The sequence below is a fragment of the Typopeltis vanoorti genome, chromosome 8, assembly GCF_054136105.1.
Source record: "Typopeltis vanoorti isolate ZY-2024b chromosome 8, IOZ_Tvanoo_1.0, whole genome shotgun sequence".
Taxonomy (NCBI): domain Eukaryota; kingdom Metazoa; phylum Arthropoda; class Arachnida; order Uropygi; family Thelyphonidae; genus Typopeltis; species Typopeltis vanoorti.
This window is the reverse complement of record NC_143556.1, coordinates 8,257,535-8,834,250: the sequence shown is the minus strand read 5'-3', so window position 1 is coordinate 8,834,250 and position 576,716 is coordinate 8,257,535. Positions and strand designations below refer to the sequence as shown.

Sequence of the window (576,716 nt, the reverse complement as noted above, 5' to 3'; positions counted from 1 at the left end):
TGAAACTTTTAATTTAGAAGAAAGTGATGTCTTATAATTTTAATTTTTTTCTCGTTTTTCATTATTAACGTGTGATTGTTTAATTTGGAAAAGAAGCAAAATTATTTTTGGCTATTAAAAGGACATTCGGAACTCCATTTTCCTGGTAGGAAATCAGCAACCATCAGTGGGTGGTAGACGCAGAACAACAAAGATGATGGGTTTGTTTATTCCGAACTGGGAACCAAAGGATGAGGATGATGACCCGTGAATACTGCAACTGGATGTGTCTTATAAATGCAATCACATAAAATAATTAAAAGTGTCGCAGTTATAAAGAGACGAACAGCATCTTAGCAGCAGTGGGCTGGACTAGATGTTCACAATTCGTATGTTTCTACCAATGCTGGATTACTCCGGCGCTCTGTATCGTGGGATTCACGAGATCTTCCTGTTGTACATAAATTAGAAGAGGAACAGTGTTCCTCTTCTTCATTTGGAATTCTGCGGTGAACAATTCATTCCAAGTTTAAGGCCTCCCGCAACAATCTCTTAAACTCTGATCTTCTACAGCAGGGTGAGGACAATCCTTCGAACTTCAATGATACCGAGACACATTTTGTCCTATTTATCTGACCTCCTCCTACCTTTGATAACACCAAAACCTCCAGGCAATATCAATCTTTTAAATTATATATTTAGTTTAATCCTTTATGCAAGTGTAAGTATCTTCAGGACTGGGGCAACTCATGGCAAAGGTGGACTAAGTTCTCATCACTTTCCTTAGTATCCCATAATGCATAGCATCATACATGTCCGCAAGGAGATGTGCTTTGCATTATGAGATACTAAGGCAAGTGATGAGAACTTAGTCCACCTTTGCCACGAGTTGCCCCAGTCCTGAAGATACTTCAGGCGCAAACTTCATTTGCTTACACTTGGATAAAGAATTAAACTAAATATAAAATTTATAGTCTAACCAAGTGGGAAAAAACTTCCAATATCAATCCTTATTATGAGTTTGAAGCTATCTTGACACGTATGGCCTTTCTTGGTACAAACAAGATAAAATGTCATTTCTAGAATCTCCAAAGAAAACTTGTGTCTTTTCTGTTCCAATCCCAACATCGTTAGCAAATCGCCGTTAACCTTGTACAAATCCTAATTTACCGAACATTAAAATAAGCCCTCGGAAATCTTCCGCGAAATGTCTGAAGATATTCAGAAACGGACGACACATATAATAAATGATTCCTCTCTCTCTCTCTCTCTCTCTCTCTCCCTCCCTCTTTCGCTCAGTCTGTCACTCACTCAGTGATTCACTCTGGTCTTGTGTAATGTACTTCTCTTCATCCCACCTTTTTTTGTAGGTTTTTTCCATGGGCGCGGTCATCGTGACGTTGTTAACACCATTCGATGTTAGATGCAGAATTCGGGCACTTTCCATTAAGCTAGTAAAATGGAAGACTAACATCTTATTCTCTTCTTTCTTCTGTAATGTCGTTCATGGAAAATATGAGGAAGAAATTAGGTTTCACATAACATACGAATGGGAGATGAATGAAGGAGATGAGAATAATTAGTATGGTGAATCCGAATCGGACTAAAATTTGCTCATTGATTGATTGCTGCTGAGTTTTATGGAGAAAAGCAGAATTGCAGATTCTCGTTCAAATGCCGTTGAAATACTCGGAGCAGAGGAACAGCGGAAGTTCAATGTCCGTATGGCATGAAATTTAGTGAATTTATAGGAGAGGGATTATCAATAAACCGAAATTGCTCTTCTGTCTTAAGAAGCCAAAAAGATTTTAGGCTTAGACATCTCGCAAACCAGGCGGGAATATTCAATCTCGGGCATGTAGATGGTTAATGTTTTCTCAAATGTGCAGTATTTTTTGGAAGAAGATAACCCTGATTGTGAAACAGTTGTAGATGTGAGGTATTTATTATAGGAGAAATATAACTCATCTTAGAGAGAGAGAGAGAGAGAGAGAGAGAGAGAGAATTACTATGTGAATTATTTCCAATTTAGATTACATATTTTGTAATCTTAATTTATCTTTGTGAAATGCCATCGTAAAAGTAAACAAGAAATAATAGAAAATACAGAGATGAATTTAAATAAATTCAAGAATTTATTTCAAATAACAGACAGTAATCTTTTTTGAATAAACGAAAAGTTAAAAAAATAACCTGATAACATCGTTGATCAGCAAGACACCAATAAATCAAACATCAGAGATTAGCGAGAACATTTTAAATTATGACGGTTTGCAAAGAAAAAAAATAAAGCGAGGAGGGCACTGTAATAAGTTATATTACAGCAAATGTTGAGTTGACAACCTCTGCTCTAGATCGACAGTATTAAACATCTAAAACATAATGTAAGTCTACACTGCAAAACAAGAGAATTATTCCTGAATTTGTGCTATAATAGTCCAACAGCAACCATCGTGATGAATCACAAACGAAAGAGAAGATGCTCAAAACCGTAATAAGGATGTTCGTTTCCACTCTCGCTGTTTAGCATTTACATTGAGGAATAAATGTAAACGTTATTTAAGAGGGGTAAAAAAAATAAGCGCATTGATAAAAGAATCAATGTCGAAATGATGAATGCCCTTGCGTTTTTCCGGATGACGAAGCTGTAATAACGAAGAAAAAGCACTGCAGCTCCTCGCGAAGAACATTTTAAAAAACTAATCTGCAATTTAAATACAAATGTGAGTAATACGAAATTTATGAGTCTCGAGATATTGATAAATATTTACTCAGGTTGCATGCGGATATCACAAGAGGAATCTCCGAAAGAAAAACAGTGGAAGAAATTGTGTAACGCAAATAAATCAAGCCGGGAAAGAGTTTAAATCTAAACGATACATCCGCAAATGAGCCAGCAAAAAGCCTCCGATTCTGCATTACACAGAAAATGACGCACCCTAAAAAAGGTATCGGAACATTACGGAGGTGGTGAATCTTCCCTTTTTGGCGATGCGAAGATTCCACTTACGATGAGCAAGCTTGCAGGGCTCACTTTAAAATATAAACGCTCCGTAAGACTTGCCTTGTCAGTAAGCATTGCAATTACATTACAAACATTTGTCAAACAAATAACGCTTCATCATGTTAATCACTAAATGGACAAACAAACGTATTCATCAGTAAACAGAAGTCTTTATATTTCTAACTATATACATTTTAATATATGAATAAAAACAGACGAAAAATCCTTTTCGATTCAATTAAAAAAAAGCAACTAAAAAACATACGAGCATCGCTCAAATTACCTTATAGCAAGTGAGTTTACTGATTGCCACAAGAATTTGATTTCGGAAATGTACATTTTTTTAAGGATTTGCTGCATAAATATTATCAAAATCAGTTATGACAAGGGTGGCCTGAAAAGGTCTCGGCCTCGAAAATAGATGGCAACCCTATCGGCACGATTTTTGTTTCTAAGTTGGTGTATCTATCGTAAACATCCATGTGAATTTGCAAGTCGATCTATGAAGTAATTTGTTTTATAAAGCTGTCTGAAGCAAAAGTGTTGTCTGTATCCCTCGAAATGGATAAAATTGAGTTTCGTGCGCTCATAAAATTCTTCGTAAAAGAAAGTTTAACACCCAAAACAAATTCATTCGAAATACATAAAAGTATATGGGCACTCTTCTCCTTCGTTTTCGACAATTAAGAGATGGGCTGCCGAGTTTAAAAGTGGCCGCACTAGTCTTGAAGATGATCCACGTGAAGGACGTCCAAAAAGTGTAACAACACCAGAAATCATTGATCAAGTGCACGATATGGTATTGGATGACCGGCTAGTCAAAGCACGTGAAATTTCTGAGACTATTGGCATTTCAAAAGAATGTGTAGGATATATTTTGCATGAAGAATAGCAAATGAAAAAGCTTTGCGCAAGGTGGGTGCCGCGTTGCTCACAGCAGATCAAAAAAGCACCCGCATGAAAATCTCTGAACAGTGCTTGGAGCGTTTTAACAAGAATACAACTGAATTTGTGTCGATTTATTACTATGGATGGGACTTGGATTCACCATTACACAACAGAATCCAAACCGCAGTCAAAACAGTGGAGAGAAGTCGGTTGTTCAGCGCCAAAGAAGAGAAAGTTGGTTCCATCAGCAATGAAGGTCATGGCATCAGTGTTTTGGGATGCTAAAGGCATTTTGTTTATTAATTATCTTGAAAAGGGTAAAACAATAACCGGAGAATATTATTCCGATCTTTTAACCAGATTAGACTAAAAAATTCGTGAGAAAACTCGCTGTTTGCAGAAGAAAAAATCATCTTTCATCAGGACAATGCACCTGCCCACAAAAGTGTTTTGGCAATCGGAAAATTAAGGGATCTGCACCATGAATTGTTGGAACATCCACCTTGTTCCCCAGATTTGGCTCCCTCTGACTTCCATCTCTTCCAAAAACTAAAACTCTTCCTCGCTTGTCAACGTTTTTCTTCGAATCAAGAGGTGATTGCAACTGTAGAGGAGTATTTTGCAGATCTTACTGAGAACCACTACACTGACGGGATAATGGCACTGGAGCATCCCTGGAATAAACGTATTAGTCTTAAGGCAGATTATGTTGAAAAATAAATAAATTTTGAAATTATAAATTCTTTTTTTTTTTCATTGTTAGGCCGAGAACCTTTCAGACCACCTCGTAAAAGAGTTCAAGAAAGCAATAAGCAATCTTTAACAGTCATCTATAAAATTTATATTCAGTATTTAATGCTGCCTCCTTAATAAATTTTCTGTATTTTGGTTGCATTTGGGAACCATTTTCATTCTACTACTTTTAATCAAAGGCAGGTTGATTGGATCTTCATTTATGACAGTAAATGTTCATTTTGGGGAAAAATTCATTTTGAATAATATTTTAAAATGAAAAAGAGCTGCGATTAGATTTTCAGAGAGGTTTATGTTCAACAGATAAGTTTTCTGTTGATTGAACGAACATTGGCGAAGTTCTCCATTTACCGCATTGCAAATGACGTCCAAATGGGCTTCCTTGACTGTGAGTCGGGAAGCTTTTTCCTGAATCACAGTCAAGGAAGTCATCTTTTTGCTACACTTCGAATGCATCAATAAAGCAATGCTAGTGTCTCGTTGGGCGTGTATACAAAAGAAAATTTTAACAGCATTAATAAAACTCTTTTAATTACAGTGCAAACAACTATTATAAAATAAATACATTTGATGTTAAAGTTCGATCTTTTTTTCAACACAGAGAAGTATTTTTTGTTTTGTATTTTTACCTACAACATTTCGTTACTCTAATTTGAATTCCTAATCACTCACCTTATTCTCGTCAAATACTCTGAAGACGAGAGAGGCAAATTTTGAGGGGTCTCCCTGGGGGAAAAACTGTTTATATATTCGTAGAAAACCCTGTAATAAAAGAAAGAGACAAATAAAAGATCCAGTTGAAATACGAATGTAAGGTCCTTTATTCAAAATACACTATACAGGGAAAATAATCCCTTACTAGGAGAGCACCCCTGACCATATTTTAAACATGCAAAAAATTCATTATTCAGGGCACAGTATACGAAATATCCCTACTACCAGAACTTCCCCCTGTATGTAATCCCTCTATGCCAGGCATGTCAAACTCGTTTACCTCCGAGGGCTAAATTAAGAATTATACATCAAGCCGCAACAGAAAAAAATCTCAAAATAAATACGAAAAAGATTTTTCAATATTAACACTAGAGTACATAAGTACAAAATACAACCATGTTACAAAAATACATATAAAATATAAAGTTTACATATTTAAATAAAATTATACATATAATTTTTTTTGAAGAAACTTGACAGCGTTTTTCATTAACGAAATCTTCAAAATTTGGTTGAATTTGTTGAGTTGTAGTTATTTTTAATATTGCTTGCACATGCTGCTCTGTTAATTTTGATCTTTCCGCAGTTTTATTATTCTTTGAAGTTGAAATTAGTTGTTCCCATAAATATGCTACCGAAAGTAGATAAAATACGCCTAATTGCACATGACACATTGGGGTATCGATTGACCGATAAATAAGTATAGAACTTTGAATTCCAACATCCACATATATTTTTGTTTCAATACGGAATCACACTGAATTTGAATTAATTCCTACTGGAAATTGTCCTCAACAGTTTCAACATCAATCGATAGAGGAGAAGTAAATAGCTGAAACTGATTTTCATATATCTTAAAATCTAAAAATCTTCTTTCGAATTCATTTTCTTAATTTGATTGGCATATTCCGAAATGTTCAATTTCGGTGATTTTTGTAATAATGAGTGACAGCATTGAAAAATAAGATAAATTTTATTTTCTCATTTGTTTTTGCCAAAGTAATAGTTTCTGACTTACCTTAAGATTAAGTTGACTAAGGTGATTTCTAATGTCAACTGATAAAGCCAGGTCCTTTATCCATTGATCATTTTTCAATATTTCACATTCATAATTTTTTGATTCTAAAAAAATGGTAATTTCGTCCAGCAATTCAAAGAAAATGACTGGAAAGCCATCTAATTTCTGTATAATAATTGCGCTATATTCACTTTCTGTATCTTCTAGAAAGTTACTAAATTGGCGATGATTATGCCCACGTGCACGAATATAATTTAGAATTTTACTGACATTTTTAGGACATGTCAAATATTTAAAAATTTGGAGCCTAGTGTTTGCTGATGCAATGAAAATGTTGAAAATTATTATTACCTCGTTCTTTGCATTTATCTTTTAAATTTGTAACAACTCCTTTAACAACACCATTCATCGCAGGAACACCATCAGTTGCAAGACAAGAATCAAAAAATTATGAATGTGGAATATTGAAAAATGATCAATGGATAAAGGACCTGGCTTTTTTTAATGGTAAATTGTATTCAATCAAAACTTCCATTAAGGAGTCAAAAATATCAACTCCAGTGATTATATCGAGCATGGGAATAATTTCTAGAAGTTCTTCACTTACTTTCGAGTTCATATCACATCTACGAATAAAAACAGCCAGCTGAGCGATATCCTTACATCTGTACTTTCTTCAATTGCAAGGGAATAGGTCTCAAATGTTGGAAATATTTAGTTGTTTCCTTAAGCTCTAGGCTATATCGTCAATTCTGCTAGCAGTGGTATTTCGAGATAAGCTTATATTTTTAAATTTCTTTAATCGATCAGACCACAACACTTCAACTGCTTTAATAATACATTCGCGAATAAATTCCCCTTCAGCGAATGGTTTCAACTTGCTTGCAATTAAATGCGATAACAAATAACTGGTTTTTACCGTAGCTCTATTATCTTCAATAGGTTTGGTCAATACACTTTGCTGATTTTGAAGTGTCAACTTTAATTCTGACAATTTATCTTCACGAGGTTTCGCAACATATTTGTCATAGTTTTCTTTATGATTTGTATCGTAATGCCTTTTAATGTTACATTCTTTGCAAACTGCAATAGAGTTTCCACATATCAGGCCTAATTTTTTCCCTTGAATACAAAAATATTGTAACTCCCATTTTTCTTGAAAACTACGATGTTCTTCAATTAATCGTTTTTTATTCATACTGGTTGACGGTTTCGACATTATTTTTTTATAAATTCTTTATTAATTATAAAGAAAACACTACACTTTCTTACGACTTGAAAATTGCTAATGGCTAGCCTCCAATTTCTGTGGTCAGCGGATGTAGTCGCGTAGGTAGACATGCTCGTTAAAATTTCGGTAAAATTCGATATTTATACAGTGGTGTAACAAGATTTTTGGAAATGACAAATAGAACATTATTTCCTTTAGAAATTGCAGGGCAGTTTGGCATATAAAATAATCTTAAGTGGAAATGTTAATTTTTTAAATATGTTTCTTTAATTGGGTGTTGTTAATAGTTAAATAACTATATTGGTTACAAAAGTTTGGCGGGCCGCATGTTACTTGTTGGCGCGCCTCATGCGGCCCGCAGGCCGTGTGTTTGACATGTCTGCTCTAAGCGTTTTCGCAGAAAAAACATGGAAAAAACTGATCTAATTTGCTTCTACAGGCCGAAGATCTCTGTTATTCGTCTTAGGCTGAATCCATCTTTCGATACCTAAAGTTTACACAATACAGGATGTATCCTTCACTAACTTACAAGATGTCTCGTTCCAATACCAAATTTAATTAGTACGTTTATCGCACAGGATAATGCGAAAAAAAAAGTGCTGCGTGTATGGAAGATGCGTGAAAGAGAAACTCACTGGAGGAGTTCGTATTTCAGTAGAGCAATGTATTATGCAGTAATCCAACATCCACCACGCTGCATTCGTGTTTAAAGAGCACTGATCCTCTTAGGATAGACTAATTTCAACGATGTCTTGCAAACATTCTATTTCTGCGATAACTTTTATTAAAACGTTTAAGACAATCACTCACATGTCTGTTGTTCTTCTTAATTGACACAAACCAACTCCCCGCTTTCCACCAAACTTATAATAACACGAGAAAACATTTGTCAACACCCCATCCACGCGCAGCCTGATTGCAGTGGAATGCAATGAAATCCACTTCTGTGGGACACCACTGTTTGAACTAATCTCCGAAAGATTATGGACTCAAGCTGTTAAAGAATATCAAGTTCCTTCTCTTTTTATTCTTATCCACACAGAACTGATGAGGCCCTTTACTTCTACATCTCGTATTTAAAAGTTATATTTGCAAAAAAAAAAAATTGTGAACTTACACTCGTATCAATTTCTGACAATAAATGAGTGAGAAATTACCTCATTTTCAATTCTGTTTTCACCACACTAGATTTTGCAATACGAATTTCGATACACTTTAATGTTTCTTCCGTTTAATTCTTTATTTAACAGAAGCAACTATTTTACTCCTCTGAATGCAGGTTTGCGGCTTAAATCCACAATCGCATTACAAGCCAGCGAGACTGTCTCTCTTTTTCTTTTCTCCTGAGGAGACTGAAAGAACACAAACACCGCTGGCTACTCAGACAAAGCCATAATGTGGGGACCTGTCTAGTCAGTTGTATTTTTGTTTTATCGGAAACACTTCCAAAACGTGTGAGTTCAGTTCTTAGCACCATCTGTTTTTTTTCTTCACCAACAAACCATGTTTTCTTCGCGTGACGAGTTCGGTAAAGTTGTTGACAGCTTCCTAATCAATCCTTAGCAGACAATCCACCTTTGGCGGAGAAATTTACAAGCTTATTTCTTTTATGCTCGCCCAGCCTATGGTTTAGAAACTTCCTGAACTTGCTCCGACTAAAAGAATTTTTTCTATTCCATACCCTTCTTTTACATAAGAATTTCCCAAATAACTACAGGAATAATCTAAATTTAACAAATAAATTATTATTATAATTATGATTATTATTATTATTATTTCGAGAGACCTCCAGGGGGTCAGGGACTCATCGAGGGAGGCCACATACTACACACACCAGCTATCATACTTATTCTTGAATTCATTCACACTGCTTGCACTCACAACATCCAATGGCAATCCATTCCAATAACGCACCACCCTCTGAGAGAAAAACCTAGCCCGTACACCCTTCTTGGCAGCCTTCATTCTCAGCTTCCAAGGATGCCCTCTCGTCCTTTCCCCACCCTCCATAAATTGAAAAATCCCATCAGCTGAAATCCTGTATGATTCTTTCAGCAGTTTGTAAGTCTCAATCATATCACCCCACTTTCTCCTGCTTGCTAGTGTCTACAATCTACAAATTCTCAATCTGTCTTCATAATCAGTATTACACAATCCTGATATCATTTTTAACACTCTCCTTTTTACTCTCTCCAATATATCAGAATCACAACGGAAACCAGGAGACCAGGCCTGCGCACAATAGAAAAAAAATAATAATTTATTTCATCTGTGAATCTGACAAACGAAGAATTTTAAACTATAAGATATTTCTCAGTGGGGTAAGTGTGTTTAGAGTGAGAAATCTAATTCTTTGCTACCGAGACCAAACACTGTTTTCATGTCTCTTCAGCCGTTTGATTAGCATCGCAATCACGATGTCCAAGGCACTGGGAACTCTCCACACTCAAGCGCACCTAGGAAAATGTTTTCCAAATAAAGTAATGGTCAGTGATTCAGAGTTTGGTTTAGTTTATTTCTCTAAAGTACCGAGCAATAGATTGGGGAATTGAACATTGAGGAATGGATTTATTTTTTTCTTGAGGACAAAGAATGATGCGTTTGAAGTACAATAAAGTAGTGAGATACCAAATACTCAGTCCAGGATTGGAATCTTTCATTGGTGCGTGTACAGTTCGTTCCATTACCCGTTCTGTAATGTCTGACTGACATTTCGTCGTTGATCGTTGATTTTAGCCCATTTATTAGCGTCGCAAAGAAACTTGCCGAGAAGGAAAAAGCATCGTGATGGCGTGCGAGCATTAAATAGCCGCTTTTATCGGCATGTCGGGAGAGACACAGTGACCTGCTGCACGCAACCAGTTGTCACTATGACACCGATATTTACTTCGCCATTCCTCCCATCCCACGCAGCACGAAAGAAACGACTGCATGACGACAAAAATAGATAATCGAAAAAAAGCTCACTTACTTGCTCTGTGAGGAGGCCATTTGGACAGTCTTTCAGAAACCCTTTGTACCTGAAACACAACGAATTCGATTGAGTGTTACCGAAGAAATGAATCCTCAGCACACAAAGTAATACTTTAAAGCACTTTAAAAATACAACAGAATACATTTATTTACAATAAAATGAGCATCATATTTTTGCGAATATTTGACCAGTGCAAAAGAGTTACGTTCGATCCAATACGTTTGTGACTAGTGGTGAACTATGACCTCTTTAAAAGTTTAAAAACGTCGTCAATTTAAAAATATTTAAAAAACATTAGTTTTTTTAAAAACATCTTATTTTTTATACACACTCGAAATATTTTATGCAAATTTTAAACATGGGCATAAACAAGAAAAACAAAACATTTTGGTGTTCCACAATTCCACCTTTTTCGTTAGCGTACTTCATTGTATACTGGATGATTCGTTGGTTATTTGTTCCCGAGAGGGAAGCGTCAGCCCTGAAGTAGTTTTCGTCTCTGTCATCAATTGCCTACTCCCCTTCCTATCTCAAACCAAAGTTCGCGATTATTTTAATCAGATTTCCGACATTCAAGCCTCCAATATTCGGATTCCAGTAAGCAGATCCAGGCTCTTTCTAACTTGGAATATTCCTACCCAACATCCTACGTTCGGAACATCTCGGTTGACTCTTATACATGCAGATGTTCGTCTGTGCCTTAATTTTATGTTCTCAGACAACTGTTGTCCGTTTTCATGGGGGAAGAAAACTGCCATTTCCACCATATGAGGCTATTTAAGTCATTACGTTGAAGAACTTTTTTTTTTTATTTCGAAGAAACATTTCTCATATTAGCAACGATGTATTTTATGTATGTATTTTCCCTCAGCCTTGTGGGGCAGCATACGCTACAAATCAGGGAAATGATTATGAGCAAGGTGGTTGTCTTCCTTGCCGTAAGTTTATTTTATGACTGTAGTCGTGTGTGTTCACGGGACCGGTTTGCTTGTTTTGAGGGAGGATAAACCCGAGCTATCGGGGGAGGTGGAAACCCTCAACCACATTATGAGACCGGTTAACTCACCTTTAGTCAAAAGAGACCAGATAAAGGTTCCTCACGTCACTGAAGGGAATCGGACCCAGGTTTTTCCAACCAAAGGGCTTCGTCTATTCTTCCGACTGAACTATGATGAGAATCTAAATTAGATCATTTCTCGCTTTAAACACAATATCTAAGATTACAAAAAATAGGAAACGTATTTACACCATGGCATAAAATACAGATGATGTTTTCGTATTTTTATTAAAAAAAAAGTGAACCGTACGTATGCTTCCTGGTGCAGTTGTAGTCTTCCAAACATCGGCAGAACCAAACAATTTCTGGTAGCGAGACTAGAAGAAGAGCATTAAAGCGATATACACTTCTGCTACTCAGAAAATCAGAAATAGTTCGCTATGAGCTAAGTGAAGAAGAGGGGGACACTGCATAAGCACCTTCCTACGGATGTTGAACGATCCTCCGACACCAAAAACGAAGAATCATTAAAAGCTGAACAGCTGAGAGCCTCGAAGAAGTGCAGGTTTAAGGAAGAAGTGATCCTTAAAGAGGTTCAGTCGCACTTTCTATCTCTGTTACTTTGAGTGGTTCATCCCCCACCCTCCCAAAAAGATTCAGTAATAAGGCTAATGAAAGGTTTACAGAATCTTCCATTAATGATGACAGATACCTTTATTACTGGAAATTTCGCTCGGTCATATAGTCACACGATCTGCTTTTTTAGATAAATTGTAGAATGACTATCAACGGATTTTTTAAAAGGATGTACGTTAAAAGAAGGATCAGATCCAAGATTGCTGCTTTCTAATAAGAGAATGGCCCAACTTGGAAAAAATGCCACCGTTTATTATATGGGATGCATTAGAATCTATTAAAGTTGTTGGGTTTATAGGTGGTAATGGTTATTTAATTAAACCTACTAGTTTCGCCACACATGCTAGTGGCTTCCTCTGGGTTAGGAAGAATAGACAAATCTGCGACAATCGTTAAATGAATCGTTACATAACTGAAGACTGAATGTGTTGGACACACAAATACAAATAAAAACAGAAACACGTGGAGCGTGGAAGCTGGCACAAGGTCAGTCACTATTCAGCAGGTGTGCCCGACAGTTTGCAGAAAAAGTAAAGTCCGATGTGTTGAAAGATCTGATAAGTGACTTCCAAATGTCACAAAATCGTTCCTTGGTTTCTGTTGAGAAACCAAGGGACGATTGGTTGTGAGTGAGTGACCATCGTAGCCTTTTTGATGTTGCGGGCGCTGAAGTTGTCTTCTATGTACGGCAAGGAGCTCTTGTTCCATTCAGTGTTGTAGTGAGCGTGGGAGAAGTGGAATTTCAGACCGGAGCTGTCTTCTCGGTTGTTATTGACGTCTCCAATATGTTCATTTTGTCTTATTTCCAATCTTCTAGACGTTTGCCCTATATAAGCAAGTCCACATGAACGTGAAACATTGGAATATGAAAGACTTATAAACCCAGTGTTAGTTAGTTTTGTTACAGGTGTCTGTCTAATTATTCAACATCGCAGCTCCACCTAGAAGGGCATTAATGAAGGTAGTAATGGATATATTTACCGAAATATGTGGATAGATTTTATTTGACTTAAAAACGGACACGTATTATAGAAACTAAGCTGGCATAAAACCATGTAACATTTCACACCGTAGGATTCACAGCACAACTGTTCTAAGAAAGAATAGAAGGATTGTGTAAGAATGAACTGCTGTCCAATAAACCGCTAACCAGATGATTGAGCTGAAGAAAACGATACAAAAGAATTTCGGGCATTCGTAGTTGATTGTGGGTAGTTACATTCCAGGTTTGTGAGGGTAGCTTTAGTGCCAAGGGGCGAGCCAAATAGTAGGATCAACGCATTGAAAGAGCATTTTATGAGTATTGGATTTTCTTGTATGTATTTATAAGATGAATTCCACAAAATCTAAAACGTGACGTTAATTTTGAATGCGAATGCAAAAAATCGGATATTTCTTCGAACACTTTCTTTGATCATCGAAGACTCGACATTTATAAAAAAGGGGATGCCGTGTAGAAGAAAATTTGGGATGTGGAGTGGCTGCAACTGGAATTCGTTGCAAAAAGTATTCACTTTTTCCGTCTCAAATGTCCAGTGCCGATCTAAGACTTGCTTATATTCCAGTCATCTAAATAAACCCCTCAGAAATATAACAAAAAAAAAAATAAAAAATAAATAAATATAAGAAAAAAACTAATAATAGTTCATTACTTTTTTCTTATATTTATTTTTATATGTTTAATTTAATTATTTAGTCTATTTAATATAAAACTATGAATTCAACAAACACTAAGTTGTTTTGCTGGTATAACATAATTGTAATTGTATTAAACAAATTGTAAATTGTAAAGTTGTATTAACATGTGAATCTTCTATCTCACACATTTAATATTTTGCGTCATATTTTTAACTATCACAGACTTAAATTTCATGACTTCAATTATGAAAAATAAATATAATGCTGGATGTTGCTTTTGACAGGGTGGGAGACATGGAATCAGTCCTGCTAATGGGTGACTTCAATGCACATGTTGGAACAGATGACCAGACATGGAGGGGTATGGTTGAGAGGAACGGCGTCCCTGACCTTAACGCGAATTGGTCGAAATTATTGGACTTCTTCTATACTAACAGCGTGTCCATAATGAATACCTTCTTCCAGCACCGAGAAGTCCATAAGTATACCTGGTACAGGGATACACTAGAACAAAGGTCTCTGATTGACTTCTTTATAGTCTCAGCAGACCTATTTTCCTCAGTGTTGGACGCTCGTGTGAGAAGAGTGGCAGAACTCTCAACGCACCACCACCTTGTTATCTGCACTCTACGGCTTCAGAAACCAGATGCTACCATCAACGCTGGTAGGCCTAAGCAGCTATGCTATACCGTGCATAGCATAGCGGAGGCATTAGAAAATGAGGCTGTGAGGAAGACATTTACAGATAACATCTCCTCCAGGTTCAAAGAGATTCCCAGACATAATCCCAGAGATTCCCAGGTGTTGAGGAGGAGTGGGGGCTGTCCAGAACAGCTGTCACTGCCTCTGCACTCTCATGCTGTGGCAGAAAGCGATTCGGCGTGGCGAAGGGCAGTGAGAAAAGGACACCCAGGTGGAACCAAGAGGCTGTCAAGGCAAAAAAAAAGGAGGCCTACTTAACATGGCTTAGGGTCAGGTCACCTGAGATGCGTTTCCGGTACACCGAGGTGCGAAACGCACCTGCTGAGGCAGTAAAGACAGCAAAGCAGAAGGATTGGAAATCCTTTGGAGAAAGATTAGATTAATCCTATGCAAATGCAAACAAGGTATTCTGGCAGCCCATCCGCCTCCTTCGAGGGAGGAAATCGTTCATAGCAAGGGCAATTAAGGCCTCTGGTGGTGCACTTTTAACAACGAGAAGGATATCCTCCACAAATGGAGGGAATACTTTGAGGGTCTTCTTAACCCAGGTGGCCCGGCAGCTGTGGATATCCAAGAGGTGCATACTGGGGCGATGACAAGTCTCACAGCAGAAGGAGTCCATTTAGCAATAAAATTGATGACTCGAGTGTGTCAGGCTGCTTGGATATCTGGGCGAGCACCAAAGCAATGGCAGACAGGAATAATACCAGTCTTCAAGAAGGGTGACCAGAGAGATTGCAGCAACTATCGTGGCATCTCTCTGCTCAGCCTGCCTGGGAAAGTATATGCTAGGTGCTTGTAAAGAAGGTGCAGGAGCATAGTCGAGTCAAAGTTCCAAGAAGAGCAATGTGTCTTACGTCCTGGTAGAATCACAACTGACCAAATCTTCACTTTAAGGCAAGTCTTTGAAAAATCTTGGGAATATGGTAAGAATGTCTACACATATTTTGTTGATTTGGAGAAGGCATATGACCGGGTTCCTCGGGATAAGCTTTGGCAAGTAGTACAGGAGTATGGAGTGGATGGCCAACTATTAGCTGCCATCAAGTTCCTGTATGAATGCCCAGAGTTTTGTGTCAGGGTAAACAGCACAAAGTCTGAACCTTTCACAGTCTTCGTTGGCCTCCGCCAAGGGTGTGTTCTGTCACCCCTCATTTTCATAATATTCATGGACTGGATTGATAGGCACAGCCAGGGAAGTGAGTGTGTCAGAATTGGAAGATGTAGCATTGGACGTCTGCTTTTTGCAGATGACCTAGTTCTGCTTAGCTCTTCCACAGATGACCTCCAGGGGACACTGGATAGGTTTGTAGCTGTTTATGTAGAAGCCGGGATGAAGATCAGTGTTGCCAAAACGGTAACATTTGTGGTCTCCAGACAACCATCCCAGTGCACTCATGTGAGTGGAGTCCCACTGAGGCAGATGGAGAAGTTCAAATACCTTTGGTCCATATTCACGAGTGATGGAAAGTGGGACGTAGAGCTAGATACTCGAATTGACTCAGCAAGCGCAATATTGCGAGTGCTTTTGGCCGTTCGGTAGTATTGAAGAGGGAGTTAAATCAGAAGGCAAAGCTGGATGTCTTCAATACAGTCTTCAATACATTACCATGACCTATGATCATGACAGCTGGGTAATGACCGAAAGAATGCGGACACGAATCCAAGCGGCTGAAATGAGGTTCCTTCTAGGGGTTGCGGGGCTGACAAGACTCGACAGAGTCAGAAGCTCTGCAATTTGGGAACCCTCAATAATCAACCGCTGCTTCTCCGTTTTGAGAGATCACAGTTACGATGGTACGGGCACCTGGTCAGAATGCCATAAGAGAGGCTCCCCCCCGCCAGCAGGTCCTCTTTGCTCTGCCAGAGGGTGGGAGGCCACATGGAATGCCACGGACTCGTTGGACAGATTATATCCAAAACCTGCGGTGGACACGTCTGAGAGTTCCACCAGAACACCTGAGCTTGGTGGCGGAGGATCGTGACCATTGGAAGTCCCTCTTACAGCTTGCGTCCCCACAACCCAATTAGGAAAGGTGGGCCTTGAAGAGGGATGGATGGATGGATGGATTCTTATTTCCTAATACCTAATGAGCTCATCATTGCCCAAACCCTCAGGATATTGACGAGCGCCCAGTTTATTCGTTTTACGATCTTCGACTGCACCTTCACTCGGCTCATCTAAAGTCCGAATCAATAGTTCGCGCAATCATCGAATTTGAGAATAATGTAAGGAATTTTTAAGTCGATAACTACGATGATTCCCTTACAGACTTTAGAATCTTCAATATATATTTAAAAATTATGTATACTATACAGTACTATGCAGACTTCGTCCTCAAACTGAGAGGAAAAAATTCCTCTGTTCACACAGAACGTCCTTCCACTCGGACCAAAGCAAATGAGACATTGGTTTCCAACCATAAGAGATGTTCAAATATTCCCTTGAAATCCATTAAACTAATCCATACTATGGTCCAGCAATTGACTGCAGCAGACCCAAAGGTATTAAATGGCGTTATCAGTTAGCCTAGGTCCCATCATACAAAAAATTAATAAAATCTTTGAAACTGGACATATATCCGGCATGTTCAAGACCTCACAAATCTCACCCATATACACACAGGGGAAAGAAATTCAATCACAACTTCAGGCCTATTGCTACTCCACCAAACATCAACCAAATTATGGAGCGGATCGTCCTCAGAAAAATTTCGACACACAGAAAAAATTCAGATCATTCTACAATCACAGTGCGATTTCAATAAAAATAAAGAAAAAATATTTCTTCTGAATAATTTTAAAGATGTATTTAACGCTGCCTTAGATAACAACGAAATTGTCACGGTCCTTATTGACTTTAGCATTTGATACACTTCAACGAAAAAAACTCTTCTAGATGCAGTAATCAGCTGCGTCTCAGAGGCAAGATATTCTAATAAGTAGATGATACAGTTATTATTATTATTATTATTATTATTATTATTATTATTATTATTATTATTATTATTATCACATAAACAACAATCTGATTGGTGATACAGAACAATTCAGATTCTATCCAAGAATCTAAGAATAGTCCGTCAGGTAGCGTCGTGAAACATGGACTGTTCCAAGTAATGCTGTTTTTTGTAGGTCATATGGGGTCACTTCGTTGATGTTTAATTGCTGTGAATAGTTGGAGAGCTTCTCTGAAGTTGCACCAAGTGCACCGATAACTATTGGGATGACTTTGGTGTGTTTAACACGTTCATTGCCAATCACGCGATATCACGCGGCGCGAGCCCTCACCAAACGGCCGATCACGCGTTATCGCGTGGACGTCGTTAACTAAATAAAGAAATAAAATAAATGTTGGCCACCACACGAAATTCCAAGTTTGGCAATGAACGATATCGCGCGATCACGCGATGCGAGCTATCACCAAACTGCCGATCACGCGTTATCGCGTTGACGTCGCTAACTAAATAAAAAAATATAAAAAAATTTGCCCACCACACGAAATTCTAATTTTCAGCTTGGCAATGAAAGTGTTAAGTCACAGTCGGCCAACTCCAATTGCCAGATCTCGATATTTAGTATTTTTTTCAAGTTCTTTGTTGTTAATGTTGTTATCAATGGGTACTGCGATATCAATAATCCAAACCTGTCGATGTTCGATAATTGTGATGTCAGATCTATTGTGTTCCAAATGCCAATCAGTTTGTATTCGAAAGTCCCAGAGAATTTTTGCTGTTTCGTTTTCCAATACAGTCTCTATTTTATGCTGCCACCAGTTATCAGAAGTAAAAAAGGCGTATTTTTGCATACATGCTAATGAACTATTTTGGCCACTTGATCATGGGGGGTAGGGTATAATAGCGGTATAATTTTTTAATAGTAATAATAATTTATTGATTGCTAAAATATTTACACATACAATAGACATCCTGAGTGACATTGCAACTTACAATTTTACAGAATTCAGCTCTGAGTGCTGCATTTTCTACATTGATTTTAACTAAAATTTTAATAGTATTTTTTTTTGCCTCTGTATTATGTATTTACAACACATGTTCTCTCAGGGGACCCTGCAACCCCTAGAGAGCGCGTCCCCTGGGTGGCGGATAGGGGAGCCCACCATGTGTGTGAGTGTGTGTACATGCGCGTGCGTGTGTGTATATATATATGGTGGGGTGGTCCGAATATACTGAATAAGGACTCGTGGACCAACAGGGCCATAAGGAGCAATCATCTTGATTGTAAGGGAAACGGCACTCCCATGGATCCCTAGCTGGATCTATCCTCTCCTTCTTCTACTTTGAGGAAGACCCACTTACTTTAATCTTTCCTATAAGGCCTTATCAGCCAACTCTTCTTACTTTATGACCCCTATGCTATTAGAGTACTCGAGGGCCATGGGGTCTTTTCATTTCTGGCCTTAGAACTATGCCCTCTCTCTAAACCTTACTATATTTCTTCTATAATCTACTCTTTCCCCTTCATTAGACCCTATTCCTCCTATGGGTTTAAATTCGGAAGACGGCTAGTTCACGAAGCCTTAAGGTAGCAGCCCTACCACTGAACTATTCCATCGTCTGGCTAGTCCCCTGACATGGAGAACATAACCATACTTGTAAGCTGAGAGAAAAAGATAATCGGATTGAATCTATGGGAAACGACCCTGGAATGGAAAAGGGAAAACGAAAATGGAAACGACAAAATATAATACACATAGCAAAGTGGAATGTAAGAGGAATAGCATATAAAGAAACAGAATTAGACCAGTTACTAAATGAAAGAAATTTTAAAATAGCAGTAATCACTGAAACAGAAAAGAAATTAAAAGGAACTATGAGAACTGAAAATTTTAATGTGATATACAGTGGGGTCGACAGAGACCAAAGAGCACAAGCAGGAGTGATGATTTGAATTCATAACTCCCTTTCAAAACAGTTAAAATATTATAAATTATGGAATGAAAGAATAATAGAAGCTAGAATAAAAATAGATAGAGGTTATTTAACAATAATTGGTTTATATGCCCCAGAAGAAGGAAGAGAATAGGATAATATTGATTTTTATAATCAGCTACAAAGCTATAATAAAATAAATAAAAATGATTACATAATTTTAGCAGGAGACTTAAATGCAAGAATTGGAAACACGAAAATTAATAATAATATAGGAATACATGGAGAACACACTCTAAACAGAAATGGTAAAAAATTGATTGACTTTGTAGTTTATAATAACCTAAAAGTAATGAATTCCTTCTATAAACATAAAGACACACATAAATATACTTGGGCAGAAAGAGGATGGAAATCGATATTAGATTACTTCATATTAAATGAAAAGACATCAAAATTTTCACTAGATGTTAGAGTTCACAGAGGATATGAAATAAGCAGTGACCCTTTCCTTGTTAAAATAAAATTAAGATTATCACCTAAATGGCTACAAGTAACAAGAACAGAAAGAAAAAGTGAAACATTTGTTTATAAAACTAGACTATTGAATGACACAAATGTACAATGGCTATATGAAAAAAGAATTAACCAATATCTAGATAAAATAAAACAAAATGAAGAAATAGAAATAGAATGGTTTAATATAAAAACGATACTAAATGCAGCAGCAAATGAAAGCTTAGGAAAGACCAAAAAATTCAATAAAAGAAAAAAACTGAAGATCTGGGATGATACAATCAAAGAAATAATTAAAAAGAAAAAAGATGCCTATCACAAATGGTTAAGCAGTAAAAGATTAGAAGATGAAATAGAATATAAAAGAATAAGAGCCATAGCTAAAAGATAAGTCAGAAAAAGACATAGAGAATCATGGAATAAATTTGTTTCTAATTTAGAACATGATTTATATAAAATAAGACCCGATGTATATAAGATTTTGAAACACCTAAATGCAGATACCAAAGAAAACATAAAATTAGAAGAATTTTTAAATTACTACACAGAACTGTTGACAGACAAATATTTTAAAAAAGACAACTGGCAAACAGTTAACGAAAATGAAAAAGAAATAACTGAAGAAGAATTAGAAATCAGCCTGAAAGAAACAAGAAATGGAAAATCACTTGGAGAAGATAAGCTAGGTTCAGAACTATATAAATACGCAGGAACAAGATTCAAAAAAAGACTCTTATTATTTTTAAATAAAATTTACTCAACTAGAATCCCCCCAATAGAATGGAAAAAAGCAATTGTGATCCTTATCTTTAAGAAAGGTAATAGAGATGACCCTAAAAACTATAGAGGTATCAGTATACTAAGTTCCTGTTACAAAATATATAGCAGAATCTTAAATAGCAAACTAATGAAATATTCCGAAAAGTTCATTCTTGAGGTACAGAATGGATTTAGAAAAGGACGATCATGTATAGACCCGGCCTTTTGCCTAAAATTAATAGTAGAGAAAAGAATAAAATATAATTTGGAAACACATATTGCATTTATTGACTTTGAAAAAGCATTTGACATAGTTAAAAGAAACATATTATTTAACATATTAAAAGAAAGACAAATACCAAATAATATCCTAAAAACTATCACAAGTATATATGAAAATAATCAAATACAAATAAGATTAAATCACGGGCTATCATATACGAGAGAGATAAACCAAGGGGTCCGACAGGGATGTCCCCTCTCAGCAACTCTTTTTAATATGTACTTAAATGAAATAATAATAAAATGGAATAAAAATTTACATCAAGAAATTAAACTTTCACCTACAGTTAACTTAAACATTCTCCTCTTTGCAGACGACCAAATAATAATTACAAATTCTGAAGATAACTTGCAGAAAGCTATTTTAAATCTAAATGAGATATCCAAAGATTATGGTATGATAATATCAACGGAAAAATCAAAAACTATGGCCTTTAAAGGACAAGATCCAGCAAGAACTAAAATAGTAATAGCTAACAAGATCTTAGAACAGGTGAATTCATTTAACTACCTAGGATGTATGATCACATATGAAAATGAAAAAGGTATAAACGTAAATGTTGCAAAATATTTAAAAATAACAGGTGTAATTAACACTATATTTAAAGCAAACCTAGTTCAAAAACAAACCATACTAAAAGTATACAATACATTATCCCTACCAGTCTTAATGCATGGAAGCCAAATCTGGACAATAAAGCAAAGATTAACAACAGCAGAAATGAAGTTTATGAGAAAAACTGCAAAGTATACCCTATTTGATCACAAAAGAAACGAAGATATTATGAAAGAATTAAACCAAGAACCAGTAATAGAAAAAATTAAAAAATATAAACATAAATGGATGGAACACGTTCAAAGAATGAAAACAGAAAGATTACCAAAACAAGCTTTCAAGTACAAGCCGTTAGGAAAAAGAAAACCAGGACGTCCTCTGAAACGATTCAACGATGACTTCTAAGGGCGGAACAGGCCATGCTAAACCTAAATCCTTGATATGTATGATGATGATTATGATGATGATGATGACAACACATGTTCTTCTAATGTTAACAATGAAGATTATTCAGAATTTTTTGTATAATAATTTTTTTTCTGTTTATATAATTTTTTAATTCTAAGAATAATTTATTACATTCTTTTTTTCGTGTTACATAAGAGTATTATATTAATAATATTATCACATAATACTCAGTATATTCAGTATCGTCTTTATTGTTGTGTACTTTACTAACTGTTTTATTAGATAATCTGCTTCTTTGGTTATAAGGATTACGTGTGGTTGAGTGAGGCAAGTTAATCCCACCTACTTCGAAGCATGGGTTTGCTTTTGTGAAGAGAGTGGGATTTAGGCTTTACTGTTTATGTTGTTCCTACTGTTTATGTATGGGATGTTGGCATTGGATACTGGTGATTTGTGATGTGTATATTAGTGTTAATGGTTTCTTAACTTTGTTGGTATATTTTCCAGAGTTCGTGTTTTAATGTTCTGTAGTTATCTACGTGTTTTAAATTTCTTGGTAGGTTGTTGAGTTGCATGGGTATCTGATGTGATCTCACAAAGTAACCCTATGAGTTGTTGAAGGGTGTAGGGATGTAGAGAGTTGTTGTTGGTGTTGTTATACGATATGTGTCTCTGTTGTTTCGATAGGTGATGTTGAAGTAATTCCTTGTTAATGTCATGTAGTGTTTAAGGTTTTCAATGCTCAATAATAAAAATAATAATAATAATAATAATAATAATAATAATAATAATAATAATAATAATAATAATAATAATAAGAAGAAGAAGAAGAAGAAGAAGAAGAAGAATTATCTGAAAAATTATATCTCATCCAAGATAAAAAAAAACGTATGTATCATATGTAATCCAATGTATGCAATGTACGTATCACATGTAAACAAATGTATGTATTATATGTAAACAAATATAAGTAATGTTGTATCATATACAACATTACTTAATAAAATATATTTAAATATATTTTATTAAGTAATGTTAATTAAGTGTTGCTGAATGTAGTAGATGTGCAAATTCAGGGAAACTAGATTTATTAAGGGGGGCGGGGGGTAGATATACTGTCCTTAGGGAGGCAGTTGAATGTATGAATGAATATAATATGCCCGAGCGAATAAGGACAACAAATCAGAGTGGGATAGTTAATATAAGGCATGAAGGTAGGGTTGGGGCTAATGGGGGCTTAAATTCATGTACACTAATCCTAGAAGTATTAGGAACAAGAAAGAAGAGTTTTTGGCCATGGTTGGCACTTCCAGACCACAGGTTATTGGTATTAGTGAATCATGGCTGACTGTAGATGATATAACTAGTGGGAGTGAATGTGATGGGTATAGTGTGTTCAGGAATGACAGAGAGAATAAAATGGGGAGAGGAGTATTGTTGATGATAGCTGATGAGCTACAGCCAAGGAGAATAGAAGTTGAATTGCAGGATAGAGAAAAGAGCACATTTGAGGCCATTTGGTGTGAGATTGTGGCTAGCAGAACTAAATATCCAATTGTGTTCCGCTATAGACCAGGTGATGGAAAAGATGGTGATGACAGTATGTACAAGCAAATAGAAGAAATGATTGGAAGGAGGGTAATTATTATGGGAGATTTCAACTATGGTCGCATTGATTAGAGTGAGGAGAGGACACACAGGAGGAAAGAATTGGATTTTATGCGGTTATTAAGGGATAACTATCTGCGACAGCATGTAATGGAAAATACCGAGAGAGTAATGGAAAAGTTCAGAGAGTGCTTGACCTAGTAATTACATCTGAGGATATGGCTGTAACAAATATGACCACATTGCCACCAATTGGTGAGAGTGATCATAGGGTCTTGACTTGGGAAGTGGCTAAAGGTGTGGAATTTACAATTAAGACAGGATACATGTGAAATTATCGGGCTGGAAAGTATGACAAGCTTAGGAGTTTGATTGGTTCAGTGCCATGGCATGTACAACTGCAATGGCTAGAAGTTGATAGTGCATGGGAGGCGGTTAAGAAGTGTTTGCATGAAGCAATGGATGACTGTATACCTAGAGTCCGAATAATAAATCAAGTAGGGGTTAAATGGATGAAATGAATAACACCATTAAGCTTGAGCTGCAAAAAAAGAATCAACTATGGAGGAAATTTAAGGAGAAAGGTGACTGGCAGGCACATGAACGGTATAAAGCGCAGGCCAGAAGGGTGACGAGTGTGGTAAGAAAAGCAAAAAAGGATTACGAAAGAACATTGGCCATGCAGGCTAAAGAGAATCCTAAACAGTTTTTTAGATATGTAGCAAGTAAAAGAAAAAATGTAAATGCAGAATGATTTTAAAGAATGCGATGGTAGGGAGATAACCGAATCAGTTGACATAGTTGAATTACTGAGCAAGCATTTTGCAAGTATATATCAACCAGGTGGTGACATTGCAGAAACGAATAAACCAGTAGATTATACGGGAATTGTGGTGAATGAAGTGGAGGTGAATAGTCTATTGCATAACCTCAATTTCAATACATCTGTGGGATTGGATGGTATACCAGCTCGTGTCGTACGAGAAGCGGCTAAAGAATTGTCAGTACCCTTGACCATTTTGTTTAATTTGAGTCTCGGGTCTGGGTTAGTCCCGAGGGGGTGGAAAAAGGGGAAAATATTTCCACTGCATAAAGGTGGTTCCAAGACTACTGTTGTAAATTACCGACCGATTAGCATATCAGGAATCATTGTCAAGGTCTTAGAGAAATTAGTCAAGAAAAGAATACAGAATTGGATAGATGAAAATGGGATATTGGATGGGGGAAAACATGGTTTTTGTGAAGGGTAGGTCATCCCTCAGTAACTTGCTCACGTTTTATAATACAGTGACGGCTGAACTGGATAGGGGTAATGGGTTTACGGTGATACTACTGGACCTTGCCAAGGCCTTTGACAGGATACCACATGGAACCCTAATCAGTAAACTGGAGCAGATGGGGATAGATATAGGGTTGGTGAGATGGATAGGAGGGTGGCTGATGGAGAGATATCAGAGAGTAGTTTATTCAGGTGTGGAGTCTAAAAGACGGCTTGTGACTAGTGGTGTGCCGCAGGGCTCTGTTCCTGGACCACTACTTTTCAATTTGTTGATCAATGATATAAAAAAGGATTTGAGAGGAAGCGTTCACTTGTTTGCTGATGATGCAAAGTTGGGTAGAGCAATTGTGAGTGCACAGGATGTCAACATTTTACAGGATGATTTGGATAGTTTGGAGGACTGGGCTAGGAAAAATGGATGTCAATTTAATGTGGCAAAGTGTAAGGTTATGCACCTTGGGGTGAAAAGAATAGCAGCAGTATATCGCATTGGTGGAACCGTATTCCAGGAGATGGATGAGGCCAGGGATTTGGGAGCGTTGGTGGATAGGGAATTGAAGTTTAGGGGGGAACATTGCAAAAGTGACTAAATCAGCTCATCAAATCACTTGGCTTCTGAAAAATACTTTAACATGCAGAGCCAAACAAGTTGTTGTTCCTCTGTATCGAGCCTTGATAAGATCCCATCTGGACTACTGTGCCCAGTAATGGGCACCAGGGTTTCTTCGTGATGGGGAGAAAGTGGAGAGGATCCAGAGGCGAGTGACCAAGATGATAGCAGGTCTGTGGAATGAACCTTATGAGAATAGGTTGAAGATTTGTGGGTTGCAAAAATTGGTCGATAGGCAGAAAAGGGGTGATATGATTGAGACATTCAAATTACTGAAGGGTTTCTATAAGATTGATCCAGAAGTTATTTTTGAAAATAGGACTGGTGGTGGGAGGACTAGGGGCCATACATGGAAGCTGGGCAAGAGTGTGGTTAGCAAGGGTGTTAGAGCTAGGTTTTTTACTTGGAGAGTGGTGAATGAGTTGAATAAGCTGCCGGAGTCTGTTGTGGGTGCCATGACTGTGAATGAGTTCAAGGCGAGGTATGATAGATACTGTGTCAATGTCGAATTGTTGTTCTTGACATGATATTAGGGCCTCCCTCGATGAGTCTGTCGACTCCTTGCAGTTGCCCGGAATAATAATAATAATAATAATAATAATAATAATAATAATAATAATATGCAATCAAATGTATGTAATGCATGTAATAACTGTAACAAATGTATGTAATGTAATAAAAAATGCAAAAAAAATATTTATTATTATTATTATTTTTTTTTTTTGTATAATGGAACCTATGCTAACCGATTAGTGGTCAAGCTTTTTGTGCTCAAGTACATGCCCTGGGTATACTGTCAATGTGGCGCGGTTGGGGACCAACTGTCTTAAGAGATATACCATTTTCTTCACTCTACTGGGCCAGTTATGAATCACTAAAAAAATATTTGAATCAGCAGCAACAACCCACCTTCTGGAAAAGCTTTTTTTGAGGTGCAGCATATGTCACAGTTGCATCGACAGATAGAGCTAGGAGAAAACGTAAATAAATTAAATAAGAATAATCCTGAGGCTTCCACATTTGTCCTGCTAAAATAATTTGTATATTAGCTGTGGTTTTACATAGTGGTTTACTAGTATATTGCGACGTTTGGTGAAAGTTGCTCCAGCATGTGCAATCATGATCAGTACATATGAATATGCAAAAAGTTCTTCCATCAGTATAATACATCAATGATGAATGCAGAGTTGTGATAAATATTTGTGGAATTGCTTTAATATCACTAAAATATTAAGGAGTTCCTACTGTGTCCTAAGGACTGTTTCACTGGTGTATCATTTAAGATGAAATAGTTTCATTCGTCCTACATAGTATCCTGTATATTTAAATGTATAGCCATATGTTTACCCTTCCTGTCTATAATAAACTGTATATATAATAAACTAGATTAGAACTAAAAAAAATATTGTTGTTGTTGTTATTATTGTAACGTGACACCTCGAGGGAGGGCACCTACTCTACGACTCTATGATGTACATTCATGCGGACGTAGAAACTAACCAAGCAAAGATGCAATACATCCATCTGGCCACTCGGCAGTCCACCATAATTGTTATTCACCTAAACTCTCATCATATGAATCGAATTATATTCGAAAATACACTGAGTCAGCAATAAGTACAAAACAATCCAACATTTCTCCTCATCTTCAGCAAAACCATCACCATTACCACGATTCAAACATACGAACCGTGGAATTTACTGTGATGTAGATATGAACTAGAATAGTCACGACATGCAATTTATCTATAAGGGAAACTAGAGATAATATCCATAAAATTATAGATACACTAAAAGGTTTAACTTCTACATACACAAAAGTGCATGTGACAATGTATGAAAGCATATGAATATACACTTTAAACGTAAGCATTTTGCGCAGGTTAAAAACTAAACAGATGAATACCATTATAGCAGGGGTGGCTCGTGCATAGGCACTACGGAACTGCAGCATCCCCAATTTTTTTCGATATATAATATAAATTTATTAATTTATTTATATTTGCTTGTAATATTTAATTTTATCATCAACGACCTATACCACCTGTACAATTCTCCTATTTTTATAAAAAAATAATAAAAATCCATCTTGTAGCACTTAGAAGGGCGCTAGCAGCACTGTGTTTACCACAGTGTCATATTGCTACGCGCGCAAGCATACGCACGTCATAGTGAGATGCGAGCTATTAGCGTCAAGCGGCACTGTCCGTCGCGCAGTTCCACTGTTGTTTGTATGCAGTTTGCGCTAGTAGTAGAGTGTTCGTAGTGCTTATCGTGTTTACTCCGTCTCTTTAAATATTTGGACATTACAATTAAAGGATTTAATTGTAATGTCCAGAAATTAAAAAAATCCATTCCTTTAATTACAATTAAAGGAATGGATTGTATTGTTAAGTAATTTTGAATTATATTAAACTGTGTACTTTTATCGATAATAAACAATATTTTTTCATGTTCAGTTTTTTTTTAAATTTTTACCATAATTTGTTATTTTATCCAAACACGTATACACTGTACTTACAGTGTGTATGTATATTCTGGAAAGTTGCAGCACCCCCACGATTTCAAGCCACGAGCCTGCACTTCACTAGAGTATAAAATGATGCTGCAAATATTTTGAATTAAGCATTACGTTTTGCTAACAGAATATTCAGAACATACAGTATGATAATCTCTCAGGCAAACTATAGCATATGTAAATACGCAATTATTATGGAAAATCCACCGAAGCATCTATTTTCTTGATATGTTACAAATTACGAATTGAAAATCGAATCCTTACAAACTACAGTACTCACTCTAGAAGGACCTCAAGGATGAAAAAGAAATAAGCACTGCACATGCCTCTTACAGCGATAATGAAATGCATTTCTGGTTCGATGATGCACGATCGCATTGTGTGTGTGTGTGCCATGCTAATGCAGTGGCTGTGTGCCTGAAATATTGCCAGCGCAGCAAGAGAAGTAATAAACAGAGAAGTAATTAATCAGTGTCATCTTCAGATAAGCTTCGAGGATGTAATACCTCATCCGAAACCAATATTAGAAATATGAAAATTATTTCATTTATTTTAAGTATAATATTACTTTGGCAACAAACAGAGATGCTTTACATCGCACGTAACTGTTTTGTCAGGAAATTTAAGGAGGCTTCCCAAATGCAGTTCTCTCCAACTCAGTGCAATAAGAACCATGGCAGCATCTTCTTGCACCAAGTTTGGTCTTCATTCATCATCAGAATCTATGACACGCATTATGATGTACAGCGTGACAATATCCACTTAATACACCTGCTTTCACGAGCTGACATCCAGTGTGGACTTTCATAGTTTAATGATGCATCCTACGTATAACCTTTTTAGTTATTTTGTAAAACTAAGCACGCTCCGACGAAGCATACCTGTCGGCATACGAAACTAGTCGACATTTTTAGTTTGATAAGGTATTTGAGGTTATTTCAGTCATGTGGTCACTACAACTGAAATTCAGTAGAAGCCACAAAAATTCCTAAATAGATTTGTGATCATTAACATACGCAGAGAAAATATCATCGTATATTCTGTAGAGAGAGAAAAATGAATGTTGTCATTTATTTTTGAATCTTTCCTATTCTAATGACATGAAAGAGAATTTCACTCCCGGATATTTCTCATAATGGTAGAAATGAATGAGGAAAGAGGTAAATGTCGCCTCATTGAAGAAATGATTGAGGTGATTAGACAAGGGATAGCATTCGCGAACGGCAATCACGCACGCACGCACGCACGCACGCACGCACACACACACACACACACACACACACACACACACACACACACACACACACACACACACACACACACACACACACACACACACACACACACACACACGGAGAGAGAGAGAGAGAGAGAGAGAGAGAGAAGGAAGAAGATCGATTAGAAAACTCACCTTCCAGATACATGCTATGGAAAGGATTGCAGAAACGTGCTGTTTCTGTTTATATTTGCAGAGCATTTGATAGCGTCTGGCATTCAAGCCTGCTGAGCAAACTGTCACTCACTCTCTCTCTCTCTCTCTCTCTCTCTCTCTTTTATATGCAAAATAGGCCTTCTCTCTTTGATCAATAACTCTGTTCATCGTTTTCCTGATGTTAATGCAGCCCATTCCACCTCAACATGATCTATGAAAGTTTGTTGTACAGAAATGCGTACAAATTTTTAATGCACTCCAACTTAAAAAACGGTTCCCATGATGGAAGTGCCAAAAAGCGCGCAAAAAATGTCCCTACAATTCTTGGTTCAGTAGTGAAGAAGGAAATTCGGATAATAAAAGATCACTCTTTCAATGACTCAATTCACAAACTCTTAAAGTTATATCTATTTTAACTCTTTTCTACTCTTTGCTCCACTTTGCTGGCATCCACCATTCCTGTGTTTTTACAGAGGTCTGCTAAAACACGAGCAGAGGCTGCCAAACATCCTTTTAATATTCATCTGTCAACTCAACAACTCTGGTACTGACCTCCTCTTTCATTAAATCCGTTACGTTTTCTCTGGAAGAGAAGTAGCCTCCTACACGAGATTAACTGCAACCACTAGCTTTTCAAGAATGTGCTGTACATTGTGTGATCTGTTGTGTATGGGACTGGTATAAAATGCTCGATTTGGAATGTCAACAAGAAGCTACTGTCCGAACAGATATTGGAGAAACTGAACATTTCACAATAGGTAAAGGGATGCGACAAGGATATATTTTGTCTCCGTATTTCTTGTACAGCGAATACATTTTAAGAATGGCTGGACTGAAGGAGTCTTCAGTTTCAATTAAAATTGGTGGAAAAATATTAATAATTTGAGGTATGCAGATGATACCACCTTGCTAGCAGAATGCAAAGAAGATTTCTAGGAACCTATTATGAAAGTTAAAGAAGAAAGTGCTAAATATGGTCTTAAACGTAACCTCAAAAAGACAAAAGTTATGGCAAAATGTGAACTTAATGATTTTGAAGTAGATAGAAAGAAAATGGAAGCGGTTAACAATTTTGTGCTCCTAGGATTCCGAATTGATCAAGATGGTTATTGTACTGAAGAAGTTAATAGAAGATTATTACTCGGAAAGAAAGCAATGGCAAATTTGAAGAAGTTCTTTAAAGATAAAGATATTAGCCTCGAAACAAAAATCAGAATCGTGAAAGCAATGGTATTCCATGTGATACTGTATGGATTTGAAAGTTGGACCCTGAGAAAGAGTGAAAGAAAGAAGATAGATGCATTTGAATTATGGGTTTGGACACGTTTATTAAGAATACCAAGGACTGCTAAGCAAACCCAAAAAATCAGCGATAGAGAGAATAAAGTTAGATTGCTCCCTCGAAGCTAGGATGATCAACCAAAAATTGTCATACTTTGGACATATGCGAGCAAATGACAGTCTGGAAGAGATGATGATTATTGCTAAAGTTGATGGAAGCAGGAGAAGGGGAAGACCAATAATTAGATGGGTGGATGGAGTTAAGCAACTGGAGTGCGCTTGGAAATTCTGAAAGGTATGGCCAGGGATAGATCTAAATGGAGAGTGTATACTCGTAGCGTCGCCAGGAGTCGGAAACGTGTTTGCAGCCGTATAAAAGGAAGAATAGCATACACTTAAGTCAGTGCAACCGTGTGCGGGTGACATGGTTGCGAGAAGGGAACTGACTGAGTACGACAGAGGCGCTGTGATAGGATGCCATGTTGCAGGCCTACGTTATCAGTAAATTGTTGACAAACTTGGTCATCCCACCTCAACAACCACTGACACCATACTGAGCTGGAAGGGCAGGAAGTCAGCTATAAGTACTGCTGCAGTGGACGACTCACGACACTCACCGAACGTGACGTATGGTGTTAAGAAGGATAATATGCCATTCGTCGGCGGACATGTTGAATGCGGCGTTCTGGGCATGAACTGGAAGACGAATCTGCACAAAACCATTTAGAACCACGATATGGGTTTCCACGGTAGGACCGCAAAATGCAAGCTGCACATTATCCGAACCGATATGCAGTGTTCTCTTCAGTGGTGCAAAGAGCGTGTACAGCGGGACGTGGAAGCTTGGAAAGCTTTATTATGGAGCGAGTAATTACGCTACATCCTCTACTGAGCATAGTGACGGGTGTGGGTGTGGCGGATGCCAGCTTAACGTCTCTTACCAGAGTGAATAACCCCAACTGCGAAATTCGGAGGTGGCGGTGTGATGGTATAGTCCTATTTTTCTTGGTTTGTCCACGGACTCTGTTTGTGATGCCACAAACATTGAACACTGAGAAGTATCTGACCATTCTGAACAATGCAAGGCTTCCTACTTTGTGGCGTTTCTAAGAACTGACCACTGTCTCTCTTTCAGGAAGACAATGCACCGTGTTATAAGTCTGCTGCTGTAATTGTGTGGTTTGTAGACATGAACGTCACCACACTTGACAGTCCTCCACAGAGCCTTGATCTCAATCCTATTAAACATCTGTGGGATGAACCGGAGCATCGGTGAGGTCAAGAGACCTCAGGCCACAATAGTCCAGGACTTCTTTACATACTTATACGAAGAATGGTCCAAAATCCCATCGATGGCCATCTCACGCATTCAACAGGATTGATGGCCATCACGCCATCATTTAATCGCTGCAGTCATCGCAACGAAGGAGGTCCCCTGCATCTTATTAAAGTGGGCGCCATGGCTGTTTGTTCTTCACACTATAGTGTCTGTTGTCCTCTTCCCAAGCATTGGATATCAAACTTCTAAAAAACGAAACAGCAGCCTGACTCTTTTATTCTAACATATTTTATTATTCATCGCTAATTGCTTTTATAGTTCATTGCCATCTTCATATTCTGATTATTTTTTAAAAATTCATAACCTGAAAAGTGTGAACTGTTTTCTGTTCTCCTTACAAGCACGTCGTATGTGTACTGCACATTGATTGGTGTTTGAAGTTGGAATACGAATTCTGCAACCAATTGATTGTACAACATCGAAACAGCCCTTGAGCTCAAAGAGGTGTTGACGGATGTCAGCACGTGCGAATGTCAATGAAGACGGAATCGATAGGGAGGAGATATTTGCTGCAAACACGGAATGCTTGTTCATGGTTACAGATCGCAATAGGAAGCTTCGACAGCTTAAAAATTCAACTGCGAAGAGAAGACTTTGTGGGGGTGATGATTAGAAACAAAGCGTCTTAACGAAGGATAGTTTAAATGCTACGAAACAGGAAGAATTATGTTCAATCGTATTAGTCCTAATGTTGGTTAAAATGGAGAACGGATGCGCAAGCGTGCTGCAAAACTGTGAGAAAACTGCAGTGATAATAGCAAAGACAGATACACGAGCTGTCTTCTCTCGTCTTTATGCAGCACGCTGCACAGATGTCGTTGCAATTGGCTTCAATTATCACAGTAACATTCAACAGTAAGTGACAAGATTATCGAAATGATTGTTGTGTAATAGCAAACTTCCAACGTAACTTTGAACTTTAATTGAATCATTTTGGTTTGATTCTTTCAGAAAAATGAATTGAAAGGCACATGCAAATAAACTAAGAAAACATTCTATTAATAAAGGATTAAAGCCATTCACCTTAAGATTTTATCTTAATGGACAATATGTCTTCTCTCCTATCTCTTTTGCTATACTGCAGATTTCTTGACTGTCCGTCAGCAATCTTTTTCCTTTCTGCATATAAATTTTCGTTTTGATCCCCGTCTTCGGGATTTTTGTTCTGCTTAGCTAAACTGCCGTCCCTCCCCGCACACCAGCATTCACGTTATAACGACCACGTGAAGCGATCCGTTTTTTTCGAATCAACTCCTCTAATTTTGAAAGATGGATTCTGCGCTGCCGATATTGCTGAAGGGAATCGTGATGAGAACTGAAGTCGCTTGTAAATTCAAATGGATAATCCGTTAACATAAATGGAAATGCGAACCTCCAGTGAGGAGAACGCCTCAGGTAGCTTATCTTAAAAGGATATTCGAATGCCGAGTTTCCTAGTGCTAGCTTAGTAATGCTCATACCCTCAGGGAGAAGTAGTTGATCAAGCGGAGTCGTCTTCATGTAATCTACACAGTTTACCCATAACAAGTGTATATACACGAGGATGATGCTTCATAAAAATCCACTACCATTCCTCTGCTTTCACCGAAGACTGTAAGAACACCAGAAGTTGCTAGTCAACATCCATTTACTATCCACGTCGAAACTCACCACACTATCTTCTTCTTTCATTTCATTTACTTCAGGTAAACGCACCCACCCCCCCACCCCCCCACACACGGTTAAGCCCTCCAATAGCGTGCTAAAAGCGAACAAATGAAATTAAAGAGGAGGGAGAAAGAGAAGTTAGTTTCGTAAATTTCCAAGAGGATATTAAATGGATGTTGACCAGCAGTCACAGGTGTTCTCATTATCTTAGAAGAAAGTAGAGGAACAGTGATGGCCACTTCATCAGAACACTGTCCATGAAATACGTAAACAAGAGACATAAGATAGAGTGAATGTCTGCAAGAAAGTGATGGCGTAAGTCTGTAAGACAGTCATCTCTTAATCAGAGCAGATGGTCCATTCTGGATGGCCTCAAGTATTACTAGTGAGATTTTTGATCTCAGTCCGAAAATATTCTAAGTTTAGTCCGATGGCCTAAATATATACGGGATCTGAAGTTATAAGTTCAGGAAGTGTCTTGAACGGAAGACGATATCAAGTTTCGTGCAACTGAAGAGGTTGTGTGTGTGTGTGTGTGTGTGTGTGTGAAAAGACAGAGGAAAATTATCTCCGCAATTAGAAAGATATACTCTTATTGTGTAGAAATCTGTATTTTATCAAATACAAGAAGTACTGTAGAACGCTGTAGCTCAGTCGGTATTTGTTTGGTTTCAAGGCAGCTCGTCCAATGAAAATCTCGTCCAGTAGGACATTTCATCCAATCCTATTTCGTCCAATCTTATTCATCCACTGCTATTTGTCCAATTGAAAATAATTGGACGAAATACTCTGAAAGCACCTGGGTTTGAGATTAGTCCAAGGAGTTATAAGTAGCTTGTGATCATTAATAATAGTCAGTTGACGTTCAAATTTTTTTGTAATTTATCCTTAAAATATGGCGGAAATTATGCTGAGACTCTTATAACAAGAATAAGACTAGACGGTATTGGCGATGTGAGGGTCGTGATCGTTGCAATGCTAAGTGCATCACAACTGCCTTTAGACAACATCGTGGTGTACAAAGACGGCAAGGACGATCACCAACATGAATCAGGCGTGGATGGAGAGGATAGGAAAGTTAAAAATAATCTAAAGAGACGGGCGCAAGACAATGTGCATGGTCCACCCTCACGCGTTATGCGTAGGGTTATAGAACAAGTTCAGCAAGATGAAGTATTACTTATGTTGCCGGAGAGGGATACTCCGCAAAGGCAAGTCAATAGAAAATAATAATAAATAGAAAATATTAATCCGAACAAGTCGAAGTTTCGCCAAGTTATTGGTTTTGAATTTTATTTTCACTTTACAATAATTTTGGGTTTGGTTATAGTTTACTATTTTCGTTGATTGCTACATGTTTTAACAGTCTACGATGCTTAGTAATGGTGTTGGGGTTTTAATATTGGAAACAGGTTGGCATTCGTAGTGTTTTATTCATGTTGTGCAGCTATAAAATGGGTAGCCACAAAACGAATACATCTCCAAGAAAGCGTTCAAAATTATTTACTCTTTCTCACTACACATTCGTGACTTAAAGATTAATTGCCAATGAGTGTGGTGTTGATTTGGGTCCTGTTAATGTGATTTAAAGAGGTTTCTGGAGAAAGGTAAATTTTCTCCTGACAGAATAGGAAAATGTGGATGAAGAAAGGAAAAGTATACTTACCAAAGATCAATTACTTGTTAGGAAAAGCAAAATGAATCCAGGATTGTCAGCTGTAGACTTAAATAGAGACTTGGCACCTAGTGAGATTAAAGTTTCTGACTTGACAGTTCGTCGAAGATTGTTGGAAGAAGGGAGGTCTGCCCACAGATCAAAAAAGAAACAACTGTTGCGAAGGCTATGCAGAAAGAGAGGCTCCAGTGGGCAAAAGTGTACAAAGATTGGACTTTTGAGAAGAAGGACATATTCTCAGACGAGAGCCATTTCTTTGTCTAAGGAGAGCAAATACCTTATCTTCGTAAATCAGCGGCTGAGAAGACTTTTCCAATCTTCAACAAGCTCGTAAACACTCAGCTAAAAAAGATGTTTTGGGGATGTTTTACACATGATGGCCAAGATCACTTGTACCTGTTCATGAAAGTGACCAGTACATAAACATATTGGAGAAAAGCGTGGTCCCACAGATCCAGAAAAACAAATAACTCATCTTATAACAGGATCTATTCCATTCCACACTTCAAATAAAGTGAAAGAGTTCCTCTCAAAAATCACAACATCTAATTGCTTCAGTTACTAGATAACTCCACCCACATTAACCGAATAGAAAATTTGTCGCCCTTAATGAAAAAGAGACGCGGAAAAGTAAATTATAATACAAACGATCATTTAATACAATCCATTATAAAAATTCGGTTTTGAGATGAAAAATAAGAAATATGTTCCAATGCCTAAGCGGACAATAAGCAATTTGCTATGGATTTAGAGTAGTCATCATCATCAATTTCCTGCCATGTACCCTCAAGGGGTGTACAGGATATGATAGTACTACATGAAACATTTACATCATTACTAACTTCCTATCTATAATCTTCCTCCAAATCAGTCTGTTATTTGTCAAGACTCCAACATTGAGAGTAGTGGAGCAGTAAAATATCCATGACAACACTTTGATGGCTGATGCCTTTCTTTCTTTTTTTTTCTGTTTGGGATGAACTGCATATGGGACTGTATGCTGTAGAGTAAATGCGGGACGTCGAATATTGTGAGAACGTCTTCTCCCATCTTAGCTGGTTCTTCTTTCTTCTTCAGTGGTGATCACGTTCGGCACACAAATAAATAAGTGGTGAATTAAGGTACAGTCCCTTAATAACATGGGTATTAATTCTGGACCACAACTGTTAACAAACATTACGGGGTATATTTCGGGTCACAAGACTTGTTAGTATAAAAGACGTTCACTATTCTTCTGATTTCATTTTTGATCAAAGGAGTGAAGTGTTCTTGATGTTATAAGAAGAGACTTGCTGCAGTAATCTGGAAAAGTAAAAGAAAGATATCAAGATTTCGGCCTTATCTTTACTTTAAGAAAACCTGTTACAATGATATCCGGATGTTAGACAGAGAGTGGTGGAAACATAAAATGACAAAAGGTAAACTCAATATTCTTGAAGAAGCAACACAATGCTTGACTCTCTTTTGAACATCGGAACGTTGTCTGCATCTGTTCCTTTTTCGCATTTAGATTCATGGATTTTTTTTTTAGATGTTGCGAACTGAAGTATACTTTGAGTGCAAAGCTGAAGTTTTAATCTCAAGACACGTGAGATGCTGCTTTGGGTCGCTGTTCGACCAAGGTTTGGACTGTGGTAGATGATTTGGAATGGGAAAGATGAAGGGACTCATTCCAGTTGGAGTTCTTCCTGTTACTTGATCAGGAGTTTGAGTCAGGAAAACCAAAACCATAATTTGACCACGGAGAGGAGTAGCAGACAGAGGTCATGCCATTCGACCTCCATTACATGCCAAATGACACGCTAACTGGGTAAAGAACGCTGTATACGAAAATGAACCTGGAAGAGATTAAGAAACCGAGTTACTAAGAGGAGAAGTGACATTTACAGTGTATTTGGAGGCAGAGATGGTGAAAAACATGTCCAGGTTGTTTGCAGGATGAGAGAAGTATTCTGGTGGTAGAGAGACAATTTGTGTTCGGTCATTGCTAACAACAAAAATCTCAGTATTTCTCCAGGCTGGATTATTAGAAGAAAGAAGATAATATAAATTTGAGTTCTAAACGTTGAATTCTTAAGTGTTGGGTAGTTGCACTGCAGGAACTCAAGATTTCAGGTTACATAATCAGAACGATTTGAGTGTTTATGAGAATTTTTTAGAACAACCGGGACAGCAACTGGATGTGCGAAAATGCAATTTTTTAACAAATAATTTAAAATGTATTTCGGATGGTTTAACTGGACACATGTTATTGAGATTCTGTTAGAAACGGTACACAAGGTTTGCATGATTATACTTGGCGATGATACACGTTTTTCTAAATTCATGGTAAGAGTATGACTATTGGTGAAGCGGTTATGGAGGCATTTTACATATATTATTCACTTTTTTGTTGGGGGGGGTGATGGATGATTGGTTTGTCGTAATTTTAGGTATTGTTTTCTATGGGAGACTTTTTCTGATCTATACAAAAGATTTGTTTTTATGTTATCTTTGACGAAGACGAGGACTTAAAGGGTTGCAGCACGCAATGAGAAGTGAAAGACATGCGAACATATATATTATCGACACTGAGGGAACTCAGTCTCGTATTCATGCGTGGCCTGGTGTGTCCCGACATGCCTCCATACTCTGGAAGACCAAGTGAAGAGGATTATGCTCCAGAAATCCTCCTGATTCGATGCTGTCTGGTTCGATCCATGTATCACCTAGAAGCCTGATCAATGGAACTAATCTGTACCTTGGAATGGGCGATTGCTGAGATCTAATGGTTTTTTGGCATGGCCTGGAAGAGTATCGATCGCAATGCATCTGAAACGAATGTGGGCAAATTTTGGCAAATAAAAGCACACGAAGTCAGTTAGTTCCGTAGGATTTACAGCTGGCGTCAGCTGATCACACGTGACATACATAGAACATCAGTACTATATACTTTATGCACAGGGTGGCTAATTTATTAAAGAGACCCACCTAAGAGCCTTCGCAGAAGAGATTCAATGCCACCAGGCATCCACTTAACAAAGTTACGGAAACATTCACAGATATTCTACCCTAGGGGAAGATATGATGGATTCCATTCCTTCATCTTTGGTGGGTTGGTAGGATGAATTCCTTGTACGATCTCAAAAATGCTCGATGAGATTAATATCCCGTGAATGAGGGAGGAGGGGAAGAATCCCTTAAAGTAAAGTCACTATCAGTTCATAGGCCACTTGCTGGAAGTCTTCGTTATAGATAAGGTAAAGAGTGAGGATGGATAGGTTGGAAATCGGTTGGAAATATTCAGTCAATTAGATTGTACAAACCAGTGTGTTTCTTTACCTCAGTATGTGTGTTGTGCTAATGTCAAGGAATCTAGGAAATTACAGGAACGCCAATAATTCCACAGTTGCCACTCTGAACTGTATTCACCACCCTTCCATCTGCACGGGATTTTTCATCCCCAAAACAGACAAATCGGCTAGTAGATCACACCCAAGTGATAGGTGTAATGCACTGACCGCTTAGCCTTAACGACCAATCGTAATGTGAACCATTCCATAAAATAACAGGAAAAGGGTTCATTACTCGATGCGACTGCCTGTCTCCATCCCTCTGTTATCCAATGCCAATATTTCTTTTCTTAGCTGCTTCTTTTTCTTCTTCAATGGTGATCTGTTTATTTATTACATGCGGCACACAAATCGATAAGTGACGATTAAGGTACAGCCCCTTACAACTTCAACTTTATGCCACCACTCGACTAACAAGGCCTGCAGTACTGGTTAGTCGATCGCATAACCAGCTACAATGGACTGTGAGTCTAAATCCCTCTATGGAAATGGAATGTATGTCCGTTTTTAGGAGGGAGGATTATATTCTTACATCACCCGGTGTAAGACCACAGCTCTGCTTATTGCTTAATGGAGAACTGAAGTGGCTTACAAAGTTTGATCTTTGGTCTCCCAGGGTTACGGGATTATGTAAACAATAAATAAATAATCAGGTAAAAATAAATTACATAAAATTATTAAAAAGTGACAAACCTTAGTTCATCCCTACTACTTACGTACTGCAGGTTGCAACCCTTCCAGTATGGAAACATTGTGATGTGTACTTTTTCTGTTCTGTTGTCATCCTCTTTCGAAACTATTGAAGTCATGACCTTTGCGCATTAGACACATTGAACACAGTCTCTCTCTCTCTCTCTCGCTCTCTCTCTGCGTGTGTGTGTCTCGAATAAACAGCTATTTCTTTAAATTTGACTAATGGGTTTTATAGTCAATATTTGTTATTCAAATTAAGTGGATATTGAATCCAACATTATTTCAGAGCCGAATAGAGAAACTAAGAGTTATATTTTGTCCACCGAATATAGAAATAGACCGGTTTTGTAGGAAGAAAATTAGACATAAATTAAAGCTAAGAATTTATTTTAATATAACCAGTCTTTCTTCACCCTTCTTGTGTGCTTCCATTCACAGTGAAAACAATATTTATTCATTCTGATAGCAACACGTGTTGTCTTAAGGTTTTTGTGCAACAGTGTATCGTATGATTTCATAATATGCATATAGAAAAAGTCTCATTTCTATTGAAAATTGAAATGTCTTCCTCCAGTGCAACATCAGAATACGTGCACAGACCGTCCAATGGCCAACGTGATCCTACAGGCCAAACCATAACAGCTTAATTCTCTGCTTTGTATTCTCCATCAGAGTAAAGAGGAATGTTTGTTTGTTTGTCATGCTTCAATTTCCCCTCACCGCCGAAATTAATGGATTTGGAGGGGACTTGTCATAAACATCGCGATGACAAAATAACATCAAAATGAAGAGACGGCTTCACCACCCACGCGGACAATGTCCAACAGGGCTCAACCAAGGGTAACAACACTTCATGAAAGAAGCGAAATTGTTAATTGAACTGCCGGTGACGACTTGCACAGGCCGTTGAGGAATTCCCGTGGGAGGATTTGCAGAACTCGAATGGCCCATAAAATCGTGTTTAATCATAATAAATGAAGCTCATACGAAGTGTGAAAGGTCGAATATTATTAAACGCAATCCGAAAATACTGCTCGTGTTATTACGCCATCTGGCAGATACATGACGCTCCCTTCTTTGTTCCCACGATATACATAACAGGTCTTTTGTCTCGCGACGGCGAACCACGCAAGCACTGGAAAGAATGATTAATTAGTCCGAAGGACACGGGCGGTCGAGCTACGAGCTTGTCTTGTTCCCTGTGACCTTGTTAGCAGTGTTGACCGTACTAAGCTGTTGGGACGTAAAGAGGTTTACCAGAGAAAGGAAAAGAGCCTTTCAAATGGGGGATGGAAATAATAGAACCAGTTACTTCTGGATGATGAACAAGAGTCAGTCTTAACTGTTGCATTTTTAAGTGTGATCGAAAAGCCCCAACACAAATCGAGAAATATTTCAGGTCCACTGTACCTCTCAGGAACGCACCACGAGTTGTCTTGATTGTAAAGGATTGCTATACTATAATATAATGGGATTCAAGTTCAAAGAGAAGATAACGCAGCACCAGTTCGTAGCTTCCAGAAAAAAGGACCCAGTCTGTCATCACAGGGATGATTCTGCAACATCCACATTGTACCTGAAGGATTTTTTAAAACACTTCTGTTCTTCAAAAAGAGAAGTCTTTCTCTCCTTTGTATAAGCCACGGTTTCCCAAATGTATTCTGAGGAACACCAGTGTTCCGCGGAAGGTGAATAAGTGTTCCGCAAGAAGTTCTCCTGGAATCTGTCATTTTAGTTTTCTAAGCATTTTTCATGAATGAATATTTTAGGATGGAAATATTCTGAGGAGAATAATATTCGTGAATATGTCGAAAAGCTCAGACCCGGAACGTCTAATAACATCTATGTATCGTTAATTTTCACCCATAGAAACCGTTCAACATTTCGGAAAGGGAATGCCGCTGTTTATGACCAGTTATAAAAATTGCCTGCAAGTGGATTACAACAATGGGCGGCGTATCCTCTGTTCTCAAAACTGAAAGAAATAACATCTGCGTTGCAAATGTCAGTGACCAATCAGCAAGGAAGTATAAAGAAAATGTTTCCACTGAAATTGAAGATCAAGGTTCTCTGTATCCGGTTCTCAAATCTAGTAATACTGAACACTTTCTTCGCAAGTTCGTATTGTAGGGTGAAAGTTTCGAAACCGTAGTGCCGTGATTTTTTAAAAGTAATAAGAATACAGATTTAAATTTTAATATGAACAAGAGACAAGGCACTTTGTTTAATTTTGGTATTAAGAAATCTCTTATTGAAGGTGTTTGTGACGCAACAGATAGTGAGTCATCCACCACCAGCCTACAAAGCGATCTCCAGGATATACAAAAGGAGGGGAAAACTAATCCAATATCAGCACACAGGAGAAAAAGTCTGCATTCACGCGTGAGTACTTAGAATAATATAAATTTTTGTTGATCGGAATAAAATATGTCAATGAAAATCAGCACAAATTAATTTAATGATGTTTATGTTTAATTAATTATTAATTGATAACTCATGATCAATTATTAATTAATAATAAAATGAGCTAAATTACCAATTAATTATTAATTAATACATTACAAAATAACCAAGGTGTTCCGTGAAAATTTCAAGATTTGTGAAGTGTTCGTAGTGTTTGTGAAGTCGTAGGAATAGTTTGGGAAACGCTGGTATAAGCTCTGTTGATTGTCACTTTTGGCAGTCGAATGATTTTCACAGTTCTTGAGGGGATTCTGTAGCAAATTCTTTATCAGAATCTGTTGCGTGAAATTTATCGAAAGGCAATCAGTCGAAGCAATTCTTCGAAAAAAATTCGCAAATCGACGAACAATAATTCATCGGGAACAAATTTATTTCATTATGAGATACTGTTTCAATTTGTTCGTTAAAATCATGTAATTACCTCACAACATGATGAGGTCGTCATCGAGGATTTCAATATTTGTTCTGATTCAGAATATTAGTCACGAATGTATTTGAACAACTTCATAGTGAGCGTGGTGATTCATACTTCAGTAGCAAATATTTTAACGCGCATTGAGAGTCACATTCTGTTGTCATGAAGCAGAATGTGAGAAGTAAAAATCAGTTGACACAATTAGACTAAAGTATTCATTTTGTGATTCTGTTAGATTTTTGCTTTCCTGCGAAATTTGCGAAACATCCCAATCTTAACATTGACAATCATAAGGCCTAGCAATGTAAGTCATTTTTGGTCTTGTTTTTAAGAAACATTTTATTATTTACTATCATCATGTTAAAAACACAATTGCGATACTTTTTTTTGCAGCACTGTTTTGAATATGTCAATCACTTCAGAATCATTTTGGCCTTTAGCTTAAAAACTAAACGCATCAAAATCAACTCATCAACCTGAGTACCTCTTTAGCCCCTGCCATGTAGAAAAGGTGTTTACTTCAATGGCGCTACAGCGTCAGAAGAAACACTGCTTCTAGAGAAATTATTTCTTAAATCTTTTTTCCAGCCGATTTCTGAGTTACTTGATCTTGGGCAAGAAGAGTTTTTCGCCAAAAATAGATTTCCAACCAACTAACTTAAGAAACTGATCTTAGAACTCACACTACTTCTAATCTGAGCACTGTTTCATACGATGTTAGGATTAGGGAACTTCGAGATAGGAACAATTGCCTACCGTATTCTCCTCCCAAGATACCTACGAAATGAGTATCAGTCTTAGACCAGATATCAGTGATGACAAGAGTAAGAGATTATCTGCGCGCCAATCTTCAAAAAATGAGTTGTGCTAAAAAAAAAAAAAAAAAAAAAAAAAAAAGCTCGCCTATTCCCTTTAATACACTACAAGGTCATTTCCGCGTGTAACTTTTGACTCTCCAAAAATTAACTACTAATAGCCTACTGCTGACCGGAAGTCTCTTACCGATAACATAAACAGTCGATTAACACATATTTTGTATGGTATGTATGTATTATATACTGTATTCTTACAATAAAGTAAGCTAGAGAAAAGAAAATATTATTAAGAAAATCATAAGGAAGAGAAAATACATTTACAGTACGGTATTGATCGATTACATCTTCTGTTTACAAGATGAATCGTCTGTCTGTCAGTACCAACATCAATATTGTCTTATATGATACAAAGCACTGTAGATGTCATACGTATTACTAACACAAGACATCAAAAATGAAAAGATAATGTGAAGAAGAAATTATTCATATTTATTTACAGGTTCTGCATAACGATTCATGCACTGATAACGAAGCAGCAGGAATATGATTGGTTTATGGTAGCCTAGTTGCGATCGACACGATTGCTCGCGGTAGCCTAGCTTATACACAATGAATAAATCGTTATAAAATTTTTATTTTACGCTGATTAATTAATTTAACTAAATAAATTTGTGCCTGTATAATTTAATACTGTATCTTTATGGTTGTTTACATTTCTCTCGACTGCAAATGGTCACGTGCAGTCTGTAAGTGTTTGTGCGCGTAAGTTTTGATAAATTTTAACTTTTTATAACAGATTTGAGTATACTTTATGGTAGTAAATGATAAAATAGACTTAAATCTACATATATTTTATGCATTGATGACAACCGTAACTTTTTCTTAATTTTTTCGATGTTTCTATTTGAGAGTAAGTTTGATTACAACGATAGAAAAAGAAATGCACTTTTGCAACTAGAACTATAAAAGCAGTATTGAAAAATTCACTATTAAAGAATACGAACTTTGATAGCGCCTTCAGTGATAAAAGTGCAAAAGATTGGCGATCTCACGCTGTTTGGACGAAACCTCATTCCAGTAAATTTTTTGGTGGATTACTTCGTTTGGGGTTCCGGTGAACTGTGATTTTTCGATGACTTGCAGTTAATTGTGCGAAAAAACACAATAGCTGTAGATCACTATCCGAAAACTGTTCTCTTTTTTGGCGATGAATTCGTTTTTGTATTATTTTGTGAATGACTTTTTCGATTAATTCTAGCACGATAAATTCCTTTTTTTTTACCGTTAATTAATAATTGGATAAACTGTCCTTCGATGAATTGTCGTTCTTTGAATTTTCATTCAATGAATTGTTTTGTGCGAACCTTTTTGCATGCCATCGAACTTAAAAGGAAGATTTTAGATAGGAGATAAATATCCTCGCCTCGTGTGAACCCACCAACCCGCTTATTGACAAGTGGCTCTCCGGATGAGCAGAGCAACCCACGTCTTTCTTTCGTTATACTTTCTATTTTTTAATAAAATAATTTGTGCAATTCAACTGGGAAGAGAAGTATCTTTACTCAGAAGAAGCACTTTTCTAGAAAGTATTTACAGATAGTTATCATTAATAACTGAGTTCACTGCACTCAAGTTCTCACAATAAGAGGACTTTTACTGATCACTTACGCATCCACTCTCATTCAATTTGCTGTTCAAATGCAAGCACCCCGATCTCCACAATACGTTAATGATTATCGGTCAGCTTTTGTGGATCGCTTCCGTCGCGTACTGCGTGCAAAGTTTGCATTTTGAGGAGATAAAAGGCGACTCAGGAATATGGAGTAACCCAGAATGGGCCTCGTCTGAGATTTATCTCAAGAAGCATCAGATTACCGTTAAGGTTGTGTATCGTTAGTTTAACGAGGATCTGGAGCAGGTCAGAAAAAGAGAGCTTCTTTGTTGGAGCATCAAAAGAAGCAAAAATAAAATCCTCATCCTGGCTGGCCATCGTGAGCATGGTTTAGCTTTTGTTTCTGATTTATGCCTACAATTAATTTAAACGCTTTCTCGTTACAAATTCCCATTTGAATTAATCCTCTCCAACAAAGGCCGTTGCGTATGGTTTAAAGAACTGGAGCTAATGTTAAAAGTTCGCGAAATCAGTAAAATACGTTTACAAATATAACAAGAAAGAGTACCCGGAAGCATAAAATCATTCGTGACAAAGTATACAGATGATTGATTTTAATTCATGCTGCTTCTTATTTTCAAATGTCTACGGGCAGGCGGACAAACAGAAATGATATTCACACGCATTTTTACCGTTCCCCCCCCCCCCCTCAAAATCAGAGTAATGAAACAAACAAACAAACAAAACAAATAAGAAATGTGTTGAATTATCCCGTCGTGGACATGGATGTTTGGGATTGTCTGCCAAAATGCTAGTGCGGGTAGTCATTGGTAGATAGCGTTGGTGTACATGATGAAGGTCGGTGAAGTGTTGGAGATGGAAACTCGTAGAGTAGATACTCTCTCTCGATGAATCTTTGGACTCCCTGGAGGTGTTATGTAATAATAATAATTATGGACACCTTTTGACCAATTTTGTCGCCTTCAACGAGCAACCTTGAGATTCTTTTACACTTATGCCAGTATTCACATTTACAACTGTGCTCTTTTCGACCCCTTCAAAGAATTTTTTTGGGCGTCTTCAGTGTTAGGGCATCTTTTCAGAAAGTCAGTGAGCGTCAGGTGTGACTATTGAGGTTGCTGATCAAATGGAGCATATATTTTTGTGCCCTCTTTTCAGAGCCTTCATTTTTAAAACCTGAAATACCATTAGTTTATCTAAAGTATCGAGTTCGTAGTAATTGTACAAGTTGTCACGGAAAACCAGATTTCTTATTCATTTCAATTTGTAATTATTCTTGAGGGCTGTTGAGCAACTGCTGAATTGATCGCGAATGATTTTCCAACCTTACATCAAATTTTTTGCACCACTAAAAACCTCACAACTCGTCAGTCTTGTTTTAATATGACTTTTACAACTTTTAAAAAAGTTCTTTGTTGGAAACATCGATCATCGATAGTTCAAAAGACACATTGCAGAATTACAGTTGGTTTTATTCAGTGTGATCTCCACTAGATGCGCAACTTTGTGCATGTCTTAAAACGTCAACACATTTAAACACACCGTTAACGACATTAAAAAATTAATTCCATTATTTTGACAGCAATTCAAAAGGTCAACATTTTTATTATTGTAATGTTACGAGCATTTCTGAATATAAAAATGAAAGATGAGTCCTTGCAAGTTTTTTTCTCTTTCTTTGGGGGGGAGGAAGGTCACACTGCACTGACTACTACGGTTCTTCTAAGATGGCATCGTTCCTGTCTCTGCGTTTGTGGAGGTTCACCAGAGAAGGACGACGAAGTCATTGAAGATTTTTGCTACACAAATGGTCAACAGATGGTTCTTGCGTATTCAGGGCAGAAGGGTATCGGACACTGGACGATAAACTGCTGGAGCCTCCCTTCAATCATAGATAGACCAATGTGGCGATCGATAAAAGTCGTTTAGTGTGCGATTTATTCTGCGGCCACAAAAAAGGCACTTCGTTCTCCCTTTGGAGCAGGGTAAAGGAGAGATGTTATGTCTGGGATGCCGCAAGAGTCAGTGCAATATCGCTACCTACTGCGGTAAAATTAAAAAAAAGTTAAAATATGTCGAAATAAAAACGTTGGCAAGTTTTCGAGTTACCTCGCACCAGAGATACAGTGTAACGGCCATTTATTCCACTGATAAAAGTAGACATTTTTACTGTGATGTGCTTACAGACTATTTAGCAAAAATGCGATCACTATAGCGGCTGCGCTGTATATAAGCAAGAGATTCGGGAAGGTGCTGGTTATCGTGTTTGTTGTATAAAGTACCACGTGACCGAAACTATGGTGGTTGGCCTCTATCGGCGACACTTCTGTAGAGCGCTTAGCAGATGACAAAGACTTATCAATAGCCTTTGTGCGACCTGTCGCTATCGACACTTAGCAACACACGGCGGCCTGCTTTATCCATTACTGCCAAGAACTCCACACAAGTGTTGACGGCTCTCTCTCTCTCTCTCTCTCTCTCTCTCTCTCTCTCTCTCTCTCTCTCTCTCTCCATCAGGTCTGTTGTTGTTGTGGCCATTGTGAGGCTACTGAGTGTTTCCTGCGTCGCCTCGTGCTAAGTTAACGTTCTTAAGAAAGCGCTTTAAAAAGACAAACTGCTGGCAGGAGAGGAAGCGAATTATCTGCGGGTCCTCTCGCTATGGGCAGGTGCAGCCATCGGTGGTAATTAAGATGGCGAAGAGATGCTGCTACCATGGGAACGATGTAGTCTCACTAAAGGACTTGTTTATCTTTCTAATTATGTGTGTGCTTGTTGCATTATGAGATTACCGCTAAGCAGAGTGCACGAACAGCCACGGGGCATTCGGGTAGCTCCTCGAGCGCAGGTTTAACTGGGACTTCGTGTAGGAAAGAACACGTCCTTGATCATAACAACAGCCCTAAAAGTGTTTCAGGTAATGCAATTCAGTTAACACGAGAGTCCTATCAAAAAGTTGATGGAATGATTTTTTTTTTTTTTTACTTCATTAAGGCGAGAAAAAAGGTGAGTGGCCTTCAGACGCCATCTCGTATGCGGCGTGCAAGGAGTGGTAGTAACAACGAAAGCCGAAAAACAAGCGAATAATTACATTAAAGGCAGATAAAATGGAATAATAACATTTCGACGGTGTAAGCGACAGCCGCGTCACTCATTCCAGGTGGATATGTGGCGCGTTACAATGATAACAAGAATAATAATAATTAAACTAAAACAACAACTTGCGAGAGACACAGACATTAATGTAGTGATTGAACTCTCAGGAAATAATGTTTTATTCATCAGAATCAGGGTCCCCTGGACTACATACACGATTTTCAATGTGCTGACCTTTCTTGTGTACAACAAATTGCATCCGGTGTGCGACATGCTCTACAGCTGAGCGTAAGGAGTACGATTGGTTGTTGTTTTAGTTTAATTATTATTATTATTATATCATTTTAACGCACCACATATCCAGCTGGAATGAGTGACGCGGCTGTCGCTTACACCGTCGAAATGTTATTATTCCATTTTATCTGCTTATAATGTAATTATCCGCTTGTTTTCGGATCCGCCAGCCCCAAAATTTCCCCTATCAGCAACTTTTGGTAATAAATCTTTTTTTTTCGCGGAAATCATCTCTCCATGCTTTCAAAAGTCTCAATATAAAATTTGATCTCATTCCGTTTATTGGTTTTAGCTACAGATGCCTCCAAAGAGAGAAAGTTATTTTATGGTCACTCTGTAGATAGAAATTGGTTCTTGTCTGGTTTCTGACGAAACTATTATCGAAATCACCAACAAAATATGACTACACAGAAGCCTGAGCAGTGCTCTTGGCTTTTAAGTAGTGCATGCTAAGACAACTCCGATGGCGGGGATTCTATTCTGATAAGCTGTCTGGTCAAGTCAATTTTCGAAACTTTCCAAGTTTTCACATAAGTTGGGTTTGAAATAACGTTGGATCTTTAACATCCTTATTTCTATCTACGGAAATACTTTACTGAAGGTAGGCATATTGTGCATTGTGTAAGTATATGATGGCATACAATTTGTAGATAGAATAATTCCTTTTGAAAACAAATTTCTCAAAGAATTATTCGTTTCATGTCATACGTTCAATCGGATGTAGTAGCGATGGTAAGGAAACAATGTCTAAACGTTCATCAGAGTCTCAAGAAACAGGAAAGATCTTCTTAATGATATATATGTATTCCGTGTTTCGTGCAGCTGCAGGTTTAGATCCCTGTAATCCACCCTCTCTCTCTCTCTCTTTCTCTAGTAGAAAAATTGGTTTTTGCTGACAGTGAAAGATGAATTTCAAGCTCGGTCAAGTTCATTGTCAATTGTGATGCTGATCGATTGTTTCTGGTGAACGTCAGTCGAATGCTCCAACGCCTGTTCGTCGTGCACGCGATCAATCGGTAACCAGATCCGGCCTTTCTGAGAAAATGGTATTTCCTTCTTCCTTTTCAGTTTGGTCTTTCGTAACACGTTATCAGAAAATGATTTTCTCTCTCTCTCTCTCAAGGTTTCAGAGAGAGAGTTTGGAGATGACATTTCTATTACCATTCTCATAAAGACCTTTCCAGAAAGGAAACGATGACATGTAAAACATGCACATTAAAATCATTAAAGCAATTCGCATGTTTGGTGCACAAAATTCTTTTTGTACATTTTCTCTCTAAACATTTTAAGGGGACCCAAATGAAAACAAAAAAGTCTTTTGTTCCTCCTCATAGCTGTCTAAATTCTTTTTTGTGAAAAATAATGCAGACTTTTTCTGTGTATAAAATTTATGAACTTCGAAATGAGAAATTTGTGACATTAAGAAAATCACAGAATTTTGTCATAGTTAAAAACACTTTTTTTTTGCATGATTTTAATAAAATTAGCGTATATGAAATTCATGAAAATTACGGAAAATGCTACTCAAGACTTTGCAAATCTTTTGTAAATTACGTAAATCAGAATTTATTTAATTAAAATAAAATCAAATGAATTTTATGATATTAAGATTTAAACACCACATACAAAACTGCAAATGATGGAACGTTCAGCGGGCGATGTTTCTGTAAAATTAATTTAATGGTCGTAATAAACGGGAGAGTCCGGAGCTCAGTCGGTATAGACGGTTGGAAAGACCCAGGTTGGAATTCCGTCTATGACGAGGTTTGGAGGGTTTTCTCGCGGAAATTCGGATTTTGTTCCCTCAAAACAGATAAACCGGCCTCTGAACATACCATTCGACTTTCCCCTAGAGGGATGCAGCAAGGGAAAGGCAAATAGGCTGTATTACATTGTCTAAAGGTCCTAATCAAGGTGACTCAATCCGTCTTGGATGGATGAGAAATGGATGGAATAAAGGAGAACATACTCACACCACTTCAGGTTACCTTATTTCAAATCAACTACCTTCGGTTTCATTGAACCCAAGGGCCCACAAAAAAGTGTCGTCAGCATCTGATTCTGCGTCGAATGGTTAACAAAACTCTTGTTTGAGGTTTGAGAAATGATTTGAGGGATAAGACGAGGGGAAAAAAGAAAATGAGGGAAATACAAATAGATAAAGAATTATAGACAGGAAGAGATTTTTAAACACACACACACACACACACACACACACACACACACACACACACACACACACACACACACACACACACACACACCAAAAAAAAAAAAAACGAAAGTAAGATAAAAAGAGAGAGAGAGAGAGAAAAGTTAAAATCATAAAAATATATAAACTTTTGAGAATATATAAGAAATAAAGTCGAAGATGATGAAAGTGTGAGAGGCATGGGATGGAAAACAAATAAAGATAGGAAGTGAGAAACACAGACAAGAAAAGAAAGAGAGTTTTAGAAGAAAAAGGTGAAATAGATAGAATGAAAGAGATTGAAAATGAGAGTGAGAGAGAGAGAGAGATGTATGAACGAAGGAGAGAAAGTATAAGAAAAGAGCGAAGAGACGCCGAGAAAGATTTGAAGACTCAAATGAGGAAAGATAAAGAATAAATTAAGAAGAAAAACTTGAGATCGGAAAGAAAGAGAAATGAAAATCAACCAACCGACCGATAATCAGTTGAGTGCGTGGGAAAAGGCAGCGGATTCACCTGCGTCGGAAGATTAATTCAAAAGGAAACGTCGCCAGATGTTCAGGAAGAGTAACTGACCTTGTTTATACGGCGCTCCAAAAAATGTTACGACCGATATTTAGCTCCTCGGGAAATTTCCGACTGCCGCCGCACTTCGTACGAACAAAAGATTCGACACCGCAATCAATCGGTTTGAAAAATGGCTTCTGCTCGCTTCACGAGAGGTCAAGTTCACTGTCGAGAGTCCCATTTTAAAGCAGAGACAGAGAGAGAGAATGAACAAGTCTTCATGATTGCTTCGTCAGCAGGAAGGTTCGCTTATCCGCTGCCCACTAAACGCCATTTCTTCTCGCAAGCTTTGGGTGCGTGCTCTTTTACTCCCCCCACGAACTTCGCGTGTGTGTTTCCGTGCAGCTGCAATATTAGCCGCAAGTAACGAGTGAATACCGTGCAGCGAAAGCAGCGCAATACTTTCGTTTTATGCAGGAAGGCAGCAATTCTAACCTCACCCACCCACCCACACTCGTGAGCGCAACTGGAAACAGAAACGCGCTTTCCATTATCGAAGCAGTAAAATAGTGAAACACGTTCGATGAAACGAACCAAAATCTCTCTCACTTTTTTTAATATTCCCTCATTTCTTGTATTTTTTTTCTTTCCTCTCCTTGAGCTATTCCCCCTTTCTTTCTGTTTCTTTCCTCCGCTCCATCTTGGTGAAGCAGATACCATCCCCAATCAACAGGCTGTGGGTCCGAATCCCACCGATATCTTCACGTGGAGGATGCATTTCATATTCCACTAAGAGAGAATCCGTCCTACTAATAATGGAAGCCTCAACTGACTTTAGTTCCATATTTGGTCTCAAGAGAGCAGCACTTGCGGATTTTCTAACCTAAATTGTGGCCACGTTGCTAAAACATTCATGGATGTTTTATGCAGGACATAAATACTATTTTTCTATCAATCTCATTTTTGTCTCTCATCATCATGTTCTCTCCGCTATCTCTCTTTCATCCTTCCCATCATTCTTTCCTCCAACTTATACTCCTTATTTCTAGTAATTAACCTTTCACTTCCCCTCTCAATCTGTCTCTTTCTTTCTTGTCTTTTAATTTCATTCTATTTGAAATCGTTCTCTTTTCCCTTCTCACATCTCTCTCTCTCTCTCTCTCTCTCTCTCTCTCTCTCTCTCTCTCTCTCTCTCTCTCTATCTATCTATCTATATATATATATCATCATTTTTCTCCTCTTTCTCTCTCCTTTTTACTTACCTCTTTCAGTCAATCATCCTCCATCTTCTGTTTTTCCCACCTCATTTTATCAAAATATGTCCTTTTTTCCCCTGTCTTTCGTTCTGTGATCTGTTTCTTCCCCCCCCCCCCATTTCCCTCATAAATAACAGAGGGTTCGCAATGTTGTTCGGAGATCACGAAATGATCTCCGGAATGTCCGATCGCGTATTGAGAAGGAATGTTTGGATGCCATTTTATCAAAGGACGCCCAAATGTTTCTCTGAAATGAGGTTGCTCGAGAAAATCCGTTCTCTGCCTGACACAGCGTGATTACAGTCGGATTTCGAATGTTTTAAGGAGCGCACGGAATCTTGCAGTATAAATACGGAACACGCGCGCTCTGAGATTTAAGTACTACATCCGAGAAAAAGAGAAAAGAAAAGTACTTACCACTGGCGCACCTCCTTTTCCGTAACTGAAAAGAAAGAAGAAAAAAAGATCAGATGGTGGTTGCTATGGTAACGTATAAAATGTAGATACTTTGAATGACGGAAGCTTACGAGAGAGAGAAAAATTGCCTCACACACAAGACCACGCACGCACACACGCACACATAAACGCGCTCGCACGAGAAGGATACCAACAGAAGGAACTTTGCTTTTATTTCTTACGGCGATGTCCACATGTGCCATACTTTGTCTGTAAGACACTTTCTTTAAGGAACATCACACGAAACAGGGGTTGCCAGTGAATGGAATAGTTGGACGATGTGGTTGCCAGATAAAGATGCACTGGGAAGATAAATGAAATGGTGGCTCTCTAATAGAACAAATTCTGTCGTTTGTGTATACATGTTTATTGTTGTCCCATTGTCGTCACGTATTCCCATGCTTTGGGCTTCTCCCATGGGTGCCGATCCTGTTTTCTCTTTAGGTTGAAAAGCAAGTGCGGTTTTTGCTCGGACCTACAAAACAGTGTCGTCGAAAAGATGATGCTAGGAGAATTCTGAATACCCTCTCAGCCGCTGCAAGGGTAAGATCGAGTTACAAAGAGTTTTTCGTAAACTGCGTGATATAAACAACTAAGCTTGAGATATACGTGAGTCTCACCCAGGATGCTTTGGTAGGAAATACATGAGTTTCAATTCCGTTAGGATGTGAACGACTTTTCAACTGAAAGTTAGCGGTGAACGGAAGGGGTTTCCTTTAGAATCTCTGGTTTTTCATCCTACAATACAAAAAAAGGGGGAGCCAGGAGAACATACACACACACACACACTGACATTTCCGCTTTTTTCATGCAACCATACGCTCCTATCTCTTCAAATAGCTCCTATCTCTTAACAGATGGCCTCTTCCTTCCATTGAAGAGGCTTCTACAAAGCAAAGCGACTCTGGTGATCTATGGCAGCCCAATGTTTTCTAATAACATCCGTCTTCACGAAAAGCAAGTGCTGTCCTCTTTTTTTCTGTGAGATTAATAGCGTCATCGTATACACACCAAGTTCACCTGTAGAGTTGAATACTGCCGACGTATGCAATTGACAGCATGCGAATTTCCACCTGTGCTCACTTCTTATGCGGTTTTTGACCCTAAACATTTGCGTTTTTCTCAAACAAGTAACCAATTATTGCTGATATCAGCAGGATTCTTCTCCTTATGAATCTTCTCCAGCTTGTAATGTCCTTTTCACAGATGGGAAATCCAAACTTTCATATAGAACTCTAAATGATGGCTTAACCGTTGTTTTCTTAGGAGAATGATGACACGATTATGTATGCTAGCAAAGTTAATGCAAATTAATGAAAGCATTTACTAAAATAAAGAGCCAAAAGGCTTCAGTTCGGCGATGGAAAATTATATAAATAAAGTGAATATTAGATCCAGCATTTTTGAAGTTCCTTAATGGTGAACGAGAGTTTTTGCTGTCTTAAGGTTTCTGCCTGGTCTCTGAGGAGAACCAAACAATCGAAACAGGCCAGTGAAATCTTTATCAAATGGACTAATAAAAGGCGAATATATGAACTCTTGGGCATGCGCTCATGTCTTCTAAGTGGTCTGTGCTAGGGCAACTCATGAATGTCGGGAGTGCTTTCCCGTAAGCTATCTGGTCAACTTTTTTACGAAACTTCCACACTTTCTACATTCGGCTTTGAATTAATCCTCGATCTAATGTCCACTTGATTTTCATAATGGAAGAATTTCGTTTAGTCCTTATAGAATCTCTTCTTGTAGTTAGCATGGATTTAGCCCTAAGCAACCTGGCCTGGTTTAATGTCACTTTCTCTCTCTTCTCATTACATTGTTTAGAAAATTTCACGCTCGACTGCCCTATTATTTTGCCTTTCATCTTCTACGCTTCTGTTCTTAACGACAGACTGCTATTTTATCCCCCACATATCTTACAGGTTTATAAGTCCCCGTTGACTTTTGCATCCCTTTTTATGGAGTGTGGCAACAAATACTCATCTGCTCCGAACTGCTTGTTCACCCAGTGGTTAGCACATACTTTCAACCATCAAGAGGCGAAATGATTTTATTACTCGGTGTGAGACGACCGCCTTACTCATTGGAGGCTTTAAAGTGCGTAAAATGCTCCGGGTTTGGTTCTAGAGTACGTTTCGGAATTATCTAAAATATGAAAATGCATGAAAAATAAATGAAATTAATAGAAAAAAAATCATTAGTCCTCTTGCGGTACTACAGATTTACAACCCTTCTTAGGTCGGGAGTCACACAGAAGAAAAGAAAACAAGAAAACATAACAAACTTCCATCACCGTCTTCTCTTATGTAAGTATTGACGTGTGAGTTTCATTAACCCCGAGGGAACGGCCAGAAGGGATTATCTCTACTGGTCACGAGGTATTTGGTTATAAATAGGATTATAATTCTGTACCAGAAACGATAAAGCCTGCTGACACAAGCTGGAATTGCTATCTCTTCTGGTGCAACCCATTCGGATGAAAAGCTTGAGCGTTTACCAAATCACGTGAATGCTGAGGTGCCTGCTGAGCGGAACTGTTTCCACGTGTTTCAAATCTTAGATGCTGATTTTATTCAATGAGAAGAGTTTCATTTCCTGACAACATTTCCTGATTTGCGGACGATAATAAGCTTTGCGTATTTAAATAATGCTATTTCTAGAAACTTTTATGTAAAACACGATTCCGTAGAATCGATTAGAGTTAACTCGTGAATGATGTGCTTTTGCAAACATTTTCAAAATAGACATCAAGTGTTGCCCAGTTGCAATATTGACATCACATAAAAATAAATATAACATAAATAAATACGATATAAATAATAAATAAATAAAGTTTTATATTTATACCACACACACACACACACACACACACACACACACACACACACACACACACACACACACACACACACACACACACACACACACACACACACACACACACACGAGAGGTACCAGGACCTAAAGCAGATCAGTGCTGTGTGAGAGGAAGATGAGGATTGAGAAAGAAGAAACCTATTGACATTCTTTTCTTAAAGAGCTGTACGTTGAAATCGTTGGGAAACACATCATGGGAAAGGCTGTTCCAGAGTTCAGAAGTAGATGGAATAAATGAGGAAGTGCAGAAGCAGATTCTGTGTATTTGCAGTTGCGATGGAAAGGGATGTTGGACAGCCGCTGTTGTGGTTTTAACAGGCCTAACAGCGAGCGAAGGAATGCTGTTTGCCAATTCACTGGAGCGGTGACCATGATTGAAGTTCCTGTAGAAAAGAAACAGTGCTGAAACATGCACTTGTGATATAGAGGCTGGAGTGAGTCTGTTGGGGAAGGGTCGTCTATTAGCCGAATTGCTCTCCTTTGGACAGCATCAAAAATTGTTAAGGGGTTTTACGTGTATCAACACTAACGTGTGTATAATATTCTAAGGATGGGCATTTTTGCGAATTTATATAACATTAGTAGCTGGGTGAGTGTAAAATAGCTTCTTGAAGGGAAAAATAATGCATTGTTTTTAAGAGGCTGAAGAAGCTATCGATGTGATGTATTTTTGCCAAAAGAGGTTAGAAGTAAATATCAGTCCCAGAAGAGATAGTTCATCCTGTCTGGTGATGTGTGTGAATTACGGAGGATAAGAGGATAAGGGAAGGTTAGATGAGATCACTTCTGCAAGAGAAGAAGACAGGACTGCCTTTTGGTAGCATTGAAAGTCACTAGGTTATCCTTTTCCCACTGAAGAATGGTATGGAGATCACTGTTCACGGCACCGATTGCAGATGACCTCGACGTAAGGAACGTCTGGGAACCAATATTAAATAAAATTAATTCATTGGCTTTTTTTTAGCCATAATTTCCTCAGCATCTCCTCTTTCTTACTTAATATTAAAACACATTCTTTACGTCCTTATTTCGACCTTTCAGTGAAGAAATCTTTCTCATAATCTGCTTTAGCAAGTGTTCACTTAGTGCATCTGTTACAAACGACTTCGTAATTTCCATCTCTAAATAAATCTCCCCGAAGTCTATTGGTGTCCCAAGCAGCTTTCCCTTAAGATTCACCAATTCGGTTGTTATCCACTTTGATTTGTTTCCAAATCGATGACTCTTAACTAAAGTTGGTGTTGATTTGTTGGAAGCAAAAGGCAGAATTCCCAAACCTATTCAGTAATCTAATCTTAGTTGGGCGATCTTCAATCCTTCGTATTTTTCGGTGGAAAAATTACTCGTATTTTTAAGAGCTAAGTAGGTACCTGATCCACTCTAGTCCTCGCTGTATTCGATTGCGTTCTATATATATCCCCAGTACTCTTCCCACCCGAACAGTTGCTTATTTTCGGTCTCGAAAGCACGAGAAATAGAAAGCCAATACCTTTTGTCTTTTCTGCTCAAGTGCAGCGTGTTGGTACTAAATAATTCTGTTTTTCGTAATAATAATAAATTAAACAACATAAAATAAAATACATCACTTCACATTTCTATACGATCATTTTCACAGTCTTTGGAGTATTAGTGATTTATTTCTGTGTTGTAACATCTGAATATTGACTAACATGGACCACTGAGAGCTATCTCTTCGTATTTCTTAGAGATCCAATCTGTGCTGACATTCTTAACTCATGGTGTTGATAAACATGTTTCCATTCGAAGGGGTATGCTTACCAATATGAGAGAAAATATGAGGAAAACTTGCAACGAAGTAAGTGAACGAAGCATCCAATTCTCACGAGCACCAGTATGATATTTTAAGCCATGCTGAACGATGATTAAAAAGCTAATCACGAAGAATGGCTATATGAGGAAAATATTTTTTCTAGAATAATTTTCTTGGTCTTCAAGGATACAATATATTTCCTAATAAAATCGTACCCAAATAAAAAAGATAATAAATTGCTTCGTGCAGGATTTTTGCAAAATTGGCGGCGTATCTGTTCGACGGTAAAGCAGAAGTCCACGAAGTCAACAAAGGAAAGCTGTATGAAGTCCACCTCTAAAATACACTCCACACAAATCCCTACTGTAAGGCCTCAAGGGCGAGGGTTTGGGAATGCAGCAGGAACATAAAAGAGTTTTCACCTTCGTCCATGTCGAGTTCACGTTGTGCAATAACTCAGCTACGAAAGGGGCAACTGAAGAAGAGTCGATCACCATCCTCAAAGCGAAGAGTTTTACCGAAATCTTCCCTAATGCTAGCTGCTGGTGGTCCATGTCAAACTATCAATATTTGATAAACGTTTACATTCAAGATAGATTCGCATGTAGGGTGTGCTTTGACCGGAATGGACCATTAAACCCATTTTTTTTTTTTTTGTTGCGATAAAGCAAATGTCGACGGAACCTAACACATGCTTGGCAAAGGCGAATGATATTTTCTGATTACAGCGGTAGAAGTGACTTTGCATATTATCCCTACAATTATCGGATTAACGAAGTAAATGACATCAGCCTTGCTTCATGGGGAGGAGGGATTTATCTTCCAGTGGATCATTCGATTGAATATTTCATTTATTGAATATTTCTATTTAATAAATTAAATTTTAGATATCTATTCAATATTTATTTTATTTAATAGATTATTGAACGATCGTGATAATTCCATTTTTTTATCATTTGTTTTATCGTCAACTCTCCCCCCCCCCCATCGCCACCAAACAAAAGAAAGAATTGATTCCCTGTACGCGTACGTTGGAACACGTGGGCAAACCATCAGTGCAACATAAGGGAAATGACGTGTTTAGTGTGGTTTACAGCATCTGATGTATTTCTTGCTACCATTCGTTAATGCAGTTAATGTTTCGCATGGCTGAATGTTATATTTTCCCTTCTGTATCATATTCATTCCACGTAACGAATTAATGTACAAAATGAAATTTCGTACATTTATACGATTTAAATTAAAAAAAAAAAAGGTCGATTAGACCGAGTTAAAAATTAAAATCAGCTGTCACTCAATTAAGTTTGGTCCCCAAATGGCCACTTCCGAAAGATGCAAATCATCTGATTAGCAAATTCAACTGTGAGTTATTTTTGTATACAATAATCGACGAATGACTTAATTAATTTTGTCTACTTTATATGATGATGGGTTATTTAAAATAAGCGATAGATTTAATTGAATGAATTCCAGTTTAATAGAAGACGAGTATTGTAGGAGTCCGTAGCTCACTTGGTTTAGACAAGCCCCTTGATTGGAAAGACCAAGGACCCCTCTATAACATTAGGAACCTTTATCATCTCTTTTGAAAATCAGTCCATAAACAGACAGACATAAATACTTACCCTTAATGCACGCAGCAGAGGAGTGAGGGTCTTGCATACCGATAAATGAAATTCATTCGCCACTTAAAATGAACGATGATGTTTATCTTGAACGTTACGTTCTTCATAATGACGAGATGTATCAGAATTCAGAATATAAACTCCGAAATGCCTTCCTGAGTTGAATGTTGCTATTCCCAGTCTTCTGAGAACCAGCCCAGTGTACGACCGCCCTAGGCGGGTTCGTAGAAGACCAGGACAGAGTAATAATCAGTTTTTAGCAGAATTGTGTACTTGACAAATGTCACCCTGAAGATAAGTATACGAATGAGAGTTGAGGAGTTGGTCGGTGACGAGCGACTGGACACGATGGGGCGGGATGAGTGTTGACGGAATTCTGGACGTTTGCCGTCAACGTCCGGCACATCTCGTCAATCCCCTCCCTATCTGGGTCGAAAGGAACGTCACGTGCGGTTCGTAAATGGGCGTTTGCCTAACGCCACGGGTGTCCAAACAGCGTAATCAGCGGGAAACGTCCAAGTTAAATATTTGTCTCGCGCTCTGTAGCAAACCCTGCCGGAAACTGGTTACGGCTGCGGCCGTTTGCACGTGACAAAAGTGTGGCTAGTTCGGATATTGCCAGTCTTATCGGACTTGGGTGTCAGGAAATGATAGCGGGACGGAGAATCGATGTGTTTGGATGCGGTCAACCAACACCGCAATTGCTCAGAATTCACACGTAAAACATTACGGCACCGTTTACAAATCCAAGTAAGAAAAGTTATTTCTGGTTTAGTAGGTGGCGCCACTTGTCTGGTTTGTGCAAAGATCACGTTGCTCTTCTCAAAAAAAGAACTAAAAATCCAATTCCTCTTCGCGTGTGGACATTGCGAGCCAGCACACTCTGGTCGCAAAGATGTACAAACTAATTCGCAATCCGAGATCAGAGTTTTTCTAATGAAGTTTGTTAAAACGAATTTGCAAACACCATTTGCAGGCAAATATGAAAATTGTGTTGATGTTTTTGGTTAAAAAAATATAAAATTGGCGTAGTCTTTTTATTCCCTTATTTTGGCAATATAAACTCATATCTTGTTCATTGAAGGAAGGCTGCGCAATTTTTTTTTTTTTTTTTTTTTTTTAAGGATCTACCATAGCCCAGTTCTTAGGCGTAGACAGCAGGGTTTTTTACCCTCAGTTTATCTGTGTGTTTTTCCCCTGCAAACAGGCAAACCGGCCCGTGGACACACACGTATTATAGTCAAGAATACAGACCCAGCCATAGGCCTGATTCCGGATCCCAGATAATATTTGGGGAACTGAGATAATGCCGTACATTCCCGTAAAGGGAACTCACAGCCGCTATGTCATCATACGATAATAATTACTGATCCAGTGGATAGGCCAAGGATGAGATAATCTTCCTTAATGGAATGAAACGTGGAACTTTTTCAATCCACTTTAGGCCCTCGATAAGCAAAGTGGTTGTTTCACACCGGGAGATGAATATCATCTTCTTCCTATAGATATTGCGAACATTCGTAACCACAGTGGGATTCGAACCCACGGCCTGTTGGTTGTGTCTGGTACGTTACTCACTCAGCGAGCGAGGCCGGCGAACTTTGACATTCAATGCAGGTACAGAGGATCTGAAAAAAAAAACGAGTCACAGGTCACCTAAGTTCATCGATTTTTGTGGGAAACTTTTTTGAGGTCTTACACAGATTAAACAGAAACGTCTGCCCAATGTTGAGGAATCTGTAAACGCAATTAATAACCAGCTCGGCACGTGTTCATACAACTTCCTGAGTTGTGGTTCGGATTGGTGCATAGATCGGGCATTGGACATCTAAACTGCTTTCCAAGCTACAGCGTGTGTGTGTGTTTTTTTTTTTTTGGGGGGGGGGGGCGAACCATGGCTTGAAACTTTCCACATGAATATGGAATATAGTTCTTAGATTATCTTTCTTTAATTAATCCGATAATAAAATTCAGGAGGGCATCACATTTTAGGACAGTTGAAGAACTGATTTGTCAGCTTTACCATTTTAACAGCAACGCATTTCTAGAGTTATAAAAGATGCAAAATCCATTCTTTGTAATATTCGTAAGTAAGAATATTATTTAGCTAAAACGCGTGTCTAAAATGATCCCAGCACATCTCATTGTGGTTCTATTTTAAAAGCTTTTGTCTGGATTCTATTCTGAGTTTAACACCTTCTTTTTTTCTTCTTCTTCAGAACTCCCATTCTCCGCATCTCATCTTCATTCTACTGCACCCAACTGCTCCCACTAGATGACGCGCAAGTAACCAGGTCGTTATGTATGCTAAATATTTAAACAGCCACTCTGGTTCCACGAGGTCGTTACAGAATCCTAAATAAGCGCGCGCCTGTTTTATTTTTTATTATTATTTTTCTTTCCTTCCGAACTTTATCTGCTACTCATGAATATTTCTGAGGGTCTTAAAAATCAAATCCTTTTCTTAAAGATGTGCAAATATTTTTGCTTGGAGCCCGCATTAATGGGATATAAAAACAAAGCGAGGACAAGCAACATGAATGGCTTTGATCATTCGTTATCGCGGTCCCCATTAAGTCCTTTATGGAAACTCGTGTTTGCGGAGATAAAAGAGGACTGTCTGACGGGAGTGCCGAGTGAATTTAAAACAAGACTAAATATTGCTGTTCAGTAAGTTCAGCTGGCTTTTCTCTTCGCCAAAGTACTGTTTAGCATTACTTTTAGTGTTGTCCAAAAAGATGATGTGCACTGATTAGAAGGAGGGTGGCTGGTCAAGGTGAAAGAGCGAAAATGCCGGCGTGATGAGAACTGTTTTCAATATCTTTTTCAACCGAAATTGAAGTCCAGTCTCGGATGGAAGAGGCCGAAGTTGCTCTTCCTTCAGCATACAAACCAGCTGGGGAACACACTCACCCTGAAGACATAGGAAGGAGGGCCATCGTGACACGATCCTACAATAACTGCTCAAAAGATGTCTTCGAGCAACAGCGGAGTTATAGAAGAATTCTCACTACTTTCTTAACACGAGAAAGGTTAGGATGTTTCAATCCCCATCCAACGACTACAAGCCGTTGTTTTCTTTTTTGTTTTCTACAGATGTAAAGCATCTTCATGCTGTATGCTTACACTGTCCAAAAAGAAACCGAACTTTACGAAAATAGAAGAAACTAGTACCGCCACCTGTTGCATCTTTTTGTTGTCGAAAGAGGCAACCTTCATTAGTGTTGTTTCAATTGTTCATGACATTTGTTTCATTAGAAGCCGAGTTATAGCGCCAAGAGTGACAGTGTGTTTTGACGAACGGTCGGTCGTCACGATATTCATGCCGTACGCGACGAATTCTCGGTATCAATCGCTTCAAAACTTAGAGATAAAACTCATCATTGACCGTTTGGCCAGGTGGAATGAATTCTTTGTGGATAATGCCCTTGGAATCTTAGAAACAAATCAGCATTGTCTATACTTTTGACTTCTCCAAGCGACTTTTTTTCAGAAGTCCCTCTTCTGGTGGTCTCCACTCAGCACTCTGGCGCTTTGTTTCGGGCTCTTACTCAAAACACCACATTTCGTCACCAGTAACGATCGTTTCAAGGAAGTTTGAGTCCTTACAAGTAGTTTTAATAAGGTCCTTGCAGCACCCTGCAAGGACCTTATTAACACTTGTGGGGAACAAATTGGGAGCAACTTATGGGGAACAAATCGCGAATTCAATTTACAAAGGCCCACACTCTCGGTCAAAATATTGTGCACAGTTGATTTTGGAATCCCCAATTCATCTTCAATCAATTTCACGAACGATTTCGGGCTTTCTTTGAAGAAATCACGCACTTTTTCGATGTTAACTTCGCTCAGTCCAGTTTTTGGACGGCCCGGCTTTTCGTCGTCCTCAAGCGGCTCACGACCACTTTGAAATCGCCTTAACCACTCGTAAACTTGAGTACGAGATTAGCATTCATCACCATATGCTGTTTGAAGCATTTAATGCGTTTCGGTAAAATTTTTACCAAGTTTAACACAAAAGTCAATCGCAGCTCTCTGTTTGAAACTCATTTTACGACCGTTTGTCAAAACACGCTGTCACTCTTGGCACTATAACTCTGCTTCTAATGAAACAAATGTCATAAGCAGTTGACACAACACTAATAAAGGTTGCCGCTTTCGACAAGAAAAAGATACAACAGGTGGCGCCATTAGTTCCTTCTATTTTCGAATAGTTCGGTTTCTTTTTGGACAAAGGATGTAATAATGATTAGATTCATAATAGCAATTTTTTTTCACTCATCACGTGATAATGTTGAAAGAATATCTTCTTGTTTAAGGGATTATTCATTGATGATCGAATTACATTTCTCAACTGCGGAGAAAAATATTAATTGCATCCCATTACTGCTATGATACACATTTATAGATTTTATCAGTAGCTCTGTGTGTGTGTGTGTGCGTCGCCAATAGCTGCATTCCATTCTCTAGACTAGCGATCCAAATTTCCTACCAATTTCAGCATTTAACCTTCCCTCCTCCCTCGTTCAGCAGTACAACTACTCTTCGGTCGTCTCTCACAGTCCTGGGCGGTTCCCATAGCAACAGCAGCAACATCCATTATTATCTGCAGCATCTATTCAGGTGGGCCAGTAATATCTGGAATCCATCATCAGTGTGGTGTATTCGCAATTGGGTTTCCCTGGAAACATGAGCAGATCGCTGCGCTTACAAGGATGGACTGATAAGAATTGATCTCTCTCTCTTTCTCTCTCCCTCTAGCGCGGGAGATCACGTGATCGAAATAAGGTCAGCAGCAGTCGAGCCGCCTTCTCTTTTCACAGAGTACCGCCTTTCTTAAGGGAGCAATTCCACTGGTTTTATTCAAATTATTGCTCTCAGGAAAGAGGGGCAATCAAAATTCCACCGGCGATATTTGCAATGCTGATTTTTTCAAATAAATACAGCTCAACTCCGTGTCTTTGCCGCAGTTGGTTAATTCAGCATCCATGGATGCCCTTTGCCCGTAACACACAATAAAAAAAAAGGAAGGAAACACTTCCGTATTTTCACACGTTCACACTTCGTCTAGGAAAGAAACTCCACAAGCGTTCACACATCGATAAGTTGGCTGACAGGCAAACGATTTTGGGACATCGACTGGCTACCCAGCCAACTAAACACGGCGCGATGACCAGCCAACCAGAAGTGATTCGTCTCTAGGAAACCCATTGATACAAAGTTCTGTAAATACCTGTCAGACTGTTGCTTCAATTACAGTAGAAATTCCTGCTAAACACCGACTGAAAGTACGGAAATTAAAAACAACAACAACTACAGTTTAAAAACAAGTCTAAATAAAATAACTAAAGACATAAAGCGCACTCAACTAAATCACAGAATAATAAAGTTTTAGTCTTCTTAATGAAACATTTAAAGTGAGCAAATTTTGGAAGCTCACTCTATCGGTAAATTAAAAATGTACTTCTCATTAAGCATATCTCATGTAAGCATGAGATATGCATTTTTTGGATGCTCGTGAACAAAGAGAAAAACTGTAAGAAAGTTTCGTTGTAACCTAGACCGAATTTGAACTTAGGTATGCCAACCAGGAAGTTTCCTTGAAGGAGTAAAGAAATTAAGATCCATGTCATATAAAATGTAACTATTAGGTCAAAAATGAAAACCTATCTACGTACAGATTCACACACACACACACACACACACACACACACACACACACACACACACACACACACACACACACACACACACACCATAGTAAAGATTTAGGTTTTCCTTCTTTTCATCGAGTCTGTTCTTTGTTAATCAATCGTCGGTCCACTCCCACACGGATCTCCAATGCCGTCGGGCACTTTTTTCTATCCCCAGTTCGATTCTCGTCTTCCGCGGAGAACTGCGAAGAGACGCTCACAATTACCAATCACCGAGCACATTTAAGGTTCCCCCTGCGGGACCAGATAACTTACACCCGACCTTCATTCCGTCTTCAACGTGAGGATGGAGAAGGAAAAATTACAGACACCAAACCCCGAGGGAAGATCAGGATTAAACTGGTGAAGAGATCAAGGGTGAAATGGCAGAGCTGCAACGTCTGGGAAAAGTTCTCGGTGAAAGTCGGACGATATCTCTTCGCGAGTCAGTACCTTCTTTCTGTTTCTTGATAAGCTGTACATCACCGAAGCACGCAACGTTAAGTGAAATGTTAGCCCGCAGGATGAATATTCGAGGTTTTCATAATCTTTGCGATTTTCTTTCTTATTGCTGAAACATTTAACTCTTAATAATTCTGATGATATTTAATTCAATTTTCTATTGGTCATGTATTATGCCAGCGAGAGGCATTGAAAAGTTTGCTAGAAAGAAAGATCAAGACAGAGAGAGAGAGACTGTGCGTGCATGAAGTTTAAAACTCGAACTAATTTCCTTCCCTAGAGGCATATCGAGTATCAATGGAAAAGGATCAGGTGCAGTCCCTTTTTAACTTATGAGGTAATGAATACGCCATACCTCAATAAGGATGGAAATATGATATTTAATTGATCTGCATTGTTTTCAAGTTTCCCAATATTTTTGATGTATTTTAAAATATTTAATAAATAGTCCAATGTATTTTAAAAACTGTCTGGGAGCACAAGCATTTGATTACTTCTCACGCATGAAGCTGAAATTGTCCTTAGTCTCAAGATGGTTTGGGATTTTACAGTATAAGAACTTGGGGTTAGCAAGTGTATGCCACCCTGTTTGAGTATTGCTGTAATCTTTAGTTTGGCGTAGTATAATCTTTGCTGACCTTGCGCCAATAAGCTCTTAATGAACCATCCAACTCTGTCAACCTGAAAGAAACGCTAGAAATAGAAAGGAGACATTACTGGTTGAGATGGCGACAAAAACAGATCATGCTACTTACGAGAACAACATTCGAGAACACACTGATGTTCTCGGTCAGCAAAGATGTTTACTTCCCACGTCATCTGAATATTTCGGTCCACTGAAAGAAGTTTAAACTGACCTCCTCTGTTGCCATGACAACTAACGGCTGATGTCCGTGATTCGTTTAACGTCCAGGCGAACTGAATTAAGGACATTAACGCAACGCGTAATGGGGGTAGCCATTTCGTTCAGAATATGTGCGTTTCTTTGAACTTCGCAGTTGTTTATCCAAATATTTTTTTTAAAGTAAAACCATCGTTGATCAAAGAATGAGAGGAATTCTCTGTCTTTTCATAATATAGTTGACATCGCTATGCTAGAGAATGGGAATATGATCCAAATAAGATGGAAGTTAAGTCTTAAAGGACGAACTGGCTCCATAACTAAGAGAAAGTGATGAGTCATTTATTAACACATCTCTTACTTCGCTCTTTTATCCCAAAGGTTTTTTTTTATTTTTTATGTTGGGCCATATACGAGAGGTTGGCTGGTCAGCCTATAGTACTTTAGTACCGTATATGGGTTGTGGATTGGGAAGGAGAAACTTGTTTACACCTGACTTAAACGCCTGTATATTGTATTCCTTGAGAAATACGCTAGGGGGAAGACTGTTCCACAGTACCGTATTAGCAGGGATGAATAAGGAGGAAAAGAAACTTGTTCTGTGGGTTTTGAGCTGTGAAAGAATGTTGGGCGGCAGTTGTTCGTGTTTCAATGGGCTTAGTACAGGGTGGGGGAATTATTGATGCTGTTTCTGATGAACATTTCCCATGGAAATATTTATAGAATATACAAATTGCAGAGACCAAACGTCTATGTGAAAGTGATGAGAGCGAGTTGGTGAAAGATGGGTCATTTATTAGTCCAATTGCTCTCCTCGATAGCTGGGCGGATTTGTGACCCATATAACGTCAACAGCTGGCTGTTCAGATGTGAAGCAGCGTGCTGAGCGGAAGAGAAAACCCAGTTTTTTGGAAGCCGAGGATGCAATGGTTGTGATGTGTCCATGCCAGGAGACGCCCGATGTCAGGGTAATCCCGAGAAGAGAAATTTCATCTTGTCTAGAACTAGGTTTTATTAGCGTTGAAGTTGACGAGATCATCCGAGCCCCATGGGTAGATGGCCTGGAGGTCGGAATTAAGGGCAGTGGTGGCCGATGCCCTGTAGGCCGAAGTGAGTCGTGCAGAGTAGGGTTTGTCAAAGGAAGGGGAGGAATGTGATGTGCTGTCATATGCAAAACTGTGCATTGGGTTAGAGGTCAATCGAAGTAGGTCATTGATATATAGAAGGTCCCACAGGGGTCAGTTAGAGAACTGAACCCTGTGGGACCCCAGCAATAGTTGGATGGTGAGAGGATAGGGAGCCGTCTACCATCGCACATAGTGTACGTCCAGACAGGAAGTTAGCAATCCATCCGCAGAAGTCCTGAAGCAGGTTGGGAGAATATTTTTGCACAAATTGGACTGGAACACAAAAGTGGAGTGAAGTGAACATTTTGCCTCTCGGCTAGTGGCGCTGGTTCATTCCTTTTTCATTACAAAAAGAAAAGGAGAGCAAACCCGTTTGGTAACAAAATGCTTCGTATATATGGGAGTGGAGTTTGAAAAGTTCTGATATACACCTAGAACCAAAATGATATTAAAGTAAAGGACATAACCACAAGAAAGAACATAAGTTTCCTTTATCATTAAAATGATATTAAAGCCACTGATAACCACAAGAAAGACATACTAGTGGTTATCAGTTGCTTTAATGTAATTTTTTTTTTTTTGTTCTCGGTGTTTATCACAACTTTCCCGCCCCCCCCCCATCTTATATTATTTAACGCGCATTTCTGAATCAAATAACCTCCTTTAAGGTAGAACAAGCATTGATAAAGAAAAAAACAAAGAGGTTTTTATTTGGTGAAAATATACGAATTTTCACCATATTCGGAACATGGTTATAAATTAAAAACATGCAAAAGTTTCACCGTAGATCCAATTTCAACGACCAACTAAAAACTTGAATTTCTTTGCTTCGTGAACCGTTTGTTGATCCAACATTCTTCTTTAAAGACAGAACTGGCATTCTTCAACTTTAATCTGCATAATTCTAGCCATTATTGAACGTATAAATAGAACCAGAATTAGTTTGCAAAAATCTGTCCACCTACGAGAAAATTTCCATCAGGAGTCGTTTCAAATACTCAAGCTCGGTTGAACTTCCAGCATAACTATCATTGAAGGTTCGGTTCATATGAAACAAAACCACAATAGTTTCTACGATAATAAAATGCTTATAAATCGATATTTAGACGACTGAAACCCTTTGTCAAAATAACAGTTGATTTCCTAGGATCACTAAAGGCACGGGTTGCAACTTAAGGCTAAACGCACTTACAACTTGAGCTGAACTCCATTCAACTGTCTCTTTTGTATTTAACTTGTTCAGAGCATTTATTATGTATGGTGAAAGTGTAGCCGATTACTCTTTCTGCAATTATTGGGTTACACTATGCATCATCCTTGATTTTTACTAGTTGAGATCAGAAAAATCTCCAGCACTCTTGATAATAGAAAGCCCTTCCAACAGGAATATCTTTCTTAAACTCCAAATGTGGAGTTTGTGTATTTAGTTTGTGTCAACAGTGACATGCTCACAGGACTTTAGCACGAGTCTACTTGGAAATAAGCAAATATCCAGCAAGGTATTAAAATCAAGAATGACTCTTAAGAATTCTTCATTTAAGCATCGATATAAATTCCTGATTAATTATTTACCAACACAAATCGCGTTTTTGTAGCTCTCCAATGCAGACACAAGTTATATGTTTACATTTATTGTTGTTTCTTCATACATTTTGGAACCTTGGTTTCACCTTTGCTCTTTAATACAGTACATTGTCTACCTGGTGGAGTTTCCAGCAACTGGTGACATGCGTAATATTTCCAAATTAAGATAGAGAGGATAGTGTCTCCGTTTTTTTGTAACCTACAGGCCATGGGTGTCATAGATGGGAATGTCTTTTTGTGGAAGATTGCTTTAATCATCAGGTGTGTGTGACCATCATCATCACAATGAATGAAATAGATCTGAAATGTTCATATTTCGTCTCCAGAGGAAGGGGGAGGATCACATTTTATGAAGAACTTTTAGTTCAGCCACAGTTCTAATGTGCTTTGGGTTACCAGCCTTTCTTGAGTTGATTGCCATTAACATAGAGAGGGAAACGATTATATATGAAGCAAATTATGATATTTACTTATAATTTTTGTTCATTTTCCTAGAAGGAAAGACCTGCACTGTAAAGAATGATGATGCTGGTTTCTTTATTCAAAGTTATTTTTATGAGATAGATCGGTGACTGGTTCTCTTTCAAAGAATTCAATTTCTTTGCATATACATTAAAGCACATCCCTCTATCATCTGCTTCCCAAACACTGTGCAATGGATAAGAGAAAGCATCGATGTCTTAATTTATGTTAATTCTTACGACGATATTTGAGTATAATGTCTATCTTTTTTGGTTTGGTCAATGATATTTTGCCCCAGGCTCAGTCCATTAACAGGTTCACTCAGGAAAAGTCGAAATCCTGTAGTGCTGCGTTCTATAGGAAAATAAAGGATGATGTAAGCCAAGAAATGTGTTTTACTATGAAGACTTGAGGTCTTCAGAAATTAAAGCAGAAGTTCCCGCTGGGCAAATGAAAATCATCATCCAATCAAGACGAATCTGTTGCTGAAAAACTAATGAATTTTATCAAAGTGCATTTGACAAAATGCACTTTGATAAAATTTGATAGCTAATGCGAAAATAGTATCGTTGCTGGTTTCCGTATTAATTTACGAGCGAAATCTTTTATTAATCGAGTTAAAAATGCTTTCAACGCACAAATAACTTCATCAAAAACCCTTTGGCGGAGCAGATGAAGAAGCGGATAACAGCTGCTTGTTATACACGATGGGAGTGGAAAGTAACGTGTTCATGTAGCAAAATATTCAGCACCTCGGGGTAGTAAAGCGTAAAAGCATCCGATTGAATAATAGAACAAAAAAGTGACAATCCGAAGAGTACGTTTTTGAATTCTTTGGATAAACAAAGCTCCAACAATTCATGGCCCGTAAAAATCCCAGGAGTCGCTAATGAAGGAATTCTATTCTCCCGTGCATGTCTCAACATTTGCATCGATTATTAATTTTTAGATCGTTTTGCTTGTTATAGCTTCACAAAAACAAGCGTTGTCAAAAGCAAGAGACGAAAGTGAGGACGGACTGACAAGAATAGTTACGCAAAAAGGATTTCAAATAATGAAGAAGTTGACAAAGCCTTTTACTCATAAAAATTGAATAAGTGAGGGTGAGTATGTAGCAGACATTACCGATTATGAAAAGATGTTGAAAAGATGATGTGAATATTCAAGGAAATTATTCAAATATGACGACACCAACAAACGTAAAAGAATCATTTCAATAACAACATAATATACTTAAAGGAGACGCAGGACTAGTTATTTTAAGAACAAGAATTAAGAGGAAAAACAGCATCAAATGACAACTGTCCATCATAGCTGCTAAAAGAACAGGAGAACTTATTCAAGGTGCATTTCACACAGTTTTCCAGCATGTCTGGAATACAGAAACTTGTTCAAAGTTTGGCGTACGGCTATTCTTATTATATAAGAAAGTGGTGCCAATGTTATTGACCTACAGAAAGACTCTTACATTGGTGTGAAGGTATTTAAAAAATCTAAATGGCATAATAATAATTAGCATGATTGACTGGATTGCATTCCTGTATTCATCTTTTGAAATGGTGATTGAAATCAAAGGTAGTTCTAAGAGTCACTTTTCAAAGGAGCGTGGAGTAACAGAGGTGTGAAAGTTATCACCAATGTTGTTTAACTGTTCCCTCGAATTTTTCGTAAACTAAGTTCTCGAACACTGCGAAATTGGAGCGATAGTAGGTGGAAGAAGAACAAACCAACTAAAGTTTGCTGTTTCACAGACTCCTAGCAGAAAACAATCAGATGTTCAGGAAATCAGCACAAAGCTTGACCACGTTCTTAAAATCGAGCGTAAGTATAAATATCGAGAAAAAAAGGCAAATATCTGTGTTGTGATATAGAAGGGGCTATAAGACAAGCAGAAAAAAAGCTCCCACTTGAACTGAAGGAGTTAACAACTTCAAATACCTACGAAATATTCTTAATAAAGATAGCAGATCATCAGAGTATATCTGAGGGAAAAAGCAGTCGCAAATCTCAATGACATCACTCCAAAAAATGAAGCTGTCATGTAACAGAAATTACAATGATAAGTAGATTATATCTCACTGATGCGCTTGTTAATTCAATACTTCGGTATGGAAATAAACCCTTTTAAAAGAATAAAAGAGGTTGTTACATTTGAATGAGATGCAACAGACGTCTTCTAAAAATAGAATTACACTGACATCATAACAAAGATTATAAAGGGAAAGAAAAACTCAATGTCAGTATATTTAATAGCCTCCCAAAGTAGGCCATTGAGATCGCTTTAGGAATATTATTTTTATGGATATACAGCCTACTTTCGTTTAGGAGTGCCCCTTCTGTGGAGGGGTACTCCTAAACGAAAGTAGGCTATATAGCCATAAAATTAATAGTCAGTCAAAGGAGTAACATGGAAATTTTCCAAGAAATAATACCTTTAGGAATATTTCAAGAACTTGAAAAAAAGAGGAAGACCTTAAATAAATAGTATAATATATATATATAGAAAATATAAATAATCGAAATCAAGAAATGAGTCGAAGGCTGTGTGTTGAACAACTTCCGCTGATTGCTATAATAGCCAAATTATGCTTTATGAGAAGAAAAATACGTATTTTTTTATTAAGGCATCCTTGAAATATGCATCACTTTCACGTGAATTCTTCAAAACGGTATCTTTTTAACACTTGCTGAGTGATAGGAAGAGGGATTTTGCATACATTACAACTGTATTACTTAAATTAAAAACCAAATCTAGGTTTAGAACTATATAAATACGCAGGAACCAGATTCAAAGAAAGACTCTTATTATTTTTAAATAAAATTTATTCAACTGATATCCCCCACCAATAGAATGGAAAAAAGCAATTGTGATTCCTATCTTTAAGAAAGGTAATAGAGATGACCCTAAAAACTATAGAGGTATCAGTATACTAAATTCCTGTTACAAAATATATAGCAGAATCTTAAATAACAAACTAATGAAATATTCCGAAAACTTTATTTTAGAAGTACAGAATGAATTTAGAAAAGGACGATCATGTATAGACCCGGCCTTTTGCCTAAAATTAATAATAGAGAAAAGAAGCGAATAGAATTTAGAAACACATATGGCATTTGACTTTGAAAAAGCATTTGACAAAGTTAAAAGAAACATATTATTTAACATATTAAAAGAAAGACAAATACCAAATAATATCCTAAAAGCTATCACAAGTATATATGAAAATAATCAAATACAAATAAGATTAAATCACGAGCTATCATATACGAGAGAGATAAACCAAGGGGGCCCGACAGGGATGTCTCCTCTCAGCAACTCTTTTTAATATCTACTTAAATGAAATAATAATAAAATGGAATAAAAATTTACATCAAGAAATTAAACTTTCTCCTACAGTGAACTTAAACACAGTCCTCTTTGCAGACGATCAAATAATAATTACAAATTCTGAAGATAACTTACAGAAAGCTATTTTAGATCTAAATGAGATAGCTAAAGATTATGCTATGATAATATCAACAGAAAAATCAAACACTATGGCCTTTAAAGGACAAGATCCAGCAAGAACTAAAATAGTATAACAAGATCTTAGAACAGGTGAATTCATTTAACTACCTAGGATGTATGATCGCATATGAAAATGAAAAAGATATAAACGTAAAAATTGCAAAATATTTAAAAATAACAGGTGTAATTAACTCTATATTTAAACCAAACCTAGTTCAAAAACAAACCAGGCTAAAATATACAATACATTAGCCCTACCGGTCTTAATGTATGGAAGCGAAATCTGGACAATAAAACAAAAAGACAAACAAAGATTAACAACAGCAGAAATGAAGTTTATGAGAAAAACTGCAAAGTATACCCTATTTGATCACAAAAGAAACGAAGATATTATGAAAGAATTAAACCAAGAACCAGTAATAGAAAAAATTAAAAAATATAAACATAAATGGATGGAACACGTTCAAAGAATGAAAACAGAAAGATTACCAAAACAAGCTTTCAAGTACAAGCCGTTAGGAGAAAGAAAACCAGGACGTCCTCTGAAACGATTCAACGATGACTTCTAAGGCCGGAACAGGCCATGCTAGGCCTAAATCCTTGATATGTATGATGATGATGATGAAAAACCAAATCACAGACAAAGGAAGATCTAGGATACTCCTTCATCAATGCCTGTACATGCATACGCATTTAATCCATTAACCATCCATCTCCAATCTCAACGAACTTCTCTGCCTCCTCTTTTATTGCGTCAACTGTTCCTTGGAACAGCCTTCATAAGTCCATCTTTCCCAAACATTCAGCTATTCAAAACTCAGTTCAATAAAATTCTTCTCGATCATCTTATCCTTTTATACACGCACACACATACACATACATTCAGCACAGATGTATTTCAAGTGTTGTTCGCTTTCGTTTGTCGGTCAGAAATATATTTAAAGAAAAGAAATATTTCTACGGCAAACTTTGTTGTCTTTTACGAGTTGAGAATTTTACGTTTCAATCAAAAATCTTAATATTTTACATAAAACATTAAGCAGAATGCTCTCTCATTATATACCAGAACACTTTGAAAGATATCATTCCCATGAAGTATTGCGAAGAATAACTAGTCCATATAAAAGACCAGAGTTTGTAAGTGAGTCCGATTCTTCCCTCTAAATATCTAAACAATCTCAAGCCCAGTTACTAGTCAGCTCCTAAAAATCTGTTGATTTGTTTAGAAGACTGATGAAAAGATTTGTTAATAGTCAACTTGATGGCCAATTGATTTTCTTGCCATTATGAGAAGAAGAATTAATACCTGGGAAGGCTAAAGGCTTAGATAACCCGAAAACTCTAATTTATGGACCAAACGTGGAACTTTTGCAACCCCTGTCAAATAACTTTGAAATAACCAGGTTGGTGGACTCACATCTGGGCAATCACAACCAACTGACATCCAAAGAAAGATACACAAACATCCGCCTACAATGAAATTCGAAACATTTGGAGCCTTTTAGAGCGAGGAAGCGTTCACAACCAAACAAGCTGGTATGGTAGGATTCAGTTGTTTTGGAATTGCGACCGAAGCAAAGTAAGGCTATGAGAAGAGTGTATTTTGTCGGAAGACAGGAGAAAAAACAAAATTGCACTTTTTTTTTCTCCTGTTGTCTGACACGTTTTACAGGATGAAAACTCGGAACTTTTCCGACGCAATCCTTTCTTCTCGCATAAGAGGGACTAATCAACTTATAAGAGTTCTTTATGTCCAGTACGGAATTTGGATCCAAATGGTTCCAACTCAAGAAGAGATTCAAACTATCGTTCATTGCCGACCGAATCACTGAGGCGGGATGGTTGCAGGTAATATTCTTCGGTGTTCGAGAAAGACGCCAGTGAGTTCTTCCTTTCTTTATTCTTAACTGCTTGCCTATATACACGATACCCTATGGACACAGGTGATGTGGATTTTACAACGTACGTGGATAATGAACTTTAAAGGCGTATTTTACACCTCATCTAACGAAACTGTGGCCATAAACATGCATCTGAAAACCTTGGATTTCCGAAATACAGTCTTTAGTAGTGACAGCACGACGCCGGTCACACGCAAAGGGGGAAGAAGTCAAATGTCAAGAAATAAGCATAAATCCTTGGTAAGAGGCAAAAATAAACACGGTAAATTAAACGTACCTCACATTGCGTGTTCAGAATGACCTCAATTCCAACCACGTAGCCGTTATCTCACTCCCTCGAAAGTTTCCAGTCTGAAGGCAGTGCTTGCACATTCAGCACGTTCCTACAGTTTGTCAACATTCCCCAATAGAGAAAACCAATGATAGAGGATTTGTAGGATATGTCACCCCCAAGTGACAAAGGAGGACATGTAATTGGTTCACCTCTTCGAAATCAATTTTTTCCCCAAAAAAACTTTGATCAATATTCTTCTGCTTCACAACTGAAGCGTGTTGGAGCTCCATTGTGCATGAATCATCTCCACGCCTGGAACAGTTATTGGCTACATTATGAAAGATGTATTCTACGTGAATTTGCAAGAGGTCGTGGTGCAGAAGCCCTACAGGACTTGTGTACTATATAAATCGATTTGGCAAAATATCCAGTTATGAAATTGAATTTAAATTGTCTCCAAAGACACCATACGTTGGCGAACTGCTGGTGTCTTTATTTAATAACTACATGTGGATTTTGAGAGGCCCACATTCCTTTGTTGTGAAACTCGAAAGTAATATGTAGAGTGAGCATCGCTTCTTCTGCGGAAAAGTAGATATGAGAGAAATGGGTTGGTTGCAAGCACTCTGTCGTAGAAACTTCTAACAAAATACAACCGACAATGTCGATTTCCTGATAAAAGCGACTGAATCCTCGAAATGGTGGATAAAGCAGATTTCCATGTAGTACCGTAGTACCCTCCATATAACGCCTTAGGAGACATCCTCTTCCATTGTAATCCTTTGTGTACTAGTGGCATGGATTCCACGCCACTTGACACATCACGTTTTTCTCAGTTTACAGTACCACCGTAGTTCCAGTTGATTTTTTGGTGCAGAAACACCATGTTCACGAAATTACTGATGAACCAGAATAATCCTTCGATACGTGGTGATACTTGGAGAACATGGAATTCGACAACTCGGGAAAGATTCTTCATAAAACCAATTTTCGTGTGTGTGTGTGTGTGTGTGTGTGTGTGTGTGTGTGTGTGTGTGTGTGTGTGTGTGTGTGTGTGTGTGTGTGTGTGTGTGTGTGTGTGTGTGTGTGTGTGTGTGTGTGTTTTCCTTGGCACATCCATAATAAAAGTGGATATCAGTCAGTTCATTAAACATATATTCCCACGCCATTCAGGAGAATCTATTAGAGTGAAATGCAACTGCACGTCTCGCACGAGTTTCTTATATTCGTATAAGATTTCCCTCCTTTTTTTAAAGATGGTCTCAATAAGTCAATAGGAGTTTCATCAACTGATTAGTGGTACTGCATATGTATTTTTGTAAAAAAAATTGTTTAGAAGTTAAATATTTTTTCTGTTAAATAATAAAGGAAAAAAAAATATTTTGTCCATTCTGCAGCTACTCGCCAACTGGCAAAATCTACTCACCAGGTGTGAGTGGGTAAACATATTTGTCGAGCCGAGGGCAGTAGGATATATGCATATCCCAACATATTAGGATATGCATATATTAGGATATATGCATATCCTAATATGTTGAAATTTACTCCACTTGGAGGCGCAACAGTCAAAGTGATATTTTGTTAACTGTCAGTTTCGAGCGAATGTCTACTACAACATTATTGGCTATGCGGGCTTAAACAGTGATAATAAAATATTAATATTAATTAAATGTACGTTTAAAATAATAAAAGAACTACAGACTGTTAAACCGTTTCATAATGATAACATTATTAAGAAAAGATCAGTGCAATACTGATCTAAGCATCCCTTCCTAAAGTGATTCTAGCATATGTCGAGACCTTGAACCTTTTCTCCTTGTTCCTCGAACCGTTTAGCGAAGGTACAACAAATTCGAAATATTGACTTCGACTGCAGCAGAGCGAGTTGTGTTTTAAGCTCTCGCACTAGGGGGCGTGTTTCCGATACTGCAATTCAGAAAGGATAAGCGAGAATGGATTTGTAGCTTTGGTTCTAACAGTTTACACGATGAATAACACGCATACGGAATGACAGTTTGCATTTACACACATTCGCAGTAGTTTAGTCACACGAAAGACTTCCAGAATAACAAAGTGAACCGAGAAACTTTGATGGAATAATTTGCATGCGAAACGATTTTAATGAATCAAAGCAGTGAAATGACAAACAGCCCAAAATAGCCAAATAAGCAAATACGATTTGATTGAATGAACAAAAGCTAAGTCCGTAAATTTCAGTACATTCTAAAAGGAAATCCAAGAGTAAAGCGCATTTCAAGAATTTCTGAAGGATTTCAGGAATTTTAGGATTCACGAAGAACTGGATTTTATTTACTACTTTTGTGGCGACGAATAAATTATGTTCAATAAGAAATTATTCTTAATTTAATCCTTTACTCAAAAAGTTAGCATGTGAAGTAACATCGCAGAGGCTATTTGTGTTCTGCATTATGGGATACAATTTCAGGTTAAGGCACTTAATACAGAACATCGTATTAAATGGCAGGATATCGCACCTCTTCATCGCAATTCTTTAAAATTTGCAAGATTCACTCTCGCAAAAGCTGATTCCACGTAAATCACTGGCATTTTGAGAAACAGTTATCTAAAGAAATACTTAACATTTGAATTGTTTATTCTTCTGCTGGTGTAATTATTTAGTAAACAGATGTCACCATTATTTTAACTGTGATTTTTAACTGATGTAGTACCGTACATCAGTTAAAAATTCTGTTGGTGGTTTGCCTTCAGTGTCAGAACATCGTCAGAACCCGATGTTCTGACGATGTTATCATACGTGTAAAAATAGTAGGTGCAAGTTTTGTCATAACCTTTAATTTTCCCTCTCTCATCGTGTTACACGAAACTAAAGAACAGGAATACGAATTTATGCGAATGAATGAAGAGACAGGATTATATTTCATACCCTCGATTCAACCTCTTAGAAACGAATTCTTGGCATAAGATCTTCTCACATTAACTGTATCTGATAAAAACAGAGGTTTTGTATTCAGAGAACGGCAGGTAACTACGAGCTTCTCTTGTCAAAGACGGAGGAAAAAGATATTTTTTAGAGAACCCTTAAGAAACTGGTTCCACTGGATTAATCTGTATGTTTTTCTGTGTCCTCAGTAGACAAAACAGAACCAAAAAAAAAAGTCTGCGAGTGTTCGATTTTAGTAAAGGATTTCTGTGAAGAGATTGGCTTCGTATTATACCGCGTGGCTTATTTGCCTCTCGTGTGAAGCAGGTTATTGAATGGTCAATAAATTTGCCCCTTTTGTTTGCAGGCAAGGTTAAAAGAAGTTGCTAAGTGAAATAGGCAGAAATAATGTGCTAAATTCTTTATCCTCTCGTCTTGTGCGTGGGTTAGTTTATTGTGCAACCGTTTTCATCGCCTTCACATTGCTTTGTTCTTCGTATTATCTTTTAACCACAGAAACACGCAGTGTCCGATTTGTGGCTTGGACGTTTCAGTTTTGTCAACGTCCAGTCTGTGGGGGAGAAATGCACTGCTTTTTCTTGTGAAACATGTTTTAGATTACTGAGTAACAGTTGCTTCTTACAGTTCAACAGCACAAGTCATAAATGCTACTGAGAAATGCGACTGTTTCAAACTATTGCACAGCTGCCACTTAAATGCCGCACAGATTCGTAATGTCGATTTATGGCAGGGTTGTCATTCTTCCTATTAGCTGTCGACTGAAAAATATCAGGTTAACAACGTCACAATGACAGTAAACCATTTGTTATGTGTACTCTCTACTGTACATTTATATATGCACCCTGTGTCCAAAAAGAAACCGAACTTTTCGAAAATAGAAGAAACTAGTGGTGCCACCTGTTGTGTCTTTTTGTTGTCGAAAGCGGTGACCTTCATTAGTGTTGTGTCTTATGATATTTGTTTCATTAGAAACCGAGTTATAGTGCCAACAGTGACAGTGTGTTTTGACGAACGGTCGGTCGTCACGATATTCATGCCGTACGCGACGAATTATCGCCATCGATCGCTTCAAACCTTCAAGGTAAAACTCACCATTGACCGTTTGGCCAGGCGGAACGAATTCTTTGTGGATAATGCCCTTGGAATCGTAGAAACAAATCAGCATTGTCTTTACTTTTGACTTCTCCAAGCGACTTTTTTTCGGATGCCCCTCTTCTGGTGGTCTGCACTCTGGGATTTGTTTCCAGCCCATACTCAAAATATCATGTTTCGTCACCAGTAATGATTTTCAAGGAAGTATGAGTCCTTACGAGCGGCTTAAATGAGGTCTTTGCATTTGATGGCAATCTGTGAGATTGCCATCAAAATGTTAATCTCACAGATGATTTAGAGTTTTCTTTGATGAAATCAGACACTTTTTGGATGTTAACTTCGCTCAGTCCAGTTTTTGGACTGCCCAGCTTTTCGTCATCCTCAAGCGTCTCACGACCACTTTGAAATCGCTTAAACCACTCGTAAACTTGAGTACGGTATAAGCATTCATCCCCGTATGCTTTTTGAAGCATTTGATGCGTTTCGGTAAAACGTTTACCAAGTTTAACACAAAAGTCAATCGCAGCTCTCTGTTTGAAACTCATTTCCCGACCGTTCGTCAAAACACACCGTCACTCTTGGCACTATAACTCGGCTTCTAATGAAACAAATGTCATGAATAGTTTACACGACACTAATGATGGGTGCCGGTTTTAGCAACAAAAAAGATACGACAGGTAGTGCCACTAGTTTCTTCTATTTTCGAAAAGTTCGGTTTCTTTTTGGACAGAGGGTGTAGTGAGTAGATTCCAGAGAAATTTCAACGAATATGAAGCTGAAAAGGAGATGAAAGAAAAGTATCAGACCCTCGTTAATGAATAGCTTGTTTAATCGCCTTTATTGGAGAATTCTTGCTAAATAATGATTCTCGACAGATTTGCATATCATATAGACTTTTTTAATGTTGTCAGGAACCAAAGGAACCACAGTATGAATCTTGTATCTTTGGCGACAAATATTTGTCATAACTATTAATGTTCCTTCAATGGGACTTGATGGAAACAGTAATACAAGCAGCAGTCTGCAGCCAAAAACGTTGTTCTTACAAAACAATTCGCACTGCGTTCATCCTTTTTGCCACTTAATGCCTAAGAGGTAGTTCAAACGACTAGCTGTTAGGAGTCAAATGGTAAAAAGGTTCAGATGCATTTACAAATTTATCATGCAAGTAGTAAGTTGATATCCAATGTCCCATTATGTTGGTGGGATTATGCTTGAAGGAACTAATGAGGCTAGGGATCTTGGAGTGTTAGTAGATAGGAAGTTGAAGTTCAGGGGGGGGCCATGTGTCAAACATTGCAAATACAACACAAAAGATAATTGCAATATTGAAACGAACGTTCACATGTAAAGATAAGGATGTTATTTTGCCTCTTTACAAGGCCTTGATAAGACCTCACTTGGACTATTGAGCACAGGTCTGGTTTCCGTTGTGATTCTGATATATTGAAGAGGGTACAAAGGAGAGTGTTAAAAATGATATCAGGATTGTGGTGGATTATGAAGACAGACTGAGAATTTGTAGACTGCGGAAATAAGCAAACAGGAGAAAGAGGGGAGATACGATTGAGACTTCTGAAAGGGTCATACAGGATTTCAGTTGATGGACTTTTTCAATTTATGGAGGACGGGGAAAGGACAAGAGGGCATCCTTGGAAGCTGAGAATGAAGGCCGCTAAGAAGGGGGTGAGGGCTAGATTTTTCTCTCAGAGGGTGGTGCGCAACTGGAATGTACTCACAACATCCAATGGATTGCCATTGGATGTTGTGAGTGCAAGCAGTGTGAAGGAGTCCCTGGCTGCGTGAAGGTCTCTCTTATTTATTTATTTTTATTGATTTCTGAAATATTTAGACAATTGCAATAATCATTTTTATCTAAAGATGGTTATACAAAATTCAGCACTAATTGCCGCATATGTGATTCATTTTCTACATTTCAATTAAAATTTTGACCATAATACTTTTTTTTGTATCTATATTTACAACGCGTGTTCTTCTAATATTAACAATGAAGACTGCACGGAATTTTTGAATAGTGGATAATAATAATAATAATAATAATAATAATAATAATAATAATAATAATAATAATAATAATAATAATAATAATAATAATGTCTCATATATTCTTCCATACATATGATTATTACAGATATTTTTTGCATGTTTACACATTATGCATAAAATAACAATTTTTCTATTTTCATTGTACAGAGTATTTACGTATTTACAGTTAATGCATATTACACTTGATGCTCTGTACAATATTCTGTACACAGCTTAAGGCACATTACTTGTTTTCAATATTTTTTTCTTTGGATACAAATTCATATACTTTTTTATATCTGTATCTTCATTATAATTATATACACCGTACTGACTGTTTTGTTATATAATTTGCAGTCTTTGATTATGAGGATTACGTGTGGATGAGTGAGGCGTATTAATCCCACCTACGTAGAAGTTTGGGTTAGCTTTTATGAAGAGAGTGGGATTAGCCTTCACTATTTATGTTGTTTGGTACTGTTTATGGAGGGAATGTAGGCATTGGATGCTAGTGATTTGTGATGTGTATATTAGTGTTAATGGTATATTAACTTTGTTGGTATATTTCCCAGAGTTCGTGTTTTAATGTTCTGTAGTTGTCTATGTGTTTTAACTTTTGGGAGGTTGTTGAGTAGCGTGGGTATCTGATGTGATCTCACAAAAGAACCATATGAGTTGTTGAAGGGTGTAGGGATGTAAAGAGTTGTTGTGGGTCGTGTTATACGATATGTGTTTCTGTTGTTTCGATAGGTGATATCGAAGTAATTCCTTAGTACTGTTTCAGATTTTAATGCTCAAGATTCTGTGTATCGATATGTGCTGTCGGATATTGGCTGTTGTGTATAACGTGTCCAAATCACTGTTGACACAATTTTCCTATGTAATATTTCAAATTTTGTTAGGTGGCTGTTTGATGTGTTTTTTATGGACTGTTATACCTTATGTGAGTAGGGATTCGCAAACATCGTGATAGAGCAGTTTTTTTATGTTAGATGGAATATTGTCTTTTACTTGGAAGAGATTTGCTGCGATGATACATTTGTTCCATTTAAGGTGGAAATCTATGTAAAGACCAAGGTATTTTGCTTGTGTTACAGGTTTGATTTCGGGACCTTGGCAGTTATTTTGTTGTTAATGCAACGGTATGTGTGACAGTGTATCGATAGTGGTGCGGGAGCATGATTCTTGGATTGTGTATTATCGACATCTGTGTTTTGGTGCCATTGATTAGAATTGCGTTTTCGTAGAAGTATGTTGTGATTTAAATTAGATCTTCTTGTGCTTTGGAGAGAGCCTCATCTGCGTACTGAAATATTTAACTTCTTGTGGCCAGGTTATGAAGATCGTTAATGTATATGTTGAACACAGTGGGTGATAATATGACGCCGTAAGGAACACCGTGTTTTTTTTGTATACACCGGCTGTGACATGTACTTATTTTTGTTACTTGTGTTCTGTTTGAGAGATAGTTCCTGAACCAAGTATACAGTGTTCCTCTTATAACAATTGAGTATAATTTAGTGAGTAGTATGTCATATTCACAAAAAAAAAAAAAAACAGGCCCACAAAAAACAAAGAGAGACCGCCACCAATCATCGCTCGTTTTACCAGCAGAAGTGGGGATTGTGGTTGCAAGACAATCCCCACTTACTGCGGATTGTGGTTGCAAGACAATCACAGTGTAACAGTGGTTGTCTTGCAACCACTGTTGATCCGGTGTAACAGTGGTCCCACTGTTACACCGGATTGTGGTTGTCTTGCATTTGTAACAAACTGTGTTGTGTGCTCTGAAGATGCTGGATATAATACCAGCGAAATATTAGCTTTTAAGTTAATAAATAGTTATTTTCTTAGCCATCTGTGTTCTTGTCATACCGTGAAACCTATTACAACATGTCTGACGAACACATAAGCCTATCCACGCGTACTGTTCAACTACACCATGACAAACATAGATGCGCTAATATTGACCGAAGTTGCAATAAACGACACAGAAATCAACGCATACAAAGTTAATAATTACCAAACCTACAACTTATGTATACCAAACAAAAGAGGTGGTGGCATTGTGGCATTTATCAAAGAAAAATACAATGTGACAGAAAAACAAACTCACTTCGAACATGCGGAAACACAAATTTTGAAAATCACAAATAGCCACAATAGTATCAAATACACAATAAACACAACATACAGATCCCCAGCTAATAATCCACTCAGATTTCTTCATGAGTTAGAAGCATGGCTAAGCGCCATCGAACCCCGTACAACACACAGGCTCATCCTAATAGGAGACATTAATATAAATACTCTTGACCACGCTTCTTCAACCACTAACATATATCTAGATATACTAAGTCAGTACAACATAAACCCTACCATTAACTCCCCAACAAGAGAAGAAATACTCAATAACTCACTAACGCAATCATGCATTGATCATATCAACAAACGGCTCCCATCCATACATATACATCATTAGTAATTAACGTCAAAATTACCGATCACTACTTTGTCTCAACTTCGTTTTTTTACGTTTCCTACACCGCCTCCCACCACAACAAAAGCCGACAAAACTCGATCATACTAAAGAGCATTGTCGATAACCAAGTAAAAAATACAGACAGGAATTCCCTACTTAAAATAAACGATCCTGTAACATTATACGAATATAATGTTAGTTATATTCGTATAATGTTCAAATAAAGAATTTTCAAATAAAGTTCACAGAAATATACAAAAAAGCAACAAAGCTTACACAAACGAAGCGAGAAACGAACAATATATGGATAAATGACGACATACCAAATAGTATTACTGTAAAAAAATCTATGGAAAAAACTAAAAAATCACCCAATAACACACATTTACAAACCTTATACAAAAACACAAGAAATCAACTAACAACAGAAATTCATAGGACAAAAAGACGCTACTACTTCCAAAAATTTATGGAATATAACGACAACATGAAGTAAACATGGGCTACACTCAACTAATTAGTAACCCGAAAAAAGAAAACTTCACCACAAGATTTTATTGCAAAAAGCTTCGGTCAGGACACAAACCAAGAGGAACTTGCAAAGCCATTCAACCTTGCTTTCACAAACAATAGCACACAGCTCGAAAATACAATCTACCAACGATCAACAAAAAACTACCGTCACAAAGTCAACAACAAACGATGTATTTTCCACCCATAACAAAACAGGAACTGAAAGAAGCATTCTTACAGCTAAAACCAAAAACCACTCCAGGAATAGACAAAATAAGATTCACAGACCTTATAACACACTTTGAACAAATAAATCCAATATTTTGGAACTCGTTAACATAATATTCGACACAGGAATTATTCCACAACAACTAAAAACTGCAATAATTACGCCAATTTACAAACACGGCCAAAGAAACGATACTCAGAACTACAGACCAATAGCTACCCTACCAGTCACCTTAAAAATTCTAGAAAAAATAACACACACCAGACTACAGAACTAATTACAGAAGTACAACATCATCTCACACCAATACGACTTTCAGAAAACAAAAAGCACCATCACTTTATTAGAAGACATCGCCAACACAATAAACAAAGCTCTCGACAAAAACAAGTACGCCGTCCTTATACTGCTGGACCTAACCAAAACATTTGACACACTGGAGCATGACATACTACTCAACAAACTATACTCAATAGGTATAAGAGGAACACTGCATAGATGGTTCAAGAACTACCTCTCAAACAGAACACAACTAACAAAAATAGGTACATGTCACAGCCGGGGTATACAAATGAAACACGGTGTTTCTCAAGGTACCATATTATCACCCACTCTATTCAACATATACATTAGCGATGTTCATAATATATCCATAAGAAGTCAAATATTTCAGTACGCAGATGACACAGCACCACTATCAATCCACAGACATTAATAGGGTTCTCTGCAAAGCACAACAAGACCTAAACGAAATCACAACAAGACCTAAACGAAATCACAACATACTTCTGTCAAAACGCAATTCTAATCAACGGCACCAAAACACAGATGTTGATAATAACAACGCAAGAATCATGCGCCCCGTACCACTATCGATACTCTGTCACACATACAGCTGCATTAACAACAAAAATACCTGTCAATGTTCCGAAATCAAACCTGTAACAAATGCAAAATACCTTGGTCACTATATAGATTACCACCTTAAATGGACAAAACATATAAAATACCTACACACCAAACTCCGGAACATCGCAGCAAAACTCTTCCAAGTTAAAGACATTATTCCATCCAACTTAAAAAAATCCTCGTATATCACGGTATCTGCGAATCGTTACTCAGATACGGAAGAACAGTTTATGCAAATACATCAAACAGCCACCTAACAAAATTAGAAACACTACACAGGAAAATCGTGTCAACAGTGATCTGGACACCTTACACGCAACAACCAATATCTGACAAGCACATGGCGATACACAGAATTCTGAGCATTAAAAACCTGAAACACTACATGACATTAACAAGGAATTACTTCAACATTATCTATCGAAACAATAGAGACACATATCGTATAACACGACCTAAAACAACTCTCTACATCCCCTTCAACAACTCATACGGTTCTTCTGTGAGATCACATGGGATACCAACGCAACTCAACAACCTACCAAGAAAGTTAAAACACACAGAACATTAAAACACGAACTGTGGAAAATATACTAACAAAGTTAATACACCATTAACACTAATATACACATCACAAATCACCAGCATCCTACATCCCATCCATAAACATAACAACAACACAAATAGTAAAGGCTAAATCCCGCTCTCTCCACAAAAGCTAATCCAAGCTTCTAAGTAGGTGGGATTAACAAGCCTCACTCATCTACACGTAATCCTCATAATCAAAGACTGCAGATTATGTAACAAAACCGTCAATAAAGTGTATAACAATAATAAAGATAATGATATTAAAAAATGTGTACATGTAAATAGGCTGTATAATAATAAGCTATGATATTGATATGGAAAAAACATGTACATTTATATTTTAAAAAATCACTGTAATCTACATTTGTACTGAACAGAAAATGTAATAGTATACTTTATTGTATACATGTAAATACGCTGTATGATGATAAATAAAATGTTATTATAAAATTAAAAAATATTTATTATTATTATTATTGTATACAAAAAATATTAAAAATAATTTTAATATTAAAAATATTAAAATATTATCGACAAATTAAAAAATATGTTAGCAGTACATGTAAATACCTGTATGCAGATTAGTGTCCAAGTCCGTGTTGTAAATATAATATATGAATAATAAAGTTATTATTATTAGAAAATATTATTATTATTATTATTATTAACCTAAGATCCCATGGAATCAATGGCTCATCTATTAGTCATCTTTGACATACACACCGCTCATCATACCTTCTCTTATACACATTCAAATTCTCTGCAAACACCAATTCTCAGGCCAGACATTCCATTATTATTATTATTATTATTATTATTATTATTATTATTATTATTATTATTATTATTATTATCGTAATCATCCCAAGGATGAACCCTCGTCATCCCCTGATCTCTCACCATTTTATGAAACACCTCTTCAACGTTAATCCTATAACAACCCCTTACCAACTTGTATGTCTCTATCACATCATCCCTGTTCCTCCTATCCACTAGAGCAGCGCTTCCCGAACTGTGGGCCTCGGCCCCCTTGGGGGCCGTAGGTTTTGTTGAGGGGGGCCGTGAAATAATGAAAACAAATTTAAAATGTTTTAAGACTAGGTAGATTTTTTTATTTTAAAAGAAACGTATTTAACTTTTATTATTTCTTTTTTGTTATTTTTTATATTTTAATGGAAAAATTCACACATTGGTGTTGGTTCACAAACTTTGCTTCCTGCGTATTTCGGTGCTTAATGAATATTAGTAAATATTGCTTATTCATGTTTCATTTCAAAGCAGTGGTTTATTGTATTTACTTCGAATACTCTCCAGGGAAGCTCCAAATCTTCCTGTCCTTTTCATCACGCGTTCGTAATCAGGGACTGTTGATATTGACTTTATATACATATCAAAACTCGTTTTATATTATCACTGTCATCCGAGCTAGTTTTCTGTTACCAATAAAAGTTTCGCATATACTTCACACATGAAAAAAAGCTTAAACAAGTTCTTGTGGGGAGATAGTAACATGCTTGCAGTGGTAAACAACACGCCCTCCCTAACAGCCACTATACTGCAGAGGCAATAAAAACAAGTACTTTTATTATGCCAGTGAATAAGGTATGAGGAGTCTGTGTAATATATTTCTCAACAAATAGTGCAATTAGAGACAACTGGGATAAAAACACTAATTAATGAATCACATGTCCCCTCATACAGAAACTATGCTGTACAGACTCAAGCAAAACCATATGTTGCATGGGCAAACACAGTATCTAACTAAAAACTATTGTTATTAATTAGATGTGTGTGAGTTCGATTTCCCAAGGCAGCAATAAAATTCAACCGAACGTGTTAAAATTCGTAAAAGTGTTAAAACTAAGTAATATATATATAATGAATGTTATCGCAGTTTCACATATGGAATTCGGTTGAAGACAGTTAGCATTTCAACTCAATTTTCAGCTATGCTTTATTTCGGTTGCGCGATCTTTTGTTAATACCGCACCAATCATATGCGCGTTTTAATAACATGCCTTTGCTGTCTGTTTCGTGTTAGGCTTAATTACCGTAAAGGGAGAAAAGTCACAAAAGAGAAAAATGTTCCTGGTCCAGGGATTCCCTTATTCAGGTAATATTCACTAATTTCATGTTATCAGTCTGTGGTGTGCCAGTATTGGTAAGTGGTGATATTATTTGATCTATTCTACGTTAAAAAATTTAACCCTCAGATGGATAAATGGCTGATAAAAAATAAAATAAATTCCCGCAAACAATCAGAAGCAGAAACAGACTAAAAAAAAAAAAAAGGACAGTATTTCATATTTTACCAGAACAGCCCGCATCGTCTTCAGAACCAAACGGTAAGAGGCAAAAAATGTAATATATGCATTTGATTTTTGCAATATTCGCTATGTATGTTTTGTATTGAATATAAATACAATAAATATTATAATGATATATCTCTCTATTACGATTTTTTTTCGAGGGGAGCCGTGAAATATTTTAATTTTTGCAAAGACTTCCAGAAGTTTGGGAAGCACTGCACTAGAGTGTGTAAACTGCATCTTCTCAATCTTCCCTCACATTCAGCATTTCAAATATGAGAAACTACCTTAGTCGGTCGCCTCTGGACCTTTTCCAGCATCTCCTCGTCCTTTTGAAAGGCAGGTCACCAAATTTGTACCATACAAGAAGTAAGAATCTCCTTACTTCTACAAATCAGTGTCCTTTGCATCATTCCCAGAATTCGTTGCTTTTTCCTCACAATTTTGGCAATGTGTCCGCTAAATTTTAGCTCCTTATCCCCAATCATCCGAAGATGTCTCATTTCCTCTACCTTCAACAATATATCTCCATCGAGCGTAAATTTTACATCCATGATGTAGAATTTACGACGGGTGGGAATATATTCATTCTACTAGATGCATGATGGAAGGTAATAATAATATGCTTCGTTTAATTTTTACGATATTTATACATGTCTCCGTATTATGAATTATAAAAGCAGCATGTAAGAGAGAGAGAGAGAGAGAGAGAGAGAGAGAGAGAGAGAGAGAGAGAGACAAAAAAAGAAAGAAAGAAAAGATTTTGACACTGAAATTCAGTCTCCGAAGTACTTAAATTCTAAGAAGAGTAAATTCCATAGCCCTCAGATTCTCTAAACAAAGAATGAAAATCACGATTAGCTACTTTTTTGCTGATTATTCCTATGCCAAGTTTGAAAAAATAAATTGATAATGAGAAGTGTGGATGAGCCCACGCAGATCACCATGAAACCAATGATAGTATAGAATCCTTCGCACGTCCATGGATCGACTTTTACGTTCAGTAAAAGTCGATCCATGGAGAGCAACAGAGATGAACACATCCAGTAAGGCCATGTTTACAGCAGTCCCCTAGAGGGAAATGGGTAAACTTTGCTTGTGCACCAGCAACCCATCTTCGTTCGATATCCCATCGCTATCCGCTAGTGTACAATGCCTAAAGCGAACTTAAAGTGATAACCACGTGATCGTCTCTCTCTCAGCATTGAACATTACCAATAACAACTTAAACCAGCCTGTAAGCTGACCCGAAGTCAGTGAAAGGGTGAGTAGAAAAAACTGCATAATTGCGAGGTTCAACGGAGTTTCGGTAGCAAATCAGAGAGAGAGAGAGAGAGAGAGAGAGAGAGAGAGATCTTCCTCCGCTTCACCTTCTCCACCGACAAACGCTCGACGCGAGCATTGTCGAAGCCGATTACAAACGAGCCCGCTGCTCAGTAAACAGACTGTTACTGCCATTCTGGCTAATGTTGCCATACATTTTCCCAATTATCAGTTTCGCAGAGTTCGACGTCATCTTTCCCGAGTGCCATTAGCAGCGCTCCGGCAAACAACGGAGGAGTCTGTGCGTCTCTTTCTATTAGCGCACGGTCGTCTGCGAACACGGTGAATGCCAAATAGCTTCCAAATTGGACTAATTAGAATGCAAAATTCTCACTTTCTGCGTTGGCTTCCTTTTACCCGGTGCGTAATCAACTATTCGGAAGAGATCCGTTTCTGTGGTTGGCTCGAGAGGACTTCTAAGTCTTCCAAAGCATCTACCATGAAGTACTCATTAAAAACTGCACGCCTTCTGTTGCTTTATGGACGGCTATGTCGGGACTTGGAGACACTATTTGTATGTTAGATGAAGGGTTTAATTAACGGTAGACGCTGGCCTTAATCGTGGGTTGCTATAGGAACAGAAGTAAGCGGTAGCACAAGTAAGAATGGAGTTCTTTCTTTCTAATACGCATTTCAGGCATGCTCCGAAATCTTCATCGAGTTCAATTCATTGGTAATGATTTGCAACTCGCTTCAGTCTCATATCTCAAGTTCACCACTCAGTTCGCATGAGCTTGTAATGTGTTTTAAACCAATCACTAACGCTGTTTGGTAGAGTCAATCTTCTCACCGAATCCAACACAATCATCAGCCTTATCATCGCCACTCTTAGCAGCAATTTCAATCTGATTTCCAATTAATTTCATTAAATCCATCTTATAATTTTATTTCGTTCAGTGTCATTAACACAATGTTTAAACTCATCTCCTTCACCTTAACCATCATTCTGATCGAATCCACATCGTTGAAATCGGCTGATCAAATTCATCTGGCTAAACAGTATCGATCACATCATAATTTCTTCTTTCATCGAAATTAAAAATAATCTGGAGCGAGATGTTAAGTGGTGGAGGGCGAATACGTAAATCTCTTCTGGCCTTCACTGCGTTTGCATTTTCTTTTTAATTTTAAATCTCAATATCCATGTGAGACATCCGAACTACTCACTCAGAATCTGAGCGATTCACCTCCAGAATTTTGCGAGAAACAAATGTCAGAGGTCAAATGCGAAGTGACGGAATTAAGTTCATGTCTCCGCCCGATGATGAATGATCAGATGGTGGCACCAATACTTGACGCGTTCTCTGGGATTATTCGCCTCCACGAAAGGCAGCTTCTTGTCTTAACCTCGAGATTCAGCTGGGGACTTGGAACGGATTTCCATCATCAACATCCCGGTGGCGTACGCAGAGGTCAAGCGAAGCCTTCAACAGAAATCGCGTTCGCATCACGTGCAACTGCGGCATTTAAAAGATGCCAACTGGAGACACGTGACGACCAAGAAAAAGTGGCACGGATCGTGCGAGGAGGGAGCAGGTTCGAGAGGGACAGCTCCATGCGTGCTTCGCAAGCCGAATGAAACAGAGAGAGAGAGAGAGAGAGAGAAAGGCTGCTTGGCGGTTGGAATGCTGATGGTGTGGTAAAAATCGACAGAACCTTTCACCCGTTGAAGAGGTCAGGACGGAATTTTAAAGGAACGTTTAGTCCGTTAATTCTCCTTTTTTCTCCGCCACCGACACAGAACCCTCACGCCAACACGTTAATTTAACCCTAACGTGCGCAGCATGGAACAAAAGGACTTGTGGACGGTTTGCATTCTAAAAGAAGGCTTTAAGTCTGGCAGAATGATCAACGCGTTTGCCGCTTGAAGGCTCTGATACGGCGATTTGATATGATTTCAGCAAAGGACCCCTTCGTTTACATTTGCAGCAGGCAATCGTAGGCCTGTCAATCAAAGAGACCTTTTAGGAAAAAGGCAAAACACGCCTCTCGACAGAGGGGTAGTTTTTAGTAGGCAAAATAATCTCCTAATTAATATTAGACGATAAGATAAAAACCTGCTAAAATAGTGTTGTTTCTGGTCCTAATACAGAACACACACACACACACACACACACACACACACACACACATAGAGAGAGAGAGAGAGAGAGAGAGAGAGAAGACAAACTGTTCCATATCACACAATAAAGCAATATCTGTCCGCATAAAGTTCTCCAATATTAGCATTATCTCTGGAGTTTACTACATCCCATATATGCTGATGATCATTAAGCACAAGTGGTTTGTTTATAAACGCTATCATGACAAACGCATGCCAGACGGTCTCGTCTCGTCTTGTGCAATCAACCGAAATAGCTGAACACCGGGAAAAAATGTTCTTCCAATTTGATGATGCCCCAAACAGTTGCATGCAATTATATATCTTGATTGTTTATGCGTGTCATATGATTGCTTAGTCATTATCCATTCCTCCCCTAGCAACATAAGGGGATTTACAGAAGTGTTCATTGAGATTAAAAGTTGGATGAGAAGCGGAAAGCGGATCGCGGCTTATATGTATGTTGTGATTGTAAATTCCATCTTACAAAATACAGAAGTTAAGCTCATTTACATACTAATGAAAATGCTAGAGTTTTAAACAAAAATAGCCAATAAAGCAGAGCTTTTAAAGCACCACGGATCACTGATTTCGAATGCACGCACCGTTTAGCAAGACTTAGCATTGTTTTGCTTTACCGCGAGCTAGCAGACTTGCAGACACGTTATTAAAATTGACTATGAAGTATAATCCATCTTGTTCATGCAGAGCTCATTGATGAATTCGTCAGCACGAACGCGGAGACCTCCTGTTAATGAAGGACATATTAAAGAAAAGAGGCCAAAGGCCGTCTTACTACTATAGGGTGACTGGCTAAGTAACATGTTTTTAAGTATATTTCGGTTGCTAGGCAACACTTCAATTGTGCAAAGGCTATGTCACGAAGATTAAAATATATTTGGAGTAATTGTGATGAAGAAAACTAAGACTCTCTCTCTCTCTCTCTCTCTCTCTCCACATGCAAAGTGGTGTGTGAAATGCATGTGCAGAAATGAATCAAATGAACAACTTGGTGCAGTTACAAATTACAAGTTTCCTTTCTCCATCTTAGCACAGTCAACGGCGATTACCAATGAAGATGCACACCACAGCCCACGCCATTCTCTTAATACTTTCCAGGATTTATTTATTATTTTTCTTATTGGGGCTGGGGGATAAAAGCCCCACTACGCCTACTTTTCTGGGGTGTTTTCATTATCCGTTATCCTCTTGCGTAATTGGATTTCTTTCCTTTTTTAGTCTGTTAGCAAGTCGTTCTTTCAACCATCTTTCCCTAGAGTTTCTTTTCTTTTTGTTGTTGTTGTTTCTGCGTCGGCCGGAGAGGAGATATAAACGGAAGACGTAATGTCCCATTCTTATTAGATCTGCACGGTTCTTAATAGCATTTCCCAAAGCGCCAGGAAGACACTGATGGCAGCTGTAAGTCACCTCCCCTCCCTCCTACCCCAACACTTCGACCAGAGCTCCGTTCCTTTTTTTTTTAAGAGCAAAAATAGACAGACCAAACAAAAGGAAATTCTTATCACAAAATACACCGTACCTTTAATGCGAGTTAAGGTTTTATTACTTTTGCCATCGTAATGTCGACGTTAACAATTTCGATGGATGGTAAAGTTCTTCCAGATAAATAATGCACCCACCATTCGAAACGCGTTCACATTTATATACATAACGAACAGTTTGAATAATAGAACTCCACAGCTTGGCTTAATGCAAGTCTTAAGTTGCATAACAAAATAGGAAATTTTTGGAAGGCACGAGAATTAAATAAAAGTTGAGATGAAAATAGCACACCGCAATTGGAAGAACAACGGGACATTGCGCACTACGATTGGGGAAAGACCCGAATTCGATTCTCGTCATGACCAGAGGAATCTTTATATGGGCTTTTTCAGTTGAAGGTGAGTTCGCCGATCTCATACGTAGGTAGTAAGATTTTTCCTCCCTCAGGTATTTCATCTCGCGTACTGGAAAATGGACAATGAAAACACACGCAATTTACAGACAGAAATACTGTTGGTGGGGACAGAAGATGGCACTGATTGGTAGTGGTGTCGTTGTGCATAGTTGGAGAATGGAGTAATTGGGGAGACTGTAACATGCGCATAGCGGAGTAGAGTGCTCTCCTCCGATGAGCCCTTGGACTCCGTGAAGGGGTGTCACGTAATAATAATATTAACAAGTGGGGCAATTACGAGGGTGGTCTGAAACGTTTTCGGCCCAACAATGAAAAAACGAATTTATAATTTCAAAATTATTTTTATCTTTCACCATAATCTCCCTTAAGACTAATACGTTTATTCCAGCGATGCTCCGACACCATTATCCCGGCCCTGTAACGCTGACCAGCGAGGAAGAGTTTTAGTTTTGGGAAGAGATATAAGTCAAAGGGAGCCAAATCTGGGGAATAGGGTGGATGTTCCAACAATTCATAATGCAGATCCCTTTATTTTTCCATTGCCAAACACCTTTGTGGGCAGGTCCATGGTCCTGATGAAAGATGATTTTTTTCTTCTGTAAAGCGGGTCTTTTCTCAAGAATATTTTCGTCTAGTCTGGTTAAAAGATCGGAATAATATTCCCCAGTTATTGTTTTACCCTTTTGAAGATAATTAATAAACAAAATGCCTTTTCCATCCCAAAACACCGATGCCATGATCATTCCTGCTGGTAGAATCGACTTTGTTTTCTTTGGCGCTGAACAACCGGCTTCTGTCCACTGTTTTGACTGCTGTTTGGATTCTGGTGTGTAATGGTGAATCTAAGTCTCATTCCATAGTAATAAATCGATGCACAAAATTAGTTTTATTCTTGTTAAAATGCTCCAAGCACTGTTCATATATTTTCATGCAAGTGTGTTTTTGATCTGCTGTGAACAAGCGCGGCATCCATCTTGAGCAAAGCTTTTTCATTTGCAATTCTTAATGCAAAATATTTCTTACATATTCTTTTGAAATGTCTATAGTCTCAGCAATTTCACGCACGTTAACTAGCAGGTCATCCAATGCCATATAGTGCGCTTGATCAATGATTTCTGGTGTTGTTACACTTTTTGTTGTTACAAAAAGTGTAACAACACGTCCTTCATGTGGATCATCTTCAAGGCTGGTACCGCCACGTTTAAAGTCGGCAGCCCATTTCGTAATTGTCGAAAACGAAGGAGAAGAGTGCCCATAAACTTTTATGAACTTTGAATGAATTTCTGTTGACGTTAAACCTTCTTTTACAAAGAATTTTATAACCAGACGATACTCAATTTTATCCATTTCAAGGGATACAGACAACACTTTTGCTTCAGACAGCCTTTTAAAACAAACTACTTGATATAGTTCGCCCACAGTTTGTAGATCTCTGCTTGGCGTCTTGCCAAGAATTGTCGATTCATGCTGAAGGAGAGAAAGAAATGAAGGATGCACGAATTGGTTGCAACACGCGAAATCACGTGCTTTATAGGTAAAATTTTTCCAACTGTTATACAAGCAATATAGTTAACTACAATGATCATAAAACAGAAGTTAATTTTCCGAACAACTCATCCCACAATACGGACTGATTACCCTATTATCGGAATGGATTCTCCTCCTGTTGACATGCGCAGAAGTGTCGAAGGGTCTCGAATCTGTGGGCGTACTATAGAATGACTTGCAATTTCACATGGATGCTTATGACAGATGTACCAACTAAGAAAACAAATCTTGCCGATAGTGTTGCCATCTATGTTCGAGGCCGAGAACCTTTCAGACCACCCTCGTATATGAAAAACAAATACGAAAAAGTAAGTTTTGCCATAGTATTTTTGTACAGTGACATCGATTATTACCACAGCAAGTGAATACGAGGCATTTATGGTTATATGCTACTTGTAACATACAGCGTCTTATTGGTAGCATATAATGGTATTTCTATTCAAACTGTTCAATCTAATGTAACGAAAACTTGTTTTCAGAATTTCTAAAAATAAACATGCAGTAAACGAATCTAATAGATGCTCTTACGCATGGTTAAGAAATACGAAAAAAATCGAATTTCAATTTAACAAAACGCATCAATTAAAATATAAAACATTGACAAAGTATTTTATATACAGATCATAATTGAAAGTGTTTTATAAAAATTAAAATATTCCCGTAACCCTGTTTATAATATCAGCCTTCTTTATACCAATCTAAATTAGTAAAGAATGTCTGTCCAGATTAATGAGCTATTTTGTTTTTCAGATTTTTTTCTAAATTCAATAATATACGAGTACATTCATTCTTTAACGATATAATGAGATTACGCTGCACTTTTTTGTCACCAGGTGAAATTCGTAACTAGGAAACGTCGCATGAATTCAAGCGAGCTGCTTGCTTCGATTACGTAATCATTACGAGGCTAAGTGAAAAGGCAATTTGTTAATAATAAAACGAATAAGAAACAAGTTAGGAAAACATTTCAAATACTTTCAGCGAATATAAATTTATTTCTTTAAAATTTTCAATAGAAACGTTGGCATTATAAAATAAATAAAAAGTATTTTTTCATGTTTCTGACGCACAAGAAATGATCCAGAAAAAGAAATTGTGGGCGAAAAAGGAAAACCACACTTACTCAAACTCGTTTACTAGTTAGGAAAAGTAAAAGGAATCCAAGATTGTCTGCTGTAGACTTAAACAGAGCCTTGGGATCTAATGGGATTAATGATTCTGACATGACAGTCCAACGAAGATTGTTGGAATCAGGGAGGACTGCTCAATGACCAAAAAAGAATGTTGACGAAGGCTGCAGAAAAAGCGGCTCCAGTGGGCAAAAGTCTACAAAGATTGGACTGTTGAGAAGTGGAAGAAGGTCATATTCTCAGATGAGAGCCATTTCTTTGTCCAAGGAGAGCGAATACCCTACGTTGGCAAATCAGTGGGAGAAGACTTCTCCTGCCCACCTTCAACAAGCTCCTAAACTCCCAGGTAAAGAGATTCTGGGGTTGGTTTACACGTGACTGTCCAGGATCACTGGCGCCTGTTAATGATGTGATGAAAAGTGACCAATAGATAAAAATATTGGAGAAAGGTGTGGTCCCATAGATCCAGAAACACAAAAAACATTTTCCAACACGATCTCGCTCCATGCTACACTTCAAAAAAAGTGAAAGAGTTCCTCAAAATTTACAGCATCCGATTGCGTCCATGGCCGGATAACTCTCTTGACATTAATCCAAATAAAAAAATAACTAATTAAAAAAAACAATTTGTTGGTTATAGTGAAAAAGAAATTTGGAAAATTAAATTGTGATAAAAAGGATAAATTAATACAATCTATTATAAAAATATGGTTTCGAGATGCAGAAATAAGAAAAAGGTGTTCTGCGTTGGGAGAGACCATTCTAAGTGAATTAATGACCTTATTAGGAACAGAGGAGCACATAAAAATTATTAGGTACAGTTAGAGTTTAATTTTGTACGTATTTTCTTTCGAAATTAAGATTTCTTAAAAATCTGAGTGTTCCGATTAATTTGTTCGCTGCTATAAAATTGTCTGCTGCACACAAATCCAAAATAGCTCGCAGGTTATTCAATTGTCGAGACCATGACGGCGTTACTATTCAGGAATGCGAATTCAGAAATATTTTTTTTACTTGTTTTGTTTGTCTCGGATACTTTTTATATTGGTTTTCAATTCGTTTATCTTTGCAAAATGCAACCGGTATTTAACTGACAATTCTCAATAATTAACGGTTTGGGTTTTGGTATTCGGGCGCAGTCCTTATTATCCTGACTCTTCAAGCGTTGCTATCTTTATTCATTAAGGTGATATTCTTATACAAATGATCTCCTTCTCATTAAAGATCTCTTTGAAAATTACTTGGTCATAACCACAAGCCAGCAAATGGTTTTACATCTTCAATGAATGTTTCTCATTAAACCCATCTTTCCTATCTAATGCGCGTTTGCACAGATTAATAACTGCAATACAAAGGATGGAAATTACCTTTTGAGAGAAGGCTGTAATAGCTTCGTTAGCAAAATATTTAAAACAATGATAGCCTTGTAGTCTAATGCATTTTACATAAGTTGAGAATTTTGTTCTCTTCAAAAATTCGCAGAAAAGATAAAAGAGATCATCAACTATTACTCATCAGATATATCATATATATAAATTATTTTTCCCGTAGAAAAACAACACCGAGTATCAAGAAAACTGCTAGGAGGCGTAACAGATGAACTACATCACTTCAATTCTCAAATGCCGAGCGCCACAGCACTGGAGTTTATTATTGTTATTGTTCCTTACTCTTTCTTTTTAATCTCTCTCTCTCTCTCTCTCTCTCTCTCTCTCTCTCTCTTCAATTTAATACCCCCAGAAGCTTCCTTTCTCATTTCAAGGCTCCGATCAACTTTTATTATTTTTCTTTTATCGAGCTGCTCTTAAGAAGCAGGGTGAAGCTGGTTAGACTCTAAAGTGTCTGCACGAGTTCTGATTAAGAAACTATTGCGGCTGACTGCGTTTCTTCTATCGAGGGTAACGCAGTGCGTGCACTGACGTCTTTAGAAGTCACGTCTTATTGTATTCCTCAAGTTTTCTAACATGGTCAGTCCTGAAAGAACGTGTTGATGTTGAGTTTGTTTATGTTCGAGTGTCCGAAAGGATTCCTGCGCGTTAAAAGTATGTAAAAGCAAACAAAGCGCAACTGCAGTCCATGAGTTTGCAGTTTTTCGCTCTCTCTCTCTCTCTCTCTCTCTCTCTCTCTCTCTCTCTCTCTCTCTCTCTCTCTCTCTCTCTCCTTTAAAGAGGTAAAGTTTCTTTCGGCTTAAAAGTCTTACAAAGGATTCGAAAAGTACAATACTTAACAGACGAAGCAAGCCACTGATGCTGATACCATGTGATAGGGGAAAAATTGGTGAATTACTGTTCATATGAATGTTGTAAAGAAGGATGTGAGGGCTAGCTTTTTCTCTCGCAGTCCAAATGAATTGAAGAACAAGTATGACAGCTAATGTGTGGCGTCCCTCGATAAGTCCCTGACTCCCTGGAGGTCTCCCTCAATAATAATAGTAATAATAATATGAAGATAGAAATTGATTATTTGAATAAAGATTTTCTTTTTTTAACCAATGTTATCTTCGTGTTCTATATTGTTTTGTTTCTATATTGTTATGTGAGGAACCTTTATCTGGTTTCTTTCGACTAAAGGTGAGTTAGCTGGTCTCATACGGAGGTAAAGGATTTTTTCTCCCGGAAACTCGGGTTTTCCGTCTCTCGGAACAGGCAGACCGGCCCCGTGAACACACACACACGGATCTACAGTCCAAAATACGTAGTCCCCCATTGGAGGACTACGTATACTCAATCGGTCCTAAGGAGACGGATGAGGAAAATTGGGAGGAACCCCACACGTCAAACAACAAATCTTGGAATATTGTTGCATGTGGAACTGCTGGAGAATATTTACGAATATTATCTATGCAGGAGCTGAAGTGAAAATATAAAGTCATAAGATTAGCTTTTTCTGTGGATAACGAGGCCGTATAATCGTCCTAATATAAAAGCACGATTAAACTCACATTGCGACCAGTAGTTTTAGCAAGGGACCAAAAACCACTAACGTTAGAACAGTTACAAACGGAATAACCGTTTGCAACTATTCTAGCGCTATCAAGGACAGAAAGGAAACGGAGAATTCGATGATTTGGAAGAAAAAAGGCTTACGTAGCAGATTAGGATTTAATGAGGAACCGGACGAAAATGTTTTCATGCCTGTATGAACTGCTTCGTTCATGTATTCAATGCCAACATATTTAAAAGACCTTATTCTACGCATGATGACACCTATGGTATATGTTGATGCTGTGCACGAGTGAAGGATTACACAGTGCTGTGGAAATTAAACCTGGTTGTGTTTCTAGATACTCCAGTCCTCCACTGGAGGACTGGAGTATCTAGAATCTAGAAGCACATCTGGATGGTTGTACATCAGCGGTGAAATCATTTTCATCTAAAGACATTCGCAAAACATCTACACACAGGGCGGGTTTCGAACCCACGAAATGTTGGTTGAAGCTCAGAGATGCTAACCACTGCGATGAGCCAGTACGCAAAATCGGATGAAAATTGCTCAAATCCGAAGATTAAAAACAATATTCGAAGAATTCTTAAACATCATCGACATCGCAGTTTTATAATGATAGACAAATAAAGCCGATAATGGCTATGCGCATATTCCTCGGTGAGAGAAAAAAATCAAGGCTTGACTGAAATTTGATCTGCTTAGAGAAAAAACAACTCAGCAGTATCTGGCATTCTGACAGATGCGTGAAAAATCTGTGCGAATCATTGGTGACAGAAACTGTCTCAGCATCTCTATTTGCTGGATAAAGATGCTGGGGTATCCAATCTTCCTTCACATCTGTAAGTCTTTTGGGTTCGTTTTTTTATTATAATAAAACTTGAAAGAATTCCAGAAGTGACCATTAAGAATCAAATTCAAAGCATTATACGAAGATGCTCAATCCGACTACCGTTTCTAGCTCTAAATATCGAAAGGGGTTTCTTTCTACACGTTACGTGATACCTTAATCGTCAAGTGAATCAATAGCAGAAACAGAACGTGTATAACATAGCAATCGAAATAATTTTACTCTCTCTCTCTCTCTCTCTCTCTCTCTCTCTCTCTCTCTCTCTCTCTCTCTCTCTCTTCCCCTATTAAAAATAAATAAGTGTATCGGACACTGTGATATGTGGATTGAATACAACCACCTAGATCAGGGTTTCTCAAACGTTTTCTACGACGGAACACTTCACAAATCCTGAAATTTTCATGGAACACCTTGGTTATTTTGTAATGTATTAATTATTAATTGGTAATTTAGCTCATTTTTATTAATAATTAATAATTGATCATTAATTATTAATTATTAATTAATTAAACATCAATTAAACCATCATCAAATTAATTTGTGTTGATTTTCATTCACATATCTTATTCTGATCACCAAAAATTTATATTCTAAGTACTTACGACTGAATGCAGACTTTTTCTTCTGTGTGCTGATATTGGATTAGTTTTCCCCTCCTTTTGTACATCCTGGAGATCGCTTTGTAGGCTGGTGGTGGATGACTCAATATCTGTTGCGTCACAAACACCTTCAATAAGAGATTTCTTAATACCAAAATTAAACAAAGTGAATTGTCTCTTATTCATATCAGATTTTAATCCTATATTCCTATTACTTTTAAAAAATCACGGCACTCCGGTTTCAGAACGAGCACTTGCACACTGCAATACGAACTTGCGAAGAAAGTATTCAGTAGTAATAGATTTGAGAACCGGATACAGACTACCTTGATCTTCCATTTCAGTGGAAAAATTTTATTTATACTTCCTTGCTGATTGGTCACTGACATTTGCAACACAGATGTTATTTCGTTCAGTTTTGAGAACAGAGGATACGCCGCCCATTGTTGTAATGGGCTTGCAGACAATTTTTATGATCGGTCATAAACGGCGGTATTCTCTTTCCCGATTGTTGAAAGATTTCAATGTGTGAAAATTAACAATAATTCATGAATACTTCCATGTTTAAAAATATGCCGCTTGGTCACTGACATTTGCTACACAGATGTCTTTTCCTTCAGTTTTGAGAACAGAGGATATGCCGCCCATTGTTATAATCCACTTGCAGGCAATTTTTATGATTGGTCATAAACAGCGGTATTCCCTTTCCCAAATGTTGAACGGTTTCGATGTGTGAAAATTAGCGATACGCAGACGTTATTAGGCGTTCTGGGTCTGAGCTTTTCGACATATTCACGAATATTATTCTCCTCAGAATATTTCCACTATAAAATATTTATTCATGAAAAATGCTTAGAAAACTAAAATGACAAATTCCAGAACTTCTCGCGGAACACTAACACAGTTCGAGAAACCCTGAGTCCTAGATCAGAGACAGACGATTCATCGTAATAGGATAGGACAGCTTATCGTTGAGAAATTTAATCACTTCATGGCAGTACTGGAAACGAGCTGCACCTAGTCGCAGCAGATATGCGTTTCCAAAATCGTCTACAACTATCTGGAACACTTCCAAGTAAGATATTATATTATTATTGTTCTTCAGTAGCACGAAAGAATGAGAGATTCCACACGCCTGTTCACAGGTAGCACATCAAACTGATTAAATTATTTTCCTAGCTTTCTTTGGAGGTGGTTGTAATTGCCTTAACTTGTTAAGGACGTTTTACAAACTTTGCGGTTTGTGTTCTTAATAATATTAGTGTTGTCATTTTCTTTACATCTTTCGGTTTTCTGTAATACGTATTTCGAAGTGTAAGGAGGTGGTTTACGATATTCCGTAGTTACAAATTCCCAAAACTGAATTTTTAAGCAGCTGTCTTCATGGCGTCATAAAAACATGATGAAACTAAATCTTCCTAATAGATTCCAGCTCCAGTTATTATGAACAAAAATTTTAGAAGCAGTTCATAATAACAATCGCGGGGGGGATGCAGTTTAAGGCGAAAGAATTATTTTACAACCAACTACTCCAAGTATCTTTTAGTTCTGTTTGTCCAACGTCGTTATTCTGTGTTTGAGCAAACCCACATTCTAGCGATTTTTGTGTACATGAATCTGCCAGTTAAGAACTTGATTGTGAACATTTTTTTGGCTTTCTTAATTAATCCTTTTATTGATATAAGCAAACTTTGTTGCCTTTCTTCCAAATCTTAAGGGCTGGTTGGAACTAATTGTATTTTCTCTTTCTTAATTGAATTCGGGGCTTTCCGTCTTTGTAAGTGGCGCAGGAAGATCAATGACCATCTTTTTTATGGTCTCATAATTACTGTTACGAAGTTCCGTGTGTGTGTGTGTGTGTGTGTGTAATTCCCATGCACACGGGCAGCGCGAGAAGCAATTTTATCGGAACAGAGTTGTCAATTTTCCCGAGTCATTTGAAGTAAGGCTCGATCTGTCAGAATTAATTACTGTCCCCCCAGACTGGGTATTAATCATAACCAAGCGCAGTAATTAAAGGCCAGGCAGCTCGGAATCCACACATAAGGCCGCAAGAGGACGATAGGAACAGAACCGAATCGTTGTTGTTGCCATGGCGATCGGTCGGTTTCGTGAAGGTGCAAATATTTGTTTTATTCGTTACCAGCCTTCGCAAACTTTTCGGTGATTTTCTTTTATTAATTAACGTCAATTTGTGTTTTAGTAATGCTCAGAGGAGCGTATACATTAATAACATTTCTCCAAGACCGTGGTTAATAAAGTGTATTGTGCAAACATATCGGAATACCCGTTCTTCAAAAAAGAAAAAAAAAAAAAAAAATCCCGAAAAGACTGCAAGAAAACTGTTAAACAAACCCTGCAATAATTGTTTAATATTCTGCGATTACGTTTTAAAGTTATTAAAAGTGAACAGAGGGCGCATTGGTAAAATTACAAAACGGTTCCCGGATTGCGTGTTCTTAGCACTAATATTCGGAGGTTTTAATTTTCGAACTTGCTGGTAGTAGGGCATCAAAGTTCTGTAATGTCACCTTCAGAATCAACCACTTGATAATATTTGTTATTCGACGAGAAATTCCTCAACACCAAGCGAACGCTTCAGGCCGACGAAGAACACACCAAATTACCATAATCGATAGCGGCACCTTTAGGAAGCCGAGCTTTCCACTCGGTCCAAATTATAATATGAAAAGTGTCCTACCAAGACTAGGGATGGTTGATTCATGCATGAATATGGTCATCGATCATGTTCTAAATACAGGCGTGACTTCAAAGAAGTTCTCGGAGATTGTGACGTCAGGATGGGGTCGCTGCATGATGTCAAGAATGTTTGAAGGGAAAGAAAGAAAGAAGAACGCAAAGAGTGGTAGTGGTTGTTTGTTTGTTTGGCTGTTATTAGATTAATGTCAGGGGATTTGAATGGCCTGCAACCGCACACACACACACTACTAATTTCTGGCGAGACATATTGTAGCAGAAAAACCATCTATGGGGAAGATCGATCTGGGATTAAAAACTGTAAAGAACTTTTTCCCTTAATTTCATTTAATGAAGCGAATTGAGTTCTCCAGAGATTAGAAGTGGGTCATTAGGATAATGGCTGAACCAGACTTGTGAAGACTTTTTGCCGGAAGATTTTTGTGCATTTATATTAAGTATTTGATTTTAATTGTAATTGTATTTTATGTATTATATAAAATGACATTGGATATATATAACATTCGTTCTTTTTGAGAGCTAGATTCGAATTTTCCAGAGGACTTATGAGAATATAACCTTCAACGTAGGAGTTGTCTTGGTTCGCACTATTTAAAAGACACGAACTCTGCCCTGGAGCTCCCATGTATTCCCACTTTTATTAGTGCTTGAATAACGACCCACTAGTTCGAAACGCAGTTAATCACTACTGTGCCCTAAAACGAAAACCTGGTTTCGCGTTAGTAAGGCATTGTGTGTTCCATGTTAGCAGTAGTGAATGTCATAGTCATGCAGTTTTCTCCACCAATCACTAGCAAAACTAAAATCATCATCTTTCTAATTACCTAATTCAAGTGCCATTTTTTTCTGACGCTCGCATTTACTTTAGTGACTTCAGAACTAGCAAGCAATCCAAAGAATAACGTAATGTTTCTAGAGGAGGTGGAAGGTGAAGTCCTGTGAAATCCTGAGCAGAGAAGGTCAACACGAGGGGCTCCCACTTAAGTATGGACTCCCCACCTTTTCTCTCCTTCTTTCAAGTTTCAGGAGCTGAACTGCAAACTATGGCAATTCAGATACGAAGAGGTTGGAATGAACCGATAACTGATACTTAGCTCACTATGGTCTCGATATAGACCTACGATGTCTTTTTTTTAATAAACTAAATTGACCAGTCTCCGAAGAGAGCCAAGTTCAAACCAGATGTGAGGCCAGTGAAACCCCTAATTGAAACACTAATAAAAGGCAATTATAAGGGCTCCTGGGTTAGTCAAGTAGTGCAAACTAAGGCAACTGCAATGCCAAATGTTGCGTTCTCATAAGCGCTCAGGAAAGTTTGAATCTGGCTGTCACAAGGGAATGGATATTCAATGTCCTTTTACAGCTTAACTATTCCACGAGGCCTTTTAGGCTCCGTATTATAGTATCGTATTTAATTTTGACTGTTAGTAATATAGCTACCAACCCGGAGTGTTCCAAATGCAGTTTTGTCTTGAAACAAAACGGTATTTGTAAGCTTAAATATTAATCAAACTACCAAATATTGGAAACATAATCAGCACACATTAAACCAAATATAACTATTAAAATATTTCACGTGACATACTTGTTCTAAATAGTATTAGGCTTTGAGTACATAAGAAAGAAATAAACGATCCAAATCACGAGAGAGAGAGAGATGCAGTAATAACACCTTTCCAGAATCATTTTATTTCACTTTGATCTTCCGACCAACTTCCTCTAACGTAGGTGGATTAAGAATTCATAACATAATCAAAGAATTCTGTCCTAGCTACCAAACATTAAGCTTTTATGCCACTTTACATTCAATAAGTTTAAAGAATATTCTTTAACATAACAGAATGTTCTTTAAACAGTTTAAAGAACAATAAGCACTTCATTTTTTCTCAATATTATCCTAAACAACTCCGTCGGGATCATGGCAATGTTTACTCGCATGTCGCATGAGTAACACTGCGAAGGTTTCGTTTAAAATATAATATCCGCTGTCTATTTCAAGAACTCCAAGGGATCCCGATGCATTTGGCTTTTCATTATTGTTTTATTAAATTATATTTACATATTAAATACACATGTAAAAGTTCTTCCTAAATATGAAAACACATGTAATGGACTCCTTTTAAAACCGTGGTGTAGATGAGTGTTTATTTAAAAAAAAAAATAAGATGAAGACGTGGTAATGACTAGGAAAGGTCTGTATTTAAAATTTCTGCAGACCATCTGTCTGTGATGGAAGTTACACCGCAGGATGAACGAGATCGAGCAGGTGCCGATTCCCATGGGACCGAACAGACGGAAACCGACCACCGAGCAGTTCGGAAGAATTGCTTCTTTACTCACATCATCTTAAATATTGGTTGTGATTACTATTTGCATATTATTGCACTACGTAATTGCTTTAATGACAAAGCTGCTTCATTTGAATTAATAAAAATTCGTTTTATGCATACTGTTTAAGCTAATGCAAAGAGAAATGCCTGTCGAAGCGTCAGCAGTCCAACATTCGACATCCGCACCTTTACGAAAGTAGATAAATAAAAATAAAAATAAATAAATGCACACGTGCAGAAGTCTTACTATTTTTTAATGCTGATGACTCTGAAAGGTGGATAACTGTCTTAACTCCTGGTGATCATTTTTGATCGGATGAGCCTACCGCTTGGAGAATCTTGTCGATCCCTATGAATATGATAGCAATATTTTTTACTTGACTCCCACCCAAGAAAGGTTGATAATCAGTATCGAGTTCACCGAGAGTTAGAAAACCCTGCCCTGGTCAGTAAACATGGAACGTCTTCATGGGAAATGTACCTAAATAGCATTCAAAAGCGTTCCTGCCTAATAGATATGTTATTTACTCACCCAACCAGGTCTGGCCATCGACATAGTCAAAGTAGTACAAGGAGCACACGGAAACATCTAAGACTCTTCAAAAGACAAGACAATAACAACAACAACAACAACCAGGTCAGGCAGTTGGAATGATCGCTACAGTTACTGTCACAAAGTTTTGATGAGATAGCATAAATGTTTACTAACATTTAGAGATGACCATCTGTCGTTGACGAAGAGGACCAATGTGTGAAAACAGTAACTCAGAGAAAGTTGAAAATCTACGACACAAGAGTGCAGCGAAATTGCATAACGAGAAAAAATGACTTAAAAACACGAGAAAACTAATTGCACATGATAAAAATAAAGCGAACGAATGAAAAGAATAGTTTGTATGATGAGATCAAACTCTGTCAGTGAATGATGACCAGATGCGATTATTTTAAAAAGAAAGATCTTAGGAACTACAAATTTAATGATGCCACTTAGGCAGAAAGCAGAACCTAGCGTCTGCGAGTAGGGGTATACAGGAGGTCTGGAGGAGCGGAAACAATTCATTTGACAGCTCCGAGATGTAGAGATTAGGAATTTTTTCAGTGCCATTTGCCTTGTTGAATGTGAGATTTGTAGACTAAACATATGTTTATTATTATTATTATTATTATTATTATTATTATTATTATTATTATTATTATAAGTGAAGTAACTCCAGACAAAGTTAAAAAAGCACAGATTATTGAGTGCTATGCAAAATTCGCCAACCAGTGCAGAGCTGGTCGAAAAAGACTTCTTGCCAATAATTTTTATTCATGATCATCAAATTTCGGATACGCACACTCAAGTTGTGTATAGGCATTGTGATAATACAACCTGAAAAATTACATTATTACTTCTTACTGACAATTTTCTTCAAATTAGTCTGTTATCCGTCAGAACTCGATATTGTGAGGTCTGATATTTTGGTGTTCTAAGTACTTCTAACTGAATGAATCCATCTAGAACATAGTCATCTTCGAGAGAGGGGTCTTTTTCCAGCCATCCTAGCATCAAACACCTGTTTTTTCTAACCTTCACCTCCCATTCTGCTTAGATTAGCTTTGCTCATACACTCCTAAATGGTGAGTAACATCCTCGTTTTTAATTCAATGTTGCAATTTGTTCATTCCCATAATCCTTCTCAGATCTGTAATCTCCAGCCTTCATCAGTGGTTTTATTTCTAACCCAACTATCGGATGCTTTAATTCAAATAGGTTTATTGGTTAAAATTGGTCTTGTATGCAGCCAGTTTAGTGCCCTGATGAATTTCTCTCTTATTCCATGCACATGTATTCAGCTGGCTCTCCACCATACTATTTGTGCTTATTCTGTTGTCAATTTCCAGATTTAATTTGTTATTTTGACTAAAAACTGTGCTGCCTTAATAGCTGAAATGTTTTACTTGTTCTAGAGGTTCTCCATTGAAACATTGAGAATGCAGTTGAAGTTTTTAATGTTTGTGTCTATTTTAATAGTTTTGGTCTTTTTATTGTGTTTTTATTGTTGAGTTTCGTAGCAAATCTGCGAGAGCTGATATGCAATATAGCGAAGGAATCTGATGACTTGTACTGCATTTGTAGAATATATACGATGATCTAGATAAAATAAAGAAGCTGAGTTTAATATACCCAATTTTGATATCACGCCTAATGCCGCTTTTCCTTTATAATACGATCGCTGTTAATTATAACTTGATACAGGAAGATGCTACGCATCCACAAAGCACACCTGCTTTTACATAAACTACATTCCTCTATTTCTTCCCGTTGTAACTGTTGACTTATAACTCAAATAGATGGTATGTATCGCTTCATGTATTGCTTTATATCGAAATTGTTTTCAATATACTCGTAGTGTTTTGAGCAGATTTTCTCTTGGTAGTTTGCCACGTGCATTTTCTAGATCTCCCAAACTTAAATACTGCTCTTCTTTTAATTGTCATAATTTCTCAACAAAACACGTTGCAAAGTTCAGCCGATCAACTCCTTAAGAGGAGCGGAGTGGCTGTTGGAAGGTGTGTTGGCATACAATCGTATATGGTAAGATGCCATGTCTTCTATTCCCTGTGCGAATTTGTCGTGTGCGAAGACTGATTGTAGAGGATGTTATAGTGAAGAGCCCAGCATTAGGTGATAGAATAGTAACTGTTTGCCTTAAAGTTAAAATCTGATTCTGACAACCTATTTTACTTGACCGTAACTTGTTCTTTAAGTTTCTTTTCAACAGTTTTAAGAAAATTTGTCTTCCAAGTATTCTTGCATAAATCTCACTTCTAGCACTTAGCAGAGAGATTCCATGTTATTGTCAAATTGGGGTTTTGTTTATTTATTTATTTAATTTTTATAGATGGGTACTGTGAGAAATCTACTACTTCAGTCATCCGGAATTCCATCTTCTGATTATGCGGTTTGCAACCACGGTAAAAAGTGGCCACAGAGAATATTTCAGAAGTTATGGTGAGTGGTTGCAAAGCATTTTTCAGGACTGGTGAGTAGTTGCTACTAAGAATATTTCAGAAGGTATGGTCGTGGCTACCAAACATAATTGTCTAGTTCACCTCGGAATACTACTCAAGTTGGGTTCTTTTAAAACTTTCTTACACACTTTACTTATCAATATGTGATACTTAATTTCATCTTTCTCAAAATTAAATGACATAAAGGTTTTATTATATCTCCTTACATGAGCATATCTGGTTGAATTTCTTCTATGCTACCGGATGCCTTTCCACACTTGAGAATTTTGGGTGGCTTTTCTTATCTCAAGTATTGATATATACTCCTGATTTCTTTCCTTATGAATGTTTTCTACTATTGTTTCTATCAGTTCTTGTTTCACTTAACAGTCTTAAAAAGATTACTATAAACATCTAGGATTATTATTTATTTATTCTTTTATCAGAGTTCACAGGTAAAGAGTAACAAGAAACGTAGCAACATAAGCAAATCTTTGACGGGCAAACGTGTCCAATTCGAACTTTATCCAAAGGTCTACTAATCGACCAGATATCGTGGAAAAATGCGAGACGTCCCTAAGAGTGCCGTTTTCTGAAGATGAGATGGTGTTATATCTGGGAGGCTCAGCTTTTCAACATGTTTCGTAAATGTTCTTGGTATCTCCTAGTGTTCCTATGACAACTGGAACAGTTGTTGCTTTCTTGCTCAAAAGTCGTTAATTTTCTCTCTCCAAATCGGTCAATTTTTCATGCAATTTTCTTCTACGCAACCATCTCCTGGTATTGTCACATCAATAAACCCCACATGTTCGACTACAGTGATGTCTGGAACATAATATGTCCATCTGTCTGAATTTTAAATTCCCTCAGTATATTTTTGCATTTTTATTGTCAATAATTTTTCTGCCGTGTGTTCCAATGGATTTTGCAACTTCGAAAACAGTATTTTGTACAAAACGAAAATAGTTTATTTTTTATTAATATAATCTTTAGAAAGGTGAAAAAATTCACGATCAATCTAATTCTATATTTGGGCACTTTAATAATTACTGATGATTATATTGTATTTTAAATAATGATGTTATTGTAAGACATTACACTCTCGTATTATATCTTGAAATCATAAGACAAATGAGTACAGAAGGGCTGTTTGTATTCATTATTTATTAAAGATATTTAATATTTTAAAAGGTGTTCAGATGCTCCAGATCATAATCTGTAAAATTGACGTGTTTTATAAAAAAGTGCTTCGACTTCAGAGATTTACTGAAGCTTTGATCGATAAACTAAAATTATATTATTTTATTATTTTATTAATATAGTATTATAAATTAATTAAAATTTAAAATTTTCATATTCAATTTAAATTTTATTTTATTTATTTTATTTATTTGTTTTTTCACCAGAGGTCAGCCTAGCATAAAAGATTAACAAAGCAGTTAGATTTGGCTTACTCTTGTGCAGAGTCATGTAGCTTGGGTTTTATTCATATGCATGTTTTTCTGATGATGACCCCGATGCAAAGGTTGAAACGTCGAATGTTATTTTCCTAATTATAAGTAATGTATTTGTTGTAACACGTGTGTTTTTGTTTCCATAAATTGTACACAATGAATGCTGAGTACCGGTAAGCTTGAAAGAAAGAGTAAGACAAGCGACGTTCGTCAGGGCCCTCAAAAGATAAAATAAATTTTACGATAATCTCGCCAACGAAAGACTGTAAGCACATTCGTGCTGTGGTTGGCTCAAACATTTGGCTCGTGTGGTTGGCTCATGGTACTGTTACAATCCAGTTTAAACCTTAGATAAGCAGGAGCTGATCTTATATTAGTCAATGAATTCTGCCAGCTAAAGATGCACAGAAATATATATACTATAGGGACACGGACCGACAATTTGTGAGGAAAGCAGAAAATATATCCCTCGGCCACCAAGACTAGCTTTCTTGAGTAAAGAGATTTTGATGAAATATACAACAATTGATAAAATGTAAACTATTTCAGTTTATTATTATTATTATTATTATTATTATTATTATTATTATTATTATTATTATTATTATTATTATGCGAGACCCCCAAGAAGTCAGGACTCATCGAGGGAAGCCACATACTACACGCGCTAGCTGTCATATTTGTTCTTGAGCATCCAATGTCAATCCATTCCAATCGCGTACCACCCTATAAGAGAAAAATCTAGACCTCGCCCCTACTTAGCGGCCTTCATTATCAGCTTCCAAGGATGCCCTCTTGTCCTTTTCCCATCCTCCATAAATTGAAAAATTCCATCAACTGAAATCCTGTATGATCCTTCAGAAGTTTGTAAGTCTCAATCGTATCACTCATCTTTCTCTTGTTTGCTAGTGTCTTGAGTCTACAAATTTTCAATCTGTTTTCATAATCAGTATTCCATAGTCCTGATATCATTTTCAACACTCTCCTTTGTACTCTCCCCAATATATCAGAATCACAACGGAAACCCGGAGACCAGACCTGCGCACAATAGTCCAGGGTGCCGAGGTCTTATCAAGGCCTTGTGAAGAGGCAAAATGATATCCTTATCTTTACATGTGAACGTTCGTTTCAACATGGCAATTATCTTTTGAGTTGTATTTGCAATCATTGCTACATGGCCCCTGAACTTAAAATCTACTAGCACGCCAAGATCCTTAGCCTAATCAGTTTATTCAAGCATAATCCCACCAATATAATATGATATTGGATATTTAATCACGTCAAAGTGCACGACTTTGCAATTACTGAAATTGAACTGGCATCCATTTTCCCATGCCCACAATTCCAGCCTATTCGAATCATTCTGCAAGTACTGCGTTCCTGATTACCATACTTATCTTTAAATCACAAGCAAATAGTTGCATGACGCCTGTCAAATCCCTCCCAATAACAAGATATTAGAAAATTGAAATTTGAATACTCATATTATGCATCCGGAAATATGCAGTTGCTATGATGATAAATTACCATCACTAACAGAGGAAAATATATGATATGATAAATAGAGCAATGTTCCTGATCACTCTGTTGTTGTTATAAAATACCACCTTTGATATGAAAAGACCTTTGACGCAAGCTTTCGTTTTTGTCAAATGAAGTCACAGGAATTCACGTAAAAAAATAGCAAGGATGTAATCCGCCTTACTTTCACTAGTTGTTCAGTAGTTCGTTTAACGCTCGTGGGGTGATATCATCCAAACAAAATGAGCAAAGTGTCCAATAAATGTCTTCGCTTGAAACGCCTTTTGAGGCGCAGATGGTGCAGAACGAACGAGCCATAAAATTGCGCTTTGATCGCTACATTATGCCGAAGAGGATCATCAAGTAAGGTCTTCTACTTTCGTTCTTGTATTACTGTTTTCTGCAGTGAAGATAGAAAGAGACATCTCATGGTGGCGGTTGTTATTTTAACGTCTGCGATTTTCTTCTTCATCCGACCAAGCCCACGTATTGTGGATCATCAATTGCGATCCACCATCAGCGTTTTACTTTTATGGATGTCTTTTAGACTACTAAGTGGGAATTCTCTTCGTTTTTCTACCTTTATTCTGAAGGATCACATTCAGAAAATTCACCAAACCGGCACAGAAAGTTTTACGACGATGTTTCTACCTCTCATACAGCAACTCGCATGTTCTCGTTTGCATATTTTAGTGCGAACCATAGTATAAAATAGGTTTGGTTTGAATATAATTATCTGCGAAATAGGCAACGCTACGACGTCAGATTATTACGTCCGTTAATGTATGTGTTCCAGTACTACTTTGTCGTTTGGCGGGAGGAAAAATCCCCGTCATCCATGTGACAACGGCAACAGAAAATTAGTTTCAACTGCTCAGAACTGCCGACTAAGAAAAAATCCTTTGAAGGTTTTTGAAGAGTTCTGATAATAATAATAATAATAATTTTTTTTTAAACATTTTATTGTCTCAGTATAAATTACATACAATAATAATATTTACAATATTTACAATAAGGATTATACAGAATTTTTGAATTTAGAATATACATAATAATAATAATAATAATAATAATTTATTTATTTTTTTTATTTATTATTATTATTTTTTTTTTATGTCTCAGATGAATTGCATACATAGTTGCTGTAGTAATTATATATATATAATATTTATAACGCATTACAAGTGTGTATAACAGATACTTGCAAGTTAGTAATTTTCTTCCTCGAAGCTTGGCAGAGCTTATCTGAGAAAGATAATAGATGACAGAGGGTGGTGGTTTCTTGGTTATGTTCCTATACTGGTCACAAGCCAGGTGTTGATTTTACTGTTTGTTGGTACGTGCTTGAAAGGCTTCGTCTGCTATTACAGTTTAACTTTTTTTTTTTTTTTGTGCAAATAGGGTTGGATTTAGAGATGGTGTGTTTGTTTCTTTGTGTTCTTGTAGAGGTATTTTTTTGAGAGGGGGGGGTTGTCGTAGGTTTGTGTGTGTGTGTGTGTGTGTGTGGTGGGGGAGAGAGAAACAGGAATTGCTCTAATTTTCATTCTCGCTATAATATTTATATAGTGCCTGTTACAGCTCTCTGTATGTTCCTAGGTTTCTGTTGTCGAACGGCAGTTTGTTTATCATGTCAGGTACGTAGAAGTTTCGGGTGGCTTTGCCGTGCTGATTGTTGTACTTGTATGTTATGTAGTTTGTTGACTGTGGTCTTGTTATTTGATATGTTGTTCTGGTTACTCTATATGTTGGGCTGTAGTAGTGTTTTAACATGACTGTGTAGTGGCATAAGTGTTTCACCTTAAATATTTTGTGTTTTGTCCATGCTTCCTGCATAAGAGTGGGTTGTTCCCAGAATATCAGTTTTATCATTTTATCTTGCAACCATTGTAGCCTGTTAAGTCTGTAGTCTGTGCAGAATGCGTATGATGTGATTGCATATCTTAAAATGTTTTCACATAATGCTTTATAGATTAGAATTTTTATGTGGGTGGGCAATGTCTTTTAATCTTTATAGTTTGCTTGATATTATCCTAAGCTTGGTATGTAGGTAGTTTGTATGGCTATTCCAACTTTGATCAGCATCGAAGTGAAGTCCAAAATAGCGTGTTGTTTTCACCTATGTGATGGTTGTGATTTTAGGTTCTGCACTTTGTGTATAGGAGAATGAATGTTTGATAGTGAGATATTTAGTTTCTATCGGCAGGGTTTGAGGGTTTTTGAATATCATTAGCTTTGTTTTTCCAGGGTTTATATATATGCCGTTTTCGGTTAACCAGTTAGTGATTTGATTGATGTCGTGTTGCATATTTTTGTAAGCGATATTTGCATTGTTGTGAATGGATACTATGGCCGCGTCGTCTGCATACTGGAAGATTTTACTTTTTAGGGGGAGTTGGCTTATGTCGTGTGTGTGTATATGTTAAATAGAATGGGAGATAGGACAGCTCCTTGCGGTACTCCACAGGTTACATGTACCTCTTTGCTGTGTGCTGATCCTATACGTGTGATGTGCTTTCTGTTTTTCGTGTATGCTTTAAACCACTGGAGTAGACGACTTCCAATTCCGAATATGGGTTAGTTTCGTTAACAAGGTTTTATGCGTTAGTGTGTCAAATGCTTTTGTTAGGTCAATGAATACCACTAATGTTATTCTGTTTTTATCCAATGCAGCGTTTATTAGATCTGTGAAATCTTCCAGGAGTGTTGCTGTTCCTTTATTTTTTTTGAAAGCCATATTGTGTTTTGGGTATGATTTGAAATTTTTCAACGTATGTGGAGAGTTTCTGATGTACAATGCGCTCCATGATTTGGTTGATTACAGGCAGCGTGGCGATAGGTCTGTAATTACTTTTAATAATAATAATAATAATAATAATAATAATAATAATAATAATAATAATAATAATAATAATAATAATAATAATAATAATAATAATAGTTAATCAAATTAACCCCAACAAAGTACCAGGTATAAATGGAATAAGTGAGAAAGATATCAAAAATACATTCAACTAGCCCAAGTCATGTTATTTTAAAACTATTGAATAAAATATTTGAATGGAAGTACACATCTAAGACTGCAATTAATAACTACCATACATTAACATGGAAAGAGAACATTACAAGTGTCTACAGACGCAGTGTCGGTCAATCAAATTATGGAGCGCATTGTGCATCGCAAACTCTCCGCATAGACATAAAAGATACCACATCATTCTGAAAGCACGCCATGGGTTTCAACAGAATAATGGGATGACAACCTCCTGGAAGATTTAACGGACACAATAAACGTAGTGTTAGATAAAAGCAGAAGAGTGTTAGTGGTTTTTATTGATATACCAAAAGCGCTCGACACACTAACATACAAAACCTTGTTGGACAAGCTAACACACACACACACACACACACACACACACACACACACACACACACACACACACACACACACACACACACACACACACACACACACACACACACACACACACACACACACACACACACACGCTGGAATTGGAGGACCTCTTGTGGAGAATTTACAGTTGCCTCTGTAGCCACAAGTTGCTATTTCCTCTCTCTCTCTCTGTACATTAACCAACTCCCCTTGAGAAGTAATCTCTCAATACGCAGACGACATAGTTTCTATCCACATGATGCAAACACCACATATAACAGTCAGCTTGCTAACCAAAAACATCATTTACCTAAATTTTGAAATTTAAAAAAAAACTCATCATTAAAAAAAAAAATCCAGTCGCGGCACATCGAAACTAAGTAATATCATTTTCAAAATATCACATCTATATAACAAGGAACAACTCCATAACTCTCAGGTCAATGCAACAAGATACCTCCCACTTCACTTGGATGCTGAGCTAGGATGGAACGTTCACATAAACTATCAGCACCCCAAACTCTGAATAATAGCAAGCAAAACAAACTATATCTAGTAAAAATAGGCCTAAATCTGGCCAGCAGCATTTCTTAAATAGTTGACGACGTTTCTTAAATAATTGGTGACGCACATGGTCAACTATTTTGCATATACGTCAGTAACGTTTACGTACATTTGCATAAAGGTTTATAATTCAGTGGCCGGAATGTGTATTATTATCATTTTATTGAAAGCTACGATTAATGTTTGTTAATTTTTACTACGATTAACTGTTACTATCGTCACTATGTAATGAATTATAAAAGGTTTCACTTTTGGAGCCTTTCCCTAGGGACCATCTCTATAAAAGTGATAGCTTTTATGATTTCTCTCAGTTTGCCCTCATTATTTATTAAAAATGCTCCAAAAGATTGGCCAATTTACTCTCAGCGAATATTGGAAGTTCTTTCATTCACATACAAAGTGGATTACCAGTTATGCTACCGAATATGTGATGGCCTTTCTTTTACGAGCTTTACACTTGCAAATTGAGCTTCAAATTCATTTTGGCTGGGTGTAAAGTTCCAATTTATAACCCCCCAACAGCATCAGAACCGAAATGAAGATGCTCGTGAAGGAAGCTCTGCAGCATTGGAAGTTGCTTACTCGGAGAGTTTAAATTAATATTTGATACGCAAGGGAATTTATTGATTGATTGTACATTAACGGAGTTCCACTGATTTTCATTGGCACAAGCGAATGAATATATATACATGCAGAATATTAGGAACGATGTAGCTAAATTTAACACGGTGTCTTCTGAAGTTGTAGCAGTTCGAATGTTACGCTTTGGATTTAACTTGGGAAACACCGAAATATTACGAACCAGTAAGAGGACTGCTCTCTCTCTCTCTCTCTCTTGCAACAAACGTTTATGTGGCCACGCACTGTCAGTTCTGAGCTGTCGGCTCCTCCATTTCCTCAGCATATAAAGACCGCAAAGTGATGGTGTTTGTGTATGCTGCACATGAAAATGTCATTTCAGACGCAATTTTAAACTGAGCGAATGTGCATAATAAAGAAAATCCGACAGAAAAATCTACGTTTGAGAGGATGTAGGGTTCGAGCTAGTATTAACTTGTTCGAACTCTAAAATGCGTAACACCTATTAGATTCGTTTGCTATTCCGTTTCGTACGTACGTGATGGATGAACTGTCGTAGGATTTGATAATCCAGATCGATTTCTGTTTCTTTTACAATAGAAACCGGGCCGTTCAAATTGGAAAAGTTTTTGCGAACTGCATGTAAATGATGCAAACAAATATTCCCGGTTTGGTTGAATGGAATTTAAGTAACTTTGGTATTTGGAACTTGGCACTTAGGTTTTGATTTAAATCCAACCATTGAGCGTCAAAATTAAGGTGCATCTGGTTTAAATTGCAGGAAAAACCCCACCAAAACGGGACTTGAACCTTGGTCTACTTAGCCAAAGTTAACGACTGAGATATTACAAAATATAACATTTTGAACGCTATAAAATTATCTGCTACGAACAACAGTAAATGAACTGCTTATATTAAATAAATAAATTATTGAAGAAGATTAGCATAACCTCCATCTGGAATCTACAGGTGAAACGTTCTGATACGACAAAGAGCCTTCATATCGTCATTAGTATTATTATGTGAAATTGTGTGAACTCTGCAGTTGCTGAATTCAAAATCGGCGTTTCCGATGGAAACTCCGTACTGCCCTGTGTCAAATATCCAGTAACTCAACAATCCTCTGGGGGGAAAAGATCTGCAAATTGTTCTAGTTAGAGATAAGAACTAAACAATACGGCATTTCTTCTGCTGATGTAGCATCATGAACAATAAATGAAGAATCAGAATGGAGTACAAAAACATGCTGGAACGCTTTCCATGGAAGAGAGTAACGTGGATCAGGGTCATGGTGTTTGACTGTTGAGTTATAATAAGTGGTACTCAGAAAGATTAAATATAATTACATGTAACTAACAACAACCTTTGTATTCACCATTAGGTTCGCCTTACAAGAAATGTCATTGGAAAAGTAGTCGAATGGTTGGTTTTAAGCGAGAAGTTTGCCTTATGGAAAAATAAACACAGATTTTTGAAGAAAGGCGGCGTTTTTTAAAATTGATGTTAGCGCAGATCAGACCAAGAGAAGTTAAACGTATTGTCGTTTAATTAAATGGGTTCTTAGAGCGCTTTGTTTTGAGAGAAGAAAACCTAGATGGAAAAATGAGAGATTCTTACTTCCATCTATGATTACATAAGTGAGTGGTCATCTGTATTTATCATTTCATCATTTGATGGCTTTGCTCTATACATTATACAGGTTCTACAAAAGTTATTTGCTTGAACAAGACAGCTTACAGTGTACAAAAAGACAAACTGAAATTGGAATCTATTTTCACGAACAGTGTGTTTTCGAGTCAGGAACATCTTTTAGATGTTAGCTTCTTGTTTCACAAGCAGTGTCTGTTGGGAGAAGGTGAATTGTGTGACCGAAAGGTGTGCGCAAATCAACGATCATCTATATAGGCCACTTTAAAAGTATATGAGTGAGCCCTCATTACACAGTATGATGTTTTATTATATAAAGTACTGTACAGTTCCTCCGTTTGTTGGAAGCGAATTAATTTGGAATCGAAAAGTGATTTGATTCATTCTTGATAAGATGGATCAACTTATAACTCACATTGGTAAGCGTAACTTACCGACGATTGTCCACCTTCTGTGAGGAATTGACAATGGTAAACTTTCGTGTTTCTCATAGCGCATAGACTCCCTGAAGAAAGGGCGGACAACAAAAGATCGTTATGGGTTCGAACTATAGGAATTTTTCAACTTTTTCTTCGATCTTTTGGCACATCTTTTGTAGTCCAAACCGCCCAGAAAGCTAGCACCCTTTCAGACAATAATTTCATTTAGCGTTTTGAAAAATAGATTAGACGAAAACATACAAATGCAACTATACTGTCGTCCTCGTCCCGAAATGGTCAAAATAATTGGAAACCATGAACTCAAGTAAAGGTTACGATTATGGCCGAAAACCAGCTTTTTTAGAGATTTCCAAAAAATCTGTCAGGCTATAAGACAGAAGTGTAGCCCACTTCCTTTGCGAAATAAAAGAAATTAGATTTTTTTTTTTTTTTTTTAATTTCTGAATATACCAGACTGATTTGGGTTATGAAGAGTTGTAGGATTCGACTGAATAGTATAAATTTAGAATGAAGACGACAAATAAGTAAAGTTAAATAAATAGCCAACTTCATAAGCTTCTCGAGTGATTATTATTATTTCGTGACACCTCCAAGGAGTCCAAAGACTCATCGTGAGAGAACACCTACTCTACAGTTTCCATCTCCCCACTTCTATCCGTCTCCATCATCTACACCAACGCCATCTAATGCCCATCGCCAGAATTTTTTGTAAATGACAGCAGGATGAACAGCAGTCTCTAGCTGGTTGGGAATGCTCCTGATTCGTTACATGTACTATCTAGCAGCAGATCTGCAGAACCGTTTTCCTGCTGTATCCTTAAATGATCTAGGTCCTACAGTGTATTGAGTAGGTCCTCAAAGAATTCCATATTAGTATATGTGAGAAAGGAGAGGAGGGAAAAATGCAGTCTAATATACATCGCTTTTATCGGAAATGTCCGAAATTCTCTGTATATCATCCAAAGTTTATTATAATCACTAAGTTTTCCGTGTAATGAGTAATTCATTGCTATATTAATATTCACTGCCGTTATTAGGATTCCGATGCTAGATAATTATTTTGAACTCTTTGTTTTCTGCTTTCATAAGAACCCTTTGGCTTTGGCAATCTAGCCGACCTTATACAGAGATGGCAGGGAGATATCCGCACTTAAAATATACAAATGCTCAAGAGTTAGAAACACATATTCTATGTCCATCATGGCCCTGCTATCTCGTCCATTATTTCAACCAACACTAATCGTCTGTTCATACGAATGCCTCAATACATTGTCTTTCACTCAGTGGGCAATTCCAAGACTAGTAGAGGAAGGCTACGTTAAATGCCTTAAAGATTTCATAAAATACCGGAGAATTTAATTTCATACTTTATTTTGCAACGTAAGCGGTTTGAATGAAATTTAAGATCTGTTCTCAGTAACCATCCCGCCATAAAAAATCCATCCCAAGCTGTGTGATGGAAAGTACTTCAGAATAACACGAACTTCTTTATTCGTACTCGAAGAACATATAAACTGCTTCAATTTTCAGTTTAGTTGTTGTTGTGGAGAGTTTCATAAATTTAGTTTACGAGGAATTGCTATTTATAAAATGCATCAGCAAACTGCAAAATTAATAACATTAAAATGAAATGCAAATATACACACATTTTTCTCTCTTATTTTTAAATGGCTACTGTGATTGGCTTTTCAATTTATGTCACATTTCATTCATAGTGAAAACAAAAATAAAACTGCCAAAAGCGTTCCTGCCATCTGCTGCAACCCATATAATATTTGCCAAATATTAACTCATCTTTGTATTGTTAATATTATATTTTCCCTTAAAACCCGGTTTCATCATCTTATATGCAGTTTGCCTTTTTTTCACCCATCTTGCAGTGATGTTCACAAAGTAACCTCGTAATGACGTCACTCGACAGAGGCTTTGTTTAAACTGCGTTGCTTTTAGACCGCAGCTCATTTCAGTTTCTTCTGGCAGCAACCTCCCGAGCAGACGAAAAGGGCAGCGGGGGAAAAGGACAAATTTATGGCACTTTTATGATGCGATCCCCCGTCTCGATGAAGCTGGTTTGGTTTTTGTTCACCGCAATGATCCATCTGCGTCTAGGGCTGACTCATAAGTCACTCACTCGCTCGCTCTTTCCTTCTCTTGTTGGGCGTGCAATGCAGGTAATGAGGATTTCGCAGACGGGCGGCGATGCGGGTGTGCAGTGGTTGAACTTTATCTCACCGTAACTCTGGAGTACAACGAACTCGATCATCTCTCTCCCTTTCAAAACACGACCTGTAATTAATTAGGATCATCTCTTGGTTGTTGATATTCGTGATCACTTCTTGGCTAGATATTCCAAGATTAAGGGCTCTCTCTCTCTCTCTCTCTCTCTCTCTCTCTCTCTCTCTCTCTCTCTCTCTGTGTTGATTTGTGGTCACGCCTTCGATTTTTATTTTATTTGATATCATTCACGCTACATTTATTTTGGGAATACCCATTTATTTATTTACGAAAATGCAATTCACAGCTGTTCCGTTCCAACTCTGTCATTTTTTTTCCAAATATTATTTTCATTAATGTTCACCTTGACACATTTTGTCATATCATTTTCTGGAAAAGAAAAATAAATAATTATCACCACTTTGTGCCTCGTAGCGCAATTGGAAAAACGATGGTACGTTGCTTGCTTCGGTTGAAAGGGCCTAGGTTCGATTGTCGTCCTGACGGGAGGAATCTTTACATGGACTTTTTATCAATTGAAGGTGAGTTAGCCGATCTCATACGGAGGTAGAAGGTGTTTTATTCTCCCGGAAACTCTGGTTTTTCATCCCGCACGAATACAAATCGGCATTCAGGACACACTCCATTTACAGACGAAAAATTCTAGCGATGGGCAGTAGATGGCGTTGGTGTACATTTCCACAGAAATAAAAATTTCCATAGGCGTTGGTGTAGGTTCCATCGAGGACCTACTCAATACATTGTAGGAACCTAGATCACTTAAGGATACAGCAGGAAAATGGTTCTGCAGATCTGCTACTAGTTTGTACATGTAACGAATCAGGAGCATTCCCAACCAGCTAGAGACTGCCGTTCATCCTGTCGTCATTTACTCCACCAGATTGCGCTTTCAGAGAGTTAATATGCAGGAGTTGTTAAGGACAACATGGAGGAAATCGAGTTCCCTTGGAGCTTGAAGATACAGTAGCGAACAAATTAATCCTAACAAGCCGAATTTCCGTTCTTGGTTTCGGTTTACTATTTTCAGTTTTAGTTTTAGTTCAGCATTTTGGTTGAGTGCTGCGTGTTTTAACTATCTCTACGATTATTGTTAATAGTGTTGTGCGTTTTAATAGTGTAAAAAAGTTGATATTCGTCGTGTTTTATTCATTTTATGTAGCTACAAAATGAATACATCTCCAAGAAAGTGCTCAAAATATCTACTCTTTTTCAGCACACCTTCATGACTCAAAGACAAATTGCCAATGAGTGTGGTGTTGGTTTGGGTACTGTTAATGCGAATTTAAAGAGGTTTAGAAAGACAGCTACCTTTTCTCCTGACAGAAAAGGAAAATGTGGGGGGAAAATAACAACTACACTTACTAGTTAGGAAAAGCAAAATGAATCGAAACTTGTCTGCTGTAGACTTAAATAGAGATTTGGCAGTTAGTGGGATTAAGGATTCTGACATGGCAGTCCATTAAAAATTGTTGGAAGCAGTAAGGACTGTCCACAGACCAAAAACGAAACAACTGTTGACGAAGGCTATTCAGAAAAAGGCACTCTAGTGGGAAAAAAGTGCACAAAGACTGGATGCTGAGAAGTGGAAGAAGGTCATATTCTCAGATGAGAGAGCCATGTCTTTGTCCAAGGAGAGCGAGAACCCTATGTTTGCAAATCAGTGACGGAGAAGACTTCTCCCACCCACATTGGGGTTGGAGAAAGGTTGTTTTCTGGGGTTGTTTTATATATGACTGTCCAGGATCACTTGTGCCTGTTAATGATATGATGTAAAGTGACCAATAGATAAAAATATTGGAGAAAAGATTGGTCCCACAGATCTCGAAAGACAGAGAACTCATCTTCCAACAGGATCTCACTCCATGCTACACTTCAAAAAAAGTGAAAGAGTTCCTCAAAAATCACAACATCCAATGGCTTCAGTGGCCAGGTAATTCTCCTGACATTAACCCAGTAGAAAATCTGTGAATAAGAGACTTCAAAATTAAATTCTAATACAAAGGATAACTTAATACAATCCATTATAAAAGTATGGTTTCGAGATGCAGAAATAAGAAAAACGTGTTTTACGTTGGTAACGTCCATTCCTAAGCAAATTAATGAGCTTATTGGGAACAGAGGGGCACATCGATTATTAGGTAGAGTTTAATTTTGTACTTATTTTCTTTCGAAATTAAAATTCTTCTTTAAAATGTGAGTCTTTGGATTAATTTGTTCGCTGCCGTATGTCCGCTAGTCAATCCACGCCTATCGTCACTGTGAAAGCAATACACTCAAATTAAGGTTTACTTTAAAAAAATACAACAAAATATCAGCAAACTGCTATTATTAGTGTTCTTTCAAAAACATTAGCGGCCTTCAACAACTTCACTTAGAGTCCCAATAACTAATCGATATTCAAGAATCTCGAGCAATTATTCTTGATATCTATAAGGCATTAGGTATTTCTGTGGTATCAGATCGGGTCCTGCACAAAAGGCTGCTCACAAAACTATTACCTTACGGTTTGCCTTTTCCGCTGAATTCACTTATTCTTACTTGTACAACACACTGTATAAATCCCAAATCCGTTCAACCATGGAATGTCACTTAGACGTTTGAGGAGGTACACCCAAAACATAACATTGCTCGATGCAGAAGTGGGCAATCCGACTAATCGATATCACATCTCTCTCTCTCTCTCTCTCTCTCTTTCTCTCTCTCTCTCTCTCTCTCTCTCTCTCTCTCTCTCTCTCTCTCTCTCTCTCTCTCTCTCTCTCTCTCCCACACACACACACACACACATACACACAGATTCACTTTAATCACTATCTCATAGACGGTTTTTTTCGGCTTTATATATCTTTTTTGACATTTTTTGAGAATATTCCGTTAATTTGGCGACAGATATTTCTCCACCTTCTTCCATAACGGAATAAAAACACGAGCGATTTTGGTCAACATTCATTTACTGTCCGGCTTTAGAATTATAAAACCAACTTCTCTCCCTTCTCCCTTCATTCCATCTATCTGTTTTCTTTGGAACAGCCTTCCTCATTAAATGTAATATGCTGGCCTCATGGTAAAAAAACAAAATTAACGTGGATAAACTTGGGCACTTGTTGCTGTTTGACAGAAATCTTTTATGAACAGTCATTGTTTGAATGCTTCATATGGTATTCTGCAGACTATACTCTCCGATGAATGTTTGCAGCGATATGGAATTTTTGCATCATATTTTCGAAACTCTATTTATATTTTACAAAACATTTGATGTATTGTAATGCTTTTTCACACAAAACATCTAGACTAAGACTCCGATCGGAAACCATGATGTTAAAATCCTACAATAAATTTTAGTAATTTGTTTTCTATAAGTTGATAAAATTTTGGCCGCTTACAGGAGTTGTTCAAGACTAATTCGCTGACGTCACATTTATTATTAAAGGTATATTGAATAGGGTTCGGAATTATTTAATGGCATATTGCGATGATTTTTCTCTCCTCATCTTGAATACGTACCTTCATGAAGACCTACGACTGTTTGCAGGAGACCCATTGTAATTCACACTGCGCTTTAAACTCTTCCTCTCCATTCACCACTCAAACTTTTAATTTTTCAGTCTAAACAAAAAATTGCGCCTTGCATCCTTGTGCTTACTCAGCTTCAAACGACTTCCTCATCTATAAAAGTCTCTATTATACTTCACGTTTTAGTATGCATCAGTTTACTATTGATATAATGGAACCAGAAGGAAAATTATTATTTGAATACGAAAGAATTTTAAGGAATGTATCTAGTAATGCGTGCAATTTTTATTCTGTTCAAGCGATTTAAGTCACAAAATTCCAGATGCGTTTAGTACAATTAGGAATCTAAATGCTTTTTATAATATGTAATATATTTATATTCAGATTAATTAGTTGTTTATCGTTAAATCACGTTCAACATAAACAAATTATTTGCAATTAATTTTTTAAGAAAAGTATTTCGAATGACAGGTGAAATACACTCTAGCGGCCGATATTGGATTCTTTTTTGTTCGTCTGCGTTGAAATTCATTTGGCAAGAGTTTTAGAAAATTAAATGAAATATCAAGAAATTATTTCACTAAGCCAAAATATTGAGTTATTATTATTTATTTTAACAATAATATTCAAATCATTAATATTCGTCTAAACAGCTATCGATTATTAGTTATTTTAATCTTAAAATAATTCAGGAATGTTAATAAATTAAAAAATATTTTTAAATGCATTAATTTTTGTATTTTAAATCGAGTCAATACATATACACTGTTTATACTCGTTATTTTACTAGTAATCGATGTATGTACACACACGCAAGCACAATTTCAATTATTTTCCACAGCTTTCATTGAACTCATTACGCCACGAGCGTGAGGAGCAAGTGGGTGGAAGGGTGGGTGGGTGGATAGTTGCCGTTCGTGCGAAACTAAAAGAACAATGAACATGAGCGTGTTCTAAAAATAGTAATATTGATTATGTCAAGTATGATTGCTGCAGACAACTTTACGTCACACGAGAAGTTTGGTTTCGTAATGAGGCAAATTTTTCAATGGTTAACTTACTGGAAGCGGAAAAACTACACAAAAGCTTGACCTTGACCTAGAAAATCAATAACAGCTAATTGCTGCTATTTGTGACAGACACGTCGAGGGAATTTTCTTGATGAAGAAAAAAGAATCGAAAGAAGAAATTAGTTCGGAAACCTTCCTGCATTTAAATACAATGGCTGCTTAATCATGTGAGTTTCTCTGTGAAGTTTCCACATCTTGTTGACAAAGTTTCAGAGTGGAATTCTTTCTGATATTGAAGTAAGTTGCTTTTTAATAGTTTCTTCGTTCATATCACTGCTGTTTTACATTTTGATAGTTGTAGTTACCAGTTAGACTAGCCTCCTCATTTGAAAATAAATAAATAAAGTACCAACGATCAACTGTAGTAGCTGAACAATGATCAATCAAATGCACTTTACTGTGAAGTGAAGGAAATGTTTCGTATGCTTCAATAGTGATACCCTATGATATAGGATATTTTCTATTTGAAATAGCGGTTTCCCTTCTCCTTCTGGTATCTTTATGAAGATTTTTTTAATGCTGACCGAACGAGAGAGAGAGAGAGAGAGAGAGAGGTAGTATACACCATATTGCCTTGTTCTTAAAGAACAATGCTTTGGCGCACAATTTCGAGTATCGCAAAGCATGTGTACAATGTTGAACCAAGCGGTACACTCTTCAGTTGAAGATAGTGGGAAAATAGAAGCTATAAATGCATCATTTGTGAGGAATTTTGTATACAGGTCATTTCCAGAAAATACCAGAAAAAAAGCAATAAATATAATAAAGAGAATAATGAGAATCGAAATCTTCAGAATAATCTGATATTCATCCTCGATATAAGATTATTCTTAATAATTACGTATAAAAAGCATCCTAAACTAAAAGCATCTGCACATTACTTTATATTATCGGTGCCAGGCGGAAATGAAGACATCGAAACTTTTCAACAGTGATGTGCATATATTTAATGGCCTTGGTAGCAATAATATCTGCGAAGTTGTGTCGTTCAAGGGTCTGCACACCGATAACATTTTTCGAAGCCATTAGTCGCCTTAAATTCAGCGAAATTTACTTATTTTTAACTTGGCGTTTATTTTATTTTTTAACTTTGTTGGAGAGGAAGGATATAAACATTATTATTATTATTATTACGGGCAACTCCAAGGGGTCCGTGACTCATCGAGGGAGGCCCTAAACATATCAAGAACAACTATTCGCACAGTATCTATTGCTTTGAACTCATTTATAGTCATGGCGCCACAACAACCTCTGGCAGCTTATTCCACTTATGCACCACTCTCCAAGTAAAAAACCTAGTTCTAACACCCTTGCTAACTACACTCTTGCTTAGTATCCATTGATGGCCCCTAGTTCTCCCATCACCAGACCTGTTCTGAAAAAGTTCCTCTGAATTAATCTTGTAAAACCCCTCAGTAATTTGAATGCCTCAATCACATCACTCCTTTTCCGCCTATCAACCAATTTCGGTAACCCACAGATCTTCAGCCTGTTCGTAAGGTTCATTCCATAGATCAGCTATCATCTTGATCACTCGCCTCTGGATGCTCTACCTCCACCCCATCAAGAAGAAACCTAAGAGGCCCAGATCTGGGCACAGTAGTCAAGATGGAGTCTTATCAAAGCTCTATAAAGAGGAACGATAACTTGCTTGTCTCTGCTCGTCAAAGTGTTCTTCAGTAACCAAGTGATCTGATGAGCTGATTTAGCCATTTTTGCTATGTTCCCCCTAAACTTCAATTCATTATCCACCAACAAGCCCAAATCTCTGGTTTCGTCAAACTCCTGGAGTATAGTTCCACCAATGTAATATACTGCTGCTAATGTTTCACCCCAAAATGCATAACCTTACACTTTCCTACATTAAACTGATATCCATTCTCATTATCCCAGACTGCCGATCTATCCATATCATCCTGCAAAATTTTGACATCATGCGCATTCACTATTGCTCTACTCAACTTTGCATCATCAGCAAACAATCCTTTCCGATATCGTAAATGAACAAATTAAATAGTAGTGGTCCAAGAACAGAACCCTGCGGCATACCACTAGTCACAAGCCATCATTTGGACTCTACTTCTGAATAAACAACTCTCTGATATCTCTCCATCAAGCACCCTCCTATCCATCTCACCAACACTATATCCATCCCCATATGTTGCAGTTTAGTGATTAGAGTTCCATGTGGTATCTTGTCAAAGGCCCTAGCAAGGTCCAGTAGAATCACTGTAAACCCATTACCCTTATCCAGTTCAGCCGTCACTGTGTTATAAAACGTGAGCAAGTTACTGAGGCATGATCTACCCTTCACAAAACCATGCCGTGCCATTTTCATCTATCGATTCCTGTATTTTGCTCTTGACTAATATCTCCATAACCTTGACAACGATTCCTGATATGCTGATCGGGCGGTAATTTTCAACAGCAGTCTTGGAACCTCCTTTATGCAGTGGAACTATTTTCCTCTCTTTCCACCCCCTCGGGACTAACCCAGAGGTGAGACTTAAATTAAACAATATGGTCAAGGGAACTGACAATTCCTGTGCCGATTCACTCGAGCTGGTATACCATCCAGTCCCACAGATGTATTTACATTAAGGTTCTGTAATATATTATTCACCTCCATTTCATTCACTTCGATTCCTGTGTCAGCCATTCGTTCTCTCATTCCTGCAATATCACAGCCTGGATGATATATCTTGCAAAGTGTTCGCTAAGTAATTCTACTATTTCAGCTGATTCAGTTACCTTCCTGCCATCGGCATTCCTTGGAATCATTTTGACGTATACATTTTTTCTTTACTTGCAGCATATCTAAATAACTGTTTGGGATTCACTTTAGCTTGCATTGGTAATTCCCTTTCATAATCTGCTTTTGCTTTTCTTACCATACTAGTTACCCTTTTAGCCTGTGCCTTATACTGTTAGTGTGCCTACAGGTCACCTTTCTCTTTAAATTTCATCCACAATTGTTTCTTTTTTTTGCAGCCCAAGCTTAATGGTGTCATTCATCCATTTAACTCCCACTTGATTTACTCTCCCGACTGCAGTCAGCCATTACCTCCTTCAAAAGCTCCTTAAAAAGTATTTTTAGAAAGATTAAAAAGTATTTTATGAGATAAATCAAGTAGTATAGCACTTTATATAAACCTTGCTTCATCTTATTTTAACAACTTTAAATTTTTGTTTTTCTGGTCGAAATGTTAAAATGTGGAAGGAAAAAAAGAAAACAAAAACTTAGCACTTTCATTATTTCTTTATGATAATGAGGCCGTCGAAGGGAATGTCATTTACTTAAAGAATAAGGCAAACTTGTCATAAAATGGATTTCCCGAAACAGATGTGTTAATTGATGCTTATGCGATGAGCTTAATAATTAATTCAAATGCAACTCTTGGATTGTTTCCAACTCTTTTTTTATTTGTGTGGTTTACTAGTATGAGTAATTTGGCGATGTCTCTTCTATATTTCACTGCTTCTTCCCATTCACTTGCTGTTAATATTTTGTTCTCATACTGCATATCATATCAAAGAAGCAGCATCTCTTCATTACTCTCTTTATTTTCTTCATTATTTATTTATTATTTGTAAAAAATTCAACTTACCCAGCAGCATATTCAGACTCTCACGAAAGTTGTGCTTGTTACACGCTTTGAATATGGCTTAATTTATATATATATATTTTTATCGATCCCATCAGGAAGTATGCTACGCGTGTATATTCGTATGTGCACACTCGCGAGCTCGAACACACGAACATATTTCATCAGCACTCATTAGGAGAGTTTTAAAAAATTAAGAACAAAATATTCGCAAGCGTGATTTTAAGCATTTTATAAAGATACGAAGAGTGAAGTTGTTGAAATTGTGAAAGACTTAAATATTGCGTAAAAGTGGCTATTTAGTACCTGGAATATGCTCGCATGTCCCAGACTAACGAGTCAGATCCAGTGTCGCTTATCTCATCATGGGACTTACTTTCCCCATCTACGGAGAAGGTGACGCTATTTTATGTACTGCCTGCGTCGCAGAAGATATGAGATCTCACGGAATGGAAATAGGCGTCAAATTAGCAAGGGAAAAAAGTATCAGCGGTCTCTGAAACTGGAAAAAAAAAACTTCCGCGAAAAGCTAAGTAATAGAAAAGGTGAGGACTTTGGTTGCTTATCACTACTCGGATCTTCTTCTCGGGTCTTCTGCTCCACAAGGTGCGGTTATCAACGCACAATATTATTGCTCGTTTCTTCTGAATAATTTTAGATCCGCCGTCTACCCTCAGAACGAAATTTAACTGGGCTATACCCTCACTAAAATCATGAAAATGAATCACAAATGCAAAAGTAATCGAGTGACCTCTGCACAAATAGAACTGGAAACCACTGAAGCATCCTGCCGGCGTTAGTTCCCGTGACCTCTTTTCACTGAAACGAAGGAGGTGTGATGGGAAATGCTTTTTAAACCAAAACAGAACAGATTTCGCTCCAGAAATCGATTTTTTATCCACACAGTTATCATTACTGCAGCAATCGTGTGGAAAAAATATATAAATAAATGAATTAAATCTTGGTACTCCTTTTTTTTTCCAGTCATATTTGCAAACTGACCGAAAGCTATTAAATGTGATTTGACATAAAATGCTCAAATTTTAAAGAAATTTGATATCATTCTTGTTGGCCAGAAAATAACACGAATGATATTCCAAGGCCAGATTCTTCGTTTCTGATTAATTTGGTTTTTCTTCATTATCTGATTTTTTTGCTCGTAGCTCCATTCTGTTTCTAAAATGCCAATCAACACGAGGAGATTTTTTTTTTCTAGCTGAATGTTGTTGATGTCGGGGAATACGTAAAATAACACTTTATAAGTCGAGCGAGCATTTCCAACAAAAAACTTTTTTCCCCTTATATTTCCATTAAAATAGCAATTTTAAATGTAAATTTCAATTAGAAAAATTGCTTTTCTTTTTTGTAAATTTCGTTTTTTTTTCGTTTATATTAAATTTGATCAGTATATTTATTTCTCGAAGCATCTTTTAAGACATTAAGGATTATGGCAATATTCTTCTAAAACTGATGTTGATGACTTTGACAGAGATAACTTCAGGTAATTTTCCTCTCTCATTTTCATCCACAAAGGGATTTTTTATTCCTTTTATCTATGAAAGAAAATGAACTTTATTTTCCTCTTTACATTTTTGTTCCCGTGCTCAGTTGCCAGTTGTTTGCTGAAGCTATTTGATCCTCTTTTCTTCTCTCTTCTGGTGGCAACCCTCCAGTCGATTTTTTGTTTCATTCGTGCGAACTTCTCCTAACTCAAAAACCAAATACCGCAAGTGCTGAAATTGGGTGAGCAGTGGGATATGCAGACGGCGATAAAAAGATGAAAATGCGCCGCTGTTCTTTTCGGTGTGATTCCGCCTTCTTCACCTTTACATTTCTCGTCGCAAACATCCGCTCCCCAGGTCGTAATGTTCGATCGTCATCTGGTCTACTTTTGTGCGTTTTAAGTGGCCGTTCTTTGTCTCCAAACACGAGTTATTTCTTCGATTGCCTGCATGGCATTCTAACATTTCTTCTTGCGTCTTTAAGACGTAGAACTCGAGGCACGTTCTCCTTGCCCTACCCGCACTGCGGGATCTATTATGCATCGCGCCACTTTAAATGTAATTTCCATTTTTCTTGCTGCTTTCTTCGGGTTCCACAAGACGCTACTTATCATCTTTAAGTGGGCTTGCTGAAGTCGAGTGCTGGGAAACGAAAGAGAAATAATTTTCTCGGACGACCCTCATTTCTCTTGACCCTAGAGGGTCGCCCGTCTGTGTCAGAAACATGCACAGAGCTCAGTGTCTTGTTTCGGGGCGCAGTATTTCGCACAACGGCGTGCAAAAGACATTTCAGAAAAGAGAGAAAAGTGAGTGTGGGATCTCTGTAAGACTATATCCATCGTCCTGCCAAATACACAGTTCCAACCCCCCCCCCCCCGTCTATATTGCAGTGCCTGCATCCATTTTGACAGCTGTGCTCTCGTGCGTCTATTCAGCCATAGCATATCTGGATATCAAAAGAAAAGTGCAAGCAGACTCAGTTTGCTGACGTCAGCAAGACAAGTTGACATATTGCAGAGACCTCATAAGGAAACTAAGTTGCCTTTCTGACACTTTAATTTCTTCTTTTTCCTTTCTCGGTATTAGTCCTACTTGCCTATTCCGGCCTTGCACTTTAACGGTCTTTTTCTGCTTTTTCCCCCCTTTTTGGTTTATATTTCAGTATTATTTTTGGTAACCTATTCAGTGACATTCCATTAACATGTCGAATCCATTTCCTTTTGTAATTATATGTCGTTTTTTAAGTAGATAAAATGTATCTAGTTGAATGCATTCTGTTGTCTTCTTAAAAACGTATTTTCTGCTGATATTATTCTTTGCTGTTCTCTTTTTTTTTTCATCTTCCATGTTTCGCCTCCATATGATATAATAACAGATTCAGTTAAAATACTGCATATTCTTAACCTCGTATTTCTTTGTTCTAAATTTGGTTTAAATATATCAATAATCATGCCGATAACTTCGGTGAATTTATTAATTTTGTGTTTTTTTATCTGTCTCTTCAACGTAGATTATATTACTGCCAAGAATCAAACTTCATTAACTTTTTCAATCGTTTTTGCTATTCAGAATAAGTTTGGTTCGTATTGATTTTCTTTTCCTTTAAATGAAATATTTTCAATTCGTATTTCATAACAATCGTTTCAAGATTGTACAGATCTAACTGTAGTTCATCTTCTGTAGTAAAATTTGACCATCTGCATATACTGTCATAATGTATTTAGTAGGTAATTTGGTTCTAATTGAATTCTTGTTTATTTCAAATTGCCAGCGTCTCATTAATGTACAGATTAAGAAAAAGGGATGCAGACGAGCTACATTCCTGCCTTACTTTCTGTTTATTTTTATCCATTCTGTAGATTTGTCATTAATTTTTATTGTTATACATCGTTTTCGTATATATTGCCGACCTACAAAATTTTACTAATTGTGAAAATAATTCGATTTTAATAATACTTCAAAGAGGTTACTGCTTTTTGCAAGATGCAAGGCTTTTTCATAATATACTGGCCACTGAATTAGATAGAAAATTTATTTAATACTGTGTTGAACCTGCAACTGCCAATACCGATTCTCTTCAATTCCCTGGGCACAGTTCGTCGAGATATGGGTCGGGAACGTCTATTAAATGCTTTGATCAATTGCTGCACACAGGAAGTTCTGTTTGTTCAGCCTTTCTCAGATGACAGCGATCTCATTCCCGAAAGACCGTCTTAGGACCACTGCTACGTCTCTTAGAAAAGTAGTGTGGGTTATTTTCCCCTGATTAGACACCCTGGAGAGCTCACCTTTTTGAAAAGTCAATCGGCTTTGCTGTTTTCAAAATCGCGGCTCCAGCCAGAGGGGCACCCACAATAAGCCCTTTGTCGAAATTCTAAAGATCCTTTGTTTTTTCCATTGTGATTCATAAAGGAATAAAGAAAATAGCCAATGACATCTTTGGTGGGAAATTGCACAGGAAAGAGAAATTGGGAAGAACATACTGAAAAATTAATGAAAGAGAAAAAATAAAACATAATAAAATGGCTATCCTCTGATGTACTTGCAAATAAACCTAATTATGAAAAACGCTGCGTAAGTGACGTTTACATCGATCTGCATGCGAGTTTCTACTTTGATGGTCGGTATGAATAGGATAGGAGTATTTAGGTCGAATTCTCTTCGCTTTTCAGTGAGCATTTTTAAAGTGAATGAATACGTGCGCGATCCCTTTCTAAATCCGTTTCTATAGAGTTGTTTATTTTCTTTTTCAACACTGGTGTATATAATTTGTATCGAGAATCCAATAAACTTATTCCTCTATAATTTAAACATTTTGATTTATCTCCATTTTTGAAAATAGGCACTATAATGGATTTCTTCTGGTCGTCTGGACCTGTTCCTGATTTCAAAATTTTATTTAATAGATTTAATAATCTCGATGCAGTTCCAAGTCCGCATATTTAACTATTTCCCCATAAATCATTTCCTGGGTTCTTTTGTCTAGAATTTCAGTGAATTCATTTAATGTTATGGTTTCTAAATTGTTACTATTACTTATTATGTTAGTAGTACCAACATCCTTGTCTTTCCATAAGTTTCGCAATAATTGTTCCCTACAATTTTTACTTCTGATATTTATATTGCTTTGTTCTTTACTTCGTGCGTATCTGAACAAAGAAATTTAATTTTATTTAATAGAGGACATTAAATTACATTCAAAAAGAAAAATTAAATAAATTTAGTTTCAGGTGCTTCAAGATTTTGCACGTCGATGATTGCGTCCTATTTAACGCTGTGTCTAGATTTTTTAAAATTGTCATTCCAGTTCCTCTACGTAAGATTCTAATTTCCCTTTTGGCCATGGCATTCTTCTTTTCATAATTAAGTTTATTTCCAATGGCTATCAGAGGATAGCCATTTTATTATTTTTCTCTTTTATTAATTTTTTAGTATGTTCTTTCCAATTTCTGATGTCACTTTCCTGCGCTATTTTCCCCTTAAGCCAGTGTTTCTCAACGTGGGCAATTTGAATATTTTTCAAATTGCCCACGTGAATTAGAAAATGACGTTGCATTCGTCACTTCATCACCGATATACTCAAAAAACTCACCACTGTCGGCGTTAAATTGTCGATGTTGCAACCATGACTTTCCGAGAAAAAAAGCTGACATCACTAGTACAGCAGTCAACATGAATATAGTATATCAAGAAGAACTCTCAGAAAAGCAAAATGATGAGTCTGTTAGAAATTTATTCAACGTAGAAGGAACAATGGCATGGCTTTCTAATGAGACAGAAACAAAATACCGAAATTCAACTAGTTTTGCAAAAAAAAAAAAAAAAAAAAAAAATTCCTGTTGCCCTTCCCGTCGTCATATTTAGTTGAATGCGGCTTTAGTGCTGTAAATGACTTGCTACTGAAAAAAAAATCATCTGGATATCACAAACCATGGGGATTTGAGATTGAAAATGACTAAACTAATACCTCAAATAAAAAATCTTCAGACATCAAGCTCAAGGATCGCATTACTTGGATTTTATTTTCCCGAGTTCAGTTCGATTTATGTTTTATAATATACAAAGTGTAATGTAAAATTTATATTCATTGAAGAAAGTCGAATTAAAAACAGTTTTAACTTTTTTTTTTTAATTTAAAGTACATATGTATATTATACTTTTTCAGAACTTTCTGACTATTATGCCAGAGGGGGGGCGGGTATCAAACTCTTTGAGGCGTTGAGGTGGGGCATGATCAAAAAAAGTTGGAACATTATATTCTTTCACTCTTCTTCAATATCTGGTAAATTCTCTTCTAATTTTCTTTAGTACAGTCTCATGATATTTTTCCCCGTAACAATTATATTTTAAATACACTTTCTATTTTTTTTTTATTTGTTTTCATCTTCAGCCATTTTGGAGGTATTCATATGTTTCCAGCAAATCCATAATGATTTGTATCTAAATGTAAGCTTCAGTAAACTCTGACGTCTGTTATTAGGTTTATTATTATTCTTTTATTTTATATTCTGGGATCGACTATAGATTTTAGATCTTTTTCTTCTCGTGTGCATTTTGTGTACTTCTTTATGCCTATAACAAAATCCACCATTTAACAATTAACCTTGTCCCATTCTTAACTTCATGCGCCCCCCCCCCCACACACACACCCTTATTTTCACGCTATCTTTTATTGGGCACCTAAATATAAATATATTATCATTTTTTGTTAGGGTTACTAATTATTTGCTGAAGTTGTAAAATGCTTCTGAATCTTCTTTATTTTCTTTAGGAACATAAATACTGAATAATCATTTTATTTTATAATCTTTAGATAATCTCCTGATTTTGCTTTTCTGATTCTTTTATCTCACTGTAAATTTGAATAGGATCATTTAGTTATTAAATTCCTTTCTTTTTCTTTTTGGAGTCTAGCTCCAATTCTTCATCTTTTGGTTGAGGTTTTCAACCAAAACCTCAGAATTTTAACATTCCATGTTAAAATTCTGAGGTTTTGGTTGCACTTTTTTTTTTTTTTTTGTTCGGAGCATCCTCTACTTTTTTTTGTTTTGGTCCGGAGTTCGTTTCCAGTTTGTTCATCTCTTTTCTACTTATGTTAGATTTACGAGCAGTGGCGGCCGGTGAAAATTTTAAGTGGGAATGCTGCATATACAAAATAAATTAATAAAATATAAAAAAATTATTATTTTTTCCTAATCGGTAACGAATTTATTAATAAATAAATTTACATATTAAAAAATTGCTTTATTTAAAATATTTCACCTTCACTACGAACAAACACCAATAATAAAAGTTTCTATCTCACAGAAATAACGCGCGCAAGCATACGATTAACTTCCCAAACGAGCAGTGTCGGAACCACTTGTAACGTGCAATGAGAAGCGCAAACGAATATTAGCGAGTCTAGCTGCAATTGGCCGAATGTGATAATTCCGACACTGCGTTAGATCGCAGTGCATATTGGAATCGAACAATTCCAATTATTAACTATTCAATCACTTTCGAAACATAAGCTGTAACCTTTAACATGTTGTTTTGCATTTATATAATGTTGTAAGCATTGTTATTATTTATAAACACAAACAAAATTTAATTTTTTCATTTTTTCCTTGGGGGTGTCGCAGTGTTTATGTACGAGCAGCCACTGCTTACGAGTATTAGATGATTTACTTACCAGCCATAACAGAGCGAGTCTCATGACTGTCTGTTGTCCTCAGACCGGCATAGATATTCAGTATTGCCTCCTCCCGACGATATCCGTTTTAATCAAGACGCGCCTATGTTACATAACAAGCTGGCAAAGTGTATTCCATGAACGAAGCTTTCATAAACGTATCTTGATTACGATTTGGCGGTTTCATTATTATTAAAAGCTGCTTACTGTTAGGAAATTCCATAGGAAGCAAAAAATAATTGTTCGTCACTTAATGATACCGATAGTGACAAATAAATTTTACTACTTCTTTAAGCGATGATAAAATATGCGTAAGAACTCCTTAACAACTATTTGTTGATATTTTCTCAAATGCCTCCATCATCACTTGAGTGGTTAACGCGATGATAGCGCTAGTGATATTAATATCACTAGTGCTACTTTCGAAGTAGCATTACTGATATTAAGTTGGTGAAGGAGATATACTTATTTAAATACACACTTCAAATGTAATACAGAAACAAGTGCATCCAAAAGTTATTGCCTGCTACGAACATGTGCTTGACATTTAAGTGGTGGGATGGAAGAAAGTGTTCGTATCCACTTATTTGTTTTTATGGTGAATATCTGCAATAAAGTAACTTGTGAGTTTGCCACTTGAATCTTTTACAAAGGCAATGTTCATTCTCAGTAATTAGTTGGATAAGATTACTAAGAGGCAGCCAAGGCCATGAGATGAGTGCATTATGTTAATTAATCGCTTGTATTCGTAGGTCAGCTTGCTTGTTTTCCAAAGGGGGAAGAAAGGCGTTCCCGCCTGACATGCCTAAATAACCATCAGTTAAGATCATGTATGAATAATTACTACATAAATTCTATTTATAGCAACCCGAGAGGGGAGGCGTTTCATTTAAAGCAATCACACTATGACTGTGCTTTATTAAACAGATTAAGCTAAATCTGCCTTGAATACAAAAAGTTAAATATAAATGCCGATCTCTGAAGTGATAGATCAGACCTTCCGATCAATATCAAAATGATATGGATTTGGAGATTTTCCACAATACCTTCCGGACCCGATGACATCGATTTCATCTTTTTTTAGGTTTCTGAAGGAACTGTCTGAGTCACGTTTTCAGCAAAAATCAGCGTGCAAAGGTAAACTGTTAAACTTTGCAAAGAAAAGCTGTTTTTTTTTTTTATTATTTAGAATGGGACAAAGGACCAGCTGCCCATGGATGACTATGCGAAGCAATAACTTTTCCACAGGAAGTCTTTAATTGGATTTTTGAGTAATTTTTGCAGACACGCTCGACATTCGCCTTTGCATATCGAATCCACATTGCATGGATCCGATATCTAAACGAAGATTTTGGGCCGAAGTGATAGATGTGTTCACTTCCAAAAAATCACTGCTATCAAAATAAAACTTTTCTAAAGGATGATTACGTCTTAAACCAGTTAATTTACAAGCACCTCGGTTGCTATTCAAAACCTGTTCACTATGCTCATAAGAGACTTTTTTTTCACCTTCCGTATGAATTGAAGCCGTGATATTGATAAAGATTTTTTTATGTTAAACCCAAGCGAATTTTGTTCTATTATGCGCAATTACTGAGAGATTTTTATCTTCAAGGGAAAACAAGAGATATTGAATATATATAACCAACAGACCGTGATGAAGAATGAAAAAAAAAAAGTTTCAATCAGCAACATCTCGTTAAGCAATCAAAATTAATTGCATGGTTATTAAAGAGATAAATCTATCGGAAACTGAAGCCAAAACCTTGGGATCAAAGTAGCAGGAAAGGAATTGTCTCGGCAAAAAGAATACAGTACGATACTGGCAATCAATTACCAGGAACGTTTTCTTTCTTTCTTTTTCTTTTTTTTTTATGTGCAGCACGTTGTATATGCGCATGCTACAACATGTAACCACAAGAATCATAACTTGGTTGTAATGAAACCATTTGGATTCAGTTTGTTTAGCGCTTGCAGCAGTGTGTCATTTATCGAGAAGATACGGAATGGTGAATCGACACTGAATTTTTATCATGGGGAACTGTCCGTTGGGCATCATAAAATTTTAATGTATAAAACTGAAGGTGATGGTGACTTTTTATTTATCTAAAATAAGCATAAACAAAAACCTCGTTGACTTATGAAATTCTATTTCTAATTTCACTACTAAGAGGGACTTGCAACCAACAAATTAGCTTTTCTCATCGGCTCAAGGCATTACTCTGCTTCTGAACAACTACACAAATCAATCCCCAATCACTTTACCGCTATTTCAGGATCACTCACTGTTCACCGAACATTAAACCAGCAATTCTATTAAAAGCACGCGCAGCAGCAGCAGCAGCGATGGTCATCTTTCACGGTAATCCTTTTTCCCCTCTTCTCATTAATTCCTTCTGTTGCTGTCTTTTGAAACGGTCTCCTCCTCATGTATTTCTTAAAGAGTACAATCTGCATGTGAACACGTTACTTTCTCTTCTCAACTTTCTGTCCATTCACAGAATTATTTACAATTTTTCGTGTATGGAATTATCATAAATATGGAGTATTTCAAAGAAAATTGATTAGTTAACCCGAATTTCTTAAATTACTGTCACTTTTCCCATTTCCATTCAAACGTTTTCCAGCCTGACTTTATATATATTAACAGTGAACATTATGAAAAATATCATGGTCATATTTTAAAAAGATCAGCGTAGGAAGAGCATTTGGAATATTGACAAACTGTTTGTGAACATGCTCAAAGGATCGAGAAAATGAAACAAGTTTGAAAGGGCAACTTTTAATTTCTGTTTTAATAGAAATATATTAACTTTCGAACAAAAAAAAATTAAGCAGCACCAGATTATTTTGACGAAGAGGATCAGATATTTATTATTAGAATTGGAAAGGCGTCATAGGAAGATAGTGTAGAGGAAATGACACGCGAAGAACCGACAGCACCTACCATATAATATTTAATTTTCTCCTCGACAAGTATCTACATGGAAGATAAGACAAACGATAAGCTGACAGCTTGTGTCTAAGATGACCAAATTGCACTTTCTGTTGGCTATAATCTAAACATTTATTTTAATAGAATAATGTAATCGATGTCCGTGTCAGCAAGGAATCGCTTGGATAAACAAGATTCAATTTGCTTTTATTAAGGAAGGTCGAAGACTGGCATGTGACCCACTCGAACGACATTGAAACGTACGGGGGTAATGAATTCTGTAAGTTCGAAGGAGAGTCTCAAAAATGCTTCGGCGTGGAAATTATACTTCCATAATACTAAAGTTCATGGAAGAAAGATAGATAAAATACTGTATTTGTTTCTAGAATAGAAAATTTGCGCTACAGAAACGAAGTTTTCGAAAGTAGTACGAGTTGCCTTATTATCGTAATTCGAAGAAAGATATCTCTCCGTTGGATTCAAAGGCTTGGGAGAGTTCATTTATAGTATTAACGTACTATAAATCTATAGTGCATTAATACCAGGGGAGATCCAGGGGTTTTTTTCAATTTAATTTCATACCGTTTTTGTATTTTTACACAGTCCGGAAACGAAACACAGAATTTTTCAAACCTTCGATAAACGGGCTGTGGTCTCACACAGCACGATGAAACCGATCTCTCACCTAAGGACCGTTAAAAAATTCACATCTAAGACGGAATTCGAATCGGAAGCCTATTGGTCGGAGACCGAATACGTCAGCCACTCACTCGACCAGCCAATTTGGACTTTAGTTACCTCGATGTAATTATAAAATGATGACAACAGCATCAGCTAATAATTCTAAAGGAACCTGTATTTTCTCTTTTATATTAATAGTTTTTAAAGATTTCGCTGTCCTTGAAAGCAATTTGCTTATTCTTAAAGATCAGACAGAAATCCAAGACTACTCGCAGCAGCTCATGAAAAAATTGTGCAGCGTGATTTGTTACGATTTGAACTCGAAATCATCATTTTACAAGTAAGGCCTTAAGATGACTTTGTTGTAACTAGTGAAGGCGATATGAAATGTTTAACTCCCTTCTGAAATGACTCACCGAGTTTAAAATGTACCACCAGATCACGGAAACCCTAATAGATTGTTGGAATGACTAATAGAAGTTTCTCAGAGGCTCACATTGGTGATACGGGCATGGCAAACTCGAGATACCCAAGCTAGACCTGATCTTACTTCATACTATATACACTGGGTATATCATATCTGGAGACTGGTCTTCTACTCTTCTTTCCCTCTACGCTCTCTTACTTCTTACTCCCCCCCCCCCAGTGCTATTAGAGCAACTGGAGGGCGAGGGGGGGTGACTCTTTCCTCTCAGACTGTAGTTTCCACTATCTACTGAAAAAGGCAAGCCTTTTTTTAGTAGATAGTAGATAGTGCCTATCGTCCTGCTAGTCACTTGACACAGGGAAACACATATTACTTTCAAGTCTCAACGAAATCCAAACCGGACAGAAAACATGGGAAACAACTGCAAACTGGAAAAGGTTAATAAACTTGGGAAAAACGTGGTGAAATAGGCTACATGGAACATTAGAAGCATAGCACATAAAGAAGAAGAAGAATTAGATAAAATTTTAAATGATGAAAATATAGAAATTGCAGTTCTTACAGAAACAAAAAAGAAACAAAAGAAACAGTTAACTACAATATCATATAGAGTGGAGTGGACAAACAAATACATGCAAAAGTTGGTGTAATGATTTGGATCCATGAATCAATTAAAGCAAAAATAACTCATTATACATACTCGAATGAAAAAATATTAGAAGTGCGATTAAAATTAAATAAAGAAAATTATTTAACAGTTGTTGGAGTGTAGGCCCTTGAAGGAGGAAAAGTAGAAGAAAATGATTACTTTTACAAAGAGTTACAAGGAATATATGAAAAATTAAATAAAACAGACCATATAATTATAACCGGAGATCTTAATGCGAGAATAGGAATGAAAAAATTAACAATAATATAAAAAATTGTGGAGAACCAACAGCAAACAAAAATGGAAAGCGACTCATTGATTATACAATATATAATAATTTAAAAATAATGAATACATTTTATAAACATAAAAATATACATAAATATACGTGGTGTGCAAGAGGACAAAAATCAATAATAGACTACTTCATAACAAACGAAAAAGCAGCAAACCTCTTCCTAGATGTTAAAGTTAGAAGAGGGCTAGAAATTGACACAGATCACTATTTAGTACAGACAACACTAAGATTTCCACCAAACTGGCTACAAAAAATACAAAAAAATAAAAATAAAATAAAATAAATGAATAAACAAACTAGAGAAACAAAATCTAATTACAAAGTAAGACTACTAAATCATTCAAGCATAAAAAATTTATACCAACAGAGGATTACTAGCTACTTAGAAAAAATACAAGAAAATTAAGACATTGAGAAAGAATGGAATAATATAAAAGACATTATCGCATCAGCAGCATATGAACGTCTAGGAACACACCAAAAATATCATAAAAATAAAAAAATACATATATGGGACAATGAATTTAGGATTTAGGAAAGGACGCTCTACAATGGATGCTGCTTTCTGTTTGAAACTACTTTTAGAAAAAACGAAGAGAATTTAATTTGGAAACTCATCTTTTGTTTATAGATTAGGAAAAAGCATTTGACAAAGTAAAAAGAAATATACTGTTTGATATATTACAAAGAATAAATATACCTAATATTTTACTACATGCCATATATTGAATATATATACAAAGATGATGAAATAAAAATAAAAATAAATGAAAAGTTCTTTGAAAAACAATCTATAAACCAAGGAATAAGACAGGGATGCCCTCTTCTCCAACACTTTTCAATATTTACATTCATGAAATATTAATACAGTGGAACATCTTAAATAATCAAGGTTGGAAATTTCCCGAATAATAAAATAAATAAGCTACTATTTGCAGATGATCAGTTAATAATATCAGAAAATTAAGACAATTTGTAAATTGTCTTTTTTATCTGATATCATTATATTATTATAATGTATAATAGAGAGAAGTAAAATAGTTAGAATAATAAAATAATAGAACAGATAAATACTTTCAGTCATCTTGGACGTGAAACATCATATGAAGGAGAAAAAGACATAAAATTAAAAACTTCAAAATTTTTACAAATTATAGGCCTGATAAATAGAACACTCAACCCAAATATAGCACAAAAAGAAACACGCTTGAAATTATACAATACTTTTGCAGGGCCCACATTATTAGATGGCAGTGAAGTTTGGGCAATAAACAAACAAGATAAACAAAGAATAAAAACAATTGAAATGAGATTTACGAAAAGAACTGCAAAATACACATTATTAGATCAAAAAAGGAACGAAGACATTTCAAAAGAACTAAAAACAAAATCAATAGAAGAAAAACTAAACAATTATAAACAAAAATGGATTGAACATGTAAACCGAATGGCCAACACCCGACATCCTAAACAAATACTAAAATATAAGCCAATTGGAAAGAGAAGGCAGGGCAGACCTCAAAAAAAGGATATTGGATGGATAATGAAAGCGGAACAGACCAATATGGTCTCTACCCATAATTAGTGTTATGATGATGATGACTAATAAAAGTCATAAACAGGATCTCATTGAAATCATTCACGTAGTGGTGCTGAGCAACTCGTGGTCAAGATGATGTAATCTCCGTAATTAATTTTATGCTTTTATTTTCAGATACTTCGGTTTCTTATCTTCATTAAAAAGAACATGAGTATTGCGTCCTTCATTTAAATACCTAACACGACATTTTGAAGGAAACAGCTGCTAAAAATCATCAATAAATCGTAATGTGTTACCATGGTAACCCTTCTGATCATTGAGCATACTTAACGAGAAAAAAGTCATTTCCAAATTAAATTCATCATAAATTTCATATAAAAAGAGCTGAAACTTTAGTAACAAGAATGCTGTTGGAGGAAAGAAAGGCGCGCAAACAAGGAAGGAAAAATAGGTTTGTTATTTTCCCGATAGCTTCAGGGTGCGCATCGTTGCTGCCGTCTATAACTATCGCGAGACTGTTTGCCTCATCGAGGCGATCCCGTAGCTCGTGATGCGACTGTTGCATCTCGAGCCGAGAAAGATGATTGCAGTCTGTCGATGTAACTTTCATAATGTTTACCCCGAACTGCGTTTACGTGGAGAGCGCGGTCTTCCGAGGAGATGTGCATCACAAATGATGCTCGGAGATTGTTGTTATGGGAACGACACGTGTCGCACAGGTATTTACTCCATGGAAGTTATGGAAGCGCAGTTCGGGAAGGAAGCCTCGCTGTGAACAGAAACCCGCAGAGTGGTGGAAGTTTTATGCTTTTCAAAAGGATTTTTGAATGCCAACTGGGAGAACTGTTCGCCGCATTGTTCAGCGCAACAAGAGCCCTTGACTCGATCTCCTGCCCACCCACACAAATATTGTGTGCATTTGGAGTTGTTGAATGGTTAGGAACTCGCGGTACTTGCGGCTAAAATCGTATGCTCTGAGGATTACCGCTGAAGCCGATTCTCTTCTGTAAGCATCCCTGCAAGCCTTCAAAGTTTTCTTTCCTTTCTTTGTGTTTCTTAAAGTAAGCCTTTCTTCCAACTTCAAAGACGAACAGCGTAACCCATCTTCGACTTATGAGGTCAAGAGACATGCAAAGGCGTGTTTTACTACGACGCCAGAAACGACAAAGCACTCAACAATAGATTACTCCATTTCGCGACTCGGCAATGACGTCATTTTACAGACGTTCCACCGAGTGGACGCAACTTCCATGACGTAATTTATCTCCTCTTCTTTCTTTTCTCATCAGCAATATTTCTCCCTAAGGATGGTCGATCTCTCTCTCATCGCAGTTGGCAAGCTCAAGAAAGCCCGTAGGGCCAAATGGAATGGTGAGGATTTATTCGAATCTATCACCGTGCACAACCATTCCAGCCCTACATTACAATTCCTTATAGGCATATGAACCTACTTAAGGCACCTGACGACCTTTCGCGAGCTCTCTTACTGCTCTGGCTGAGAGCCAGATAATCGGGTTGTTGGCAATTTGCCCAGCGGCCATAAACAGACTACGAAGCGAACTCGAGACGTGTTATGGTTGTGCAGAGAATCCTTACATTAAAATTGAAGGAATACACGCATCAACCGAAAAGGAATCCCTTTCACTTTACTGCGTTCCCAATTAGTGACGCAATTAGTGTCCATAGTAACGTAATGAGTACGAATTATGCCCGGATGCAAATCATACTCAGAATTATATTTTAATCATCGGAGATATTTTAAAGGTATTCAAATGAGTTGCGACTGATGGAAGTAATTTCTTTTGATTTTTATGACGCGGTGCTAAAAAAGGATCCAGAAGGTAATTAGCCAGTGGCCCAGTTTGAACGCTAATTACTCTTCCAAGTGGGGCACTAATTGGCGTGAGCTCAAAGACTTTCCTCCGTCTTACCTTCGTCGATGGCAGGATATTTAGTTGCCTTTACTTAGACACTTGCGACTCTAGAAAAAAAGCTACTCAAGTCATGCGGATTATTTTTTCTTTTGAAAAAATAAACGACACGGATATTTGACGGCAAAGATGAAGAGTGTGCGAATGAATAAATGGCTGGGAGTACTTAATACCATTCACTTATTTTCTTGCGTGTGTACTCAGTTTTAATGTCACCAGCAATGGGAAGAAATGTGAATTTATACAAACTAAATTATTCTAAACGGTACTTCTCAATATAAATCTATTGCTCACTTTTTTAAAATCATTAATGTAACTTGCATAACGCAGTGAGTGTCCACAGTAACTCAATGAGTACACTCGGATGCATAAATCATGCTCAGAATTATGTTTACACTCAGGTATTTAAAGGTATTTTCAAATTACTTGAGTGCGAGATATGGAAATCCACGATGACATAAAAATCGATGGTAATCTGAACGCATTTGGAGGAATTATTTTGAAAGATTGTTGAATGACAGAAGAGGGAAGAAAATTGCTATCAGGACTACTAATTTGACGTCGAAAAACCCATCAGAAACTGAAATATTGACGAAATGTTCAAATATGTTTGGTTTACAGTGGCTACGTTACATAATGCAGAAGACATGATGTCGTAATGTCAACTTCTAGGCAATTGGAGCAAACCTCTAGTTGAGTCCACTTACAAAAAAAAAAAAAAAAAAAGGAAATATAATTAAAAAAAAAAATCAGCTAACGACTTTTTATTCCTGTATACGGGGAGTAGGCGAGGCCATTTAGCCCTATCTAACTTTTGGAGACTGAGTGGGAAGTTCAATCCCCGCTGGTAGCCAATCAGAGATAGATGGCCCAAGGCTATCACTAATTAAGCAGTACACAGTGAAGAGAGACGGCTCAAATGTGCCGCCATGTCGTGGTCCCTAACCCTAACACAATATATTTAATGTCTGAAATAATGTGGGTTCTACGGTCGATTTTCTTAAGTTTACGGGACGAAAAACCCGAGTTTCCGGGAGGAAAACCCCGCTTACCCTTGCCAGAGACCGACTAACTGGGGAACCGGTCGAAAAAAGGCTTAGAAAAATTTCCTCTAGACTCGAAACCAAGTCTTCCTTCGTGCGGCCAAGCGCCGTGGTATGCAAACGCCACATCCACTGAGCTACACAGGCTCTACACAGGAAATATAATTCTATATGAGAATTACAGAGGAATTGCACTACTGGAAGTTCCAGCTAAGATTTATGAAAGCCTACGTCAGAAGAAGATAAGAAACTTAGGGAAGAACAAAATCAGCATTCAAGCTTGTTCTGGCAAGAAGGATTCTCAAGATTAGAGTTTTTTACTTCAAGACAGACATATGAGAAATCTGGATCCTTACAACCCTACTGTGGATCTGAATAAAGTCAGGAAAACAAAATAAATATGGTTGTTTGAGCCTTCCCAAGAGTACGTGTGAGACCTCCACCCAGGCTAGTTGCTGCAACTCATAGAGAGAGTCCTTCTTAGGACTTGGCGTTTAGTCTAACAACTTGCACTTACTCGATGTGTGTGTGTGTGTGCATTTTTGTAGATGCTATTAAAATTTTTATATTATATCCCGGATTATCCTCTCTGACAGATGAAATATTCGAATTATTAAAGCTGTTTAATTATTTCATTACACTCTTTTCATTCTATTAAACCTAAAGACCGGGAGAGAAAGATCAGATAAACAGGTCTGTCCAGGATGGTACAAAAAGACTTAGGACGAAGGGTGATGACTTATAAGTGCTTTAGAAGGCCGTAATGTAAGATCTGACAACACCGAAGCTCTGACAGACTAATTTGAAGGAAAACTGTCAGCAGGAAACTAGAAAGAACGCAGGTTTAATATGAGCCCACGGATTTGATGTCAGATTAGTAAAGTATGGTATTAGAAGGTTAATATGATAGACATCAGCTCGAGGATGTTACAAGAGCTGTATTTTACAGTCGCTAGGCTTTGTGAGACATTCATCGCATTGATTTATGAACCTGTGAATGTCTTCCTGGAACATCTTCTTAATCTGCTGATGAAACCAGTCACTCGCTTCCTGTTCCGCTTCAGCAACCAACTGGAAATTTCATCGTTTAAGTCTCTGGATGAAAGACATCAATATTGGGCTCGAAAAAGATGTTTTAACCCCTTCCAACCCATTTAAGGACCTATTCGTGGACAATTTGTAGAATATGAGGCTGCCATGAGTTTTCGTGGATGATTCTTACATGGATTTTTGCTTGAAGCATTTCATGTAGTAAATTCGTTGTTTATAACTAACTACGACTAAGGTAATGAGGAACATGTGCGTTATCTATAACTGCGTGTGTTTTCCGAGCGGTTTGCAATTTTATGGTATGAAAAAAACGAACGAAAGATATCGGAAGAAAATAGCCACCAACTCAGCAGATCTGTTCTGTGGACCGAGTCTACATAACAGATCTGTCGTATAGACCTAGAAATCGTTAAGGACAATCCAAAGAAAATCCAAAAACTAACACAAGGATTTATTGAGTTCATCGATACACCCAAGAGTACCAAATTGTGCTTCTTAATTGTGATTTACTTGGGCGCACCCTTCACGCGCATCTCCTTGCTCTCTGTTATGATATGAACTTTGCATAATATTTTTACAATAGATTTTCTAGTAGGCAGCATAATATTGTTCGTGGGAATATGAATCCGACTCGAGTTTTATCTTACTTTGCATGAAACTGTTTCAAGTTTATATCGCACTGATTTGAATAATAATAGTGTTCCAAGATTTTAACGTTGGCTGTTTTAAATTACAAGTTGTTCTATCTATGAACTGCGTACGTTCTTATTGGATATTGTGTGAGATAAGATCAAGAAAGTCTCTCTCTGTCTCTCTCTCTCTCTCTCGCTCTTTCTTATATCATGACGACAGTAAATAATAACATTCATAACTATTAGCAGTTTTAAAACATTGGGGTTTTTTTAAGAAAAAAAAATTCCAACTGACTTCATAATACTTGAAGAGTTTCGTATTTATAGTCGAGTTCAATAAATACTGATTTTTACAGGATGAATCAGCAAGCTAAGTTAGTTGTAAAGCTGTACAAAACTATAATAATAACCATTGACAAAAGAGACTAACGAATTGAATTAACCAAGTATTTAAAAATATAGAGTTTCGCAAGCGACAAATAGCTTATCATTGACCTGACAGATATTTTGAACTATGGGGTTCTCCGCAGAAGTTAGCTAATACGATTTGTTGAAATCACCCAAAGTTCCAAAAAACTCGTGAGTGGACGAAAAAATCACTGTCTCTTTCTCCAGAACTTGGTCTTAAGGATCTTGGCTTTGTCTGGATACACTGTGCTAAACCGATCAGTACCCCTGTGCCAAATCTCGACCCCCACCAAGCAGTGATATGCAAATCCACCACGCGCCAAACACCCCTGCATAAATCTAATCTATTTCAAAAATTGTTTTTCGGAAAACTGTTTCTCGATTAGCTATCATCCAGCGAACTGTCTTTCGACTAACTATGACAAATATTCGTGAAATCATAATTATGGAATTATACGTGTACCACAATCAAAATTAATTTCTTATACAGATATTTTGTCTTACATATCGTGAGACATCATCAGTGTGAGTAGAGAACAATAAAGACTTCGAATAAAAGAAACTAAAGCGCATGCGTTACACTGGAATCCCTCTATATATCCAGTCGCGTATTCATTGGTTAAAAGTTATTGGGCTGAAAATTAAATTAAAATTAGATAATTAGATGAGGTAAAAAATCTTAAGAAGTAGGGGGGGGAAACCTTGAGAAGAAAAGCCTCGAAAACTAATCATGCAAGAAATTTACGCTGTGGGCTTGCCACTTTTCATAGGTGGAATTCGCATAACAAAATAGCTCCTGATTTTGATTTTAAAAATTCCAGCGATTTAGAATAATTATCATAATAACTATTCTAAATTATTCTGAAGTGGTAGAAGTGCATTATTTAATCTTCAACCCATCGATGGGATTTACATAAAAATCTCTTTCTCCGACGATATACTTTTATCGTTATTTCTGTCAAACGAAAAACATTTATGGAAATGGAATTCCGTTTTGGGGCGCATGTCCAAATGTGTCGACGTGGCATTTTCTGATGGCACAGGCTTCATCAAATCCGAGTCTTTTCAAACTTTTTTTAGTCTCCAGGAATAAAAATAGCATGGAACCAAATAACGGAGGCTAAAAAGTGCTTGCGCGTTTTCATTTTTAACAAACAAAAAAAAAAAAAAGCAGATGAGACACAAACTTGGGTCTCATCTGCTTTTTTGGAGTCAAAGTTCGGTTAGGACTCAAACCCACGAATTCAACTTTGAAAAAAAATATACACTCAAAGGTATGTCAACTTTTAGCGGTTTGATAATAATAATAATAATAATAATAATAATAATAATAATAATAATAATAATAATAATAATTAAATATGCTGTATTCAATTTCAGTCACAGTACTTTCACACACCGTAAACATTACAAGAAGCAAAAGGCGATTTGCTTTTCTGGTTCACCTCCAAAATCACGGCGAAAAAAATTTACAGCCACTCCTGATAGTTATTTGAACTTCATATTATATCTGTCTAGAGATGTATTATTTTTTTTTTCAGTAGTAGAAGTATAATGTAAAGTGAAAATTGTATGTACGATTTGTTCATTTATGTATTGTACATAAATGACCGATCAGTAATTTCAACAGTTATTGTGTGACCATCGGCTTTAAATCCAAACGTACGTATAAAGGGTTGTTTTCTTCAAGGCTTGCTCACCTGTATTTTGAACAGTAAGCACCCGCGTGCCTCGCACTGTGATGGAATAACCTTCGACAGAAAGAAATGCTGAAAAAGGGGAGCATATTGTGAGATATTCCTGAAAACTGGAACAAAAGTTACTTTTCGAAATGAGGTTGCGAAGTGGATTGTTGTGTTTGCCTTTTTTTATTTATATTTTGAAGCAAATTAAGTTCTGTTCTAAACTTAAAAATTCAAGAGTTTTCCGCTCTGACTTTCAATGTAAATGCTGGGGAATTTCATCGCAGTAGAAGGAAAAAGCGAAAAGAAAACTGTCATAGAAATGGCGGATTTTTATGGTTCCCCGTTGATTCTGAAGACGCATAATAATCAGGGATGACACGCGCATGAAACTTGTGTGCTTCATTTGACAAATTTCTCCTATTTGTCTACTAGTTAATAAATTTGTGTTTTTAATAAGCTCGTGATTTCGTGAGAGAAACGCTATGAGCTGATCGAGCTGATCTAGCCCTAACTAACTTTTGGAAATCGGGGCCAACTGGCTCCATTCTTGGTCGTTACTGAAAACTGAACCCACACTTGCCGATGATTTTAGAGGAATCGGAGTGAAAATATAGCAGATAACTGCCGCCACGTCGCCATAACAAACCTGGTTAATCGGTTGGCAAACGGCTTCTAGTCAGCAAATGAAACTGAACATACAACAGTCTATCTTCTAGCAGTCTAGCATTATGGTAATGCAAAAGAAATGTGAAATAATTGAATTTTATTTAAGTAAATGGTAACTGACGCTTTCGGATCAGTCAATGATGATGATGGTGTTAATAATGTATTTAGTAGGTGAACCATGCTTGACATTAACTAATGCAGGCCATCGAAGACTAGGCCTAAAGTGTAGATGTACGATGCAATAATATACTACGGCTTAATTATATGCCTACTTCTATTTTGTAATTATATCTTTCTAATTGCAGAATTACTTGCGTTTTCTTTCTCTGATATAAAGTACTTAAGATAATTTGATCAGCGAACTTATTTTTGTTTTAACCCTCCGAATTTTTTACTTATTAAGTATTATTATTAAATATATATATGTGTGTGTGTGTGTGTGTGTGTGTGTGTGTGCGCGCGCGCGCGTGTGTATACAGTAGATAGTGAGAGAAGAAATAAGATAGAGTGCAAAGGATATGAGTAAAAATGACATAAGAAGAAAGAGTGTGAAAGCCGGCATAAAGTTAGATCTAAGAAAGAAATGCACCAAAACAAGTTCTTCGCGCAAGGCCTTCGAACACAACGAATGGGACACTCATTTTATGGGTAAATGCAGGAAAGTAGAACTGCTTTAGCGACGCCTTTGCAGTAATGTGTACCGAACCGCCCTAACACCGATCTTCGCTGTGTAAGTACGGGTTTTAAAGCATCCCTCAAGTGCTGGTATCAAGTTGCCAGCCTCTCTCTTCCCTGCGCGTTTGTTTTTGTCACTTCGCAGAACCAAAGAATTCACGTGCAAATTATATTTCCACACTGCCACGGCATCTCCTCTGTAGACTGGAAAAAAAAAAAAAAAAAGGAGGAGGATAAAGGAGGAAAAAAACCGCAATCAATACGTTGTATTTACTCTTCTGACTGCCTTGGAAGCTCGCGGTTGCTATGGAAACTGCTTAGAATGCACTCGGGGCGAGAGCACGTCCTCAGAACGCGTGATTTACCGTGGTTTTTAGCGTGTGTCGTGTTTTGATAATTTTTTCAGTGAAATCTGGCTGCAGAGGTGAATGCTGCAGGAAAGATGACGGAGAGCTGCTTGCTGGTGAGAATTATGGCTTTCGATAAGGCTGTACTGCCACCTGGTGGGACATATTTTTCTAGAGAGTACACATTTATGTTGGCAAATGTACGTTTAAGAGGATGGGGGGAAGTTTAAATATCTATTTGGGTTAAAGCGATGTGTGTGTGTGTGTGTGTGTGAGAGAGAGAGCGAGAGAGAGAGAGAGAGAGAGAGGCAAAAATCGTCTGCCCTTTTCTGTAATTCAAAAAGCATCGATTAGTGATTACGCACCAATAAAGGGCTTCTGTACCTTCTGTTTTTCCACTTCATCTGATGGAAAACCAATCCCAACAGAAATAACTGAAAAAATAGCATTCCGAACCTTGCTCCATTGTATGGAGCAAGATTCGGAAGTGTGCTCGCTTATACGAGTCAAATTCGCTCTGAGGAAAAAGGTTATTGATCGACTGAGTTAGGAACAAAAACTGATAGTTATTGGCGAGGTGCCAAGAGCTACGCGCACACACATCGATGTATACAAGAAGGATTGCTGTTTATGAGTAGTATCGGCTGCACTGCAACAAGAGCAGGAGGAGGAGACCATTTTGAAAGAGCAAGTGGCAGGGAGAAAGAAAGGACGACCTGCATATGCGGTTATGCTAATTTCCTATTTTTATGTTTGTCTCGTCCTCGAGTACTTGTGTCGAATGTCCCACAAAACTTCGTAGTCCGTTGTAATATGGTTGTTCGCTCGTGTTCATCTCCATTCGAAATACACTCCTGCGTGTTTTTACGATGGCGACAATTCGTAACACGTTTTCGGCATCACGAGATGCTTGTTACGTTTCAAATGAGCAAAATCGTAAAAAGAGCGGTCTCGAGTTTCATTATAAAGTTAATTACGGCAGTCAGCAGCGTGCCATTAGCTTAATTACTCGGTTGTCTCAGGTATCACACCCACCCACGCGAGGATAACAAAACCTGGACGCGAAACTTCGCAGTTTCCCCCAGTTAATCATCGCGATCGGCGAGGGAATGCTGCAGCGTCTGGAGACCCGCACAGTTAATTGCGTTATCAATTACCAGGATTCTTATTTAACGTAATCTGTTTACAGAAGCTGCAGCCGATTCCGTATGAAAAATCCATTTTAGGGGAACTCTTCCTTCCTGATTTTATCTCGCATGGGCGCGAAATACTGAACATTTACTTTGGCTGAAATAGGGACAATCTTCGCATGATGTTCACTTGCGTAATACACCCATCTCGAGAACTAATCGAGTCTGAACAAGAAGGAGCGTCTCTTTTTCGGAAAGAAGCCCGTTTCTGGGATTTCAATACAAGATCGTCCTGTTGACACATTTACCGTTACCAGGCTTTGTATTCTCATTGGCTTTCTTTCATCTCAGTCTTTTATATTCGGTTTTCTTCATTCTGGATTCCTCCCCTTCCGGTGGGGGGGGATCCAGAATATGTAAGGAACATGTAATTTAATTCACAAATTGAATAATTATAGTATTTATTTATTATAATAATTAAAATATAAATAGGCTTTATTATTTTATTTGGTTAAAATTCAATATTTTTTCAGTTTCTTGGGAAAGATCCTTCCCAGGGTTCTCCTCTCTCTCTTACACACACACACACACACACACACACACACACACACACACACACATTTTCTCTGTTCCTTCCGTTTCTTTTCATAGTTGGTCCTCACGCCTAAACTGTCTTTTCAGGTATGCCGGAATCCTTCAATATCTTCTCCCATTCATTCTCTCCACTGTTCTCTTCACTCCATCTCTTTTCTTCATTCTGTTCTCTCTCACTCTCTCTATCTTTTTCTCTTTTCTTATTTCATTCCTTAATTCTATTTTCTGGTCATTTTTCGTTTGTTCCTCTTCTACCCTTCTTTCAACATCTAATTCCTTCATTCTCTCCATTTCCTCTCTTTTCTCTTTTCCTTTCGTTTTCTTCTCTCTCTTTCTCTTTCTCCATATTTTAGTTCGTCATCTGATCTGTCTATCTGTTTCCTTTCCTCTTTTTTTTCTCTTTTTCTATTCACTATTTTCGTTATTTCTGCGTTTCATTTCTTGTTTACCCTTTTTCTTTCATTTCTCATCACTTGTCATCTTCATCCTCTTTTCTTTCTATCATCAGCTCACTCTTCATTTCTTCCAGATCTCTCTTTTCTTTCTTTCTCTCTCTCTCTCTCTCTCTCTCTCTCACTCTTCTGCGTTTCATAATAATAAAATTTCCTCTCTCAATGACGAATGTCTCTAAACGAAAAACAGGAACTTGAACTTCTGGTTTTTCGATCTCCCTAACCAACCATCAGAATGGCTTTCATTAATTTAATCCAAACCTGCAGTCGAGTCGAGATAATTATTGGCTGGTTGGGAAGGACAGAAGATGCTCTCGCGACCAAAACACCGCCGTACGATGAGCGTCTCTGGGGAAGGTAGGGGGGGGGAAGAAGATTGATCACCGCACCAAGGGTGGCACTCGCGATTGAAGCTGAAGCTTGTCTAACGACATCGCATTCACGTTCCGTCGCCAAATTAGGCTTAGCGATTGCACGAGGCTTCCTGACCTCGATTCCGCCGCCCATTAATTGTGTGTTTCGACAAACGACTGGGATTTATGCTTCGTTTCTCTCTCTCTCTCTCTCTCTCTCTCTCTCTCTCTCTGTGTGTGTGTGTGTGTGTGCGTGCGTGCGCGCGTGACAGAGAGAGAGAGAGAGGGCTTGTGCGAACTCTCCCTGTGAAAGCAAAGTCTGAAAAATCTTTAGCAAAAAGCGCAGCACATTTGAGTAGCACTTTCGTCAGCTGATGCTGTAGGTATCCACGCAATTTCAGACTGCGCGACACTTAAAACATTCTCAAGACCGTTATCCTCATGTCGATGCTAATAACGGTGTAGCATCTCATCCACGGTAATACTAGCGTGCTATAGGTTGACCAACCTCTCGCAAATGGTTCTCCATAGGGGGGAAAAAAAGTAAAGGCTTACCAATCTGGTCACTTGTTGATTTCTAGGTCATACTCTTAAAAGATGACACAAAAAATAAAAAAGATAAACAATCTTAGTCCTGTTGTGTAATATTCATACAACGTACTAACGAATCCGTTTGTTCGTTTGAGACTTTCTGTCACAGAAATAATGGACGAAACGACAGGCCAAGAAAACTGTACCTGTTGATTCTCACATTCAATAGTTTTTCATCGATAGGTTTTATTAATTTTATGGCTATTTAGCCTATTTTTTGTTTAGGAGTGCCCCCTCTGCCCCCACCGTTTCCAAAAAACCCTTCCTTTCCATCATATTTCCTTCCTTTAACAGCAGATGAATCGCCACACGCCGGGATGCCGCTGAATAAGAAGACAGCCAGCAACATCCTACAAAGGCATGTCCGAGTTATTTCTCCTATTTATGCTTCATATATCTATCTATTTAAAACTTCAGTAATTCCCTGAGAAAAAAGCCAATAACATTATAAAACCGGCACTCCTAAACAAAAATAGGCTAAATAGCCATAAAATTAATATCTACTTAGTGGAGTAACGTGGAATTTTCTCAGAAGTAAAACCAATACCAACAGGGTTTTTTATTTGTTTTGTTCCAGATCAAAGGTGTGGATTAATTCTTTGAGAGTGTTCTGGTACCTCTAGAAGTTAAGCGAATAATAAACGATTACTTTGAAAGGGAATGAGCACTAAAGGCTTAGTCAAGTCGGGGTTGGATCGAAGAACAGATAAAGGAAAACGCCTAACTCAGGAAGAAATTCTGAGGACAATAATTGTCCAGAGTATCGTAAAGCCTTACGAACGCAGAATATTCGGTAGTATACAAGCACGACTTACTACGTTCAGCATATATCGTAAAGCGGATAGCCTATCACTAGTGGCCTATCTCGTTTTCATGGCAAAATACTGCAGGTGACTCTGCTGCGTAAACACAACCAACTGTTACCATGGAAACATGTTTGCTGCATCATATCCGTCTCGCTCAAATGAAATCTAAAAATTCATTCAGTCAGTCAGTTCAACTGAAAAGTAATTCATTACAAGAACAGTGAGGGAGTGCGATAAAATATCGACTGTCGCTTTCTCTTTCTCTTTTTGTTCTGTTCAAAATAATTAATCTTAAAGGGATGTTTCCAATTTTCGTATGCTCCTGATCTCTCTTATAACGCGCGCCCACCACCTGAAAGCGTAACGACATGTTTAAGGTTGAATGCAGAACATTTGAAAGTAATGGGACATTTTCTCGAGGGGTCCAGATAGAGCGTGGATATTAAAATAAAACGAGAACCTCTTGTTGCCATGGAAACATGACATGAAATCTGACGAAACCTGTTATTGTTATAGGGAGAAATTTGGGCATAGAAACCAACAGTTTCTTTCCCTCTCTCCCCTGTAGGCACGTGATGAGGTCCGGGACTATTGTGGGACGGACGTATCTTGACCTTACCCGACTCTCCAGTTCATCCCACAGACGCTTAATAGTTTAGGGATCAGGGCTCTGTGGAGGCCAGTCAAGTGTGGCGACGTTCATGTCCACAAGCCACGCATTTACAGCAGCAGCATTAGGACTCGGTTCATTGCCTTCCTCAAAGAGAGACAATGGTCAGTTCCGTAGAAACGTCACAAAATAGGAAGCCTTGCATTGTCCAGAATAGTCAGATACTTATCGGGGTTCAATGTTCGTAGCACAACAAACAGAGGTGTCCCGTGCCAAACTAGGAAAAACAGGATCATACCATTACACCACCTGGGAGTTTCATAGTTACGGTTACGTCTCTGGTAAGAGATGCTCGCCGGGCATCCGCTACACCCATACCCGTCCACCTGCTCGGTAGAGGGCGTAGCTGATTCCTCGCTTTTGTTGCAGATTCGCGTTCTAGTCGATGCCCTGAACTCCGCATTCAACGTGTTCGGTCGAAGAATAGGGGTTTTTTACATATTATCCTTCCTAGCATTCTGCGGTTGCGTTCGGTGAGTGTGTTGGGCCGTCCATTGTGGTAGAAATCGCAGTGTATCCCCTGCGCTTCCATCAGTATGGTATCATTGATTGTTGACCTGGGATGGCCCGATTTTTCAACCTGGCATCCTATCACAACGCGTCTTTCAAATCTGTCGGTTCCCTTCTAGTAGCAATTCCACTCGGAAACAGTTGCACTGACCTTGTCAACGGGGTGTCCGTTGACTGCTTTCCAAGTAGTGTATATGCAAAAGAGATAACTCGATCCGAGAACCCACGCAACATGCAAATTACAGCCATAGTAGGCAATATAGACAGAATTAGCCGCGCCATTTTCGTGTGCCATTTTTCTGCTTGGAATTTTTATCCGCAGAGAATATTCCTGCGATGTGTCCGCAGTCTTAAATAAAGTCAAGTTTATAAAACATTTCCTAATCAGCTCTAAGATAGTTCATTTCGTGTTATTCCAGAAATTAGCCCAGCGGAATACATCATCAGATGTCTTAAAAATATTTCTTTCAAACAACCGAACCTCCTTAGCTTTAAAACTCGTTGTAGGTCGATATTTCAGCAGATTTGTTTTGGTTTTTGTCCATAAATAGAAAGTCCAACTATCACACGAAGTTTCCTGGCGTGTAGTCGCCATCGCTCACGTACATTATGTTGAATTACATTAAAATATTATTAATATTTCTTATGAACGCCTGAAGGGTTCTGTAAAATATTAATGAAGAAAGAGTTGTTTCGTAGGAAATTCTAACAGAGAATTTCTTATGAAGAAGAGTGGTTAGTACAGGAAATTTAATACTGAACTAAACACAGACGTTGACGAATGGTTGCTCGAATTTGAGATAAACCAGAAAGCTGATGAATTAAAAAGCACGCGCAGATGAATATCATGCACAGAAGAATGTGGAACAGGAAGAAAACAGAATCTATGGGTCTCCATGCCAATAAGTAGAATGAATAATAATTAAACACTTTAATTAGCTAGATCATGTTTCAGCGAAGAGCAAAGAGGATCCGTTTCCCAAAATAAGAGAGCAGTATTTCATGCCCAGACGAATCTGGTACTTACAGCAAACAGTCATGGAGCGAAAGCAAAATTGCAAAAATATGGATGCTGGGTCATCCAGAGATATGAGGTGTTTATGCCTGGAGACCAGGAGTTAGGGATAAATAATTCTTGTTATCCCAAAAGTTATTCCAATAACAATAACTCGTTATTCCAAAGGTGAAAACGTCTTGATTAAAAACTAATGTAAACCTAACCTTACGTTACACATGGTTAGGTTTAATCAGATTAAAGTTTACCCACTTACCTTTCCCTTACTGAAGAACGGCATAAAACCACCATTTAAGGAACTGATTGATCAGCTACGCCCTCTACCGAGCAGGTGGGAGATGTCTTGTGATCTTGTTTACTTTACATGGAAATCTCCGAAAGAGGAACAGGAGGCGCATAAAGTACAGTATATCAATAGGAGTCGCTGAAATAAGGGAATTCCACTGTGATCCATGCAGAGGTGACCTTTTGTTATTATTTATGAAATTTAAAGATTGCATCCATGGAATGTCGGGTTTCATATTTTAAACTATGTCCGCGCGGTTAGCTTAGTGGCGGTGCGCTTCGCAACCATATGCCTGAAGAAGGAGTGTCCTGGGTTCGATTCCCGTCGCCGACGTGAGGAGCTTAAGGATCTTTCTCAGCCATCGCCAAGTTGGCTGGTCTTCGGCATGGACAGCAGGATTTTTTCCGCCAGTTTATCTGGGGTTTTTCCTCCCGCAAGCAGACAAACCGGCCATGGACACACACGGATAGAGTCAGGAATACTGACCTAGCCATAGGCCTGATTCGTCAGCTATGGAGCCCGGGTAAAATTTGGGGGGACTTAGATGGTGCCGTACATTCCCGTAAAAGGAACTTACGCTGTATCATCACACGGTAAGGAAGGAATATTTTAAACTTGAAGTAAGCATAATGAAGATTTGTTATTATAGTTCTAAAGTTGGGCTTATGAATTTCAATTTCACTTAGCTTAATATTCCCAACCACATACAATAAAGAGTTTATTCTGAGGCTGCGATTTAATCAGTCTATCTATTCTATAAGGAATTCATCTTACCAGAGGGAGGTGTCTCGCTCGCTGAACGCTGAATAAGATATTCAATATGAGTAATACATACGAGTATGAGTCTAAAAGAAGAGATTTTAGCAACACGATCCTTCTTAATATTGTAACAGGTTAAATTTGTGTTTGCACAAATAACGAGTGTGGGGATGGTAGCAGATGTTTGCCGTACTCTCTCTCTCTCTCTCTCTCTCTCTCTCTCTCTCTCTCTCTCTCTTTCTCTCTCTCTCTTTCTCTCCCCTAAAAAGCTTTGATTCATTGTTAGCTTGTGTTCACTATTATTCAAGCCTTGAAGGATGGAGATTGGCTGCCCACCTGTCTTCAAAAGGTTAGTTAGGGCTAACGGAGATAGAGCTCCATTAGCTACAAGGTTAGAGATTGATTTATTTCATAAAGTTTACTTAATTACGTATCACGGTTGCTACATGCATATCGTTATCATTATTAACAATGGTGGCTCGTGGCTTGAAATCGTGGGGGTGCTGACACTTTCGAAATATACAATACACACTGTAAGAACAGTGTATACGTGTTTGGATAAAATATCAAAATTATGGTAAAAATGAAAAAAAATATGAAACATGAAAAAATATTGTTTATTATCGATAAAATTATACAGTTTAGTATAATTCAAAATTACTTAAAAATAAAATCCATTATCATAATCCCAATAATGTTCTAAAATAAAAACTATAACAAATGTTATGTCTTTAATTGTAATGTCCAAATATTGAAAGAGACGGAGCGAACACGATAAACACTACGAACACTCTACTACTGGCGCAAACTGCATCTAAACAGCAGTGGAACTGCGCGACGGACAGTGCCGCATTACGCTAATAGCTCGCATCTCACTATGACGTGCATATGCTTGCGCGCGTAGCAATAGGACACTGTGGTAAATACAGTGCTGCTAGCGTCCTTTGTCCTCCTAAGTATTACAAGATGGATTTTTATTATTTTTTATACAAAATAAGAGAATTGTATAGGATTGCTGATGATAAAATTAAATATTACAAGCAAATATAAATATATATTATATATCCAGAAAAATTGGGGATGCCGCAGTTCTGCAGTGCCTATGCACGAGCCGCCTCTGATTATTACATTGAGACTTCATGATGTTCCAGAACAGGGAGTAGTAGGCTACTTCCCACAACACTAATTACCTCGCATATATGATTTCGTTAACTGCTTGCATTTTCTAGCCGTTTTTTCTTGTTTATGATTGAAAACTCGAATTTCCACGAGAAAATACCCAGCGGTATCTTCATGAGACAGCAAAGTCTTTTCTGGTGCCGTACCTTCATTTGAAAGGATATTATAAAGATTCTTAGCGTACTAAAAGAAATTTGATTACTAAATCTTTCTGATCAAAAGATATCTTTGATATAGATGAGCTACGGAGCTATAATGTTGAACTCATATTATTAAAGCATCAGGCGAGTCCACAGAGTTAAGGAGAACACCGGTAATGAAACAACAAGAAAAAATTATGTTTCAAATTTGTGATATTCAGAAATGTATTTTTTTTTATTTGTGTTATACAAAAACATACCGCATGCTGTCAAAATGCTGATGATGTGACAGCATGCGCTACGTTAAATGAAGAAATGCTCTTGAGAGTATTTTTGCATATTTTGATACAGATAAAGAAAAAAATACGCACTGCACTTCTCTCTCTTTCTCGACTAAAGAAAACTATTAACTTACAATTTTAGTTCTTAAGAAGAACAAAGTTACAAAGCAGTCAAGCAAATTTAGCAACTGGAAATTTCATGATCATATTTACGATCTTCGTTTATCCTGAGGGAGCCTAAACTAGCTACAGGAAATGCAAAGGCTGTCAAAACTTACACAAAACCTTCCCGTTGTTATCAACAGCACAGGTAGCTGCAAATGGCTTAAGGCACAAAAAGAATACGAAGAAAGAATGACCAATGAAGGATTGCACGTGATAAAGATGAAATGTTTCTGTCCTCTTACTTACTTCCTGTATGTCAAGGATAAGATGCAAAGCATTTCGTGACATCGGAATACGTGACGTTCTTTTTAGTATGTAATTTCAATGTAATGAAATCTATTTCCACGTATTTCATTACTCGCATAACTTTTTTCCCGCAATTACTGAACTACCTGCATTCTACTCGGTGCGCCAACCACATCTGAGCTTTGATTTATCACAAGAAATACTCTTAGATTTCGAAGACAAGTTGCCGACTCCTTCATCTTGCTCAGCGCGGATACGAGAGAACGCTTTCGGACTAAACCACACGGCAAATTTAAGGTTCGCTGACTCTGGCAATACAAGGAACCCGTTCTGAACATCTTCTGGCGCTTGCTAATGGAGTTTGAGTTTGGCTTCTCCTGTCGCCACTGACAAGAAAATCAACGAACAGTGAAAAATGTCCATACAGCAGGAGTGGGAGAAGATTTTCACCCTTTCAGCGTTTTCTTGGGGGTCAATACTTCTCCATTTTTGAAAGTTTAAGGTTAAGTGTGAGACGTTCAATTGTATGTTGTGTACTATCTTTTCCTTTCGTGCATTCTGGATATCAATGTACAAGAAAAGATAGTTTGCTTTCTTTCGTGAAATTCTTCAGATAATTCTCTGTGGGAATGGAAGTGACTGAATTTTTCTTCACTGCAAGCGCCACTGCAACTATCAACCTGAATCGTCACCGCCTGGGCTTGCATTTCAGGAATGCAAGAATTTACGGATTAAGAAAGAACGCATGTAAAACTCTTTTTCAAACGTGCTTACAAGACTGCTTCACGAGACAGAAGACATGGTGATGAAAGATCAAAAACCTAAATCTGCAGAATAGCCAGAGTGTACTTTCTTAGAAATTTTTTTGCTTTAGAGAATAATAAGTATCCCAACATTTAAATAAAAATAACCCTTCTAAAATATATATATTTCATTTAAGAATTTAATATCAGACATTCTTTAGAAAAAAAATATCTCAGCTAAATTGCTAATAAAATGAAGAATTGTTTGCGATTAACTAAAAATATTAACGCCTGCATATCCCTGTGAAAGTTGCGGTAGCTTCCATAGCGCTAGATCGCCCGAAGAAAGCTGTTCTCAGTTCAAGTCTAGTCGCCGACTAGAGAGAAAATTTTTCTAAGCTTTTCTTCGAAAGCTTCCCGAGTTAGTCGATCTCTGGCACGGGCAATAGGTTTTTTTTTTTACCGAAAACGCATAAATATATTGTGTTAGGGTTAGTGGCCACAAGATAGCGGGACTTGTCAGCCATCTCTTCACCGGATGCAGTTTATAATTAGTGATAGCCTTTGGTCAGCTATCTCTGATTGGCTACGGATTAGGGTTGAACTGAACTGCCCATTTAGTCTCCAAAAGTTGGATAAGACCGCCTCGCCTATTCGCTATAGGGGAAAAAAGGCATTAAAAACTGAATTTTATGGCTAAAACGGCCTCGGCCACTCCCTATAAGGGAATAAAAAGCATTAGCGACACTAAAATTTCATACACCAGTTTTGAGAATAAATTTACCTAAATAATGATGCTTACTACATAGACTTTATCCTGGACAAGACTAATAATCAGCGAATTAACATTTTTTTTTCTTTTCAAACCTTCCATATGACTTTTTTGAATGCAAAGTAGTTGAGCACATTCCTTGTCTTTAGCGTTTTAGAAACAGAGCACGGCCATTTGCTAGAGAATCGGAGGGGGGGGACACTGATTAACATTTTTCAATCTTTCCTTCTTCAATTCGCACCGCACTTCACTTTATTAAGATAGTTTATTGGATTAATTAGTTACAAGTGAAATCTAAAATAAAAAGACCAAAATTCGAAATTCAATCATACAAAGAAGAGATATTGCACATGGAATATTAACATTCGAAAATAACTATGAAGTACACATCGTAGATTGAGTTGCTGAAAATCATCGACAATATTCTAGATCTGCTCTGGAATACCAATTTTCACTGTTTCGATATTTGATTTATATCTGACAAAATTTATGTTTGCTGAGCCGGGAAATGTCTTTACTGAGATCAGACAAAGCTCATTATTTCACCAGAGAATTTAATGGACAGAGAGTTTCATATTTTCCGAGGTCTGGAAATACGTTTAAAAACGGAATATATTTCTTATATATAATAAATTTAGTTTAATCCTTTATCCAAGTGTAAGCAAACAAAGTTTGCGGCTGAAGTATCTTCAGGACTGAGGAAACTCGTGGTAAAGGTGGACCACGCGCTCATCACTCCTTGTCTCGGTATCTCCCATAATGCAAAGCACATTTCTTTGCGGACATGTATAATGCTATGCGTTAAGAGAAGGGCCAATAGCCAGACCGGTTTCGACCTTGATTGGGGTCTCATCAGTGGTTGCCAGACCCAGAGGTGGGTCTGGCTCCCACTGACGTATAGGTAAATATGACTTCTCCATTGCTTCTGCCTTACTACCACCAAGGTCCAAATCGGTCTGGCTATTGGCCCTTCTCTTAATGCATAGCATTATACATGTCCGCAACGAAATGTGCTTTGAATTATGGGAGATACTGAGACAAGGAGTGATGAGCGCGTGGTCCACCTTTACCACGAGTTGCCCCAGCCATGAAGATACTTCAGGCGCAAACTTTGTTTGCTCACACTTGGATAAAGAATTAAACTAAATTTATTATAGTCTGACCAAGTGGGAAAAAAACTTCCATCATATTTCCTGCATTTCCCAGAGACTTAGACGTAAACAGTGTACTGGCAACACCTCAAGTAGTTTAGTTTTGCTGAAAACGATAACAGTTTCAATATACGTATATGCTGAACAAAATGGATCTTAATTTTTATGGCTATTTTGCCTATTTTGTTTAGGAGTGCCCCTTTTAGCATGTTATTGGCTTTTAACACAATTTTAGGGAATTACTGATGTTTAAAAGATATGATACATGAAGAATATCAGATTGGAATAAGTTTGGACATACCTTTCGTAGTATGTTGCTGACTGCCTTCTTAATGAGCGGCATTAATATTATTGCATTGGCATTTATATTATTGCTGAAGTACGACGAAAGGAAGGGGGGGTTGTGGAGATAGAGAGATATGGGTAAGACAAAGGTATGTGAATTTAAATGGTGGACTGTGAATATTTTGAGAAGAAGGTGAAAAAAAAATTTTAAGGAAAGGAGAAGGATAGAGTATGGTTAAACAAGATTAAAACAAGATTAAAACATGATTAAATGCTCTAAAAATTGAGTAAAAAGCCAATGACATCATAAAAGGGATGCTCTTAAACAAAAATAGACTAAATAGCCATAAAAATTAATATTCATTTAGAGGAGTAACATGGAAAAGCTTTCAAAAATAATATACACAAAATGTGTCTTTTACTTTCATCTCTCTCATTTATGAGAGCAACAAAATGTTTTACCCGTACATTTTCCGAAACTTTACGTTTCTGGGAGGACTTTTCCTACTGCCGACTCTATCTCATACGAATCTTAATCTCAAAAGGTTGAGAAATTTTAATTTCTAATTGCATCAAGCTCTGTTTTTAACCCAGTACACACGATCTCACATTTCAAAAAAATAATGTTGTCTATAAGCAGTTGTTATCAGTTGCATTTGAATTTCCCCTGGTTCTTTTAGATCTCCCAAATCGAAAGATCCTTTATCTAGTTTCTGGTATTGTCAGATGTCATCTCCTTCCAGGAGGTTGACTACCATGAGCTTCCACCATGTACGGTTTTGTGCTTCTCTTTTGCATTCTTCAAACGACAAAAAGGTCCAGTCTTTAATATTTCCCATCCAATCTGTTCTCTTCTTCCTCTTCTTCTTTTTCCTTGTATCATTCCTTCTAGGAATGATACAAGGAAATACTTTTTTTTTATAGTCTGCGCTGTGCTAAATGGAAAGGGAAGAAAATTTCCACCATATCGTGTTCCTAACCCTAAATAGTGCGACCGTATATGTGCTCTTGTGTTTTTGTTCCGGAAAGAAAAAAAAAATTTACCTCAGTAACAGAGCGACTAACTCTGGAACTGGCTGAAAGAAAAACCTTCCGATGATTTTTTAAATAAAACTAAAAATAGTAATAAAACGATAATCTGTACTAAAAATCCCAAATTTCACTAAACTCAATTTAATTATCTTCAAAGCATAATCCGTTATAAGTTCGTGCATTTGGAGAAATGGCTTTTAAAATATACGCATGTGATTCGAAACATACAGGTAAGGGACAAAAAAAAAAAATCGAAACACTGAGCGATCGAGTCGCGTTAGTTGCAATGCAGCGTCTACAATGCGCCAAAGACAAATGCAGTTGATATGTAAATATACTCCCGACATTCTTAGGGACGTGTTTATAAAGACAAGCGGAGGTCTGTTATCGTTTATTGCATGCTAGAAAGGAATCCAGAGAGAACTCAATGACTTTGAAAGGCGTGATTTTTGGAGTCAGGCTGCAGGTGCCTCTGTGAACAGAACAGCTGAAATTGCACGTGTTGGTAGAGACATAACCTTAGAGACTTCGTTTCGAAGGTTATAGCATGGCAGCCGACAGGACGAACATCGTCAGGGAAATGTAATAGTTGGCGAAGGTGCTTACAGCAAGAGTGGCGGACGGTGAAAATTTTAAGTGGGGATGCTGCATATATATTAAAAAAAAAAAAATCCTAATTAGTAATGAATTTATTAATGAATAAATGTACATATTAAAAATTGCTTTATTGAAAATATTTCATCCTCATTGCGAACAAACACCAATAATAAATGTTTCATATCTCACAGAAATAACGCGCATAAGCATACTAAAGACACTGCCGTTTGGGCAGTATGGGAATGTGGTAACGTGCAATAACAAGCGCAAACGAATATCGGCATTAGATCGAGTGCATTTGTTTTGTAATCTAAAGCGTTAATCGAACAATTCCAATTATTAACTTTTCAATCAATGTCAAAACATAAGCTGTAACCTTTAGCATGTGTATTGCATTTATATAATGTTGTAAGCATTGTTATTATTTACGCACACAAACAAAATTTAATTTTTTCATTTTTCCTTGGGAGCACCGCATTGTCGCAGTGCTTATGTACGGGCCGCCACTGCGTTCGAACAGATTATGCGCTGTACCACGATAAATAGACGGGCTCATCAGTCGTGTGAAAAATTCAACGCCGTTGTGAGAAACCCATTTCAACAAAAACTCTGCGCTGCGAATTACAGAGTTGTATATCACGGTCGGGTCGCTTTACACAAGCTTTGACCACTCCCGTCAACGCACGTTGTCGCGTCGAGTCGTGAAAAGGTCACAGTGCACTACACAACAGTGGAGGAATGTGATAGGGTCCAATGAATCCACGTTCACACTTTTTTTTTTTGCTGCAAACGGACGCATGTGTGTGTCGTCAGCCAAAGGAAGCTTACCAGCCAGAGTGCTTGTTCCCAACTGGGAAAGGTTTTGATGGTTCTGTAATGAATGGTCTGGGGCGAATTCTCATGGCATGGCCACTTGCTGCATTGGAAGGTAAAGTGGACGCTGCACGTTATCTTTCAATTGTAAATGATCATCTTCATCCCATGTCGACACAGTTTTCTCCTATGGGGGTGTCCTGTCTGCCATGACCATCCCAATCGCCAGACTTTAATCCTATAGAACATTTATGGGACATTTTGGAACGAGCGCTCAGGCAACGTTTCCACACTTTTTGTCCATTACATGTACTTTCATCATTGCAAACATAATAAATTAAAATCATAAAAATTAATAAAGCTAAGTTTAAGTGCGTTTAGTTTAAGAGAGTATAACGTTGACGAACGGCTAGTTTTGACAAATGTGCTTCTCTTGCAAGAGAATTGACTATTTGCTGTTAGTGCAATAGGAAGCTATCTCTGCATTATTAAGAACTTTAATAAGAAGGCGGGAAAGACATTGCTCTTCTGTTCTCGCATTTTCAAAATTTCTAAGAACATGCTGGACTTCCGTAACTCCAAAGCGATAGATTCTTCCATCAATCGCACAGCTTGTGCCAACAGAGATTCCTGTTGGTCTCATGCATCGGAAATCGAAATTTCGATTTTTCCTCGCAAGCAAATACAACAAACAAACAGACAGACCGACAGCTGTTTTGTTCGTTGGAGAATGAACGATAGTCGATTGGGTCTTGCGTGCGAGTGAAGAAAGAACTCAAAGTCGACTTAAATAGTCGACTCGACTAGCATCGTGCACTATTTCAACCAGCTGGGGCAACTTTGTTCTACGATCGTCTCATGAAAGTGAGTCCAAGGATATCCAAAAGGAGCCAAGAAGTTTGTTGGGAACTTATCATCCTCGAAGTTTCTTCTGAAGAAATGTTTAACAAATTCCAAAGAACAGAAACTTGCGTTATTTCAGAAATACTTGAAACACTCAAAATCTGAAGAGAACAGATTTCTCGCGTGTTTATGGACTTGACGGATAATCAAGTGCATAAACACATGACTAACCCCTGGACAACATCCGTTTGCTAATATCCACCTCCAAGGAAACGAACTGACTTCACGTGCTTCGGTTTCATTCCATCCATCGCTGGGCTTTGGACTGTGTAACGCACCCTGTTTCCGCTATCCACTAGAACCTCCACTTTTTCAAAATATAAATAAAATAAGGTTCATTTATCCTCAGATGGCACTGATGTGCGATAGGTTTTGCATCCTCTGGTGTGTTGATATAAAAATATTTCCATCCACACAAATGAATTTATAATCGAGTTTGAACAAAAAAAAGAAATCACTGCAGTAATTTTTTACTGAGGGGAGCAAGTCGAGTAGACGATTTGCGAATACACACTACGCATCGCATACGACCTATGACTGAACATCTGCAACGATCGCTAATTCATAAGTACGATAGAAATAGAAGACACGATAAAACATAAATTAAAAAAAAAAAAAAACATGAATTTTAATTTGGAAAAGGTTTTTGGAAATTTTTCTAGTGTTTTTTTTCTCTTTTTCTTTGGGGGACAGGGCCCCTTGGCTCCACCCTCTGGGTGCACCAATGTACTAGTGCATACCATTGAAAAGACACTCACTATTGGTAGTAATTTCCTTTATTACTGTATAACTAAACCTTTTTGTATTAATTTATAAAAAGTAATTAATTATGCCTATTGCAAATACGGCTGTTGTTTAGGGTTGTTCCGGGCATCTCTGAGGCCAGTCTCCGTTAATTCGCGTGATATTTCCTGCTGCGGAGAAGAAAACACTACGGCTTGAAAGATAAAAAAAAAATCCTGCAAGCCTCGGATGAGAGAATTTAGCTTATCTTAGTTGAAATCACGGGATTCGAACCCGTTTGTTCTGTTTTCTGACCGCGTTACTTCTGCGCGTCTAATAAGATTTATTGCAAGGAAATCTTACCGTGTGCGACATAAATTAATCTGTCAGTTTGAGAAACAGCCCAGTGCGTTCGGAAAAGTGACGGGATGGCTTACGTGAGAAGAAGGAGAAGCAGGACCGTAAATTAGCAACTCCATAAATCTCGGCAATCCAAGATAAACGGGGATAACGAGAAGGACAAGTTGTTGACATAACTGATAAAGAACAAGCTCACACAGTTAGCAAACATGTATATCGCTGCCGAGTCTGTGTTGGGATGGCTCAAACGGAACACTAAGTGCAATAGGAACATAACAGCACGTGCTATGTGATCTCCTCTTGGAAGAGCGGATGCAGGTGTCGATATGCCGAGAACAAACTACTGCTACGGCAGTTCCCGATCAAACTAACAGGTGATGAATTTAATTCATCACCTGTTAGTTTGATCAAATGAATTATTCTGGATTCAGAATAATTCATTTGGAGCGATAATTCTGGAAGTTTCTGCCTGGTGATACGAAGAAATTCTACACGCGTTAAGTGTAAATTCACAATAAAAATATTTTCTCGCAAAAGTGCTTTCTACATCAAACCGGAAACCACCACGGCGACGGCAAAACTTCGGCAATTGATATCACGAAGCAAGTTTTCTCGTTTAAGTAATATCCGCATCATTTTCGGTTACAGCTGTACATCTTTGGACTTCATGTTTAGAGAAGCCATAGTGTGAACTTTGTTGAAGAGTATGACTCCACACCGCTGGTATCTCTATTCGGAAATAACCTCTTGACATCCATTAAGCTTTTGTGGTATTCACTTATCTTAGTTGTATTTTTTTCATTATAGAGTACTTTTCCTTGGTGTTCGAGCAGGACTGTGGACTTTCAAACTGTTGACTATCAACAGTTTAGTTGGACAAACGTAACACAAATTCGTGCATTTCAAAACGTCTCCGAATGATTTATGACCTTGGCCGTTATCCCATTGTTAAGGACTGTCGGTCGTAAAAACGCTGTTTCAAAACTGACTATCTGCAGATGTATCCAGAAAATTCATACTCTTCGTAGCATCCCGTGATCTCCATCTCACTTCCTCTCGATTCATTTATCAGTGTCACGAGACTTGACAATCTGGCGCCGGTGTGAGATGCTGTCTCAAAGATCGTAGGTGAAGTCGTGAAAAATGTGACAGGCGATTTTAGTGCGCCAGAAACCTACTGCTTGTTGGAGGCCTGAAGTAGCCGTAGAAGTATCGTGTTGAGTCTCTAAAGAAAGGAACCTAATTACCTAACACACACACACACACACACACACACACACACACACACACACACACACACACACACACACACACACACACACACACACACACACACACACACACACACACTCAGCTCATTGAAGTTAAATCCACGATAGGTTGATACCTTTTCCTGGGTGGAATTCATGCCAAATATCGATTTACAGAAAAGGCTGAAATGTATTCTTCCCATGAAGAGAAAGCAAAATTTATATCCTGCTGAATAACTGAAGATCCCGCCGTACACTAAAGCATCTTTCCAAGTAGTCGAGCGAGCACGTTCAGTTCTCAACTTCCCCCTTCGCTCTGCAATATCGAGTTTCTCTCTGATTGGATTTGTCAAGGCGAACCCGACTTTATTTATGGGAGTGTCGTCTGCAGACATTTGCTTCTGTCATTTCATTTCTGCCTTCCACCAATTATTTCTTTTTTTTTCCCCCCACTTCAGCGGTTTTCCCTCTGCGCTGCGGCTCATCCGAAATGTTTTCGCCGAATGACCCTCCGTTTCTCTCTTCCGTATTTTGAACCACAAAATGGAATTCGTAGTGGAATGAAGGAACACAATGAGAAAAGGTGTTTATGATGAGAGTGATCTTCTTATTTTTGCGGAAAAGTTCCATTTATACTCCTGGATTAAGGAAAATCCCGGTGTGGCGCGAATCCTCATCGTTCTCCTCCCTCCCTCCCCTCCCCCACGAAGTAATTGCTATTTACACCATTTTGATGCAGATGAGGTTTCCTTAAATTACAGGCTTCAGTCATCTTCTGTCTCCATGGCAACCACAGCCTCACAATTAAACCTCTATTTGTTTACTCCAAATCTATGCAATGCGCTTCGTCGTCAACCGCATCCCTTTCTCTCTATCCAAAGTCTATTTTTACATTTGTACACCACTCCTGTGCGGCAGCATCGCGATCTCTTTGGCCACGTCCCCCCCCCCTCTTCCCACATCGATCCGCTACGAGCATAAACTAATGGACGAAACAGATACGTCTTTTACGAGACGTCCGGCATACTTTAAGAAGACGTCGCTTCGCCGTGACTCGTGTAAAGGAGTGACGCGTTTTATTCCCGGCCCCCCCTTTCCGAAATGAGCTCGTTTCTAGGGCAACACACATACGCTTTTCTTTTTTTTTTTCTTTTTTTTTTCTGTGATCTTGAGCAGGACGCGGTGCGAATGGCGAATCCGGTTGATTGCATCTAAACAGTGCTTCAGATTCCAGCGATTTCCGAGCTCTAAGATTCGCCACATCTGCGTTCACGTTATCTAGTAGAGTTTAAGCAGGCTCGTGAAGAAGCAACTTCGTTCCTCGCTGGCGCCAGTTGTTCGTTGATACTTTAATTACAGCTCGAAGGTGAAGGGAAAAAAAGTTCGCACGGACTTACTGAAACACTCAAAAAATTCTCTCGTCAAACAGAATGTGCCAAATCGCTGAACACTTTCCAATTTAACCTCCTCTGCCAGAGAACGAACAGCTCACCTCCACCTGTCAGGGACTTGAGCAAGAGGCCCAAACCCGTAACGAACTTTACCCTTTTCGCTAATCGTCTGCCCGGTTTTCATGGATTAATCGGAATACGCATTCTGTGAAGAGATCCGAACAGATGGTATTCTACCAAGTTCGAGTAATTTCTGTGAAAAATCACCTGATTTTTCCGCCCTTCGTTCCCAGAATTAAACTACTGTGGCCCACCTTATCAAAAGTACCTTGATTTGACTTTTCCCATTTTCACTTCTAAAACGAAGCATCCTTGCCTCGTCTTTCTTTCTCTCTCTCTGTGTCTCCAGTGGTTCTCATATTTTAATGCGTAAGAGCAACCCTTGCTGCTGTAGTCCAAGTGATCAATCCCTCCCACACAAATTTCCTTGCTAAGAAACAATTAATAAAGATTAATAATGAAGTATTAAGAAAAATGACCATCTCTAAGAGCAGCACTTCCTTTGAAGAACTGAATCGTACTAAAAGCATTAATTTGGAAAAAAATGGTGGATTGATTATCTTTTTTTCTGAATTGCTTAATACCAGATATTCGTATTGAATACAAGACATTTTTAATTTTATGGCAGCCTTAAACTCGATAGCAAAATCAGCTCGTTTTTATAGAAATTATCCATTGAAATCAAGACTACTGAAATCTCTACTTTCATTCAGTTGCAAGATTAACGGAACCTTGCAGAAAGGATGAAGGGACGGACGGCGACTGTATTGGAAATGGAGTGCCAACAAATGAGAAACATAAAAGGGTTGTTCACGAAGATCCAACTTCTCTTATTTCTCCAAAGAAATTAATAATATCCGAACCGCCAGAACAGATGACTCTTCCACTTTCTTGGCGTAAACGTATGACAAATATTTCCTCAGCATCCAACAACACATTTTTTTCTCTTTCATTTCTGGCTTTGCTTCTGAAAATTCATCCATTGAATATTTTTCTCGCTCTGAGAGTGACACCCCTAAGAGCTTCCTAATACGAAGATGGGATTTAGGATTCTTGTACTCTCGACTCTATGCAGGCTCGAGCACTTAGATTATAACTGATTTCTCTCTCTCTCTCTCTCACTCACACACACACACAGTTTACAGCACTGTGATGCATAAATATTTAGTCCTGTTGCAAGTATTTTCCGCGCGTGTTTCAAAGGTCAGTGTTGTTCGTCACAGCACTCATCATCAGTAAAGTTCCCCCGCTGTCCTCTAAAATTCTTGAGATTTCTCCCACCAATTCCTAACAAGTGGGAGATGCGAAGATAGTAGATAACAGTTTACTCATAAAACGTCATACAGTAATCACGTGAATAATTTGACATTGTCTGCGTGAGAACTGACACCGCTGAGGTTCAACAATCTACAGAAATCTATAAATTCTTTGAGAATCAATAAATGAAATAGGAAACGAACAGAAAGAAAATGAACATTAACAGAATAAAACTTTTTATTTCAGACAAACAGAAATGTTCTGGGAAAATTTGGAGGAAAAAGGCAAACTAATAGTAATAACAGTTCATAATGGTAAGACGGAATACTTATAATTAACACCAAATTCTAACATAAAGATATGCAAAAATTCACATGAAGAGAAGACACTCCCCCACCACACACGCAAATTGGAAACTGGAAACGATCATTCCTAATTTTTATTCAACTTAATTTTGCACAATATGTGAAACATTTTAGAAAGGAATTGAAGTTGAGCATCTTCTACAAGCTGTTGATTCAGCGATACGAACATTATCAAGAAAACAATCAGATTTTGAAAACAAGAATCACACCTTGGAGTCTCAGTGGCAAACTAAGAAAATGTTGATTGATTGAGATAGGGAGGCAGATGGTAAAGCTGACTGCAAGGATAGAAAAATAAGAAGTCCATGGAGCACGCACAAAAGTTGAAGAGGCAGTCATAGAGAAAGAGAAGAAGAAAGCATATCGAAAATGCCTAACAATTAAGTTGGAAGATCCCCTAAGAGAACACCGAAAAAAATGTAAAAGGACTAAGCTATGCATAAAAGTAGCTAAACAAAATACTCGGAAGATTTGGGTAATGTCGTCATCGTCCAATTCCTAAAGAGGTCTCGACGATATTTTATTTTTTAGCACTTCCTAACAACGTTTTTCTCATATTAACCTGTTAGGACTCTAATGCACTTCTACCGCATAAATCGACTTGGATCTTGGTCTTTCTCTTGGCGTTTTTCACAAATACCTGTGTCTAACCTCTCCTCTCCTCTCCAATTCTGTTTAAATGACCACACCACCCAAGAATAGTTCTGCTCACACATTCTCTCCTAAGATGTCCTCATTTTAAGTGCGATTCTACCACTGATGCCATCTGTTCATTCCTTTAATCTTTCTTACAACATTCATATCTGTGGCCTCCAGTCTTTGATCAAGTGTTATTTCTAACCCAGCTCCATAAGTTAAAATTGGATTAAAAATTATTTTAAAATTGGTACAGACGATAAATATAACAGGAACGTGGCAAAATGTTTTTCTGGTTATTGGAAAGCTTAGAAAGGGAAGAAAGAGTACAATAAAAAGAATCACAGATGCTGAAGAAATTTGAAATTAAATATATTCCAAATATCTATGGAAATGCGTATAAGAAAGAACAGTGACAGAATTAGTAAAAAAAAAAATATTTAAGAGGAATGCAATCAAGAGTAGAATCAAAGCTATCAGAAGCGTGAAATGTGAGGGAAAAGCTCTCAAGAGCCTGAAATGTGGAAACGCAGCAGGAGTAGATGATAATCCACCAGAAATGCTCAAATATCCAGGTATAAAATGTTTGCTATGGCTACACTGCATGATTCAGTTGGCCTAGTCAGAAAGCTGAATTCTGTAGTAGAGCCGAATTCAATAAAAAGAGAAATAAAACTGGATGTGAGAATTACAGAGCAATTTCTCTAAGTGTTCTTTAATAAGAGATGAAGATAAAAAAATTGTGGAAGATAAACTTAGAGAACGAGATGGTTGCGAAGTAGAGTTTGTCAAGATCACATTTTTACTTTTTATATTTATATTTACAACTTTTCTCTTAACATGTGACAACGTGTTAAGAGAAAATTTGTACAGAACACTACAGCGATATGGGATAAATAGAATTTATTGCAAAGCAATATCAGTTAGAGTTGAAGAGAGTATTGCAAGGTGATTTGATGTAAAATAGAGTGTAAGAGCACTCTATCTCCATCATATATGGTCTTCATGATGTATGGAATACATCATGAAAGAAAGTGATATTAAACCTGCAATTAGAATTGGAGATATCAAACTTAGCTCTTTGCTTTATGAAGTCGACAGCAACAAATTTGGCATAAATATTAGCAATAAAAAAAGACTAAAACTATAAAAATAGGCAGGAAGATGGAAAAGTTCAACTGCATCCTCAGGGAAAGAAACTACAGAATAGGTAAATATTTTAGCTGTTTAGGCACAATTTTAGTGAAATTAAATATGGAAAGGGAACAATACACTAAGCAAAGCGGGTATAGTGAGGAGACTGTGGAATAAATTTATGTAGAATAAGTAAGATTGAAATTAGTCAAAACACAAAACTAGCAGTGTGCAAAATAGTGTTTCGAGCCAGTTTAAAATTACGGATCTGAGACCTGGGTTAGGCATCAAAGACTAAAAGTCGCAGATATGAGAGCTCTGAGAAAAATTACGAGAGTTCACAGATTGCATCCATGACAGAATCATATGAAAAACGAAGATACTGGAAAGGAACTTAACATTGCTATCATTGTTAGCATCCAGGAATATGTTAGCAGCTCTAATCCGAGTTGATGTAGTCACTTAAACAGAAAGGAAGAGAAAAGCTTAACAAAACAGGTGTTTGATGCCAAGATGGCAGGAAAAAGACAGAGGAAGACCAAGGTATAGGTGGATGGATTCAGTCAGAAGTGCCTTAGAAGCCAGAAATGTAAGACTTGATAAACAACCTTGGAATGCTGACAAGTTAAAGAACAATTTGGAGGAAAATTGTTGACAGGACATATTAATAACGACAGAACTGTAATCATGTATACTGCTGTACACTTCTTAAGGGTATATATATATATATATATATATATATATTTATATATATATATATGAGGAAACTCATGATGATGGTGATGAAGTTTTATTCAATCTCTCATCCCATTTGCTGCTCTTCTTCATTGTAGTCTCCAATCGTGCATCTGCTAAAAAGAGTACAGTGTATACAGTCATGTTATTAGGCTGCCTATTTTACCGGAACTTCTTCATGTGCAAGGAATCGAAATCTTGATTTTTATCGCAGCCCCATCCAAGAAAGGTTTTAGACGCTGTGACAGATCACACCGTTGGTGAACTATGTAACAGATAACCCAGAAATCGTGCTTAAGATACCGAACATGATAACGCACCTCTCTTTTGATGACACTTCAGGACTAATAACGGGAGTGGGAGTCTTACGTAACGCATTTCCAAACACCAAATAATTGCAATCGGATTTGAACTCGCAGTCTGTTGGTTGCAAAGTGAGCGCAATATTCACTAGAAGAATCCGGCTGGGTTATAAAAACAAAAGCAGCCTCTAGCTAAGGGCTTAGCAATACCTTCAGCATAATGTCATGGTAAGATATTCTTCTTGATCCCGAAGGTAGTTGAGCCGTAGAAATCATCGCCTTTTTCGACTGCAAATCAAACCACAAGACAAAAATTCAAAACAGATCGGAGTGACACTAATGTGACAACTGCGTAACAAGCACACTGCAATCGTAAATGTGACCGTCTCCTCCCCCACCCCTCACTCACACACACCTACATCTAACGCTAAAACTGTGTATTTACGTATTCCACTGTGGCAAGGACTTTATGTGTTTAACACTTGAGAAACATTTCTGTTGGAAATCCTCATTTTCCTCTTTGGAGATGCTAATTTAAGATTTATAGCTTACTTTTAATATTCAGTAAGCAATTGAGAGATCACGAGAAAGAAAGAGAGAGAGAGGGGAAAAGGGGGTGAGTATGAAAACACGAAAGGAAAATACGGACGTTCCCCCCCCCTCCCCGCGGGAATATCATCTGCACTTTCATATTCTCAGCATTACAACATCGATCGTCACCCCGGTGCAAATTGCCAATTTAACTAAACAAGCGTCAGTTAAACAAACAGAGGCCTGAAAGAGATGGCTTCGTGCACGCTTTGTGTTTGGGTGCGTGCGGAGAAAGAGACTGTGCTTCGCCGCATGCACAACATCCATGGGAAAACAACCAACGTGTGTGATAACAAAATGGGGAAGATAAAAGGTAAGGATAGAAAGAGAGAAGGCTTGAGGCCGTAGCGATTTCGAGAACTGTGCTTGAATATAAGATTGATACCGTAGGAAATAAAACAACACGTACTACGGACGCATACGTTTCAATGTTGAAAGATATAACGAATGGTCTCAGAAGAATAAATTACCGGATGAATTTTGCAAAGTCAAAAAAATGCGTTTAAGAAAACGATAGCGAATTGAGAGCTCACTAAAGCGGCATTTTATGTAGCTTTTTGTATTCGCACACGCACACACATATATGTATATGTGTGTGTGTAGGGTTTTCCCCCCCCACCGGGAAACTCGGGTTTTTCGCCCCCCAGAACAGGCAAACCGGTCCCGTGAACACACATGGATTACAGTCATGAATACGTCCCAGCCGCCGGTCCTGAGAGCCCCGGATAAAATTGGGGGGGGGGGGGAGCAATGGTGAACTAACCTGTAAAAAATCTCACCAGGAATGCTTTGTGGGAAATGCCTACAAAGTCACCTACGGCCGGAAACGGCTGAAAGGGAATATCAGATCACATATATATAAGTAAAAAAAGTTATGATAATTTGTCGTTTCACTAATAGATGGCGCTGAGATCTCTGCTGTTTTCTTTTCCCCTTTGTATAGTATTCCAAGCATTGATATTAAAATACAGATGCGCTTAGCAAATAAATAATCACAGCCTACCAAGGAATGGTAAACAAAGATTCATCAAAACACAACAGAAAAAAGTTGTAAGATTAAATAGATTGGAATCTAGAATAAATGAGCACAAAATGGAATTGCTGTCCACCTTAAATATATTTCCTTTAGTTTAATTACAGTAGTGTAAGCTTTATAACCAGAGTTCATGACCTTCAAGAAATATGACAGATGTTTGTTAGAAATAACTTGTATTAACCAGTTGTCTCCAAAGAAAACACAAAGTTCCTCTTTCATTGACGAATCTCGCATTTTAAAAGAGGTTATTCATAAGCACTCACTCGTCTAGCCTTCATCTACTTTTTCAAATCAAAGCACGCACACACACACACACACACACACACACACAAACAAAACGAGGCATCTGTAAAAATGCTATGAACCTTTAGTGGCCTGGTTAGTGCGCCCTTCGCTAATATGCAATTAGGAGACAGCGAGGGTCAGTAGACGAAGAGTAAACATCAATTGCGATGTCTGTTCCTAACGAGCAACGTCGTAGGCACAGAGAACAATGGAAAATGTCTCGACGCGCTCTCATCAAAAGCCATTGATCAAGCAACAGACCCTTCGTGGGCAAACTGACTCGGGATTAAGCTGAAATCACCCGAATGCGAGTTTAAGCGAAAGCAAATTATACGCGCAGAAATAATGGCGGCCATGATGGACAGCGCAAGAAGAGACAAGCACGGGCACATTACAAATAAAGAAAAACGCTAAAATTTATAAAGACGTCTTTAAGTAATCGAAGAGGTCAATGGGAAGCTCATTTTCTATTTTGTCAGTGAAGATCTAAAATATCGTTAAATATTCATAGATTAGAACACTCTTGGAAAGAAACTACTGATGCTAGAGTGGATTAAATACGCTTTTAGAGAGGCCCACACCCAAAATCACGCAAAAAAAGACTCAGTTTGCCACACACATTCACTCTTGTCATCACACACGTATATATATATTTTAATTCTTATTGTTGTAAAGAATGAAAACGGGCACTTACAGTACGTCTCCTTCGCCAATTTCGCCACCACTTCACTTTTCAACTTGCTATTTCGCTTTCCCATAGAGATTAGTGATCCCTGTATTCTTGTACGGGCGGAAAACACCTGCTGCCGCTCACATGCCTTTGACAACCCTCACTAAACCAATCCGACGACTACTTGCTCCTTAACAAGAGCGCTACCTGGACGGCAGTTCTACCCAGCGTTCCTCCGCTGTTCGATCGTACACAACAGCTGACTTCCAAATCACCTTTTTAGCTGTGCAATTTTTTTGATTGTCTCCATTTGTCAAAATGTTGGCGAAATTTAAAGTCAGCTGTGATTATCATTAATATCTGTACATCTACTGTAAGTCGGCCCATAAACATACATTTAGGGTTGTTTAAGTAAAACCGTACGTGTTATTTTTCTTGTCAACATGAGAACAATTAAATACTTCGGCTGGAGAATGAATCTTACTGATTACCAAATTCAACACGAATCGATGATGGCGCCATCTAGTGCCACGAAAAGACTTTAAAGATACTGCGGTAAAATAAAACGAAAAACAAAGAGAATATTTGCATTTGTTGCGAGCAAAATTACACACGAAATTGGGCATGAAAAATTTTAAATATTAAGAAACTGTTTCTTAAAATATATTTTAAAGGAAAGAAATGTTTCTAATAAACATTTATGTTTTCATTTAAGTAACAATGGATGAAAAAAAAATCCCGATATGTATTTTATTGCAATTGCGATAAAACTGCGCGAGATGTCATAATATTCAGAAATTGTTGAACACGAACTAAGGGACAAAAGTGCGAATACAAAGCATCGGAAAGAATTTTTGAATTATTTTAATATTCGTTGAATAAGACGGATTCTTCATATCGCAAAGTAAGCATTGCTTGTGGGTATTCAGTACCTCGATACTCTAAACAAGCTAAGGCAGGGTTTTATATTTCAGTGAGATCTGGTTACCGATTATACTGCTGGTGTAAAAGAAAACATAATAACACATTATGACGCTTGTTGCGGTGTCAAGGAAATCACGTGCTGGACACGATTTGTACTTCAGCGCTTTTTACAATTCTTAGTCAAATTTTAACTGTAGAGTACAACGTTAATGGCGAAAGAAATATTGCGGTGACAGATACCTAAATAATACAAATAAAATGAGATACAACAGAAAAGAAAAATATAAATAGAATAAAAAAATATAAATAAAATACAGTCGAGTAGAGTGCACTAGAATCTATTCTACTCTTATAAAATAATACTCAGAGAATTAACGCAAGTATACTTTGAAATCGAAACAAAGAAGGTAATGTTATTATACTTGGGATGGATTCGGGCAAATTTCAGCTACTGTGACAGATTCAGCCACTTGTGTTTCTGTAGAAGAAGAAGAAGAAATATTGTTTAAATACGTATAATAGATGAGTTCAAGACCGTGGATGTTAACTATGAGAGGACGTTATGGAAATGTGGGTGGATTTGAAAGACAGATGGTGGCGGCGGTCGTGCATGATAGAGACATAGGAAAGTGAAGAAGATGGATGCGTGGAGGATTGTTTTAGTGCATTAGAGGAGAGGAAAAAAACACAAAGCATTCATGAGAGTTGAATGAATGTGACACCAAAGGATGGGGATTCGGGTTTTACTCAGTGGAACATGTCGCCAAGGAGACTTGCGTGTGCAGCATCAGTAAATGAATGTGTTTGAGAAGCACTGCGTGAGCTAGAAGGATCATCGCTGAAAGTTGTTCCTCTTAGGCGAGGGGCGGTGAGAAAGTAACACGTCCTAATATATATATATATATATATTTTTTTTTTTTTATTCAAAAATATAATTTACCTAACGATCGCTTTTACATGGATTAATTCTCAACCTGTTGCAAGCATTGTTCATTTTTTTAACAGTCTTCATCGTTCTCTACGCATTTTTGCCATCGCGCTGAACGAGGAATTGACTACCGACCCCGTAAAAGTCTTTACTCCATTGAATTTCATATTTGTCTGGAAAATGTGTACGGAGATGACACTGTCGACGCGAGCACAATTAGACGCTGGTCCGGTTGGGTCATACAGCCTTCTGTGGGTAGAAAGTCATGGTAACGTTGATCTGTGAAAAGATGAGATTTTCCTTATGGAGACATTGTAGAAATTGAAAAGAAAAAACGAAAAAAAAAAAAGAAAACGCATCGGCACAATTCGGCTCACTAGAAGCATAAATGTGGTTCTCCTTTATGCAACGTCCGATGTCACTCCAGTTTCCATTCAGGGGATGCAACTACAACATTTGGTCGATCTTCCCATCCAGTCAATAGCTGGATGGAAGATCGTCTGTTTGTCCCGCTGAAAGATGGATTCTTGGGATACCATTTTGAAGACGAGGAATTCAACAAAACAAGGTTGTTAGTGAAGAAAGAACTTTAACGTCGGTAAATACTTTTAAGGGACTGGCATACAGCGTCTCTCTTGGCGATACCAAAAGTATTTAGGAAATGACGAAGAGTTTGTTGAAAAATGACAGAATGTGCTTGAAATATGGAGAATTAATCCATGTAAAAGCGAATGCTAAATAATAAATTATACTCGCATTTTCTGAGTTAAAAAATAGGAGGAATTAATTTCGTATAGTCTCTCATAGATTAAGTTGATAAGCATTAAGTTTCAATTAATATTTATCGATATTATGTCAATTCATAGTCAATTCAATAATAATAATAATAATAATAATAATAATAATAATAATAATAATAATAATAATAATAATAATAATATATGCAAAGCCATAAATGATTTAATTAATTGGTTTTAATAGGGTAAAAGTGCCATTATAGGAATGTCGCCGTTACTTTTGATCTCATAAAAAATCTTCTTATGTGTAAAATATCAAGCGAAATACTAAGGAAGCAAAAGGTTAGCCGCAATTTAGAAGCGACTGATTTATTGATATTACCTTTAATGATTAGTAATTTAAAGATCTGATGCAGTTGTAGCTGCTGGTATGGAATTGCTCCAATATCAAAGGGGGATTTCATTGTCAAAAATTAAAGCAATCATTTTATTCAAATGAGATTTTTTTTAATGAAATGTCATTCATTTTGATGATGATGATGCAAAATGTAGCGAAAGTAACATTTTACTTTCTCTTCTTTCCTTTCGAAACGCGTCCCCGTTTTGATCCGATTGTGAGCGAAATCATCAGGAGACCTTCGGCAACGTAAACGTCAACGAACGACATTCCGAATGCAGCAAAATGTGAGCGAGGCAGCCTGGAAAGAACTGTGGAGAAATGAAAGAAAGAAAGAAGAGGCTTTTCGAACGGTTTATTTCATTAATTTGACTTCGAATTGTCAATCTGCGATGTCAAAAATTGTAGAATAGCTTTTTCAAATAAATGTGGCTGGTTGAGTGATAATATTCTACTTAGAGCCGGAACTACAGAAGGTAGAATTTTATTGTTCTGTGTTCACGTAAATAGGTTTAGTTAGCGACTCGTTAAAGCACTTGTCTCATCAGTCCCTGCAATGATTCTTGCTTATGTTTGAACGATTCGCAGCCAGTTATTTATGTGGACAAAGAAATGTGATTAATTTTTCTCAGATTTGCTGGATGGACAGAAGAAAGGAACAAATCATTTTGGTAATTTAAACTTTATTTTATTAATATATTGCGATGATGCAATCTGTTCAGGCATTCATCGGATGATGTCTTCATGGATTCTTTGGTCAGGTCTCATAAGGAGGCGTAAGTGTTTTTTCTTCCCCAAAATCCGGTTAGTCATCTCGTAAACATTCTCAGAGTAGCCACAGAATACACGTAATTGATGTATAGGAAACTGTGCAGGTGGAATTAACTCCTATCCCAGTCAAGTGGCCATGAGAAGATGAGATACGTTTTTACATCTGCAGACTGGAAATGATTAAGGGACTGTTGATAGGGAAAATTCAGCTGTAACAAAATGTTACGGAAATGAAACTGTGTGCTAAAGAAAATTAAAGATATCCTTGAAAATAAAATTTAAGTAGATATTAATAAGAGCGCCGTGTAAGAATGTTATGCTAAAAAATACTAACCACGAAGACAAATTCGCAGTGAAAAAAAAAAAAATTAACATGCTTTAAACTAGTGATGCATGGACCACTACGTGTTGAGTAAAATTCTGGTTTGGTGTTCATATTCTTTAGAAATGCTAAATCTCGGAGAATTAAAACATTTATCTGAGGAATTATACAGAAAAGGATAAGTTAGTTAAAAGACTGGCAAGAGAAGATGAATGAAATTACTTGGACAGGATGGCAAAAGATGCCCAAAGGGATACAGAGCCAGGAAGCATTAGGAAAGATTGTATGAAGTGAGAAGGGAATGCGCTCTGATAAAAGAAAGCAAGAAGAAGTAAGGAAGGAAATAAAATATTGGAAGATAGATAGAGGGAGAGAGAAAGAGAAAGAGAGACTACTGTGGTGAGATGAGATTTTAAATGAAGAAACCATATAACGGAAATAATAGGAAGAGTACGATAGAGAAGGAACCTCCTATGACTGCGATTTGAATATTACGCTAGAATCAATAATTAAAATGTAAATGGCAATGATTATTTAACAATAGGAATGCTTAATGCAAAAGAAGTTGCTGATGATAAATTGCAAGCGATGTTTAATAACATGTTCGAGAGATGTACAGATAATGGAAAGAAGCAAATGATAACCATAATTACAAAGAAAAAGCGAACTCACTAAATGCGAAAATTACAGGGGAATTATGCTGTCGGCAGCAGAAAAATCGTTTGCAAACGTTTGATAAATAGAAGTAAAAATGACATAGAAAAGATATTTTGTTATGAGCAAGTTTTAGAGCGGGCTCGAGTACGTAGATTACATTTTAAACTTGGAGGAATATCACTGACCAAAGTATAGAATTTAAAACATTCTTAGATTTAAATGTTATATATTTTGCTAAATATATAACATTTAAAATATATATAAAAAGTGTTTGACAGCATTGATAGAGAGACGTTATGGATAATTATTAGAAGCCATGGAACTCCTAAAACAGAACTGATGACAAATTCAGATGAAAACCGAACAAAAATTAACATATAATCGTATTGAAATTGTGAAGAATTGTATTTACCATGTCATTTAGTTAGTTTTAAGGAAAAACGAGATAAAAAATAAGTATACAAATCACACAAGGAAACAAAGCATTTTGACTGTATAAAGAATTACCTATTAAGAGCTTTACTTATATGCCTAAAAAAGAAAGGTATGGCCCAGAGAGCCTTGTAGAAAAGAATGCTCCACATAACAAAAAGGGATAGAATAAAAATGCTGGAATTGGAGAGATGATTGAAGAAGAAGAAGAATCTGTCCTTCCATTGTAGAGCATGCAAATAGAGATGGGCTGGCCATATTCGTAGATATGGAAGGAAGATAGAAAAATTATCTACAAAGGTTTGACATGAAATGGTGAATATCGGCTAAAGCGAGAGACAGAACTGGAAAGTTAATGGGAGGCCTGTATCTAGCAGTGCATGAAAAGGATTAAAGAAGAAGAAGAAGATAGGATTTCTGAAAAATATGGGACAATATGAAAAGAAATGTATAAAAAAAAGTAAACGTTGTGCTATTGCACAGCAACATGGATTGAGATAAGGATTGGTGTAAAAACGCGATTCTGTAATGTGGACTAATCTTTAACATAGTCATTGGTTGGATTATGAAAATCAAAACACAGCTGAGATTTATATTATGCAGATGACAGTTTTGATATTATCGAAACCTAATAATATCCAAGAAAAACAGAAGCTTTGTAAAAGACAGCTGAAAGAAAGTTGGATTAAAATAAACAGGAATGAAAGACAAGCTCTTTAAAATTGAAGGCGAACTGACAAGGGTATAACACAAAAGATCGGACAAAGCAAAAACACGGATTTCAGAAGATTAAATAAAAAACGGAAACCATCTAAATATCATAAGAAAGCCAAAATGAAGATCTGCGGAAGCAGCGGGAAGACCTTCTTATATGGATCAGAGATGTTGAAAGAAATCAAATTAAAATACTTTGAAACAGTGTTCGCGTAAAATATTAAAGATGTTTTGGCCACAAGCGATGAGCTACATAAGCAGAGGAAGCAAGAGAGGAAGACCAGTGAAATAAAAAGACGTAGATGGCAATGAATTGGTTAATGTGCTGACAGTGGATTCCAAGGGCAGTTTGACTTTGATCCCGAAGGAAAAGGGGAAACTGTAAACAAACTTGGAAAAGAATGACAGAAAAAGAAAGGCGGCTCGATGGGAGAGCTGAGAGAAAGAATTAGTTGTGAAAGACAGACGTAAATGGAAAAAGTGATTCTCGGAATTATGCGACACGAGACACAAAGAGGACAGGTGGGTACAGGGGGTTATGATTAAAACAAACCGAGAAATGTAAAACGAAATCAAAACGACCCTGATATTCAAGATGAAATGTTAAGAATATAACAAAAAAGATGCATCGCGAATTAACTCATAGTCGAGATTGTAACGAAGGTCTTTCCCAACCATTGAGATTCGTCGAAACTGACTGAGCCACGAAGGCTCCGAAGAAATATGCGAATGAATAAATATATTCTTTATATTTATTTTGGGGAATATTTTGCGAAATTATATGAAGGCAAAGAAGAATAAAAATGCTCGAAATATTTAGGACAACAGAAAATGCAGAAGGAATTAAAATAAGCAATAAAGGAATAGAATCAATAATCTTCGAGTTGAAAAACAAGGAAGCAGACATGAAATTCTTAATTTTAAATAAACATTACAATACAATTTTTTTAAAAGAAGAGAAAAATAAAAGAAAATTATCTAGGGAAAATATTATATTGAAAAACAACACATTCCGTGATGCACTGATGTAATATTTGTTGATTAAAAAAAAAAAAAAAAAAAAAAAAAAAACAGTGGAATGCTCTCCTTTGGTTTAGAAAAGGCTTTTAAGCCTGTTATGAAATTGTAGCATATTTAGAAAGCTTTATTAAAATAATGAACCCTGAACTAATAACAGAATTTCATTAAAAAAAACAGACACTCAATGCAATGAAAATGAAAAAAAAACGAATAAATACATTTGGGTAGATATGCAGGTGACATAATATTACTTGCAGGAAAATGGAAATGACTTCTAAAGGAAGCGAGATTTTACTATGGAAATATATGTGGATAAAAACAAAAGGCGATGTAAATTGGAAATTAAATGGGAAAATGTTAGAACAGGCAGCGGGATTTAAATAGTACGAATAACAATGACCAGCGGAAATTCAACACACAAATGTTAAAATGAACAATTTGTAAAAGATAATGAAATGCCAGGATGTGTAAGTTCAACAATACAGGAAAATAAAAGTAGGAATCTCACATCGGTAACCAGACCAATATTAACAGATCGTGGGGGGAGAAACAGAAAAAATATTTAATGAAACAAAACTTGGCAGAAAAAAATGAAAATATTAATGAAGAATGTCAAATGTAATCGATGATCGTATTGATAAAAATGAAACGGCCAAACTGCGGTTTGCTTTATGCTGAACTTTATCTGTGGATGGATGCAAAAGAAATGAATCCATCTTAAAAAATAAAAAAAAAAAATGTAACCACATTTGCAGCTTCAACACCGCTCACGACGAGTGAGAAGGAACAGCACGTTCATCTAATTATTGTGACGTTTTTTGGTGTGTCTGCGGTCCATTATTATTTTCCGAAAAGATTCCCAGCGAGAAGACTTCTGACAGATTTCGATGGCGAATCCATTTTAGAGCGAAAATTCTTTTAATGGATTAAGTTACGAGGTGACAGAATGACTTTGATTCGTCAGACTGCGAAATATCCTTCTTTCAAACTTTATGGAAGGAAAGGATACCAAGCGATTGTTAAGGTATTGTGCACAACCATCCCTTAGAAACTTCTTTTTTTTTTCTTTTCTTTTTTTAATGTCGAACCTGTATACGGGAAGTTGGTTGATCATCCTATAGTACGTTAGTACTAGTGGGTTGGGAAAGGAGGAACTTGGTTACATTACATTTAAAAGCCGGTATATTGTATTCCTTGGGAAATACGCTAGGGGGAAGACTGTTCCACAGTACCGCAGTATCAGGGATGAAGGAGGAGGAAAAGAAACTTGTTCTGTGAGTTTCAAGACGTTCTGTGGAAGGATGTTGGGCAGCAGCTGTACGTGTTCCAATGGGCTTAATACAGAGTGGGGGAATAATTGATGCTGTTTCTGATGAACATTTCCCATGGAAATATTTATAGAATATACAAATGGCAGAGATCAAATCTATGTGGAAGTGAGGGGAGCGAGTTGTTGAGAGCTGGATCGTTTATCAGTCTAATTGCTCTCCTCTGTATTGAGTCAAGCATTTTGGCAGAGCTTTAAGGGGCCCCACCCCATATGTGGGAGCAGTATTCAATAGCTGAGCGTATTTGTGATTTGTATAATGTTAGCAGCTGTTTAGAGGTGAAACAGCGTCTAGCGAAAGAGAAAACCTAGTTTTTTGAAGCTGAGGATGCAATGATTGTGATGTGTTTATTTATGCCAGTTGAGGCTTGATATCAAAGCAATTCCGAGAAGAGAAATTTCATCTTGTCTTAAATTTGGGTATCGTCAAAAAGAATACTGAGGGAAAATGATTTTTTTAATGGGAAATAGGACAGAACTGGATTTTATTAGCATTGAAATTGATGAGGTTATCCGAACCCCATTGGAGGATGGCTTGGAGATCAGAATTGAGGGTGGTTGATGTTCTGTAGGTTAAGGTGAAGTGAGGTAATATATATATATACATATACATACATACATACACACAATATATATATATATATATATATATATATTGTTTTTATTCGTGTTAAAATTATTTCACAATTATTAAACAATATCTCATCAGTTACACCCTATCCATAAGTAAGAAATATATATACTGTATATATATGTAGAAAATTTTTTTATCTTGGGTATAATATATGTTAAAGATGCCAAGCTATTTTAAACCTTATTTTATTCCATTTCCCAAGTAAGCAAACAGACAAACAAGTCAAGTTTGCGCCTGCAAGTAGTGCAAGTCTTAGGCAACTCGTGGTAAAGGTGGAATAAGCTCTGATCACTATTCTTAGTATTTACCATTAAGGCAAAGCACATCCCTTGCGGAGATGTATGATGCTATGTATTAAAGGCAAGGGGCCACTACCCAGACAGTGTTCCTCGAGACGTAGTAGGATAGATTTCTCCGTTTGGCCATAGTAAGATTTTCCGCACTCACATGTGACTTTTCATACACATACACCTGGGAATTGTAGAAGGTTGTGAGATTGTTTATAGTTGCTGAAACTTGATCTTATTTTTGGAAGAGTCGAGAAGCACGTTTGTATGTTAAATTTCTTTAAGACTCTACTCAGTTTTTTGGATAGTATGCTGATATATGGCAAGGAGATATAACCTTTGGAGTCGTTCTGTGTTTCTACGTTGCTACGTTGACGGTGGGATAATTGTTTGTTGATACTTTTTAAAGAGTAGCCATTGCTTTTAAAGGTCCATTTAAGATGTTGTTCTATTTTTAGTTCTTTTTTTAGTTCTTCTTCATCTGACAGTACAGATCTTGCACGATTCGCAGGAGTTGACATAATACTCAACTTTTGCGCTGGATGGTGATGTGAGGACACCCCTTTTCAATAAACACGAACAACGAAAGCCGCCAACATGAAGTAAATTGGACAACAACTTCAAACCTACGCATTTGCCACGATGAGGTAGAACGCCGCATTGTAGAGTCAAAAGAAATCACCTTGGACCCTCTTCATAGGAACAATAATCTCAGCTATAAATTGCCTGACTCTTTCAGCTCTACTATCAGATACTGGAGATCGCGTGGTTCCACACACGCACAAGTGTGTGTGGAGCCACGCACAAACACAATAGAACTTTAACACGGACTGTAGCTCAAGTTCATAATAACTGTAATTTACAGTCGAATATTATGGCTTTATAATTGTATAGCTTTAGAGTGTGTCAATGTTTATTTCAGTGTCTTTTAATATCTTTCTATGTTCATATATATATATATATTATATATGACTATACATTGGTAGTGCAGATAGCATCAGCATGGCCAAAAATTATTGGGATCACTGAGACGTGGTTGACAGAAGAGGATATAATAACAGGAATAGAAGTCGCTGGGTACAGCATTTTTCGGCGGGATAGGAAGGGAAAGCGTGGTGGTGGAGTACTGTTTATGGTACTTGACGACCTATGTCCTCTAAGAGTGGAGACTTTGGAAGGCAATGATTTTGAGAGCATATGGTGTGAGATAAAGGCGGGCAAGACAGGATATTTAGTGGGATGTTGCTACAGACACAGGAACACAGAGTGTGGGGACCAGGAAATGTTTAGACAGTTGGGTTTGGCAAGTGCAAGAAGAATGATTGTTATGGGAGATTTTAACCACAGTAGTATAAACTGGGGAGAGGAAGATGCATGTAGCAATAAGGGAATGGAATATATATATATGTTAAAGATACCAAGCTATTTTAAACCTGGTTTTACTCCATTTCCCAAGTAAGCAAACAGACAAACAAGTCAAGTTTGCGCCTGCAAGTGTTGCAAGTCTAGCTGACCCTGCACGTTTTACTATATATATATATATATATATATATATATGACAGAATGATCATTGACTCGGTTAACATACATAGTTTTATGAAAAAAATTGAATGACTAGAACCGAGATTTAATTAAAAAGGTTTTTAATATAAACACACTACTAGTTTCGGTCTGTAACAGCCTTCTTCAGGTGACATTATAAAAGAAAAAACACTAAACATTGAGGGTTAAAAGACTATGAACAACATAGACAGTCTTTATACATAATTAGCATTAAAACGTTGTAGTTGTATTTGAAGCTGTTCTTTCATTTGTTGCATTGTTGGGAGAGTGCGTGCTTGCTGCATCACGTGAACGCCAGTACATGATTACAGCTGAATGACTATCCGGGAGGTTGTAGCTTAAGTTGTTATTTAGATGAACAGGATTGAAGATGATTTCTCTCGATTCCACGATTTTTCTCTCTATTTCGTCACTGCAACGGAAGATGTTTGTAGATTTTTCCCAGCAGACTTTGTGACTTTGGTTATCATCATTAGGATTAGCCGAGAAGAGGATATGACTTGATAATGCACTTGCTCGCTGTCTCTTGTAAGTAATGTCTCTCATGTGTTCTTCCATACGCATTTCGACAGATTTGTCTGTCTGCCCGAAATAAGGAATATCGCAGTCACATAATATTTTATATACGCCAGGGTATTTGAGTTGATGATGACAAGGTTTTGGGTGGCTAATTAACGAACGGATCTTTGGAAGTGGAGTGAACAAGGTTCTGATATTGTATTTTTTTAGAACTTTTGCTAATTTATGTGAAACAGTACTTATGTAAGGAATAGATATATTGCTTTTGAATCTATTTGTTTCTTCTGAGTGATGTCTGGGAGGATTAAGAAGGAATTTGTTAATGATTTTCTTGGAATATCCATTAACTTCGAAAGAAGTTTTCAGATGGTTTATTTCTGTAAGCAGTTCATTTGGATCATCAAGAAGAGAACGGGCTCTATGTCCCAAGGTGGAAATTATTCCAAGCTTATGAGGAGGGAAATGATGGGATTGACTGTGCAGATATCTGTTGGTATGTGTGGGTTTTCTATATATCGATATTTTTAGTTTACTAGCAGAAGAGCGAGTCAGTTTGACATCAAGAAAAGGCAAGGAATTATGATGATGTCGGTGTCGGCTATTGATGTCGGCTATTGAGATGTTCGAGGAAAACCATAAGGGATTCATGTCCATGGCTCCAAACAATGAAGACATCATCCACATAACGTTTCCAAACTTTAGGTGTTAAAATAAAGGAAGAGATAGCCTTGGTTTCAAAATCTTCTAAGTAAATATTTGCAAGAACAGGAGATAAAGGATTACCCATAGCCAGTCCATGATTTTGTTTGTAAATATTATCTTGAAATTTGAAGTAACCGGACCTGATGCAATGTGTAAGCAAGGCTAACATTTTTTTGGATAACTTGTCCTTGAGTAATGTTAGGACTTCATCTGTTGGGACATTAGTGAACGAAGAAGTTATGTCCAAGCTAGCCATGATGTCATTTTCATCAACTGTAATATCCTTGATGTATGTAACAAATTCTGTAGTGTTCTTGATAAAGGAAGGTGATTTCCCTGAAAAACTTTTGAGGTATTTGGCAAGATATTTTGAAAGATTGTATGTAGGAGAATCGATACCTTCTACAATTGGGTGTAATGGGGTGTTCTCTTTATGGATTTTAGGAACACCATATATGCGAGGAATTAACGGATGGAGAGAGCGAAGAGATAAACGGACGTTTCGGGATAATTCAGTTGTTGTTTTTAATAAGTTGTTTGTACGATTTTGAAGTTCACGAGTTGGATCTCTCTCAAGTATTGAGTAGGTATCATTATGTAGTAATTCAATCATTTTATTCTTGTAATCTTCGGAGTTCATGATTACTGTTGCATTTCCTTTATCTGCAGGGAGGATGATTATATCTCTGTTGTTTTTTAAACTTTTAATAGCTTTGCGTTCAGTTGAAGTAATGTTGTCTGCAGGTGGTTTTGCGTTATTGATAATAAAGATTGATTCAATACGTAGAAGGTTTGCATCTTGTGGAGGGAGAAAAGAAGCAGCTTTTTTCTATTTTTGTAAGTAGTGTCTCCTTTGGTATTAATTTTGGGGAAGGAATGAAGTTTAGACCTTTACTAAGGATGCTTTGTTCTACATCTGAAAGTATGTAGGAGGATTTGTTGATAACGACTTTGTCAATATTGATGTGTGGTTTTGAGTTCCTATTATTCTGTAATCTCTTTAACGTTTCAAATTTTCTTATAAGATTTACTTTGTTATTATATTGTATTCTGGCTGCTTGAGATTCACAGTATGTATTAAAGGTATGCCAACTTTCATTATCTAGAGATTCTTCCAGTATTTCAGCTATGGTTCTTTTTTTATTGAAAAGAAAAGCGAGAGTGCGTTTAGTATCCGATATTCTTTCAGACAGTAGGTCTAATTTAGCTTTATGATAGATTCTCTTCGCACGTTCAGTTGTTATGTTTTCTTTAAAGCATATAAATTTAGGAAAGATAGCATGGAATTTGCAACGTTTTAAGAAGACCAACCTGTTAATGTTTAGTCCAATCCTCTTTAGTGTCTTGTTGAAGTTTCTTTTATTATTGATAATAGAAGCCTCGTCATGAAGGTTATAGATGACAGAATGATCATTGACTCGGTTAACATACATAGTTTTATGAAAAAAATTGAATGACTAGAACCGAAATTTAATTAAAAAGGTTTTTAATATAAACACACTACTAGTTTCGGCCTGTAACAGCCTTTTTCAGGTGACATTATAAAAGAAAAAACATATATATATATATATATATATATATATATATATATATATATATATATATATATATATATATATATATATATATATATATATATATATATATATATATATATATATATATTTCACTATGAATAATGTGTGGAGGTTATTGAACATTTGGGCATTCTTATTAAACATACTTTCATTAAATGAAATAATAAACATTTTCTTTAATCTTTTGATTACCATCTGTCACGTTTCGTTACGTAAGAAACATCATCATCATCATTATTATTATTTGGAGATTAGTACCACTGCTGAACTCCACTTTCAGCTTTCAGTGCATCGTCGCTCGTGCTCCGTCGCATTATCCCCTTCAACCTTCTGAGTCTGATATGGAGAGATTATTGTCATCATTGGTGCTTCGCCCCTCCTGGATTCACTTGGACGCTCGTCTGCTCACGCATCGACTTACGAACCACTGATATTTATTAGCCCCGTTATTTCCCTCAATTTCGTGCCCGTTATTTCCCTCAATTTCGTGATGCTCAACAAAATTAAGAGATTAGGAGGTTAAACGGATTACACTTCATTACTTTACGCCTTCAGCAAAGGCTACGACAATTAATTTTAGAAGTGGTTTTATGAACCACGAGACACAAAATAATCTCGCACTTAGGAACTACGAGAGACTACATATTCTTGCATCCAAATAAAAATTTCGAGGAGAATCTCAAAACGAAATATTTGGTGAGTAATTAACCACACTCGGAATTCCTCCAATCATTGACGAACTCAGGAGTGGGGGGAAGGGGTCCATACCCTCCCAAAAGAAAATGGAAAGAAAAAACACGAAAATTTTCCAAAAATCTTTTCCTAATTAAAATTTATTTTTTTATTTATGTTGTGTCGTATCTTCTATTCCTACTTATGAATTAGCGGTCTCATAAGGTGGGAATACCCTATAGCTCTCGGGAATCACTGCCGCTGTGAACGCAGGGCGAACGAAGTAGTGCTCGGGCGGACCGCGCGCTACTTCGTTTGCCCGAGTCGGACCGGAGGAGATCACGGGTATCGTGTATAGGCCATCACTGCAGATGCTTCACAGATCATATGCAATGCGTAGTGTGTGTTCTCAAATCGTCTACTCAACTCGCGCCCCCCACCCCAAGATGAAATCCTGAGTTCGCCACTGCCTCCAATAATCATTCGATAAAGAATTATCACTCCGATGAGACTGCTTTTACAGCGAGATGGTTTCCTGTGATTGAAGACAGCAAGCACTATCCTTGGAGGAAAAGATGAATGCAGAAGAAAATGACGCGAGTACTGGTCGCGAAAAATTACAAATATTTAATCTCACCAAATCGAAAACTTTCTCTCTCTCTCTCTCTCTCTCTCTCTCTCTCTCTCTCTCTCTCTCTCTCTCTCTCTCTCTCTCTCTCTCTCTGTATTTCCCAATGAAAGTTCCTGAAACAAAGTGCCCAATGAAATGCTCATTTCATTGGACACTTTGTTTCAGAAGTTTGTAGCTAAATATTCAAATAATTTGCGAAATATTTCTTAATTTGCCTTAGAAACTCCGAGCAAGTTTCTGCTACAACCCACACCAAATGACAGATTGCGTGCAGAATAATACAGGAAAATTTACAAGTGTTTCTGAAAAATAGCACACAATATACAAATACAATTTCTGCATTGCCAAATATATCAAAGATGGCGTACAGTTCGTCAGTGGCATATGCAAATGAGCCAAACATGGTGACTGCTTACTTTGACTTAACTGTTCTGTGTTGGGCGTAGCAATCCCATGCTTATTTCTTGTTTTCCCTAACGCCCACTGTTTCGGTCGATGACAGACTCGGAAATACGCAGAACTGAAGGATTGATATTGGACTGTAAGAAAGGGAAATTCCCATACTCTTCCTGTTTCAATTTTTCTTAAAAAATACTTCTAGTGACGAAGAGACTTTTTCCACTACAGAACTTTATGTAGTCCGTTTGGGGCCAAGGTTTGACAAAATTAGTAGACGAAAATTGTTTAAAATATTAACCGATTTAAACTTACCGAACCAACGTTTACAATCCATTCAAGAAATATATACAGGAAATAAAATAGCAGTTAAATTAGAACACAGAAAATTAGGAGGTAGCAGGGTTTTTTCTCCTGGAAACTCGGGTTTTTCAACCCCCATACAGACAAATCGGCCCTTCAGAACACACACAATTTACAGACAAAAAATACTAGTTGTGTTAGTGGTGGAGGTGGGCGGTAGACGGCGTTGATGGAGATGATTGTTAGTAGAGGTTCGGTGTAGTGGTTGACAGTTGTAGGTGTCCTCCCGCAATGAGTCTTCGGACTCCTTGGAGGTGTCAGGAATAATATTAATAATAATTTTTTTTTCCCTTTTATATTTTATTATGTCTCAGTATAAGTTACATACAATAATAATATTTACAGTATTTACTATAAGGATTATACAGAATTTTTTTTTTTTTTTTTTTTAATGTCTCAGATGAATTGCATACATAGTTGCTGTAGTAATTAAATGTGTATAATATTTATAACGCATTACAAGTGTGTATAACAGATACTTGCAAGTTAGTAATTTTCTTCCTCGAAGCTTAGCAGAGCTTATCTGAGGAAGATAATAGATGACAGAGGGTGGTGGTTTCATGGTTGTGTTCCTGTAGTGGTCACAAGCCAGGTGTTGATTTTACTGTTTGTTGGTACGTGCTTGAAAGACTTCGTCTGCTATTATAGTTTAACTTTTTTTTTTTTTTGTGCAAATAGGGTTGGATTTAGACATGGTGTGTTTGTTTCTTTGTGTTCTTGTAGTGGTAGTTTTTTGAGAGGGGGGTTGTCGTAGGTTTGTGTGTGTGTGTATGTGTGGTGGGGGAGAGAGAAACAGGAATTGCTTTAATTTTCATTCTCGCTATAATATTTATATAGTGCCTGTTTCATCTCTCTGTATGTTCCTAGGTTTCTGTTGTCGAACGGCAGTTTGTTTATCATGTCGGGTATGTAGAAGTTTCGGGTGGCTTTGCCGTGGTAATTGTTGTACTTATGTGTTATGTAGTTTGTTGACTGTGGTCTTGTTATTTGATATGTTGTTCTGGTTACTCTATATGTTGGGCTGTAGTAGTGTTTTAACATGACTGTGTAGTGGCGTAAGTGTTTCACCTTAAGTATTTTGTGTTTTGTCCATGCTTCCTGCATAAGAGTGGGTTGTTCCCAGAATATCAGTTTTATCATTTTATCTTGCAACCATTGTAGCCTGTTAAGTCTGTAGTCTGCGCAGAATGCGTATGATGTGATTGCATATCTTAAAATGTTTTCACATAATGCTTTATAGATTAGTATTTTTATGTGGGTTGGGGCAATGTCTTTTAATCTGTATAGTTTGCTTGCCATTATCCTAAGCTTGGTATGTAGGTAGTTTGTATGGCTATTCCAACTTTGATCTGCATCGAAGTGAAGTCCAAGGTAGCGTGTTGTTTTCACCTGTGTGATGGTTGTGATTTTAGGTTCTGCACTTTGTGTATACGAGGATGAATGTTTGATAGTGAGGTATTTAGTTTCTATGGGCAGGGTTTGGGGATTTTTGAATATTATTAGCTTTGTTTTTCCAGGGTTAATATATATATGCCGTTTTCGGTTAACCAGTTAGTGATTTGATTGATGTCGTGTTGCATATTTTTGTAAGCGATTTTTGCAGTGTTGTGAATGGATACTATGGCAGTGTCGTCTGCATACTGGAAGATTTTACTTTTTAGGGGGAGTTGGCTTATGTCGTGTGTGTATATGTTAAATAGAATGGGAGATAGGACAGCTCCTTGCGGTACTCCACAGGTTACATGTACCTCTTTGCTGTGTGCTGATCCTATACGTGTGATGTGCTTTCTGTTTTTCGTGTATGCTTTAAACCACTGGAGTAGACGACCTCCAATTCCGATATGGGTAAGTTTCGTTAACAAGGTTTTATGTGTTAGTGTGTCAAATGCTTTTGTTAGGTCAATGAATACCACTAATGTTATTCTGTTTTTATCCAATGCAGCGTTTATTAGATCTGTGAAATCTTCCAGGAGTGTTGCTGTTCCTTTATTTTTTTGAAAGCCATATTGTGTTTTGGGTATGATTTGAAATTTTTCAACGTATGTGGAGAGTTTCTGATGTACAATGCGCTCCATGATTTGGTTGATTACAGGCAGCGTGGCGATAGGTCTGTAATTACTTACTATGTTTCTTTTTTCCTGTTTGTGTATGGGTGTGATTAATGCAGTCTTCAGTGTTTCAGGTATGTGTCCCGTTTCGAAGATTTTATTTAACAGTTTTTGTATAACTGGAAGTAGGTCGGTTGAGTGTTTCTTGATGTCTTTTGGTCTGATTCCGTCTATCCCCGGTCCTTTGTTAGGATTAATTTGTTGAATTGCCAGTGATAGTTCTTCTTTTGTTACTGTGGGGAACCACATCGACTGGGTTGCTCGTGGACCTAGTGGAGAATGTTCGTATGTGTGAGGAAAGGTTGTTTCTTGTAGCTTTTGGACAGAGTTCACGAAGTGCTGATTAAAGTTGTTTGCCAACTGTTTGAGGGATTTGGGGTCGCAGGCAAAGCTGTGTTTTATTGTTTCTGTGGCAGTGGTTCTGTGTATATTGTCCAGCATTTCATTAATCAGGTGCCAGGTTTCCTTTATGTCATTCTGTTCTGTTGTTAATTTGTTGCTGTAATAGTTTCTTTTTGCCGTTCGAATCTGGGTTGTTAGGAGATTCCGTTTTCTTTTGTATTCAGCTTTTAAAGCGATATTGTTCGGCGACTTCTTAAGTTGTTTCCATAGGGCATCTTTTCTTTGTATGTCTGTTAGTATGTTGTCTGTTATCCATGGATTTTGTTTCGTTTATTAATAATAATAATAATAATAATAATAATAATAATAATAATAATAATAATAATAATAATAATAATAATAATAATAATAATAATAATTAGAACACATCTGAGAATTGAAAGATATATCAAAAGGAGTACGACAAGGATGTACCCTCTCACCTCTGCTTTCTCACCTTGTATGTATAAATAAAATTATAGCAATCTGGAAACAGTATAACCAATTTTGGTATTCAAATAACCCCACAAATGAAGATAGATACACTACTGTTTTCAGATGATCAAAGAGCTACATCAGAAGATGATTTACAAAAATCATTAAAATCATTAAACGTTATCTCAAAACAATATAATATGACAATATCTAAAGAAAAAAACAAAAATAATGGCATTCAAAGGAAAAAACCCAATAAGAAGTAAAATAGTGATCCATAATAAAATACTACAACAAGTAAACACTTTCAGATACTTGGGATGTGATCTATCATACGAAGAAGAAAAAGACACTAAAATATCAAACTTTGTCCAAGTAAATGGCATAATAAATAATATATTTAAGCCATCCCTGGTACAAAAACACACTAGAATCAGACTATATAATGTTTTGTCAAAACCAACTCTACTATACGGAAGCGAAACATGGATCATGAAAAGGAAAGATGAAAAGCGAATTCAAACAGCAGAAATGAAGTTCCTCAGAAAAAAAAACAGCTGGATATACCACGTGTATATATCATAAAACAAATGAAGAAATCTTACAATCCCTGAAAATAAAACCAATTAATTACTACATAAGACAGTATAAACAAAAATGGATAGAACATTTCAATCGAATGGACAACAGCAGACTACCGAAAATATTACACAAATATAAAACAAGTGGAAAAAGAAGAATCGTGAGACCAAGAAAGAGATGGTACGAGACAGGAACAAGCCACCTGGCCTAAAATGCATGGTGGAAGAAGGAGGAAATGAACACACACTACTTAAAACACTGCTGTCTTTGTCTGCTTAGTATTTAATTTATACCAAATATTTTTGGAAAGAAATTTGGTTGTCGGTATCATCTGTAAGTAGAGAACTTCGCATCCATCGGCATTTTTAAATAATGTGTGACGACGAAACATGGATCGTTCCTTACTGTTGTTGTTACAATGAAAACTGATTACTAATTATACGTGAGGGCGAATATAGGTAAATGCCTCGAGAATTATTTTACGGCTGCATTTTCCGAGTATTGACTACAGCAAATACTTTCTCTCTTTTTTTTTTACCAAATAAACTTATCGAAGTCTTCTGGACCTCCAGACTAGCTCAATCGAGGTACTGCTTTTCCAAACAGTCAGTCCAATCCCCAAGGCAGTAAGAGCCAGCGAAATAGATGCGATTAGATCGCATCGCATCGATCTTCTGTCTTACCTTCATTGCCTGACCTTAGCACAGAACGTCCGTCCTGTGTTATTCTTTCAGACCCTCGACAGCGCGCACAATATATACATCTGAATCGCAGTCCTTTTTTACATTCTTATTTCAGCCTCTTCTTCGTTAACTACTTTCGTAACGCTCCCCAATTAACTTTCTTTTTCTTAGTTATCTTTGCTAAACCCTAACACAATTTGGCGACGATTGCTTTTGTGTGTCGCTGTTATCCTAATTTAGTTTCGTCTCTTAAATCCGCTATCGGTTCATTAGCATAATCCATTTGTCAGAGCGCTTTTATTAGCCTCTCCACTGAACGAAATCTCCAAACTCGACAAGAAATGATTGCACTAAAAAAGCTGATTAAAGTTGTATTTGCGCACAGGACTTTGCATCAACTCTATAGAGCGCACCACTGAAGCAGAGAATACGAACTGGCACTTCTTTCTGCAGAGCGTTAAAATTATGAACGGAAATAAATTTAAATGTTTTTACGGAGACAATCAAATGGAACGTTTATGCCCATCATACACGTTTATATACTTTTTTCCCCTCACTTTTCCTTTACAATGGTTTTAACCCGGAGCTTCCCGTATCTCATTCAATACTGAAGGAAGAAGCTCTGAAAAGAAATTTAAAACCTCAATTCCTCAACTCTAAAATAAATAACCGATTACACACTAATACAGACAAACAAATAGCAACTGGGATTAGGAACATCACTTTACTTTGCCGTGAAGCCTTACTTGTCACTTTCCACTAAATGTTGGTAAAGGACACGCAAGTGCTCTTCCAATGAAACTAGAGTCAGTTCCTGGAATTAAATTGGATGTTTTGGTTTCACTCTCAAAGCGATCACGTGTCCAACAGTTTCAACTATTAATTCCATTCCGGTGAAATTTCATACATTTAGTATTTCTTTGAACTTGTATTTCGCACTCTCCCGATGAAATATAAAATAGGATATATGAAACTGAGAAAGAATAATGGGGTTTTATTTTTTGCGTTTTTAACTCAGTATTAGAGCCTCCATAGCTCAGTTGGACCCGGGTTCGAATCCCGTCTATCACGTGAGGAACCTTCATCAGGTGTTTTAATTAAATGGTGAGTTACCCTGTTTCATACATAGGTAGAGGTTTCCTCCCCCCCCCCCCCGAAACTTGTTTTTTTTTTCCCTCAAACAGGCAATCGGGTGGAAGAACATGCACAATATACAGACAGAGAACATTACGGGAATAAGGATTGCGCAACCTCTTCTGTCACATTTGGGTTCGAATGCCTGTACGGTGAAGTGAGGTTCTGAGCGCAAGCGTAAATCAGGAGGGAGCTCAATATTGTATTCTTTTTATAGGGGGCTGTCAAACTTTTCAACACCGCAGAATTCTTCGAAACAAGACTACGCTGCTTGTGCATTATATTTGTTTATTGTTTGTTCAAAACGCTCTGCCTGTTTGAGGGAGTGAGAAACCGCACTCCCCTATGGGAATGCGGTTTCTGGCACTGACTAATAAAGGTTCTTCACGTCCTAGACGGGGATTCGAATCTAGATCTTTCCAACCAAACGTTATTAGGAAATGTCATACCGTCTTCTCGACTATTTTACGGAGAAGATTTGTAAAACTGTGATGACTTTTAACTTGGTGGATTCATACACGTTTTTCCGTTTTATTTTTTCTTCACATTCCACATTCAAAAAGTAACATTTCTATTACTTTTGTTTCACTGTAAGGTGAAGAAAATTTCCTTTTTTTTTTTTTTTTTGCATTTACGATTAAGTTTTCAAAGGTCTTCTAACTTCTCAATGCTTGCATTTTCAACAAACGTTAGCGTCACGTGCTTTTTTGAAGTTTACAATTTCCCAAGTGCTTTCGCAGTTATAATTCGACACAGTATTGTGAACAGAAATGAAGACTTCCTTCTCGTGAATCCATTTGTAAGGAAGATATCAATTCCGTTCTACGTAAAATAGCAGCTCGAATTGTCCATTACATAATAACACCGAATTAAGATATTTAAGGCAATGCCGATGTTCGACAAATTCCATCAGCCCATTTAAGGTATAAAATAAAATCTTTTTTGTGCACGAACTACAAAGAAATACGATATCATCAAACAGATGGATGTCGCCTGGAAGATTTGCCGAAAACCAAGCGAAGTTTTTGGCCACACTTATTTCATCTTCTTTCCATTACAACTTTTTACTTAGGCGATTGACAGTGCCCGAAGACAAACAAATGAAACAAACAAATGAAATGGCGTTTTCAGTTTTCCTTTTCCATACCTGGTTCAGAAACACAATTCGTCCCCACTAATAAATATTTATTATTTTTAAGTGACTTTGTAATCTCTTCTCACTGTAACCAATGTCGTATTTACAACTCCTAGTGAGAGGCTTTGCATATGATGCCCTCATAACCATATTAATTAAATCTTTGCCCTGATGGTTATCTGTTGTTATCATCTCCAATAAGCTTTCTAATCTTAATAGCACCTGGAAAATAAATCTCTTATGAAAATAACAATTCTGCAATCAACTGCATAACGCTAATCTTGCCACATATTTCGAAACAGACGAAGAAAAGGATCACTTTATGAATCGCTAAATCAACAATTAAGTTCATAACTGGTGACAAACACAAATATATAGTTTTAAATCTTCATTTTAATAAAGAGAATAATTCACGAGAGCATGAAACACCTTGCAGACATTTATTAAAGGGTGAATGCTTGTTATAAAAGTTAAGCCTTCACCCTCATTAAGATTCAGAGCAAGTCACCTATTGAAAATAACTGTTAACGAACGAACACGAATAATAGATTTTTTTGTCGCCTTCAATCTACTGTCAAGTACAGTTTTTGCAACCCTTAACTGCAATATATGTTTAAGTCAGCAGGATTACGTTAAAGTTTTTTAACTTGGGTATATTATGTATTCAAGATACCATGTGATTGTATATAAACTTGGTTTTTAATCCTATTTCCCAAGTGAGCAAACAGACAAGAAAGTCAAGTTTGCGCTTGCACGTAGTGCAAGTCTGAGGCAACTCGTGGTAAAGGTGGATTAAGTCTGATCACTTTCCTTAGTATTTTTCCCTTAATGTAAAGCACATCCCCCTTGCGGAGATGTATGATGCTATGCATTAAAGGCAATGGTCACTACCCATACCGGTTTCGACCTTTATTGAGGTCTCGTCAGTGGGAGCCAGACCTAAAAATGCAAAGGTTGAAGTAATGCAGAGCTTATGAATTCTACCTAAACAAGTTGCCACAAGGTGCTTTATATAAAATATTTTATATTTTATATAAAACCAAGTTTATATAAAATTACTTGGTATCTTGAATACATAATATACCCAAGTTAAAAAACTTTCTACATCTATCTCTCATCCTGAGATTTTATTTAATAAGGTCAAAGCACCTTGTGGCAACTTGTTTTGGTAAAATACTTATAAGCGCTGAATTACTTAACCTTGGCATTTCTATGCCTGGATCCCACTGACGAGACCTCAATAAAGGTCGAAACCGGTCTGGGTAGTAACCATTGCCTTTAATGCATAGCATCATACATCTCCGCAAGGGGGATGTGCTTTACATTAAGAGAAAATACTAAGGAAAGTGATCTGAGCTTAATCCACGTTTTCCACGAGTTGCCGCAGACTTGCACTACTTGCAGGCGCAAACTTGACTTACTTGTCTGTTTAATCACTTGGGAAATAGGATTAAAAACCAAGTTTATATAAAATTACTTGGTATCTTGAATATATATATATATATATATATATATATATATTTAAAAAAACTACCAACATCTACATAATACAAACTAATAATAATATTCAAAATGACTTCAAAGTATATTTTCTAGCTTTTGTCGACGCAAATTTATCAATAATATCAGTAAAATCAATTCGCTTAGCCAAATCATTTTCGCTGCACAAAATTGCTAGGTGATTAAGTCCTTATTTGCCATGTTTTCAATGAATTGGCCAGTCTGCTGAATGATCTCTCAGCTGAAGAAACAGTAACCGGTTTGTGCAAAATAGTTTAATGGCGAGGCAGATATTGGCAAATATACCTTGCAGGTTTTTGTCATAAATTACGTTCAGAAGTCTCACCGGAGACTTGTTTCTGTGCAAAAACTATCTTATGAATACTTCTAAGGTGAAGAATTTCATTCAATAACTCTTCTGACAGATCTTTTTCATACATATTCACAAGTTTTGCTGGTTTTGCGATAAGTCGACCATCGTTCAAGTTGTAGAAATTTCAAATAGGTGGGAATAATTCACATATACTGTATCATCTGCTGCTTCAAATCTTGTTTTTAAATCATTCATAATGAATTCCAGTACTGGATAAATTACGAAAATTTTGAAATCTTGTTCAGGTTCTACAGTAGTTTCTCGATTTTCGCAAAATTGAGGGTTGTACACTGATAGCTTGAGCAACTACGTTTACTTCTTGGACAACGCTTTCCCACGAGTCACGTAAGTGTTGCATCTCTTGCACTAATTCTCTTATAAGCGGGGACTCGATCTCAAGAAATATTCCTTTACTTTGTACAATAATGTTCTTATTGTCAATATTTGCTAATATTTTCTGCCAAAACATTGTCATTATAGTTCGCCCACCGTTTGTAGGTCTATCGTTGGAATTTTGCCAAGAATAGTCGATTCGTGCTGAAGGGGAGAAAGAAATGTAGGATGTACGAATTGGTCGCCAACATGAGAAATCACGTGCTTTCTTGTCTGTCACTGTACTAGTACTAGCTTGATTTTTGTTGTCGCTTTCTTGCATTATTTTTTTACTATTAATTTCTATGATGGATCCAGTACAGTCAACAAGTTCTGTTGTTAAACGATTCAGTAGCTTTTGCAAAAGAATATTGAATAATGTGCTGACATTCTGCGAAAATGAATCGTCCGAAGGCCGTCTCCTTGTTCCCCTTTCTCAAGTCATAAAACGTGCAAGTGCAAGTGCAATTGCGGGCGTATCGGGGTCGACTGTTAAAAGAATTCGTAGGGAATGAAAAGGTGAAGGTAAGCCAAAATTTAAATCTCCTAAAAAAAAAAAAAAAAGCGCCAGAGAAAGAAACCATCGAAACCGTAACTTTGAATGATTTTGATGTAGACGTTATAAGAAGAACTACTCACGAATTTTACGTGGTCGAGAAAAAAGTGCCAACTGTTCCGAAATTGATTCTTGTGTTTAAAGAAAAAAATAATTTTCTTTGGAAAAGAGAAACTTCAAGGAAAATACTTCATGAAATCGGATTTTGTTTTAAAAAGTTCCAGAATAAAAGGAAACTTATCATGGAGCGAAGTGACATTGTTTTATCTAGAACGCAATATTTGAGAGCAATAAGACATTTCATTGAGGAGAAAAAGCCGATTGTGTATCTAGATGAAACTTGGATTGATAGTAATTTAACTTATGGAAAATGTTGGCAGTCTAAAGAAGAATGTGGAGTGCTACAAACCGGAAATGCCTCGCGGCGCATAATGATTTTGTGTGCGGGTGGAGAAATTGGTTTTTTACCGAATTCAAACTTGCTATACAAAGCCAATTCAACTACTGGAGATTACCATGGGTAAATGAATTCTACGATCTTCGAAAAGTGGGCAGAAGAAAAACTGATTCCATACGTTCCTAAAAATGCTGTTGTCATAATTGATAACGCTTCATATCACTCTATTCGATTAAACAAAGTTCCAAATTGGTCTAATAAGAAGCAAGTTCTTATGGATTGGCTCTCTGCAAATAACATTTCTCATTCCCCAGATATGCGAAAAATTGAATTGCTTAATTTGGTCAAAAGAAACTCGCCCACAACTAAACTATTTAAATTCGACACGATGCTCAAAGAGCATGGATTTCTAGCTTTGAGACTACCACCATATCATTGCGATATTAATGCTATTGAGTAGGTTTGGGCAGAAGTGAAAAGTTTCATTCGCCATCGCAACGTAACTGAAGATATTGACATGTCGAAACTTTTTAAGCTTTCAGAACAGGCGAATGAAAGTATTATAGTTCAAAACTGGGGAAAATATCGCTTTCATGTCACCTCATTGGAAAATATGTATTGGGACAGAGACGGAATTATCGAAGAATTATGCGAACCTTTGGTGATCAGTTTAAGTGAAAGTGATGGCGATTCGGACACCGATTCAGATGACTACGAAGATTAAAAGGATTTGACAATGGTATTTTTTCCAACCTTTTTTTGCATGGGTTTGTTAAAAGAGTCACTTCTTCTCTTCTTCTTCTCTTCCGTCTAAGACGGGTTGAGTCTTCTCTTGAGCAGGATCTTCCAGTCTTCTCTATTCCTTGCTGTTCGAAAAAGTTCCTTATATGTTCTGCATCCCGAGATGTTCTTTATTAATTTCAGCCAGGTAATTCTTGGTCTTCCAGGTCTTCTTTTTTCAGTTGGAAAAGTATTGATTAGGACGTTAGGAAGTCTGTCTGCATCCATGCGTACAGTGTGTCCAAACCATCTCAGTTGTTGTTTTCTAATTTTTTTCTATTATTGTCTTTTTATACAATAGTTCTTGTCTGACTGTGATGTTTGTTTTCTTTTCTATCCAACTTGTTCTATTTATTTTTCTCAAGCATTTCATTTCAAATGCCAGCAGTTTTGTCTCCTCTCTTTTTTTAAATGTCCATGCTTCTGCTCCATAGATGACTGTTGGTATAATTATTGCTTCATATAATATGATTTTGGCTTGTTTAGATATCTTGTTTGTTTTCCAGATTTTCTGTAATTTTCCCATGGTGGTCCATCCTATCGCTATTCTGTGTTTGATTGTTTTGAGTTCATCTATTGTTTCTGTTAGTTTTGATCCAAGGTATATGAAGTTGTCTACTTGTTCTATTTGTTCTCCGTTTAGGGTGGCTGAGATGGTAGTTTTGTTCATCCCAATTTTCATCACTTTTGTCTTTTGTATATTTACTGTCATGTCATATGTTTTACAGGTTTCGTTTAGCTTGTTGATCAGCTTTTGTAGTTCATTTGGGGTTCTTGCAAGAAGGACAAGATCATCTGCATATTTGATATTATTTATGTTTAAACCATTGACAATGATTCCAGGCTCATTGTCTATTGCTTTCTTTACAACTTCTAGATATATGTTGAATAGGCATGGAGATAATGGGCATCCTTGCATTACTCCTTTTTGGATCTCTGTGGGTTCTGTTGTGAGTGTGTCCTTTTTAATTATTGCATTTGTCTTAGAGTAATATTTTATCAGAAACTGTATTATATATTTGTCTATTGCTTTTTCTAGTAGAATTTTAAGAAGGATTTCTCTGTTGATGTTATTGAAAGCTTGTTTAAAGTCCACAAAACAACAATATAGTTCTTTATGGTCTTCCCAGCTGAGCTGTGCTAGTTGGTGCAATGTGAAAATTTGGTCTATTGTTGAATAGTTTCCTCGGAAACCAGCTTGTTCTATGCCTATCATTTCTTCGTAGGTGTTTTTTAATCTATTTTGTATAATTCTTAGGAATATTTTATAGGTGTGAGAGAGTAAATTGATTGGTCTGTAATTTCTGCAGTCTCTTTTGTCTCCTTTCTTGTATATTGGGATGATCTTTCCAGTTCTCCAGTCATCTGGGATCTCTCCTGTTTGTAGTATTTTACTGAATAGGGTTGTTAAATATTCTATTGATATACTGCCTCCATATGACCACACTTCAGTAGGGATAGTATCAATGCCTGGTGCTTTATTGTTTTTCATCTGTTTTATTGCGTATCTAACTTCTTCTTGTAAAATTTTTGGGTGATCATTATTTTCTTCTATTGTTGTCATTGTAGTTTTGTTTCCTTGGTGGAAGATAGTCTTAAAATGGTTTGACCAGATTTTTCTTATGTTCAATATTCCCGGTTTCAGTCATCTTGTTGTTTATCATTGTTACTGCTTTTGCTGAGAATTCCTTTGTAATTTCTCTTACAGTATCATGGAAGACTTTTAGGTTGTTTTGTTGGTATGCTTCTTGGCATTTCTTAGCTTTTTCTTCTAACCATTTTTCTTTGGCTTTTTTGCATCGGTTGTCAACTTTATTTTTTAGTGCTCTGTATTTTTCTCTATTCTCTTCATTGTTTTGTTGGTTTACAAGTATCTTGGCCTCTCTTTTCTCTTCTATGGTAACTATGATTTCTTGGGTTATCCACTGTTTGTTTATTTTGGGTTTGGAACCTAGAGTGTCTTTTGCGATTGATAACACTGTTTCTTTTCCTTCTTCCCAGTATTTTCCGCTGTTCTGTAAGATGAAGGGTTTTAATTTCAAGCACATCTGTTCTAAAAATTGACTTCCGCTTAAGCTATCTTTTAGTTTTGATAGGTTGATGATTTCTTCTTTTCTGATATTATTTTTCCTGTTGAATGTTATCTTCACTTTGGCAGTTAATATTTCGTGGTCAGTGTCAAAATCAAAACTTCTTAATGTTCGTACATTATTTACTGATCTTTTCCATTGTTTGTTTACGATGATATAGTCTATGCAGTTCTTTATATTACCATCTGGAGATGTCCATGTATATTTATTATTAGGGCGTTGATAGAACAATGTGTTTGGAAACATTAGATCGTTTGCTTTACAGAAGTGGAGTAATTGTTCTCCTCTGTCGTTAAGCTCTCCGTATCCAAATTTCCCCATCACATCTTTTTTGTCTGCTGTGAACTGTCCTATGTTAGCATTAAAATCTCCCATCACTATCATGAGTTCTCTATTTTTGGAATTATCTATTTCCTGTTGTAGTTCTTCATAGAAATTTTCTATTTCTTCTGAATGGTTACTGTCTGGTGCATATATTTGGATTATTTTAATTGCTTGACCTTTTTCTTTTGCTTGAAGTTTCGCTGTTATTATTCTAGGAGACACTGGGTTTATTTCAATTACTGAGTGTGTAAGTTTCTTTTCAATTAGTAATGCAACTCCTTCTCTGTGTATGTTATCTTTTCTTCCTGAGAAGTACAGTCTTCCTTCTGGTAAATCCATGAATCCATCTCCGCACCAATGTGTTTCTGATAAACCTAAAATACTCCATTTCAGTCTTTTTAAATTTTCCTGGACTAATTGTAATTTTCCAGGTCGGTATAATGATCTTATGTTGAGGGTGGCTACATGTTTCACATCCTTGGCTGACCACATTGCTGATTTCTCACCTACTCTATGTGGTCTTTGAGTAGGCGCGTCGGTTGTCCCGTACGCAGTAGCACTATCTCGGTTTGTAGACTTTCTCCTGCTCATGAAAGTTACTGGCATAAAATGTAGCCAGCTTGCCATGCCTCTGCTACATCCTTTAGTCCATGGCTCTTTATTCTTTATTCAGAGCAACTCATTTGGGAGAGTCACAACAAGTCATAAATAGTTAATCGGTTTAGGACATTAGTGCCTCAGTTCTCTCAACTGTAAGTTTAGAATATCTAAGTTCATTTGAAAAAATTTCTGTTTTTCTGTATAATTATTTTTATTTTATAGAAAACTTTCTTAGAAATAAATTTCGTTAAATTTTTGTTATGTGCTATACCTTTTCTGAATTTTGTTAATCCTCTACGTACAATTTTCCAACTGTTATACAAGCAAAATAGTTACACTTTAAAAACAGCAATGTTCGTAAAAGAAAAGCTAAATTTTCCGACCTGTAATAATAAACAATTCATACCAGAAGACTGATTGATTACCCTATTATCGGAATGGATTCTCCTTTTTCTGACATGCGCAGAAGTGTCGAAGGATCTCTAATCGGTGGGCGAACTATAGCATACCTTTATAAGATCTGAAATATTTTTTCAGGCCTTTAATTGTGTTCAGTGTTGAAGGAGAAAGCGAGACGGGCGAACGGAAACCGAAAATAAAATAAATCCTTTCGAATGGGAAGTTCAGAAGAGAAACCAAAAGTCTGAAAAGATGGATAAAAATTGGGTTGGAATTGATTGCAAAAGCTAGTAGTCCCTCTCGGCACATATTCATTCATATTTTATAAAGTTTCTTTTTTGTCTTTTGTTAGTCTCACTTAACTGGCCGACCCGACAAGATTGCCCCCATGATAGAGTTCTGTCAGCCCCACCCTTGTGAGGGCCATGATATATATATATATACACTTCTTGGAAAGAAGTCAACGGACACCATACTCTCAGGAACAAACAGCAATGGCGCCCATCTTAATAAGATGTAGGAACTCCTTTCTTTGAGATGATTGCAATAATCCTACTGCGCATACTTTCCACGATGGCAATCAATGAGAATTTTGGACCATTCTTCCTATAAGCATGTAACGACATCCTGGCCTGTTGCCCAGGACCACACCGGACGATATGGCTACATTCATTACCTCAAATCCCGCAGTTACATCAGCAGCCTTATGACATGGTGTATTGTCTTTCTGAAAGAGACAATGGTCAGTTCCATAGAAACGCCACAAAATAGGAAGAATTGCATTGTCCAGAATGTTCAGATACCTCTCGGAGTTCAATGTTCGTGGCACCACAAACAAAGATCGAGGCCAAACCAGGACCATACCATCACACCCACACCTTCGAATTTTATAGTAGGGGTTACTCACTCTGGTAAGAGATGTTCACCGGACATCGGTCACACCCACCTATCCATCTGCTCGGTACAGGATGCAGCGTGATTCGTCGCTCCATAACACAGCTTTCTAAGCACTCACGTTCCACTCTACACGCTCTTTGCACCACAGAAGACGTCGGGTAATGTGGGGCTTGCATAATTCCGGTCCTACCATGGAACCCAGTATTGTGAGCCTTGGTTCTGAATGTTTTGTGCAGATTCGCATTCCAGTCGATGCTCGGAATTCCGTACTAAACATGTCAGTTGGCGAATGGCAGTTTTTACATATTATCCTTCGTAACAATCTGTGGTCGCGTTCGGTGATTCATCCATTGCAGGTAGTATTTCAGTTGACTTCCTGTGTGTCCATTTCAATAATGTATCACTGATAATCGACCTGGGATGGTTAACATTTTGCCGAACAGGTCTCTTACATGATATCCTATCACAACGCCTCTTTCAAACTCTGCCATTCCCATTTCACCAGGAGATGGTTGCACTGTCTTGGGAGCATCATATTCCTGTAATTTATACTGGTTACAAACACGTGCCTCGTTAGACTGTACGATGTACCTTGCCCAAAAAAACTTTCTACATCTTTCTCTCATCCAGAGATTTTTATTAAGAAGGTCACTTGTATATGAGATCTATATGACTTCTACATTACCTCAACTTTGGTATCTCTCTCTCGGGTCTGGCTCCCACTGAAGGGACCTCAATGAAGGTCGAAACCGGTCTGGGTAGTGGCCATTCCAATTATGCATTGCATTACACACGCCCGAAAGTGGGTGTGCTTTGCATTATAGGATAAATACTAAGGCAAGTGATATGAAATCATTAGCCTCTATATGAAAGTAGCTTAGATGTGAATATATATCACGCGCAAAACTTTGTTTTGCTTACTTGGGAAAAGGATTAAAACCAAGTATATGAAATTTCTTGGTATCTTTAACATATCTATATATATATACACACACTACACACCCACTATATAACCTTTACCCTTAATATTTTTAGCTCAAAACCCTGTCATGGCCAAAGAATTTAGCTTTCAAAAACGCTAATTACTGTGAAGATATGGCGTTTAATCGAATACACTCAAAATTTTCTTTGAGTGTATTCTTTATCTAGATTGTCTGTCTTGCCATGTAAATTCCCTCGAATTTGTAGGAAAACATCCGAATGAAACTGGTTAACTCACCTTCAGCTGAAAAGTCTTACATTGCAATAGCTTGAGTCCTAGATAGGATGCGAACTCGAGTCTTTACAAATGTTAAAGGGCATAGTCTATACCGACTGAGCTAAGAAGCCACCTTAAAATTTATTGTTTTCCACATCTCTTGTTATCAGATGATGTCCATGAGTTGCTGCAGTTTATGAAACGTACTTGAGATAATTTCAAATTGCTTTTGTATCAATAACTTTTCTCGGTTTCTCCCGAATAAATTCGCTACTACATTGTTTGCATTCTTAATAAAGAGAGAGTTTTGTTTAACTCATATATAAAATGTTTAAATCGCTTTTAGTTAAGCTTGTTACTTTAAAATTATGTTCGAACTGTAAATATCGTCTTAAAATTGTTTGCATTTGTTACAAGATAGAAAAGCAGTGAAAGAAAGAAAATTCGTTTACTAATAATAATAAAAAAAATGCAGTTAAGATAAATAAATAAAAAAAAAAAACACCTGAAAAAAATTGCAAAAAGAGCTAAAAGGGGTCAGTGAAATTTTAAAGCAAGGCTCAGTACAAAAGAAACTGTTGTGTAGGATGGCTTCGTAATTAGTTATTAGTTTTGGGATAATAATTATCCTAAAACTAATACGAAAAAGATAATAATTACTTTTCCCATCTCGAAAAATGTCTGTTAGTTTGTGATTTTAATTTAGAGATTTTCGTCAGAAATAGTACAGCAATATGTAAAATAACAAAATGCTATATTTTATATATATTTTATGTCAAAATGCGCGGTATTTTTGCATAAAATTTTGCGCTTGAAACTAACTCTGCTGCTTGAAAGGATTGGGGCACTCTTGTTAAGACTTCGGTGAAAGGAATATTGGATAGCGATGAGTAGCTCCGTAAGCAGCACAAAGTGCACACCAAGAGACAGACACAGAGAGAAACTGCTACGGTAAGGAAGCAAAGTGCGAAATGAAAAGCTAGCAGAGCAAGACGAAGAAATCTGAAGGAAGGCAGTTCGCCAAGTGGCAAAATCAAAAGAATGACTATCGGTAGCGAATAATTTGAATGAAAACAGACAGTAAAAAAAAAAAAAAAGTGACAAATGTAGAATTTTTGAGGGATATTTTGCCAGGTACAATCCAAGCAGAAACTAAAGTTGGGATAGTGTAGAAGATATAAATTAAGTAAATGGGAATGAGTTAGAGCAGTCAAAAGATACTGCATAAGTTCGACGCAAATATCACTAAGCGATTGGATAATACCACATCCAATAAATCAGTACGTGCATTAATGGAACCCAGTTGCCCGAATCGCGCCAGACAGAATTCTAAAGGAAAGCAAGATACTTTCGTTCAGTGCGGCTAGGAGAGAGGCAGCTAATCACAGAATAATCAACATTTCTGGAGGCATGTATTAAGTATCGTAGAAGCAGAAGAGGGCCTGCATCCAAAAACCTGGATAACGACATGATCCTTACGAGTTGGATTGGTCTTGGTAGTCAATATACGTTTTACGACGAGGTGACAACTAAGTTGGACAAGGGAAGTTATTTTACCGTGAACATGGATACTATCCTAGGTTTATCCTGCTACCATTAATATACAAGTTGAAGAGTATACTGATTTACGGACAGAACCCTGTAGTGCATCATTGCGCCCACCCATTCGTGCCGCCACTACAAAGAGCTTCTTGGAAATGGGTATTTTCCGTACTGGTGCTTATTAGGATCTTTTCATTTAAGGTGTAGAACAAAACTGGGATATGGATGCACTCTTTCTCCTTTGCCAGGTCCTTCTCCTGCCAATCTGGAAAAGAAAACTTGTTTTGCTAATCTTTCCTTTCCCATTCTGTTTAAGTGACCATACCACATGAGATTAGCACTATTGACACATTCCTGATCCAAATATCCTCATTTTTGATGTGATTCTGCCATTGATGCCATCTGTTCACTCCTCCAATCTTTCTCAGAACTTTCATATGAAAGGTTTCCAATCTTTGTTCAAGTGTTTTATTTCTGCGTTTCAGATCCATATCTTAAAATTGGTTTGAACAGTGTTGTATACAGCTGATTTAGTGTTCCAACTAATTTCTCTCTTATTCCATATAAATTTATTCAATTGACTTCCTACCACACTGGCTTTGTTGATTTTGTCGTCTATTTCCATATATAATTTACCATCTTCACTAAAAAATCATGCCTAAGTAGCTGAAATGTTTTACTTGTTCTATAGGTTCTCCATTCATAATGCAGTTGATATTTTCAATGCTTCTGCCTATTTTTATTGTCTTTCTCTTGTTAGCTGATTTTCATACCCAACTTATTACAACAGTTATTCAATTTAGTCAGGGAATCTTGCAGACTTGTACTGGATTTATTTAGAAGTAATAACATCGTCAGCATAAAAGTAGAGTTGAGATTAACATCTCCAATTTTGATATCAGGTTTAATACCATTTTCTTTCAAAACGTGATCCATATAGATAATAACAGAGGGGATAATGTACATCCTTGTCTGTCACCAGATTTAACATTAAATCTTCCCATACTTCAATTCTAACTGCTGACTTACAACTCAAATAAAGACTAAGTAGTGCTTGGTATAATGCCCCACTGACATCATACAACTTTAGCATTTTAAATAGCTTCACTCTTAGCACCTTGTCATATTCCTTTTGCAGATCTACAAAACTTAAATACAGATCTTTATTATATCCCATGATCATCAAAAAAAATCAGCTAACGCCTTTTTGTTCCTGTATAGGGAGTAGGCGAGGCCGTTTTTTTTTTAGCCCTATCTAACTTTTGGAGACTGAGTGGGCAGTTCAATCTCCACTGGTAGCCAATCAGAGATAGCTGGCACAAGGCTATCACTAATTAATTGGCACGCAGTGAAGGCGGCGGATAGTAAGTGCCACCATCTGGTGGTCCCTAACCCTAACACAATATAATTATTGCCTGAAAATAGTTTGGGTTCGGCAGCCGATTTTTTTGAGTTTACAGGAAGAAAAACCCGCTAGCCCATGCCAGAGATCGACTAACTCCGGAACCGGTAGAAGAAAGGCTTAGAAAAAGTCTTCTAGTAGGCGACTAGATTCGAACGCATTTCGTCATGCAGTCAAGCGCTGTAGAGTTGAAACGCCACTTCTACTGAGCTACACATTTTCTTAACTATTTGTCATATAGTGAAAATCTGATCTTGACAGCCTCTAATTGGCCTTAATCCAGCTTGTTCTTCACCAAGCTTTTCTTCCACAATTCTTCTCAACTATTTCTCAAGTATACTTGCATAAATCTTGCCAGGAACACTCAGTAGGGAAATACCTGTGTAATTCTAACATTCAGTTTTATTTCCCTTTTTATATATGGGTACTATGAGAGCTCTACTCGAATCATCTGGAATTCGTCCTTCTCTCCAAGCCTTCTGAATTATGCAGTGTAGCCACAGTGAAGCTTTTATACTCTATATTTTAGCATTTCTTGTCGAATATCATCTACTCCAGATGTCTTTCTACATTGCAGGTTTTTGATGGCTTTTTCCTACTTCAAGTATTAATAAGAATTCCCGACTGCATTCATGTTGTGAAATGCTGACCCTGCTCGTTTCATTTAGCAGTATTTCAACGTAATTACTCCAGACATTCAGAAAAGCATTATCTTCAGATTTCCTGTCACCTTTATCATCTCTAATTTCTTTTACAACACTCCTCCATTTCTGAGCTTTTTCAACAGCCTACAGAATAACAAGCCAAGAGGCTATTTTACCGGCGACATCAGTTAAATTTAAGGGGATGGTAAATTCCGTATTATTCTACAGCCGGGTACGAAACTCGGATCGAAATCCTAGAGTTTCATGGCGAAAAAACTATCGGCGAGCCCAAGTGTAACTCGGAACAAGCTCCGTCACTATCCTTAATATTCTCCCATAATGTAAAACGCAGCTCCTAGGAGATGTATTACTGTTTTACATTATGAGACCTCAAAAAGGGTTGAAACCGGTCTGGGTAGTGACCTCTTCTCATAATGTAAAACAGTAATACATCTCCTAGGAGCTGCGTTTTACATTATGGAAGAATATTAAGGATAGTGACGGAGCTTGCTCCGTCTTTGCCCTGGTGTTGTACTACTCAAGTGATTACTTACACTTGGGTTCGCTGATAGTTTTTTTAGGCATGAAACTCTAGGATTTCGATCCGTTTCGTACCCGGCTGTAGAATAATACGGGATTTACCATCCCCCTTAAATTTAGCCTACAGAATATTTTGACACCTTGATAGTCATTTTCTGTTCTTACCAAAGTCTTCCCATGACTTTTGTTTAGCTAGTTTTAGTGTTTAGCTTTCTTATATTTTTCTGTATTCTCTAAGAGCACAAGCTGACTTATTTGTCAGAACTTTAGATGTGATTTCTTCTTTTCCTTCACTGCCTGTTTAACTTCCTGAGTCCACAATGGAGATGATTTTTCTGTTCTTGCAGACTTCACCACATGCCTCTCTGGCTGAATAGCTCAAAGTTTTCTTCAAGCTGTGCCACTGAATCTCCAAGGTTTGGATAAAAAAAAGCAGCTAACGCCTATTTGTTCCCGTATAGGGAGTAGGCGAGGCCGTTTACCCTATCTAACGTTTGGAGACTGAGTGGGCAGTTCAATCTCCACTGGTAGCCAATCAGAGAGATAGCTGGCCCAAGGCTATTACTGATTCATCGGTACACAGTGAAGAAGGTGGAAAGCTAGTGCCGCCATCTCGTGGTCCCTAACACAATATTTTTAATGTCTGAAGATAGTGTGGGTTCGATGGTCGATTTTCTTGAGTTTACGGGACGAAAAACCCGAGTTTCCGGGAGAAAAAACCCGCTAGCCCGTGCCAGAGATCGACTAACTCGGAAACCGGTCGAAAAAAGCTTACAAAAATTTCCTTTAGTCGGCGACTAGATTTGAACCACCAAATCCTTTCTTTGTGTGGTCAAGTGCCGTAGAGTGCAAATGCCACTTCTACTCTTTTTCAAATTCTTTCATTTTTTCACCTTCATTGATGTTTGTGTATTGGAGTCTACAGTTCACCTCTGAGAGCTGCTCAACTTTTATTTGCTTTAAAACTTTATTATATGTTCTCCTTTTCAATATGAAATTCAATTTTATCCTGCTCAAGACTAAATGGTGACCACTTCCAATTTCGAATTCTCTGTACACTCTAGTGTCCTGCACCAGAGAGAAAACATCACTATCAACAATAACAATGAGACTTTTCTTTTTCCTTGTGTCTTCTCTCAATGTGAATTTGTGCACATTTTTGTTGGAACATGATGCTAGTAATAACTAATTCATGTCCTGAGGAGAAATCCAACAGGTATTTGCCATTATTATTAGCTTTGCTCTTTTCTCCAAATTTTCCCAAAACATTTCTATTTGCCTGGTAATCATATTTTACCGTGCTATTTAGATCTCCAACAAAAACCAACTTTTTATTTTTCATTGTGTCATGCTTTCTCTAAAGCCTCAAACAATTCCTGCACTTCAACCCTAGTAGAACCACAAGCACAAATAAATCTGATTGTCCAGTTCCCCATTCTGATATTTGCCTACATCACCCTACTTGATATTTCCTGCCATTCAAGTCGTTTATCCTCATATTTAGTGTTCAATACTATGGCCCCTCTTGTCCCTGATTGTCATTGCCTGAATATAACATTTTGTATTTATCGTTTAGAAAGATCTTACCTGTTTTTTGTCTACTTTGTCGATCGGGTACTTACCCGATTCTTCTACTAGTTCCATTGATGTTTCTTATGTTGATGATACCAGTCTTAACTGCTGATGTTGAGTTGGGACGTGTTCCAGTAGCTGACTTTTCCCTGTTCCCTGGGTGAAAACAACGGGGGCCTTGTTTAACCCGGCCTCTCCCCAGCAGGCACGAAATTCTGTCATGTTATACCATCATTTTAAATTGTGGTTTAAGGCAACAATATAATTTGATTTGCTTAATCCCAAATTGCTAGCCCATTCTCGTTCTTTCAGTACCCAGGTAGATAGCCACAGTGTGTGCCACGAAAAGGTGAGGATTGGACATTAAGTCAGAAGCCCTGATGTTCTCTGCATTCCTTAAAATACTATGTAGAGGTCTCCTCCCAGTTATATACCTTAAACACCCCTAACCACAATCATCCGAAATTACAATCCTCTGCCTCTTTCTCAAACGTTATGTAACAGTTGCCATGGGAGATTCTCCTCATAAACTACAAGTTTGGGGAAATAAAAAACAATGTTATTTCAATAGCCTCGTTTATAAAATTGATTGCCAATTTATTTAAGAATAAAATATTATTTGCAGTCTGGTTAGCTGAGTGGGGAATGTTTATGCTCTCCAACCAACAGACTTTGAGTTTGAATTCCACCCATAGACACGAATGTCTTTCGATTAGAGATGATCATCTGTCATCGAAAGATGAAATTCATCTCTCATCTTGTGTGTGACGCTATCCTGCTTATTGGATGCCTGAAGTGGCTTGAATTAATTCCATGCTTCGAACTCCTTGAAGTTCACTCACGATATTAAATGCTGGGTTGGGCGATACATAACATTTTGCAGATGGGATTCACATAAAGAGGGTTCTTTCGATTAAATGATTCAGTCTCAGCATTAAAACGTATACATTGAAGTTCAGAGAAATAAATTTAAAATTAACCTAAAAGTGACTTTAATTAAAACCCGATGCATGGACTTTGTGTAACCCTCCTTCCATTCAAAATTTATCTTAGGAAACGATTGCCGAATAAACTGGTCCCAAAAGTGAATGAAATTTCGCAATCTTCTCGTGTAACTGAAAAAATTTCGTTCAAGAAGCAAAATTTGTTAAAGAGAAAAAGAAAATGCTTAGAGCAATATTACAGAGACAAGCATGCACTGTAGTGACACATATTAAAATATAATAATAATAGTAAGTAAATAATGTGGATTCTGCTATGCAGTCGTTATGACCATTCCCACAAGTCATTTTTACATATATTTCGTCACATGCTATTGGTTGGTTGGTATTTTCATAAACATGAATAAAAGTAACCTATTAAAAATATGTTGTTGTTTTTTCATTATATATATATATATATATATATATATATATATATATATATATATATATATATATATATATATATATATATATATATATATATATATTGCAATGCAGTTTCAACTGTGAACACATTTTCCAACTTTATTTTAAACACTGAATCGATTTGAGAATCACGAAAAATTAATTACATGCCCAAATAAAACTAATTTTTATCCGCGTTTGGTGGATAATAATTTCAGTGTGCATATCAACCTCGATTTGGCCGTGTATCGTGTGCAGAATACATTCTCGATTTCGTGCCGAAGACCGTTATGTTGTTTCTGTTTATTGCGCCTGTAAATATTTCGGAAAGAAGATTTGATTTATCACCTCCAGAACAAAATTAGACTGGAGAAGCGAAGTACGTCGCTTAAGATTAGTGATGGCGACGAGGTTAGTAAGATCCGCTAGAGTGCGCACGTTCTGTTTTTCCAGTAATGTTTTCATCCAGGTTCTCGTGAATGAAGAAAATATGCTATTTTCTAGGAAAAAAAAAAAAAAAAAAACATGCTACCTCAAATTGAAACCGGACAAGAACAATGCAGTTGTATAATCATATGCAAATAGAGTGGTGATCACAACAAATATGCAACGTATTGTGTAGTGAACGGCTGTTAGTCTGACGGCGCAAATGTCAACGGTGATCGTTTGTTTTCCATATTACAATTAATCAACACATAAAGAAAGACGCAGAGAGAGTCGTAAAAAAAAAAAGGGGTGCGTTTGCAATAGCTTGGCTGTAATGTCAACAAACGAATCTACAGCTATTTTTGGCACATGCATCGAAGACAAATTCGTTTTGCCCTTCAAACGGTTTTGATTGAAATCGAAATTTCGATCACCCGACAATTGCATGAGTATTCCGATTTTCAATTAAATTTGCTCAGTCAGAGGGAAAGCGTGGGTGCGGAGAAACGAATCCATAAAAAAGCGGTTGGATATTTCGCGAAATTCGCCTAAAAATGGAATGCTGAAACAAAATTTAAATAATGAAGTTAATGAGTGTAGAAATTTAGAAATGAAAGTTAGAAAGCACTGATTTTACGGATGTGATTTATGGGTTTTCCATTTAGCCCTGTGGGAAAATAAAATAAAATATGTGTACTTAAATATAAAGAGCCAACAGGCTTCATTTCGGCGATATAAACATTAATTAAATTAAGGGGATATTAGCTCCCACATTGTTTTAAAAACGAATAAGAAACTCAAGGATTGGAATCAGAGAGTTTCATGCCGAATATAGTATAAAAAACTATAAAAGTATCGGCGGATACTAGCGTGAGCTGAATGCAAGTAGTCCTAGAACGTAGTACAAACCCGGGCAACTCGTTGCAAAGTTGGGGAAAGTTCTGATCGCTAATCTTGGTATTTTCCATAATGTAAAAACACATTTCCTAGGAAATGTATACTGTTATTACATTATGGTAGGGAGGTCACTACCCAGACCGGTTTCAGCCTCTTTTGAGACTTCATCAGTGTGTTTTTACATTATGGAAAATACCAAGAATAGCGATCAGAACTTTCCCCAACTTTGCAACGAGTTGCCAGGGTTTGTACTACGTTCTAGGACTACTTGCATTCAGCTCACGCTAGTATCCGCCGATACTTTTATAGTTTTTTAAATTAAGGGGATCTAATATCCCCTTAATTTAATTAATAAAATGTGTAATTGTGTCGCACTAATGTAACAGTATGTAATCATTCTTGTGTTTCGTATTCTGAGAACACCCCCCCTCCCCAAACACAAAGGAAGTTACACTTCGAAACACATTATTGGGGGGGGGGGATTATTACTTTTATATGCAATACATGAAAATAACCGCTGTTGGGTTCATCACCATGAAGTATCTCATTCATACAAAAATGTGTTCGACGCCACTTTTATTTTCTTCTCAAATAAATTACTCATCTTTAAAAGTAAAATAATTTAAAATGAACGGAGAAAGTGGAGGAAATTCAAAAAACTTAATGGAAGAGTATTGTTTCATTGGTATATTTTAAATGATCGCATTCCACGAAATAGTGCGTCTGTAGTATTAAAAGGGATTTTTATGCTGTTTTCCCGTGGTGGACTTTTTACATTCAAGTGCAATTATGTTTTCTTCATTTCAAATATTTCTTTAATTTTAAATTTTCTAAAGATCTAAAAACTAAGCCTAAGATAGCTCCTTCTGAACAAAGAGGCTCAGAATATCAGTAAAAGATAACTTTTTTTTAAATAACGTAAGGCTTCTAAAACCTACAGTATACCCTGAGTGAGCTAAAGATTTTTTTTTAATTATTATTTTTTCATACTTCCAAGCATGGACCTTTTTTTTCTCAGACCGATGGAGACTTACACTGGGCAATGAAATTCATTCACACTTGACGACAATCACAAACATTCAGCCCACCGGGAATGCGAACCAACAGCCTATTAGTTGGAGCACAGGTAAGCTATCCACACGACCAAGCACATCTTCTTATGGTTGACGGTTGTCGCAGGATGGATATCCGTCCCTTGGAGGTTAGCTTTGAGGATGGGGGATATTTATGAGTGCCTGGCTTGCCCGTTTATAGAGTTGTGGAGGGGCACTTGTGCTGATTAGCTGAGCTGTTTTGGCTTTGTGCTTCCATCTGTCGTATTCTCTGTAATCTGGTTGGGTGGAGGTTGGCCTTTGTAAAGTATTTGAGGGCTGTCTCATGTAGAAGGGTAAGGATATCTTGTGTGGCTGCGTCTCGGTGGAGTGCGTGTGTTTCTGACGAAGTCTACTTAGCGTCTTTATTGCATACAAGTATAATTATTATTTAATTATTTGGTATACTTAATTGTGTAACTTCAAATAACATCTTGTACATAACGTAGATATGTGTTTAAATAACATAATATATGTTCTCTCATAAGTTCTCTCTTCCCTCCCCCCATGGGGGGAGGGAAGAGAGAACTTCCATCCGCTGTCGGGGATATTCTATTTTTGTCACTACATCACTGAGAGTAACCACTCTTCCTGTTCTCCAATATCTTCGTCTCTACGACATTGTTCCCGTGTTTGCATTGGATGTTTACTCTACATCCATGGCAAGGTAATTTCGTTGCGTTAAAACTTTCGTCCGTGTGGGCACCACCGATCCGACCATGCAGCGGTAATTTTTGCTCTCGCTTATCGAGTCTCGTAATATCATCAGACAAGGATGATTAGCTGAGTAATTAGATGTAAACGGCACTATTTGTCTCAGTCGCCAAGCCCTCTTGCCCGAAACAAGCGGAAATCATCCGCTCGTTTCGGTAGCAATGTGAAGTTTATCGGGTTTAAATCTGCGTCGTTTTAATAAGCTGATTTACGTGACTTTAATGAACTAAAAATATTACTGAAATACGCGAAACAAGGCGATGAAAGTTTGGAAATTTATTTTGGATTTTATTAATTGAAGGTTTTTTTATTTTTTATTTTATTTTTATTTATTTTTTAATGGTATAGTGAAACCCAAGTTAATCGTTAATAGAAAAACGAATCTCGTGCCATAAAAATATCACCTCATATTCAAGTCATACATGAAGAATTTACTAGCATACCAAAATTAGTGCGGCGGCTGCTTCTCAAAGTAAAATATATTTCAAGTATATTTGGGAAAAAAAAAAAAAAAAATTTAATTATTTAAATATAATTTAAAAAATTATGCGCTAAATAGTGAAGTGGTTAGAAACTGGGACGATTGCAGTTTTACAAAATCAACACAAGCGGCTGAGATTTTAGATAAAATGATCTGTTTATTTCATATTCATAAATTGAAATTAATAATTATATATGATCTTAAAACAGCTTTGAAAATAACTTTTCAGAAATTTCTTTGATCGTTCTCAATGATGGCGTGCCTGTTTTTTTTTTTTTTTTTTGAAAGTTTTGAGAGAAAAAGCAAATCAAAGAATCATACGGAGTGAACATACAAAAGAAGAAATTTTCATATTCCGTTACTGTAGACGGCGCTTTGTCAGATAATGGATGAGCTCTAATATTGATGGGAAGAGGACAGAATAAATGAACCAATTCGAATTTGAATAAATGGACTGGTCCAATACACAAGGTGTATGGGAAGTCTGAGACAAGAAGTGACCACCACGTAGCTGTAGTATGATAAAAATGAGTATTTAATTAAAGATGTATGCTGAACTTTGGAAATATTACTGAGGAACAAGTAAAGGAGTTTGATAACATGAACCACACGCATCAGCTAAGTCAGCATGTCGTGAAAGTGTCTGCAAGGAGTGGAAAATACAAATCTAATAGTGCAAACAAGAAGCAGTACATAAAAAAGAAGAAATCATATAAATAACCAGTAAATCAAGTAATGATCTTAGAAAATAGTCGCTCTTGCATTAGCTGATCTCATGAGAAGGTAGAAAGAGTTTTTCTCCGGGATTCCAATGTTTCATCCTGCGTACGGGCAAATTGGTCAGAGAACATATGCCGTTTATAGACAAAGATGCCACCAGTGAGCAGTAGCGCACTCAGGGTTTAATCTTGTGGGGGTGTATGTGTGTGTGTGGGGGGGGGGGGGGACTGAGTTAAGTAGACGATTTGAGAATACACACTACGCATCGCATACGACTTATGACTGAGCATCTGCGATGATCACTAATTACTAAATACATATCCCAGATGTCCGGAGGAAATACTTTGAAAAATTATTAAATGGACTAAATAGTGAGAGAAGAGATATATAAGTAGCATAGAAATAGAAGACACGATACAACATAAATAAGAAAATAATAATTTTATTAATTAGGAAAAGATTTTTGGAAAATTTTCTAGTGTTTTTTCCTTTTTCTTTGGGAAGCAGGATCGCTGCCCCCCTTCCCCTTAAAGCAAACAAACACTTAAATAAATACAGTTGTCATGTTGATACAAATTTAATTTATATACAGTATGTACAGTTTCTATATATATATATATATATATATATATATATATATATATATATATATATATATATTGTTCCACTGCTAAAGGATGGGCATTCCTATATATACATATTTATCCTATATATAAATATATAAATATAAAAATATTCAGAATATATAAAGTTTTTTATATATATTTAATAGAGATTTAATGACTTTAAACTGAGATAAAATATTAAGTTTTAATGAGCATGCTCTCTTTTAAATGAAACAGATGAACTCCAAAAAGAAATTAATCACCTTTCTCTTATTTTTAAACAAAATGGATATTCTGAAAAAACGATTAAGAAATTTCTTCTGGAACCTCCTAGGCAGTGCACTACAGAAGCTACTATTTTTAAAGGTAGCATCTCCATCCCATACATTAGTTCAGTCTCCAATAAATTGGCTTGGCTAAAGTCTTTAAATACAACATCAGGACGTTTTTCACTGCTCTTCCTAAAATCCGTTCACTTATAAGCCATCTGAAGCTTATTCATCACAACTAAAATATCCAGGTGTATATAAATTATGGTGCGATAATAATCCTTATTTTGGACAGACTAATAAATCTATTGAACTACGTATAGAGGAACATAAGAGAGACATCTCCTATAAAAGATCATATGCATCTGCCCTATCCAGTCATGTTCTTTTCTCAAACAATCCTCATGATGATCTATGGAGTCACTCAGTTTGCTGGGATAGATCCGAAAATATTTTTCGCTGCAGTGATGAGTTTGAAAGGAAAACTGTGGAATCCAGGGAAATCCTCCTTAATCCTGAACACTTAAACAACAATTTGAGTTACAACATCCCTGCTAGCCATACTGCAGTTGCTCAATACTGGCGTTCACAAGAGCCTACAAGCATGCATGCAATAAACAATGGCACGTTGGATAGAACAACTTGAAAAATACAACGTTTTTTATATGTTAATTATGTATTGCTTTTTTACCTGTGATTCTCAGTTTTTTAGAAACTTCAATTTTTATTATTATTTTCTACCTTTAGTGGATACCTGATGAAGGCCGTAAAAAGCTGAAACTAGTTGTATCATTCTCATTAAAATTTAATATTTTATCTCGGTTTAAAGTCATTAAATCTCTATTTTTAAAATGTATCATAACAACTGAGTTGAAGCTCATGAACACACACACACACACCCACCCTTTATATATATTTATCCTTTATAAATAAACATATATATATATAAACATATCATATTTATCCAGTGAGAATTAAGTTGTTATTCCATATATTTAACAGAAAAATTAGTATAATCCTGTTGATGTCACACCAAAGATAGGACATTAAGAAGATTGCCATTCCTGCTAATGCATTTTAAAGACTGTGCATGTTTGTTTGTATGTTTACTTTCACCACTGGCAACAAAAACATTATTTTGCTAGGTGATCAGCAGAACTTCTTTGGGATGGATAATGCAACTATGTCTTTTTTTTATGCGATTCCCAACAACCTCAGGTAAATGGAAGTCAACTAAAAAAAAATAAAATAAAATAGGCATCTCATCCATCTCAAAGAAGAGCTGCTGACAACCTAGCAAAATGAGTTTTTTGTTTCTTGGGATGGAAGTGAAAAGTGCCCATGTATGCACAACCTTTAAATTCATTGAAACATTAGAAAAGAAGATAGCTTGCATTATGCTGATAAAAAAACAACTTTTGCTTTTGATAATGTCTCTTAAAATCCTCATTTACTCTAGCAAATCACAGTAATTTATTTGGTAATACATAATTATATATTTCCATTAAAATTATGTTATTTGTTTTCTCATGCTTTCTTTTGTCACTGAAACAAAATTTAAGCAAAATATTACTCTTATTATTATCAATAAGGCTTAAGTTCACTGATTTGTACATGAACAAAAGAAAATGGGCAAATTTTGACATGTTTAGCAGATCTCATTATTATGTTCCTAAAATTTTAAATCCTTTGAACTTTACATTAAATGAGCTATCTACTTGTAAAAACTATTCTTGTGTTCCTTGCAAGTTTTCTTTAGTGAGAGGCAACGGTATTTTAACTGAAATTCTCCTAAATTTTATTTTGATCAATTGCGTTTAAGGAAGAGTTTTTCTATTTGCATCATAGGAGCTTCTGTAACCAATGATGTAAAAATTGCTACTCCATAGGACAATACCAGGAAACCCAAAAAATATGTCACCTGGAAAATAAAAGTGTCATTATACATTTTTGGGACAGTTATTGCATTCATGGATAATTCAATGTGATGTTTTTTTTTGTCAAAATAATTATTCTTAAATAGCTACAAGATTAAATGTAAAATATAAAAATAAAAGATACATAAGAAATGGCAGCAGTCAGTTTCTTAATATTTACGCTACTATTACTCTAGCCATCAACCTCCCCATAGTTCTCCTTAAATTCATTCAATTTCAGTGTACTCATTGCCTTTTCGAACAATGCAGCCAATCACCCTCCACTTTTCATGAGAAAAATCTATTCCTCATTTTTTTCTTATCACTTTACTCATGATTTAAACTTATGTCTTTACCATTTAAGAAACACTGAAACATATATGCCTCTCACCCTCTTATGTAATTTACATGATTTGATTTATTTGCTTCTGAATTTTATTCGCCCTTTGTTCATCCCAAACATCAGCTAACCAATTATGTGCACATTAATTTAAATATTATTGTTTGCAGTACCTCTGGCTGGACTTTTTAAGTTTGTCTTTTTTTGTAATAAATAGTCTGATATCCTGTCTAATCCCATGCCTGTAATTAGATGAATATTTCATAACTCCAGTCTGCATCTGCTCTCTCACATCAATCACTGCATTATCTCTGGATGATACATTCTTACAAAGTGGTTACTGGGTAATTTAAATATTTCTTCTGTTATTGTTACCTCCATATCATCTGCATTCATTAAAGCTATTCTTCCATTATTATTCTTTCTTTTACTAACAAACATAGAAAGAATTCCAGCAGAATCTGATTTTGCCCTCCTTACCCATACAGGTCATCTTCTTGTCTGTGCTTTGAACTGCTCATGAGCTTGCTGATCACATTTCTCTTTAACTTCTCCTGTATATATATATTTTTTTTTTGATAAGCTTTTGTTAAATTATGATGCTGGTCATCCATTTTTCATTTTCTTTCTTTTTTTTTTAAATGTTTCTCCCACCCATGAAAGGTTATTTGCAAAACCTAGAGTACATTTTGTACAGTAGATGGGCTAAGGATTTTTCCCTATATATATATATATATATATTTTTTTTTTATTAATTTTATGTATTTATTTTTTTCACAATTTTAATTAATTTTTTTACATAGTCCAGAGACCCTGCTTTAGAGACTGGAGCAGTGGTCTCGCACCGAGAAATGAAATTCATCTCTCACATAAAGATAATTACAAACATCCATGTCTACAGCAGGATTTAAACCTGCAGCCTGTTGATTGGAGAGTGGGTATGCAAAATGTGCTCAGCCAACCAGGTTGGCTCCAAGTTAATTCATTCTTCTGATCATGGACAAGCAGCTTCAATTCTTTCAAACACTCCTTGATCATTTCCTATATAACTGTTAATACCCTTACTTGCAGTTTCTTGTTCCATGGCACTGCATCAAGCTACTTCCTAAGTTTGTCATAATCGCTATCTCTGTATACATACACTATTTTTTAAATGAAAATTCTACATACTTAGCCACCTCCAAGACTACATAGTTACTTTTCCTACTTACTATAATCAAAATTAACAAGGTTATCAGAACCTTAATTTAAAACTGTTTAGAGATTAGAATCTAGAGTTACAGAAGTTGATATTCTGGAATTTTGATGATTTCAGTAGTTCAAAGGTTGTTAGATGAAAAATATGAGTGAAGGTGCAGTGTACTGCCATCCCGAAATCCACAAAATGGATTTGCAGCTGAGAGAGAGAGAGAGAGAGAGAAGAGTGAAAGATAACAGTGTAGTAGGAAAGGTTGACAGTGTGCTGCCGAGGTATGACGATGATGACTTGCGACAGAGAGCCAAAATCATGAATGGTATACTAGCAGAGCTGTGAGGAGAAGGGAGTGAAGTTTGTGGATGTATGGCATGTGTTTGAGGGAAGAATGAAATTATACAGGTGTGATAGGTTGCATTTAAATGGCTTTGGAGTAAGTGTACTGGAGAAAGTGTTGATGAGTGAAAGTACAGCATGTGGAAGTAGAGTGTGTGTAATAAGTGCAAGAGATCAAAAGAAAGAGATGAAGGAAAAAAATCAGGAGAGTGGTACTGAAGAAGCAAAAGTGTTTGGCAGTGGAACCAGTAATAATGTGAGAGATAAAGATAGAATGGGAATGCAAGAGGAAAAGGGAAACGGGGAAGGGGGGGGATCTTGGGGGGGGGCATGGCACGGGGAGAGTGGATGTTGAAGTCGGTAGTGAATGGATGTATGAATGGATGAAGTATATTGTGATGTGGATGGGGAAGCTGAGACTGAGCAAATATATGTGGTAAGTGGTGATAAAGGTGATTGGGCAGGCATGGTGAAGAAATCACAACCAACACATGGCTTTGATAGGACTGGCTATAGACCTAAAAATGAACTGCTGCGTTTGTTTACAAATGCCAGAAGTATTAAAAATAAGAGGGATGAAATGGTTTCAGTGATTGAGTTTATTCACCCCAAAATCATTGGAATAAGCAAAACATGGTTGAGTGAAGATGATATCATAATGGGAATAAAAATGGAAGGGATACAGTATTTTTCGTGAGGAATGAAAAGACAAGAAGGGAGGGGGAGTGCTGCTGATGATAGTCGGAATTATGTCCACATAAGGTAGACATGAAAGAGGGAAACAGTCACAATGGTTATGAAGCAGTGTGGTGTAACAGTGTGGTTGAGAGGAAGACATATTTAGTTGGATATTTTACAGGCCTGGGAATGTGGAGGGTAATGATGAAGAAATATATAAAAAACTTTGATTAGTGTACAAAGGAAGGACAATTATTATGGATGATTTTAATTATGGCAGTATAGATTGGATTGAAGAGATAGCATCTGGAAATAAGGAAAATGAGTTTCTTGAGTTCTTGAGAGATAACTATCTCAGGCAGCAAGTAGAGGAGGCCATGCAAGGATCGAGAGTTCTAAATCTAACTATTTTATCAGAAGATGTGATTGCGAGAAGGATTTCATACTTTCCTCCAGTTGGTGAAAGTGATCATGAAGTAATCACCTGTGTTGTGGTTAGTAATGTGCAGACTTTTGAGAGGAAAGGATATATGTGGAGTTAGTGATTATGACAAGCTTAGGAGACAGCTTGGAGCTATAACATGGAATGAGGAGTTGAGTGGTAAGGAAATAAATGCTGCATGGGAAATGGCAAAGAAATACATAACAGCATCAAAGTGTGAATGTATTCCAAAGGCAAAAAGACTGAATAAGGCAGGTGTTAAATGGATGAATGTGGGGCTTAAGCATGAAATCTGGAAAAAAGAAAGTACTCTGGAGGAAGTACAAGATGAATAATATTAATAATCAGTCACATGAAGAGTATAAAGAACAAGCCAGGAGAGTGACTCAGTTAGTAAGGAAAACAAAAGTAGATTTTGGGCAGAAATTGGCAAATCAGGCAAAGAAACATCCTAGAGAGTTTTTAGATATGTTGCAAGAAAGGAAGAATGATCATGGTAAGATGAAGTTGGTTGAATGGTAACTGCTACAGAAGGCATTGTTGAGGTATTCAGTATCAATTTTTAAGGATGTTTCATCCTGATCAGGGTGGAATCATGACGAACTTAAGTGTAGAGGACATAAATGTGAGTGAGCATGAGGTATTTGAGGAAATAAATAACCCTGATGTCAATAAGGTGATAGGATTTGATGATATATCACCACACATCTTAAGGGAATGTTCCAGGGCATTGGCAGTAGCATTGGCATGCTTGTTTAATAAAAGTCTTATAACAGCACAGGTTCCAAGGAGTGGAAGGAAGGAGAGTAAAATTGTTCCACTGCATAAAGGTGGTGCATAAGGCTTCAAGTTATAGGCTGGTCTGTATATCTGGAGTTGTGGTGAAAGTAGTGGAGAGATTGGTGAGAAGTAGGATACAGAAATGGGTTGATAACAGCAGTATTCTCTGTGGTTATCAGCATCGGTTTGTTAAGGGGAGATCATGTTTCACTAACTTACTTATGTATTACAAGGTGACAAATACCTTGGATAGGAGAGATGCATATATAATGGTGTACTTGGATTTTGCAAAGACATTTTAAAGACTGCTACACCTCAAGCTCTTATATAAATTGAAACACATGGGCTTGTATAATGCATACAAGCCCATGTGTTAGATAGATTGCATGACTGGCTGTTGGATAGGTATCAGAAATTTGTATATGGGGGTGCAGTATCCCGAAAGAGAAAGTTTACTAGTGGTGTGTGCCACAGGTGTCAGTTTGGGGTCATTGCTGTTCAATTTGTATGTTAGCAGTGGTGGCCAGTGAAAATTTTAAGTGGGGGTGCTGCATATACAAAATAAAAACTAAAATAATAAAATAAAAAATTATTTTTTACCTAATCAGTAACCAATTAATTAATAAATAAATGTACATATTAAAAAATTGCTTTATTAAAAATATTTCATTCTCACCACGAACAAACACCAATAATAAAAGTTTCGTATCTCACAGAAATAACACACGCAAGATACACTGCCCAAACGAGCAGTGTCGGAACCACTTGTAACGAGAAATGACAAGCGTAAACGAATATTGGTGAGTCTAGCTGCAATTAGCGCGATAATTCTCACACTGCGTTAGATTGCAGTGCATTTGTTTTGTGTAACGATAATTAAAAAAAAATAATTCTTTTCATATTTTCAACAGTGACACTCGTCATAATTCAGCCTTGTATCTATAATAAATAAATAATTATATGGTATTTTAACAAAATAAAATAAGATTTACAAAAAATAGTTCACCCTGAACACGCACTAATAATAAAAGTTTTGTATCTCACAGAAATAACATACACTGCACAAATGAGCAGTGTCAGAATCACTTGTAACGTGCAACGAGAAGCGCAAACGAATATTGGCAAAGCTAGCTATAAGTGGCCTAACATGATAATTCTGACACTGCATCAGATCGCAGTGCATTTGTTTCATAATCTAAAACATTAATCGAACAATTACAATTATTAAATATTCAATCAATGTCAAAACATGAGCTTTAACATGTATTGCATTTATATAATGTTGTAAGCATTGTTATTATTTATAAACACATACAAAATTTAATTTTTTCATTTTTTCCTTAGGGGTGCTGCAGTGTCACAGTGCTTATGTATGCGCTGCCACCATATGTTATTCATATTGTCATGGGTTTAACTAGTGATATACAGCTGTTTGCAAATGATGCAAAACTGGGGAAAGCAATGCAGAGTCAAGTGGATGTTATGGCCTTACAAGAGGACTTGAATAGATTGCATGATTGGGCAGGTGAGTAGAACTGTCAGTTCAATTTTGCAAAGTGTAAGGTTTTGAGATTTGGTAAGCAACGATGGGATGCAAAGTATACACTTGGTGGGGGAACTTTAATCGAAGTAGAGGAGATGAGAGATCTAGGAGTGATGGTGGACAAGGAGTTGAAATTCAGAGGCCACATTGCACAAGTTGTGAAGTCACATTGGATAATGGCAATGATGCGGAGGACCCTGACATACAGAGACAAAGAGGTTATGATGCCAATTTTTAAGGCCTTGATCAGGCCTCATATGGATTATTCTGCACACATTTGGTCACTGGGTTTTCATGGTGATGAGAATATGTTGGAAAGGGTCCAGAGAAGCTTCACAAAGGTGATCAGTGGTCTTTGGAATGTGGAGTATGAGGACAGATTGAGAGAATGTAAGTGCAGAGCCTTGTGAGTAGGAGGAACAGAGGAGATATGATTGAGACATATAAGTTAGTCAGGAGTTGTTATTAGATTGACGTGGAGCAGATTTTTCATAGAATGGAGGGGGGGGGAGGGCTAAAGCAATAGGCCATTGCTGGAAACTGTATAAGGAGGGGGTGTGAGCAGAGGAGTGAGAGTAAGTTCTTTTCATGGAGAATGGTTGTTGTGAGTATAATGCATTGTCTGAGTGTACTGTGGGTGTAGACACACCGAATCAATTTAAAGCAGAGTTTCATAAGCATTGTGTGCAGTAGTGTGTACCTCCCACAATGAGTCTGATTTCATGGAGGTCAGATTATAATAATAATAATAATAACCAAGACACCAGCTAGTAAGCAGATGCTACTTGACTCACAATTGTGATTCATGTTTTGAATATAGCTAACGAATTTTCTCTTTTTCACCTGACGATGCCCATGTAGTTTATTCCAGTCTTCTCCATCAGTCCTGGGGACTGGTGGAGAAGACTATGGAATAAACTACAATCAAGTACTCGATGACAGATCCAACTATCAAACCTCCAGGATTCAGTCTACCTCAACACCTCTGAGACCAGCTAAACAGATTTAGGACCAGATAAGGCTGCTGTGTCCACTTATTACATCTATGGAAATTTCACAGTCACTTTTTTGTGTGTGTGGCATTGTGCAGACTAGGCATCATATAATATTACTAATGACGGTCCCACATGCTCCTTCCCTGGGAGCCTCAAGAACTTGCATTTACTCCCAGATAGTGCCATAGATTAGTTAACTGAACTGTCAACATGTATATAGTTTTGCAAATTAATTTCTTGTATTTTTCCTCATATGTTAATTAAATAAATAAGATCATGTTATTATTAGAAATTGTTAATTCTTAACCACAAAGATTAATGAAAATTAACTATTATTTAGATATTGGTCAAGTGTAGGTGAATAACTAATTTAATTACCAACTAGTTTTGCCGGCTTGTGCTGTCAGCTTCATCAGGGTACAATCAGGAAAGCAAAGAAACGAAAATTACAAGCTATACGTTAACTGACAATTCTATTTCAATAACAAAATAGTAGTGCGCGTGAAACAATACGCGTGCCACGGATACATGATTTACTTGTTGAGATGCATTTTGTAGTTTGCACTGAAGTACATTTCTTGTGTGTTTATGGATCTAATTAAAGTCTTCCATATATCTGGTAGGATTAAACCTTGGTTCCTGTTGAGGTTATTTGTGGAACAAGCGACTGTAGCAGCTTCTTTCCATTCCAGAATCTTCAAAGAAGCTGCTACAGTCTCTCGTTCCACAAATAACCTCAACAGAAACCAGGGTTTAATCCTACCAGATATATGGAAGACTTTAATTAGATCCATAAACACACAAGAAATGAACTTCAGTGCAAACTATAAAATGCATCTCAACAAGTAAATCATGTATCCGCAGCACGCGTATTGTTTCACGCGCACTACTATTTTGTTATTGAAACAGAATCGTCAGTTAACGTATAGCTTGTAATTTTCGTTTCTTTGCTTTCCTGATTGTACCCTGATGAAGCTGACAGCACAAGCCAGTGAAACTAGTTGGTAATTAAATTAGTTATTCACCAACACTTGACAAATATCTAAATAATAGTTAATTTTCATTAAGATCATGTTATCTTATGGAATGAGCCAGTAGCGCACTCAGGATTTAATCTTGGGGGGGGGGCGAGTTGAGTAGACAATTTGAGAATACACACAATAGAAGACACAACACAACATAAACAAAAAAAAAATAATTTTAATTAGGAAAAGATTTTTGGAAAATTTTAGTGCTTTTTTTTCCCTTTTGCTTTGGGGGGAACAGGGCCCCCCTGGCCTCCCCTCTGGATGGGCCACTGGAATGAGCTGACCTAACTCCAGTGTCTGTGGCTAGTCTCACTGACCTTGATTCTAATGTCCAACACAAGCACTGATCTCATTGGGGCTTCCTTATATAATACCAGGATACATAGCCACAAAGGCTTCAGTTACATGCTTTGAGCAGAGTCCATGTCTTTTAAGTTAGTGCAAGCTAAGACAATTCCTATAACCAAGGTTATATTCTCATAAACTCTCTGGTAAAATTTTAAACTTTTTAAGTTTCAATTCATTTGGCTCTACAAATTTGATCAAGCTTAACCTTATTCTGCATTGTCTCAATATTTGATAGGATAAATACTGAATCTGAGAGAGCACTGGATGCAGGTGTCATACCAGACATTTTAGTACTAGTAGAGAACTTTTTTGAACTGATGGAAGAATGCACCCTGATAGCATTTCAGTTTAGGATGAACTCTGTTTCATGAAGCTCAGCAGTATAGTTCCTGGCTAAAGACCCCAATAGAAACTTTGATTTTGGTTCTATATGTACAGCAGGTAAAAAATCAAAGCATTCTGCTTCTGTATGTTTGAAGAAACTGTTGACAGACAATGTGAGGGTGGAAAATTTCCCTTTACTGCATAAAGACAAGTTGCAACAAGTCATATCAATGTCAGTTAATGCCTCCATTCCAAGGTAGTAGCATTTTTGGAAGCAGTTGTGCAGCACTGTTTAAAATAAGGTCTAGAGCTTGTATTACTTCTTTTAATTGCAGTGATATGACAGTCAGACTGCCATATCATTCCAATGAGTGACATGGCAGTCTGATGTGTGTGTTTCACAAATTTTCCCAATGTAAGGAAAAAAAAACTGGCTGGCCGAGTGGTTAGCGTATCTGCTCCCAAGACAAAAGGCTGTTGGCTCGAATCCCGCTGTGTGCATGGATGTTTGTGATTGTCTGTGGAAATACTGGTGGTGGTCGGCGATAGATGGTGTTGGTATAGTTGTGGTCAGTTGGTGGATTGTGAGTGGTGGAAACAGTGTTGTAGAGCAGATGCCCTCCTTCGATGAGTCTTTGGACTCCCTGGAGGTGACAAATAATAATAATTATTAGTGTGAGATGGGCAAATGAATGGGGGTCTCAGTTTAATGCAGCAAAATGTAAGGTCTTGAGGTGTGGGACACATTGATGGGACACTGCATACTCTATTGGAGGAGCTATACTGGAGGAAGTAGGGAAGACAAGAGATCTGGGGTTGATGATTGAAAGAAACCTGAAATTCAGTGGACATATTGCAAAGGTAGTGAAGGTAACACAGAGGATTACTGCAATAATGAGAAGGATGCTGACCTGCAGTGATAACTCTTTTATCTCTGAGGTCAGCGATAAAACTCCAAGCAAAAGAACCAAATCTGAGAACAATAGTCCACCCTTGGACTACTGTTCTCAGATTTGGTCCCCAGGATTTGAAGGGGATAAGTGAACTGTGGAAAGGGTACAAAGGCGGATAACAAAGATAGTTTCGGGACTGTACAATGTTAGTTATGAGGATCGGCTGAGGGAATGTGGACTGCAGAGTTTGGTGGATAGAAGAAGGAGAGGTGATATGATTGAGACTTTTAAATTGTTGAGAGGTGGTTACAGGGTTGACACTGGGGAGTTCTTTTGCTTGGTTGAACGTGATGACAAGGGGCCATCCCTGGAAGTTATGAAAGGAAACTTTCAGCAAGAGGGTGAGGAGTAGTTTCTTTGCATGGAGGGTGGTTGATCCGTGGAATGCATTGCCTGATAGAGTGGTGATAGCAAGAACAGTCAATGAGTTTAAGGAGTGGAATGACAGACTTTGTGTTTCCTAGGAGAGACCTCTCACGATAAGTCTTGATAGACGTGTTTCCTAGGAAGGACCTCCCGCAATGAGTCTTTTGACTCCTCGGAGGCCTAAATAATAATAATTATTATTATTATTATATTAGTTTGCCTATGTTTATAAAAATGTTTTTTTCTCCTTAAAAAAAAAAAAAAAAAAAAAAAAGGAAAACTAGATCCATGTCATTAGCAAGTGACAGTGCTATTACCACCTCTCTTGTTGAAGTTGCATTGTATAAATCCATATTTGATTTTCTAGAGCAGGGTTCATAGCACATATGAATGGTCTACCTATGGTGGACTAGCATTCTATGGGGATTCAATGTTTTGTGAGTAGAACTGCTATAAAACAAAACCAAAAAAAATAGGAGAATTATTTGCTATTAAGTAGGCATATAAACTGTTTTTAAGAAAGAGCAGTGTATCACAACAAAGAATTGAAAAAGAAAAATAATTAAAGCAGCTTGCTTACCATTGTGATGTTAGAATACATCAAAGTAGACTTAAATGCCTGTAGATAAGTTGCAAGTATGATAGGATGAACAAGATAAGCAGCATAAGTAAGTCTACTCAATGGAATCCATCCTTTCCATGATAAAAATGAATTAATAAAACCTAAGTAAGAAGAAAAGTATTATACATTTTCAGGATGCGAAGTAAATGAAAATATACAAGAGCATGTAGGTAGTTTTCGGTATTGAGATCACATACTAATATAAAGAGTTTATTAAAAATAAACAATTAAAAAAAAACGATAGGTTTTGTGTGCCGAAAGACTTACATCATCAGGGGTAATGGTGCATAAAAATTTTACACAACTAAAGCTTATTTACAATTAATTACACATATAAGTAATTGAGAAACCAGAATACAAATGATATATTCATTACTGTATGTATGTTGGAACATTGCTAGTTATTGTCACATTCTCTGTTCACAGGTGCCATATCCTAGGTCTGTGACAGTTAAATTTTTGATAAAGGCAGTCCACACTTGATGTAAAATCATGCGTTGATTTTATTGCACTGTGTAGGGATCCTAAGCATTGTGCGGCTTCTTTAAATTTTCTTGTGAAACAGTTATCAATATATGACATGTTTTTCTGTTGCCAGAGTACTTGATGGTCAGTAATGACTATGTGGAAATATACCTCATTTGTGCTCCCTTCTTTTTTCAATGTCTTTTACATGTTAAGGCATGCGGATCTCTCCTGACCTTCCCATCTGGCCTACATAACAAATGTCACAAGAGCAATGAATCTCATAGATGCCTGGTTTTTTCATGGGTGATGTAGCATATTTGGTGGATGTAGGAATCTTGATATTTTTTGTAAAGGCAGAACAGCCACTTTTATGTTGTATTCACGGGGCAACATAGCCACTTCGTCCGTGACATTTTTGATGTACAGCAGCGTGATTGCATTTTTGAAATCGTGTTTAAGTAAGGGGGTTTGCAGGAGTTGTAATTAAGAATTTTTTTGATCATCTTGGGTTCAAAATCATTAAGCACAAAGTACTGTGCCAGTTAGTGTAATTCTACATTTCTATTAATTGGTGTGCTATATATATTGGATGCCCTGTCTCGCAAAGTTTTAATTATGTTTATTTTTTGCAATGGATGGTGGTGTGAAGCAGCATTTAAAAATCTTCCCGTTGTGGTGAGTTTTCTATATATGGAGAAGGATAACCTTTTTTCCTCTTCGTTTACTTCGACAAGGATATCAAGGAATAGTACTTTTTAATGCTATTCTAGTTCAATAGTGGATTTTATATTGGATTCAAGTTGTTCAGATAATCTTTGAAAGCAATCAGCTCATGCACTGTTCCCGACCAAATAACGAAAATATCACCAACATAATGTAACCAAACTTTTGAGTTCTTCTGATAGGTTTTTGATACATTAGTTTCGAAATTTTCCATAAACAGGTTGGCTAAGGCAGGAGAAAGGGTAAGGGGAACCCATGGCAAGTCCTTCTTTTTGTTCCAATATTTGTCTTGAAAAATGAAAAAGGTGTTTTTCATGCAGTGTTTGTATAATGCTACATTATCCAGTGGGAAAAGGTTTCCAAGTAGATCATTTCTGGGCCCATTGGTGAAGAGAGTGACTATATTGAAACTTGCTAATATGTTGAAGGTTCTATATTTATATCCTTTACCTTTTCAATGAAATGCAAACTATTCTTTATGAATGATTCTGTTTTTCCTATGTGTGGTGTCATCATGTTACGTAGGCCAGACAGGAAGGTTGAGAGAGAGATCCGCATGCCTGAACGTGTAAAAGACATCGAAAAAAGAAGGGAGCACAAATCAGGTTTAGCATTCCACACAGCCACTACTGGCCATCAAGTACTCTGGCAACAGAAAAACATTATATATTGATAATACCTGTTTCACAAGAAATTTAAAGAAGCTGTGCAAATGCACACAGTGCAATACAAATCAAGGCTTGATTTTACATCAAGTATGGTCTGCCTTCATCAAAAGTTTAACTACCACAGACCTAGGATATAGCACGCGTGAACCACAGAACATGACAACAATTAGCAATGTTCCAACATGCATACAGTAACTAATATATCATTTGTATTCTGATTTCTCAATTATTTAACAGTTGTGAAGTTATAAAAAACATCTAATATGTGTAATTAATTGTCAATAAGTTTTTGTTGTGTAAAACTTTTATGTACCATTACTCCTTGATGATGTAAGTCTTACGACACATAAAACTCGGTTTTTTTAATTGTTTATTTTTAATAAACTCTTTATATTAACATGTGGTCTCAATACCGAAAACTACCTACAGAACCGCTTAACTACAGAAACCTATGTCGACATATACAAGAGCATTTTCATTTTTCATACAGTGGAAACATTTTTTTAATGTATAATAATTAAAACTTTATACTTACCTAGAATTTCTTAAAGGAAAACAGCTAGATAAAGTTGATCTTGGTTGACAAGTCTGTTCTCAGCATTGCCAGCTCAAACATTGTATTAAAAATGTTTGATGTGAGGCATTGTTGTTTAGCTTCGTTTAACCTATACAGTACTGATGATACTGCGCCTGGTTTGAGAGTAAGTAATATCCAATTATTTGCTAATAATGAAAGTTGGTGATTGTAATCAAGGATTCAGCTAATACAGAATCTCTGTAGATTGATATGACCAGCTTATATGAGCAAATGATAATGAGTATGAATTCAGTGTTGTTAAATGCAGATTTATGCATTTTGTACTGTGAATACTGTGGGACAGAGTAAAATACAGGTGTCTGGGCTAGAGGTATCCAAAAATACACACATATCTTGTCATCTATAAAAATTTAATAAAATCATTTTTTGTTATTGTATAGAGTAACTTACCAAGTTTTTATGAAAGTAAAGTTCAATATGGACTCCTTTTGTAGCTCAATAGATGTCAAAATGATATTTGAGCTTTTGCTAAGTGTTTCCCAGCATCTGAGGTGTTATCAGAGCAACTGCTGCAACAATATGCTGTTTCAAATGATCAAAATCTCGAACTTTTCTCTGGTACACATAGTCTTTAATAAAGCCCCATTCAAAAAAGTCTAATGGAGTCATATCTGGAGATCTAGGCAGTTAGGCTTTCTCTGCTGATCCAATGTCTCATTTAAAAATGTAGTAACATCTCAATGGAAGTGTGGTGGTGGTGCACCATCTTGCTAAAATGTGAAACCTACGAGAATCTGTGGAACAGCAAAGATCTGCAGCATGTCAAGGTAAGTGTGTCCCATCACTGTGGGTTCTATGAAAAAAGAAACACACCAATGATGCCATTTTTGTGCACTCCTAACCAGACAATAACTTTTGGTGTGTCCCTTTCACTTTCAATCACTTGGTGAGGATTATCAGTATCCCAAATGTGGCAGTTGTGTCTGTAATCTTTCTTGCAAATATGAAAGCTTGATTCATCACTGAATAACAACAGATCAAGATAACTGGGATTGTAATTGATACGGCTGATCATCTCAGCAGTGAAATCAACTCTCAAGCAGTAATCACTGGCTGAAGATGTTGAACTTTGTACTAATGCAAATGAAGATGTTTGTGAACAATGTCATCTGTTGAACAAGGAATCTACAGCCTGTTTAATTGACTTAAGTGGGCTCCTAGAAAGTGATGCCTGCACACAATCCACAGCCTCATCAGTCACATGCTATTTTGGTTACAGGAAAATTCATCGAAAAGCGAATTCATCGAAAGACAATTCATTGAAAAGACAATTCATCGAAAGAAAATTCGTCGAAAATGCAAATAATCGAAAAACAATTCACCGAAAATTTTAAATTTTCGATAATGTTATGGTAAAAGTAATCCATTTAGAACAAAAACTGAACCATGCAGACAGCTTCTTGTACCAACAACTTCTACTAAGTCATTTAAGTAAGAGAGCTTTTGTAATACAGTACATAATTTGGACACATTACTTCTTTGTCGCCCGAATATAGCTGAACTGAAAACTGGAATGGTTCGACATTTTCTTGTAAAAGTTTCAAATAGCGAATCTGATTAAAATTCATCCCATAATAATTTCTGTATTGAAGTCGCATATTACTATTAGCAACAATAATAATAATAATGAAGCCCACATAGTTCAGTCGGTAAAAATGAAGCCGTTTAGTTAGAAAGACCTGGGTAGTTGGATCCCATTTATGCATAATTTTTATTAGTCCTGTTCTGCTAAAGGTAAGTTAGCAGGCATAATATAGATACGGCTGGGCTTTTCTTCCAGAAACAGGCAAATCAGTCCCATGAACAGACATGAAACAGTTATCAGACAAGAAAGACTATAAGAACCATATTGTTCTATAATTTTTCCCTATGAAAGTAGCATTGTAATCTCCTTATTCGGTTCAGGTTTTGTTCTAAATGGATCAATTTTCTCATAACATTTTTGAAAATTTTAAATTTTCGGTGAACTGTTTTTTCGATGAATTGCATTTGTGACGAATTGTCATTCGATGAATTGTTCATTCGATGAATTGCCTTTTCGATGAACTCTCCGGATACCGCTATTTTGAGTGTTTCTCAAGTTTGTGAAACCAAATTTCCCATCTCTTTTAGAGTCTTATCCCACTGAAGAATGGATTTTGATGTGGGAGGATCCATATTCCATTACTGTCATTCACACTGCCAAATATATGTAACTGATTTAAATTCAGTTAACCAAAGCATGCACTGTACTGTCTGCTGTGGCATCCACATCTTGACTGAGGCAACAGCCATTCTAATGCAGTTTTTGTGTATGCATGACTACTCATGTGCATTAGTGACCTTGAAAGTATCTTGGAGAGGTTTCTATCCACTGTGCTTTAGTTTGAGAAAATATAATGAGTAGTTCTCACATTATAAGCTGTTCTTTTTGGATACCTCTAGCCTAGACACCTTGTATTAATTGTAATTTGCTACAAGTGATCAATGAAGGCAGAGATTGACAGAGAGTTGAAGTTTAAGAGCTACATTGCTAAGGTGAGTTTGTCATCCTATCAGCCAATTGAAATGTTGAAGATGGTGAATGGGTTTAAGGAGTGGGATGGTAGACTTTGTGTAGTCATGTGTGTGGAATGGGATACTGTTAGATGTGAGTGTGTTTTCGGTCGATATGTTATAGAAGGACCTTTCCTCAATGAATTATTAGATTTTTTAGAGGATTCCTTATAATAATACAGTCTACTCTCAGTGTAGATAACTCATAAAGACCATTGGAACAGTTTAGCATAGCATTATACCTATTGGGCTTTGGTTAGGGCTTTTCAGTACTTTCTTATAGTGAGTGAATTAGTTATACCAGTGTTCACTGTAGTGAGTCAACTGTAATTGTCATCATTAAATGAAAGTTCTTTATGGGAAGTGTGCAGACATCAATGATGTTCAAAATTGTGCTCTATGTATCCCACAAGGAGCAATCAATAAAACTCACCACTGTTATGTTGATGAAATAATTAAAAAGAGCATCACAATTCACAGCAGACTGAAAAGAATCTGACACATAAGTTCAGGTGATGAATGCTGACTTTACTAACACTAAAGAGGTTCAAGAATCCACATTCTTTTATCAGTCATATTCACTGCTTTAAGAACATATATAAACTGGTACATTTAGAAATAATGCCTACTGGCATTATTCTTAGCTATGAGCAAATGCCATTAACTGTGAGTGAAATCAAAAATTGAAGACATTGATTCAAAAGAGTTCATCCTGACACATAAAGCAGTTTTCTTTCAACATAGTAATGGTGGATGAAAAGATGTTACCTGATCCAAGGACATGAATGACTACAGAGATTCCATGCACTGGAATAGCATATACAGCCCAGACTTCACTTCACATGGCTTTCATCTCTTCATGAAAATAAAGAAACATTTATTTTTTTGAATAAGGCATTACTCTTTGTCAGATCAAGAAATCAATAGAGAGTATAGAAGAGAAAGATGTGGCACCACAACAAGATGCTCAGTTCTATTTGATGGATTCATGACCTAAATGTTAGGAAAAATATGTGCAAACCATAGACTAATCATGTTAAGAAATAATAATAATTACTATTAATAAATGTCCATGGAATCAAAAGACTCAGTGTCAGAGGTCTCCCTCAACCAGCAACATATCTGTAATATTGACCCATCAACTCATTCATACTCCTAGCATTCACAACACATTTTGAAAATGCATTCCTGACTTACTACACTCCATGGAAAAAATGTTTCCTACTCCTTTATTTGGCATGCCATACACCTGCTGGGAATGGCCTCTCATTCTCTTCATTTTACCTTCTAGTCTACATATAATGCTCTCTATATTAATTCTGTAAACTCTCCTCATTTAAACATCTGTGATGTCATCTGTTTTCAGACTATACACTGAACTCTACAATTTATATTCATTTCATCAACTTGCTTCCCATAAATCAATATTCTAGAGACTCCTGATGCTGCTTTTAGTTACCTCATCATACTTTCCACATCATAATAGAAATCAGCTGAATACATCTGTTCAAAATGGTCTAAGTGTATTGGAATAACTTTGTACAGTGACACAATTACCACCTTGGTGCTATCTACCTACACAGCAGCAATTTGCCCATTGAACTTCAGGTTTCAGTTGATCATTACTCCAGATCTGAAATCTCCACCTCCTGGTGTACATTTTCCCCAGTACAGTACACAGCTTTACACTTCTTCATTTCAAAGTGCAAAGACTTCCATTTATTAACATTAAAGTAGCAAAAGCCGATTCAAATCTTTCTAAAGAGGCATGACATCAGAAGCCTTCCTAATTACTCCTTATAACTCTTGCAAACTTTACATTCAGCAAACAACTGAATGGTCCCTATTAATCTACATTATATATTATTAACTAACAAGCTGAAAAGTAATGAAAAGCAAAAAACAGAACTCTGTGGTATACCACTGACTACCTTCTTCTTCTGTGAAATGTTATCCACACATAACTTGCTAATATTTTTAGAGAACCAGTCTCCTATCTATCTAACATATTATTAATATTACCGTATTTGCCAGCATATTGCACCCACTTTTTTGTACACATTTTTTGGGAAAAAAGCTTTATCACTGAATATTATAATGAATTTACAGTATTTCAAATATAAAGTAATAAGTAGGTCTACTTTCAACAAATACCTAATCTAACTAGGAAAGAGTACTCGCCTTTTAATCTTCTTCGTCAAAATCCAGAAATTCATCTCCAGAGCTAAAGCAGAGACGCTTGAAATCTCTTCTATATCAGAATCTGAGTCCTCATACAACAAATTGTCCTCTGTACCATCCAGTGCATTACTAATTCCTCACTTCTTAAATGATTTAACCACTGTCTCAGTTTTCACAGCATCTCATGTAACTTTCACCCACTCACAAACTTGCAAAATACTAGGCCTCTTCCTTCTTCCTGATGGTGTAACTTCAAATCTGAAGACTGCATGCTGTTCTTACACTTCTCCTTCATAAATCCCTTAAATAATTTATTAATACAGACATCTAAAGGTTGAAGCTGACTAGTTAGACCTCCTGGAATTACAGCTAACTGAGTTTTCAATCCCTTGAGTTTATTTTTAACATCTTCTGTTCAGTGAGAACAAAACTGATCCCATACTAGCAGGACAGGTATGCTTGTATGCAATACTGATTTGCTAAGAAATTTAGAGAAAATTTAATGGCAGAAATTAATTTATCACCATTCACAACAACTGCGAGAACATGCGCATCCGCTGAACTCTACGTAATTGGAATGCTCTCACACACCTCAAGGAAGCAAGAAAGAAATCGTGTAACTCGGAACAGAGAAAATTTCCAGAATTAAAGTAATAAAAAACTGATCGGCATATAAGACACACCTTGTTTTTCAGACCTATTTTCAAAGAAAAAAAAAAGTGTGTCTTATATGCCGACAAATACGGCATTTCACAGGCATAACCATGCAGTGAAAGACTCATTGTGGCAAATCCACACTACCCACTGTTCACTCAATACCTATCATACCTCTCTTTGAACTCATTCACTGATGAAGCACTCATAACCACTTCTGGCAACTATACCACCCATTCAAAACACTCCAAGCAAAAAATAATCTAATCAAACATCCTTGTTAACTATGCTCTTACATAATTTCTAGGAGTGACCTCTTTCCTCTCCCTGCAATATACTGAAAACAAGCCTTCAGTGTCAATCCTATAAAACCTACTTTAAATAACTTATATGCTTCTATCATGTCTCCTCATATTTGCTATTAAATAGTTTTTGAAGCACACAAAGCCCTTCAATCTGTTCTCATAAGGAGCATTCACAGGTTGCCACAATCTTGTTCAGTAACTTGCTTCTGGATCCTCTCCATCACTCCTTCATCCTCAACTATATTTGCATGCATTACCCTTGGTATGGCCTATCAACATGTTTTGTATCAACATGTTACTGCTAGATGCATGTGTTATGCATCTAGCAGTAGCTTGTTTGACCTTGTAATATTTCTATTCAAGTTCAGGTGGGTGAGCAGGCATGCAGGAACATCATGTACATTCAGCAATATTATTATTATTCAGGCCTCCATAGAGTCGAAAGACACATTGTGGGAGGTCTTTTCTAAAAAACACAAGTCTATCACGACTCATCGAGGGAGGTCCCTCCTAGGAAACACAAAGTCTATCATACCACTCCTTAAATGCATTGACCATTCTCGATCTCACCACTCTATCAGGCAATGCATTCCATGCAAAGAAACCACTCCTCACCTTCTTTCTCACAGTTTCCTTTCGTAACTTCCAGGGATGGCCCCTTGTCATGACTCCTTCCCGCTGATCAACCTAGTGAAAGAATTCCCCAGTGTTAACCCTGTAACCACCTCACAACAGCTTAAAAGTCTCAATCATATCACCTCTCCTTCTATCCACCAAACTCTGCAGTCCACACTCACTCAGCCGATCCTTATAACTAACATTGTACAGTCCTGAAACTGCCAATTCTAAGTTTTATTTTGGTAGAAATTTCATGTAAAATTAATATTTGTAAAATGTCTTTGTGGTATAGCAAGTACAGTGATATATTTTAACTAATGTTTTCTTAATTTGATTTTATATATAGCATTTGCTTTTAAAAATTTTGTGCGTGACATAAATGAGTTGGTTTCTGTGCAAAGCATATACAAATATAGAGTGATATTTTTATTTTATGATCAGACTACCACACATTGGCTACAGAAAAAAACGAAAGAAAACAAAGGCAATCATTGCAATCAGTATATTTCCACCTCCAATCTCTAGAAATATAAAGTTCTACTGGCATTTATTTTATATACTGTGCTGAATATTACTGTTTACATTTCTGATTACAGCAATCAGAAATAAATCAATCCGAGTTTTCAATCCCTTGAATTTATTTTTAACATCTTCTGTTCAGTGAGAACAAAACTGATCCCATACTACTAGCAGGACAGGTATGCCTGTATGCAATACTGATTTGCTAAGAAATTTAGAGAAAATTTAATGGCAGAAATTAATTTATCACCGTTCACAACAACTGCGACAACATGCGCATCTGCTGAACTCTACGTAATTGGAATGCTCTCACACACCTCAAGGAAGCAAGAAAGAAATCGTGTAACTCGGAACAGAGAAAATTTCCAAAAATTAAAGTAATAAAAAACTGATCGGCGTATAAGACACACCTTGTTTTTCAGACCTATTTTCAAAGAAAAAAAAAGTGTGTCTTATATGCCGACAAATACGGCATTTCACAGGCATAACCATGCAGTGAAAGACTCATTGTGGCAAATCCACACTACCCACTGTTCACTCAATACCTATCATACCTCTCTTTGAACTCATTCACTGATGAAGCACTCATATATAGAAACTTTGTATAGAAAACCATAGCCATTGTTCCTTTCATAAAGAATGCTGCTGATGATAGCAAGGGAATTAAGAATTACATAATGTAGACATGAAAGAGAGAAATAGTGGTGATTGTTATGCTGCAGTGTAGTGTAGTTTGATAGGAAGATATATTTAGTTGGATGTTACTATAGTCCAGGAAATGGAGGATAGTGATGAAGAAATGTATAAACAACTTGGATTATCGAACAAGGGAAACATTATAGGTGATTTTAATTATGGCTATATAGATTGTAACGAAGAGATATATAGATAGCATTTGGGAATAAGGAAAACGAATTTCTTGAGTTCTTGAGAGACACCTATCTCGGGCAACATGTGAAGGAACATGTGAAGGTTGTCTGTGGGCAACCATTGAGAACTTTAGATATGTTCATTTCATCAAAGGATGTAATTGTGAGTGAGGTTTCACACTTTCCTCCAGATGGTGAGAGTGATCACGAAGTGATCACCTGGGTTGTGGCAAGTCATATGCAGACTTCTGTGCGGAAAGGATATATGTGGAAGTACAAGGCTTGTGGTCATGACAAGCTTGATCATGACAAGCTTAGGAGACAGCTTGGAGCATGGAATAAGAAGTTGAGTGATAAGGAAATAAATGCTGCTCAGGAAGTGAAAAAAAAATACACAACAGCATCAATGTGAAAGTATTCCAAACGTTAAAAGGCTGAATAAGGTAGGTGCGAAATGAATGAATGAATGAGGGTGAGGGGCATGAAATCTGGAAGAGAAAGGCACTTTGGAGTATAAAGTTCACTTACACAAATGATAATGTTAATAGATGAAAATGGTAGAATGGTAACTACTGCAGAAGACATCGTTGAGGTATTCGGTATCAATTTATAAGGATGTTTCATCCTGATCAGGGTGGAATCATGAGGAACTTAAATGTAGAGGACATAGGAGGAGATGGCTTAATTGTGAGTGAACAGGAGGTATTTGAGGAAATAAATAACCCTGATGTCAATAAGGCGATAGGATTTGATGACATATCACCACACATCTTAAGGGAATGTTCCAGGGCATTGGCATGCCTATTTAATAAAAGTCTTATAACAGCACAGGTTCCAAGGAGTGGAAGGAAGGAGGATAAAATTGTTCCACTGCATAAAGGTGATAAGTCTTCAAGTTATAGGCTAGTCTGTATATCTGGAGTTGTAGTGAGGGTACTGGAGAGATTGCTGAGAAATAGGATATAGAAAAGGGTTGATAACAGTAGTATTCTCTGTGGTTATCAGCATCGGTTTGTTTGGAAACATGATAAGGGGAGATCATGTTTCACTATCTTACTTATATACTATAACAAGGTGACAAATGCCTTGGATAGGGGAGATGCATATAATACAGTGGTGTACTTGGATTTTGCAAAGGCTTTTTGACAGACTGCTACACCACAAGCTCTTATATAAATTGAAACAGATGGGATTTAATAAGTTTAATAAGAGTCTTATAACAGCACAGTTCAAAGGGAGTGGAAAGAACGTAAAATTGTTCCACTGCATAAAGGTGGTGATAAAAGGCTGTGGCTACAAATTATAGGCCAAGCTGTATATCGGGAGTTGTGGTGAAGGTACTGGAGAGATTGGTGAGAAGCAGGATGCAGAAATGGGTTGATAACACCAGTAATCTCTGTGTTTATCAATATAGGATTGTTAAAGGGAGATCATGTTTTACTAACTTATTTACTTATGTTCTATAACAAGGTGACAAATGTCTTTGACAATGGAGATTCATATACAGTGGTATGCTTTGATTTTGCAAAAGCTTTCGATAGACTGCCACATAACACTGTTAAATTAATTGAAACAGATGGGATCGGGTAACAGACTTCTGAGTTGGATCAGTGACTGACTATCAGATAGGCATCAGTATCACACAAGAGGAAGGTCAATAGTGGTCTACTGCAGGGGTTGGTTTTGGGACTATTGTTTCAATTTGTATGTTAATGATATTGGGATGGTTTTAACTAGTGATATGCAGCTGTTTGCAGATGATGCAAAATTGGGGAGAGCAATGCAGAGTGAAGCAGATGTTATGGCTTTACAGGAGGACTTGAATAGATTGCATGAATGGGCAGGTAAGTGGAACTATCAATTCAATGCTGCAAAGTGTAAGGTTTAAATTTGTAAGCAATGATGGGATGCATAGTATACACTTGGTGGGGAAACTTTACAGGAGGTAGAGGAGATGAGAGATCTGGAAGTGGTGGTGGACAGGGACCTGAAATTCAGGGGCCATATTGCACAAGTTGTGAAGACATTACATCAAATAATGGCAATGATGCAAAGGACCCTGACATGCAGAAATAAAGAAGTTACGATGCCATTATATAACATCTTCATCAAGCCTCATATGAATTATTGTGCACAGATTTGGTCACCAAGTTTCATGAGAATACGTTAGAAAGGTTCAGGAAAGATTCACAAAGGTGGTCAGTTGTCTTTAGAATGTGGAGTATGAGTACAGATTGAGGGAATGTAAACTGCAAAGCCTCATGAATAGGAGGAGGGTTGGATATGATTATTATTATTATTTGACACTTCCAGGGAGTCCAAGGACTCATCGAGGGAGGGCACCTGCTCTACAATTCCGTCTCCACTATTCAATCACCAACTGACCGCAACTACACCAGCGCCATCTACCCCTGACCACCACTGGTATTTCCATAGACAATCACAAACTTCCATGACCACATGGATTTGAACCCAGAGCCTTTTGGTTAGAGAGTGAATATGCTATCCACTTGGCCAACCAGCCGCTTATTAAGACATATAAGCTAGTCAGGGAGTTGTTATCAGGTTGTTATGGAAGAGATTTTTCATAGAATGGGAATGGGGAGGGCAGAACAAGAGGTTATTGCTAGAAACTGCATAAGGAGGGTGTGAGCAGTTGAGTGAGGAGGAAGTTCTTTGCCTGGAGAGCAGCTGTTGATTGGAATGCATTGCTTGAGTATGTTGTGAATGTAGGCACATTGAATCAGTTTAAGACAGTTGGATGAGCATTGTGTGTGTGTGTGATAGTGTTTACTGACATGATAAATCTCTGACTCCATGAAGGTCAGATGTTAATAATAATAATAACAAAACAATCAGATACTTTCTTTTTTGTGTTTTTTTAGAAACAAATTCAAAATCATTTAATATGATATTTCTCATATTTTGTCTCAAGTAAAGTCTCTGATACTTCACCAGGTTTGGAAAGAAAGATTTTACATAAAGCTTCAAAATTTTTCATTCCTCAGGATTTTCCAAATACAAGTTAAGACTTGTCGTTTACTAATATCGTTTAGGATTATCCAGGCTTTTCTTGGATATCTTGGAAATAAAGTAAACGAGGAGGAAGACATTGATATGCAGAAGCAAAGAGGTTATGGTTTCCTTGATTGATTGGACCACATATGAACTACTGTATGCAGATTTGGTCACCTGGTTTCAGGGTGATATATTGGAGAGGCTCCAGTGAAGGTTCAATAAGTCAGTGTCAGATCTATAGAATGTCAGAATATGAGAAAAGATTGAGGGGAATGGAGCTTGCAGAGCCTTATAAATAGAAGAAGGAGAGGGAATATGATTGAGACATATAAGTTGGTGAGGAGTTGTTACCAGACTAATGTGGGGGAGATTTTTTATAGAGTAGAGTGAAAATTCATAGAAAAAATTTCCCTTACCTAATATTTTGAAATAGGTTTTAGGATATTTTAATGTATTTCCTACTAAGTAATATTTTTACTTTGTTTTCCTTGCACCCATAGAGTGCAGTCATAGTAATGTGTGTGTGTGGGGGGGGGGGGCAAAATACTTATTGCTATATATAGTTTCATTGCATCGTAAATAAAAATTCATCCTGGTGTAGAAAAACAAATTCTGCGATGTTTTTTAAAAAAGTAATTGCATTAGTAGTTGCCAACAAAATTTTACACATATTCATTTACATGCTAAAACTTCAATCAAGAATTGGCACTATGCCCAGACAAATTCTTGTAGATAAACCTATATGTTGGAAATACATAACTGTCAGATTTTAGGGAAAGACAACGTATACTAGAAAATCAATTAAAAAACTTTAATTAATACATCCTATATTTCGATAATGTTACACTACCATCTTTAGGGATCACAAAATAATGATATGTGCATGCAGGCACTAACACTAAGCAAATATGGCTGAAGAAAACAACTGACTTTAGGACTCTAGGACTGACTTCAGTTGTTTTCTTCAGCCATATTAGCTTAGTGTTAGTGCCTGCACGCACATATCATTATTTTGTGATCCCTGAAGATGGTAATGTAACATTACCGAAATATAGAAAGTATTATATATAGGAAATATATAAGAAAAACCTAGCTCTAACACCCCTTGCTAACCACACTCTTGCCCAGCTTCCATGTATGGCCCCTAGTCCTCCCGCCATACATGGAAGCTGGGCAAGAGTGTGGTTAGCAAGGGTGTTAGAGCTAGGTTTTTTACTTGGAGAGTGGTGAATGAGTGGAATATGCTGCCAGAGTCTGTTGTGGGTGTCATGACTGTGAATGAGTTCAAGGCGAGGTATGATAGATACTGTGTGAATGTCGAATAGTTGTTCTTGACACGATGTTAGGGCCTCCCTCGATGAGTCTAAGGATTCCTTGGAGTTCCCCGTAATAATAATAATAATAATAATAATAATAATAATGATTAATTAATTAAAGTTTTTTAATGAATATTCTAGTATACGTTGTCTTTCACTAAAATCTGAGAGCTCAGGCAAATTATGTGATCATACTTTACAAATTTTATGAATTTGCTTCTCTATGTAGTTGTTAATAAGATAAATATATATATATAACAATTGTTTATTATTAGTTGATTATTTTTTTTACAAAACAAGCTACTCAGTTGCTTTTTCAAGATGAAACATTTCCTAAATTTGCACATGCATAACTCGAGTTTATAGGATGTCACAAAATTTATTCACCGCAACAATATCTCTCGGACCGATGTGTCCAACTATCAACCAATATCAGTATCTCAGGAGTGATGGGGAAGATTTTGGAAAGATTAGTTAGGGCTCGCATTCAGAAATGGGTTGACAGAGAATCTCTACTTTGCAACAAACAGCATGGATTTACTAAGGGAAGGTCATCTTTTAGACTTACTCATTCTATAATAATGTTACTACTGAGTTAGTAACATTATAATAGGCTTTTGACAGGATACAACATCGAGATGTTGCATTAATTGGAGAATATTCAATTGGGTTATAAACTGTTGGCTATGTCCTCTAAGAGTGGAGAATTTGGAAGGAAGTGAGACAAATGATTTTGAGAGCGTATGGTGTGAGGTAGAGGTAGGCAAGACAGGATATTTAGTAGGGTGTTGCTACAGACCCAGGAGCACAGAGGATGGGGACCAGGAGATGTTTAGACAGCTAAGTTTGGCAAGTGCAAGAAGAATGATTGTTATGGGAGATTTTAACTTCAGTAGTATAAATTGGAGAGAGGAAGATGCATGTACCAATAGGGGAATGGAATTTCTAGAATTCTTGAGGGACAAATGTCTTAGGCAACATGTAACAGAGGGAACAAGAGGTTCAAAAATTTTGGATTTGGTTATAGCATCAGAAGAGTTGATAATAACTGAGTCGACGTCTCTCCCACCAGTTGGAGAGAGTGACCATATGGTGTTGACTTGGAAAATGAATAGACATGCAGGAGTATCAAAGAGACGGGAACTTATGTGGAATTATAAGGCAGGTGATTATAATAGTCTTAGACGTCAACTTCGGGAAGTTTCATGGAGGGAGGAATTGGAAGGCCGGGATATCACCAGTGCATGGGAAATTGTGAAAGAATATTTGTTATCAGCAATGGTAAGTTGTATACCACGAGTGAAGAAGAGGATGCAATTTGGAGTGAAGTGGATGACAAACAATATTAAACAGGAATTGCATGCGAAAAAGAGGCTATGGAAGAGATATAAGGAGACAGGTGAAGAGATGCATGAGGAATATAAGACACAGGCCAGAAGAGTGACTAGTGTGGTAAGGAAAGCGAAATTGGAATATGAGAGGAGATTGGCCCTAAGATCCAAAAAAAATCCTAGGGAATTTTTTAGCTATGTGGCCAGTAGGAGGAGAAATGACTGTGGAAGAATGATATTGTGGGATAAAAATGGGAATAGAGTAACTGATGCAGAGGACATAGTGGAATTGTTCAATGAACACTTTATTGGAGTATTTCATCCTAGAGGAGTCAGTTTTAATGCTAGAGGGATAGGACTGGTACGAGGTCTGGAGGTACAGGAGGAGAGTGTGTTTCAGATACTGAGTACTCTGGATGTCAGTAAAGCTGTGGGACTGGATGGTATTTCGCCACGAGTTTTGAGAGAATGTGCTAGGGAATTGACAGTACCTTTAACGTGGCTTTTCAATGAAAGTCTGGCTTTGGCAAAGGTGCCCAGGGAATGGAAGGAAGGTAAGATAGTGCCATTGCATAAGGGTGGTAACAGACTAGAAGTGTCTAATAATAGGCCAGTCTGTGTGTCATCAGTAGTTGTTAAGATCTTGGAGAAATTAGTGAGGGACCGTGTACAGCATTGGGCAGATGAGGGTAATGTTATCTGTGAGAATCAACATGGATTTGTGAAAGGACGCTCTTGTTTTAGCAATATGCTAGCCTTTTATAATAAAGTTACAAGAACATTAGATGAGGGAAAGGCATATACTGCAATTTTCTTAGACTTGGCGAAGGCATTTGACAGGGTGCCACATGATAAGCTGATATTTAAGTTGCAGCACATGAGTCTGGATGTCAGATTGGTCAACTGGATTCAGGATTGGCTGTCTGATAGGTATCAGAGAGTTGTGTATGGTGGAGCAGTTTCCAGGAGGCATAGGGTTACAAGTGGGGTCCCACAGGGCTCAGTACTAGGACCTATATTGTTTAACCTTTATATCAATGACATAGCCAGTGGATTGCAGGGGGATATTCAGTTGTTTGCAGATGATGCAAAGCTGGGAAGGATTATTAGTAATAGTGCAGATGTGGTAGCCCTGCAAGAGGATTTAAATAAGCTAGATAGATGGGCAAATGAATGGGGGCTCAGTTTAATGCAGCAAAATGTAAGGTCTTGAGGTTTGGGAAACATCGATGGGATGCTGCATACTCTATGGGAGGAGTTATACTGGAGGAAGTAGGGGAGACAAGAGATCTGGGGTTGATGATTGATAGAAACCTGAAGTTTAGGGGACATATTGCAAGGGTGGTGAAGGTAACACAGAGGATTGCTGCTATTATGAGAAGGACACTGACCTGCAGAGATAAGAGGGTTATCATTCCGTTGTATAAGTCTCTGATCAGACCACACTTGGACTATTGTTCTCAGATTTGGTCCCCAGGATTTGAAGGGGATAAATTAACTGTGGAAAGGATACAAAGACGGATGACAAAGATGGTTTCAGGACTGTACAAGGATAGTTATGAGGATCGGCTGAGAGAATGTGGACTGCAGAGTTTGGTGGATAGAAGAAGGAGAGGTGATATGATTGAGACTTTTAAACTATTGAGAGGTGGTTACCGGGTTGACACTGGGGAGTTCTTTCGCTTGGTTGAACAGCGGGAAGGAGTGATGACAAGAGGCCATCCCTGGAAGTTATGAAAGGAAACTGTGAGCAAGAGGGTAAGGAGTGGTTTCTTTGTGTGGAGGGTGGTTGAGCCGTGGAATGCATTGCCTGATGGAGTGGTGGGAGCGAGAACGGTCAGTGAGTTTAAAGAGTGGTATGATAAACTTTGTGTTTCTCAGGGGGGGACCTCCCCTCGATGAGTCTTGACAGACTTTATGTCTTAGGAAGGACCTCCCTCGATGAGTCTTTTGACTCCTTGGAGGCCTGAATAATAATAATAATAATAATTTATGAGAGGATTGCTAACAGACAGATATCAAAAAGTCATGTATGGGGGGGGGGGGGGTGAATCTGCAAAATTCAAGGCAACCAGTGGTGTGCCTCAAGGATCAGTCCTTGGTCCATTCTTATTCCATCTGTACATTAATCGCTATGGGAAGGATTTGACATGCGACATACAGCTATTTGCTGATGATGCAAAGAATAGCTAGGGTGGTCAGGAGTGCTGCTGATATGCAGTACCTGCAGAATGATTTGAATACTCTGAAATTGCAGACATGTGGCTATCAGTTCACTGTTAATAAAATGTGTGGCACTTGGGTGTGATTAGATATCCAATGTTGTGGGATTATGCTCAAAGAAACTAGGAATCCTGGAGTTTTAGTTGACAGGAAGCTGAATCTTCACGGTTAGCCAAGTGACTATGTGTTCCACAACCATATGTCTGGGAAAGGAGTGTCCTGGGTTCGATTCCTGTTGCTGACATGAGGAGCTTTGGATCTTTCTCAGACTTATCCAAGTTATTTTTATATAACAAAACCTGTGGTGAATTCATCACTAAAAACACACGTAATAACCACAGTAATGACTATTTAATTCGTAAATATTTCATTCCAAGTATCTTGGGACATCATCAGTACAGTAGTTTAAACAATACTAGGAATAACATACAGTTAGGGTACATGATTACAATGGAATCTCAATATGCGTGCAGTAACGTGTTATAGAAGTAAATTAAATATATAAAAAAAAATTAAAAAAAAAAAAAAAAAATATATATATATATATATAAAGATTATTTTACACAATTTTGTATGACAGTTTCCCATACTTTAGGAATAGTAAGAACATCGTTGTGGTTTAAATTTGGTCTATGTAGTAGGGCTTCAGCACTTTCTTTATATATAAAGATCTGTGTAAAAGTTTCAACTTCTCCCAATGGATCCTATGGTTTGGATTTTCAACTCCATGTTGGGAAAGACCAGATTTCTGCGGTTTGAAAAGACGAATATGGTCTTGATGTTCCGAGATGCGTTTCTGAACAGACCTACATGCCTGACCAAAGTAAGACAATTTGCAGGAGCATGGGATCTCATAAATGCCAGGTAACATCAGAGGTGAGAGTTTGTCCTTAGGAGAAGGTAACAAGTTATAGATTTGGTTGATAGGTTTGTAAGTAGTGGCAAAATTGTATTTCTTCATAATTTTTGAAAGACGTTCGGAGATGCCTTTGACGTAAGGTATGGGATTCCTATGGATTTTTTCTCGTCTGGATTGATGTGTGGGAAGGTGACTGATGATTTTTTGAGTTGTTTTAAGATTATATCCATTTAGTATAGCTGTATTTTTGATTATTTCTAGTTCTCAAGGCAAACCAGCCTTGAGAACTCAATGCTTCCACAGAAGCTAACCACCCTATTCTTGTGTATGGTTGTGGTTAAATTAATAGAAAACCCTAGACACTGCAAGGTAAAAGTGGGAAGAAAAAGAAGGAAGCTGAATTTCAATGATCATATACCACAGATTGTAAATACAACTCAGAGAATAATTGCAATGCTGAAACAATCCTTGAGATGTAAAGATAAGGAAGTCATTTTGCATCATTATACGGCCTTGATGAGCCCTCACTTGGACTACTGAGTGCAAGTCTAGTCTCCTAGTTTCTGTGATGATTCTGATACAGTGGAGAGAGTGCAAAAGAGAGTATCAAAAATACTAACAGGATTGGGGAATACTGATTATAACGATGATTGAGAATTTGTAGGCTGCAGACACTAGTAAACAGGAGAAAGAGAGATGATTGAGACTTAAAAAAGTCTGGTTAAATTTTATAGAGGGGGGAAAAGGATGAGAGAACATCTTCGGAAACTGAGAATGAATGCTGCTAAGAAAGGGGTGAGATCTAGATTTTTCTCTCATAGAGTGATGCATGATTGGAATGGATTGCTGTTGGATGTTGTGTATGCAAGAAGCATGAATGAATTCAGGAACAGGTATGACAGCTGGTGTGAATAACATGGCCTCCCTCGATGAGTTCCTGACTTCCTGAAGATCTCTCTTAATAATAATAATATTTTATCCTGTGTAACATGGAAATCATCAGGAGAGAGACTGATAACTACATTAAAAACATGAATCATAGGAATGAGTCATGTAGCATGTGCTTATTAATTTGTGTCTCTAATAATAAATTTAGTTTAATCCTTTATCCAAATGTAAGCAAACAAAGTTTGTGCCTGAAGTATCTTCAGGCACAAACAGGACTGAGGCAACTTGTGGTAAAGGTGGACCAAGCTCTCATCACTTCTTGTCTTAGTACTGCCCATAATGCAAAGCACAGCTCCTTGTGAACATGTATAATGCTATGCATTAAGAGAAGGGCCACTACCCAGACAGGTTTCGCCTTTATTGAGGTCTCACCAGTGGGAGGTGGTGATACCAAGGTGGAAGCAATGGAGAAGTTATGTTTACCTATATAAGTTGCCTGAGGTGTCTCACCTTATTATTAAATTACTCTGGATTTAGAGAAAGAGTTGGAAGTTTTTTCACTTGGTTAGACTATAATAAATTTAGTTTAATCCTTTATTCAAATGTAAGCAAACAACGTTTGAGGCTGAAGTATCTTCAGGACTGAGGCAACTCGTGGTAAAGGTGGACCAAGCTCTCATGACTTCTTGTCTTAGTATCTCCCATAATGCAAAGCACATCTCCTTGTAACATGTATAATGCTATGCATTGAGGGAAGGGCCACTACCCAGACCGGTTTCTACCTTTATTGAGGTCTCATCAGTGGGAGCCAGACCCAGAGGTGATGATACCAAGGTGGAAGCAATGAAGAAGTAACATTTACCTATACGAGTTGCCAAAAGGTGTCTCCTTATTATTAAATTACTCTGAATTTAGAGAAAGAGTTGGAGGATTTTTTCACTTGGATAGACTATAATAAATTTAGTTTAATCCTTTATCCAAGTGTAAGCCAACAAAGTTTGCACCTGAAGTATCTTCAGGACTGAACCAAGTGGGAAAAATCTTTCAACTCTTTCTCTAAATCCAGAGTAATTTAATAATAATGTGAGACACCTTTTGGCAACTCGTGTAGGTAAATATGACTTCTCCATTGCTTCCACCTTGGTATCATCACCTCTGGGTTTGGCTCCCACTGACGAGACCTTAATAAAGGTCGAAACCAGTCTGAGTAGTGGCCCTTCCCTTAATGCATAGCATTATACATGTCTACAAGGAGATGCGCTTTGCATTATGGGCATGGCCTCCACATCCTGAAGCAGGCCCCCCTGGCCAGGATTTTTTGCATACCCCACCACCTGTCACTCAGGTTAAGGACAACACATTGCTATATGGTCTACAAGGTTTAGGATCAATTAGTTTAAATGATAACACAAAAGTAATATTTATTTAAAAAACTACCGAAATCTACATAATACAAACTAATAATAATATTCAAAATTACTTCAAAGTTATTTTCTAGCTTTTGTCGATGCAAATTTATCAATAATGTCAGTAAAATCAACTCGCATAGCCAAATCATTTTCTATGCACAAAATTGCTAGGTGATTAAGTCGTTCTTGGCTACTTGGGCTTCTTTGCCATGTTTTCAATGAATTGGCCAGTCTGCTGAATGATCTCTCAGCTGAAGAAACAGTAACCAGTATTGTGCAAAATAGTTTAATGGCAAGGCAGATATTGGCAAATATACCTTGCAGGTTTTTGTCATAAATTGCATTCAGAAGTCTCACCGGACTTGTTTCTGTGCCAAAAACTATCTCATGAATACTTCTAAGGTGAAGAATTTCATTCAATAACTCTTCTGACAGACATTTTTCATACATATTCACAAGTTTTGCTGCTTTTGCAATAAGTTGACCATTGTTCAAGTTGTGGAAATTTCAAATAGGTGGGAATAATTCACATATACTGTATTATCTGCTGCTTCAAACCTTGTTTTTAAATCATTCAAAATGAATTCCAGTACTGGATAAATTACAAAAATTTTGAAATCTTGTTCAGGTTCTACAGTAGTTTCTCGATTTTCGCAAAATTGAGGTTGCACACTGATTGCTTACTTTTGCACTAATTCTCTTATAAGTGTGGACTCGATCTCAAGAGATATTCCTTTACTTTGTATAATAATGTTCTTATTGTCAATATTTGCTAATATTTTGTGACAAAACATTGTCATTAGCATACCTTTATAAGATCTGAAATATTTTTTCAAGTCTTTAATTGTGTTCGGTGTTGAAGGAGAAAGTGAGACGGATGAACAAAAACCGAAAACTAAAGTAAGTCTTTTCGAATGGGAAGTTCAGAAGAGTAACCATAGGTCTGAAAAGATGGATAATGGATTAGAAACGATTGCAAAAGCTAGTAGTCCCTCTCAGCACATATTCATTCATATTTTATAAAGTTATTGTTTGTCTTTTGTTAGTCTCACTTACCCCGACAAGGCGGGCCCCAGGCTAGAGCCCTGTCAGCCCCACCCTTCTGGGGGCCATGATTATGGGAGATACTAAGACAAGGAGTGATGAGAGCTTGGTCCACCTTTACCACAAGTTGCCTTAGTCCTGAAGATACTTCAGGTGCAAACTTTGTTTGCTTACACTAGGATAAAGGATTAAACTAAATTTATTATAGTCTAACCAAGTGGGGAAAAAACTTCTGTCTCAGTGCAGTTGGGTTCACAGGATTACACTATTAGAATTCAAAGGAACAACTGTAAAAATTGCTTTTCCTTTCTTCAGCTCATCCAGTGACACACACACACACACACACACACACACACACACACACACACACACACACACACACACACACACACACACACACACACACACACAATGTCCTCAGATACTTAGCAAATAAAGCGAAAGTAGGCATTCTTGACTACCTGAAGCCAGTCAGTTAATCCAAAACTTGCTTTTACCATGGTTTTTCTTGTGACTCTGACATCTAGCTGCAAGAAACTGTGAGATTGTCTTGAACAGTTATAGAGTCTCAGTCTTACTTTAACTCTTACTAGTTGCTAGTATATACTGAAGTCTCCAAATAGATAATGTACACATCAAAGATGCTTGTCTTCTGCTACTGCAGTGTAAGAATATAATTAGTCTGTTGCCTTGACTGATCAATGTTTGATAGGTATGTTATGATTGCCTTCAGGAGCAGGTATTAGTAATAACTAATCTGTTAGCATGAGCAAATTCTAACAGTCTGTTGGCATGAGTGTTGCATTCCTCCAGACCAAACCTTCCCCTCTTATGCCTAATTATCATATTCCTTTCCACATATGCATGGAAGTTTTCTAGAGTAAATAGGATATTGCTTCTTAGCAGGAAGTCTAAAACAAAATCTCTCCATTTCTCCTTTTCTGAGAATTGCAAGAAGTGGTAGTGGCCCTTTCCATAGAATGGGTGAAACATCCATTTATCTCACTGGTCTACGGCTTCTTATTCTTTATTCAAAGCAACCCCATCATCCACCTGAGGGATGTGCCTGGTTAAGAGTGAGAGCCCCCACCAGACACAAAAAGGGAAACTTTCTTCATTACAGGTTTTGCTATTATATCTGGTAAATAACAGATAATTGCTTTTTTCAATTCATAAATTATCACTATATGCAATTATTTATGGTTCATGGATAATTCATCAGCAACAATTCATCAGACAATTCATTGTGGGAAAATTCATTGCATGAATTATTCAATGCAGAAAAAATTCATTGTGCAAAATATTCATGGCAGAAAAAGTTCGCTCAAAATGTTATTTTCTAGATTTCGTGGACATATTGCAAAGGTAGTGAAATTAATGCAGAGGATTGCTGCAATAATGAGAAGGACGCTGACCTGAAGAGATAAAAGAATTATCATTCCGTTGTGTAAGACCCTGATCAGACCACACTTGGACTATTGTTCTCAGATTTGGTCCCCAGGATTTGAAGGGGATAAATTAACTGTGGAAAGGGTACAAAGGTGGATGTTTCAGGACTGTACAATGCTAGTTATGAGGATCAGCTGAGGGAGTGTGTGCAGAGTTTGGTGGATAGAAGAAGGAGGAGTGATATGATTGAGACTTTTAAACTGTTGAGAGGTGGTTACAGGGTTGACACTGGGGTGTTCTTTCACTTGGTTGAACAGTGGGAAGGAGTCATGTTTCCTTTCGTAACTTCCATCCCTGGAAGTTACGAAAGGAAACTGTGAGAAAGAGGGTGAGGAGTAGTTTCTTTGCATGGAGGTGGTTGAACCATGGAATGCAATGCCTGATGGAGTGGTGAGAGCGAGAACAGTCAATGTATTTAAGGAATGGTATGATAGACTTTGTGTTTCCTAGGAGGGACCTCCCTCGATGAGTCTTAATAGACTTGTGTTTCTTAGAAAGGACCTCCCACGATGAGTCTTTTGACTCCATGGAGGCCTGAATAATAATAATAATAAAATTGAAATGATATTGCATTGATATCGATATATGAATAATAAATGCAGTGCAAGATAAATTTCATAAAATATATATTTTTTATGTATTTAAGTATTACTTATTTAGATTTTAATTAGATTACCATAATATTTTTATTCTTATACAGTGAAAATAACATTTTATTGATCAGTGAGTTTCCTAATTTCTGTTTAATCTTAAAAAGTTATAAATATTCTTTCTTACTTAGATACTCTTTCTTACTTAGAAGAGCTCCTGATTCAGATAAGTTTTACTAGGAATAATTAAGTATATATGCGTAATTGTTTAAGTAAGAGCGGCTGTAAACGTTATACGCTACCGATAGTATTAGTGTGGGTTTTTTTTTCTTGCTTAAACTAAATACGAAAACGTTAATATTAGACCTAGTAACCTGCAGAGAAAAAAAATGGCGGCTGCATTGTCATTCCATGATTTTAATTTGGATTTCAGTAGGTTCGTTAAGTGTGAGGTCTGTTATATGTATTCCTTCGATTACATAAATGATTTGTGGATGTTTAGTGCGGATGGAAGAAGGGTGTGTGCGAAATGTGACCTGAACGAGGAATTGATGAATGCGAATATGAAGTTGATGACAGAAAGTGCTAGTACCGATTGTGTCGTGAGTGCACGTTTGAAAGAGAATGGCGAGAAAGACAGGCGAAAAAATGTTAAAAAATCAGGAAAAAAGAAAAAGAGCGATTTGACAACCGTAACGGATGTTAAAAGGGACGAAAGTGAGGCGGAAAGAAACGAAATTGAGAGAACGAATGAAAGTAGAAATGGCGTGGTGCAGAAACCGCAAGTAAAAAAAATTGAAAGAATGAATGATAGCGAAAAAAGAATGACTGATGGCGAAAGTTGGACGCATGTTGGAACGAAAGTACTGAACCAAAGAAAGATGAATGACAGTAAAAGTGAGAAGAATGATAGCGAAAGTTGGACGCATTTTAGTCCGAAAGTACGGAAACAAAGAAAGATATGTGAGAGTGAAAGTGAGAAGAATGACAGTGAAAGTTGGACATATACAGTTATAGAGTCTCAGTCTTACTTTAACTCTTACTAGTTGCTAGTATATACTGAAGTCTCCAAATAGATAATGTACACATCAAAGATGCTTGTCTTCTGCTACTGCAGTGTAAGAATATAATTAGTCTGTTGCCTTGACTGATCAATGTTTGATAGGTATGTTATGATTGCCTTCAGGAGCAGGTATTAGTAATAACTAATCTGTTAGCATGAGCAAATTCTAACAGTCTGTTGGCATGAGTGTTGCATTCCTCCAGACCAAACCTTCCCCTCTTATGCCTAATTATCATATTCCTTTCCACATATGCATGGAAGTTTTCTAGAGTAAATAGGATATTGCTTCTTAGCAGGAAGTCTAAAACAAAATCTCTCCATTTCTCCTTTTCTGAGAATTGCAAGAAGTGGTAGTGGCCCTTTCCATAGAATGGGTGAAACATCCATTTATCTCACTGGTCTACGGCTTCTTATTCTTTATTCAAAGCAACCCCATCATCCACCTGAGGGATGTGCCTGGTTAAGAGTGAGAGCCCCCACCAGACACAAAAAGGGAAACTTTCTTCATTACAGGTTTTGCTATTATATCTGGTAAATAACAGATAATTGCTTTTTTCAATTCATAAATTATCACTATATGCAATTATTTATGGTTCATGGATAATTCATCAGCAACAATTCATCAGACAATTCATTGTGGGAAAATTCATTGCATGAATTATTCAATGCAGAAAAATTCATTGTGCAAAATATTCATGGCAGAAAAAGTTCGCTCAAAATGTTATTTTCTAGATTTCGTGGACATATTGCAAAGGTAGTGAAATTAATGCAGAGGATTGCTGCAATAATGAGAAGGACGCTGACCTGAAGAGATAAAAGAATTATCATTCCGTTGTGTAAGACCCTGATCAGACCACACTTGGACTATTGTTCTCAGATTTGGTCCCCAGGATTTGAAGGGGATAAATTAACTGTGGAAAGGGTACAAAGGTGGATGTTTCAGGACTGTACAATGCTAGTTATGAGGATCAGCTGAGGGAGTGTGTGCAGAGTTTGGTGGATAGAAGAAGGAGGAGTGATATGATTGAGACTTTTAAACTGTTGAGAGGTGGTTACAGGGTTGACACTGGGGTGTTCTTTCACTTGGTTGAACAGTGGGAAGGAGTCATGTTTCCTTTCGTAACTTCCATCCCTGGAAGTTACGAAAGGAAACTGTGAGAAAGAGGGTGAGGAGTAGTTTCTTTGCATGGAGGTGGTTGAACCATGGAATGCAATGCCTGATGGAGTGGTGAGAGCGAGAACAGTCAATGTATTTAAGGAATGGTATGATAGACTTTGTGTTTCCTAGGAGGGACCTCCCTCGATGAGTCTTAATAGACTTGTGTTTCTTAGAAAGGACCTCCCACGATGAGTCTTTTGACTCCATGGAGGCCTGAATAATAATAATAATAAAATTGAAATGATATTGCATTGATATCGATATATGAATAATAAATGCAGTGCAAGATAAATTTCATAAAATATATATTTTTTATGTATTTAAGTATTACTTATTTAGATTTTAATTAGATTACCATAATATTTTTATTCTTATACAGTGAAAATAACATTTTATTGATCAGTGAGTTTCCTAATTTCTGTTTAATCTTAAAAAGTTATAAATATTCTTTCTTACTTAGATACTCTTTCTTACTTAGAAGAGCTCCTGATTCAGATAAGTTTTACTAGGAATAATTAAGTATATATGCGTAATTGTTTAAGTAAGAGCGGCTGTAAACGTTATACGCTACCGATAGTATTAGTGTGGGTTTTTTTTTCTTGCTTAAACTAAATACGAAAACGTTAATATTAGACCTAGTAACCTGCAGAGAAAAAAAATGGCGGCTGCATTGTCATTCCATGATTTTAATTTGGATTTCAGTAGGTTCGTTAAGTGTGAGGTCTGTTATATGTATTCCTTCGATTACATAAATGATTTGTGGATGTTTAGTGCGGATGGAAGAAGGGTGTGTGCGAAATGTGACCTGAACGAGGAATTGATGAATGCGAATATGAAGTTGATGACAGAAAGTGCTAGTACCGATTGTGTCGTGAGTGCACGTTTGAAAGAGAATGGCGAGAAAGACAGGCGAAAAAATGTTAAAAAATCAGGAAAAAAGAAAAAGAGCGATTTGACAACCGTAACGGATGTTAAAAGGGACGAAAGTGAGGCGGAAAGAAACGAAATTGAGAGAACGAATGAAAGTAGAAATGGCGTGGTGCAGAAACCGCAAGTAAAAAAAATTGAAAGAATGAATGATAGCGAAAAAAGAATGACTGATGGCGAAAGTTGGACGCATGTTGGAACGAAAGTACTGAACCAAAGAAAGATGAATGACAGTAAAAGTGAGAAGAATGATAGCGAAAGTTGGACGCATTTTAGTCCGAAAGTACGGAAACAAAGAAAGATATGTGAGAGTGAAAGTGAGAAGAATGACAGTGAAAGTTGGACATATGTTGGACCGAAAGTACGGAAACAAAGAAGGATGAATGAGAGGGAAAGTGAGAAGAGAGGGTCGAGAGTTAGAAAGTTAGAAAGATTTAATGATAGAGTGAATGTGTCGCGAGGTTCAGAAGGTGAATTGGATTGGATGAAGCAAGAAATGAAATGGATGCGGAATGAAATTAAGAGAATGCAGGTCAAAACTATTAAAATAAATCATGATGGCATGAAAGAGTTAACAAAAGATGAGCGAGTGGCGTTGTATGGCGACTCCATTATTAAAGGTGTGCTAGAGGATAAAATGCACAAGGTATGTTTTCCAGGCGGTAAAATGAGTAGAGTGATTGAGGCATTGAACATGAGGCGGGAACGAGCAAAAGAGTTAATTGTATTAATTGGAACAAATGATTTGAGAGAGAACAAAGAGCATGTCAAAATGAATGTCAGGAGACTGCTTGGAAAGATAAAGGAGAATAGTGTGACAGGAAGGGTGGTCAGTGTGTTGCCTATTTATGATTGTGGTGAAATGAGGCGGAGAGCAAGGATTATGAATGATATTCTGGCTGAAATGTGTGAGGAGATGGGAGTACAGTTTGTTAATGTGTGGAATGAGTTTGAGGGACGAAGTGAGCTGTATGGGAGCGATGGACTGCATTTGAGTGGTTATGGTGTGAGTCGCTTGGAGAGACTGCTGCTGGAAGGTAGAGAAGTGAATAGAGAGAATGAATCAGATCAAGAGGGGAGTGATGTGGAAGAGCAGGGGAGTAAGACAGGAGAGATTGAAGGAGTGGAAATGAATGTGGAAGTGAGTGGTATGAGTATAGATAATGAGAGAATGGGTGTGCAAGAGGAGCAGGGAAACGGGGAGGCTCAGGGTGGACAGGGATACACAGCGTGAGAAAGGTGGATGCTCCAAGAGGAGGTGAGAGAATGTGTAGGCAGGAAAGTAATGGGATGATCAGGGATCAAAAGGAAACAGATGGAATTGCAAAGGGTTCTAAAATGAAGAAGCAGAAAGGGAAATGGCCCCAGTCCAGCATGGAGAGATCACATCGAGTGAGTGGTATCAGTGGAAGTAGCTGTAGATCCAGAAATGAGTTGTTGTGTTTGTATACCAATGCTAGAAGTATAAGAAACAAGGCGGATGAAATGGTTGCACTAATTGCGTCTGTGCACCCAAAGATTGTCGGAATAAGTGAGACATGGTTAGATGAGGATGACATCCTGACAGGAATAGAGATGGAAAGGTATGATGTGTTTCGTGAGGATAGAAGGGGTAAAAAGGGAGGGGGAGTGCTATTGATGATAGAGAAAGAGTTATGTCCATACAAGGTAGAGATGCAAGGGGGAAATGGGGCCAGTGGTTTTGAGGCAGTATGGTGTGAGATAGAGGTGAATAGAATCAAATACTTGGTGGGATGTTGTTATAGACCTGGTAATGTGGATGGTGGTGATAGTGAAATGTATAGTCAAATAAGCCAAGCAAATAAGAAAAGGGTGATCATTATGGGTGATTTTAATTATGGCAATATAGACTGGAATGAAGAGATAGCAACTGGAAGTAAAGAAAATGAGTTTCTTGAGTTTTTGAGGGATAACTACCTCAGACAGTATGTAACAGAGGGCACAAGAGGATTAAGGGTCTTGGATTTGGTCATCTCATCGGAGGATGTAATTATCAATGAGGTATCAAATCATCCACCAATTGGTGAAAGTGACCATGAGGTGATTACTTGGGTGGTTGCCAGCAGTGCAAGGACCCCTGTGAAAAAAGGGTATATGTGGAACTACAAGGGGGGTGATTATGAAGAGCTCAGGAGACAGCTTGCAGGTGTAGCATGGAATGAGGAGTTAGCTTGAAAAGAGATCAATGCAGCTTGGGTGATTTTCAAAAAATATTTAGTGGATGCAATGTCTAAATGTATACCACAAGTGAGAAGGTTAAATAAGTTAGGTGTGAGATGGATGAATAAAGAGATTAAGCATGCAATACAGAGAAAAAGGGCATTGTGGAGGCAGCATAAGAGAAGTGGAAGTAACCAATTTCATGAGTTCTACAAAGACCAGGCAAGGAGAGTGACTTGGTTGGTGAGAGTAGCTAAAGAGAGGTATGAACAACAGTTAGCTAATGAAGCTAAAAAGAATCCTAGGGAGTTCTTTCGATATGTAGCCAGCAAAAGAAAGAATGATTATGGAAGGATGACATTGATTGGAGGAAATGGTATAAAGACAGCTGTTGCAGAATGTGTGGCGGAGATACTTAATGAGCAGTTCATAAAGATCTTTCAATCTTGTGAATGTGACTTCATGGAGAGATTAAGAGCAGTTGATGATGGGGAGGAGAGACTGACTGTAAGTGAGCAAGAGGTGTTTGGGGAGTTGAGTAAACTAGATGTAAATAAGGCTGTGGGACTTGATAATATATCACCGCGTATTCTGAAGGAATGTGCCAGAGAGTTGACACCTGCCTTGACATATTTTTTTAATACGAGTCTTGCACTTGGTCAAGTCCCTAAAGAGTGGAAGGAGGGCAAGATTGTGCCACTTCATAAAGGAGGTGATCGAACTCAAGCATCAAACTATAGGCCTATCTGTGTGTCGGGTGTTGTGGTTAAGTTGTTGGAGAAGCTTGTGAGAACTAGAATCCAGAGTTGGGTTGACAACAATGGTATAATCTTTGATGGACAGCATGGATTTGCTAAAGGGAAGTCGTGTTTTAGTAATCTACTTACTTATTACAATAAAGTGACTGCTTCCTTGGATAGAGGAGAAGGATACACAGTAATATACTTGGATTTCGCAAAAGCTTTTGATAGAGTGCCTCATGATAAGTTGACAGTCAAACTAGAGCAGATGGGGTTGGATATTAGATTAGTGCATTGGATTGGAGACTGGCTATCTGATAGGTATCAACAAGTTGTGTATGGGGGTGCAATATCCAGGAAAAGGAAAGTCACTAGTTGAGTGCCTCAGGGATCTGTTTTAGGGCCATTACTATTTAACTTGTATATTAATGATATTGGCGAAGATTTGGATGGAGATATTCAGTTGTTTGCAGATGATGCAAAGTTGGGAAGAACCATAAAGAGTAGTGAAGATGTTGTGGCCTTGCAAGAAGACTTGAATAAATTGAGTGATTGGGCAAGCAAATGGGGGTGTGAGTTCAATGTTGCAAAATGTCATCATCATCAAATTCCTGCCATGTACCCTCAAGGGGTGTACAGGATATGACAGTACTACATGAAAAAATTACATCATTACTAACTTCCTATCTACAATTTTCCTCCAAATCAGTCTGTTACTTGTCAAGACTCCAACATTATCAGATCTTATATTTCTATCGTCTAAGGCACTTTGTACCGTATCAATCCACCTATATCTTGGTCTTCCTCTGGGTCGTTTTCCTGCCAACCTGGCAGAGAACACTTGTTTTGCTAATCTTTCCTCTCCCATTCTATTTAAGTGACCATACCATCTGAGATTAGCTCTGCTAACGCATTCCTGGATGCTGACAATGTCAAGTACTTTCCTAATATCCTCATTTTTAATATGATATTGCCATTGATGCCATCTGTTCACGCCTCTAATCTTTCTCAGGACTCTCATATCTGCGGTCTCTAGTCTTTGGTCAAGTGTTTTACTTCTGACCCAGCTCTCAGATCCATAAGTTAAAACTGGTTTGAACACTGTCTTGTATACAGCTAATTTAGTGTTCCGACTAATTTCTTTCTTATTCCATATGAATTTATTCAATTGACTTCCCACGATACCAGCTTTGCTGATTCTGTTGTCTATTTCTATATTTAGTTTACCATCTTCAGTAAAAATTGTGCCTAAGTAGCTGAAATGTTTTACTTGTTCCACAGGTTCTCCATTCACAACACAGTTGACATTTTCAATGATTCTGCCAATTTTCATTGTCTTTGTCTTTTTATTGCTGACCTTCATACCATATCTATTACAACAACTATTCAATTTAGTCAGAGAATCTTGGAGACTTGTAGCATATTTATTTAGAAGTATAACATCATTCGCATAAAGCAAAGAGCTGACATTAACATCTCCAATTTTGATATCAGGTTTAATACCACATTCCTTCATAATGTGATCCATATAGATAATGAATAACAGAGGGGATAATGTACACCCTTGTCTCACACCAGATTTAACATTAAACCATCTTCCTGTACTTCCTTCAATTCTAACTGCTGACTCACAACTCAAATAAAGACTAAGTATTGCTTGATATAATGCCCCATTGACACCATATAACTGCAGCGTATTGAATAGCTTCTCTCTTGGCACCTTGTCATATGCCTTTTCCAAATCGACAAAACTTAAATACAGATCTTTGTTATATTCCCATGCTTTCTCGACTATTTGTCGTAAAGTGAAGATCTGATCCTGACAGCCTCTATTTGGCCTGAATCCAGCTTGTTCTTCACCAAGCTTTTCTTCCACAATTCTTCTCAACCGTTTCTCAAGTATACTTGCATAGATCTTGCCAGGAACACTCAGTAGGGAAATACCTCTGTAATTCTCACATTCAGTTTTATTTCCCTTTTTATATATGGGTACTATGAGAGCTCTACTCCAATCATCGGGAATTCGTCCCTCTGTCCAGGCTTTCTGAACTATGCAGTGCAGCCACTGTAAGACTCTTATACCACCATACTTCAACATTTCTGGTCGAATATCATCTACTCCTGCTGCCTTTCCACATTTCAAGCCTTTGATGGCTTTTTCTACTTCAAGTATGGATATGTATTCCTGACTGCATGCCTGGTCAGTGTTTTTTATCACTGTGCTGTCATCACTGCTTGTTTCATTTAGCAGTTTTTCAAAGTAATTACTCCATACTTCAAGGATATCTTTTTCTCCTGTTTTCATTTCACCTTTATCATCTCTAATTCCTTTTACAGCACTCTTTCCTCCATTCCTAAGCTTCTTCAACAACCTCCAGAATATTTTGCCACCTTCTTGATATTTAATTACTATATTCTTGCCAAAGTCCTCCCATGACTTTTGTTTAGCTAGTTTTACACACTGTTTAGCTTTCTTACATTTGTCTCTGTATTCTGTAAGAGTAAAAGCTGACTTATTTGCCAGGAACTTTTGATATGCTTTCTTCTTTTCCTTCACTGCCTCTTTAACTTCCTGTGTCCACCAGGGAGTTCTGATTTTTTTATCTTTGCACACAACCTCACCACATGCCTCTCTGGCAGAATCAATCAATGTTTCCTTCAGAGTTTGCCACTGAATCTCCAAGGTTTGATTCCTGTTCTCAAACTCTTTCATTTTCTTTTCAATAATATTTCTGTATTTTAGTCTACAGTTTACATCTGAGAGCTGCTCAATTTTTATTCGCTTTAAAACTTTCTTACATGTTATTCTTTTCAATATGAAATTCAATTTTATCCTGCTCAAGACTAAATAGTGATCACTTCCAATTTCAAATCCTCTGTACACTCTGGTGTCCTGCACCAGGGAGAAAACATCACTATCAACAATAACATAGTCAATGAGACTTTTCTTATTCCTAGCCTCTTCTCTCCATGTGAATTTGTGCACATTTTTATGTTGGAACATGGTGTTAGTAATAACCAGTCCATGTCCTGAGCAGAAATCCAACAGATATTTGCCATTATTATTAGCTTTGCTCTTTTCTCCAAATTTTCCCAAAATATTTTTGTATGTCTCACAATCATTTCCTACTCTACTATTTAGATCCCCAACAAGGACCAACTTTTCCTTTTTCATTGTGTCAGTTGCTTTTTCTAAAGCCTCAAAAAATTCCTCCACTTCTACCTTAGTAGAACCTTCTGTGGGACCATAGGCAGAAATAAGTCTCATTGTCCAGTTCCCCATTCTCATATTTGCCCACATTACTCTACTTGAGACTGACTGCCATTCAAGAAGATTATCCTTGTATTTTGTGTTGAATACTATGGCTACTCCTTCTTTTCCTTGATTGTTATTGCCTGAATATAACATTTTGTATTTATTGCTCAGAAAGATCTCACCAGTTTTGGTCTTTTTTGTTTCAGTCACCCCTATTATGTCGATCTGGTACTTATCTAATTCCTCAGCTAGCTCCATTTCTTTGCCATTCAGGCTTCTTACGTTGATAGTACCGATCTTTAACTCTGGTGATGTTGAGTTGGGGTTTGTTTTCAGATTTGTTCCAGTAGCTGACTTTTCGCTGTTCGCCCTGGTTCCCTGGCGAAAACAACGGGGGCCTTGTTTAACCGGGCGACGCCCCAGCCGGCATGAAATTTTGTCATGTTGTACCATCATTTTTTATTTTGGTTTAACCAATAAGAATACAATTTGGTCGGCTAAATCCCAAATTGCCAGCCCATCCTCGTTCGTTCAGTATCAAAGTAGATACCCAACAGGGTGCACCACGAGAAGGTGAGGATTGGACATTAGGTCAGAAGCCCTGGTCGGTTCTCCGCATTCCTTTAAAGGCTATGTGGAGGTCTCCTCTCAGTTATACAGCTTTGACCCTTAAGCACCCCCTGTTGTTGCAAAATGTAAGGTTTTAAAATTTGGAAAACAAAGATGGGATGCAGAATTTATGCTTGGTAAGAATATATTGTTGGAAGTCGAGGAAATAAGAGATCTGGGAGTGATAGTGGATAAGGATCTAAAATTTAGGGGTCACATCGCCAAAATTGTGAAGACAACACAAAGACTTCTGGGAATGATGAGGAGGACACTGACGTGTAGAAGTAGGGAGATTCTTGTTCCATTGTATAAGGCTTTGATTAGGCCACACATGGACTATTGTGCCCAGATTTGGTCACCTGGTTTTCAGAAGGATGAAGAGATGTTGGAAAGGGTCCAAAGGCGACTGACTAAGGTAGTTTCTGACCTCTGGAATGTCGAGTATGAGGAAAGATTGAAAAGATGTAATTTGCAGAGACTAGTGGAGAGAAGGAAGAGGGGAGATATGATAGAGACCTACAAGTTGGTAAGGGGTTGCTATAGGATCAATGGTGGAGAAGTTCTACAGCGAATAGTGGGAGATCAGGGGAGAACCAGAGGTCATCCCTGGAAACTGTATAAAGAGGGTGTGAGTAGGGGAGTGAGAGGCAGGTTTTTTTCGTGCAGAGTTGTGAATGATTGGAATGCCTTGCCTGAGAGTGTGGTGTCTGCAAGGAGTTTGAATGTGTTTAAGACCCGGTATGATGAGATGTGTGTGAGATAAAAGGACCTCCTAGATGAGTCTTTGACTCCATGAGGTCTTGTTTAATAATAATAATAATAATAATAATAATACCACTGCATAAGGGCGGTAGCAGACTAGAAGTGTCTAATTATAGGCCTGTTGGTGTGTCATCAGTAGTTGTTAAGGTCTTGGAGAAATTAATGATGGACTATATACAGCATTGGGTAGATGAGGGTGATGTTATCTGTGGGAATCAACATGGATTTGTTAAGGGGCACTCTTGCTTTAGTAATATGATTGTCTTTTATAATAAAGTGACAAGAGCAGTTGGTGAGGGAAAGGCATATGCTGCCATTTTTTTGGATTTTGCAAATCCGTTTGACAGGGTGCCACATGATAAGCTGATATTTAAGTTGCAGCACATGGGTTTAAATGTCAGGTTAGTCAAATGGATTCAGGATTGGCTGACTAATAGGTATCAGAGAGTTGTGTATGATGGGGCAATATCAAGGAAACAAAAGGTTACAAGTGGATTTCCACAGGGTTCAGTACTGGGACCTGTATTGTTCAATCTTTATATCAATGATATTGTCAAAGGAGTGCAAGGGGACATTCAGTTGTTTGCGGATGATGCGAAGTTCGGAAGGGTTATCAGTAATAGTGCAGATGTGGCAGCCCTGCAAGAGGATTTGAATAAACTAGACAGATGGGCAAATAAATGAGGGGACAGGTATAATGCAGCAAAATGTAAAGTATTGCTGCAATACTGAGAAGGATGCTGACCTGCAGAGATAAAAGAGTTACCATTCCATTGTATAAGGCCCTGATCAGACCACACTTAGACTATTGTTCTCAGATTTGGTACCCTGGATTCGAAAGGGATAAATTGACTGTGGAAAGGGTACAGAGGCAGATAACAAAGATGGTTTCAAGAATGTACAATATGAGTTATGAGGATCGACTCAGGGAATGTGGACTGCAGAGTTTGGTGGATAGAAGAAGGAGAGGTGATATGACCAAAACTTTTAAACTGTTGAGAGGCAGTTACAGGGTAGACATTGGAGAGTTCTTTCACTTGGTGGAACTCTTGACAGGGGGCCATCAATGGAAGTTATGAAAGGAGGCTGTGCGCAAGAGGGTGAGGAGTGGTTTCTTTGTGTGGAGGGTGGTTGAACCTTGGAATGCATTGCCTGAGAGAGTGGTTGGAGTAGGAACGGTCAATGGGTTCAAGGAGTGGTATGATAAATTTTGCTTTGTTTCCTAAAAACGACCTCCCATGATGAGTCTTTTGACTCCATGGAGGTCTCGATGATAATAATAATACATGTTCTCTTGAGAATATTAATATTTACAAATCTGGAATTATAAAATATAATACTCAAAAGTGCACCTATGATCTTAAACTAGCTCTGTAAATGATAACAGCGTACATATATCTTTCCTGTGCAGTCATTTTCAAAATACACGTGTATTTAATAACTGAAAACCTTATCTTCTGAATTAGTTCAGATAAAATGATGTGTGTGTATGGATATACATATATATATATATATGGATATACATATATATATATATATATATATATATATATATATATATATATATATATATATTGTTGCAATAATGAGAAGGACACTGACCTGCAGAGATAAAATGGTTATCATTCCGTTGTATAAGACTCTGAACTGACCACACTTACTATTGTTTTCAGATCTGGTCCCCAGGATTTGAAGGGAATAAATTAACTGTGGAAAGGGTACAAAGGCAGATACAAAGATGATGTCGGGGCTGTGCAATGTTAGTTATGAGGATCGGCTGAGGGAGTGTGGACTGCAGAGTTTGGTGGATAGAAGAAGGAGAGGTGATATGATGGAGACTTAAACTGTTGAGAGGTGGTTACAGGGTTGACACTGGGGAGTTCTTTCACTTGGTTGAACAGAGGGAAGGAGTCATGACAAGGGGCCATCCCTGGAAGTTACGAAAGGAAACTGTGAGAAAGAGGGTGAGGAGTGGTTTCTTTGCATGGAGGGTGGTTTCTTTGTGTGGAGGGTGGTTGAACCTTGGAATGCATTGCCTGAGAGAGTGGTTGGAGTAGGAACGGTCAATGGTTTCAAGGAGTGGTATGATAGACTTTGTGTTTCCTAGGAGGGACCTCCCTCGATGAGTCTTTTGACTCCATGGAGGCCTGAATAATAATAATAATAAAAAAGAATATTAATAACTTTATATGGAATAAAAAAATTTTGGAACACTAAATATAATCGAAATAATAATATTACATAATTTTTTTTTCATATATGGGAATGACATGACCATAGGATTTCAAATTTTCTCACGATGACTTTTCCAGCGATTAATTTTCTTGTGATAAATCTCCATCATCATCATCAAATTCCTGCCATGTACCCTCAAGGGGTGTACAGGATATGATAGTACTACACGAAAAAAAATTTACATCATTACTAACTGTGATAAATCTTCCACGATGAATTTTCCCACAATGAACTGCTTGTGAAGAATTTTCCAATGATGAATTGTGTGGACACGATTATTTGTTACTTAATGTCCATGGTATCACTAGATCCTTACATGTATATTACAAATTTTATATGCAAGATAATTGTAGATATATAAAAATATATAAATTTGATTACCCCCATGGCCAGTAAGGCATGCATAGGTTACCCATCCTAAGCCAAGTCCCCAGGCTGTACGAGAAAATGTATTATACACAGCTGAGCCAGAAACACCTAACTCCACATGGTAAAGACCATATACCACACTGCTACACAGAAAAGCAGCCACAGCCCAACCAATAACCTGCTGCCACTATATAAAAAAATATATATATAATTAGACATAGAGAGGAAATTAATACTCTAATGCATATGTTACCAGATTTATAAATAGAAATAGAAACCAAATGTACATTCAGTGGTAATATGATGAATAGCAAATAATTTAAAAGAGGAACTGAAATTATTAATATTAGACCTACACAAAGACTTCTGACTCAATGTAACAAGGTGACGATTATACTGGAGAGGGGAAAATGCATGTACAGTGGTATACTTAAATTTTACAAAGGCTGTTAATATATATCACCATACCACAATTTGGTAACTAACTAAACTGAAGCAGATGGGATTGGATGAAAGATTAGTGAACTGGATAGGCAACTGGCTCTCAGTTAGGAATCACTATGTTATGTAGGGGAAGGGGGTACAGTATCCTGAAAGCAGAAAGTCACTAGTGGTGTGCACAGGGGTCTGTTTTGTGACCATTGTTTTTTTTTTAATTTGCATGTTAATGATACTGGGATGAGTTTAATGTAATATACAGCTATTTGCATATGATGCAGAACTGAGGATAGTGATGAGGAATCAAGCAGCTGTTGTGACCTGAGAGAAGGACTTAAATAGATTGTATGACTGGGAAATAGTATGGAAATGTCAGTATAAGGAAAGTATAAGCAAGAGCATAAGGAGCAATTCCTTCTTTGCATGGAGAGTGGTTGGTAAATGGAACACATTACCTGACATTGTGGTAAATGCAGATACACTGAATGAGTTTAAAGAATGGTTTGATGAGCTATGTGTGTAACAGTGTACCTCCCATGATGAGTATTTTGTCTCCACAAAGGTCTGGTGTTAATAATAATAAGTTATACTTGACAAGAAATTATATTCTTGTTTTCCTATTTATTTTATCTAAGCATCAGCAAACGACAATTTGCATATATCCAATGAGTACAGAAATGGAAGGGTACAGTGTTTTTCATGACGATAAAAAGGACAAGAAGAGAGAGGAAGTGCTGCTAATGATAGCAGGGGAATTATTTCCACATGAGCTAGACATGAGAGAGGTAATAAATGGTAGCAATGGTTATGAAGCAGTGTGGTGTAAGATGGAAGTTGACAGAAAGATCTATTTAGTAGGATGTTACTACAGGCCAGGAATGTGGAGGAGGAGGAGGAGGATGAAGAAATGTATAAACAATTTGGATTAGTCATCATCATCATGCATATCAAGGATTTACGCCTAGCATGGCCTGTTCCAGCCTTAGAAAGCCAGGAAGAGGACATCCTGGCTTTCTTTTTCCTAATGGCTTGTACTTTAAGGCTTGTTTTGGTAATCTTTCTGTTTTCATTCTTTGAACGTGTTCCATCCATTTATATTTATATTTTTTAATTTTTTCTATTACCAGTTCTTGGTTTAATTCTTTCATAATTTCTTTGTTTCTTTTGTGATCAAATAGGGTATACTTTGCAGTTTTTCTCATAAACTTTATTTCTGCTGTTATTAATCCTTGTTTGTCTTTTTGTTTTATTGTCCAGATTTTGCTTCCATACATTAAGACTGGTAGGGCTAATGTATTGTATACTTTTAGTCTGGTTTGTTTTTGAACTAGGTTTGGTTTAAATACATAGTAAATTACACCTGTTATTTTTAAATATATTACAATTTTTACTTTTATATCTTTTTCATTTTCATATGTGATCATACATCCTAAGTAGTTAAATGAATTCACCTGTTCTAAGATCTCGTTATCTATTACTATTTTAGTTCTTGCTGGATCCTGTCCTTTAAAGGCCATAGCTTTTGATTTTTCTGTTGATATTATTATACCATAATCTTTGGATATTTCGTTTAGATCTAAAATAGCTTTCTGTAAGTTATCTTCAGAATTTGTAATTATTATTTCGTCGTCGGCAAAAAGGAGAGTGTTTAAGTTCACTGTAGGAGAAAGTTTAATTCCTTGATGTAAATTTTTATTCCATTTTATTATTATTTCATTTAAGTAGATATTAAAAAGAGTTGCTGAGAGGGGACATCCCTGTCGGACCCCTTGGTTTATCTCTCTCGTATATGACAGCTCATGAGTTAATCTTATTTGTATTTGATTATTTTCATATATACTTGTGATAGTTTTTAGAATATTATTTGATATTTGTCTTTCTTGTAATACATTAAATAATATGTTTCTTTTAACTTTGTCAAATGCTTTTTCAAAGTCAATAAGGACAATATGTATTTCTAAATTGTATTCTCTTCTTTTCTCTATTATTAATTTTAGGTAAAAGTCCAGATATATACATGATCATCCTTTTCTAAATCCATTCTGTACTGCTAAAATAAAGTTTTCGGAATATTTCAATTGCTATTTAAGATTCTGCTATATATTTTGTAACAGGAATTTAGTATACTGATTACTCTATAGTTTTTAGGGTCATCTCTATTACCTTTTTTAAAGATAGGAATCACAATTGCTTTTTTCCATTCTATTGGGGGATATCAGTCAATAAATTTTATTTAAAAGTAATAAGAGTCTTTCTTTGAATCTTGTTCCAGCGTATTTATATAGTTCTGAACCTAGCTTATCTTCTCCAGGTGATTTTCCGTTTCTTGTTTCTTTCATTTCTAATTCTTCTTTAGTTATTTCTTTTTCATTTTTGTTAATTGTTTGCCAGTTGTCTTTTTTAAAAATATTTGTCTGTCCACAATTCTGTGTAGTACTTCTAATTTCAATTCGTTGTTTAATTTTGTTTTCTTTGGTATCTGCATTTAATTGTTTCAAAATCTTATATACATTGGGTCTTGTTTTATATAAATCATGTTCCAAATTAGAAACAAATTTGTTCCATGATTCTCTGTCTTTTCCTGACTTCTCTTTTAGCTATGGCTCTTATTCTTTTCTATTCTATTTCATCTACTAATCTTTTACTGCTTAACCATTTGTGATAGGCTTCTTTTTTCTTTTTGATTATTTCTTTGATTGTATCATCCCAGATCCTCAGTTTTTTCCTTTTATTGAATTTTTTGGTCTTTCCTAAGCTTTCATTTGCTGCTGCATTTGGTATCATTTTTATATTAACCCATTCTATTTCTATTTCTTCATTTAGTTTTATTTTATCTAGATATTGGTCAATTCTTTGTTTATATAGCCATTGTACATTTGTGTCATTCAATAGTCTAGTTTTATAAACAAATTTTCAAATTTTCTTTCTGTTCTTGTTACTTGTAGCCATGTAGGTGATAATCTTAATTTTATTTTAACAAGGAAGTGTTCACTGCTTATTTCATATCCTCTGTGAACTCTAACATCAAGTGAAAATTTTGATGTCTTTTCATTTAATATAAAATAATCTAATATTGATTTCCATCACTTTGCTGCCCAAGTATATTTATGTATGTCTTTATGTTTATAGAAGGAATTCATTATTTTTAGGTTATTTTAAACTAAGAAGTCAATCAATTTTTTACCATTCCTGTTTAGAGTATGTTCTCCATGTATTCCTATATTATTATTCATTTTTGTGTTTCCAATTCTTGCATTTAAGTCTCCTGCTAAAATTATGTAATAATTTTTATTTATTTTATTATATATATTTTGTAGCTGATTATAAAAATCGATATTATCCTGTTCTCTTCCTTCTTCTGGAGCATATAAACCAATTATTGTAAAAATAGGCTCTATCTATTTTTATTCTAGCTTCTATTATTCTTTCATTCCATAATTTATAATGTTTTAACTGTTTTGAAAGAGAGTTATGAATCCAAATCATGACTCCTGCTTGTGCTCTTTGGTCTCTGTCGACTCCACTGTATATCACATTAAAATTTTCGGTTCACATAGTTCCTTTTGATTTCTTTTTTGTTTCAGTGATTACTGCTATTTTAAAATTTCTTTCAATTAATAGTTGGTCTAATTCTATTTCTTTATATGCTATTCCTCTTACATTCCAGTTTGCTATGTGTATTATATTTTGTATTTTCCATTTTTGTTTTACCTTATTCATTCCAGGGTCGTTTCCCATAGATTCAATCTGATTATCTTTTTCTATCAGCTTACAAGTAGAATTATGTTCTCCATGTTAGGGTACTAGCCTGACGATGGAATAGTACAGTGGTAGGGCTGCTACCTTAAAGTTTCTGAACTAGCCTTCTTCCGAATTTAAACCCATAGGAGGAATAGGGTATACTGAAGGGGGAAAGAGTAGATTATTGAAGAATTATAGTAAGGTTTATAGAGAGGGCATAGTTGTAAGGCCAGAAATGAAAAGACCCTATGGCCCTTGAGTACTCTAATAGCATAAGGGTCATAAAATAAGAAGAGTTGGCTGATAAGGATAAGGCCTTATACGAAAGATTAAAGTAAGTAGATCTTCCTCAAAGTAGAAGAAGAAGAGGATAGATCCAGCTAGGGGTCCATGGGAGTGCCACTTTCCTTACAATCAAGATGATTGCCCCGTACAGCTCTATTGGTCCACGAGTCCTTATTCGGTATATTCGGACCACCCCACCATACACACACACACACATATGGTGGGATCCCATATCTGCCGCCCAGGGAGTGATTAATAAACAAAGGAATGAAATATTATGGAGAATTTTAATTATGGCAGCACAGATTGCAATAAAGAGATATCATTTGGGAATAAGGAAAATGAATTTCTTGAGTTCTTGAGAGACAACTATCTTAGGAACCATGTAAAGAAAGACACATGAGAATCATGGAGTTTCAGATCTGATCATTTTATCAGAGGATATAATTCTGAGTAGGCTTCATCCTCATCAGGTTGAAATCATAAGAAACTTAAGTGTAATGATATAGGAGATGATGGCTTAACTGTGAGTGAGCAGGAGGTATTTGAGGAAATAAATAAATCTGATGGCAATAAGGCAATAGGATTTGATGAAATATTGGCACAGGTCTTGAGGGAATATTCCAGGGAATTGGAAGTAGCTTGGCATGCCTGTTTAATAAGAGTCTTATAACAGCACAGATCAAAGGGAGTGGAAAAAGTGTAAATTTGTTCCACTGCATAAAGGTAGTGATAAAAGGCTGTGGCTACAAATTATAGGCCAAACTGAATATCTGGAAGTTAATTTTTCACTTGGTTAGACTATAATAAATTTAGTTTAATCCTTTATCCAAGTGTGAGCAAACAAAGTTTGCACCTGAAAATATCTTCAGGACTGGGGTAAGCTAGTACAACACTGGGCAGCTCGTAGCAAAAGTGGACCTAGCTAACACTCCTATCTCAGTATCTCCCATAATGCAAAACATATCTCCTTGCAGATATGTATAATGTTATGCATTAAGGGAAGGGCCACTACCCAGACTAGTTTCCACTACCCAGAGGAGTTTGGCAACTCCTATAGGTAAAGATGACCTCACCACTGCTTCTGCCGGGTATCTACGCTTCTGGGCTTGGCTCCCACTGAAGAGACCTCAATAAAGGTCGAAACAGGTCTGGGTAGTGCCCCTTCCCTTAATGCATAACATTATACATATCTGCAAGGAGATGTGTTTTGCATTATGGGAGATACTGAGATAAGAGTGATGTTAGCTTCGTCCACCTTTGCTACGAGTTTCCCGGTGTTGAACTACCTTACCCCAGTCCCGAAGATATTTTCAGGCGCAAACTTTGTTTGCTCACACTTAAATAAAGGAATAAACTAAAATTATTACAGTCTAACCAAGTGAAAAATGAACTTTCAACATCTTTCTCTAAATCCAGAGTAATTTAATAAAAAGGTGGCACACCTTTTGGCAACTCCTATAGGTAAAGATGACCTCGCATTGCTTCTGCCGGGTATCTCCACTTTTGGGCCTGGCTTGCACTGAAGAGAACTCAATAAAGGTTGAAACTAGTCTGGGTAGTGGCCCCTCCCTTAATGCATAACATTATACATATCAGCAAGGAGATGTGTTTTGCATTATGGGAGATACTGAGATAGGAGTGATGTTAGCTTGGTCCACCTTTGCTATGAGTTGTCTGATATTGTAGTACCTTACCTCAGTCCTGAAGATATTTTCAGGTGCAAACTTTGTTTGCTCACACTTGGATAAAGGATTAAACTAAATTTATTATAATGTATATCTGGAGTTGTGGTGAAGGTATTAGAGAGATTGGTGAGAAGTAGGATACAGTAATGAGTTGATAACCACAATATCCTCTGTAGTTATCAGCATAGGTTTTTTAACTGAAGAAAGTGGTATACTTTGATTTTGCAAAATCATTCGATACACTGCCACATGACACACTGTTAAATAAAGAGAGAGCTAGATGAATGGGGATACAAAGAGATAACCAAATGGTCAAAGTCCTATTTCTATATACTGGTAGCAAAATTAGAACAATGTATCAAGTTTTGTTTGTTGGAAAGGAAATAAATTCTACATGACAAGAAATTATATTCTTCTTTTCATCCTTATTTTAGTCAAGCATGAACAAACATTTTTTGAAAAAAATCTTCTTGACTGTTATACTTGTATATAGAAACAGTTGACTTCACATCAAGTTGTTTTAGTTGGTGACTTGGTATGAAGCTTCTCCCACTTCACTTAATCTGTTCTTGAGACTGCTGATTATTATTATTATTATTATTTTCCAAGACCTCATGGAGTCAAAGACTCATCTGGCAGGTCCTTTTATCACACACACACACACACACACACACACACACACCTCATCATACTGTGTTTTAAACACACTCACACTCCTTGCAGACACCACACTCTCAGGCAAGGCATTCCAATCATTCACAACTCTGCACGAAAAAAACCTGCCTCTCACTCCCCTACTCACACCCTCTTTATACAGTTTCCAGGGATGACCTCTGCTTCTCCCCTGATCTCCCACTATTCTCTGTAGAACTTCTCCACCACTGATCTTATAGCAACGTCTTACCAACTTGTAGGTCTCTATCATATCTCCCCTCTTCCTACTCTCCACCAGACTCTGCAAATTACATCTTCTCAATCTTTCCTCATACTCAACATTCCAGAGGTCAGAAACTACCCTAATCAGTCGCCTTTGGATTCTTTCCAACATCTCTTCATCCTTCTGAAAACCCGGTGACCAAATCTGGGCACAATAGTCCATGTGTGGCCTAATCAAAGCCTTATACAGTGGAACAAGAATCTCCCTACTTCTACACGTCAGTGTCCACCGCCTCATTCCCAGAAGTCTTTGTGTTGTCTTCATAACTTTGGCAATGTGTCCCCTAAATTTTAGATCCTTATTCACTATCACTCCCAGATCTCTTATTTCCTCTACCTCCAACAATATATTCTCACCAAGCATAAATTCTGCATTCCATCTTTGTTTTCCAAATTTTAAAACCTTACATTTTGCAACATTGAACTCACATCCCCATTTGCTAGCCCAATCACTCAATTTATTCAAGTCTTCTTGCAAGGCCACAACATCTTCACTACTCTTTATGGTTTGTCCCAACTTTGCATCATCTGCAAACAACTGAATATCTCCATCCAAATCTTCGCCAATATTATTAATATACAAGTTAAATAGTAATGGCCCTAAAACAGACCCCTGAGGCACTCCACTAGTGACTTTCTATTTTACTGGATATCGCACCCCCATACACAACTTATTCATACCTATCAGATAGCCAGACTCCAATCCAATGCACTAATCTAATATCCAACCCCATCTGCTCTAGTTTGACTGTCAACTTATCAAGAGGTACTCTATCAAAAGCCTTTGTGAAATCCAAGTATATTACTATGTATCCTTTTCCTCTGTCCAAGGAAGCAGTCACTTTATTGTAATAAGTAAGTAGATTATTGAAACATGACCTCCCTTTAGCAAATTCATGCTGTCCATCAAAGATTATACCATTGTTGTCAACCCAACTCTGGATCCTAGTTCTCACGTTTATTCATTCAAGCTTCTCAAACAACTTAACCACAACACCTGACACAGAGATAGGCCTATAGTTTGATGCTTGAGTTCGATCACCTCCTTTATGAAGTGGCACAATCTTGCCCTCCTTCCACTCTTTAGGAACTTGACCAAGTGCAAGACTCGTATTAAAAAAATATGTCAAGGTAGGTGTCAACTCTCTGGCATATTCCTTCAGAATATGCGGTGATATATTATCAAGTCCCACAGCCTTATTTACATCTAGTTTACTCAACTCCCCAAACGCCTCTTGCTCACTTACAGTCAGTCTCTCCTCCCCATCATCAACTGCTCTCAATCTCTCCATGAAGTCACATTCACAAGATTGAAAGATCTTTATGAACTGCTCATTAAGTATCTCCACCACACATTCTGCAACAGCTGTCTTTATACCATTTCCTCCAATCAATGTCATCTTTCCATAATCATTCTTTCTTTTGCTGGCTACATATCGAAAGAACTCCCTAGGATTCTTTTTGGCTTCATTAGCCAACTGCTGTTCATACCTCTCTTTAGCTACTCTCACCAACCAAGTCACCCTCCTTGCATGATCTTTGTAGACCTCATGAAATTGGTTACTTCCACTTCTCTTATGCTGCCTCCAAAATGCCCTTTTTCTCTGTATCGCATACTTAATCTCTTTATTCATTCATCTCACATCTACCTTATTTAACCTTCTAACCCTTGGAATACATTTAGACATTGTATCTACTAAATAGTTTTTGAAAATCCCCCAAGCTGCATTGATCTCTTTTCCAGCTAACTCCTCATTCCATGCTACACCTGCAAGCTGTCTCCTCAGGTCTTCATAATCATCCCCCTTGTAGTACCAGATATACCCTTTTTTCACAGGGGTGCTTGCACTGCTGGCAACCACCCAGGTAATCACCTCATGGTCACTTTCACCAATTGATGGATGATTTGACACCTCATTTATAATTACATCCTCTGATGAGATGACCAAATCCAAGACCCTTAATCCTCATGTGCCCTCTGTTACATACTGTCTGAGGTAGTTATCCTTCAAAAACTCAAGAAACTAATTTTCTTTACTTCCAGTTACTATCTCTTCATTCCAATCTATATTGCCATAATTAAAATCACCCATAATGATCACCCTTTTCTTATTTTCTTGGCTTATTTGACTATACATTTCACTATCACCACCATCCACATTACCAGGTCTATAACAACATCCCACAAAGTATTTGATTCTATTCACCTCTATCTCACACCATACTGCCTCAAAACCACTGGCCCTATTTCCCTCTTGCATCTCTACCTTGTATGGACATAACTCTTTCTCTATCATTAATAGCTATCATCAGAGGGCGCTAGTGAGCCAAGCGCTGTGGACATACCTAAGAAGAGCTCCTGATTCAGATAAATTATTCTAGGAATAATTAATTATATATGCATAATTGTTTGAGTAAGAGCGGCTGTAAACGTTGTGCGCTACCAGTATTATTAGTGTTCAGGATTTTACTTCCCTAAACTTAATTACGAAATCGTTATTATTAGACCTAGTAACCTGTAGGGAAAAAAAAAAAAAAATGGCGGCTGCATTGTCATTCCATGATTTTAATTTAGATTTCAGTCATTTCGATCAATAGTTTATTTACAGTATGGAATTGTTCAAGAGTAAGGAATCTTACAAACAATTAGATCCTGAATAATGCAGTTCAAATTAATGAAATTTAATTTCATATTGAAAAGAATGTGTAAAAAAGTTTTAAAACAAATCAAAGTTGAACAGCTTTCAGCTTTTTCAGAAGTGAACTCTATATTAAAATACACAAACACCAGTCTAGAAAAAATGAAAGTATTTCCAAACAAAACAAAACCTTGGAAATTCAGTGATAAACCCTTAAGGAAATGTTGATTGATTCAGCCAGAGAGGCATGCGGTGAGATTGTCTACAAGGATAGAAAATAGATGAGTAAGGAAAAAAAGAAATGGCTAGAGGGAAGTATGGAGAATCACATCTAATAAGTGGTAACAGTGCAACTTCTTATAGATCCATGAATGAGCTGTTACATTTGAATACAAATGCTAGAAATATCAGAAACAAAGAAAATGAAATGATTGTATTGATTGAGTTTGTTCACCCAAATACTGTTGGAAGAAGTGAGACATGGTTGAATGAGGATGACATCTTGACAGAAATAGAGATGATTAGAAGAAACACACGTATAAACCACAGTGAAAATTATTTAATTGTAAATATTTCATCCTAAGTATCTTAGGACATCATCAGTACAGTATTTAAACAAAAATTAGGAATAACATACAGTTAGGGCGCATGATTACAACAGAATCTCATGAAAACGTGCTAAAGTAGTACCAAAAAAAAAAAAAAAAAAAAAAGAACCGTTAATTATTTAACACAGTTTTGTATGATAATTTCCCATACTTTAGGAATAATAAGAACGTCGTTGCGGTTTAGGTTTGGTCTGTGTAGTAGGGCTTCAGAACTTTCTTTGTATAAACGTTCATGTTTAAATATAGATCTATGTAAAAGTTTAGCCTTTTCACAATGGATCCTATGGTTCGGATTTTCAGTTCCGTGTTGAGAGAGGCCAGATTTCTGCGGTTTAAGAAGATGAATGTGGTCTTGATGTTCCGAGATGCGTTTCTGAACAGACCTACCTGTCTGTCCAAAGTAAGATAATTTGCATGAGCATGGAATCTCATAAACACCAGGTAACATCAAGGGTGAGAATTTGTCCTTAGGAGAAGGTAATAAGTTGTAAATTTGGTTGATAGGTTTGTAAGTAGTGGCAAAATTGTATATCTTCATAATTTTAGAAAGACGTTCTAAGATGCCTTTAACGTAAGGTATGGGAATCCTATGCACTTCTTCCAGTCTGGTTTGATGTATGCAGAAGTGACTGATGACTTTTTGAGTTGTTTTGGGATTATATCCATTTAGGATGGCTGTATTTTTGATAACTTCTAATTCCTGGTTTAAAGATTCTTCAGAGGAGCAGAATTTGTGTGCTCTGAAACTAGTGATTTAATAATGCCAGATTTCCGAGATGGATGATGAGCATAAGAATTGTGAATGTAGCGACCTGAGAATGTAGGCTTGCGAAAGATGGAAGTGGCGATGGAACCGTCTTCTTTTCTTTTGATGTGTAGATCCAAAAAAGAGATACCCTGTGGAGATTCTTTTTCTAACGTAAAGTTGATGCGATGATGAAGAAGGTTAATTTTATCTAGAAACAGTTGTAATTCAGGTTCGGGATGATTCCATACTGCAAATACGTCATCGACATATCTTAGCCAAATTTTTGGTTTGGGTTCAAAAGCGAATATTTTTTCCTCAAGGTGTTCTAGAAACAAATTTGCTAGGTTTGGTGATAAAGGAGATTCCATTGCTGTTCCTTCCTCTTGCTTGTAAATTTGACCTTTCCAGGTGAAGTAACCTGATGCAATAACAAACTTGAACAATTCAACTATATCAGACGGAAATTTTTGAGTTAGTAATTCTATTGTTTCTTTAAAGGGAATATTAGTGAAGAGGGAGACAATGTCGAAGCTGATTAACAAGTCAATTTTTGATAGTTGAATGTCTTTAATTTTTGTGTGAAACTCATTAGAATTTTTGATTGAAGAGACTGAGTGGCCTATGTGAGGGCGGAGAAGGTTAGATAAGAATCTTGATAACTTGTACGTTGGACAGCCGATACAGTCTACGACAGGTCTAAGTGGAACATTAGTTTTGTGTAGCTTAGGTAAGCCATAAATTCTAGGAGGTCTTGCATGGTATGTCTTAAGTTTTTTGATTGTTTCTTCATCTAAGGAGGAAGTTTCATTAAGTAGCTTATTTAATTTTCTGAGTTGACGATTCGTAGGATCAAAATCCAATTTGGAGTAAGTATTACGATCTCGAAGAAGTAAATTAATTTTACATACCTGCTGTTTATGAGATTCCATGCTCATGCAAATTATCTTACTTTGGACAGACGGGTAGGTCTGTTCAGAAACGCATCTCGGAACATCAAGACCACATTCGTCTTCTTAAACCGCAGAAATCTGGCCTCTCTCAACATGGAATTGAAAATCCAAACCATAGGATCCATTGGGAAAAGGCTAAACTTTTACATAGATCTATATTTAAACATGAACGTTTATACAAAGAAAGTTCTGAAGCCCTACTACACAGACCAAACCTAAACCGCAATGACGTTCTTACTATTCCTAAAGTATGGGAAATTATCATACAAAACTGTGTTAAATAATTAACGTTTTTTTTTTTTTTTTTTGTACTACTTTAGCACGTTATGCACGTTTTCATGAGATTCTATTGTAATCATGCACCCTAACTGTATGTTATTCCTAATTTTTGTTTAAATACTGTACTGATGATGTCCTAAGATACTTAGGATGAAATATTTACAATTAAATAATTTTCACAGTGGTTTATACGTGTGTTTTTTCTAATTATGAACGCACCACAGGTTTCGTTATTTAAAAAAGAAATAGAGATGGATATATTTCATGAAGATAAAAAGTGTAAAAAGGAGGTGGAGTGCTATTTATTATAGAAAAAGAGTTATGTTCATACAAGGTAGAGATGAAAAGGATAAATAGTGGTAGTGATTTTGAGGCAATATGGGGTGAGATGCAGTGAATAAAATGAAATACTTTGTTGCATGTTGCTTTAGACCTGGTAATGTGGAAGGTAGTGACCAGGAAATATATAAGTAAATAAGCCAAGCAAATAGGAAATGAATAATCGTTATGAGTGATTTTAATTATGGAAATATGAATGAATTGAGATGATAAGATAGCAACTGGAAGTAAAGAGTTTATTTTTCACTTGGTTAGACTATAATAAGTTTAGTTTAATCCTTTATCCAAGTGTGAGCAAACAAAGTTTGCGCCTGAAAGTATCTTCAGGACTGGGGTAAGGTGGTACAACACCGGACAACTCGTTGCAAAGGTGGAGAAAGCTCTCATCACTCCTATCTCAGTATCTCCCATAATGCAAAGCACATCTCCTGGATATGTGTAATGCTAGGCAAGGGCCACTACTCATACCGGTTTCGACCTTTATTGAGGTCTCGTCAGTGGGAGCCAGGCCCAGTAGTGGAGACACCAAGGAAGAAGCAGTGAGAGGTCATCCCAACCTATAGGAGTTGCCAAAGGGTGTGCAGCCTTATTAAATTACTCCGGATTCAGAGAAAGATGTTGAGAGTTTATTTTTCACTTGGTTCGACTATAATAAGTTTAGTTTAATCCTTTATCCAAGTGTGAGCAAACAAAGTTTGCACCTGAAAGTATTGTCAGGACTGGGGTAAGGTGGTACAACACCGGAAAACTCGTTGCAAAGGTGGAGAAAGATCTCATCACTCCTATCTCAGTATCTCCCATAATGCAAAGCACGAGAGCTTTCTCCACCTTTGCAACGAGTTTCCTGGTGTTGTACCACCTTACCCCAGTCCTGACAATACTTTCAGGTGCAAACTTTGTTTGCTCACACTTGGATAAAGGATTAAACTAAACTTATTATAGTCGAACCAAGTGAAAAATAAACTCTCAACATCTTTCTCTGAATCCGGAGTAATTTAATAAGGCTGTACACCCTTTGGCAACTCCTATAGGTTGGGATGACCTCTCACTGCTTCTTCCTTGGTGTCTCCACTACTGGGCCTGGCTCCCACTGACGAGACCTCAATAAAGGTCAAAACCGGTGGGGACTCCATGAGGCTCTGCTTGGAGATAGGTTTTTGCCTGTCTTTGAGTAGGGCCACTGTTGAGATTATGGCTGTGCTTGGTGGTGGGGGTGAGCCTGCCACTGAGTGGAGCCAATACTGAGAAGTTCTTCTTGGTGACGGGTTAACCTGTCATTGAGTGGAACAATGCAGAGTTGGGCAATGTTTCAGGATCGTCTTATTTTTAGAGCCCGTTTCACTTTTACATTCAATAAAGGTCGAAACCGGTATGGGTAGTGGCCCTTGCCTTAACACATAGCATTACACATATCTGCAAGGAGATGTGCTTTGCATTATGGGAGATACTGAGAGAGGAGTGATGAGAGCTTTCTTCACCTTTGCAATGAGATGCCTGGTGTTGTACCACCTTACCCCAGTCCTGAAGATACTTTCAGGTGCAAACTTTGTTTGCTCACACTTGGATAAAGGATTAAACTAAACTTATTATAACTGGAAGTAAAGAAAATTAGTTTCTTCAGTTTTTGAGGGAAACTATCTCAGGCAGTATGTAACACAGGGCACACAATGATTAAGAGTCTTCGATTTGATCATCTTTTCAGAGGATGTTATTATAAATGAAGTGTCAAATCTTCCTCTATTTGATGAGAGTAACCATGATTACCTGGGAGTTGCCAGCCATTTGAGAACTTATGTGGGGAAAGGGTATATGTGAAAATACAAGGTTGGTGATTATGAGAAACTCAGGAGGCAGCTTCGAGCTGTAGCATGGAACAAGGAGCTGGGTGGAAAGGAGATTAATGCTGCCTGGATGACATTGAAGAACTATCTAGTAGAAATAACATCTAAATATATTCCCAAGGTCAGGATGTTAAATAAGGTAAGTGTGAAATGGATGAATGAAGATATTAAACATGCTATTCAGAGGCAACATAAGAGGAGTGATAATAATCAATTCCACGAGGAATACAAACAGGAAAGGAGGGTGACTAGGTTGTTAAGGGTAGCAAAAGTTCAGTATGAGCAGCAGTTAGCTAATGAAGCTAAAAAAATCCCACAGAGTTCTTTTGATATGTGGCTAACAAAAATATGAACAATTATGGTAGGATGGCATTAACTAGAGAAAATGATATAAGGACAACTGCTGCAAAGGATATAGTTGATATATTTAATGATCAGTTTATAAAGATTAAAGATGCCAAGAAATTATATACTTGGTTTAATTTTTTATCCAAGTGTAAGCAAAAAAGTTTGTGCCTGAACTATTTTTAAGACTGGGAGAACTTGTAGAAAGAAGCTAATGATTTCACATCACTTGTCTTAGTATCCCATAATGCAAAACACATTACCTTGCAGACATGTATAATGCTATGCATTATGGGAAGAGTCACTACCCAGACCAGTTTCGACTTACACTTGGATAAAGGATTAAACCAAGTATATAATTTCTTGGTATATAATATCTTTAATTTATAGTATAACCAAGTGGAAAAACTTCCAACAACAGTTTTATAAAGATCTTTCATCCTTGGTAATGTGACACCATGGAGAGTTTTGGAATGGTGGTGAGGAGGAGTAGAGACTGACTGAGTAAGGAAGAGGTATATAGAGAATTAAGCAAACTTGATATTAATAAGGTTGTGGGATGTGATGTATCACGGTGTATATCATGGTGTATTTTGAAGGAATTTGCCAGGGAGTTAACATCTGCCTTGACATATTTGTTTAGTATGAGTCTTACATTAGGTTAAGTTCCAAAGAAATGGAAGGAAGACAAGATTGTACAGTTTCATGAAGGAGGCGTTAGAATTCAAGCATCACATTATGAACCAATCCACGTGTCAGGTGTTGTGGTTAAAGTCTTAGAAAGGCTGGTGAGAATCAGCATCCAGAATTGGGTTGACAACAACTGTATTATTTTTGATGGACAGCACAGATTTGCTAAAGGGAGTTCATGTTTTAGTAATTTACTTATTACAATAAGGTAACAGCAGCATTGGATGTGGGAAAAGGATATACAATAGCATACTGAGACTTTATAAAATGTTTTCAATAGATTACCGCATGATAGGTCGATAGTCAAACTAGAGCAGATGAGGTTGAATATTAGACTTGTGCATTGGATTGGAGATTGGCTGTTTGATTGGTATCAACAAGTTGTGTATGGTAGAGCAATATCACAGAAGAGAAAATCTTTAGTGGTGTACATCAGGGGTCTGTTTTAGGGCCATTGCTGTTTAACGTAAATGTTAATGATATTGGGTAATATTTGAATGGAGTTAATTTGTAATAATATTAATTAATAATATTTGCATCATCTGAAAATATACAGCTATTTTCAGATGATGGAAAGTTTGTACAAACTCTGAGGAGCAGAGCAGATATTCTGGCCTTACAAGGAGACTTCAACAGAATGAATGAGTGTATGGGCACAAAAGTGGGTATACCAGTTGAATGTTGCAAAATGTAAGGTTTTACCACCTTTACAACTTTGTTTTTGAAAGTTTAAGGAACTTTCAAAAACAAAGATGGAATGTAGAATTTACTCTTGGTGAGGATGTACTGTTAGAGATGTAAGAAATAAGAGATTGTGGGGGTGATGGTGGATAAGGATCTGAAATTTTGATGACATATTTCTAAAATTGTGAGGACAACACAACAAATTCTATTAATGTTCTCGAGGACACTGCCTTGTACAAGGAAGGAGATTCTGTTTCCATTATATAAGGCTCTGCCACATATAGACTACTGTGCACAGATTTAGTCACTTGGTTTTTGAAAGGATGAAGAGATGCTGAAGAGGGGTTCAGGGGCAATTGACCAAAATAGTTTCTGATCTCTGGAATGTTGAATATAAAGAAAGGCTGAGATGATGCAATTTGCAGACTCTAGTGGATAAGAGGAACAAGGGTGGTATGATAGAGACGTACAAGTTGGTAAGGGATTGTTACAGGATTAATGTTGAAGAGGTTTTTCATAATTATGGTGGTTTATTATGGGAGATCAAGAGGTCATCCCTGGAAGCTGTGTAAGAAAGGGTGTGAGCAAGGGAGTAAGAAGCAGTTTTTTACATGGAGAGTTGTGAATGATTGGAATGCATTGACTGAAAGCATGGTTTCTACAGAGAATTTGACTGTGTTTAAAGAACTGTGTATATGAGAAAAGGGACCTCCTAGATGAGTCTGTAACTCCATGGGGTGTAATAATATATATATATATATATATATATATATATATATATTTACTTGCACTACATGCAGGTGCAAACTTGACTTACTTGTCTGTTTGCTTACTTGGGAAAAAAAAAAAGATTAAAACCTAGCTTATAAAATAGCTTGGTATCTTTAACATAGTATACCCAAGTTATAAAACTTACTCTCATCTGGAGATTTTTATATTTAATAAGGTCAAAGCACCTTGTGGCAACTTGTTTAGGTAAAATTTATAAGCTCTGCATTACTTCACCCTTGGCATTTTTATGGTCTGGCTCCCACTGATGAGACCTCGATAGCATCATACAACTCTGCAAGGGGATGTGCTTTGCATTAGGGGAAAATACTAAGTAAAGTGATCGGATCTTACTCCACCTTTACCACGAGTTGATTCAGCCTTGCACTACGTGCAGGCGCAAACTTGACTTACTTGTCTGTTTGCTTACTTGGGGAAAAAAAAAAGGATTAAAACCTAGCTTATAAAATTGCTTGGTATCTTTAACACACACACACACACACACACACACACACACACACACACACACACACACACACACACACACACACACACACACACAAGGTGTGTTAGAAAATAAAACCCAACTTTTTAAAGAGCATGCCAACTGGCACAGAAAGCATTCTATGGCTACTGAGCGCACCTAGAAGCAGGTTTTGATAGCAAACTACTTTTCCCCATTTTGCTATGAGCATCAGCCATCAAGTTACACCCCATGAAGTGAGCACATGTTCAAGCTGTTCATCGGATTAGTGACAAAATGACACTTTGTCACTTCAAAATGAAAGAGCTTGAAGAACAATGTGTATGCGTGAAATTTTGCTGCAAACTTGGTAAATATTTTACAGAGATATTTCAAGTGCTTAACAATTTGCTATTTTAAGGATACTTGTGACATAAGACTGAATGATAAATGCATGTAAACACAAGAAAGATATTTAATTAACCAAATATTTCGGTCTGGAAATAGCAGACCATCTTCAGTGGTATTACAAGAACAGTTTTAAAAAACACAAGCTAGAATACTAACAATAGATCGTTAAAAATAGAACACCCCGCGTGATGTTATATCACTAAGTATTAAGTATAAAATGGAACATTTTGAAGTAGAGAGATGATTGGGAAAAAAAAAAAAATTAATGAGTAATCTTGATTAGACTTTCCTAGATTTTTGATATAGATATACAGTCATTATGATTCAGGTTGGGATGATGGAGTAAGGCCTCCACACTTTCCTTGAACAGACGTTCGAACCTATAACGGGATCTATGTAAGAGGCGAGTCCTGGACCAAAAGATGCTGTGGTCAGTTTCAATCCCGTGTTGATCCAATTGTTGCATCGGAAAAAGTACCGATTCTCTTTTAATGAGTCGTCCTATTTCCAACCCAACATAAGGTAACGTTAAAAACCATGGATATGGACATGCTTATGCCTCCAGAAGAAAATGTATATATTGGTAACTCAGAACTGTGTCTAAACATTTTTTTAGTAGATATTAAGTGAATTTTGAGTAACCCATAATTTAAATAGGTAATGTTTTGGATTATTTAACAAAGGAAAATTATGTATAAATGCTGAAAGATGTATGAAAGATAAGATGATACGTTTATTGAGCCATGTCAAAGACAGTTCGGAGCCACGGTGACCAATTGGCCGCCATTATGTGCGTGACATAGTCACCAAGAGAGGGCGCTCACATTAACTATATAGGTTTCGGCACGTAATTCAATAGCTCTCTTATTTTTCTGTTACTGGTTCCTGATCCAAGTGCTGGATAGCTGTGAAGCTTGCCGCCGTGCCCAGCAACATTCTCCCGTTGCTATATGTACCGCGTCAGACCGTAGCCACAACTGAGGAACGCGGCCAGAGTTCCAGAAAAGAGCCGTTGGTTAGCCATGCCAACGTATAAATCAGCAAAGAGGTGAACCTCTTTCGAAAAGAATAGAAGTATGTCGCAGACAGCATAAGAAATATACGGTGAGGAAACCCGGAAGTCTGGTTAAGGAAATTCCAACAACTACCAGAAAAGCAAGAACGGTAAGGTGCAAGTTTTCGTATTAAAATTGAATAATATCCAAAGAGGGTATAGGAAACCAGAGGGTTAAGGAGCTCCATATAGTCAACTTCTATTTTGTATCTAAGGAACTGTATTCTTTTGGACATTCTGTCTATGTCTAAGGAGCAAGTGACTCCCTAAGCTTAAGCTGAGCTGGGAACCAAGGCTTCGGACTGTTTATGTTGGAAGAAACATTATTATCATTGTGTTAAATTTAAATTTGAATATCAACTGAATTTTGGGGGAGGATAAAGCCTGAGGAAAAGAGAGAATATTGTCTCATGTGAATTTTGCAAGACGGAGTACATCTGACATGCTCCATATTAGGATTGTAGGATGTATCTATGTATATGCGTTATTTCTATATATATGAACTGAGCAACTCAGTAGAAATTAACCGAGCCTGAACGTAGTTACACATAGAAGAGTACGAGATCGCTAGAATAAGACTTTAGAGTAAACCTTTTTTGGATATGTAAATTTAAGAAAGGGGGAAGTTCAGGCTCTTTAGAATTGGAATTTCTAACTAAAGTGTATATATGTATTTGTCTAAATAAATGTATTTCTTTAATTCAAACCTCATGAGTCTGTCATTGTTCTGAGAATTGAGTTACCGCTTGTTAAATTTTGGACCATGCATAAGTAATAGGGGAATCCATTAGCAATTAAGAAAGGGGGACCACGACTGCAAACCACTTGATCCCTATACTGTTTTTCAGTAGTTTTGAATTGTGTGTCAGAATTCGGTTGCTGGCTGGCGCAGTCAATTTAAAAGAATATAAATTTGTCGGCAACGGAATAGCTGAGAATAAGTAAGATTAGAAAATAACATAGCTAATGTTAAAAGGGAAGAACATGACATAACACAATTCAGACTTTTCAGTTTTGTTGTGAAGAATGGAGGATTGATGTTCTTGGATTCTTTTTTCAAGAGAACGTCCAGTCTGTCCAAAATAGGAAAGATCACGGTTGCAAGGAATTTGATAAACTCCAGGAAGAGATAAACTTAAGTGTTTGTCTTCAGGAGAAGAAAAATGAGAAGACAATTTGTTAATAGGTGAATACGTAGTTGTTAAATCATATTTCTTTAAAATTCTTGCGATAGGTTCTGAAATACCGGAGATATAAGGAATAGGCACTCAACGTATTGAAACTTTGTTGTTTTGTGGAGGATTATAAGAATTGAGAAGATGTTGAGTACTTTTTTTAGAAAAGCCATTGAGTTTCATGTGTTGTTGGATAGTAGAAAGTTCTTTCTGTAGATAATCAAAAGTGGAACAATTAGTTTTGGCTCTTCTGATGAAGCATTTTATAATTCCTGTTTTTTGACAAGGATGATGGGCTGATTCTTTAAGAATATAACGACCTGCGAACGTTGGTTTCCTGTATACTGTAGTTGTAAGAATATTTGAAGGTGACCGGATGAGGAGAACGTCTAAAAAAAGATAACTGGTTGTTTTCTTCTATTTCCATAGTAAACTTTATACGATGATGCAAGGAATTAATACTGTTTAAAAAAGAAGGTAAAGAGTTTTTGCTGTGAGGCCAAATAGTAAAGATGTCATCTATATATCTTACCCAAAAGGATGGTTGAGGGAAAATAGATGAGAAGAGGATTTTTCTAAATGTTCCAAATAAAAGTTGGCTAAAGCAGGAGAAAGAGGACTTCCCATGGCTGTTCCTTTTACTTGGCTGTAAAATTTATTTTGACATACGAAATATCCAGAATGTATTACGAAATCGAATAGTTTTATAATGTCTTGAGGAAAGATGTCAGAAAGTAATTTTAAAGTTTTCTTGAGAGGTACATTGGTATTTAAAGATTCTATATCAAAGCTAACCATAAGATCTGTAGGTTGTAATGAGACATTTTTTAATTTTTCTAAGAAATCTGAGGAGATTTTTAAAAAAGAATTAGAGTTGCCAATTTAAGATTTCAATAATTTAGCTAGATATTTGACTATACGGTAAGTAGGAGAATCAATACAATCTACTATTGGACGAAGAGGATAGTCAATCTTATGGATTTTTGGAAGGCCATTTTGAAGGAATTCTAATCAGTAAACTACAACATATGGGAATGGATATAGGGTTGGTGAGATGGATCGGTGGGTGGTTGATGGAGAGATAATCAAAGAGTAGTTTATTCAGGAGTAGAGTCCAAAAGACGGCCTGTGACTAGTGTGTGCCACAGGGTTCTGTTCTTGGACCACTGCTGTTTAATCTGTTCATTAACGATATAGGGAAGGATCTAAGTGGAACAGTTCATTTGTTCGCTGATGATGCAAAGTTGGGTAGGGCGATAGTGAATGCAGAAGATGTCCAAGTCTTGCAGGATGACTTAGATAGATTGGAGTTCTGGGCTAAGGAGAATGGATGTCAATTTAATGGGACAAAATGTAAGGTTATGCATTTTGGGGCAAAAAGATTAGCAGCAGTATACCACATTGGTGGAACTGTGTTCCAAGAGATTGATGAGGCCAGGGACTTGGGAGTGTTGGTGGATAGGGTGATGAAGTTTATGGGGCACATTGCGAAAGTAGCTAAATCAGCTCATCAACTCACTTGGTTGTTGAAAAATACCTTGACGAGCAGAGACAAGCAAGTTATTGTACCTCTGTACCGAGCCTTGATAAGATCTCATCTCGACTACTGTGCCCAGATTTGGTCACCTCGGTTCCTTCTTGATGGGGAGGAGGTGGAGAGGATCCAGAGGCGAGTGACTAAGATGATAGCAGGTCTATGGAATGAACCATATGAGAACAGGTTGAAGATTTGTGGGTTGCAGAAACTAGTTGATAGGCAGAAAAGGGGAGATATGATTGAGACATTCAAATTGCTAAAGGGATTCTATAGGATTAATTCAGAGGATATTTTTGAGATCAGGAGTGGTGGTGGAAGAACTAGGGGACACATATGGAAGCTGGTCAAGAGTGCGGTTAGCAGGGGGTGTTAGAGCTGGGTTCTTTACTTTTAGAGTGGTAAATGAGTGGAATAAGCTGCCAGAGTCTGTTGTGGGTACTATGACAGTGAGCGAGTTCAAGGCAATGTATGATAGATACTGTGAGAATGTCGAATAGTTGTGTGGACATGATGTTTAGGGCCTCCCTCGATGAGTCTAAGGACTCCCTGGAGTAGCCCAAAAAAAATAATAATGTTGTCGTGAAGGTTCTATGGTAATAATAATAAGCTGTACTTACCCATTGGAGAAAATTTTTTCGAACACCTGTTTTATGCAATGCAAATCCCACTAATGCCCCGACAAGATAGGGTCCGATTCGACAATATGGTTTTACATACATTTTTGCCATCATTTTCTGCATACTGAAAAGGCAAAAAGTTATTTGAATTTAAAAGAATATTTTATTATTATTATTATTATTATTATTACTACTACTACTACTACTACTACCAGACCTTAATGGAGTCAGGGCCTCATTATAGGAGACCATATATCACCCACACTAGCTGCCAGAACTATTCTTGAATTCATTCATATTATGTGTATGTGTGCACATACACACACACACAACCTCCAAAGGCAAGCCATTCCAATCATGCACTGATTTATGAGAGAAAAATCTAGCACTCACCACTTTATTGACTGCATTCATTCTCAACTTCCATGGATGCTCCTCTCTTCACTCTGCATAAAATGAAAAATTCCATCTGCTGTTATCCTGCATAACCCTTCCTGAAGTTTGTAAGACTATCATATCATCCCTCTTTCAAATTCTCAATCTGTTCTAAAATTCCATATTCTACAGTCCTGATATCTTTTTTTATCACCCTCATTTGCATCCTCTTTACTGTTTCTGCAGCAAACCAGATCTGCACACAACAGTCAAGGCCTTATAAAGAAGCAAATTGATTTCCTTATCCTTACATGCAAAGATTGTTTCAGCATTGCAATTATCCTGTAAGTTGTATTTGCAATCTTTGTTATATTGCCCTTGAACTTCCTATTTGCTGAACCTCCAAGATTCCTAGCCAGATTAATTTCTTTTACCATAATCCCAACAATATTAAAGTATTATTGGATATCTCATTACACCATAATATGTAATTTTGTATTTACTAACATTATACTGACAGCCACTTTCACATGTCCACAGTTGCATTCTTGATTACCCTGGTATTTTTGCATCATCAGTAAACAACTGTATATCTCCTGTTAAATTCTTCACAATGTCTTTAACATAAAGATCAAATAATCATGGACAAAGAACTGATCTCTGAGGTACATCCCTGATTACCTTAATTCTTGCAGCCCCCATATAAACCACCTTTTGATACTGATAGTTTATAATCATTATTATTATTATCACTATTATTATCACCCGTGACACCTCCAAGGAGTCCGAAGACTCATTGCGTATGGTGGTATGGTGGGAGAGCACCCACCATACAACAGTCCATCTCCACTACCACACTGAACCTCTACTACCAATCACCTAGATCAGCGCCATCTACTGCCCACGACCATGGCCACAGCTAGTATTGTAAATTGCGTGTGTTCTAATCATACCATATCTCCCAAGTTATGTAATAGCCTTCCATGCTGTATCTTGTGAAAACCCTTAGCAAAGTCCCAAAGTATCATGAAGTATCCATTTTCTCTTCTCCAACTCAACCACAGTATTAAAAAAAAAAAAAAAAAATTACTATGGTATGGTCATGTTTGAGATTTGAGAATGAGTTCTATGCGAACTCTTACCAACATTTCACCACCACTCTATAGATACTGATAAGTTGACAGTTACACACACACGTCTTTTCATCACCCTTGTACAATGGAATTATCATACATTCTTTCCAGTCCTGTGGAATCTTCCCTGTTCTGTGCTGAGGCTCAAGTTATACAGCTAGGTCAAAGGCACAGCCAGTTCAACTGAATACTTTTTAGAATCTGATCTGATATATGCCATATTGCCAAATTCTTATTCAGTTTATGTCACAGTACTTCCTCCTCATACACCTGAAGTTTTCATCCAATGAGATGCATCACTGAGCTCTGTGTTACTTTCACAAGGTTGATGGCTTTTAGGCAAAATGGGCACTCACTCATTGGCTGAACAATCTCCTCTGTATCTGCAGCCTGCACACCATCCACATTTAGTAGATTTGTTCTTTTACTTGCAATATAGAAAGAATTATTTTGGGTTGTTTTTAATTTGCAGAGCCAGTTTATTTTCATAGTCATAACATTCCATACAATGCTTGTAACTGTTTTGGCTTGCAACTTATAATTTGTGCAACTCGTGTGCATCCTTTTGAACGCAGTATTTCTTCAATATCTTTTTCTTAAGAAATCTTGCTTAATAAGACTGCATGTGCATTTCACTCCCATCATATTTATTCTTCAAACTATAGGGACACATTACAATATTGTACCACTGATGTATATTTTAATATTAGCCCATGCACTGCCAATATCCTTCCTGTCTAGGAACTAATCCCATGGGACAGAATCTAGTATTCTCCTCAGTTGTGGTAATTTTCTATTTTGTAGTTTAGCACGTAGCCTTTTCTGGATGGAATATCCATACACTTCACCACTTCCTCCCAGGTCAGTACATCATGTTCATTGTCAGATTTTGAGCTGAAATCAGAACAGTGACATCTGTAAATGAAACCTCTTTGATATTATAATTAGGTCTATTTTGTATTTTTCTATTTTGTAGTTTAGGTAATTTTCTATTTTGTAGTTTAGCACGTAGCCTTTTCTGGATGGAATATCCATACACTTCACCACTTCCTCCCAGGTCAGTACATCATGTTCATTGTCAGATTTTGAGCTGAAATTAGAACAGTGACATCTTTAAATGAAACCTCTTTGATATTATAATTAGGTCTAATGCTCTTTGACCTCAAGTTCCTTCTATCATGTGCTGCTTAAAGAAGTTTTGTAACACTTCAATAAATTTGGTTTCATTATTCTCCTGGGATCAATGGTGCACCCAGAGGGGGGGAACCAAGGAGCTCCCCCCCCCCAAAAAAAAAGAAAAAGGGAAAAAAAAAACACTAGAAAATTTTCCAAAAATCTTTTCCTAATTAAAATTCATTTTTTTAAAATTTATGTTGTGTCGTGTCCTCTATTTCTATACTACTAATGAATTAGTGATCAATGCAAATGCTCAGTCATAGGTCGTGTGTGATGTGTAGTGTGTATTCTCAAATCGTTTACTCAACTCACCCCCACCCCCCCAAAGATTAAATCTTGAGTGTGCTACTGCTTGAGACTTCACTACAATCCAGCCATTGTTCAGATATTAAAGTCACCCACAATGATTACTCATTTAGCATCCAAGGGAATGATTTGTAGATACATTTCATTATCACCAGCAAATATTTGATCCACTAGGTCTGTAACAATAGTGCAGTCTACCAAGATTTATATGTGACTGTTAGACTCCATCCCACACAAGATGGCCTCAAGTTCACTGCTGCATGAAAAACTGTTACTAATATTGCAGTGATAGCTTTCTACTCTAACTATACTGAAATCATTCAATATCACTAGCATAATGTAATGGGATGACCAGGGATCAAGAGGAAACAGATGGAATTGCAAAGGATTCTAAAATGAAGAAGCAGAAAGGGAAATGGCCCCAGTCCAGCATGGAGAGATCACATCGAGTGAGTGGTATAAGTGGAACTAGCTGTAGATCCAGAAATGAGTTGTTGTGTTTGTATACCAATGCTAGAAGTATAAGAAACAAGGCGGATGAAATGGTTGCACTAATTGCGTCTGTGCACCCAGAGATTGTCGGAATAAGTGAGACATGGTTAGATGAGGATGACATCCTGACAGGAATAGAGATTGAAAGGTATGATGTGTTTCGTGAGGATAGAAGGGGTAAAAAGGGAGGGGGAGTGCTATTGATGATAGAGAAAGAGTTATGTCCATACAAGGTAGAGATGCAAGAGGGAAATGGGGCCAGTGGTTTTGAGGCAGTATGGTGTGAGAATGGTGAATATGGTGAATAGAATCAAATACTTGGTGGTATGTTGTTATAGACCTGGTAATGTGGATGGTGGTGATAGTGAAATGTATAGTCAAATAAGCCAAGCAAATAAGAAAAGGGTGATCATTATGGGTGATTTTAATTATGGCAATATAGACTGGAATGAAGAGATAGCAACTGGAAGTAAAGAAAATGAGTTTCTTGAGTTTTTGAGAGATAACTACCTCAGACAGTATGTAACAGAGGGCACAAGAGGATTAAGGGTCTTGGATTTGGTCATCTCATCGGAGGATGTAATTATCAATGAGGTATCAAATCATCCACCAATTGGTGAAAGTGACCATGAGGTGATTACTTGGGTGATTGCCAGCAGTGCAAGGACCCCTGTGAAAAAAGGGTATATGTGGAACTACAAGGGGGGGGGTGATTATGAAGAACTCAGGAGACAACTTGCAAGGGTAGCATGGAATGAGGAGTTAGCTGGAAAAGAGATCAATGCAGCTTGGGGGATTTTCAAAAAATATTTAGTAGATGCAATGTCTAAATGTATACCATGGGTGAGAAGGTTAAATAAGGTAGGTGTGAGATGGATGAATAAAGAGATTAAGCATGCAATACAGAGAAAAAGGGCATTGTGGAGGCAGCATAAGAGAAGTGGAAGTAACCAATTTCATGAGGTCTACAAAGACCAGGCAAGGAGGGTGACTTGGTTGGTGAGAGTAGCTAAAGAGAGGTATGAATAGCAGTTAGCTAATGAAGCTAAAAAGAATCCTAGGGAGTTCTTTCGATATGTAGCCAGCAAAAGAAAGAATGATTATGGAAGGATGACATTGATTGGAGGAAATGGTATAAAGACAGCTGTTGCAGAATGTGTGGTGGAGATACTTAATGAGCAATTCATAAAGATCTTTCAATCTTGTGAATGTGACTTCATGGAGAGATTGAGAGCAGTTGATGATGGGGAGGAGAGACTGACTGTAAGTAAGCAAGAGGTGTTTGGGGAGTTGAGTGAACTAGATGTAAATAAGGCTGTGGGACTTGATAATATATCACCGCGTATTCTGAAGGAATGTGCCAGAGTGTTGACACCTGCCTTGACATATTTTTTTAATACGAGTCTTGCACTCCGTCAAGTCCCTAAAGAGTGGAAGGAGGGCAAGATTGTGCCACTTCATAAAGGAGGTGATCGAACTCAAGCATCAAACTATAGGCCTATCTGTGTGTCAGGTGTTGTGGTTAAGGTGTTGGAGAAGCTTGTGAGAACTAGGATACAGAGTTGGGTTGACAACAATGGTATAATCTTTGATGGACAGCATGGATTTGCTAAAGGGAGGTCGTATTTTAGTAATCTACTTACTTATTACAATAAAGTGACTGCTTCCTTGGACAGAGGAGAAGGATACACAGTAATATACTTGGACTTCGCAAAAGCTTTTGATAGAGTACCTCATGATAAGTTGACAGTCAAACAAGAGCAGATGGGGTTGGATATTAGATTAGTGCATTGGATTGGAGTCTGGCTATCTGATAGGTATCAACAAATTGTGTATGGGGGTGCGATATCCAGTAAAATAGAAAGTCACTAGTGGAGTGCCTCAGGGGTCTGTTTTAGGGCCATTACTATTTAACTTGTATATTAATGATATTGGCGAAGATTTGGATGGAGATATTCAGTTGTTTGCAGATGATGCAAAGTTGGGACGAACCATAAAGAGTAATGAAGATGTTGTGGCCTTGTAAGAAGACTTGAATAAATTGAGTAATTGGGCAAGCAAATGGGGATGTGAGTTCAATGTTGCAAAATGTAAGGTTTTAAAATTTGGAAAACAAAGATGGGGTGCAGAATTTATGCTTGGTGAGAATATATTGTTGGAAGTAGAGGAAATAAGAGATCTTGGGGTGATAGTGGATAAGGATCTAAAATTTAGGGGACACATCGCCAAAATTGTGAAGACAACACAAAGACTTCTGGGAATGATGAGGAGGACACTGACGTGTAGAAGTAGGGAGATTCTTGTTCCATTGTATAAGGCTTTGATTAGGCCACACATGGACTATTGTGCCCAGATTTGGTCACCTGGTTTTCAGAAGGATGAAGAGATGTTGGAAAGGGTCCAAAGGTGACTGACTAAGGTAGTTTCTGACCTCTGGAATGTTGAGTATGAGGAAAGATTGAGAAGATGTAATTTGCAGAGTCTGGTGGAGAGAAGGAAGAGGGGAGATATGATATAGACCTACAAGTTGGTAAGGGGTTGTTATAAGAGCAATGGTGGAGAAGTTCTACAGAGAATAGTGGGTTTAATTAAAATTAATTAAAAAGCAAAATTAGCCTCTTTTTGTTTTTTTAAAGTTGGATCGACATCTAGTATGCGATAGGTTGACTTGTCTGAAACTAATTCGGTGATCTTCGTTATGTAGTCCTTGGTGTTCAAAATAACCATCGAGTTGCCTTTGTCTGCCTTTAGGATGATTATATCTTTGTTCTTCTTTAGGTTTGAAAGGGCTCGCTTCTCAGGAGGAATTATATTAAGTTTTGGTGGTTTTGAATTTGAAGGATGATAGTGCTTTTTAATCGGATATCATTTGCTACTGTTTCTGAGAATGAAGAAAGTGCCTTTTCTATGTTGCTGATCAATTTAATCTTTGGGATGTGATCTGGAGTGATAGAGAAGTTGAAACCTTTTTTTAGTATGTCAACTTCCAGTTTTGATAATGTGTAGTCTGAAAGATTGAAAATCACTTTTTCATCTGGGAGACTCGGTCTTGAGTTGTATTTTCTTTCATAAAGTTTATCGAATTTTTTAATTTGCAATTTTTTACTGGCTAGAAAAGGTTGACTTGACCATTCCTTCATCTTCAGCTTTACTCCGTGAAAGAATTCGGCACGTTAGATTTGTAATTAGTAAAATATACCTCAAATGCTTAGAACTTTTCAAAGACATCTCTAACAGCATAGATAGCAACATTTGGAATATTCTTGACTGCATGATTCAAAATAGTCATGAAAAGGTTTTTCTAGCCAGTAAAAAATTGCAAATTAAAAAATTGGATGAACTTTATGAAAGAAAATAGTTAACTTAACATTGAAACTCAAGTTTTAATGTTAGGTGACCAAATATAAAACAATAATGAATACACTCAAATTCACTGTAGACACCACCCTCTCAAGGCTAGGCATTCACAACTTCTTGTTCCCCTGCTCACGCCCTCTTTACACAGCTTCCAGGGTTGACCTTTGGTTCTCCTAGGCCTAATCTCCCAGTTTTCTGTAAAACCTCTTCAACATTGATCCTATAACAACCTCTTACTAAGTTGTAGGTCTCTATCATATCACCCCTCTTCCTCTTATCCACTAGAATCTGTAAATTTCATCTTCTCACCTTTTCCTCATTCGACATTCCAAAGATCAGAAACTAGCTTAGTCAGTCAACCCAATTCTGAATCCTGGTTCTCACCAGCTTCTCCAACACTTTATCCACAACTGACACACATATAGCCCTATAATTTGATGCTTGAGTTCTATCACCTGCCTTATGAAGTGGTACAATCTTGTCCTCCTTCCACTCCTTTGGAACCTGACTCATATTAAAAAAATATGTCAAGGCAGATGTCAACTTCCTGGCACATTCTTTCAGAATACATGATGATGTATTATCAAATTTCCAGCCTTATTAACATAAAGTTTGCTCAATTCCCCATATACTTTGTGCTCACTTGCAGTCAAGTCTCTCCTCCCCATCATCAACTGCTCTCAAACTCTCCATGATGTCACATTCACATAAGTATCTCCACTATATCTTCTGCAGCAGTTGTTCTTATACCATTTTCTCCAATCGATTTCATCCTTCCATAACCATTTTTTTAAAATTTTTTTTTTTTGCTGGCTACATGTCAATAGAACTCCGTAGGATTCTTTTTGACTTCATTAAGCTAACTGTTTCCAATACTTCACTTTAGCTACCCTTACCAACCAAGTCACTCTCCTTAATGCCTTTTTTTCTCTGTATCACATGCTTAATCTCTTCATTTGTCCATTTCACACCTGCTTTATTTAGCCTTCTGATGCTTGGAATACATTTAGACATTGCTTCTACTAGATATTTCTTGAATATTCCCAAGCTACATTGATCTCTTTTCCTGCTCACTCCTTTCCATGCTACACCTGCAAGCTGTCTCCTGAGCTCTTCATAATCATAAGCCTTGTAGTTCCCCATATACCCTTTTCTCACGGAGATTCTCACACTGTTGGCAACCACTCATTATTACTTCGCGGTCAGTCTCACCAACTGGATGGTGATTGTGAAAGTTTTTCACCTTGGTTCTACTATACATTAAAGATACCAAGAAATTATATACTTAGTTTTAATCCTTTACCCAAGGAAGCAAAGCAATGTTTTGCTTTGCTTCCTGCACGTGAACTATATTCACGTCTGAGCTAGTTGCATATAGAGGCTAATGACTTCACGTCACTTGCCTTGGTAAGTATCCCGTAATGCAAAACACACACTCTTTAGAGCATGTAAAATGCTATGCATAATGGGAAGGGCCAATACCCAGACTGGTTTCGACCTTTATTGAGTTGGAACAGCATGTTTAAAACTTTCAAAGTTCCAAAACCTGGTGACATTTTTGGTTACTGACATCATTGGTGAAATTTAAAGGGCCATCATCTAGTATCTGCAAACTTGTCAGTGTCCCAAAAGGGGTCACTGTCCAAAGTAGCTGACAACTAATCAATGCCCAAAGGGTCATCGTCTGGAATCTGTCAAACTCTACCTGATAACCAATCCGAACCTCAGACCAGCACAACCAGAAGCAAGTCCGCTACGCAAAGTCTTCACTTTGGGAAGCAGCAGACAAGCCACCAGAGCACATGGGCTTATTGTTCTTTTCAGTGAACAAGCAGAAGCCTTAAGAGAGCAAAAAACTCGCTATTGTTGAGGAATCACGCCCCTCAGTGAGAGCCAGACCCGAGAGAGAGAGAGAGAGAGAGAGAGAGAGAGAAACCAAAGTCGAAATAATGCAGATGTCATATAAATCTCATATACAAGTAGTCAAAATATGCTAAACCATATTAATAAAAATATCTGGATGATGAGACCGTTATTGAGTTCTCATTAGTGCAAGTCAGACCTCAATAAAGGTGGAAACAAATATAGGCAGTGGCCTTTCAAATTATGTATTGCATTTTACACGTCCAAAAAGAGTGTGTATGTGCTTTGCATTATGGAATACTTACTAATGCAAGTGATGTGAAGTCATTTGTCTCTATATAAAAGTAGCTCAGACGTCAATATATTTCATGCACAAAACTATGTTTCGCTTCCTTGGGTAAAGGATTATGACCAAGTATATAATTTCTCATAATCATTATCAAATTCCTCACATATACCCTCAAGAGGTGTACAGGATATTATGATAGTATTACATTAAGAAATTATATCATTACTAACTTCCTATCAGCAATTTTCCTCCAAATCAATCTGTTATCTGTCAAGACTCCTATCCTTCATGCTTACATGATGATCAGAATACATCATGAAAATTATGGAGAAAACTTCCATGTTAGAGTAAAACTGTAGTTTAATATAAACCAAAATAAACACCCGACGTTTCGACCTTCACATTAAGGTCATCATCTGGAATATACACATACATACAAAGAAACAAGCTGCACTACAATCTACATGGTATGCTAAAGTTACTGGTCAACTGTTAAAACTAATGGCCTGACCTCTGGTGAAATTACTTAAGTCTGTCACTTCTTGGCCATCAGACACTGTTAAAAAACTAACCCCATTACACCTGTTTTCCCAGAATATATGGTGTTCCCAAGGTATACAAACATAACGTTCCACTTCGGCAGATAATTGAGGGAACAGACAGCCCTAATTATCACCTAGTCAAGAAAGTAGCATAAACACTCAAGGAGTTGGTAGGTCATTTCCCTCTCCTATATAAAGAACACACAACACTTCATAAACAATATTAAAAACATAATACTCGGCAAAGATGATTTATTAGTCAGTTTTGAACGTTTCTGCCATTTTCACAAATGTCCCAATCAGTGACACAATTATTCTCCTACAGAACAAATTTCCACCTGATTATGGTTTTCTTTGTCCGCATACTACGTTCTAGTTAATTCATGTGGCAAAATAAATTTTACCAACAAAAAAGAAGGTATGGCCTAGGGCTCGCCACTATCCTCCCCAAATGCTAACTTTTATATGGAAGCTTTTGAGCAATGTGCTCTTGATTCCTTTACTCTAAAACCTACAGTTTGGCTTAGATACAATGACAATGTTTTCATTATCTGGCAAGATGGCTGCCAAACATTAAACATGTTCCTTAGCCACCTGAACAAACAACATGAATGCATACCCTATCACCCCGATCTCATACGGAGGTAGCAGGGTTTTTTCTCCCGGAAACTCGGGTTTTTCATCCCGCATACATACAAATCGGCCCTTCAGAACACACGCAATTTACAGACAAAAATTACTAGTTGTGGTGTTGGAAGTGGGCGGTAGATGGCGTTGATTCGTAGTAGAGGTAAGGTGTAGAGACAGTTGAAGATGTCCTCCCGCGATGAGTCTTCGGACTCCTTGGAGGTATCAGGAATAATAATAATAATAATAATACAATTTACTATTGAAAATGAAAACTCACTTCCATTCCTGGATACATTAGTCACAACATCTTCCCTCAGGCAGTGATTCCTATCCTTCCCTGTTTACTGCAAGCCTACATATATCACCCAATATATACATGCTAACTCCTATCACCCCCTTCACAAAAATTTGGAGTCATTAACATCCACAAAAACAGAGCTATAAACAGGGGCGGCTCATCTATATTAACCTGTCACCAGGCCCCACCTATATTTGTATAACTAGCCCAATAATTGTAGTTTTAAAAAATGTTTCTTTTAATTATTATTTTTTGATCTATTTCCAACACATTTTATTGTTTAATAAAAAAAATTACTGTAGTATTTTGTGGCAATATTGTATAAATGCGACTTAGTACGGTCTCTGGGACCAGCCACGGCTGGCCCTATTTTATATGTGTAGAACACAGGGCATGTATGAGGCACATGCACTAGCGATCGTGTTTGTTTACCGGGTGCAACGCTTATCTTGGGGCCAGTTTAGTCTGGCCCAGTCACTGTGTTGGCACGTACATACATAGCGTGCGAGTCTTTAATTGTGAAGCATGTGCTTCACAATCTCAGTGGATTCTGACTAAACATTATTGTAATAGAAATAATAACTATAAATCAATTAAAAAACCGCTATATAAATATAAAAAAATTAAGTTGTTTTTGGCCCCTGGCCACACCTGTTTCTATTGTCACCAGCCGCCACTGGCTATAACAATTTGCTCTAATGAACAAGCTCTTAAACAAGAATTTAAAATTATTAGCAATATTTATAAATAATGGCTATAGCAAAAATACTTTTAATAAAGTTCTTCATTAAACTTCATCAAAAAATAATATAGATTATAGTAAAACCATAGCTATCCCATACATTAAAGGGTTATCAGAAAAAATTAATAGAATCCTACACCATTATAATCTTAATGCCACTTTTAAACCACCTTTAAAATTAAGAAATATATTCAACTCTTCAAAGGATCCTCCCCCCCCCCCCCATTGGCACACCCTGCAGTTTATCGCACCTATTGCACCTGACTTACCTTATATTGGGGAAACTGGACATACAATCCCATCCATAAAAAAGACCACAAACTACACATTAAATTTAACAATTTTGGTGAAGCAGGCTTCTCAGATCATGCTCTTAACACCCTACACAAACTGATTGGAAAAGTACATACTTGTTCTTTACATCATACAAAAACTTGGTATGACCAGAAATTTAAAGAAGCCTGTGAAATTTTGATTAACTGCCCTAATCTTAACAATCTTGGTGGCATAAACATCCCAAGAATTTGGATGACACACATTCAGTCCACTTAGTTTTCCAGCAAACCCTGATTTTAGGATTCTAAGCAATTTTTCAGCTTTTATTGGCCACTATCTACACCAGTTTGTTGTAATTTATATGCATACTTATATAAGAATTTCTTTTCTTTTCTATTTTATTTCTTTCTTTCTTCATTATTATTTTTTTGTGTTAATTTTTAATCTAATAATAACAGGACTCTAGCTTTGATGTAGTAAGGTTTTTTTTTTTTATTTACCAGAGGTCAGGCCATTAGTTTTAACGGTTGATAAGTAACTTTAACATACCATGTAGATTGTAGCGAAACTTGTTTCACTACAATCTACATGAATGATGACCTTAATGTGAAGGTCGAAATGTCGAGTGATTATATTTTGGTTTATATTAAACTAAAGTTTTACTCTAACACAGTAGTTGTTTCCATAATTTTCATGATGCGTCAAGACTCCTACATTATCAGCTCTTATATTTCTTTCTTCTAAGGCTTTTTATTATATCAATCCAACTATATCTTGGTTTTCCTCTGGATCCTTTTCCTGCCAACTTGGCAGAGAACACTTGTTTTGCTAATCTTTCCTCTCCCATTTTGTTTAAGTGACCATACCAGCTGAGATTAGCTGTGCTAACACATTCCTGGATGTTAACAGGTCAAGTTCTTTCTTCATATCCTCATTTTTAATATGATATTGCCATTGATGCCATCTGTTCATGCCCTTAATCTTTCTCAGGACTCTCATATCTGTGGTCTCTAGTCTTTGGTCAAGTGTTTTATTTCTAACCCAGTGTTCTCAGATCCATAAGTTAAAATTGGTTTGAACACCGTCTTGTATACAGCTAATTCAGTGTTTTGACTAATTTCTCTCTTATTTCATATAAATTTATTAAGTTGAATTCCTACCATACCAGCTTTGTTGATTCTGTTGTCTATTACCATATTTAATTTACCATCTTCACTAAAAAGACGAAGAAACATAAGTTTTCATTATTAGTTTTATTTCATTATTTAGTTTTATTTTATTTATACTTAGGACACTTCAATGTTTTGTTTGTAATCATTTGTGCTTTTACTTATATAGTTATACTCCCTTATACATATTTAGTTGCGAGTTACAATATCTTTCCTCTGTGTGTTATATGCCAATTACAATAGCAAATGGCGTATCACTAAGTCCTCCCCTATTTAAGGACTCCATTTTGAGCGATATCATATGGGATTTTGTAGCATGAGGGACTTGTGGAATGTATGCATTTAGAGAATACTATAACTGATCTAGTTGAGACTATAACTGACCTCATTGAGTCAGAGACAGGAGATTCCCCACGTAGACAGATGAGTGGTATGATAGAGGGCGAAAAAAATATGAAAAAAATAATGAGTGGGGAGTAAGGAAAGGTTGAATGATAGTGAAGTATTTGGAGATGGTCTGAATTGGGAGGATGAATGGCAAATGCGAGTGGCTAACTTGCAGAGAAAGAGAGAGAGATAGATGAGCTGAAAGAGCAGGTGGAATGTTTAGAGAATGAGATGAGAAGGTGAAAGAAGAGATTAGGCAGGAAGAGACAAATGCAAGACAAATCAGAGGAGGAGTGAGAGAGAGTTATGGGAATGGTAGAAGAGGAGAGAATAGGAGCAGTAGAAGAGAGGGAATAAGAGAGAGTTATGGGAATGATAGAAGAGAGGGAATGAGAGAGAGTTATAAGAATGGTAGAAGAGGAGAGAATGGGAACAGTAGAATACTGGGAGAATGAGAGAGTTATGTGAACGACAGAAGAGAAGAGAATAGGAATAGGAAAAAAGTTATGAGAATGGTAGAAGAGGAGAGAATGGGAACAGTAGAAGACTGGGAGAATGAGAGAGAGTTATGTGAATGACAGAAGAGGAGAGAATAGGAACAGTGGAAGAGAAGGAATGAGAGAAGAGGAGAGAATGGAAACAATAGGAAAGAGGGAATGAGAAGAATGCAAGAGAGCACTGGAACCAGGGATACAGTGATGTCAGGAAGGCAGGTAAGTAGGGGAACAGAGAGAAAGTGTAAGAGGAGGGAGAGAGAGAGAGAGTGAGAGATGCATGTGAGCACTCGAGGAACAGGGTGGTGAGAGGTGAAATGTATGGTTACTCAATGATCCGTGGTGCTCAAGATGCATGAGGCGTGTTTGCCTGGAGGAATGATAGAAAGTGTCGCTATGGCAATTAAGAGGGGTGAAAGGGTGGATGAGATGATTGTGATGGTAGGAACAAATGACCTGACAGGTAATGGTAAATTGGACAGCGAGAGATATGAGATTCTTACTTGAGATTGTGAGAAAGAAAACACACAGAGGAAAGATAGTGTGTATGTGCACACTATCTTTCAGAATTGCATGCGAGAGACCGCTTGCATTTGAATGAGGATGGATTTAGGCATCTGGAGGGATTGCTGTTCTGAATAAGTTGGTGCATACCAGGATGGATGGTAGCAGAGGTGGCCTCTTGTGGGAATGGGAACTTGGGAGAAGGGGGATGACATCAGGTAAAGCTGAGCATATAAATTCTAGAGAGAATAATGCTGGGTATAGGAACAATGCCATGAGTATCCGAAATAAAGGAAAGGAATTGATGGTACTGATAGCATCAGCCTGGTCAAAGATTATTGGAATTACTGAAACGTGGTTGACAGAAGAGGATATAATAACAGGAATAGAAGTAGCAGGGTACAGCATTTTTCGGCAGAATAGAAAGGGAAAGCGTGGTGGTGGCATACTGCTTATGATAAGTGTCGACTTATGTCCTCTAAGAGTGGAGGCTTTGGAAGGCAGTGACACTAAGGATTTTGAAAGCATATGGTGTCAGGTAGAGGTGGACAGAACAGGATATTTAGTGGGGTGTTGCTACAGACTAAGGAGCACAGAGGGTGGGGAGCAGGAGATGTTTAGACAGTTGAGCTTGGCAAGTGCAAGAAGAATGATTGTTATGGAAAATTTTAACTACAGCAGTATAAATTGGGGAGAGGAAGATGCATGTAGCAATAAGGGAATAGAATTTCTAGAATTCTTGAGGGACAAATGTCTTAGGCAACATGTAATAGAGAGAACAAGAGGTTTGAGAGTTTTGGATTTGGTCACAGCATCAGAAGAGTTGATAATAACTGAGATGACATCTTTCCCACCAGTTGGAGAGAGTGACCATGTGGTTTTGACTTTAAAGATGAATAGACATGCAGGAGTATCAAAGAGATGGGAATGTATGTGGAATTATAAAGCAGGTGATTATAATAGTCTTAGATGTCAACTTGGGGAAGTTTCGTGGAGGGAGGAATTGGAAAGCCAGGATATCATTAGTGCTTGGAAAATTGTGAAGGAATATTTGTTAGCAGCAATGGTAAGCTGTATTCCACGAGTGAAGAAGACACAATTTATAGTAAAGTGGATGACAAACAATATTAAACAGGAGCTACACAAGAAAAAGAGGCTATGGAAGAGATATAAGGAGACAGGTGAAGAGAAGATGCATGAAGAATATAAGACACAGGCTAGAAGAGTGACAAGTATGGTAAGGAAGGCAAAACTGGAATATGAGAAAAGATTGGCCCTTAGATCCAAGGAAAATCCTAGGGAATTTTTTATCTATGTGACCAGTAGGAGAAGAAATGACTGTGGAAGAATGACATTGTGGGATAAAAATGGGAACAGAGTGACAAATGCAGAGGACATATTGGAATTGTTCAATGAACACTTTATTGGAATATTTCATCCTGGAGGAGTAAATTTTAATGCTAGAGGGATATGGCAGGTTTGAGATTTAGAAGTGCAGAAGGAGAGTGTGTTCTAGATGCTGAGTACTCTGGATGTTATTAAAGCTGGGACTGGATGGTATTTCACTATGAGTTTTGAGAGAATGTGCTAAAACAGCTCCTTTGACCTGGCTTTTCAAAGAAAGTCTGACTACGGGAAAGGTGCACAGGGAATGGAAGGAAGGTAAGATAGTGCCATTGCATAAGGGTGGTAGCAGACTGCAAGTGTCTAATTATAGGCCAGTTTGTGTGTCATCAGTGGTTGTTAAGATCTTGGAGAAATTAATGAGGGACCATATACAGCATTGGGCAGATGATAGTAATGTTATCTGTGAGAGTCAACATGGATTTGTGTAGGGGCGTCTTGTTTTAGTAATATGCTGGCCTTTTATAATAAAGCTACCAGAGCAATTGATGACGGAAAGGCATATACTGCGATTTTTTTGGGTTTTGCAAAATCCAAAAAAAAATTGGCTGTCCGATATCTATCAGACAGCCAATCCTGAATCCAGTTGACTAACCCAAGAGTTTCAGCACATGGGTTAAAATATTGGGTTAGTCAACTGGATATAGGATTGGCTGTCCAATAGATATGGGAGAGCTGTGTATGGTGGGGCTGTTTCAATGAGGCAGAGGGTTATAAGTGGGGTCCTACAGGGCTCAGTACTGGGACCTATACTGTTTAACCTTTATATCAATGACATTGTCAGTGGATTGCAGGGGGGGGGTGATGATGTGAAGCTGGGAAGGGTTATTAGTAATAGTGCAGATGTGGTAGTTCTGTAAGAGAATCTGAATAAGCTAGACAGATTGGCAAATAAATGGAGGTGTCGTTTAATGCAGCAAAATCCCACTTGAGGTTTGGGACACATCGATGGGATGCTGCATACTCTATTGGAGGAGCTATACTGGAGGAAGTAGAGGAGACAAGAGATCTGGGGTTTATGATTGACAGAAACCTGAAATTTAGGGGACATATTGCAAAGGTGGTGAAGGTTAATACAGAGGATTGCTGCAATAATGAGAAGACGATGCCTGCAGAGATAAAAGCGTTATCATTACATTGTATAAGACTCTGTTCAGACCACACTTAAGCCCAGGATTTGAATGGGATAAATTAACTATGGAAAAGGTATGGAGGCAGATGACATTTCAGGACTGTACAATGTTAGTTATGAGAATCGGCTGAGGGAATATGGACTGCAGAGTTTGGTTGGTAGAAGAAAGAGAGGTGATATGATTGAGACTTTTAAACCTTTGAGAGGTGGTTACAGGGTTGACAGTGGGGAGTTCATTCGCTTGGTTGAACAGCATGAAGGAGTGATGACAAGGGGCAATCCCTGGAAGTTACGAAAGGAAACTACAAGAGAGTGAGGAGTGATTTCTTTGCATGGAGGGTGGTTGAACCATGGAATGCATTGCCTGATAGAGTGGTGAGATCCAGAACAGTCAATGAGTTTAAGGAGTCATACAATAGACTTTGTGTTTCCTAAGAGGGACTTCCAACGATGAGTCTTGATAGACTTTGTGTTTCCTAGGAAGTACCTCCCGCAATGAGTCTTTTGATTCCATGGAGGTCTGAATAATAATAATAATAATAAAAAATCGTGGCTGTAGCTGAAATGTTTTACTTGTTCTACAGGTTCTCCATTCACAACGCAGTTGATATTTTCAGCTGCATTGTGATGCAGTTGAAAATATTCCCATATGCTTCTGCCTATTTTCATTGTCTTTGTCTTGTTATTGCTGACCTTCATACCAAATCTATTACAACAGTTATTCAATTTAGTTAGCGGGTCTTGTAGACTTGTACCGGATTTATTTAGGAGTATAACATCGTCCGCATAAAGCAAAGAGCTGACATTTACATCTCCAATTTTGATATTATGTTTAAATACCACTTTCCTTCATAATGTGATCGATATAGATAATGAATAACAGAGGGGATAATGTACATCCTTGTCTCACACCAGATTTAACATTAAACCATCTTCCTGTAATTTAATTCTAACTGCCGACCTACAACTCAAATAAAGACTAAGGATTGCTTGATATAATGCTCCACTGACACTATACAACTAATGCAAATTATATAATGCATTATGGGATACTAAAGTAAGTGATGTGAAGTCATTTGCTTCCATGTTGCTCTGTCCTGAAAATACTTCAGGCATAAATTTTGTTTGCTTATACTTGAATAAAGGATTAAACCAAGAATATAATTTCTTGGCATCTTTAATTTATAGTATAACCACTTCCAACAACTATCTCTAATCCAGAGTATTATAATAATAAGGTGTGACACCTTTTGGCTACTCATATATGGAAATATGACCTGCATTACTTCAACCTTGGCATCACCTCTGGGTCTGGCTCCCACTGATGAGATCTCAATAAAGGTCAAAACTGTTCTCGGTACTGACCCTCCCCATAATGCATAGCATTATACAAGTCTGTAAAGATATGCGCTTCACATTATGTGATACTAAGGCAAGTGATGTGAAGTCATTGTCTTCTTTATACATGTTACCCCAGTACAGAAAACACTTCAGGTGCAAGCTTTGTTTGCTTACATTTGGATAAAGGATTAAACCAAGCATATAATTTGTTGGCATCTTTAATTTATAGAAGATTGATTCCTCATTCTTATTCTGAATACTTTTGGCATTATATATGCATTGCAATACCCCTTACAACCTCCCTTGCACCTTGTATTGATTATTTCACGAATGTTAAGAACTTAGGTGGGATCTACATTCAGCATTATATGATCACGTTCCCACTTATTAATATCTAGGTTGTCTAGACCCACACTTAGCAGTCTCCCCCACCAACACGCATGGCAAACATTCCAGTTTCTTCAAATCCACGCTTCCAAACTTTCACTGAGCAATACTTTCTGAAGACACCTGTCTTTGAATGCATTTGTGTATAAACTATCTGCCTTATATAAGTCCTTCTATCCATTAAACTCACTCCACACATCCACAAAACTCTACACCATTCTTTCCTCAAAACTTACACATTGACTAGTTCGCAATCTTAGCTCTTCCTCTCAGCTCACCCCTATCACATGGTGGCAGTGATTCACATTTACTTTCTCTCACTTTTCTTCACATGTACCAACAACTCTTTCAAATCATCATGCAGAGCATACTTGTCGCCTGATAGATCATTAATACTGCCCAAGATAATCATCTCTTTCACTTTTCCTCTCTGCATCCTTACAGCATCACTAATATTCTAAATGTTGGCCTCAGGGAAACATGACTTCATCAGATTCTCCTCAAATAGTTTACTTATTTATCATGGAACACCATACAAATTTGATCCTTTTTTTTCCACTTTTGCTCTTTCATATTCTATTTCCTCCATTTGCATCTCTTGTTTCTTTCACTTTTGTGCCATACAACCTGCCAGCCATTTCTACCATTCCATTTCACATTTTTAGATGTGCTAATCAGGTCTCATTGGATTTCTGTGCACAGACTTGGTTGTGCACAGAAATCCAATGAGGCTTGATTCCAAGATTCTGGAATATTGAGTATGAGGAAAGTTTGAGGGATGCAGTCTTCAGAATTTGGCAGATATGAGGAAAACAGATGATATGATTGAGATATATAAGCTAGTGAGAGAAGCCTACCAAATTATTATTATTATTAAACTAAGACCCCATTGAATCACAGACTCATCTAGCAGATCCCTTTTGTCATACAAACAGTTAATCATGCTGTGCTTTAAACACATTCAAATTCTCTGCAGATACTATGCTCTCAGACAATGAATTCCAATCATTCTCGACTTTGTATGCAAAAAACCTGCTTCTCCCTCCCTTTCCACTCCTTCCATATATAGCTTCCATGGTTGACCTCTTGTTCTTCTCCCATCTCCGACCATTTAATGAAAAACCTTTTCAACATTAATCCTATAACAACCCCTTACTAACTTGTATGTCTCTCTCTCTCTATCATATCATACCTCTTTCTCTTCTCCACTAGTCTGCAAATTGCATCGTCTCAACTTTTTTTACATTCAACATTCCAAGGAGACCAGAAACTATTTTGGTCAATCGGCTCTGGATCCTCTCCAACATCTCTTCATCTTTCTGAAAACCAGGTAACCAAATCTGTGGACAGTAGTCCAAATGTGGCCTAATCAGAGCCTTATACAATGGAAACAGAATCTCCTTACTTCTACCAGTCAATGATTTCTACATCATTAGTGAAAGGAGCTCATTTGAGGCTATTTGGTGTGAGATTGAGACTGGCAGAAAAAAATATACAGTTGGGTGCTGCTATAGACCAGGTGATGGAATAGATGGTGGAGATAGTATGCATAAACAAATTGATGAAATGAGTGGAAGGAGGGTAATTATTATGGGGGATTTCAACTATGGTAACATTGATTGGAAGGAGGAGAGGACACATGTGAGGAAGGAAATGGATTTTATTCAATTATTAAGGGATAACTATCTGAGACAGCATGTAATTGAAAATACTAGGGGTGTGAGAGTGCTTGACCTGGTAATAGCATCTCACAATTTTACTGTAATGAATATGACCATATTGCCACCTACTGGTGAGAGTGATCATAAGGTCTTGACCTGGGAGGTGGCTAAAGGTGTGGAATTTTTGATTAAGACAGGGTATATGTGGAATTACCGTGCTGGCAAGTTTGACAAGCTTAGGAGATTGCTTGGATCAGTGCCATGGCATGTACAACAGCAAGGGCTGGACGTCGATAGGGCATGGGAAATGGTCAAGGAGCATTTACAGGAGGTTATGGCTGATTGTATACCTAGGGTCCGAATAGTAAAACAAGTAGGGGTTAAATGGATGAATAACACCATTAAGCTTGAGCTGCAAAAAAAGAAACAACTGTGGAGGGAATTTAAAGAAAGGGGTGACCTGCAGGCACACGAACGGTATAAAGTGCAGGCCAGAAGGGTAACAAGTGTGGTAAAAACAGCAAAAGCCGATTATGAAAGGAAACTAGCTATGCAAGCAAAAGAGAATCCCAAACAGTTCTTTCGGTATGCTGCAAGCAAGAAAAAAACTGTACATGGCAAAATGATTTTAAGGAATGACGATGGTAAGGAGGTCACCGAACCAGTCAATATAGTGGAGTTACTGAGCGCGCACTTTGCAAAAGTATATCATCTAGGTGGTGACATTGAATAAATGAAGGAACCATTACTTTATACGGGAATTGTGATGAATGAAGTGGAGGTGAATAGTCTATTACAGAACCTTAATGTGAATACATCTGTGGGATTGGATGGTATACCGGCACGGGTCTTCCGTGAAGCGGCTAAGGAATTATCGGTGCTCTTGACCATGTTGTTTAATCTGAGTCTTGGGTCTGGTTTAGTTCCGAAGGCTTGGAAAGAGGGGAAAATAGTTTCACTGCATAAAGGAGGATCCAAGACTATGGTTGCAAATTACCGACCGATCAGCATATCAGGAGTCATTGTCAAGGTCTTGGAGAAAGTAGTCAAGGGAAAAATACAGGAATGGATTGATGAAAATGTGATACTGTACAGGGGACAGCATGGCTTTGGGAAGGGTAGATCATGTCTCAGTAACTTGCTCAAGTTTTATAACAAGGTGACAGCTGAACTGGATAAGGGAAATGGGTTTACAGTGATACTGCTGGACCTGGCAAAGGCATTTGACAGGATACCACATGGAATTCTAATCCGTAAACTACAACATATGGGAATGGATATAGGGTTGTGAGATGGATAGGGGTGGGTGGTTGATGGAGAGATATCAAAGAGATAGTTTATTCAGGAGTAGAGTCCAAAAGACGGCCTGTGACTAGTGGTGTGCCACAGGGTTCTGTTCTTGGAGTACTGCTGTTTAATCTGTTCATTAACGATATAGGAAAGGATCTAAGTGGAACAGTTCATTTGTTTGCTGATGATGCAAAGTTGGGTAGGGCAATAGTGAATACAGAAGATGTCCAAGTCTTGCAGGATGACTTAGATAGATTGGAGTTCTGGGCTAAGGAGAATGGATGTCAATTTAATGGGACAAAATGTAAGGTTATGCATTTTGGGGCAAAAAGATTAGCAGCAGTATACCACATTGGTGGAACTGTGTTCCAAGAGATTGATGAGGCCAGGGACTTGGGAGTGTTGGTGGATAGGGTGATGAAGTTTATGGGGCACATTGCGAAAGTAGCTAAATCAGCTCATCAACTCACTTGATGAGTTGATGAGCTCGTCAAGGTATTGAAAAATACCTTGACGAGCAGAGACAAGCAAGTTATTGTACCTCTGTACCGAGCCTTGATATGATCTCATCTCGACTACTGTGCCCAGATTTGGTCACCTCGGTTCCTTCTTGATGGGGAGGAGGTGGAGAGGATCCAGAGGCGAGTGACTAAGATGATAGCAGGTCAATAGAATGAACCATATGAGAACAGGTTGAAGATTTTGGGTTGCAGAAACTGGTTGGTAGGTGGAAAAGGGGAGATATGATTGAGACATTCAAATTGCTGAAAGGATTCTATAGGATTAATTCAGAGGATATTTTTGAGATCAGGAGTGGTGGTGGGAGAACTAATGTACACCTATGGAAGCTAGGCAAGAGTGTGGTTATCAGGGGTGTTAGAGCTGGGTTCTTTACTTTTAGAGTGGTAAATGAGTGGAATAAGCTGCCAGAGTCTGTTGTGGGTGCTAGGACAGAATGAGTTCAAGGCAAGGTATGATAGATACTGTGAGAATGTCGAATAGTTGTGTAGACATGATGTTTAGGGCCTCCCTCGATGAGTCTAAGAACTCACTGGAGTAGCCCGAAATAATAATAATAATAATCATTCCCAGAATTCATTGTGTTGTTCTTAGAATTTTGGAAATATGCCATCTAAATTTCAGATCCTTATCTGCCATCACTCCACAATCTCTTATTACCTCCAACAGTATATCTCCACCAAGAGTAAATTCTACATCTCATCTTTGTTTTCCAAATTTTAAAACCTGACATTTTGCAAAATTCAACTGCCATCCCCACCTTCATGTCCATACACTGAGTCTTCAAGTCTCTTTGTAATAATGCCAGAACATATACTCTACTCTTCATAGTTCATCCAAACTTTGCATCACCTGCAAACAGCTATCCATATGACAGCTTTTGGACAGCAAATCCTTGCTGTCCATGAGAGAATACTATTATTGTCAACCCAATTCTGGATGCTGATTTTCATCAGCCTTGACAACGCTTTAACTACAATACATGATACATAGATTGGCCTATAATTTTATGCTTGAATTCTGTCACCTCCTTCATGAAGAGGAACAATCTTGCCTTCCTTCCACTCCTTTGAAACTTGACCCAATGTAATACTCATATTAAACAAATATTTCAAGGCAGATATCACTCCCTGGCACATTCCTTCCAAATACACAATGATATATTATCAAGTCTCACAACCTTATTAATACCAATGAGAGCAAACAAAGTTTGCACCTGAAAATATCTTCGGGACTGAATATGGTGTTGTACTATCTTACCTGGGTAAGTAGAACAACACCAGGCAACTCATAGCAAAGGTGGAGCAAGCTACCAACTTTCCTATCCCAGTATCTGCCATAATGCAAAACACATCTCCTTTCAGATATGTATAATGTTATTCATTAAGGGATTGGCCACTACCCAGACTAGTTTCGGCCTTTATTGAGGTCTCTTCAGTGGGAGCCAGGCCCAGAGTTGGAGATACCAGGCAGAAGTAGTAGCAAGGTCATCTTTGCCTATAAGAGTTGCCAAAAGGTTTGCCACCTTTTTTTTTATTTTTTTTTTTTATTAAATTACTCTGGATTTAGAGAAAGATGTTGAAAGTTTATTTTTCACTGGGTTAGACTATAATAAATTTAGTTTAATCCTTTATCCGAGTGAGAGCAAACAAAGTTTGCACCTGAAAATATATTCAGGACTGAATATGGTGTTGTACTAAAAAAAAAAAAGGTGGCCTTGCTACTGCTTCTGCCTGGTATCTCCAACTCTGGGCCTGGCTCCCATTGAAGAGACCTCAATAAAGGCCGAAACTAGTCTGGGTAGTGGCCAATCCCTTAATGCATAACATTATACATATCTGCAAGGAGATGTGTTTTGCATTATGGCAGATACTGGGATAGGAAAGTTGGTAGCTTGCTCCACCTTTGCTACGAGTTGCCTGGTGTTGTTCTACTTACCCAGGTAAGATAGTACAACACCATATTCAGTCCCGAAGATATTTTCAGGTGCAAACTTTGTTTGCTCTCACTGGGATAAAGGATTAAATTAAATTTATTATAGTCTAACCTAGTGAAAAATAAACTTTCAACTTATTAATACCAAGTTTGCTTAATTCCCCATATACTTTTTTATTCACAGTCAGTCTCTACTCCTCCTCCTCATCCACTATTCACAAACTCTCCATTATCTCACATTCGTAAGCATGAAATGCCTTTGTGAACTCCTCATTAAATATCTCATCTATTTCCTCTTCAGAAGTTGTCCTTATACCATTTTCTTCAATGAATGTCACTCTATCATAATTGTTTTATTTTTGCTGGCTACATATTATTTAGAAAACTCTGTGGGTAATTTATTAGATAACTGCTGCTCATACTGAACTTTTACTAACCTTACCAACTGAGTCACCTTCCTTTCCTGTTCTTTGTATTCCTCACAGAATTGATTTTTAATGGCCACCCCTCTTATGGAGGCCACTCCTCTTATGGGAGTGATGCCATAATGCCTTTTTTTCTTCTCTGTATGGCATATTTAATTTCTTCATCCATGCATTTAACAGCTATATTATTTAACATTCTGAGCTTTGGAATATATTTAGACATTATTTCTACTAGACAGTTCTTGAATGTCACCCAACCAGCATTTATCTCCTTTTCCACCCAACTCCTCATTCTATGCTATAGCTCCAAGCTGCCTCCTGAGCTTCTGATACTCATTAGCCTTGCAGTTCCACATATATCATTTCCTGACAGAGCTGGCAACCACCCAGGTAATAACTTCATGGTAACTCTCACCAACTGGAGGGAGAATTGACACCTCATTTATAATAACATCCTCTGATGAGATGATCAAATCCAAGACCCTCAATCCACGTGTGCCCTCTGTTACATACTGCCTGAAGTAGTTGTCCCTCAAAATTTGAAGGAACTCATTTTCTTTACTTCTAATTGTTATCTTGTCATTCTAATCTATATTGCCATAATTAAAATAACTCATAATGATCATTCTTTTCCCATTTGCTTGGCTAATTTTCTTTTAAATTTCCTGCATTACCAGGTCTATTGCAATATCCAACAATGTATTTCATCCTATTCACCTCTATCTCACACCATACTGCCTCAAAACAATTACCACTATATCCTTCCTTGTATGGACATAACACTTTTTTCTATCCTCAACAGCACTAAACCTGCCTTTTTACCCTTTCTTTCTTCATGAAATACATCATAACCTTCTATCTCTATTCCTGTCATCTTCATCCAACCATGTCTTAATTATTCCAACAGTTTTTGGGTGAACAAACTCGGTCAATGCAATCATTTTATTTCCCTTGTTTTTGATACTTCTAGCATTCGTATTCATTCCTGGATCTATAACAATATCTCATGGATAGCACTTATTAGATGTAACTTCTCCATACTTTTCTTGAGCCATTTCTTTTACTTCTGGCTCATCCCAGAGTCCTCTTCAAATTCAACTGTTTTCCCTCATCTCAAGTCATCCCCTTCCCTTTTTGTCTACACACACATTCACATCCTCTTGGGGCATCAACCTTTCTCAAGCTTTGTTCTCTTCTCCACTCTGAGTCTCTCTGTTTCCCTGTTTTTCTTGAACACTTATTCTCTCATTCTCTACACTCATGCCCCACTTCTTCATTCATAAGCACCACTTCAATCTCTCCTTCCTTATTCTCCTGCTCTTTGACAACACTTTTTACTTGCTCAGATACATTCTCTGCACTCATTAAAGATACCAAGCAATTTTATAAACTTAGTTTTAATCCTTTTTCCCAAGTAAGCAAACAGACAGGTAAGTCAAGTTTGCATCTGAAGTATTTTCAGGTCTGAGGCAACTTGTGGTAAAGGTGGAATAAGTACTGATCACTTTCCCTTAGTGTCTCCCTTAATGCAAAGCACATCTCCTTGCTGACATGTATGATGCTATGCCTTAAGGGAAGGGCCACTACCCAGACAGGTTCCGACCTTTATTGAGGTCTCGTCAGTGGGAGCTAGACCCTGAGATGCCAAGGTTGAAGTAATGCAGAACTTATAAATTTTACCTATACAAGTTGCAACAAGGTGCTTTGAACTTATTAAATAAAAAACTCAGGAAGAGAGAAAGATGTAGAAAATTTTTTATCTTGGGTATTCTATACGTTAAAGATACCAAGCAATTTTATAAACTTGGTTTTAATCCTTTTTCCCAACTAAGCTGGTATCTCCACTTGGGCCTGGCTCCCACTGAAGAGACCTCAATAAAGGTCGAAACTAGTCTGGGTAGTGGCCCTTCCCTTAATGCATAACATTAGACATATCCGCAAGGAGATGTGTTTTGCATTATGGAAGATACTGAGATAGGAGTGATGTTAGCTTGCTCCACCTTTGCAAGGAGTTGCTCTGGTGTTGTATCACCTTACCCCAGTCCTGAAGATACTTTCAGGCACAAACTTTGTTTGCTCAGACTTGGATAAAGGATTAAACTAAATTTATTATATTCTAATCAAGTGAAAAATAAACTTTCAAGATACAAGGAAATTACTGCATAGGATAATGAGTGATGTAAGAACTAGACATCATCACTGGAGGCCACAGAAGGTGTCATGATGTGAGTAAAGAGGTGAAAAAGAGATTTTTTACTTGCTGGTGGTGGGTCAAGCAGAATGCATTGCCAAAATCAATGGTGAGTGCTCCAACATTGAATGTGTTCAAAGCAAGGTATGATAGTTATTGTGGTCTGTGAGTATTCAACTGTCTGTGATGAGTTGGAGGCTTGGAATACTAAATACTAATAATTTTGTTTGTAGAGAACTCCACATAAGTGCACTGTCTCTTTCATTATCAACTGGTCATTCTCTTCATATTCCACTGTTTCTCTTTTGCTGTCTTTTGCAAGTAAACTCACTTCCATCAGTTTACTTGCAACAATAACCTTGCACTGATTCACACTCTTATTTTCTCATTTTTAGTTGTTCAACTCACCCCTATAATTCTTTTTATCCCCCCACACTTCTGTCACTCACCCTCAAAAGACTTCCAACATATGCTTACTGGTTTCATATTCCTGCCACAAATCTTTCGCTCTACAAAGCTAATACATTTTACACACAGTGTAGCAAATAAAATCATGTATATTGAAAAAAAAAACACCATTATTCTGTGTATCAGTACCATGATGTGCAATACAATATACTTATAATAAAATCACTCTTCAAACCAAGCAAACAAAAATACTCAAATATAATAATCCAGAAATATTAATTATCATTAATTATTTTCAAAAATATAAGGGTGGTAGGAAAAGTTCTCAGCCATGACCATAGATTGCAACACTATTGACAAGAAATTATTTTTTTTCTAAGTTGAGACATCTGTCATTAAGCATCCATGTGAAATTGCAAGTCATTCTATCAAGTAGTTTGTTTTATACAGATGTCTGTAGCAAAAGTGTTGTCTGTATCCCTTGAAATGGATAAAATTGAGTATCGTGCGGTTATAAAATTCTTTGTAAAAGAAGGTTTAACGCTAAAAGAAATTTATTCAAAGTTCATAAAAGTTTATGGGCACTCTTCTCCTTCATTTTCGACAATTAAGAAATGGGCTGCCGAGTTTAAACATGACCATACCAGACTTGAAGATGATCCACGTGAAGGACATCCAAAAAGTGTAACATCAGAAATCATTAATCAGTGAACGATATGGTATTGGATGATTGGCGAGTCAAAGTACATGAAATTGCTGAGAATATAAGCATTTCAAAAGAACGTGCAGGATATATTTTGCATGAAGAATTGCAAAAAAAAGTTTTGCCATGCTTGCTCACAGCAGATCAAAAATGCACTCGCATGAAAATCTCTGAACAATGTTCGGAGCATTTTAACAAGAATAAATCTGATTTTGTGCATCAATGTATTTTTCAGTTCATGGGTATTTTTCAGATCTTACTGAGAACCACTACAGGAACTGGATAATGACGCTGGAGTATCGCTAGAATAAATGTATTAGTCTTAAGGGAGATTATGTTGAAAAATAAAAATAATTTTTAAATTATTTGTAACATCAGAAATCATTAATCAGTGAACGATATGGTATTGGATGATTGGCGAGTCAAAGTACATGAAATTGCTGAGAATATAAGCATTTCAAAAGAACGTGCAGGATATATTTTGCATGAAGAATTGCAAAAAAAAGTTTTGCCATGCTTGCTCACAGCAGATCAAAAACGCACTCGCATGAAAATCTCTGAACAATGTTCGGAGCATTTTAACAAGAATAAATCTGATTTTGTGCATCAATTTATTACTATGGATGAGACTTGGACTCACCATTACATACCAGAATCCAAACAGCAGTCAAAACAGTGAACGGAAGCTGGTTGTTCAGCGCCAAAGAAGACAAAGTCGGTTCCATCAGCAGGAAAGGTCATGGCATTAGTGTTTTGGGATACTAAAGGCATTTTGTTTACTAATTATCTTGAAAAGGGTAAAACAATAACTGAGGAATATTATTCCAATCTTTTAATCAGACTAGATGAAAAAAATTCATGAGAAAAGACCCAGTTTGCAGAAAAAAAAATTATCTTTCATCAGGACAATGCACCTGCACAAAAAGTGTTTTAGCAATGGGAAAATTAAGGGATCTGCACCATGAATTGTTGGAACATTTGCCCTATTCCCCAGATTTGGGCTCCCTCTGACTTCTATCTCTTCCCAAAACTAAAACTCATCCTCACTGGTCAGGGTTTTTCTTTGAATGAAGAGGTGATTGCAGCTATAGAAGGGTATTTTTCAGATCTTACTGAGAACCACTACAGGAACTGGATAATGACGCTGGAGTATCGCTAGAATAAATGTATTAGTCTTAAGGGAGATTATGTTGAAAAATAAAAATAATTTTGAAATTATAAATTCGTTTTTTAATTGTTAGGCTGAGAACGTTTCAGCCCACCCTCGTAACTTATCTACCAGTTCCTACAAATTCAAGATGTAACTCTGCTGAGGCTGATTTGCACCACCAACCTATGGATATCAGTACTGTCATGCACCTATAGTTCACCACCAACTGAGATATCAATGGACACACAAGTGGTTTGCTGATGATAAAACAGAGATGGTATAGTTAATCAAAGTGATGTAGATATCCTGCTCCTGCATTATGACTGAAACACGTTATGTTGACAAATGATAACAGTTATTAGTACATATAATATTGCAAACTGTTATGTAATTTGTGATGAAATATTACAAGATGTGTATTACACTGATGGAACTAAACTACAGGAAATGAATGAGACTAGAAATTTTGAGAATGGTGGCATAAAGGGCATTGAAAGATGCACTGCAAATTGGGAAAAAATATTGTACATCCAAGAATCATTTGGCAGTTGGAAAACACTCTGACAAGTAGAAACTAGGAGATCATTTTATCCCATCTTTATAAGACTTTCTTATTGACAGCCTAAGTTTCTTGTGGATGATAAAGTAGTAAAAAGAATCCAGAGGTGAGTGACTAAGATGGTAGGAAATCTATGGAATGCTCTATGAGGATATATTGGCACTTGCGAATTGCAAAATTTGGTTGATATGTGGAAAACGATAGGATAAGATAAATCTGGCAATGGATCACCGCTGGAAGTTGTGTAAGTGAGTGTGATTAGCAAGGGCATAAGAATTAGATTTTTTTTGCTTGGGAAGTGGTGCAGGAGCAGAATGAATTGTTGAGGGCTATCATGAAGTGGTTTGTCACTGAATTACTTTATGGAGAAGTCCAACAGGCAGTGCATGAATAATGGTTAGCATGGGCCCACTGCCTATAGACTTCATGGAGATAACTATATAATAATAATAATATCTATTTTACTTAGTTGTTTCTTATAATTTTATTTTTGCATAATCCTGATCATGCAAAAAAAAAATAAAATAAAATAAATAAATAAATAGAATAAATAACAAAAAATAAAGACCATGGCAAAATTTAGACATATCTTTAGTGTTTTGTGTTCTTATAGCAAGTGGAAAAATCAGTTACTAGTGCTGATTTAATCTTAGTTTTAGTCTTCAAAAAATATCTTCAAATATCCAATTTTTCTAATCAATTCTATATATGTTTACTCTATTACCATTTTAGATTATCCCCTTCCACATTCTTGAATAATAATAATATTAATAATAATAATGTCCAATTATTAAGAACTTTCATACTGCATTCAGAACATTTCCAGGATGTTCCTACAGAAGATTTCAGGTATTAATAAAATTATCAACATTAAAAAAAAAAAAAAAAAAAAAAAAAGCCCAAAATTAAGAATACTCACAGTTCTAAATATTCATTCTGTGTAAATTTTTTAGATGTCATGTTACTCATCAATGGTATTAATTTGAAAGTAACACTTATAACTGCTGTTGCAATCCAAGAACTTACCAGAAGAATACCTATAATGGCAATACCAACAACAGGAACCCTAGGTAAATATAAAATTAGCTTGATTTAGTTTAAAAAATTTACATTCAGAAATCATTTAAAAAATAATGCTTGACAAAGAATAATAGTTTCAATTAACATATTACTTAAATTAAATTAAATTAATTTAAATTTTATAAACTTCAGCATGAAGTTTACAAAATTAGCTATGGCTAGCTTCCAAAACAAGAGCAAATGAACAAAACCGACAAATTATAAAAGAGATGATGTAAAATATACTTCATACTAGGACTAGTATATTGTTGAAAGTTTATTTTTCACTTGGTCAAACTATAATAAATTTAGTTTAATCCTTTATCCAAGTGTGTGCAAACAAAGTCTGCAATTGAAAGTATCTTCAGGACTGGGGCAAAGTGGTACAGCACCAGGCAACTCCTTGCAAAGGTGGAGCAAGCTACTAACACTCCTATCTCAGTATCTCCCATAATGCAAAAACACATCTCCTTGCAGATATGCATAATGTTACGCATTAAGGGAAGGGCCACTACCCAGACTAGTTTCGACTTTTATTGAGGTCTCTTCAGTGGGAGCCAGGCCTAAGTGGAGATACCAGGTAGACGCATTAGCAAGGCCATCTCCTCCTATAGGAGATGCCAAACGGTGTGCCACCTGGCCCTTCCCTTAATGCATAACATTATACATATCTGCAAGGAGATGTGTTTTGCATTATGGGAGATACTGAGATAGGAGTGTTGGTATAATGCTCCATCTTTACAAGGAGCTGCCTGGTGTTGTACCACTTTGCCCCAGTCCTGAAGACACTTTCAGGCACAAACTTTGTTTGCACACAATTGGATAAAGGATTAAACTAAATTTATTATAGGATTAGTATATCACAATTATTCTCCCCAGCTGAGAACAAAACTGTAATGTGACAATTATTATATTTTATGAAATATAAAATATTTCATAAAATATTGTTAGAGGATTAACATTGAACAGGTTTTTCATAAAATGGTGGGAGATCGGAGGTGAACAAGAGGTCATCCTTGGAAGCTGTATAAGGAAGGTGTAACCAAGAGAGTGAGAAGCAGGTTTTTTGCAAGGAGAGTTGAGAATGGTAAGTTGTGAATAAGCATGCAATACACTGAAAAAAGACATTAGGGAGGAAACATAAAAGGAGTGGTAATAATCAATTCAATGAGGAATACAAAGAACAGGCAAGGAGGGTGACTTGGTTGGTAAGGGTAGCAAAAGTTCAGTATAAGCAACAGTTAGCTAATGAATCCAAAAAAAATCCCATAGAGTTTTTTCGATATCTAGAAAGAAAAAAAGAAAAAAAAAAGAATGATTATGATAGGATGGCAGTGACTGAAGAAAATGGTGTAAAAACAACTGCTGTGGAGAATGTAGTTGAGATATTTAATGAGCAGTTCATAAAGGTCTTTCATCCTTGTGAATGTGACATCACAGAGAGTTTGAGAGCAGCGAATGATTTTGAGGAGGAAAGACTAACTATGAGTGAGGAAGAGGCATATAGGGAATTAAGAAAACTTGATATTAATAAGGCTGTGGGATGAGATCGTATATCACTGAGAATTTTGAAGAAATTTGCCAGGGGGATGACATCTGCCTTGACATATTTGTTTAATATGAGTCTTACATTGGGTCTAGCTCCAAAGGAGTGGAAGGAAGGCAAGATTGTTCCGCTTCATGAAGGAGGTGACAGAATTCAAGCATCAAATTATTGTCCAATCTGTGTGTCAGGTGTTGTGGTTAAAGTGTTGGAAAGGCTGGTGACATTTAGGATCCAGAATTGTGTTGACAACAATGGTATTATCTTTAATAGATAACATGGATTTGCTAAAGGGAGGTCATGTTTTAGTAATCTACTTACTTATTGCTATAAGGTTACAGCAGTATTGAACACAGGAGATAGATACAAACTAGTATACTTAGATTTTGCAAAGGCTTTGATAGATTACTGCATGATAAGTTGATAGTCAAACTAGAGTGGTTGGGTTTAAAATTAGATTTGGTTTGGAGATTGGCTGTTTGATAGGTATCAACAAATTGCATATGGGGAAGCAATATCCCAAAAGAGGAATCCTTTGTTTTAATGTACGGTGGTCAGCGTTCATTGTGAAGAATTTATGGAGACACAACACATGTGTTAGAAAAATTACTTTACTTAACATTAAGCAAGTAACAATCAATGTTTTGCCCTCTGTACTAAAGTCATCATCAAGAAAACATATATATGTACAGGATACAAGCTACATGACGCTGCACTATACAAAAGTAAGATGAATCTAAATATGTTAATCATTTATCCTAGCCTGACCTCTGTTGAGAAAAAACAAAAGAAAACAAAATGGAACTACATTAAACAATTTCTAAAGTGATGCCAAGACAGCAGGTAAGTAGGGGAACACAGAGACAAAGGGTTAGAGGAGAGAGAGAGAGAGTGAGGGATGCAGGTGAGCAATCAAGGAACAGAGTGGTAAGAGATATGATGTATGGAGACTTGATAATCCGTGGTGTGCAAGATAGGATGCCAGAGGAGTGTTTGCCTGGAGGAACAATAGAAAGTGTGGTTATGGCAATTAAGTAGGGTGAAAGGGTAGATGAGATGATTGTGATGGTGGGAACGAATGACTAGTGGCAAGAGATCTGAGATTTATGCTTGAGTTTGTACAAAAGAAAACACAGAGAGCAAAGACAATGTGTGTGTTACCCAGGTATGATAATGACTAGCTGAGCAGAAGAGCAGTAATATTGAATAACATAATAGCCAGAATGTGTCAGAAGAGAGGATTGTAATATGTGGATGCTTGGAGGACATTTGAGGATGGAAAGGAGCTGTATGCGAGAGACTATTTGCATTTGAATGAGGAAGGAAGTAGGCATCTGGAGAGATGGTTGATTTCTGAACAAGTCGGTGTGTCAAGGCAGGAAAACTAAAATTCCCAGGGTTGATGGTAGCAGGGGTGGCCTCTTATGGGAATGGGTGCTTGGAGAAAGGGGGATGACATCAGGTAACACTGAACCCAGTGGTGTCTGGAGAGGATAATGATAGGTATAGAAGCAGTGACATTTTTATGCTTTATACTAATGCCAGTAGTATCCAGAATAAAGGAGATCAATTGGTGGCACTGATAATATTAGCCTGGCTAAAGATTATTGGGATCTCTATCACATGGTTGGCAGAAGACGATATGATAACAGGAATAGAAGTAGCAGGGTACAGCATTTTTCAACAGAATAGCAAGGGAAAATGCGGTGGTGATTACTGCTTATGATAAGTGATGACTTATGTCCTCTAAGAGTCGAAGCTTTGGAAGGGAGTGACACTAATGGTTTCAAAAGCATATGGTGTGAGGCATAGGTGGGCAAGACAGGATATTTAGTGGGATGTTGCTACAAGCCAAGGAGCACAGAGGGTGGGGAGCAGGAGATGTTCAGGAAGTTGAGCTTTGCAAGTGCAAGAAGAATTATTGTTATGGAAAATTTAAACTACAGCAGTATAAGTTGGGAAGAGAAACCAATTTTAACTTACGGATCTGAGAACTGGGTTAGAAATAAAACACTTGACCAAAGACTAGAGACCACAGATATAAGAGTCTGGAGAAAGATTATTCTGGGGTGTGAACAGTAGTCCATATGTGGTATAATCAGAGCCTTATACAATGGAAATGAAATCTCTTTACTTTTACCAGTCAGTGTCCTCCACATCATTCCCATAAGTCTTTGTGTTGTCTTCACAATTTTGGCAATGTGTCCCCTAAATTTCAGATCCTTATCCACTATCCCCAAATCTCTTATTTCCTCCACCTCCGAAGATGGTAAATTAAATATGGAAATAGACAACAGAATCAACAAAGGTGGTATGGTAGAATAAATGAAAAAAACTGAATAAATTTATACGGAATAAGAGAGAAATTAGTCAAAACACTAAATTAGCTGTATACATGACAGTGTTCAAACCAATTTTAACTTACAGATCTGAGAACTGGGTTAGAAATAAAACACTTGACCAAAGACTAGAGACCACAGATATGAGAGTCCAGATAAAGATTATTACAGGGTGTGAACAGATGGAATCAATGGCAATATTATATTGAAAATGAGGATATTAGGAAAGAACTCGATATTGTTAGCATCCAGAAATGTGTTAGCAGAGCTAATCTCAGGTGGTATGGTCACTTAAAGAATGGGAGAGGAAAGATTAGCAAAACAAGTGTTCTCTTTCAGGTTGACAGGAAAAAAAGACCCAGAGGAAGACCAAGATATATATTGATTGATACAGTAAAAAATGCCTTAGAAAACAGAAATATAAGATCTCATAATGTTGAAGTCTTGACAGATAACAGATTGATTTCGAGGAAAATTGTTGATAGGAAGTGAGTAATGATGTAAGTTCTTCATGTAATGCTATCATAATATCCTGTACATCCCTTGAGAGTACACGTCAGGAATTTGATAATGATGAGTATGGAACCTTATATTTTTGCTCTCCAAAGTGGAAATGTTTAAATTCAAACCAAAGTAATTCCGTCATACAATAGAGGCAACCAATTAAAGATCAATCGGTATCTCTGGAGGGTACTGACATTAGGTATTGGAAAGACTAGTTAAGATGCACATCTAGAGGTTTTTCTAAAGTATTTTTCCTACTGCTGTATTTAATTAGAAAAAAAAAAAAGGATTAATAAATTTCAATGATTTTATGCAGTAAAATCAAAAAAAAAAAAAAAGTAATGTATTCCTCATGCTACTTCATATGCAACTGATATTTCCAGAAATAATCCAAAATCTACAAAAACAAAGTATCATCTAGTTTTGGTAAACCTTACCTCCAGAGAGCATAAAGAAAGATTGGACTGATAACGTAGAACTGCATATCATTTGCCAAATACCATGACCATCCCATGCACTTAAAAAGAAAAAAAAAATTTTTTTCATATAAAAATTATATCAATAAAATTAAAATAATTTATAAATTAAAAATCAATTACATTACTAAGATAAATATTCAACAATTCAAATTCTTTCATACCTCACCTGGCCATTCCTCTCTACATCACTATCACTAATTCTACAACTGTACCCAGACTTGCATGTTCCCCACATCCTTGAATGGCTCAATCTTTTCTTGTCTACTCACACATTCATTTCTGCATCTAGTATCCATGTTTCTCACATCATGTGTCTCTCTCTCTCTCTCTCTCTGCCCTCTGTTTTCCTGTATGTTTTGTGTTAGTGCTTGCTAATTCCCTTCATTCAGAAGTTCTTCTACTCTACTTTCCTGTTCCTCCACATCACCTATTATTTCCTCAGATCTCTTTGCAGTCATTACTTACTTTCTCTTCCAGCAAGTGTCTCTCCAGTTGACTCATATCAAAATCATTTAGATATAATCTGTCTCTTTTATATAGTTCTATCCATCCACCAAATTCATCATAAACTTTCACAAAATGCACTCCTTCATCCTCAGATAGTTCTGTTAACATACCGTTCACAATCTTTGCTTGTCATCCCTCAACTCGTCTGAATAATATGGGAAAAAATATGAATAAAATGTTTTTTGGGTGGTGGGGGGGGTAAAGAGAACAACCTCCAGTTCTTCAAGAAGAATATTAAATCTAGTTGGTGACTAGATTTGAACAAATGGCTTTCTTCAAGCAGCCTGCAAACATCACTTCTGAAGCACTACACAAAAAATTCAAGAAAATATTTTTTTTGAAATTGATTTTTTTAATTAAATAAAAATATTCTACTTTGTTCATGTGGCAGCTAGGTTGCCAGCTGGAAAAATGTATATGTGCCATGAGCAAGTGTATTTGTTGAGCCTTGTATGTATAGACATACATAATGCATGTGAGAAAAAAAAAAAAAAAAACTTGGAATCATGCCTACTAATGGTGGAAGTGGAAAATGGCAGAATGATATCAGATTGAAATAAATAGAATAATGTATATAATTAGGATATTGTTACAGAACAGGAAAGTTTGGGATAGTGATCACATGAAATGTTTACACAAACTTCTTAGGTATGTAAAAAGGAGGGTAATACCCAATGGGAGAGTTTATTATTATTACATGAAGTCTGAGGACTCTTCACTAGAGAGCACTTGATGCTACATATGACTGAATGATCATCCATCATCTTCACTACATCATCTGTCATCCAGTACGGAGTATATTTATATCTGTTAACAATATGGTTTCACTGGCTGATTTATCTGTTTGCAGAATGAAAAACCTAAGTTTCCAGAGAAAACCGTTCTACCTCTGGAAAAGTATTTATATATTTTAGATTACTGAAAATCATGATGCTCCTAAAACGTTTATCCCTCAATATGAAACGTTTATCCCTCAGTATGAAAGAAAAAAAACAACTAAGACTCTTTTATAATGACTAGGCTTAACCATTGAATTTAATTAAAATGAAGGATATTAATTAACATGCCTGTTTCTTGAATGTAAAGATGGTGAAAACTTGACTAAAGACTTGATTAGGGCCCAGATGGTATTCTATTTACATTCGTGGAAACAAGATGGACAAGTGCAGAAAATACACAAAGATAGTCAAAAATTTTAAAACCAATGGTGAAGTTAAAACTAAAAAGATGAATTTGCAAACTTTGGATTTTGAAAGATCTAAGAATAAAAGACCTATGGTATACACAGCAAGCCAGCATCATCTGACAGATGTTGGCTGTTTCATTATGTTAAAAACATCATCAGATGAGTAAAGCAGAAAACTAACTGTGAGCCAGCCACATGGCTTTTTTTGTACAAAAGTGTTAGGAAGAGTTATTATTATTCGTGATGCTTCCAAGGAGTTTGAAGACTCACCGTGGGAAGACACCCACTATACAACTGTCTCCATCACTACACCAAACCTCTACTACCAATCATCTCCATTAATGCCATTCACTGCCCACCACCACCACAACAACTAGTATTTTCTGTCTGTAAATTGTGTATGTTCTGAAGGGCTGATTTGTCTGTATGCGAGACGAAAAACCCGGGTTTCCAGGAGAAAAACCCTGCTACCTCCATATGAGATTGGCTAACTCACCTTTGATTGAAAAAGTCCATATAAAGATTCGTCCCGTCACGATGAGAATCGAACTTAGGCCTATTCCAATCGAAGGGCGCAATGTACTGTCGTTCTTCCAATTGTGCTATGGAGGCATATTTGGTTCAAGAGTATTTGGGAATTGGGCTGGTTTTTAAGTACAGGGGAATAATTTATTTTGTTTAATTGCAATGAAAGGGATAATAAATAGGATCTTTTTGTGTTATGGCACATTGGGTGATTCTTATTGTTAGCCATTCAGAATAATGTAATTTGGATTCCTTTTCTTGGAAATCAATGATGATAATCTTTTCAATTTCAGGGCTATGTTTAACTTGTATTACATGCAAGGATATTTCAGTAGTAGGATTTTGGTTGTTTCTGATATGTTTTTGTTTGTGTTTTTTCTATGTGGTGGAAAGTAGATGATCAGGTATGGGAACATTACAATCTCGACAGTGTTCAATTATTGATTTCATAGAATGAATGGTGGAACCAATATAACAGGTGTTGCATTCTGACTGATCATTGAACTTGTAAACTACATTATGGCATAGTAGCATGTTGGCCTGAGTTATTGTGGTTCTATGTTCAACAAGCTTCAAAATTTACTAAAATATAGAACTACAATAACTAAGTGCCGATATGTTTTCATCAGTCACCATCACCTTTAGTCAATTTTTCCCCATCTTTACCTTCAAGACACAGGAATGTTGATTAATATCCTTCATTTTAAACCTTATTAAATTCAACTGCTAAGCCTAGTCATTAAAAAAAGGGTCTGCTCCATTGTCCAAAATAGGTTAGCTTTTTCTTTCATATTGTATATATATAAAGATTCCTTCAAGATGAGAATCAAACTTATGTCTAATTTCTAATCAAACAGAACATCATTTGTTCTTCCAAATGTGCTATGGAGGGATAAAAGTTTTTCCTCTACATAACACTTAATCTCATAACCTCTGCATAAATCGGAAATATGGTGTGCTAACAAGTTCACATTCTCAGTCCATATGGGCACAACTGACTAGTGTGAAATAGTTATAAGACAGTATTTGTGGGTTATGCTGAGATGGTGAGTTTCAACCTAAACTTGGGAGATGGGGGAGGGATTGTATAATGTGTGAGTCAGTGTCAATAAGATTGTTGGAACAGATAATACATTATTATAGGATATCTCCATGAAGTCTAAGAAGTCATTTTGAGATGCCACTCTACATTACATGATCAAACATTCAGCACCCTGCTCTCCACCATCTGCACAAATCAGTCTTCACTATGCCATCCACTTCAAAGTACAGGTGGTCCCCAACTTACAAATGAGCCACATTCCCCAAATGCAAATCTATTGATAATGATGAAGATGATGATGAATCATCATCATTATGAAAGTCCTGATATGTACTCTCACTGGGTGTACAGAATATTATGATAATATGTACTACACAAAAGGTTACACCACCACTACTAATTTCCTATCAACAATTTTCCTCCAAATTAATCTGATATCTGTCAGGATTCCAATATTGTCAAATCTTATATTTCAATTCCTAAGCCACTGTTACTCTTTCAATCCACCTACCTAGATCTTGGTTATGCTTTGAGTGTTTATCCTGCCATCCTGGCAAAAAAAAACTTCTTTTGCTAACTTTTCCTTTCCCATTCTGTTAAAGTGACCATATTATCTGAGATTAGCTCTGCTCACACATTCCCTGAATACTAATATCTCAAGTTCTTTCCTAATAATCTTGTCTTTAATATGATTCTACCAATTCATACCATCTGTTCACTCCCCTACTCTTTCTCAGAAAACTCTTATATATCTGTGGCCTCCAGTGCATGATGAAGTGTTTTATTTTTTACCTATCTCATAGATCGATAAGTAAAAACTGGCCTGTACACTGTCTTGTATACAGATAGTTTAGTGTATTGACTAATTTCTCTCTTATTTCATATACATTTATTCAGTTGACTTCCTAGTATATTGTCTTTGCCCATTTAGTTGTTTATTTCCATATTTAACTATCTTTTCTTCACTAAAATTTATGACTAAATAGCTGAAATATAGACTTGCTCTATAGTTTCTGCATTCAGGTGCATTTGGTTTTCAATGTTCTTCCCTGTTTTCAGAGTGTGTTTTTATTGCTGATTTTTATACTAAATTTGTTGCAGCAGTTACCAAATTTAGATATGGAATCCTACAGATTTATGAATTTATTTAAAAGTATAACATCTGCATGAAGTAAAGAGCTGAAAATAACCTCGCCAATTTTAATATCAGGTTAATGCTACTTTCCTTCATAATGCGACTGATCCATGTAAATGATGTGGAGATAATATGCACACCTGTCTCAACCTGATTTAACATCAAATCATCTTCCTGTGCTTCCTTCAATTTCTAACTGCAGATTTACAACTCAAATATAGACTATGCATTGCTTGATATAATGTTACATTTCTTCTTATTATTATTAAAGGCCATGGAGTCCTTAGACTCATAAAGGGAGGCTCTAAACATCACGTCAAGCACCATCTAACATTTGTGCTGTGTCTATCATACTTTGCTTTGAATTCATTCAATGTCATGGCATCCACAACAGACTCAGGCACACCATTCCACTTATTCACCGCTCTCCAAGCAAAAAACCTAATTCTAACACCCTTGATAACCACACTCTCACTCAGTTTCCAAGGATGGCTCCTAGTTCTCCCACCACCACCATCACACCTGTTCTGAAAAATTTACTCTGAATTAATCTTGTGTAAATCCCCCCTTCAGTAATTTGCATGTCTCATTCATATCACCCCTTTCTGCCTGTCAACCAGTTTCTGTAACCCACAAATTTTCAACCTGTTCTCATAAGGTTCATCCCATAGATCTGCTACCATCTTGGTACTCACCTCTGGATCCTCTCCACCTCATCACCAAGAAATCCTGGTAAGCAGATCGGCACACAGTAGTTAAGATGGGATCCTATCAAGGCTTGATAAAGAATAATGATAACCTGCTTGTCTCTGCTCATCAAAGTATTCTTCAGTAATCAGATGAGCTGCTTTAGCCACTTTTGCTATGTGTCCTCTACGCTTTAACTCCCTATCCACTAACACTCCCAAATCTCTGGCTTCGTCAGTTTCCTAAGTTCATTTCCATCAGTTTACACCATATAATTGTAATATTTTGAACAGCTTTTCTCTTGGCACCTTGTCATATGCCTTTTTCAGATCTACAAACTTAGATACAGATCCATGTTCGGTAAGATTTCTCAATTCATGGCTACTTGATTTGGCCTGAACCCAGGCATGTTCTCAAGTATGCTTGCATATTACCAGGAAAGTTCTATAAGGAAATTCCTCTGCAATTCTCATATTCAGTTTTATTTCTCTTTTTATAGATGGTATTAAATTACCTCAAGGGCTCACTTTAGTGAGTACGGGCATGGCAAGCCCGAGGTACCAGATGCTGGACCATGCCTTACTTTATGTAATATACATCTGTTATATTATTCTGTAGACTGGTCGCTCTCCTTCTTTCTTTCTTTACTTCTTTCTCCTCTCCTTGCTCCTTCCTCCTGATGCTATTAGAGTATTCGAGGGCTAGGGGTGAATCTTTCCTATCTTGCTAAGTCATTTCGTCTTATGCAGCCACCGAAGGAGGTAAGCTAGCCTCAATAGGTGCTGGTCCCAAGCCCGGATAAATGGCGAGGGTTGATGTCAGGAAGGGCATCTGGTCGTAAAACTTCACTGCCATCTCTAGCTATGATATGAGTCAAAGAGAAAATGATATAAGGGCTAGGGCATAGCCCTTAAGCGACGCACTGCCACATCGCACTACAGCTGCAAGAAGTGGATGAGGGCTACCGCATCAAGGGCGGGTGCAGTTCAAGAAGCGAGCCCAGCAGGTGGAGAGGATGTTGCGAGTGGGAACATTGAATGTTGGAAGCATGACTGGAAGGGGAAGAGAAGTGGCAGACATGATGAGGAAGTTGGACATTTTATGTGTGCAGGAGACAAGGTGGAAGGGGGAAAGGCAAAGGAACTGGGAGATGGATATAAATCGTTCTATTCTGGAGCGAATAACGAGAGAAGAAATGGTGTAGGAATTGTGGCAGAATGAAGGGCGAAGTACTGGAAGTGGGTAGAAGGAACGACAGGATCATGCAAATGAAACTGGGTCTTGGAGAAGAGCAGATGGTCGTATTATGTGTATATGCCCCGCAAGTTGGCTGTACAGCAGAGGAGAAAGATGAGTTCTGGAACGTGTTAGATGAAGAAATGAGGGAACTGGAAGAAAACAAGATGGTGATTGTCAGAGGAGACTTGAACAGACACATAGGGAGACAGAACAGAGACTGTGAAAGGGTGCATGGTGGCCACATAGTGGGAATGATGAACCAGGAAGGAGAGAAGATTGTGGACTTTGCAGTAGCGTTTGATCTGGCAATTGTGAACTCTTTTTTCTACAAGAGGGAAGAACATTTGATAACATTTAGGAGTGGTAACAACAGTTCACAAATTGACTACATTTTGACTAGAAGAAAACATCTTAAGGTTGTGACAAATTGTAAAGTAATTCCAACAGATCAAGTGGCACAGCAACACCGACTGCTGTGTGCAGACTTTAAAATAAGATCGAAGATAAGAACCTCTGGAAGCCATGGGATGAAGACAGTTAAGTGGTTTAGCTTAAAAGAAGAGAGTGTGAGGAATCGTTTTAGGGAGAGGGTGTTAGAGAGTATTTCGGATGGACTGGAAGGTGTACAAGATTGGTGGAAACATAATTCAAAAGTAATCCTGAGCTGTGCAATTGAGGTGCTTAGTGAGACATCTGGAAAGATTAGATAGCAGGAGGAGGGTTGGTGGTAGAATAATAATGCACAAGTGGCAGTGACAGCTAAGAGGAAGGCAAAGCAGAAGTGGGATGAGTCAAGAGTGGAAGAGGACAGAGAGGTGTACAGAGAGAAAAAGCAAGAAGCCAAGAGAGTTGTGGCACAGGCGAAGGCCATGGCATATCAAGATCTGTATGATCAATTAAAAACAAAGGAAGGACAGAGAAAAATTTACCAACTAGCGAAATGTAGAAATAAAGCAGCAAAGGACATCTTACATGTGAGGCAGATCAAAGATGCTGAAGGAAGAGTATTATGGAGGGATGTACACATAAGAAACAGATGGAGAATATACTTTGAGGGACTTTTGAATGAGGAAAATACAAGGACTCACAGAGAAGATGGGCAGTCTTCTGAGGGGATGGTGCAGAACATCAGTAGAGTGGAAGTGACGGAGGCCATGAAGAGGATGAGGAATGGAAAATCGGTGAGCCCTGACAGGATTCCAGTGGAAGCATGGAAGCCACTGTGGGATGAAGGAATTGACCTGCTGCTGGACCTGTTCATGAAAGTTTGCCAACACGAAAATATACGTGAGGAATGGAGGGAGAGTACTCTTGTCCCCATCCACAAGGGTAAAGGGGATGCACAAGACTGTAAAAATTACAGAGGAATAAAGTTGATGTCCCACACAATGAAAATCCTAGAAAGGGTTCTTGATGGAAGATTGAGGAAGGAGGTGGAGACTGCAAAGGAACAATTTGGCTTCATGCCTGGTAGATCAACAACAGATGCTATCTTTGGGTTATGGCAGATGATGGAAAAGTTTCGAGAGAAACAACGGGAGCTACATCTGGCATTTATTGATCTGGAGAAAGCATATGATAGAGTGCCAAGGCAGGAAGTCTGGAGGTGTCTGAGGGAGAAGAAGGTGCCGGAGAAATATGTCAGGTTGGTGCAGGAAATGTACAGAAATGTGAAGACAAGTGTTCGGACCTGTCTGGGACAGACAGAAAGTTTTCAAGTAACAGTTGGCTTGCATCAATGGTCAGCATTAAGTCCGTTTCTGTTTAACATTGTGATAGAGGTGGTGACGGAGGAGGTGAGAGAAGATGCACCTTGGACAATGTTGTATGCAGATGACATCTTGCTGTGTGCAGATTCAAGAGAAGAAGCGGGAACTAAACTGGAAAGATGGAGAAAAGTACTGGAAGAGAGAGGTATATATACTCTGACTGAGCAGAAGTAAGACAGAGTATATATGTTGCATAGTGGGTGGCAGCCAGGAGACAGATCTGGAGCTGGAAGGAAATGTCATCAGGAAGGTGAGAGACTTTAGATATTTAGGTTCAACAGTGGAAGAAGATGGAGGAGCCGAGAAGGAAGTGGGATGCAGGATACAAGCAGGTTGGAGGAACTGGAGGGAGATGGCTGGAGTATTATGCGATAAGAGGGTGCCGATCAATCTGAAAAGCAAAATCTATAGGACAGTAGTGAGGCCAGCTATGATGTATGCTATAGAAACTGTGGCCCTGAGGAAAAATAACATCAGCAGGATGGAAGTAGCAGAGATGACAATGCTTAGATGGATGTGTGGTGTGACCAGAAAGGATCGTCTGAGAAATGACTATGTGAGGGGAGCAGTGAAAGTTATGAACTTAGGAGCGAAGATACAGGAGGCAAGGTTGAGATGGTTTGGTCATGTGATGAGGAGGGAGGACGAATATGTGGGAAGAAGGGTCATGCAGATGGATGTGCAAGGAAGGAGGAAGTGTGGGCGGCCAAAGAAGAGATGGAGGGAGCTGGTAGAAGAGGAGTTGAGGATGAAGAACTTGGATGTGGTGACAGCCCAAGACAGGAGGAAGTGGAGGAGACTCATCATCAACAGTGACCCCACTTAAGTGGGAGAAGCCGCAGAAGAAGAAGAAGAAGAAGAAGATAGATGGTATTAAATGATCTCTACACGAATCATCTGGAATTTGACCCATGGACCAGGCTTCTGAATTATGCAGTGTAGCTGCTGAAAAACGTTTATCCCACCATATTTGGATATTTCTGGTCAGATATCATCTACTCCAGATATCTTTCCAAATTTCAGTTTTTTGATAGCCTTTCCTACCCTAAGTATTGATACACTCTTGATTGTATTTTTCCTGAATCTACCACTGTGCAGTCACTGCTTATTGCAATTATCAGTCTTTCAAAGTATCCTTTCTAATTTTTGTGGTACATATTTTGAAGCACCCATTCTATTTTTTCTCTAGTCTAATAGATAAGCTTAGGTGTTGGAAGTTATTCATGACTTACTTTTAATGGTATTAACAACACAAATTGAACTATTTTATAAAAAAGATGTTTTATTAACTTGCTTATATTTCGCTGAATTTCAAATCAGTCATCAGAGCACAACACAACATGTATAAGCAACTGTGAGTAAGTGAAACAATACAATTGTAACGGACAAAAGATCTAAAGTCCTGATTTGATGTTCTCTAATGCGGTAAAATATATAAAAACAATTACAGCTATGCGAGAATTACTCTTAAGATAACAATAATAAATTTAGTTTAATCCTTTATCCAAGTGTGAGCAAACAAAGTTTGCATCTGAAAATATCTTCAGGAAATTTTCACTGCGAGGAAACTCGCAGCAAAGGTGGATTAAGATACCATCACTCTTATTCCTGATAATATAAAACACATCTCTTTGCATACTGTTATGCATTAAGCAATTGGCCACTACCCAGACTAGTTTCGACCTTTATTGAAGTCTCTTCAATAAACGTCGAAATCAGTCTCTTCAATGAAGTCAAACAAAGTTTGCATCTGAAAATAGTGTCTAAAGTGTATATAGTCTTACCAAGTGAAAAATAAACTTTCAACATCTTTCTTTAAATCCAGAGTAATTTAATAAAAAAAGGTGTGACACCTTTTGGCAACTCCTATAGGTAAAGATGACCTCGCTATTGCTTCTGCCTGGTATTACAGCTGTATTACAGCTCCTAATAGCTAAGTTCACATTATGGGTAAATATCAAGAATAGTGATCAGAGCTTGCTCCACCTTAGACATGAGTTGCCTCAGCTTGCACTACTTAAGGGTCAGTTGCTGCAGTATCCAGGTATTTCCCTATGCTTGGAATCGCCGAACTTTATATAGTTTCTACTATATTCGGCATGAAACTCTTTGAGTTTCTTATTCAGCTAAGAAATGATATGGGATGTATATCCCTTAATTTAAACAAGTTATATGTCGCCGAACTGAAGCCTTTGGCTCTTCATATATCTTATAAATAATAGAAATAAAATCTAAACTAGAGGAAATGCAATCCTGTGAACAAGCTGGATTTAGAAAGAATTACAATACTTTGGACCAAATTCATGACAGCTCATTGAAAAATCAACTGAATACAATAAACCCTTATGTCTGGCCTATATAGACTACAAAAAAGCATCTGATTCAGTTAAAACATCTGCAACAGTAAAAGAACTTGAAACCTAGGGAACTGAGAAACCATATATTGAAACACTAAAACATATTTACGATAATGCAACTTCTGTAATTAAATTATATAAAAACAATGAAAAGTTCCCAATACAAAAAGGCATCCAGCAAGGTGACACCATATCTCCCAAATTATTTACAGCTGCACTAGAGAAAATCTTTAGAAGCCTTCATTGGGAAACAAAAGGAATAAACATAAATGGAGAAAGGCTGTATCATCTGAAATTTGCAGATGACATTGTCCTAATAGCAGATAATCTTGAAGATCTGGAAGAAAGACTAAATCAGCTAAATGAAGCCTCCAAAGTAATTGGATTAAAAATAAATAGAGAAAAAACAAAAAATAATGATGAATAAATACATAAACCATAGAACTGTCAAAGTTGAAAAAAAAAAAAAGAAATAGAACAAGTTACTTCATATGTATATTTGGGCCAAATGTTATCCTTTGAAGATTGCCAAAGAAAAGAGATTGAACGAAGAATTCACCTTGGATGGATGGCTTATGGGAAAATGAGAGACATATTCAGAAGTGACATCCCTATGAGTCTAAAAAGGAAAGCTTTCGACCAGTGCATACTTCCTGTCCTAACATACGGAGGAGAAACATGGACTTTAATAGAAGCCCTAAACAAAACGCTGAGAACAACACAACATCGCATGGAGAGAAGTATGCTAAAAATAACATTAAGAGATAGGAAGACAAATATCTGGATAAGATCTCAAACAGGTGTCATGGATATTGTAAAATACATTAAACAGGCTAAGTGGAGATGAGCCAGCCATATTGCCAGATGCAGTGACGGGAGATGGACTAGAAAAACAACAGAGTGGAGACCAAAGGATGGAGCAAGACAAAGAGGAAGACCGAGAAGAAGGTGGAGAGATGAACTGGAACAAATTGCAGGAGTGAGATGGATGGGAGAGGCAGAAAACTGAGTGGTCTGGAAAATCATAGGGGAGACCTTCGTCTAGCAGTGGACAGAACTAAAAGTTGAAGAAGAAGAACTTCAGTTGTTAGATGCAATTTATAAATTTAGTAGATTGTTGTCTTTTAACAAAGCTTTACTTATTTCATCATGCTAATTATCCTTGGATAAACAGATCAATTAATGCTGGACAAATTTTTATTATTATTATTTTCTTGAGAGACATATTCAGAAGTGACATACAGGTGTCATGGATATTGTAAAATAGGAAAGCTTTCAACCAGAGCATACTTCCTGTCCTAACATATGGAGGAGAAACATGGACTTTAACAGAAGCCCTAAATTAATCCTAAATCAATACGGGCACAATTACCATTGTGACCGTATTGATGAAGCACTTACAACTGCCTCCAGTAATGCATTCTATCCATTACCACCGTCCAAGCAAAAAGTTGTCCTCACACTCTTGCTAACCACATCCTTACTCAATTTCTAAGAACAATCCTCTGAGGTACAACTTTGATCACAGAACACTTATAAACATCAATCCAGCAAATTCAGTAAATCATTATGATCCTATTAATGCCATGTGCACAATTTCTAGTTCTTGAAATTTAAAATGAAAAGCAAAGAGACAAAAAATGCATGCATTTTTTTATAAAGAAAATGTTGTTGGAAGTTTTTCCACTTCGTTATAATATAAAGTAAAGATACCAAGAAATTATATACTTGGTTTAATCCTTTATCCAAGCGTAAGCAAACAAAGTTTGTGCCTGAAGTATTTTCAGGACTGGGACAACTCGTATAAAGAAGCTAATGACTTCACATCACTTGCCTTAGTATCCCATAATGTAAGGCACATACCCTTACAGACATGTATAATGCTATGCATTATGGGAAGGGGCACTACCCAGACTGGTTTCGACCTTTATTGAGGTCCAACCTTTGAAAGCCAGACCTAGAGGTGATACTAAGTTTGAAGTAATGCAGAAGTCTTTAACTTATAGTATAACCAAGTGGAAAAACTTCCAACAACTATCTCTATTCCAGAGTATTTTAATAATTAAAAGGTGTGACACCTTTTGGCTACTCATATATGAAAATATGACTTCTGCATTACTTCAATCTTAGTATCACCTCTGGGTCTTGCTCCCACTACTGAGACCTCAATAATGGTCGAAACCGGTCTGGGCAGTTAACCTTCCCCATAATGCATAGCATTATACATGTCCATAAAGACATGTGCTTTGCATTAAGGGATACCAAAGCAAGTCATGTGAAGTCATTAGCTTCTTTATACAAGTTACCCCAGTCCATTACTTCAGGCGCAAACTTTGTTTGCTTACAATTTCACCTCTGGGTCTTGCTCCCACTACTGAGACCTCAATAATGGTCGAAACCGGTCTGGGCAGTTAACCTTCCCCATAATGCATAGCATTATACATGTCCATAAAGACATGTGCTTTGCATTAAGGGATACCAAAGCAAGTCATGTGAAGTCATTAGCTTCTTTATACAAGTTACCCCAGTCCATTACTTCAGGCGCAAACTTTGTTTGCTTACAATTGGATAAAGGATTAAAACAAGTATATAATTTCTTGGTATCTTTAATTTAAAGAAAAGTTGTGTTGTCAGAAATTTTGGTTCAATTCAAGAACTTTTTTTGTTGTAGCAAATACTCTACACAGAAACTTTCTGTCTAATATTAAAGTAGATAAGAGTTCTTTTACTTTGCAATTCTCTGTATTTCTAATGCTGAATTGATTATAGATGCATTCCAAGGTAGAAATGGACATAACAAAATATTAAGTTGGATGTTGTTATATGCCTGGAAATGTGGAGGGTGGTGAAAAGGAAATGTATTGACAGATTAACAAAGAAAATGTTGTTCATTATGGATGATCTTAATTATGGTAATATAGACTGGATTGAATGGATGACATCTAGGAGCAAGGAAAATGAACACCTAAAAAATGCATACCTTAGGCCAGGGGTACCCAACCTTTTTGTTTCCTAGAGAACATTCTAAAATACCGGTAGGGCGACGTGCACCATCTATTTTTTCAAGCAAATTTTTTTAATTCTTTTGTTAAATGAATACATACAAAGTTTACATTATAATCAAATGTTTTATTACTTAAAAGTTTACATTATATAAAAATTTAATTATATATATGTAAGTTAGTGTGATCTTTGGCATTGCACTGCAATTCATTGGCCAGTGCTTCATAATTAGGAGAATATGATGATATTCCAGTTCTTAAACAGAAATGAACAACTTTGAATGCACATCTACTTTACATTGTATGCATTTAATACTCGTGATGCATCATTAACGCATGCATCATATAGCATGCCATGAATTGTTGCGTGATTATTTCAAACTATATAGCACATGGTTGAACAGTGGCGGGCACACACAAATTGGTTGACAGGTGCCATGGTGCCCGTGGGCATAGGGTTGGGAACCCCTGCCTTAGGCAGTATGTAATGGAAGACAAACAAGGTTCAAGAGTCTTGGATTTGATCATTGCATCGAATGATTTTTGTTGTGTATGAGTGTTGAATCTGTCTGTAACTGGTAAGATTGGCCATTTGGTGACCAGCAATGTGACAACTCCAGTAGGGAAATGATATATATGGAAGTACAATGCTAATTATTATAAAAAAGCATAGGAAACCTCTTTGAGCTATAAACATGGAATGAGGAGTTCGGTAAAAGTGACAGATGAATGCTTGGATACTATTTAACAGGAACTATTTAACAGCAGCAATGTCTAAGTTCATTCAAAAGTTCAGAAGATTAAAAGGTTGATTAACACAAAAGAATGGCAAAATTATGATTATATCAAATTTGGAATAAGAGGGCATTCCAGAAGCAGTATAAGATATATATTATAATCAGTTAAATGAGGAGTACAAGGAGCACACTAGGAAGGTAACTTATTATTATTACTATTAATCAGGCCTCCATGGAGTCAAAAGCCTCTCGCTGGAGGTCCTATCTAAGAAACAAGTCTATCAAGACTCATCAAGGGAGGTCCCTCCTAGGAAACACAAAGTCTATCATACCACTCCTTAAACGCATTGACTGTTCTCACTCTCACCACTATATCAGGCAATGCATTCCATGGTTCAACCACCCTCCATACAAAGAAACCGCTCCTCAAACTCTTTATCACAGTTTCCTTTACTTAACTTACAAACTTGGTTGGTAAGATAAGAAAAAGTGCAGTAGGATTATCCATTGGTCAAAAGATCAAGTAACATCCCATAGAGTTTATTGATATGCAGTCAGGAGAAGAAAGAATGATTATGGGAGGATGATATTAATTGATAAAAATGATAGAATGAAATGATATCTTTACCGTATTCTCCATAGTAGTATTTAATGAAAAATTCATACAGATATTTCATCCTCATGCTGAACACAGGAGGAGAACCAATGGTGAGTGAGTAGGAGTCATCCCTCAAGTTTACTTGAGGAATCAAGTAAGCTTGATGCTAATAAGTTGGTAGAACTCAAGGACTTATGCCACCACATGTATTCCCGTAAGACATGTGCCGAAACATGTCTTAAGGGAATATTTTAGGAAGTTAATGCTGACCTTGGTATGTTTATTTAAAAAGAGCCTTGTAATGGAGAAAGAGTCCCGAAAGAAGAGAAAACTGTTTTATTTCACAAAGGGAAGGGTTATAAAACTGAGGAGGCTTAGCATTATTATTATTATTATTATTATTCAGGCCACCAAGGAGTCAAAAGACTCATCGAGGGAGGTCCTTCCTAAGACATAAAGTCTGTCAAGACTCATCGAGGGGAGGTCCCCCCCTGAGAAACACAAAGTCTATCATACCACTCTTTAAACTCACTGACCGTTCTTGCTCCCACCACTCCATCAGGCAATGCATTCCACGGCTCAACCACCCTCCACACAAAGAAACCACTCCTTACCCTCTTGCTCACAGTTTCCTTTCGTAACTTCCAGGGATGGCCACTTGTCATCACTCCTTCCCGCTGTTCAACCAAGTGAAAGAACTTCCCAGTGTCAACCCTGTAACCACCTCTCAACAGTTTAAAAGTCTCAATCATATCACCTCTCCTTCTTCTATCCACCAAACTCTGCAGTCCACATTCTCTCAGCCGATCCTCATAACTATCCTTGTACAGTCCTGAAACCATCTTTGTCATCCGTCTTTGTATCCTTTCCACAGTTAATTTATTCCCTTCAAATCCTGGGGACCAAACCTGAGAACGATAGTCTAAGTGTCGTCTGATCAGAGACTTATACAACGTCGACCCAGTAACCACCTCTCAACAGTTTAAAAGTCTCAATCATATCACCTCTCCTTCTTCTATCCACCAAACTCTGCAGTCCACATTCTCTCAGCCGATCCTCATAACTATCCTTGTACAGTCCTGAAACCATCTTTGTCATCCGTCTTTGTATCCTTTCCACAGTTAATTTATCCCCTTCAAATCCTGGGGACCAAACCTGAGAACGATAGTCTAAGTGTGGTTTCATTAGAGACTTATACAACGGAATGATAACCCTCTTATCTCTGCAGGTCAGTGTCCTTCTCATAATTGCAGCAATCCTCTGTGTTACCTTCACCACCTTTGCAATATGTCCCCTAAACTTCAGGTTTCTATCAATCATCAACCCCAGATCTCTTGTCTCCCCTACTTCCTCCAGTATAACTCCTCCCATAGAGTATGCAGCATCCCATCGATGTTTCCCAAACCTCAAGACCTTACATTTTGCTGCATTAAACTGACACCCCTATTGATTTGTCCATCTATCTTGCTTATTTAAATCCTCTTGCAGGGCTACCACATCTGCACTATTACTAATAATCCTTCCCAGCTTTGCATCATCCGCAAACAACTGAATATCCCCCTGCAATCCACTGGCTATGTCATTGATATAAAGGTTAAACAATATAGGTCCTAGTACTGAGCCCTGTGGGACCCCACTTGTAACCCTCTGCCTCCTGGAAACTGCTCCACCATACACAACTCTTTGATATCTATATGACAGCCAATCCTGAATCCAGTTGACCAATCTGACATCCAGACCCATGTGCTGTGACTTAAATATCAGCTTATCATGTGGCACCCTGTCAAATGCCTTCGCCAAGTCTAAGAAAATTGCAGTATATGCCTTTCCCTCATCTAATGTTCTTGTAACATTATAAAAGGCTAGCATATTGCTAAAACAAGAGCGTCCTTTCACAAATCCATGTTGGTTCTCACAGATAACATTACCCTCATCTGCCCAATGCTGTATACGATCCCTCACTACTTTCTCCAACATCTTAACAACTACTGATGACACACAGACTGGCCTATAATTATACACTTCCAGTCTGTTACCACCCTTATGCAATGGCACTATCTTACCTTCCTTCCATTCTCTGGGCACCTTTGCCAAAGCCACACATTCAATGAAAAGCCACGTTAAAGGCACTGTCAATTCCCTAGCACATTCTCTCAAAACTCGTGGTGAAATACCATCCAGTCCCATAGCTTTACTGACATCCAGAGTACTCAGTATCTGAAACACACTCTCCTCCTGTACCTCCAGACCTCGAACCAGTCCTATCCCACTAGCATTAAAACTGACTCCTCTAGGATGAAATACTCCAATAAAATGTTCATTGAACAATTCCACTATGTCCTCTGCATCACTCACTCTATATTTATTTTTATCCCACAATATCATTCTTCCACAGTCATTTCTCCTCCTACTGGCCACATAGCGAAAAAATTCCCCAGGATTTTCTTTGGATCTTAGGGCCAATCTTCTCTTATATTCCAGTTTCGCTTTCCTCACCACAATAGTCACTCTTCTGGCCTGTGTCTTATATTCTTCATGCATCTTCTCTTCACCTATCTGCTTATATCTCTTCCATAGCCTCTTTTTCGCATGCAATTCCTGTTTAGTATTGTTTGTCATCCACTTTACTCCAAATTGCATCCTCTTCTTCACTCGTGGTATACACCTTACCATTGCTGATAACAAATATTCTTTCACAATTTCTCACGCACTAGTGATATCCCGGCATTCCAATTCCTCCCTCCATGAAACTTCCCGAAGTTGACGTCTAAGACTATTATAATCACCCGCATTATAATTCCACCTAAGTTCCCGTCTCTTTGACACTCCTGCATGTCTATTCATTTTCCAAGTCAACACCATATGGTCACTCTCTCCAACTGGTGGGAGAGACATCAACTCAGTTATTATCAACTCTTCTGATGCTATAACCAAATCCAAAACTTTTGAACCTCTTGTTCCCTCTGTTACATGTTGCCTAAGATATTTGTTCCTCAAGAATTCTAGAAATTCCATTCCCCTATTGCTACATGCATCTTCCTCTCTCCAATTTATACTACTGAAGTTAAAATCTCCTATAACAATCATTCTTCTTGCACTTGCCAAGCTTAGATGTCTAAACATCTCCTGGTCCCCACCCTTTGTGCTCCTTGGTCTGTAGCAACACCCCACTAAATATCCTGTCTTGCCTACCTCTCCCTCACACCATACGCTCTCAAAATCATTTGTCTCACTTCCTTCCAAATTCTCCACTCTTAGAGGACATAGGTCATCACTTATCATAAGAAGTACCCCACCACCACGCTTTCCCCTCCATCCTGACGAAAAATGCTATACCCAGTGATTCTATTCCTGTTGTTATATCCCCTTCTGTCAACCACGTCTCAGTGATCGCAATAATTTTTGGCCAGGCTGATGCTATCTGTGCCACCAATTCCTCTCCCTTATTCCGGATACTCCTGGCATTAGTATAAAGCATATAAATGCCATTGTTTCTATACCCAGCATTATCCCTTCTAGACTCCACTGGGCTCAGTGTTACCTGACATTGTCTCCCTTCTCCCAAGTATCCATTCCCACAAGAGGCCACCCCTGCTATCATCCTCCCTGGGACACACTGACTCGCTCAGAACAGCAATCTCTCCAGATGCCTACGTCCTTCCTCATTCAAATGTAAACGGTCTCTCACATACAATTCCTCTCTTTCCTCAAACGCACTCCAAGCATCCACATATACCAGTCCTCTCTTGTCACACATTCTCGCTATTATGCCATTCAATATTACCGCTCTTCTGCTCAGCTCATCATTATCATACCTAGGCAACACGCACACTATTTTTCCTCTCTCTGTCTTCTTCCGTACAGTCTCAAGCAAAAATCTCATATCTCTCGCTGCCCGACTTACATTACCACTCAAGTCATTCGTTCCTACCATCACAATTATCTCATCCACATTTTCACTTTTCTTAATTGCCATAGCCACCCTTTCTATTGTTCCTCCTGGCAAACACTCCTCATGCATCCTATCTTGAATACCACGGATCATTGAGTCGCCATACATGATACCTCTTACCATTCCCTTGCTCCTATTGTTTCCATTCTCTCATCTTCTTTCATTCCCATACCTCTCTCTTCTACTGTTTCCATTCTCTCCTCTTCTAGCACTCCTATACATCTCTCTCATTCCCTCTCTCCTACTGTTTTCATTTTCTCCACTTCTAGCACTTCCATATCCCTCTCTCATTCTATCTCTCCTACTACTGTTTCCATCCTCTCGTCTTCTAGCATTCCCAAACCTCTCTCTCTCATTCCCTCTCTTCTACTGTTTCCATTCTCTCCTCTTCTAGCACCCCCATACCTCTCACTCATACTCCCTAAATTCTCTCTCTCTCTCCTACTCTGATTCGCCTTGCATTTATCTCTTCCATTCTCCTAATCTTATCTTTCATACTTCTGCTCTCATTCACAAGACATTCCACCTCCTCTTTCAACTCATCTATCTCCCTCTGCAGGTCAGTCACTCTTAATCTAAATTCACTCTCCCAAACAAAACCATCTCCTAAACTTTCATAGTCACTCACACCTTCCAAACTATCAACTATTATTTTCTCATTCTCTCCTATTACACTACTTGTCTTCCTACATTCATTCCCCGTTCCTGGAGCAACAAAGTCGGATATCGATATATCTAATGTACTTATTTCCTCCAACTGCCTGCATTTTGCACACATATGCTCTCCACTCTCTTTAACAAGACACATATGTAATTCCCGAGAAGCATACATGCCGCAAGTACTGCATGCCACAAAGTCCCTTATGATATTGCTAATAATTGAGTTCTTAAATGGCAGAGGACTTGGCGTTACGCCACTTGCGACTGCTGCTGAATCCACCATCATTCCTTACTGCCGAGTAGCATAAACTTTAATAATTATTCAATTAATAAATAAGAGGAAAAAAAGTACAAACATCAGAACATTTAAGTACTAAATATAATTAAATAAAATGAAATATAACTAAATACAGTAACTTAGCTTCGTTTTGTCTTCCACCGTTACGCGTTCAATTCCAACGGTACCAAAATATATTATATTGCGACAGCAACTAACTTCCAAAAAACAACCATTGAAGTACACTCGTATTCAGAGAAACAATTTAGCACTCAAAAACATAGAAAAACCGAGAAAAAAGCGGACTATTCACCGATTAAAAATCACTTTCTTCTGCACAGCTCAAATTCACTGCCACGTGCTACGGCGACGCTAGCACCACTCAAAAGGCTTAGAAAAATTTCCTCTAGTCGGTGACTAGACTCAAAACCAAGTCTTCCTTCGTGCAGCCAATCAGTATATTTGGAGTTATGTTAAAGTGTTGGAAAGAGTGATGAGGACTAAATCTAAGATTGGTATGATGTAAGATAACAGAAAAATGTAAGATAATAATAATAATAATGGCAGAATTCTCTGTAATGTCAGCACTAATTTGTTAACGGAAAGTGTTCAGCAACCTACTTTTTTACAACAGTTAACAAGATATATTGCACAATGATGATGGATATAGAGTGGTATATTTAGATTTTATAAAGTTATTTGATAGATTGCTAAATGCCAAATTAGTATTATTTAAATTGAGAAAGGAGGAGTTGGATGGTGGATTAGCGAGTTGAATAGGAGTGAATGATTGGCTGCTTAACAGGTTATACATAAGAAGTATCTTTAAAGATTACAGTCACTCTTTGTCTACTCAGGAATCTGTTTTAAGATAGCTATTGTTTAATGTATATTTTAATGATATTAAGAGAATTTTAAATGGGAATATGCAGCTGTTTAAAGATGATACATAGTTGGGAAGAATTATGAGGAGTGAAGCAAATGTTAGAGAATCAAGCAAAATGGCATGGGTGGATGTGTAATGGGCTGTCAATTCAATTCTGAAGAAATGTAAGATTTTGAAATGCAGAAGACAAGGATCAGAAGTATTGAATATACTTCATGGGGATATCTTAAAGGTGGAGTAAATAAAGGACCCAGACATGATTGTGGACAGAGCCCTCAAATTGATTGACTAGATTGCTAGAACTGTAATGATGACAACAGATTATGGCGATAATGACATTGACATGTAGAAGTAAAGAGGATATGGTTCCACTGTATACAGCCTTGATCAGACTGCACATGGATTATTGCATGTAGATGTGATCACATCGTTTTTAAGAAGATGAGGATATCTTGGAAATGGTCTGGAGAAGACTACTGGTCTTCTTGACTGGCTGCTTGTGTAGAAAAGAGAGGGGTGATATAACTAAGGAATATACATTAATGTGGAAGAGAATGTCATAGGAGTAGAAGTCTGTTATACATTCCGTAAAACATGACATTACATGAGTGAAAGAAATCAATAATAATGCAAGCTTCCAATGTACTGCTTTTAGTTTGTACCCACAAAATTTTTATCTGTTCTTTATTACCTGTAACATGATATTGTCATGCTAACTAATCTATGAAAGCAATACTGTACAATATATTCTATGAAGTAATAGAGCATAAATGTTAATATTAGAAAGAGATACATACCTCTTCATCACGGAAGTTATTAATATAGAGAAGATTCCACCACCATGATGTACTGCAATTCGGATCACCAGTTCCAGTAGCATATGGTCCACTACCAATGTATTTTACTAGCGCAGCATAAAATCCCAGGACCAACATATATGAAGGTGTTAACCTGAAAAGATATTATAAAGATAAACCATGGCATTTTTTTTTTGTAAACTGTTGAGTTTACCAAAAACTCAACAGTTTTTTGGTTAATTATAAAAAGTGAAATTTCAACAAACAGTGATCATAAAAAAAGTGAAATTTCAAATTTTATATTCACTGTATTATCTACTTGTAATTTAAATGGATATTATTATTACAGCATATTACTGTCATAATCATCATTGCATAATCTCCATGAAATCATATAACTCGATCTGGTAATGTAATCCAATTATTCGTCTAACATTTTAGTTAGGATTAGCTAATCAAAACGTTTCATTATTCTATTATGTGCAATCAGGTATATATTATAAAAATATTATATTCCAAAGACAAAAGGCTCAGTAAGGTAGGTGTGAAATAGATGAATGAGGGGATTAAGTATAAAATCTTAAGAAGCAGCAGCAGAAGATGCTTTGGAGACAGCACAAGATAAATAACGGTAATATTCAATTGCATGAGGAGCAGGCCAGGAGAGTGACTCAGAGTGACATCAAAAGTGCAGTACAAGCAGAAATTAGCAAACCATGCCAAGAAATACCCTTGGGAGTTTTTATAATATGTTGCAAGTATAAAGAAGAATGATTATGGCAAGATTATGTTAATGGATGAAAGTGGGAGATTGATAACTGCTGCAGAGGACATAGTCGAGGTATTCAGTTAGCAGTTTATCAGGGTGTTTCATCCTCAATATGAAATTGGAAACTCAAGTGTAGAGAATGAAATGAGAGAAGACTTAATGGTGAGTAATCAAGAGATATATATGAGGAGTTAAGTAAGCGAGATGTCAATAAGACAATAGGACCTGATGACATCACCACTTTGGCATACCTGTTTAACGAGAGTCTTGTAACAGTACAAATCCCAAAGGAGTGTAAGGAAGGCAAGATTGTTACACTTCACAAAGGTGGTGATAAAGCTCAGGCAATAAATTATAGGCTGATCTGTATATCTGGGGTTGTAGTTAAGGTAATGGAGAAACTGGTGAGATATAGGATAGAAAAATGGGTGGATAACAGTGGTATTTTTGGGCTTGTCAACATGGGTTTCTTAAAGGGAAGTCATATTTCACTAAAGTCCTATAACCAAGTGATGAATGTATTGGACAAGGATGTGCATATACAGTGGTATACTTAGATTTTGTAAAAGGTTATGATTGATTGTCACATCAGAAGTTGGCAACTAAACTGAAGCAGATAGGACTGGATGATAGATTAGTGAGTTGGATAGGCAACTGGCTCTCAGATAGGTCACTAAGTTGTCTATGGGGGATGCAGTATCCTGAAAGCAGAAAGTTACCAGTGGTGTGCACTGGTGACTTTCTGCTTTGTGACCATTGCTATTTAATTTGTAAATTAATAATTTTGGGATGGGTTTGACTGGTAATATACAACTGTTTGCAGATGATGCAGAACTGGAAATAGTAACAAGGAATCAAGCAGATCTTGTACCTTAGAGGAGGACTTGAACGTATTAAGGTTCTTCTAAAATCCATAGGCAACAATGGGATGTTGGAGGAATTTGATGAGACAATAGACTTTAGAATGGTGGCAGAGAAGGATCTGAAGTTCAGAGATCACATTGCACAAATTTTGAAGTCACCACTTTAGATAATGGCAATGATGCAGAGGAACTTAACATGCAGAAATAAAGAGATTCTGGTTCCATTGTATAAGCCCTTGATCAGATTTTCTTAAGTTTACTGTGCACAGATTTAGTACCGTGGTTTTCATGGTAATGATGATATATCAGAAAGGATCCATTGAAGATTGACTAAGCTGGTAACTGGTTTTTGGGATAGGATATGAAGACAGATTGAGGGAATGCAATTTGCATAGCATTGTGAATAGGAGGAAGAGAGAGGATATGAGTGATACATTTAAGTTGGTAAAGGATTGTTACAAGGTTAATGTGGAAGAATGTTTTCATAGAATGGGGGAAAGGGATAGAACAAGGGGACATCTCTGGAAGCTGTTTAAGGAGGGTATGAACAAGGACATAAAGAGCACGTTCTTTGCATGGAGAGTGGTTGGTGAATGAAATGCATTTCCTGACATTTGTGGTGAATACAGATGCGTTGATTGAGTTTAAAGAATGGTTTAATGGGCTCTATGTGTGCCTCCTGCAATGACTCTTTTGACTCTATGGAGGTCAGGTGTTAATAATGATATAAACAATCACTTCCCATTTCAAATCCTCTGTATGCTTATGTTCTGAACCAATGTGGAGATATTACTATCAATAATAATACTGCCAATGTTACTTTTTTTATGTCTTCTATCTATTTTCCTTGTGAATTTGTGTATATCATTATATCTGAACATTGTAATAGCTATTATTATTATTATTCAGGCCTCCATGGAGTCAAAAGACTCATCGTGGGAGGTATTTCCTAAGAACATAGTCTGTCAAGACTCATCAAGGAGAGGTCCTCCCCCTAAGAAACACAAAGTCTATCATACCACTCCTTAAACTCACTGACCGTTCTCGCTCTCACCACTCCATCAGGCAATGCATTCCACGGTTCAACCACCCTCCATGCAAAGAAACCACTCCTCATCCTGTTGCTCACAGTTTCCTTTCGTAACTTCCAGGGATGGCCTCTTGTCATCACTCCTTCCCGCTGTTCAACCAAGCAAAAGAACTCCCCAGTGTCAACCCTGTAACCACTTCTCAACAGTTTAAAAGTCTCAATCATATTATTATTATTATTATTATTATTATTATTATTAAACAAGACCTCATGGAGTCAAAGACTCATCTAGGAGGTCCTTTTATCTCACACACATCTCATCATACCGGGTCTTAAACACATTCAAACTCCCTGCAGACACCACACTCTCAGGCAAGGCATTCCAATCATTCACAACTCTGCACGAAAAAACCTGCCTCTCACTCCCCTACTCACACCCTCTTTATACAGTTTCCAGGGATGACCTCTGGTTCTCCCCTGATCTCCCACTATTCTCTGTAGAACTTCTCCACCATTGATCCTATAACAACCACTTACCAACTTGTAGGTCTCTATCATATCTCCCCTCTTCCTTCTCTCCACTAGACTCTGCAAATTACATCTTTTCAATCTTTCCTCATACTCGACATTCCAGAGGTCAGAGACTACCTTAGTCAGTCGCCTTAGGACCCTTTCCAACATCTCTTCATCCTTCTTAAAACCAGGTGACCAAATCTGGGCACAATAGTCCATGTGTGGCCTAATCAAAGCCTTATACAATGGAACAAGAATCTCCCTACTTCTACATGTCAGTGTCCTCCTCATCATTCCCAGAAGTCTTTGTGTTGTCTTCACAATTTTGGCGATGTGTCCCCTAAATTTTAGATCCTTATCCACTATCACTCCCAGATCTCTTATTTCCTCTACTTCCAACAATATATTCTCACCAAGCATAAATTCTGCATCCCATCTTTGTTTTCCAAATTTTAAAACCTTACATTTTGCAACATTGAACTCACATCCCCATTTGCTTGCCCAATCACCCAATTTATTCAAGTCTTCTTGCAAGGCCACAACATCTTCACTACTCTTTATGGTTCGGCCCAACTTTGCATCATCTGCAAACAACTGAATATCTCCATCCAAATCTTCGCCAATATCATTAATACAAGTTAAATAGTAATGGCCCTAAAACAGATCCCTGAGGCACTCCACTAGTGACTTTCCTTTTCCTGGATATTGCACCCCCATACACAACTTGTTGATACCTATCAGATAGCCAGTCTCCAATCCAATGCACTAATCTAATATCCAACCCCATCTGCTCTAGTTTGACTGCCAACTTATCACGAGGTACTCTATCAAACGCTTTTGCAAAATCCAAGTATATTACTGTGTATCCTTCTCCTCTGTCCAAGGAAGCAGTCACTTTATTGTAATAAGTAAGTAGATTACTAAAACACGACCTCCCTTTAGCAAATCCATGCTGTCCATCAAAGATTATACCACTGTTGTCAACCAAACTCTGGATCCTAGTTCTCACAAGCTTCTCCAACAACTTAACCACAACACCTGACACACAGATAGGCCTATAGTTTGATGCTTGAGTTCGATCACCTCCTTTATGAAGTGGCACAATCTTGCCCTCCTTCCACTCTTTAGGGACTTGACCAAGTGCAAGACTCGTATTAAAAAAATATGTCAAGGCAGGTGTCAACTCTCTGGCACATTCCTTCAGAATACGCGGTGATATATTATCAAGTCCCACAGCCTTATTTACATCTAGTTTACTCAACTCCCCAAACACCTCTTGCTCACTTACAGTCAGTCTCTCCTCCCCATCATCAACTGCTCTTAATCTCTCCATGAAGTCACATTCACAAGATTGAAAGATCTTTATGAACTGCTCATTAAGTATTTCCACCACACATTCTGCAACAGCTGTCTTTATACCATTTCCTCCAATCAATGTCATCCTTCCATAATCATTCTTTCTTTTGCTGGTTTTTCTGGCTACATACCGAAAGAACTCCCTAGGATTCTTTTTAGCTTCATTAGCTAACTGCTGTTCATACCTCTCTTTAGCTACTCTCACCAACCAAGTCACTCTCCTTGCCTGGTCTTTGTAGAACTCATGAAATTGGTTACTTCCACTTCTCTTATGCTGCCTCCACAATGCCCTTTTTCTCTGTATTGCATGCTTAATCTCTTTATTCATCCATCTCACACCTAACTTATTTAACCTTCTCACCCGTGGTATACATTTAGACATTGCATCCACTAAATATTTTTTGAAAATCCCCCAAGCTGCATTGATCTCTTTTCCAGCTAACTCCTCATTCCATGCTACACCTGCAAGCTGTCTCCTGAGCTCTTCATAATCACCCCCCTTATAGTTCCACATATACCCTTTTTTCACAGGGGTCCTTGCACTGCTGGCAACCACCCAAGTAATCACCTCATGGTCACTTTCACCAATTGGTGGATGATTTGATACCTCATTGATAATTACATCCTCCGATGAGATGACCAAATCCAAGACCCTTAATCCTCTTGTGCCCTCTGTTACATACTGTCTGAGGTAGTTATCCCTCAAAAACTCAAGAAACTCATTTTCTTTACTTCCAGTTGCTATCTCTTCATTCCAGTCTATATTGCCATAATTAAAATCACCCATAATAATCACCCTTTTCTTATTTGCTTGGCTTATTTGACTATACATTTCACTATCACCACCATCCACATTACCAGGTCTATAACAACATCCCACCAAGTATTTGATTCTATTCACCTCTATCTCACACCATACTGCCTCAAAACCACTGGCCCCATTTCCCTCTTGCATCTCTACCTTGTATGGACATAACTCTTTCTCTATCATCAATAGCACTCCCCCTCCCTTTTTACCCCTTCTATCCTCACGAAACACATCATACCTTTCCATCTCTAATCCTGTCAGGATGTAATCCTCATCTAACCACGTATCACTTATTCCGACAATCTCTGGGTGCACAGACGCAATTAGTGCAACCATTTCATCTGCCTTGTTTCTTATACTTCTAGCATTGGTATACAAACACAACATCTCATTTCTGGATCTACAGCTAGTTCCACTGATACCACTCACTCGATGTGATCTCTCCATGCTGGACTGGGGCCATTTCCCTTTCTGCCTCTTCATTTTAGAACCATTTGCAATTCCATCTGTTTCCTTTTGATCCCTGATCATCCCATCACTTTCCTGCCTACACATGCTCTCACCTTCTCTTGGTGCATCCACCTTTCTCACGCTGTGTATCCCTGTCCACCCTGAGACTCCCCGTTTTCCTGCTCCTCTTGCACACCCATTCTCTCATTTTCTATACTCGTACCACTCACTTCCACATTCATTTCCACTCCTTCAATCTCTCCTGTCTTACTCTCCTGCTCTTCCACATCACTCCCCTCTCGATCTGATTCATTCTCTCTATTCACTTCTCTACCTTCCAGCAGCAGTCTCTCCAAGCGACTCACACCATAACCACTCAAATGCAGTCCATCGCTCCCATACAGCTCACTTCGTCCCTCAAACTCATTCCACACATTAACAAACTGTACTCCCATCTCCTCACACATTTCAGCCAGAATATCATTCATAATAGTTGCTCTCCGCCTCATTTCACCACAATCATACCTAGGCAACACACTGACCACCCTTCCTGTCACACTATTCTCCTTTATCTTTCCAAGCAGTCTCCTTACATTCATTTTGACATGCTCTTTGTTCTCTCTCAAATCATTCGTACCAATTAATACAATTAACTCTTTTGCTCGTTCCCGCCTCATATTCAATGCCTCAATCACTCTACTCATTTTACCGCCTGGAAAACATACCTTGTGCATTTTATCCTCTAGCACACCTTTAATAATGGAGTCGCCATACAACGCCACTCGCTCATCTTTTGTTATCTCTTTCATGCCATCATGATTTATTTTAATAGTTTTGACCTGAATTCTCTTAATTTCATTCCGCATCCATTTCATTTCTTGCTTCATCCAATCCAATTCACCTTCTGAACCTCGCGACACATTCACTCTATCATTAAATCTTTCTAACTTTCTAACTCTCGACCCTCTCTTCTCACTTTCCCTCTCATTCATCCTTCTTTGTTTCCGTACTTTTGGTCCAACATACGTCCAACATTCACTATCATTCTTCTCACTTTCACTCTCACATATCTTTCTTTGTTTCCATACTTTCGGACTAACATGCGTCCAACTTTCGCTATCATTCTTCTCACTTTTACTGTCATTCATCTTTCTTTGGTTCAGTACTTTCGTTCCAGCATGCGTCCAACTTTCGCCATCAGTCATTCTTTTTTCGCTATTATTCATTCTTTCGATTTTTTTTACTTGCGATTTCTGCACCACGCCATTTCTACTTTCATTCGTTCTCTCAATTTCGTTTCTTTCCGCCTCACTTTCGTCCCTTTTAACATCCGTTACAGTTGTCAAATCGCTCTTTTTCTTTTTTCCTGATTTTTTAACATTTTTTCGCCTGTCTTTCTCACCATCCTCCTCTTTCAAACGTGCACTCACGACACAATCGGTACTAGCACTTTCTGTCATCAACTTCATATTCGCATTCATCAATTCCTCGTTCAGGTCACATTTCGCACACACCCTTCTTCCATCCGCACTAAACATCCACAAATCATTTATGTAGTCGAAATATCACTGCTCCTTCTTCTATCCACCAAACTCTGCAGTCCACATTCCCTTAGCCGATCCTCATAACCAAAATTTTACAGTCCTGAAACCATCTTTGTCATCTGTCTTTGTATCCTTTCCACAGTTAATTTATCCCCTTCAAATCCTGGGGACCAAATCTGAGAACGATAGTCTAAGTGTGGTCTGATCAGAGACTTATACAATGGAATGATAACCCTTTTATCTCTGCAGGTCAGTGTCCTCCTCATAATTGCAGCAATCCTCTGTGTTACCTTCACCACCTTTGCAATATGTCCCCTAAATTTCAGGTTTCTATCAATCATCAAACCCAGATCTCTTGTCTCCCCTACTTCCTCCAGTATAACTCCTCCCATAGAGTATGCAGCATCCCCTCGATGTTTCCCAAACCTAAAGACCTTACATTTTGCTGCATTAAGCTGACACCCCCATTCAATTGCCCATCTATCTAGCTTATTCAAATCCTCTTGCAGGGCTACCACATCTGCACTATTACTAATAATCCTTCCCAGCTTTGCATCATCTGCAAACAACTGAATATCCCCTTGAAATCCACTGGCAATGTCATTGATATAAAGGTTAAACAATATAGGTCCTAGTACTGAGCCCTGTGGGACTCCACTTGTTACCCTCTGCCTCCTTGAAACTGCTCCACCATACACAACTCTCTGATACCTATCGGACAGCAATCCTGAATCCAGTTGACCAATCTGATATCCAGACCCATGTGCTGTAACATAAATATCAGCTTATCATGTGGCACCCTGTCAAATGCCTTCGCTAAGTCTAAGAAAATTGCAGTATATGCCTTTCCCTCATCTAATGTTCTTTTAACTTTATTATAAAAGGCTAGCATATTGCTAAAACAAGAGCACCCTTTCACAAATCCATGTTGACTTTCACAGATAACATTACCCTCATTTGTCCAATGCTGTATACGATCCCTCAGTACTTTCTCGAAGATCTTAACAACTACTGATGACACACAAACTGGCATATAATTAGACACTTCCAGTTTGTTACCACACTTATGCAATGGCACTATCTTACCTTCCTTCCATTCCCTGGGCACCTTTCCCACAACCAGACTTTCAGTGAAAAGCCAGGTTAAAGGCACTGTCAGTTCCCTAGCACATTCTCCCAAAACTCGTGGTGAAATACCATCCAGACCCAAAGCTTTACTGACACACAGAGTACTCAGTATCTGAAACACACTCACCTCCTGTACCTCTAAACAATAGAGTTCCTGTCCTGAACAAAAATCCAGCAAGTGTTCACCATTATTATCAGCTTTACTGTTTTCTGAAAATTTTCTCAAAACATTACTATGTCTGGTAATAATTTCCTATCTGCTATTTAGATATCCAATAGGGACATAGTTTTCCTTTTTCTTTGTGTCAGCTGCCTTCTCTAATGTCTTGAAAAATTCCTCCACTTCATTAGTATAATCTTCTCTGGGACTTGCCATAATCACAAATAAATCTGATTGTACAGTGCCTCATTCTGATATTTGACCACATTGCTAAACTTGAAATTTGCTGCCATTCAAGAAGATTATCCTTGTATTTAGTGTTAAAGAAATAAAACTAGCAGAAGAATTGGATAAGTACTAAATTGTCGTATTAGGTATTACCAAAATTAAGTAAAAACGAGCTACAGTACAAGCTACAGTAATAGCTTGTTTTTTCTTAGTTTTGGTAATACCTAATATGACAATTTAGTACTTATCCAATTTTTCTGCTAGTTCCATTTCTTTTCCATTGATGCTCCTTATTTTGATGTTATCCTTGAACTCTGCTGTTGTTGAGTTTGAGTTTGTTTCGATAGCTGGATTTTTGCTGTTCATTCTAAATTCTTGATGAAAGCAATGGGGGGGGGCACCTGTTTAATCAGGTTTAGCCAACGTGAAATTTTATCATATGATGCACCATGAAAAAGTCAGGATAGGACATTAAATCAGAAGCCCTGATCAGTTTTCTATATTTCTTGAATTCTGAGTGGCAGTCTCCTCCCAGTTATTTGGCAACAAAAAAAGATGCAACAGTAGCATATCTGTCCAGTCAGTAGAGACTACTGCAAATGAATGATTCTCTTGTGGGATGGGTCATACGATAAATTTACAAAATACTGTATCCAAAACATTCAATTTCATTGGAAGCTTCACTTAGATTGGCCAAACTCTTGATGTTATAAAGTTGAATGATTTCACTGAAAGCTTTCCTAACGTTATACATAATCTAAATGAGCATAACTTGAATCTATGCAATGGACTGACTGCCTATACTTTTTTCCTGTTAATTGCATGCTTTTTTTTCCCTTGCCAATGTGCCTGTTTGGCAAGACAAAAAATAAATAAAAACAAAAAACATACTTCCACTGTATGAGATTATTATTATTATTATTATGTGACACCTCCAAGGGGTCCAAAGACTCATTGAGGGAGGGCACCTACAACTCTTTGTCTTCACCACTCAATCCACTAACTACAGCAAACTGCATCATCTTCAACGCATGACCCTCGGAGCTCTTTGCTGTGGCCAGCCATTTTGAAAAAATAACTACTTAACATTGAAATGTGATTAAATAAAAAATAATTTCAATGAAGCCCACGGGCCACTAAGCTATACTACGGTATTTAGAATTGTAAGATGCTTTCCAGGTTCATAAGGAATGCTGTGCATTTGATACTTTACATAAAATCCTATAAAAATAAATATTAAATAGACATGCTTCTTCAACCATCTACCAGCACCAAGTGGTACTTAAGTACTAATACTAACGTCACAGGTAGATGGCTGAAGCAGTAGTTTGTTTGGGTGCGCTGTCTAGTGCCTTCCAGTTGCATCTCAAAGGTATTCAATACTTCATTATTTTCATATAAATACAAGAGGATCTCATCCACAGTCAGTCATTCAGTCGTGAACAGTGTGATATTTGTGTATAAGTGCGCGCAGGTTCACCATGTCAGCCATAGCCTATTGTGGTTTTATATTGCCAGACTATTCTCATTAGTGTGAGACATATTCAGTGGATAATAACTATTACATGGCCATTTTGGATCATTTCTTGGGTTCACCTTCCATCACTATGGTGTCTACAAATAAAAAGTGGATCAATTTGTACTTTTTTGTGCCGATCGACGATAAGCCAGTGTGTTTAATTTGTCGTGAGTCAGTGTCAGTATCAGAAGAATACAATATAAAACGACACTATGAGACAATGCATGCATCCAATTTCGATAACCTTCAAGGGCGGCTTCATGTGGACAAGTGAACTGTCTCCAAATTGATTTAAAATGCCAGCAGGGTACATTTAAAAGGCAGAGGGAAGAGACCGAGCATGCATCAAAGTAAGTTATGTAATAGCTGAAAAAATTGCGAAAAAATCAAAAGTCTTCTTGGACGATGAGTTGGTGAAAGAGTGTCATCACTGCAGGGGATATTCTGTACCCAAATAATAAGGACGTGTTTAAAAAACCAAGTTTGTCTGGGGGTAACTGTAGCATGATGTGTCGAAGAACTTGCCAATGACATTGAAGGAACTTTAAAAAAACGGTCGTCGGACGAATTTACATCATATTCACTTGCTTTAGATGAGAGCACAGATGTGAAGGATACAGCAGAACTGGCTATCTTTGTCCATGGCACTGATCAACAATTCAATGTGACAGAAGAACTGCTAGTGCTTGTAATGACGAAAGGCACTGATATTCTTGAAGTGGCCAAGAAAATGCTCCAACGTTTCGACCTCAGCTTAACCAACCTAGAGGGAATGGTAACTGATAGTGCCCCTGCTATGGTGGGAAAGAACGAAGAGTTTGTTGCACTGCTATGGAAAGAAACAGAACTAGAAGGAAAATATTTTGTCCATTACCACTGTTTGATCCACCAGGAGAATTTGTGTGCGAAAACTATTGGATCTGAGAATGTCATGAAAGTTATCGTACCTGTCATCAACATTATTAGGCCAAGAGGATTCAATCATCATCAATTCCAAGAGTTTTTGACCCAAGAGTGTGAAGCGGATCACAGCGATGTGGTTTATTATAGTGATGTGCATTGGTTGAGCAGAGGGAAGGTTCCTAAAAGTGTTTGACTTAAGGAACGAAATGCAGAAGTTCATGCAAACAAAGGGGAATCCGATCGTGGAATTTAATGTGTTTGCTGCCACGCTGCTCGGGCATAGTTTGTTACTGCACGCCAAGCACTTTCACTTCTTCAAGGTCAGTACGAGTCAACATATGAGTATATTTGTAGTTGGCTTGTGAGACTCATATAAACTACGAGTATACTCATAGTTGGTAGTGAACATGTTAATGATCCGAAGTCTTTGCCTTTGTGACTGACATCTCGTTGCATATGAATGACCTAAATACGCAGCTACAATCCAAAAATCAACTGGTGAACACTCTGTTTGATCGCATCAAAGCTTTTGTGGCCAAGCTCAAACTTTGGGAGGCACAACTCGCAAAAAAAGAACTTAACTCATTTTCAGCTTCTCGCTGAGTCCAACTGTTCGTCTCTTGATGAATATGCTACAAAATTAGCCATGTATTGCGAAGCGAGTTTGAAGAGAGATTTATGATTTTCATAACCAACAGTCTTCTTTAGATTTATTTTCAATGCCATTCAGTGTCGATGCTGCCGAAATGTCAGGCTCAGTACAAATGGAGCTGCTTGAACAACTCTTCTTTGAGAGAAAAATTTTTCAATGTGCCCTTGCTTACAAAGACTACATTTCTGAGGACGCATTTCCTAATCTTTGCTGGCCTGCTTTGAAGATGTGTGCTTTGTTAGGAAACACATACTTATGTGAGCAGTTCTTCTGAATGAAGCATGTGAAGTCCAAGACAAGATCTCAGATTATGAACCAACATCTCGAGAATACTCTGCACATAGCGATTTCCACAATTGATGCCAACATCGACAAGCTGGTCAAGGAAAAACATTGCCAAGTTTCCCGTTGACATTGTAAAAAATGAATGTTTTCTGCATCAAATTATCTTTTTTTAAGTATTGATTGTATTTACTTATCATGAACCCGACTCCTACCTATGCTCTTAAAGCTGAGTTTGTTTATTTTCATAGGATTTTACGTAAAGTATCAAATGCATAGCGCTCCTTGTGAATCTGGAAAGCATCTTACAATTCTAAATACCGCAAAATAACTTAGAGGCCCACAGGCTTCATTGAAATTTTTAATGCGGCCCACACTGTCTGAAAGGTTGAAGACTCCAGATCTACACCCATGCCATCTACTACCCACTAATATTTTCACAGACAATCACAAACATCCATGCCATTGGCAAGATTTGAACCCACAGCCTTTTGACTGGAGAGCAGATACGCTAACCACTCGGCCAGATAAGTTAGATCTGCTAACTTATTTTCAGTTGAAAAAAGCCCATATATAGAGTTCTTTCATCATGATGAAATCAAACTCAAATCTTTTCTAGTCAGAGGATGCATGTTCCATTGTTTGCTATCTGTGCTATAGAGGGAATAATATCATCACATATCATTACAAGGGCAACCACAAAAAGAGTTAGAGCACTCACCTAGTCATTTAATGAGAGGGCTTGCAACAGGATAGATCCCTAATGACAAGAAAGAATGCAAAATAATGCAATTGTACCAGACTGATATCAGAATAGATGTTTAAAATAACAGACAAGTCTATTTTTAGTTGTAGTTAAGGTAAATGGTACCAATCATGAACTCTGCTGCTGTTCAGTTGGAGTTTGTTCTTCTAGTTGACTTTTTACTGTTCACCCTGATTCCCCGACGAAAACAGCATGAAGAAAGGGACTTGTTTTGCTGGTTCACAACCATTCAGTATGAAGTTCTCTCAAGTTGTACCATCATTTTATTTTGGCTAAATTCAAAACTGTAGTCCATCCTCATTTATTTGGTATCCACATTCATACCTACTTACAGGATGCACCACAAGAAGGTGAGTATTGTACATTAGGTCAGATGCCTTGGGCAGTTACTCACATTTGTTAAACGTCTACATGGTTATCTCATCCAAGTTGTTGTTGTTGTTGTTGTTATTATTATTATTATTACTACTACCACTACTACTGTACAGGCACCTCCATGGAGTGTGAAGGCCCATCACGAGAGACCCAAACTATTCACACAATCTGTCATACCGCACCTTGAACCCTTTGACAGACAAAGAGTTAACAACTGACTCTTGCAACCCATTCCAATCATTCACAATTCTCAAAGCAAAAAATCTATCCTCACACCTTTACTAACCACACCTTTATTCAACTTCCAAGGATGACCTCTTGCTCTGGTCCATCTAGCCAAGTGCTGAAATATTTCCCCTGTGTCAATCCTATGAAACCCTTTAAGCAACTTAAATGTTTCTGTCAATATCCCTTCTTTTTCTCCTATGAACCAACTTCTGCAATCTGCACATCCTCAATCAATCTTCATAGGGAACATTTTATAGGCCACTCATCATCTTGGTCACTCACTTCTGAATCCGCTCCACTGCTTCCTCATCTCCAAGAAACCCAGGGTACCAGACTTGAGCACAGTAATCCAGATGTAGGCATATCAAGGCCTTATAAAGAGGAATAATAACTTCCTTATCTCTACATGATATTACGTTCTTCAACAGAAAACTAATCTTATAAGCTACCTTTGACCAGTGCCTTGTATACTGCTCATTTAGTGTTTTAGCCAATTTCTCTCTTGTATTTCTCCCAATTTCTCTCTCTCTCTCTCTCTCTTTCATAACTGTATTCAGTTGGCTATCCACCATATCAGTTTTGCTTATTCTGTTGCCTGTTTCAAAATTTAATTTGCCACTACTAGTATTTTCACAGACAATCACAAACATCCATGTCCACAGTGGGATTCGAACCTGCAGCCTTTTGGCTGGAGAGTGGATACGCTAACCACTCGGCCAACCAGGCCTGCTTTTCTCGGAACACCTTCTCGTATGCCTTTTCCAGATCTACAAAACTTAAGTTCAGATCCTTGTCATATTCCAATGATTTCTCAACTATTTTCATAAAGTGAAAATGGATCATCACAACTTCTATTTGGTTTGAACCCAGCTAGCATTGGATGTGTTCTCAATCTCTTTTCAAATGTGCTTGAATAAATCTTACCTGGAATATTTAGCAGAGAAATTCCTCTGTACGTTAAAACTGAATGTAATTTGCACATTCAGCCTTATTCCCTTTTGTTATAAAAAAATGTGAACTATAACAGTTCTACTACAATCATATAGAATTCAACTTTCTAAACAAGTCCTCTGATTTATGCAGTGTAGTCGCTGCACAACTTTAATCCTCCATATTTAAGCATTTCTGGTCCAATATTGTTTAAAGTAATTGTAAAGAAGGAGATAAAAATGGCATTCTGTGGTAAGGTTGACTCTTCTGAAATGAGTATGTGTGGAAATTAAACATAACAATATTTTTTTACATAATAATAACAATGATGTTATTCATATTATTTTTAGCAAATTTAAAAAAAAAAAAAAATCAAAAGTAAACTAACTGAAATTTTCGTAAGTCAGTTAAACTGCTTCTGTTGCTTATTTTTTGACATTTCACATAATGAGACATAAAGGTTGAGATAAACTGTTTACCATGATAAATCTGTATATGATATAAATAAAACATTATACAAAGTAATGCAGAGCTTGTAAGTTGCAAATCAGTAGTCTGAAGACTCAGTGAAGAAGAAGATCCAAACTATCTACGCAATCTATCATACTTCTCTTTGAACCATTAACAGATGAATCACTCACAACTGACTCTGGCAATCCATTCCACTCATTCACAAACCTCCAAGAAAAAAATCTATTCCTCACATCCCTACTAACTACACCTTTACTTAACTTCCAAGGATGGCCTCTTGTTCTGGCTTCTCTAGGCAAGTGCTGAACATTTCCCCTGTATCAATCCTATAAGGCCCATTAAGTAACTGAAATGTTTTTGTTAATTTGTACATAAATGATATAGGAAATGATATTGGAAAAGCAAATCCATCAGTTGTTTGCTGATGATGCAAATTGTTGGGTAGTGCAATAAAAAATCAAGCTGATGTTGAGAGTTTGCAGGATGATTTAAATAAGCTGGTAAAATGGGCAAAAGGAAATGGATGTCACTTCAATGTGGAAAAGTGTAAAGTTATGCATTTTGGGATTAAAAGTTTACCAGCTGTGTACTACATTGATGGATTGATGAGGCTAGGGACTTAGGGGTGTTGGTGGATAGGAAGATGAAGTTCAGGGGACACATCGCTAAGGTATCCAAGCTTGCACATAGGATTACTTGGTTACTAAGGAACACACTAACATCCAGAGATAAAGAGGTTATTATTCCCCTTTATAAAGCATTGATACTTCCACATTTGGATTACTATGCTCAGGTCTGGTCACCTGGATTCCTTGGAGATGAGGTGGTTGTGGAAAGGGTCCAGAGGAGAGTGACTAAGTTGGTGAGTGTTGTAAAAAATGCACCATGCATTGATAGATTGAGAGCTTGTGGATTGCAGAGGTTGGTTGATAGGGGGAGAAGAGGGGGATATGATAGAAACATTTAAATTACTAAATGGTTTTTATAAGATTGATGCAGGTGAAATGTTTCAGCTGTGTGATAGTGATGGAAGAACACGAGGTCATCCCTGGAAATTAAGGAAAAGTGTGGTTAACAAGGGTATGAGAACGAGGTTTTTCGCCTGGAGGGTGGTGAATGAGTGGAATGCATTGCCTGACTCAGTTGTGAGTTCTTTGTCTGTAAATGAATTCAAGAACAGATATGATAAATACTGTTTTGATAGTTTGGGTCTCCTGCATTGAGTCTACTGACTCCATGGAGCTACCCATAATAATAATAATGTTTCTATCGTATCTAACCAACTTCTGCAATCCACCCCCCCTCCAATCTACCCTCATAATATGCACATTTCACAGACCACTTACCATCTTGGTAACTAGCCTTTGAATTCTCTCCACCACTTCCTCATCCTGAAGAAACCCAGAAGACCAGACCTGAGAACAGCAATCCAGATGTGGACTTATATAGTCCACATCTGGATTACTCTGCAATATAAGTCCATTATACATCCAAGGCATTATAAGACCTCACTACTATCAACAGCCAAGTAATCTTATGAGCTACCTTGGCAACCTTAGCAATATGCCCTCTAAATTTCAATTCTCTGTTTAATCCCCCCCTCTCCCATAAATTCCTGGCTTCATCTATTGCCTGGAACATAGTTCCATAGTACTCAGCTTGCAATTGATTTATCCCAAAATGCATAACATTACATTTCTCTACATTAAAGTGATGTCCATTATCTTTTGCCCACACTGACAGCCTATTTAAACCATCCTGCAAGTTCTCTCCATTGCCTTGATTAACTATTACTCTACCCAATTTTGCATTGTAAGCAAAGAATTGAATATTTCATTTTAGATTATTTCCTATATTATTTAAGTACAAATTGAAAAGTAGTGGTCGTAACATTGAACCTTTCAGTACACTACAGTCACCAGCTTTTGCCTGGATTCTGCTCCTCCATGTATTATACCACTTTTATATCTGTCTAGCAGCCACCCTCTTATTCATATAACCAGTGTCATATCCATCCCCATTTGTTCTAATTTGTGTAACAGAGTTCCATGTAGTATTCTGTCAGATGCCTTTGCAAAATCCAGCAGAATCATTGTGTAGTCATTTCCTTTATCCAACTCAGCTGTTATTCTATTATAAAAAGTTAATAAATTACTAAGGCATGATCAACCCTTCACAGAGCCATGTTGGTGAATGGGTAGATAAAAATATGATACTGTATGGGGGGGGGGGCAACCTCATACAATATAATATTTTTATGTACCCATTCTTCAAAATTAAAAAATATAAACATAAATGGATGGAACACATTCAAAGAATGAAAATGGAAAGATTACCAAAACAAGCCTTAATTTCATTAGGAAAAGAAAACCAGAACGTCCTCTTAAAAGATTCAATGATGACTTCTAAGGCCATAACAGGCCAATCTAGGCCTAAACCCTTGATATGCCTGATGACGATGATGATCTACCCATTCTTGGATTCTCTTTTTGACCAATTTTTCCAGCACTCCTGAGATACTGATTGGGCTATAATTTGCTACTACAGTCTTAGAACCTCCCTTATGCAGGGGAATTATTTTGCCCTATTTCCACTCCCTTGGAACTCTATTCGAGCCGAGACTTAAATTAAAGAGCTTAGTCAGAGGCATTGCCAGTTCCCTTGCACATGCTTATAAAACACAAACTGATATCACATCTAATCCCACAACTGTATTTGCATTCAGATTCTGCAATATCCTAATAATCTACAATTCATACACCTCTGTTCCCGCATTAGTGTCTGTCACATATGTCACAGAAGTAACTTCATTTGGATGATATACCCTTGCAACTCATAACTCCACTATTTTATCTGCTTCTGTCATCTCATCACTATAAGTAGTCATTAAGGTTGTTCTTCCAAAGTCATTTTTCATCATACTTGCATGTAATGAAAGAACTGTGAAATTTCCTTTGGCCTGCTTGGCTAATTTCTCTTAGTAATCTGATTTTGCCTTTCTTTCTTGAGCCTTGTACTGTTTGTGAGTTTGCTGGTCACCTTTCTTCTTCTTCTTCTTCTGCTTCTTCTTCTTCTTCTAGTAACAGTTTCTAGTTTAACACTAATAACAGATAATCAAACTTTGTTCTTTCCCTCTAGTAACTGATAATCAAACTTTGTTCTTTCCCACTAGTAATAACAGATAATCAAATTTTGTTCTTTCTCTAAGCAAATGACATCATCTCAAATTAATTTAAAATCTTCAAGGTCCTTTTAAAAATAAATAATTATCACAACAAATTTAATATGAAAGTCATCAACCAAAGACTAAAAATTAAGAAAACAAGCAAGAAAACAGAAAACATGAACTGAGTAGTGAACCCATAAAATAGGTTATACATTTTAATTATTTGAGCACAATTTTTAGTAAAGATGGCAAATAATATGCAAAAAATGCATAATAGAGTAAGTAAAGACAGCATGCTGAGAAGTCTAGAGTGCTGGCTTTACATAATAGAATAAATTATTATTATTATTATTTATGGAATCTCCATGGAGTCCGGAGACTCGTTGCAGGAGACCCAGATCAACCATCATCACACAAATCCTGTCATACCTCTCCTTGAATCTATTCACTGTCAGGGAACTCGCAACCAATTCTGGCAATCCATTCCACTCACTTATCACTCTTCCTGCAAAACATTTGGTCAGCATACCCCCCCCTACTAACCACACTTTTACACAACTTCTGTGGATGGCCCCTAGTTCCCTGACTATTTGTAATATATTGAAAAATTTTGCTTGCCTCAATTTTATAAAACCTCTTTAATATCTTAAAAGTTTCTATCATATTCCCCCCTTTTCTGCCTATCAACTAAACTTTGTAACCAACAAACCTCCAACCTATCCTCGTAGGTAAGGAGTATTCCACTGACCTGTCAAATTTATATGGATCAAGGAAGAATTCAGTTGAAAGGCAATACTAGCCACATAAAAGAAGACATTGTTCAAACCAGTTTTCAGACTAATGGATTTGAGAAGTTTAAAATTGTTTGAAATTAGCAGTTGATCAAAGAGACTAGAGACCATACATACAAGAGTTCTGTAGAAAATTAATAGGGTAACCATGGCAGATCTATGTTAAAAATAAAAAAATATCAGGAAAGTAACAGCTATTACTTTCATATAACATATCACAGATTTTATGAAATGGGTACAGAAATAAATTAAGATGGTAGGAATATGTATTGGGAGATGAAAGATTAGCAAAACAACGGTTAGAAGTAAAAAAAAAACATGTAAAAATACAGGCAGGTTGATGAAATTAGGAGGATTATAGAAAAATGAAAATGCAAACAGTTGTTTGAATCAAAGAGAGAGAGAAATAATAGACTAATTTTAAGAAAGTTATTTACTTAGGCCTCCAAAAGTGTCAAATCTCTCAATGAACATGCCTAAACTACAACATTCCACATAATTTCTGAGGGATAAATATCTTGAGTAGCATGTGACTGAATCAACTAGAGGCCTTAATGTTTTGGATTTGGTAATAACTTCATAGTTTTGAACCATTGTTGTGCAATTTGAATCTTAATGATATTGGGATGGATTTAACTAGTGATATGCTGCTGTTTGCACATGATATAAAATTGGGGAGAGCAATACAGAATCAAGCAGCCTTACAAGAGGACTATAAGTCTACTTGATTCTGCATTGCTCTCCCCCAATTTCACATCATGTGAAAACAGCATCATATCACTAGTTAAACTCATCCCAATATCATTAACATACAAATTGCACAACAATGGTCCAAAACAGTGAAGTTATTACCAAATGGCCTTGCAGGAGGACTTGAATAGATTGTGAATGGGCAAGTGAGTGGAACTGTCATTTCAATGACACAAAGTGTAAGATTTTGAAATTTGGTAAGCAACAATAGGATGCAAAGTATACACTTGGTGAAGAAACTTTAAAGGAAGTAGTGGAGATGACAGATCTAGCAGTGATGGTGGACAATGACCTGAAATTCAGGAGCCACATTTCACAAGTTATGAAGACATCACATCAGATAATGACAATGATGTGCAGAACCCAGATGCAAAAATAGAGAGGTTATGATGCCATTGTATGAGGCCTTGATCAGGCCTTATATGGATTATTGCACACAGTCTTTACAAGAGGACTGTGAGGCTGCTTGACTCTGCATTGCTCTCCCCAATTTTGCATCATGTGCAAACAGCAGCATATCACTAGTTAAACCCATCCAAATATTATTAACATACAAATTGCACAACAATGGTTCCAAAACTGTGATGTTATTGCCAAATGGCCTTACAGGAGGACTTGAATAGATTGCATGAATGGGCAGGTGAGTGGAACTATCATTTCTATGATAGTCGAATCAAAAAGTGTGAATGATGGTATTAATTCAGAGCAAATTAATGGTTTTACAGAGAATAAAAAAGATGAGATAGATGCAATGACTGAGATCGCGTTGTTGAGCAGAGCGATACAAAGGGCAAAGCAGCAGCTAGAGCATAAGAACAAAAGTCGACTGAGTGTACCAGCCAATAATAAAAAGTATGATAGGAAAAATAAGTGTATGAGTGTAAACGTAAACAAAATGAAGGAGAGAGTATTGTATGGAGACCCGTTAGTAAGAGGTGGGTTAGTAGAGGATTTGACAAAATCGTACCAACCTGGTGCGACCATAAAGGAAGTAACTGAGTCTATTAGAGAACAAAAGGAAAGGGTGAAAGAATTGATTGTTGTGGCAAGTACGAATGATTTGAAAGGAGATAAAATGGAAATGATAGAGGATCTGAATAAATTGTTTGAGGTAGCAAAAGAAAAGAGTGAGAGAGTTAGAATGATAAGTCTTTTGCCACAGTATGACAGTGAAATGTTTAAAAGGAGGGCCATAACTGCGAATGACTTTATGCATGGATTATGTATGATGAGTGATGTGGAATTTCTGGACATGTGGAGTGAGTTCGATGGGCAAAATGATCTATATAAGATAGATGGCTTGCATTTAAATGGTTACGGTGTAAGGAGATTTGAGAAAGTGTTGCTGAATGTAGGATGTGCAAATTCAGGGAAACTAGATTTATTGAGGGGGGGGGGCGGTAGATATACAGTACTTAGGGAGGCAGTTGAATTTACGAATGAGTATAATATGCCCGAGTGAATAAGGACAACAAATCAGAATGGGATAGTTAATATAAGGCATCAAGGTATGGATGGGGCTAATGGAGGGTCTTAAATTCATGTACACTAATGCTAGGAGTATTAGGAACAACAAGGAAGAGTTTTTGGCCATGGTTGGCACTTCCAGACCACAGGTTATTGGCAATAGTGAATCATGGCTGACTGTAGATGATATAGCTAGTGGGATTGAATGTGATGGGTATAGTGTGTTCAGGAATGACAGGGAGAATAAAATGGGGGGAAGGAGTATTGCTGATGACAGCTGATGAGCTGCAGCCAAGGAGAATAGAAGTTGAATTGCAGGATAGAGAAAAGAGCACATTTGAGGCCATTTGTGTGAGATTGTAGCTAACAGAACAAAAGATACAATTGGGTGCTGCTATAGACCAGGTGATGGAAAAGATGGTGGAGATAGCATGCACAAGGAAATAGAAGAAATGATTGGAAGGAGGGTAATTATTATGGGAGATTTCAACTACGGTCGCATTGATTGGAGTGAGGAGAGGACACACGGGAGGAAGGAATTGGATTTTATGCGGTTATTAAGGGATAACTATCTGCGACAGCATGTAATGGAAAATACTAGGGTTCAGAGAGTGCTTGACCTAGTAATTACATCTGAGGATTCGGCTGTAACAAATATGACCACATTGCCACCAATTGGTGAGAGTGATCATAGGTTCTTGACTTGGGAAGTGGCTAAAGGTGTGGAATTTACAATTAAGACAGGGTACATGTGGAATTATCGGGCAGGAAAGTATGACAAGCTTAGGAGTTTGATTGGTTCAGTGCCATGGCATGTACAACTGCAAGGACTAGAAGTTGATAGTGCAGGGGAGGCAGTTAAGAAGTTTTTGCAAGAAGCAATGGCTGACTGTATACCTAGAGTCCGAATAATAAATCAAGTAGGGGTTAAATGGATGAATAACACCATTAAGCTTGAGCTGCAAAAAAAAAGAAACTACTATAGAGGAAATTTAAGGAGAAAGGTGACCGGCAGGCACATGAACAGTATAAAGCACAGGCCAGAAGGGTAATGAGTGTGGTAAGAAAAGCAAAAAAGGATTACGAATAGAACATTGGCCATGCAGGCTAAAGACAATCCTAAACAGTTTTTTCGATATGTTGCAAGTAAAAGAAGAAATGTATATGGCAGAATGATTTTAAAGAATGCCAATGGTAGGGAGGTAACTGAATCAGCTGATATAGTTGAGTTACTGAGTGAGTACTTTGCAAGAATATATCATCCAGGTGGTGGCATTGTAGAAATGAAAGAACCAGTAGATTATACGGGAATTGTGGTGAATGAAGTGGAGGCGAGTAGTCTATTGCATAACCTCAATGTCAATACATCTATGGGATTGGATGGTATACCAGCTCGTGTCGTACAAGAAGCGGCTAAAGAATTGTCAGTACCCTTGACCATTTTGTATAATTTGAGTCTCAGGGTCTGGGTTAGTCCCGAGGGGGTGGAAAGAGGGGAAAATAGTTCCACTGCATAAAGGTGGTTCCAAGACTGCTGTTGTAAATTACCGACCGATTAGCATATCAAGAATCGTTGTCAAGGTCTTAGAGAAATTAGTCAAGAAAAGAATACAGGATTGGATAGATGAAAATGGGATATTGTATGGGGGACAACATGGTTTTGTGAAGGGTAGATCATGCCTCAGTAACTTGCTCACGTTTTATAACACAGTGATGGCTGAACTGCATAAGGGTAATTGGTTTACAGTGATTCTACTGGACCTTGCCAAGGCCTTTGACAGGATACCACATGGAACCCTAATCAGTGAACTGGAGCAGATGGGGATGAAAATAGGGTTGGTGAGATGGATAGAAGGGTGGTTGATAAAGAGATACCAGAGAGTGGTTTATTCAGGAGTTGAGTCTAAAAGACGGCTTGTGACTAGTGGTGTGCCGCAGGGCTCTGCTCTTGGACCACTACTTTTCAATTTGTTCATCAATGATATAGGAAAGGATCTGAGAGGAAGTGTTCACTTGTTTGCTGATGATGCAAAGTAGGGTAGAGCAATTGTGAGTGCACAGGATGTCAAAATTTTACAGGATGATTTGGATAGCTTGGAGGACTGGGCTAGGAAACATGGATGTCAATTTAATGTGGCAAAGTGTAAGGTTATGCACTTTGGGGTGAAAAGAATAGCAGAAGTATATTGCATTGGTGGAATCGTACTCCAGGAGATTGATGAGGCCAGGGATTTGGGAGTGTTGGTGGATAGGGAATTAAAGTTTAGTGGGCACATTGCAAAAGTGGCTACATCAGCTCATAAAATCACTTGGCTTCTGTAAATACTTTAACATGCAGAGACAAACAAGTTATTGTTCCTCTTTATCGAGCCTTGATAGGACTCCATCTGGACTACTGTGCCCAGTTATGGGCGCAAGGGTTTCTTCATGATGGGGAGGAAGTGGAGAGGATCCAGAGACGAGTGACCAAGATGATAGCAGGTCTGTGGAATGAACCTTATGAGAATAGGTTGAAGATTTATTGGTTGCAAAAATTGGTCGATAGGCAGAAAAGGGGTGATATGATTGAGACATTCAAATTACTGAAGGGTTTCTATAAGATTAATCCAGAAGATATTTTTGAAAATAGTATTGGTGGTGGGAGGACTAAAGGCCATGCATGTAAGCTGGGTAAGAATGTGGTTAACAAGGGTGTTAGAGCTAGGTTTTTTACTTGGAGAGTGGTGAATGAGTGGAATAAGCTGCCAGAGTCTGTTGTGGGTGCTACAACCGTGAATGAGTTCAAGGGAAGGTGTGATAGATACTGTGTGAATGTTGAATAGTTGTTCTTGACATGATGTTAGGGCCTCCCTTGATGAGTCTGTTGACTCCTTGGAGTTGCCCGGGATAATAATAATAATAACAATAATAATGATGCAAAGTGTAAGGTTTTGAAATTTTGTAAGCAACAATAAGATGCAAATATACACTTGGTGGGGAAACTTTAAAGGAAGTAGAGGAGATGAGAGATCTAGCAGTGATGGTGGACAATGACCTGAAATTCAGGAGCCACATTTCACAAGTTATGAAGACATCACATCAGATAATGACAATGATGTGCAGAACCCTGATATGCAAAAATAGAGAAGTTATGATGCCATTGTATGAGGCCTTGATCAGGCCTTATATGGATTATTGCACACAGTCTCTACAAGAGGACTGTGAGGCTGCTTGACTCTGCATTGCTCTCCCCAATTTTGCATCATGTGCAAACAGCAGCATGTCACTAATTAAACCATCCAAATATTATTAACATACAAATTGCACAACAATGGTTCCAAAACTGTGAAGTTATTGCCAAATGGCCTTGCAGGAGGACTTGAATAGATTGCATGAATGGGCAGGTGAGTGGAACTATCATTTCTATGATGCAAAGTGTAAGGTTTTGAAATTTAGTAAGCAACAACAGGATGCAAAGTATACACTTGGTCGGGAAACTTTAAAGGAAGTAGAGGAGATAAGAGATCTAGCAGTGATGGTGGACAATGACCTGAAATTCAGGGGCCACATTGCACAAGTTATGAAGACGTCACATCGGATAATGACGATGTGCAGAACCCTGACATGCAAAAATAGAGAGGTTGTGATGCCATTGTATAATACTTGATCAGGTCTTATAAGGATTATTGCACACAGATTTGGTTGCCTGGTTTTCATGGTGATGAGGATATGTTGGAAAGGGTCTAAAAAAGATTCACAAAGGTGGTCAGTGGTCTTTGAAATGTGGAGTACGAGGACATTGAGAGAATGTAAGTTGCAAAGCTTCATGAATAGGAGGAAGAGGGGGGGGGTATGATTGAAAAATATAAGCTAGTCAGGGGTTGTTATCAGGTTGATATGGAAGAGATTTTTCATAGAATCAGAGAGGGGCTAGAAAAAGAGGCCATCACTGGAAACTGTATAAGGAGAATGTGAGCAGAGGAGTAAGGAGCAGGTTCTTTGCATGGAGTGGTTGGTGAATGGAATGCATTGCCTGAGTGTGTATTGTGCTCAATAGTGTATACCTCCCATGATGAGTCTCTGACTAACTGGAGGTCAGATGATTAATAATAATAATAATAATGTAGTTGTTAATGAAGTATTGACACTGCCACCAGTTGGTGAAAGTGATCACAAGGTACTTGTTTGAGATGTGATGAAACACAAAAAAGGTTAGTGTCAAAAACATATACAGGAATACCTTGTATAGTGCGGTTAATTGGTTCCAGTAAGCGTCCGCGCTATGCAAAACCGTGTTGTTCGAGGTCTATTTATAAAGGTTTTCAATTTAATTTGTTTATTACAAAAATTTAGAATAATAGTAATTTTTAAAAATTAAAAAAAAAATGTTATTTTTATTAACTAAATAACAAATAAAATCCTTTTAAATTAATATAAAAGTTTTAGAAAACAAAACACATTGCTTCAATTTTAGCATACAGTAATTTACTTTTTACTAAAGTAGTCTTTTAGTGTTCGTTGAACCATTCTTGTCTTCTTTGTTTCTTCAAGTACTAGATCTCTGTAGCATTTGATGGAATTATTGAGACTTTGATGCTTCTTTCCAAATTCGCGTCGGCATTTATGAGAAAGTCGGAAGCTTCGTCGATTTTTCTCACAAAATTTGAAAGGCCAGCAAAGGAAAATTCTTCAACCATGACATCAGTGGGGTCATATTCATCTTCTTCTGCTTCATAAACTCGTTGTTGTTCCAACTCCAAAAAGGTTTCATCATCCAGATCATTTGAATGAGAATCAATACATTCGTTCATATTGTTACAATCTAAACTTGTAAAACCAAGATCTTCGCCCATCTGCACAATTTCTGTTGAGATTTCCTCTTCCTGTGTTGCAAAGGTAACAAAGTCCTTTGAACAATGTGGCAAGATATTATGCCATATGGCTGTCATGTTGCTTTGAGTCACCTCTTTCCAAGATTCATAAATATTTTCAATTGCATCTTTTATGTTAAATTTCTTCCAAAATTCACTCAAAGTCCCAGAATCTTCTTCTGCTGCTGCAGCTTTAATAGCTTGAGCAAAAGTTAGTCTTAAATAGTTAGCCTTGAAAGTGGAGATAACGCCTTGATCCATCGGCTGCTGCAGAATTGATGTTGTGTTTGGAGGGAAAAAAATGAATCTTGACATTTTCATCTAAGTCAGTCAATACAGTTGGATGGCCTGGCGCTTTGTCTAATAAAAGCAAAATTTTGAAAGGAATATCATTCTTTTTACAATAGCTTTTAACTTCAGGGCAAAAACAAGTTTTAAACCAGTCTTCGAAAAAAATGAACGAGTCACCCACACTTTTTTATTCGAACACCAATGAACAGGTAAATTGTTATTTGTAAATCCATTAAGAGCTCTTGGGCTTTCCGCTCTGTACACTAACAGTGGCTTCAATTTTAAATCATCTGATGCATTACCTCCTAGTAAAAGTGTCAATTGGTCTTTTGACACTTTATACCTAGCTTGTGTCTTTTCCTTCTCTGCTAGAAATGGGCGTGATGGCATTCTTTTCCAGAACAAGTCGGTCTCATCAGCGTTAAAAATTTGATCATCTGTGTAGCCTTCCTTCTCAATAAGCTCCTTCAATTCATTGGGAAATAATTCTGCAGTTTTAGTGTCAGCACTTTCACTTTCACCTTGGATTCTTACGTTATGGAGTCCCATATGCTTTTTGAAATTGTAGAACCACCCACGACTTGCTATAAACGTTTCACTGGTTGTACCTGCTTCATTTTTGCTTTCATTTTCTTTTATTTTGTCATATAGACTTGTTGCTTTTGCCTGGATTATCATTTGACTCAAAGGAATCTTTTTCTGATTACAATCTTCAATCCAGATCATTAGAAGGCGTTCCATATTTTCCATTGTAGAAGATTGAGTTCTCGTGATCACTTTTCACATATAAGAAGGGGGCTCATTCCATGTTGTTTAATCTTTTCTTTGCGCTGAATAATTGTTCGTAGAGATGACTCATTCATTTAATTCTCACGTGCTATTTTAGCAAACGAAGCGCCATTCTCGTGACATTTTATAATTTCAAGTTTCTTCTCTTGCGTTTTTTTTGTTACTCCAACAGTGCCTTCTTTGTTTTGTCTCTTTTCACTCATTCTTAAATAATAAAAAAATATTAAATACTAATATTAACGTAAATAATAAAATGGCACGGGGAAAGAACATGTCTACATGAGAGCCAAACGAATAACTATTGAACGTGGCTCTCGACTGTCACTTGCGGCTCCCGGGAGTCGCCAGTCAGTGTTGACAATGTTAGTGTAATAATGATAAGTGTAATGATAAAAACCGCGTTAGACCAAAACCCGCATTGTTCAAAACCACGCTATACAAGGTATTCCTGTATGTATGGAAGTATAAGGTGGGTGATTATGGGAATCTCCATATATAGCTAGCATCAATACATGAGGTAGATGAACTGAGCAAAAAAGATGTAGACCCTGCATAGAAATTCATAAGACAGTTAATGCAAGCAACATATAACTGCATGCCAAGAGTTAAGTGAGTAAATAGAGTAGATGTGAAATGGATGAACAGAGAAATCAAGCAAGCTGTGTTGTAAAAGAAAATGCAATGGAGAAGGTACAAGACAGTTGGTGGCAATTGGAACCATGAAGAGCATAAAGCGAAGGCTAGGAAAGTGACAGGAATGTAAAGAAAGAAAGAAAATATGTAGTATGAGAGGAGATTGGCTGGTCAGGCCAAGGTTAACTCAAGGGAAATTTACTGCTATATGGCAAGCAAGAGAAAGGATAATTATGGCAGTTTGACACTGGTGGATAGTCATGGCACAGGGTGACCATTGCAAAGAATATAGTGGAATTATTGAATGGCCACTTGATCAGTATATATCATACTAGCATAAATGATGCCATGCAATATATATAGAAGAAAGGCAAGTATTAGGAGAATTGGAAGTGAAAGAATCAGTGGTCTAATAGGTGTTGATTGGATTAGATATTAATAAGGCTATGGGAATGTATAACATATCACCACATATTCATAAGAAATGTGCACAACAGTTAGCTATGCTCTTGACCCGGTTATTTAGTGAAAGTCTTGTGGTGGGTTAGGTTCCTAAGGAATTGGAAGTTTTTATTTCACTTGGTTAGACCATAAATTATATATTTAGTTTAATCCTTTATCTAAATTTTCTTACACTTGGATAAAGGATTAAACTAAATATATAAGTTCCTGAGGAGTGTTAAGAAGGCAAAATAATATCACTCAACAAGCATGGTTCTAGGACAGAAGTTTCCAATTCTAGACCAGTCTGTATAACTGCAGTTGTAGACAAGGTTGAAGTTGGAGAGATTGGTTAGGAATAGAATATAGGATTGAGTTAAGGGACATGGCATTCTTTATGATGGTCAGCATGGATTTGTAAAGGTTAGGTCTTCTTTTAGCAGTTTACTTGCATTTTATGATAACGGAAAATCATATATAGTGATATGCTTGGACTTTGCAAAAGTGTTTGATAGATTAAAACCTGATAAATTAGTGTACAAGCTACAGAGGATGGAAATAGATACTATATTTGTTAGATGGATCAGAGATTGGATCTCTGAATGATACCAGCAAGATGTGTATGATGGAGCAGAGTCTCAAAAAAAGGAAGGTAATCAGTGGCATCCCACAGGGTTCTGTTCTTGGGTCTCTACTATTTAACTTGTTTGTAAATGATATATCATGTGGACTAATTGGGGATCTTCATTGTTTGGTGATGATGCAAAGCTGGGGAATATTATTAGTAGTACTGCTGATGTTAATTCCCTTCAGGAAGATTTGAATATATTTTTGACTTGGACAAAGTAGTGGCATTAAAGTTTTAATATTAGTAAGTGCAGAAATATAAGGCTCTGTATTATATTAACAGTGCTAGGAAGTGGATGAGATTGGAGATTTGGAAGTGACTGAAGATTTGGGAGTGGTTAACAGTAGACTGAAGTTTAGAGGATATATTGCAAGTACTGCAAAGACTACACATCGTAGTTCCACATGTTAGAGTGCTTATCATATAGGGATAAGGAAGTGGTTGTGCCACTTAATGAAGCACTGATCAGACTGTGCATGGATTATTGTGCTATGATTTGATCACCTGGTTTTCAATGTAATGTAGAAACATTGAGAGGATCCAGAGAAGAGTGACTAAGACAATATCAGGGCTCTGGAATGTTGGTTATAGAGAGAGAGAGAGAGAGAGAGAGAGAGATTGAAGAAATGTGGATTGCAGAGTTTGGTGAATAGAAGTGATATGATAGAGACATTTAAGTCAATGAGAGAATTTTGTTGGATTAATCGAGAGGGGATTATAAAAAGAGTAGAAGGTGAGAGAGGAAGAACCAGAGGCCATCCCTGGAAATTATATAAGGGTGTGGTGAAGACAGGATGCGAGGAGCAGATTTTTTACATGGAGAATTGTCAGCAAATGGAATGAATTACATGAATATGTTGTTAATGCAGGGAGTATTAAGGATTTTAAGACTCAGTATGATAGATATGTTGTCAGTTGAATGAACTTCCCATGAGAATACAGACTTTTTTTCCTACCATCTAATCAGAGGTCTGTTTGAAATCCTGCTTGCATGGCGAGAAACATACTGACATGTTTTTGAACAAGTTGAAGTTATAATCCTTAGGAAAACTGTGTGGGGAATACTGTTCCAAAGCACAGTAGCACAAAGAATGAAAGAGATGGAGCTGGACAGTGAATGGATATATATTGTAGACCAAGCTGTGTCCGGAGTTGTAGTTAAAGTATTGGAGAAGTTAGTGAGAATCATGATTTCAATTGGGTTGAAAACATCATGGGTCTTCTAAATGATATGTTAGCAGTCTGCTTACTTATTATAAACAATGTGACAAATACATTGCACAAGACAGATGCATACAGAGTGGTAATTTAGATTGTGCAAAGGCTTTTGATAAACTATCACATGACAAGCTGATAATTAAACTGATATGGATGGGAATAGACAGTAGGTATGTGCATGTATTCAAGTTCTATATGGGGAAGCAATATCCCAGAAGATGAAAGTCTGAATGGTGTGAACATAGATTCCATATTGGGCTAATGCTGTTAAACTTGTATGTTTATGATAACTAGGAAAGATTCAAATGATGATAAGCAATTGTTTGCAGATGATGCAAAGTTGGAAAGAACTATGAGAAGTAGAGTAGATGCCATGGAAGTGGACTGGAATAGAGTGGGTGAATCAGCAAGTGAATAGGGTTGCCAGTTCAATCTTGCATAGTGTACGGTTTTAAAATTTGGGAAGAACAGATGGGAGACAATATACAATTTGTGGAGGATGTCTAATTAGCAGAGTTTGAAAAATTAAGGGATTTGGGGATGACAGTGATAAAGTGTAAATTTTAGGGAACACATTACTAAAATAGTGAGAACAGCACAAGGGATTATGTAATGATTTGCTGGCCTGGTTGACTGAGTGGTTAACATATCTACTCTCCAACCAACAGGTAGTGGGTTCGAATCCTGCCCATGGAAGGAATTGAAGTTGGTTGGATGTATGAAGATTCTATTAGTGTGGTAAATGAGAGATTTCATAAGGTGTGTTTTCCAGGAGGAAGAATTAGCAGGATAATTGATAAATTAGATATGAGAAGCAGATCAGCAAGTGAGTCAGTACTGGCTATTGAAACAAATGACTTGGTTGAACATAAGGTGAATGTGAGGATGGATATCAGGAGGTTGTTGATGGGAGTGAAAGATAACGTGGTTGGAATGGTAGTCAGTGTGTTTCTGAGGTGTGATAATCATGAGGTGAGATGGAAAGCAGGATCACAAATGCTATGTTGACAGTGCTGTGTGAAGAGAAGGGAGTGTAGTTTGGAAATATGTGGTATGGATTTGAGGGAAGGATAGAATTGAATAAAAGTGATGGATTGCATTTAAATAAATTAAATGGGTTAGTTAGAGAGAACTGTTGTTTCAAGGAGGAGCAGCAAGTGATGTGAGCAAGAGATCAATCAAAAGAAATATAAAAACAGAGGAAAACTCATGTAAAATATAAAAGTCCATTTTTATATTTCTTTTGATTATATCAACTCACAGTATTCCATTAATGAAGCAAAAGATCAGGAGAGAGAGAGAGAGAGAGGAACTGGTGACACTGAAATGGTTGTAAATTAGAATAGCAGTAGTATGAGAGATAATGATAAGATAACAAGAATGCAAGATAAGGGAAATGGGGGAATCTGGGTGAACAGAATGACATAGTATAATGAGAGTGGATATTGGTAGTAGGGAATGTGTATGGGAATGGTCAGTATGGGAATGTAATGGCCTGGGATGTAGTTAAGTCCGAAAAGGTAGATAGGTTAAATAGTGATAAAGGCAATTGGACATGGCTAGGTGTGAAGAAATCAAAACCTACAAGTGGTTTCGGAAGGATTAGTTATAGACATAAAATTGAATTGCTGTGTTTATTTGCAATTGCATAAAGGTGATGATAAGGCTGTGGCTATAAATTATAGGCCAATCTATATATCTGGAGTTGTGGATAAGGTATTGGAGAGATTATTGAGAATTAGGATACAGAAATGGGTTAATAACAGCAGTCAATTATTGTCAGCATGGGTTTGTTAAAGGGAGATCATGTTTACCAACTTATGTACCACACCGAGGGGACTAATGTATTGGAAGGGAGTTGCATATATAGTGATATACCTAGATTTTGCAAAAGTTTTTGTTAGATTGCCCCACAACAGACTTAAATAAATAAATTGAAACAGACAGGACTGAATAAGAGACTAGTGAATTGGATTGGTTACTGGCTATTAGATAGGTATCAAAAAGTTATATATGGGGATGTAGTATCCCAAACAAGAAGAGTCACTAATGGCATGCCACAGGAGTCTATACTAGAGCAACAGTTGTTCAACTTGTATATTAATGATATTGGAATGGGTTTAATTGGTGATATGTAACTATTTGCAGATGATACAAAATTGGGTAGAACAATGCTGAGTCAAGTAGATGTTAAGGACTTACAGGAAGACTTGAATAGATTGTATGAATCAGCAGTTAAGTGGAACTTTCAGTTCAGCATTGCAAAGTAAAAGGTTTTGAAATTTGTTGAGCAACAGTAGAATGGCGTGTATACTTGGTGGAAAAACTTTTCAGGAGACAGAAGAGATAAAAGATCCTGAAGTGGATAATGGCAATGATGTGGAGGACATTGAAATGTAGAAATAAAGAGGTTATGGTTCCATTGTATAAGACTGATCTGACATCATACAGAATGTGAAGTATGAAGACAGATGGAAAGAATGTAATTTTCAAAGCCTCCTCATGAATAGGAAGAGGAGAGATATGATTGAGACAAATAAATTGGTTAGGAATTGTTGCCAGTTTAAAATGAAAGAAATTTTTTCATAGAATGGCAGAGGGGGGGAGAAGGAGAAGGAAGAACAAGAGGCCATCTCTAAAAACAGAGTAGGCAGCACAACTCCCCAGTATCAATCCTGTAACTACCTCTCAACAGTTTAAAAGGCTCAATCATATCACCTCTCCTTCTTCTCTCCACCAAACTCTGCAATTCACACTCCCTCAGCCGATCCTCATAACTAACATTGTACAGTCCTAAAGCAATCTTTTTCATCTGCCTTTGTATCCTTTCCACAGTTAATTTATCCCCTTCAAATCACAGGGACCAAATCTGACAACAATAGTCTAAGTGTGGTCTGATCAGAGTCTTATACAATGGAATGATAACTGTTTTATCTCTGCAGGTCAGCTTCGTTCTCATTATTGCAGCAATCCACTGTGTAACCTTCACCACTTTTGCAATATGTCCACTAAATTTCAGGTTTCTATCAATCCCAAATCTCTCGTCTCCCCTACTTTGTCCAGTATATCTCCTCCAACAGAGTATGCAGCGTCCCATCGATGTGTCCCAAACGTTAAGACCTTACGTTTTGCTGCATTAAACCGACACCCCCATTCATTTGCCCATCTGTCTAGCTTATTTATTCAAATCCTCTTGAAGGGCTACCCCATCTGCACTATTACTAATAACCCTTCCCAGTTTCACATCATCTGCAAACAACTGAATATCCCCCTGCAATCCACTGACATCGATATCAAGGTTAAACAATATGAGCCCTGTGGGATCCCACTTGTAACCCTCTGCCTCCTTGAAACTACCCCACTGTACACAACTCTATGATACCTATTGGACAGCCGATCCTGAATCCAGTTAACCAACCTGACATCGAAATCCATGTGCTGCAACTTAAATATCAGCTCATCATGTGGCACCCTGTCAAATGCCTTCGCTAAATTGAAGAAAATGGCAGTATATATGCCTTTCCCCTCATCTACTGCACTTGTAACTTTATTATAAAAGGCTAGCATATTACTAAAGCAAGAGCATCCCTTAACAAATCCATGTTGACACTTAAATATAACATTACCGTCATCTTCCCAATGCTGTATACAGTCCCTCACTAATTTCTCCAAGATCTTAACAACTACTGATGACACACAAACTGGCCAATAATTAGACACTTCCAGTTTGCTTCTGCCCTTATGCAATGGCACTATCTTACTTTCTTTCCATTCCCTGGACACCTTTCCCATAGCCAGACACTCATTGAAAAGTCAGTTCAAAGGAGCTGTCACTTCTTTAGCACATTCTGTCAAAACCCTTGGTGAAATACCATCCATTCCCACAGCTTTACTGACATCCAGTACTCAGTATTTGGAACACACACTCCTCCTGAAACTTCAAACCAGCCCTATCCTTCTAGTATTAAAATTTACTCCTCCAGGATGAAATACTCCAATAAAGTGTTCATTGAACAATTTCACTATGTCCTCTGCATTAGCCACTCTATTCCCATTTTTATCCCACAATGTCATTCTTCCACAATCACTTCTCCTCTTACTGACCACATAGCTTAAAAATTCCCTAGGATTTTCTTTTTATCTTAAGGCTAATCTCGTCTCATATTTCAGTTTCACCTTCCATGCCATACTAGTCACTCTCCTGGCCTGTGTCTTATATTCCTCATGCATCTGCTCTTCACCTGTCTCCTTATATCTCTTCCATAGCCTCTTTTTCGCATGCAGTTCCTCTTTAATATTGTGTGTCATCCACTTTACTCCAAATTGTGTTCTCTTCTTCACTTGTGAAATACAGCATACTATTGCTGCTAACAAATATTCCTTCACAATTTCCCAAGCACTAATGATATCCCAGCATTCCAAATCCTCCCTCCTTGAAACTTCCCGAAGTTGACATCTAAGACTATTATAATCACCTGCCTTGCAATTCCACATATGTTCCCATCTCTTTGATACTCCTGCATGTCTATTCATCTTCCAAGTCAAAACCACATTGTCACTCTCTCCAACTGGCGGGAGATATGTCATCTCAGTTATTCTCAACGCTTCTGATGCTATGACCAAATCCAAAACTCTTGAACCTCTTGTTCCTTCTACTACATGTTGCCTAAGATATCTGTTCCTCAAGAATTCCAGAAATTCCATTCCCTTATTACTACATGCATTTTCCTCTCCCCAATTTATACAGCAGTATAAATTGGGGAGAGGTACTGTAGTTAAAATCTCCCATAACAATCATTCTTCTTGCACTTTCCATGCTCAAATGTCTAAACATCTCCTGGTCACCAACCCTCTTTGTTCTTTGGTTTGTAGCAACACCCCACTAAATATCCTGTCTTGCCCACCTCTACCTCATACCATATGCTTTCAAAATCATTACTATCACTGTCTTCCAAAGCCTCCACTCTTTGAAGACATAAGTCATCATCATAAGCAGTACTCCAACGCTTTCCCTTCATAACCTGCTCTAAAATGCTGTACCCTGCTACTTCTATTCCTGTTATTGTATCCTCTTCTGTCAACCACATCTCAGTGATCCCAATAATCTTTAGCCAGGCTGATGCTATCAGTGTCACTAATTCCTCTCCTTTATTCCAGATACTCCTGGCATTAGTATAAAGCATAAAAATGCCACTATTTCTATACCCAGCATTATTTCCCCTCTAGGCTCCACAGGGCTCAGCGCTACCTGATGTCATCCCCCTTCGCCCAAGTGCCCATTCCCACAAGAGGCCACCCCTGCTACCATCCATGCTGGGCATTCTAGATTCCCTGCATTGACACACCGACTCGTTCAGAACAGCAATTTCTCCAGATGCTTACATCTGGACAGATTGCTGTTCAATTGTGCAGCGAGAGATATGAGATTCTTGCTTGAGGTTGTATGAAAGAAGACGCAGAGAGGAAAGATAGTGTGTGTGTTGCCTAGGTATAATTGTGACGAGCTGAGTTGGCGGAATTGTATACGAGAGTCCTTCCTCATTCAAATGCAAGTGGTCTCTCGCATACAATTTCTTTCTGTCCTCAAATGCCCTCCAAGCATCCACATATTCCAATCCTCTCTTCTGGCACATTCGAGCTATTATATTATTCAATATTTCTGCACTTCTGCTTAGCTCGTCACAATCATACCTAAGCAACACGCACACTATCTCTCCTCTATTCATCTTCTTTTGTACAATCTCAAGCCAGAATCTCATATCTCTCGCTGCTCAATTTACATTACCTCTCAAGTCATTTGTTCTTCCTACCATCACAATCATCTCATCCACCCTTTCACCCCTGTGAATTGCCATAGCCACACTTTCTATTGTTTCTCCAGGCAAACACTCCTCACGCATCCTATCTCGAACACCACGGATCAATGCGTCCCCATACATTACACCTCTTACCACCCTATTCCTCGATTACTCACATGCATCCCTCACTCTCTCTCTCCTCTAGCGCTTTCTCTCTTTGTTCCCCTACTTACCCCTTCCTGACATCACTCTATCCCTGATTCCAGTACTCCCTTGCATTCTTCTCATTCCATCTCTCCTACTGTTTCCATTCTCTTCTATCATTTTCATAACTCTCTCTGTCATTCTCTCTCTTCTACTGTTTCTATTCTCTCCTCTTCTATCATTCCCAAAACTCTCTCTCACTCCTACTCTGATTCGTCTTTTATTTCAGCTCATCTATCTCTCTCTGCAAGTCAGCAACTCTTATTTTCCATTAGTCCTGCCAATTGAGACCATCTCCGAAAACTTCACAATCCTTCAACCTTTCCATACTCCCCACTCTCATTATTTTATTCATATTTCTCTCGCCATTCTCGCCCTCTATCATACCACTCATCTCTCTATGTGGAGAATCTCCTTCCTCTGACTCAATGAGGTCAGTTATAGTCATCTCTAACTCACCAACTTCCTCCCATTGTCTGCATTTGCGCATATACGTAATTTCTCTTCTCTCACCTGCCACATATACAACTGCTAGGATGCATGCATTCCACAAGTCCCACATGCTACAAAATCCCATATGATATCATGCAAAATGGAGTCCTTAAATGGGGGGGGGACTTGGAGATACAATATTAGCAATTTAACTGCCGCTGACGCCATTATTCAAAATAGTGTCGAGGAACTATTACAATAAACACTAAATAAGTATAAGGAAGTATAACTGTATAAGTAAAAATACATACAAAACATTTAAGTATACTAAATATAAAGAAAATAAAACTAAATAATGAAAACTTATGTTAGCTTCGTTTTCCCTTCCACCATTATGTATCCGATTCAGACCCCGTCTTCTCGGTAACCAAAATACACAATATATTGACAACAACTAACTTCAAAAACAATCACTGAAGGACACTCGTATTCCAGAAAAACAATGTAGCACAAATCTCGACAGAAGTCAGACTATTCACTGATTAAAAAGCACTTCTTAGTATTTGACCTACCTCCAAAAACGATGCACATAAAACATAATCCAATTTATTTTTCCTTTGGTCTTTTCTGCTTCCCTCAAAAATAAATATGTCAGCAAAAAGCCACTGTAAAAAAGTTTGAAAGGATTACATTTAAGAAATTCTACATAATTTGATATACATGAAAAGATTACAGTTATGATATTTGACAAAAATGATCGTATCATACCATATTTAGACAGAGATATATTATATAGGATGAATTTTGACCATATACCATAATTTAACTGCTACTGCATTTCATTACATTTAAATGTGTACATCTGTGAAAAATCAATAATTAGCAGAGCATATTTTCAAAAAGTTTATTAATAATTGCTAGTTACATTCAAAAATAATTTTGTATGTTATATAGGTAACTTACCTCAAAAAGAAAAAGGAATCAACGGAATAAAATGCCTGAAGTAAAGCCTGAATGAAAAAGTCATCTACTATTGAAACTAATGCTGCCATATTGCCTGCGAAAAAAAATGATAATAATAAATAAATAAATAAACATTGCACTTCAAAAATGATATTATAATCTATCAATGGTTTATTATTACAATTAAGAAAATTCAGAATTGGTAATTTCATATTTATGAGTCCATTATAATAATTAGTTGTTTACTTTTTTTTTTGTTTATTTTCTACAAATAGACTCGCTTTGTGCAGCAGCAGCCAGCAATAACTAGAATCTTTGGATTTAACCAATTGTTTAAAGTTCATTTTTCACTTGGTTAGACTATAATAAATTTAGTTTAATCCTTTATCCAAGTGTGAGCAAACAAAGTTTGCACCTGAAAATATCTTCAGGACTGGGGTAAGGTAGTACAACACCTGGCAACTCATAGCAAAGGTGGACCAACCTAACATCACTCCAATCTCAGTATCTCCCATAATGCAAAACACATCTCCTTGTGGATATGTATAATGTTATGCATTAAAGGGAAGGGCCACTACCCAGACTAGTTTCGACCTTATGAATAAGTGAAATGGGCTCTAAAATTAAGACGATCTCGAGAGATCGTCCAACTCCACATTGTTTCACTCAATGACAGGCTCACCCTGTCACCGAGAAGAACTTCTCATCATTGGCTCTACCTAGTGGCAGGCTCACCCCACCACCAAGCAGAGCCATAATCTCAGTGGTGGCCCCATTCAGAAACAAGCAAAAACCTGTTCCCAAACAGAGCCTCTCAGAACCCAAGTCTCACCCGCACTGGTTTCGACCTTTATTGAAGTCTCATCAGTGGGAGCCAGGTCCAGAAGTGGAGATACCAGGCAGAAGCAATGGCAAGGTCATCTTTACCTATAGGAGTTGCCAAAAGGTGTGCTGCCTTTTTATTAAATTACTCTGGATTTAGAGATAGATGTTGAAAGTTTATTTTTCACTTGGTTAGACTATAATAAATTTAATTTAATCCTTTATCCAAATGTGAGCAAACAAAGTTTGTGCCTGAAAATATCTTCAGGACTGGGGTAAGGTAGTACAACAATAAACAATGAAATTTCAACAATGAAAAATAAACTTTCAACATCTTTCTCTAAATCCAGAGTAATTTAATAAAAAGGTGGCACACCTTTTGGCAACTCCTATAGGCAAAGATGACCTTGCCATTGCTTCTGCCTGGTATCTCCACTTCTGGGCCTGGCTCCCACTGAAGAGACCTCAATAAAGGTCGAAACTAGTCTGGGTAGTGGCTCTTCCCTTTAATGCATAAAATTATACATATCTGCAAGGAGATGTGTCTTGCTTTATGGGAGATACTGAGATAGGAGTGATGTTAGGTTGGTCCACCTTTGCTACAAGTTTCCCGGTGTTGTACTACCTTACCCCAGTCCTGAAGATATTTTTAGGCGCAAACTTTGTTTGCTCACACTTGGATAAAGGATTAAACCAAATTTATTATAACTGATTATTTGTTTTTCTATATGTATTAATACTTCTACTATATTTAAATTTCAGCTTATGTTATTCTATACAATCAATTCTTTCTATATAGCAGGAGGTCCCTTTGTCACATATACACACAGCTCATCACACTGTGCCTTAAATACATTCAAATTCTCTGCAGACATCACACTCTCAAGCAATAATTTTCAATCATTCACAACTTACCATGCAAAAAACATGCATCTTACTCCCTTGCTTATACAGCTTCCAGGGATGATAACCTCTTGTTCTCCCCAATCTCCTACCATTTTACACCTCTTCAATGTTAATCCCTTACCAACTTGTAGATCTCTATCATATCACCCTTCTTCCTCCTATTCACTAGAATCTGCAAATTGCCTTGCTCAACCTTTCTTCATATTCAACATTCCAGAGACCAGAAACTATCTTAACCAATTGCTCTAGACCATTTCAGTATCTCTTCATCCTTTTGAAAACCAGGTGGCTAAATCTGTGTACAGTAGTCCATTTGTGGCTTAATCAATGCCTTATATAATGGAAACAGATTCTCCTTACTTCTACAAGTCAGCATCCTCTGCATGATTTTCATAATTTGTTGTGTTGAACTCACAATTGGCAATGTATTCTCTAAATTTCAGATACTTATCCACAACCATCCCAAGATTTCTGATTTTCTCCACCTCTAAAAATATATCCCCATCAGGAATAAATTCGCCAACCCATCTTTGTTTTATAAATTTTAAAACTTTACAGTTTTCAACACTGAAATGGTATACCCACTCCCATTCCAATTCACTCAGTCTATTCAAGTCTTCTTGTAAGGCCACAACAACTCTGCTCTGTTCTTCATAGTTTTTGAGGAAACAACTAAATATCCCCATTCAAATTCTCCCCAATATAATTTACAGATTACATTAAACAGCAATGGCCCTAAAACAGATCCTTGTGGCACACCACCAGTGACTTTCCTCTTCTGGGATATTGCTCACCGATATGCAACTTGCTATACCTATTAGATAGCCAATCTCCAATCCAAAGCACTATTATAATATCCAGTCCCATCCATTGCAATTATACTATCAACTTATCATGTGGTGATCTATCAAATGCCTTTGTAAAATTTAAGCATACCACTGTGTCGATTTCTCTTGTCCAATCCAGCTTTCACCTTATTGTAATAAGTAAGTAGATTACTAAAACCTGACTCATCTTTATCAAATCTGTGCTCTCCACCAAAGATAATAAAACATCAAAAATAATGTCAATCCAATTCTGTACTGTGTTTCTCACCAGCCTCCCCAGTACTTTAATCACAACACCTGACACACAGATTGGTCTATAATTTGATGCCTGACTCATTCTTTTATTATATCATTTTTAATAACTAAATTTTTTAGTAAATATCTTGCAGCTCACAAACATCTGTAAAACATCCTTATGTGGCTTTGGTCAAAAATTAAAAATTAAAATGACATTTCGAAATTATATCCAATACCTTGGGTGGACACATCTGGGAGTCCCACCTAAGCTTGGTAGCAGAGGATCGTGACCATTGGAAGTCTCTTGCAGCAGCTGCTGCTCCACAACCCAATTAGGAAAGGCGGACCTTGAAGATGGATGGATGGACATTAGGAAAAGATGATTTGTTAGTCAATTTTTTTTTCGTTTCTTGTCTTCTCTCAAATATTATTATTAATATTATTATTATTCATGACACCGCCAAGGAGTCCGAAGACTCATTGCAGGAGGACACATGCTGAAAATATGAAAGAATAACTCTACTGAATGCAGGTGACAGACACAGAAGAGACTGTTCAACTAATATCTGCAGCATAACATGTAGTATAACAATAGAATTCTTTTGCTAAAAGCTATCAACCTGGTGTAAGCAACATTGAGTTCACTGCTACCTCTGAGTTTCTTCATTGCATGAAGAAACTCAGTTGTATGAGAAGAAGGTACTAGACCTATTGCCAATAAAAGACTTTTCAGCTGAACTGGGTATCCCTTTGACCTGAATGTATAACTTGAGTCTCAGCTAAGGAAATATTGCACAGGAGTGGAAAGAATATATTATTAGTAGTATTGCATGGGCAGCTCCATGGAGACCTAAGACTCATCTTGGGAATCACAAACTATCAATAGATGTTGATCCTCTCTTTTAAACCATCAACAGACAAAGCACTTACAACTAACTCGGGCAACCAATTCCATTCACTCATTACTTTCCAAGCAAAAAATATGGTCCTGAACACCCCCCAGCAAACCACACTCTTACACCACTTCCAGAAATGATCTCTTGTTCTGCTTCATCTAGCCAAGTGTTGAAACATTTCACCAGAAGCCTGGTTGGCTGAGTGGTCAGCGTATCCGTTCTCCAGCCAAAAGGCTGTGGGTTCGAACCCTGAAGTGGGAATGGGTGTTTGTGATTGTCTGTGAAAATATTAGGGGTGGTGGTAGACAGTAGATGGCATTGGTGTAGATGATGCGGTTCACTGTAGTTAGAAGATTGAGTGGTGGAGACGGAGAGTTGTAGAGCACGTGCCCTCCCTCGATGAGTCTAGGACTCCCTGAAGGTGTCAAGTAATAATAATAATAATAATAATAATAATTAAATGTTTCTAGCATATATCCCCTTTTTGCCTATCAACCAACTTTTGCAATCCATAAGCCCTCAATCTATCCTCATAAGAACATTCCACAGACTACTCAATTCTTTTCCCCCAAGAAACCCAGGTAACCAGACCTGAGCATATTAATCCAGATGTGGTTGTATCAAGGCTTTATAAAGAGGAATGATAATTCCCTTATCTCTGCTTGTTAGTGTGTTCTTCAATAATGAAGTATTTATGTAAGCTATCCTGGCTACTTTAGCAATATGCTATCTAAATTTCAACTCTCTATCTACTGCTACTCCCAAATCCCTGGCTTCATCAATTTCCTAGTGTACAATTCCCATGCAGCACATAGCTTGTAATCTTTGTATCCAAAAATGCATAACTTTACACTTTTTCACATTAAATTGACATCCATTATGTTTTACCCGTACTGACAGCCTATTCAAATTTATCCTACAAACTCTCTACATCACCTTCATTAACTATTATCCTACCCAACTTTGAATCATCTGCAAACTGAATATCTCCCTTCAGATTATTTGCAATAAAATTTATGTACAATTTAAACAGTAGTGGTCCAAGCACAAACTCTACAATACAGCACTAGTCACCTGGATTCTGCTCCTCCATATAGTACTTTTTTGGTATCTGTCCATCAGCCAGTTTCATATCCATCTCCATTTGTTACAATTCACGTAACAAAGTTCCATGTAGTATCATGTTAAACAGTTTGCAAATTAAAGCAATATCATCATGTAACCATTCCCTTTATTCAACTTATCTGTCACCCTATTATAAAAAGTTGAGAGATTACTAAGGCATGACCTACCCTTCACAAAGCCATGCTGCCCTTCATAGAGTATCATATTCATATCCATCCACTCCTGACTTCTCATTTTGACCGACTTTTCCAGTTCTTTTACCATCACTCCTGAAATACTAATTATTTCATAATTTGCTAGCACAGACTTAGATCCTCATTTATGCAAAGGAATTATTTTGTCCTTATCCATTCTCTTGGGAATTTTAGAGCTAAGACTTAAATTGAACAGTCTAGTCAAAGGGATTATTAGTATTTTTTTATTATTATTTCCCAAGACCTCATGGAGTCAAAGACTCATCTGGAAGGTCCTTTTATCACACACACATCTCATCATACCGTGTCTTAAACACACTCATACTCCTTGCAGACACCACACTCTTAGGCAAGGCATTCCAATCATTCACAACTCTGCACAAAAAAAACCTGCCTCTCACTCCCCTACTCACAACCGCTTTATACAGTTTCCAGGGATGACCTCTGGTTCTCCCCTGATCTCCCACTATTCTCTGTAGAACTTCTCCACCATTGATCTTATGGCATTATTATTATTATTATTATTATTAAACAAGACCTCATGGAGTCAAAGACTCATCTAGGAGGTCCTTTTATCTCGCACACATCTCATCATACAGTGTCTTAAACTCATTCAAACTCCTTGCAGACACCACACTCCCAGGAAAGGCATTCCAATCACTCACAACTCTGCACGAAAAAAAAAAAGCCTCTCACTCCCTTACTCCCACCCTCTTTATACAGTTTCCAGGGATGACCTCTGGTTCTCCCCTGATCTCCCATTATTCTCTGTAGAACTTCTCCCCCATTGATCCTATAACAACCCCTTACCAACTTGTAGGTCTCTATCATATCTTCCGTCTTCCTTCTCACTACGAGACTCTGCAAATTACATCTTTTCAATCTTTCCTCATACTCAACATTCCAGACGTCAGAAACTACCTTAGTCAGTCGCCTTTGGACCCTTTCCAACATCTCTTCATCCTTCTGAAAACCCAGTGACCACATCTGGGCACAATAGTCCATGTGCGGCCTAATCAAAGCCTTATACAATGGAACAAGTATCTCCCTACTTTTACATGTCAGTGTGCTCCACATCATTCCCAGAAGTCTTTGTGTTGTCTTCAAAATTTTGGCGGTGTCCCTTAAATTTTAGATCCTTATCCACTATCACCCCCAGATCTCTTATTTCCTCTACTTCCAACAATATATTCTCACCAAGCATAAATTCTGCATCCCATCTTTGTTTTCCAAATTTTAAAACCTTACATTTTGCAACATTGAACTCACATCCCCATTTGCTTGCCCAATCACTCAATTTATTCAAGTCTTCTTGCAAGGCCACAACATCTTCACTACTCTTTATGGTTCGGCCCAACTTTGCATCGTCTGCAAACAACTGAATATCTCCATTCAAATCTTCGCCAATATCATTAATATACAAGTTAAATAGTAATGGCCCTAAAACAGACCCTTGAGGCACTCCACTAGTGACTTTCCTTTTCCTTGATATTGCACCCCCATACACAACTTGTTGATACCTATCAGATAGCCAGTCTCCAATCCAATGCACTAATCTAATATCCAACCCCATCTGCTCTAGTTTGACTGTCAACTTATCATGAGGTACTCTATCAAAAGCTTTTGCGAAATCCAAGTATATTACTGTGTATCCTTCTCCTCTGTCCAAGGAAGCAGTCACTTTATTGTAATAAGTAAGTAGATTACTAAAACATAAACTCCCTTTAGCAAATCCATGCTGTCCATCAAAGATTATACCATTGTTGTCAACCCAACTCTGGATCCTAGTTCTCACAAGCTTCTCCAACAACTTAACCACAACACCTGACACACAGATAGGCCTATAGTTTGATGCTTGAGTTCGATCACCTCCTTTATGAAGTGGCACAATCTTGCCCTCCTTCCACTCTTTAGGAACTTGACCAAGTGCAAGACTCGTATTAAAAAAATATGTCAAGGCAGGTGTCAACTCTCTGGCACATTCCTTCAGAATACGCAGTGATATATTATCAAGTCCCACAGTCTTATTTACATCTAGTTTACTCAACTCCCCAAACACCTCTTGCTCACTTACAGTCAGTCTCTCCTCCCCATCATCAACTGCTCTTAATCTCTCCATGAAGTCACATTCACAAGATTGAAAGATCTTTATGAACTGCTCATTAAGTATCTCCACCACACATTCTGCAACAGCTGTCTTTATACCATTTCCTCCAATCAATGTCATCCTTCCATAATCATTCTTTCTTTTGCTGACTACATATCGAAAGAACTCCCTAGGATTCTTTTTGGCTTCATTAGCCAACTGCTGTTCATACCTCTCTTTAGCTACTCTCACCAACCAAGTCACCCTCCTTGCCTGGTCTTTGTAGACCTCATGAAATTGGTTACTTCCACTTCTCTTATGCTGCCTCAACAATGCCCTTTTTTTCTGTATTGCATGCTTAATCTCTCTATTCATCCATCTCACACCTACCTTATTTAACCTTCTCACCCGTGGTATACATTTAGACATTGCATCTACTAAATAGTTTTTGGAAATCCCCCAAGCTGCATTGATCTCTTTTCCAGCTAACTCTTCATTTCATGCTACATCTGCAAGCCGTCTCCTGAGCTCTTCATAATCACCCCCCCTGTAGTTCCACATATACCCTTTTTTCACAGGGGTCCTTGCACTGCTGGCAACCACCCAGGTAATCACCTCATGGTCACTTTCACCAATTGGTGGATGATTTGATACCTCATTTATAATTACATCCTCCGATGAGATGACCAAATCCAAGATCCTTAATCCTCGTGTGCCCTCTGTTACATACTGTCTGAGGTAGTTATCCCTCAAAAACTCAAGAAACTCATTTTCTTTACTTCCAGTCGCTATCTCTTCATTCCAGTCTATATTGCTATAATTAAAATCACCCATAATGATCACCCTTTTCTTATTTGCTTGGCTTATTTGACTATACATTTCACTATCACCACCACCATCCACATTACCAGGTCTATAACAACATCCCACCAAGTATTTGATTCTATTCACCTCTATCTCACACCATACTGCCTCAAAACCACTGGCACTATTTCCCTCTTGCATCTCTACCTTGTATGGACATAATTCTTTCTCTATCATTAATAGCACTCCCCCTCTCTTTTTATCCCTTCTATCCCCATGAAACACATCATACCTTTCCATCTCTATTCCTGTCAGGATGTCGTCCTCATCTAACCATGTCTCACTTATTCCAACAATGTCTGGGTGCACAGATGCAATTAGTGCAACCATGTCATCTGCCTTGTTTCTTATACTTCTAGCATTGGTATACAAACACAACAACTCATTCCTGGATCTGCAGCTAGTTCCACTGATACCATTCATTCGATGTGATCTCTCCATGCTGGACTGGGGCCATTTCCCTTTCTGCCTCTTCATTTTAGAACCCTTTGCAATAACCTCTGTTTCCTCTTGATCCCTGGTCATCCCATTACTTTCCTGCCTACACATGCTCTCACCTAATCTTGGAGCATCCACCTTTCTCATGCTGTGTACCCCTGTCCACCCTGAGCCTCCCCGTTTCCCTGCTCCTCTTGCACACTCATTCTCTCATTTTTTTTACTCATGCCACTCACTTCCCCATTGATTTCCACTTCTTCAATCTCTCCTGTCTTACTCTCCTGCTCTTCCACATCACTCTCCTGCTCTTCCACATTACTCTCCTCTCGATCTGATTCATTCCCTCCATTCTCTTCTCTACCTTCCAGCAGCAGTGTCTCCAAGCGACTCACACCATAACCACTCAAATGCAGTCCATCGCTCCCATACAGCTCACTTCATCCCTCAAACTCATTCCACACATTAACAAACTGTACTCCCATCTCCTCACACATAATATCATTCATAATCCTTGCTCTCCGCCTCATTTCACCACAATCATACCTAGGCAACACACTGACCACCCTTCTTGTCACACTATTCTCTTTTATCTTTCCAAGCAGTCTCCTGACATTCATTTTGACATGCTCTTTGTTCTCTCTGAAATCATTTATACCAATTAATACAATTAATTCTTTTGCTCGCTCCCGCCTCATATTCAATGCCTCAATCACTCTACTCATTTTACCGCCTGGAAAACATACCTTGTGGATTTTATCCTCTAGCACACCTTTAATAATGGAGTCGCCATACAATGCCACTCGGTCATCTTTCGTTAACTCTTTCATGCCATCATGATTTATTTTAATAGTTTTGACCTGAATTCTCTTAATTTCATTCTGCATCCATTTCATTTCTTGCCTCATCCAATCCAATTCACCTTCCAAACCTCGCGACACATTCTCTCTATCATTAAATCTTTCTAATTTTCTAACCCTCGACCCCCTCTTCTCACTTCCCCTCTCATTCATCCTTCTTTGTTGCCGTACTTTTGGTCCAACATATGTCCAACTTTCACTATCATTCTTCTCACTTTCACTCTCATTTATCTTTCTTTGTTTCCATACTTTCGGACTAACATGCGTCCAACTTTCGCTATCATTCTTCTCACTTTTACTGTTATTCATCTTTCTTTGTTTCAGTACTTTCAGTCCAACATGCGTCGAACTTTCGCCATCGTTCATTCTTTTTTCGCTATCATTAATTCTTTCGATTTTTTTTACTGCATCATGCAATTTCTACTTTCATTCGTTCTCTCAATTTCGTTTCTTTCCGCCTCACTTTCATCCCTTTTAACATCCGTTACGGTTGTCAAATCGCTCTTTTTCTTTTTTCCTGATTTTTTAACATTTTTTCGCCTATCTTCCTCACCATCCTTTTCTTTCAAACGTGCACTCGCGACACAATCAGTACTAGCACTTATTATTATTATTATTAAACAAGATCTCATGGAGTCAAAGACTCATCTAGGAGGTCCTTTTATCTCACACACATCTCATCATACCGGGTCTTAAACACATTCAAACTCCTTGCAGACACCACACTCTCAGGCAAGGCATTCCAATCATTCACAACTCTGCACGAAAAAAACCTGCCTCTCACTCCCCTACTCACACCCTCTTTATACAGTTTCCAGGGATGACCTCTGGTTCTCCCCTGATCTCCCACTATTCGCTGTAGAACTTCTCCACCATTGATCCTATAGCAACCCCTTACCAACTTGTAGGTCTCTATCATATCTCCCCTCTTCCTTCTCTCCACTAGTCTCTGCAAATTACATCTTTTCAATCTTTCCTCATACTCGACATTCCAGAGGTCAGAAACTACCTTAGTCAGTCGCCTTTGGACCCTTTCCAACATCTCTTCATCCTTCTGAAAACCAGGTGACCAAATCTGGGCACAATAGTCCATGTGTGGCCTAATCAAAGCCTTATACAATGGAACAAGAATCTCCCTACTTCTACACGTCAGTGTCCTCCTCATCATTCCCAGAAGTCTTTGTGTTGTCTTCACAATTTTGGCGATGTGACCCCTAAATTTTAGATCCTTATCCACTATCACTCCCAGATCTCTTATTTCCTCTACTTCCAACAATATATTCTTACCAAGCATAAATTCTGCATCCCATCTTTGTTTTCCAAATTTTAAAACCTTACATTTTGCAACATTGAACTCACACCCCCATTTGCTTGCCCAATCACTCAATTTATTCAAGTATTCTTGCAAGGCCACAACATCTTCACTACTCTTTATGGTTCGTCCCAACTTTGCATCATCTGCAAACAACTGAATATCTCCATCCAAATCTTCGCCAATATCATTAATATACAAGTTAAATAGTAATGGCCCTAAAACAGATCCCTGAGGCACTCCACTAGTGACTTTCCTTTTCCTGGATATTGCACCCCCATACACAACTTGTTGATACCTATCAGATAGCCAGTCTCCAATCCAATGCACTAATCTAATATCCAACCCCATCTGCTCTAGTTTGACTGTCAACTTATCATGAGGCACTCTATCAAAAGCTTTTGCGAAATCCAAGTATATTACTGTGTATCCTTCTCCTCTGTCCAAGGAAGCAGTCACTTTATTGTAATAAGTAAGTAGATTACTAAAACACGACCTCCCTTTAGCAAATCCATGCTGTCCATCGAAGATTATACCATTGTTGTCAACCCAACTCTGGATCCTAGTTCTCACAAGCTTCTCCAACAACTTAACCACAACACCCGACACACAGATAGGCCTATAGTTTGATGCTTGAGTTCGATCACCTCCTTTATGAAGTGGCACAATCTTGCCCTCCTTCCACTCTTTAGCGACTTGACCAAGTGCAAGACTCGTATTAAAAAAATATGTCAAGGCAGGTGTCAACTCTCTGGCACATTCCTTCAGAATACGCGGTGATATATTATCAAGTCGCACAGCCTTATTTACATCTAGTTTACTCAACTCCCCAAACACCTCTTGCTCACTTACAGTCAGTCTCTCCTCCCCATCATCAACTGCTCTTAATCTCTCCATGAAGTCACATTCACAAGATTGAAAGATCTTTATGAACTGCTCATTAAGTATCTCCACCACACATTCTGCAACAGCTGTCTTTATACCATTTCCTCCAATCAATGTCATCCTTCCATAATAATTTTCTGTCATGAATTTCATATCCACTTTCTGTCATCAATTTCATATTCACATTCATTAGTTCTTCATTTAGGTCACACTTCGCACACACCCTTCTTCCATCCACACTAAACATCCACAAATCATTTATGTAATCGAAGGAATACATATAACAGACCTCACACTTAACAAAACGACTGAAATCTAAATTCAAATCATGGAATGACAATGCCGCCGCCATTTTTTTTTTCTCTCTGCAGGTTACTAGGTCTAATAATAATGATTTCGTAATTTAGTTTAGGCAAGAAAAAAAAATCCCACACTAATAATACCGGTAGCGTACAACGTTTACAGCCACTCTTACTCAAACAATTATGCATATATACTTAATTATTCCTAGTAAAACTTATCTGAATCATGAGCTCTTCAATCACGTCCGCAGCACTTGGCCCACTAGTACCCTCATCATCACCAATTCTCCTGCATCACCAATTCTCCTGCAGATTTTCTTAAAATATGAGCTGATATCCCATCCAGTCCCACAAATGTATTTGCATTCAGATTTTGCAGTAACCTAAGTACCTTGAATTCATCAACCTCTGTTTTTACATCAGACACGGTTGCCTCTAATATATCAATATCTTTACTTGAATGATATATCCTTGCAAAATGGTCACTCTCAGTAGCTCAACAATTTCATCTGCCTCTGTTACCTGTCCCATTTGCTTCTATTAAAGTTATCCTTCCATAGTCATTCTTCCTCTATTTGGAATAAGAGAAGTTTGACTGTTCATATGTTCGTTGGTCATCTTTCTCCTTACACAACATCCACATTTTCTTTTTTTTTACAGTTCATGCTTAATGATACTACTTATTCATATAACTCCTACCTGATTTTCCCTCCTGATCTTGGGTAGATAGTGAGATAATGCTCCCTCCAGATATCCCTTGACTATCCTCCATGCACTGCAAACATCCTTCCCTTGCAGATATTTTGCCATTGTACTGCTTCAAGTTGCTTCTAAGTGTATCATAATCACCTGCCTTATAGTTCCCCATATACCACTTCTTAACTGGAATTTCGATGTTTTGCTACCTTCCAAGTCAAGAACACATGATCACTTTCCCCAATTGGAGGCAATGTGACCACCTTAGTTATGAGCAGGTCTTCTGACCCAATAACAAGATCCAACACTCTCATACCATGGGTCACCTCCATTACATTCTGCTTCAAGTAATTATCTCTCAGTAAGTGTATAAATTCACTGCCTTCTTGCCATGTGATCTTTCCTCCTTCCAATCTATGTGTCCGAAGTTGAAGTCTCCTATAATAATTACTCAACTTGCACTCATTGTGAATATGTGGAAGATATTCACTGATGAATATCTTCCACGTGATCCCTGGCACATCTAGGCTTATATATAGCATAGGTATGAAAATCTTGGGGGGGGGGGTGCATAAAAGTCAAAGCTGTATAACTGACAGGAGACCTCCACATACCCTTTAAAGGAATGCAGAGAACCGACCAGGGATTCTGCCCTAATGTCCAATCCTCACTGTCTCGTGGTGCACCCTGCTAGGTATCTACCTTGATACTGAACGAACAAGGATGAGATGGCAATTTGGGATTTAGCTGACCAAACTGTATTCTTATTGGCTTGGACCAAAATATAAAATGATGATACAACATGACAGAATTTCATGCCAGCTGGAGTGTCACCAGGTTAAACAAGACCCTTGTTTTCACCAGGGAACAGGGCAAACAGCAAAAAGTCAGCTACTGGAACAAATCCTAAAACCAAGCCCAACTCAATATCACCAGAGTTCAAGATCGGTACTATCAACATACGAAGCCTGAATGTCAAAGAAATGGAGCTAGCTGAGGAACTGGATAAGTACCAGATCAATATAATAGGGGTGACTGAAAAGAAGAAAAAAACTGGTGAGATCTTTCTGAGCAATAAATACAAAATGTTATATTCAGGCAATGACAATCAAGGAAAAGAAAAAGTGGCCATAGTATTCAACACAAAATACTAATCTTCTTGTATGGCAGGCAATTTCAAGTAGAGTGATGGGGGCAAATATCAGAATGGAGAACTTGACAATGAGACTTATTTGTGCCTATGGTCCAACAGAAGGTTCTACTAAGGTAGAAGTGGAAGAATTTTTTGAGGCTTTAGAGAAAGCAACTGACACAATAAAAATTGGTCCTTGTTGGGTATCTAAATAGCAGAGTAGGAAATGATTGTCAGACATACAAGCCTGTCTGGTTGGCCAAGTGGCTAGCGTATCCACTCTCTAGCCAAAAGGCTGTGGGTTTGAATACTGCCATGGGCATAGATGTTTGTGATTTTCTGTGAAAATACTAGTGGTGTTGGTCGGCGATAGATGGCATTGGTGTAGATGATGAAGGTAGTTGTTGTTGGTGAAGTGGTGGAGGCGGAGAGTTGTAGAGCAGGTGCCCTAGCTCAATGAGTCTTTGGACTCCATGGAGGTGTTACATAATAATAATAATACAAAAATGTTTTGGGAAAATTTGGAGAAAAGAGCAAAGCTAATAATAATGGCAAATATCTGTTGGATTTCTGCTCAGGACATGGACTGGTTATTACTAACACCATGTTCCAACATAAAAATGTGCACAAATTCACATGGAGGGAAGAGGCAAGGAATAAGAAAAGTCTCATTGACTATGCTATTCTTGATAGTGATGTTTTCTCTCTAATGCTGGACACTAGATTTTGAAATTGGAAGTGATCACCATTTAGTCTTGAGCAGGATAAAATTGAATCTCATATATTTTATTATTATTATTACATAGCACCTCCAGGGAGTCCATGGACTCAACAAGGGAGGGTACCTACTCCACAACTCTCCGTCTCCACCACTCAACTACGTCCATCATCTACACCAACACCATCTACCGCTGACCACCACCACCACCACTAGTATTTTTCACAGACAATGACAAACATCCATGCCCATGGTGGGATTCGAACCCGTAGCCTTTTGGCTGGAGAGCGAATATGCTAACCATTCGGCCAACAAGGTTGACGATATATGAAAAAATGAAAAAGTTTGTGAACAGGAACCAAACCTTTGAGATTCAGTGGCAAGCCCTGAAGAAAACATTGATTGATTCAGCCAGAGAGGCATGTGGTGAGGATGTCTGCAAGGATAGAAAAAACAGAACTCCATGGTGGGCACAGAAAGTTAAAGAGGCAGTGAAGGAAAAGAAGAAAGCATATCAAAAGTTCCTGGCAAATAAGTCAGCTTGTGTTCTTAGAGAATACAGAGACAAATTTAAGAAAGCTAAATACTGTGTAAAACTAAACAAAAGTCATGGGAAGATTTTGGTAAGAACACAGAAAATAAATATCAAAAGGCGGCAAGATATTCTGGAGATTGTTGAAGACGCTCAGAAATGGAGTGCTATAAAAGGAATAAGAGATGATAAAGGTGACATGAAAACAGGAGAAAAAGATATGAAGTATGGAGTAATTACTTCGAAAAATTGTTAAATGAAACAAGCAGTAACAGCACAGTGGTAAAAAAACTGACCTGGCTACAATCAGGAATACATATTCATACTTGAAGTAGAAAAAGCCATCAAAAGCCTGAAATGTGGAAAAACAGATGGAGAAGATGATATTCAACCAGAAATCTGAAGTATGAGGGTATAAAAGTCTTGCTGTGGCTGCACTGCACAGTTCAGAAGGCCTGAACAGAGGGATGAATTCCAAATGATTGGAGTAGAGCTCTCATAGTATCCATATATAAAACGAGAAATAAAACTGAATATGAGAATTACAGAGGTATTCCATACTGAGTGTTCCTGGTAAGATTTATGCAAGTATACTTGATAAATGGTTGAGAAGGATTGCAGAAGGGGAAGCTTGCTGAAGAACAAGCTGGATTCAGGTCAAATAGAGGCTGTCAGAATCAGAATTTCACTTCATGACCAATAGTTGAGAAATCGTGGGAATATAACAAAGATCGGTATTTTGTAGACTTGCAAAAGGCATATGACAAGGTACCAAGAGAAAAGCTATTCAAAACGCTACAGTTGTATGGTGTCAGTGGGGCATTATATATACTTTGTATATTATATATGCATTATCTATACTTTGCAATGAAGAGCATGGGTTACTAAAGGAAGGTCATGTCTGAGAAACTTGCTCACATTTTATAATAATGTCAGAGCTGAGCTAGACAAGGGAAACAGAAAGATACACCATGATGCTCTTGGACTTTGCTAAGGCTTTGGACCAAATATAGCATTGAAGATTGTTATATAAACTGGAGAATACAGGATTGGATTATAAAATATCATATTGGATAAAAGGACTGACAAATATTGAAAAGTAGTATATGGGGATGTGAGTCTGCAAGACTTAAAGGCCTTTGCTCTGGTAGACCATAGTATGTAGCACTGCATTTTAGTGCGAAATTTTATAAAATAAAATAACCAGTAGTTTACCATGAAGATCAGTCCTTGTCCTATTGTAATTTAATCTATACATTAATGATATTGGGGAAGGATTTGACAGGTGACAGTTGTTTGCTGATGATGCAACATTAGGCGGGATAATCAGGAATGCTGCTGATATGCAGCACTTGCAGAATGATTTGAATAGGTTGGAATTGTGGGCATGTTAAAATAGCCATCCCAATGCAAGTAAATGTAATGTCACACACTTTGGTGCAATGAGATATCCATTATCATATTATATTGGTGGGATTATAGGCTTACGGGATTTACTATAATTTGGTGTAGTGTTTTCAGAGCGCTCCCGAAAGCTAAGTATAATTTTGAGTGAAAATTGGAATATTGGTGTAAATCTTAACGTAGTATTGTCTATTTTTGGTAGCTTGTTGTGTCTGTGTGAATTCCGTTTTATTTAACCTAGCATTTTAACGATACATTTCATAGAATAGCACATGGCAGCAATGCAACGTAAGATAATGGCGTCCAAAATACGATGCCTTTGTTAAAAAATGTAATATGAGGGAGTTTGTCCAATGTGATGTGTGTGGGATGTATGCATTCCCAAAGGAGGCTGGAGTTTGGATGGAAAGTGATAGTGGTGGGAGAATGTGCAGAAAGTGTAAGAAAGTGAGGAATTGAAATATGTGTCAGGTCGTGAGATAGTTATGGTCGAAGAAAGCCAGAATGTGAGTAAAAATAGTGGCTTGATAGGGAATTACGATGCTGTACAAGATGGCAATGAGAGCACTGATCAAAGAGAGAAAATGGTTTAAATGATGAAAAAAATGAGGAATTATTTGTAGGGAGTGAGATTGCTAGGTTGGGCGCAGATATACAAAGTGAGCAATGGCAGTTAAATTACCTGCAAAACTCTTTCCAGAGCGCCTCGGCTAATGTAAATAAACAAGAAATTTCAAGATTTGAAAGGAAAAATAAGTGTAAAGTAGGAGAATTTCTGAAATGAAGGAAAGAGTGTTGTATGGTAACTCATTATTAAGAGGAGTGATAGATGGGACTTTAACTAAATCGTACTTAAAGGGTGCAAAATTTAAGGATGTAAGTGAGAGTATTAGAGCACAAAACCAGAGGGTGAAAGAATTGATAGTTGTGGCGGGTACGAATGAATTGAAAGGAGATAAATTTTTTATGAGAGAGGACTTGAAAGTATCATTAAAGGTAGCGAAAGAAAAGAGTGACAGAGTTAGGATAGAGAGTCTGTTGCCACAGTACGAAGAGAGGAGGAGGGCCATAATCGCAAATGACTTTATATGCAGGTTATGCAGACGGTGTGGTGTGGAATTTGTGGACGTATGGAATGAGTTTGATGGGCAAAAGGATTTATACAAGATAGATGGTCTGCATTTGAAAGGATTTGGTGTGCAGAGACTGGAAAAAGTGTTGCTGAATGAAGTGAAAATGGATGTGCAGAACCAGGGAAACTAGAACTATCAAGGAGCGGGGGGAAGTGGATATGCAGACATCAGTGAGACAGTTGAATGTAAGAATATATATATATAATGTACCTGAGCCAGTACTAAGGACAAGAAATCGGAATGGGATAGTTAGAATAATGCCTCAAGATAGGGGTGGGACAAAGGGACCTCTGCAGAATGTGTAGGTTATATAGTGTGTTTAGGAAGGACAGAGAGAATAAAATGGGGGAGGGGTGTTATTGATGATATCTGATGAACTGCAGCCAAGGGGAATTGAAGTTGTATCGCAGGATAGTGAAAAGAGCTTATTTGAGGCTATTTGGTGTGAGATTGAGACTGGCAGAACAAAATATACAGTTGGGTGCTGCTATAGACCAGGTGATGGAATAGATGGTGGAGATAGTATGCATAAACAAATTGATGAAATGAGTGGAAGGAGGGTAATTATGGGGGATTTCAACTATGGTAAAATTGATTGGAAGGAGGAGAGGACACATGTGAAGAAGGAAATGAATTTTATTCAATTATTAAGGGATAACTATCTGAGACTGCATGTAATTGAAAATACCAGGGGTTTGAGAGTGCTTGACCTGGTAATAGCATCTGAGAATTTGACTGTAATGAATATGACCATCTTGCCACCAATAGGTGGCAAGATGGTCATATTCATTACAGTCCAATTCTGATATCTCTCTGTCAACCACCCTCCTGTCCATCTCACCAACCCTATATCCATCCCCATATGTTGCAATTTACTGATTAGAATTCCATGTGGTATCCTGTCAAAGGCCTTAGCAAGGTCCAGTAGAATCACCGTAAACCCATTACCCTTATCCAGTTCAGCCGTCACTGTGTTATAATACGTGAGCAAGTTACTGAGGCATGACCTACCTTTCACAAAACCATGCTGTCCACGATACAGTATCCCATTTTCATCTACCCAATCTTGAATTTTCCTCTTGACTATTTTCTCCAAGACCTTGATAATGATTCCTGTTATGCTGATTGGCCGGTAATCTTCAACAGCAGCCTTGGAACCATCTTTATGCAGCAGAACTATTTTCCCTTCTTTCCACCAACTTGGGACTGACCCAGACCCAAGGCTCAAATTAAACAAAATGGTCAAGGGCACTGACAATTCTTTAGCCGCTTCACGTACGATACGAGCTGGTATACCATCCAATCCCACAGATGTATTGACTTTCAGGTTCTGTAATAGACTAGTTACCTCTACTTCATTCATCACAATTCCAGTATAAGCTGTTGGTTCTTCCATTCCTGCAGAGTCACCACCTGGATGATATACTCTTGCAAAGTGCTCGCTCAGTAATTCCACTATATCGACTGATTCGGTTACCTCCCTACCCTCAGCATTTTTTAAAATCATTCTGGCATGAGCATTTTTCCTTTTACTTGCAACATATTGAAAAAACTGTTTGGGATTCTCTTTAGCCTGCATGGCCAATTTTCTTTCATAATCCGCTTTTGCTTTTCTTACCACCCTTGTTACCATCCTGGCCTGAGCTTTATACTGTTCCTGTGCCTGCTGGTCACCTTTCTCCTTAAATTCCCTCCACAATTGTTTCTTTCTTTGCAGCTCAAGCTTAATAGTGTTATTCATCCATTTAACCCCTACTTGATTTATTATTCGGACTCTTGGTATACAGCCAGCCATTACCTCCTGCAAACACTTCTTAACCACCTCCCATGCACTATCAACATCCAGCCCTTGCAGTTTTACATGCCATGGCACTGAGCCAAGCACATTCCTAAGCTTGTCATACTTACCAGCCTAGTAATTCCACATGTATCCTGTCTTAATTGTAAATTCGACTCCTTTAGCTACCTCCCAAGTCTTGACCTTATGGTCACTCTCAGCAATTAGTGGCAACATTGTCATGTTCGTTACAGCCACATTCTCAGTTGCAATTACTAGGTCAAGCACTCTCTGCCCCCTGGTATTTTCCACTACATGCTGTCACAGATAGTTGTCTCTTAATAACCGCATAAAATCCAATTCCTTCCTCCCACGTGCCCTCTCCTCTTTCCAGTCAATGTTACCATAATTGAAATCACCCATAATAATTACCCTCCTTCCACTCATTTCTTCTATTTGCCTATGAATACTATCTCCACCATCTATTCCATCACCTGGTCTATAGCAGCACCCAATTGTATATTTTGTTCTGCTAGCCACAATCTCACACTAAACAGCCTCAAATGTGCTCTTTTCTCTATCCTGCAGTTCAACTTCTATACTCCTTGGCTGCAACTCATGAGCTATCATCAATAACACTCCTCCACCCTTTTTATTCTCCCTGTCACTCCTGAACACGCTTTACCCATCGCATTCAATCCCACTAGCTTTATCATCTTCTGTCAGCCATGTTTCACTAATACCAACAACCTGTGGCCTGGGAGTGCCAACCAAGGCCAAAAACTCTTCCTTCTTGTTCCTAATACTTCTGGCATTAGTGTACATGAATTTCAGAAGCCCATTAGTCCCATCCCTACTTTGATGCCTTATACTAACTATCCCATTCTGATTTATTGTCCTTCGTACTCGCGCAGGCATATTATACTCATTCATACACTCAACTGCCTCCCTAAAGTCTGCATATCTACTCCCCCCCCCTTAATAAATCTAGTTTCCCTGAGTCTGTACATCCACTTCCACATCATTCATTAACACTTTTTCAAGCCTCCGTACACCAACTCCATTCAAATGTAACCCATCCATCTTATATAAATCCTTTTGTCCATCAAACTCACTCCACACATCCACAAATTCCACTCCACTCTCCATGCATAACCCACGCATAAAGTCATTGGCAATTATGGTCCTCCTTCTAAACACTTCACTGTCATACCACAGTAAAATACTCACCAACCTAACTCTCTCACTCTTCTCTTTTGCTACCTCAAGTAATTCCCTCACATCCTCTATCATTTCCATTTTGTCTTCTTTCAAATCATTTGTTCTTGCCACAATTATCATCTATTTCACCCTCTGTTTTTGCACTCGAATGGATTCGCTGACGTCCTTTATGTTCACACCCGGCTGGTACGATTTCATCAACTCTCAACTATCACACCTCTTAATAGCGAATCCCCATACAGCAGTCACTCCTTCATTTTATTGACGTTTACGAACATTCTATTATTTTTCGTAATAGACTTTCGCCATTTATTAGTCGGTACGTTCAGCACACATTTTTCCATACGCTCCAGTTGCCTTTTTGCTCTGTGTATCGCTCCGCTCAATCTTGTGATTTCACTACTCGCCATTTTCGTTATCAATCAAATCATCCATTCGTTCTGTATTTCTACCTTCATTTACACTTTCAACGATGCTATCACACCTACCTGGCACTACCTCGCAATTCCCTATCACACCGCATTTTTTTCATTCTATCGTTAACGATATCACTCTCGCCACCCGAAACACGCTCGAGATCCTCATTCTCCTTACACTTTCTGCACATATTAACTCCACTATCACCATCTAACCAGACTCCTACCGCTCTTCGCAAAGCATACATCTCACAGACAGCACATTGCATAAACTCTTTTACATCAATACTCTTAAACAAACATGGCGACCTGGCCGCCATTTTTTTTTTTTTTTTTTTTTTTTTTTTTTTTTTTATCGGTTCCATATGTACGCTATCTTATCTTAAAAATAATAATTAAAATAACACAGAAAACACACAAAAATCGCATGGACACACCAAGAAACAAAAAGCAAACAATACTAAGTAAAATTCTAGTAAAATTGCGAATGATAACACAAATTACTACTAATCTTTTCAGGAGCTCGCGACAAGCCAACGTGATATCAGTGCGACACCTAACGACCTCCAACTATTTGATCTATTAGACTCTACCTCACACCAGATAGCTTCAAACTCACCGCCACATGGAAAACTGTTATTAGTATTACAGCCATAAATCTGAACTCTAACTGGATTCAAATCAAACAATACCATTAGCAGCCCATCTTTCCTCTCCATCATTGAATAATGAATGTGAGAATGGATCACATATCATCAAGTATTTTTAAGGATTGTGCTAAGCTGTTAGTTATGCCCTCGACCTGGTTATTTAATGAAGGTTCCTAAGAAATGGAAAGAGGGCAAAACAGTACCACTCCACATGCATGGTTCTTGATGCATCACTGAACTGGAAAGCTTGAACTAATGTATTGTGTTTCATTAAGTTTGTAAGGTGTGTAGCGTAATAATAATAATAATACTATACTATTCACCTCATCATTGTTCCATCTCTTCTTTCCCTTTACAGAAACCTATTTAATCATGTCTGTCAACTGCCTGTGTTTGCTTGCCAGTTTGTCTGTCTTGTGGAATTTTAAAAAAAAATTAAGTTTATATTGAAATTTTATGGCCAAAAAAACTAAGGACCAGTGTATTATGTCTGTTAACAGCATGAATTCTTCTAATGAATTTTTCTGTCTTGAGGGATGATAAACTAGTTTCTGAAAGGAAAAATCACAACAGCTCCATATGAGATCATCTAACCTTCAACTGAAAACACCCTTACAGAATTTCTTTACATCCTAGATGGGGTGCAAACCTAGGTCTTTTTTGATCACAGTGCTGTGAATACTGACTGAATTAACAGAGTGCAAAAAAAAATAATAATAAGGGTTTAGTTCTAAAACTCTGCTGCCTCTCTGAGAGCTGTTAATTCGTCGAATTAGCTTATAGAGATTCTACATGTTCTAGATGGGATTTGAACCTAGGATATCCTTTTCAACCAATGGACATCACTGTTATTAAGTGAGCTACAAATGACCCATCATAAAACTTAAAAGCTTCTGTTGATATTTCCATCTGGAATTGCCATTATGACAAGATATAATTCATGTGCTATTGTTAAGAGGCCTTCTATATATTTTTTTTGTCCTTTCTGAAAATACCAAACTCTCTCATGCCTCACTTATGCCTATAATTTTTGGTCTACATATGCTACAGACCTTTTCTCCTAAATTCCTAATAATTTGAATTTTTATCATAAATATTATTATTATAATTTGAATCCTCCAGGGAGTCCAAAGACTCATTGAGGGAGGGCACCTACTCTACAACACTCTGTTTCCACCACTCCACCAACTGCAACTATCTTCATCATCTACACCATTGCCATCTACTCCAACCACCACCACCACCACCACTAGCATTTTCACAGGCAGGATTCGAACCCACAGCCTTTTGTCTGGAGAGCGGATACGCTAACCACTCGGCCAACCAGACTGGCGCCTAGTTGGCATAGTTGACCGAGTGGTTAGCCTTGGGAGGAATTCCTCCCAAGCTTGCAGTTTCAAGAGGAGAATGCTGAAATGTTTCCTACTTACAGGAAACACTTCAACATCCTGGGAGATACATTCATGAAACACTTGGACAAATGCATATTTACAACAAATAAATAAATGCCTATAGGGAAAATAAGATTTGCAAAAATTAATGATTTTAAGCTTATTTTTTTTTTACATATTTTATTTGTATGTCATTGATTTGTCCATCACATTATTTTTCAGAAAAATAACATGTGCAAATGACAAGATCATGCAGTATACTATTGGAAATTAAAACTCAAAACACTTTAGAAGAGTAACTGAATAAAGAACCCAAAAGCAACAGTTTGGCATTGTAAAGTTATGAAAGTAGAGAATATTATACATCCTTCATTATGTTATAGACAAGTAAACTGAAATAGAACTTAAAAACTCTCAAAATTGTCCACAGAGCTTATGAGAATACAACCTTTGGTATCAGAATTGTCTTGGCTTGCACTACTTAAAATAAACGGCATCTGTTCAGGAGCCTATATGTTTTGCTTTTATCAATGCTTTATATTAAGGTTTCACTGTTCTGACAGCTATTTCAAACTTCTGGTCCTCATGAGAGAAAAGATAGAAACTTGAACAGCACAAGAACCTCCCCCATTCAGTTCAATATTATAGCAATCCCATTTTACTTCAAATCAGTTTTGATCGTTACCCAATGCTTGTTTACAAGTACATCATCTAAACTTCACTATAAATAAAAATTAATTTTTGTCTCTTACTCACCTATGGCACCAATGGGAAAAGTAAAAGAATGTCCCATTATTACCCAAGTCATACTGAGAAAACGGATGCCATGTATACAAGTCATCTGACCTTCCAACTGTTCAGTGTTGAAAAGTTTAGCTCCATTTGTAAATACACAGAAACATTTGAGAAATCTGGTTACAAATCCTTAAAAGGAAAAAAAAAAAAAAATATATATATATATAGAGAGAGATTTAATCATTTTTTTATGTCAGCCACAACACAAAAATGATACAAAATCCTATAAGCACATCAATGTAGAATGTTGGCAAAATGTATTTATGCATTAAAGTTAAGATAATAACTAAATGATTAATTCAATCTGAATAATTATAATTACTTCAGTTGGCTAAATTTAATTTAATAATAAACAATCAAATGTAATTCAACATGATTTAGCATATATATTACTTACAATAAAGAACAGAGTGCAATATAAGACAAAAAAAAAAAAAAAAGTATGGCACAGAAATAAGTTTTAAAATTCTGTCTGCAAGGCAATGAAAATAATAACATTATACTGTGTTCCTAAAATTCAGGAAAAAGTACCTGAAATTTCCAGAACAGTCTTGTGTTTGATTATTAAATCAGATGGTGTTATCGTAAAGGAAGTATCGAATCTCTATCCAGTTGTTGAGAGCAGTCATAAGGCAATCATGTGAGTGGTGGCTAGTGATTATGAAAAACTCAAGAAACATTTTGAAGCTCCTCATTCTAGGCTATATTTTAAAAACTCAGTACACAGACCGGAATGAGGAGTTGGGTGGAAAGAAGATTGCAACTGCTTGGTACTATTCAAGAACTATTTAGCAGCAATGACTGAATGCATTGCAAATTTCAGGAAGTTAAATAAGAGAGATTTAAAATGGATGAATGCAGAGATTACAAATGCAGCCTGGAGAAAGAAAAGGCATTATGGAGATGGCATAAGCTGAGTGCTAATAACTAGTTGCACAAGGAGAACAAAGAGTAAGCCAGGATGGCAATTCAGTTGATAAGAATAGGCAGATGTGCAGTATGAGAAGGAAGAATCAATGCCAAGAAAAATTCTAGAGTTAGTTTTGATATGCAGCAGTAGAAGAAAGAATGATTGTTTGAGATATTTGAGATAATGATATTAGTTGATGAAAATGGCTGGATGGTAATTACCACAGAGAATGTAGTTCAGGTATTTAATGAATAATTCATTAGGGTATTTCATATTATAAGTGTAAAGTGTTGCAGTGTGTAAGAAATGGAGAAAGAGAGACTAATGGTGAGTGAGAAGGAGTTATCTTGGCATTAATTCTTCCTTCTCATACTGCCATGGAGAAATTTGGAGAAACTCACGTGGTAGCCCTCAACATTTCAAAGGCATTTGATTAGGTTTGGCACAGGAGCCTACTTAACAAACTGCCATCCTATGGTCTGCCTTCCTCACTCTGCAACTGGATCGCACTTCCTCACTAGTCGCTCACTGCGTGTCATGGTGGATGGTTAACTCTCCTCAGATTTCCCACCAATGCAGGAGCATCCCAGGGTTCTGTTCTTGCACCCACTCTCTTCCTCTTCATATATATATAAATGTCCTGCTCTCTCAGACTTCCAACCCTATCCATTACTTTGCCAATTAGAGTACACTCTATTCCTCGTTAACTTCAATCCCACCAAAACTCAGTCCTGTCTGATCTCTTGCAGGAAAGAACTTGCATCCCTCCCCGTTACCTTCAGTAATACTGAGATATCCAAACACTAATCAGACTTCTCTACTTGGACTGACCTGACACCACCTCCAATCTTTCCTGACACAAAACTTAGTGTCAAGAAACTGTAGAAGAGACACAAGACATTGATCATTAATTAACTGAATTTCCCTCTTCTGGATAAAATTGAGCAATCTTAGGGATTTTGGTGCTCCACTCCAAACATGGGAGTAATATTCTATGGCTGGGAATATTTGGGCTTTGTATAGAGTTAGCAGCGATGAAGGTGTGAAGTAGTGTTTTTGTACAAGACAAGTGGAATGTTTAGATTTTGCAAAGGCCTTTAATAGACTATTACCTGACAAAGACCAACACTACCTAATGAAACTGGACCAGATGAAGTTGCATATTACATTACTGAACCAGATAGGAAACTGGCTGTCTGATAGGCATCAACCAGTTGTGCATGGTGGAGTCATATCCCACAAAAGGAGAATCAACAGTGACATGCCCAAGGAGTATGTTTTGGGGCCAATGCTGTTTATAACTTATATGTTAATGATACTGGGAGAAATTTAAATGGAATATGCAACTGTTTACAGATGATACAAAGTAAGTTGAGAAGTATGAGGAGTAGAGATGACGTCATGGCCTAACTGGAACATTTGAAAACATTGCGAGAAAGTGGTCAAGTGAGTGGATTTGCCAGTTCAATATTGCAAATTATGTTTTTGAAATTCAGATGGTAAGGATGGGATGAAGGGTATAAAATATTTATGAATATTTTGCAGGAACTGGAAAAGTTAAGGGATTTGGAGGTGATGGTGGTGGACAAGGAAACCTAAAATTTAGGAGACACGTTTAAATTTTAAAGACCAATTGATTGCAGCAATAATCCACGGAACACTAACATGTAGAAGTAAGGTGGTTATGATTCCTTTGTATAAAGTCTTCATCAGGCTTTCATATGTATTACTGGGCATAGATTTAGTCACTTAATTGTCAAGGGGAATAAGAATATATTGGAAAGGGCTCGGAGGAGATTGATTCAAGTTGTGTCCTGTTTCTGGAACATTAAGTAAGAAGAAATATTAAGGAAATGCAATTTACAGAGCTTCATGCACATGAGGAGGAAGAAGAGGAGGGAAGATATTATTATTATTAACAAGGAGTCCCCCAAGGAGTCGAAAGACTCCTTGTAGGAGGGGCCACACACTGGCCCTGTTTCTTACAGTTTCTGCTCTCACCAGACTCTCAGAATGTGGATTCCACTCTCAATTCAAAGATCTTCTTCACTCCCTTGCTCACACCTTCCTTATACAGCTTCCAGGATGGCGTTTTTTCTGCCCTTGTCTCCCTCTATTCTATGAAAAATTTCCTCCCCATTCTTTTGGTATCAACCTCTCATCAACTTATATGTCTCAATCATTTCCACAATCTTTCTTCAATTCAAAAAGTTCTGTGAATAGAACAAGTTGCATTCCCTTAAACTACTCTCATATCCCACATTCCATAAACCTGATACCAAATTAATGAACTTTCTCTCGACATTCTCTAACATATCCTCATCTTCTTGAAAACCAAGTTCCAAATTTATGGATATTGTCCATGCAGTCTAAGGCCTTGTACAAGGGTATCATAACCTCTTTGCTTTTGCATGTCTGATAAAAGACCTTGCACTTACAACATTAAACTGATAACTCCATTCACTTGCACCACTTACAAAGTTTGTTGATATCCTCCTGCAAGACACATCTACTCTGCTCCTCATTCTTCCCAACTATGCATCATTGGCAAACAGCTGCATATCTCTGGTTAAACCTGTCCCAACATAATTAATCAACAAGTTAAACAGTAATGCCTCAACAAAGAGACTCTGGGGCACTCCAACTTGCTGATACCCATCCAACTCACTAATCTCTTATCCAATTTTATCTGTTTCAATTTAGTCACCAGTTTGATGTGGCAATCTGTAAAATGCCTATGAAAAGTCAAAGTATACATTCATATAGGCAACAGGTGCCTCCCTCGATGAGTCTTTTAAGAATCCTTGGACGTGTCATGAAATAATAATAATAATAATAATATGCATCTCTTTTTTAGATGGAATTCTTCACATTTTTGTAGTACATAAGGAAATTGCTCAAACATGATTTTCCCCCTGACATTCTCAACCCAATTCAGAATTCTAGTCCTTACTAATCTCTCTAACACCGTAACAACAACTCCAAATACACAGATTACCTTATAATTTATTGCCTTAGTCTTATCCCCCTTTATGAAGTTGGAACAATTTTTCTCAATTTTCACTCCTTTGGAACTGTCCCTGTTGCAAGAACAATGATAAACTATTCACAATCATGTTCTCTGATGAAAGGATCAGATCTAAGACTCTCAACTCTTGTGAGTTCTCCACTACATATTTCCTAAGATTGTTGTCTCTTCAGAGCTGAAGAAATTCATTCTCCTACTTCCCTGATGCTATCTCTTCATTCCAATGAATACTGACATAATTAAAATTACCTATAATGATCATCCTTCTCTTACCCGCTAAACCAAGTTGCCTATACAAAATTCTTTTATGGCCTCCACATTCGCCTATAGCCACATCTGACTAAATATCTCACCCTATCAACCTTCATCTCACACCACCTTCAAAACCACAGCAACATGCAGAAACCTTGTGCAGAAATAATTCCTCACTATCACTTTAGCACTCCTCTCCCTTCTTGACCTTCATATCCTCGCAGAAAACATCATATCTTTCCATTTCTTATTCATGTTTCACATATTCAAACTTTTCCCAGGAGAATAAAACAATCAATGCAGTAAGTTTGCCTCCCTTATTTCTTATATTTTTGCCTTTCGTAAATTATTATTATTAACATTTGACCTCGATGGAATCATAGACTCATTGTGGGAGGTACTCACTACTGCATACAACACTCATCCAACCGTGTCTTAAACTGATTCAATGTGTACACATCCACAACACACTCAGGCAATGCATTCCACTCACCATCCTCTCCATGCAAAGAACCTACTTCTCACTCCTTTGCTCACACTCTCCTTCTACAGATTACAGCAATGGCCTCTTGTTCTACTCCCCTCTCCCATTCTATGAAAAATCTTTTCCATGTCTGCCTGATAACAACCCTTGGGACCATTGTTCTGCAATTTGTATGTTAATGATATTGGAATGGGTTTAACTAGTGATATGCTGCTGTTTGCACATGATGCATAATTGGGGAGAGCAATGCAAAGTCAAGCAGCCTTACAGTCCTCTTGTAAAGACTACTGTGTGCATAATCCATATGAGGCCTAATCAAGGCATTATACAATGGAATCATAACCTCTCTATTTCAGCATGTCAAGGTTTTCTGCATCTTTTTTTCACTTGGTTATACTATAAATTAACCACGCTACTGGCCAAGACGTATATATACGTCCAGGTTACCATGGATGTGAAGTGCATATTAAAATTGTAATACCATTGATACTACATTGAAATATATAATGGATACGAAGCATATGAGGATGTGTATTCGATCCATAATGGCTGGTAAGGTGGTTAAAGTTGCCAAGTAATTATATTCTTGGTTTCATCCTTTATCCAAGTGTAAGCAACTTCATGACTGGGCTACTTGTATATAGAGGCTGATAACTTCATATCAACTGCCTTAGTACAACATAATGCAACACACGTATTTTTACCAGACCAGGTTCAACATTTATTCAGGTCTGAACAGTGGGAATCAGACCCAGAAGTGATACAAAGGTTGAAGTAATGCAGATGTCATATTTTTATATACAAGTAGTCAAAAGGTGTCACACCTCATTACTAAAATACTCTGGGCATGGGTAGTGGCCCTTCTCATAATAAATAGCATAAAAGATATCTGCAAGGATATGTGTGTTGTATTATGGGATACCAAGGGAATTGATGTGATCTCGGCAGCTTCTATATACAAGTAGCCCAGTCATGAAGTTACCTCACACACACACACAAACTTTGTTTGCTTACACTTCAATAAAGGATGAAACCAAGAATATAATTTCTTGGCATCTTTAATTTATAGAGCTGATCATATCTAAAACTCTCAATACTTGCATTCCCTCCTTTACATTTTTGCCTAACATAGTTGTCTCTCAAGAAATTCATTTTCCTTATTCCCAGATGCAATCTCTTCATTCCAATCTATACTGCCATAATTAATATTACCCATAATAATCATCCTTCCCTTGCTTACTGAGTAACTCAAGTTATATATAAACATTTCTTTATTACCTCCACTCTATATTTATTGGCCTATTGCAAGATCCAACTAAATATCTCTTTATATCAACATGCAACCACACATCTGAACATATATTCTACCTCATCTGAATATAATTTTATTTATTTGTTTATTATTATTATTATCATCACCCCAAGACTCCATGGAGTCAGAGACTCATCTAGGAGGTCCTTTTGTCATACACACAGCTCATCATACCACACTTAAACACACTCAAATTCTCTGTAGATAGACATCTTCTAAGGCAAGGCATTCCAATCATTCACGGCTTGGCATGCAAAAAACCTGCTTCTCACTCCACTGCTCACACCCTTCTTATACAGCTTCCAGGGATGACCCCTGGTTTTCCCCTGATCTCCCATCATTTTCTATAAAACCTCTCCAACTGATCCTATAACAAACTCTTACTAACTTATAGGTCTCTATCATATCACCCCCTCTTCCTCCAATCCACTAGACTCTGTAAATTGCATCTTCTCAACCTTTTCTCATATTCAACATTCCAGAGATCAGAAACTATCTTAGTCAGTTACCTCTAGACCCTTTCCAATATTGCTTCATCCTTTTGAAAACCAGGTAACCAAATCTGTGCACAGTAGTCCATTTGTGGCCTAATCAAAGCCTTATACAATGGAACAAGAATCTCCTTACTTCTACAAGTCAGTGTCCTCTGCATCATTCCCAGAATTCTTTGTGTTGTCACAATTTTGGGAACGTGTTGCCTAAATTTCATATCCTTATCTGCTATCACCCAAATATCTCTTATTTCTTCCACTTCTAACAATATATCCCTAACAAGCATAAATTCTACCTCCCATCTTTGTTTCCCAAATTTTAAAACCTTACATTTTGAAAAAATTGAACTTACTTGCATCCTCATTCCTATGCCCATTCACTCAATCTATTCAAGTCTTCTTGTAAGGTCACAACATCTCTGCTCTTCAGAGTCATCCCAACTGTGCATCATCTGCAAACAACTGTATATCCCCATCTAAATCCTCACCAGTATCATTAATATACAGGTTAAACAGCAATGGTCCTAAAACAGACCCCTGAGGCATATCACTAGTGGCTTTCTTCCAGGATATTGCTCCCTCGTACACAACTTGCTGATACCTATCAGATAGCCAGTCTCTAATCCAATGCACTAATCTAATTGGCAAGGCAATGTTAGCGGTGGTGTGCAAGAAGTGCTCTGGATTCAGATAAGTTATTCTTGAAATAATTAATTGTATATGAGTGATTGTTTGAGTAAGAGCTGCTATAAAAGTTGTGAGCTACTAGTATTATTAGTGTGTAGGATATTTTGCTTAAACTTGATTACAAATTTGTTGTTTTTGGCCCCTAGAGTAGTAACCAGCAGAGGAAAGATGGGGGAAGTTTTGTCAATGCATGATTTTAACTTAGAGTTCAGTCGTTTCATGAAGTGCTAGATGTGCAACATGTATTCTTTTGATTACATAGATGGTTTGTGGACATTTGGGGCTGATGGAAGGAGGGTATGTGCGAAGTGTGAGCTGAACAAGGAATTGAAGAGTTTGAATATGAATTTTATGAGAGAAAGTGTTAGTAGCAAGTGTGTTGCATGAAGAATGAGTGCTCGTTCAAAAGAGAAGCATGGTGTGAAAGAAAGGTGAAAAATTGTTAAGAAAGCATTGAAAAAGAAAACGAGTGAAGTGATTTGAAAACCTTAATGGATAGTAAAAAGAACGAAAGAGAGGCGAATGTGGCAGAAGGAAACAAAATTGAGGGAATGAAAGAAACTGGAAATAGCATGACAAAAGGATCAAAAGTGGAAAAAATTGAAAGAATGAATGAAAGCGAAAGTTGGACACATAGACTGAAAGTACAGAAACTCAAAAGGATGAATGAGAGTGAAAGAGTGAAGCAGGAGTCGAGATTTCGAAAATTAGAAAGATTGAATGATAGAGAGAATGTGATACGAGATTTGAAAGATGAATTGGGTTGGATGAGGCAAGAGATGAAATGGATGCAGAGTGAAATTAAGAAAATTTGGGTGAAAACGATTAAAACAAATCAAGTAGGTACAAAAGAGTTAATGAAAGACGAGTGAGTGGCATTGTATGGCAACTCCATTATTAAAGGCATGCTGGATGAGAGGATGCACAAGGTATGTTTGTCAGGCAGTAAAATGAGTAGAGTGATTGAAGCATTGGATATGAGGAGGGAGCGAGCAAAGGAGTTGATGGGTTTAATAGGTACAAATGACTTGACAGAGGACAAAGAGCATGTCAGAATGGATATCAGGAGGCTATTTAGATGGATAAAAGAAAATAGTGTGACAGAAAGGGTAGTAAGTGTGTTGCCTAGGTATGACTGATGAGATGAGGAGGAGAGCAAGTATTATGAATGGCATTACACGTGTGGACAGACTTATGTGTTCGTCGTACATGTTGTTTATTTTTTAACGGTATATATTAGAACACAGAATAATAAGTAAATAATTATTTATTAACTTATTGCTGATATTTTGCTGGCATTATAACCAGCATCTTCAGAGCACAAAAGCATAGTTTGTCATAATACGCGAGACTATAACAACATGGTGTAATCAACGTACTAGTTAAACAAAATTGTAGCAGCAACACAAAGACTAGAGTCCTGATTTTAGCACCCACTATCTGAAAAAAAAAAATTGTAACTATCACATAAGACTAGAGTTATAAACAGAGAAAAAATTCACAAATGAAAATTCACTTCCTGGCCCAAAGACACAGTAAACAAACTCAAGCCCTTCCATGTTAAAACACCTAGGATTTATGGAGCACCAAAAATTCACAAACAAGGTACACCCTTACGCCCAATTGTGGACAGTATAAATAGTCCCACATACAAACTGGCTAGACATTTAGCTAAGCTACTAGCCACTCTCACAAACAATTTTCCCTCCTTTGTCAAAAATTCAGCCCACCTAAAAAGCATCTTACAACACCATACCCCAAAAAGCTCAGACTTAATGGTAAGCTTTGATATCACCTCACTATTCACAAATGTACCACTAATAGAAACCCTCAATCTACTGAAGTCATACTTCCCCCTGATATATTTGAACTATTCAAATTCACAATACATGCAGGATATTTCCCAAGGAAAGGGAAATTATACAAACAAATAGATGGGACAGCCATAAGCTACCCCCTTTCTCCCCCCCAGCCAACTTTTACATAGAACACCTGGAAAAACTAGCAATCAATACAGCCACTTTCACACCAACACTTTGGCTACGCTATGTTGACGATGTGCTTGCTATTTGGCCACATGGCTCAGAGATACTGAAAACATTCTTAGCGCATTTAAATAGCCAACATCCAAAAATCCACTTTACAATGGGGAAGCTAATAACTGTCTGCCCTTCCTGGATACACTTCTCACACGTCTTCCAGATGGTTCCTTATCATTTTCAGTTTTTAGAAAACCCACACATACAGGGAGATATTTACACAAACAATCACACCATCACCTTTCTCAACAATATGGCATTTTAAAGACGCTAACCCACAGAGCGAGAGCAATCTGTTCCAAGGACAATGCTCTTGCTGCTGAACTGGCTCACCTATGCCACACCTTCTTAGCCAATGGCTATAATCCCCATAAGATAAACAAAATACTAAACGTTCCTAAGAAATCCCTCCCACTATCCACCACAGAGAACTACAACAAAATAGTCACCATCCCATACATTAAAGGCACATCTGAAAAAATTTCTAGAATTCTTAATAAACATGAACTACACACCACATTCAGACTGTGTGGCAAATTAGCAACCCTTATCCGCTCACCCAAGGACAGCATTCCCCCTTTATCACATCCAGGAGTCTACAAAGTACCCTGCTAATGTAACCAAGCCTACTACGGTCAAACAGGAAGAAGCATGAACATCCGCATCAACGAACACAAAAGATACATCCGGCATTATCACTATGGCAAGTCGGGCCTAGCAGACCATGCTCTGGATACCCCTGCACACAGGATCAACTGGAAGAACACATAAGTACTGCACAGAAGCTCTTACAAGTCAGAGAGATTGTTCTTAAAGATTTGGAGTGTGTTTCAGGGCTTCTGTTCAACAAAAGCCCTGAAATACACTCCAAATCTAAACAAATATTGCTGTATAAATCTGCCTAAAATCTGGGAGACAGTCATCTTAAGAAAAAACTAGTACTGGTTTTTTCTCTGTTTAGGACTCTAGTCTTATGTGATAGCTGCATTTTTTTTTTCAGATAGAGGGCCCTAAAATCAGGACTCTAGTCTTCGTGTTGCTGCTACAATTTTGTTTAACTAGTCCGTTGATTACACCATGTTGTTATAGTCTCGCATATTGTGACAAACTGTGTTTTTGTGCTCTGAAGATGCTGGTTATAATGCCAGCCAAAATATCAGCAATAAGTTAATAAATAATTATTTACTTATTATTCTGTATTCTAATATATACCATTAAAAAATAAAGAATATGAATGGCATGTTGGCTGAAATGTGTGAGGAGAGGGGAGTACAATTTTTTAATGTGAGGAATGAGCTTGAAGGATGAAGTGAACTATATGGAAGCGATGGACTGCATTTGAGTGGTTATAGTGAGAGTCATTTGGAGATACTATTGCTGATAGTAGAGAAGTGAGTATAGAGAATGGATCAGATCAAGTGGGAAGTGATGTGGAAGAGCAGGAGAGTACGACAGGAGAAACTGAAGAGGTGGTTATAAATAAGGAAGTGGCATGAGCATGGAAAATGAGAGAATGGGAATGGGTGTGCAAGATGAACAGGGAAACGGGGAGGCTCAGGGGGGAAACAGATACACAGCATGAGAAAGGTGGATGCTCCAAGAAGATGGGAGAGCATGGTAGACAGGAAAGGAATGGGATGACCTGGGATCAAGAGGAAACAGTTGGAATTGAAAGGGTTCTAAAATGAATAAGCAGAAAGGGAAATGGCCCTAGTCAAGCATGGAGAGATCACATTGAATGAGTGTTCAGTGGAACTAGCTGTAGATCCAGGAATGAGCTGTTGTGTTTATATACAAATGCAAGAAGTGTAAGAAACAAGGCAGATATAATGGTTGCACTAATTGAGTCTGTTCACCCAAAAATTGTTGGAATAAGTGAGACATGGTTAGATGAGGACGACATCCCGACAGGAATAGAGATGGAAGGATATGATGTGTCTCGTGAGGACAGAAGGGGTAAAAAGGGAAGAGGAGTGCTATTGATGATAGAGAAAAAGTAATGTCCATACAAAGTAGAGATGCAACAGAGAAATAGTGCCAGTGGTTTTGAGGCAGTATGGTGTGAGATAGAGGTGAATGGAATGAAATACTCGGTTAGATGTTGTTATAGAACAGGAAATGTGGATGGTAGTGACTATTAAATGTATAATCAAATTGGTTAGGAAAATAAGAAAAGAGTGATCATTATGGGCGATTTTAATTATGGCAATATAGACTGGAATGATGAGACAACAAATGGAAGTAAAGAAAATTAGTTTCTTGAGTTTTTGAGGGATAACTACTTCAGACAGTAAGTAACAGAGGGCACATGAGGATTGAGGTCTTAGATTTGGTCATCTCATCAGAGGATGTAATTATAAATCAAGTGTCAAATACCCACCAATTGGTGAGAGTGACCATGAGGTGATTACCTGGGTTGTTTGCCAGCACTGTGTGAGGACCTCTGTAAGGAAAGGGCATATGTGGAACTACAAGGGAGGTGATTATGAAGAGCTCAGGACACAGTTTGCAGGGTTAGCATAGAATGAGGAGTTAGCTTGAAAAAAAATCAATGCAGCTTGGCAGATTTTCAAAAACTATCTAGTAGATGCAATGTCTAAATGTATTTAAGTGTGAGAAGTTTAAATAAGGTAGGTGTGAAATGGATGAAACAAAGAGACTAAGCATGCGATACAGAAAAAAAGAGCATTATGGAGCAGCATAAGAGAAGTGGAAATAACCAATTCCATTAGGACTACAAAGACCAGGCAAGGCAGGTGACTTGGTTGGTGAGAATAGCTAAAGAGAGGTATGAATAACAGTTAGCTAAAGAAGCCAAAAAGAATCCTATGGAGTTCTTTCGATAAGTAGCCAGCAAAAGAAAGAATGATCATGGAAGGATGACATCGATTGGAGAAAATGGTATAAAGACAGCTGTTGCAGAAGGTGTGATGGAGATACTTAATGAGCAGTTCATAAAGGTCTTTCAATCTTGTGAATCTGACTTCATCGAGAGATTGAGAGCAGTTTATGATGGGGAAGTGAGACTGACTGTAAATGAGCAAGAGGTGTATGGGGAGTTGATCATACTAGATGTAAATAAGGCTGTGGGACTTGATAATATATCACCACGTATTCTGAAGGAATGTGCCAGGGAGTTGATGCCGACCTTGACATATTTTTTTAATACGAGTCTTGCGCTCAGTCAAGTTCCTAAGGAGTGGAAGATTGTGCCACTTCATACAGGAGGTGATAGAACTCAAACATCAAACTATAGGCCTATCTGTGTGTCAGGTGTTTGTAGCTAAGTTGTTGGAGAAGCTTGTGAGAACTAGGATCCAGAATTGGGTTGACAACAATGGTATTATCTTTGATGGACAACATGGATTTGCTAAGGGGAGGTCATGTTTTTGTAATCTACTCACTTATTACAATAAGGTGACTGCTTCCTTGGACAGAGGAGAAGGATACACAGTAATATACTTAGATTTTGCAAAGGCTTTTGATAGATTACTGCATGATAAGTTGATAGTCAAACATCAGTGAATGGGCTTGGATATTATATTGGTGCACTAGATTGGAGATTGGCTATTTGATAGGTATCAACAAGTTGTGTATAGGGGAGTGATATCCAGGAAAAGGAAAGTTACTAGTAGTGTGCCTCAGGGGTCTGTTTTAGGGTCACTGCTGTTTAACTTGTATATTAATGATATGGATGAAGATTTGGATGGCGATATTCAGTTCTTTGAATATGCAGATTTTAATATGTTTGCAGATGATGCAAAATTAGGATGAACCATGAAGAGTAGAGAGAATGTTGTGGCCTTACAAGACTTGAATAAATTGAATGATTGGGGATGTGAGTTCAATGTGGCAAAATGTAAATGTTTAAAATTTGGAAAACAAAAATGGGATGCAGAATTTATGCTTGGTGAGGATATATTGTTGGAGGTTGGAGGGAATAAGAGATCTGGGGGTGATAGTGGATAAGGATCTGAAATTTGTGGACACATAGCCAAAACTGTGAAGACAACACAAAGGCTTCTGGGAATAATGCAGACACTCATGTGTAGAAGTAGGGAGATTCTTGTTCCATTGTATAAGGCTTTGATTAGGCCACACATAGACTATTGTGCCAGATTTGGTCACCTGATTTTTAGAAGGATGAAGAGATGTTTTAGAGGATCTAGAGGCGACTGACTAAGTTAGTTTCTCACCTCTGAAATGCCGAGTATGAGGAAAGATTTAGAAGATGCAACTTGCAGAGTCTGGTGGACAGCAGGAGGAGGGGAGATATGATAGAGACCTACAAGTTATTAAGGGGTTGTCATAGGATCAATGCTGGAGAGGTTCTACAAGACATAGTGGGAGATCAGGGGAGACCCAGAGGTCATCTCTGGAAGCTATATAAGGAGGGTGTGAGAAGGGGAGTGAGAGGCAGGTGTTTTCATGCTGAGTTGTGAATGATTGGAATGCCTTGCCTGAGAGTGTGGTATCTGCAGAGAATTTGAGAGTGTTTAAAGCACAGAATGATGAGCTGTGTGTTTGATAAAAGGACCTCCTAGATGAGTCTTTGACTACATGGGGTCTTGGATAATAATAATAATAATAATCGAATATTCAACTTCATCTACTCTAGTTTGACTATCAACTTATCATGCAGTAATCTCTCAAAAGCCTTTGAAAAATCTAAGTATACTACTGTGTATCCTTCTTCTCAGTCCATAGAAGCAGTCACCTTATTATATTAAGTAAGTAGATTACAAAAACATGACCTTCCTTTAGCAAATCCATGCAGTCCATCAAAGATAATACCATTGTTGTCAACCCAATTCTGGATCCTAGTTCTTGCCAGTTTCTCCAACACTTTATCCACAACATCTGACACAGAGATGTGCCTATAATTTGATGCTTGAGTTCTATCACCTCCATTATGAAGTAGCAGAATCTTACCTCCTTCCACTCCCTTGAAACTCAACCCAGTGTAAGACTCATTAAAAAAATACGTCAAGGCAGATGTCAACTCCCTGGCACATTCCTTCAGAATACATGGTGATATATTATAAAGTCCCACAGCCGCATTAACATCAAGTTTGTTCAATTCCCCATATACTTCTTGTTCATTTAGAGTCAGTCTCTCCTGATGTCACATTCAGAAGAATGAAAGACCTTTATGAACTGCTCATTAAGTATCTCCACTATATCTTCCACAGCAGTTATTCTTATACCATTTTCTCCAATCAATGTCACCCTTCCATAATCATTCTTTTTTTTTTTTTCCCTGGCTACATATTGAAAGAACTCCCAGGATTCTTTTTGGCTTCTTTAGCTGACTGCTATTCATATCTCTCTTTAGCTATCCTCCTCACCAACCAAGTCACCTGCCTTGCCTGGTCTTTGTAATCCTCATGGAATTGGTTATTACTGCTTCTCTTATGCTGTCTCCATAATGCCTTCACACCTACCTTATTTTATCTCCTGACCCTTGGAATACATTTAGGCTTCTACTGGATAGTTCTTGAATATCTCCGATGATGCATTCATCTCTTTTCCAGCTAACACCTCATTCCACGCTACACTGCAAGCTGTCTAATGAGCTTCTCATAATCACCAGCTTTTTTCTTCCACATATACCCTTTTCTCACAGAAGTCCTCACTGCTGGCAACCACCCAGGTAATCGCTTCATGGTCACTCTCACCAACTTGACACTTAATTTATAATTACACCCTGTGATGAGATGATCAAATACAGGACCCTCAATCCTTGAGTGCCCTCTTTTACATATGGTGAGGTAGTTGTACTGCAAAAACTCAAGAAACTCATTTTCTTTACTTCCAGTTGTTGTCTCATCATCCCAATCTATATTGCCATAATTAAAATCACCCATAATGATCACTCTTTTCTTATATGCTTGGCTAATTTGATTATACATATCACAGTCATCACCACATCGACATTACCAGGTCTATAACAACATCCGACTAAGTATTTAATTCTATTCACCTCTATCTCACACCATACTGCCTCAAAACTATTTTCTTCTTGCATCAAGGGATTAATGGTGAAGAGCAGGAAATGTTTCTGCAAATAGTTTGGCAATTGCAAAGTGAGTAATTATAATTGCTCACTTTGCAATTGCTAAACTATTTGTATTATAATTATTATATAATAATAATAATAATTATTATTATTATTATTATGGACTTCAACTAAAAGTAACTAGTATTGTAAGGAGAGAAAAATTAGAATATGAGAGAAGACTGGCACTGCAGTCTAAAGAGAATCCCAAATAGTTTTTTTGATATGTGGCAAGTAGGAGTAAAAATAGTCATTGATGGATTGCCTTGCTGGGTGGGAATTAGGTTGCCAAAGCAGATGACATAGTTGAGCTATTTAATGATCACTTTATTAGTGTGTTCCATCCTGGTACAACAAGTTTTATTCCTAGAAGAATACCTACATGTGAAGTGTTAGAAGTGAATGATGAGGATGTATTCTGAATATACTAAATGATAATACTAGATGGAATTTCACCACATATTTTAAGGGAATGTGCTATGGAACTGACTGTGCAATTAACTTGGCTGTTTAATGAGTCTTGCAATGGGGCAGGTTCCTGGAGAGTGGAAAGAGGGTAAGATAACACCATTGCGTAAGTGTGGTAGAATGGCGGTATCCATTAATATTGTTAAGATTTTGGAAAGAACTTGTATAAAGAATTGGGTAAGGCATACACTGCCATTCTATTTTATGTAATTATTATTTTTTGGATTTTTCGAACACTTTTGACAGGGTGCCACACGAAAAGCTGATTCTTAACGTGCATCATATGGGTTTGGATGTTAGGTTAGCGAACTGGATTGGTGATTGGCTCTCAGAGAGTTGTATACAGAGGGGAAGCAGTATCAGGGAGTAGAAAGGTTACAAGTAAAGTTTCACAGGATTCAGTCCTGAGACCATTACTGTCCAGTCTTTATGTCAATGATATTGTGACAAGACTATAGGAAGAGTTCTACTGTTTACTGATCATGTGACGTTGAGAGGGAAGGTTATTAGTAATAGTGCTAATGTTCTTTGAAAAGGATTGGAATAAGCTGGAGAGTTGGACAAATGAATGGGGGTGTCAGTTTGATGCAACTAAATTTAAGGTTTTAAAATTTGGGATCCAAAGAATGGATTCTTTTTGCTCACTTGGTGGAGTTATACTGGAATAAGTGGAGAAAGCAAGGGATCCAGGATGATTGTAAATAGAGATTTGAATTTCTGAGGGCATTTTGCAAAGATTGTGAAGACATCTCAGAGAATTGCAGCAACATTGAGAAGAACATTGACCATGAGAGATAAAAGTGTGCTGGTCACATCGTATAAAGCTTTAATCAGATCACATCTGGATGTCTGTACTCAGATCTGGTCACTAGGATTTCAAGGGGATGAAGTAACCTTGGAGAGGGTGCAGAGACAGATAACAAAAATGATGTCATGACTGTACAACATCGAGTGATTATTTTAGTTTATATTAAACTGAAGTTTTTAATTTAACACGGTAGCTGTTCCCATAATTTGTATAATGAAACTGTACAATGTGGATTATGAGAATAGACTGAGGACATGTAAACTACAGACTTTGATGAATAGAAGGTAACAGTGGATATGACAGAAATATTTAAGCTGTTGAAGGATTATTTTCATATTAACACTGACGAGATTTTTCATATAGCAGAACAAGGGAAAGGAACAAGGACAAGGGGCCCCTTCCTGAAAGTTGCCAAAAGAAGGTGGTGAGTAAAAGGGTATGAAGTAAGCTTTTGCATGGAGAGTGGTAGGAGCATGGAATAGCATTGTCTGACAGGGAGGTGAATCTGCAGATTGTGGATGAGTTTAAGGAATGGTATGATAGACTTTGTGTTGACTAGTGTTGACCTCTCATAATGTGTCTTGTAACACCATGGAGGTCAGGAAAATAATAAAAATTAACAACAAGAGAAGCTAGTGTTTAACTTCAGAACAATAAGGTCAAAAATAATAATTTAACAAGCTGGAATTGATGGTAACTGTATGCAGCTCATATGTCAACTCTTTCATGATATAAAGAAAATGGAAATACCGAACACTGTTTGGAAAAGCTGATAATCTAAATGGCAGAGTTGGTGGAAATGAATCCCAGACACACACAGAAACATTTTGGAAAAATTTAATAATAATAATAGTAAGTGCCTGCCAGATGTCTATTTAGGACATAGACTGGACTTGTCATTGCTCATACCATGTTTCAACATAAAGATGTGCACAAATTCACAAAGACGACACAAGAAAAACTATTCATTGACAGTAATACATTCACATGAGATAAAAATAAATATCATATTGAAAAGAAAATATGTAAGTTTTTTTTTTAAATAATTAAAGTCAACGAGCTTTTATTATCATCATCATCATCATCAGGCCTCATGAAATCAAAGATTAATCATAGAAGTCCCCCCCCCCCAATAAATATACACACCTCATCATACAATACCTTGTACATATTCATGTTCTCTTCAGATCCTACATTCTCAAGCAATTTATCCCAGTTATTCACACTCTCCATGCAAAAAATCTTCTTCTTACTGCTTTGTTCCCATTGTCTTTATACTGCTTCCAGGGGTTACCTCTTGTTCTCCCTCTTCTCAATATTCTATGAAAAACCTTTTCAATGTTAATTTGATAAGAACTCCTTGTCTCTATCATATCACCCCTCCTATCGACTAGACTCTGTAACTCTGTTGCATTTTCTCAACCATTCTTCCCACGCAATATTTCAGAGACCATAAACTACCTAAGTCAATTGCTGTAAACCTTCCCAATACTTCATACTTTTGAAAACCAGGTGACTAAATCTGTGGATGGTAGTTCATGTGTCCTAATAAGGACACACAAACTACTATTCACAGATTTACTTTACACGAATTTCCTTATACAAGTCCTAATAAGGACCTGTATAAGTCAATGTTGGAAAGTCTATGGTTTTAGAATTTGAAAAACAAAGATGGAATGTAGAGTATACAGATGATGTGGGGATATATTGTAAAGGTAGAAGAAATAAGAGATCTGGGTGTGATGGTGAATAGTGGTCTAAAATTTAGGGGACACATTTCTAAAATTGTGAAGTTAACTCAATGAATTCTAGTATCCTTGGCAAAAGACCAGTTGTGAGACAAACACACTGAATTCCAGCATCCCATTGCCAGAATTTGTTGGGTTGTTCTCACAATTTTCGAAATGTGTCCGCTAAATTTTTGATCACTATCCACCAACACCCAGATCTCTTATTTCTCACCACTTCCTCCAAAACATCCCTGCACCCTGCATATATGCTACATCCCATCTTTGTTTTCCAAATTTTAAAACATTGCACTTCCCAACATTGAACTGGCTACTCCATTCCTGTGCCTATTCATTCAGTCTCTTGTCAAGCCATTACGTCTACTCTACTTCTCACAGTCAATTCCATCTTTTCTAATATCATTAACGTGGTTGACATAACAGCATATAATGACAGGAATAGAAGTTGCTGGGTGTAGCATTTTTTCGGAAGGATAGGAAGGGAAAGCATGGTGGTGGAGTACTGCTTATGATAAGTGATGACCTATGTCCTCTAAGAGTGGAGGCTTTGGAATGCTGTGACACTAATGATTTTGAAACCATATGGTGTGAGGTGGAGCTGGGCAAGACAGGATATTTAGTGGGGTGTTGCTACAGACCAAGGAGCACAAAGGGTGGGGACCAGGAAACGTTGAGACAGTTGGGCATAGCAAGTGCAAGAAGAATAATTGTTATGGGAGATTTTAGCTAGAGCAGTATAAATCGGAGAGAGCAAGATGCATATAGCAATAAGGAAATAGAATTTCTAGAATTCTTGAGAGACAAATATCTTTGGCAACATCTAACAGAGGGAACAAGAGGTTCAAGAGTATTGGATTTGTTATAGCATCAGAAGAGTTGATAATAACTGAGTTGACATATCTCCCACCAGTTGGAGAGAGTGAGCATATGCTTTTGACATGGAAAATGAATAGACGTGCAGGAGTATCAAAGAGATGGGAACATATGTGGAATTATAAAGCAGGTGATTATAATAGTCTAAGATGTTAACTTGGGGAAGTTTCGTGAAAGGAGGAATTGGAAAGTTGGGATATCATTAGTGCTTGGGAAATTGTGAAGGAATATTTGTTAGCAGCAATGGCAAGCTGTATTCCACGAGTGAAGAAGAGGACACAATTTGGAGTAAAGTAGATGACAAACAATATTAAACAGGAACTGCATGCGTAAAAGAGGCTATGGAAGAGATGTAAGGAGACAGGTGAAGAGCAGATGCATGAAGAATATAAGACATAAGCTAGAAGAGTGACTAGTATGGTAAGGAAGGCAAAACTGGAATAAGAGAAAAGACTGGCCCTTAGATCCAAGGAAAATCCTAGAGAATATTTTAGCTATGTGGCCAGTAGGAGGAGAAATGACTGTGGAATGACACTGTGGGATAAAAATGGGAATAGAGTGACTGATGCAGAGGACATAGTGGAATTGTTCTATGAACACTTTATTCGCATATTTCATCCTGGAGGAGTAAATTTTAATATTACAGGGATAGGTGCAGGTTCGAGGCTTAGAGGTGCAGGAGGAGAGTGTGTCCCAAACACTGAGTACTCTGGATGACAGTAAAGCTGTGAGACTGGATGGTATTTAACCACAAGTTTCGAGAGAATGTACTAAGGAATTGACAGTGCCTTTGACCTGGCTTTTCAATGAAAGACTGCCTGCATGACAGGTGCCCATGAAATGAAAGGAAGGTAAGATAGTGCCATTGCATAAGAGCGGTAGCAGACTGGAAGTGTCTAATTATAGACCAGTTTGTGTGTCATCAGTAGTTAGTAAGATCTTGGAGAAAGTAGTGAGGGACCGTATACAGCATTGGGCAGATGAGGATAATGTTATCTGTGAGAGTCAACATGGATTTGTGAATGGGCACTCTTGTTTTAGCAATATGCTAGCCTTTTATAATAAATTTACAACAGCATCAGATGAGGGAAAGGCATATACTACCATTTTCCTAGACTTTGCAAAGGCATTTGACAGGGTGCCACATGATACGCTGATATTCAAGTTGCAGCACATGGGCCTGCATGTCAGATTTGTCAACTGGATTCAGAATTGGCTGTCCGATAGGTATCAGAGAGTTGTGTACGGTGGAGCAATGTCAAACAGGCAGAACGTTACAAGTGGGGTTCCAGAGGGCTCAGTACTGGAAAGTATATTGTTTAACCTTTATATCAATGACATAGTCCATGGAATGCAAGAGGATATTCAGTTGTTTGCGGATGATGTTAAGCTGGGAAGGGTTATTAGTAATAGTGCAGATGTGGTAGCACTGCAAGAGGATTTGAAGCAAAATGTATGGTCTTGAGGTTTGGGACACATTGAGGGGATGCTGCATACTCTATCGGAGGAGTTAAACTGGAGGAAGTAAGGGAGACAAGAGATCTGGGGTTGATGATTGATAGAAACCTGATATTTAGGGGACATATTGCAAAGGTGGTGAAGGTAACACAGAGGATTGCTGCAATTATTATTATTATTATTATTATCATTATTCAGGCCTCCATGGAATCAAAAGACTCATCGTGGGAGGTCCTTCCTAAGAACATGAAGTCTGACAAGATTCATTGAGGGGAGGTCCCCCCTAAGAAACACAAAGTCTATCATACCACTCTTTAAACTCATTGACCATTCTTGCTCCCACCACTCCATCAGGCAATGCATTCCACGGTTCAACCCCCCCCATGCAAAGAAACCACTCCTCACCCTCTTTCTCACAGTTTCCTTTTCACTCCCAGGGTTGGCCTCTTATCATCACTCATTCCCGCTGTTCAACCAAGCGAAAGAACTCCCCAGTGTCAACCCTGTAACCACCTCTCAACAGTTTAAAAGTCTCAATCATATCACCTCTCCTTCTTCTATCCACTAAACTCTGCAGTCCACATTCCCTTAGCCGATCCTCATAACTATCCTTGTACAGTCCTGAAACCATCTTTGTCATCTGTCTTTGTATCCTTTCCACAGTTAATTTATCCCCTTCAAATCCTGGTGACCAAATCTGAGAACCATAGTCCAAGTGTGGTCTGATCAGAGACTTATACAACGGAATGATAACTGTTTTATCTCTGCAGGTCAGTGTCCTTCTCATAATTCCAGCAATCCTCTGTGTTACCTTTACCATCTTTGCAATATGTCCCCTAAACTTCAGGTTTCTATCAATCATCAACCCCAGATCTCTTGTCTCCCCTACTTCCTCCAGTATAACTCCTCCCATAGAGTATGCAGCATCATATCGATGTTTCCCAAACCTCAAGACCTTACATTTTGCTGCATTAAACTGACACCCCCATTCATTTGCCCATCTATCTAGCTTATTTAAATCCTCTTGCAGGGCTATCACACCTGCACTATTACTAATAATCCTTCCCGGCTTCGCATCATCTGCAAACAACTGAATATCCCCTTGCAATCCACGGACAATGTCATTGATATAAAGATTAAACAATATAGGTCCTAGTAATGAGCTATATGGGACCTCACTTGTAACCCTCTGCCTCCTTGAAACTGCTCCACCATACACAAATCTCTGATACCTATCAGACAGCCAATCCTGAATCCATTTGACCAATCTGACATCCAGACCCATGTGCTGCAACTTAAATATCAGCTTACCCTGTCAAATACCTTCGCTGGCTTTCCCTCATCTAATGTTCCAGTAATTTTATTATAAAAGGCTAGCATATTGCTAAAACAAGAGCGCTCTTTCACAAATCCATGTTGACTCTCACAGATAACATTACCCTCATCTGCCTAATACTGTATACGGTCTCTCACTACTTTCTCCAAGATCTTAACAACTACTGATGACACACACAGACTGGCCTATAATTAGACACTTCCAGTCTGTTACCATCCTTATGCAATTTCACTATCTTACCTTCCTTCCAGGGCACCTTTGCCAAAGCCAGACTTTCATTGAAAAGCCAGGTTAAAGGCACTGTCAGTTCCCTAGCACATTCTCTCAAAACTCGGGGATTGTTAAAATACCATTCAGTGCCACAGCTTTACTGACATCCAGAGTACTCAGTATCTGAAACACACTCTCCTCCTGTACTTCTAAACCTCGAACCAGCCCTATCCCTCTAGCATTAAAATTGACATCTCTAGGATGAAATACTCCAATAAAGTGTTCATTGAACAATTCCACTTTGTCCTCTGCATCAGTCACTCTATTCCCATTTATATTCCAAAATATCATTCTTCGACAGTCATTTCTCCTCCTACTGGCCACATAGCTAAAAAATTCCCTAGGAGTTTCTTTGGATCTTAGGGCCAATCTCCTCTCATATTCCAGTTTCGCTTTCCTTACCATACTAGTCACTCTTCTGGCCTGTGTCTTATATTCCTCATGCATCTCTTCACCTGTCTCCTTATATCTCTTCCATAGCCTCTTTTTTGCATGCAATTCCTGTTTAATATTGATTGTCATCCACTTGACTCCAAATTGCGTCCTCTTCTTCACTCGTGGTATACAACTTACCAATGCTGATAACAAATATTCTTTCACAATTTCCCATGCAATAATGATATCCCGGCCTTCCAATTCCTCCCTCCAAGAAACTTCCCGAAGTTGACGTCTAAGACTATTATAATCACCTGCATTATAATTCCACATAAGTTCCCATCTCTTTGATACTCCTGCATGTCTATTCAATTTCCAAGTCAAAATCATATGGTCACTCTCTCCAACTGGTGGGAGAGATGTCAACTCAGTTATTATCAACTCTTCTGATGCTATAACCAAATCCAAAACTCTTGAACCTCTTGTTCCCTCTGTTACATGTTGCCTAAGACATTTGTCCCTCAAGAATTCTAGAAATTCCATTCCCCTATTGCTACATGCATCTTCCTCTCTCCAATTTATACTACTGTAGTTAAAATCTCCCATAACAATCATTTTTCTTGCACTTGCCAAACTTAGCTGTCTTAACATCTCCTGGTCCACATCCTCTGTGCTTCTGGGTCTGTAGCAACACCCCACTAAATATCCTGTCTTGCCTACCTCTACCTCATACCATACGCTCTCAAAATAATTTGTCTCACTTCCTTCCAAAGCCTGCACTCTCAGAGGACATAGATCATCACATATCATAAGCAGTACCCCACCACAATGCTTTCCCCTCCTATCCTGACGAAAAATGCTATACCCAGCAACTTCTGTTCCTGTTGTTATATCCCCTTCTGTCAACCATGTCTCAGTGATCGCAATAATTTTTGGCCAGGCTGATGCTATCTGCGCCACCAATTCTTCTCCCTTATTCTGGATACTCCTGGCATTTGTATAAAGCATATAAATGCCATTGTTTCTATACCCAGCATTATCCCTTCTAGACTCCACTGGACTCAGTGTTACCTGACATCATCTCCTTCTCCCAGGTGTCCATTCCCACAAGAGGCCACAACTGCTCTCATCCTTCCTGGGACACACTGACTAGTTCAGAACAGCAATTGCTCCAGATGCCTACGTCCTTCCTCATTCAAACGTAAACGGTCTCTCGCATACAATTTCTCTCTTTCCTGAAATGCACTCCAAGCATCCACATATACCAGTCCTCTCTTGTCACACATTCTTGCTATTATGCCATTCAATATCACCGCTCTTCTGCTCAGCTCATCATTATCATACCTAGGCAACACACACACTATTGTTCCTCTTTCTGTCTTCTTCCGTACAGTCTCAAGCAAAAATCTCATATCTCATTACCACTCAAGTCACTCGTTCCTACCATCAAAATCATCTCATCCACCCTTTCACCTCTCTTAATTGCCATAGCCACCCTTTCTATTGTTCCTCCTGGCAAACACTCCTCATGCATCCTATCTTGAATACCACGGATCATTGAGTCACTATACATTATACTTCTTACCATTCCCTCTCTCCTATTGTTTCCATTCTCTCCTCTTCTTTCATTCCCATAGGTCTCTCTCTCATTCCCTCTCCTCTACTGCTATTCTCTCTTCTAGCATTCTCATACCCCTCTCAATTATGAGAAGGACACTGACTTGCAGAGATAAAAGGGTTATCATTCCATTGTATAAGACTGTGATCAGACCACACTTAAACTATTGTTCTCAGATCTGGTCCCCAGGATTTGAAGGGGATAAATTAACTATGGAAAGGGTACAAAGGCTAATAACAAAGATGGTGTCAGGACTGTACAATGTTAGTTATGAGGATCGGCTGAGGGAATGTGGACTGCAGAGTTTGGTGGAGAGAAGAAGGAGAGGTGATATGATTGAGACTTTTAAACTGTTGAGAGGTGGTTACAGGGTTGACACTGGGGAGTTCTTTTGCTTGGTTGAACAGCGGAAAGGAGTCATGACAAGAGGCCATCCTTGGAAGTTACGAAAGGAAACTGTGAGAAAGAGGGTGAGGAGTAGTTTCTTTGCATGGAGAGTGTTTGAACCATGGAATGCAATACCCGATAGAGTGGTGAGAGCAAAAACGGTCAATGCTTTTAAGGTATGGCATGATAGACTTTGTGTTTCCTATTAGGGACTTCCCATGATGAGTCTTTTGACTCCATGGAGGCCTGAATAATAATAATAATAATAATAATAATAATAATATTAGTAATATAGATTGAAACGAAATGGCCCTAAGACAGACCCTTGATGCAAACCACGAGTGACTTTTCTGTCCATTGCTCCACAGAGAACTTGCTGATACCTTTTCAGAGAACCAGTCTCCAATCCAATGCACTAATGTAATATCCAGCTGATCCATTCTAGTTTTATTATAAAATTATCATGTGGCAATCTTTTAAAAGCCTTTGTAAAATATAGGTATACAACTGTGTATCTATATCCCTTCTCCACTGCATCTGTACTCTATGATAATAAGCAAGAAGATTATTGAAACATGAACTTCCTTTACAAATCCATGCTGTCGATCAAAGAGAATACAACTCTTGTCAACGTAATTCTGGATTCTGGTTTTCACTAACCTCTCCAACACTTTAACATCTAATGCACAGAGTTTCCTGTAATCTGAAGCTTGAGTTTTGTCACATCCCTTATAAAGCAGTACAATCTTCCCTTTGTTCACTCCTATGGAACCTGACCCAATGTAAGACTCATAATAAACAAGTATGCCAAAGCAGATGTCTACTTCCTAGCACATTCCCCTCAAAACATGTAGTGATATAGCACCGAGTACCACAACCTTATTATTAATATCAGGTTTGCTGAGTTCCTAATTATCCTTCTTGTTCACTCACAGTCAGTCCTCCTCCTACCTTTCCATTTCTCATAAACCCATTTTTTATGTTACATTCACAAAGGATGAAATACCTTTATGAACTGCTCATTTAATATCTCAACTATATCCCCCCCCTCAGCAGTTATCCTTTTATCATTTACTTCAGTAAACATCATCTTTCCATGCATCATTCTTATTTCTGCTGGCTACATATTGGAAGAACTCCCTAGGATTTTTTTTTTTTTTGGCTTCATTAGCTATCTGCTGCTCATACTGCACCTTTACTTCCCTTATTAACCGAATCATCCTACTTGCATGCTCTTTGTACTCCTCATAGAACTGATGGTTACCTCCATAATGCTTTCCTCCTCTGCACTGCATTTTTAATGTCTACATTCATCCATTTTGCAACTATCTCATTTAACCATCTGATCCTTGGAATAAATTTATACATTGTTTCAGCTATATAATTCTTGAATATCACTCAAACAGCTTTAATCTCCTTTCCACACAACAGCTCATATTATGCGACAGCTGCAAGCTGTATCCTGAACTTTTAGAGATGAATTGTAGACTTAACTATAAAAATGTAACTATGACCACAGTTATTGGCATTAGTGAAACATGGCTGACTGTAGATGATATAGCTAGTGGGATTGAATGTGATGGGTATAGTGTGTTCAGGAATGACATGGAGAATAAAATGGGGGAAGGAGTATTGTTGATGATAGCTGATCAGCTGCAGCCAAGGAGAATAGAAGCTGAATTGCAGGATAGAGAAAAGAGCACATTTGAGGCCATTTGGTGTGAGATTGTGGCTAGCAGAACAAAATATACAATTGGGTGCTGCTATAGACCAGGTGATGGAAAAGATGGTGGAGATAGTATGCACAAGCAAATAGAAGAAATGAGTGGAAGGAGGGTAATTATTATGGGAGATTTCAACTACGGTCGCATTAATTGGAGTGAAGAGAGGACACACGGGAGGAAGAATTTGGATTTTATGCGGTTATTAAGGGATAACTATCTGTGGCAGTATGTAATGGAAAATACTAGGGGTCAGAGAGTGCTTGACCTAGTAACTGCATCTGAGGATTTGGCTGTAACAAATATGACCACATTGCCACCAATTGGTGAGAGTGATCATAGGGTCTTGACTTGGGAGGTGGCTAAAGGTATGGAATTTACAATTAAGACAGGGTATATATGTGGAATTATCGGGCTAGTAAGTATGAGAAGCTTAGGAGTTTGATTGGTTCAGTGCCATGGCATGTACAACTGCAAGGGCTAGAAGTTGATAGTGCATGGGAGGCAGTTAAGAAGTGTTTGCATGAAGCAATGGCTGACTGTATACCTAGAATCTGAATAATAAATAAAGTAGGGGTTAAATGGATGAATAACACCATTAAGCTTGAGCTGCAAATAAAGAAACAACTATGGAGGGAATTTAAGGAGAAAGGTGACCGGCAAGCACATGAAAGGTATAAAGTGCAGGCCAGAAGGGTAACGGGTGTGGTAAGAAAAGCAAAAGGGGATTACGAAAGAATGACCATGCAGACTAAAGAGAATCCCAAACAGTTTTTTCGATATGTTGCAAGTAAAAGAAAAAATGTATATGGCAGAATGATTTTAAAGAATGCCGATGGTAGGGAGGTAACTGAATCAGTTGATATAGTTGAGTTACTGAGTGAGCACTTTGCAAGAGTATATCATCCAGGTGGTGACATTGCAGAAATGAATGAACCAACAGATTATACAGGAATTATGGTGAATGAAGTGGAGGTGAGTAGTCTATTGCATAACCTCAATGTCAATACATCTGTGGGATTGGATGGTATACCAGCTCGTGTCATACGTGAAGCGGACTAAAGAATTGTCAGTAACCTTGACCATTTTGTATAATTTGAGTCTCAGGTCTGGGTTAGTCCCGAGGGAGTGGAAAGAGGGGAAAATAGTTCCACTGCATAAAGGAGATTCTAATGCTGCTGTTGTAAATTACCGACCGATTAGCATATCAGGAATCGTTGTCAAGGTGTTAGAGAAATTAAAGTCAAGAAAAGAATACAAGATTGGATAGATGAGAATGGGAGACTGTATGGGGGACAACATGGTTTTGTGAAGGGTAGATCATGCCTCAGTAACTTGCTCACGTTTTATAACACAGTGATGGCTGAACTGGATAAGGGTAATGGGTTTACAGTGATTCTACTGGACATTGGCAAAGCCTTTGACAGGATACCACATGGAACTCTAATCAGTAAACTGGAGTAAATGAGGATGGATATAGGGTTGGTGAGATGGATAGGAAGGTGGTTGATGGAGAGATACCAGAGAGTGGTTTATTCAGGAGTGGAGTCCAAAAGACGGCTTGTTACTAGTGGTGTGCCGCAGGACTGTGTTCTTGGACCACTACTTTTCAATTTGTTCATCAATGATATAGGAAAGGATCTGAGAGGAAATGTTCACCTGTTTGCTGATGATGCAAAGTTGGGTAGAACAATTGTGCGCGCACAGGATGTCAAAATTTTACAGGATGATTTGGATAGTTTGGAGGACTGGGCTAGGGAAAATGGATGTCAATTTAATGTGGCAAAGTGTAAGGGTATGCATTTTGGGGTGAAAAGAATAGTAGAAGTATATCACATTGGTGGAACCGTACTCCAGGAGATTGATGAGGCCAGGGATTTGGGAGTGTTGGTGGATAGGGAATTGAAGTTTAGGGGGCACATTGCAAAAGTGGCTAAATCAGCCCATCAAATCACTTGGCTTCTAAAAAATACTTTAACAAGCAGAGACAAACAAGTTATTGTTCCTCTGTATCGAGCCTTGATATGACCCCATCTGGACTACTGTGCCCAGATATTGGTGCCAAGGTTTCTTCTTGATGGAGAGGAGGTGGAGAGGATTCACAGATGAGTGACCAAATGATAGCAGGTCTGTGGAATGAAGCTCATGAGAACAGGTTGAAGATTTGTGGGTTGCAAAAATTGGTCTATAGGTGGAAAAGGGGTTATATGATTGAGACATTCAAATTACTGAAGGGTTTCTATAAGATTAATCCAGAAGATATTTTTGAGAATAGGACTGGTGGTGGGAGGACTAGGGGCCATACATAGAAGCTGGGTAAGAATGTGGTTAACAAGGGTGCTAGAGCTAGGTTTTTTACTTGGAGAGTGGTGAATGAGTGGAATAAGCTGCAAGAGTCTGTTGTGCGGTGCTACAACCGTGAATGAGTTCAAGGCGAGATTTGATAGATACTGTGTGAATGTTGAATAGTTGTTCTTGACATGATAGGGTCTCCCTCGATGAGTCTGTCTACTCCTTGGAGTTGCCCGGAATAATAATAATAATAATGTTATTCAAAAAAAAAAGGAAAAGTGAAACAGTTTGGAGACTCAGTGGTATAATTCAAATGAAACATTGATTGATTCAGCCAAAGAGGCATGAGATGAAGTTGTGGGGAGAAAAAAATAAGAACGGCAGAGTGGACATAAGAAGTTAATGTTGTGTAAAAGAAGAAGTATATAAAAAATTCTGAAGAAATAAGTAGATAGATGCTCTGAGAGAGTACAGAGAAAAATGTAAAAGTGCTAAACTATATGTAACAGTTGTTAAAAGTAATGGGAAGCATTAGAGTGATGGCATAAAGGTGAAAGCTATGGGTTCACCACTTTCCCCACCCTTGGCCAATTTCTTTATGGAGACCTTTGAATAGAAAGCCTTAAACTCTGCCCCACAAAAACCCACTATTTGGCTTTGTTACGTGGATGATGTGTTCGCTATTTAGCCACATGGCTCAGACTCACTCTACTCCTTCCTAACACACTTAAACAACCAACACCCCAGAGTCCAGTTCACCTTAGAAAAAGAGGAAAACAACACCCTCCCCTTCCTAGACACTTTAATCACTCGCCAGCTTGATGGATCTTTGGTTTTCTCTGTTTACAGAAAACCCACCCATACTGGCAGGTACATTCACCAACAATTCCCCCCCCCTCCCTCAGAACAATATGGGGTTATAAAAACACTATATAACAGGGCAAAATTAATCTGCTCAGATGACAAGGCCCTAACTACTGAACTAAATCACATCCTCAACACTTTCTTGGCTAATGGCTATAACCCCCAAAAAATCCAAAAAATACTAAAACCAGTAAACCACAACCCCCCTCCACAATAAAGATTACACCAAATCTATCACCATCCCCTACATCCAGGGCACCTCTGAGAAAATAACCAATATCCTCAAAAAATATGACCTTACTTCTTGTTACAGACCATATAAAAAGTTGGCATCCCTTATCCACTCTACCAAAGACCAACCACTTCCCCTAGCCCTACCTGATGTATACCAGGTCCCTTGCAGCTGCAAATTGTCCTACTTTGGCCAAACAGGCAGAACAACAAATATCAGGATTTCAGAACACAAAGACTACATCCGGTTTCACCAGTACAGCCGCTCTGGGCTGGCAGACCATGCCTTAGATACTCACCATAGAATTCATTGGAAAAAAACAAAAATAATACACCGCAGCAAGTTTAAATACGAGAGATTATTCAAGGAATCATCAGCAGCTCTAAAAAACGTTCCTAACCTCAACAAATTTGGGTGCATGAAACTACCCCAAATTTGGGAGACTTACATTATGAGAACTTCAGCCCAACTGCCAAAACAACCAAATTAGCCCGCCAGACGGCACCATTAGGACTTTAGGAACAATATTAGTTTCTTGCTTTCTTCCTCATTTGCTTTTGTTAGTGCCTGCGTGCACATACCATATCTTTATGTTCCTGAAGATGGCAACGTGACGTTGCTGAAATATAGAAGTTATTCATTAAAGTTACCTTTAATTAATGTACTTTATATGCGTTGTTAATTCAGTAAACTAATTACCAGTTAGGATAAATGGAATATTAAACAGAGCAATACAGGGTCTGTATTTAAGTTGTAATACACAGTTAGAATTGAATTAAACATAGGAAGATGATTTGATGTGAAATCAGAAATAAGACAAAGGGTACATACACCATTGCCATGCTCAAAGATGGCATTATGAAATCAGGTGGCCTTAAACTTGATATTAGAATAACAGATTCTAATATCAAGTTTATAATACTTCGCTCTCTGCTTTATGCAGATGATGTTGTTGTATTGCTAAACAAATACTGGGAAAGTTTACAAGATTCTCTAATTAAACTGAATAACAGCTACAACAGATTTGGCATGAGAATCAGCCTCAATCAGAGAATAAAAAGGTCAAAACTATGAAAATAGGCAGGAACATAGAAATCTTCACCTACATTCTCAACAGAACACCTGCAGAATGGGTAAACTATTTCAGATATTTAGGTCCAATTGTTAATGTAGATAGCAACTTAATTATGAAAATAGAAAACAGAATAAGCAAACCTGGAATTGTTGGTAAGCCAGAGGAGTAAATTTATATGAAATAAGCAAGAAATTAGCCAACACACTAAACTAAATATACAAGATAGCTTTCAAACCACTTTTAACTTACAGATCTAAAAGTCAGGTTAGAAATAAATCAGTTGATCAAATACTGCAAATATAACAGTTCCAAGAAAAATTAGGAGAGTGAACAGATGGCATCAATGGCAGAATCATATTAAAAATGAAGATATTAAGAATGAATTTGACAGTGACAAACAACTTAAATGTGTGAATAGAGTTAATATAAGGCAGAATGGGAAGAGTGGTCAGCAAGACAGGTGTTTGATGCCAAGATAGCAGGAAAATTACCAAAGCTGGGTAGACTGATGTACTCAGAAGTGCCCCAGAACAGAGTTTTCCAAACTTCTTGCTAAAGTAGAGTCCTAAAGCAAGCAACATTTTTTGAGGAGCCCTCAGAACTCAGTCTTTAAAACAAACATGAAAAAAAAGGAAGAAATCAATAAACACTCACTATTTTACAATTTAGTTTTCTGTAAATTTAAAAAAATTAAGATCATTTTAATGATGCACTACAGTGCAGTTGTTGCTTTGAACTGCAAAGTTTTTCAAAGTCTGATATGATGGATGTAACTTATAGCATCATATCATCGATTAATTAAAAAAAAATAATAATAAGTGAATGTTTATAAACAAGATTCGTGGAGTGTGAGAATTTCAATTGTGGAGTTCACTTGGGGAAATCCTGCCCTAGAAAATAGAAATGTAATAATAATAATAATAATTATTATTATTATTATATAATATATAATTATTATTATTCACCACCAAATAATAATAATTTTTTTTTATTCATCTCTCAAATATTTACATATATACAATGATCATCTTGATTAACATTCATTATATTATTTTACAAGGTTCAGCACTAAGTGCTACATATAATGAGATTTCAATAATAATGATGATAATATAGTTTTTTTGCTATTTTTTAAATAACAATCACAGTAATAATTTACAATTATAGAGTTCAGAGTTACACAAGTTATATAATATGTTGTAGTTTACTAATTTTTTTTTCGAAGTTTGAGAAAGTATGATTATACAACAGCATTTACACATATGCAATTAAAATATTATATTTGCTAATTCTCACAAATATACAATGTAAACCCATTATTTACATAATTTTTAATAATGGGGATTACGTGTAGATGAGTGAGGCAAATTAATCCCACCTACTTTGAAGCTTGGGTTAGCTTTTATGAAGAGAGTGGGATTTAGCCTTCACTATTCATGTTGTTTTTGCTGTTTATGCATGGGATGTAGGCAATGGATGCTGGTGATTTGTGATGTGTATATTACTAAGTACTAAGTCAGTACATATATGTAGTGACTTAGTATATCAAGATATGTGTTAGTGTATAATAATGTAGTGTAATAATAATAATAATAATAATAATAATAATTATTATTATTATTATTATTATTATTATTATTATTATTATATAATTATTGTATAATATATAATTATTATTATTATTATTCACCACCAAATAATAATAATAATAATTATTATTATTATTATACTACATTATTATACACTAACACATATCTTGATATACTAAGTCAGTATCCCTCAAACAGCTGGCAAACAAATTTAATCAGCACTTCGTGAACTCTGTCCAAAAACTATAAGAAACAACCTTTCTTCATACAAACGAACATTCTCCACTAGGTCCACAAGCAACCTAGTGAATGTGGTTTCCCACAGTAACAAAAGAAGAACTATCACTGGCAATTCAACAAATTAACCCTAAAAAAGGACTGGGGATAGACAGAATCAGACCAAAAGACATCAAGAAACACTCAACCAACTTAAGTCCAGTTAAACAAAAACTGTTAAATAAAATCTTCGAAACGGGACACATACCTGAAACACTAAAGACTGCATTAATCACACCCATTAACAAACATGGATAATGAACATTATAAGTAATTACATACCCATCGCCACGTTGTCTGTAATCAACCAAATCATGGAGTGCATCATGCATTGCAAACTCTACACATACATTGAAAATTTTCAAATCATACCCAAAACACAATACGGCTTTCAAAAAACAAAGGAACAGCAACACTCCTGGAAGATTTCACAGACCTAATAAATGCTGCATTGGATAAAAACAGAATAACATTAGTCATATTCATTGACCAAACAAAAGTATTTGACACACTAACACACAAAACCTTGTTAACGAAACTAACGCATATTGGAATCGGAGGTCGTCTACTCCAGTGGTTTAAAGCATACATGAAAAACAGGAAACACATCACACATATAAGATCAGCATACAGCAAAGAGGTACATGTAACCTGTGGAGAACTGCAAGGAGCTGCCCTATCTCCCATTTTATTTAACATATTCACACACGACGTAAGCCATCTTCCCCTAAAAAAGTAAAATCTTCCAGTATGCAGACAACACGGCCATAGTATCAAATCACAACGCAAATATCGCTTACAAATATGCAACACGACATCAATCAAATCACTAACTGGTTAACCAAAAACGGCATATATATAAACCATGGAAACACAAAGCTAATGATATTCAAAAACCCCCAAACCCTGCCCATAGAAACTAAATATCTCACTATCTGACATTCATCCTTCTATACACAAAGTGCTTAAAACCACACAGGTGAAAACAACACGCTATCTCGGAACTCACTTTGATGTTGATCAAAATTGGAATAGCCATGCAAACTACCTACACACCAAGCTTAGGATAATAGCAAGCAAACTATACCGATTAAAAGACATTGCCCCAACCCACATAAAAATACTAATCTATAAAGCATTATGTGAAAACATTTTAAGATACGCAATCACATCATATGCATTTTGCAGAGACTACAGACTTAACAAGTTACAATGGTTGCAAGATAAAATGGTAAAACTGATATTCTGGGAACAACCCACACTTATGCAGGCAGCATGGACACAACACAAAATATTTAAGGTGTAACACTTATGCCGCTACACAGTCATGTTACAACATTACTACAGCCCAACCTATAGTGTAACCAGAACTGTTATCAGATAACAAGACCATACTCAACAAACTGCATAACATATAAGTACAACAATCACCACGGCAAAGCCACCGGAAACTTCTACGTACCTGACATGATAAACAAACTGCCATTCGATGACAGAAACTTAGGGACAGACAGAGAGCTGAAACAGGTGCTATATATAAATATTATAGTGAGAATGAAAATTAAAGCAATTCCTGTTTCTCTTTCTCTCCCCCTCACACATACACACACACACACACACACAAAACCTATGACAAACACCTCTCAAAAAACACCACAACAAGGACACAAACAAACACACCATGTCCAAATCCAACCCTACTTGAAAAAAAAAAAAAAAGTTATAAACTGTGTAATAGCAGTTAAAGTCTTCCAAGCACACACATACAAAACCTATGACAAATCTCTCTCAAAAAACACCACAACAAGGACACAAACAAACACACCATGTCCAAATCCAACCCTACTTGAAAAAAAAAAAAAAAAAAAAAAAAAAAAAAAAAAAAAACAGAATTAAACCAGTTGTAAATATGCAATCATAATTTTAATAATAAAAAAAGGGCTGAATTAAAAAAAAAGGTAATCAATGTATGTATCATATGTAATTAAATGCATGCAATGTAAAGTAATGTACGAATCATATGTAATCAAAGGCACGTAATGTATGTATCATATGTAATCAAAGACACGTAATGTATGTATCATATGTAATCAAAAGTATGTAATATATGTATCATATGTAATCAAATGTATGTATCTATGCAATGTATGTATCACATGTAATTTAAATATGCAATCATAAATTTTAATTTAAAAATAATATTAAAAAATAAAAATAAAATAGAAAAAATTATTATTATTATTATTATTATAAAAATTACATATATATATATATATATATATATAAATTATGATGTGATAAAATCATTAATATAATATCACTATGTAACATAAAAAAATAAGGTAATAAAACATTATTATTATTAAAAAAATTATGTAAATAATAAGTGCACATTGTATGTTTGTGAGAATTAGAAAATATAATATTTTAATTGCATGTGTAAATACTGCATATAATCACACTTTCTCAAACTTTGAAAAAAAAATGAAACTACAATATGTAATATTATATAACTTGTGGAACTCTGAACTATATAGTTGTTCAGAGTTGCAAAAGTTAAATAATATTACATGTTGTAGTTTATTTTTTTTTAATTATTTTGTGAATTTTGTCAATTATTTTTGTAAATTATTACTGTGATTATTATTTTAAAAAATAGCAAAAAACTATGTTTTCATCATTATTATTGAAATCTCATCATTGTGAAAAATATATGTAGCACTTAGTGCTGTACCTTGTAAAATAATATACTGAATGTCACTCAAGATAATTATTGAATATATGTAAATATTTGAGAGATCAATAAAAAAAATAATAAATAAATAAAAACTATTATTATTAATATCCGACTTCCATGGAGTCAGAGACTCATTGTAGGAGGTACACACTATTGCACTCAATGCTCATCCAACCGTGACTTAAACTGATTCAATTTGGGGAACAAATGATTTGAAAGGAGATAAATTTGATATGAGAGAGGACATGAAGGAATTATTAGAGGTAGCGAAAGAAAAGAGTGACAGAGTTAGGATAGTGAGTCTGTTGCTGTGGTATGACAGAGAAGAGTTTAGGAGGAGGGCCATAATCGCAAATTACTTTATGCGCAGGTTATACAGACTGTGTGGTGTGGAGTTTGTGGATATGTGGAGTGAGTTTGATGGGCGAAAGGATTTGTACAAGATGGATGGCTTACGTTTGAATGGATTTGATGTGCGAAGACTGGAAAATGTATTGCTGAGTGAAGTGAGAGTGGATGTGCAAAATCAGGAAAACCAAAACTATTAAGGAGGGGAGGAAGTGGATATGCAGACATCAGTGAGGCAGTTGAGTGTAAGAATGTTTATAATGTGCCGGAGCCAGTACGAAGGACAAGAAATTAGAATGGGATAGTTAGCATAATGCATCAAGATAGGGATGAGACAAATGGACCTCTGCATTTCATGTATACTAATGCCAGGAGTATTAGGAACAAGAAGAAAGAATTTTTGGCCTTGGTTGGCTCTTTCTGGGCATAGGTTATTGGCATTAGTGAAACATGGCTGATAGAAGATAATATAGTTAGTGGGATAGAATGTGTAGTGCAGTGCTTTCCAAACTTTTCATGTTGGTGAAAAGTTTGGAAAGCACTGATATACCTCTCATGGGTCACGTGGTCTGTATTAATGCAGACCATTCAAGAGTTGATTCTTCTGTAGTTTCCCCTATAGTCGATACATTTTGTTCATTACAAACGTCACCTTCAGCTTTTCTTTTATTAATTAGAAACTTATCTATTTTACCAGTAATTCAACACCAATTTGATAAATAAAACTGTGCGAATTTATTGTAAAGCTTTAACAGTAACTAAACATAAAATACAAGCACCAACCCTTCATTTATTCACGTTGCAGTTAGAATAAACATCAATAATAACATTTGTATGAATAAGTGGTACACTTTTATTTTTATTGGTCGAACGATAATAACACGATAATAAGAACCAAGCGACAACTACGTGATAAAACCACAGGGATGAATTCGGCTGCATTTATTCTTCATTATTTATCGAAATATATTGATATGAAATATTCTTAAAGGTTAAAAATAATTAAAAGATAGTTTGTATACATAATTTTGACGGCACTAAGAGTCGTACCGTACTTTGCGAAATGGATTCCGCTGTGGAAATTTTCAGCAATTATTCTGTTTAACACTTTATGTTCATGCGACACACCTTCACACTTCAGCCGACACACTAACATGTCATGACACACAGTTTGGGAAGCTCTGGTGTAGGGTATAGTGTGTTCAAGAGGGACAGAGAGAATAAAATGGGGGGGGGAGGAGCATTATTGATGATAGCTGATGAACTGCAACCAAAGAGAATAAAAGTTGTATTGTAGGATAGTGAAAGGAGCTCATTTGAGGCTATTTGGTGTGAGAATGAGACTAACGGAACAAAATGTACTTTGCAAAATGTACTGCTATAGACCAGGTGATGGAATAGATGGTGGAGATAGCATGCATAAGCAAATTGATGAAATGAGTGGAAGGAGGGTAATTATTATTGGGGATTTCAACTATAGTAACATTGATTGGAAGGAGGAGAGACCACATGTGAGGAAGGAACTGGATTTTATTTAGTTACTGAGGGATAACTATCTGAGACAGCATGTAATGGAAAATACTAGGGGTTCGAGATTGCTTGACCTAGTAATAGCATCTGAGAATTTGACTGTAATGAATATGACCATGTTGCCACCTATTGATGAGAGTGATCATAGGGTCTTGACCTGGGAGTGGCTAAATGTGTGAAATTTTTGATTAAGACAGGGTACAGAATTACCATGCTGGCAAGTATGACAAGCTTAGGAAATTGCTTGGTTCAGTGCCATGGAATGTAAAACTGCAAGGGCTGGATGCTGATAGGGCATGGGAAGTGGTCAAAGAGCATTTGCAGGAGGTTATGGCAGATTGTATACCTAGAGTCTGAATAGTAATTCAAGTAGGGGTTAAATGGATGAATATTACCATTAAACATGAGTTGCGAAAAAATAAACAACTGTGGAAGGAATTTAAGGAGAAAGGTGACCTGCAGGCACATGAATGGTATAAAGCGCAGGCCAGAAGGGAAACAAGTGTTATGAGAAAGGCAAAAACGGATTATGAAAGGAAATTAGCCATGCAAGCTAAAGAAAATCCCAAACAGTTCCTTCAATATGCTGCTACTAAAAGAAAAACTGAACACAGCAGAATGATTTTAAGGAACGCGGATGGTAAGAAGGTCACTAAATCAGTTGATATAGTGGAATTACTGAGTGAGCACTTTGCAAGAGTATATCATCCAGGTGGTGATGTGGAAGGAATGAAGGAACCATTAGTTTATATGGGAATTGTGGTGAATGAAGTAGAGGTGAATAGTCTATTACAGAACCTTAATGTGAATACATCTGTTGAATTGGATGGTATATCAGCACGGGTCTTATGTGAAGCAGCTAAAGAATTGTCAGTGGTCTTGACCTTATTGTGTAATCTGAGTCTCAGGTCTGGTTTAGTCCCGAAGGGGTGGAAAGAGGGGAAAATAGTTCCACTACATAAAGGAGGATCCAAGACTACTGTTGCAAATTACCGACCTATCAGCATATCAGGAGTCGTTGTCAAGGTATTGGAGAAAGTAGTCAAGGGTAAAATACAGGAATGGATTCATGAAAATGAGATACTATATGGGGGACAGCATGGTTTTGTGAAGGGCAGATCATGCCTCAGTAACTTGCTCAGGTTTTATAACACAGTGACAGCTGAACTGGATAAGGGTAATGGGTTTACAGTGACACTGCTGGACCTGGCTAAGGCCTTTGACAGGATACCACATGGAAGTTTAATCTGTAAATTGCAACATATGGGAATGGATATAGGGTTGGTGAGATGGATATCGGGGTGATGATCTATGGTATCTCTCCATCAAACTCAGGTTTGATGGAGAGATACCATAGAGTAGTTTACTCAGGAGTAGAGTCCAAAAGACGGCCTGTGACTAGTGGTGTGCCGTTGGGTTCTGTTTTTGGACCACTGCTGTTTAATTTGATCATTAATGATATAGGGAAGGATCTGAGAGGAACGGTTGATTTGTTCGCTGATGATACTAAGTTGGGTAGGGCAATAGTGAATGCAGAAGATGTCAAAATTTTGCAGGATGATTTGGATAGATTGGAGGTATGGGCTAAGGAGAATGGATATCAATTTAATGTGCAAAATGTAAGGTTATGCATTTTTGGTGAAAAGATTAGCAGCAGTATATCACATTGGTGGAACTGTACTCCAGGAGAATGATGAAGCCAGGGACTTGGGAGTTGGTGGGTAGTGTTAGATCTAAAATAGGCGACCTCATTTTTACATGACATCACCATTCCAGAATCTAACAGTAAACATAAAATAAATATGCATACTTATCTTTTAGCACAGTATAATTATGTTCTTTTTTGTAAACAACATCTTGTATATTAAACTTTGAATTATGTGAATTAAAATTTATGTATCTGTATGTCAAGCATGAATGTAAGTCAGCAAAAAAGGGGCAGTTATAAGAGAAATTATTAGTGATTTTTAATGTGAAAGAATGCAAGTTACTCAGCAAATTAGGGCAAAGATCGCCCTAATGCTACAAGAGCAGCATAAGTATCCGTGGGCATCACATCTGAGAAAATATCGTGATGCATACATTCTCGGAAATAGAAAGTCCCGTATGTTGATCGGTGATGTCACCCAGTCGGAGACCAATAGGTGAGATGATAAGAGAAATTCAAACTCAAAAAGGTGGCATTCTTGGGGAGCTTATAAAACCCACAACACGGAATTGAATCCCCCATTTTCTTGTTCCTGCATTTCTCTCTCTGTGGGCTACAAGTGTTCATTGCAGTTCAGCTCTTATTTTTAGGAGCTGACTTTCGAGAAGTGCCGGCATGGCACCACAGCAGAGTTCGGCAATATCTAGCGTAGACTGTCAATGAGAAGGTCGTTGATGTAAACCCTTAGCAGAGAGATAGAGCACGGCTCAGAAGAGCACATGTATTCCACATGGCAAAAAAAATCAAGATAGCCAGAATCGTAACAAAGAAGGAAGGACAGAAAGAAACCAATAAAGAGTAGATAAGTACTTTCACTTGTTCTAGCCCCTTTTGAGAATTGACTAACAGTGCGAAGAGAGTGTATCTTAAACTTGTAATAGAAGGAAGTGTGAAGAAAGAAGATTTATGTAAACGACTCTATGCCTTTTGAAATGAACTTTAAGAACTTTCAGTTAGATAGAGATTTTGTCGTGATTCATTTGAGAGAGATTATCAATGTGCTAAATGCCTAAATGCCCAATAGAGTTGTAGATAAGAATGTAAAATATGTTGAAATATTTAATTTGCTAACATTTAGAAATCAATGTTTAATTATTTTAAAAGCGAGAGGGTGAAAGAAAAGCAGAAGTTTAAATTAGAATTAATAATTATTTTATTTTGTATTGCATTGCATAATGAGTTCATTAAATTTATCTGATACTTTACATATCTGTGTTTCTGATCATGCTGACTGACCCTGACCCTTCATAAAATACAAACCTATGATTGTATGTGATTGAATGTGTGCATGGGGATATCCCAATTAAGAGTAGTAGGGCGCAACTGCAATAAACTAGAAAACCTAAGGCTTCTGAATTTCAGTTCAGATTATTAGTAACACCTGATATCCTATGACTATTCTTAGGCTGAGTTTAGTCTACCCTTAAGGCCCAGACTGACGCAGTAAAAATAAATTTGCCTGAGTGAATAGGATAGCCCATAGTATTCAAGGAACAGGTAATTTCTGGTGGCCCATAGAAGGTTAGATTACGTAAGGAAAAGTATAAAAGGGAAACATAACGATAAAATTAAAACAAAGAGAAGGTCACTTAACAGTGGCGCAACTGACATAACAAAAGGTGCAAGCAGTAGGATTTTGATAGAAGAGGTTGAAGTAAGAAAGGATAAATTAAATATAGTGCATCAATATAATAATAGCAGATATACACGACGTAACAGTAAGGAGTTGAAGTTTAGGGGGCACATCGCAAAAGTGGCTAAATAAGCTCATCAAATCACTTGGATGCTGAAGAATACTTTGATGAGCAGAGATAAGCAAGTTATTGTTCCTCTGTATCAAGCCTTGATAAGATCCCATCTTGATTACTGTGCCCAGATCATGTCACCTAGGATTCTTCTTGATGGGGAGGAGGTTGAGAGGATCCAGAGGAGAGTGACCAAGATGATAGCAGGTCTATGGAATGAACCTTATTAAAACAGGTTGAAGATTTGTGGGTTGCAGAAATTGGTTGATAGGCAGAAAAGGGGAGATATGATTGAGACATTCAAATTGCTGAAGGGTTTCTATAGGATTAATTCAGTGGATACTAGGAGTATTAGGAACAAGAAGGAAGAGTTTTGGGCCATGGTTGGCACTTCCAGACCACAGGTTATTGGTATTAGTGAAACATGGCTGACTGTAGATGAGATAGCTAGTGGGATTGAATGTGATGGGTATAGTGTGTTCAGGAATGACAGAGAGAATAAAATGGGGGGAGGAGTATTGTTGATGATAGCTGATGAGCTACAGCCAAGGAGAATAGAAGTTGAATTGCAGGATAGAGAAAAGAGCACATTTGAGGCCATTTGGTGTGAGATTGTGGCTAGCAGAATTAAATATACAATTGGGTGCTGCTATAGACCAGGTGATGGAAAAGATGGTGGTGACAGTATGCACAAGCAAATAGAAGAAATGAGTGGAAGGAGGGTGATTATTATGGGAGATTTCAACTATGGTCGCATTGATTGGAGTGAGGAGAGGACACACGGGAGGAAGGAAATGGATTTTATGCGGTTATTAAGGGATAACTATCTGCGACAGCATGTAATGGAAAATACTAGGGGTCAGAGAGTGCTTGACCTAGTAATTACATCTGAGGATTTGGCTGTAACAAATATGACCACATTGCCACCAATCGGTGAGAGTGATCATAGGATCTTGACTTGGGAGGTGGCTAAAGGTGTAGAATTTTCAATTAAGACAGGGTACATGTGGAATTATCGGGCTGGAAAGTATGAGAAGCTTAGGAGTTTGATTGACTCAGTGCCATGGCATGTACAACTGCAAGGACTAGAAGTTGATAGTGCATGGGAGGTAGTTAAGAAGTGCTTGCATGAAGCAATGGCTGACTGTATAACTAGAGTCCGAATAATAAATCAAGTAGGGGTTAAATGGATGAATAACACTATTAAGCTTGAGCTGCAAAAAAAGAAACAACTATGGAGGGAATTTAAGGAGAAAGGTGACCGGCAGGTACACGAACGGTATAAAGCGCAGGCCAGAAGGGTGACGAGTGTGGTAAGAAAAGCAAAAAAGGATTATGAAAGAACATTGGCCATGCAAGCTGAAGAGAATCCTAAACAGTTTTTTAGATATGCAGCAAGTAAAAGGAAAAATGTACATGGCAGAATGATTTTAAAGAATGCCGATGGTAGGGAGGTAACTGAATCAGTTGAGATAGTTGAGTTACTGAGTGAGCACTTTGCAAGAATATATCATCCAGGTGGTGACATTGCAGAAACGAATAAACCAGTAGATTATACGGGAATTGTGGTGAATGAAGAGGAGGTGAGCAGTCTATTGAATAACCTCAATGTCAATACATCTGTGGGATTGGATGGTATACCAGCTCGTGTAGTACGAGAAGCAGCTAAAGAATTGTCAGTAACCTTGACCATTTTGTTTAATTTGAGTCTCGGGTCTCGGTTAGTCCCGAGCGGGTGGAAGGAGGGGAAAATAGTTCCACTGCATAAAGATGGTTCCAAGACTGCTGTTGTAAATTACCGATCGATTAGCATATCAGGAATCACTGTCAAGGTCTTAGAAAAATTAGTCAAGAAAATAATACAGGATTGGATAGATGAAAATGGGATATTGTATGGGGGGACAACATGGTTTTGTGAAGGGTAGATCATGCCTCAGTAACTTATTCACGTTTTATAACACAGTGACAGCTGAACTGGATAGGGGTAGTGGCTTTACAGTGATACTACTGGACCTTGCCAAGGCCTTTGATAGGATACCACATGGAACCCTAATCAGTAAACTGGAGCAGATGGGGATGGATATAGGTTTGGTGAGATGGATAGGACGGTGGTTGAAGGAGAGATACCAGAGAGTGGTTTATTCAGGAGTGGAGTCAAAAAGACATCTTGTGGCTAGTGGAGTGCCGCAGGGCTCTGTTCTTGGACCACTGATTTTCAATTTGTTCATCAATGATATTGGAAAGGATTTGAGAGGAAGTGTTCACTTGTTTGCTGATGATGCAAAGTTGGGTAGAACAATTGTGAGTGCACAGGATGTCAAAATTTTACAGGATGATTTGGATAGTTTGGAGGACTGGGGTAGGAAAAATGGATGTCAGTTTAATGTGGCAAAGCGTAAGGTTATGCACTTTGGGGTGAAAAGAATAGCAGCAGTATATCGCATTGGTGGAACCGTACTCCAGGAGATTGATGAGGCCAGGGATTTGGGAGTGTTGGTGGATAGGGAGTTGAAGTTTAGGGGACACATTGCAAAAGTGACTAAAACAGCTCACCAAATCACTTAGTTTCTGAAAAATACTTTAACATGCAGAGACAAACAAGTTGTTGTTCCTCTGTATCGAGCCTTGATAAGACCCCATCTGGACTTCTGTGCCCAGTTATGGGCAACAGGGTTTCTTCGTGATGGGGAGGAAGTGGAGAGGGTCCAGAGACGAGTGACCAAGATGATAGCAGGTCTGTGGAATGAACCTTGTGAGAACAGGTTCAAGATTTGTGGGTTGCAGAAATTGGACGATAGGCGACGGAGGGGTGATATGATTGAGACATTCAAATTACTGAAGGGTTTTTATAAGATTTATCCAGAAGATATTTTTGAAAATATGACTGGTGGTGGGAGGACTAGGGGCCATGCATGGAATCTGGGCAAGAGCGTGGTTGACAAGGGTGTTAGAGCTAGGTTTTTTACTTGGAGAGTGGTGAATGAGTGGAATAAGCTTCCAGAGTCTGTTGTGGGTGCTACGACCGTGAATGAGTTCAAGGCAAGATATGATAGATACTGTGTGAATGTTGAATAGTTGTTCCAGACATGATGTTAGGGCCTCCCTCGATGAGTCTGTCGACTCCTTGGAGTTTCCCGGAACAATAATAATAATAAAAAAATAATAATAATAATATTTTTGAGAACAACTGGTAGTGGGAGCACTAGTGGTCATCCATGGAAGCTGGGCAAGAGTGTGGTTAGTAAAGGTGTTAGAGCTGGGTTTTTTACTTTTCGAGTGGTGAATGAGTGAAATAAGCTGCCAGAGTCTGTTGTGGGTGCTATGGCAGTGAATGAGTTCAAGGCAAAGAATGATAGACACTGTGTGAATGTCGAATAGTTGTGATGGACATGATAGGTTTCTACACCTAGGTTTCTTCTTGATGGGGAGGAGGTTGAGAGGATCCAGAGGAGAGTGACCAAGATGATAGCAGGTCTATGGAATGAACCTTATGAAAACAGGTTGAAGATTTGTGGGTTGCAGAAATTGGTTGATAGGAGATATGAGGAGAAAAGAGGAGATATGATTGAGACATTCAAATTGCTGAAGGGTTTCTATAGGATTAATTCAGATGATATTTTTGAGAACAGGACTGGTAGTGGGAGGACTAGGGGACATCCATGGAAGCTGGGCAAGAGTGTGGTTAGTAAAGGTGTTAGAGCTGGGTGTTTTTTACTTTTAGAGTATTGAATGAGTGGAATAAGCTTCCAGAGTCTGTTGTGTGTGCTACGACCGTGAATGAGTTCAAGGCAAGATATGATAGATACTGTGTGAATGTTGAATAGTTGTTCCAGACATGATGTTACGGCCTCCCTCGATGAGTCTGTCGACTCCTTGGAGTTTCCCGGAACAATAATAATAATAAAAAAATAATAATAATAATATTTTTGAGAACAGGACTGGTAGTGGGAGGACTAGTGGACATCCATGGAAGCTGGGCAAGAGTGTGGTTAGTAAAGGTGTTAGAGCTGGGTTTTTTACTTTTAGAGTGGTGAATGAGTGAAATAAGCTGCCAGAGTCTGTTGTGGGTGCTATGGCAGTGAATGAGTTCAAGGCAAAGAATGATAGACACTGTGTGAATGTCGAATAGTTGTGATGGACATGATGTTTAGGGCCTCCCTCGATGAGTCTAAGGACTCCTTGGAGTCGTCTGTAATAATAATAATATAATAATAATAATATAATAATAATGTATCTACATTCACAACACTCTCAGGCAATGCATTCCACTCACCAACCACTCTCCATGCAAAGAACCTGCTCCTCATTGCTTTTACAGTTTCCAATGATATCCTCTTGTTCTAATCTATGAAAAATCTCTTCCATGTCAAACTGATAAGAACCCGTGACTGGTGTAAAACTTGATGTAGCTTGGAAATACCAAAGCGCTTTACATCGATTTTTACAGAGGCCAAGTCTCATATATTGTACAAAAATAACCTTGTTTGTCTATATTATTTTTTGCTAAACATTAATGTAAATAACCCTATGAGAATTGACTGTATTTACTGCTTTAACAAATTTCTAGAATATTAAAAACAAAGGCAATGCTTTGTCATCGGAACTTTGTATAATAGCTATGTATAAGAGCACAAGAAAGTTGTTTATGATTAAGTGTGTGAGAAAGTTGTTTACAAGCTCTGCGCATAAACACCTTCAAAGTTAGTATCGAAGAGATCTGCTAGGTTCAGACAAGTTTCGGCTGCCTGACAGGATAGGAAGAAAGGAGTGCATGGATAAGAAAGAACGGGTTGCTCTTAATCAAAAGAACAAGGACACGTGCCAAATTCTTCGGGGGGTTACAACCCTTGGTGCAAGGTCCCGGAGAACACAAAATAAAAAGGGACTGAGTCGAACAGCAGGAGAGGTGAGGCGTAATTACCAAGAGAGGAGACGTGAGGTGCAGTTACCGAGAGAACCAGAGGCAGCCAGAGAGAGTCAGAGGCAGCCAGAGAGAGTCAGAGGCAGAAGCCCCAGAAGAGAAATAGGATCGAGAGGACCAGACGTTATGGCGAACCCACACCAGAAGAAAAGAATGATAGTGATGAGAGGACAGCCAATGTAAATACCCGAACCCAAAAGCCGCAGAGCGACCTTCAAGCCTGTGTGCTGAAATCTCTTGCCTGAGCTTTTAGAGTACCAGGAGAATTGCAGTCCAGAGCCCGCCAATATTCCGATGAAGTGCCCCCTGAAGCAAGACTCTCCAGACTAAGATCCAAGATGAAAGAAAGAAAAAGCATAGAGACTTTAGTGCAGGACCTTTGGAAGAGTGTGCAACACAGCCTCTGTAAGTTTATTCCATCTTTTGTTGTACATTACTTTTGTAATCTAGGAGATATGTTATAGATGGACTGATAAGAAATAGTAATAAGAAGTACCTATAAGAGAGTCCTGTGATCTGGTATTAATTGGAATATAACTTGTGAGATCACCTGTCATAGTTAGCCAACCTCTTTGAGAGTAAATTAGTGTCAGTAATTTGATTTAATAAGCAGAGAAGTAATTGAGTAATTATATTGTATAGATATCTAGTATTGAAAAGGGAAAATTTGTTTCTTTATGCTAAAAGTCTAAAGGATAGGTAAAGAGAATGATAGTGATGAGTGTTTTTATTATATGCCAATAGAGTGACGCCCGATCTTTTATTTTACAATGAGAAAGATATTTCACTGTTTCTAAAGAAAATCGGATCTGTGAGGGGGAAACAACTAAGGCATTAAAAGTGTAGTTTAAGTACTTGAGAAACCACGACTGTTTATGTAAACTTTATTGAAGGAATTTATGCTAGTAAGAAAGAGAGATCTACTGGACATATTATTGAGTCTTATGCATATGACTGGTAATTACGAAAGGTAGATAAACATAGTACGTAATAGATTAAGTAAGAAAGGTTACAAGAGAAAAAGCGCATACTGCAAAATAGAATAAAGATCACTAGATATTACAAAGGTGCATAAGACACTTTATTATTACACTAGCTTATATGTTTCAATCATATCCCCCCCCCCCCGCTCTTCCTCCTATTCACAAGGCTTTGTAACTTACATTCTCTCAATCTGTCCTCTTACTCCACATTCCAAAGACCACTGACTTGGTGAATCTTCTCTGGATCCTTTCTGACATATTCTCGTCACCATGAAAACCCAGCAACCAAATCTGTGCACAATAATCCATATGAGGCCTTATAAACTCTCTTTATCATAACCTCTTTATTTCTGCATGCCAGGGTCCTCTGCATCATTGCCATTATCCAATGTGACGTCTTCACAACTTATGCAATGTGGCCCTTGAATTTCAGGTCTTTGTTGACCATCACTCTCAGATCTCATCTCCTCTACTTTTCTTTAAAGTTTCACCACCAAAGTGTATACTTTGCATCCCATCATTGCTTACCAAATCTCAAAATCTTACATTTTGCAACACTGAACTGACAGTTCCACTTATGTGACCATTCATGCAATATTCAAGTCCTCCTATAAGGCCATAACATAACACTTGACTCAATAATGTATGACAGGACTGGAGTGCTGACAGGTGATAACTAATTAGAAGAAAACTATTAAGAGGCAATTGGTAATACTGTAAATTTAATCATGTAGTACTGCCATAGTATCTTGTATACTCTTTGAGGATATATATATCAGGGAATAGATAATGATTTTTTTATATTTAACCTAGACATGAAAGGTATAAGAACGTATAGCACATCAGTGCCATGTATGGGACACAGGTAACGATTGAGAAAGAAAAAATCTGTTATAATTTTCTTGAAGATCTGAAGGTTATAGTTGTTGGGAAACACATTATGAGGAACACTATTGGAGAGGACAATGGTAAATGGAAGAAATGTGGAAGAGGAGAAGTAGGTTTTTACCACACTTCATGGTATACTGTACACCTTTTGTGTGTACATTTCTGGAAATTAATGATGATGATGATTAAAATGTAGATGACTAATGACAATACCATTAGGCATTCCACATATTCTCAATGCTTATTTGGTTCACTTGAAGGAAACTTCTACTTAGAGGTCAAACATAAAGAACATCACCACTCTATAGAGATTTAAATCCTTCGTACACTGTCACTGTTCAGTTTTTTTGTTTTTTTTTCCCACATTTGATGTCCATAGATGCTACAATGGTGACCCCTGTACCTCACCAAGTTTTGAGAGTGATGCCTTCTGCTAGCAGAAGTGGTAGGGTTGTAGATGCCCTTTCCACACAGAGTAAATAAGACAATCACAAGCATCCATGCCAATGGTAGGATTTGAACTTGCAGCCTCTTGGATGGAGAGTGAACATGCTAACCACTCGGCCAACCAGGCTGGCCATCTTCCTGTAATTCCCCAAATGATATTATTATTATTATTATTCAGGCCTCCATGGAGTCAAAAGATTCATCGTGGGAGGTCCTTCCTAAAAACATAAAGTCTGTCAAGACTCATCGAGGGGAGGTCCCCCCTAAGAAACACAAAGTCTATCATACCACTCCTTAAACTCATTGACCGTTCTCACTCTCTCACCACTCCATCAGGAAATGCATTCCACGGTTCAACTACCCTCCATGCAGAGAAACCACTCCTCACCCTCTTGCTCACAGTTTCCTTTCGTAACTTCCAGGGATGGCCTCTTGTCATCACTCCTTTCCGCTGTTCAACCAAGCGAAAGAACTTCGCAGTGTCAACCCTGTAACCACTTCTCAACAGTTTAAAAGTCTCAATCATATCACCTCTCCTTCTTCTATCCACCAAACTCTGCAGTCCACATTCCCTCAGCCGATCCTCATAACCAAAATTGTACAGTCCTGAAACCATCTTTGTACCCTATTAATATGAAATACCTTTATCCCTGACTGAACTTTTGGAAATTCTGTCCTTAGCCATTAATGACAGCTAAGCTTATTGTTACCAGTGATTTTTATGGCAGAGCATAACAGACATCTTCCACTTTAATGATCTTAAACCTGAACTTGCAGTGCTATCACATAATTCAATAATAGTTATTTCCATGTTTTTGTGTAGGCAGAGCATTAGAGTATGTATCAACTTCACATGTGATGAAGATCTTGTTATTGTGAGGGGGGGGGGGGTGACATAATGGATCATTTGGCAATGAGGGAGACATTGAAATGTAGAAGTAAAGAGGTTATAATTCCACTGTGCAGGTGCTTGATCAGGTGACACATGGATTGATTACTGTATGTAGATTGGGTCATCTTTGCAAGAGGACAAAGATAATATGGAGGTAGAATAAAGAAGCATAACTAAGATGGCGTTCAGGTCTTTGAAATATTAAGCATGGGGAGAGTTGAGGTATGTCATGTGCAGAGTATGGTTGGTAGTCGATATGACTGAGTCATAATCTGGTGAAGAGTTTGTATTAGATTAATGTGGAAGAGATTTGTAATAAAGAGAGACAGGGGTAGAACAAGAATCTATCTCTGGAAGTTGTGTGTAAGCAGGGAAGTGAGAAGCAGGGCTTTTTTTTTTGGCATGGGGGATTGATGAGCAGAATGCATTTGCTTAGAGTGTGGAAACAGTAAATGAATTTAAAGCACAGTTTGATAAACATTAGTCAGAATTTCCCACAAAAAAGAGTCTTTTGGTCTAATTCTGATGCTAATTATAATAATAATTGCCACATTCATTTGGTATAACTGTTCTGCGTTCATCAATACACTCTTTCCCAGACCTCTACTCCTGATGGAAAACACCATGCACTTTAACTTTCATCTCTACACACAACTTCATCATGCCTTACTCTAACAGCTTGCAGACAAATCAAATTCACCATGCAAATTCTTACCCCCAAAATAATTCATCTGTCAATGAACAGCAGGAAGAACAGGCATTCATGTGATCTCCTGTAGTAATAAAAGTTGCTACAAGAGATCACAATAATACCAAAAGTTGGAATACATGAAGTTCTAAAGTTAATCAGGGCATACACATTGCAATTTCCATTTTTAATGTAATTACACTTATTTTACCAATGAACATACCTTGATTAAAATTTTTACTGAATGTGATATGAAGCACCTTTTCTGAATTAGCATCCACTGATTTTGACGATACGTTAGAACCATCTGCATTAATATCTGTAGTTCCATAAGCAGCGGATGTACTTTTATCATCTTCTATATTATCTTCACAGTCTACTCTTTCTCTGTATAATGACTGGACAACATTATTTTCACTTATATGTCTTCTCCTTCTGATCTGGTAGTATTCCATTACAGTATATGCACTTCCAAGCAATGTAATTAACAACAGAAGGCTTAATAATACACTATACAAAAAGAGCAATGAACTTATTATAATACATTCAATAACACAAAGTAAAATATTATATATTATATATATACAGGGCAATCAAAATTTATATGGTCTTATTTTGCATGATTTTGAAATTAAGCCCCTATACTATACATGAAAAAGTATAAGTCCTATATCAGAATAAAAATAAATTATAACAGACAAGAATTATATTTTTGTTTCAATCCTTCATCCAAGGCTAGAAAGACAAAGTTACACACAAGGTATTTTCAGGACGCGATTGCTTGTATACAAAGAATGTTGACTTCACAATGACTTATTCAGTATCTGATAATGCACAGTAAATTTCCTTTTGGACATGTGTGTGTGTGTTGCTATGTATTATGGGATGGGCCATAATACATACTAGTACAATACATATATAATAAAGTTAGACTTGTGGAGACATTTAAAAGCAAAATCAATGCAGGAGTCAATATTTTCAATACACAAGCAGAAAAATTATATATCAATATATTAATAAAACATTTTGGATTAGAGTTAGATGTAGAAAAATTTTGTTGTTGTTCAAAAGCAAATTATAATAGATGAGAAATGAGATTCTTGTTTTAATTCTTTATCCAAGTATAGGCAAACAAAAGTTTGCACATGAAATATCTTTGCACAAGACTGCTGATATATACTATCTACCAATAATTGTCCAGACACTTTAGCAATTTACAATTGATACCAGCAGGCAAACCCTAATATCGAATATAGGGTGCTCCCCAAAAAATGGTGTAATTAACTCTGTATTTAAACCTAACCTAGTTCATAAACAAACCAGACTAAAAGTATACAATACATTAACCCTACCAGTCCTATTGTATGGAAGTGAAATCTGGACAATAAAACAAAAAGACAAACAAAGATTAATAACAGCTGAAATGAAGTTTATGAGAAAAACTGAACAGTATACTCCATTCGATCACAAAAGAAATGAAGAAATTATGAAAGAATTAAACCAAGAAGCAGTAACAGAAAAAATTAAAAAATATAAACATAAATGGATGGAACACATTGAAAAAATTAAAACAGAAAGATTATCAAAACAAGCCTTAAATTACAGACACTAGGAAAATGAAAACCAGGATGTCTCCTCTTAAGAGATTCAACGATGCCTTCTAAGGCCAGAAAAGGCCACTCTAGGCCTAAATCCTTGACAGGCATGATGAATATGACAACGTTGCCACCAATTGCTTGAGTGATCATATGGTCTTGAACTGGGAAGTGGCAAAATGTGTGGAATTTTCAGTTAAGGTGGGATATATGGCCGGTCTGGTTGGCCGAGTGGATAGTGTGTCTGCTCTCCAACCAAAAAGCTGTGGGTTCGAATCCTGCCATGGACATGGATGTTTGTGATTGTCTGTGGAAATACAATTAGTGGTTGGCAGTAGTTGAGGTCAGTTGGTGATTGAATGGTGAAGACAGAGTTGTAGAGCAGGTGCCCTCCCTCGATGAGTAGTTAGACTCCTTGGAGATTTCAAATGATAATAATAATAATATATGTGGAATTACAGGACTGGTAACTATGACAAGCTTAGGCGATTGCTTGGATCGGTGCCATTGCATGTAAAACAGGAGAGTAAATCAAGTGGAAATTAAATGGATCAATATCATCATTAAGCTGGAGCTGCAAAACAAGAAACAATATGGAGAAAATTTAAAGACAAAAGTAACCCAGAAGGGTAACTGGTGTGGTAAAAGAGGCAAAAGCAGATCATGAAAGGAAGTTAGCAATACCAGCAAAAGAAAATACCAAATGCTTCTTTCGATATGCTGCAAGTAAAAGAGAGAATGTATATAGCAGAATGATTTTAATGAATGCTGATGGTAATGAGGTAACTGAATCAGTTGAAATAGTAGAATTACTAAGTGAACACTTTGCAAGAGTATATAATCCAGGTGGTGATATTGAAGGAATGAGAGAGTGAGCCAAAGGTTTATATGGGAACCGAGGTAAATGAAATATAGTTGCATAGCATATTAACAGAACCTTAATGTGAATACAGCTGTGGGATTGAATGATATACCAGCTCGATTTTTTGCGTGAAGCTGCGAGGGAATTGTCAGTACACAAGGGTTGTTTGAAAGTTTGGTCAAAAAAAAATAAGTTAAACACATTTTTTTGGAAAAAATCACTTTTATTTCTCAACATAGTCTCCATCGAAGTCTACACATTTAGTCCAGCAAGTTTCCAGTTTTTTCATCCCATCTAAAAAGTAGGATTTGTCAAATTGTGCAAAATAGTCATTGACAGCCTTTATGACATCCTTATTCGAAGAAAATTTTTTCCCACCAAGCCAGATTTTTAAGTTTGGGAACAAGAAGTCACAAGGGACCAAGTCTGGAGAATACAGTGCATGTGGAACCAATTTGAACCTCAATTCGTGCAATTTTGCCATTGCGATGGTCGATGTGTGGGATGGTGCATTGTTTGATGAAAGAGCACTTTTTTGTGTGGCAATCTTGGCCATTTTTTCTTCAGTTCTTCTTTTAAATGGTTCAAACAATGAAGCATAATAGACTCCTGTTATTGTCTTAGCCTTTTCCAAATAGTTATCATATCCCCATGTGCCCTCGAGGGTACAGAAGTCTAACATTCAGTGGATGGCAACTGGAAACGTGTGATTTGGAGTGATGAATCACGTTTTACCATGTGGCAATCTGATGGGAGGGTCTGGGTGTGGCGAATACCTGGAGAACGATTCCTGCAAGCATGTGTGGTGCCAACAGTGAAATTTGGAGGAGGTGGTGTTACAGTGTGGGGATGTTTTTCATGGAATGGACTTGGCCCTCTTGTAACACTACACAGAAATCTAAATGTGGAAGGGTATACAAGGACATTCTGACCCGTTGCGTACCATCTACGGTTCTACGGTAGAAGATTGATTTGGTGATGACTATTGTCTGTATCAGCATGACAATGCTACCTGCCATAAAGCAAGGTCTATGAGGGAATGGTTTGTGGACAATAACATTCCAGAAATGGACTGGCCGGCCCAAAGCCCTGACTTGAATCTCAGGGCTTTGGGCCGGCTTCACTTCAGACCCCAACGACCCACATCATGAACTGCTCTGGCTCTTCTGGAAGAATGGGCTGCCATTCCTCCAGAGACATTCTGACACACACCTGGTAGAAAGTATCCCCAGCAGAGTTAGAGCTGTCATAGTAGCAAAGGATGGACCCACTCTGTATTAATGTCCACTACTGGAAAGTGTGTCACAGGGAAAGTCTGATTATAGTTTCAAGTAGGTATCTGGATACTTTTGATCAGATAGTGTATATGAAAACATGTTGAAGATTTGAAGAAATTCAAAGACACAGAGGTGTAGGCCATCATCAAGTTTTTTGTTATAAAAAAAAATGATGATCGCTCACACCTCTGTGAGCGATCATCATGATCCTCATCTTGATAATGATGAGAAATTTTCTTCTCATCTTTTGATGATGAGAAAAGTCCTGATGTAAGATTTACCAAACTTTATGTGAGGCTTTAGAGGACTGTTTCCTAACATATCCAACAGTTGCCAGATGGGTGGCCAAGTTTAAAACTGGGCATCCTGAGAAAACAGATGCCCTCAGGTTAGGAAGATCTTCCACAGTGATCAGACCTGAAAACATCAATGCAGTGCATGCCATGATCCTTGATGATAGATTAATACCAGCCAAAAACACTGCAAAGACTCTGGGGATATCCAAGGAATGAGTTGAGGTCATTATCCACCAACATCTGGACACACACAGAAACTCTCAGCGAAGTGGGTCCCCAAATGTTTGAATGCCAGTCAAAAGAGAGAACATGTGCTGTCATCTCAAGGGGATTTGGGGTCAATGTGAGCAATCAGGTGCAAAATGTTTGGCTCGTATTGTGACTTTTGATGAAACATGGCTTCATCACTATGACCCAGAGACCGAACAACAGTCAATGGAGTGGAGACACAAAGGATCTCCATGGGCAAAGAAGTTCCAAACTCAAAAGTCAGTAGGGAAGGTTCTTGCATTGTGGGATATGGATGGTGTAATCCTTATCAAGTACCTCAGAAAAAAGGTGAAACTCTAACAGTAGCAGTTTATTCAACAGCTCTGAAGGAGGTACTGAAGGAAAAACACCATGGGAAAGTGAGTAGAGGCATGTTGATTTTGCAGGACAATGCACCTGCTCATGCTGCTCATGAAACCTGGGATTTCTTACACAACTTGGGATTTCAATGTCTGTCTCACCCACCCTATTTGACAGACCTGGGCCCCATCTGACTATTTCCTATTCCTAAATTAAAAGAAACATTTGAAAGGAACAAAATTTACCACAGGTGATGAAGTCATATTTGCAGCTGAGAACTGGTTTGTGCAACAAAGGAAAGACTTTTTTCTCAGAGGATTGCAAATGATGCAGCAGCAGCTTTGTAAACAAATGTATAACACTTCATGGGGAATATGTAGAATAATGTGTAAGTTATGTGGCTCTACCTCGATTCCTTCATGGTGATTATCACAACTTTTCAGAACACCATTGAACATAAGGCACCAATCAGAACAAATCTGGATTTCTGTACAGAAATTTATTCACTTGAATATTTGGGTGATGAGGAATCCTTAGAGAGAATGAGTACAGAGGTGAGTGACATATATGTGGGCTGTTCAATAAGAATAAAGACTAATTTTACTGTGGCGAAACCACTCATCACAATATTAATTTCTGTGGAATAAAGAAATGTTGCTGTCTGTATTAACAAAAGAGGTTGATAGATGGCATATACGGGCTGATGTGCCAGAGTGTCACGTGACTAAACACAACCTTGTTTCGGAGCGCCTACGAGGCGCGACCAGTTGTTGAAATGGAAGCGTCCTTGGAACAGCGTTATGCGATTAAATTTTGTGTGCGTTTGCAAAAATCGGCATCGGACACTTTTAACATGATACGTGAAGCTTTCCACGATGAAGCAATGTCGAGGGCAAGTGTTTTTTGCTGGCCTAAAACTTTTAAGGAAGGAAGGCAAAATGTGGAAGATCTTGAACGTTAGGGAAGACCTTCAACATCCATCACAGAGACAATGATCAACACAGCAGCGATTATCATCAAGCATGTCAAAAGGAAGCGTCCATTGCTGAAGAATGGCTTCTTATTGCACCACAATAATGCAAGGCCACATATTGCTGGTTGTGTAGTGGAATGTTTTGCAGAAGAACAACACAGATATCCTACCACACCCTCCATACAGTCCTGATCTCGCACCGTGCGATTTCTGGCTGTTTCCTAAGCTCAAGAAACCACTAAGAGGCCACCATTTCGAAAGCAACAAAGCATGCGTAAAAGATGTGGATGCAGTTTTGAAAGAACTCTCAAAAAACGGACTTTCACATGTGTTTAAGAAGTGATCGCAACATTGGGACAAATGCATCGCGTCTCACGGTAGTTACTTTGAAAAAGACCATGTAAATGATGACGATTAAAGGTAATCTGTTTTCTGTATAAATATAGTCTTATTACTTATTGAACAGCCTACATACTGTCTCAGGAATTTGGAAGTTGAGTAAGAACTGAGAGAATGTGCTCTGCAGAGCTTGGCAGATAAGAAGAGAAGAGATATGACTGAGATGTATAAGTTGATAAGAGGAGTAACGAGATAGATATAGGATAAATGTTGAATATAGTCAATCTCTAGAAACTGTAATAAGGGTCATGTGAGTAAAGAAATGAAAAGTAGATTTTTGCACACAGATGGCGAATGAGTGTCAAGTGTTATGGCAAAGTGGGTGGTGAATATCCCCTGATATTCACCACCCACTTTGAATATGTCTTCAAGATAAGATATAATATTGTGGTCTCCCACAGTGAGTTTTCTGACTTCATGGAGGCCAGGAAATAATGCTACACATCATGTGTTCTGATGGTTTCAGGCTGAGATTCTATGCTGCAGAGTTATGGGAATGATAGAAGAGGAGAGAATGGAAAGAGTAGTAGAGAGTGAATGAGAAGAATGCAAGGGAGTGCTGGAACCAGGGATAGAGAGATGTCAGGAAGGCAGGTAAGTAAGGGAACACAGAGAGAAAGTGTTAGAGGAGAGAGAGTGAGGGATGCATGTGAACAATTGAGGAAAACAGGGTGGTAAGAGGTGTGATGTATGGGGAATCAATGATCTGTGGTGTGCAAGATAGATTGAGTAAGGAGTGTTTGCCTGGAGGAATAATAGAAAGTATGGTTATGGCAATTAAGGGTGAAATGGTGGATGAGATGATTGTGATGGTAGGAAGAACAAATGACTTGAGAGATAATGTAAATTGGGCAGTGAGAGATATGAGATTCTTGCTTGAGATTGTATGAAAGAAGACGCATAGAGGAAAGATAGTGTGCGTGTTGCCTAGGTATGATTGCGACGAGCTGAGCAGAAGAGCAGAAATTTTGAATAATATATAGCTAGAATATGTCAGAAGAGAGGATTGGAATATGTAGATGCTTGGAGGGCATTTGAGGACAAAAAGGAATTGAATGAGGAAGGACATAGGCATCTGGAAAGACTGCTATTCTGAACGAGTTGGTGTGTCAATGCAGGGAAACTAGAATGCCCAGGAATGGAGTGCATTACCAGAATGAGATGGTGAGATCGAGAGTCACACCGAGGTAGATTGGGTTCCAGGAATGTTCTATATTAGAGCCTTCCCAAGAAATCTGTAGCTTCCTGTTGGCTTACTTATTGTTAAGGTGGAAAAGGCCGGTCTAGGTTTCAAGGGATTTGGTTTTAGTTGATTGCTGGTATAGTATGTGGTTAGACTATTTAAGGTAAGTGATAGAATAGTTTCTATAGACTTGAAATTTTTTGATTGAGCAGCTATGGCAAGGTCATCAGCATAGATAAAATTTCTAGTTCCTGGAAAGATGGGGAGATCATTGATGTAGATGTTGAAAAGTAATGGTGATCACACGCTTCCCTGGGGGAGGCCATTTTTTTGGAGGTGCCAGCAGCTCTTCCAACCCTTCAGGTCCACATAAAAGAGTCTGTTTTCTAAGAGTGATTGGATCAGGAGGACAAGGCGAAAGTCTCTAGTTATTCTGTATATTTTATTTCTGAGTGTGAGATGGTTTATGTTATCATATGCTGTAGTTAGGTCTACAAAGACTGCTCCTGTGGCTAGTTTTTGCTCATAACCATTTTCTATATATTGAGTGAGGTTGAGAATTTGCGATGTGCAGGATTTGCCTGGTCTAAAGACAGCCTGCTCAGCAATAAGATTAGGAATTGTAGCCTATTGAAACTTAATCGTTCATAGAGTTTAAAGAGGTTGTCGAGTAATATAGGTCTGTAATTTTTTGCTTCCATTGGAGTTTTCCCTGGTTTCAAAAAGGCCACCACTTTGGCATGCCTCCAGATATTGGGTATCCTTAGGGTTCTGAGGCAAATGTTGTATAGATTTAATAACCACTCTTTAGTTCTGGTTCCAAAATGTTTAATCTGTTCATTACAGACATCATCAAGGCCTGCAGATTTTCTAGGTTTTAATAGGTTTATGGCAGCATTGAGTTAAGTGATGGCAAAATCTGAGTTAATCATATTTTGTTCCTAACTTGGGGTTCTAAGTATCTTATTTTTTGTGTGCTTTTTAGTTAATTTTCCATTCAGCAGCAGCTGGTGAGCAATTTGATTAGCTGTTACCTGCAGATGCTCATATAACTTACTGAAATCCTTTCTAATTCTGTTGATAAAGTTCCATGCCTTTCTGCTACTATATCAAGCTCTTCTATTTCTTTTTCCATGAGGAACTCCTTTCCTCTGCCATCTTGGAGCGTAATTTTTCTCCTGCTTGGATAGTCTCTTCTGAGAAGGGGCTGGTGTTGTAAAGTTGTAAGCAATCAGCATACTGGGCTTGTATGTCACTAGAAAGGCCTGGAATGTAGTTTGTGTGGCATCCTCAGGGGATGTGTTTGGTGGAGATTTTCCTCAGTATTTTTATGAATTCAGGATACTCTTGAGGATTTGGAAGGACTTGTTCTATGGAGCAGTTGAGATCTTCCATGAAACCCTTCCAATTAGCTTTTTGGAAAATAAGTCGTCATCTATAATGGACTGTGTTAGGCATAATTTGCTAGGTTGAATTGAAGCATTATAGGTCTATGTTGAGTATGTGGAATCAGATTTAAAACCTTTTTAACACAAATATTGGATATTTTCGAGCTACTAATATCAAGTCATATAGCCTCGCTTCCATCTGCCACTGCTGAAAGATGCAGATAGTTTTAGATTATGTATCAGGTTTAGAGAAAGGTTTTCAGCCCATTTTTCAAATAGTTCTCCATCTTCGTTGGACTTTGTGTAACCCCAGTTAACACTATGGCTGTTAAAGTCACCTAATACAACATTAGTCATGTATGCATTATTATTGAGGAGGATGTCAGGGAAGGAAAAAGCTTCTTCTGGTGGTTTATAGACTGAGGTAATTGAGATATTTTTAAATGTGATTGTAATAATCTCAGTGTTTCTGTTGTTCGTTGAGTCAACGGAAAATGGGATCAAGTTCTCTTTTGTAAATGTTGCACTACCATATTTATCATGGGGTATTTCTTTGATGAGTTTCATGCCATGGATGTAAGTTCTTGCAGAACCTTCTCCTCTGTGAGTTTCTTGCAGGCAGAGCACATTGCAGTCATTTTCTCTGCAAATATTTGCAATGAGATCTTGCTTGACACTGGAGAAACCGTCAATATTAAATTAATATCTAATTTTAGGCCTGGCCAAAGATAGGAAAGATCCTTTAGGGCAGGAATTTGGGAGCATTTTAGTTTGATCACTTGCATTTGGTTGATAGCAGCTTTAGCTTCCCCTAATGGGTACTAATAGGGTGCAGGAATGAGAACCTAGCTGCTGTGCACCCCTTTTCTGCTAATGGTGAAGTGACTTGTGGATCCATTGTTTTGCCTACTATCTTTCTTCAACATCAGTGACTTTCTTTGAATCCTGATCACAGCTTTGCAGTACATTCCATGTCGCTTTTTCATTTGACAGATCAAATGGACTCAACATTGCAAGTTTGAAGACCATCCAGCAACTTATGTGTTAAGCTCTAATCCTTATTCAATGGGATAAGAATTTGATACTATCATCTAGTCACCTTCATTGAAATCAAAACAAAGTCCTCTCTTCTTTCATATCAGAAGGATATATTTCCCCTCCCCTCTTCTGACATTTACCAATACTCAGCTACTCAAGCAAAATTAGATTTCTCTTCTCAAGCTGACACTTGCTTCCACTCTGACACATCACAAATGCATCACATTTATAGTTTACACGAATCAGAAAACTATGTATATTTTTTCTGTTCTAAATATTACTTCTCTGCTGTGCAACTACTCACCTTATACAAATCTCAAATCATTCTACCTTACAATACACTACACCCACAGCTGCAGTAATGCACCAAAATTCCCAATTAAAACATTTGATACAATCAAAATGGATAATTTGGCTATTTCTGTACCATTACCATCATTAGTTCAGATTTTCCTTTAAACCAATAAAAACATGAAGCAGTAATTTGTATAATCACACAGTTCAATTTCACACCCACCAAACTGACTTCTTTTTGTCTGCTATCATTTTTTCTATTCTCTTGAACAGTTTCCTGTCATATCCCCCCCGCCTTCCCAGTATTACAACTCTGATAAGGCTTAAGAAAATATAATTGGATTCTTCTCTGTTCAACATCGGTAGTCCAGAGAAATACCAATATAGCTTCCATAACATTTTGTGTGTGATATTATATGTATGTTATATATTACAAAACTGACCTACAACAGTGAAGTCAAAGGTAACCTTAACTTCTTTCGCACTAAACGAAAAGTGTATAAACTTACATATAGCCAATTGCAGGTGAATCCAGTTCTAGAGCAGTCTTGCAAACAGGAATCCCCAAACTGAAATTATAATTCTGAAATGATGCCCATATCACTATAAAAGAAAAATAAATAATGAATTAATTGAAAGGAATTTCTCTCTCTCTCTCTCTCTGTGCGTGCGTGCATGTGTGTGTGTGTGTGTGCGCGCGTGCATTTTCCTCCTAATAAGTAACCCTACCAGGAGAGGAAGTAATTTATTTCCTACATTCTCCATATTGCATACAATGCATATATTATATGTAGCTTCCTACTACTGATTAATATTTATATTTATATTTTTGCATCAATATTCAAATTTACATTTATATTTTTACTTCTATATGTACGTATTATTCTGACCTTTACATTTATTATTATTATTATTAAGATAGACTTCCTGAGAGTCAGGAACTCATCAAGAGAAGCCATACTATTTGCACTGGCTGTCATACTTGTAATTGAATTCAATCACACTACTTGCACACACACACACACACAACATCCAAAGCCAATCCATTCCAACCATGCACTACTCCATGAGAAAAAACCCTAGCTCTCACTCCCTTCTTGACAGCATTCATTCTCAACTTCCTTGAATGCCCTTGCATCCTTTCCTGACCCTCCATAAAATGAAAAATTCTATCTACCAAAATTCTGTATAACCTTCTCAGAAGATTGTAAGTCTCAATCATGTCATTCCCTCTTTCTCCTGTTTGCTAGTATCTACAATCTATAAATTCTCAATCTGTTTCCATAATCCAGATATCATTTTTCATACTCTCCTTTACACTCTCTCCAATGTATCACAATCACCAAGGAAACCAGGAGACCAGACCTGCATGCAATAGTCCAAGTGAAGGTCTTATCAAGGCCTTGTAAAGAGGCAAATTACTTCCTTATATTTACATGTCCAGGTTTGTTTCAGCATTGCCACTATTCTCTGAGTTATTTATAATTTTTGCTATACAATCCTTGAACTTCAATGTCCTGTCTAGTAATCCTCCAAGATCCTAGACTTATTCATTTCTTCAACCATAATCCTACCAATATAATACGACATTGGATATCTAATGACTAGAAAGTGCATGACCTTACATTTTTTAATTGAAATCACAGCATTTTCACATGCCCATAATTCCAGCCTATTCAAATCATACTGCAAGTACTATACTACATATCAGCAGCAAATAACTGTATGTCACAAGTCAAATCCCTCCCAATGTCATTAATGTGCAGATTGAATGTCATTAACATGCGGTGGATCAAGGACTAATCCTTAAGGTACACAACTGGTTACCTTGAATCTTGCAGATTCACACCTCCCCATATATGCCTTTTTGATATGTCAGTCAGCCATCCTCTTATCCATGCCAATAGTTTATAATCCAGTCACATATTCTACAATTTATGCAAGTCTTCCAATGTTGTGTTCTGACAAAAGCCTTAGCAAAATCCAAAAGTATCATAGTGTATTCATTACACGAGAATTGAAGCTAAGAAATCAGAGATATTTAATATATTATTGAAAAATTTAAATGCAAACACTGCTGTAGGTTTAGATGGAATATCAGCTCGGGTGTTGTGTGAATGTGCAAAGGAATTGGCAACCCCTCTTGTTTGGATATTTAACTTAAATTTAAACTCTGGTATGGTCCCTAGGGAGTGGAAGTTAGGCAAAGTGGTTCCTTTGCATAAGGGTGGCTCTAAAACTGCAGTAGTTAATTACAGACCAATCACCATCTCAGGAGTAGCGGTAAAAGTATTGGAAAAGTTGGTTAAAGACAAAATTCAAGAATGGGTGGATCAGGATATGATACTCTATAGAGGCCAACATGGCTTTGTTAAAGGTAGATCCTGCCTTAGCAATCTATTAACTTTTCATAATAGAATGACATCTGAGTTGGACAAAGGAACTGGCGACACAGTGGTACTTCTGGATTTTGCTAAGGCTTTTGACAGGATACCCCAGGGAACACTGTTACACAAATTGGAGCAGATAGGAATGGATACTAAATTGGTAATATGGATAGGAGAATGGCTCAGGGAGAGATACCAGAAGGTGGTGTATGGAGGAGCCGAGTCCAGGATGAGGCAGGTGACCAGTGGTGTGCCTCAGGGCTCTGTGCTTGGGCCATTGTTGTTTAATTTGTATATAAATGATATAGGAAATGGCTTACAGGGAAATATTCAGTTGTTTGCTGATGATGCAAAGTTGGGTAGCGCAATAAAAAATCAAGGTTATGTTGAAAGTTTGCAGGATGATTTAAATAAGCTGGTGGAATGGGCAAAAGATAATGATAATGGATGTCAGTTCAATGTGGAAAAGTGTAAAGTTATGCATTTTAGGATTAAAAGATTACCAGCTGTGTACTACATTGATCGAACAGTACTCCAAGAGCTTGATGAGGCTAGGGACTTAGGGGTGTTGGTGTTGGTAGATAGGGAGATGAAGTTCAGAGGACACATTGCTAAGGTGTCCAAGATTGCACATAGGATTACTTGGTTGCTGAGGGACATACTGACATCCAGAGATAAAGAGGTTATTATTCCTCTTTATAAAGCATTGATACTTCCACATTTGGATTACTTTGCTCAGGTCTGGTCACCTGGATTCCTTGGAGATGAGGAGGCTGTGGAGAGGGTTCAGAGAAGAGTGACTAAGTTGGTGAGTGATATAAAAAATGCTCCCTACATTGATAGAGTGAGAACTTGTGGATTGCAGAGGTTGATTGATAGGCGGAGAAGACGGGATATGATACAAACATTTAAATTACTGAAAGGTTTTTATAGGATTGATGCAGGGGAAATGTTTCAGCTGTGTGATAGTGATGGAAGAACAAGAGGTCATCCCTGGAAATTAAAGAAGAGTGTGGTTAACAAGGGTGTGAGAACAAGGTTTTTTGCCTGGAGAGTGGTGAATGAGTGGAATTCATAGCCTGACTTAGTTGTGAGCTCTTGGTCAGTAAATGAATTCAAGAAGAGATAAGACAGATATTGTTTTGCTAGTTTGGGTCTCCTGTGATGAGTCTACTGACTCCATGGAGATACCCGTAATAATAATAATTCAGTGGTAACATTTTTATAGGCTGTGAGCAAGTTGCTAAAAGATGACCTTCCTTTAGTAAACTCATGCTTTCTGTTGCAAAGTAGGGATTCTCTTTCAACAAATTTCTGAATGTAAGCCCTAACCAACTTTTCCAAAATCTTCACCACCACTCCTGATATATTAATTAGCCATAGTTGGAAACGTCGGTCTTTGTGCCACCCTTGTGCAATGGAATTATCATACATCCCCTACTGCAGAATCTTCCATGTTCTGAGACTCAAATTATGTAGCCTAGTTAAAGGAATAAACAGTTCAGCCAAACACTCTTTTAGCACCTATGCTGATATCCCATCAGTTTCTATTGCTGAATTGTTATTCAATTTGTGCAACAGCTCTAATACCTCCTCCTTATGCACCTGAGTTTCTTCATCTAGTGAAGAGGTAGCAGTGAGTTGAATGTTGCATAACCAGGTTGATTGCTTTTAGCAAAATGGGCACTCATTAGTTGAACACCCTCCCACCATCTGCATTCAGAAGAGTTATTCTTCCATATTATTATTTTGTGACACCTCCAGGTAGTCCAAAGACTCATCGAGGGAGGGCACCTACTCTACAACTCTCCGTGTCCACCACTCAATTCACCAACTACAATGAACTGCAACAACCACCATCATCATCTACACCAATGCCATCTACCACTACTAGTATTTTCACAGACAATCACAGACATCCATATGCCACTTGCAGGATTCAAACCCACAGCCTTTTGGTTAGAGGGCAGATATGCTTACCACTAGGCCAACCAGGCTGGCATTCAACTTCCACCTAATGGCAATCATGTGGAAGTTGAATTTCACTGTCCAATATGAGACTGCTGCCCTGTTTACTGAAGACTGGATGCTGCTTGAAAAATTTCTCTCTTAATCTCTAGAGCAGAGTTTCCAGATTATGCAAACATATATAATAAAAAACAAAAATAAGCAATAATAATAAGAACACAATTCCTTAATGTACCCATTGTAGTAATGTGTGATAGGGTTACAACCTTTCATGGGCATTACATAAAAAATATAATATCTTTTACTGTGTTCAAAATATTTTAATAGAAATTGTCACAAAACTATATTTAAAATTATGAAAGCTGCTATATATATATATATATATATATATATATATATATTATAAAAATCACAAAAATACATAAAAATATTATAAAAATTTTTATAATCACACACACATGTGTGTGATTATAAAAATCACACACATGTGTATATATATATATATATATATATATATATATATACATATATATATATATATATATATATATATACACACACACACATGTGTGTGATTTTTGAATTTTTTTGTTATTATGCAAGAATAGACAATAGGCAGATAACAGGAACTACCATGCTAACCATTCAGATGTTGACTATCCTACTAAACAAGAAAAACAAATATATCTCTAGAGTCAGCTATAAATCTGTATGTTGCTAGTGGAAAGTCTGCAAAGTCTGGTGGTGAAAATGTAATGATCTGCAGCTGTTTCTCCTATTATGGCTTCAAACTTTCAGTTGTATTGAGTACAAAGGGGAGATAATGCAATGTTTCATTAAAATGCAGTGGTTTTCAGGAGTGAATCCATAACAATGAAATCTTAACATAACAATATTAGTATTATTATTATGATTCAGGCCTTTATGGAGTCACAAGACTCATCATGGGAGGTCCATCCTAGAAAATACAAGGTCTATCATACCACTCCTTGAAATCATTGTCTGTTTACCTTCTCACCACTCTATCAGGTAGTGCATTCCATGACTAAACCACTCTCTGTGCAAAGAAACCACTCCTCATCCTCTTGCTCACGACTTCCTTTAGTAACTTCCAGGGATGGCCCCTTATCCTCGCTCCTTCCCTCTGTTCCAACAAATGAAAGACCACCCCCACTTTCAACCATGTAACCATCTTTCAACAGTTTAAAAATCTCAATCATATCACCTCTCTCCTCTTCTATCTACCAAACTCAGCAGTCCACATTTGCTCAGCCTATCTTCATGACTAACACTGTACAGTCCTGCTACCATCTTTGTTATCTGCATGGATAATTTACCCCCTTCAAATCCTGGGGAGCAAATTTGAAAAAGTGTGGTCTGATAGGGCTTTATACAATGGAATGAGTTACTGTGCTTGTTTACAAATGCCAGAAGTATCAGAAATAAGGGAGATGAAATGGTTTCACTGAGCTTATTTGCTCCAAAATCATTGCATTAAGTGAAACATGGTTGAATGAAGATGATATTCTAATAGAAATGGAAAGATATGGTATTTTTATTGAGGATAGAAATGACAAGGGAGAGAGGAGTGCTGCTGATGATAGCAAACAATTATGTCCACATAAAGTAGACATATTTAGTGGGATGTTTCTATAGGCTAAGAAATGCAGAGGAAGATGATTCTGAAATGTTCAGAGATGAGACAAGTGAGGATGTTGATAATAATAGATAACTTTAACTATGGAAGTATTTTTTTAATTAGGAATTAAACAACACATTTGGATTTCTGTGCACAGGTTACCTTCTTACTGGTGATAAGGAAACATTGGAGGAGTGCATAAGCAAATACCTCTGTCTCAATAACCAAGTCTGTCTCAGAATTCTAGAATATTAAGCATGAGGACATTGAGAGAATGTGATCTTCTGAACTTGGCAGATAGGAGGAGTGATATGATAGAAACATATAAGTTGGTGAGAAAAACTTAGACAGGGAATTATTACATAGGACAATAGGTGATGCGAGAATGAATAAGAGGTCATTCCTGGAAACTGTACAAAAGTTCATGTGAATAAAGAGGTGAAAAAGAGATTTTTTGCTTGGCTGGTGGTGAGCTAGTGGAATGCACTGCCAGAGTGGCAGCAAGTAGCTGCCACTCTACTTACACTGAATGTGTTTGATAGCTATTATTGTCTGTGAGTGTCTGATAACTCCTGCAATGAGTTTTCAGACTCCATTGAGGGTTGGAAGTAATTCTGATCCCTGGAAGCTATGAAAAGAAGCTATGAGCAAGAGGGTGTGAGGAGTAGTTTCTTTGCATGGAGGGTGGTTGAACTGTGGAATGCATTGCCTGATAGTGTAGTGAGAACAAGAACAGTCAATGAGTGGTATGATAGAATTTGTTTCCTAGGAAGGACCTCCCATGATTAGTCTTTTGACTCGGTGGAGGCCTGAATAATAATAATAATAATAAAGAAAGCATGGTCTAAAATATGTAACTTATATTATTGCAAAACTGTAAAGAGTATACTTAGAAGAGGAGGAAGGCATTTCAGATATACAAAGAGCAGTATATCTAGAAGGATAAAAATTGTAATCAAGGGCAATGAGCACTTCAGAAATATTGAAGTGTTTGTATTTAGTTTCCTCAAAAATACAAAGCTGTCTTAATACTTCACATAGTGTAGTATATAAAAACATTTATTACTACAGAAATTAATTCAGTTACTGGTTTTAAAGCCTGATATGAAATACTAAAATTGAAAGTAAATATTAAATTTCATCTCAGTTTCCACATATGTAATTAGGCCAAATGGCATATTTAAGGCCAAGTAATTTAGATTTTGGTATTAATATAAGATCTAAAGCAGAGCATATAATAGTCAGGAGACACACACAGAATCCTCAAGAGCCAAATGCTCCAGATGGTTACATACAGCCTTTAACAGTATATAATAAAATAATAATAACTTTTCATAGTAAAGCTATTGTGTTCTAAATAAACTCATCTCATCTCATCTGATTGGTAATGGGTTGAGTCCACTAAGAAGAAAGGTTCTCCACTTATCGCGATCTTTAGCCATCTCAATCATGACTCTATAGCTGGGTAGATGTGAATGTTCTTTCAGCAACTTTATCCAAGTATTTCTTGGTCTGCCTCTAGGTCTTTTTCTTTCAATATATCCATTCAGAGCTAAATATGGGAGTCTATGAGGGGCCATTTTCTCTGAATATGACCAAACCATCTCATAAACTAGGGTGACCATATATATAATACAAGAAAATAAGGATGCTCATGGTAAGATGATATAAATTAATTGTCATACTAATTAAAAAAATCCTATTGCTCATTTCATGCCATCCAGTCATAACTGCTTAGCTTGATTAAAATTAACATGAGTTACTTATTTATTGTCATCTTAGTCTCACATTAACACTGTCAAATTATACACATTTTTATTGAGATGTTCCAGGACATACACTCCTAATATCTCTGTCATATTTTTTAGATTACTAAATTTCTTCCAAAAGTCATGACTGTTCCTTTATGAAATTGCAAAAGTCCACATAAGAAATGTCTTTAAAATGTGTTTTTGTTATTAATATTGCCTGTACATATTTATTTATAGATACTTATATGGTATACACATGTAGAAACAATATAGATTTTATTCAAAAACTCTGATATATTTCATCCAACATAGCAGGGGCATCAGAGAGAAAGACCAGTAACTACATTCAAAACATAAATCATAAGAATGAATCATGTAGCGTGTGCTTACTAGTGTCCAGTATTCTGAATACAAAACTCACAATGTGTATTATGTCCCCAAAATTAATGTCTTCATTTTTCATTGTCAGGATTGTCTCAGTCCACTAGTCATCACACCACATTTCTTCAATGATGAATCTTAGGTTCACATATATTCTTTCCATGATTCACTTCATTGAGTAGTCCATCTTCATCTACTACTTGTAGCGTGTTAATGTCAATTTTGGATATGTTTTGGACATCTGCTGAACAGCACACGAAAATGGAAAGATATTTAACAAAACCCATGTAATGTTATATAGCTCTGCAAAAGGCTTGGCTCAGTTTGCACGTATTCTAGGAAAGTGTTATAGAAATTGTTAACAGTTTCAGAAAATTCAACATCTCTTATGACAGCATACTCTATCATGTGGTTTTTGATGTCCAAGACAGTGAATGTGAAAAAATTTCTTTTTATTGAGCATTTTTTTCTGTCACAAGAATTAGTTCATGTGCTACTTCACTTTCACAAATGTCCTCTCATTCAATGTTGTTATTACATATTTTAAGTTGACTGTGAATGAACTTGAACCAGAGAAGAAAATGTGGATTATTAAAAAAACTCCCTCAAGAGTTTGGAGCTTTTATCTTGTGGTAGAAAATATGACTTGAGACTGAAACATTTCAATTATTCTTTCAATAGTAGATAGCATGGAAAGCCATCACATCTTTACACCTCCTAAAACTTATTATTACGGGTGACTCTAGGGAGTCGTTAGACTCATGGAGGGAGGTCCTAAACATCATGTCCACACAACTATTTGACATTCTCACAGTATCTATCATACCTTGCCTTGAACTCACTCACTGTCATAGCACCCACAACAGACTCTGGCAGCTTATTCCACTCATTTACCACTCTAAAAGTAAAGAACCAAGCTCTAACACTCTTGCTAACCACACTCTTGCGCAGCTTCCATAGATGTCCCCTAGTTCTCCCACCACCAGTCCTGATCTCAAAAATATCCTCTGAATTGATCCTATAGAAACCCTTCAGCAATTTGAATGTCTCAATGATATCTCCCTTTTCTGCCTATCAACCAATTTCTGCAACCCACAAATCTTCAACCTGTTCTCATAAGGTTCATTCCATAGACCTGCTATCATCTTGGTCACTCACCTCTGGATCCTCTCCACCTCCTCCCTATCAAGAAGAAACCTAGGTTACCAAATCTGGGCACAGTAGTTGAGATGAGGTCTTATTAAGGCTCGGTACAGAGGAACAATAACTTGCTTGTCTCTGCTCATCAAAGTATTTTTCAACAACCAAGTGAGTTGATGAGCTGATTTAGCCACTTTTGCAATGTGCCCCCTGAACTTCATCTCCCTATCTACCAACACTCCTAAGTCCCTGGCCTCATCAATCTCCTGGAGTACAGTTCCACCAATTTTAGCAGCAGTATGGTATATTGCTGCTAATCTTTTCACCCCAAAATGCATAACCTTACATTCTGTCACATTAAATTGATATCCATTCTCCTTAGCTCAGAACTTTAATCCATCCAAATCATCCTGCAAGCTTTTGACATCTTCTGCATTCACTATTGCCCTACCCAACTTTGCATCATCAGCGAACAAATGAACTGTTCCTCTTAGATCCTTCCCTATATCGTTAATGAACTTGCTTGTGTTTCACTTCAAAAAAATTGAAGAAGGATTTCAGTGCCCCAACTCTAATTGTGAAAACATGAAAATGCTGAAACACTTTGTTAATAACTGATTACACATTAATTTTCAACATAACTGCACTGTTTTCAAAGTATTATGTATGATATCGCAGCACAGTCTACTGCAAAGATGTATCCTATGACACCCTTCCAAAAGGTTACACACCACTAACATATCACCCCTCTTTCTCCTGTTTACCATGGTCTATAGTCCACATACTCTCATTCTATCTTTGTAATTTATATTCGACAATTCCAATATTATCAAGGTGGTGACCACATTTACGCACAGCAGTCCAGGTGCAATCATATCAAGGCTTTGTAAAGAGGAAAAATGAGTTCCATATCTTTACATATCAATGTTCATTTCAACATCAAAATTATTATTATTATTATTATTCAGGCCTCCATGGAGTCAAGAGACTCATCATGGGAGGTCATTCCTAGGAAAAACAGTCTATCATACCACTCCTTGAACTCATTGACCGTTCTTGCTCTCATCACTCTATCAGGCAATGCATTCCACTGTTCTACCACCCTCCACACAAAGAAACCACTCCTCACCCACTTGTTCGCAGCTTCCTTTCATAACTTCCAAGGATCGCCCCTCATCTTTGCTGCTCCACCAAGTGAAAGACTCCCCAGTGTCCACCCTGTAACTGCCTCTCAACAGTTTAAAAGTCTCAATCATATCACCTCAACTTCTTCTATCCACCAAACTCTGCAGTCTGCATTCCCTCAGGTGATCCTCATAATTAACATTGTACAGTTCCGAAACTATCTTTGTTGTCTGCCTCTGCACCCTTTCCAAAGTTAATTTATCCCCTTCAAATCCTGGGGACCAAATTTGAGAATAAGTCTAAGTGTGGTCTGAACAGGGTCTTATACAATGGAATGATAACTCTTAACTCTGCAGATCATCGTCTTTCTCAGTATTGCAGCAATCCTCTGGGTTACCTTCACCACCTTTGCAATATGTTCCCTGAATTTCAGTTTTCTATCAATCATCATCCTCAGATCCCTTATCTACTCGAATTCCTCCAAGGCAGAGATGCAATCTCAATTATAATCAGCTCTTCTGATGCTATGACACCAAAACCAAAACTCTTGAACCTCTTGTTCCCTCTATTACACGTTGCTTAAGACATCTTTCCCTCAAGAATTCCAGAAATTCCATTCCCTTGATACTACATGCATTTTCCATTTCCCAACTTATACTGCTGTAGTTAAAATCTACCATAACAATAATTTTTCTTGCACTTGCCCAGCTCAACTGCCTAAACATCTCCTGCTTTCTACCCTTTGTGCTCCTTGGCTTGTAGCAACATCCCATTAAATATCCTGTCTCCCACCTCTACCTCACACCATATGCTTTCAAGATCATTAGTGTCACTGCCTTCCAAATCCTCCACTCTTATAGGACATAAGTCATCACTTATCATAAGCACTATTCCGCCTCCCACATTTTCCCCTCCTATCCTGCCAAAAAATGCTGTACCATGCTACTTCTATTCCTCTTTCTTTTAAGGTTACACGGTGATCAGCATTCATATTTCCGAATTTAGAGACACAAAACACATGTGTTGAAATGACTATTTTACTTATTATTAATAAAATAACACTTGACGTTTCGACCCCTCTATAGATGTCATCATCAGAAGGACACGTGTATAGGAAACCAAGCTACATACTCTTGCACTCTATAAGATAAACTAAATCTACACTGTTAATTAATCTTTTTCTTAGCCTGATCTCTAGTGATAAAAAAAATTTTTTTAATTAAAAAAATAAAATTAAAATAAATAAATAATTAATTAATAAATAAAAAACTACAATAAACTCTGCTAAAGTCCTCCTGTACTAAGATTACTAAGATTCTTCTGGATTTGTACAGTTCAGATTGTTACACTGTAATTTTCTTCTGGACTTGTACAGTTCAAGTTGTATTGATGAATGTTAAAAAAAAAAAAAAAAAAAAAAAACACTTCAAGTCTTCTTGTATTGAGAATTTTATTTTATTCTATTTTTTGGCTTGTTCTAGTTGCTATAAAGGCTGCAAATGGGTTCTCCACATCCTTGAATGGTTAGACCATCATTTTGTTCAGATTTGGATTATGTTTGAGCATTTCACATCCTTCTTTGAATTTCCTCTCGAATCAGGTTTTGTTTCGGTGTAGTACTTGGTAGCTTTCCAATCATTTCTGTGGTATGTTTAGAGTGCGTGGTCAGAAAGGCCGGTTTTTCCAAAATGGAGGTATTTAATGTGTTGTTTGTGTTCATCCTTCTTAATTCGGATAGTTCGCCTTTGTACAACAGAACCTCATATCTTCTTTGAATTCCTGTAGTATCTTTCAAGAGCTCAAATTATAAAAACATGTCAAGGAGCAAAAAAGTTCCACTAAATATTCCTTTACTTCACATGCTAATATATTTCATTTGTCCCTCAGTGGTGCACTCAGGATTTAATCTTGGGGGGAGGGGGTGAGTTAAGTATATGATTTATGAATACACACTACGCATTGCATACGACCTATTACTGAGCATCTGCAGTGATCACTAATACATGATATCCATGATCTTCTTTGACAAATGGGCAAACGAAGTAGCACGCGGTCTGATGGAGCAATACTTCGTTTGCCTCGCGTTCAACAGTGGCCGTGATTCCCGAGAGCTATAGAGTATTCTCACCATATGTGACTGACTGCTAATTCATAAGTAGTATAGAAATAGAAGCCATGACAGAATATAAATAAAAAAATAATAATTTTAATTAGAAAAATATTTTTGGAAACTTTTCTAGTATTTTTTTTTCTTTTGGGGGGAAGCCAGGGCCCCTTGTTCCCCTCCCTGTGTGTGCCACTGGTCCCTACTGCTGAATTCTTAATGTACCAATTCTTCAACTCACTTTCATGCATCTCTATCTTTTCATCCAATATACGAGGGTAGTCTGAAAAGTTCTTGGCCTCGACCATAGACGGCAACACTATTGGCAAGATTTTTTTCTCTTAAGTTGGTGCATCCATGTGAAATTGCAAGTGATTCTATCAAGTAATTTGATTTATACAGCTGTCTGAAGCAAAAGTGTTAACTGTATCCCTTGAAATGGATAAAATTGAGTATTGTGCAGTTATAAAATTCTATGTAAAAGAAGGTTTAACAATAAACAAAATTCATTTGAAGTTCATAAAAGTTTACGGGCACTCTTTTTCTTTGTTTTCAACAATTAAGAAATGGGCTGCTAAATTAAACGTGACGATCCACGTGAAGAACATCCAAAAAGTGTAACAACACCAGAAATAATTGATCAAGTGCACGATATGGTATTGGATGACCAGCGAGTCAAAGTGCATGAAATTTCTGAGACTATTGGCATTTCAAAAGAATGTGTAGGATATATTTTGCATGAAGAATTGCATATGAAAAAGTTTTACGCAAGATGGGTGCCGCGCTTGCTAACAGCAGATCAAAAATGCACTCGCATGAAAATCTCTGAACAGTGCTTGTAGCATTTTAACCGAATAAAACTGATTTTGTGTGTAGATTTATTACTATGGATGAGACTTGGATTCACCATTGCATGCCAGAATCCAAACAGCAGTCAAAACAGTGAATAGAAGCTGGTTGTTCATCACCAAAGAAGACAAAGTCGGTTCCATCAGCAAGAAAGGTCATGGCATCGGTGTTTTTGATGCTAAAGGCATTTTGTTTATTAATTATCTTGAAAAGGGTAAAACAATAACCGGGGAATATTATTCCAATCTTTTAACCAGACTAGATGAAAAGATTTGTGAGAAAAGACTTGGTTTGTAGAAGAAAAAAATCATCATGACAATGTACCTGCCCACAAAGGTGTTTTGGCAATGGGAAAGTTAAGGGATCTGCACTATGAATTGTTGGAACATCCACACTATTCCTCAGATTTGGCTCCCTCTGACTTCTATCTCTTCCCAAAACTAAAACTCTTCCTCGCTGGTCAAGGTTTTCTTTAATGAAGAGGTGATTGCAGCTATAGAGGGGTATTTTGTAGATCTTACTGAGAACCACTACAGGAATGGGATAATGGCGCTGGAGCATCGCTGGAATAAATGTATTAGTCTTAAGGGAGATTATTTTGAAAAATAAAAATAATTTTGAAATTATATATTTGTTTTTTCATTGTTAGGCTGAGAACTTTTCAGACCACCCTCGTAGTAGTAGCACTGTGTTCTATGCTACATATGCGTAGTTGATATATCTTAGCAAAGTGAGCACCTATTAACTGAATAATCCCAACAGCTTCTGATACAAGAGTATCATCTGCATTTAGCATAGTTATTCTTCCACATTCATTCTTTTGTATCACTTTTAGCCTGTGCAACCAATTTCTTTTCATATTCCAATTTAACTATCCATAGAATACTCATTCTTTTCAATCTTATTCTACCGATATTCCTTTCACATCATCATCATCTTCTTCTTATGAATCTCTTGCTTATTAAGGTTACACATCCATTTCACTCCCCTATTTGTTTTTTGAACTATAGAGATGCATTCAGATACCACCTGATTTAAGCACTTTTTCAAAGATTCCCAAGCATTGATGATACTTTTCCCATTCAGTAATTAATACCATAGAACCAAAAATAGTAATTCTCCTAAGCTGATTATTATTATTATTATTATTATTACTTGACACCTCCAAAAGTCCAAAAACTCATCAAGGGAGGGCATCTACTCCACCGCTCTGTAGATGCTGTGGAGTAGATGTCTCTGTCTCCACCACTCAATCCACCAACTACAACGAGCCTCAATTACAACAATATCATCTACTGCCAACCACTACCACTACTATTTTCACAGACAATCACAAACATCTATGCCCACAGTGGAATTCGAATCCACAGCTATCTAGCTGGAGAGCGGATATGCTAACCACTCGGCCAACCAGGCCAGTATTATTATGTGACACCTCCAGGGAGTCCAAGACTCATCAAGGGTGGGCTCTCTCCACAATTCTCTGTCTCTACGACTCAATCCACCAACTACAACGAACCGGAACTACACCAATGCCATCTACCACCCGCCACCACTAGTATTTCCACAGACAATCACAAACATTCATGCCCATGGCGGAATTCGAACCCGCAACCTTTTGGCTGGAGAGATACGCTAACCACTAGCGGATATGATAGGCCAGCATAATGATTTCCTGTTTTCCTGCTTTGTTTATGATTTTATTATTTCCTGCTTTGTAGTTCGGCATGTAACCTGCCCTGATTGGAACATCTATATCATTGCTACTTCCCATTCAAGTATGGAATGATGGCTGTCACCAACTGGTGGCAAAGTAGTTGCATTCTTAGCTGTGACCTCTTCTGATGTCATGATCAAATCTAACACTCTTTAACTCAAGTTCCTTCTTTCACATGCTGCTTGAGAAAGTTGTTTTGCAACAACTCAATAAATTCTCCTCCATCATTCTTATCACAAGAGTTCTCTTCTATCCAAACAATGTTTGAATAACTTCAGTCACCCTTTATGATTACTCATTTAGGATAATTTGGTGATGCATTTCATTGGCCCAGTGTGGTCACTGAACTCTCAGATCTTTAGCAACACCCAACCACATATTTCATCTTGTTGACCTCCACATCAGATAGCCTTGTACTCACTGCTACATGGGACATTACCATTACTGCTTTAATGAGTATGTACCCTAAATGGAGATTCAAGTCATCTAATATCATCGATAATACTCTCCTCCTCTCCTATCTTCTGTCATTACCAAAAATGCTATACCTTTTACACTTGTTTCCAGTTACTATATCCAATTCTGAGAGCCAAGTTTAAATAATGAAAACAATTTTAGGCCACAGTGCATTTGCCAAAGCAACAAACTCGATCACATTATTTCTAATGGTCCTGGCATTTGTGTATAGACATAAAAAATTACCATCTGGCTTTATCTTATACTTAAATTTAAAGCTTGCTTGGCCCAGTTTGACAGCATTCTTTTTTTTAACTCCCTAGATACACTCAAAAGGTTCACTCAAAGCACACATTTCCACTCCTTCACAAGTGAGTAGAAATGGTGCTTATCCATGACATAAATAAATTTATCGCATATGCATACCATACATGATTTACACACACACGTACACACACACATTTTGATCTAGAAAAAGATGCCTTTTTCTAGATCAAAGAAGATCTAGAAAAAGGCACTGGGCAGAAACAGAACATCTCAGAGAAATAGATCAAAGAAGATCAATTAGCTGAATTTTCTTCTTCTTCTGTTAGGAGCATGCAGGATCAGGTGAAAAACTCACCCATATCTCAGAACAGTCTCTCTGACCACTTATATCATCATCATCAACAACTAGAAGAAGTACTCTCATGTGATGTAGAGGATACTTCTTCTAGGTATAACTAGTCTTCTGATTACAATGTGGCCTTGATATTGTCCTCCCTTCACATCCTCTATGATCTGAATCCCTCTAAGCTTGATCTGTAGAGTGAATGGTAGCAAGATTGTTTGCTAGGTGGCTGGGATCCTCCTGATGCACCATCCAATTTGGTCCCATGTACTATATAGCGGCTTCTTACAGAAATGATTTAGTGTGGTAAACTGAAATGGAGACATCTGGGATCTGGGGGCATGTTTTAGCATTATTTTTTTTTTATTTGCTTACTAAGAAATTATACTTGACAAGATATTATATTCTTATTTATATCTTTTACCCAAGAACAAGCAAACAAATATTTGATCATGAAGTAACCTCATGACTAAGCTAAATTTATATGGAGGCAATGACTTTGAATCAAATTACTATCTTTTTCTTCTTCCTCTTTATAGCATTTCTTTCCCTCTTGGTGCATAGTCTGCAATGATCATGTGACGGGGAAAATCCCAACTGGCTTGCTGCAGTCTGGCATTGGGGAGGGGGAAGGGGGAGGACAATTTTTGTGTCTGTAGATGCCTTGTGTTCATGGGGCTGGTTTGCCTGTTCTAGTGGATAAAAAAAAAAACTTTACCTCTGTATGAGACCGGCTACATCTTTAGTCAAAGAGACCAGATAAAGGTTCTTTGCATCTTGGACGGGAATCGAACGCAAGTCTTTCTGACCAAAGGGCTTTGCCTATACTGACTGAGCTGTGGAAGCTTTCAAATCAAATTATTGTAGCATCCCACAATGCACTAGACACTTCCTTTTGGACATTTATTTGCCATGCATCATTGGAATCACTAATAAAACCAATTTAGATCTGTTGAACAATTTGTTAAAGGTGCATCAGGATTGTAAAAAAAGAACAATCAAAAATAACTCATCCCCGTAAACATCAGTCACTCCATGATATGGATCACTATGTTGGCTATGTCATGCTGTGATCACTATGTCATGATCAGCATGACTAGTCTCAGATTACAAAATAGCTGAAATACAAGTTAACGGATGGGTGAAACTTGCTTTGCAATAAATATATTTCACTTTACATGAGTGAACATATTTTATTTTAAAGAAATCAAGAAAGATGTAATTGTCTTAAAAAAAAAAAGGGAAAAAAAGGAGTTGAAGTTGAATTTTTTTCTTTTAATAAAAAGATACAATCCGACCACAGATGCGAGACCCCTTAACACACTTCTGTGCATGGCAGAAGAAAGTGAATCCATTCCAATAATAGAGTAATCAATGCATTAAGTGGGATGAGTTTGTTTATTATAGCACGTCAGAAAATTGGCTCTTTTTTTTATGAACATTCTAGTTTTTAAAGTGGTAACTATTTTGCTAGTACAACAGTTGGAAAATTTTATGTATAAAGCATGTGATTTCGCATGAATTGATTCTTCTTGGCACTGTGCCAGCTAGGGTTCTTGCAACTCTGAACAGATTATATGTATGATGGAAATCCTGCATCTATGTTTTACTAAAGTATTTTTAATTTTTTTTTAAGTTTACACACACACACACACACACACACACACACACACACACACACACACACACACACACACACACACACACACATCATTTTAATAGAGAGAAAGCTGTGCACATAGAATATGAATATACTGCAAAACGGGTTTGGAATGTACCTAAATTCACAGATCTCCATGCAAAAAAACCAGCTTCTCACTCCTCCCTTGCTCACACCCTTCTCATACAGCTTACAGGAATGACCTCATGTTCTCCCCCCCCCCATCTCCCACCATTTTATGAAAGAAGTCTTCAACATTAATCCAATAACAACCCCTTACCAATTTGTGCATCTCTATCACATCACCCTCTATCCACCAGACTCTGCAAATTGCAACTTCTCAACCTTACTTCATACTCAGCATTACAGAAACCAGAAACTACTTTAGTCGATTGTCTCTGAACCCTTTCCAATATCTCTTCATCCTTTTTGAAAACAAGGTGACTAAATTTGCACACAGTAGACTTTATGCTGTCTAATCTAATCAAGGTTTCATACAATGCAACCAGAATCTCCTTATTGTGAGTGGTTAAGGATGTAAGTCTATGTCCTCTGCATCATTGCTAGAATGCATCACAATATTGGCAATGCGTCCTCTAAATCTTACATCCTTAACCACTATCACACCAATTTTTATTCTTATTTACTCCACCTCCAACAATATATATCCCCACTAAGAGTAAATTTTGCATCCCGTTTTTGTTTTCTAAATTCTAACTTGTATTTGGCAACATTGAGCTGACATCCCCACTCCTGTACCCATTCAATCAGTACATTCAAGTCTTCTTATAAGCCACAACATCTGCTCTACTCCTCAGAGTTCTTCCCAACATTGCAGCATCTTTAAAGAAGTGAATATCTCTATGCAAATCTCCTCCAATATTATTAACACAGTATAAACAACAGTAGCTGTAAAACAGACCCACTAGTGACATTTCTCTTCCAAGATATTGCTCCCTCATACTCAAACCTGCTGATACCTATCAGATAGCACTCCAATCCAAAGCACTAGTCTAATATCCAACCCCATTCTCTCTAGTTTGATTATCAACTTATGCTGTGGTAATCTATCAAAAGCCAATGTGAAATCTTAGTATTTACTAATGCATATCCATCTCCCTCATCCAATGTATCTGTCACCTTATTGTAATAAGTAAGTATATTACTAAAACATGACCTCCCTTTAGCTAATTTGTGCAGTCCATCAAAGATAACAGCATTGTTCTTAAGCCTGTTTTTGATCCTGGTTCTCAGTAACCTCTCCAACACTTGACACACAGATTAGCCTATAATTTAATGCTTGAATTTTGTCACCTTCTTTATGAAGCATAATCTTGCCTTTCTTCCACTCTTTTGGAACTTGATTGAATGTAAAACTCACACTAAACAAATATGTCAAAGCAGATGTCGACTCCCTGGCACATTCCTTCAAAAATGCAGTGATATATCATCAAGTCACACAGCCTTATTAATATCACGTGTGTTTAATTCCCCATATACTTTTCCTCACTCAAAGTCAATCTCTCCTCCTGATAATTAAAGTGCCTCCGTAGCACAATAAGAAGAATAATGGTACACCCTTTGATTGGAAAAGGCCTAAATTTGATTCTCATCATGATGAGAGGAATCTTTATATTGTTCTTTTCAATTGAAGGGGAGTTGGCTGATCTCATATGGAGGTAGCAGGGTTTTTCCTCTTGGAAACTCAGGTTTTTCATCCCACGTACAGAAAAATTAGCCTTGAGAACACATGCAATTTACAGACAAAAAATACTTGTGATGGTGGTGGTGGTGGGCAGTAGATGGCAATAGTGTAGGTGAATCCCCGGGTAACTAGCTCACATTGCCATTGGAAACTATACCTTGGAACTTTAAACTGCAGGACTCTGAGCAGTGGAGCACGGCTAACTGAACTAACTGAAGAGATAAAACAACTCAAATGGGATATTCTTGGATTGTGAAGTTATACATAATGGTAAAGAAATTCTTCAATTAAAAAATGGAGACATACTGTATTATAGAGGCCAAGATAAGGAAAGAATTGGTGGAGTTGGATTCATGATCAACAAAAAATTGAAGAACAACATAATAGAATTTGACAAAATAGCTGATCGAATAGCAAGTATTGTTGTTCAAATCTCAAAAAGATACACTCTTAAGATCATCCAAGTCTATGCACCAACAATAAGTCATACTGATGAAGAAATTGAAGCCTTCCATCATGATGTATCCCAAATTTACAATAAAGGAAAACATCATTTCAGAATTGTAATGGGAGACTTTAATGCTAGAAATGAAGAGAAATGAAACAATCAAAACTACAGAATAAAATTGAATACAGTAATCCCTCGATTAGTGTGTTTTCGATTAGTGCATGATTTTTTTCGATATACAAATTCGATTAGTGGCCTCTAAAATTCGATCAGTGCGCCTATATACATCTTAAAAATAAATGTTACAGATTTAAAAATTTTCCATCCATACATTTTTTATGGCTAACTATTTTAAAAAATCACTCACTAGAATAAAATAATTTAGTTACCTATTTAAAACATTTTACAAAGTTATTTTTAATGGCCTACTACACTACTTTCATGTACATTATGTATACTATGTTACAAAATTTACCGCCAATATTTATGTCGTCTGCTATAGTACACCCACAGATTCGAAACCCTTCAACACTTCTGCGCATGTCACAAAAAGGAGAATCCATTCCGATAATAGGGTAATCAATCCTTCTTCTAGGATGAGTTGTTTATTATTACACATCGGAAAATTAACTTCTCTTTTATGATCATTGTAGTTTTTAAAATGGTAACTATTTTGCTTGTATAACAGTTCAGAAATTTTATCTATAAAGCATGTGATTTCGCGTGTTGGCGACCGATTCGTACGTCCTTCATTTCTTTGTCACCTTCAGCATGATTCGACTATTCTTTGCACCAAGACAAGCGAAGCTGCACAAAAGTGTGGGCGTACTATAATTACATAACGTTTTGATGGTCGTATCTTGTGCCTCCTTTGCAATGTTATACGAGTGTGTTTTCCTTACTTTTTTATTTTAAACTATTTTCCCAAGCTTTAATCATGAGTAAAAGAATTAGTGAACAAAAAAGTGGATGTGTGAAAAAGATTCGATCATGAAGAGAGAAGCAGTAAAATTTGCAGAAGAGGGCCATACCATTGGTTGTATGAAAAAAAAAAAGAAACAAAATGCCCGACAAACTACGTTAGCTCAATTCTTTGTTAAGAAGTAGAATAATAAAATTTATATTCTGAATATGTTTTATTGTCTTTCAGCTTCATGGTTTTCCTTTAACTAAGTCCTGAGGCATACCTTAATTCTTTTATAAAAAAATTAAGGTTCAAAAAGGAAATTTGAGGAATGAATTATACTGTTTCCCATAGGTTATTATGTAATATATATATTCGATTAATGCGCCTGTTTTAAAGAACGCATTAGGTGCACTAATCGAGGGATTGCTGTACACTGAATTGTGCAAAATGATCAGAAAATGTATTGCAGAAGAAATAAGAAAATTCAATTGTAAATTCATACAACAAATGATTGAAAACAACCATAGTCTGAAAAAAGCCAAACAGCAATTGATGAACAGCAATAAACAGATGGTTGCAGTCAAACTATAAGATGGGACTATAACCAGAGATAGATATGCTATAGCAAAAAAGAATTGAAGAATTTTACTCAGTATAATATCAGGGTGATGAATTAAATGAAGAAGAAAACAACTACGAAATAGCTGAAGTACCACAGATTCTATCAGAAGTTATGTGGAACCTCCAAAGCTTTCAAAATGGAAAAGCTGCAGGTGAAGATGGAGTTATAGCTGAACTTCTAAAAGCAGGTGGAGAAATAATCTACAAACTCTTAGCAAAACTATTTACTTTATGCTGGAAGAAAAAAATGGTGTACCAAGAACATGGACAAAGGCTATCCTAATTCTGATACATTAAAAAGGTGAGGTAGAAGACTCGATGAACTACTGACCCATTAGTCTACTATCAGTGGTTTACAAAGCGCTTACAAAATTCATAGCTCATAGGCTTTGTACGACTTTAGACCTAGCACAACCAAAAGAACAGGCAAGCTTTCGAAGTGGCTTTAGCACAATGGACAATATTCAAGTTGTACAACAGATTATTGAATGGTGCAATGAATATAAGTTAACATTATGTCTTGGATTTATTGATTATGAGAAAGCCTTTGATTTAGTAAAAACTTGTGCAATACTTAAAGCATTACGAAACCAACAAATGGTGCATACATCAGGACCATTAAATCAGCATACACCAATGCCACAGCAGCAATTCGTTTCAATGGAAACATCTCTGCTGTGGAAATACAGAGAGGTATAAGACAGGGTGACACAATATCTCCAAAATTATTCATAGCATGCCTAGAAGAAATATTCAAAATTCTTGATTAGAAAGGGAAAGGTCTGAAGATAAATGGAAGATATTTACCTACCATTTAATATTTGCAGATGACATAGTTATTATTATTATTATTAACATTTGACCTCCATGGAGTCAGAAACTCATCGTGGGAAGTACTCACTACTGCATACAATGCTCATCCAACCGCGTCTTGAACTGATTCAATGTGTCCACATCCACAACACACTTAAGCAATGCATTCCACTCACTAACTACCTCCATGCAAAGAACCTGCCTCTCACTCCCTGCTCACACCCTCCTTATACAGTTTCCAGCAATGGCCTCTTGTTCTACTCCCCTCTCCCATTCTATGAAAAATCTCTTCTATGTCTAACTGATAACAACCCCCTGACCAGCTTATATGTCTCAATCATATCCACCCCTCTTCCTCCTATTCATGAGGCTCTGCAACTTACATTCTCTCAATCTCTCCTCGTAGTCCACATTCCAAAGACCACTGAATACCTTTGTGAATATTCTCTGTACCCTTGCCAACATATACATATCCTCATCACCATGAAAACCGGGCAACCAAATCTGTGCACAATAATGTATATGAGGCCTGATCAAAGCCTTATACAATGAAATCATAAACTCTCTATTTCTACATGTCAGTATTCTCCACATCATTGCCATTATTCGATGTGATGTCTTCACATTGTGGCCCCTGAATTTCAGGTCTTTGTCCATCATCATCATTCTTAGATCTCTAATCTCCTCTACTTCCATTAAAGTTTCTCCACCAAGTGTATACTTTGCATCCCATCATCGCTTACCAAATCTCAAAACCTTAAACTTGGCAACATTGAACTGACAGTACCACTTACCTGCCCATTCATGCAATCTATTCAAGTCCTCATGTAAGGCAGTAACATCAGCCTGACTGTACATTGCTCTCCCCAGTTTGCATCATCCGCAAACACCTGGATATCACTAGTTAAACACAACATTAACATACAAATTGAACAATGATGGCCCCAAAACTGACCCCTGCAGCACACTGCTGATGACCTTTCCCTTTCGCGATACTACACCCCATATACAACTCTCTGATACTTATCCGACAGCCAGTCACCAATCCAACACAGAAATCTGTTATCCGATCCCATCTGTTTTAATTTATTTAAGAGCTTGTCATGTGGCAGTCTATCAAAATCCTTTGCAAAATCCAAGTACACCACTGTATATGCATCTCCCTTGTCTAAGGTATTTATCACCTTGTTATAGTACATAAGTTAGTGAAACATGATCTCCTCTTAACAAACCTGTGCTGATAACCAATCTCTCCAGGACCTTCACAACAACTCCAGATATACAGACCAGCCTATAATTTGAAGCTACAGCCTTATCACCACCTTTATGCAGTGGGACAGTTTTACCCTCCTTCTACTCCCTTGGAACCTGTGCTGTTGCAAAACTCTTATTAAACAGGCATGCCAATGCTACTGCCAGTTCCCTGAAACATTCCCTTAAGATGCATGGTGATATATCATCAAATCCTATCGCCTTATTAACATCAATGTTATTTATTTTCTCAAATACCTTCTGCTCACTCACAATTAAGCCATCCTCTCCTATGTCCTCTACACTTAAGTTCCTCATGATTCCGCCCTGATCAGGATGAAACACCCTTATAAATTGATTACTGAATACCTCAACAATGTCTTCTGCTGCAGTCACCATTCTACCACTTTCATCCCTTAACTTCATCTTTCCATGATTATTCTTCCTTCTAATTGCCACATATCTAAAAAACTCTCTAGGGTTTTTCTTATTCTGATTTGCCAATTTCTGCTCATACTCTACTTTTGTTTTCCTTACTAACTGAGTCACTCTCCTGGCTTGTTCTTTATATTCTTCATGTGACTGATTACCATTATTCATCTTGTACTTCCTCCAAAGTACTTTCTTTTTCCAGATTTCATGCTTAAGCTCCACATTCATCCATTTTACACTTACCTTATTCAGCCTTTTGTCTTTTGGTATACATTTGTACATTGATGCTGTTATGTATTTCTTTGTAAGTTACCATGCAGCATTTATTTCCTTACCGCTCAACTCCTCGTTCCATGTTATAGCTCCAAGTTGTCTCCTAAGCTTGTCATAATCACCAGCCTTATAATTCCACATATATCCTTTCCTCACAAAAGTCTTCTTATGACTAGCCACAACACAGGTGATTACTTCATGATCACTTTCACCAACTGGTGGAAAATGTGAAACCCCTCTAACAATTATATCCTCTGATGAAATGATGTGATCTAGAACTCTTGATCCTCGCTTGCCTTTGTTTATGTGCTGCTTGAGATAGTTATCTCTCAAGAACTCGAGAAATTCATTTTCCTTATTCCCAAATGCTATCTCTTCATTCCAATCTATACCACCATAATTAAAATCACTAATCCAAGTTGCTTATACATTTCTTCATCAGCACCTTCCACATTCCTGGCCTACAGTAACATCCTACTAAATAATTCTTTCTGTCAACTTCCATCTTACACCACACTGCTTCATAACCATTGCCACTATTTACCTCTTTCATGTCTATCTCATGTGGACATAATTTCCCTGCTATCATCAGCAGCACTCCCCCTCCCTCCCTGCCCTTTCTATCCTCATGAAAAATACTATACACTTCCATTTCTATTCCCGTTATGATATCATCTTCATTCAACCATGTTTCACTTATTTCAATGATTTGGGGGTGAATAAACTTAATCACTGAAACCATTTCATCCCCTTTATTTTTTATACTTCTAGCATTTGTAAACAAACACAATAGTTTATTTTTAAGTCTGTAGCCAGTCCTATCCAAGCCATATGTTGGTTGTGATTTCCCCACTACACCTGCCAAATCACCTTTATCACCATTTACCATATATACCTGCCCAGTCTCCACTTCTCCACCCACATTGCAATATACTCCATCTTGATACACACATTCACTGCCACTTTCAACATTCACTCTCTCTATGCCATGTCTCCTTGTCCACCCAAGCTCCACCCATTTCACTGTTCCTCTTGTATTCTTCTAGTTATCTTTACTTCAACTGTGCATGAATTACAGATTCATATCCATGAACTCCAAATTGCTAGCAAAAAAGCTGGCCTAAAGATAAACCTAAACCTAAAAAAGAAGAATAGCTATGTCCAACCAAAAATAATTAAAATCAATAATGATGAAATTAAACAAGTAGATCATTACATATACTTAAGACAACAGATATCAATGGAACAAAATATCATGGACGAAATTAAAAGATGCACGATACTTGGGTAGAAAGCATTTGTAAAATTACATTCAATATTCAAAAGTCAACTATCGTTATTCCTGAAGAGAAAAGTTTTTAACCAATGTATTCTTCTTATATTGACATATGGCTGTGACACTAAATGCAAAGGAAATTCAAAAATAATGAACACAATTTAGTATGGAAAGAAGTATGCTTGGTATCACAAGACTGGATCACAGAAGGAATATGTGGATAAGAAATCAAACCAAAGTCTCTGACATCATAGGAAGAGTGAAACATCTGAAGTAGCAATGAGAAGGACAAAGGACATTGCTAGTGGACAAGATTAATGATGGACAAAAGAAGTACTGGAATGGATTCCATGAGAGGAAAAATGACCATGATGCAGACCTGATATCAATCAACCATGATAGTTGATTGATATCATCAATCGACCATGATTGATTGATTGATTGATGATATCATCAGATTTGCAGGAGTGACATGGGAAAGGCACAGACAGACAATTTTGGAGTAATCTTGGAAAGGCCTCATCCAGCAGTGGATTGAATATCTGATAATGATGATGATGACATCAGAACTTTATGTTCATCAACTCCCAGTCATCATCCACTTCTATAACACTTTATACTCTGATATCAAATATTGTGAAAAAATATCCACTGACTATTTCTACTATTGTTTTTGATCTTATTCACCTTTACCAACAGCAAACAGGATTGTTCTTTCATAAATACCCTTTCTTTTATTAGCCATATAATAAATAAAATAAATAAAAAAATACTTTTGATAATTTACTTGGCTTGTTCACTTCTGTTTGCATTCCAATTTTCCTTCTTGGCATATCTATCATGTTTCTTGTCAATACTATTACATACACTTCATGCAACTGCTAACCATTCTCCTACTTAAAGCCTCCCTAAACATTTTCTTCCTTTATAGTTCCTGCCTAACCTCATTATTTATTTGCTTCATTCTGGTAAGCATGAATGGATCAATCCTCCTAATACTAAGATACCTGACAGAGTTGCTCTTAAATGCTATCTCCTTAACACCTAGTTCCTTATATTTCTTATATATGATATGCTACTAAATTAACTCTAGGGCTTGTCATATTTTTCTGCTTTGTAGTTCCATTTCTTACTGAAGCATATATCAGTCATGCTACCACTTATATCAAAACCATGTGATCATTCACACTCATCAGAGGCAGTAAGATATTTCATTTATCCAGATCATTCACGGGTCAACTGTGTGAAAGGGTGATGAGAACAGGCAGTCATACTTCGAAGCAGTATAAGTTGTCGCAAAGAAAAGTAAGGGGGTACATTCTTTTCCATGGGATGTGTTAAAATTATTATTATTATTTTTTTATTATTATTATAATTCAGGTCTCCATGTAGTCAAAAGCCTCATCGTGGGAGGCCCTTCCTAAGAAACACAAAGTCTATCAAGACTCATTGAGGGGACGCCCCCCCCCCTAAGAAACACTAAGTCTATCATACCACTCCTTAAACTCATCGACTGTTCTCGCTTTCACCACTCCATCAGGCAATGCATTCCATGGTTCAACCACCCTCCATGCAAAGAAACCACTCCTCACCCTCTTGCTCACGGTTTCCTTTTGTAACTTCCAGGGATGGCCTCTTGTCATCACTCCTTCCTGCTGTTCAACCAAGTGAAAGAACTCCCCAGTGTCAACCCTGTAACCACCTCTCAACAGTTTAAAAGTCTCAATCATATCACCTCTCCTTCTTCTATCCACCAAACTCTGCAGTCCACATTCCATCAGCCGATCCTCATAACTATCATTGTACAGTCTTGAAACCATCTTTATTATCTGCCTTTGTACCCTTTCCACAGTGAATTTATCCCTTTCAAATCCTGGGGACCAAATCTAAGAACAAGTGTGGTCTGATCAGGGTCTTATACAATGGAACGATAACTGTTTTATCTCTGCAGGTCAGCGTCCTTCTCATTATAGCAGCAATCCTCTGTGTTACCTACACCACCTTTGCAATATGTCTCGTAAATTTCAGGTTTCTATCAATCATCAACCCAATATCTTTTGTCTCCCCTAATTCCTCCAGTATAATTCCTCCCATAGAGTATGCAGTGTCCCATCGACATTTCCCAAACCTCAAGACCTTATATTTTGCTGCATTAAACCGACATCCCCATTCATTTTCCCATCTAATAAGCTTATTCAAATCCTCTTGCAGGGCTACCACATGTGCACTATTACTGATAACTCTTCCCAGCTTCATATCATCTGCAAACAACTGAATATTCCCTTGCAATCCACTGACAATGTCATTGATATAAAGGTTAAACAATATAGGTCCCAGTACTGAGCCCTGTGGGACCCCACTTGTAACCATCTGCTTCCTTGAAACTGCCCCACCATACACAACTCTCTGATATCTATTGGACAGCCAATCCTGAATCCAGTTGACCAATCTGACACCCAGACCCATGCGCTGCAACTTAAATATCAGCTTATCATGTGGTACCTTGTCAAATGTCTTCGCTAAGTCTAAGAAAACGGCAGTATATGCCTTTCCCTCATCTAATGCTCTTGTAACTTTATCATAAAAGGCTAGCATATTGCTAAAACAAGAGCGCCCCTTCGCAAATCCATGTTGACTCTCACAGATAACATTACCTTCATCTGCCCAATGCTGTATATGGTCATTCACTACTTTCTCCAAGATCTTACTAACTACCGATGACACACAAACTGGCCTATAATTAGACACTTCCAGTCAGGACCGGCCTTCTCTATAAAAGGACCCGGGTGCAAGAAACCTTTTGTGGGCCCTAAAATATTTTTCAAAGGTAAAAATTAAAGGATTTGAAATAAACGTATTGTAAAACCTCTTACCTGCAAATGATTTTGGCACAGAAAAAAAAAAAAAAAAAAAAAAAACACATTCGAAATATAATATGTTTCCGCAAACGTGTACCGACTGTGCTCACTTGATCATGGGGCCAGGGGGCATTGCCCCCACTGCACCCCTGAGATGGCTGTCCCTGCATCCAGTCTGCTATCACCCTTACGCAATGGGACTATCTTACCTTCCTTCCATTCCATGGGCACTTTTCCCATAGCCAGACTTTCACTGAAAAGCCAAGTCAAAGGCACTGTCAGTTCTCTAGCACATTCTCTCAAAACTCGTGGTGAAATACCATCTGGTCCCAAAGCTTTACTGACATCCAGAGTACTCAATATTTGAAACACACTCTCCTCCTGTACCTCTAAACCTCGAACCCACCCAATCCCTCTAGCATTAAAACTGACTCCTCCAGGATGAAATACTCCAATAAAGTGTTCATTGAACAATTCCACTATGTCCTCTGCATCAGTCACTCTATTCCCATTTTTATCCCACAATGTCATTCTTCCACAGTCATTTCTCCCCCTACTGGCCACATATCTCAAAAATTCCATAGGATTTTCTTTGGATCTTAGTGCCAATCTCCTCTCATATTCCAGTTTCGTCTTCCTTACCATACTAGTCACTCTTCTGGCCTGTGTCTTATACTCTTCATGCATCTTCTCTTCACCTGTCTCCTTATATCTCTTCCATAGGTTCTTTTTCGCATGCAATTCCTGTTTAACATTGTATGTCATCCACTTTACTCCAAATTGTGTCCTCTTGTTCACTCGTGGTATACAACTTACCATTGCTGCTAACAAATATCCTTTCATGATTTCCCACGGACTAATGATATTCCGGCCTCCCAATACCTCCCTCCATGAAACTTCCCCAAGTTGACATCTTAGACTATTATAATCACCTGCCTTATAATTCCACATATGTTCCCGTCTCTTTGATACTCCTGCATGTCTATTCATTTTCCATGTCAAAAGCATATGGTCACTCTCTCCAACTGGTGGGAGATATGTCAACGCAGTTATTATCAACTCTTCTGATGCTACAACAATCATTCTTCTTTCACATGTCAAACTCAACTGTCTAAACATTTCCTGGTCCCCACTAAATATCCTGTCTGCATGTATTCATAGTAAAGAGATGTATTCATAGAAATGGGAGTAATAAATGCCTGAACTGACAGCAAGATATACAACATAGAAGAGTTAAAAAAATCTCCCAGAATGAGAACTAACTCAAATGGAAGTCTTAAAACAGTACTAATATTATAATAGACTCATATGTTTCATTAGCTTTGAAAGTATTATTATGGCTACTCAATGGGTAGTCTTTAGACTCATCAAGGCCTCTCTTGATGAGTCCTTAGACTCATCGAGGGAGACCTCAAACATCATGCCAAACACTATTCCAACATGGTACAGTATCTATCATACTTAGCATTGAACTCATTCATAGTCGTGGCACACACAGATAGATTCTAGCTACCTATTCCATTCATTCACTATACTATAAACAACAAATCTAATCTTTAAATCCTTGCTAACCACACTCTTTCTCAATTTCCAAGGATGACTCCTTGATCTCTCACCACCATTCCTGTTCCGAAAAATTTTCTGTATATTAATCTTGTATAAACCCTTCAGTAATCTGTATATCTCAATCATATCAATCACTCACCTCTGGATCCTCTCCACCTCTTCATTGCCAAGAAACCCAGCTGACCTGATCTGTACACAGTAGTCAAGATGGGGTTTTACCAAGGCTCTATCAAGGTATAAACCTGGTTGTCTCTGCTCATCAGAGTATTCTTCAGTAACCAAGTAATCGAACGTGTTTCTTTAGCCACTTCCAATATGCCCTTTAAACTTTAACTACCACCTACTAACACCCCCAAATTCCCGGCTTCATCAATTTCCTGGAGTGCACTTCCATGAATGTGGTACACAGTTGGTAATCTTTTCATTCCAAAACTTTACACTTTGCCACATTAAACTGATACCCATTCTCCTTTGCCCAGACTGTCAGTCTATCCAAATCATCCTGCAAAATTGTTACATCATCTTTATCAACTATTGCTCTATCTAATTTTGCTTCATTGGCAAACAACTGCATAATTCCTGTCAGATCCTTTCTTATATCATCTTTTATCAGTAAGAACAGAGTCCTGTGGCATAAAATTAGTCACAGGCTTTCAACTGGACTTTACTCCTGAATAAACTACTCTCTGATATCTCTCCATCAACTATCCTCTTATCCACTTCACCAACCCCATGTCCTGCAATTTATTAATTACAATTTCATGCAGTATTTTGTCAAATGCCTTGGCAAAGTCCTGCAGTACAATTGTAAACCCATTACCTTTATCCAACTCAGCTGTCACTGTATTATAAACCATCAAGGTACTGAAGCACAACTACCTTACACAAAACCATGTATGTCTCCCCCCAATATAGTTGCCTCCTCTCTGTCAATCCATTTATTTTAATACATTCATTTCTTTTTCAAAAATTCACATATATTATTCTTTCTTAAATAACATAGAAATCTGCATTAAAAATCTGGTACTTTATTTGTTTACCTAAAATTTTTGCAAATGCATTAAATAATATAAAAACTTCCTAAAATATCAAATTCCTTACCTGTACTATTCAAGGAATTTGCAATTTCATGAAATGCAGCAACTATTTGACAAGTATTTGGTACACAAATTCCAAACGTGACCGGAAGTTGCTTAAATAAATAAATTATAGTATTAATTTAAATGATACCGATGCTATAAAATTTTTAAAACAAATAACCTGAAGGTAAAAAATAAAATGATGTGATACAGGAATAACCATGACAAGTTATTTAATGGAATTTGGTACACATCTTCAAATATTAAGGATAATTTAATGAAATGTTTTAGGCAAATTAGTACAGCCAGTACAACAAGCATAGTTAAGGATATTTTTAATTATGAAAATATACACTTAGGGTAATGACAAGCAGGACAAATACAGTAAATCATGCAAGTGTCATCAGAGACTCAAAAGACCATATTCTAATAGATAAAAAAAATCATGGAAAGATGGATTGAATACACAAGGAAATTATACAAACAACAAAGAAATAATATTCCTGAACAGACAGATTTAGAAGGACCACCCATTTTACTTTGTGAAGTTGAAAACGCTGTCAGAAAACTAAAACCACATAAAGCTGCAGGAATAGATAATATCTTGGCAGAATGGTTGGGGACTCTCGAAGAAGGACTGAAATTTCTAACAAAATTATGCAATAAAATATACAAGACTAGATTTCTACCCCAAGATATTAATCACTCAATTTTCGTTCCAATTCCAAAAAACAAAAGCTATATGCGAAGAGTTCAGAACAATTAGCCTCATCAGTCAAGTATCAAAAGTCCTCCTATACGTTATTCTTGAAAGAAATAAAAGAAAAATAAACAGAGAATTAAATGATACACAAAGCGGCTTCAAGGAAAATGTAGGTACAAGAGAAGGTATTTTCAACATCAGAAAGATATCTAGAAAAAACAAATAATGTGCCTCTGCTTCATAGATTACAAAAAGACATTTGACAATATTCAACATGAACAATTAATTGAAATCCTTTCAAAAATAGACATGGATGGAAAAGACATCAGGCTAACAACTAATCTTACTGGGAACAGACTGCATCTTTGAGAATAAATAGAAAGACCTCAGAAAAATTCCCAGTTCAAAAAGGTGTGAGACAAGGCTGTGTCTTTCTACGATTTTCTTTAACCTGTACACAGAAGAGATATTTAATAAAATTGGTAACTTCAAAGGAATCACTGTAGGGGGTAGAAATATTAATAACCTAAAGATATGAAGATGACATGGTTCTTCTATCTGAAAATAAATATGACCTCAAGACTCTTATAGATGAAACCCTCAAGTACAGTGACCAGTATGGCCTCAGTTTCAACTTTAAAAAGACAAAAATCATGATAATTTCAAGAGAAAAGGAAATACCAAAAATATGAAATATAAAAGGAAATAAATTAGAACAGGTGCAAACATACATATACCTCGGACACTTGATCACAGAGAATGGCAGGACAGAAGATGAAATTAGAAAAAGGATTGAAATTGCAAGGTCAACTTTCAACAGTATCTACTGACATCTAGAGAATTAAATCTGAAAACAAGGCTAAGAATCTCCAAATGCTACATATGGTCCACATTATTATACGGAGTAAGACATGGACACTCTCCAATCTGAGTGTGAAAAATCTGGAGGCCTTTGAAATGTGGATGATGCGAAGAATTATGAAGATATCATGGAAAGACAAAGAGACAAAGAACACATGAAGAAGTACTTCTGATGGTAGGCATAAACAGGAGCCTGATGAAAGAAATTAAAAAGAGAAAAGTCAGCTATTTTGGACATTCTGAGACATAACTGCCTACAAAGGACACTTCTCGAAGGAACTGCTGAGGGAAAGAGAAGGAGAGGAAGACAAAGACTGGAGTGGATGAAAAATATAGAAGACTGGAACCATCTCTCATTTGAGGAATGCAGCAGAGAGGCGCAGAATAGGACATGGTGGAGACACATGGTAGTCAATCTCCTGGAGGGAGAAAACACCTGACAGGACACCAAGGGCACATAGATGCAAAATATATAAATTTCTGGAGACTTTTAGGCCATAGTTTCTAATGGAATAAGACAGTTAAGGAGTAATTATGTGAGATGATTAAAAAGTAATTATGAAACAGTTATTGTATCAACTCTATCCTCCAGACTGTATACTTGAATATTGAAAGAATTGAAGAATTGAACTTCTCAAAACAGCAATAGAAGGTCAAGTGCCTGGAAAAAGAGGAAGGATAAACAGTCAATGAGATGGATGGATGGTGCATCTGGAATGACTGATCTTCAGATAATTTACATCTTCAGACAGGCATATGACAGGACCATCTGCCGAGGACTGACGTGGAACATTACTAATGAAAGGAGTCACCATATATCATCAGAAATAAAAATCAGAAAACAATTACATTTATTATTATTATTGCAACAAATCTCCATGGCATTAGGAAAGATCTTATTCAATGAGCAACATAGTTTCAGCTTTAAGGTAGCCTGTGAGATAGTAATCAAGAGTGAAACACATTAGATGCAGTAATTAATTTTATTGAAAATTAGCGAACAAATATTTTGAGAACACTAGCAGCTGTTTTACTTTTGCTACAAAACTAATAACCATGTAAAAAATCTACATGTATCATCTAAAAAAAATCTACTCCTCACTCTATAAAGCGATGATTTACTGAGAAACTCTCGATGCAATCCTTATCAGATCCTATCAGTTAACTCGATAATCTATCTAAATCTTATAAAATTTCCTCACTAAATTAAACATTTCTAAAACATTTCTATTGTATTCACTAAGCTCTTAATTTACATTCCCTTAGCCTTTCCCCATAACCAACATTCTAGATTTCCAAACTTTTCACATGACAAGGAAAACAACGTAATCATATTAGTACACACACAGTCTATGTGTGCTTCATTGAGTGGCACATTAACCACTTTATCCCTTGTCCAAATGTTCCTTATCATAGAAGCAGTGTGATGTTCAGTCTTTGCAAGATTTGAAATGTGTCCTCTAAATTATACAAGAATCAACTGTAGTCCTTGGATCTCAAATAGTAGATCCATACATCTAACCAATCTATTATCAATCTCTATCTTTAGACCAGCTTGTCATGTGACAATCTACCAGATGGCTTTGCAAAAAATATCACTGTAAATGAGTGTACGTATCCAACACATTTGTCACCTTATCATAAAATCATAGTTTGCAAAAGTTAGACCCTTCACAAACCCATTCTGAGTGTCATGAAGAGCCCTATGTCCATCAACTCAATTTGGTATTCCATTCCTAACCTAAAAAAAGGTAATAATAGAAGTTTGCTGTTATTACCTCAGTACTGTTTATAAAAGTGGAGAAAGTCATGAACAGCAAACTTCTTCAACACCTGGAAACTGCCAATTGATTAGTGACTATCAATACAGATTTTGTCAGTCAAGATCCACAGCACACCTCCTTAACTGTCATCATCCTTTGTATATGACAAGGAAAAGTTTGGAGTACCTGTGCTGTTGCACATGACATCTTCAAGTTAACTGACAGGATCTGACAGGGATTGCATTGAGTGCTTCTCAGTAAATTATCACTTTATGCTCTGATTTTCATTCTTTATAACTGGATTTCCAGTCTTCTCTCAAGTTATTCACCATATATAATGGTGGAAGGATTCTCTCTTCACATTTTCCTCCTAATTTGATATTCCTTAGTGCTCTGATTTTTCATCTGCCTCTTTCTCACATGCATATACACAACCTTCTTTCACATCAATCCCTATCCATAGTTTTGCTGATAATAGCACTCTTCATTCCTCATACTCATATTACAAACCTTGAAATATTCAAACATCTCAAGCTTCAATATGTCCTACAATCAGGTGCCCTAAATACTGATCTTCATACCATTCATCAGTGAGTAGATAACAACCTAGTCATTTTCAATGCTTCCAAAACACAATTTTGTGTATTTTGTCTTTTTTTTTTACTTGCTAAAAAGGATTTAGTTCTCCCCCTTACCTTAGATAATGCTCAACTCAACAGTTAAGACCAAATCTTTCTCTCCTCAGATTTACATATATCCCTAGCCTGCTGACAAAAATACAGCACCCTTTTTTTTTCTCATGACGTTAATTTTCAACCTCTCTAAAAATTGTTGATAATGTCTAGAAAAGTGCAATTTGGCTTCATACCAACCCACCCCTCTCTCTCTCTCTATCTCTCAGACTCTCTCTATTTGCTGAATTACTAATTCACATAAGATAATGAAAATTATATATATATTTCACCTAAATATATGGAGAAATTAAAAATATTTATGAAAGTATGGGATTGCAAACACATGGTGGTCAAACTAATGTCCAAAGATATGGTCAGTTCTTCTTGACATATAATGAAGTGTTTCTAATCACATGAACTAGCTCTGCTTAATGCAACCAGTATTTTTTTTTTAAACAAAGATTTCAGAGAAGGCAATCTGTGGCTAATACATCTATTTACTAAAATATCAAGGAAATAATTACCATTAGGCAAACACAAGTTCTCAGCTAGTATTATTTCAGATAGCATAAAAGTTTTTAAAAAAAAATAATAATTATTATTATTATTTTTTAAAACTTTTATTATTTTTTAAAACTCCTCTGAATAGATATATAATGTAAGTCCATAAAGAATTTGAAGCAGTACAGTGTGAGGCAGAGGTTGATAAGATGAAATATTTAGTTGGGTGTTGCTATACACCAATGAATGTGGAGAGTGGAGAAGAAATGTATAAGCAAATTGGCTTAGTGAGCAAGAGAAGAGTGATCATCATGGGTGATTTTAATTATTGCAATATTGATTGGAATGAAGAGGGAATAAAGAAAATGAATTTCTTGAGTTTTTAAGGGGCAACAATCTTAGGCAATATATAACAGAGGGCATAAGAAGGTTGAGAATTTTAGATCTGATCATATCATCAGAGGAAATGACTGTGAAAGGAGTGTCTAATCTTTCTCCAGTTTGGTGCAGTGACCACGAGGTGATCATCTGGATTGTAGCTAATTATATGAGAAAGAGATATGAGTGGAATTACAACGTCAGTGATTATGAAAAACTTGTGAGAAAAAATGAAGCTCTAGCATGGAAAGCAGACAGGCTGCTTGGGGACTGTTCAAGAGGTATTTAAGAGCAGCAATGTTTGAGTGTATTCCAAAGGTCAAAAGGCTAAATAAGATAGGAGTATGAAGGGATTAAGTATAAAATCTGGAAAAAGGAACTATGTGGGGTCACACAAGATGAATGTGAGTATTAATTAGTTATATGTAGAGTGCCCAGGAAGGTGACTTGGTTAGTGAAGACAGCAAAAGGGAAGTATGAGCAGAAATTGGTCAATCAAACCTTGAAAAATCTAAGTGAGTTCTTTTGATATGTGGCAAGCAGAAGATCAAATAATATAATGGATGACAGTAGTATTAGATTGGTAATTAATACAGAGGATATAATTTAGCTATTCAATGAGCAGTTTATTTCATCCTTCTGAATGCAACATCATGAGAAGATAGGGTGAAAAGGGTACAATTTGATAGATTGCTTAACAGCTAGGTGCTAACTAAACTGAAACAGATGTGATTGGATACGAGCTAGTGAGTTGGCTGACTGGCAGATAGGTATCAGCAGGTTTTGTATGGGGGGGGGGTATTCCAAAAAAATAAGGTCACCAGCCAAGTGTCACAAGGGTCTTTTGGGGTCAGTATTGTTTAACCTATATGTTAATAATATTGGGAGGGACTTAACTGAAGATATGCAGCTGTTTGCAGATGCTGCAAAGTTGGGAAGAACTATGAGAAGCAGAGATGATGCTGTGGCCTTACTGGAGGATCTCAATAGACTGTGTGGACAGACAAGTGCACTCATATCAGTTTAATCTTGCAAAGTATTTAAAATTTGGTGGGCAATTAATAGCAAAATTTGAAGGGGAGGATGGAAGAGATGAGAGATATGGGAATGATCGATACAGACTTGAAGTTTAGGAATCACTCTGCTAAAATTGTGAGAACATCACAATAGTAGTATAATATTTTAAATAACAGCTTTACACATGTAAACGAAAACTAGAATTTATTACACATATATTTTGCTCAATATGTCATGAGCATAATTCAGCAGAAGAACTGGCTACAATATTCAAATTATGAATGCAAGAAAATAAGACATACAGGATGTGCATACTTCCATGTGTCTTGGTAGGTTGCAGCTGTGAAGCTGTTATTTAAAATATCATACTATGTCTACAGTGCATGTCATTATTAAAAATCTAGTAATAGCACAACTAATTATAGATGATGAGGAGGAGGACCTTGATGTGTGGAAGCAAAGAGGTTATGGCTCCTTTGTAGTATTAAGGCCTTGATCAGACCACATATGAACTACTGTAGACAGATTTCATTTCAATAGGATATCTTAGAGAGGGTTCAAAGGACGTGTTGTAATAGGTTTCACGGTATGACAAGAACACAGATGGTTAAGAAAATAACTATTTATTAATTTAAAAGCTAATATTTCGCTGGTATTATATCCAGCATCTTCAGAGCACACAACACAAAGTTTGTTACAAATGCAAGACAACCACAAAGGTCCAAAGGACATTGACAAGTCTGAGTCAAGTCTATGGCATGGGGAATATGAAGACAGATTGAGGTATTAAAATTTGTAGAGCCTTGAGAATGAAAGAAAGAGTCTTGATATGACTGAGAGATATATTGGTGAAGGGTTGTTACCATATTAATATGGAGGAGATTTTCATAGGTTACAGGGAAATGAGCGAACAAGTAGATGTCCTTGGAATCTGTAAAAGAAGGGTGTGTGAGCAAGGGGGTGAGAAGAAGGTGAGTGGAATGCATTGCCTGAGGGTGTGGTAAGTGTAGAAAAGGTAAACAGGTTCAAGGTATGTATGGTTCAATCATCTTTTTGCATGCATTTGAACCTCACACAATGAGTCTTTTGACTCCTTGGATATCTGATATTAATAACAATGCTAATAATAAAAAAAAATGAATGAAAAGAAACTAAACTTTTAGTGTCTTTTCAATCACTTAACTTCCTTCTTCCAATTTTCTTAACATAATTATTTGAAAATAGATTTCCAGGTGTTATATACATACAAAAGAAATATACCTGCATGGGAGTGCTATGGACATAATTTCTATATTAAGATTTTTTTTCAAATCTGAAGTGAACCATTAGTTAAACATAAAAAGTTATAAAATGTAATTGGTAAAAGGTAATTGTAAATAAATGTAAAATATAAAATGGATGACACATCACTACGTATTCTTAACGAATGTCGCAAGGCCAGTTAGCTATGCCCTTGACCTGGTTGAAAGTTTATTTTTCACTAGGTTAGATTATAATAAATTTAGTTTAATCGTTTATCCCAGTGAGAGCAAACAAAGTTTGCACCTGAAAATATCTTCAGGACTGAATATAGTGTTGTACTATCTTACTTGGGTAAGTAGTACAACACCAGGCAACTCATAGCAAAGGTGGAGCAAGCTACCAACACTCCTATCCCAGTATCTCCCATAATGCAAAACACATCTCCTTGCGGATATGTATACTGTTATGCATTAAGGGATTGGCCACTACCCAGACTAGTTTCGACCTTTATTGAGGTCTCTTCAGTGGGAGCCAGGCCCAGAGTCTAACCTAGTGAAAAATAAACTTTCAACATCTTTCTCTAAATCCAGAGTAATTTAATAAAAAAAAAAAAAAAGGTGGCAAACCTTTTGGCAACTCCTATAGGTAAAGATGACCTTGCTTCTGCCTGGTATCTCCAACTCTGGGCCTGGCTCCCTCTGAAGAGACCTCAATAAAGGTCGAAACTAGTCTGGGTAGTGGCCAATCCCTTAATGCATAACAGTATATATATCCGCAAGGAGATGTGTTTTGCATTATGGGAGATACTGGAATAGGAGTGTTGGTATCTTGCTCCACCTTTGCTAAGAGTTGCCTGGTGTTGTACTACTTACCCAGGTAAGATAGCACAACACTATATTCAGTCCTGAAGATATTTTCAGGCGCACACTTTATTTGCTCTCACTGGGATAAAGGATTAAACTAAATTTATTATAGTCTAACCTAGTGAAAAATAAACTTTCAATATCTTTCTCTAAATCCAGAGTAATTTAATAAAAAAAGGTAGCAAACCTTTTGGCAACTCCTACAGGTAAAGATGACCTTGCTACTGCTTCTGCCTGGTATCTCCAACTCTGGGCCTGGCTCCCACTGAAGAGACCTCAATAGGGGTCGGAACTGGTGGGATCTGTCTTTGAGAGGCTCTGCTTGGGGATAGGTTTTTGCCTGTCTCTGAGTAGGGCCACCACTGAGATTATGGCTCTGGCTGGTGGTGGGGTGAGCCTGCCACTGGGTAGAGCCAACGCTGAGAAGTTCTTCTCGGTGAAGGCGTGAGCCTGTCACTGAGAGGAACAACGCTGATTTGGACAGTCTTTTGGCCACTATGGAGAGGTCTAGGGATCGTGGCCAATCCCTTAATGCATAACAGTATATACATATCTGCAAGGAGATGTTTTGCATTATGGGAGATACTGGGATAGGAGTGTTGGTAGCTCCACCTTTGCTACGAGTTGCCTGGTGTTGTACTACTTACCCAGGTAAGATAGTACAACACTATATTCGGTCCTGAAGATATTTTCAGATGCAAACTTTGTTTGCCCTTGACCTGGTTATTTAATGAAAGTCATGCAGTGGGTAGGGTTTCTAAGGAGTGGAAAGAAAGCAAAATAGTACCACTACATAAAAATGGTTCTAGGACAGAAATTTCCAATTATAGACCAGTCTGTATAACTGCAGTTGTAGTCAAGGTGTTGGAGGGATTGGTTAGGAATAGAATTGGGTTGATGGACATAGCATTCTTTATGATGGTCAGCATGGATTTATAAAGGGTAGGTGTTGTTTTAGCAATTTACTTGCATTGTATGATAAGGTAACGAGTGTGTAAGATAAGAGAAAATCACATACAGTGATTTTCTCTTATCTTACACACTCGTTATCTCTATACAACACTTCTCACACTTGGACTTTGCAAAAGCGTTTGATAGATTACCACATCATAAGTTGTTGTATTAGTTAGATGGATCGAAGATTGGCTCTCTGAATGATATAGCAAGTTGTGTATGATGGAACAGTGTCTTAAATAGGAGGGTAACTAGAGGCATACACCCTGGGATTCTGTTCTTGGGCCCCTGTTGTTAAACTTGTTTGTAAACGATATATCATATGGACTGACTAGGAATCTTCAGTTGTTTGTTGATGGTGCAAAGTTAGGAAGAATTATAAGTAGCACTGCTGATGTCATTTCCCTTCAGGAAGATTTGAATAGACTTTTGAGTTGGGCAAAGGAGTGCTAGTGTAGTTTTAATATTAATAAGTGCAAGATGTTACATTTTGGAGTTCAGAAATATAAGACTGTGTACTATATTGATGGTACCGTACTGCAAGAAGTGGATGAGATTCGAAATTTGGTTGACAGTAGATTGAAGTTTAGAGGGCATATTGCAAGTGTTGCAATGACTGCACATCGTAGTGCTGCTATGTTGAGAAGTACTATAACAGGTCACCTGGTTTTCAATGTAATGTGGAGACATTGGAGAGGGTCCAGAGACGAGTGACTACGAAAATATCAGGACTTTGGAATGATGACTATGGAGAGAGGTTGAAGAAATGTGGATTGCAAAGTTTGGTGGATAAGAGGAAAAGAGGTGATATGATTGAGACATTTAAGTTAGGGAGAGAATTTTATTGGATTAATCCAGATGTGATTATAAAAAGAGTAGAAGGAGAGAGGAGAAGAACCATAACCTATCTCTGGAAGTTATATAAGAATGTTGTGAAGAGCAAATTTTTTTACATGGAGAATTGTGAGTGATATATACAGACTCATTGTTGGAGGTTCATTCATCTAACAAGATATTCTTACATCTTACAATCCTTATCACTCCTTGCATTAACAATTCTGGTAATGCATTCCATATGCAAGGAGTGTTAAGGATTGTAAGATTCAGTATGATAATTAGTTTGTCAGTTGAATGAACCTCCCACAATGAGTCTACTGACTCCATAGAGGGTGTAACAACAATAATAATAATAATAACACATTTGCCTATTACCACCTTTATTTTGATACGTCTCAGTTTTCTCCTCTAATATTTTCTGATCAGCCATCTCTTCCCATTTAAAAAAAAAAAACAATAATAATAATTTGGATCTATCACGTGACATCTGCAAATTGGAAGTGGGAATTGCTGAATTTATTAACCTTGTACTACATCTTGTACTACATTATACACAAAACCTTTCTTGATGCCTTTCCTTTTGTACCTCATATATGTGAATTTTTTTAAACATGTCAATTCTTAGACACACTAATGATACTGCAGTAAATAGCATATTTCATAAATGCTTTAAAAATGACAGAACTTTAAAACTGAAGGTTAAACTATAGTAACTTATGTTATGATAAGCTATAATAACTAATATACATACTATAAAAGTTGTGATATTAATTTGCAAGGGAACTGTACAGTACTGTCCATCAATGGGATTAATATGACTGGATGAATTACCAGAAACATGAATTTTAAGGCACTCATCGTAACTACCTGTCCAAAAAACATATCCTTCCAATAACCCAGATGGCAATTTTCCCATAGCATCAAATACTGCAAAAGAAAATAAAAAAATTATATACTGTATATGCACAGATATTCATTGATAATGTATACAATTTAAACTTTTATTAAAATCTATTATTTCGATTAATATGAATTATTTTACATCTTCTCTCTCTCCAGTTAATTTAAGTGAATTGTTGAAATGATAAGTAAGAATGGCATTAAAATGGCTGTGGAACTCAATGGGATAACCCTATATATATTAAGGGCATATGAATAGTAGCTGAGAGTATCCTTGACCTAGTTCTTTTTTCAACAAGCTGGCAACCAGAACATTCTGAAAAGAATGGAAACAGGGGGAAAATAGTGTTAATACATATAGGAAAATCCAAGTAAGTGATATCAAACTATAGGTTGGGTATCAGATATAGTGGTGGTAATGTGAAGGTTTTAGAGGCTGTTTCAAGATAACATGCAAACTGGGGCTGAGATGAGAATAGACATCTTTCTAGAGAGATTCTTTACATTTAATCAGAAGAGATAGGATATAGGATAGGATAGACAGATAGTCAGGAGAGAGAGATCATCATCATCACCAAATTCTTGACATGTACCCTCAAGGGGTGTACAGGATATGATAGTACTACATGAAAAACTTACATCACCACTAACTTCCTATCTACAATTTTACTCCAAATCAATCTGTTATCTGTGAAGACTCCAACATCATCAGATCTTATATTTCTCTCTTTAAGGCACTTTCCACCATATCATGGTCTTCCTCTGGGTCTTTTCCTGCCAACCTGGCAGAGAAACACTTGATTTGCTAATCCTTCCTCTCCCATTCTGTTTAAGTGACCATACCACCTGAGATTAGCTCTGCTAACACATTCCTAATATCCTCATTTTTAATATTGGCATTGATGCCATCTGTTAACACCCCTAATCTTTCTCAAAACTCATATACATGTGGTCTCTAGTCTTTGGTCAAGTGTTTTATTTCTAACCCAGCTCTCAGATCCATAGATTAAAATTGGTTTCAACACTGTCTTGTATATATACAGCTAATTTAGTATTTTGACTTTTTCTCTTATTCTTTATAAATTTATTCAGTTGACTTCCTACCATACCAGCTTTGTTGATTCTGCTGTCTATTTCCATATTTAATTTACCATTTTCACTAAAAATTGTGCCTAAATAGCCGAAATTCTTTACTTGTTCTATAGGTTCTCCATTCACAATGCAGTTGATATTTTCAATGCTTCTGTCTATTTTGATTGTCATTGTTATTGCTGACCTTCGTACCATATCTATTACAACCAGTAGAGGCTCGTGGATTGAAATCGTGTGGGTGCTGCAACTTTCGAAATATACATACAAACTAAGTACAGTGGATACGCGGTTGGATAAAACATCAAAATTATGGTTAAAAAAAAAAAATTAAACATGAAAAAATATTGTTTATTATCGATAAAATTATACAGTTTGGTATAATTCAAAATTACTTAAAAATAAAATATATTTTTCTTGTTTTGTTTCATGAAAAAATATTGTTTATTATCGATAAAATTATACAGTTTAGTATAATTCAAAATTACTTAAAAATAAAAAATATTTTTCTTGTTTTGTTTCATGAAAAAATATTGTTTATTATCGATAAAATTATACAGTTTAGTATAATTCAAAATTACTATAACAAATGCTATGTCTTTAATTGTAATGTCCAAATATTTAAAGGGACGAAGTAAACACGATAAGGACTACGAACACTCTACTACTGGCGCAAACTGCATATAAACAACCAGTGGCGCACTCAGGATTTAATCTTGGAGGGGGGGGGGCGAGTTGAGTAGACGTTTTGCGAATACACACTACACATCGCATATGACCTATAACTGAGCATCTGCAGTGATCGCTAATTCATAAGTAGCACACAACATAAATAAAAAAAATGAATTTTAATTAGGAAAAAATTTTTGGAAATTTTTCTACTGTTTTTTCCTTTTCTTTGTGGGGGGTTCCCGTGCCCCTGGTCTCCCCCCCCTCTGGGTGCACCACTGTAAACAACAGTGGAACCGAGCGACGGACAATGCAAATAGCTCGCATCTTACTATGGCGTGCATATGCTTGCGCGCGTAGCAATATGACACTGTGGAAAACACAGTGCCGTTAGCGTCCTTCGCCCTCCTAAGTACTACAAGATAGATTTTTATTATTTTTTTTTTACAAAATAAGAGAACTGTATAGGATTATTGATGATAAAATTAAATATTACAAGCAAATATAAATAAATTAATAAATATATTTATATATCGAGAAAACTTGGGGGTACTGCAGTTCTGCAGTGCCTATGCATGAGCCGCCGCCGATTACAACAGTTATTCAATTTAGTCAGGAAATCTTGCAGACTTGCACTGGATTTATTTAGAAGTATAACATCATCTGCATAAAGTAAAGAGCTGAGATTAGCATTTCCAATTTTGATATCAGTTCCTTGTCTGACACCACATTTAACATTAAACTATCTTCCAGTACTTCTTTCAATTCTAACTGCTAACTTACAACTCGAATAAAGACTAAGTATTGCCAGGGCCAGGTCTACCGACGGTGTAAGATGTGCATTTGTACGGGGCGAAAAGTTTTTTTGGAGCTACAAAGTTGGCAATAACTATACGAAAAATAAAGGAGAAGGGGCAGCTAAATATGCTACTGCACGGGGCGCCAAAATTCCTAGGGGCGGCCCTGAGTATTGCTTCATAGCCCCATTGACACCATACAAATGTAGTGTTTTGAATAGCTTTTCTCATCGCATCTTGTCATATGCCTTTTCCAGACCTGCAAAACTTGAATACATATCTTGTTTATATTCCCATGATTTCTTAATTTGTCAATAGGTGAAAATCTGATCCTGAAAGCCTCTATTTGGCCTGAATCCAGCCTGTTATTTACCAAGCTTCTCTCCCACAATCCTTCTCAAGTATACTGGCATAAATATTAACAGGAACACAGCATAAATAAGACTTGAAATGGCAGGCAGTTACACTGCGAGTTACCAACCGTGAGAAGTCGATGGTCGGGGTTATTTTACTTTTATTTTCAATGACTGTGATACACGGTATAAAAGCAATCTTTTCAAGTGTAGAAAAATTGATACATTTTTAATTGGATGTAAGCAGGCATCTTGACAGCTCTGTAGCATCGACGTCAACAAATTCAAGTTCATAGAATATCACTCTGAAATTAAAATCGAGAAAGTATGCAGCAGAATATTTAGATGTCGGTTTTACAAAGATTGAAGTAAATGATGATAAAAGACTTCTGTATGTTATTTGTTCGAAAATGTTGGCGGCTGATAGCATGAAATCGAATAAACTTAGAAGACATTTGGAAATACTTCATAAGTAGGCTAACCATATTTCCTTGAGACAAAAACGGGACTGGGGTTATGTCATATTCTCTATTCATGAAAAAGTAAGACGATAAAAAAGTTTTATTACGTAAAAAAGCAAATTTCGGCCTTTCAACACCTTATCACATAAAAATTCTCACACTCCATGACACAATTTTGTCTTACAACTAACATAGCCCTCATTGTCTCATCACTTAATCTAGATTTCCCCTTTGACCACATACTGTTCATAACATAAAATATTACCTCAACAGGTGCAGTACTTACTGGAAGACAAAGAATAAACTCTACAATATTGCGAAAGTCTTGAAAGTCTAGGCATTTTTTGCTCATTTTAGCAAAAATCTGTACCCATCTATCAGAAACAGGAATGTTTTCTTTATTCCATAAAACCAACTGACTCACAATTATAGATTTTATGAAGGTCCACTGATCCTTTAGTTCCTTGTTCAGGCTGTTCTGTATTACTTTCCATTCAGGTGTATTCCTTAGTAGCACCCACTTGAACTACTTAGTGCACCTCTACTTGTTGACATATCCTAAGTTGGTTTCATGGAAATTCTCAACTACCTCGAAAAACAGTCTCATTAATTTCTCCCGAATCTACTAATATTTTCAGTTGTTTTTTGACATCAGTAGTTACAAACACTTCACTTTTTCTGGACTCTAAATTATTTACAAGATTTTCATTGTTCAAGGCTACTTCTAACGCTGAAATATTATCTTTTTCGATTAAGCTAATGTATGTTTGGAAATTAGACACTTGATCTCTTGCACATGACAACCAGAATTTCAAACAGGGATCTTCAAACAATTTTTGCAACATAAAGGGCATTTTTCTTGAGAAAGAAAATAAGAACGAAGCCCATTAAACATGCTTAAAATTCTGTCAATTGATGGATCCAAGGACAAAAATATTGTATTGCCATGCTCTAACAATTTAGCATAATTGTTTCCTGCAAAGTCACAAAAGCTTTTCAGTTCTTCATCTCGAACTGTGTATATACTGTATATTGAAGTATTTGTATACTTTCACTGCAACACATTCAATATCAATTGGTAAACAGTCGATAGCACACTGAAGACAATTATTTATAATGTATGTATGCCTCACAACCAATACCGATAATCTGCCTCTTCAGTTCAGCTTCAAGTTTTTGCCAACTCTTGCAACTATCCAAACTGGTGTTCATGTTATCTGCACACAATACAACAATTTTGTTTTGTATGACAAATTTGTCACTTACTTCCTTCAACATAGCACACTGTAGGTCAGATGTTTCACCAGGTAAGGAAATAAAGTCTGTAATTTTGTCTTGAACACCACAATTTGTCAAAAAGTACTTCACAACGATTGAAAAAAGTTTGATGTCTTTTTTTGTTTGACGAATCTAAACTGACTGTAATGCTTTTTGTTTTATTCAAATCCTCTATTACTTTGTCCAGTTTGTATGGTGATAAAACGTTGATAATTGTTGCTTCTGATTTGATACGTGCTGAAGAAAATTTCGGTTCATAAATTTTATTCATCAATGTCGACAAGAAGTCATTTGTGCGAAAACTTTGGCCGTGACGCACAGTATGATAAGCAGCAAGACCTTCACTTGCTGCAATTTTATCGCTTTCACTATCACCATCACGTCTCACCATAAATGAGCTGATGTTTTTAACTAAGCCAGAGTTTTTTCAACATCCTTATGCTTCTGGCTACGTAGATGTTGGTTGATGTTGCTTCTGCCTCCATGAACAACGGAAAAATGAACATTACAATATTGGCATACCACTTTTGTTCCATCACTACACAGCTTGTCCAGTTTAATAAATTTGAACTCTTTCTAGAGATCGTCATTAAATTTGCAGTTTCGCCTCTTTGACATTGCAAGGATAGACTTAAAGCTTTAAAAAATATGAAATATAAACCATGAGCATTGAATAACAAAGAGCATACAGGCAAAACAAAAACTAATGCTACAGCAGAACAGACGCCGTGTCTGAGACGCGCAAGTGTTGCCAACTTGTATTTTTGTTTTCTTGAATAAATCACTGCAGATATCGATATTTAGTATCGAACAATGCAATTCCATGGTTATACAAATTACTGGTATCCATGATATCGATATACGATTAGAGGTTATGAATAATAATTTAGGATTGACCAATGTGAATGTAAATTTATATCTTTTATTAAAACAGGACAAAATTGACATTTTTGTTTAAATGATGGGACGTCTGGGAAATATGAATAAAACGGTACTGTCCCGTTCAAAACGGTATGTATGGTCAGCCTATTCATAAGGAGTATGTTAACAAACCTTGAGAGGTCTTTGCCAAACTGAATGTTTTGAAAAGCAAAAATCCAGCATTAAGAAAGCTCTGTCTGTAAATGAAGAAGCTTTACTAGCTTCTTACCAAGTTGCATATATAAAATAGCTAGGTGCAAAAAGTCCCATACCATCGAAGAAGACCTAATTCTGCTAGCTGCGATTGATATTGTGGTAACTATGCTTGGAGAAAGTTTTACTAAGCAACTACAGTGTATGCCTTTATCGAGTGATACTGTTGCTTGCTCTGCGAATTGGTGATATATGTGAAGATATGCAGCAACAACTTTTGTCCGAAGCTTTGTGACCAGTTATTCTCAATTCAGCTTGAAGAGGCAACAGATACCAACAAGAATAGTCATTTAATTGCTCAGTTCGATTTTGCGATGGATTATCAGCAGTTGAAAAGTTATTGTTTTGTAAACTAATAGAAAGAAGAGCACAGTATCTGAATTGTTCAAAATATTGGGCACTTTTTTATACAAGGTAAACATACAGTGGAAAAATTGCGTTGGAATTTGTACTCATGGTACTCGAGTTATGTCTGGAAGGTTTAAAGTTTACAAGCCTCTGTGACGGAAAAATCCCCAAAATGTATATGGTCACATTGCATGACTCATAGAGAAGCTCTTGCTGCAAAGCAAATGAGTCCTGGTCTAAACACTGTGTTAACAGCAGTTATAACTGTGGTGAATTATATAAAAATGAGAAGACTCTTAAAATCAAGACTGTTTTCTGAACTTTGCAAAGACGTGGCTGGAGCAGAACATTCAGCGTTACTATTTTTCTGCAAGACAAGATGGTTACCACAAGAAATATGTTTATAACGTGTTTCGAATTAAGAGACGAAATAGCAATCTTCTTGGAAGAGGAAAATCGCGAAGAGGCAGAGAAATTTAGAGACCACTTATTTGTGATGAAATTGAGCTACTCGATGGACATATTCGAGAAACTAAATATATTAAACCTGCAACTCCAAGGGGAAAAAATACTCATATCTTAGTGACAAAGTTAATACTTTTTATAAAAAGCTAGAGTTACGGAACAAAAATGTAAACCGACAAAAATTAGAAATGTTTGAAATGTGGATGAATTTATCAAAACCTACAAGACAGAAGAGCAACACATCAAAATTTTATTTGCAACTATTGAAAATCATTTAACAATGTTGAAGAAGAATTTTAGAAACTATTTTACAACCGACGACAACATAATGGCAATGTACGAGTGGGTTAGAAACACATTTCAAATTACCCCTAAAACTTTCTCAATTGTAGAATTGTAACAATTTATAGACTTCACGTCAAGCGGTGAAATCAAAAAAGAATTTGCATCTAAATCACTATTTAAATTTGAGCCGGTGTCGATGATGAATTTTCTGCACTAAAATCAAGAGCTTTTCGTGCACTTTTGCCATTTCCAACTTCTTATTTTTGTGAAATCGGCTTTACTACAGTGGCTGCCTTAAAAACAAAATATAGATCTCAGATAAATATAGAAAGAGAACTAAGAGTCGCAAACCTCATCTCGACTACTGTGCTCAGATTTGGTCACCTAGGTTTCTTCTTGATGGGGAGGAGGTGGAGAGGATCCAGAGGCGAGTGACCAAGATGATAGCAGGTCTGTGGAATGAACCGTATGAGAACAGGTTGAGGATTTGTGGGTTGCAAAAATTGGTTGATAGGCGGAGGAGGAGAGATATGATTGAGACATTCAAATTACTGAAGGGTTTCTATAAAATTAATTCAGAAGATATTTTTGAGAACAGGGCTGGTTGTGGGAGGACTAGGGGGCATCCATGGAAACTGGGCAAAAGTGTGGTTAGTAAAGGTGTTAGAGCTGGGTTCTTTACTTTTAGAGTAGTGAATGAGTGGAATGCGCTCCCTGAGTCTGTGGTGGATGCTGTGACAGTGAATGAGTTTAAGGCGAGGTATGATAGATACTGTATGAATGTCAAATAGTTGTGATGAAAATGATTTGGGGCCTCCCTCGATGAGTCTAATGACTCCCTGGAGTTGCCCGTAATAATAATAATAATAATAATAATAATAATAATAATTTCCGACATATGTATCCATCATCATCATCATATTATTATTATTATTATGTGACATGGAGACCAAAGACTTCGAGGGAGGGTGTGCCAACAGCATCGAACGATTGAACACCTTCCAACTACTAACGGCGCTCAAACTTGCTTAACTTTTTAGTGTATCCGCACTCCAGTCAAAAGGCTGCGGTTCGAATCCCGCCATGGGCATGGATGTTTGTGATTGTCTGTGAAAATACTAGTCGTGGTGGTCGGCGGTAGATGGCGTTGGTGTAGATGATGAAGATAGTTGCGGTTGGTGGAGGCAGAGAGTTCTGTAGTAGGTGCACTCTCTCGATGAGTCTTTGAACTCCCTGGAGGTCTTAATAATAATAATAATAATAATAATAATAATAATAAAACTTTTTTCCTTGAGCCATTAGCAGCAGAAGCTCTACCAATCGACCAACCTTAAGCTTTGCTCCGCAACAGGCCCAAGGAAGCCATTAATTTTTAGATTCATTGCTATTGTTTAGTTTTAATTGGTTGCTCGGTATATTTTGCAATATCGATATGTTCCTGTAAGCGTAACTAGTTTATTCAATACGGTGGATTTTACGCATTTTATTATTTTATTTTATTTTCAGAGTGTATTTTATATATTTGTTTTTATATTGTGTCACTAAATAGTTTCATTAAATGCTCTTGTTTCAATAAAGTACTTTTTCCTTTTATTTCCACTTTTTTCGTGCCCCCCCCCAAGGTGGCGCCCCCATAGGTTGAGAATCATTTCTATACGAGAATAAAAGGCGTTAGCTGATTTTTTTTTTTTTTTTTTTCAATACTCGATATTGCCATTCTAGATAGACATCGCAACACTTGGGGCAGAGTTGACTATAGTGAGCGATATTACAACACAGTCATTAAAAGATCCAAATGGCAATGGGAAGGTCCTATTGCAAGAAGTAAAACTCAAAAAATAGATAAGGCTGATATCAGAATGGAATCCTAGAAATGGAAAAAGAGCTATAGGGAGGATAGGAGGATGAGATTAAAGAGATGGTAGAAACTCAGTGGTATAGAGAAGCCTAAGATAGGAATGAACAGAGGACTTTGGGGGAGGCTTTCTTCCTGCAGTGGACAGAAAATAGCTGATAATGATGATGATAATTCATGCACACATTAAACTGCTTTCTGATTCCTGCCCATCAGCCATTCACTTATTTATCCGCGCCAATAGTTTATATCCCAGTTCCATATTCTCCAATTTATGAAACAGCCCTTCATGTGGTATCCTATCAAATGTCTTAGCAAAGGCAAACAGCATCATAATGTATCTTTTCCCTTTATCCAATTCAGCTGTAACATTATTATAATATATGAAAAATTGATATGACCTCCCTTTAATAAGCCCATGATGTCACTAGCTGTTTGTCTGCCTACTGTATGCTAGTTCTAAAATCTTCACCACTACTCTGGAAATTCTGATAGATCGTAGTTAGACGTTTTTTTTTTTTTTTGACCACCTTTTGTGCAATGGAATTATTATACATTCTGTCCTTTCCTGTGGTATGTTTCTTGAACTAAGACCCAAATTATATAAACATATTAAGGCCTAGCCAGTTTGGTTGATCATTCCTTTATTATACATACTGATGTCCCATCTGTCCCTACTGTTGAATTCTTACCCATGTTATGCAGCTCTAGAACCACCATCTCGTGCACCTCTATCTCTTTGTCCAATGTAGTGGTAGCACTTTGCAATACATCAAGTTGAGAGATCCTGGCGAAGTGAGCACTCATTATTACTATTGCACCTGCTTCTGATCCAGGGCACCACTGCATTTACTGAAGTAATTATTCCACTTTCGTTTTTTTTTTCTTTTTCTTGCAATATAGCATTTTTTTGGGTTGCCTTTAGCCTGTGCAAACTGCACACCATTTCATTCCGAACCTTTGTTCTTTAGCTTTTAGACACATTCATATAGTGTATCATTTAAACATCTTCTCAGAGCTTTTCATTCACTGATAATATCTTCTCCATTCAGTGGAACCATTCTCCTGAGTTTGTCATTAATTTTCACGTTTGTAGCTCAACATGTAACGTGTCTTTAAGCATCCATATAATTGGATACTTCCCCGGCCATTAAGGCATGATCACCGTCATGATCAATGTCATTAATCTGTACAGTTTCTTTAGCCTCAGCAAGACGATCCGCTTTAAATTCAAGCTTAAAACAATTTGGAATTATTTGAATTACTAGAGTAAAAAAAAGTCTCAAGAAGTTAAGTTTTTAGCATCACTACATTCCAAGGGAGTTATAAATTTAACAAACCGTCTGTTTGTTAAATGCCCTGATTTTGATTTAACCCCCTTCCTCGTACTTTGAAATTATAGTAGGTATACGCCGGCCTGGTTGGCTGAGTGGTTAGCGTATCCGCTCTCCAGCCAAAAGGCTGCGCGTCCCGCCCTGGTCATGGATGTTTGTGATTGTGTGTGAAAATACTAGTGGTGGTAGTCGGCGGTAGATGGCGTTGGTGTAGATGATGAAGGAAGTTGCGGTTGATGGAGTGGTGGAGATGGAGAGTTGTAAAGTAAGTACCCTCCCTCAATGAGTCTTTGGACTCCCTGAAGGTGTTAAGTAATAATAATAATACAAATTCGAGATTTGCGCATGGATGAAGCAAAAAAAAATATTTTTTTTGAGGTTATCTAGTGTCTACATAAAGCTACTGATATAATGATATAATCCTCGTATGATTATATCATTCTCAGAACTACACTCCATTTTTACGCCACAGCAAGTATATTGTAAAAATGGAGTGGAAAGAGGGGAAAATTATTCCCCTACATAAGGGGGGGGTTCCAGGACTGAGGTAGCAAATTATAGACCAATCAGTATATCAAGAGTGGTGGTTAAGGTTCTGGAGAAATTGATAAAAATAGAATTCAGTACTTTATAAGGGGCAACACGGGTAGATCTTGCTTTAGCAATTTGCTCATTTTCTATAATAAAGTAACAATGGAGTTGGGTAAAGGAAACCCTTTTTCAGTGATCCTGTTGAACTTTGCAAAGGCATTTGACAAGATTCCGCATGGAACTCTGTTGCATAAATTGGAGCAAATGGGTATGGATCCGAAGCTAGTGATTTGGATTAGAGGGTGGCTAGTGGATAGATAACAAAGAGTTGTTTATGGTGGAGCAGAGTCCAGGAGAAGGCAGGTGAGTAGTTGTGTGCCTCAAGGCTCAGTGTTTGGTCCTCTATTATTTAATTTGTACATTAATGATATTGGGAATACTTTGAAAGGAGGTATCCACTTGTTTGCTGATGATGCAAAACTGGAAAGAGCGAAAGTTAATTCAGATGATGTGGATATCGTGCAAGATGGCTTAAATAGGCTGACGGTTTGGGCTAAATTAAATGTCTGCCAGTTTAATGTGGCCAAGTGTAAGGTTATGCACTTCGGAAGGATGAGATCACATGCTGTTTACTATATTAATGGAACTGAACTGCAAGATGTTGATGAGGCTAGGGACGTGGGAGTTATTGTGAACAGAGAACTTAAGTTTCGAGGGCATATTGGGAATTCCCAAAACTTCACATCAGATTACATGGTTATTGAAGAACACACTAACAAGCAGGGATAAGGAAGTGATTGTCCCACTTTATAAGGCATTAATAAGACCTCATTTGGACTATTGTGCACACAGATCTAGTCACCTGGATTTCTTGGTGATGTGGAAATGGTGGAGAAGATTCAGAGGCGGCCTACGAAAATTAACCAACCTTAATTGTAATTCTTGCAGGCCTGTGGGATGTCTCCTACGAGGAGATATGATAGAGGCATATAAATTATTAAAAGGGTTTTATAGGATTGATACTGATAAATTTTGTAAGACCAATGCAGGAAGGGAGAGAGAATGAGGGGTCATCCCTGGAGATTGTGTAAGAATGTGGTTATCAAGGGTGTTAGGACTAGATTTTTTGTTTAGAGGGTTATAAATGGGTGGAATGAGTTGCCAGAGGTAGTTGTGAATGCTTCATCTGTGAATGAGTTTAAGGGGAAATACGTATTGTGTGAATAACGGTTAGTATGTCAATGTTGGGTCTTCTGCGATGAGTCTTTGGACTCCATGGAAGCACCTTATATAATAATAATAATAATAATAATAATAATAATAATAATAATAATAATAATAATAATCAGAAGTGATAAAGCAAATGCCATTGGTCGGATTAATACCACAGGATATAATTGTAAACTCAATATTTTATTCTGTGATGGATCTACATCATTATCTTCATCCTTTCAGGAATTTAGGCCCACTGGCCTGTTCGAGTTTCAATTCATCTTCTTCTTGATCGTCTTTGACTTCTATGTCCTCCAACTGGGTAGCATCGATGTATCTTTATGGGTAGTCTGGAACTGTTCGTTCTTTTTATATGCTCAATCCACTTTAAGGTATTCATATGTTTTTTTTTCAATATGGAGTCTAGTTTTAGTTCTTTACGTATATCTGTACTCTTTTCTTTTTTCTGGAGAGTATAGCTTGCTGTTCTTTGTATGAACGTCATCTCTCCAGTTTCCATTCCTGTTTCTTCTGAAGTTTTTGTGATCCATAATTCAATTCAGTACAGCAAAGAGAGTCCTTCCCGAATTTTATAAACCCTTGTTCTTGTATGCTTTTGAATTGGTAGATCTACTGACAGTGTAATTAGTAGATATCGTACTAAAGTCCATTAAACCAACTAAACGAATTACCAGACCAATCTTAAGATACATCCCCTATTGCAAAATTACGTTATTAATCATGTTCATGCCATATTTATGGACTTCCTAAGGTTCACAAAGATGGTTATCTATTACGTTCTGTTGGTTGATTGTATTGATTCTCCTATGTATCGTCATGCTAAATATTTTTCTAATCTCCTTCGAAACCTTACTAGCTGCTGTAGTTATATTAAAAACAGCATTAATTTCAAAGATAAAAATTAAACATAATTATTTCTTTTGATGAAGCTTCCCTTCACCAACATACCAGTTCGAGAAACTCTTCAGTTGTTAAAATAATTTTTCTGAGTCTGAGAATATTGCTAATTTATTCAAGTTCTTCATCAGTGTAGGCTATTTCATCTGGCAGAATAAAGGGGGGGGGGAATAAGTATCGCTATGGGTAGTCCCATAATAGTGCCCTCTCACTAGGTGGATTATTTCATGAAATATCTGATAAGTCAACGTCTTCAGTACAATTTTTCCTTGACCTTGCATCCAGATTCATTTTGTAGATGACGTTTTCGCAGTCTGGTCAGTCAGAAATCGAAATTGTTACAATTCTGGAATAAACCACATGAACTCCCATGTGGAATTCCCTGTTGAACGTGAATCCATCAACAGCCTTCCCTTTCCGGACACTTTACTAATCCGATCTCTACAGGTAATATTCATCGAAAACGTTCCTTCATGGTATACATCCACCTGTCCTCACACCATCATCCATCATAGAAGATAGGTATAATCAAAACTCATACAGTGAGCTCATTCCGGCTGTTCAACTAATTCCCTTCTGTTGGAAGACCAAAGAAGATAAAATTACCATGGTTTCTAACGGATATAAAGAGGTTCCTATTCAAATGATTATCAATAAATATTACTGCCAGCGAGACTGTATTCTGATGCTGAAAAGTCTTCATACTCCACTTTAAAAGAAAGAATAAATAGGGCGGTTCTACATCAGTTCAATCTATGCACCACTGGCTTCAGACCATTTTGGAAACCTTTTTTATATAATCCTCCAATAATCATTTACTACCTCTGCTCTTGTCTGATTTTGGACTTTATTTCGGACCGACATGCCGTTCTGCTAAGATTAGAATCGAGGCGTACAGTGTCGCATCATATTCTTGGGAGCTGAAAATTCTGACCTTCCTCTCCATACCATTGACACTGGCCACAGAGTTCGCTGAAATCAAACCAAAATGGATTTAAATTTTATCGTATGTTCTTTGAACAAATGTGAAACTCTAAGACTGAGTCCGAATCTCAATCTGTCTGACTGCATGCTTATTTTAAAGTTTCGGGGGAGTAACGATTAACTGTTCTTATATGTTTTTATTAATTTATGTAACTCAATTGAATATATTACCTTCAATAATTAATAAAACCGTAATTCAGTAGACTGAATTGAATTAAATATTTAATATATTTGCAATTCGGTATATTGAATTGAAAAAACTAACCGCTGTTTACGTCGAACTGGAATAGTGTCTTCTTCTGTTTATCCAGCTGTGACATAGTATTAAACACAGGTTACGTGATTCGTGGAAGTTTTGATTATTATTAGCAGAACTTATTCTAGCTGGCGATGTCCTTAAACCAAGGAAAAAATATTTAAGAATAATAAATTATGTATATTTTTTTCATTATACTTGATAACTATTATTTAATTGATAATAATGTCTATAAGGCGTTTCCTTAAAATCTCTAGTTCCATTGTATAAAGCATTAATGAAGCCAAATCTGAATATCGCTTATAGATCCTTCTACATAGATATTTATGTGGTGATAAGGAAGCATCACAGAATTCAGAGGTAAGTAAATAAGACTGTCTCAGGACTCTAGAATGTTGAGTACAATGATAGATTATGGAAATATCCTCTGCAGAACTTGGTAGATAAGCGAAGTGATGATATGAGTGAGATATAAAAGTTGGTGAGGAGTCTATCAGATACTGCATAGGGTAATAGGTAGTCGGAGAGCGACAGGTTATCCCGGGAGACTGTATAAGAGTTTTGAGTCATGTGAGCATGGAAGTGAAAAGACTTTTTCTACAGTGAGTGGTGAATGAGCAGAATGCCTTATCAGAATGGGTGGTGAACATTGCAGAGTTTAAAATGTTTTCACGGCAGAGGATGATGTATATTGTAGTCTGTACGACTTTGCCCTCGCAGGATAAGTCAGAAGACTAATGACCTAGAAATAAAATTAATACCGACACTGTTTATCACAGTAAATCATACATTTTAATATGATTGATATATGAAGAGGCAAGTATAAGAGTAATTAAGAAAGATTAAGTTTTGTAAATTAATCTAGTAGGAAGATAAGAACAGTATTAGAAGACGTTGAATAATTACAATACAACGTCTTCTAATACTTTTCTTATCTTCCTACTAGATGAATTTACAAAACTTAATCTTTCTTAATTACTCTTATACTTGCCTCTTCATTATACTTGATAACAAATTATTTTGGTGGAAAATTGTCGATAAGAAATTAGTAATGATGGAAATTTCTCCTGTAATACTCTTAGTATCTTGTACAACGTATCAGGAATTTGATGATGGTTTACAAAAATTGGCATTATTAAAACAGCCTGTATTTTATGACGCTAACAAACGATTCTTATATTCTTGGATATAATATAAATCGCAATGTATCATTTTTGATTGCGTGAATAAATAATGATAATCTATCTATCTATCTCTCTTTTCCATCTGATTCGGACGGGTTGGGTCTCCTCCTAATAAGGATTCCCCTCGAAATAATTCAGCCGGTACGTCACTCCTCTGCTGCATCCCTAATAGAGGTTTTCATGGCTGTAGTCCTTATGTGTTCACGGGGCCGGTTTGCCTGCTTGCGGGATGGAAAAAACCCAGCTAAACTGGGGAGAAAAACCCTACTGCCCACGTCCAAGACCGTCTAACTTGGCTATGGCTGAGGAAGAACGTTGAGCTCCTCACGTCTCCGACGGAAATCGAACCTAGGACACTCATTCCCCAGGTACATGGTTGCGAAGCGCATAGCTACTGTGCTACCCGCGCGGACAATAATGATAATAAGTGATAAAAAATAAGTTTAGTTGTGCTATTGTAGAATGAACAAAAGAGAAAAAATAGTTTTATATGAAGTTCTCCGAGACAATATTTCTAAGATGATACAACAGTTTGTGCAAGCTAAATCTTATTTATTTATTGCATAGTGCAATATGAATGATCCGTTTAAAGTTCGAACCCAGATGCTCTACAAGTTGGGCAATGATTATGTCTGTTCGTTTCCTGTAGGCACGTTGCTTTGATATCATTACAATTACTGGAACTTAAGTGTTTTTTAAATCTCAAAATTTATGGATCACATTATGAAGAAAAGTAACATTAAACATAATATCGAAATTTGAGTGTTAATCTCATTTTTTACTTTATGCCGACGATGTTTATGCTCAAAAATAAGCGCAGCACAAGTCTAGTGTTCCTTATTTGGTACGAAAATCTGCAAGTGAAAGCAGGCAGTATTATTGAAACCATCAACTGCATCCTCAATGGAGAATCTATACAACAAGTGAAACATTTCAGCTGTTTAGGCACAGTTTTTAGTGAATTAAATTAAATGGAAAAGGACCACCAAGGTAGGAAGTCAACTAGAATAGGAGAGAAATAATTTAAAACACTAAATGAGCAGTATACAAGACAGTGTTGAAACCAATTTTAACATATAAATCCGAGAGCTGGGTTGGAAATAAAAAGCAGTTGATTATTACGCCACTAATAGTGGTGTAATCAACTGCTTGTCATACTGTCATACTGGAGACCACAGATATGACAGTTTTGAGAAAGATTAGGAGAGTGAACAGATGCCATCCATGACAGTATCATACTAAAACAAGGCTATTAGGAAAGAACTTGACATTGTTAGCATCCAGGAATGTGTTAGCAGAGTTAATCTCAGGTGGTATGGTCACTTAAGCAGAATGGGCGAGGAAAGATTAGCAAAACAAGTGTTCTTTTCCAGGTTGGTAGGAAAAAATCCATAGAAAGACTATGATCTAGATAGACGGATACAGAAACAAGTGCATTGGAACACTCAAATATAAGATCTCACAATATTGGAGTCGTAGCAGACAAATGATTAATTTGGAGGAACATTTTCGATAGGGAGTTGGTAATAATGTGCTTTTTTCATGTAGTACTATTATAATATTCAGTATATTCCTCTGAGGGTGAATATCAGGAACTTAATGATGATGATGATGATATATAAATACACACACCGACAGAAGTTCTTACTGGAACATGCCTGTCAGAATTATCGCCTCTTCCATATTTCATTATTTCTCTCTCACTCTCTTATCTTTCAGAAAACATCCTTGTTACAAGGAAATTTTCGGATAATGGAACAGGGTTATTTTGTACTGTCGCTGAAGCAAGGCTGTAAATGCACGTATTAGCATCTGTTAATGGCGTTTATTCTTCTGGCGTGTTTATTTTTTGCGACTGATGGAAGAATCCGACTTTTCAATAAGAAAAATCCTTACAGCCGATAATGGCCTTCAGCTGAAAGAACCACCCTTAGAACTTACATTTCTAAACGGGATTTGAACAACCAGGTCTTTCCAATCAAAGGGCTTCATCTCTTCAGAGGCTATCCATCCAATTTCACTTCACAGATATTATAACATTTCTCCTAGCAATGCAGAATGATATACTTAATGTAAAATACTACTACTACTACTGATGATGATGATGATGATAAAAATAATAATGATAATTATTATTATTATTATTTGCATTACCAACTACCAAAATCTTCGCTTTGGTAGTTTCAGCAAATCAGGAGTCCTCGAAGTCGAATAATTCCCAAAAAACGAAAAGTCCCATAAAGCAAATTAATTGGGAAAAAAAAAATCGAACCATGATGACAAAGAACATTTGCATATTATTTGCGTTTTTATATATGAAGAGACAAAGGCAAGAACAAAAATGCTGTTTTAATATTTGTTGCAATGTCACAGTGAAAACCAAAAAAAGGTATAAAAGCTTTGTCCGTTCCAAAGTTTAATGAATTTCTTCAGGGCAATAATCAGTTGCTTTGGTATAGCAATGTAAGTTAGCAATTCTAAAGGGGCAATGCTGGAAGACTCCGTTTATAGATATAGGAATACATCGCAGTTCAGCCTTTTCTGATTCAGTAGATTAGGTGTGCAATCAATATGCTGTGAGAGTACAGAGGTAGGAGAAAGGTTAGTTAGATTGATGATTCCATGTCTTGGGAGGATAGGGGAATCGTGGTAGCTGCGGAGATGCTTACCCAAGCAAGTCAGAAAACTGTGATGGAATTCAACGAAGAGATAATGTCAGTGCGGAGGAAGGATTTAAGTAATTTATCTAATTGATGTGACATAATATCATTCAGAAAGATGTTGTATTCGTTTATTTGAAAGATTCGTTGATTATGATTTTTATAATTGTTTTGTTTGCTGAATAATTTGCCTTGCTTCAGTCATCTAATATTGGTCATTTTAAGAAATAAAGAGTTTATTGATAGTTCCAATAGTAAATGATTGAAACCATCCTTTTCCATCGTGCGTGATCGATTTCAAAGTGCAGTGTTCAAATGCAGAAATTCTTATTGTTATCACATGACACCACCACAGAGCTTACTCACCGCTGAGGATACAATTGAACATTACTTCGTTGCTCAGGATTATCAACGGCAAAGAGTACAGCTGAACGAACAGTCGACACTTGACGTAACTTATTAAGCCGTATTGGTCACGTGGAACGAAGCAACATTGTCCAGCAATACAACGTTATTTCGTGCTAAACTTTTTTTCTTGTCACGTTGAGGAAGGATTTAACATAAAGCGCACTTTACGACTACACCATAGCGGCAAAGGGATTACCATTGCAGAAAATGATAGAAAGTGCTACAACATAATAGTTATTATGAAATGATGGTCGCATTTAAAGCGAAAAATATTCGTCTATTTAATGTTCTTGCCTTGATTGTGTATAATACACTTCAAAATAGACCAACTTCTTTAGCTCAGTTGGTATCAACAACACTTTTTCGTTGGAATGACCTGGGTTCGAATCTTAATCTCATATGTAAACTAGAACGAAAGGAATGCGATTCGTAGCGTTTAGTACTTTACTAGCAACTGTCACCGTCTTCGGGAATCAAAAACGTTTATTGGGTCAACAACCATAATAGCGAGAAAAAAAAAAAAAAAATATATATATATATATATGAAGAGTTTCATATCGGTAGGTACATTCAGATGCATACAAAAGCTGTGCTGAAAGATAGAATGTACTCGACATATGTAAAATGTTTCGTATATTAAAAGGCAGGAGTGGGTAGCCTACAGTTCAACATTCCTGCATTATAATGATCATTGCTGAAATCAAAAAAATAATTATGATGGAATTTTTTATACTATTCATATTTGTATTGCTACATTAATATCTGCTCTAATATTGATGTTTGGCGTTTATATTTTTTTCGTAGCTTATAAACATGCATTTTTTTTTTTTAAATTGTATGTTTTGTTTTCAAAAGCTCAGTCGGTTTCGAAGATGCCTTTTGAATGAAAAGACGTGGATTCGAATCTTATCTAGGGAGCGAAGAACTTTATTCAGAACTTTTCAGTAGAAGATCAATCACCCGATGATATACGGAGATTTTTTTCTTCAGGAAACAAACCGGATTTTTTTATCCGTAAAACAGGCAAACCTGCCAGAAAGAAACATGCAATTAATAGGCATGATCCATTGGCCTCATAGCCTCCCTAATTGTTTCGTCAGTAATTACAAACTCACAATATTATTTATCATTGTTTATCTATGTGTGTGTGTGTGTGTGTGTGCGCGCGCCTATTCTTCATCTCTCTCTCTCTCTCTCAGTGTCAAGTGCAGGGGCGTGCGTGTTGTCACAATGGACTTTTGACAAATGATAATCGATAATCGATAAAGAAATATCGGTATTTAGTAGAGAAAAAGCACGTTGCTGTAATAATAACTATTACAACACTGTGTGACAAAGTACACAGCGTGACAAAAACTGTCATTATTACACACAAATCGGCAAGGTGGTGGTGGTGGTGGTGGACAGTAGATGGCGTGGGTGCAGGTAATGATGGTAGTGGCGGTTTGCTGTAGTTTGTGGATTTGGTGAATTAAGTGGTAGAGACGGAGAGTGTTGTAGAGTAGGTAACCTCCCACGACGAGTCCTTGGACTCCTTCAAAGTATCACGCAATAATAATAACAACAACAAATCATATACTTACGTTTTAGAAGTTCCATCCAGTGACCACTGTTTGCCATGTAGTAAATATCTTCTAAGCAGCGTTTGGTCTCAGGAAAACTCGAGTTGTCTGGCTCTGAATCAAGAACGCTGTACAGCTCCTCAATTGTGTCTAAAAGGACGTCCACGTTTCTTAATTCAGGATCGAGAGTTATAATGTCTTGAGAAGAAGATGCCGATGGATCACTGGTTGCGTATCGTTGGTTTAGTGCTGCATAGGGAATTAAAGCTTGGATACCTGCCAGACGCATTTTCACTTCCTGTAGATTGCGAGCAATTTCAATATTTTCATCACTCTTTACTTCATCACAGTGGAATAACATAAATAGAAAGGGTACAAATAAAGCAAACGGGGGCTTCATCTTCTCTTCGTTCGCTTCGCACTCCGATGAAACGTCCTGCGTTGAACTACGCGACAATCAGCAGTGGCTTTTCTATCAGATAGCTTTATTTATCGTAGCAATCAGCGCTTCGATATCTTAAAAATAGCGACAATCTATGAAACTTGTGACATTGAGAAATATACAGTCACCGAATGTAAAGTTGTTACATTCAAGGAGTAATATTTGCGCAATTTTTTCGTGACGCTTTCCTCTATTTGTGTACACGCACTGTTGAAGTCGTTCGTGTGTGTGGGACGCCGATATGAGACATTACAATAAATTAGTCACGCGATAGAAATCCTGAAAGAGATCTTCTTTCTGCTTCTTTATTCATTCACACACTCACAGAAATAGACTACAAAGAAAAGCCTATAGAAGATTATTTAGTTTATTTATACAACTAAGAAGGAAAAGTGTAATCCATAAATGGAATACACAAAACTTTCAGAGACGTTCCTCCCTATATAAAAACATCTATACCGAAATTATAACCACAAAAAATACTATATTTTGAAAATATTTGCAGTTTTAAGTTTAAATATAAGTTATAATTGAATAAAAAATATTTTAAATTTATATTAAATATTCATTATACCGTGTTAATCAATTAACGCGGTGTAATTTCTAAATTTCTATTTTTAAATTCAACAAAGGAGTAAAAGCGAGAATAAAAAATCCAAACCATATCTCTTGCAAACATTTAGCAAGAGATATGGTTTGGATTGTTTTTTTTTTTTTTCGAGGGAAACCCCAATTTTTTAATTCACCTTCAAAGATGAAGCACAAGTAAAGATTTTTTCTTGTCCTAGATGGGATTCGAACCAGATCTATCTAGCCAAACTGGGTATATCCTGATTATACCATGGAAATATCCTGATAATCTAAATAATCTTTTGAAGTTCTTTAATAATAATAATAATAATCTTCTTCTTGGCTTCCCGTATTAACCAATTGTTTGCCTGTAACGTTTTCAAGGGTTTAAAAAGTCTTCTGCCCATCTCCTCCTGGGTCTTCCTTTTGATCGGTGTCCCTTTGGTTTATATTTCCAGGCAATATTTGGCCATCTCTCCTCATTCATTTTTTTCTGTGTGGTTTTTCCAGTCCTTTCTATAGTTCGTGATGTTTTCTGTTATGTTAATTATGGATAACTGTTTTCTTATTTTGTCATTTCTTATCTTGTCTATTCTTTTGTAGCCTGCGAGCGGTCTTAGGAACTTCATTTCTGCAGCTTCCACTTGTCTCTTATCTCGTTCTTCCCAAGTCCATGTTTCACTGCCATATTTTAGAATTGGTTTGGCTATTATTTTATATAGTTTTATTTGGATTGTTTTAGACATATGTTTACTAAAGTGTATTCAAAGCTCCAGTGATTGCTAGGAATTTTTAATTTTTATATGCAATGTTGATTTCTCCATTGAGGCTTATGTAATTTCCTAGATATTTAAATTTGTTCACTTGTTCTATTACTTTGTTGTGGATGACTAGTTTGCATCTTTTAATTTCTTTACCTTGAAATGTTATTAATTTTGTTTTATTTATTGAGATTTTCATTTCATGCTGTTCTATTGTTTTGTTCATCACGTGAAGATGTTTCTGTAATTGGTCTTCATTTTCAGCAAAAATAACTTGATCGTCAGCATACAAAAGGCTGGTTAATTCTTTATTTCCTTCTTTAATTCCTATGATTTTGTTCTCTTCAATATTGGTGATAATCCACTGCCTTCAATGAGACCTCAATTGGTTTTAATTTTTTCGGTTGTTTCTTTATTAATTTTAATTTTAATTTAGCTTTCTTCCATTTATTTGCTATTGCTTTTGTGGTTTGAGGTGGAGCTTTCAATTCATACAGTATATTGATTAATTTTGTTCTGTTGACTTGATCGTATCCTTTCTCATAATCTAGTAAGGCCACATAAGTTGTGGCCTTACTGGATTAAATTAAATTCTATTATTTTTTTTTCTATAATTTGTTTTAGTGTAAATGTGGGATCTGTGAGGATCTTCCTTTTCTAAAGCTGCATTGCTCTTCTCCAATAATTTCCTCAGTCCATGGTGTTAATTTACTTTTAATTATATCTGGATATATTTTATAGCATGTATTTAATAAGGATGTTCCTCTGTAGTTTCTGCGATCGTTTGTTTCATTTTTTTGAATATGTTTATAACTATTGCTGTCTTGTGGGATATTTCCCTCTTCCCATATTCTGTTTAAGAATTTAATCGTAAATGAAATGGTTTAGAATTGTATTTGTATAGTTCTTAATTTTTTCCGTCTTTTGCTGTAGCTTTTCTATTTTTTAGTTTTTCCAATATTTTCTTTAGATCATTTAAGTGTATTGGTTCTTCATTTGTTTCTTGACTTATTACTTGTTTTACTTCAATTTGATTATTGTTTAGAAGCTTAGTGCAGTGATTGATCCATTCTTTTGTGGAGGGACCTTCTGATTGTAGATTATCCTTTTGTTTCTTGAGTAAATTTTTTTTAATGATTTTATAGCACTTTAGTTGAGGTCCACTTATGTCATGCTCTAATCTTGATACAAATTTTTCCAGTCTTGTCATCTTTTTGGCATTGAAACCATTGAAGAGAAAGGTTTGGCAAATAAAGGCAAGTTCCGCTGTACGGGAAACTTGAGTGGAACAGAGGTTGGAGGTTCTTTTGACAAGGGTTTTGATATATCTGATTTTCCTGGTTTCTCTTCTTGTTATTTCTCTGCTTCTTTTTTATATTCTCTTTCATTTCCAATGGTTCTGTCGTTTAACTATTTAAGGGAAATTTCTTTTTTCTTTCATACTTTTTTCTTTCTATTCCTGGATTCCTAGTACTTAGTCCTTTTTCTTCGCAGTTTTGTTCCTATGGCTTCATATGCTGCTTGTTTTGCTATTTGTTTAATGTCTTGTCATTCGTTTTCTATATCTGTATCTTCATTTATTTTCTTTGTATGATTTGTAAGTCTTCTTTAATATAGTTTTCTGATACTATCTTGCTGTAACAGTTCTATCTTAAACTGTTCCTACTTTTGTTTTTGTGTTCTTGTATTGTTTCTATTTCTCTGATCTGAATCTTAATAGTACTGGTTAATAAATAGGGGTCTGAGTCAATATTGCATTCTCTGTCAACTCTGCAATTTTTTACCAACTTCTACAGTTTTTCACCCACTATTATATAGTCCATGATGCTTTTATATCCTCTGACTTCCCATGTATATTTATGTTTAAAGAAACTGTTGGTGATTTTCAAACTATTCACCACAAATTCCCTGAATTCCCTTCCATTGTTATTTATGGTATTTCTTTTCGCTTAACTATTAAATATTTAAATGTATTTGATCCACTTCGCATTGAAATCAACTGCAATGATTAAGTAATCTTATTTATTTGTTTTCTGAATTACGTTTTGGAGGTTTTTAAAGAATTCTTCTGATTCAGATTTTTTTCCTTCTTCGGGTGCACACATTCATATGTTTGTAATAAATTTCTTATTTAAGTCTAACCCGTATTATTCTTTCAGAGATCCAGTTATATGATTCAATTTTGCCTTTCCATTTGTCGCTAATGATGGCTCGTTTTTCGTCGGATACTCCACTGTATATTAAAATGTAGTCCTGAGTTCTGTGGCGCCTTTTGATTTTTACTTTGTTTCTAATAATAATAATAATTATTATTTATATATATAATAATAATTTTTTCGATCCAACTTTATTTATACATAATATTTATAATACCCATTTATTTTTTTATAGACGAACGTTTACTAAGCATTTTTAAAGCCGGTTCCCAAGTTAATCGATCTCTCTCACCCACTGGCAAGTGGGTGAGAGATCGATTCTTCACGAAATCAAGGTTTTTAACTATGCAACTCAAAGAAATTGACCATAAACCTCACATACCACTTACGATTTAGTGCTGCAAAAGAGCGCAGTTGTCAGGAATGTTATTTCTCCAGAAATCCTTGACTCACTGATTGTTTTAAGCTCCGTTGTCACTGAAGATTGAAGGATAAATGTGGAGTTTAAAAAAAAATGCTAACGCCTGTTATTTCCCACAAGAAGTAGATCAAGCCATTTACCTCTAACTTTTCAAGGCTACGGCAGCTAGCGTCAACCCTTAGCCAATCACAAAATAACTGGCCTAATACTATTAGTGGCTCGATTTTGGCACCCGGGGAGGAGAGTACGGCAGACAGCTGTAGCCATCTCGTGGTTCCTAACGCTAGCAATGCATATTATTGTCTAAAATTTGTGAGTCCTACAGCCAGAGATCGACTAACTGGAACCGGTTGAATAAAGGTTTAGAAAAAGTCCCTCTAGTGCGTGACTCGAATCACACTTAGAACACTCTTTCCACTCTTAGAACACTCTAGGCCACTTTTTCTTAGAGTGGCCTAGCACTATGGATGCAAAAGCCATTTCCATAAGGCTACACGTGCTGCCTACCTCTCTTAAAAAAGTTACTTAGGACTAAACGAGCCTGAGTACTCACTTTGTAAATAAAAAAACGTCCGCTTATTTATTTATTATAAAAACAATAATAAATAATTAAAAATAGAAACGAAATAATAAATATAACTGAAAAATATTATGAATAAGTGTATATAGTGACAAAAATTAAGATTTTTTTTAAAGGAAATGAGTTTAAAGAAGAGTTGTGTTTGGGATATCCCGAAGGTTATGTGAAACGAAACCTGACGCAGCCTCGAAAACGACGAAACAAGGAAGAACCGCTGGATATGTGTTTCAAGTGGAACTGAAAGGAGGCAGCTGATTGTCAGGCAAGGGTAAAATTCCACTGAACAATGCATTAATAATAATTATTTAAAAAATAAATGGTGAAGAGGAAATCAAATATATCAGGCTTATTAGTTTAACTGCAGTATATAAGACATTTACAAAAGTAATAAATATCAGAATAATGCGTCAGGTTGAGTATATGCATCCGAGGAACAAGAAGAGTTTAGACTTAATTATCGTTCCATTAATCATATTCATTCTCTTAGGAAAATTAGAGAAAACACAAACGAAGATAATAAATTTCCAGTTAGGTCTTTGTGAAATTAGAGAAAGCATTTGACCCACATTATACAAGGTATAGAAGAATCATATTTGTTGACTCTGAAGTGTATATCAATCACATCATCTCGTCATTAGGTTGCATAAGAAAAGTGAAAAATTCTCGGTAAATAGGGGAATAAAACAAAGAGACACACGGTCTACAAATTGTAGCAACCCTTTATCTTTTTTCATGTGTTTTTCACAGCGCGACTTGAAAATCAAATTTTATCTTCGTTAATTTTGTCTGTGCCCGTATCGCGCATGTAGTTATAAGTAGCGAATTTATATGAGGGGAAATACCCTTCAGCACGCATGTACGTCAATTGTTTTCCGTATAAAGTGTTTATTGTTCAACATTGTCTTCGTTTTCTGTCAGGAAAGCGCATTAAAATCATAATGTGTTAATCTCAAGCTGAGCACTTTATTTTCTGGTGAGTTACATACATAATTAATATGTAATGCTTTTTTTATGTTAAAAAAATATTTTTATAATAATGGCCACAAACTTCAACGAAAGGAAAAAACCAACATTAAAAAGAAAATGTATTTCTCTTGAAGAAAAAATTAAAATCTTGGATCGGTTGTTAAATGGAGAAAAACCAAGAGCTGTTGCAAGGACTTTGAATTTAAACGAATCAAAACAAACAAACTGAACATAAAATCCGAGAAAGTGTTTATTGCTGGGTCAACGATAAGTGCAAAGCGCATTGCTCGTGTACGCGATATTCTAATGGAAAAATGGAGAAATCTCTGATGATTTCGATAGAAGATTGCACCTCAAAAGAAAATTCCTTTGGATGGAAATCTTATTAAACAAAAACCTCTCAAAGTTTATAAACATTTATAGTGCAGACCAGGTGTTCAATGCGGATGAATCAGGGTTATAATGAAAAAAATTGCTATATTTCGAAAAATGAAAGATCAGCTCCTGGATTCAAAGTTTCTAAAGATAGAATTACTCTACTGTTTTGTAGTAATGCGTCAGGTGATTACATGACAAAACCAATGTATGTTTATTAACCGATCCTCAAATCCTCGTGCTATGAAAGATTAAAATATGCACTTATTTTTATTTTGCCCATTATGCATTATGTGCGAAGAAGTTTATGTATTTTGTAATTTTTACAATTTTATATTATGCATTTGTTTCATAATATTTATATTTTCATAACTTACATGAATTACATGAATTAAATAAAAATATTTTTTTGTTGTAAAATATGTCATTGTTGTTTATATAATTAAAAAAAAACGATTTCGGAACCTAACCCTACTTTTTCTATGTGATCTGAGTCTCGCATAACGCGATTTATATAACGCGGTATTTCTATTGAACCTAACATCCGCGTTATACGAGGGTTACCTGCATATATATTATCAACATCCACACACGACTGGTTTCAAGACCTCCACCAGAACAATGGCAGATGTAGACAAGCATTCATAGGGAGGTAGAAGAATTTGTTAATGTGTTTTTCTTGTGGAAGTTGTATTCATTGAAGAATTCGATCTAGGGATGAAAGGAGGAAGACGGAATAAAGAAAGAGTATGAGAAGTCGATAAGTTTGAACGGAATGGATTATGGATGTTGAATTTGACAACATGGTTTATTTTACTGATAGTCTTATGGGTAATTTTAAGTATAAGAATATTTAATTACCCAATGTAGCATCTTCACCCAGTTTTAATTCATTTAATCGGGCATAAATGCCTTCTTACCGAACTAACCACCTTATGGAGCTCCTTTTATCCCGTGTAGTCTGGTCGCTAGTTTCGCTTCCGGGGGTTTATCATTATCATATCATCCTCTCTTCAGATTTTCACTCCATTCTCAACGTGAATTTTAGCAGATATTATTGACTGAATATTAGCCTGACATTCAGCACTTGATCAACCCGGATCTGCTTCTGAATCGAACTTGCGAACCATCCCATTCAATGATTTAAAGGGTGCGTATTTTAAAGTGGTCATTTGATTTTGTTTTTATGCATGCCTTCGTCCAAGATTAATAACAGTGGGATTCTATTTCCATTCCCTCTACTGGCGAGGAATCGAAAAGTGCCTTATAAGAAGCATTCGTTATAATCACATTTCCCCCGACCATTGGGACTTTAAATTATGATGGGTTTCTTCTGTGGCATGTTCAATCAAATTTAAGTAAAAAATAAAATAAAATTTTAACCTTCTAATTTTTCGAAGGAAGTCTAAAAGAGTTTTTTTAGTCCAAACTTTTGGAAATCGATAGGCAGCCAATTCCAGCACTTAACATCACCTGGGCTGCAGCCAATTTCAACCCACGTTTTGTAGACGAGAGGGTGGGTAGAATACAGCAAATACCTGCCACCAACTTGAGTCAACATTCCAAATATTATACACTCATGAGCCAAAATATTATGACTACATCTCCAGTTTCCGTCCAACCAGACTGCACGGATAACCGGAAACAGGTGTTGACAGTATCTTTGTATAGAGATTATTAGTCGGACATCACTAGATCCTCACGTCACCTGAGACCTTCGCCTTGACCCAGTGTTGTAGCTAGAGCTTCTGTCGCCCGGGGCAGTCCCTGAGTTTGCCGCCCGTCTCAATACTCACCAAAATACTACAAAAAAGTCAAAATGACGTATTCGGAAATAAATTAAAACGCTGTTTATTTTTGAAGTAAAACTTTAATTTCAACATTCTAAAATGTCATTTTTCTTGATTTTTCTCTTAGCAAAATCGTCGATGACATTGGCGAAATCTATTTCATAGTAATGTAGGTAATTCTTAATCAATTTTATTTAGAAAAACTGCTCTCACAACTAGCAACACTCACAGCAATTGTGAGGAAAATTCGCAGTGGTATTACAATATTTGGAAATGAGTTCTCGAGAGTATATTTTAGAATTACTGCAAAAGTTCAAAAAGGTTCAAAGTGTCGCCCAGGACGGACCGCCCCCTCCTTCCCTCTCTAGCTACGCCACTGCCTTGACCGCTAATTCATGCCTGACCTTGTTTTTCGAAGAAGTTATTGCCCTACATATGAATTGCAGACTCTTCCAGCAAGAGAACGGCCCCGTGTCACAAGGTTCGCGTTGTGCAAGCATGGTTCGCAGAACACATCCAAACATTCCGTGTGCTTTTCCTGGCCGCCTAATTCTCCTGATTTGAATTCCATTGAGCATTCGAAGGATCGTGCGGAGCACAACTTCCGTTGGTCGATCCGTGTATAGCCGGGTCACTGATCTCGGGACGTCATGTTGTCTAGGTGGTCCAGAATACGTCAGGACATCTACTCTAGTCTAGTAGAGGTCAGTAGCAAGACGAATGCAAGCGGTTTCTCGGAGAAAACAAATGGAACCCATAGTAGGTAAGCAGTCAATGTTTCGGCTCATGAGTGTATTACTGAGGATCATAAGATTCTTCTGGTGGAGGGGGGGGGTGAAGAAGAAGAAGAATAAAACATTAATATATAGATTTTTTTTAAAAAAAAAAATAATTTTCTTGATTTTTTGACGTTTAAAATGGCCAAATCCCAAATTTCAGTAAAATACCATGTTCTAAATTTTCTGAAAATCATTTGCATCTTGGGGTGGTCGTTAAATGCATAACAAAATGAGGATAAAACTGATTTAATAGGGGATCATGCATGGTTGCTAAACGTACTGCACCGTGATAGACGAGGCAAGATCGGTTGTGCAACTTGAGTATATAAACGTTAAATGTCGGAAGAATATCCTTTGAAGGAGGCTGACTCTGGTCTTGGGCTGTTGCTCTTTACGCAACTGTTAAAATAATAAACAATGCTGTTCACTTGAGAAATATTTTTTTCATTAATCACGAAGCAAGAACAATTACAAAGGATTGTTCTCTTCTGTTACAAGATAAGCGAGGTTGCTATTGACACAATCAAGTCAGCAGATGGCATTGCGTAACAAATGTTGTCATCTCATTTAGTGATATCATTGGATAGATTACTTTTCTTCAGATACATCAATCGCAGAGCGTATAATATCGAATAAAGTTAATTCACAATAACATAATAATTCGTGATTCATGTACAGTGAGTCATATTTTCAAGCTTTCAAAATTGAGATGTCGGAAAGTTTTAGCATGCAGTTTTTTATTTTTTCATTCTCTTCTCTCTCTCTCTCTCTCTCTCTCTCTCTAGTAAATTCCTAGACTGTCATTGTTTATAACAATAATAATAATAATAATAATAATAATGGGCGGAGGCAGTTAATTGTAAACCATAAAAAAATAAAATAAATAAATCACGAAGAATGCTGCATGTCGCATGCCCACTTTGAAGGTATTACTTTGAATACCACTGCGCACGCCACATGGAGTCCACCACTTCAAAATAAACTACATTTACCTTAAATCTGCACTTTTAATACACCCAAAACATGCAATGAAGTTAACCCGGTAAATACTTCAGTAAAGAGCAATAATTTTTAATTTTCCAATGCACAAAGTGAGGTAGGCAACGGCCTTCTGCTCCAAGTTTTAAATATTTACAATAAATATTGTATAATAAATATCATATTTTTCATTAACTGTAATAATAATAATAATAAAACGAATTAACCTGTTTAACACGATTCTGGGGCGGACGGGGGGGAATTTGTAACCAGCGGTTGTAGAATATGTGATCAGTTATCGTGCTAGTGTAGATGTAAACACTAGTCGATCTTAAGAGGCAAAATTGACGTAATCACGTAATAAAACTGGAGGAGATCGTTCACATGTTTCATTTGGCAGCTAATCAGGTTGGAAGAACAGATGATGCATCTCGCTTGGCGGTGAGGATCAGGGTTACACAATCCACTTTCCATTATTTTCACGGAATCGCTAAGGTTGGGAATAACACATTCTGATTAGAAATTTGATTCATATTATTATTATTATTATTATTATTATTATTATTATTATTATTATTATTATTATTATTATTATTATTATTATCTGAGATCTTCAAGGAGTCAAAGACGCATCGAGAGAGGCTATAAATCACCCAAAAACCAGCTGTCATATCTTCCCTTAAATTCATTCACACTGCATGCACTCACCCTAAGGACAAACTATTCCATTCACTGCTCTGTGACAGAAAAACCTAGCTCTTACCCCTTTCTGGACTCTGAACAAACTTTACTTTCATCAGTTGATATCCTGTAACACCCATTCAAAAGTTTATAGACCTTTATCATGTCACCCATCTTTCTCCAGAGTCTGCAATCCACATACTCGCAATCTGTCCTTATAATCTAAATCCTATAATCCGAATATAGTTTTTGTAACTCTTCTTTGCACCCTTTCCACAACTTCTCCATCCACTTGGAGCCCGGGAGACCAAATCTGAGCACAGTAATCCAGGTGTGGTCTTATCAAAGCCTTATAGAGAGGCAAAATGACTTCCTAATACTTATATATCAGGGTCGCTTCAACATCGCAATTATCCTCTGAGTTGTATTTGAAATCTTTGTTACATGGCCCCTGACTTCAAATTTCTAACCACCAATGCGCCAATATCCCTTGCCTCCTCAGTTTCTTAACAATATCTCGCTAATATAATGTGCCCCTGAAAATCGCATCACGCCAAAGTGCATAAATTTACACTTACTAACATTAAACTGACAGCAAATTTCGTTTGCCCAAATTTCCAGCCTATTCAAATCATTTTGTAATTGCTGAATATCAGTAGCATCCCTGATTGCCCTGCCTATCTTCGCATCATCGGCAAACAATTGTACATCTGATGATAGGCCCTGCTTGATGTCGTTAATGTATAGATTGAACAATAAAGGACTGAGCCCTGAGGTACAACACTGGTCACCTGAAATCTGGTAGATTCATACCCACATTATACTACTTTTCGATATCTGTCTGTCAACGATCCCCTGATACAAGTCAAGAGTTTATATTCCAATCCTATATTCTCCAGTTTATGCAACAGCGTTCCCTGTGGTATCCTATCAGATGCCTTAGAAAAATCCAACATTATCATAGTGTAATCCACTCCCTTTATCCAAATCGGTCGCAATATTGTTATAAAATATGAGCAAATTGCTGAAACATGACCTTACTTTAGTAAACCCATGCTGTTCCTTGCAGATTGTAGCATGTGGGCAACTCATTTTTTACTGACTTCTCTAAAATCTTCACTACCACACCAGATATTGATAGGTCGTTAGTTAGACACATCAGCTTTTGCACCACACTTGTGCAACGAACTATCATACATTCCTTCCATTCCTGTGGTATCATTCTTGAACTGAGACTCAAGTTATACAAATATGTGAAATGCATAGCCAATTCGGCTGAGCATTCCTTTAGCAAACATGCTGATATTCCATCTGTCTCTATAGACAAATTCTTATCCAGATTATGCAACAGCTCTTCAACCCCATTTTCATGCATTGCATCTCTAACACTGTTCATCCAATATAGCAGTAGCACTATGCACCATGCTACATACGAGGGTGGTCTGAAAAGTTCTCGGCTAACAATGAAAAAACGAATTTATAATTTCAAAATTATTTTTATTTTTCAACATAATCTCCCTTAAGAATAATGCATTTATTCCAGCGATGCTCCAGCGCAATTATTCCATCCTTGTAGTGGTTCTCAGTACGATCTGCAAAATACCCCTCTGCAGCTGCAATCACCTCTTGATTCGAAGAAAAACGCTGACCAACGAGGAAGAGTTTTATTGTTTGGAAGAATAGAAGTAAGAATGAGCCAAATCTGGGGAATAGGGTGGATGTTCCAACAATTCATAGTGCAGGTCCTTTAATTTCCCACTGCCAAAACACCTTTGTGGGCAGGTGCATTGTCCTGATAAAAGATTATTTTTTTTCTTCTGCAAACCAGGTCTTTTCTCAAATTTTTTCGTCCAGTCAGGTTAAAAGATCAGAATAATATTCTCCAGTTGTTGTTTTGCCATTTTCAAGATAATTAATAAACAGAATGCCTTTAGCTTCCCAAAACACCGATGTATGACTTTTCCTGCTGATGGAACCGACTTTATCTTCTTTGGCGCTGAACAACCGGCTTCTGTTCACTGCTTCGACTGCTGTTTGAGATTTGGTTTGTAACGGTGAATCCAGTCTCATCCATAGCAAAAATGCAACACACAAAATCAGTTTTATTCTGATAAAACACCCCAAACACTGTTCAGAGATTTTCATGCGAGTGCGTTTTTGATCTGCTGTGAGCAAGCGCGGCACCCATCTTGCGCAAAGAATTTTCATTTGCAATTCTTCATGCAAAATTTATCCTACACATTCTTTTGAAATGCCTATAGTCTCAGCAGTTTCACGCACTTTGACACGCCTGGTCATCCAATGCCATATCATGCACTTGATCAACGATTTCTGGTGTTGTTACACTTTTGGAAGTCCTTCACGTGGATCATCTTCAAGGCTGATTTGGCTGCCCATTTCTTAATTGTCGAAAACAAGGGAAAAGCGTGCCCATAAACTTTTATGAACTTCGAATGAATTCCTTTTGGCGTTAAACCTTCTTTTACAAAGAAGTTTATAACCGCACGATACTGAATTTTATCCATTTCAAGGGATACAGACAACAGTTTTGCTTCAGATAGCTGTAAAAAAAACTACTTCATAGAATGGCTTGCAATTCGCATGGATGCTTTTGACAGTTGTAGTAGCTTAGAACAAAAAAATCTTCCCAATAGTATTGCCATCTATGGTCGATGTCGAGAACTTTTGAGACCACCCTGGTACACCTGGTTGATATATCTTAGCAAAGTGAGCACTCATTAATTAACAATCTCATTAGTTATCGATACTTGAGTATCAGCAGCATTGAATAAAGTTATTCTTTCACATTCATTCTTTCTTTGACTTGCGGCATAACGATAAAATTCTTTCGATTTTCTTTAGCTTGCATCTCCAATTTCTTTTCATACTCCGATTTAACTTTCTACACAATACTTGTCATTTATTTATTTATTTATTTATTTATTTTGGCCTGAGCTTTATATGTTTTGTAACTTCTCTTAGTGTTATTCTCACGATATTCTTTCCATTTCAGCTTCTTTTCGTGGATTTCTTGCTTAATAAGGTTGAGCATTCATTTCACTCCCAACCTATTTATTCTTCGAACAATAGGGATACATTCAGATACCACCTCATTTAAGCATTTCTTAAATGCTTAAATGAGGATGGTTCTTCGCCCAGAGTAGAGAATTATACACGAGGAAGTTTCATTGGAGTTAGTAGACAAAGTAATGAAACTAAGAGTAATAATAATAATTAGGAATCGAATACACGATGCTCTTGATAGGGACCACCTGTTGAACACTGCACAGCCTGGTTTCGTTAAGGGGGGGAACTAGTTAGGGAAAATCCGCTTATTATTTTTCTTAATGATGAAGATTCACAAGAGACTTTTCCGACTTTCCTCAGCTGGTTCCCGAATTAGTGGATGTCTGACTCGGGCACGTAGGGAGCTACAGTAATACGAGTTACGGTAGGAATACAAGATGGCAACAACTGTCTGCTATACTTGCTATACTCTAGTCATCGTAACCTCTAGGAAGAGACCAGTTGCTTACTGCTTTCCAAAAATTAGTTAAGAATAAACGGATTGATATATATATATATATATATATATATATATATTAAATTTATGTACATATAATCATACAAATATAACATTTATTTTACAAATGATATTCTATCTTTTTCAATTTAGCTACTTGAATCCAAATTCTACCCCGTACGGTTCTTCTTTATGAACAGGTCAATAACCTCGTCATAAAAAGTTGGTTGTAACTTAATTTTTCCAAGCAACACGCACACTTTGTAAAGGCTGTTGAAGTTCACTGGCTAGAGCTACTTTGTCAGTGTATGGCCTATGTTCAAGACGATGTGTGAAGGGAGTGGAAATGGCTATGCGCGCGCATGAAATCACAGTGCTGCTACGAGGACCTGGAAGCTCCTACAACCGAGCAAGCGAAGGTAGCTTTGACTAGACGAGCTTTCTCTTCTCTAGATGGGAAAGAGGATATAACCCTGATTTGTGCTTCTGTACTGCAGACGATTATGGCAGCCAAATTCCCATCTCTAGGAAAGTATTAGACAGTTTTCCAAATAGCCAACATCGACCTATAATCTATAAAGTAGGCCTAAATATTCCAATCATAAGAACAATATTAAAAGACACTGAATAGTTCTTGGTCCACAGTTCTTAATGAATTCAGGGTATATGTTATCGAGTCCAGCCGCCTTCCCAGTCCTCAATGAGTTAACTGCCTGGGTAAGTTCCTGGGAAGTGAAAGCCAGAGACAGTGATGATGGTGGAAGATCTGTTTTGAGATATTTTAGTTTTTGTTTCACCTCTCTTGTAGCTGCTTTATCTTGAGGATATTTAGTCATTGAGACTATATGCTTTGAAATGTGTTTCGAATCTATGGCGGGCAGGTTACCAGAAGTCCTTGTATACAGGGACCAAGCTTTTCGACTAGAATGAGTAAAATTAAAATTCTTCATTGTTTTAATCCATTTGTCTTTTCTAGCATTGGCAAGAGACCTCAGTAGTTCAGTGGCTACTGCAGGGTTATTATTAGTAGAAAATTCTTTATAAAGTTTTTCACTGTCACTCTTCTAGCCTGAAATATATTCTCTCCTAAAACCTCTTGGAATGGTACGTTTGGCAGCACCAATAACAATGCCAACAAATCTATTGTAATTGATTACAGTGGGCTTTATGAATCTTATTACAGTGTCAATCTGTTTCTTAAAAGAATCCCAGTCAGCTTTGAGAAGGTTCCACCTAGGTTTTAATATTGTTCTTATGATTGGAATATTTAGGCCTACTTTATAGATTATAGGTCGATGTTGGCTATTTGGAAAACTGTCTAATACTTTCCTAGAGATGGGAATTTGGCTGCCATAATCGTCTGCAGTACAGAAGCACAAATCAGGGTTATATCCTCTTTCCCATCTAGAGAAGAGAAAGCTCGTCTAGTCAAAGCTACCTTCGCTTGCTCGGTTGTAGGAGCTTCCAGGTCCTCGTAGCAGCACTGTGATTTCATGCGCGCGCATAGCCATTTCCACTCCCTTCACACATCGTCTTGAACATAGGCCATACACTGACAAAGTAGCTCTAGCCAGTGAACTTCAACAGCCTTTACAAAGTGTGCGTGTTGCTTGGAAAAATTAAGTTACAACCAACTTTTTATGACGAGGTTATTGACCTGTTCATAAAGAAGAACCGTACGGGGTAGAATTTGGATTCAAGTAGCTAAATTGAAAAAGATAGAATATCATTTGTAAAATAAATGTTATATTTGTATGATTATATGTACATAAATTTAATATATATATATATATATATATATATATATATATATATATCAATCCGTTTATTCTTAACTAATTTTTGGAAAGCAGTAAGCAACTGGTCTCTTCCTAGAGGTTACGATGACTAGAGTATAGCAAGTATAGCAGACAGTTGTTGCCATCTTGTATTCTATTTGGAAAACTTAGACAGTTTTCCAAATAGCCAACATCGGCCTATAATCTATAAAGTAGGCCTAAATATTCCAATCATAAGAACAATATTAAAACCTAGGTGGAACCTTCTCAAAGCTGACTGGGATTCTTTTAAGAAACAGATTGACACTGTAATAAGATTCATAAAGCCCACTGTAATCAATTACAATAGATTTGTTGGCATTGTTATTGGTGCTGCCAAACGTACCATTCCAAGAGGTTTTAGGAGAGAATATATTTCAGGCTAGAAGAGTGACAGTGAAAAACTTTATAAAGAATTTTCTACTAATAATAACCCTGCAGTAGCCACTGAACTACTGAGGTCTCTTGCCAATGCTAGAAAAGACAAATGGATTAAAACAATGAAGAATTTTAATTTTACTCATTCTAGTCGAAAAGCTTGGTCCCTGTATACAAGGACTTCTGGTAACCTGCCCGCCATAGATTCGAAACACATTTCAAAGCATATAGTCTCAATGACTAAATATCCTCAAGATAAAGCAGCTACAAGAGAGGTGAAACAAAAACTAAAATATCTCAAAACAGATCTTCCACCATCATCACTGTCTCTGGCTTTCACTTCCCAGGAACTTACCCAGGCAGTTAACTCATTGAGGACTGGGAAGGCGGCTGGACTCGATAATATATACCCTGAATTCATTAAGAACTGTGGACCAAGAACTATTCAATGTCTTACTGCTATGAACAATAATATCCTGGACACTGGCATACTTCCATTAACTATTACAAGATCTAAAATCATCGCTGTCTTAAAACCCGGCAAAGACCCTACAATTGCTTCCAACTACGGTCCTATTGCCTAGTTAATCATCTGCCTGAAACTTCTGGAAAGAATGCTATACAACAGAATTTCTTCAAGTATACATAACAGAACTCCACAGGAGCAGACTGGCTTCAAACCTAACAGAAGCTGTTGCGATCAAGTACTGGCCTTGACAACTTTTATAGAGAACGGTTATGAAAAACAATCGAAAACAATAGCGGTATTCGTGGACCTCTCTGCTGCCTATGACACAGTGTGGGGAGAGGATCTCATTTTAAAATTCTTAGAAACTGTCCAATCACCAAAAACCAGCTAACCTACTTAATCAAATACTAGCAGACAGATGGATTCAAGTATCTCTCAATGAAGCTCAAAGTAAATTCTTTAAGATTAAAAATGGCCTACCGCAGGGGTCAGTTCTTGCCCCATTTCTCTTTAACTTATATATTAGTGATATCCCAGAGAAAGCATCACGGAAATTCATGTATGCTGACGATATTGCCATTGCAACTCAACATTCCAAAAAGCTGAGAACACCTTAACTGAAGATCTGGCTGTACTTGATAAATACTTTAGACGATGGCTATTACAGCCTAACCTGAACAAAACTGAAGTAGAATCCTTTCATTTAAGTAATATCCAGGCCAACTATATTCCAAAAGTTTACTTCAGAAATAAACAGGTGAAATTTAACAACCATCCAAAATACCTAGGAGTTACCCTAGACAGAAGTTTGATATTTAAATATCACCTAGAAAATATTGCTGGAAAATTAAAAACTCGTAGTAATATAATGCATAAATTACTTGCTGGTACTTTTGGGGTGCTGATGCCAACACACTGCGTACTATCGCACTGTCTTTGGTCTATTCCAGAGCAGAGTATTGTGCTCCTGTGTGGCTGACACACGCGGACACGCTTCTTTAGTCAATGTCCAGCTGAATCAAACTATGAGGACAATCTCTGGAGCTTTAAGATCTACTCCTGGCTACTGGCTCCCAACTCTCAGTAATATAGTCCCTCTCTCGCTCCGCGGACCCAAGCCTTAAGCAAACTATTGACAAAAATAATTGGAAACAGTTCCTTGCCTATCCATCAAGTCATTTCCTTCCATACTTCACAAAGACTGAAATCGAGGCACCATGCCTGGAGGAGTGCAATTCATATAAACGACCAGAACTATGCAAGTCATGGGGAGATTATTGGTTTCAACATACCTCCAATCTTCAAATACCTATCTGAAATCCGACATCTCGTCTGGAGGGCTTCAATCTCCCTAGACATGTATGGACCACTTTAAATCAGATCAGAACAGGACATGGGAGATGTAAGGATCGCTTGCATAAATGGAACTGGTCCGACACTCCAAACTATGAATGCGGAAGAGGGATCCAGACTATCAATCACATTGTGCTTGAGTGTCCTGTCTACTCATTCTCGGGTTCAAAAGAGGACTTTTTAAAACTGACCCCAAAATCCCTTGAGTGGATCCGGAATTTAAGGATTAAGCTCTGACTCCTGATTCTTAATTTTGATGTTTAATCATTTCAACCTAGTGTACCCCTTTTAATATGATTTTTTACACTTGTTTTTATGCTGTTTTATGTAATTTGTATGTTTTTTTCTGAGACCTGTACATCATACGCTAAATAAATGTTTATTTATATATATATATATATATATATATATATATATATATGTTCGGGATAAATTTGACAGTTTCGTAAGGAAAAAGAAAATCTTCTTTGTATCTATTAAATTTAATGAATTGACAAAAAAACATTACAGGCACAGTTAATTACAATACTATCAACAAGATTTACTCAAAATAACCACCATTAGCATCGATCACAGCTTCAATTCTGCTTCGGAACCTCGAACAAGCTGATGCTACAGTCTCCCTGGGAAGGGCCGCAAAAACTGTTTTAATTTTATCCATTAACTGGGCTTTTGTATTACTGGAAGTGCGATTGGTGTCTTTTTCAACTGCGCCCCATACAAAATAATCCATGGGGTTAAGGTCTGGGGAGTTTGGAGGCCAAACATTTGGACTGGTGAAGTCGTAGAAATTTTCAGACAACCATTTTTGACTTTTCCCAGAGGTGTGGCAAGGGGCCGAATCCTGCTGCCATACATACGGCCTACCATTGGCTACCCTTGTTATCCAGGGCTTGACTACAGTTAGCAACTCCACGAACAAAGCCCGAATTCCAATGCAATGCCAGGGTTCTTCAACACCTGTTCCTGCAGATTTGCGAGGAATTCTGCTGTACGAACGCAATCAGATCGTCTGCTAGGGATCTTTCTTCTTGCTACATCCTCGTAGTCACCATTGCAAGTCTCTAGTTCATGCCTGATTGTTTTTACTGTATTCAGGGAGCATTGGGCAGCAGTCGTAATATCCTTATTTTGATGGCGGGCACGAATCATCATGATACAAGTTATTCTCTTCCATGATTCAGGTGGGTTCCAGCTATCCATCCTTTCTGACATCTTGTATATGAATGAAGAAGGGTCCAAACTTTTAAATGAAGAGAAGTGTGTGTTAATACATGTAACTTACGGAAAAATATAATTAATTATAAATATGTCAAATTTATCCCGAACACCCTGTATGTATATTCAAAGATTTATACATATTAGAAGATGATTTAATATCGAAGAAAGCTCCACCATCTGAAATAATACTTATATACTGTATTAGAAGAATTGAAGATCTTCAGCACAAGACTCGGTTGTTGCACTAAACTGCTAAGTAGGAAGACTCTTTCCATTTATTAATTTTTCACTATGAAAACATTTTCGGTGAAGTTGATCCTCATCAGTAACTAAGCTGAAATTCAGTATTGAAAAATGTAAACAGATATTTTTAGATTACTTTGTGAAGAAAGGTTATTTGTGTTGCTTAATTGCTCAATGAGTAGCAGTGGCTAAAATAGACGATACTGCGAGTATCATGTTTAACTGGGAATGAGTTATTTTTATCAACAGTGTGCTCCTATTGAGAATTCAGACGAGGTACCGATATCTGTTTTGACGAACAGCTGCTGTGGAACTATCTCGACAGAAAATGTACGTAGCCCATATTTGTTATAAAATACTATTTGTTATTTTTATATCAATCCCGCATACGAAACGTTTTATAAAATAAACTTATATAGCATCAGCGGTGCATGCGTGCTTAACGGGATAAGAACAACTCTCTTGACTTATTTCTTGAACAGCTACGGATTCCAGTCAATGAAGATAACAGCATAATGAACGTGATTTCAAAGGAAAGAAGTAGATGAAATAAAAATGCGAAGGTGAGCTGTGATTCTTTCTTTCTTACATTCTTAGAGCAAAGTAGAAGAATGATGTAAGAATATTTTCCATCAAAATGCTTATAGAATCGCAAAGGGTATCTCTCCGAGAAAGTGTTCTGAAGTAAGCTTGTGAGAGAAAAGTAGTAGGGTGGTCACTTCTGACAAGATCATGATTAAGATAAGATGAGGAATCGTGACGTGTTGGTTTTTCATTTGATGACGTCATTGTGGGCGTGACGTCATGAGATTGGTATGTTCGTAGGTCACGTTCGATAAGTGTGATGGGTCGTTCACTGCGGGTAGCACTTGCAGCTGACTCCCTGCACTACAATCTCAGTACACTATTATTACTGATTTTTGACTTGGGATAGTCCAATTTATGAAAAGTTTGCTGAACTGATAAGCCTGCAACATGGCATTCTTTCACAACTCCTCTTCCAAACTCAGTCAGTTATCTTCTCGCAGCCATTTCATCTGCACGCAGTTGCACTGACTTGGGAGAATCATATTCCTCCAATGCAAAATTAGGAAATTGCTTCGAGCAATGAAATGACATGAGACACTGCAATGGCTGGATGGTGATGGTGCATGGGAGATGATAAAGGAGTGTATGAGGGAAGTGATAGCAGATTGTCTATATACAATGAGGATAAACCATATACAGAGAGAGAGAGAGAGAGATAGAGAGAAAAAATCGAAAAGAAAGCCAAGGACTAATGCGGTGCCACAAGGCTTTGTAATTGTGCCACTACTATTTAGTTTGTACTTTAATGATATACGAGTTAACGTGAGAGGAACAGTTCAGTTATTTGCTGATAATGGAAAATTGTAGAGCGATAGTCAATAAAGATAATATTAAAAGTTTGCAAGATTATTTGGATAGACTGGCAGTATAGGCAAAGGACAATGGCTATCGGTTTAATGTAGTAAAGTGTAAAGTGTAAAGGTCACACATTTGGGGTTGAAGAGATTACCATCTGCACACTGAAGAACTGTATGCCAGGATATCGATGAAGCAAGGAGTTTGCCGCTGTTAGTGATTATGGAGTTGAATTTCAGAGGGCATATTGTGGATAAAACCAGCTTTGTGGATAAAGCTGCTCATCGGAGTACTTGGTTGTTGAAGAACACTATGACAAGCAGAGATAAGAGGGTTAATATATCTCTTTATAGGACTTTGGTAAAACTACACTGTGGAATGTTCACCTTTGTTTCTTGGGGATGATGACGAGGTGGAGAGAATTCAGAGGCGAGTGGCCAAGATAGCAGCAGGTCTACGGAATGGACCTTACGAGAACATGTTAAAGATTTGTGGGTTACAGAAACTGGTTGATGAATGGAAAAGCTGTGATATCATTGAGACATGAAAATTACTGAGGGGATTTTACAAGGTTAATTCAGAGGAAATTTTTCAGAACAGGTGTGGTGGTGAGTGAGCCAGGGGCCATCCATGGAAACTGAGCAAGAGAGTGTAGTTAGCAAGGGTGTTAGAACTAGGTTTTTGCTTTGAGAGTGGCGAATGAGTGGAAAAAGCTGCCAGAGTCTGCTTTAAGTGGCATGACTGTGAATGAGTTCAAAGCAATGTATGACAGATGCTGCTCGAATATTGGACAGTGCTTAGCGTAATGTCCATGTTCTCCCTTGATGAGTCTACGGACTCCATAGAGTTGCCAATGCAATAATAATAATCTGTGGGTATTCTATGTTCGGTTTATACGTCGGAGAGGAAAACTCCGACACACATTAAATGAGATCAGTTAACTCACTTTTAACGGAAAAATACTTATAAATATTGTTCACATCCTAGATAAAATTTGAGCCCAGGTCTTTCCAACTGAAGGACAATGTGATTAACAACTGACCACCGAAGACACAATGCAAAAGTTGCTTTCGTTAAATGCGACATTGAAGGAAACAGAAGAAGGTTAAATATCTCTGAGAATATCTCTGGTTAAATATCTCGTACATTACCAAACCTTAATGTTCACAGTTCATAAAAACAAAGTAACAGAAATGAAATGGATTAGGAACAGAACAATGTTCTGTAAGGAGTAGATGAATTTCGATATCAATGTTAGTTAAGACAGACTTCGACATGTGCCTTCACCTATTTTTACAAAAAAAAGAAAGCCCATAAAATTGTTTAAGGCAGGGTTTTCAAACTGCGCAATACATTCGTTCGGCGCGGGAGAGAAGAGACCTTTTATGGGAAACGAGCTGTGATCAGCATTATTTCTTTTTATTAAATATTGTTATTGTCAATATACTAAGTTAGAAATTTAAAAGTTGTTAGAAGATGAACTGACTGTATAGTGTTTTAAGATGATCTTTTTTATATTTAATATAATGCTGTAAGTTAAATAATGATTTATTATTATTATAACATACCACCTCTAGGGAGTCCAAAGACTGATCGAGGGAGGGCACTTACGCTACTCTCTCCGTATCTACCAACCGCAACTACCTTCATCATCTACACCAACACTGTCTACCGCAGACCACCACCACTAGTATTTTCACAGACAATCACAAACATCCATGCCCATTCTCCGTATCCACTCTCCAGCCAAAAGGCTGGAGAGTGGATATTTATATTAAGAGCGGCTTAATTATATCGTATCGGAATAATTTATATCGTATGTGTGCGCACATTATTGTACATCAAACCTTGATGATAATAAAGTACATGCGCACATTATTGTACATCAAACCTTGCTGATAATAAAGTACATGCGCACATTATTGTACATCAAACCTTGCTGATAATAAAGTACATCACTCACTATTATTTATGGGTGTTATTAATCTAAGGAACCTTTGTAGCTCAGTAGGTACAGACGAAGGCCTTTGGTCAAAAAGACCTGGTTCGATTCCCATCCATGAAGAGAAAGTCTTTTCGACTAAAGTTAGCCTGTCTCATACAGAGGTAGAGGGCTTTTTCCATCTGAAAATGGGTTTTTCATCCTTCAAAATAGGCAAACCGGCTGCGTGAACACACTTGGCTACAGTCATAAATACTCAGAGCAAGGAAGGCAACGGGAAACCACCTTGTTTCATAATCATTCCTTGGTAAAATAGCATACTGCTCTCCAATCAACCATAAGGTAGAGGACCAAAACATTATTCTAAATAATTACATTTCTTTCAGCAACGGTTGTGCTTTATACTATTCTTATTTAGTAATTATATAACATCGTTTTGAAAGAGTTAACCAATAAGCCTTGTTATAAATGGATGTAATACAAATGCATCAGTTCATTTAAAATTTTTATTTTGATAATGCAACAGAAAAGGAATGGGGAGACCGTTTAATGTATATTGATAAAAAATAAAATTAAAACATGGTAAGAATACAAGTTAAACCTTAAGTAGATGACAAAACAGAAACTAAAATAAAATTGTGTGTGTGTGTGTTTTCTCCTCACGCTCAATGATGGTAGGCGAGGTAACAATGCTGCTTTTGCTAGGAAATTATTATAGAAGAAGGTGGTTTCACGTTGTCTTTCTTGTCCAATAGTATTCTGGGTCTGAATATGTGTTTTCACTGGGCTAATTTGCCTGTTTTGGGGACGAAAAAACTTAAGCTTCCGGGGGAAAAAAACATACGACCTCCGTATGAGACCGGCTAACTCATCTTCAGTTGAAACGCCCTTATGAAGATTCTTTGCATCTCAGACGTGATTCGAACCTAAATCTTTCCAACTGAAGTTCTTCACGAAACCGATCGACCTAAAGAATTGATCACTAAAAATAGAAAGACAAATATAATTCTTTTTTCTATTTCTTTATTCCTTTGTTTATTAATTAACAAACGCGAGCATCGACAGAACCATAGACGAAATTTTCAAGAGAAATGCAAACAGGAGAACATATCAATACTTAAGATAGGAAAAAGCCATCAAAAAAAAGGAAATGTGGAAAGGCTGCTGGAGTAGATGATATTCGACCAGAAATGTTCAAATATGGAGGCATAAAAGTTTTGCAGGGCTACATTGGGTAATTAAGAGGGCCTGGTCACAAGGTTGAATTCCAGATGATTGGAGTAGAGTACCCATAGTTCCCATCTATGAAAGGGGAACAAAGCTGAATATGAGAATTACAGTGGTACAAGGGGGGGTGGTTGAAAAGTTCGGATAAACCTATAACAAAAATGATCGTAAAGCAACTGATATAACCACAAGAAAGAACATACTAGTAGCAGAGTTATGAAGGCAATTTATATTCTTATATCATCGTATGCTCTTTCTTGTGATTATATCAGTTGATATATAATCACAAGTTGATTTAATAATCATTTTTGTTCGAGGTGTTTATCAGAACTTTTCAAACCCTGCTCGTATTTCTGTAATAAGTGTTCCAGGTAACATTTATGCAAGCATACTTGAAATATGGCTGAGAAAAAAAAAATCGTCGAAGAGAAACTGGGAGACGAACAAGATAGATTCGGGCTAAATAAAGGTTGTTGGGACCAGATTTTCACTTTATGACAAATAGTTGAGAACTGACAACTCACAACATATTATCATACTGATCCTTAAAATCTTTAACACCCCTTGCATAAACAAAACATTCAACAAGTCTCCATGTAAAAATTCTGCTCCTCACACCCGTCTTCGCCACACCACTACATAACTTCCAGGGATGACCTCTGGTTTTTCCCCTCATGCTTTCTACTCTTTTAATAATCTCATCTAGATTAATCCGATAAAATCCTCTCACTAACTTAAATGTCTCTATCATATCACTTCTTTTCCTCCTATCCACCAAACTCTGCAATCCACATTTTTTTTCAACCACTCTTCATAGCCAGCAGTCCAAAGTCCTGACATTGTCTTAGTCACTCGCCTCATGATCCTCTCCAGTCTCTACATCACACTGAAAACCAGATAATCAGTTCTGAGCAACAGTCCAAATGGGGTGTGACTAGTAGTTTATATAGTGACACAACCACTTCCTTATCCCTACATGTAAGTACGTTTTATCATAGAACTACAATGTGCAGCCTTTCAAAACTCGCAATCATCTATCCTCTAAAGTTCGGTCAATTTTCAACCATCACTCCCGAATTTCGAATCTCATTCACTTCCTGCAGTACAGCACCATTTATATAGTAAACAGCCTTATATTTCTGCACTCCAAATGCAACACCTTGCATTTATTGATATTAAAACTACACTACGACTCCTTTGCCCAACTCAAAAGTGTATTCAAATCTTCATGAAGAGAATTAACATCAGCAGTGTTACTTATAATTCTTCCCAACTTTGCATTATCAGCAAACAACTGAAGATCGCAAGTCAGTCCACGTGTTATATCGTTTACAAACCAATCAAACGAAAGGGTTCCAAGAAGGAACCTTCATGTATGGTTACCCTTCTTTTTTGTAACTGCTCCATCATACACAATCTACTATTATTGTTCAAAGAGCAATCTGATCCATCTGACCAATGTACGAGAGTGGTCTAAAAAGTTCTCGGACTTGACCGTAGATGGCAGCACTATCGGCAAGATTTTATTTTCTAAGCTGGTACATCTTTCATAAGCATCCGTGTGAAATTGCAAGTCATTCTATGAAGTAGTTTGTTTTATACAGCTGTGGGAAGCAAAAGTATTGTCTGTATCCCTTGAAACAGATAAAATTCAGTATCGGGCGGTTATAAAATTCTTCGTAAAAGAAGGTTTAGCGCCAAACGAAATTCATTCGAAGTTCATAAAAGTTTATGGGCACTTTTTTTTTCCTTTGCTTTCGACAATTAAGAAATGGGCTGCCATACCATCCTCGAAGATGATCCACGTGAAGAACGTCCATAAAGTGTAACAACACCAGAAATCATTGATCAAGTGCACGATATGGGACTGGATGACCGGCGATATGGTATTGGATCAACGTGCGTGAAACTGAAACTAGGCATTTCCAAAGAACGGTTAGGATATATTTTGCATAAAGAATTGAAAATGAAAAAGCTTTGCGCAATATGGGTGCTGCGTTTGCTCACAGCAGTTCAAAAACGCACTTGCATGAAAATCTCTGAGCAGGGCATGGACCGTTTTTACAAGAATGAAACTGATTTTGTGCGTCGATTTATTACTATGAATGAGACCTGGATTCACCATTACACACCAGAATCCAAACAGCAGTCAAAACAGTGGAGAGAAGCCGGTTGTTCAGCGCCAAAGAAGAAAAAATCGGTTCCATCAGCAGGAAAGATCATGGCATCGGGTGCTGGGATACTAAAGGCATTTTGTTTATAAATTATCTTGAAAAGGGTAAACCAATAGCCGGGAATATTATTCCCATCTTTTATCCAGACTAGACGAAAAAATTCGTGAGAAAAGCTTGGTTTTACTATTATTATTACGGGTGGCTGCAGGGAGTCCTTAGACTCATCGAGAGAGGCCTTAAACATCATGTCCACACAACTATATGACATTCTCACAGTATCTATCATACCTTCCCTTGAACTCACTCACCGTCATAGCACCCACAACAGAGTCTGGCAGCTTATTCCACTCATTTGCCACTCTAAAAGTAAAGAACCCAGCTCTAACACCCCTGCTAACCACACTCTTGCCCAGCTTCCATAGGTGTCCCCTAGTTTTCCCTCCACCAGTCCTGATCTCAAAAATATCCTCTGAATTAATCCTATAGAAACCTTTTAGCAATTTGAAAGTCGAAATCATATCTCCCCTTTTCCGCCTATCAACTAATTTCTGCAACCCACAAATCTTCAACCTGTTCTCATATGGTTCATTCCATAGACCTTTTATCATCTTAGTCACTCGCCTCTGGATCCTCTCCACCTCCTCCCCATCAAGAAGGAACCGAGGTGACCAAATCTGGGCACAGTAGTCGAGATGAGGTCTTATCAGGGCTCGGTACAGATGTACAATAACTTGCTTGTCTCTGCTTGTCAAGGTATTTTTCAACAACCAAGTGAGTTGATGAGCTGATTTAGCTACTTTTGCAATGTGCCCCCTAAACTTCATCTCCCTATCCACTAACACTCCCAAGTCCCTGGCCTCATCAATCTCTTGGAGTACAGTTCCACCAATGTGGTATACTGCTGCTAATCTTTTCACCCCAAAATGCATAACCTTACATTTTGTCACATTAAATTGACATCCATTCTCCTTAGCCCAGAACTCCGCAAGATTTTGACATCTGCATTCACTATCGCCCTACCCAACTTTGCGTCATCAGCGAACAAATGAACTGTTCCCCTTAGATCCTTCCCTATATCGTTAATGAACAAATTAAACAGCAGTGGTCCAAGAACAGAACCCTGTGGCACACCACTGTCACAGGCCGTCTTTTGGACTCTACTCCTGAATAAATTACTTTTGATATCTCTCCATCAACCACCCACCTATCCATCTCACTGACCCTATATCCATTCCCATATGTTGTAGTTTACGGATTAGAATTCCATCTGGTATCCTGTCAAACGCCTTTGCCAGGTCCAGCAGTATCACTAAACCCATTACCCTTATCCAGTTCATCCGTCACCTTGTTATAAAACTTGAGCAAATTACTGAGGCATGATCTACCCTTCACAAAGCCATGCTGTCCCCCGTACAGTATCTCATTTTCATCAATCCATTCCTGTATTTTTCCGTTGACTACTTTCTCCAAGACCTTGACAACGACTCCTGATATGCTGATCGGTCGGTAATTTGCAACCGTAGTTTTGGATCATCCTTTATGCAGTGAAACTATTTTCCCCTCTTTCCATACCTTCGGGACTAAACCAGTCCCGAGACTTGGTTTGTAGAAGAAAAAATCATCAGGACAATGCACCTGCCCACAAAGGTGTTTTGGCAATGAGAAAGTTAAGGGATCTGCACTATGAATTGTTGGAACATCCACCCTATCCCTCAGACTTGGCTTCCTCTGATTTCTATCTCTTCCCAAACTAAAACTCTTCCTCGCTGGTCAGCGTTTTTCTTCGAATCAAGAGGTGATTGCAACTGTTGTGGGGTATTTTGCAGATCTTACTGAGAACTACTACGGGAACGGGATAATGGCGCTGGAGCATCGCTGGAATAAATGTCTTAGTCTTAAGGAAGATTATGTTGAAAACTAAAAATAATTTTGCAATTACAGGGTGTTCGGGATAAATTTGACAGTTTCGTAAGGAAAAAGAAAATCTTCTTTGTATCTATTAAATTTAATGAATTGACAAAAAAACATTACAGGCACAGTTAATTACAATACTATCAACAAGATTTACTCAAAATAACCACCATTAGCATCGATCACAGCTTCAATTCTGCTTCGGAACCTCGAACAAGCTGATGCTACAGTCTCCCTGGGAAGGGCCGCAAAAACTGTTTTAATTTTATCCATTAACTGGGCTTTTGTATTACTGGAAGTGCGATTGGTGTCTTTTTCAACTGCGCCCCATACAAAATAATCCATGGGGTTAAGGTCTGGGGAGTTTGGAGGCCAAACATTTGGACTGGTGAAGTCGTAGAAATTTTCAGACAACCATTTTTGACTTTTCCCAGAGGTGTGGCAAGGGGCCGAATCCTGCTGCCATACATACGGCCTACCATTGGCTACCCTTGTTATCCAGGGCTTGACTACAGTTAGCAACTCCACGAACAAAGCCCGAATTCCAATGCAATGCCAGGGTTCTTCAACACCTGTTCCTGCAGATTTGCGAGGAATTCTGCTGTACGAACGCAATCAGATCGTCTGCTAGGGATCTTTCTTCTTGCTACATCCTCGTAGTCACCATTGCAAGTCTCTAGTTCATGCCTGATTGTTTTTACTGTATTCAGGGAGCATTGGGCAGCAGTCGTAATATCCTTATTTTGATGGCGGGCACGAATCATCATGATACAAGTTATTCTCTTCCATGATTCAGGTGGGTTCCAGCTATCCATCCTTTCTGACATCTTGTATATGAATGAAGAAGGGTCCAAACTTTTAAATGAAGAGAAGTGTGTGTTAATACATGTAACTTACGGAAAAATATAATTAATTATAAATATGTCAAATTTATCCAGAACACCCTGTATAAGTTCGTTTTTTTTATTGTTAGGCCGGTAACTTTTCAGATCACCCTCGTACACAAAGCAATGATATACTTGTATTTTCTGTCATTTAAATGTCATTGGTATGCAGAAAATACAAATGTGGACATTACTTGATTGTGATGCTGTCAATCAAATAAATTCTGGAAAAACCCTTGACTTTTTTTTGATATTTGTATATCTAATTAATGAATACTCTCCTTTTGCATAACATGAAATTAGGTAATTATAGATTAGGAGGAACAATCGAACATTGGAATTATGTTTCTTTACCGCAAGAATGGTAAGTTAAATGATTTTCGATAACATTTACAGAATTGTGAACAGAGGATTACATCACTTTTCTATAAATTTGTTCAAACAACTTTGATTGTTGAACACAATTTGGTGGAATTCAGTTAAAAGGCGGCTAAGGCCAACTTGTCCTCGTATCTTCTGTCTTAACTGTCGCTTTTCTCTTTTTCCTTTCACTACTACTACGTATTTGGCCTACTGGCCTATTACAGAGCTATTTTTTGCCCTTCCAAGTCGTACCCATCCCGAGAATAAGATGACTAGCCCTATTTCTTAGGGCTAGTTATCTATATAAGTTATACAGCCCTATTCCTTAGGGCTAGATAACTAGCCCTAAGAAATGCCTCCCGGTATTTCTTATGGGTGAAGCTGCGTGTGTTCACGGGGGCCTGTTTGACTGCTTGTGGAAGGAAATACCCCACGTAAACTGAGGAACAAACCCTGCTGTCCATGATCAAGACCAACTAACTTAGCTGTGTCTGAGAAAGATCCTTAAGCTCCTCACGTCGGCGACGGGAATCAAACCCAGGACACTCCTTTCCCAGGCATATGGTTGCAAGTGCATAGCCACTAGGCTAACCGCGCGGACCTGTCGCTTTTAGAACAGTCAAAAACCGAGTCTTCTAGAGAGAAATACCTCAGACTCCACATTGGGCTGATGAACCTCTCTTCAGTTTAATAATCCTTATAGAAGTTCCTAACTTTTTAGATAGTACTCGAACCCAGGTCTTTTCAAACTATTTATAAATATAGGTATTATTTCTGGGAAAACTCCCACGTTACTCGTCTTAAAAACTATTATTTTCACGGCTATTTTGCCTGCTTTTGTTTAGGAGTGTCCCTTTTTTAAGGTCATTGGCTTTTTACTCAAGAATTCTTAGGGCATTGCAGATGTATTTTAGAGACAAATATAGATAGCATAATAGAAGAAAATTCGCACATTCCTTTTCTGTTATACAAACAACAGGATGTGGTTTCCTGTCTTCTTTCTGCGGTGTGCGTACTTGCTTTTATGGTGTTGAAAGGGGAGTGGGGGGGGGGGGCTTAGGCAATGTGGAAGAATTAATTGAAAAAACCGTTTTTTTTAATATAATATATACATATATTATTTTTAAGGGTGCGCGGAGAGCTTTTGTAGGGTGGGAAAAAGATGAGAAGGGGGGCTGAAAATAGAAATTTTTTTAGAGGAAGGAGAAGGGTTTATGGGAAAAGGGAGCAGGGGAGAGGGTTAAAGAGGTGCGAACCGTTTCGACCGTGTGTGTCGTAGTCTGAACTCATGGAGGAAGTGGATGCTATTTCGTGTCGGCTTGGTGTTTCTGCTTTGAAGTGTTTGTGTTATCGACTGCTGGTCGGAAGTGTGACCTAATTTTTATGTTGTAGAGCTTCCAACACTCGGAGATTACGTAGGATCGGTGGACGTTGATTGAGTTCTCGTGACATTTTATGGCTATCGTTTCTGATATTCTAAGCATCGTTTTGTTGTCTTGTCTTGTCTGTCTATTATGATGGCCTTGTCGATTTGCGGGGTGTGTTTCTGTTCAAGGCCGTGAACTGCTATTTCTGTTTTCCCTGTACTTTGCATTCCATTTTTCATTTTGATGTTGCGTATTTTAGTGTTTAAATGTTCTGGAATAGGGATGTTACAGTAACGGAAGTGTTCTTGTAGTCTTGCCCATAAAGACCTGATGGTAGAAACTGTGTAGGTGATATCACAGTCTTTGTGGCAGGGAAATTTGTAGACTATGTTGTGGTGTTTCCAATATTTCTTTGTGTGTGTTAGATTTAGTGGGTTTTAGAAGATTTGCCAATTTTTCGTTGGTGGTGAATATCAGTTTCTACTCAGTATGTTTGAAAATGTATTTGTAGGCTTTGTATGTGTTCTGGATGTATGGCAGTTTGATAACTTTTTGTGTTGGGAAGTTTGTTTTGGTTGTTGGGTTGTTTTGACGGGTTTTTGCTGTCCTGTTTGCATAATGTATTAATTGGGTGGGATAGTTGCGGTTTTTAAAAATCTGTGTTAGTTTTTTTTTTTTTTTCTGTGTTGAGATGATTATGGTTAGTTGAAAACTTGTAAGCCTTTATGAATTGTGATAGGATGACCGATTATTTAACAGAAATTAGGTGGTATGAGTAGAGATGGAGGTAATATCCGATATGCGTGGGTTTGGGGTATATTTTCGTGGCTATTTTGTTGTGTTTTCTGATTAATATCAAGTTTAAGAAATTGATGGATTTGTTCTGTTCGGTTTCTATGGTGAATTTTAGTCTGTTGCTGTAACTGTTAAGGGACACTTGTGAGGTGGTGATATCTGTTGGTTCTCCAATGCACAGAATATCGTCCACGTATCTGCTATAAAAGGTGATGCCGGAGGGGGAAGGGGGGGGGGAGTAGGAGTGATTCTATGTGTGCTAGGAATAATTCCAATGTTTTGGCCCATAGGGTGTCCGAAAATATGAACATACGTGTTGTTGTTGAACTTGAAGAAGTTTGCGGAGATTATTAGTTTGATTAAGTTTATAATATCATTAGGTGTTAATTTTGTACAAGAGTGTAGGGTGTGGTCTTCTGTGAGTAGTGTGCGTACGATGTCTAATATTCTGAGAACGCCCACGTTAGTGTATAATGAAGCTGCATCCAATGAGGTGAGGATGTCTTCCTGGGATAGCGTTATGCTATTTATTTTTTGGAAAAGGTCGTCCGTATTTTTTATCATAGAGTTCGACGTTGTAATTAATGGTTTGAATAGTTTGGCTACGAATTTCGATAAAGGTGGTGTGGTGGTGTGTAGGAAACTATTGGCCGTATCGGGTAACCGTCTTTCTGGGTTTTGATTTGTCCGAACACACAAGGGTTATGTGTGGTGTGGGGTGTTGTGTTTTTCATCCTGATTTTGCCTATCTCATTTTGATTTTTTAGGGCGTGTAAGGTGTTGTTGAAAACATAAACCTGATTTATTAAAAAAAAGTTCATTCTTGTGAAATGTATACGAAATTAAATTTTTCAAGTAATAATATGATTGTTTAAAATGCTATGTATATGCTTATATTTTATAATAAATGTTATAAAGCTTTTTAGTTTTAGTGAAACAAATAAACGCAATCTGCTTTTTTTATTATTATTATGAAACAATTTCTGATTTGTCCTTTATTTTCTCCAAAAATATATGGTCACCGTACTTATACTCCATCAGGGGCGATATTTAATTGTTTGCCTCAGAGCGCGATCTAATCTTGCGACTGCCCTGATAAAATGTATATGTTGATTTTAATTAAAACTTTATTACAGTAAATATTAACAAAATGGTTTCAAGTTTTTTTTTTTTTCACTACATATGTTGTATAACAATGGACAGAATGAGAAACGTCAATTTAATTCGATGATTTAGCTTATTTATCTACTAGGGAAACGTAAAAATTAGTGAATGTTACAAAATTCTAAATATGCTACATAGATTAATATTTAAGAACATAGAAATAGATATTCCTGAAATGTTACTTATTCGTTTTGAACAAAGTTTCTTAAGTAAGAGATCGACTCATCAGTGAAACTGGCGACTGACTTTGCATAGTGGGTTATTCATCGAAGAAGAGTGGATAGGGCTAAAACGACCTCGCCTACTCCCTACTCTATAAGGGAATTAAAGGCGTTAGCTGATTTCTTTTTTTATTTTTAAAAAGAGAGTGGATGAAGCATAGTGACCTGTTGTACTGCACTATTAGTTGAACATTGAGGGTGAAATAACCATTCTTTACCGTACTGAGTTCACGTGAGTGTCATGCATAGCGGATTGAAACAAAATGACAGAGAAATGAAAGTGTGGGCAAACTTGCTTCTTATTGAACCATTCAAATTTCGAAGAATTTTTATGCACATGATCAGGTAGCATCGAGTTTCAAGTCTGTTTCGGCTGTTCGGAAGAAACAAAGAATAATTCAAATCGAGACCGAAAAGAAACATGTACGTAGGAAGGACTATTTAAAAAAAAATTACAAATAGAAACTTTACATTACATTTGGATTTAATGAGTGATGCGCTTCAAGAATAATCAGACCGAAGTTTCGAATTGCAGGAACGCAATATAGATCTCTACGTGGCGAATAAAGAAAACAGAATCGGTAGATATATCCACATGCAATGTATTTTTAACGGGTGATTTTAATTTTCTCTTTTTCAAAAAGTAATTAAATTCATCTCCCTTGACAACCTCAGGCTGTACGGACGTGTTGCCCAACCCATGATTGTTTTGAGGTCGCATGCACGTCTCGATTTTGAGGGTCAAATAGTAGTTCACGTCACGATTTTGTTCTCAAGATACTTTTGATGAGGGTGAAAAATTGTCCCCTTATCAAAAAATAATTGCTATGGTGCTTTGCCACCAAGAGCTCACTTTAATGAGTATGGGTTTGGCAAACTTGAGGTACCTGATGCTGAACCATTCCTTACTTCATGTAATATACATGTGTGATATTATCTGTAGACTGGTCATTCCCCTTCTTTCTTTTCTTCTTACTCCTTCCCCAAATATTCACTAGTTTGTGAATTCAAAATTCTAATATGGTAGGTTGTGCTTTTTATAATACATTTCTTGCTTCATCGGTTGTCGCGCAGAATAATCAGAGCTGCGTTCAGCTCTTAGATAGAGGGTGATTCTTTCCTATTTTGCTAATTTCATTTCATCTTATGCAATATGAATCTGCCTCACCTAGTAGACTGGAGTCCTAACCCACCTGGCCACCGTGGAATGAATTGAGGAACAAAACCTCCCAGATATGTGGAAAGGGCCTCTGCAATCCTACCACTTTTTCCCTTGTAGTGACTTCACTCCAAAATGCTAATATGCTGGTGCATTATAATACATCTCATGCTGCATCGGTTGTCGCGCAAAATAATCAGCGCCGCGTTCAGGTCTTAGGCAGAGGATTCTGTTCGAGAAGTATATTACAGTCTCCAACAAAATTCAGTGATATTGTGAATGAGCAATACAGGAAGGTACAGGATTAATCTTAGAGGAAATTTTACATAGGCTCATGGAATGTTCAGGGTCTACAGATGGTACTCTTGAGATTGTATGTAAAGTGATGGATAGGTATAAAATTGACATCCTGGGAATTACAGAGACCAAATGGAATGAAGAAGGTCACTTCAAAAGGTAAGCTAGTTGTTTACTCAGGTGGTGACTCAAAGCGTCATGATACTGAAGACAGTTCAGGCAAAATTCCTTCTTGATAATAACTTTCTTAATGACAGGACACTTTGTATTAGACTTCAGCCTCATCCTAACAATGTGTCAATCGTGGTAGTTTATGTATCCCACACGATAGGCCTGAAAAAGAGAGTGAAGAGTTCTATGAAAACTTACAGACTCTTTTGGACTGCCTGCCAAGGAGAGACGTACTTTACATCTTAGGGGCTTTAAATCTTTAGTATTTATGCTTGGACACTTGAAGCATTGCATGAGTTTAAGACAGGAAATAGTTGGTAGATTGATATCAGTAATCTGAGGTAAGAATGATACAGTACTCCTCTAATAAAACGAAAGAACTAGGACATATTTATAACTAAGTTAACGAGATCATTAAAAACATAAGACTTCACCTCAATTCTAGCAAGATAAACATTATTATGGTTCTTAAAGGAAATACAAACTGGGAAGCTCTCAAGAAACAAGTGTGCCTTAACGGAGAAAGAATTGAGGAAGTCAGTAAGTTTGGGTACCTGGAATCCATTATTAATGTGAAGAATTGCTGTTCAGAAGATGTCAGAAGAAGATTAGGAATGGCTAAAACAACAGTCAAAGACTTGTCTAAAATCTGGAAAGATGGATCTATCTCCATGGGAATAAAGTTGAGGATTTTGGATGCAGTTGGTTTTCCAATAGTGACTTACGAATGTTAGACTTGGAACCTAAAGAAGTCAGATAAGAAATGCATGGCTGCTTTTGAGATGTAGTTTTTACAGAAGGTTGTTGAGGATATCATATACTGAAAAGCGTACAAATGAATGGGTGTTAGAAAAGATCAGTAGGACTTTAAGGCTCTTTAAGGATATTGAGAGAAGAAAGTTAAAATATTTTGGACACATTGAAAGGATGGAAGGAGGACTTCTCAGAACAGTAATAGAAGCTAACGTTCCTGGGAACCAGTGAGATGGATGGATGGTGTGTGTGGAGCGACTGATCATCAGAGAGGTTGAAGCTTCCAGAAAAGCATAAAATAAGACCACATGGCGAAGACTGGTGCGGCATATCACCGAGCATCGGAGTGACCATACGGCATCTGCCGATGTCCAATGAACAGATGATGAAGGTAGTTTTGATAAAGAAGCGTTGCATGTTATGTGGTGGGATGGTTAGCTATGTATTACATCACAGTGTTGTGTATGTTTTGAAGTCGCACGGCAGTTGACGTAACGATTTTGTTGTCGCACCTTTTTGACGAAGGAGAGTTATTGTCTGAGTACATAGCTGACTGGGAGATTATTTCAGAATGAATTTTTTCCTTAAAGTTAAAGATGAACTGTCTCGTAGAGTGGAACAGACCTCTTTAGGGCATTGGGGATAATAATATCTATTTAAAGTTAATGGGAAATGATGATAATTTTCTCAGGAGTTCCCTGTGTTTCAGCATTTGTGTTATATCTCTCACAGCATTCCCTGTTGTAAGTTGCAGTTCCTATATATTCTTGAATCTTTTCCAATAGAGAAGTTTCGTTTATGTGGACAGAAAAGGAATACGTATTGAATAATGTACGCTGTTATTGGTCTGTTTAACTATTTGTACTTCAATATTAATTTATTTTGATACAACTGATTTTCTTAACAATCAACAGTGAGTCCGCCTTGTTCACAGCGTGCTATGTATTCATATTACAACCATATGTCCCGTACCATATATATATATATATATATATATATATATATATATATATATATATATATGGTACGGGATATATATATATATATATATGTGTGTGTGTGTGTGTGTGTGTGTGTGTGTGTGTGTGTGTGTGTGTGTGTGTGTGTGTGTGTGTGTGAAAGATACCAAGCTATTTTAAACTGGTTTTACTCCATTTCCCAAGTAAGCAAACAGACAAATAAGTCAAGTTTGTGCCTGCACGTAATGCAAGTCTAGCTGACCCTGCAGGTAGTGCAAGACCAAGAAAACTCATGGTAAAAAGTCGAATAAGCTCTGATCACTAATCTTAATATTTACCCATAATGCAAAGCACATCTCCTGGAGGAGATGTACGAGATGTACGACGCTTTGTATTAAAGGCAGGGGGCCACTATCCAGACCGGTTTCGACCTTTATTTAGGTCTCATCAGTGGGAGCCAGGCTAGAAATATCAAGATTTTAGTAATACAGAACTTATAAGTATTTTACCAGAACAAGTTACCATAAGGTGTTTTAACCTTATTAAATAAAAATCTCAGGAGGAGATATAAATGTAGAAAGTATTTTACCTTTGTCTGTGAAAATACTAGTGATTGTCTGTGAAAATACTAGTGGTGGCGGTGGGCACTAGATGGCGTTGGTGTAGATGACGCAATTCGGTGTAGTTGGTGGATTGAGTGGTGGAGACAGAGAGCTATAGAGTGGGTGCCCTCCCTCGATCAGTCCTTGGACTCTCTGGAGGTGTCACGTATAAATAAAAAAAAGCTATTCCAACCTTTTGTAATCTGGAGCCGTGTTTTTCTACAGGTTTGAAAAATTTCTGTAAAATACTTCTTTCTTTATTGTTAATATATCTAACATTCTTCATAAATTCTGCAAAGCATTTTACTCTTTATAAAATTCCATATGTATTAATGCATACGTTTGACAGAAGTTCGGGTATCATTTTTATTGTGTACTAGCTTTTCGTATTCTACTGAAAACGTGAGCATTTTATTGGTTATTACTTTACCCATCCACTAGGAGATCCAAGTCAATCTGGGATGCATCCACGTAATTCCAACTGTGAAATTAAGTTCGGGTGAAGCTACAATAATGGGTTCGAAGCTGATTTTTTTTGCTTTATGGGTAAACTGTAAGATTTGCTGAAATCTAAATAATTCTAAAGTATTCTTTTAGTATGCTAAAAATAACATTAAGAGATAGGAAAACAAATATCTGGATAAGATCTCAAACAGATGTTATGGTTATTGCAAAATACATTAAATAGGCTAAGTGGAGATGGGCTGGCCATATTGCCAGATGCAGTGATGGGAGTATGGACTAGAAAAACAACAGAGTGGAGACCAATCGATGGAGCAAGACAAAGAGGAAGACCGAGAAGAAGGTGGAGAGATGAACTGGAACAAATCGCACGAGTGAGATGGATGGGAGAGGCAGAAAACCGAGTGATCTGGAAAATCATGGGGGAGACCTCCGTCCAGCAATGGACAGAACCAGAGGGTTGAAGAAGAAGAAGAAGAAATAATTCACATCGTATTCATTGTTATTGCCTAATTCTTCGCAAAGATATAACATATTTCTCAATACTGATCATCACTCAACGAAAATATGAGGTGCTTTGCTTGCTTAATATATAATCTCTAAGAAGGATGCTCTAGAATAGAATCCTAATTAAGTTTTTCATTACTCTCTGAATAACACTTAAGAGACTAACAGGCTAAGAATTTCAATCTATCAGATGAGAATTGTTTCAGAATGCTTCAGCTATTTCGGATTTTGTAAGTGGCTTTGGGCGAACTCTCAGCACATCCTCTATTCCCTGTTTTCTGATGTAAACAGAAAAAGATGAACAGTTTCATGAAAGGCAATTGTAACATGTGGTGCTTTTCTTGTACAACTCACCACTTCTCCGAGAATCAAAGCTTAGATTATTATTATTATTAACATCTGACCTCCATGGAGTAAGACAGCCATCGTGTGAGAGATGCTCTATCAAGCACAAAGCTCATCTTTAAACTGATTCAATGTGTCTACATTCACAACGCACTCCGTTATCACTATATCACCAGTTAAACCCATCCCAATATCATTAATCTGCAAACTGAACAACAATGGTCCCCAACTAATCCCTGCAGTGCACCACTAGTGACCTTCCTCTTTCGGGATATTGAACCCCATATACAACTTTGTGATAGCTAGCCGACAGCCAACCCAACTCATATGACTGTTATCTAATCCCATCTGTTTCAATTTATTTAACAGTTTGTCGTATGGCAGTCTATCAAAAGCGTTTGCAAAATCCAACTACAACACAGTATATGCATCTTCCTTGTCCAAGGTATTTGTCACCTTGTTATAGTACATAAGTAAGCTAGTGAAACATGATCTCCTCTTAACAAACCCATGCTGATAACCAAAGAGAATACTGCTGTTATCAATTAATTTCTGTATCCTACTTCTCAGCAATCTGTATTCAGTGGAATGCTTTCTTTCCTCTCCCCCAGAATCTGTGATCTTGTAAGACTCTTATTAATATTAATAGGGGTCTTAAAAGACAAAAATGTTTCTCCAATCGACAACTATAATCAAATTCGCAACGCCCTTTTTTCGGGCGGTTTAGCGCACGGGAGGGCGAACACCACTTCCACTGAGCTACAGAAGCTGCTTCATTATTTATTACCATTATTCATCTTGTTCCTCCTCCAAAGTACCTTCTTCTTCTTCTTCTTCCAAATTTCATGCTTAAGCTCCTCATCTTTCCATTTTACACCTACCTTATTTAGCCTTTTGGCCTTCGGAATATATTCACTCATTGATGCTATGTATTTCTTTGTCAATTCTCAAGCAGTATTTATTTCCTTACTGCCCAACTCATCATATATCGGCTGACAATTTAAGATATCGCTGCAAAAAGGAGGCAAACCCGTTCTGAGTCAAAAACTGAGTTATAGATTGAACAGTACATTAAAATGCGCAGAGCAGATTGGTGCATTGATTCATTGTTGGAAGCTCCAATAATCCAGTGAAAAGATATGATGATTACAGTGCTTGCATCTTACTATCTTACTACTTTGCAAGTAATATTCATGATTTCTTTAAATGTTTCAATCAAAAAAAAAAAATCTGCTAACGCCTTTTTATTCCCGTATATAGTGAGTAGGTGAGGCCGTTTTTAGCCCTATCTAACTTTTGGAGACTGAGTGGGCAGTTCAATCTCCACTGGTACCCAATCAGAGGTAGCTGGACCAAAGCTATCACTAATTAAGAGGCACGCAGTGAAGAGTGACGGCTCAACAAGTGCCGCCATGTCGTGGTCCCTGACCCTAACACTCGTATTTAATGTCTGAAATAATGTGGATTCTACGGTCGATTTTCCTTTTTCATTGTGTCAGTTGTTTTTTCTCAAGCCTCAGAAAACTCCTGTGTTTCGACCTTACTAGAACATTCTGTGGGACCATAGGCACAAATAAGTCTCATTGTCCAGTTCCCCTTTCTGATATTTGCCCACATCACTCTACTTGAGACTGCCTGCCATTCAAGATTAGCCTCGTACTTAGTGTTGAATACTATGGCTACATTCTTTTCCTTGATTGTCATTGTCTGAATATAACATTTTGTATTTATTGCTCAGAATGATCTTGCTAGTTTTTGACTTTTCGTTTTCAGTCACCCCTAGTATATCGATCTGGTACTTATCCAATTCCTCAGCTAGCTCCAGTTCTTTGACATTCAGGTTTCTTATGTTGATAGTACCGATCTTGAACTCTGGTGATGCTGAGTTGGGGTGGGTTTTAGGATTTGTTCAAGTGCTGTCTTTTTGCTGTTTGCCCTGGTTCCCTCGCAAAAACAATTGGCCTCGTTCAACCGTTCGACGCCCCAGCCGGCATGAAATTCTGTCACGTTCTACCATCATTTTATTATTATTATTATTATCTAGACCTCCATGCAGTCAAAAGACTCATCGTGGGAGGTCGTTTTTAGGAAACACAAAGTTTATCATACCACTCCTTGAACTCATTGACCGTCCTTGCTCTAACCACTCTCTCAGGCAATTCATTCCACGGTTCAACCACCCTCCATGCAAAGAAACCAATTCTTACCGTCTTGCTCACAGCTTCCTTTCGCAACTTCCAGGGATTGCCATTTTTTATCGCTCCTATCCGCCGTTCCACCAAGTGAAAGAACTCCCAGATGTCTATCCTGTAACTGCCACTGAACAGTTTAAAATACTCGATCATATCACCTCTCCTTCTATCTGCCAAACTCTGTTATCCACATTCCCTCAGTCGATCCTCGTAATTGACATTGTACAGTCCTGAAACCACCTTTGCTATTCGCCTTTGTACCCTTTCCACAGTTAATTTATCCCCTTCAAATACTGGGGACCACATCTGAGAACAATAATCTAAGTGTAATCTGATAAAGGTCTTATACAAAGAAATGATAACTCTTCTATCTCTGCAGGTCAGAGTCCTTCTAAATATTGCAGAAATCCTCTGGTTTACATTCACCACTTTTGCAATATATCCCCTGAATTTCAGTTTTCTATCGATCATTACCCCAAGATCTCTCGTCTCCCCTACTTCCCTCAGTACAGCTCATTCAATCCAGTATGCAGCCTCCTATCGATGTATCCCAAACTTCAAGACTTTACATTTTGCTGTATTATACCTACCCCGATTCATTTCCCATCTGTCTAGTTTATTCAGATCCTCTTACAGGGCTACCACATCTGCACTATTGCTAATAACCCTTCCCAGCTTCACATCATCTGCAAACTGAATATCCCCCTGCAATCCACTGACAATGTCATTCATATAAAAGTTAAACAATATAGGTATCAGTACTGCACCCTGTGGAACCCCCCGCACTTCTAACCTTCTGCATCCTTGATATTGCCCTACCATACACAACTCTCAGATATTTATCAGGCAGCCAATTCTGAATCCATTTGACTAATCCGACATTTAAACCCACGTGCTGCAAATCACATGTTAGCTTATCATGTGGCACCCTGTCAAACGCTTTTGCAAAATCCAAAAAAATGTAATATATGACTTTCCTTCATCAACTACTCTTGTCACTTTATTATAAAAGACAATGCTATTACTAAAGCAAGAGCGCCCCTTAATAAATCCATGTTGATTCTCACAGATAGCATTACCTAAGGCTCTAAATAGAAGATACGCTTACTTGCCGCCATTTTCATCTAGGGTCGCCCACAATCGCATTCGTTCGAGCTCTTGATTCTTTCGACTTTATAGCGAAATGGGAGGTTGTTCTGCTCCAAATTGTATATATATATATATGTGTGTGTGTGTGTGTGTGTGTGTGTGTGTGTGTAAACATAAATAAGTTGTAAATTATCATTGACCTGCTTGCTTTTTAAAAGTTCATATTGAAATATAAGAAAAATCTCATGAACTTGCATACAGCACATATATTGGAAATACTGTTATTCTATTACACAGATCCCCCCCCCCCGTATGTACGTATGTATGTATGTATGTATATGTTAAATTGTGAATGAAGATATTTTATATGTTTTAATACTTCATTCACATTTAACATAATCCATCATGTCATAAGCAAGACTAGTAAATATTATTTGTTGTTAGTCTCTTGCTTGTAATATATTATTCATATAAATGCTCTGAGTTTTGTTTGTTATTAATTAATTATTTAATCTTAGAATATGTAATAGTAATGAAAAGACTCTATATAAGAATATCATTCGTTATTAAGTTTATTCTATAAAAATTATTATATAAATTGTGATATATCTTTTTTTTATTTTTTATTTTTTTTGGTTTTGGTTTCGTTCAGTACAGACGTGTTTCTCAGCGCTCTTCATAGTTTTTACAGCAGTGATTAAAGTTTTTGAGATTTAATACTGATGATTAGTTCACAATTCCTTTCAACATTAAAATAGTGATTGTTTGATGTTTCTCCTGTAGCGTCAACAGCGTGCTCGATCAGCAGAGCAGGTAAGACTTTTATTTTCATCTTCAGAAAAAAAAAAAATTTTTTTTTCAGGCCCTCTCCTCTTCTCTGCCTTGTGCAGCACTTGGTGGTTGAAGGGACAGGCAGGTCCTGCCCCCATTTCAAGTCTAGATTTAATTATGGATTCACCATATGAGGATCTCCCTTTCAAAGAACTTGTAGCTATTTTTCGCACATTGCTAATAACATTTTACACACGAAATGGCCAGGAAAAGTTGAAGTCCATCAGATTATGGAGGTCGAGACAGAAGACCCCCCTCAAACCTCCGAGCTTTCTCCTAACCTTACACATGACAGTGTCATTTCCTCCGCTACAATAACTGACGTAGATTCTAATGATTGCCAGGAGGTCAGCAGAAAGAAGAGAAAGAAAGTGTCTCTTGCTGCAGAACCTGAATTTGCACCTCAAATGGATACATCAGCACTATCTGGTGCAAGAACTGAGACAGATATACTGACACAGCCCAAAGAGAGGATTCCACCAGTAATCTTGAGATCTAAGGAAAAATGGTCATCGCTTGCAGAGATAATGAAGAACAATAACATCAAGTTCTCATCAGCCAAAAACACAGATGAAGGAGTCCGCATACAGCCCGAAGGAACAACGGACTACCGCCAGCTCACCAGACTTATGGATGAACAGAAATTCCCATATCACACATACCAACTGAAAAGTGAAAAAAACCTTAAGGTAGTCATCAGAGGTTTGGTAGAAAATATAACCTCAGAAGAGATAGCTACTGACCTCAGATCACAAGGCTTGGAGTCGATCAAGATTTCTCGCATGTATCGAGCAGACAAGCGCCCCATGTCTCTGGTCTTAGTGGAGATCAGTAAAGATCAGAGAGAAATTTACGATCTTAGAATAGTCTGCAACTTGGTCATCAAGACCGAGCCACTGAGAAGAAAGGCATCGGCTGGTCAATGCCATCGCTGCCAAAAATTTGGGCATGCGCAAATGTTATGCAGAGCAGATTACAAGTGTGTAAAGTGCGGTGGCAACCATCCCTCGCACACTTGCGTCAAGCCAAAGACCGCACCTGCTAAATGTGCGAACTGCAGTGGCCCACATCCTGCCAATTACAAGGATTGTTCTCTCCACCCATCCAACCTACAAAAGCCTAGACAGGAGTTAGTCCAGCCCATTCAGAAAAATATTGTGAGATCTATGCCTGAAATCAAAGTGCGAAAAGTTACACCAGATAAATCTTATGCTTCTGTGGTTTCCTCGCGTAACACCGAGGTACTCCCTGCAACTAGCAGTCAAAATTCTCAGCAATTCTCGCTGCCTCACTAGGAGAGATGCTAATGGCCTTCAGCAAAACAAATCCAAGCCAGGCCAACACCAACAAATTCCTTAGGAATACTCAAGTCATCTTCTCCATGATTAATGACTAATCCGGCTTCAACATCAAATTCTATGCAGATAGTATTCTGGAATGCAAATAGTCTCAACAACAAAATTTTGGAATTACAGGAACTTGCAGATCATTTACAAATTGATATTCTCCTCATTAACAAGACTCACCTACGTCCCTGCGATAATCCCAAACTCAGAAACCACTCGTTACTTAGAAATGACAGACTCAATGCCAGAGGTGGAGGCACTGCCATCTTTGTCAGAAGAAACATCCACTATAATGAGATTAAGAAGAATAATACATCTAACCTCGAGGAGACAGGCATAGAAATTCAAACCAACAATGCAGGCAGCTTAAAGATTTATTCTGTATACAATCCCCCTGGCAAACGTCTCCTCCCCTCTGATCTCTCTCAGCTACTAGATACAAATGAAGCAATAATTGTAGCAGGAGATTTCAATTCCAAACATCCTTTATGGAACAGCAAGAGTTTTAACAACAACGGAATGATCCTCTATAATTTTGCCTTGAAGAGAAATATTGTTATTGCAGGCCCGATCGAGCCAACACATTACGGAGCGATCGGCAGACCTGATGTTTTGGATATTGCTATAATTAACATTTCTCATCAATTCCAACTTCAAGTGGTTGACGAGCTCAGCTCAGATCACAATCCAGTACTTTTAAGTTTAGGAGGGGATCCTGAGCTCATTCCCAGTAAATCCCACACTAACTTTGCAAAATTCAAGGCAAAAATGAACACTATCATAGACTCAGTACCTACTATCCCCTCCTGTGAAGAAATTGACGTGGCAGTCAGCAATCTTGAATGTAAAATACACTCTGGCTTATCCACAGCTTGTTCTATTTCCACCCCAGCTCAAGTAAACTTACTTCCTAAAGAAATCCTTGTTCTGATCAGGAACAAAAATAGACTCAGACGCCGCTATCATAACATGCTACCTCTGCAAGACCGTCGAGAACTAAACAGAGCATCCAACCTAGTCCGTTATGCATTAAAAGATCACAGGAAACAGCAATGGGAAAGAAAACTCTGTTCTCTCTCAAAACTGAAGATAATTCTCTCTGGAAATTGACTAATGCTCTCCGTACGGATCACTCTAACATCCAGCCCATTCACAGAGAAAGAGGACTTGTTTACAGAGATAATGAAAAAGCAGGAGCTCTCGCTGATGCTCTCCAACTTCAGTGCTGTCCTAATTATGCGCATGCAGATCTGGTCTTTATAGAGAAAATACACCGTCGAGTACGCTCCGCGCTTTGGCAACCTTGTAGCCGTGAAAATTTCTGTCCCACTTCACCTAAAGAGGTCTATTCAATCATTATGAAGTTTAACAACAAAAAAGCCCCTGGTCCAGATGAAATTACCAACAAAACAATTAAAACCCTCCCACACAAAGCTGACATGCATTTAGTAGCCATTATTAATGCAATGCTGAGATTAAATTATTTCCCCTCAAGATAGAAGCAAGCTGATATATTCCTTATTCTCAAGCCTTGTAAGGCACCTCAAATGCCACAGAACTATAGACCTATCAGTCTTTTATCATGCCTGGGAAAAATCGCAGAAAGAGTCATTCTCAGCTGACTTAATGAGGTGGTGAATAAAAACAACATAATTCCGAAAGAACAATTTGGTTTCCCTACCGGACATAGCACTACACAGCAAATTCACAGACTGACTGAATTCATCACTGCAGGCTTTAACTGAAAACAACACACAGGAGCTATCTTTTTAGATGTTGCAAAAGCTTTCGATAAGGTGTGGCACAAAGGTCTCATCTATAAATTAATTTCAGCCAACATCCCTCTTTACCTTACTAAAATTATTGACTCCTTTCTAAAGGACCGTAAAATCCAGGTCAAGTTGCATGGAATTCGATCCTGACTGAAAAAAATCACTGCTGGTGTCCCTCAAGGCTCACTACTCTCACTTAATGAGGAGGTGAATAAAAACAACATAATTCCGAAAGAACAATTTGGTTTCCCTACTGGACATAGCACTACACAGCAAATTCACAGACTGACTGAATTCATCACTACAGGCTTTAACTGGAAACAACACACAGGAGCTATCTTTTTAGGTGTTGCAAAAGCTTTCGATGAGGTGTGGCACAAAGGTCTCATCTATAAATTAATTTCAGCCAACATCCCTCTTTACCTTACTAAAATTATTGACTCCTTTCTAAAGGACCATAAAATCCAGGTCAAGCTGCATGGAATTCGATCCTCACCGAAAAAAATCACTGCTGGTGTCCCTTAAGGCTTGCTGCTCTCACCGCTGCTTTTTAACATCTTTGTTTCTGATGTTCCCAGCACATCACTAACCACTATAGCTAGTTATGCTGATGATATGGCAATTCTTAGCAGATCTCTCAGGCCGAATATAACTACGCAGCGCTTACAAACTGCAGCAACAAATTTAGAAAACTGGTTCAGGAAATGGAGAACATCTGTAAATGCCGATAAAAGCACTGCCATTCTCTTCACAAGAAGAGAAGCATCTCACTTTGGAGAAGTTAAATTTTTTAACACAGCCATCCCATGGAGATCTAGCACTAAATATCTAGGCATTCAACGTGATAACCATTTAAACTTTAACTCCCACATAGTTTATGCATGCAAAAAGCAAACTCTGCAATC

The 576,716-nt window shown here is 37.4% G+C and overlaps 2 protein-coding genes across 2 annotated transcripts in view; both read right to left on the bottom strand.

Annotated features, from left to right (window-relative positions):
• The window catches only part of LOC150103713 (frequenin-1-like), a 185,199-nt gene extending 8,520 nt beyond the window's left edge, over nt 1–176,679 (bottom strand). Inside the window, exons 1-4 of the mRNA XM_090396509.1 lie at nt 176,606–176,679; nt 52,446–52,470; nt 10,559–10,607; nt 5,297–5,386 (exon numbers count right to left, since the gene is read on the bottom strand). Coding sequence (XP_090252635.1) covers nt 5,297–5,386; nt 10,559–10,607; nt 52,446–52,470; nt 176,606–176,669 — 228 coding nt within the window. The 5' untranslated portion in view covers nt 176,670–176,679. The remainder of the gene's footprint in view (nt 1–5,296; nt 5,387–10,558; nt 10,608–52,445; nt 52,471–176,605) is intronic.
• A 45,234-nt stretch (nt 176,680–221,913) lies between these two features.
• Nucleotides 221,914–530,819, bottom strand: LOC150103712 (nose resistant to fluoxetine protein 6-like). The gene is made up of 15 exons (XM_090396914.1): nt 530,414–530,819; nt 510,461–510,636; nt 499,939–500,029; nt 469,410–469,503; nt 459,249–459,535; nt 409,449–409,616; nt 385,872–385,965; nt 385,481–385,573; nt 348,476–348,629; nt 327,078–327,157; nt 322,115–322,261; nt 292,058–292,181; nt 269,834–270,008; nt 232,214–232,356; nt 221,914–222,310 (listed from the first exon to the last, which is right to left on the bottom strand). Exons 1-15 carry the CDS (start codon nt 530,790–530,792, stop codon nt 222,197–222,199), a joined length of 2,319 nt encoding a protein of 772 aa, XP_090253040.1. The 5' UTR covers nt 530,793–530,819; the 3' UTR covers nt 221,914–222,196.
• Between the last annotated feature and the right edge of the window lie 45,897 nt (nt 530,820–576,716).

Coding starts and splice junctions, on each gene's coding strand:
- LOC150103712 (XM_090396914.1), bottom strand. CDS start 530,792: ATGAAGCCCCCGTTTGCTTTATTTGTACCCTTTCTATTTATGTTATTC. Junction 348,630..385,480: donor TATGTGCATCGTTTTTGGAG/GTAGGTCAAATA, acceptor ATATCTTTTCAG/GTTAACACCTTCATATATGT. Junction 322,262..327,077: donor TTTCTTTATGCTCTCTGGAG/GTAAGGTTTACC, acceptor ATATTTACCTAG/GGTTCCTGTTGTTGGTATTG.